We start from the raw sequence: 576,716 nt of genomic DNA, 5'->3' as shown, positions 1-576,716 counted from the left end.
GCGATTGCGTCGTCTGTGGACCTATTGGGGCGGTAAGCAAATTGGAGTGGGTCTAGGGTGTCAGGTAGGGTGGAGGTGATAGGATCCTTGACTAGTCTCTCAAAGCACTTCATGATTACGGAAGTGAGTGCTACGGGGCGATAGTCGTTTAGCTCAGTTACCTTAGCTTTCTTGGGAACAGGAACAATGGTGGCCCTCTTGAAGCATGTGGGAACAGCAGACTGGGATAGGGATTGATTGAATATGTCCGTAAACACACCAGCCAGCTGGTCTGCGCATGCTCTGAGGATGCGGCTAGGGATGCCGTCTGGGCCGGCAGCCTTGCGAGGGTTAACACGTTTAAATGTTTTACTTACGTTGGCTGCGGTGAAGGAGAGCCCACAGGTTTTGGTAGTGGGCCGTGTCGGTGGCACTGTATTGTCCTCAAAGCGAGCAAAGAAGCTGTTTAGTTTGTCTGGGAGCAAGACATCGGGGTCCGCGACGGGGCTGGTTTTCTTTTTGTAGTCCGTGATTGACTGTAGACCCTGCTACATACCTCTCGAGTCTGAGCCATTGAGTTGTGACTCTACTTTGTCTCTATACTGACGCTTAGCTTGTTTGATTGCCTTGCGGACGGAATAGCTACAGTGTTTGTATTCGGTCATGTTGGTGGTCGCCTTGCCCTGATTAAAAGCAGTGGTTTGCGCTTTTAGTTTTGCGCAAATTCTGCCATCAATCCACGGTTTCTGGTTGGGGAAGGTTATAATGGTCGCCGTGGGTACAACATCACTTGCTAATAAACTCGCTCACCAAATCAGCGTATACATCAATGTTGTTGTTCGACGCTATCCGGAATATATCCCAGTCCACGTGATCGAAGCCATCTTGAAGCATGAAATCAGATTGGTCGGACCAGCGTTGAACAGACCTGAGCACAGGCGTTTCCTGTTTTAGTTTCTGTCTACAAGCTGGGAGCAACAAAATGAAGTCGTGGTCAGATTTGCCGAAAGGAGGGCGAGGGAGGGCTTTGTATGCATCACGGAAGATAGAGTAACAATGATCCAGGATTTTACCAGCCCGGTTTGCGCAATAGATATGCTGATTAATTTTAGGGAGCCTTGTTTTCAGATTAGCCTTGTTAAAATCCCCAGCTACAATAAATGCAGCCTCGGGATTTGTGGTTTCCAGTTTACATAGAGTCCAATGAAGTTATTTCAGGGCCGTCGAGGTGTCTGCTTGGGGGGGATATACATGACTGTGATTATAATTGAAGATAATTCTCTTGGTAGATAATGCGGTCGTCATTTGATTGTAAGGAATTCTAGGTCAGGTGAACAAAAGGACTTGAGTTCCTGTATGTTGTTATGATCACACCATGACTCGTTAATCATAAGGCATAAACCCCCGCCCTTCTTCTTACCAGAGAGATGTTTGTTTCTGTCGGCGCGATGTGTGAAGAAACCAGGTGGCTGTACCGACTCTGATAACGTATCACAAGTGAGCCGTGTTTCCGTGAAGCAGAGAATGTTGCCATCTCTGATGTCTCTCTGGAAGGCAACCCTTGCTCGGATTTCGTCTACCTTGTTGTCAAGAGACTGGACATTGGCAAGTAGTATACTCTGGAGCGGAGGGCAATGTGCCCGTCTACGGAGCCTGACCAGAAGACCACTACCGTCTGCTCCTTCTGCGGCGCCGTTGTTTTGGGTCGCCTACTGGGATCCGATCCATTGTCCTGGGTGGTGGACCAAACAGAGGATCTGCTTCGGGAAAGTGGTATTCCTGGTCGTAATGTTGGTAAGTTGACTTTGCCCTTATATCCAATAGTTCCTCCCGGCTGTATGTAATAAGACTTAAGATTTCCTGGGGTAACAGTGTAAGAAATAATACATAAAAAAAACAAAATACTGAACGCGAAGCGAGGCGGCCATCTCTGTCGGCGCCGGATGTGGAAATCTACCATATTACTGTCCTGCTAATGGGTCTGGAACTTGTCGAGGTGGATAGATTATTATTCAGGATTTGTCTGGTTGGCCGTGTAAAGAAGTCAGGCAGGCAAATACATAAAAAAAGAAGTTGGATGGGCAAGATTGTTCTCTGAGTCAATGTGTAGCAAAAGAGGAAGTGTCCTTGTTTCTCTATTTACCAGTCTTTCCATTAAGTATTATAGTCAGTTTCTAAATGTTGAGAATAAAATGACTGGACAAGTTAATGGAAACAGCTATTGCCAGTTGGACTTAGTCTTCTTAGTCTCTGTCTTGTTTTCCTGATAAACATTGTAAACGGCATATTATGCTTTTATGTCACCTCCTCTCTCCTTCCAGGTCATTTATAACTTTCTCAATATCTGTACACCACACTCTTAGACAAAAGGGTTCCAAAGAGGTTCTGCGGCTGTTCACATGGGAAAACCCTTTCTGGTTCCAGGTATAACTATTTTAGGTTCCATGTAGCTGTTCTCCAGTTGGGACAGCTGAAGAACCCTTGTTGGTTCCAGATGGCACCTTTTTTTGTATTAGTACACTTATCTTTCCTTTCCCTCTGCCTGTCTCTTTCTCTTTATCTCTCCATGATGTATCTGTCTTCCTCCCTCCTTCACTCCCCACACCTCCCTCCCTACCTCTCTGTCTGCAGTTCCAGGAGGAGGACAGTGTTTCCAGAGTATGAGCTCATCACATATTTATTTAAATGTCACATAGTGACACCTTAATTACAGAACAGTGAATGAAGAGGGAATACAGCCTTCACAACTTCCTGACACCTCCTCTGTAAACCTTACAGATCTCTTTTTCACTTCTCTCCTTCCCTTGTTCTCTCCCTGCTTCTCTCTCACCATCCCTCCCTCCTTGCCTTATTCTCTCCCTCCCGATCTCCCTTTTTCCCTCATCCCCTCTGTCTGTCTGTAACAAAAGACAGAACAAAAGTGATAGACGGACAGACCCACTGTATACAGGTAACAAAGATTATCATGAGGTGGAATGGAAGGGGAAAGGTGAAGATAGCAGTGTAGCTATGTGTTGATAAATAACTGAAACAAACTCAAACTTCACCGAAGCAGTTGCCAGAACACTGCAGCTGTTTCCACGGAGACAGTGGCTAGAGAGAAGAGTGACTGATAAAGTTGCACATAACACAATAGCACTGAACACTTGGTTCCATCTAGCAATTGGTAGATGGTCGTTCAGACCTTCCCCTGAACGTTTATTAAATGGCAGCAAAGCCCCTCAGAAAGCCTTTTACATTGACAGATCACATTTTCCATCTGGTCTGGTTCACCGCTTTCCTATTTAGTCGTCTGACGATGTCGTTTGTCATTTCAAAGCATCTCTAAAACCTCATTGTCAGACGGTAGAACCCAGAAACGAGACGAGATGGAGAATTCGCCATTTTAAAAGCTTCTGAGGGCCATTGTGAGTCATTTCGAAATGTCACAATGTAAATCCATCTAGAAGTGGGTATAATTTGAAGTGGGAATAATTTGAATTTCATCTTAATCTTAATGTATTCCAACGGGCATAGAGAGCAATAAAGAGAGGAGAGTCGGTCTCCCTTCTCGTAGCCGTTTCCTGCAGTCAAATGACCTAGTGGCCTCATGGGTGGAATGTTATAATTTCATAATGAATAAACATATATATTTTTAAACCCCAATGTTTCTTTGTCTAACAGTTTTGTTATATTTCAGTCTCCTGTGATGTATATATGTAACGCCCTGGCCATAGAGAGGGTTTTTTTGTTCTTTATTTTGGTTAGGCCAGGGTGTTACATTGGGTGGGAGTTCTATGTTCCTTTTTCTATGTTTTTGTATTTCTTTGTTTTGGGCCGAGTAGGGTTCCTAATCAGAGGCAGCTGTCTATCGTTGTCTCTGATTAGGAATCATACTTAGGCAGCCTGTTTTCCTTTGGGGTTTTGTGGGTAGTTGTTTTCTGTCTTGTGTGTGTTCACCTGGCAGAACTGTTGGCTTTCGTTTTCCCTGTTTGTTTTTGAAGTGTCTCATTAAAAATCATTATGACCACTTACCATGCTGCATCTTGGTCCCCTCTTCCAGACGATCGTTACAATATACAACAACAAATGTAATACATTTCAACTCTATATCTGACATGGTACAGGTGTCTTCTGTTTTGTAAGCCCATAACCATATGTGACCCTGATTTAGCCCACTGCAGTAAAAGGTGATTCTCTATGGGCTCTTTAAAGGGGCAATGGGCAGTTGCTATATACATTTTAATGAAACAATACCAAAGCAGGCACTGCCCCTCTGTTTTGGTAAAAAGCTAATGGACAGGTCTGGAGAAATGTAACCACTTTCAATGGACAACAATACTTAGGCTACTCCAATGTTTGTAAATTTACCAACATTGGAGTAGTCTAAGTATTGTGATCAATTAGTTTACTCCAATTAGGGGAGGAGTGGTAGGGTTAGGGGAAAATAATAAAGAAGAAAAAAAATGTAACAAATATTTATTTAAAATTATATGTATGTTTACAAAATAATATATTGGGGATTGGAAATGATGCAGACAATTACATTGATAGAAGTCACAAACTATCTGCAATATTAAATCTGACCCCCCCCACCCAAAAAAAATAATACCTATTGATACAGAATACCTATTGATTATTGAATGTTATTTGTAAATGAGTTAGTTCAACTGTTACACCCCAACAGAACCCCAAATAAACATGTTTTACTCCAATGTTCCTTTTTTTTCATTGGGGGGGGGGTCAACTTTAATATTGCAGACAGATTGTGGCTTCTATCAATGTAATTGTCTGCATCATTTCCAATCCCCCGTATATATATATATATATATTATATATATATATATATATATATATATATATATACAGTTGAAGTCGGAAGTTTACATACACCTTAGCCAAATACATTTAAACTCAGTTTTTCGCAATTCCTGACATTTAATCCTGGTAAAAAAAATCCCTGTTTTAGGTCAATTAGGATCACCACTTTATTTTAAGAATGTGAAATGTTAGAATAATAGTAGAGAGAATGATTTATTTCTGCTTTTATTTCTTTCATCAAATTCCCAATGGGTCAGAAGTTTATATACACAATTAGTATTTGGTAGCATTGCCTTTAAATTGTTTAACTTGGGTCAAATGTTTCGGGTAGCCTTCCACAAGCTTTCCACAATAAGCTGGTGAATTTTGCCCCATTCCTCCTGACAGAGCTGGTGTAACTGAGTCGGGTTTGTAGGCCTCCTTGCTCGCACACGCTTTTTAAGTTCTGCCCACACATTTTCTTTGCGATTGAGGTCAAGGCTTTGTGATGGCCACTCAAATACCTTGAATTTGTTGTCCTTAAGCCATTTTGCCACAACTTTGGAAGTATGCTTGGGGTCATTGTCCATCTGGAAGACCCATTTGCGACCTGTAACGGTTGTCTTCATGAATGGACCAAGGCGCAGCAGGTATGTGAATACTCATGGTTATTTTATTACCAAAAAAAGAGTAAAGCATCCACTTGAAAAAACAATGACGGTGACAACAGTAGCAGTTTTACAGGCTATACACGCAGTGTAAAAACAACTACCCACAAACCCAAGTGACAAACATACTCCTACATATATGACTCCCAATCAGGAACAACGATCCCCAGATGTTCCTGATTAGGAGTCACAAGACCAACACAGAACACAAGACTGCCACGTCCTGACCCCAAAACTACAACAACAGCTCCATCTGCTGGTCAGGACGTGACAGTACCCCCCCCTCAAGGTGCAGACCCCGGAATGCACCTAACAATGAAAAAACACCAACAAACAAAAATCCCCAACAAAACCCATAAACAATAACCCCTAAACAATAAGGGAGGGAAGGGAGGGTGGCTGCCGTCACCGACGGCACTGTGCTACACCCTCCCTCCCCAACCCACCTATCCTGGAGGTGGCTCCGGTGCAGGACGTGGACCCTGCTCCACCCTCGGCGTCGCCCACTTCGGTGGAGCCGATAGCTGCGCCAGGCAGACGGACCCCTCGAGCCGGGCCGGAGGACAGGAGGGCCCCTCGGGCTGGGCCGGGGGACAGGAGGGCCCCTCGGGCTGGGCCGGGGGACAGGGGGGCCCCTCGGGCTGGGCCGGGGGACAGGAGGGCCCCTCGGGCTGGGCCGGGGGACAGGAGGGCCCCTCGGGCTGGGCCGGGGGACAGGAGGGCCCCTCGGGCTGGGCCGGGGGACAGGAGGGCCCCTCGGGCTGGGCCGGGGGACAGGAGGGCCCCTCGGGCTGGGCCGGAGAGCAGGAGGGCCCCTCGGGCTGGGCCGGAGAGCAGGAGGGCCCCTCGGGCTGGGCCGGAGAGCAGGAGGGCCCCTCGGGCTGGGCCGGAGAGCAGGAGGGCCCCTCGGGCTGGGCCGGAGAGCAGGAGGGCCCCTCGGGCTGGGCCGGAGAGCAGGAGGGCCCCTCGGCCTGGGCCGGAGAGCAGGAGGGCCCCTCGGGCTGGGCCGGAGAGCAGGAGGGCCCCTCGGGCTGGGCCGGAAGGCATGCGGGCCCCTCGGGCTGGGCCGGAAGGCATGCGGGCCCCTCGGGCTGGGCCGGAAGGCATGCGGGCCCCTCGGGCTGGGCCGGAAGGCATGCGGGCCCCTCGGGCTGGGCCGGAAGGCATGCGGGCCCCTCGGGCTGGGCCGGAAGGCATGCGGGCCCCTCGGGCTGGGCCGGAAGGCATGCGGGCCACTCGGGCTGGGCCGGAAGGCATGCGGGCCACTCGGGCTGGGCCGGAAGGCATGCGGGCCACTCGGGCTGGGCCGGAAGGCATGCGGGCCACTCGGGCTGGGCCGGAAGGCATGCGGGCCACTCGGGCTGGGCCGGAAGGCATGCGGGCCACTCGGGCTGGGCCGGAGGGCAGGAGGACCACTCGGGCTGGACCGGAGGGCAGGAGGACCACTCGGGCTGGACCGAAGGGCAGGAGGACCCCTCGGGCTGATCCTGACAGGCCGGGCACCCTGGCAGATCAGGGCAGGCGGGCACCTCTGGCAGAACCGGGCAGTCCGGCCACTCTGGCAGAACAGGGCAGTCCGGCCACTCTGGCAGAACAGGGCAGTCCGGCCACTCTGGCAGAACAGGGCAGTCCGGCCACTCAGGCAGAACAGGGCAGTCCGGCCACTCCGGCAGAACAGGGCAGTCCGGCCACTCCGGCAGAACAGGGCAGTCCGGCCACTCCGGCAGAACAGGGCAGTCCGGCCACTCCGGCAGAACAGGGCAGTCCGGCCACTCCGGCAGAACAGGGCAGTCCGGCCACTCCGGCAGAACAGGGCAGTCCGGCCACTCCGGCAGTTCAGGGCAGTCCGACCACTCCGGCAGTTCAGCGCAGTCCGGCCACTCCGGCAGTTCAGCGCAGTCCGACCACTCCGGCAGTTCAGCGCAGTCCGACCACTCCGGCAGTTCAGCGCAGTCCGGCGACTGTTGACTGGCGGGCAGCTCCGACGACTGTTGACTGGCGGGCAGCTCCGACGACTGTTGACTGGCGGGCAGCTCCGACGACTGTTGACTGGCGGGCAGCTCCGACGACTGTTGACTGGCGGGCAGCTCCGACGACTGTTGACTGGCGGGCAGCTCCGTTGACGACTGTTGACTGGCGGGCAGCTCCGTTGACGACTGTTGACTCCTGATGCGTGGGGCAGGTATTGGACGTACCAGCCTGGAGACACGCACCTCCATGCTAGTGTGTCTAGCGGGAAACACCGGACCGAAAGGGCGCACTGGCGGTCTTGAGTGCAGGGTTGGCATCACCCCTTCCGGCTCGATGCTCCCCTTGCCCTGGCACCTGCGGGGCGCTGGTACTGGGCGCACTGGGCTGTGCGTCCGTATAGGCGAGATGGTGCGCACCTCAGCGTAACATGACGCCCTCCACCTCGTACGCACCTCCCTGTAGTCACGGGTAGCTGGCTTACGGCTCTTCCCTGGCCTGGCCAAACTACCCGTGTGCCCCCCCCCAAAAAAATCTTGGGGCTGCCTCTCGGGTTCCCTTAGCTCCCTTAACTTGTCCGCCCAGAATTTTCTCTCGTCCTGCCAGGTCCATTCTTCCATTTCCTTCTCCTGTGGCTTCCTCCTCTTCTGCTGCTTGGTCCTTTGGTGGTGGGTAGTTCTGTAACGGTTGTCTTCATGAATGGACCAAGGCGCAGCAGGTATGTGAATACTCATGGTTATTTTATTACCAAAAAAAGAGTAAAGCATCCACTTGAAAAAACAATGACGGTGACAACAGTAGCAGTTTTACAGGCTATACACGCAGTGTAAAAACAACTACCCACAAACCCAAGTGACAAACATACTCCTACATATATGACTCCCAATCAGGAACAACGATCCCCAGCTGTTCCTGATTAGGAGTCACAAGACCAACACAGAACACAAGACTGCCACGTCCTGACCCCAAAACTACAACAACAGCTCCATCTGCTGGTCAGGACGTGACACGACCAAGCTTTAACTTCCTGACTGATGTCTTGAGATGTTGCTTCAATATAGCCACATAATTCTCCTATCTCATGATGCAATCTATTTTGTGAAGTGCAACAGTCCCTCCTGCAGCAAAGCACCCCCACAACATGATGCTGCCACCCCCATGCTTTATGGTTGGGATGGTTTTCTTCAGCTTGCAAGCGTCCCCCTTTTTCCTCCAAACATAACAATGGTCATTATGGAGAAACAGTTCTATTTTTGTTTCATCATACCAGAGGGTATTTCTCCAAAAAGTACGATCTTTGTCCCCATGTGCAGTTGCAAACCATGGTCTGGCTTTTTTATGGCGGTTTTGGAGCAGTGGCTTCTTCCTTGTTGAGTAGCCTTTCAGGTTATGTCGATATAGGACTCGTTTTACTGTGGATTTAGATACTTTTGTACCTGTTTCCTCAAGCATCTTCACAAGGTCCTTTGCTGTTGTTCTGGGATTGATTTGCACTTTTTGCACCAAAGTACGTTCATCTCTAGGAGACAGAACGCGTCTCCTTCCTGAGCGGTATGACGGCTGCGTGGTCCCATGGTGTTTATCCTTGCGTACTATTGTTTGTACAGATGAACGTGGTACCTTCAGGCATTTGGAAATTGCTCCCAAGGATGAATCACACTTGTGGAGGTCTACAATTCTTTCTGAGGTCTTGGCTGATTTCTTTTGATTTCCCCATGATGTCAAGCAAAGAGGCACTGAGTTTGAAGATAGGCCTTGAAATACATCCACAGGTACACCTCCAATTGACTCAAATGATGTCAATTAGCACATCAGAACCTTCTAAAGCCATGACATAATTTTCTAGAATGTTCCAAGCTGTTTAAAGGCACAGTCAACTTAGTGTATGTAAACTTCTGACCCACTGGAATTGTCATACAGTGAATTATAAGTGAAATAATCTGTTTGTAAACATTTGTTGTAAAAATTACTTGTGTCATGCACAAAGTAGATGTCCTTACCAACTTGCCAAAACCTATAGTTTGTTAATTAACAAGAAATTAGTGGAGTGGTTGAAAAAGGTGTTTTAATGACTCCACCTAAGTGTATGTAAACTTCCGACTTCAACTGTATATAAGTAAACTTGAAGGCAATTAAGAAGACATATTTTACATTATACTGCTCCTATGTGGGTCTCTAAGCTTGTCGAGCGTCGTCCTCTCTGTGTGCCAAATGAGGTTCCATTTGGGACACAATCCTAGTTTGTAGTTGCTGTAATCTGTAGTCTGTTTGTTTGCCTGAGGAGACGACAAGAATTTAAGTATTTGGTTTTAAATCATTCCAACAGCTGAATAAGAGTTGGATGTCTCTCCTTTCTCTTGCATTAACTTACTGTCGGCTTCTTCTGGCTAATTTATATCATGCGGTGCAGATGAAACAGATGAATAACTAAAATCCCTGGCTTTGTCATACATCAGAGAGATTGTTTTCAGCCAGCAGTTTTTAATCAAGCACAGTGGATCATTTGAAACGTCCTACAAAGTTGGACTTAATCAAATCAAATCAAATTGTATTTGTCACATGCGCCGAATACAACAGGTGTAGACATTACCATGAAATGCTTACTTCTGAGCTCTTTCCTAACAATGCAGAGTTAAAAAGTATGACACATTTTTGCTCAATAAAAAAGGAAATAGTAACACAACAAAATAACAATAACGTGACTATAAACAAGGACTACTGGTACTGATTCAATACTCAGGGATACGAGGTAGTTGAGGTAATTATGCACATGTAGGTAGGGGTAAAGTGACAAGGCAATCAGGATAGATAATAAACAGAGTAGCAGCAGTGTATGGAAGCGTATAAAAGAGTGTGAAAGTGTGTCTATATGTGAGTGTGTGTGTTGCGTCAATATGCATGTGTACAGTATGTGTGTGCTGGAGTGTCAGTGTAGTATGTGTGAGTGTGTGGCTAGAGTCCAGTGAGTGTGCATAGAGCCAATACAAGAGAGTCAGTGCAAAAAAAGTTGTCAATGTAAATAGTCCTGGAGAGCAGTCTGTTCAGCAGCCTTATGGCTTGGGGGTAGAAGCTGTTAAGAAGCGTTTTGGTCCCAGACTTGGCGCTCAGTTACAGATTGACCATGAGTGTCCATTTCTTGGAAACTGATTAAGTCTGTTAAAACTTTATGGAGACGGTAGCTTCTCCAAAACCCTTGCAGCGTACTCTGTCCAAAATAAGTCCTCTAAACCATGATTTTTTAAATGCTTTTCACTATGGTGGAAGAAGAAGTGACCTATTTGCTAGTTGTAATGTGTAGTATTCCATATGGGATATCATCTTTTTTCATTTCATCTGATTTCCAAGTGGACATGCTGCAGTGTCACGGCCGAGCTGCAACAACAGTTTTGCATTTTGCGGTCGAAAATTTGCATGCAGTAATCAGGAAACCGCTATCTGGTCTTATTTTGATATTCAAACGACTGCGATAAAGATGTTCCTAACTGTTTTCGGTTAGCAGTTACAGTGAGTGAGGATAGTTTAACTTTAAATTAGCAGCTAGGGCTAGGTTAATCCCAAAGAGAAGCAACATGCACCACTGAGATTTATAGAGTTCTCTCTCTCTCTCTGTGTGTGTGTGTGTGTGTGTGTGTGTGTGTGTGTGTGTGTGTGTGTGTGTGTGTGTGTGTGTGTGTGTGTGTGTGTGTGTGTGTGTGTGTGTGTGTGTGTGTGTGTGTGTGTGTGTGTGTGAGTGTGTGTGTGTGTGTGCGTGCATCTGCGTTCGTTTGTGTGTGTGTGTGCATGCGTGTGTGGGTGTGTGTGTGGATGCGTGTGTTTGTGTGTGCGTGTGTGCATGTGTGTGCATGCGTGTGTTCGTGTGTGTGTGTGCATGTTTGTGTGTGTGTGTTTGTGTGTGTGTGCATGCGTGTGTGTGTGTGTGTGTGCGTAAGTGCATGCATGATGTGTGTGTTAAAGAGAGAGAAACAGAGGGAGAGAGAGAGATATGACAGGAGATGGAGAGAGAGAGATGTAGGGAGAAGGAGAGATGTGAGGAGCTGTAAGGTGACCCAGAGGTGATCTCTTCAAAAACGTTCCCATTTCCTCCAACCTTTGAAGTTTAATTGGACATTTATCTCCTGAGTGGTGTGTGTGTGTGTGTGTGTGTGTGTGTGTGTGTGTGTGTGTGTGTGTGTGTGTGTGTGTGTGTGTGTGTGTGTGTGTGTGTGTGTGTGTGTGTGTGTGTGTGTGTGTGTGTGGCGTGTGTATGTGTGTATGCTAGTGTAGGGTCCCTTAACCACCACAGTTGCCCAGGGAGGACAGAAGATCAAAGGAACTGAGCTGGACAACCAGTCCATACAGAGATAGAGTGTGTGTGTGTGTGTGTGTGTGTGTGTGTGTGTGTGTGTGTGTGTGTGTGTGTGTGTGTGTGTGTGTGTGTGTGTGTGTGTGTGTGTGTGTGTGTGTGTGTGGCAGATATGCACATACATCAGAGAAAGCAATGAGGCATCTCTAATGTCCCAAACTGAGGAAGGAAAGCAGCTGACATTTATCAGAGTATACCATGCTGTCATTAGACCAATATTAAATCACCTGGAGAAGGAACCTGAGATTCTACTGGCCTCACCCACACAGACCACACAAGGATCACACTGTTGTCTGTCTGTCAGTGAGGCTGACACTCTCCAGCGGTTAAACTGTGAGCTAATCTCACTGTCTCTGTCCTCTGACTGGAAACCAGCAGAGTCTAATCTCACTGTCTCTGTTTTCTGACTGGAAACCAGCAGAGGCTAATCTCACTGTCTCTGTCCTCTGACTGGAAACCAGCAGAGGCTAATCTCACTGTCTCTGTCCTCTGACTGGAAACCAGCAGAGGCTAATCTCACTGTCTCTGTCTTCTGACTGGAAACCAGCAGAGGCTAATCTCACTGTCTCTGTCCTCTGACTGGAAACCAGCAGAGGCTAATCTCACTGTCTCTGTCTTCTGACTGGAAACCAGCAGAGGCTAATCTCACTGTCTCTGTCCTCTGACTGGAAACCAGCAGAGGCTAATCTCACTGTCTCTGTCCTCTGACTGGAAACCAGCAGAGGCTAATCTCACTGTCTCTGTCCTCTGACTGGAAACCAGCAGAGGCTAATCTCACTGTCTCTGTCCTCTGACCGGAAACCAGCAGAGGCTAATCTCACTGTCACTCTCCTCTGGAAACCAGCTGTCCTCTGACTGGAACCCAGCTGTCCTCTGACTGGAAACCAGCTGTCCTCTGACTGGAAACCAGCAGAGGCACAAGACAGAAGGGGAGAGAACGGGGAAAGATAAACGTTTTCCACCAGCAGCCAAGTGGAAAACCAGTAACAGTGCCCACATAAAAAATACTACAGTTTACTATAGAATACTACTGTACATACTATAGAATTCTGTAGTATACTACAGAATACTATACTACACACTGTAGTTTCCCTTGATTGAGTCTTGCTTACTATAGAATTTTGTAGTATACTGTAGAATACTATAGTAAATACTACAGTAGTGTTCGCAAAAACACAGCAGTGAATATAGTGAAACTACAGTATTTATACCATATTATAAACTGGGTAGTTTGGGTCCTGGATGCTGATTGGCTGAAACAGCATTTCAGTCATGTGTCTATCATAAAATATACCACAGGTGTGATGCACAAATGCTTGTTTACTGTTCTATTTATGTTAGAAACCAGTTTATAATAGCAATAAGGCACCTTGGGGGTTTGTGGTTTATGGCCAATATACCACGGCTAAGGGCTGTATAGTGCATAACAACATCCCATAGCTGTGGTATATTGGCCATATACCATACCCCCTTGGGCCTTATTGCTTAAGTATACTATAGTACTTTTTCATGTGGGTGTCAAAGTTAGTTTGCCCTCGCTCCCCATCTCACCCCTCTCTCCCCATCTTACCCCTCTCTCCAGTCAATTAATTAGGGAACCAGCTCCCGGGTCGTGCAGCGGTCTAAGTCACTGCATCTCAGTGCAAAAGTCACTACAGTCCCTGGTTCAGAATCCAGCCTGTATCACATCTGGCTGTGATTGGGAGTCCCATAGGGCGGTACACAATTGGCCTAGTGTTATCCAGGTTTGTGCCTTATTGCTAACCAGAAGCCATGGATTACAGGCAGTATTCGCACTGAGCTAAAGGGTAGAGATGCTGCTTTCAAGGTGCGGGACTCTAACCCGAAGCTTACAAGAAATCCCACTATGCCCTGCGACGAACCATCAAACAGGCAAAGCGTCAATACAGGGCTAAGACTGAATCATACTACACCGGCTCTGACGCTCGTCGGATGTGGCAGGGCTTGCAAACTATTACAGACTACAAAGGGAAGCACAGCCGCGAGCTGCCCAGTGACACGAGCCTACCAGTCGAGCTAAATCACTTCTATGCTTGCTTCGAGGCAAGCAACACTGAGGCATGCATGAAAGCATCAGCTGTTCCGGACGACTGTGTGATCACGCTCTCCGTAGCCGACGTGAGTAAGACCTTTAAACAGGTCAACATACACAAGGCTGCGGGGCCAGACGGATTGCCAGGACGTGTGCTCCGGGCATGTGCTGACCAACTGGCAGGTGTCTTCACTGACATTGTCAACATGTCCCTGATTGAGTCTGTAATACAAACATGCTTCAAGCAGACCACCATAGTCCCTGTGCCCAAGAACACAAAGGCAACCTGCATAAATGACTACAGACCCGTAGCACTCACGTCGGTAGCCATGAAGTGCTTTGAAAGGCTGGTCATGGCTCACATCAACACCATTATCCCAGAAACCCTAGTCCCACTTCAATTTGCATACCGCCCAAACAGATCCACAGATTATGCAATCTCTATTGCACTCCACACTGCCCTTTCCCACCTGGACAAAAGCAACACCTATGTGACAATGCTATTCATTGACTACAGCTCAGCGTTCAACACCATAGTACCCTCAAAGCTCCTCACTAAGCTAAGGACCCTGGGACTAAACACCTCCCTCTGCAACTGGATCCTGGACTTCCTGACGGGCCACCCCCAGGTGGTGAGGGTAGGTAGCAACACATCTGCCACGCTGATCCTCAACACTGGAGCTCCCAAGGGGTGCGTGCTCAGTCCCCTCCTGTACTCCCTGTTCACCCACGACTGCATTGCCAGGCACGACTCCAACACCATCATTAAGTTTGTGACGACACAATAGTGATAGGCCTTATCACCGACAACGATGAGACAGCCTATAGGGGGGAGGTCAGAGACCTGGCCGGGTGGTGCCAGAATAACAACCTATCTCTCAACGTAACCAAGACCAAGGAGATGATTGTGGACTATAGGAAAAGGAGCACCGAGCACGTCCCCATTCTCATCAACAGGGCTGTAGTGGAGCAGGTTGAGAGCTTCAAATTCCTTGGTGTCCACATCACCAACAAACTAGAATGGTCCAACACACCAAGACAGTCGTGAAGAGGGCACGACAAAGCCTATTCCCCCTCAGGAAACTAAAAAGATTTGGCATGGGTCCTCAGATCCTCAAAAGGTTCTACAGCTGCAACATCGAGAGCATCCTGACCGGTTGCATCACTGCCTGGTACGGCAATTGCTCGGCCTCCGACTGCAAGGCACTTCAGAGGGTAGTGCGTACGGCCCAGTACATCACTGGGGCAAAGCTGCCTGCCATCCAGGACCTCTACACCAGGTGGTGTCAGAGGAAGGTCCTAAAAATTGTCAAAGACCCCAGCCACCCCAGTCATAGACTGTTCTCTCTACTACCGCATGGCAAGCGGTACCGGAGTGCCAAGTCTAGGACAGAAAGGCTTCTCAACAGTTTTTACCCCCAAGCGATAAGACTCCTGAACAGGTATCCAAATGGTTACCTGAACTATTTGCATTGTGTGCCCCCCAACCCCTCTTTTACGCTGCTGCTTCTCTCTGTTTATCTTACATGCATAGTTACTTTAATTATACATTCATGTACATACTACCTCAGTTGGGCCGACCAACCCGTGCTACCGCACATTGGCTAATCGGTCTATCTGCATTGTGTCCCACCACCTGCCAACCCCTCTTTTTATGCTACTGCTACTCTCTGTTCATCATATATGCATAGTCACTTTAACCAGTTAGGGCTAGGGGGCAGTATTGACACGGCTGGATAAAAAACGTACCCGATTTAATCTGGTTACTACTCCTGTCCAGTAACTGGAATATGCATATAATTATTGGCTTTGGATAGAAAACACTCCAAAGTTTCTAAAACTGTTTGAATGGTGTCTGTGAGTATAACAGAACTCAAATGGCAGGTCAAAACCTGAGAAGATTCTGTACAGGAAGTACCCTGTCTGACCATTTCTTGGCCTTCTTTGCCATCTCTATCCATTACAAAGGATCTCTGCTGTTACGTGACACTTCCTATGGCTGCCATAGGCTCTCAGAAGGCGGCAAAAAGCTGAATCGTGGCTTTGCAGGCTCTGGCTGAAACAAAGTAGCGCGTTTGGGTAGTGGCTGGTTACAGTACTGTGAGACTCAGGCTCGTGCCCGCGTCGACCGAAAGCTTTGTTTTCTTTCCTCTGTTTACCTAAAAGGAGATTCCCGGTCGGAATATTATCGCTTTTTTACGAGAAAAATAGCATAAAAATGGATTTTAAACAACGGTTGACATGCTTCGAAGTACGGTAATGGAATATTTAGATTTTTTTTGTCACGAATTGCGCCATGCTCGCGACCCTGATTTACCATTTCGGATAGTGTCTGGAACGCACGAACAAAACGCCGCTATTTGGATATAACGATGGATTATTTTGGACCAAACCAACATTTGTTATTGAATTAGCAGTCCTGGGAGTACATTCTGACGAAGACAACAAAGGTAATCAAACTTTTGTAATAGTAAATCTGATTTTGGTGAAGGCTAAACTTGCTGGGTGTCTAAATAGCTAGCTCGTGATGGCTGGGCTATGTACTTAGAATATTGCAAAATGTGCTTTCACCAAAAAGCTATTTTAAAATCGGACATATCGAGTGCATAGAGGAGTTCTGTATCTATAATTCTTAAAATAATTGTTATGCTTTTTGTGAACGTTTATCGTGAGTAATTTAGTAAATTGTTAGTAAATTCCCCGAAAGTTTGCGGGGGGTATGCTAGTTCTGAACGTCACATGCTAATGTAAAAAGCTGTTTTTTGATATAAATATGAACTTGATTGAACAAAACATGCACGTATTGTATAACATAATGTCCTAGGGTTGTCATCTGATGAAGATCATCAAAGGTTAGTGCTGCATTTAGCTGTGGTTTGGTTTTTTGTGACATTATATGCTAGCTTGAAAAATGGGTGTGTGATTATTTCTGGCTGGGTACTCTGTTGACATAATCTAATGTTTTGCTTTCGTTGTAAAGCCTTTTTTGAAATCGGACAGTGTGGTTAGATTAACGAGAGTCTTGTCTTTAAAATGCTGTAAAATAGTCATATGTTTGAGAAATTGAAGTAATAGTATTTCTAAGGTATTTGAAAATCGCGCCACGGGATTCAACTGGCTGTTGCGTAGGTGGGATGAATTCGTCCCGCCTAGCCCAGAGAGGTTAACCATACCTACATGTACATACTACCTCAATAAGCCTGACTAACCGGTGTCTGTATATAGCCTTGCTACTGTTATTTTCAAATGTCTTTTTACTGTTGTTTTATTTCTTTACTTACCTACACACACACACACATACCTTTTTTTCACTATTGGTTAAGTAAGCATTTCACTGTAAGGTCTACACCTGTTGTATTCGGCGCACGTGACAAATACACTTTGGTTTGATTTGATTTGGTTGTCTCCATAGTAACATAATTCACACAGAGCACAGAGTACCAAGTAACAGAAAGACATTACACATCTGGTTCATCGTTTATGGTACAGGGAGATTGATGATGAGTATTGTACTGCTTTGAGTCTGCCTCTACCCCTGCTCTCTTTTACTCTTCTCAGAGAGAGAGAGAGCGAGAGAGAGAGTGAGATAGACTGCATGCAGAATTCTGCAAAGAATATCCTCTGTGTACAACGTAAAACACCAAATAATGCATGCCGAGCAGAATTAGGCCATAACAAAGCCAGGCCATAACAAAGCCATCACCTACAGATAAATTAACCTGGAGAAGAGTCCCGTAAACAAGCTGGTCCTGGGGCTCTGTTCACAAACACAAACAGACCCCACAGAATCCCAGGACAGCAACACAATTAGACCCAACCAAATCATGAGAAAACAAAAAGATAATTACTTGACACATTGGAAAGAATTTACAAAAAACAGAGCAAACTAGAATGCTATTTACTGTTCATTTTTTATTGTTTATGTCACTTTTGTTTATTATCTATTTCACTTGCTTTGGCTGTGTACAGATATGTTTCCCATGCCAATAAAGCCCCTTAAATTGAAATTGAATTGAGAGAGTGAGAGAGAGAGAGAGAGAGAGAGAGATCATGGAATGTCAGTGGCGAGAGATATAAGAGAGAGAGAGAGAGAGAGAGAGAGAGAGAGAGAGAGAGAGAGAGAGAGAGAGAGAGAGGGAGAGAGAGAGAGAGAGAGAGAGAGAGAGAGGGAGCGTGAGAGATCATGGAGTGTCAGTGGGGAGAGCCAGTCAGTCTCTCTTCCTCAAATTGAAATGCAATAAAGAACACAGGGAGAAGAAGAAGAAAAAAACGTGAGAAAAAAGCCTTCATAATTACAGCAGGTACCTCCATACAGCAGGTTACAACCGCACTGTCTGTGTAATACAATAATAACTAATCTCTATCTTCATTAGCCAGGCAAAGCTGCATTAATTATTCTGGTAAATAGGCTTTTCTTCCCTGAGAGAGAGAGGATGCTTCCCAAATGGAGCCCTATTCCCTATACAGTGCACTACTTTAGACAGGAGCCCAATTCCCTATATAGTGCAGCACTTTAGACCAGAGTCCATAGTGCATTGAATAGGGTACCATTTGGGATGCACCCTGAGAGTCCAGGCCTCAGGGCCAAGGGAGGTACAAGGCCATGAACAAAAGGTGTGACTCAGGGGAGTGCGCTTTTATACTTCACATGGTACATATTTAATAGCTAATCCTATGTTTAATGTTAAAAAGTTTTTTTTTTTAAATTCTCAGGCACAGATTTGTTCTTTGCTCTTTCAAATGAGATTAAACTGTGATGTATTTTGGAAAGGTGTGTTATGTTGGTTGAGTTGATTTATGTTTGTTTTGGTGGTAAGTTATTGAGGCTTTTAAAGGGAAGTGTGTTGGAATGAGATTGATTCTGTGTTCCATAGTAGATTCAGTCCCTGTCCTGATCTGGGCTCGAACCAGGAACCCTCTGCACAACAACCATTTTTTATTCAAGAAGCACCATCAATGCTGCAAGAAGATCTCACGGTTTGGCACAATTTGACCTCAGTATTCAATTTGAAGTTAATTTCAAAGGTTAAGTTTACGCATTAATTCCGAATGGTTAAGGTAAGGGTTAAGATAATGGTTAGAGAGAGAGATCATAGCATCCGCTACAAGACCATGGTGATTGCCTACGGAGCTGTGAAGGGAACGGCACCTCCATACCTTCAGGCTCTGATCAGGCCCTACACCCAAACAAGGGCACTGCGTTCATCCACCTCTGGCCTGCTGGCCCCCCTTCCTCTGAGGAAGCACAGTTCCCGCTCAGCCCAGTCAAAACTGTTCGCTGCTCTGGCACCCCAATGGTGGAACAAGCTCCCTCACGACGCCAGGACAGCGGAGTCAATCACCACCTTCCGGAGACACCTGAAACCCCACCTCTTTAAGGAATACCTAGGATAGGATAAAGTAATCCTTCTAATCCCCCCCCCCCCCCTTAAAAGATTTAGATGCACTATTGTAAAGTGGTTGTTCCACTGGATATCATAAGGTGAATGCACCAATTTGTAAGTCGCTCTGGATAAGAGCATCTGCTAAATGACTTAAATGTAATGTAATGTAATGTAATGTTAGGTAAGGGTTAAGGTAATGGTTAAGGCTCTAGGTTTGGCATAGGGTTAAAACTGTCACGCTTGCTCCCGCTTCCCCTCTCTAGCGCTCAAGGGCGCCAGGCTGCCCATAATTACACACACCTGTCACCATCATTATGCGCATCAGCGCTCATTAGACTCAACTGGACTCCTTCACGTTTGTTGATTGCCCCTCTATATCTGTCTGTTTCTCGGTTAGATCCCTGTGTCAGCATTATTGTTGTTTTTGTTTTCCCCTGTCCAGACGCTGTTCGTATTCTGTTCCTGTCTGTGTTTCATTAAATGTTCACTCTCTGTACTTGCTTCTCGTCTCCAGCGTCTGTCCTTACAAAAACGATCAAAGGGTTAAGGTAAGTGTTAATGTTTGGCATAGGGTTAAAACGATTGAAGGGTTAAGGTAAGGGTTAAGGTAAAGGTTAAAACGATTGTCTAGCACTGGGATAGAGCACACGTCCCTCAGAGCTGGAGCTATTGGCTTACGCCAGTCCACCATCCCCGTCCACAACGCCCTAGAAAGCCTACTTGATGCTAATAGCGCTCACCGTTGCCCCTAGTGTCCGGTTTTGAAGGCATCCCCTGACGCCCTGGGGACCTGGACGAAGTCAAATATCACTTTGGATATGGAGTGACCTGGCTGCAATACCACTGACCCAGAAAAACCGAGGCACCTCTAAATCTAGGGTGATGGTACTGTTATTGTACAGTAGATTGGTCTACACGGACATGTTCTGGCCTGGTTTAGATCTTATCTGTCGGAAAGATATCAGTTTGTCTCTGTGAATGGTTTGTCCTCTGACAAATCAACTGTATATTTTGGTGTTCCTCAAGGTTCTGTTTTAGGACCACTATTGTTTTCACTATATATTTTACCTCTTGGGGATGTCATTTGAAAATATAATGTTAAATTGAACTGCTATGCGGATGACACACAGCTGTACATTTCAATGAAACATAGTGAAGCCCCAAAATTGCCCTTGCTAGAAGCCTGTGTTTCAGATATAAGGAAGTGGATGGCTGCAAACTTTCTACTTTTAAACTCAGACAAAACAGAGATGCTTGTTCTACGTCCCAAGAAACAAAGAGATCTTCTGTTGAATCTGACAATTAATCTTGATGGTTGTACAGTCATCTCAAATAAAACTGTGAAGGACCTCGGCGTTACACTGGACCCTGATCTCTCTTTTGAAGAACATATCAAGACTGTTTTAAGGACAGCTTTATTCCATCTATGTCACATTGCAAAAATCAGAAACTTTCTGTCCAAAAATGATGCAGAAAAATTTATCCATGCTTTTGTTACTTCTAGGTTGGACTACTGCAATGCTCTACTTTCCGGCTACCCGGATAAAGCACTAAATAAACTTCAGTTAGTGCTAAATACGGCTGCTAGAATCCTGACTAGAACCCCAAAATGTGATCATTTTACTCCAGTGCTAGCCTCCCTACACTGGCTTCCTGTTAAGGCAAGGGCTGATATCAAGGTTTTACTGCTAATCTACAAAGCATTACATGGGCTTGCTCCTACCTATCTTTCCGATTTGTTCCTGCCATACCTACCTACACGTACGCTACGGTCACAAGACGCAGGCCTCCTAATTGTCCCTAGAATTTCTAAACAAACAGCTGGAGGCAGGGCTTTCTCCTATAGAGCTCCATTTTTATGGAATGTTCTGCCTACCCATGTGAGAGACGCAGGCTCGGTCTCAACCTTTAAGTCTTTACTGAAGACTCATCTCTTCAGTAGGTCCTATGATTGAGTGTAGTCTGGCCCAGGAGTGTGAAGGTGAACGGAAAGGCTGTGGAGCAACGAACCGCCCTTGCTGTCTCTGCCTGGCCGGTTCCCCTCTCTCCACTGGGATTCTTGTCCTCTAACCCTATTACAGGGGCTGAGTCACTGGCTTACTTGTTGTTCTTCCATGCTGTCCCTAGGAGGGATGTGTCACTTGAGTGGGTTGAGTCACTGACGTGGTCTTCCTGTCTGGGTTGGCGCCCCCCCTTGGGTTGTGCCGTGGCGGAGATCTTTGTGGGCTATACTCGGCCTTGTCTCAGGATGGTAAGTTGGTGGGTGAAGACATCCCTCTAGTGGTGTGGGGGCTGTGCTTTGGCAAAGTGGGTGGGGTTATATCCTGCCTGTTTGGCCCTGTCCGGGGGTATCATCGGATGGGGCCACAGTGTCTCCTGACCCCTCCTGTCTCAGCCTCCAGTATTTATGCTGCAGTAGTTTATGTGTCAGGGGGCTAGGGTCAGTCTGTTATATCTGGAGTATTTCTCCTGTCTAATCCGGTGTCCTGTGTGAATTTAAGTATGCTCTCTCTAATTCTCTCTTTCTCTCTTTCTTTCTTTCTCTCTCTCGGAGGACCTGAGCCCTAGGACCATGCCTCAGGACTACCTGGCATGATGACTCCTTGCTGTCCCCAGTCCACCTGGCCATGCTGCTGCTCCAGTTTCAACTGTTCTGCTTGCAGCTATGGAACCCTGACCTGTTCACCGGACGTGCTACCTGTCCCAGACCTGCTGTTTTCAACTCTCTAGAGACAGCAGGAGCGGTAGAGATACTCTCAATGATCAGCTATGAAAAGCCAACTGACATTTATTCCTGAGGTGCTGACTTGTTGCACCCTCGACAACTACTGTGATTATTATTATTTGACCATGCTGGTCATTTATGAACATTTGAACATCTTGGCCATGTTCTGTTATAATCTCCACCCAGCACAGCCAGAAGAGGACAGGCCACCCCTAATAGCCTGGTTCCTCTCTAGGTTTCTTCCTAGGTTTTGGTCTTTCTAGGGAGTTTTTCCTAGCCACCGTGCTTCTACACCTGCATTACTTGCTGTTTGGGCAAGGTTTTAGGCAAGGTTTCTGTACAGCACTTTGAGATATCAGCTGATGTAAGAAGGGCTATATAAATACATTTGATTTGATTTTGATTTGATTTAGATGGAGAGGTTTGAGAACGTAATGCCTACGTCATAAATGGCACCCTATCCTCTATTTAATGCATTACTTTAGACCAGCACCCTATGGGGCTGTAGGGAATAGGTCAGGGCCTATTGGTATCTGGTCAAATGTACCCTATGTCTGTTGTTGACGATGCCCTGTAGGAATGCACAGATGCTGTGTGGCTGGCTTCCTGTGGTTGGCTTGGCTCATCAGAGAGATGGAGCAGTGGCCTTTTATTATTAAAGAAGGATCAGAGATTGCTGTGTCTGCTGTGACAGCTACCGCTGGATGGAGTGGAGGGAGGGAACCATAATACTGACTGACAGGATTAATGTATATGACAGAGAGAGAGAGAGAGAGAGAGAGAGAGAGAGAGAGAGAGAGAGAGAGAGAGAGAGAGAGAGAGAGAGAGAGAGGGGATTTGGACAATGCCCCACTTAAAGGTCATTTCCGATTGAGCTGACATATGCAGCGTTTACAGTTCTCCGCAAAAGTGGGAAAATTGCCTTTAAACCATACATTGCTGACAAAGCGCAATGGGATTGAATCCAAGCCTGTGTGTGAGGGAGTTAGTATGTGAATCATAGACTTCATCTGAATGATTTAATAAGAACAGGATAGACGAGCAGAGAGCACAGAGCACTTAGAGGAGACGTTTTATCATGTATCCAGAACATCCTTCCAGTTTCCTTCCAGTTCCAGCTCCAGAATGTGTGTGTGTACTGTATGTGTGCGTGTGCGTGTGTGTGTGTGTGTGTGTGTGTGTGGTGTGTGTGTGTGTGAAGAGACGTTCCATCATGTATCCAGCACATCCTTCCAGTTTCCTTCCAGTTCCAATGGACAACTTTAACTGGCTCTGTGTTTTGTTCCTCTCCCCCACCACTCACTAGCCGGTGTGACAATGTCATAGGAGTTGGCAAGATAGCACAAACAGATCTGGGACTCTAGGATCCGATGCTAACTCTTCCACTCCCCTCGTCTCCTCTCTGTCATCAGGTAGTTTTCAGCCCGTCCCCTGGCCCGTTAAACACACAGGACAGGCAGCTATGAGAAGAGTTAGGGAGTGGAGTGACTCTGGCTCCGAGGCTGTGGCAGAGCCCACTGAATTTACTGGTCATATATCTTGATTCTGTTCTGTATCCAAAATAACACCCTATTCCCTATACTGCGCTGAGAGGAGTACAGCGCTGGGTCGAGGAAGAGGAGGAATTGAGTCCCACTCAGTGTGTGTGTGTGTGTGTGTGTGTGTGTGTGTGTGTGTGTGTGTGTGTGTGTGTGTGTGTGTGTGTGTGTGTGTGTGTGTGTGTCTGGGTGAAGAATAACTCTGGAGATTAACCAACACCATGACCCTCAGATTTATGGTACAACAGAGACAGGTCCACAGCTCAGACACAGTCAGCTCAACATTCCTCCTGTAACAACAGAGACAGGTCCACAGCTCAGACACAGTCAGCTCAACATTCCTCCAGTAACAACAGAGACAGGTCCACAGCTCAGTCAGCTCAACATCCCTCCTGTAACAACAGAGACAGGTCCACAGCTCAGACACAGTCAGCTCAACATTCCTCCTGTAACAACAGAGACAGGTCCACAGCTCAGACACAGTCAGCTCAACATCCCTCCTGTAACAACAGAGACAGGTCCACAGCTCAGTCAGCTCAACATTCCTCCTCTAACAACAGAGACAGGTCCACAGCTCAGTCAGCTCAACATTCCTCCTGTAACAACAGAGACAGGTCCACAGCTCAGACACAGTCAGCTCAACATCCCTCCTGTAACAACAGAGACAGGTCCACAGCTCAGACAGCTCAACATTCCTCCTGTAACAACAGAGACAGGTCCACAGCTCAGTCAGCTCAACATCCCTCCAGTACCCCAGTTTGTCTCCAACAGCAAGTATCAATGAGGAATTGGAGGGAGGAGAGCCAGAGAGGGGAAGGAAAGGGATACCTAGTCAGTTCTACAACTGAATGCATTCAACTGAAATGTGTTTTCCTCATTTAATAACCCAACACCTCTAAATCAGAGAGGTGCGGGGGGCTGCCTTAACGGACATCCACTTCATTGGCGCTCAGGGAGCAGTTGTTGTTGGGGGTTAATTGCCTTGGTCAGGGGCAGAACGACAGATTTTTACCTTGTCGGCTCAGGGATTCGATCCAAAAGTATGGTTACTGGCCCAATTTTCCTACACGCCAGGCTACCTGCCTACATGCAGGTGCACAAATACACACACACTCACAGGAGCCAACGACAAACTAATATTTTTCAATGGCAGTTATAAAATGGCAGTTATAAAATGGCGGTTATAAAATGCTGTTATTTTTCTTCTCCCACACTTTGGCCTGAGTGTTTAGTCTAATTAGCTCTGAGCTATTTAAAGCTGAGGTGTTATACACTACGCACACACACCACACACACACACACACACACACACACACACACACACACACACACACACACATACACCACACACATACACCACACACATACACTACACACATACACACACACACACACACACACACACACACACACACACACACACACACACACACACACACACACACACACACACACACACACACACACACACACACACACATACACCACACACATACACTACACACATACCTCACACCACACACACCACACACCACACGCATACACACCACACACACACACGTGCACTGTGGGGGAAGAAGAGAAAAAAACAACCACTAAAAGAGGTGTTTTTCTAGCAACCAGCACACTGACAAACAGCTAGGCTAAAGTGGCCATATGCTTTTTTCTTTTGTCATTTGAAATGTCAACATGTTTAACGATGAACCTGTACAAAACCCAGTCACATTCTCTGTTCCCTCTGTTGTTAGGCGTGTTTTTCTTCCTTTCTCTCTTTTCTCAATTTTTCTTCCTCTTCACAGTCATCCTCCTCTCCAAGCTGACTGAACTGAACTGGTGAGGTAATCATGTAATCACAACTCCCCATGGTCCCAATCCCACTTCCCGCTATCACACCACCTGTTTCCTTCCCCTTTCGCTTTCTGGATGTCACAATGTACAATTGCAATAACCCATTTATGCTTCTGTTTATTTCTGCATCAGTTTAATTTGATCACTATGATTTAAAATGATTGTGGGCAGTGGGATAATAGCACTCCTTCAGAAATCAGTCTACTGTTTGTAACCTTGTAGTTATTAGTGTAGATTCAGTCATAACAGGACATATTTCACTGTAGTACACCAGGGTGAATAACTTATGAAGAAACAAGCCAGACATGTCTGTGTATCGGCAGTGACCAGAAATGAATATAGCCTATACACTGAGTGTACAAAACATTAAGGACACCTGCTCTTTCCATGACATAAACTGACCATGTGAATCCAGGTAAAAACTATGATCCCTTATTGATGTCACCTGTTAAATCCACTTCAATCAGTGTAGATGAAGGGGAGGAGGCAGGTTAAAGAAAGATGTTTAAAGCTGTAGACAACTGAGCCAAGGATTGTGTATATGTGCCATTCAGAGGGTGAATGGGCAAGACAAAAGATTTAAGTGCCTTTGAAATGGGTATGGTAGTAGGTGCCAGGTGCACTGGTTTGAGTCAAGGCGCTCAACAGTTTCCTGTGTGTATCAAGAATGTTCCATCACCAAAAGGATATCCAGACAACTTGACCCAACTCTGGGAAGCATTGGAGTCAAAATGAGCCGGCATACCTGTAGAACGCTTTCGACACTTTGTAGTCCATGCCCTGACGAATTGAGGCTGTTCTGAGGGTAGAATAGGGTGCAACTCAATATTAAAAAGGTGTTCCTAATGTTTTATACACTCAGTGTATATGCCATTTAGCAGACTTCTTTATTCAAAGTTACTTACAGTCATGCGTGCGTACATTTTAGGCACAGGTGGTCCTGGGAATCAAACCCACTATCAACTGAGCTACCATATGTCTCAGATAAGTGCTATTGAGATTATGTATCTGAACATATTCAATCACTGTTGTCAATTAGCTTACATTCAGCCCACCTCTGCCGCCTAGTGCCCCTTTACGGAAGCAAGGCTCTACCTAACACACAATTATTCCTGATCAGGTAACTGAAGACTCACAAGACTATAACTCTCTGAATATTACCACAATACCTTTAACTGACAGACAAATGAAGAGGAAGAGGACTGTTTCAAGCAGCCAAACAGCCTGGGATGGAGTGTGAGATAATTCTCCAAATGAACACAAGATGGGGATAAACTAGCTGTAATAGTTCAACCACTGAGACGGAAACCAGTTATGGAGAAAACTAAGGGTGTCATCACTTTATTGCCTGTACTGGGACATCTGAACAATCCAATATGCCATATACAGTAGAAAACACTTTTTATACAAAGCAACTTACAGTTCAGTGCATGCGTATATTTTATGTGTACAGTATGTGATATCTGCAGGAATTGAACCTTGCTGAACCTTGTTGTTGCCACACAGGACCGCTGTCTGGTGCTGTGAACTCTCGGTGTCTGAAACGGTCTACTGTGGCCTGTGTACAGTGGCTTGTGAAAGTATTCACTCCCATTTGCATTTTTCCTATTTTGTTGCCTTACAACCTGAAATTAAAATAGATTTTTGGGGGGTTTGTATCATTTGATTTACACAACATGCCTACCACTTTGAAGCAAAATATTTTGTATTGTGAAACAAGCAAGAAATAAGACAAAAAAACTGAAAAGGTCTGGGCTTTGACTAGGCCATTCCAAGACATTTAAATGTTTCCCCATAAACCACTTGAGTGTTGCTTTAGCATTATGCTTAGAATCATTGGAAGGTGAACCTCCGTCCCAGTCTTAACTCTCTGGAAGACTGAAACTGTCACGGCCGTCGTAATGATTGGACCAAAATGCAGCGGGTACGTGAATGCTCATTTTCTTCTTTATTAAATAAAATGAACACTGAACAAAAAGAACGACAAAAACAGTCTTGTCAGGCACACAGCTAAACAAGAAACAACTACCCACAAAACCCATAGAAAAACACCCCTACTAAATAGGACCTTCAATTAGAGGCAACAAGGAACAGCTGCCTCCAATTGAAGGTCAAAACAATAACTAGACATAGAAATAGAAAAAATAGAAAATAGAACAAAGCAATACAAAACATAGAACACTACCCAAAAAACCCCGACAACACAAAACAAACACACCCTTGCCACGTCCTGACCAAACTACAATAACAAATAACCCCTTATACTGGTCAGGACGTGACAGAAACAGGTTTCCCTCAAGAAATTCACTGTATTTAGCGCCATCCATCATTCCTTCAATTCTGACCAGTTTCCCAGTCCCTACTGATGAAAAACATCCCCACAGCACGATGTTGCCACCACAATGCTTCACTGTGGGGATGGTGTTCTCGGGGTTGTGAGAGGTGTTGGGTTTGTGCCAGACATAGTGTTTATCTTGATGGCCAAAAAGCTCAATTTTAGTCTCATCTGACCAGAATACCTTTTTCCATATTTTGGGGAGTCTCCCACATGCCTTTTGGCGAACTATAAGCAATGGCTTTTTTCTGGCCACTCTTCTGTAGAAGCCCAGCTCTGTGGAGTGTATGGCTTAAAGTGGTCCTATGGACAGATATTCCAATCTCCGCTGTGGAGCTTTGTAGCTCCTTCAGGGTTATCTTTGGTCTCTTTGTTGCCTCTCTGATTAATGCCCTCCTTGCCTGATCCGTGAGTGGTGGGCGGCCATCTCTTGGCAGGTTTGTTGTGTTGCCATATTCTTTACATTTTTTAATAATGGATTTAATGGTGCTCCGTGGGATGTTCAAAGTTTCTGATATTTTTTTTATCACCCAACCCTGATCTGTACTTCTCCACAACTTTGTCCCTGACCTGTTTGGAAAGCTTCTTGGTCTTCATGGTGCCGCTTGCTTGGTGGTGCCCTTTGCTTAGTGGTGTTGCAGACTCTGGGGCCTTTCAGAACAGGTGTATACATACTGAGATCATGTGACAGATCATGTGACACTTAGATTGCAAAAAGGTGGACTTGATTTAACTAATTATGTGACTTCTGAGGGTAATTGGTTGCACCAAATCTTATTTAGGGGCTTCAAAGCAAATGGGGTAAATATACTGCTCAAAAAAAGAAAGGGAACACTTAAACAACACAATGTAACTCCAAGTCAATCACACTTCTGTGAAATCAAACTGTCCACTTAGGAAGCAACACTGATTGACAATACATTTCACATGCTGTTGTGCAAATGGAATAGACAGCAGGTGGAAATTATAGGCAATTAGCAAGACACCCCCAATAAAGGAGTGATTTGGCAGGTGGTGACCACAGACCACTTCTCAGTTCTTATGCTTCCTGGCTGATGTTTTGGTCACTTTTGAATGCTGGCGGTGCTTTCACTCTAGTGGTAGCATGAGACGGAATCTACAACCCACACAAGTTGCTCAGGTAGTGCAGCTCATCCAGGATGGCACATCGATGCGAGCTGTGGCAAGAAGGTTTGCTGTGTCTGTCAGCGTAGTGTCCAGAGCATGGAGGCGCTACCAGGAGACAGGCCAGTACATCAGGAGACATGGAGGAGGCTGTTGGAGGGCAACAACCCAGCAGCAGGACCGCTACCTCCGCCAGGACCGCTACCTCAGCAGGAGGAGCACTGCCAGAGCCCTGCAAAATGACCTCCAGCAGGCCACAAATGTGCACTTGTGTCTGCTTAAACGGTCAGAAACAGACTCCATGAGGGTGGTATGAGGGTCCGACGTTCACAGGTGGGGGTTGTGCTTACAGTGCAACACCGTGCAGGACGTTTGGCATTTGCCAGAGAACACCAAGATTGGCAAATTCGCCACTGGCGCCCTGTGCTCTTCACAGATGAAGCAGGTTCACACTGAGCACATGTGACAGACGTGACAGAGTCTGGAGACGCCGTGGAGAACGTTCTGCTGCCTGCAACATCCTCCAGCATGACCGGTTTGGCGGTGGGTCAGTCATGGTGTGGGGTGGCATTTCTTTGGGGGGCCGCACAGCCCTCCATGTGCTCGCCAGAGGTAGCCTGACTGCCATTAGGTACCGAGATGAGATCCTCAGACCCCTTGTGAGACCATATGCTGGTGCGGTTGGCCCTGGGTTCCTCCTAATGCAAGACAATGCTAGACCTCATGTGGCTGGAGTGTCAGCAGTTCCTGCAAGAGGAAGGCATTGATGCTATGGACTGGCCCGCCCTTTCCCCAGACCTGAATCCAATTGAGCACATCTGGGACATCATGTCTCGCTCCATCCACCAACGCCATGTTGCACCACAGACTGTCCAGGAGTTGGCGGATGCTTTAGTCCAAGTCTGGGAGGAGATCCCTCAGGAGACCATCCGTCACCTCATCAGGAGCATGCCCAGGCATTGTAGGGAGGTCATACAGGCACGTGGAGGCCACACACACTACTGAGCCTCATTTTAACTTGTTTTAAGGACATTACATCAAAGTTGGATCAGCCTGTAGTGTGATTTTCCACTTTAATTTTGAGTGTGACTCCAAATCCAGACCTCCATGGGTTGATAAATTGGATTTCCATTGATTATTTTTGTGTGATTTTGTTGTCAGCACATTCAACTATGTAAAGAAAAAAGTATTTAATAAGATTATTTCTTTCATTCAGATCTAGGTTGTGTTGTTTAAGTGTTCCCTTTATTTTTTTGAGCGGTGTACATATGCACACAACACTTTGCCGTTTATTTTATGAATAATTTTTTTAAACAATTTATTTTGTTCATTTCACTTCACCAATTTGGTCTATTTTGTGTATGTCCGTTACATGAAATCCAAATAAAAATCCATTTAAATTACAGGTTGTAATGCAACAAAATAGGAAAAACGCCAAGGGGGATGAATACTTTTGCAAGGCACTGTACCTCTCTAGACCCACACCACACCATGTCGCCATCTAATAACCTACCGTTACCCCATAATTATCCACAAAGCTTAATAACTCAGTTAAATTGTGCATGCGCATGAGTTATAGCTCACTCATTCATTAAAGATTCTGCTTTACTCAGACTCTAACATGCATTTGTAATCTACGATGAACGGTTATACCTTTATTATAGGCTATATAAATTGTTTATTATAGCCTACAGGTAACTGCCAAAATAAAGGAAACACCAACATAAAGTGTCTTAATAGGGTGTTGGGCCACCACAAGCCAGAACAGCTTCAATGCACCTTGGCATAGATTCTACAAGTGTCTGGAACTCTATTGGAGGGAGAAATTCAATAATTTGGTGTTTTGTTGATGGTGGTGGAAAACTTTGTCTCAGGCGCACTCCAGAATCTCCCATTAAGTGTTCAATTGGGCTGAGATCTGGTGACTGACACACACACACTTTAAACCCCCTATGCTCCTTTGAGGCCCCTCTTTCAAAGTCACTGAGATCTCTTATTCTAGCCATGGTAGCCAAATAATGGGCAACTGGGCATTTTAATACATGACCCTGAGGATGTTAATTGCTTAATTAACTCAGGAACTACACCTGTATGGAAGCACCTGCTTCTAATATACGTTGTATCCTTCATTTACTCAAGTGTTTCCTTTATTTTGGCAATTACTGTACCTGTACGTTTGACATAGCTATGAACCCACAGCCTGTCACGGTGTAGCCAATTTAAATCAAACAACTATCATTGTTAGCTTATTCATTTAATTAGCTGTTGATACGAGGCTCCTGTTCAGCTGCAATCAGCTTATTTTTGACCAACCTTTACTTGGTGATACTTTTTGTTCTCAATTCAGAAGGCACCGGTGTTTTATAAACGTCTGTGTCCAGTTGCAGGTGGTACTCCAAAAACCAGAGAATATTCAGAAAGATATTATATCCACTTTTGCACCGAGTGAAGAGTTCCCTTGCCATTTTTTCTGCCAGACATCTTGCATTTCCCAACCTATTTGCAGAAACTAATCATTTCTAGGGCCCAATAAGGATCTGGATATAAGTAGTGCACTATATAGGGAATACTGTACCATTTGGGACAGCGTGTGAGACCACAGATCAGTAAATAAGAACCACAGCAGCGCCCACCACATTGTGTCTGGGGACTCACGCTCATCTACTGGCCCCAAGCCAATTTAATTTAAATGTAAATTTCAGCGATGCGTGGAGTTAAATGCCTTAAATTAGCAAAAACAGTTAAGTTAATACATGTATTTCAAACAGTCTCCAAACTCCACAACTCTAATTTCTCTATGTATGTCACATTCGTTAGAATGATCGGACCAAAGCTGTCACGTCCAGACCAGTATAAGGGGTTATTTGTTATTGTAGTTTGGTCAGGATGTGGCAGGGGTGTGTTTGTTTTGTGTTGTCGGGGTTTTTGGGTGGTGTTCTATGTTTTGTATTTCTATGTTCTATTTTCTATTTTTTCTATTTCTATGTCTACTTTATTGTTTTGACCTTCAATTGGAGGCAGCTGTTACTCATTGCCTCTTATTGAAGGTCCTATTTAGTAGGGGTGTTTTTCTATGGGTTTTGTGGGTAGTTGTTTCTTGTTTAGCTGTGTGCCTGACAGGACTGTTTTCGTCGTTCTTTTTTGTTCAGTGTTCATTTTTATTTAATAAAGAAGATAATGAGCATTCACGTACCCGCTGCATTTTGGTCTAATCACTACGACGCCCGTGACAGAAGCGTAGCGTTCCACATAATTTATTAATAGTGAAACTTAAGCAAAGACAAAACAAATAAAGAAGAAACGAATGACAATGCAGTGCTACCAGGCAACTAAAAATAAATAATATCCCATAACCCACAAGTGGAAAACAAGCTACTTAAGTATGATCCCCAATTAGAGACAACGATTACCAGCTGCCTCTAATTGGGAATCATACACAATCACCAACATAGAAAAACAAACCTAGAACCCCCACATAGAAATAATAAACTAGACTAGCCCCCCAGTCACGCCCTGACCTACTCTACCATAGAAAATAAAAGCTTTCTATGGTCAGGACGTGACAATGTAATATACTAGAGCTACTGTTAAGGGGCAGGGCAGGGGATGGGCTGATGAAATGCATATCGTTTCAAACATTCTCCTCAAGATGTTAGCCAATGGCATATCTTTTTGAGTGTCAGTTGTGTAAAGGCTCAAATACTCATCGATTTGGATTGGGGATGGTTAAAAGCACAACGACAGGAGAACGGAACAACTTCAGTATTGAGAGAGAGAGAGCAGAAGAAGAAATGGGAAGGGAGGAAGCAGAAAGAGATATGGCAGGTCCATCAGCAAAGCAGTATGGGGCCCTGGGTATTTAGATGAACTGCAGAGTTGTTCAGATTCAGATGTTTGTGAATGGTAGAATAATGTAATCTGGCCCCGGAACAGACCACTGGAGACATACTGTTTGTTCATTTATAGCTCAACTCTTGAGGAATTTCTATGAATAAAGGTTTTTCAGTTTGGGGTTTCAAAGTGGGGGAGTGGGTGTCAGGGTCACATGGTAAGAGATTTGCATGGTTGCCATGTGAGGAAAGCGTGGTCTTTCGTCCTCACACAGGACTGGTTATTAGGTGTGAAAACCATGTGACATCAAATCTGGCCTTTGACCTCTAAATTCTACATGGATTTCATGTGTTAAGATAGTCTGACTGCTTGATCTTTGATTCATGAAAGAGTTGATTTTATTCTGTAGTAAAATCCATTATGTTAAGCAAAGGGACTGTCCCTTTTTTTACTGGATGCTATGGCTGTGGCCAGGGATGGAATTTAAGCTAGCATGAGGCTAGTACTTTTCAGACCTGCTACAGTAGTAGAAGAATGTGCCCAGATAGCCCAACTGGCCAGTACCCACAATCCCTCGGACATCAGCATACGGTGATTTGTGCCCAGTGGCAGCAGAAGATGGCTGCAGCCCTGGTAGTACCCTATTCCCCACGTAGTGCACTACATAAATAGAGCACTATATAGGGAACAGGGTATCATTTGGGACACTCATATATTTTGGCCTTTTAGAGGGGTGAAGTAATGACCCACGAGAGCCCTGTAGCTGTCCTGGGAGACCCTTAGCTGACACACCGGCTGCTTTTACATATAACATTGCACTGGTGATAATTATGCAGCTAGGCTTCAGTGGTTCTGGGTTTCCCTGAGCATAGATATAGTCCCTTATGGTCAATCCTACTAAACATGGACCTTCCATTGGAGAAATGACCTCTACACTTTTAGGTTCTAGATAGCACATTTTTTTCTAAGTTTAGCTTATAGGGTAAATCAAATCAAATCAAAATCAAATCAAATGTCTTTATATAGCCCTTCTTACATCAGCTGATATCTCAAAGTGCTGTACAGAAACCCAGCCTAAAACCCCAAACAGCAAGCAATGCAGGTGTAGAAGCACGGTGGCTAGGAAAAACTCCCTAGAAAGGCCAAAACCTAGGAAGAAACCTAGAGAGGAACCAGGCTATGAGGGGTGGCCAGTCCTCTTCTGGCTGTGCCAGGTGGAGATTATAACAGAACATGGCCAAGATGTTGAAATGTTCATAAGTGACCAGCATGGTCAAATAATAATAATCACAGTAGTTGTCGAGGGTGCAACAAGTCAGCACCTCAAGAGTAAATGTCAGTTGGCTTTTCATAGCCGATCATTGAGAGTATCTCTACCGCTCCTGCTGTCTCTAGAGAGTTGAAAACAGCAGGTCTGGGACAGGTAGCACGTCCGGTGAACAGGTCAGGGTTCCATAGCCGCAGGCAGAACAGTTGAAACTGGAGCAGCAGCACGGCCAGGTGGACTGGGGACAGCAAGGAGTCATCATGTCAGGTAGGTATAGGTATAAGCAATGGCTTTTTTCTGGCCACTCTTCTGTAGAAGCCCAGCTCTGTGGAGTGTATGGCTTAAAGTGGTCCTATGGACAGATATTCCAATCTCCGCTGTGGAGCTTTGTAGCTCCTTCAGGGTTATCTTTGGTCTCTTTGTTGCCTCTCTGATTAATGCCCTCCTTGCCTGATCCGTGAGTGGTGGGCGGCCATCTCTTGGCAGGTTTGTTGTGTTGCCATATTCTTTACATTTTTTAATAATGGATTTAATGGTGCTCCGTGGGATGTTCAAAGTTTCTGATATTTTTTTTATCACCCAACCCTGATCTGTACTTCTCCACAACTTTGTCCCTGACCTGTTTGGAAAGCTTCTTGGTCTTCATGGTGCCGCTTGCTTGGTGGTGCCCTTTGCTTAGTGGTGTTGCAGACTCTGGGGCCTTTCAGAACAGGTGTATACATACTGAGATCATGTGACAGATCATGTGACACTTAGATTGCAAAAAGGTGGACTTGATTTAACTAATTATGTGACTTCTGAGGGTAATTGGTTGCACCAAATCTTATTTAGGGGCTTCAAAGCAAATGGGGTAAATATACTGCTCAAAAAAAGAAAGGGAACACTTAAACAACACAATGTAACTCCAAGTCAATCACACTTCTGTGAAATCAAACTGTCCACTTAGGAAGCAACACTGATTGACAATACATTTCACATGCTGTTGTGCAAATGGAATAGACAGCAGGTGGAAATTATAGGCAATTAGCAAGACACCCCCAATAAAGGAGTGATTTGGCAGGTGGTGACCACAGACCACTTCTCAGTTCTTATGCTTCCTGGCTGATGTTTTGGTCACTTTTGAATGCTGGCGGTGCTTTCACTCTAGTGGTAGCATGAGACGGAATCTACAACCCACACAAGTTGCTCAGGTAGTGCAGCTCATCCAGGATGGCACATCGATGCGAGCTGTGGCAAGAAGGTTTGCTGTGTCTGTCAGCGTAGTGTCCAGAGCATGGAGGCGCTACCAGGAGACAGGCCAGTACATCAGGAGACATGGAGGAGGCTGTTGGAGGGCAACAACCCAGCAGCAGGACCGCTACCTCCGCCAGGACCGCTACCTCAGCAGGAGGAGCACTGCCAGAGCCCTGCAAAATGACCTCCAGCAGGCCACAAATGTGCACTTGTGTCTGCTTAAACGGTCAGAAACAGACTCCATGAGGGTGGTATGAGGGTCCGACGTTCACAGGTGGGGGTTGTGCTTACAGTGCAACACCGTGCAGGACGTTTGGCATTTGCCAGAGAACACCAAGATTGGCAAATTCGCCACTGGCGCCCTGTGCTCTTCACAGATGAAGCAGGTTCACACTGAGCACATGTGACAGACGTGACAGAGTCTGGAGACGCCGTGGAGAACGTTCTGCTGCCTGCAACATCCTCCAGCATGACCGGTTTGGCGGTGGGTCAGTCATGGTGTGGGGTGGCATTTCTTTGGGGGGCCGCACAGCCCTCCATGTGCTCGCCAGAGGTAGCCTGACTGCCATTAGGTACCGAGATGAGATCCTCAGACCCCTTGTGAGACCATATGCTGGTGCGGTTGGCCCTGGGTTCCTCCTAATGCAAGACAATGCTAGACCTCATGTGGCTGGAGTGTCAGCAGTTCCTGCAAGAGGAAGGCATTGATGCTATGGACTGGCCCGCCCTTTCCCCAGACCTGAATCCAATTGAGCACATCTGGGACATCATGTCTCGCTCCATCCACCAACGCCATGTTGCACCACAGACTGTCCAGGAGTTGGCGGATGCTTTAGTCCAAGTCTGGGAGGAGATCCCTCAGGAGACCATCCGTCACCTCATCAGGAGCATGCCCAGGCATTGTAGGGAGGTCATACAGGCACGTGGAGGCCACACACACTACTGAGCCTCATTTTAACTTGTTTTAAGGACATTACATCAAAGTTGGATCAGCCTGTAGTGTGATTTTCCACTTTAATTTTGAGTGTGACTCCAAATCCAGACCTCCATGGGTTGATAAATTGGATTTCCATTGATTATTTTTGTGTGATTTTGTTGTCAGCACATTCAACTATGTAAAGAAAAAAGTATTTAATAAGATTATTTCTTTCATTCAGATCTAGGTTGTGTTGTTTAAGTGTTCCCTTTATTTTTTTGAGCGGTGTACATATGCACACAACACTTTGCCGTTTATTTTATGAATAATTTTTTTAAACAATTTATTTTGTTCATTTCACTTCACCAATTTGGTCTATTTTGTGTATGTCCGTTACATGAAATCCAAATAAAAATCCATTTAAATTACAGGTTGTAATGCAACAAAATAGGAAAAACGCCAAGGGGGATGAATACTTTTGCAAGGCACTGTACCTCTCTAGACCCACACCACACCATGTCGCCATCTAATAACCTACCGTTACCCCATAATTATCCACAAAGCTTAATAACTCAGTTAAATTGTGCATGCGCATGAGTTATAGCTCACTCATTCATTAAAGATTCTGCTTTACTCAGACTCTAACATGCATTTGTAATCTACGATGAACGGTTATACCTTTATTATAGGCTATATAAATTGTTTATTATAGCCTACAGGTAACTGCCAAAATAAAGGAAACACCAACATAAAGTGTCTTAATAGGGTGTTGGGCCACCACAAGCCAGAACAGCTTCAATGCACCTTGGCATAGATTCTACAAGTGTCTGGAACTCTATTGGAGGGAGAAATTCAATAATTTGGTGTTTTGTTGATGGTGGTGGAAAACTTTGTCTCAGGCGCACTCCAGAATCTCCCATTAAGTGTTCAATTGGGCTGAGATCTGGTGACTGACACACACACACTTTAAACCCCCTATGCTCCTTTGAGGCCCCTCTTTCAAAGTCACTGAGATCTCTTATTCTAGCCATGGTAGCCAAATAATGGGCAACTGGGCATTTTAATACATGACCCTGAGGATGTTAATTGCTTAATTAACTCAGGAACTACACCTGTATGGAAGCACCTGCTTCTAATATACGTTGTATCCTTCATTTACTCAAGTGTTTCCTTTATTTTGGCAATTACTGTACCTGTACGTTTGACATAGCTATGAACCCACAGCCTGTCACGGTGTAGCCAATTTAAATCAAACAACTATCATTGTTAGCTTATTCATTTAATTAGCTGTTGATACGAGGCTCCTGTTCAGCTGCAATCAGCTTATTTTTGACCAACCTTTACTTGGTGATACTTTTTGTTCTCAATTCAGAAGGCACCGGTGTTTTATAAACGTCTGTGTCCAGTTGCAGGTGGTACTCCAAAAACCAGAGAATATTCAGAAAGATATTATATCCACTTTTGCACCGAGTGAAGAGTTCCCTTGCCATTTTTTCTGCCAGACATCTTGCATTTCCCAACCTATTTGCAGAAACTAATCATTTCTAGGGCCCAATAAGGATCTGGATATAAGTAGTGCACTATATAGGGAATACTGTACCATTTGGGACAGCGTGTGAGACCACAGATCAGTAAATAAGAACCACAGCAGCGCCCACCACATTGTGTCTGGGGACTCACGCTCATCTACTGGCCCCAAGCCAATTTAATTTAAATGTAAATTTCAGCGATGCGTGGAGTTAAATGCCTTAAATTAGCAAAAACAGTTAAGTTAATACATGTATTTCAAACAGTCTCCAAACTCCACAACTCTAATTTCTCTATGTATGTCACATTCGTTAGAATGATCGGACCAAAGCTGTCACGTCCAGACCAGTATAAGGGGTTATTTGTTATTGTAGTTTGGTCAGGATGTGGCAGGGGTGTGTTTGTTTTGTGTTGTCGGGGTTTTTGGGTGGTGTTCTATGTTTTGTATTTCTATGTTCTATTTTCTATTTTTTCTATTTCTATGTCTACTTTATTGTTTTGACCTTCAATTGGAGGCAGCTGTTACTCATTGCCTCTTATTGAAGGTCCTATTTAGTAGGGGTGTTTTTCTATGGGTTTTGTGGGTAGTTGTTTCTTGTTTAGCTGTGTGCCTGACAGGACTGTTTTCGTCGTTCTTTTTTGTTCAGTGTTCATTTTTATTTAATAAAGAAGATAATGAGCATTCACGTACCCGCTGCATTTTGGTCTAATCACTACGACGCCCGTGACAGAAGCGTAGCGTTCCACATAATTTATTAATAGTGAAACTTAAGCAAAGACAAAACAAATAAAGAAGAAACGAATGACAATGCAGTGCTACCAGGCAACTAAAAATAAATAATATCCCATAACCCACAAGTGGAAAACAAGCTACTTAAGTATGATCCCCAATTAGAGACAACGATTACCAGCTGCCTCTAATTGGGAATCATACACAATCACCAACATAGAAAAACAAACCTAGAACCCCCACATAGAAATAATAAACTAGACTAGCCCCCCAGTCACGCCCTGACCTACTCTACCATAGAAAATAAAAGCTTTCTATGGTCAGGACGTGACAATGTAATATACTAGAGCTACTGTTAAGGGGCAGGGCAGGGGATGGGCTGATGAAATGCATATCGTTTCAAACATTCTCCTCAAGATGTTAGCCAATGGCATATCTTTTTGAGTGTCAGTTGTGTAAAGGCTCAAATACTCATCGATTTGGATTGGGGATGGTTAAAAGCACAACGACAGGAGAACGGAACAACTTCAGTATTGAGAGAGAGAGAGCAGAAGAAGAAATGGGAAGGGAGGAAGCAGAAAGAGATATGGCAGGTCCATCAGCAAAGCAGTATGGGGCCCTGGGTATTTAGATGAACTGCAGAGTTGTTCAGATTCAGATGTTTGTGAATGGTAGAATAATGTAATCTGGCCCCGGAACAGACCACTGGAGACATACTGTTTGTTCATTTATAGCTCAACTCTTGAGGAATTTCTATGAATAAAGGTTTTTCAGTTTGGGGTTTCAAAGTGGGGGAGTGGGTGTCAGGGTCACATGGTAAGAGATTTGCATGGTTGCCATGTGAGGAAAGCGTGGTCTTTCGTCCTCACACAGGACTGGTTATTAGGTGTGAAAACCATGTGACATCAAATCTGGCCTTTGACCTCTAAATTCTACATGGATTTCATGTGTTAAGATAGTCTGACTGCTTGATCTTTGATTCATGAAAGAGTTGATTTTATTCTGTAGTAAAATCCATTATGTTAAGCAAAGGGACTGTCCCTTTTTTTACTGGATGCTATGGCTGTGGCCAGGGATGGAATTTAAGCTAGCATGAGGCTAGTACTTTTCAGACCTGCTACAGTAGTAGAAGAATGTGCCCAGATAGCCCAACTGGCCAGTACCCACAATCCCTCGGACATCAGCATACGGTGATTTGTGCCCAGTGGCAGCAGAAGATGGCTGCAGCCCTGGTAGTACCCTATTCCCCACGTAGTGCACTACATAAATAGAGCACTATATAGGGAACAGGGTATCATTTGGGACACTCATATATTTTGGCCTTTTAGAGGGGTGAAGTAATGACCCACGAGAGCCCTGTAGCTGTCCTGGGAGACCCTTAGCTGACACACCGGCTGCTTTTACATATAACATTGCACTGGTGATAATTATGCAGCTAGGCTTCAGTGGTTCTGGGTTTCCCTGAGCATAGATATAGTCCCTTATGGTCAATCCTACTAAACATGGACCTTCCATTGGAGAAATGACCTCTACACTTTTAGGTTCTAGATAGCACATTTTTTTCTAAGTTTAGCTTATAGGGTAAATCAAATCAAATCAAAATCAAATCAAATGTCTTTATATAGCCCTTCTTACATCAGCTGATATCTCAAAGTGCTGTACAGAAACCCAGCCTAAAACCCCAAACAGCAAGCAATGCAGGTGTAGAAGCACGGTGGCTAGGAAAAACTCCCTAGAAAGGCCAAAACCTAGGAAGAAACCTAGAGAGGAACCAGGCTATGAGGGGTGGCCAGTCCTCTTCTGGCTGTGCCAGGTGGAGATTATAACAGAACATGGCCAAGATGTTGAAATGTTCATAAGTGACCAGCATGGTCAAATAATAATAATCACAGTAGTTGTCGAGGGTGCAACAAGTCAGCACCTCAAGAGTAAATGTCAGTTGGCTTTTCATAGCCGATCATTGAGAGTATCTCTACCGCTCCTGCTGTCTCTAGAGAGTTGAAAACAGCAGGTCTGGGACAGGTAGCACGTCCGGTGAACAGGTCAGGGTTCCATAGCCGCAGGCAGAACAGTTGAAACTGGAGCAGCAGCACGGCCAGGTGGACTGGGGACAGCAAGGAGTCATCATGTCAGGTAGTCCTGAGGCATGGTCCAAGGGCTCAGGTCCTCCGAGAGAGAGAAAGAAAGAGAGAAAGAGAGAATTAGAGAGAGCATACTTAAATTCACACAGGACACCATATAAGACAGGAGAAATACTCCAGATATAACAGACTGACCCTAGCCCCCCGACACATAAACTACTGCAGCATAAATACTGGAGGCTGAGACAGGAGGGGTCAGGAGACACTGTGGCCCCATCCGACGATGGGTAAACCATTCGTAAGGATATTGTTTAATTTCTCCAATCCATGGTCACATTTAAAAGCAATGCATTAATTAGGTTTGACATGTACAGTAAAGACACTCAAGAGACATTTCATTTTTGACTATGCTTATGTCAAAAAGGGTAAAAATGAACATTGGAAGCCCGGCCCTGGGTTACTGTTAACTAAACTGCCCTACGCAGTCTGGAGCTGAGAGTAAGTAACTATTGTGTTGTTCCAATAATAAAAGGGAGTTGGGGAATGAACTGTTAGATAGAGTAGCAAATATAACAAGACAGGAACATGTCAATGGTTATCTACATGTCTCTACTCTGTATGGTAAGAGCCTTCAGTGTCCTGCCATAACATTGTTTTAAAAAGTATAGCACAAAAAGAACATGTTGGCCCTGTAACAGCCCATGTGTCATCTCCCTACAGCAACAAACTAGAGACAGAGCATAGCATCAAAGAAACACTGTCATTTAAGTTGCATTGTGATTTCAAAGACTATAGATGGCCTTGTTCCTGTGAACCAGGAGGATATGTCTGGCTGGTCATACTAAATGATAATTCCCTGTTTCTTGGCAGGCTCCAAACAGTGTGTGTGTGTGTGTGTGTGTGTGTGTGTGTGTGTGTGTGTGTGTGTGTGTGTGTGTGTGTGTGTGTGTGTGTGTGTGTGTGTGTGTGTGTGTGTGTGTGTGCTCTCTCACCTTTTCTCCCTCTCTCTCTCTATCTCTCTCTATGTGTGCGTGCATGCTTGTGTGTGTCTGTGTGTGTGTGTTTGTGTGTGTGTTTTTGTGAAAAGAGAGAAAGAAAGCAGGACTCCGGAGCCTTCTCTTCCTGGCAGACTGAAGACCCTTGCTTCTCTTCAGACTGTCTCTATTAGTCCCCTCTGTTGATCAGGGCCTGAACAGGAGTAGCCACCATAGACGCTCACTGGTCTGATCTGTAATCAGGTTAACCCATCTTAAATGACCTGTTTTGTGACAGCAGCATCAAGGAGGTCATACTAATGGCTGTATTGTTCTTCTGAGAATCCATTGATATTATTACAGTAGCACTCTATATTACAGCATGGTATAAAACAGTAGGAAACACTTTATATTACAGCATGGTATAAAACAGTAGGTAACACTCTATATTACAGCATGGTATAAAACAGTAGGTAACACTTTATATTACAGCATGGTATAAAACAGTAGGTAACACTTTATATTACAGCATGGTATAAAACAGTAGGTAACACTCTATATTACAGCATGGTATAAAACAGTAGGTAACACTTTATATTACAACATGGCATAAAACAGTAGGAAACACTCTATATTACAGCATGGCATAAAACAGTAGGTAACACTTTATATTACAGCATGGTATAAAACAGTAGGTAACACTCTATATTACAGCATGGTATAAAACAGTAGGTAACACACTATATTACAGCATGGTATAAAACAGTAGGTAACACTCTATATTACAGCATGGTATAAAACAGTAGGTAACACTTTATATTACAGCATGGTATAAAACAGTCGGTTACACTCTATATTACAGCATGGTATAAAACAGTAGGTAACACTCTATATTACAGCATGGTATAAAAAAGTAGGTAACACTGTATTACAGCATGGTATAAAACAGTAGGTAACACTTTATATTACAGCATGGTATAAAACAGTAGGTAACACTTTATATTACAGCATGGTATAAAACAGTAGGTAACACTCTATATTACAGCATGGCATAAAACAGTAGGTAACACTTTATATTACAGCATGGTATAAAACAGTAGGTAACACTTTATATTACAGCATGGTATAAAACAGTAGGTAACACTTTGTATTACAGCATGGTATAAAACAGTAGGTAACACTTTATATTACAGCATGGTATAAAACAGTAGGTAACACTTTATATTACAGCATGGTATAAAACAGTACGTAACACTTTATATTACAACATGGTATAAAACAGTAGGTAACACTTTATATTACAGCATGGTATAAAACAGTAGGTAACAATTTATATTACAGCATGGTATAAAACAGTAGGAAACACTTTATATTACAGCATGGTATAAAACAGTAGGTAACACTTTATATTACAGCATGGTATAAAACAGTAGGTAACACTTTATATTACAGCATGGTATAAAACAGTAGGTAACACTCTATATTACAGCATGGTATAAAACAGTAGGTAACACTTTATATTACAACATGGCATAAAACAGTAGGAAACACTCTATATTACAGCATGGCATAAAACAGTAGGTAACACTTTATATTACAGCATGGTATAAAACAGTAGGTAACACTCTATATTACAGCATGGTATAAAACAGTAGGTAACACACTATATTACAGCATGGTATAAAACAGTAGGTAACACTCTATATTACAGCATGGTATAAAACAGTAGGTAACACTTTATATTACAGCATGGTATAAAACAGTCGGTTACACTCTATATTACAGCATGGTATAAAACAGTAGGTAACACTCTATATTACAGCATGGTATAAAACAGTAGGTAACACTGTATTACAGCATGGTATAAAACAGTAGGTAACACTTTATATTACAGCATGGTATAAAACAGTAGGTAACACTTTATATTACAGCATGGTATAAAACAGTAGGTAACACTCTATATTACAGCATGGCATAAAACAGTAGGTAACACTTTATATTACAGCATGGTATAAAACAGTAGGTAACACTTTATATTACAGCATGGTATAAAACAGTAGGTAACACTTTGTATTACAGCATGGTATAAAACAGTAGGTAACACTTTATATTACAGCATGGTATAAAACAGTAGGAAACACTTTATATTACAGCATGGTATAAAACAGTACGTAACACTTTATATTACAACATGGTATAAAACAGTACGTAACACTTTATATTACAACATGGTATAAAACAGTAGGTAACACTTTATATTACAGCATGGTATAAAACAGTAGGTAACAATTTATATTACAGCATGGTATAAAACAGTAGGAAACACTTTATATTACAGCATGGTATAAAACAGTAGGTAACACTTTATATTACAGCATGGTATAAAACAGTAGGTAACACTTTATATTACAGAATGATTTAAAACAGTAGGTAACAATATATGTTACAGCATGGTATAAAACAGTAGGTAACACTTTATATTACAGCATGGTATAAAACAGTAGGTAAAACTTTATATTACAGCACAGCATGGTATAAAACAGTAGGCAACACTTTATATTACAGCATGGTATAAAACAGTAGGTAACACTCTATATTACAGCATTGTATAAAACAGTAGGTAACACTCTATATTACAGCATGGTATAAAACAGTAGGTAACACTCTATATTTCAGCATGGTATAAAACAGTAGGTAACACTTTATATTACAGCATGATTTAAAACAGTAGGAAACACTATATTACAGCATGGTATAAAACAGTAGGTAACACTTTATATTACAGCATGGTATAAAAGAGAAGGTAACACTCTATATTACAGCATGGTATAAAACAGTAGGTAACACTTTATATTACGGCATGGTATAACACAGTAGGTAACACTTTATATTAAAACATGGTATAAAACAGTAGGTAACACTCTATATTACAGCATGGTATAAAAAAGTAGGTAACACTGTATTACAGCATGGTATAAAACAGTAGGTAACACTTTATATAACAACATGGTATAAAACAGTAGGTAACACTTTATATTACAGCATGGTATAAAACAGTAGGTAACACTTTATATTACAGCATGGTATAAATCAGTAGGTAACACTTTATATTACAGCATGGTATAAAACAGTCGGTTACACTCTATATTACAGCATGGTATAAAACAGTAGGTAACACTCTATATTACAGCATGGTATAAAACAGTAGGTAACACTCTATATTACAGCATGGTATAAAACAGTAGGTAACACTCTATATTACAGCATGGTATAAAACAGTAGGTAACACTCTATATTACAGCATGGTATAAAACAGTGGGTAACACTTTATATTACAGAATGATTTAAAACAGTAGGTAACACTATATATTACAGCATGGTATAAAACAGTAGGCAACACTTTATATTACAGCATGGTATAAAACAGTAGGTAACACTTTATATTACAGCATGGTATAAAACAGTAGGTAACACTTTATATTACAGCATGGTATAAAACAGTAGGTAACACTTTATATTACAGCATGGTATAAAACAGTAGGTAACACTTTATATTACAGCATGGTATAAAACAGTAGGTAACACTTTATATTACAGCATGGTATAAAACAGTAGGTAACACTCTATATTACAGCATTGTATAAAACAGTAGTTAACACTCTATATTACAGCATGGTATAAAACAGTAGGTAACACTCTATATTTCAGCATGGTATAAAACAGTAGGTAACACTTTATATTACAGCATGAATTAAAACAGTAGGAAACACTATATATTACAGCATGGTATAAAACAGTAGGTAACACTTTATATTACAGCATGGTATAAAACAGTACGTAACACTTTATATTACAACATGGTATAAAACAGTAGGTAACACTTTATATTACAGCATGGTATAAAACAGTAGGTAACAATTTATATTACAGCATGGTATAAAACAGTAGGAAACACTTTATATTACAGCATGGTATAAAACAGTAGGTAACACTTTATATTACAGCATGGTATAAAACAGTAGGTAACACTTTATATTACAGCATGGTATAAAACAGTAGGTAACACTATATTACAGCATGGTATAAAACAGTAGGTAACACTTTATATTACAACATGGCATAAAACAGTAGGAAACACTCTATATTACAGCATGGCATAAAACAGTAGGTAACACTTTATATTACAGCATGGTATAAAACAGTAGGTAACACTCTATATTACAGCATGGTATAAAACAGTAGGTAACACACTATATTACAGCATGGTATAAAACAGTAGGTAACACTCTATATTACAGCATGGTATAAAACAGTAGGTAACACTTTATATTACAGCATGGTATAAAACAGTCGGTTACACTCTATATTACAGCATGGTATAAAACAGTAGGTAACACTCTATATTACAGCATGGTATAAAACAGTAGGTAACACTGTATTACAGCATGGTATAAAACAGTAGGTAACACTTTATATTACAGCATGGTATAAAACAGTAGGTAACACTTTATATTACAGCATGGTATAAAACAGTAGGTAACACTCTATATTACAGCATGGCATAAAACAGTAGGTAACACTTTATATTACAGCATGGTATAAAACAGTAGGTAACACTTTATATTACAGCATGGTATAAAACAGTAGGTAACACTTTGTATTACAGCATGGTATAAAACAGTAGGTAACACTTTATATTACAGCATGGTATAAAACAGTAGGAAACACTTTATATTACAGCATGGTATAAAACAGTACGTAACACTTTATATTACAACATGGTATAAAACAGTAGGTAACACTTTATATTACAGCATGGTATAAAACAGTAGGTAACAATTTATATTACAGCATGGTATAAAACAGTAGGAAACACTTTATATTACAGCATGGTATAAAACAGTAGGTAACACTTTATATTACAGCATGGTATAAAACAGTAGGTAACACTTTATATTACAGCATGGTATAAAACAGTCGGTTACACTCTATATTACAGCATGGTATAAAACAGTAGGTAACACTCTATATTACAGCATGGTATAAAACAGTAGGTAACACTGTATTACAGCATGGTATAAAACAGTAGGTAACACTTTATATTACAGCATGGTATAAAACAGTAGGTAAGACTTTATATTACAGCATGGTATAAAACAGTAGGTAACACTCTATATTACAGCATGGCATAAAACAGTAGGTAACACTTTATATTACAGCATGGTATAAAACAGTAGGTAACACTTTATATTACAGCATGGTATAAAACAGTAGGTAACACTTTGTATTACAGCATGGTATAAAACAGTAGGTAACACTTTATATTACAGCATGGTATAAAACAGTAGGAAACACTTTATATTACAGCATGGTATAAAACAGTACGTAACACTTTATATTACAACATGGTATAAAACAGTAGGTAACACTTTATATTACAGCATGGTATAAAACAGTAGGTAACAATTTATATTACAGCATGGTATAAAACAGTAGGAAACACTTTATATTACAGCATGGTATAAAACAGTAGGTAACACTTTATATTACAGCATGGTATAAAACAGTAGGTAACACTTTATATTACAGAATGATTTAAAACAGTAGGTAACACTATATGTTACAGCATGGTATAAAACAGTAGGTAACACTTTATATTACAGCATGGTATAAAACAGTAGGTAAAACTTTATATTACAGCATGGTATAAAACAGTAGGTAACACTTTATATTACAGCATGGTATAAAACAGTACGTAACACTTTATATTACAGCATGGTATAAAACAGTAGGTAACACTTTATATTACAGCATGGTATAAAACAGTAGGTAACACTCTATATTACAGCATGGTATAAAACAGTAGGTAACACTTTATATTACAGCATGGTATAAAACAGTAGGTAACACTTTATATTACAGCATGGTATAAAACAGTAGGTAACACTTTATATTACAGCATGGTATAAAACAGTAGGTAACACTTTATATTACAGCATGGTATAAAACAGTAGGTAACACTTTATATTACAGCATGGTATAAAACAGTAGGTAACACTTTATATTACAGCATGGTATAAAACAGTAGGTAACACTTTATATTACAGCATGGTATAAAACAGTAGGTAACACTTTATATTACAGCATGGTATAAAACAGTAGGTAACACTTTATATTACAGCATGGTATAAAACAGTAGGTAACACTATATTACAGCATGGTATAAAACAGTAGGTAACACTTTATATTACAACATGGTATAAAACAGTAGGTAACACTTTATATTACAGCATGGTATAAAACAGTAGGTAACACTTTATATTACAGCATGGTATAAAACAGTAGGTAACACTCTATATTACAGCATGGTATAAAACAGTAGGTAACACTCTATATTACAGCATGGTATAAAACAGTAGGTAACACTCTATATTACAGCATGGTATAAAACAGTAGGTAACACTCTATATTACAGCATGGTATAAAACAGTAGGTAACACTCTATATTACAGCATGGTATAAAACAGTAGGTAACACTTTATATTACAGCATGGTATAAAACAGTAGGTAACACTTTATATTACAGCATGGTATAAAACAGTAGGTAACACTTTATATTACAGCATGGTATAAAACAGTAGGTAACACTTTATATTACAGCATGGTATAAAACAGTAGGTAACACTTTATATTACAGCATGGTATAAAACAGTAGGTAACACTTTATATTACAGCATGGTATAAAACAGTAGGTAACACTTTATATTACAGCATGGTATAAAACAGTAGGTAACACTTTATATTACAGCATGGTATAAAACAGTAGGTAACACTTTATATTACAGCATGGTATAAAACAGTAGGTAACACTCTATATTACAGCATGGTATAAAACAGTAGGTAACACTCTATATTACAGCATGGTATAAAACAGTAGGTAACACTCTATATTACAGCATGGTATAAAACAGTAGGTAACACTCTATATTACAGCATGGTATAAAACAGTAGGTAACACTTTATATTACAGCATGGTATAAAACAGTAGGTAACACTCTATATTACAGCATGGTATAAAACAGTAGGTAACACTTTATATTACAGCATGGTATAAAACAGTAGGTAACACTTTATATTACAGCATGGTATAAAACAGTAGGTAACACTCTATATTACAGCATGGTATAAAACAGTAGGTAACACTTTATATTACAGCATGGTATAAAACAGTAGGTAACACTCTATATTACAGCATGGTATAAAACAGTAGGTAACACTTTATATTACAGCATGGTATAAAACAGTAGGTAACACTCTATATTACAGCATGGTATAAAACAGTAGGTAACACTTTATATTACAGCATGGTATAAAACAGTAGGTAACACTTTATATTACAGCATGGTATAAAACAGTAGGTAACACTTTATATTACAGCATGGTATAAAACAGTAGGTAACACTTTATATTACAGCATGGTATAAAACAGTAGGTAACACTTTATATTACAGCATGGTATAAAACAGTAGGTAACACTCTATATTACAGCATGGTATAAAACAGTAGGTAACACTTTATATTACAGCATGGTATAAAACAGTAGGTAACACTTTATATTACAGCATGGTATAAAACAGTAGGTAACACTCTATATTACAGCATGGTATAAAACAGTAGGTAACACTCTATATTACAGCATGGTATAAAACAGTAGGTAACACTTTATATTACAGCATGGTATAAAACAGTAGGTAACACTCTATATTACAGCATGGTATAAAACAGTAGGTAACACTCTATATTACAGCATGGTATAAAACAGTAGGTAACACTTTATATACAGCATGGTATAAAACAGTAGGTAACACTTTATATTACAGCATGGTATAAAACAGTAGGTAACACTTTATATTACAGCATGGTATAAAACAGTAGGTAACACTCTATATTACAGCATGGTATAAAACAGTAGGTAACACTTTATATTACAGCATGGTATAAAACAGTAGGTAACACTTTATATTACAGCATGGTATAAAACAGTAGGTAACACTTTATATTACAGCATGGTATAAAACAGTAGGTAACACTTTATATTACAGCATGGTATAAAACAGTAGGAAACACTTTATATTACAGCATGGTATAAAACAGTAGGTAACACTTTATATTACAGCATGGTATAAAACAGTAGGTAACACTTTATATTACAGCATGGTATAAAACAGTAGGTAACACTTTATATTACAGCATGGTATAAAACAGTAGGTAACACTTTATATTACAGCATGGTATAAAACAGTAGGTAACACTCTATATTACAGCATGGTATAAAACAGTAGGTAACACTTTATATTACAGCATGGTATAAAACAGTAGGTAACACTTTATATTACAGCATGGTATAAAACAGTAGGTAACACTTTGTATTACAGCATGGTATAAAACAGTAGGTAACACTTTATATTACAGCATGGTATAAAACAGTAGGTAACACTTTATATTACAGCATGGTATAAAACAGTAGGTAACACTTTATATTACAGCATGGTATAAAACAGTAGGTAACACTTTATATTACAGCATGGTATAAAACAGTAGGTAACACTTTATATTACAGCATGGTATAAAACAGTAGGTAACACTTTATATTACAGCATGGTATAAAACAGTAGGTAACACTTTATATTACAGCATGGTATAAAACAGTAGGTAACACTTTATATTACAGCATGGTATAAAACAGTAGGTAACACTTTATATTACAGCATGGTATAAAACAGTAGGTAACACTTTATATTACAGCATGGTATAAAACAGTAGGTAACACTTTATATTACAGCATGGTATAAAACAGTAGGTAACACTCTATATTACAGCATGGTATAAAACAGTAGGTAACACTTTATATTACAGCATGGTATAAAACAGTAGGTAACACTTTATATTACAGCATGGTATAAAACAGTAGGTAACACTTTATATTACAGCATGGTATAAAACAGTAGGTAACACTTTATATTACAGCATGGTATAAAACAGTAGGTAACACTCTATATTACAGCATGGTATAAAACAGTAGGTAACACTTTATATTACAGCATGGTATAAAACAGTAGGTAACACTCTATATTACAGCATGGTATAAAACAGTAGGTAACACTTTATATTACAGCATGGTATAAAACAGTAGGTAACACTTTATATTACAGCATGGTATAAAACAGTAGGTAACACTTTATATTACAGCATGGTATAAAACAGTAGGTAACACTTTATATTACAGCATGGTATAAAACAGTAGGTAACACTTTATATTACAGCATGGTATAAAACAGTAGGTAACACTCTATATTACAGCATGGTATAAAACAGTAGGTAACACTTTATATTACAGCATGGTATAAAACAGTAGGTAACACTTTATATTACAGCATGGTATAAAACAGTAGGTAACACTCTATATTACAGCATGGTATAAAACAGTAGGTAACACTTTATATTACAGCATGGTATAAAACAGTAGGTAACACTTTATATTACAGCATGGTATAAAACAGTAGGTAACACTTTATATTACAGCATGGTATAAAACAGTAGGTAACACTATATTACAGCATGGTATAAAACAGTAGGTAACACTTTATATTACAACATGGTATAAAACAGTAGGTAACACTTTATATTACAGCATGGTATAAAACAGTAGGTAACACTTTATATTACAGCATGGTATAAAACAGTAGGTAACACTCTATATTACAGCATGGTATAAAACAGTAGGTAACACTCTATATTACAGCATGGTATAAAACAGTAGGTAACACTCTATATTACAGCATGGTATAAAACAGTAGGTAACACTCTATATTACAGCATGGTATAAAACAGTAGGTAACACTTTATATTACAGCATGGTATAAAACAGTAGGTAACACTATATATTACAGCATGGTATAAAACAGTAGGTAACACTTTATATTACAGCATGGTATAAAACAGTAGGTAACACTTTATATTACAGCATGGTATAAAACAGTAGGTAACACTTTATATTACAGCATGGTATAAAACAGTAGGTAACACTTTATATTACAGCATGGTATAAAACAGTAGGTAACACTTTATATTACAGCATGGTATAAAACAGTAGGTAACACTTTATATTACAGCATGGTATAAAACAGTAGGTAACACTTTATATTACAGCATGGTATAAAACAGTAGGTAACACTTTATATTACAGCATGGTATAAAACAGTAGGTAACACTTTATATTACAACATGGTATAAAACAGTAGGTAACACTTTATATTACAGCATGGTATAAAACAGTAGGTAACACTTTATATTACAGCATGGTATAAAACAGTAGGTAACACTTTATATTACAGCATGGTATAAAACAGTAGGTAACACTTTATATTACAGCATGGTATAAAACAGTAGGTAACACTTTATATTACAGCATGGTATAAAACAGTAGGTAACACTTTATATTACAGCATGGTATAAAACAGTAGGTAACACTCTATATTACAGCATGGTATAAAACAGTAGGTAACACTTTATATTACAGCATGGTATAAAACAGTAGGTAACACTTTATATTACAGCATGGTATAAAACAGTAGGTAACACTCTATATTACAGCATGGTATAAAACAGTAGGTAACACTCTATATTACAGCATGGTATAAAACAGTAGGTAACACTTTATATTACAGCATGGTATAAAACAGTAGGTAACACTTTATATTACAGCATGGTATAAAACAGTAGGTAACACTTTATATTACAGCATGGTATAAAACAGTAGGTAACACTTTATATTACAGCATGGTATAAAACAGTAGGTAACACTTTATATTACAGCATGGTATAAAACAGTAGGTAACACTTTATATTACAGCATGGTATAAAACAGTAGGTAACACTTTATATTACAGCATGGTATAAAACAGTAGGTAACACTTTATATTACAGCATGGTATAAAACAGTAGGTAACACTTTATATTACAGCATGGTATAAAACAGTAGGTAACACTTTATATTACAGCATGGTATAAAACAGTAGGTAACACTTTATATTACAGCATGGTTTAAAACAGTAGGTAACACTATATATTACAGCATGGTATAAAACAGTAGGTAACACTTTATATTACAGCATGGTATAAAACAGTAGGTAACACTTTATATTACAGCATGGTATAAAACAGTAGGTAACACTTTATATTACAGCATGGTATAAAACAGTAGGTAACACTTTATATTACAGCATGGTATAAAACAGTAGGTAACACTCTATATTACAGCATGGTATAAAACAGTAGGTAACACTCTATATTACAGCATGGTATAAAACAGTAGGTAACACTTTATATTACAGCATGGTATAAAACAGTAGGTAACACTTTATATTACAGCATGGTATAAAACAGTAGGTAACACTTTATATTACAGCATGGTATAAAACAGTAGGTAACACTTTATATTACAGCATGGTATAAAACAGTAGGTAACACTCTATATTACAGCATGGTATAAAACAGTAGGTAACACTTTATATTACAGCATGGTATAAAACAGTAGGTAACACTTTATATTACAGCATGGTATAAAACAGTAGGTAACACTCTATATTACAGCATGGTATAAAACAGTAGGTAACACTTATATTACAGCATGGTATAAAACAGTAGGTAACACTTTATATTACAGCATGGTATAAAACAGTAGGTAACACTTTATATTACAGCATGGTATAAAACAGTAGGTAACACTTTATATTACAGCATGGTATAAAACAGTAGGTAACACTTTATATTACAGCATGGTATAAAACAGTAGGTAACACTCTATATTACAGCATGGTATAAAACAGTAGGTAACACTCTATATTACAGCATGGTATAAAACAGTAGGTAACACTCTATATTACAGCATGGTATAAAACAGTAGGTAACACTCTATATTACAGCATGGTATAAAACAGTAGGTAACACTTTATATTACAGCATGGTATAAAACAGTAGGTAACACTTTATATTACAGCATGGTATAAAACAGTAGGCAACACTTTATATTACAGCATGGTATAAAACAGTAGGTAACACTTTATATTACAGCATGGTATAAAACAGTAGGTAACACTTTATATTACAGCATGGTATAAAACAGTAGGTAACACTTTATATTACAGCATGGTATAAAACAGTAGGTAACACTTTATATTACAGCATGGTATAAAACAGTAGGTAACACTTTATATTACAGCATGGTATAAAACAGTAGGTAACACTTTATATTACAGCATGGTATAAAACAGTAGGTAACACTTTATATTACAGCATGGTATAAAACAGTAGGTAACACTTTATATTACAGCATGGTATAAAACAGTAGGTAACACTCTATATTACAGCATGGTATAAAACAGTAGGTAACACTCTATATTACAGCATGGTATAAAACAGTAGGTAACACTTTATATTACAGCATGGTATAAAACAGTAGGTAACACTTTATATTACAGCATGGTATAAAACAGTAGGTAACACTTTATATTACAGCATGGTATAAAACAGTAGGTAACACTTTATATTACAGCATGGTATAAAACAGTAGGTAACACTTTATATTACAGCATGGTATAAAACAGTAGGTAACACTTTATATTACAGCATGGTATAAAACAGTAGGTAACACTCTATATTACAGCATGGTATAAAACAGTAGGTAACACTCTATATTACAGCATGGTATAAAACAGTAGGTAACACTCTATATTACAGCATGGTATAAAACAGTAGGTAACACTTTATATTACAGCATGGTATAAAACAGTAGGTAACACTATATATTACAGCATGGTATAAAACAGTAGGTAACACTTTATATTACAGCATGGTATAAAACAGTAGGTAACACTTTATATTACAGCATGGTATAAAACAGTAGGTAACACTTTATATTACAGCATGGTATAAAACAGTAGGTAACACTCTATATTACAGCATGGTATAAAACAGTAGGTAACACTTTATATTACAGCATGGTATAAAACAGTAGGTAACACTTTATATTACAGCATGGTATAAAACAGTAGGTAACACTCTATATTACAGCATGGTATAAAACAGTAGGTAACACTTTATATTACAGCATGGTATAAAACAGTAGGTAACACTTTATATTACAGCATGGTATAAAACAGTAGGTAACACTCTATATTACAGCATGGTATAAAACAGTAGGTAACACTTTATATTACAGCATGGTATAAAACAGTAGGTAACACTTTATATTACAGCATGGTATAAAACAGTAGGTAACACTTTATATTACAGCATGGTATAAAACAGTAGGTAACACTTTATATTACAGCATGGTATAAAACAGTAGGTAACACTTTATATTACAGCATGGTATAAAACAGTAGGTAACACTCTATATTACAGCATGGTATAAAACAGTAGGTAACACTCTATATTACAGCATGGTATAAAACAGTAGGTAACACTCTATATTACAGCATGGTATAAAACAGTAGGTAACACTTTATATTACAGCATGGTATAAAACAGTAGGTAACACTTTATATTACAGCATGGTATAAAACAGTAGGTAACACTTTATATTACAGCATGGTATAAAACAGTAGGTAACACTTTATATTACAGCATGGTATAAAACAGTAGGTAACACTTTATATTACAGCATGGTATAAAACAGTAGGTAACACTTTATATTACAGCATGGTATAAAACAGTAGGTAACACTTTATATTACAGCATGGTATAAAACAGTAGGTAACACTTTATATTACAGCATGGTATAAAACAGTAGGTAACACTTTATATTACAGCATGGTATAAAACAGTAGGTAACACTTTATATTACAGCATGGTATAAAACAGTAGGTAACACTTTATATTACAGCATGGTATAAAACAGTAGGTAACACTTTATATTACAGCATGGTATAAAACAGTAGGTAACACTTTATATTACAGCATGGTATAAAACAGTAGGTAACACTTTATATTACAGCATGGTATAAAACAGTAGGTAACACTTTATATTACAGCATGGTATAAAACAGTAGGTAACACTTTATATTACAGCATGGTATAAAACAGTAGGTAACACTTTATATTACAGCATGGTATAAAACAGTAGGTAACACTTTATATTACAGCATGGTATAAAACAGTAGGTAACACTTTATATTACAGCATGGTATAAAACAGTAGGTAACACTTTATATTACAGCATGGTATAAAACAGTAGGTAACACTTTATATTACAGCATGGTATAAAACAGTAGGTAACACTCTATATTACAGCATGGTATAAAACAGTAGGTAACACTCTATATTACAGCATGGTATAAAACAGTAGGTAACACTCTATATTACAGCATGGTATAAAACAGTAGGTAACACTTTATATTACAGCATGGTATAAAACAGTAGGTAACACTTTATATTACAGCATGGTATAAAACAGTAGGTAACACTTTATATTACAGCATGGTATAAAACAGTAGGTAACACTTTATATTACAGCATGGTATAAAACAGTAGGTAACACTTTATATTACAGCATGGTATAAAACAGTAGGTAACACTTTATATTACAGCATGGTATAAAACAGTAGGTAACACTTTATATTACAGCATGGTATAAAACAGTAGGTAACACTTTATATTACAGCATGGTATAAAACAGTAGGTAACACTTTATATTACAGCATGGTATAAAACAGTAGGTAACACTTTATATTACAGCATGGTATAAAACAGTAGGTAACACTTTATATTACAGCATGGTATAAAACAGTAGGTAACACTCTATATTACAGCATGGTATAAAACAGTAGGTAACACTTTATATTACAGCATGGTATAAAACAGTAGGTAACACTTTATATTACAGCATGGTATAAAACAGTAGGTAACACTTTATATTACAGCATGGTATAAAACAGTAGGTAACACTTTATATTACAGCATGGTATAAAACAGTAGGTAACACTTTATATTACAGCATGGTATAAAACAGTAGGTAACACTCTATATTACAGCATGGTATAAAACAGTAGGTAACACTCTATATTACAGCATGGTATAAAACAGTAGGTAACACTCTATATTACAGCATGGTATAAAACAGTAGGTAACACTTTATATTACAGCATGGTATAAAACAGTAGGAAACACTTTATATTACAGCATGGTATAAAACAGTAGGTAACACTTTATATTACAGCATGGTATAAAACAGTAGGTAACACTTTATATTACAACATGGTATAAAACAGTAGGTAACACTTTATATTACAGCATGGTATAAAACAGTAGGTAACACTCTATATTACAGCATGGTATAAAACAGTAGGTAACACTTTATATTACAGCATGGTATAAAACAGTAGGTAACACTTTATATTACAACATGGTATAAAACAGTAGGTAACACTCTATATTACAGCATGGTATAAAACAGTAGGTAACACTTTATATTACAGCATGGTATAAAACAGTAGGTAACACTTTATATTACAGCATGGTATAAAACAGTAGGTAACACTTTATATTACAGCATGGTATAAAACAGTAGGTAACACTTTATATTACAGCATGGTATAAAACAGTAGGTAACACTTTATATTACAGCATGGTATAAAACAGTAGGTAACACTTTATATTACAGCATGGTATAAAACAGTAGGTAACACTTTATATTACAGCATGGTATAAAACAGTAGGTAACACTTTATATTACAGCATGGTATAAAACAGTAGGTAACACTTTATATTACAGCATGGTATAAAACAGTAGGTAACACTTTATATTACAGCATGGTATAAAACAGTAGGTAACACTTTATATTACAGCATGGTATAAAACAGTAGGTAACACTTTATATTACAGCATGGTATAAAACAGTAGGTAACACTCTATATTACAGCATGGTATAAAACAGTAGGTAACACTCTATATTACAGCATGGTATAAAACAGTAGGTAACACTTTATATTACAGCATGGTATAAAACAGTAGGTAACACTTTATATTACAGCATGGTATAAAACAGTAGGTAACACTTTATATTACAGCATGGTATAAAACAGTAGGTAACACTTTATATTACAGCATGGTATAAAACAGTAGGTAACACTCTATATTACAGCATGGTATAAAACAGTAGGTAACACTTTATATTACAGCATGGTATAAAACAGTAGGTAACACTTTATATTACAGCATGGTATAAAACAGTAGGTAACACTTTATATTACAGCATGGTATAAAACAGTAGGTAACACTTTATATTACAGCATGGTATAAAACAGTAGGTAACACTTTATATTACAGCATGGTATAAAACAGTAGGTAACACTCTATATTACAGCATGGTATAAAACAGTAGGTAACACTTTATATTACAGCATGGTATAAAACAGTAGGTAACACTTTATATTACAGCATGGTATAAAACAGTAGGTAACACTTTATATTACAGCATGGTATAAAACAGTAGGTAACACTCTATATTACAGCATGGTATAAAACAGTAGGTAACACTCTATATTACAGCATGGTATAAAACAGTAGGTAACACTCTATATTACAGCATGGTATAAAACAGTAGGTAACACTTTATATTACAGCATGGTATAAAACAGTAGGTAACACTCTATATTACAGCATGGTATAAAACAGTAGGTAACACTTTATATTACAGCATGGTATAAAACAGTAGGTAACACTTTATATTACAGCATGGTATAAAACAGTAGGTAACACTTTATATTACAGCATGGTATAAAACAGTAGGTAACACTTTATATTACAGCATGGTATAAAACAGTAGGTAACACTTTATATTACAGCATGGTATAAAACAGTAGGTAACACTTTATATTACAGCATGGTATAAAACAGTAGGTAACACTTTATATTACAGCATGGTATAAAACAGTAGGTAACACTTTATATTACAGCATGGTATAAAACAGTAGGTAACACTCTATATTACAGCATGGTATAAAACAGTAGGTAACACTTTATATTACAGCATGGTATAAAACAGTAGGTAACACTTTATATTACAGCATGGTATAAAACAGTAGGTAACACTTTATATTACAGCATGGTATAAAACAGTAGGTAACACTTTATATTACAGCATGGTATAAAACAGTAGGTAACACTTTATATTACAGCATGGTATAAAACAGTAGGTAACACTTTATATTACAGCATGGTATAAAACAGTAGGTAACACTTTATATTACAGCATGGTATAAAACAGTAGGTAACACTTTATATTACAGCATGGTATAAAACAGTAGGTAACACTTTATATTACAGCATGGTATAAAACAGTAGGTAACACTTTATATTACAGCATGGTATAAAACAGTAGGTAACACTTTATATTACAGCATGGTATAAAACAGTAGGTAACACTTTATATTACAGCATGGTATAAAACAGTAGGTAACACTTTATATTACAGCATGGTATAAAACAGTAGGTAACACTTTATATTACAGCATGGTATAAAACAGTAGGTAACACTTTATATTACAGCATGGTATAAAACAGTAGGTAACACTTTATATTACAGCATGGTATAAAACAGTAGGTAACACTTTATATTACAGCATGGTATAAAACAGTAGGTAACACTTTATATTACAGCATGGTATAAAACAGTAGGTAACACTTTATATTACAGCATGGTATAAAACAGTAGGTAACACTCTATATTACAGCATGGTATAAAACAGTAGGTAACACTTTATATTACGGCATGGTATAACACAGTAGGTAACACTTTATATTACAGCATGGTATAAAACAGTAGGTAACACTCTATATTACAGCATGGTATAAAAAAGTAGGTAACACTCTATATTACAGCATGGTATAAAACAGTAGGTAACACTTTATATTACAGCATGGTATAAAACAGTAGGTAACACTTTATATTACAGCATGGTATAAAACAGTAGGTAACACTTTATATTACAGCATGGTATAAAACAGTAGGTAACACTCTATATTACAGCATGGTATAAAACAGTAGGTAACACTCTATATTACAGCATGGTATAAAACAGTAGGTAACACTCTATATTACAGCATGGTATAAAACAGTAGGTAACACTCTATATTACAGCATGGTATAAAACAGTAGGTAACACTCTATATTACAGCATGGTATAAAACAGTAGGTAACACTTTATATTACAGCATGGTATAAAACAGTAGGCAACACTTTATATTACAGCATGGTATAAAACAGTAGGTAACACTTTATATTACAGCATGGTATAAAACAGTAGGTAACACTTTATATTACAGCATGGTATAAAACAGTAGGTAACACTTTATATTACAGCATGGTATAAAACAGTAGGTAACACTTTATATTACAGCATGGTATAAAACAGTAGGTAACACTTTATATTACAGCATGGTATAAAACAGTAGGTAACACTTTATATTACAACATGGTATAAAACAGTAGGTAACACTCTATATTACAGCATGGTATAAAACAGTAGGTAACACTTTATATTACAGCATGGTATAAAACAGTAGGTAACACTTTATATTACAGCATGGTATAAAACAGTAGGTAACACTTTATATTACAGCATGGTATAAAACAGTAGGTAACACTTTATATTACAGCATGGTATAAAACAGTAGGTAACACTTATATTACAGCATGGTATAAAACAGTAGGTAACACTTTATATTACAGCATGGTATAAAACAGTAGGTAACACTTTATATTACAGCATGGTATAAAACAGTAGGTAACACTTTATATTACAGCATGGTATAAAACAGTAGGTAACACTTTATATTACAGCATGGTATAAAACAGTAGGTAACACTTTATATTACAGCATGGTATAAAACAGTAGGTAACACTTTATATTACAGCATGGTATAAAACAGTAGGTAACACTTTATATTACAGCATGGTATAAAACAGTAGGTAACACTTTATATTACAGCATGGTATAAAACAGTAGGTAACACTTTATATTACAGCATGGTATAAAACAGTAGGTAACACTTTATATTACAGCATGGTATAAAACAGTAGGTAACACTTTATATTACAGCATGGTATAAAACAGTAGGTAACACTTTATATTACAGCATGGTATAAAACAGTAGGTAACACTCTATATTACAGCATGGTATAAAACAGTAGGTAACACTTTATATTACAGCATGGTATAAAACAGTAGGTAACACTTTATATTACAGCATGGTATAAAACAGTAGGTAACACTTTATATTACAGCATGGTATAAAACAGTAGGTAACACTTTATATTACAGCATGGTATAAAACAGTAGGTAACACTTTATATTACAGCATGGTATAAAACAGTAGGTAACACTTTATATTACAGCATGGTATAAAACAGTAGGTAACACTTTATATTACAGCATGGTATAAAACAGTAGGTAACACTTTATATTACAGCATGGTATAAAACAGTAGGTAACACTTTATATTACAGCATGGTATAAAACAGTAGGTAACACTCTATATTACAGCATGGTATAAAACAGTAGGTAACACTTTATATTACAGCATGGTATAAAACAGTAGGTAACACTTTATATTACAGCATGGTATAAAACAGTAGGTAACACTTTATATTACAGCATGGTATAAAACAGTAGGTAACACTTTATATTACAGCATGGTATAAAACAGTAGGTAACACTTTATATTACAGCATGGTATAAAACAGTAGGTAACACTTTATATTACAGCATGGTATAAAACAGTAGGTAACACTTTATATTACAGCATGGTATAAAACAGTAGGTAACACTTTATATTACAGCATGGTATAAAACAGTAGGTAACACTCTATATTACAGCATGGTATAAAACAGTAGGTAACACTCTATATTACAGCATGGTATAAAACAGTAGGTAACACTTTATATTACAGCATGGTATAAAACAGTAGGTAACACTTTATATTACAGCATGGTATAAAACAGTAGGTAACACTTTATATTACAGCATGGTATAAAACAGTAGGTAACACTTTATATTACAGCATGGTATAAAACAGTAGGTAACACTTTATATTACAGCATGGTATAAAACAGTAGGTAACACTTTATATTACAGCATGGTATAAAACAGTAGGTAACACTTTATATTACAGCATGGTATAAAACAGTAGGTAACACTTTATATTACAGCATGGTATAAAACAGTAGGTAACACTTTATATTACAGCATGGTATAAAACAGTAGGTAACACTCTATATTACAGCATGGTATAAAACAGTAGGTAACACTTTATATTACAGCATGGTATAAAACAGTAGGTAACACTTTATATTACAGCATGGTATAAAACAGTAGGTAACACTTTATATTACAGCATGGTATAAAACAGTAGGTAACACTTTATATTACAGCATGGTATAAAACAGTAGGTAACACTTTATATTACAGCATGGTATAAAACAGTAGGTAACACTTTATATTACAGCATGGTATAAAACAGTAGGTAACACTTTATATTACAGCATGGTATAAAACAGTAGGTAACACTTTATATTACAGCATGGTATAAAACAGTAGGTAACACTTTATATTACAGCATGGTATAAAACAGTAGGTAACACTTTATATTACAGCATGGTATAAAACAGTAGGTAACACTTTATATTACAGCATGGTATAAAACAGTAGGTAACACTCTATATTACAGCATGGTATAAAACAGTAGGTAACACTTTATATTACAGCATGGTATAAAACAGTAGGTAACACTTTATATTACAGCATGGTATAAAACAGTAGGTAACACTCTATATTACAGCATGGTATAAAACAGTAGGTAACACTCTATATTACAGCATGGTATAAAACAGTAGGTAACACTTTATATTACAGCATGGTATAAAACAGTAGGTAACACTTTATATTACAGCATGGTATAAAACAGTAGGTAACACTTTATATTACAGCATGGTATAAAACAGTAGGTAACACTTTATATTACAGCATGGTATAAAACAGTAGGTAACACTTTATATTACAGCATGGTATAAAACAGTAGGTAACACTCTATATTACAGCATGGTATAAAACAGTAGGTAACACTTTATATTACAGCATGGTATAAAACAGTAGGTAACACTTTATATTACAGCATGGTATAAAACAGTAGGTAACACTTTATATTACAGCATGGTATAAAACAGTAGGTAACACTTTATATTACAGCATGGTATAAAACAGTAGGTAACACTTTATATTACAGCATGGTATAAAACAGTAGGTAACACTTTATATTACAGCATGGTATAAAACAGTAGGTAACACTTTATATTACAGCATGGTATAAAACAGTAGGTAACACTTTATATTACAGCATGGTATAAAACAGTAGGTAACACTTTATATTACAGCATGGTATAAAACAGTAGGTAACACTTTATATTACAGCATGGTATAAAACAGTAGGTAACACTCTATATTACAGCATGGTATAAAACAGTAGGTAACACTTTATATTACAGCATGGTATAAAACAGTAGGTAACACTTTATATTACAGCATGGTATAAAACAGTAGGTAACACTTTATATTACAGCATGGTATAAAACAGTAGGTAACACTTTATATTACAGCATGGTATAAAACAGTAGGTAACACTTTATATTACAGCATGGTATAAAACAGTAGGTAACACTTTATATTACAGCATGGTATAAAACAGTAGGTAACACTTTATATTACAGCATGGTATAAAACAGTAGGTAACACTTTATATTACAGCATGGTATAAAACAGTAGGTAACACTTTATATTACAGCATGGTATAAAACAGTAGGTAACACTTTATATTACAGCATGGTATAAAACAGTAGGTAACACTTTATATTACAGCATGGTATAAAACAGTAGGTAACACTTTATATTACAGCATGGTATAAAACAGTAGGTAACACTTTATATTACAGCATGGTATAAAACAGTAGGTAACACTTTATATTACAGCATGGTATAAAACAGTAGGTAACACTTTATATTACAGCATGGTATAAAACAGTAGGTAACACTTTATATTACAGCATGGTATAAAACAGTAGGTAACACTTTATATTACAGCATGGTATAAAACAGTAGGTAACACTCTATATTACAGCATGGTATAAAACAGTAGGTAACACTTTATATTACAGCATGGTATAAAACAGTAGGTAACACTTTATATTACAGCATGGTATAAAACAGTAGGTAACACTTTATATTACAGCATGGTATAAAACAGTAGGTAACACTTTATATTACAGCATGGTATAAAACAGTAGGTAACACTTTATATTACAGCATGGTATAAAACAGTAGGTAACACTTTATATTACAGCATGGTATAAAACAGTAGGTAACACTTTATATTACAGCATGGTATAAAACAGTAGGTAACACTTTATATTACAGCATGGTATAAAACAGTAGGTAACACTTTATATTACAGCATGGTATAAAACAGTAGGTAACACTCTATATTACAGCATGGTATAAAACAGTAGGTAACACTCTATATTACAGCATGGTATAAAACAGTAGGTAACACTTTATATTACAGCATGGTATAAAACAGTAGGTAACACTTTATATTACAGCATGGTATAAAACAGTAGGTAACACTTTATATTACAGCATGGTATAAAACAGTAGGTAACACTTTATATTACAGCATGGTATAAAACAGTAGGTAACACTTTATATTACAGCATGGTATAAAACAGTAGGTAACACTTTATATTACAGCATGGTATAAAACAGTAGGTAACACTTTATATTACAGCATGGTATAAAACAGTAGGTAACACTTTATATTACAGCATGGTATAAAACAGTAGGTAACACTTTATATTACAGCATGGTATAAAACAGTAGGTAACACTTTATATTACAGCATGGTATAAAACAGTAGGTAACACTTTATATTACAGCATGGTATAAAACAGTAGGTAACACTTTATATTACAGCATGGTATAAAACAGTAGGTAACACTTTATATTACAGCATGGTATAAAACAGTAGGTAACACTTTATATTACAGCATGGTATAAAACAGTAGGTAACACTTTATATTACAGCATGGTATAAAACAGTAGGTAACACTTTATATTACAGCATGGTATAAAACAGTAGGTAACACTCTATATTACAGCATGGTATAAAACAGTAGGTAACACTTTATATTACAGCATGGTATAAAACAGTAGGTAACACTTTATATTACAGCATGGTATAAAACAGTAGGTAACACTTTATATTACAGCATGGTATAAAACAGTAGGTAACACTCTATATTACAGCATGGTATAAAACAGTAGGTAACACTTTATATTACAGCATGGTATAAAACAGTAGGTAACACTTTATATTACAGCATGGTATAAAACAGTAGGTAACACTTTATATTACAGCATGGTATAAAACAGTAGGTAACACTTTATATTACAGCATGGTATAAAACAGTAGGTAACACTTTATATTACAGCATGGTATAAAACAGTAGGTAACACTTTATATTACAGCATGGTATAAAACAGTAGGTAACACTTTATATTACAGCATGGTATAAAACAGTAGGTAACACTTTATATTACAGCATGGTATAAAACAGTAGGTAACACTTTATATTACAGCATGGTATAAAACAGTAGGTAACACTTTATATTACAGCATGGTATAAAACAGTAGGTAACACTTTATATTACAGCATGGTATAAAACAGTAGGTAACACTTTATATTACAGCATGGTATAAAACAGTAGGTAACACTTTATATTACAGCATGGTATAAAACAGTAGGTAACACTTTATATTACAGCATGGTATAAAACAGTAGGTAACACTTTATATTACAGCATGGTATAAAACAGTAGGTAACACTTTATATTACAGCATGGTATAAAACAGTAGGTAACACTCTATATTACAGCATGGTATAAAACAGTAGGTAACACTTTATATTACAGCATGGTATAAAACAGTAGGTAACACTTTATATTACAGCATGGTATAAAACAGTAGGTAACACTTTATATTACAGCATGGTATAAAACAGTAGGTAACACTTTATATTACAGCATGGTATAAAACAGTAGGTAACACTTTATATTACAGCATGGTATAAAACAGTAGGTAACACTTTATATTACAGCATGGTATAAAACAGTAGGTAACACTTTATATTACAGCATGGTATAAAACAGTAGGTAACACTTTATATTACAGCATGGTATAAAACAGTAGGTAACACTTTATATTACAGCATGGTATAAAACAGTAGGTAACACTTTATATTACAGCATGGTATAAAACAGTAGGTAACACTTTATATTACAGCATGGTATAAAACAGTAGGTAACACTTTATATTACAGCATGGTATAAAACAGTAGGTAACACTTTATATTACAGCATGGTATAAAACAGTAGGTAACACTTTATATTACAGCATGGTATAAAACAGTAGGTAACACTTTATATTACAGCATGGTATAAAACAGTAGGTAACACTCTATATTACAGCATGGTATAAAACAGTAGGTAACACTCTATATTACAGCATGGTATAAAACAGTAGGTAACACTCTATATTACAGCATGGTATAAAACAGTAGGTAACACTTTATATTACAGCATGGTATAAAACAGTAGGTAACACTTTATATTACAGCATGGTATAAAACAGTAGGTAACACTTTATATTACAGCATGGTATAAAACAGTAGGTAACACTTTATATTACAGCATGGTATAAAACAGTAGGTAACACTTTATATTACAGCATGGTATAAAACAGTAGGTAACACTTTATATTACAGCATGGTATAAAACAGTAGGTAACACTTTATATTACAGCATGGTATAAAACAGTAGGTAACACTTTATATTACAGCATGGTATAAAACAGTAGGTAACACTTTATATTACAGCATGGTATAAAACAGTAGGTAACACTTTATATTACAGCATGGTATAAAACAGTAGGTAACACTTTATATTACAGCATGGTATAAAACAGTAGGTAACACTTTATATTACAGCATGGTATAAAACAGTAGGTAACACTTTATATTACAGCATGGTATAAAACAGTAGGTAACACTTTATATTACAGCATGGTATAAAACAGTAGGTAACACTTATATTACAGCATGGTATAAAACAGTAGGTAACACTTTATATTACAGCATGGTATAAAACAGTAGGTAACACTTTATATTACAGCATGGTATAAAACAGTAGGTAACACTTTATATTACAGCATGGTATAAAACAGTAGGTAACACTTTATATTACAGCATGGTATAAAACAGTAGGTAACACTTTATATTACAGCATGGTATAAAACAGTAGGTAACACTTTATATTACAGCATGGTATAAAACAGTAGGTAACACTCTATATTACAGCATGGTATAAAACAGTAGGTAACACTCTATATTACAGCATGGTATAAAACAGTAGGTAACACTTTATATTACAGCATGGTATAAAACAGTAGGTAACACTTTATATTACAGCATGGTATAAAACAGTAGGTAACACTTTATATTACAGCATGGTATAAAACAGTAGGTAACACTTTATATTACAGCATGGTATAAAACAGTAGGTAACACTCTATATTACAGCATGGTATAAAACAGTAGGTAACACTCTATATTACAGCATGGTATAAAACAGTAGGTAACACTCTATATTACAGCATGGTATAAAACAGTAGGTAACACTTTATATTACAGCATGGTATAAAACAGTAGGTAACACTTTATATTACAGCATGGTATAAAACAGTAGGCAACACTTTATATTACAGCATGGTATAAAACAGTAGGTAACACTTTATATTACAGCATGGTATAAAACAGTAGGTAACACTTTATATTACAGCATGGTATAAAACAGTAGGTAACACTTTATATTACAGCATGGTATAAAACAGTAGGTAACACTCTATATTACAGCATGGTATAAAACAGTAGGTAACACTTTATATTACAGCATGGTATAAAACAGTAGGTAACACTTTATATTACAGCATGGTATAAAACAGTAGGTAACACTCTATATTACAGCATGGTATAAAACAGTAGGTAACACTTTATATTACAGCATGGTATAAAACAGTAGGTAACACTTTATATTACAGCATGGTATAAAACAGTAGGTAACACTTTATATTACAGCATGGTATAAAACAGTAGGTAACACTTTATATTACAGCATGGTATAAAACAGTAGGTAACACTTTATATTACAGCATGGTATAAAACAGTAGGTAACACTTTATATTACAGCATGGTATAAAACAGTAGGTAACACTTTATATTACAGCATGGTATAAAACAGTAGGTAACACTTTATATTACAGCATGGTATAAAACAGTAGGTAACACTTTATATTACAGCATGGTATAAAACAGTAGGTAACACTTTATATTACAGCATGGTATAAAACAGTAGGTAACACTCTATATTACAGCATGGTATAAAACAGTAGGTAACACTTTATATTACAGCATGGTATAAAACAGTAGGTAACACTTTATATTACAGCATGGTATAAAACAGTAGGTAACACTCTATATTACAGCATGGTATAAAACAGTAGGTAACACTCTATATTACAGCATGGTATAAAACAGTAGGTAACACTTTATATTACAGCATGGTATAAAACAGTAGGTAACACTTTATATTACAGCATGGTATAAAACAGTAGGTAACACTTTATATTACAGCATGGTATAAAACAGTAGGTAACACTTTATATTACAGCATGGTATAAAACAGTAGGTAACACTTTATATTACAGCATGGTATAAAACAGTAGGTAACACTTTATATTACAGCATGGTATAAAACAGTAGGTAACACTCTATATTACAGCATGGTATAAAACAGTAGGTAACACTTTATATTACAGCATGGTATAAAACAGTAGGTAACACTTTATATTACAGCATGGTATAAAACAGTAGGTAACACTTTATATTACAGCATGGTATAAAACAGTAGGTAACACTTTATATTACAGCATGGTATAAAACAGTAGGTAACACTTTATATTACAGCATGGTATAAAACAGTAGGTAACACTCTATATTACAGCATGGTATAAAACAGTAGGTAACACTCTATATTACAGCATGGTATAAAACAGTAGGTAACACTCTATATTACAGCATGGTATAAAACAGTAGGTAACACTCTATATTACAGCATGGTATAAAACAGTAGGTAACACTTTATATTACAGCATGGTATAAAACAGTAGGTAACACTTTATATTACAGCATGGTATAAAACAGTAGGTAACACTTTATATTACAGCATGGTATAAAACAGTAGGTAACACTTTATATTACAGCATGGTATAAAACAGTAGGTAACACTTTATATTACAGCATGGTATAAAACAGTAGGTAACACTTTATATTACAGCATGGTATAAAACAGTAGGTAACACTCTATATTACAGCATGGTATAAAACAGTAGGTAACACTTTATATTACAGCATGGTATAAAACAGTAGGTAACACTTTATATTACAGCATGGTATAAAACAGTAGGTAACACTTTATATTACAGCATGGTATAAAACAGTAGGTAACACTTTATATTACAGCATGGTATAAAACAGTAGGTAACACTTTATATTACAGCATGGTATAAAACAGTAGGTAACACTCTATATTACAGCATGGTATAAAACAGTAGGTAACACTCTATATTACAGCATGGTATAAAACAGTAGGTAACACTCTATATTACAGCATGGTATAAAACAGTAGGTAACACTTTATATTACAGCATGGTATAAAACAGTAGGTAACACTTTATATTACAGCATGGTATAAAACAGTAGGTAACACTTTATATTACAGCATGGTATAAAACAGTAGGTAACACTTTATATTACAGCATGGTATAAAACAGTAGGTAACACTTTATATTACAGCATGGTATAAAACAGTAGGTAACACTTTATATTACAGCATGGTATAAAACAGTAGGTAACACTTTATATTACAGCATGGTATAAAACAGTAGGTAACACTCTATATTACAGCATGGTATAAAACAGTAGGTAACACTTTATATTACAGCATGGTATAAAACAGTAGGTAACACTTTATATTACAGCATGGTATAAAACAGTAGGTAACACTTTATATTACAACATGGTATAAAACAGTAGGTAACACTTTATATTACAGCATGTTATAAAACAGTAGGTAACACTCTATATTACAGGCATGGTATCAAACAGTAGGCAACACTTTATATTACAGCATGGTATAAAACAGTAGGTAACACTTTATATTACAGCATGGTATAAAACAGTAGGTAACACTTTATATTACAGCATGGTATAAAACAGTAGGTAACACTTTATATTACAGCATGGTATAAAACAGTAGGTAACACTTTATATTACAGCATGGTATAAAACAGTAGGTAACACTTTATATTACAGCATGGTATAAAACAGTAGGTAACACTTTATATTACAGCATGGTATAAAACAGTAGGTAACACTTTATATTACAGCATGGTATAAAACAGTAGGTAACACTTTATATTACAGCATGGTATAAAACAGTAGGTAACACTCTATATTACAGCATGGTATAAAACAGTAGGTAACACTTTATATTACAGCATGGTATAAAACAGTAGGTAACACTTTATATTACAGCATGGTATAAAACAGTAGGTAACACTCTATATTACAGCATGGTATAAAACAGTAGGTAACACTTTATATTACAGCATGGTATAAAACAGTAGGTAACACTTTATATTACAGCATGGTATAAAACAGTAGGTAACACTTTATATTACAGCATGGTATAAAACAGTAGGTAACACTTTATATTACAGCATGGTATAAAACAGTAGGTAACACTTTATATTACAGCATGGTATAAAACAGTAGGTAACACTCTATATTACAGCATGGTATAAAACAGTAGGTAACACTTTATATTACAGCATGGTATAAAACAGTAGGTAACACTCTATATTACAGCATGGTATAAAACAGTAGGTAACACTCTATATTACAGCATGGTATAAAACAGTAGGTAACACTTTATATTACAGCATGGTATAAAACAGTAGGTAACACTTTATATTACAGCATGGTATAAAACAGTAGGTAACACTTTATATTACAGCATGGTATAAAACAGTAGGTAACACTTTATATTACAGCATGGTATAAAACAGTAGGTAACACTTTATATTACAGCATGGTATAAAACAGTAGGTAACACTTTATATTACAGCATGGTATAAAACAGTAGGTAACACTTTATATTACAGCATGGTATAAAACAGTAGGTAACACTTTATATTACAGCATGGTATAAAACAGTAGGTAACACTTTATATTACAGCATGGTATAAAACAGTAGGTAACACTTTATATTACAGCATGGTATAAAACAGTAGGTAACACTTTATATTACAGCATGGTATAAAACAGTAGGTAACACTTTATATTACAGCATGGTATAAAACAGTAGGTAACACTTTATATTACAGCATGGTATAAAACAGTAGGTAACACTTTATATTACAGCATGGTATAAAACAGTAGGTAACACTTTATATTACAGCATGGTATAAAACAGTAGGTAACACTTTATATTACAGCATGGTATAAAACAGTAGGTAACACTTTATATTACAGCATGGTATAAAACAGTAGGTAACACTTTATATTACAGCATGGTATAAAACAGTAGGTAACACTTTATATTACAGCATGGTATAAAACAGTAGGTAACACTCTATATTACAGCATGGTATAAAACAGTAGGTAACACTCTATATTACAGCATGGTATAAAACAGTAGGTAACACTCTATATTACAGCATGGTATAAAACAGTAGGTAACACTCTATATTACAGCATGGTATAAAACAGTAGGTAACACTTTATATTACAGCATGGTATAAAACAGTAGGTAACACTCTATATTACAGCATGGTATAAAACAGTAGGTAACACTTTATATTACAGCATGGTATAAAACAGTAGGTAACACTTTATATTACAGCATGGTATAAAACAGTAGGTAACACTTTATATTACAGCATGGTATAAAACAGTAGGTAACACTTTATATTACAGCATGGTATAAAACAGTAGGTAACACTTTATATTACAGCATGGTATAAAACAGTAGGTAACACTTTATATTACAGCATGGTATAAAACAGTAGGTAACACTTTATATTACAGCATGGTATAAAACAGTAGGTAACACTTTATATTACAGCATGGTATAAAACAGTAGGTAACACTTTATATTACAGCATGGTATAAAACAGTAGGTAACACTTTATATTACAGCATGGTATAAAACAGTAGGTAACACTTTATATTACAGCATGGTATAAAACAGTAGGTAACACTTTATATTACAGCATGGTATAAAACAGTAGGTAACACTTTATATTACAGCATGGTATAAAACAGTAGGTAACACTTTATATTACAGCATGGTATAAAACAGTAGGTAACACTCTATATTACAGCATGGTATAAAACAGTAGGTAACACTCTATATTACAGCATGGTATAAAACAGTAGGTAACACTCTATATTACAGCATGGTATAAAACAGTAGGTAACACTCTATATTACAGCATGGTATAAAACAGTAGGTAACACTCTATATTACAGCATGGTATAAAACAGTAGGTAACACTCTATATTACAGCATGGTATAAAACAGTAGGTAACACTCTATATTACAGCATGGTATAAAACAGTAGGTAACACTTTATATTACAGCATGGTATAAAACAGTAGGTAACACTTTATTTACAGCATGGTATAAAACAGTAGGTAACACTTTATATTACAGCATGGTATAAAACAGTAGGTAACACTTTATATTACAGCATGGTATAAAACAGTAGGTAACACTTATATTACAGCATGGTATAAAACAGTAGGTAACACTTTATATTACAGCATGGTATAAAACAGTAGGTAACACTTTATATTACAGCATGGTATAAAACAGTAGGTAACACTTTATATTACAGCATGGTATAAAACAGTAGGTAACACTTTATATTACAGCATGGTATAAAACAGTAGGTAACACTTTATATTACAGCATGGTATAAAACAGTAGGTAACACTTTATATTACAGCATGGTATAAAACAGTAGGTAACACTTTATATTACAGCATGGTATAAAACAGTAGGTAACACTTTATATTACAGCATGGTATAAAACAGTAGGTAACACTTTATATTACAGCATGGTATAAAACAGTAGGTAACACTTTATATTACAGCATGGTATAAAACAGTAGGTAACACTTTATATTACAGCATGGTATAAAACAGTAGGTAACACTTTATATTACAGCATGGTATAAAACAGTAGGTAACACTTGATATTACAGCATGGTATAAAACAGTAGGTAACACTTTATATTACAGCATGGTATAAAACAGTAGGTAACACTTTATATTACAGCATGGTATAAAACAGTAGGTAACACTTTATATTACGGCATGGTATAACACAGTAGGTAACACTTTATATTACAGCATGGTATATAACAGTAGGTAACACTCTATATTACAGCATGGTATAAAACAGTAGGTAACAGTCTATATTACAGCATGGTATAAAACAGTAGGTAACACTCTATATTACAGCATGGTATAAAACAGTAGGTAACACTCTATATTACAGCATGGTATAAAACAGGAGGTAACACTCTATATTTCAGCATGGTATAAAACAGTAGGTAACACTTTATATTACAGGATGATTTAAAACAGTAGGAAACACTATATTACAGCATGGTATAAAACAGTAGGTTACACTCTATATTACAGCATGGTATAAAAGAGTAGGTAACACTCTATATTACAGCATGGTATAAAACAGTAGGTAACACTCTATATTACGGCATGGTATAACACAGTAGGTAACACTTTATATTAAAACATGGTATAAAACAGTAGGTAACACTCATAAAACAGTAGGTAACACTTATATTACAGCATGGTATAAAACAGTAGGTAACACTTTATATTACAGCATGGTATAAAACAGTAGGTAACACTTTATATTACAGCATGGTATAAAACAGTAGGTAACACTTTATATTACAACATGGTATAAAACAGTAGGTAACACTTTATATTACAGCATGTTATAAAACAGTAGGTAACACTCTATATTAAGCATGTTAAACAGTAGGAACACTTATATTACAGCATGGTATAAAACAGTAGGTAACACTTTATATTACAGCATGGTATAAAACAGTAGGTAACACTTTATATTACAGCATGGTATAAAACAGTAGGTAACACTTTATATTACAGCATGGTATAAAAGAGTAGGTAACAGTCTATATTACAGCATGGTATAAAACAGTAGGTAACACTTTATATTACGGCATGGTATAACACAGTAGGTAACACTTTATATTACAGCATGGTATAAAACAGTAGGTAACACTCTATATTACAGCATGGTATAAAACAGTAGGTAACACTTTATATTACGGCATGGTATAACACAGTAGGTAACACTTTATATTACAGCATGGTATAAAACAGTAGGTAACACTCTATATTACAGCATGGTATAAAAAAATAAAACAGTAGGTAACACTTTATATTACAGCATGGTATAAAACAGTAGGTAACACTTTATATTACAGCATGGTATAAAACAGTAGGTAACACTTTATATTACAGCATGGTATAAAACAGTAGGCAACACTTTATATTACAGCATGGTTTAAAACAGTAGGTAACACTTTATATTACAGCATGGTATAAAACAGTAGGTAACACTTTATATTACAGCATGGTATAAAACAGTAGGTACACTTATATTACACATGGTATAAAACAGTAGTTAACACTATATTACAGCATGGTATAAAACAGTCGGTACACTTATATTACAGCATGGTATAAAACAGTCGGTACACTTATATTACAGCATGGTATAAAACATAGGTAACACTTATATTACACTGGTATAAAACAGTAGGTACACTTTATATTACAGCATGTTTAAAACAGTAGGTAACACTCTATATTAAGCATGGTATCAAACAGTAGGCAACACTTTATATTACAGCATGGTATAAAACAGTAGGTAACACTTTATATTACAGCATGGTATAAAACAGTCGGTTACACTATATATTACACATGGTATAAAACAGTAGGTAACACTTTATATTACAGCATGGTATAAAACAGTATGTAACACTTGATATTACAGATGTTAAAACAGTAGGTAACACTTATTTACACATGTATAAAACAGTAGGTAACACTTTATATTACAGCATGGTATAAAACAGTAGGTAACACTTTATATTACAGCATGGTATAAAACAGTAGGTAACACTTTATATTACAGCATGGTATAAAACAGTAGGTAACACTTTATATTACAACATGGTATAAAACAGTAGGTAACACTTTATATTACAGCATGTTATAAAACAGTAGGTAACACTCTATATTAAGGCATGGTATCAAACAGTAGGCAACACTTTATATTACAGCATGGTATAAAACAGTAGGTAACACTTTATATTACAGCATGGTATAAAACAGTAGGTAACACTTTATATTACAGCATGGTATAAAACAGTAGGTAACACTTTATATTACAGCATGGTATAAAACAGTAGGTAACACTTTATATTACAGCATGGTATAAAACAGTAGATAACACTATATTACAGCATGGTATAAAACAGTAGGTAACACTTTATATTACAGCATGGTATAAAACAGTAGGTAACACTTTATATTACAGCATGGTATAAAACAGTAGGTAACACTTTATATTACAACATGGTATAAAACAGTAGGTAACACTTTATATTACAGCATGTTATAAAACAGTAGGTAACACTCTATATTACAGGCATGGTATCAAACAGTAGGCAACACTTTATATTACAGCATGGTATAAAACAGTAGGTAACACTCTATATTACAGCATGGTATAAAACAGTAGGTAACACTTTATATTACAGCATGGTATAAAACAGTAGGTAACACTTTATATTACAGCATGGTATAAAACAGTAGGTAACACTTTATATTACAGCATGGTATAAAACAGTAGGTAACACTTTATATTACAGCATGGTATAAAACAGTAGGTAACACTCTATATTACAGCATGGTATAAAACAGTAGGTAACACTTTATATTACAGCATGGTATAAAACAGTAGGTAACACTTTATATTACAGCATGGTATAAAACAGTAGGTAACACTTTATATTACAGCATGGTATAAAACAGTAGGTAACACTTTATATTACAGCATGGTATAAAACAGTAGGTAACACTCTATATTACAGCATGGTATAAAACAGTAGGTAACACTTTATATTACAGCATGGTATAAAACAGTAGGTAACACTTTATATTACAGCATGGTATAAAACAGTAGGTAACACTTTATATTACAGCATGGTATAAAACAGTAGGTAACACTCTATATTACAGCATGGTATAAAACAGTAGGTAACACTCTATATTACAGCATGGTATAAAACAGTAGGTAACACTCTATATTACAGCATGGTATAAAACAGTAGGTAACACTCTATATTACAGCATGGTATAAAACAGTAGGTAACACTTTATATTACAGCATGGTATAAAACAGTAGGTAACACTTTATATTACAGCATGGTATAAAACAGTAGGTAACACTTTATATTACAGCATGGTATAAAACAGTAGGTAACACTTTATATTACAGCATGGTATAAAACAGTAGGTAACACTTTATATTACAGCATGGTATAAAACAGTAGGTAACACTTTATATTACAGCATGGTATAAAACAGTAGGTAACACTTTATATTACAGCATGGTATAAAACAGTAGGTAACACTTTATATTACAGCATGGTATAAAACAGTAGGTAACACTTTATATTACAGCATGGTATAAAACAGTAGGTAACACTTTATATTACAGCATGGTATAAAACAGTAGGTAACACTTTATATTACAGCATGGTATAAAACAGTAGGTAACACTTTATATTACAGCATGGTATAAAACAGTAGGTAACACTTTATATTACAGCATGGTATAAAACAGTAGGTAACACTTTATATTACAGCATGGTATAAAACAGTAGGTAACACTTTATATTACAGCATGGTATAAAACAGTAGGTAACACTTTATATTACAGCATGGTATAAAACAGTAGGTAACACTTTATATTACAGCATGGTATAAAACAGTAGGTAACACTCTATATTACAGCATGGTATAAAACAGTAGGTAACACTTTATATTACAGCATGGTATAAAACAGTAGGTAACACTTTATATTACAGCATGGTATAAAACAGTAGGTAACACTTTATATTACAGCATGGTATAAAACAGTAGGTAACACTTTATATTACAGCATGGTATAAAACAGTAGGTAACACTTTATATTACAGCATGGTATAAAACAGTAGGTAACACTTTATATTACAGCATGGTATAAAACAGTAGGTAACACTTTATATTACAGCATGGTATAAAACAGTAGGTAACACTTTATATTACAGCATGGTATAAAACAGTAGGTAACACTCTATATTACAGCATGGTATAAAACAGTAGGTAACACTTTATATTACAGCATGGTATAAAACAGTAGGTAACACTTTATATTACAGCATGGTATAAAACAGTAGGTAACACTTTATATTACAGCATGGTATAAAACAGTAGGTAACACTTTATATTACAGCATGGTATAAAACAGTAGGTAACACTTTATATTACAGCATGGTATAAAACAGTAGGTAACACTTTATATTACAGCATGGTATAAAACAGTAGGTAACACTTTATATTACAGCATGGTATAAAACAGTAGGTAACACTTTATATTACAGCATGGTATAAAACAGTAGGTAACACTTTATATTACAGCATGGTATAAAACAGTAGGTAACACTTTATATTACAGCATGGTATAAAACAGTAGGTAACACTTTATATTACAGCATGGTATAAAACAGTAGGTAACACTTTATATTACAGCATGGTATAAAACAGTAGGTAACACTTTATATTACAGCATGGTATAAAACAGTAGGTAACACTTTATATTACAGCATGGTATAAAACAGTAGGTAACACTTTATATTACAGCATGGTATAAAACAGTAGGTAACACTTTATATTACAGCATGGTATAAAACAGTAGGTAACACTTTATATTACAGCATGGTATAAAACAGTAGGTAACACTTTATATTACAGCATGGTATAAAACAGTAGGTAACACTTTATATTACAGCATGGTATAAAACAGTAGGTAACACTTTATATTACAGCATGGTATAAAACAGTAGGTAACACTTTATATTACAGCATGGTATAAAACAGTAGGTAACACTTTATATTACAGCATGGTATAAAACAGTAGGTAACACTTTATATTACAGCATGGTATAAAACAGTAGGTAACACTCTATATTACAGCATGGTATAAAACAGTAGGTAACACTTTATATTACAGCATGGTATAAAACAGTAGGTAACACTTTATATTACAGCATGGTATAAAACAGTAGGTAACACTTTATATTACAGCATGGTATAAAACAGTAGGTAACACTTTATATTACAGCATGGTATAAAACAGTAGGTAACACTTTATATTACAGCATGGTATAAAACAGTAGGTAACACTTTATATTACAGCATGGTATAAAACAGTAGGTAACACTTTATATTACAGCATGGTATAAAACAGTAGGTAACACTTTATATTACAGCATGGTATAAAACAGTAGGTAACACTCTATATTACAGCATGGTATAAAACAGTAGGTAACACTCTATATTACAGCATGGTATAAAACAGTAGGTAACACTCTATATTACAGCATGGTATAAAACAGTAGGTAACACTTTATATTACAGCATGGTATAAAACAGTAGGTAACACTTTATATTACAGCATGGTATAAAACAGTAGGTAACACTTTATATTACAGCATGGTATAAAACAGTAGGTAACACTTTATATTACAGCATGGTATAAAACAGTAGGTAACACTTTATATTACAGCATGGTATAAAACAGTAGGTAACACTTTATATTACAGCATGGTATAAAACAGTAGGTAACACTTTATATTACAGCATGGTATAAAACAGTAGGTAACACTTTATATTACAGCATGGTATAAAACAGTAGGTAACACTTTATATTACAGCATGGTATAAAACAGTAGGTAACACTTATATTACAGCATGGTATAAAACAGTAGGTAACACTTTATATTACAGCATGGTATAAAACAGTAGGTAACACTTTATATTACAGCATGGTATAAAACAGTAGGTAACACTTTATATTACAACATGGTATAAAACAGTAGGTAACACTTTATATTACAGCATGGTATAAAACAGTAGGTAACACTTTATATTAAGGCATGGTATCAAACAGTAGGTAACACTTTATATTACAGCATGGTATAAAACAGTAGGTAACACTTTATATTACAGCATGGTATAAAACAGTAGGTAACACTCTATATTACAGCATGGTATAAAACAGTAGGTAACACTTTATATTACAGCATGGTATAAAACAGTAGGTAACACTTGATATTACAGCATGGTATAAAACAGTAGGTAACACTTTATATTACAGCATGGTATAAAACAGTAGGTAACACTTTATATTACAGCATGGTATAAAACAGTAGGTAACACTTTATATTACAGCATGGTATAAAACAGTAGGTAACACTTTATATTACAGCATGGTATAAAACAGTAGGTAACACTTTATATTACAGCATGGTATAAAACAGTAGGTAACACTTTATATTACAGCATGGTATAAAACAGTAGGTAACACTCTATATTACAGCATGGTATAAAACAGTAGGTAACACTTTATATTACAGCATGGTATAAAACAGTAGGTAACACTTTATATTACAGCATGGTATAAAACAGTAGGTAACACTTTATATTACAGCATGGTATAAAACAGTAGGTAACACTTTATATTACAGCATGGTATAAAACAGTAGGTAACACTTTATATTACAGCATGGTATAAAACAGTAGGTAACACTTTATATTACAGCATGGTATAAAACAGTAGGTAACACTTTATATTACAGCATGGTATAAAACAGTAGGTAACACTTTATATTACAGCATGGTATAAAACAGTAGGTAACACTTTATATTACAGCATGGTATAAAACAGTAGGTAACACTTTATATTACAGCATGGTATAAAACAGTAGGTAACACTCTATATTACAGCATGGTATAAAACAGTAGGTAACACTTTATATTACAGCATGGTATAAAACAGTAGGTAACACTTTATATTACAGCATGGTATAAAACAGTAGGTAACACTTTATATTACAGCATGGTATAAAACAGTAGGTAACACTTATATTACAGCATGGTATAAAACAGTAGGTAACACTTTATATTACAGCATGGTATAAAACAGTAGGTAACACTTTATATTACAGCATGGTATAAAACAGTAGGTAACACTTTATATTACAGCATGGTATAAAACAGTAGGTAACACTTTATATTACAGCATGGTATAAAACAGTAGGTAACACTTTATATTACAGCATGGTATAAAACAGTAGGTAACACTTTATATTACAGCATGGTATAAAACAGTAGGTAACACTTTATATTACAGCATGGTATAAAACAGTAGGTAACACTTTATATTACAGCATGGTATAAAACAGTAGGTAACACTCTATATTACAGCATGGTATAAAACAGTAGGTAACACTTTATATTACAGCATGGTATAAAACAGTAGGTAACACTCTATATTACAGCATGGTATAAAACAGTAGGTAACACTCTATATTACAGCATGGTATAAAACAGTAGGTAACACTCTATATTACAGCATGGTATAAAACAGTAGGTAACACTTTATATTACAGCATGGTATAAAACAGTAGGTAACACTTTATATTACAGCATGGTATAAAACAGTAGGTAACACTTTATATTACAGCATGGTATAAAACAGTAGGTAACACTTTATATTACAGCATGGTATAAAACAGTAGGTAACACTTTATATTACAGCATGGTATAAAACAGTAGGTAACACTCTATATTACAGCATGGTATAAAACAGTAGGTAACACTTTATATTACAGCATGGTATAAAACAGTAGGTAACACTTTATATTACAGCATGGTATAAAACAGTAGGTAACACTTTATATTACAGCATGGTATAAAACAGTAGGTAACACTTTATATTACAGCATGGTATAAAACAGTAGGTAACACTTTATATTACAGCATGGTATAAAACAGTAGGTAACACTTTATATTACAGCATGGTATAAAACAGTAGGTAACACTTTATATTACAGCATGGTATAAAACAGTAGGTAACACTTTATATTACAGCATGGTATAAAACAGTAGGTAACACTTTATATTACAGCATGGTATAAAACAGTAGGTAACACTTTATATTACAGCATGGTATAAAACAGTAGGTAACACTTTATATTACAGCATGGTATAAAACAGTAGGTAACACTTTATATTACAGCATGGTATAAAACAGTAGGTAACACTTTATATTACAGCATGGTATAAAACAGTAGGTAACACTTTATATTACAGCATGGTATAAAACAGTAGGTAACACTTTATATTACAGCATGGTATAAAACAGTAGGTAACACTTTATATTACAGCATGGTATAAAACAGTAGGTAACACTTTATATTACAGCATGGTATAAAACAGTAGGTAACACTTTATATTACAGCATGGTATAAAACAGTAGGTAACACTTTATATTACAGCATGGTATAAAACAGTAGGTAACACTTTATATTACAGCATGGTATAAAACAGTAGGTAACACTTTATATTACAGCATGGTATAAAACAGTAGGTAACACTTTATATTACAGCATGGTATAAAACAGTAGGTAACACTTTATATTACAGCATGGTATAAAACAGTAGGTAACACTCTATATTACAGCATGGTATAAAACAGTAGGTAACACTTTATATTACAGCATGGTATAAAACAGTAGGTAACACTTTATATTACAGCATGGTATAAAACAGTAGGTAACACTTTATATTACAGCATGGTATAAAACAGTAGGTAACACTTTATATTACAGCATGGTATAAAACAGTAGGTAACACTTTATATTACAGCATGGTATAAAACAGTAGGTAACACTTTATATTACAGCATGGTATAAAACAGTAGGTAACACTTTATATTACAGCATGGTATAAAACAGTAGGTAACACTTTATATTACAGCATGGTATAAAACAGTAGGTAACACTTTATATTACAGCATGGTATAAAACAGTAGGTAACACTCTATATTACAGCATGGTATAAAACAGTAGGTAACACTTTATATTACAGCATGGTATAAAACAGTAGGTAACACTTTATATTACAGCATGGTATAAAACAGTAGGTAACACTTTATATTACAGCATGGTATAAAACAGTAGGTAACACTTTATATTACAGCATGGTATAAAACAGTAGGTAACACTTTATATTACAGCATGGTATAAAACAGTAGGTAACACTTTATATTACAGCATGGTATAAAACAGTAGGTAACACTTTATATTACAGCATGGTATAAAACAGTAGGTAACACTTTATATTACAGCATGGTATAAAACAGTAGGTAACACTTTATATTACAGCATGGTATAAAACAGTAGGTAACACTCTATATTACAGCATGGTATAAAACAGTAGGTAACACTTTATATTACAGCATGGTATAAAACAGTAGGTAACACTTTATATTACAGCATGGTATAAAACAGTAGGTAACACTTTATATTACAGCATGGTATAAAACAGTAGGTAACACTTTATATTACAGCATGGTATAAAACAGTAGGTAACACTTTATATTACAGCATGGTATAAAACAGTAGGTAACACTTTATATTACAGCATGGTATAAAACAGTAGGTAACACTTTATATTACAGCATGGTATAAAACAGTAGGTAACACTTTATATTACAGCATGGTATAAAACAGTAGGTAACACTTTATATTACAGCATGGTATAAAACAGTAGGTAACACTTTATATTACAGCATGGTATAAAACAGTAGGTAACACTTTATATTACAGCATGGTATAAAACAGTAGGTAACACTTTATATTACAGCATGGTATAAAACAGTAGGTAACACTTTATATTACAGCATGGTATAAAACAGTAGGTAACACTTTATATTACAGCATGGTATAAAACAGTAGGTAACACTTTATATTACAGCATGGTATAAAACAGTAGGTAACACTTTATATTACAGCATGGTATAAAACAGTAGGTAACACTTTATATTACAGCATGGTATAAAACAGTAGGTAACACTTTATATTACAGCATGGTATAAAACAGTAGGTAACACTTTATATTACAGCATGGTATAAAACAGTAGGTAACACTTTATATTACAGCATGGTATAAAACAGTAGGTAACACTTTATATTACAGCATGGTATAAAACAGTAGGTAACACTTTATATTACAGCATGGTATAAAACAGTAGGTAACACTTTATATTACAGCATGGTATAAAACAGTAGGTAACACTTTATATTACAGCATGGTATAAAACAGTAGGTAACACTTTATATTACAGCATGGTATAAAACAGTAGGTAACACTTTATATTACAGCATGGTATAAAACAGTAGGTAACACTTTATATTACAGCATGGTATAAAACAGTAGGTAACACTTTATATTACAGCATGGTATAAAACAGTAGGTAACACTTTATATTACAGCATGGTATAAAACAGTAGGTAACACTTTATATTACAGCATGGTATAAAACAGTAGGTAACACTTTATATTACAACATGGTATAAAACAGTAGGTAACACTTTATATTACAGCATGTTATAAAACAGTAGGTAACACTCTATATTAAGGCATGGTATAAAACAGTAGGTAACACTTTATATTACAGCATGGTATAAAACAGTAGGTAACACTTTATATTACAGCATGGTATAAAACAGTAGGTAACACTTTATATTACAGCATGGTATAAAACAGTAGGTAACACTTTATATTACAGCATGGTATAAAACAGTAGGTAACACTTTATATTACAGCATGGTATAAAACAGTAGGTAACACTTTATATTACAGCATGGTATAAAACAGTAGGTAACACTTTATATTACAGCATGGTATAAAACAGTAGGTAACACTTTATATTACAGCATGGTATAAAACAGTAGGTAACACTTTATATTACAGCATGGTATAAAACAGTAGGTAACACTTTATATTACAGCATGGTATAAAACAGTAGGTAACACTCTATATTACAGCATGGTATAAAACAGTAGGTAACACTTTATATTACAGCATGGTATAAAACAGTAGGTAACACTTTATATTACAGCATGGTATAAAACAGTAGGTAACACTTTATATTACAGCATGGTATAAAACAGTAGGTAACACTCTATATTACAGCATGGTATAAAACAGTAGGTAACACTCTATATTACAGCATGGTATAAAACAGTAGGTAACACTCTATATTACAGCATGGTATAAAACAGTAGGTAACACTCTATATTACAGCATGGTATAAAACAGTAGGTAACACTTTATATTACAGCATGGTATAAAACAGTAGGTAACACTTTATATTACAGCATGGTATAAAACAGTAGGTAACACTTTATATTACAGCATGGTATAAAACAGTAGGTAACACTTTATATTACAGCATGGTATAAAACAGTAGGTAACACTTTATATTACAGCATGGTATAAAACAGTAGGTAACACTTTATATTACAGCATGGTATAAAACAGTAGGTAACACTTTATATTACAGCATGGTATAAAACAGTAGGTAACACTTTATATTACAGCATGGTATAAAACAGTAGGTAACACTTTATATTACAGCATGGTATAAAACAGTAGGTAACACTTTATATTACAGCATGGTATAAAACAGTAGGTAACACTTTATATTACAGCATGGTATAAAACAGTAGGTAACACTTTATATTACAGCATGGTATAAAACAGTAGGTAACACTTTATATTACAGCATGGTATAAAACAGTAGGTAACACTTTATATTACAGCATGGTATAAAACAGTAGGTAACACTTTATATTACAGCATGGTATAAAACAGTAGGTAACACTTTATATTACAGCATGGTATAAAACAGTAGGTAACACTTTATATTACAGCATGGTATAAAACAGTAGGTAACACTTTATATTACAGCATGGTATAAAACAGTAGGTAACACTTTATATTACAGCATGGTATAAAACAGTAGGTAACACTTTATATTACAGCATGGTATAAAACAGTAGGTAACACTTTATATTACAGCATGGTATAAAACAGTAGGTAACACTTTATATTACAGCATGGTATAAAACAGTAGGTAACACTTTATATTACAGCATGGTATAAAACAGTAGGTAACACTTTATATTACAGCATGGTATAAAACAGTAGGTAACACTTTATATTACAGCATGGTATAAAACAGTAGGTAACACTTTATATTACAGCATGGTATAAAACAGTAGGTAACACTTTATATTACAGCATGGTATAAAACAGTAGGTAACACTTTATATTACAGCATGGTATAAAACAGTAGGTAACACTTTATATTACAACATGGTATAAAACAGTAGATAACACTATATTACAGCATGGTATAAAACAGTAGGTAACACTTTATATTACAGCATGGTATAAAACAGTAGGTAACACTTTATATTACAGCATGGTATAAAACAGTAGGTAACACTTTATATTACAACATGGTATAAAACAGTAGGTAACACTTTATATTACAGCATGTTATAAAACAGTAGGTAACACTCTATATTAAGGCATGGTATCAAACAGTAGGCAACACTTTATATTACAGCATGGTATAAAACAGTAGGTAACACTTTATATTACAGCATGGTATAAAACAGTAGGTAACACTTTATATTACAGCATGGTATAAAACAGTAGGTAACACTTTATATTACAGCATGGTATAAAACAGTAGGTAACACTTTATATTACAGCATGGTATAAAACAGTAGGTAACACTTTATATTACAGCATGGTATAAAACAGTAGGTAACACTCTATATTACAGCATGGTATAAAACAGTAGGTAACACTTTATATTACGGCATGGTATAACACAGTAGGTAACACTTTATATTACAGCATGGTATAAAACAGTAGGTAACACTCTATATTACAGCATGGTATAAAAAAGTAGGTAACACTCTATATTACAGCATGGTATAAAACAGTAGGTAACACTTTATATTACAGCATGGTATAAAACAGTAGGTAACACTTTATATTACAACAAAGTATAAAACAGAAGGTAACACTTTATATTACAGCATGGTATAAAACAGTAGGTTACACTCTATATTACAGCATGGTATAAAACAGTAGGTAACACTCTATATTACAGCATGGTATAAAACAGTAGGTAACACTCTATATTACAGCATGGTATAAAACAGTAGGTAACACTCTATATTACAGCATGGTATAAAACAGTAGGTAACACTCTATATTACAGCATGGTATAAAACAGTAGGTAACACTTTATATTACAGCATGGTATAAAACAGTAGGCAACACTTTATATTACAGCATGGTATAAAACAGTAGGTAACACTTTATATTACAGCATGGTATAAAACAGTAGGTAACACTTTATATTACAGCATGGTATAAAACAGTAGGCAACACTTTATATTACAGCATGGTATAAAACAGTAGGTAACACTTTATATTACAGCATGGTATAAAACAGTAGGTAACACTTTATATTACAGCATGGTATAAAACAGTAGGTAACACTTTATATTACAACATGGTATAAAACAGTAGGTAACACTTTATATTACAGCATGGTATAAAACAGTAGGTAACACTTTATATTACAGCATGGTATAAAACAGTAGGTAACACTTTATATTACAGCATGGTATAAAACAGTAGGTAACACTTTATATTACAGCATGGTATAAAACAGTAGGTAACACTTTATATTACAGCATGGTATAAAACAGTAGGTAACACTTTATATTACAGCATGGTATAAAACAGTAGGTAACACTTTATATTACAGCATGGTATAAAACAGTAGGTAACACTTTATATTACAACATGGTATAAAACAGTAGGTAACACTTTATATTACAGCATGTTATAAAACAGTAGGTAACACTCTATATTAAGGCATGGTATCAAACAGTAGGCAACACTTTATATTACAGCATGGTATAAAACAGTAGGTAACACTTTATATTACAGCATGGTATAAAACAGTAGGTAACACTTTATATTACAGCATGGTATAAAACAGTAGGTAACACTTTATATTACAGCATGGTATAAAACAGTAGGTAACACTTTATATTACAGCATGGTATAAAACAGTAGGTAACACTTTATATTACAGCATGGTATAAAACAGTAGGTAACACTTTATATTACAGCATGGTATAAAACAGTAGGTAACACTTTATATTACAGCATGGTATAAAACAGTAGGTAACACTTTATATTACAGCATGGTATAAAACAGTAGGTAACACTTTATATTACAGCATGGTATAAAACAGTAGGTAACACTCTATATTACAGCATGGTATAAAACAGTAGGTAACACTTTATATTACAGCATGGTATAAAACAGTAGGTAACACTTTATATTACAGCATGGTATAAAACAGTAGGTAACACTTTATATTACAGCATGGTATAAAACAGTAGGTAACACTCTATATTACAGCATGGTATAAAACAGTAGGTAACACTTTATATTACAGCATGGTATAAAACAGTAGGTAACACTCTATATTACAGCATGGTATAAAACAGTAGGTAACACTTTATATTACAGCATGGTATAAAACAGTAGGTAACACTCTATATTACAGCATGGTATAAAACAGTAGGTAACACTTTATATTACAGCATGGTATAAAACAGTAGGTAACACTTTATATTACAGCATGGTATAAAACAGTAGGTAACACTTTATATTACAGCATGGTATAAAACAGTAGGTAACACTTTATATTACAGCATGGTATAAAACAGTAGGTAACACTTTATATTACAGCATGGTATAAAACAGTAGGTAACACTTTATATTACAGCATGGTATAAAACAGTAGGTAACACTTTATATTACAGCATGGTATAAAACAGTAGGTAACACTTTATATTACAGCATGGTATAAAACAGTAGGTAACACTTTATATTACAGCATGGTATAAAACAGTAGGTAACACTTTATATTACAGCATGGTATAAAACAGTAGGTAACACTTTATATTACAGCATGGTATAAAACAGTAGGTAACACTTTATATTACAGCATGGTATAAAACAGTAGGTAACACTTTATATTACAGCATGGTATAAAACAGTAGGTAACACTTTATATTACAACATGGTATAAAACAGTAGGTAACACTTTATATTACAGCATGTTATAAAACAGTAGGTAACACTCTATATTAAGGCATGGTATCAAACAGTAGGCAACACTTTATATTACAGCATGGTATAAAACAGTAGGTAACACTTTATATTACAGCATGGTATAAAACAGTAGGTAACACTTTATATTACAGCATGGTATAAAACAGTAGGTAACACTTTATATTACAGCATGGTATAAAACAGTAGGTAACACTTTATATTACAACATGGTATAAAACAGTAGATAACACTATATTACAGCATGGTATAAAACAGTAGGTAACACTTTATATTACAGCATGGTATAAAACAGTAGGTAACACTTTATATTACAGCATGGTATAAAACAGTAGGTAACACTTTATATTACAACATGGTATAAAACAGTAGGTAACACTTTATATTACAGCATGTTATAAAACAGTAGGTAACACTCTATATTAAGGCATGGTATCAAACAGTAGGCAACACTTTATATTACAGCATGGTATAAAACAGTAGGTAACACTTTATATTACAGCATGGTATAAAACAGTAGGTAACACTTTATATTACAGCATGGTATAAAACAGTAGGTAACACTTTATATTACAGCATGGTATAAAACAGTAGGTAACACTTTATATTACAGCATGGTATAAAACAGTAGGTAACACTTTATATTACAGCATGGTATAAAACAGTAGGTAACACTCTATATTACAGCATGGTATAAAACAGTAGGTAACACTTTATATTACGGCATGGTATAACACAGTAGGTAACACTTTATATTACAGCATGGTATAAAACAGTAGGTAACACTCTATATTACAGCATGGTATAAAAAAGTAGGTAACACTCTATATTACAGCATGGTATAAAACAGTAGGTAACACTTTATATTACAGCATGGTATAAAACAGTAGGTAACACTTTATATTACAACAAAGTATAAAACAGAAGGTAACACTTTATATTACAGCATGGTATAAAACAGTAGGTTACACTCTATATTACAGCATGGTATAAAACAGTAGGTAACACTCTATATTACAGCATGGTATAAAACAGTAGGTAACACTCTATATTACAGCATGGTATAAAACAGTAGGTAACACTCTATATTACAGCATGGTATAAAACAGTAGGTAACACTCTATATTACAGCATGGTATAAAACAGTAGGTAACACTTTATATTACAGCATGGTATAAAACAGTAGGCAACACTTTATATTACAGCATGGTATAAAACAGTAGGTAACACTTTATATTACAGCATGGTATAAAACAGTAGGTAACACTTTATATTACAGCATGGTATAAAACAGTAGGCAACACTTTATATTACAGCATGGTATAAAACAGTAGGTAACACTTTATATTACAGCATGGTATAAAACAGTAGGTAACACTTTATATTACAGCATGGTATAAAACAGTAGGTAACACTTTATATTACAGCATGGTATAAAACAGTAGGTAACACTTTATATTACAGCATGGTATAAAACAGTAGGTAACACTTTATATTACAGCATGGTATAAAACAGTAGGTAACACTTTATATTACAGCATGGTATAAAACAGTAGGTAACACTTTATATTACAGCATGGTATAAAACAGTAGGTAACACTTTATATTACAGCATGGTATAAAACAGTAGGTAACACTTTATATTACAGCATGGTATAAAACAGTAGGTAACACTTTATATTACAGCATGGTATAAAACAGTAGGTAACACTTTATATTACAGCATGGTATAAAACAGTAGGTAACACTTTATATTACAGCATGGTATAAAACAGTAGGTAACACTTTATATTACAGCATGGTATAAAACAGTAGGTAACACTTTATATTACAGCATGGTATAAAACAGTAGGTAACACTTTATATTACAGCATGGTATAAAACAGTAGGTAACACTTTATATTACAGCATGGTATAAAACAGTAGGTAACACTTTATATTACAGCATGGTATAAAACAGTAGGTAACACTTTATATTACAGCATGGTATAAAACAGTAGGTAACACTTTATATTACAGCATGGTATAAAACAGTAGGTAACACTTTATATTACAGCATGGTATAAAACAGTAGGTAACACTTTATATTACAGCATGGTATAAAACAGTAGGTAACACTTTATATTACAGCATGGTATAAAACAGTAGGTAACACTTTATATTACAACATGGTATAAAACAGTAGGTAACACTATATTACAGCATGGTATAAAACAGTAGGTAACACTTTATATTACAGCATGGTATAAAACAGTAGGTAACACTTTATATTACAGCATGGTATAAAACAGTAGGTAACACTTTATATTACAACATGGTATAAAACAGTAGGTAACACTTTATATTACAGCATGTTATAAAACAGTAGGTAACACTCTATATTAAGGCATGGTATCAAACAGTAGGCAACACTTTATATTACAGCATGGTATAAAACAGTAGGTAACACTTTATATTACAGCATGGTATAAAACAGTAGGTAACACTTTATATTACAGCATGGTATAAAACAGTAGGTAACACTTTATATTACAGCATGGTATAAAACAGTAGGTAACACTTTATATTACAGCATGGTATAAAACAGTAGGTAACACTTTATATTACAGCATGGTATAAAACAGTAGGTAACACTCTATATTACAGCATGGTATAAAACAGTAGGTAACACTTTATATTACGGCATGGTATAACACAGTAGGTAACACTTTATATTACAGCATGGTATAAAACAGTAGGTAACACTCTATATTACAGCATGGTATAAAAAAGTAGGTAACACTCTATATTACAGCATGGTATAAAACAGTAGGTAACACTTTATATTACAGCATGGTATAAAACAGTAGGTAACACTTTATATTACAACATGGTATAAAACAGTAGGTAACACTTTATATTACAGCATGGTATAAAACAGTAGGTAACACTCTATATTACAGCATGGTATAAAACAGTAGGTAACACTCTATATTACAGCATGGTATAAAACAGTAGGTAACACTCTATATTACAGCATGGTATAAAACAGTAGGTAACACTCTATATTACAGCATGGTATAAAACAGTAGGTAACACTTTATATTACAGCATGGTATAAAACAGTAGGTAACACTTTATATTACAGCATGGTATAAAACAGTAGGTAACACTTTATATTACAGCATGGTATAAAACAGTAGGTAACACTTTATATTACAGCATGGTATAAAACAGTAGGTAACACTTTATATTACAGCATGGTATAAAACAGTAGGTAACACTTTATATTACAGCATGGTATAAAACAGTAGGTAACACTTTATATTACAGCATGGTATAAAACAGTAGGTAACACTTTATATTACAGCATGGTATAAAACAGTAGGTAACACTTTATATTACAGCATGGTATAAAACAGTAGGTAACACTTTATATTACAGCATGGTATAAAACAGTAGGTAACACTTTATATTACAGCATGGTATAAAACAGTAGGTAACACTTTATATTACAGCATGGTATAAAACAGTAGGTAACACTTTATATTACAGCATGGTATAAAACAGTAGGTAACACTTTATATTACAGCATGGTATAAAACAGTAGGTAACACTTTATATTACAGCATGGTATAAAACAGTAGGTAACACTTTATATTACAGCATGGTATAAAACAGTAGGTAACACTTTATATTACAGCATGGTATAAAACAGTAGGTAACACTTTATATTACAGCATGGTATAAAACAGTAGGTAACACTTTATATTACAGCATGGTATAAAACAGTAGGTAACACTTTATATTACAGCATGGTATAAAACAGTAGGTAACACTTTATATTACAGCATGGTATAAAACAGTAGGTAACACTTTATATTACAGCATGGTATAAAACAGTAGGTAACACTTTATATTACAGCATGGTATAAAACAGTAGGTAACACTCTATATTACAGCATGGTATAAAACAGTAGGTAACACTTTATATTACAGCATGGTATAAAACAGTAGGTAACACTTTATATTACAGCATGGTATAAAACAGTAGGTAACACTTTATATTACAGCATGGTATAAAACAGTAGGTAACACTTTATATTACAGCATGGTATAAAACAGTAGGTAACACTTTATATTACAGCATGGTATAAAACAGTAGGTAACACTTTATATTACAGCATGGTATAAAACAGTAGGTAACACTTTATATTACAGCATGGTATAAAACAGTAGGTAACACTTTATATTACAGCATGGTATAAAACAGTAGGTAACACTTTATATTACAGCATGGTATAAAACAGTAGGTAACACTTTATATTACAGCATGGTATAAAACAGTAGGTAACACTTTATATTACAGCATGGTATAAAACAGTAGGTAACACTTTATATTACAGCATGGTATAAAACAGTAGGTAACACTTTATATTACAGCATGGTATAAAACAGTAGGTAACACTTTATATTACAGCATGGTATAAAACAGTAGGTAACACTTTATATTACAGCATGGTATAAAACAGTAGGTAACACTTTATATTACAACATGGTATAAAACAGTAGATAACACTATATTACAGCATGGTATAAAACAGTAGGTAACACTTTATATTACAGCATGGTATAAAACAGTAGGTAACACTTTATATTACAGCATGGTATAAAACAGTAGGTAACACTTTATATTACAACATGGTATAAAACAGTAGGTAACACTTTATATTACAGCATGTTATAAAACAGTAGGTAACACTCTATATTAAGGCATGGTATCAAACAGTAGGCAACACTTTATATTACAGCATGGTATAAAACAGTAGGTAACACTTTATATTACAGCATGGTATAAAACAGTAGGTAACACTTTATATTACAGCATGGTATAAAACAGTAGGTAACACTTTATATTACAGCATGGTATAAAACAGTAGGTAACACTTTATATTACAGCATGGTATAAAACAGTAGGTAACACTTTATATTACAGCATGGTATAAAACAGTAGGTAACACTCTATATTACAGCATGGTATAAAACAGTAGGTAACACTTTATATTACAGCATGGTATAAAACAGTAGGTAACACTTTATATTACAGCATGGTATAAAACAGTAGGTAACACTTTATATTACAGCATGGTATAAAACAGTAGGTAACACTTTATATTACAGCATGGTATAAAACAGTAGGTAACACTTTATATTACAGCATGGTATAAAACAGTAGGTAACACTTTATATTACAGCATGGTATAAAACAGTAGGTAACACTTTATATTACAGCATGGTATAAAACAGTAGGTAACACTTTATATTACAGCATGGTATAAAACAGTAGGTAACACTTTATATTACAGCATGGTATAAAACAGTAGGTAACACTTTATATTACAGCATGGTATAAAACAGTAGGTAACACTTTATATTACAGCATGGTATAAAACAGTAGGTAACACTTTATATTACAGCATGGTATAAAACAGTAGGTAACACTTTATATTACAGCATGGTATAAAACAGTAGGTAACACTTTATATTACAGCATGGTATAAAACAGTAGGTAACACTTTATATTACAGCATGGTATAAAACAGTAGGTAACACTTTATATTACAGCATGGTATAAAACAGTAGGTAACACTTATATTACAGCATGGTATAAAACAGTAGGTAACACTTTATATTACAGCATGGTATAAAACAGTAGGTAACACTTTATATTACAGCATGGTATAAAACAGTAGGTAACACTTTATATTACAACATGGTATAAAACAGTAGGTAACACTTTATATTACAGCATGGTATAAAACAGTAGGTAACACTCTATATTAAGGCATGGTATCAAACAGTAGGCAACACTTTATATTACAGCATGGTATAAAACAGTAGGTAACACTTTATATTACAGCATGGTATAAAACAGTAGGTAACACTTTATATTACAGCATGGTATAAAACAGTAGGTAACACTTTATATTACAGCATGGTATAAAACAGTAGGTAACACTTTATATTACAGCATGGTATAAAACAGTAGGTAACACTTTATATTACAGCATGGTATAAAACAGTAGGTAACACTCTATATTACAGCATGGTATAAAACAGTAGGTAACACTTTATATTACGGCATGGTATAACACAGTAGGTAACACTTTATATTACAGCATGGTATAAAACAGTAGGTAACACTCTATATTACAGCATGGTATAAAAAAGTAGGTAACACTCTATATTACAGCATGGTATAAAACAGTAGGTAACACTTTATATTACAGCATGGTATAAAACAGTAGGTAACACTTTATATTACAACAAAGTATAAAACAGAAGGTAACACTTTATATTACAGCATGGTATAAAACAGTAGGTTACACTCTATATTACAGCATGGTATAAAACAGTAGGTAACACTCTATATTACAGCATGGTATAAAACAGTAGGTAACACTCTATATTACAGCATGGTATAAAACAGTAGGTAACACTCTATATTACAGCATGGTATAAAACAGTAGGTAACACTCTATATTACAGCATGGTATAAAACAGTAGGTAACACTTTATATTACAGCATGGTATAAAACAGTAGGCAACACTTTATATTACAGCATGGTATAAAACAGTAGGTAACACTTTATATTACAGCATGGTATAAAACAGTAGGTAACACTTTATATTACAGCATGGTATAAAACAGTAGGCAACACTTTATATTACAGCATGGTTTAAAACAGTAGGTAACACTTTATATTACAGCATGGTATAAAACAGTAGGTAACACTTTATATTACAGCATGGTATAAAACAGTAGGTAACACTTTATATTACAACATGGTATAAAACAGTAGTTAACACTATATTACAGCATGGTATAAAACAGTAGGTAACACTTTATATTACAGCATGGTATAAAACAGTAGGTAACACTTTATATTACAGCATGGTATAAAACAGTAGGTAACACTTTATATTACAACTTGGTATAAAACAGTAGGTAACACTTTATATTACAGCATGTTATAAAACAGTAGGTAACACTCTATATTAAGGCATGGTATCAAACAGTAGGCAACACTTTATATTACAGCATGGTATAAAACAGTAGGTAACACTTTATATTACAGCATGGTATAAAACAGTAGGTAACACTTTATATTACAGCATGGTATAAAACAGTAGGTAACACTTTATATTACAGCATGGTATAAAACAGTAGGTAACACTTTATATTACAGCATGGTATAAAACAGTAGGTAACACTTTATATTACAGCATGGTATAAAACAGTAGGTAACACTTTATATTACAGCATGGTATAAAACAGTAGGTAACACTTTATATTACAGCATGGTATAAAACAGTAGGTAACACTTTATATTACAGCATGGTATAAAACAGTAGGTAACACTCTATATTACAGCATGGTATAAAACAGTAGGTAACACTTTATATTACAGCATGGTATAAAACAGTAGGTAACACTTTATATTACAGCATGGTATAAAACAGTAGGTAACACTTTATATTACAGCATGGTATAAAACAGTAGGTAACACTTTATATTACAGCATGGTATAAAACAGTAGGTAACACTTTATATTACAGCATGGTATAAAACAGTAGGTAACACTTTATATTACAGCATGGTATAAAACAGTAGGTAACACTTTATATTACAGCATGGTATAAAACAGTAGGTAACACTTTATATTACAGCATGGTATAAAACAGTAGGTAACACTTTATATTACAGCATGGTATAAAACAGTAGGTAACACTTTATATTACAGCATGGTATAAAACAGTAGGTAACACTTTATATTACAGCATGGTATAAAACAGTAGGTAACACTTTATATTACAGCATGGTATAAAACAGTAGGTAACACTTTATATTACAGCATGGTATAAAACAGTAGGTAACACTTTATATTACAGCATGGTATAAAACAGTAGGTAACACTTTATATTACAGCATGGTATAAAACAGTAGGTAACACTTTATATTACAGCATGGTATAAAACAGTAGGTAACACTTTATATTACAGCATGGTATAAAACAGTAGGTAACACTTTATATTACAGCATGGTATAAAACAGTAGGTAACACTTTATATTACAGCATGGTATAAAACAGTAGGTAACACTTTATATTACAGCATGGTATAAAACAGTAGGTAACACTTTATATTACAGCATGGTATAAAACAGTAGGTAACACTTTATATTACAGCATGGTATAAAACAGTAGGTAACACTTTATATTACAGCATGGTATAAAACAGTAGGTAACACTTTATATTACAGCATGGTATAAAACAGTAGGTAACACTTTATATTACAGCATGGTATAAAACAGTAGGTAACACTTTATATTACAGCATGGTATAAAACAGTAGGTAACACTTTATATTACAGCATGGTATAAAACAGTAGGTAACACTTTATATTACAGCATGGTATAAAACAGTAGGTAACACTTTATATTACAGCATGGTATAAAACAGTAGGTAACACTTTATATTACAGCATGGTATAAAACAGTAGGTAACACTTTATATTACAGCATGGTATAAAACAGTAGGTAACACTTTATATTACAGCATGGTATAAAACAGTAGGTAACACTTTATATTACAGCATGGTATAAAACAGTAGGTAACACTTTATATTACAGCATGGTATAAAACAGTAGGTAACACTTTATATTACAGCATGGTATAAAACAGTAGGTAACACTTTATATTACAGCATGGTATAAAACAGTAGGTAACACTTTATATTACAGCATGGTATAAAACAGTAGGTAACACTTTATATTACAGCATGGTATAAAACAGTAGGTAACACTTTATATTACAGCATGGTATAAAACAGTAGGTAACACTTTATATTACAGCATGGTATAAAACAGTAGGTAACACTTTATATTACAGCATGGTATAAAACAGTAGGTAACACTTTATATTACAGCATGGTATAAAACAGTAGGTAACACTTTATATTACAGCATGGTATAAAACAGTAGGTAACACTTTATATTACAGCATGGTATAAAACAGTAGGTAACACTTTATATTACAGCATGGTATAAAACAGTAGGTAACACTTTATATTACAGCATGGTATAAAACAGTAGGTAACACTTTATATTACAGCATGGTATAAAACAGTAGGTAACACTTTATATTACAGCATGGTATAAAACAGTAGGTAACACTTTATATTACAGCATGGTATAAAACAGTAGGTAACACTTTATATTACAGCATGGTATAAAACAGTAGGTAACACTTTATATTACAGCATGGTATAAAACAGTAGGTAACACTTTATATTACAGCATGGTATAAAACAGTAGGTAACACTTTATATTACAGCATGGTATAAAACAGTAGGTAACACTTTATATTACAGCATGGTATAAAACAGTAGGTAACACTTTATATTACAGCATGGTATAAAACAGTAGGTAACACTTTATATTACAGCATGGTATAAAACAGTAGGTAACACTTTATATTACAGCATGGTATAAAACAGTAGGTAACACTTTATATTACAGCATGGTATAAAACAGTAGGTAACACTTTATATTACAGCATGGTATAAAACAGTAGGTAACACTTTATATTACAGCATGGTATAAAACAGTAGGTAACACTTTATATTACAGCATGGTATAAAACAGTAGGTAACACTTTATATTACAGCATGGTATAAAACAGTAGGTAACACTTTATATTACAGCATGGTATAAAACAGTAGGTAACACTTTATATTACAGCATGGTATAAAACAGTAGGTAACACTCTATATTACAGCATGGTATAAAACAGTAGGTAACACTTTATATTACAGCATGGTATAAAACAGTAGGTAACACTTTATATTACAGCATGGTATAAAACAGTAGGTAACACTTTATATTACAGCATGGTATAAAACAGTAGGTAACACTCTATATTACAGCATGGTATAAAACAGTAGGTAACACTTTATATTACAGCATGGTATAAAACAGTAGGTAACACTTTATATTACAGCATGGTATAAAACAGTAGGTAACACTTTATATTACAGCATGGTATAAAACAGTAGGTAACACTTTATATTACAGCATGGTATAAAACAGTAGGTAACACTTTATATTACAGCATGGTATAAAACAGTAGGTAACACTTTATATTACAGCATGGTATAAAACAGTAGGTAACACTTTATATTACAGCATGGTATAAAACAGTAGGTAACACTTTATATTACAGCATGGTATAAAACAGTAGGTAACACTTTATATTACAGCATGGTATAAAACAGTAGGTAACACTTTATATTACAGCATGGTATAAAACAGTAGGTAACACTTTATATTACAGCATGGTATAAAACAGTAGGTAACACTTTATATTACAGCATGGTATAAAACAGTAGGTAACACTTTATATTACAGCATGGTATAAAACAGTAGGTAACACTTTATATTACAGCATGGTATAAAACAGTAGGTAACACTTTATATTACAGCATGGTATAAAACAGTAGGTAACACTTTATATTACAGCATGGTATAAAACAGTAGGTAACACTTTATATTACAGCATGGTATAAAACAGTAGGTAACACTTTATATTACAGCATGGTATAAAACAGTAGGTAACACTTTATATTACAGCATGGTATAAAACAGTAGGTAACACTTTATATTACAGCATGGTATAAAACAGTAGGTAACACTTTATATTACAGCATGGTATAAAACAGTAGGTAACACTCTATATTACAGCATGGTATAAAACAGTAGGTAACACTTTATATTACAGCATGGTATAAAACAGTAGGTAACACTCTATATTACAGCATGGTATAAAACAGTAGGTAACACTTTATATTACAGCATGGTATAAAACAGTAGGTAACACTCTATATTACAGCATGGTATAAAACAGTAGGTAACACTTTATATTACAGCATGGTATAAAACAGTAGGTAACACTTTATATTACAGCATGGTATAAAACAGTAGGTAACACTTTATATTACAGCATGGTATAAAACAGTAGGTAACACTTTATATTACAGCATGGTATAAAACAGTAGGTAACACTTTATATTACAGCATGGTATAAAACAGTAGGTAACACTTTATATTACAGCATGGTATAAAACAGTAGGTAACACTCTATATTACAGCATGGTATAAAACAGTAGGTAACACTTTATATTACAGCATGGTATAAAACAGTAGGTAACACTTTATATTACAGCATGGTATAAAACAGTAGGTAACACTTTATATTACAGCATGGTATAAAACAGTAGGTAACACTTTATATTACAGCATGGTATAAAACAGTAGGTAACACTTTATATTACAGCATGGTATAAAACAGTAGGTAACACTTTATATTACAGCATGGTATAAAACAGTAGGTAACACTTTATATTACAGCATGGTATAAAACAGTAGGTAACACTTTATATTACAGCATGGTATAAAACAGTAGGTAACACTCTATATTACAGCATGGTATAAAACAGTAGGTAACACTCTATATTACAGCATGGTATAAAACAGTAGGTAACACTTTATATTACAGCATGGTATAAAACAGTAGGTAACACTTTATATTACAGCATGGTATAAAACAGTAGGTAACACTTTATATTACAGCATGGTATAAAACAGTAGGTAACACTTTATATTACAGCATGGTATAAAACAGTAGGTAACACTCTATATTACAGCATGGTATAAAACAGTAGGTAACACTCTATATTACAGCATGGTATAAAACAGTAGGTAACACTTTATATTACAGCATGGTATAAAACAGTAGGTAACACTTTATATTACAGCATGGTATAAAACAGTAGGTAACACTTTATATTACAGCATGGTATAAAACAGTAGGTAACACTTTATATTACAGCATGGTATAAAACAGTAGGTAACACTTTATATTACAGCATGGTATAAAACAGTAGGTAACACTTTATATTACAGCATGGTATAAAACAGTAGGTAACACTTTATATTACAGCATGGTATAAAACAGTAGGTAACACTTTATATTACAGCATGGTATAAAACAGTAGGTAACACTTTATATTACAGCATGGTATAAAACAGTAGGTAACACTTTATATTACAACATGGTATAAAACAGTAGTTAACACTATATTACAGCATGGTATAAAACAGTAGGTAACACTTTATATTACAGCATGGTATAAAACAGTAGGTAACACTTTATATTACAGCATGGTATAAAACAGTAGGTAACACTTTATATTACAACATGGTATAAAACAGTAGGTAACACTTTATATTACAGCATGTTATAAAACAGTAGGTAACACTCTATATTAAGGCATGGTATCAAACAGTAGGCAACACTTTATATTACAGCATGGTATAAAACAGTAGGTAACACTTTATATTACAGCATGGTATAAAACAGTAGGTAACACTTTATATTACAGCATGGTATAAAACAGTAGGTAACACTTTATATTACAGCATGGTATAAAACAGTAGGTAACACTTTATATTACAGCATGGTATAAAACAGTAGGTAACACTTTATATTACAGCATGGTATAAAACAGTAGGTAACACTTTATATTACAGCATGGTATAAAACAGTAGGTAACACTTTATATTACAGCATGGTATAAAACAGTAGGTAACACTTTATATTACAGCATGGTATAAAACAGTAGGTAACACTCTATATTACAGCATGGTATAAAACAGTAGGTAACACTTTATATTACAGCATGGTATAAAACAGTAGGTAACACTTTATATTACAGCATGGTATAAAACAGTAGGTAACACTTTATATTACAGCATGGTATAAAACAGTAGGTAACACTTTATATTACAGCATGGTATAAAACAGTAGGTAACACTTTATATTACAGCATGGTATAAAACAGTAGGTAACACTTTATATTACAGCATGGTATAAAACAGTAGGTAACACTTTATATTACAGCATGGTATAAAACAGTAGGTAACACTTTATATTACAGCATGGTATAAAACAGTAGGTAACACTTTATATTACAGCATGGTATAAAACAGTAGGTAACACTTTATATTACAGCATGGTATAAAACAGTAGGTAACACTTTATATTACAGCATGGTATAAAACAGTAGGTAACACTTTATATTACAGCATGGTATAAAACAGTAGGTAACACTTTATATTACAGCATGGTATAAAACAGTAGGTAACACTTTATATTACAGCATGGTATAAAACAGTAGGTAACACTTTATATTACAGCATGGTATAAAACAGTAGGTAACACTTTATATTACAGCATGGTATAAAACAGTAGGTAACACTTTATATTACAGCATGGTATAAAACAGTAGGTAACACTTTATATTACAGCATGGTATAAAACAGTAGGTAACACTTTATATTACAGCATGGTATAAAACAGTAGGTAACACTTTATATTACAGCATGGTATAAAACAGTAGGTAACACTTTATATTACAGCATGGTATAAAACAGTAGGTAACACTCTATATTACAGCATGGTATAAAACAGTAGGTAACACTTTATATTACAGCATGGTATAAAACAGTAGGTAACACTTTATATTACAGCATGGTATAAAACAGTAGGTAACACTTTATATTACAGCATGGTATAAAACAGTAGGTAACACTTTATATTACAGCATGGTATAAAACAGTAGGTAACACTCTATATTACAGCATGGTATAAAACAGTAGGTAACACTTTATATTACAGCATGGTATAAAACAGTAGGTAACACTCTATATTACAGCATGGTATAAAACAGTAGGTAACACTTTATATTACAGCATGGTATAAAACAGTAGGTAACACTCTATATTACAGCATGGTATAAAACAGTAGGTAACACTTTATATTACAGCATGGTATAAAACAGTAGGTAACACTTTATATTACAGCATGGTATAAAACAGTAGGTAACACTTTATATTACAGCATGGTATAAAACAGTAGGTAACACTTTATATTACAGCATGGTATAAAACAGTAGGTAACACTCTATATTACAGCATGGTATAAAACAGTAGGTAACACTTTATATTACAGCATGGTATAAAACAGTAGGTAACACTCTATATTACAGCATGGTATAAAACAGTAGGTAACACTCTATATTACAGCATGGTATAAAACAGTAGGTAACACTTTATATTACAGCATGGTATAAAACAGTAGGTAACACTTTATATTACAGCATGGTATAAAACAGTAGGTAACACTTTATATTACAGCATGGTATAAAACAGTAGGTAACACTTTATATTACAGCATGGTATAAAACAGTAGGTAACACTTTATATTACAGCATGGTATAAAACAGTAGGTAACACTTTATATTACAGCATGGTATAAAACAGTAGGTAACACTTTATATTACAGCATGGTATAAAACAGTAGGTAACACTTTATATTACAGCATGGTATAAAACAGTAGGTAACACTTTATATTACAGCATGGTATAAAACAGTAGGTAACACTTTATATTACAGCATGGTATAAAACAGTAGGTAACACTTTATATTACAGCATGGTATAAAACAGTAGGTAACACTTTATATTACAGCATGGTATAAAACAGTAGGTAACACTTTATATTACAGCATGGTATAAAACAGTAGGTAACACTTTATATTACAGCATGGTATAAAACAGTAGGTAACACTTTATATTACAGCATGGTATAAAACAGTAGGTAACACTCTATATTACAGCATGGTATAAAACAGTAGGTAACACTTTATATTACAGCATGGTATAAAACAGTAGGTAACACTTTATATTACAGCATGGTATAAAACAGTAGGTAACACTCTATATTACAGCATGGTATAAAACAGTAGGTAACACTTTATATTACAGCATGGTATAAAACAGTAGGTAACACTTTATATTACAGCATGGTATAAAACAGTAGGTAACACTTTATATTACAGCATGGTATAAAACAGTAGGTAACACTTTATATTACAGCATGGTATAAAACAGTAGGTAACACTTTATATTACAGCATGGTATAAAACAGTAGGTAACACTTTATATTACAGCATGGTATAAAACAGTAGGTAACACTTTATATTACAGCATGGTATAAAACAGTAGGTAACACTTTATATTACAGCATGGTATAAAACAGTAGGTAACACTTTATATTACAGCATGGTATAAAACAGTAGGTAACACTTATATTACAGCATGGTATAAAACAGTAGGTAACACTTTATATTACAGCATGGTATAAAACAGTAGGTAACACTTTATATTACAGCATGGTATAAAACAGTAGGTAACACTTTATATTACAGCATGGTATAAAACAGTAGGTAACACTTTATATTACAGCATGGTATAAAACAGTAGGTAACACTTTATATTACAGCATGGTATAAAACAGTAGGTAACACTTTATATTACAGCATGGTATAAAACAGTAGGTAACACTTTATATTACAGCATGGTATAAAACAGTAGGTAACACTTTATATTACAGCATGGTATAAAACAGTAGGTAACACTTTATATTACAGCATGGTATAAAACAGTAGGTAACACTTTATATTACAGCATGGTATAAAACAGTAGGTAACACTTTATATTACAGCATGGTATAAAACAGTAGGTAACACTCTATATTACAGCATGGTATAAAACAGTAGGTAACACTTTATATTACAGCATGGTATAAAACAGTAGGTAACACTTTATATTACAGCATGGTATAAAACAGTAGGTAACACTCTATATTACAGCATGGTATAAAACAGTAGGTAACACTTTATATTACAGCATGGTATAAAACAGTAGGTAACACTTTATATTACAGCATGGTATAAAACAGTAGGTAACACTTTATATTACAACATGGTATAAAACAGTAGGTAACACTTTATATTACAGCATGGTATAAAACAGTAGGTAACACTTTATATTACAGCATGGTATAAAACAGTAGGTAACACTTTATATTACAGCATGGTATAAAACAGTAGGTAACACTTTATATTACAGCATGGTATAAAACAGTAGGTAACACTTTATATTACAGCATGGTATAAAACAGTAGGTAACACTCTATATTACAGCATGGTATAAAACAGTAGGTAACACTTTATATTACAGCATGGTATAAAACAGTAGGTAACACTTTATATTACAGCATGGTATAAAACAGTAGGTAACACTTTATATTACAGCATGGTATAAAACAGTAGGTAACACTTTATATTACAGCATGGTATAAAACAGTAGGTAACACTTTATATTACAGCATGGTATAAAACAGTAGGTAACACTTTATATTACAGCATGGTATAAAACAGTAGGTAACACTTTATATTACGGCATGGTATAACACAGTAGGTAACACTTTATATTACAGCATGGTATAAAACAGTAAATAACACTCTATATTACAGCATGGTATAAAAAAGTAGGTAACACTCTATATTACAGCATGGTATAAAACAGTAGGTAACACTTTATATTACAGCATGGTATAAAACAGTAGGTAACACTTTATATTACAACATTGTATAAAACAGTAGGTAACACTTTATATTACAGCATGGTATAAAACAGTAGGTTACACTCTATATTACAGCATGGTATAAAACAGTAGGTAACACTCTATATTACAGCATGGTATAAAACAGTAGGTAACACTCTATATTACAGCATGGTATAAAACAGTAGGTAACACTCTATATTACAGCATGGTATAAAACAGTAGGTAACACTCTATATTACAGCATGGTATAAAACAGTAGGTAACACTTTATATTACAGCATGGTATAAAACAGTAGGCAACACTTTATATTACAGCATGGTATAAAACAGTAGGTAACACTTTATATTACAGCATGGTATAAAACAGTAGGTAACACTTTATATTACAGCATGGTATAAAACAGTAGGTAACACTTTATATTACAGCATGGTATAAAACAGTAGGTAACACTTTATATTACAGCATGGTATAAAACAGTAGGTAACACTTTATATTACAGCATGGTATAAAACAGTAGGTAACACTTTATATTACAGCATGGTATAAAACAGTAGGTAACACTTTATATTACAGCATGGTATAAAACAGTAGGTAACACTTTATATTACAGCATGGTATAAAACAGTAGGTAACACTTTATATTACAGCATGGTATAAAACAGTAGGTAACACTCTATATTACAGCATGGTATAAAACAGTAGGTAACACTTTATATTACAGCATGGTATAAAACAGTAGGTAACACTTTATATTACAGCATGGTATAAAACAGTAGGTAACACTTTATATTACAGCATGGTATAAAACAGTAGGTAACACTCTATATTACAGCATGGTATAAAACAGTAGGTAACACTCTATATTACAGCATGGTATAAAACAGTAGGTAACACTTTATATTACAGCATGGTATAAAACAGTAGGTAACACTTTATATTACAGCATGGTATAAAACAGTAGGTAACACTTTATATTACAGCATGGTATAAAACAGTAGGTAACACTTTATATTACAGCATGGTATAAAACAGTAGGCAACACTTTATATTACAGCATGGTATAAAACAGTAGGTAACACTTTATATTACAGCATGGTATAAAACAGTAGGTAACACTTTATATTACAGCATGGTATAAAACAGTAGGTAACACTTTATATTACAGCATGGTATAAAACAGTAGGTAACACTTTATATTACAGCATGGTATAAAACAGTAGGTAACACTTTATATTACAGCATGGTATAAAACAGTAGGTAACACTTTATATTACAGCATGGTATAAAACAGTAGGTAACACTTTATATTACAGCATGGTATAAAACAGTAGGTAACACTTTATATTACAGCATGGTATAAAACAGTAGGTAACACTTTATATTACAGCATGGTATAAAACAGTAGGTAACACTTTATATTACAGCATGGTATAAAACAGTAGGTAACACTTTATATTACAGCATGGTATAAAACAGTAGGTAACACTTTATATTACAGCATGGTATAAAACAGTAGGTAACACTCTATATTACAGCATGGTATAAAACAGTAGGTAACACTCTATATTACAGCATGGTATAAAACAGTAGGTAACACTCTATATTACAGCATGGTATAAAACAGTAGGTAACACTCTATATTACAGCATGGTATAAAACAGTAGGTAACACTCTATATTACAGCATGGTATAAAACAGTAGGTAACACTTTATATTACAGCATGGTATAAAACAGTAGGCAACACTTTATATTACAGCATGGTATAAAACAGTAGGTAACACTTTATATTACAGCATGGTATAAAACAGTAGGTAACACTTTATATTACAGCATGGTATAAAACAGTAGGCAACACTTTATATTACAGCATGGTATAAAACAGTAGGTAACACTTTATATTACAGCATGGTATAAAACAGTAGGTAACACTTTATATTACAGCATGGTATAAAACAGTAGGTAACACTTTATATTACGGCATGGTATAACACAGTAGGTAACACTTTATATTACAGCATGGTATAAAACAGTAAATAACAGTCTATATAACAGCATGGTATAAAAAAGTAGGTAACACTCTATATTACAGCATGGTATAAAACAGTAGGTAACACTTTATATTACAGCATGGTATAAAACAGTAGGTAACACTTTATATTACAACATTGTATAAAACAGTAGGTAACACTTTATATTACAGCATGGTATAAAACAGTAGGTTACACTCTATATTACAGCATGGTATAAAACAGTAGGTAACACTCTATATTACAGCATGGTATAAAACAGTAGGTAACACTCTATATTACAGCATGGTATAAAACAGTAGGTAACACTCTATATTACAGCATGGTATAAAACAGTAGGTAACACTCTATATTACAGCATGGTATAAAACAGTAGGTAACACTTTATATTACAGCATGGTATAAAACAGTAGGCAACACTTTATATTACAGCATGGTATAAAACAGTAGGTAACACTTTATATTACAGCATGGTATAAAACAGTAGGTAACACTTTATATTACAGCATGGTATAAAACAGTAGGCAACACTTTATATTACAGCATGGTTTAAAACAGTAGGTAACACTTTATATTACAGCATGGTATAAAACAGTAGGTAACACTTTATATTACAGCATGGTATAAAACAGTAGGTAACACTTTATATTATAACATGGTATAAAACAGTAGTTAACACTATATTACAGCATGGTATAAAACAGTAGGTAACACTTTATATTACAGCATGGTATAAAACAGTAGGTAACACTTTATATTACAGCATGGTATAAAACAGTAGGTAACACTTTATATTACAACATGGTATAAAACAGTAGGTAACACTTTATATTACAGCATGTTATAAAACAGTAGGTAACACTCTATATTAAGGCATGGTATCAAACAGTAGGCAACACTTTATATTACAGCATGGTATAAAACAGTAGGTAACACTTTATATTACAGCATGGTATAAAACAGTAGGTAACACTTTATATTACAGCATGGTATAAAACAGTAGGTAACACTTTATATTACAGCATGGTATAAAACAGTAGGTAACACTTTATATTACAGCATGGTATAAAACAGTAGGTAACACTTTATATTACAGCATGGTATAAAACAGTAGGTAACACTCTATATTACAGCATGGTATAAAACAGTAGGTAACACTTTATATTACGGCATGGTATAACACAGTAGGTAACACTTTATATTACAACATGGTATAAAACAGTAGGTAACACTCTATATTACAGCATGGTATAAAAAAGTAGGTAACACTCTATATTACAGCATGGTATAAAAAAGTAGGTAACACTGTATTACAGCATGGTATAAAACAGTAGGTAACACTTTATATTACAACATGGTATAAAACAGTAGGTAACACTTTATATTACAGCATGGTATAAAACAGTAGGTAACACTTTATATTACAGCATGGTATAAAACAGTAGGTAACACTTTATATTACAACATTGTATAAAACAGTAGGTAACACTTTATATTACAGCATGGTATAAAACAGTAGGTTACACTCTATATTACAGCATGGTATAAAACAGTAGGTAACACTCTATATTACAGCATGGTATAAAACAGTAGGTAACACTTTATATTACAGCATGGTATAAAACAGTAGGTAACACTTTATATTACAACATGGTATAAAACAGTAGGTAACACTCTATATTACAGCATGGTATAAAAAAGTAGGTAACACTCTATATTACAGCATGGTATAAAAAAGTAGGTAACACTGTATTACAGCATGGTATAAAACAGTAGGTAACACTTTATATTACAACATGGTATAAAACAGTAGGTAACACTTTATATTACAGCATGGTATAAAACAGTAGGTAACACTTTATATTACAGCATGGTATAAAACAGTAGGTAACACTTTATATTACAACATTGTATAAAACAGTAGGTAACACTTTATATTACAGCATGGTATAAAACAGTAGGTTACACTCTATATTACAGCATGGTATAAAACAGTAGGTAACACTCTATATTACAGCATGGTATAAAACAGTAGGTAACACTTTATATTACAGCATGGTATAAAACAGTAGGTAACACTTTATATTACAACATGGTATAAAACAGTAGTTAACACTATATTACAGCATGGTATAAAACAGTAGGTAACACTTTATATTACAGCATGGTATAAAACAGTAGGTAACACTTTATATTACAGCATGGTATAAAACAGTAGGTAACACTTTATATTACAGCATGGTATAAAACAGTAGGTAACACTTTATATTACGGCATGGTATAACACAGTAGGTAACACTTTATATTACAGCATGGTATAAAACAGTAAATAACACTCTATATTACAGCATGGTATAAAAAAGTAGGTAACACTCTATATTACAGCATGGTATAAAACAGTAGGTAACACTTTATATTACAGCATGGTATAAAACAGTAGGTAACACTTTATATTACAACATTGTATAAAACAGTAGGTAACACTTTATATTACAGCATGGTATAAAACAGTAGGTTACACTCTATATTACAGCATGGTATAAAACAGTAGGTAACACTCTATATTACAGCATGGTATAAAACAGTAGGTAACACTCTATATTACAGCATGGTATAAAACAGTAGGTAACACTCTATATTACAGCATGGTATAAAACAGTAGGTAACACTCTATATTACAGCATGGTATAAAAAAGTAGGTAACACTGTATTACAGCATGGTATAAAACAGTAGGTAACACTTTATATTACAACATGGTATAAAACAGTAGGTAACACTTTATATTACAGCATGGTATAAAACAGTAGGTAACACTTTATATTACAGCATGGTATAAAACAGTAGGTAACACTTTATATTACAACATTGTATAAAACAGTAGGTAACACTTTATATTACAGCATGGTATAAAACAGTAGGTTACACTCTATATTACAGCATGGTATAAAACAGTAGGTAACACTCTATATTACAGCATGGTATAAAACAGTAGGTAACACTTTATATTACAGCATGGTATAAAACAGTAGGTAACACTTTATATTACAACATGGTATAAAACAGTAGTTAACACTATATTACAGCATGGTATAAAACAGTAGGTAACACTTTATATTACAGCATGGTATAAAACAGTAGGTAACACTTTATATTACAGCATGGTATAAAACAGTAGGTAACACTTTATATTACAGCATGGTATAAAACAGTAGGTAACACTTTATATTACGGCATGGTATAACACAGTAGGTAACACTTTATATTACAGCATGGTATAAAACAGTAAATAACACTCTATATTACAGCATGGTATAAAAAAGTAGGTAACACTCTATATTACAGCATGGTATAAAACAGTAGGTAACACTTTATATTACAGCATGGTATAAAACAGTAGGTAACACTTTATATTACAACATTGTATAAAACAGTAGGTAACACTTTATATTACAGCATGGTATAAAACAGTAGGTTACACTCTATATTACAGCATGGTATAAAACAGTAGGTAACACTCTATATTACAGCATGGTATAAAACAGTAGGTAACACTCTATATTACAGCATGGTATAAAACAGTAGGTAACACTCTATATTACAGCATGGTATAAAACAGTAGGTAACACTTTATATTACAGCATGGTATAAAACAGTAGGCAACACTTTATATTACAGCATGGTATAAAACAGTAGGTAACACTTTATATTACAGCATGGTATAAAACAGTAGGTAACACTTTATATTACAGCATGGTATAAAACAGTAGGCAACACTTTATATTACAGCATGGTTTAAAACAGTAGGTAACACTTTATATTACAGCATGGTATAAAACAGTAGGTAACACTTTATATTACAGCATGGTATAAAACAGTAGGTAACACTTTATATTACAACATGGTATAAAACAGTAGTTAACACTATATTACAGCATGGTATAAAACAGTAGGTAACACTTTATATTACAGCATGGTATAAAACAGTAGGTAACACTTTATATTACGGCATGGTATAAAACAGTAGGTAACACTTTATATTACAGCATGGTATAAAACAGTAGGTAACACTCTATATTACAGCATGGTATAAAACAGTAGGTAACACTCTATATTACAGCATGGTATAAAACAGTAGGTAACACTTTATATTACAGCATGGTATAAAACAGTAGGTAACACTTTATATTACAGCATGGTATAAAACAGTAGGTAACACTTTATATTACAGCATGGTATAAAACAGTAGGTTACACTCTATATTACAGCATGGTATAAAACAGTAGGTAACACTCTATATTACAGCATGGTATAAAACAGTAGGTAACACTCTATATTACAGCATGGTATAAAACAGTAGGTAACACTCTATATTACAGCATGGTATAAAACAGTAGGTAACACTTTATATTACAGCATGGTATAAAACAGTAGGTAACACTTTATATTACAGCATGGTATAAAACAGTAGGTAACACTTTATATTACAGCATGGTATAAAACAGTAGGTAACACTTTATATTACAGCATGGTATAAAACAGTAGGTAACACTTTATATTACAACATGGTATAAAACAGTAGGTAACACTCTATATTACAGCATGGTATAAAACAGTAGGTAACACTCTATATTACAGCATGGTATAAAACAGTAGGTAACACTTTATATTACAGCATGGTATAAAACAGTAGGCAACACTTTATATTACAGCATGGTATAAAACAGTAGGTAACACTTTATATTACAGCATGGTATAAAACAGTAGGTAACACTTTATATTACAGCATGGTATAAAACAGTAGGCAACACTTTATATTACAGCATGGTTTAAAACAGTAGGTAACACTTTATATTACAGCATGGTATAAAACAGTAGTTAACACTATATTACAGCATGGTATAAAACAGTAGGTAACACTTTATATTACAGCATGGTATAAAACAGTAGGTAACACTTTATATTACAGCATGGTATAAAACAGTAGGTAACACTTTATATTACAACATGGTATAAAACAGTAGGTAACACTTTATATTACAGCATGTTATAAAACAGTAGGTAACACTCTATATTAAGGCATGGTATCAAACAGTAGGCAACACTTTATATTACAGCATGGTATAAAACAGTAGGTAACACTTTATATTACAGCATGGTATAAAACAGTAGGTAACACTTTATATTACAGCATGGTATAAAACAGTAGGTAACACTTTATATTACAGCATGGTATAAAACAGTAGGTAACACTTTATATTACAGCATGGTATAAAACAGTAGGTAACACTTTATATTACAGCATGGTATAAAACAGTAGGTAACACTCTATATTACAGCATGGTATAAAACAGTAGGTAACACTTTATATTACGGCATGGTATAACACAGTAGGTAACACTTTATATTACAACATGGTATAAAACAGTAGGTAACACTCTATATTACAGCATGGTATAAAAAAGTAGGTAACACTCTATATTACAGCATGGTATAAAAAAGTAGGTAACACTGTATTACAGCATGGTATAAAACAGTAGGTAACACTTTATATTACAACATGGTATAAAACAGTAGGTAACACTTTATATTACAGCATGGTATAAAACAGTAGGTAACACTTTATATTACAGCATGGTATAAAACAGTAGGTAACACTTTATATTACAACATTGTATAAAACAGTAGGTAACACTTTATATTACAGCATGGTATAAAACAGTAGGTTACACTCTATATTACAGCATGGTATAAAACAGTAGGTAACACTCTATATTACAGCATGGTATAAAACAGTAGGTAACACTTTATATTACAGCATGGTATAAAACAGTAGGTAACACTTTATATTACAACATGGTATAAAACAGTAGTTAACACTATATTACAGCATGGTATAAAACAGTAGGTAACACTTTATATTACAGCATGGTATAAAACAGTAGGTAACACTTTATATTACAGCATGGTATAAAACAGTAGGTAACACTTTATATTACAACATGGTATAAAACAGTACGTAACACTTTATATTACAGCATGTTATAAAACAGTAGGTAACACTCTATATTAAGGCATGGTATCAAACAGTAGGTAACACTCTATATTACAGCATGGTATAAAACAGTAGGTTACACTTTATATTACGGCATGGTATAAAACAGTAGGTAACACTTTATTTTGTCATCTATGAACGTTAGAACATCTTGAAGAACACTCTGGCCTTAAATGGCCATAATCTCCACCCAGCACAGCCAGAAGTCGACTGGCCACCCCTCAGAGCCTGGTTCTTCTCTAGGTGTCTTCCTGGGTTCCTGCCTTTCTAGCGAGTTTTTCCTAGGCATCGTGCTTCTACATCTGCATTGCTTGCTGTTTGGAGTTTTAGGCTGGGTTTCTGTATAGCACTTTGTGACATCTGCTGATGTAAAAAGGGCTTTATCAATACATTTGATTGATTGATTGATTGATAGATATTTGGATAGTCCATTTGTAGATGCTTAACAGACTATCTACAGACGATCAGTAACATTTCAACTATCTACTAACCCTAGCCCTAACCTTAATCCTAACCCTAAACTTAACACTTACCCTAACCCTAGCCCTAACTCTAATCTAACCCTAACCGTAACCTTAGCAAACAGTTGATTATCAACAGCTCGTATCCAGACTATCCAAATAAAGTGTGACGAAATAGTATTTAGAATCTATTATTATTTAGCAATTTTAGAGGTGTCCCACACAAATGCCCCAAAACCACTGTGACAATCCCACTTCTGCCACCAATGTAGCGATTGAGAGTGAACAGCTCCGTTACGGAGCTTTAACCAGCGATGTTGTGGTTATAGAGCAAGTACTTACTCCCTGTGCCATAAAAACCTGGGCATCTTAGAAGAGACAGTAGTAGACCTACATGCAAAGAAGAGACCACTAAGATAATTCAATTATGGGCAGTAGGCCTGTAAGCATCTCCCACTTTGGATACAGCCCACTTGTAAGGGTTTCCACAAGAATGCATGCATTCACATATCTGTACAAAGAGTCTTTTCTGACTGCCCACGCATAGTAAAGAACAGGGTTGATTCTAAATATAAGTGTGTCTATGAACATCGTCCTTCTGCATGATCTGAGCTCGGCTTCTCTAGCCGGGCTCCCATTACGTTCCCAAGATGTATATATTATTTTGACAAGATATTCGAGTATCCCCTCTAACAATGGAAATATTGTCTTCAACGATGGAAGGCAGGCGAGATCAGGTGGGACAGTTCTAGCCAACGTGAGGGTAGATATGTGTGCAAACAACAGGCAAACTTAAAGTTGCCGGAATGCCACGTGCATCCACTTATGTCAGTACATTTGTAACAGCCTAAACATTACAAAACATCTATTCGATCAAATAAGTCTGGCGTAATTCGACACTCTCATAGACCTCCACACAAAAAAAGGCTCATCTCACGAGGACAGATTTTGGGTGGAATAAATCCTCTCGCTTTGACTTTTCCTCTCTGATATTCCTCCATCTGCCTCCCCCTCGTTCGATGCGCTCTGCCATCGATTATCTCTGGATCCTCAGTACTGGCGAGAGCGGTGGTAAACATGGCGTCGGAAGGGATGATTTTAACCAACCACGACCACCAAATACGAGTTGGAATTCTAACGGGTAATTTCCAAATCTGTCTAAAACGTTCGTTGCCACCTCCGGCTACCCTTGTGTGTTAATTGTATGTGATTGTCTTTGCTGTCTTGCTCTCCACGGGGTTGTGGCCAGCTAGCTAACTGAGCTGTGGCTATCTTGTATCGGCTTCTCGAGCCTGTCAAACGGTTAGCTTGCTGCCACTCACTGCTTGACCGTGTTCTTGACTTCTGTACCGCTGGTGATTTACAAAGGTTTGTCTCTGTATATATTCTAAAATGGCATCCTTTCAGTGGTTTTTGTACGCAAGATACACGATATATCCATGAAGGTGCAACATGAAGCATTTTCTCGCTGTGTTGAAAACTGTTTTGTGATTTGAATAATGAATGTATTGTACGCAAGGTAAAAGCAGCTAGCCTGGAAAAGCAGAGCAGCACGAGCCAGGTTATGCCAGTGTCACGGACTAGAATATGAGATCTGCATATATGAGAATGAATTTCTTACATTAGCCTATTTTCAGCATTATTGCTAAGCTATACTGTTACCGAATTAGTGTTGTTTGCCAAGTTATTATTGTTATTCATATGGAAAATAGGCAAATGTTTCAGATAGATTGCATCAGTTTTAGTGTGGGAAGGTTTCGATGTAATTTGTTCTTGAGCGTGTCATTTTCATTCGGATTTCATGTTATTTATAGCAGCACCAAACAATACAGATGACTGTTGAAATAGATTTAATTTGGATGCATGACAAAATGGAGCTGTATTTTGGTGCAGCTGTAGTCCCTATAGCCAGCCGTGGAGTATAATCTCTTTTTTAAAATCCAAGGCAAGACTCTGGCTACTGAGCTTGCTATCCTTGTCCCACTCACCGGACCCTTTTTATATTGCAAGAATAATAGCTAAAAAAATATGACTCCGTTGGACAATATTGGCATTCCACTGCCTCTTTGCACAAAAGTAACGGGCCTGTCATGCTTCGTCTCACACACACACACACACACACACACACACACACACACACACACACACACACACACACACACACACACACACACACACACACACACACTGTTTAGACTATAGTCCTCCGCGGTAGTCAGATTGCTATCACACACGAGTACCCCACGCCCCCAAGATTCAGGTTAGGCGCTGTCCATTGAAATGTGGTGCTGAAATGGAGCGTATCAGAGCAGCGGTTTATTCAAGAAATATCTAAGTCATTTTTTTTATTGTGATACGATGGGTGGGGCGTAGGGGTTTTCCCAATGACATGTACCGCTACTGCTATTTTAGCGGCGTTCATCATTAGGCATAGGTACTCTTCCTACCTTGTGTCAGTCGAAAGAGTTCTTCAGCTTTATTGATGACTTCTTACTGAAGCAGATGCTTATCTGTGTAAAACAAGCAGTGCTTGACCATTTGCAAACCTGAATGCTGCCCCCCCCCAACCCCTGGAGTACAGTTCCCCCCCAACATGTCATCTTCAGGGAGACTGAAAATACATTGTTTTTACCTTTGACCTTCAGCCAGTCCAATGGGTTTTGTAGTTATTATGAGTTGTTTTGATTGTGGATTTTGTATGCAAATAGAAATACTAATATAGGCTACTACTTTGACTAGTACCGTCAGTATTTTACTGTTGATGATGACTAATGTGAATGAATGTGATAGTGTCCAGAGACAAGCCTAGTTGAAGAGGTGAACACTATCTCTTAGCTAAAAGGGCGATTTTCTCCCAACATTAAATGTCATCAGTCCTGTCTGCTCTCTGTATGGTCTTTCCTCAAACATAGATGTCAGGATTCCCTCTGCGAAGCCTCTCACTGGGAAATGCCAATGGAAGGGTTCAGTGGCAGACTACACATTTTCTTACCCATTTCTATAACAGGAAAACAGCCTGTCAGAACTGTGTGTGTAGCAGGGGCTTCTGATGTTACTGTATTAGTATAGTCTGACTATTGTATGTACTCAATTAGACATACAGTAGTCCTGGGTTTTAAAATAAGAATTTACTATGACTATGATTTATTATTACAAAGTGTGTGTGTGTTATTGGGCCTGTCTGTGTGTATTGGGCAGGTAAAAGCACCATATATCCTACCAGCCGGACAGTACAGTATCTGTGTGTTTAACTGTGCCAGAGACAGCTCCTGTGGTGTAGTGAAACCAAAACCTGCTGTGTGTCTAGTGGCTGGCAGCTATGATAATGGGTCTTGTCAGGTGTGTGTGTGCACATTAGAGGTCGACCGATTACGATTTTTCAACACCGATACCGATTATTGGAGGACCAGAAAAGGCGATACCGATTAATCGGACGATTTTTATTATTAAAAAAAATTTGCGAATTTATTTATTTGTAATAATGAATATTACAACAATACTGAATGAACACTTATTTTAACTTAATATAATACATCAATAAAATCAATTTAGCCTCAAATAAATAATGAAACATGTTTAATTTGGTTTAAATAATGCAAAAACTAAGTGTTGGAGAAGAAAGTAAAAGTGCAATATGTGCCATGTAAAAAAGCTAACGTTTAATTTCCTTGCTCAGAACATGAGAACATATGAAAGCTGGTGGTTCCTTTTAACATGAGTCTTCAATATTCCCAGGTAAGAAGTTTTAGGTTGTAGTTAGTATAGGAATTATAGGACTATTTCTCTCTATACGATTTGTATTTCATATACCTTTGACTATTGGATGTTCTTATAGGCACTTTAGTATTGCCAGTGTAACAGTATAGCTTCCGTCCCTCTCCTCTCTCCTACCTGGGCTCGAACAAGGAACACATCGACAACAGCCACCCTTGAAGCAGCGTTACCCATGCAGAGCAAGGGGAACAACTACTCCAAGTCTCAGAGCGAGTGACGTTTGAAACGCTATTAGCGCGCACCCAGCTAACTAACTAGCCATTTCACATCGGTTACACCAGCCTCATCTTGGGAGTTGATAGGCTTGAAGTCATAAACAACGCAATGCATTGCGAAGGGCTGCTGGCAAAATGCTGTTTTGAATGAATGATTACGAGCCTGCTGCTGCCTACCACCACTCAGTTAGACTGCTCTATCAAATCATAGACTTAATTATAACATAATAAACACACAGAAATACGAGCCTTAGGTCATTAATATGGTCGAATCTGGAAACTATCATCTCGAAAACAAAACGTTTTTCCTGTCAGTGAAATACGGAACCGTTCCGTATTTTATCTAACTGCTGGCATCCCTAAGTCTAAATATTTCTGTTACATTGCCCAGCCTTCAATGTTATGTCATAATTACGTAAAATTACGGCAAATTAGTTCGTAACGAGCCAGGCAGCCCAAACTGTTGCATATACCCTGACTCTGTGTGCAATGAACGCTAGAGATGTGACACAATTTCATGTTAGCAGGCAATATTAACTAAATATGCAGGTTTAAAAATATATACTTGTGTATTGATTTTAAAGAAAGGCATTGATGTTTATGGTTAGGTACATTGGTGCAACAACAGTGCTTTTTTCGCAAATGCGCTTGTTAAATCATCACCCGTTTGTCGAAGTAGGCTGTGATTCGATGAGAAATTAACAGGCACCGCATCGATTATATGCAACGCAGGACACGGTAGATAAACTAGTAATATCATCAACCATGTGTAGTTAACTAGTGATTATGTTAAGATTGATCGTTTTTTATAAGATAAGTTTAATGCTAGCTAGCAACTTACCTTGGCTTCTTGCTGCCCTCGCGTAACAGGTAGTCAGCCTGCCATGCAGGCTCCTCGTGGAGTGCAATGTGAGGCAGGTGGTTAGAGCGTTGGACTAGTAACCGGACTAATCCCGAATCCCCCCTGAACAAGGCAGTTAACCCCCGTTCCTAGGCCGTCATTGAAAATAAGAATGTGTTCTTAATCTGACTTGCCTAGTTAAATAAAGGTGTAACATTTTTTAAAAAAAATAGGCAAATCAGTGGCCAAAAATACCGATTACCGATTGTTATAAAAACTTGAAATCGGCCCTAATTAATCGGCCATTCCGATTAATCGGCCGACCTCTAGTGCATATGTGTGTGTAGTGGCAGCTATGCTAATTGTCCTTGTAGGTGGGTGTGTGTGTGTGTGTGTGTGTGTGTGTAAGCTGAGGTGAGTGGTGTGCTTCGTTTGTGTTGGTTAGGGATATGCAGTATGTGATGGGACTTTACTAGTAGCCTAAGAAATTGTGCTGTCTGTCTGTCCAGCCGATCAGTCTGCTGTCTGTTCGACGGTCTGTCTGTCCTTTTGATCTGTGCATCACCCGATCTGTCTCTGTCTGTCTGTCTGTCCTGTCCACCCGATCTGTCTGTCATATTTGATGTGTTTCCTCCTATTGTCCAGCGAGTGAAGATGCAGTGTGTCTGAGTTATTTAGAATTTTGTGACAGTATTATCTTTGATAAACAAAATAAAAAAAACATCTTGGGGTGAGAAACAGAAAATAAAAACCTTTCAAAAAGTCTTCTGGTTCCTAACGTTCCATCTGAAGGAGCTGCGTTTGGCATCAAAGATTCTTCCAGGATGAGCAGAGCAGAGCAGAGCAGAGTAGACCGTCTGCCTGACAGCACCTGTCTCTGTGCTGTTCAAAGCACTGATCACAACCTGATGCTATGCCACGCGAGGCAATGCTACATGCTCAGTCTCAGCTTTCTCTCCCCCCTGCCCGCCTTTGTATAACAGCCTCAGTTGCGTGTTGAAATCACCATATTTCCTATGTGTGTAAAGAGCAGAAGAGTTTTGTCTGCGTTCAACCTTTTAGAAAGACTATTAGCTTGTTGAGACTTTTCAGACAAATGACCTTGAACAACTAACTCAAGTCTGTCTGCCAGCAATGAAAGAAGTTTGAACGTGTTGATGAGGTGACAGGACGTGTTGATAGTGACACGTGTGTGGCATCTTGTCACTCCACAGATCTGTAATTATTGTGTAAAACCTCTCTAAAGCCTTTTGTTGGCTGATCTGTGATCAGATATTGTATCTGTAACACCTATAAGACCTGGCTGTCAGTGAAGGAAGGCACACCGGCAGACAGCTAATTCCATCTGGAACTCATGCCCCATAGTCATTGAACACTGGTCACTTTAATAATGTTTACGTACTGTTTTACCTACTTTATATGTAAATCAAATCACATTTTATTGGTCACATACACATGGTTAGCAGATGTTAATGCGAGTGTAGCGAAATGCTTGTGCTTCTAGTTCCTACCGTGCAGTAATATCTAACAAGTAATCTAACAATTTTACAACTACCTTATACACACAAGTGTAAAGGAATGAATAAGAATATGTACATAAAAATATATGGATGACCGATGGCCGAACGGCATAGGCAGGATGCAGTAGATGGTATAGAGTACAGTATATACATGAGATGAGTAATATAGGGTATGTAAACTTGATATAAAGTGGCATTATTTAAAGTGACAAGTGATACATTTATTACATCCATTTTTTCATTATTAAAGTGGCTGGAGATGATTCAGTACATTGGCAGCAGCCACTCAATGTTAGTAATGGCTGTTTAACAGTCTGATGGCCTTGAGATAGAAGCTGTTTTTCAGTCTCTCGGTCCCAGCTTTGATGCACCTGTACTGACCTCGCCTTCTGGTTGATAGCGGGGTGAACAGGCAGTGGCTCGGGTGGTTGTTGTCCTTGATGATCTTTTTGGCCTTCCTGTGACATTGGGTGATGTAGGTGTCCTGGAGGGCAGGTAGTTTGCCCCGGTGATGCGTTGTGCAGACCTCACTACCCTCTGGAGAGCCTTACGGTTGTGGGCGGTGCAGTTGCTGTACCAGGCGGTGATACAGCCTGACAGGATGCTCTCGATTGTGCATCTGTAAAAGTTTGAGTGTTTTTGGTGACAAGCCAAATTTCTTCAGCCTCCTCCTGGCTTGACCTTTCAGAAAAAATGACTTGATCTATTAAACTAACTCATTATTTACTTTCAGATTTCATAGAACTATAATTGTGGCAATAACATTTAATAAAAGCCATTATTATTCCAAATAAAAAATGGATGATTCTAATCGCAATAGTATAGACAAAGATTAGACTGCAGTATATTTATTATTTAAGTAATCCACTCTTAGAATTTGTCTTACCTCTTCAGTGGCCACAATCTCAGTGGTGACATCACTGTATGTCCTCCGGCGTAGTGCAGGGACTTGAACAGACAGGGTCTAGGTGAGGACAGGGACTTGAACAGACAGGGACTTGAACAGACAGGGTCTAGGTGAGACAGGGACTTGAACAGACAGGGACTTGAACAGACAGGGACTTGAACAGACAGGGTCTAGGTGAGACAGGGACTTGAACAGACAGGGACTTGAACAGACAGGGTCTAGGTGAGACAGGGACTTGAACAGACAGGGACTTGAACAGACAGGGTCTAGGTGAGACAGGGACTTGAACAGACAGGGACTTGAACAGACAGGGACTTGAACAGACAGGGACTTGAACAGACAGGGACTTGAACAGACAGGGTCTAGGTGAGACAGGGACTTGAACAGACAGGGACTTGAACAGACAGGGACTTGAACAGACAGGGTCTAGGTGAGACAGGGACTTGGAACAGACAGGGACTTGAACAGACAGGGACTTGAACAGATAGGGACTTGAACAGACAGGGTCTAGGTGAGACAGGGACTTGAACAGACAGGGAGTTGAACAGACAGGGACTTGAACAGACAGGGACTTGAACAGACAGGGACTTGGACAGACAGGGACTTGAACAGATAGGGTCTAGGTGAGACAGGGACTTGAACCTTGGATCCAGTGCAGTAGATCTATGAAGGTAGTCCTGTACATTAGGGGGGGGGGGTATCTGCGGTTCAGGTCCTCTCTAATGGCAGCCTTGACATCTCTAGTGACATTGCCGTCTTCCTCACTTGGGGCCATGGATTGTAGAATCCTTGTTTTCAGAGGTAGGACCATGGATACAGACGGTGCAGTTTCAGTGCTCAATAGGGTTGTAACCGTTTTGAGGAGTTTGAGCACCTGGAGAACCTCCTCTGCCACTTTCACGTCATCATCAGACAAGGTGACGATGTCTTTATTTTTTTTCAGGGTCTTGTCTGTCAGTGCAGAGTATACAGCTGCCTGCTGCTCAAGATGGCGCTCCAACATGTCATAAGTGGAGTTCCATCTTGTTGTGACATGGTGTATGAGCTTGTGGGTCAGTAGCTGTAACATTTCCTGCTTGGTGTTAAGCACATGAGTGGCTGTTGGGCTTCGGTGAACAAAGCAAACCACCTTCCTGATCCTCCCAAGGAGGCGGTCCATCTGGTTCACTGAGATTCCCCTTTGGGATGCTAAATTGATCACGTGCAAAGCAAGCTATCTGTGGCCCCAGTCGAGCCGCTATCACTGCGTTTACTTAGTTCTTGGCATTATCTGTGGTGATTGGGATATTACTATTGGTCCTCTCTAGCTTCCACTCTGCTACTGCTCCTAGCTGCTCCTAGCTGCTCCTAGCAGTTCCTGCGCCAGATTTGTGTCTGTGTGACTCTCATAGAGAGGGCATGTCTATAGCACCGGACTTCACATCTCCCACTCCTCTGTGGTGTAGTGAGCAGTCACAGTCACGTAGCTTTCTGTTACCCTGGACGTCCACTCCTCTGTGGTGTAGTGAGCAGTCACAGTCAGGTAGCTGTCTGTTACCCTGGACGTCCACTCCTCTGTGGTGTAGTGAGCAGTCACAATCACGTAGCTTTCTGTTACCCTCGAGGTCCACTCCTCTGTGGTGTAGTGAGCAGTCACAGTCACGTAGCTTTCTGTTACCCTGGAGGTCCACTCCTCTGTGGTGTAGTGAGCAGTTACGTAGCTTTCTGTTACCCTGGAGGTCCACTCCTCTGTGGTGTAGTGAGCAGTTACGTAGCTTTCTGTTACCCTGGAGGTCCACTCCTCTGTGGTGTAGTGAACAGTCACAGTCACGTAGCTTTCTGTTACCCTGGAGGTCCACTCCTCTGTGGTGTAGTGGACAGTCACATAGCTGTCTGTTACCCTGGAGGTCCACTCCTCTGTGGTGTAGTGAGCAGTCACAGTCACGTAGCTTTCTGTTACCCTGGAGGTCCACTCCTCTGTGGTGTAGTGAGCAGTCACAGTCACGTAGCTTTCTGTTACCCTGGAGGTCCACTCCTCTGTGGTGTAGTGAGCAGTCACATAGCTTTCTGTTACCCTGGAGGTCCACTCCTCTGTGGTGTAGTGAGCAGTTACGTAGCTTTCTGTTACCCTGGAGGTCCAGCCGTCTGTGGTGTAGTGTGCAGTCACATAGCTTTCCGTTACCCTGGAGGTCCACTCCTCTGTGGTGTAGTGAACAGTCACAGTCACGTAGCTTTCTGTTACCCTCGAGGTCCACTCCTCTGTGGTGTAGTGAGCAGTCACAGTCACGTAGCTTTCTGTTACCCTGGAGGTCCACTCCTCTGTGGTGTAGTGAGCAGTTACGTAGCTTTCTGTTACCCTGGAGGTCCACTCCTCTGTGGTGTAGTGAGCAGTTACGTAGCTTTCTGTTACCCTGGAGGTCCACTCCTCTGTGGTGTAGTGAACAGTCACAGTCACGTAGCTTTCTGTTACCCTGGAGGTCCACTCCTCTGTGGTGTAGTGAGCAGTCACAGTCACGTAGCTTTCTGTTACCCTGGAGGTCCACTCCTCTGTGGTGTAGTGGACAGTCACATAGCTGTCTGTTACCCTGGAGGTCCACTCCTCTGTGGTGTAGTGAGCAGTCACAGTCACGTAGCTTTCTGTTACCCTGGAGGTCCACTCCTCTGTGGTGTAGTGAGCAGTCACAGTCACGTAGCTTTCTGTTACCCTGGAGGTCCACTCCTCTGTGGTGTAGTGAGCAGTCACATAGCTTTCTGTTACCCTGGAGGTCCACTCCTCTGTGGTGTAGTGAGCAGTTACGTAGCTTTCTGTTACCCTGGAGGTCCAGCCGTCTGTGGTGTAGTGAGCAGTTACGTAGCTTTCTGTTACCCTGGAGGTCCACTCCTCTGTGGTGTAGTGAACAGTCACATAGCTTTCTGTTACCCTGGAGGTCCACTCCTCTGTGGTGTAGTGAACAGTCACAGTCACGTAGCTTTCTGTTACCCTGGAGGTCCACTCCTCTGTGGTGTAGTGGACAGTCACATAGCTGTCTGTTACCCTGGAGGTCCACTCCTCTGTGGTGTAGTGAGCAGTCACAGTCACGTAGCTTTCTGTTACCCTGGAGGTCCACTCCTCTGTGGTGTAGTGAGCAGTCACAGTCACGTAGCTTTCTGTTACCCTGGAGGTCCACTCCTCTGTGGTGTAGTGAGCAGTCACATAGCTTTCTGTTACCCTGGAGGTCCACTCCTCTGTGGTGTAGTGAGCAGTTACGTAGCTTTCTGTTACCCTGGAGGTCCAGCCGTCTGTGGTGTAGTGTGCAGTCACATAGCTTTCCGTTACCCTGGAGGTCCACTCCTCTGTGGTGTAGTGAACAGTCACAGTCACGTAGCTTTCTGTTACCCTCGAGGTCCACTCCTCTGTGGTGTAGTGAGCAGTCACAGTCACGTAGCTTTCTGTTACCCTGGAGGTCCACTCCTCTGTGGTGTAGTGAGCAGTTACGTAGCTTTCTGTTACCCTGGAGGTCCACTCCTCTGTGGTGTAGTGAGCAGTTACGTAGCTTTCTGTTACCCTGGAGGTCCACTCCTCTGTGGTGTAGTGAACAGTCACAGTCACGTAGCTTTCTGTTACCCTGGAGGTCCACTCCTCTGTGGTGTAGTGAGCAGTCACAGTCACGTAGCTTTCTGTTACCCTGGAGGTCCACTCCTCTGTGGTGTAGTGGACAGTCACATAGCTGTCTGTTACCCTGGAGGTCCACTCCTCTGTGGTGTAGTGAGCAGTCACAGTCACGTAGCTTTCTGTTACCCTGGAGGTCCACTCCTCTGTGGTGTAGTGAGCAGTCACAGTCACGTAGCTTTCTGTTACCCTGGAGGTCCACTCCTCTGTGGTGTAGTGAGCAGTCACATAGCTTTCTGTTACCCTGGAGGTCCACTCCTCTGTGGTGTAGTGAGCAGTTACGTAGCTTTCTGTTACCCTGGAGGTCCAGCCGTCTGTGGTGTAGTGTGCAGTCACATAGCTTTCCGTTACCCTGGAGGTCCACTCCTCTGTGGTGTAGTGAACAGTCACAGTCACGTAGTTTTCTGTTACCCTGGAGGTCCACTCCTCTGTGGTGTAGTGAACAGTCACGTAGTTTTCTGTTACCCTGGAGGTCCACTCCTCTGTGGTGTAGTGAACAGTCACATAGCTTTCTGTTACCCTGGAGGTCCAGCCGTCTGTGGTGTAGTGAACAGTCACATAGCTTTCTGTTACCCTGGAGGTTCTCTCCTCTGTGGTGTAGTGAACAGTCACATAGCTTTCTGTTACCCTGGAGGTCCAGCCGTCTGTGGTGTAGTGAACAGTCACATAGCTTTCTGTTACCCTGGAGGTCCACTCCTCTGTGGTGTAGTGAACAGTCACAGTCACGTAGTTTTCTGTTACCCTGGAGGTCCACTCCTCTGTGGTGTAGTGAACAGTCACGTAGTTTTCTGTTACCCTGGAGGTCCACTCCTCTGTGGTGTAGTGAACAGTCACATAGCTTTCTGTTACCCTGGAGGTCCAGCCGTCTGTGGTGTAGTGAACAGTCACATAGCTTTCTGTTACCCTGGAGGTTCTCTCCTCTGTGGTGTAGTGAACAGTCACATAGCTTTCTGTTACCCTGGAGGTCCAGCCGTCTGTGGTGTAGTGAACAGTCACATAGCTTTCTGTTACCCTGGAGGTTCTCTCCTCTGTGGTGTAGTGAACAGTCACATAGCTTTCTGTTACCCTGGAGGTCCAGCCGTCTGTGGTGTAGTGAACAGTCACATAGCTTTCTGTTACCCTGGAGGTTCTCTCCTCTGTGGTGTAGTGAACAGTCACATAGCTTTCTGTTACCCTGGAGGTCCAGCCGTCTGTGGTGTAGTGAACAGTCACATAGCTTTCTGTTACCCTGGAGGTCCACTCCTCTGTGGTGAGGGCAACAGAGGATGTCTTGGATAATTAATGAACAATTTTGATCTTTTCCTGTTCATAAAGATCTGGCACGATCTTCATACTGAAGCACTTTCACCATATTTTTAAACCCTTTGTTTTCCACAACAAAGTATGGCCTCATGTCTGCAGCGATCAACATCCCAATAGATTTGGTGAGGGCTTTAGCCCGGTCTGATTCTGCAGCAAAGGGCTGCTTAAATGCCGCGGTGAGAAGTTGTCTTGGCTGAGTTGGCTCCCATCACTGACACACCAGGTTGATGACGCTTTAAATGTGTGGCCATGCTCCATGTATTTCCATGATCATATGGCATTCTTGTGGCACATTGCCTACGCACCGTAATGGTGTTGTCCACTACCCTTCTTCCATCATCATATTTGACAGGGAAGCCAAAATGCTCCCATACATGAGACTTAAATGAAGCGGGAGGCTTTTCCAGTTCTTCAGCTCCTCCGCCAGCCATGGCTGTCACTGCTCTTTTTTCTTCTTTGATTTTTGTAACGCGAGCAACCAGAATTGATTCGTTGGGATTTAACATGCCCCGTTCACGTAAACAGTACACACAACTGCTTTTAAAAATAATCAAATCAACCTTCAGGCTTCAGAGTAAAACACAGCACGTATCTGTCTTTATCTTTTCACTGAAACTCTGCATCAAGATTTAGGGAATTATTGCTTTAAAAAGTAACAGCGGCAGTAAAACTGTATTTCACACTATGATGGTTAAACTTTGCAATTGATTTGCGGTTCACATGCGTGCCGAACCGGGGGGGTGATCCGTACAGATCAACTACGGTCCGTTACACCACTAATACCTATATAACGTAGTTACATGACGTAATGACCCATGTAAAATTTAGCGCTACACGTGCAACACAGCATTCCTCACCTAGCCCACAATGTCTGCTGTGTGGATTGAGCAGTGAACAAGTCGAGCAGTCATTTGAAAGAGTAAGAACATTTCAGCGAGACCATTCAAAGGCGAAATCCATTAACGCCAAGATAATGGACATTTTTGCCCTTGACAATCAACCGTTCTCTTTTGTGGGTGATGTTGGCTTTCGCCGACTGGTCGAGGACCGGTACACACTACCAAGTGCGCTATTTTTCAGATGTTGCCCTACCGGAGTTACACAGTAATAGCGTCACTGCTATTAGCTTCACGACTGACATTTGGACCGGTGATATCAGCCCCATGAGCATGCTGAGTTTGACAGCACAGTGGGTCGTCGAGGATTTCATACAGAGGAAAGTCGTATTTCATGCTCATGAATGTGCTGGTTGTCATACCACTGCTGCCATTTCAATGGCATTTGAGACTGTTTGAAACTTGAAACATGAACACACTAGCTCCATTCGAACAACTGACTGGAGAAATAAGCTCATGAACTGTGTCTGCAGCAGACGTGATATGTCATGGCATTGAAACACCTGCTCAACAGAACTGGCAACACAGGCTGTGAACAAGCGATTTCGGTGGCATTCTCTCTTTACTGTGTCACCACCATGCTCGATGCTAGGTAGAAGGACCGCTACTTCGATGCAGACAAGAAACAGGGTTTACGTGAAATGTTACAGACACAGCTGGACAAGATGGAAACGGACACAGTGCCAGTGCGCCCCGAGGAAGAGAGGCCACGGACAGACAGAGCTGAAACTTCACTGCTTGACATGTATGATGAAATCCTGGTTGAGAATGAAACGACTGAACAAATGAACAACGACACAGCAAGTAAGATAAAGAATTAGGTTTTGATTATGTTTTACTGGTAAGGGGGACATACGTAAATGCCAACAAAATAACTTTTTGGTCAGTGTGGTGTGTGTGTGTAACCTTTATTTAACTAGGCAAGTCAGTTAAGAACAAATTCTAATTTACAATGACAGCCTACCCCAGCCAATTGTGCGCCGCCCTGTGAGACTCTCAATCACGGTCGGATGTGATACAGCCTGGATTCGAACAAGGGACTCAAGTGACACCTCTTGCACTGAGATGCAGTGCCTTAGAATGCTGTGTCCGCATGTTAACTATTTAACTGTACTAGAATGCTTAAAAGGGCGTTCAAATTTTAAATATCGGTAATCGGTATCAGGTTTTTTGGCAAGGAAAATGTCGGCTATCGGTATCGGCCAAAAATGTCATATTGGTGCATCACTAGTTCTACATCAGTGTTTGTGTTGGTGGTTGGAAGATGTTCTAGAATGCCCGCTGGGCCAGCTTTTAGTGTCTCTGTAGTGCTGAGTGTGAACTTTCACAGGCCCGTCTTTGAGGATAAATAACATGTCTATGTACTCTGCTACGCTAGGAATCTGATCTGGATCAGACATGTCTTTGGGGATAAATAACATGTCTACGTATTCTGCTACGCTAGGAATCTGATCCGGATCAGACATGTCTTTGGGGATAAATAACATGTCTACGTATTCTGCTACGCTAGGAATCTGATCTGGATCAGACATGTCTTTGGGGATAAAATCTGATCTGAATCAGACCTTTGTGTCTGATTTTAGAGTGAGCATGTGACAGACACACAGACGCACACAGCTCTGAATTGAGTTTCATTGGCATACAGTTGAATTCGGAAGTTTACATACACTTAGGTTGGAGTCATAAAACTTGTTTTTCAACCAGTCCACAAATTTCTTGTTTACAAACTATAGTTTTGGCAAGTCGGTTAGGACATCTACTTTGTGCATGACACAATTAATCTTTACAACAAATGTTTATTATTATTATTCTGACATTTCACATTCTTAAAATAAAGTTGTGATCCTAATTGACCTAAGACAGGGAATTTTTTACTAAGATTAAATGTCAGGAATTGTGAAAAACTGAGTTTAAATGTATTTGGCTAAGGTGTCTGCTGTCCATAGTGGTCATGACTTTGTAGTGCAGTGTGTTGTGTGTTTGTACAGCCAGCCAGCCAGCCAGTGTGTGTGTGTGTGTGTGTGTGTGTGTGTGTGTGTGTGTGTGTGTGTGTGTGTGTGTGTGTGTGTGTGTGTGTGTGTGTGTGTGTGTGTGTGTGTGTGTGTGTGTGTGTGTGTGTGTGTGTGTGTGTGTGTGAGAGAGAGAGAGTTTTGGAGTTTGACCCTTGCAGGCTCCCTTCTTCCCTCTCCCCTGCTCTGGTGGAGTTCCTGACTGAGTGATAGGGAGGGAGAGAGAGAGTGAGTCTCCGTGGCTGCTGCCTGGGAGCGGGCGTGCAAAGGATCAGAGGTGTGATAAGACCATTAGGATGTCAATGGAGCTGTGCTGGATCATGCACACGCTTGGCACATGCTGTCGCGTGAGTTGCTCTGCTCTGCCTGCCTCACCACACACACACACACACACACACACTCTCTCAATTCAATTCAAAGGACTTTATTGGCATGGGAAACCTATGTTTACATTGCCAAAGCAAGTGAAGTAGATAATAAACAAAAGTGAAATAAACATTAAAAATGAACATTAAATATTACACTGACAAAAGTTCCAAATGTCATTATGGCTATGTACAGTGTTGTAGCGATGTGCATGTACGGAGACATGCTATCTCTCTCTCGACAGCATGGCGGCAGCTCTGTTTACACGCTTGCTTATGGGAGTCCATCGTATCCAATGATTACTTCCATTGTTGAATTCTTTGGTGACTGTGGAGTCCAATCCGAGATCCACAAACTGTACTGCAGGTGGGTCTTATGCAGTCTGTGTTGGCACGGGCAGGCATGGTTGTACGTCTCCTGAGCTGGTTTTGTCTCTTTGTGCTCCTCATCTAGTGACTGGTAGAAACAGTCCTTTGCCTGATTTTCAGATGGTAACGTTGGTGCGTATGCACTGAGAAGAGCAGCATAACGTATCTTGGCTAGGGGATACAGAGAGACATCAGTCTTTCACTGATGCAGACAGGTGTTTCAGGAAGGCTGTTCAGTCTGCTGAGAGCAGCTGCCAACAGCCAAATTACCCGGGCTGCTTCAGGCTTCCATGCCAGCCGTGTTCCAGCATAACACTCCCGGTCCTCTCCAGCCTTCCTCCATGGTCCCTCTCCGGCTAGGATCTCCTCCCAAGTCCACGACTCCAGATAGCTCCTCTCCAGCTCCTTACCCCGCTGCTTGGTCCATTTGTGGTGGGAAGTTCTGTCACGGCCGTCGTAAGGATTGGACCAAAATGCAGCGGGTACATGAATGCTCATAATACTTTTATTAGAACATTACACAAAACGAAAAAACGATTGACAGCTAAACAGTATTGCAGGCTAACCATAGCAGTGCAAAAACAACTTCCCACAAAAGACAGGTGGAAAAAGGGCTACCTAAGTATGGCTCCCAATCAGCAACAACAATGTACAGCTGTTCCTGATTGAGAGCCATACCAGGTCAACACAAAGAAATACACAACATAGAAAGAACATAGAAATACAAAACATAGAACAATACCCAAAAACCCCCGACAACACAAAACAAACACACCCCTGCCACGCCCTGACCAAACTACAATAACAAATAACCCCTTATACTGGTCCAGGACGTGACACAAATAAATAAATAAAAATCGGCCGATTAATCGGTATCGGCCCCCTGCGGGTCCTCCAATAATCAGCATCGGCCTTGAAAAATCATAATCGGCCGACCTCTAGTACAGATGCATCTCTTGGGCCCACTGCTGCTCTGAGATCCCCTGCCGTACAGACGCATCTCTGGGGCCCACTGCTGCTCCGAGATCCCCTGCCGTACAGACGCATCTCTGGGGCCCACTGCTGCTCCGAGATCCCCTGTCATACAGACGCATCACTGGGGCCCACTGCTGCTCCGAGATCCCCTGTCGTACAGACGCATCACTGGGGCCCACTGCTGCTCCAAGATCCCCTGTCGTACAGACGCATCACTGGGGCCCACTGCTGCTCCGAGATCCCCTGCCGGGTTAGCCTGGCGTTTCAAGACAACCACTTAACGAGTGCCACCGCGAGGAGGCCCGACAGGAGTCTTGGTCGTGGAGAGGCTTTGTACCGGCAAGGGGAGAATTGTGCATGAAGCTGCTCCCCAATTCACCACAAGGGCTAGACGGTGGCAGCGAGCTGTAAGTGAGAGTATGCAAGCATGTGGTAAGTGGGCAAGCAACTAACCTCTACCTTGGCACTACTGTACTAGATGTGTCACATGCACCCTGCGGTTGCCCATCCACACACACACACACACACACACACACACACACACACACACACACACACACACACACACACACACAGTGAGGAGAGAGAGAAACAACAAAAAGAGCATCAGGGTCAAAATCCTCAGCCAGCCTTAATCTATATCCTCCAACCCAATGAGCTGACTTCTCTCCATACAGGAAGTGTGTGTTGTGTGTGTGCGAGGGAGGGAGGATAATGATTGAAGCAAGGAAAGAAGGATAGAAAGCCACCTTACCTACTGGTCTATCTTCTCCACCCCGTGATGCCAGTCTGCTCTGACACTGCTCTTATTGATCAGACTAGTTACTGTCTGTCTGTCTGTCTGTCTGTCTGTCTGTCTGTCTGTCTGTCTGTCTGTCTGTCTGTCTGTCTGTCTGTCTGTCTGTCTGTCTGTCTGTCTGTCTGTCTGTCTGTCTGTCTGTCTGTCTGTCTGTCTGTCTGTCTGTCTGTCTGTCTGTCGTCGTAATTGCTGTAAAGAGCGAAGCAGCCTTTTTTTTAACTCTGGCCTTTTTCTCCTGTTGTATTCTGCTGCTTCTTTCTTCTGCTTTAAATCCCCCCTGGCACACACACACACACACACAGAGCTTAGTAATACCCCTGTTTATTATTATTACTAAACGTCACAAAGGCGTAAAGGATGGGGGAAGTAGGACGAGGTCACAGTCAGTCAGATATGCTTTAGTTGTACTGTATATAATGAGTTTTTCATTCAACATGACTAATGTGGTGAGAGTCTGACGATGACATCAGCACTGAGCTCAACACTGGATCATGTAGTTATGGAGAGTATTTTTCCTTCTGACTTGATGCTGCCAAGACCCTGTAGGGTTCTACACTTTTTCAGTTGGTGGCACCAGCACATGATTTGGTCGCACCAATTAATGACAAAGTTATTCATTAACTTTGTCATAAATGACAAAGTGAAAACAGGTTTTTGGAAATGTTATAAAGTAAGTTATAATTTTTTTTTTACATAAGTATTCAACCCTTTGCTATGAGACTCGAAATTGAGCTCAGGTACATCCTGTTTCCATTGATCATCCTTGAGATGTTTCTACAACTTTATTGGAGTCCACCTGTGGTAAATTAAATTGATTGGACATGATTTGGAAAGGCACACACCTGTCTATATAAGGTCCCACAGTTGACAGTGCATGTCAGAGCAAAAATCAAGCCATGAGGTCGAAGGAATTGTCCGTAGAGGTCCGAGACAGGATTGTGTCGAGACACAGATCTGAGGAAGGGTACCAAAACATTTCCGCTGCATTGAAGATCCCCAAGAACACAGTGGCCTCCATCATTCTTAAATGGAAGAAGTCTGGAACCACCAAGACTCTTCCTAGAGCTTGCTGCCCGTCCAAACTGAGCAATCTGGGGAGAAGGGCCTTGGTCAGGGAGGTGACCAAGAACCCGATGGTCACTCTGACAGAGCTCTAGAGTTCCTCTGTTGAGATGGGAGAAACTTCCAGAAGGACAACCATCTCTGCAGCACTCCACGTATCAGGCCTTTATGATAGATTGGCCAGACGGAAGCCACTCCTCAGTAAAATGCATATGACAGCCCGCTTGGAGTTTGCCAAAAGGCACCTAAAGACTCTCAGACCATGAGAAACAAGATTGTCTGGTCTGATGAAACCAAGATTGAACTCTTTGGCCTGAATGCCAAGCGTCACATCTGGAGGAAACCTGGCACCATCCCTGCAGTTAAGCATGGTGGTGGCAGCATCATGCTGTGGGAATGTTTTTCAGTGGCAGGGACTGGGAGACTAGTCAGAATCGAGGCAAAGATGAACAGAGCAAAGTACAGAGAGATCCTTGATGAAAACCTGCTCTAGAGCACTCAGGACCTCAGACTGGGGCGAAGGTTCACCTTCCAACAGGACACGACCCTAAGCACACAGCCAAGACAATGCAGGAGTGGCTTTGGGACAACTCTCTGAATGTCCTTGAGTGGCCCAGCCAGAACCTGGACTTGAATTTGATCGAACATCTCTGGAGAGACCTAAATATAGCTGTGCAGCAACGCTCCCCATCTAACCTGACAGAGCTTGAGAGGTTCTGTAGAGAAGAATGGGAGAAACTCCACAAGTACAGGTGTGCCAAGCTTGTGGCATCATACCCAAGAAGACTCAATGCTGTAATTGCTATCAAAGGTCCTTCAACAAAGTACTGAGTAAAGGGTCTGAATACTTATGTAAATGTTATTTCAGTTTATTTTATTTTATAGATAAGCAAAATATTCTTAATACCTGTTTTTGCTTTGTCGTTATGGGGTATTGTGTGTAGATTGATGAGGGGGGAAAAAAACGATTTAATCAATATTAGAATAAGGCTGTAACGTAACAATGTGGAAAAAGTGAAGGGGTCTGAATACTTTCTGAAGGCACTGTATGTCAGAATAATGTGAGCGTTGCCTGACTAAATTGACAGTATGCTCCTGACTGAAACACACTAATGAATTCTGTCCATGAGGTAGCTGGTCAGTCTCGCCATTTGAGATGTTGAAGAGTTATTATTTAAAACGAGAAAGTGACCAATAACCGTGTTTCCTTTGTAATCAGAATGCTTTGTATGGAATAGAAATTTGAAGCGAACATTCAACACCCTTCAATTGAAATGGCGGGAAACAAACGACAGCAACTACATCTCTCATAAAAACTGGTCAGAAATGATATCACAGAATAATTATATTGGAGCAGTAGAACATCTAAATCGGCCATTGTAACTTCAATAACTTTTCAAGGACTTAAGAGCCTAGAGGAAATGTCAGATTTATAAGGGAGGCTATTCCATGATGACTCAATTCCGCATGGCAAATATTCAACCAAGACTTTGAACTTGTTAAATTCCTGGTTTGCATACCCATTCTTGCCTTTGCATTTTCAAGTAGATATCATAACTTGGAACATCTTTCCGACCGCTACTGCTGTGGGTTTTCGCTCCAGCTGTTTGGGAGATGCACGCTCTCTCTGCCTGACAGATTATCTAAAGTACCCGCACCCCGTGTATATAGTCAAGTTATCATTACTCATTGTGTGTGTATTATTACTTTTATTTTTACTTGTTTTACTTTTCTATTATTTCTCTATTTTCTTTCTCTGCATTGTTGGGAAGGGCCTGTGAGTAAGTATTTCACTGTTAGTCCACACCTGTTGTGCTGTGAAACAGTCCTGTAGCTTAGCATCCGCTTCATCAGACTTCTTCCGTATTGAGCGTGTCTTTGGTACTTCCTGGTTGAGTTTTTTCTTGTAAGCAGGAATCAGGAGGATAACGTTATGGTCAGAATTGCCAAATGGAGGGCGAGGGAGAGCTTTGTATGCGTCCCTCTCTGGAGCAATGGTGATCTAGAGTGTTTTAGCCTCTAGTTACATAGGTGACATGTTGCTATCAATCAGGTAAAAGGGATTTCAGTTCCCCTGCATTAAAATCACTGACCACTAGGAGCGCTGTCTCTAGATGAGGATTTTCTGGTTTTCTTATAGATATATATATACAGCTTGTTGAGTGTGGTCTTAGTGCACACACAATTGCACTCACTCAAATACACAGAGATAGCTCATAATGTCTACGCTTTTATTCACAATCATTCACTCATGCAAGCAGCAGTGACACATGACATTTCTATAGTAACAGACTGACATACATAGGCTTCCGTCCCAAATGGTACCGTGTTCCCTGTGTGTGTATATAAAGGGAATAGGGGTGCCATTTGGGACACATCCGTACATTCAGCCCCTTCTATGGATGAGATAATCAGATTATGTTGAATAGAGATTACATTATAGTATGCGTCCCTTGGCATTTTGCATGTCGGCACATACAGTGTAGTCTATAGGAGGTATGAGACAGGTTTAGTACAGCAGGGTTACTGGAATGACATGCTGTCAGCCTGTTTAGTGCTGTAGTTACGGTAATGTATCCCTTGGCCTTCTGCTATCTGCAGGGCTGCCAGGCAGCCAATTAATGTATGGCGATATGTGATGTGACAAGTCTAGTCTCTTAGCCTGTTTAGTCTTTAGTGCCACAGAGTTACGGGAATTACATGCGATGGGAATTTCATCCTGTTTACTGAGAGACAGTAAGCAGCAGTGACAGTGTGGTTGTGGGCCTGTTAAGCACATGGTTACCTCAGCAGGGTAAAATCACTGACACATTTATCCTGACCATAGTAGGCATCATAGGGGATACATAGGTTTATGTACTAATGTAACCTTTATTTAACTTGGCAAGTCAGTTAAGAACAAATTCTTATTTACAATGACGGCCTACACCGGCCAAACCCGGACAACGCTGGGCCAATTGTGCAACACCTTATGGGACTCCCAATCATGGCCGGTTGTGATATAGCCTGGATTCGAACCAGGGTGTATGTAGTGACACCTCTTGCACTGAGATGCGGTGTCTTAGGCCGCTGCGCCACTCTGGAGCCCTGGTGACATTCAGTGTGTCTTCCTATTCCTGTACTTAATTCTCTGGAGTCTAACACTGTACCCAAACCGGCTGTGCGCCATCTTGCGAAAATTGATTTTGTCCCCCCACACCAAGCGCGATCACGACACGCAGGTTGAAATATCAAAACAAACTCTAAAACAATTATATTAATTTGGGGACAGGTCCAAAAGCATTAAACATTTATGGCAAATTAGCTAGCTAGCTAGCTAGCTTGCTGTTGCTAGCTAGTTTGTCCTTGGATAAAAACGTTGAGTTGTTATTTTACCTGAAATGCACAAGGTCCTCTACTCCGACAATTAATCCACACATAAAATGGTCAACCAAATAGTTTCTAGTCATCTCTCCTCCTTCCAGGCTTTTTATTCTTTGGACTTGATATGACGATTGGCATCATAGTTTATTATTTTGATTTTTTTTTACCTTTTTAACAAGGCAAGTCAGTTAAGAACAAATTCTTATTTTCAATGACTGGCTTGTTCAGAGGCAGAACAAAAGATTTTTACTTTGTCAGCTCGGGGATTCGATCTTTCAACCTTTCGGTTACAAGTCCAACGCTCTAACCACTAGGCTACCTGCCGCCATCATAGTTAACATGACGACCGACCGAACTGAGTTCATCTTTAAATCATCCACGTGGGTATAACCAATGAGGAGATGGCATGTGGGTATCTGCTTCTATAAACCAATGAGGAGATGGGAGAGGCAGGACTTGCACCGCGTTCAGCGTCTCAAATAGAGCTGACTTCTATTTTAGTGCTTGGCAGACGCTCGTTGGCGCGAGCGAGCAGCGTGGGTGCAATAATTGAATAACGTATGTTTAAATGTATTTTGCAACGCTCTCCCACGTGACTTGAGCGGTGTGGTCAGCATGTAAGACGTGGGGGTGGGGGGGTTATAAGTTGACATGGAAGTGTTTTAAGATGGTCATAGTATGTATCATTTAGCTATGTGGTTTTGAATTTGTTTTACTTTAGGTATCAACAAAAATATATAAAAATAATATTTGTTAAAGTATAGAATTTGGCCTTTACTACTATAGCCCAGAGAAACACATTCAATAACGCATTCATAAATGGCAAAAAGACAGTCAAAAAATGTATCATAAGAAACAAGGTTTTGAAGTGTCTGTCCTATATCTAGGATATATAAATACACATATTAAATCACTTTTTTGGGGGGTAGGCACAAAACACCCTTCATACTTCTGTACATTTTTTGAAACCGGTACTGGTCCCGCGACACTTGTGGGGCTCGTAGTGCAAAACAGAGAACACCATTGTGTTCGTGAGAATGTCCCCTTTCCACAGTGGGGTCACATTAGTTTGTAGCCCAAACGGTTCGGACGCTACAAACAGAAGTTGGCACATCGACGATATTGACTTCAGACGAGTCCCCTGACACTTTTGGAGGTCGTAGAACAAAACAGAGAACACCATTGTGAGAGTCTCCCCTTTCCATAGAGTGGTACGCTATAGACGTTTTCGTGAGAAGACCAATTTCTCGGGATGTCTCATGGTCTGACAAACGCCGCTCTAGCTCACAAGCGGAAATGCGACACTGGTTGCGGCGGACTGAGCTGTATCCAATGCAAAAAACCTGATATCTCTAGATTAAACTGACATAGTTTGTTATGTAACTTTGACCAACTCTAGGGGGTTACAAGTACTTTCAAAGGAGAATCTTGGTCCAGGAAGCTGGCTCCAATGTGCCATATCCTATGCAGTAGTACATTAGTGGTAAAGGAGTCATTGGAACGCAGACCGTTCCATTGACTAGATTGGTGCACATTCAACAAATCTGACCTAACAAAGTGGATATTCCTCAAAATCCTTCATGATTTATGTATTGTACCAGGCCCACAATGTGGTTACTTATGTCCGATTTGGATATATTTGGCAGTTTTTGCTGCGTAACATTTAGAAGCTGTCCCTTTTCAGGTTTAGAAGAAGTGACTGCTAAATGCTAACTCCCGTTCGTTAGCATAGCTAGCATACACAAATCGGTGGTGGTAGTCAAAGCCATTTTTAACTGCAATGCAGTTGATTGGCTAAGATGACATGAACATGTGTTGACATCCATACAAGCATTGTACTCCGATTTCTATCTCAACATGGTGTGAAATACACATATAAACAATAGCCTAAATGTAGGATCATTTTGCTGGGAGGCAATGGGGAGGTTTGGGACCTTTCCCCAACTTTTTTGTGTCAATTCCATTGTTTTGGCCGAGTTGGATTGCCCTCACCGCATCTATGTCATCATGTATAGTGTTTGCTGAAACTGTAGTGTTGTAATGTTGATCTGATGGAGCAGGGTTATGGTAATGACATTCCACCCTTGTCCTCAGTAGGTGTGTGTGTGTGTGTCCAGTAGGCCCAGCCAATGACGGAGGTCATCAGTGTGAAGGCTTTTGGGTAATTACTATATGTTCTCACCACAGGGGAATGGAAGTGTATGTTTGTGTTTGTGTGTATTTTCATTCACAGGAGCAGGCAGCCAGTGGCAGGACTCGTGTCACTCCCCTCCCTAATTATCATCCTTCCCTTTCCTCTCCTCCCCTCATTATCATCCTGCCCTCTCCTCTCCTCTCCTTCCCTCATTATCATCCTTCCCTTTCCTCTCCTTCCCTCATTATCATCCTGCCCTCTCCTTCTGTCATTATCATCCTGCCCTCTCCTTCCCTCATTATCATCCTGCCCTCTCCTTCCCTCATTATCATCCTGCCCTCTCCTTCCCTCATTATCATCCTGCCCTCTCCTCTCCTTCCCTCATTATCATCCTGCCCTCTCCTTCCCTCATTATCACCCTGCCCTCTCCTCTCCTTCCCTCAGTGTCATCCTGCCCTCTCCTCTCCTTCCCTCAGTGTCATCCTGCCCTCTCCTCTCCTTCCCACATTGTCATCCTGCCCTCTTCTCTCCTTCCCACATTATCCTCTCCTCTCCTCTCCTCTCCTCTCCTCTCCTCTCCTCTCCTCTCCTCTCCTCTCCTCTCCTCTCCTCTCCTCTCCTCTCCCTCTCTCCTCTCCTCTCCTCTCCTCTCCTCTCCTCTCCCTCTCCTCTCCTCTCCTCTCCTCCTCCTCTCCTCTGCTCTGCTCTCCCCTCACTCCGACTAGACCTGTCAATCTAAGATGTATGTTTTGGCCCTCCTCATCATTCATCTCCTCTCCTCTTTGTCCATCCTTTCATTTTTACATCCTTTGTGTTCTCATGTCCTCTCCACCCCCTTCTCTAACTCACTCCGTCCCTCCTTACAATGTCCCTTGCTTTCCATTTTTCCCTTCATTTTTCTTCCCCTCTCTCTTCCCTTCCTCTTTTCTTTCACCCGTTTTGCTCTATTTCTACCCAGAGCAGGTTGATGGGGGAAAGAAGGGATGATCAAATAGAGGGATGAGAGAGGGGCTATTGGGAGGGGAGGGGGATGGAGAGGAGGGTTAAGGTAGGATGGAGTCAGTCGAGGATAGATCAGCACAGTAGTTTCAAGGAAAAACTTATTCATCTCTCCAATTTTATTTTCCTGTAAAACCTCATTTTTTTTCCTCAGAAATTCTACATTGAACTGTTTTATTAGTAAGAAGCATCTATTCAATATTTATAAAACATCAATAAAGGAGGAGATGCCCTTTACATAGAGCTGTTACTGCAAGACTCCAGGACTCTTTTCTAAGTCCCAATTAGAGGTCGACCGATTATGATTTTTCAACACCGATACCGATTATTGGGGGACCAAAAAAAGACGATACCGATTAATCGGCCGTTTCCCCCCCCCCCCCTTTTTATTTATTTGTAATAATGACAATTACAACAATACTGAATGAACACTTAATATAATACATCAATAAAATCAATTTAGCCTCAAATAAATAATGAAACATGTTGTCAGGGGCGTCGTAAAGGACAGACCAAGGCGCTGCGGGTATCGTTGCTCATCTTCTTTCTTTTATTTATAGAGAACACTTTAACAAAATAAACCAACGCCAAACAACAGTTCCGTAAGGACACAAGGACTATACGAAAAAACAACCACCCACAAAACCCAAAGCAAAACAGGCTGCCTAAGTATGGCTTCCAATCAGAGACAACGAAAGACACCTGCCTCTGATTGGAAACCACACACGGCCAAACCTGGAAAACGGAACATAGAAAATGAAAACTAGAACCAAAATCCTCTAGACCAAAACCCCCAAAACAAACACCCCCTGCCACGCCCTGACCATACTACAATGACAAAAGACCCCTTTACTGGTCAGGACGTGACACATGTTCAATTTGGTTTAAATAATGCAAAAACTAAGTGTTGGAGAAGAAAGTAAAAGTGCAATATGTGCCATGTAAGAAAGCTAACGTTTAAGTACCTTGCTCAGAACATGGGAACATATGAAAGCTGGTGGTTCCTTTTAACATGAGTCTTCAATATTCCCAGGTAAGAAGTTTTAGGTTGTAGTTATTATAGGAATTATAGGACTATTTCTCTCTATACGATTTGTATTTCATATACCTTTGACTATTGGATGTTCTTATAGGCACTTTAGTATTGCCAGTGTAACAGTATAGCTTCCGTCCCTCTCCTCTCTCCTACCTGGGCTCGAACAAGGAACACATCGACAACAGCCACCCTCGAAGCAGCGTTACCCATGTAGAGCAAGGGGAACAACTACTCCAAGTCTCAGAGCGAGTGACGTTTGAAACGCTATTAGCGCGCACCCGCTAACTAGCTAGCCATTTCACATCGGTTACACCAGCCTAATCTTGGGAGTTGACAGGCTTGAAGTCAAAAACAGCGCAATGCATAGCGAAGAGCTGCTGGCAAAACGCACGAAAGTGCTGTTTGAATGAATGCTTACGAGCCTGTTGGTGCCTACCACCGCTCAGTCAGACTGCTCTATCAAATCATAGACTTAATTATAATATAATAAAAACACAGAAATACGAGCCTTAGGTCATTAATATGGTCGAATCCGGAAACTATCATCTCGAAAACAAAAAGGTTTTTTTCTTTCTGTGAAATACGGAACCGTTCCGTATTTTATCTAACGGCTGGCATCCCTAAGTCTAAATATTGCTGTTACATTGCACAACCTTCAATGGTATGTGATAATTACGGAAAATTCTGGGAAATTAGTTCGCAACGAGCCAGCAATGAACACAAGAGCAGTGACACAATTTCATGTTAGCAGGCAATATTAACTAAATATGCAGGTTTAAAAATATATACTTGTGTATTGATTTTAAAGAAAGGCATTGATGTTTATGGTTAGGTACATTGGTGCAACGACAGTGCTTTTTTCGTAAATGCGCTTGTTAAATCATCACCCGTTTGTCGAAGTAGGCTGTGATTCGATGAGAAATTAACAGGCACCGCATCGATTATATCCAATGCAGGACACGTTAGATAACTACACATGGTTGATGATATTACTAGTTTAACTCGTGATTATGTTAAGATAGTTTTTTATAAGATAAGTTTAATGCTAGCTAGCAACTTACCTTGGATTCTTGCTGCCCTCGCGTAACAGGTAGTCAGCCTGCCATGCAGGCTTCTCGTGGAGTGCAATGTAAGGCAGGTGGTTAGAGCGTTGGACTAGTAACCAGAAGGTTGCAAAAACGAATCCCTGAATCCCCCCTGAACAAGGCAGTTAACCCCCGTTACTAGGCCATCATTGAAAATAAGAATGTGTTCTTAATCTGACTTGCCTAGTTAAATAAAGGTGTAAAAAAAATATCAGTGTCCAAAAATACCGATTACCGATTGTTATGAAAACTTGAAATCGGCCCCAAATTAATCGGCCATTTCGATTAATCGGTCGACCTCTAGTCCTAATAGCACCCTATTCCCTATGTAGTGCACTACTTTTGCCCCGGGCCCATAAGACTGGTCAAAAGTAGTGCACTATATAGAGGATAGGGTACCATTTGGGATGCAACCCGAGGACTCTGCTGCTGCATAATGTAATTATTTAAAACTAATTAAAATGAAGAATCTCCAGGTGATTGCGCTTTCGCTCTTTTTCTCTCCCTCTCTCTCTCTCTCTCTCTCGCCCTCTTTTTAACCATCTCTGTCTACAATAAAACATCTCTCTCTCTCTCGCTTTCTCCCTCTCTGTCATCAGTAGTATAGAATGTATGTATGTTGTGTGTGTGTTAGTGATGCACGGGTCAGCTGTTTGTTCACCTGCATCTGCCCATAATTGTTAATAACCCATCTGCAACTACCCGACCTATATGTGACAAAGTGAAAATCTGATGCCTGCACCCAACCCTAACCCACTATTATAAAAATGCGCTGTACAGTCAGATGCGCTGTACCTTCTTCTTTTTTACAGGGGGTAGGATATTCTTTTTTTTTAACCTAATTTACACTGAACAAAAATATAAATGCAACATGCAACAATTTCAAAGATTGTACTGAATTAGAGTTCATATAAGAAAATCTGTCAATTGAAATAAATGCATTATGCCTTACTGTATGTCACATGGCTGGGAATACAGATATGCGTATGTTGGTCACAGATACCTTTAAAGAAAGGTAGAGGCGGGGATCAGAAAACCAGTCAGTATCTGGTGTGACCACCATTTGCTTCATGCAGTGCAACACATTACATGTTGCGTTTATATTTTTGTTCCGTATACATAGGCTATTTTCCTGCTTCTAATTTCTGACATTTTGCTAGGCTATTTGTTAGTCAACTTGTTTATGAATTAGTCGAGCTACATTACTTGTTGACCTGGAAGAATAAATAAACCCTTGCTCACCAGAAAATATGTCATAACATAAGTCATTAAAATGAATGCTTCAATGTAGTTGACATCGGTCAAGTTATCGTTCATCTTTGCTTTTCTCGCACAGCGAAGATGTTTAGGGACCAGGGAGAAAATGTAATTATTTTAAGGGGAAAAAAGCTGTGAAAACAGCCCAACATGTTTCTGATAACATTTCACTTTGGCTTAAATACATATTTTATGTGGTTGAAATAATATCAGCTTTTATTATGCTGATAAAGGTAGCACCTTTACAGACAGTCCCTAACTGCTCATTATTTCTATCAAGATGCTGAAATAAATAAATCATATTTCTCCTCTCCTGTTCCCGATTCAACATGTACATTTTATTTATCATTTCACTGCAAGAACTGCTTTGTTCTGCAGGAGTTAATATTATACTGAACAAAAATATAAACACAACATGTAAGGTGTTGGTCCCATGTTTCATGTGCTGAAATAAAAGATCCCAGAAATGTTCCATACACACACAAAGCTTATTTCTCTCAAATGTTGGACACAGATTTGTTTATATCCCTTTTAGTTAGCATTTCTCCTTTGCCAAGATAATTAATTGATGTTTAATATATGGTATGGCTGTCCTGGCTGTGGTGGTTATACTCAGGTCAGAATGAGAGTCACTGAGATGGAGAGAGAGAGAGGACAGAGGGAGGGAAAACACACCGAGAGAGAGGGCCGTAAAGAGACAGGGGGAACAGCTGCATTGCAGGGTAGCGGATATTCCAGAGGTTGCTCTAATCTCTCTCTCTCTCTCTCCTTCACTCCCCCCTTCCTCACTCTCTCATTCTCTCTTTCTAATGGTATGTTCTCCCCCAGCCAGCTTGTATTTCATAGCAGGTAGAGACTAGTGAGAGAATCCTCCCCTGTGTCTTGTTATGTAACCATCACCTCGTTTTGATCCTCCCACTTCAAATGAATGAAGAACCGGGCTGGGCCTGAGCTTGGGGCTGGTGTATAGGGCTGGGATTGAGACTGGGGCTGGGTTATAGGGCTGGGCCTGAGCTTGGGGCTGGTGTATAGGGCTGGGATTGAGACTGGGGCTGGGTTATAGGGCTGGACCTGAGTTTGGGGCTGGTGTATAGGGCTGGGATTGAGACTGGGGCTGGGTTATAGGGCTGGGCCTGAGCTTGGGGCTGGTGTATAGGGCTGGGATTGAGACTGGGGCTGGGTTATAGGGCTGGGCCTGAGCTTGGGGCTGGTGTATAGGGCTGGGATTGAGACTGGGGCTGGGTTATAGGGCTGGTGGGGTTGGGATTGAGACTGAGCCTGGGGTATAGGGCTGGGGCTGAGCTTGGGGCTGGTGTATAGGGCTGGGATTGAGACTGGGGCTGGGTCATAGGGCTGGTGGGGTTGGGATTGAGACTGGGCCTGGGGTATAGGGCTGGGGCTGCGTTTGGGGCTGGTGTATAGGGCTGGGATTGAGACTGGGGCTGGGTAATAGGGCTGGTGGGTTTGGGATTGAGACTGGGCCTGGGGTATTGGGCTGGGGCTGAGCTTTGGACTAAGGCTGAGATTGAGTCTGGGGCTGGGGCTGAGGTTGAGGTTTGGGTTAAGGCTGGAGCTGAGGTTGAGGTTTGGGTTAAGGCTGGGGCTGAGGTTGAGGTTTGGGTTAAGGCTGGGGCTGAGGTTGAGGTTTGGGTTAAGGCTGGAGCTGAGGTTGATGTTTGGGTTAAGGCTGGGGCTGAGGTTGAGGTTTGGGTTAAGGCTGGAGCTGAGGTTGAGGTTTGGGTTAAGGCTGGAGCTGAGGTTGAGGTTTGGGTTAAGGCTGGAGCTGAGGTTGAGGTTTGGGTTAAGGCTGGAGCTGAGGTTGTGGTTTGGGTTAAGGCTGGAGCTGAGGTTGAGGTTTGGGTTAAGGCTGGAGCTGAGGTTGAGGTTTGGGTTAAGGCTGGACCTGAGGTTGAGGTTTGGGTTAAGACTGGAGCTGAGGTTGAGGTTTGGGTTAAGACTGGAGCTGAGGTTGAGGTTTGGGTTAAGGCTGGACCTGAGGTTGAGGTTTGGGTTAAGACTGGAGCTGAGGTTGAGGTTTGGGTTAAGGCTGGAGCTGAGGTTGAGGTTTGGGTTAAGGCTGGAGCTGAGGATGAGGTTTGGGTTAAGACTGGAGCTGAGGTTGAGGTTTGGGTTAAGACTGGAGCTGAGGTTGAGGTTTGGGTTAAGGCTGGACCTGAGGTTGAGGTTTGGGTTAAGACTGGAGCTGAGGTTGAGGTTTGGGTTAAGGCTGGAGCTGAGGTTGAGGTTTGGGTTAAGGCTGGAGCTGAGGATGAGGTTTGGGTTAAGACTGGAGCTGAGGTTGAGGTTTGGGTTAAGGCTGGAGCTGAGTTTGAGGTTTGGGTTAAGGCTGGAGCTGAGGCTGGGGCTGAGGCTGTTTTGTTCTTATCCCTCTCTTTACTCTATTCTTTCTTTCTGTAAGTAATGTGTGTGGGATATTCCATTGAAACGGAATTATGCTTTGACTCAGTTTTAAAATGTATGCCAAACAAAAAACATTTATTTCAAAGTTTAACAAACTATACAACTCTATGCGCAAGGACTACTTTTAACAATTTACACTGAACATTTTACAAAAATACATTTACTGGAAGAACTGCAGATGCAAACTCTGGTAACAGAATGACGATAAAATCTCTGTTAAATATCTGTTCCCAATTAAGATTCACAGATGTCTGCAGAATTCACAGATACATTGGTCCACGTGGAAAACTAAAGGCATAGCAACTGAAATTGACTTGGTAACAGGAAATACATTTATTTCCATTACATAATGTAAAAAGTAGTTTCAAAATAGTTTAAAATACATGCAACTTAAAAGTTACATATCACCAAATGTAGATTTCAAATCTTCTGGACACCAGAGCAACCTTGAGGGAATCATATTTGTGTCAGAAAATAATGTTCATATGATAGGTAAGATATACAAAACCTTGCAGAGAGAATATCCAACTGACAATCTCTTAGAAAAAAATCTAAACTATTCGAACAAAGACTTAAAAAGAACTGATGTTAGCATGGAGGGAAAGTTAAAGAATAACTAACGAAAATTACAAATGTATGCTTAATCCATATAAGCTAAAGTATAGTTTTTCCTAACCACTGTGCTTCTACATCTGCATTGCTTGGTATTTGGGGTTTTAGGCTGGGTTTCTGTACAGCACTTTGTAAAAAGGCCTTTATAAATCAATTTGATTAATTGATTATACAAGAGTCAAAATTCACAAATTCGACAACACAATGACAGAGTCATGTCTGAAGTGTAAAACTAATAATGATTCAATAATCCATGCTTTCTGGGAATGCTACGAAGACCAGAGGTTGTGGGTGGAGCTAGAAAGTTGGCTGTCAGAATATTACAATGTAAATACACTTTTAATCAGTCTGTCTGCATACAGTTGAAGTCGGAAGTTTACATACATTTAGGTTGGGGTCATTAAAATTGTTTTTCAACCACTCCACAAATTTCTTGTTAACAAACTATAGTTTTGGCAAGTCGGTTAGGGCATCTACTTTGTGCATGACACAAGTCATTTTTCCAACAATTGTTTACAGACAGATTATTTCACTGTATCACAATTCCAGTGGGTCAGAAGTTTACATACACTAATTTGACTGTGGCTTTAAAAAACTTGGAAAATTCCAGAAAATGATGTCATTGCTTTAGAAGCTTTTATAGGCGAATTGACATAATTTGAGTCAATTGGAGGTGTACCTGTGGATGTATTTCAAGGCTTACCTTCAAACTCAGTGCCTCTCTCTCATTGTAGACCTCCACAAGTGTAGTTCATACTTGGGAGCAATTTCCAAACCCCTGAAGGTACCACGTTCATCTGTACAAACAATAGTATGCAAGTATAAACACCATGGGACCACGCAGCCGTCATACCGCTCAGGAAGGAGACGCGTTCTGTCTCCTAGAGATGAGCATACTTTGGTGCGAAAAGTGCAAATCAATCCCAGAACAACAGCAAAGGACCTTGTGAAGATTCTGGACGAAACAGGTACAAAAGTATCTATATCCACAGTAAAACGTGTCCTATAGCGACATAATCTGAAAGGCCGCTCAGCACGGAAGAAGCCACTGCTCCAAAACCGCCATAAAAAAGCGAGACTACGGTTTGCAACTGCACATGGGGACAAAGATTGTACTTTTTGGAGAAATGTCCTCTGGTCTGATGAAACAAAAATAGATATGTTTGGCCATAATGACCATCATTACGTTTGGAGGAAAAAGGGGGAGGCTTGCAAGCCGAAGAACACCATCCCAACCGTGAAGCACGGGGGTGGCCGCATCATGTTGTGGGGGTGCTTTGCTGCAGGAGGGACTGGTGCACTTCACAAAATAGATTGCATCATGAAGTATTCAAATTATTTGGATATATTGAAGCAACATCTCAAGACATCAGTCAGGAAGTTAAAGCTTGGTCGCAAATGGGTCTTCCAGATGGACAATGACCCCAAGCATACTTCCAAAGTTGTGTCAAAAAGGACAACAAAGAATGTATTGGAGTGGCCATCACAAAGCCTTGACCTCAATCCTGTAGAACATTTGTGGGCAGAACTGAAAAAGCGTGTGCGTGCAAGGAGGCCTACAAACCTGACCCAGTTACACCAGCTTTGTCAGGAGGAATGGGCCAAAATTCACCCAACGTATTGTGGGAAGCGTGTGGAAGGCTTCCCGAAACGTTTTACCCAAATTAAACAGTTTAAAGGCAATGCTACCAAATACTAATTAGGTGTATGTAAACTTCTGACCCACTAGGAATGTGATGAAAGAAATAAAAGCTGAAATAAATCACTCTACAATTATTCTGACATTTCACATTCTTAAAATAAATTGGTGATTTTAACTGATCATAGACAGGGAATGTTTACTAGGATTAAATGTCAGGAATTGTGAACAACTGAGTTTAAATGTATTTGGCTAAGGTGTATGTAAACTTCCAACTTCAACTGTATTTCAAGACATGGCATATACTGTATGGGGTGTCGTGAGATACACAATGGGCTGGACGATTCTCTTCTCATTACTCATCTTGAAAAAATATATACTGAAAACTTTGAATTCAATCAATCCGCCATCATTAACACAATGTTTTTTTAATTGAAATATTGAAAGTGCGTTGGCTAATGAGAGAAACAAAATGGTGCCGTTTCAGGCAATTTGGCAATCAATAATGCAAGCACTAGGGATGGAGGTGTGACCAGGCACTAGGGATGGAGGTGTGACCAGGCACTAGGGATGGAGGTGTGACCAGGCACTAGGGATGGAGGTGTGACCAGGCACTAGGGATGGAGGTGTGACCAGGCACTAGGGATGGAGGTGTGACCAGGCACTAGGGATGGAGGTGTGACCAGGCACTAGGGATGGAGGTGTGACCAGGCACTAGGGATGGAGGTGTGACCAGGCACTAGGGATGGAGGTGTGACCAGGCACTAGGGATGGAGGTGTGACCAGGCACTAGGGATGGAGGTGTGACCAGGCACTAGGGATGGAGGTGTGACCAGGCACTAGGGATGGAGGTGTGACCAGGCACTAGGGATGGAGGTGTGACCAGGCACTAGGGATGGAGGTGTGACCAGGCACTAGGGATGGAGGTGTGACCAGGCACTAGGGATGGAGGTGTGACCAGGCACTAGGGATGGAGGGGTGACCAGGCACTAGGGATGGAGGGGTGACCAGGCACTAGGGATGGAGGTGTGACCAGGCACTAGGGATGGAGGTGTGACCAGGCACTAGGGATGGAGGTGTGACCAGGCACCAGGGATGGAGGTGTGAGCAGGCACTAGGGATGGAGGTGTGACCAGGCACTAGGATGGAGGTGTGAGCAGGCACTAGGGATGGAGGTGTGACCAGGCACTAGGGATGGAGGTGTGAGCAGGCACTAGGGATGGAGGTGTGACCAGGCACTAGGGATGGAGGTGTGACCAGGCACTAGGGATGGAGGTGTGAGCAGGCACTAGGGATGGAGGTGTGACCAGGCACTAGGATGAGGTGTGACCAGGCACCAGGGATGGAGGTGTGACCAGGCACTAGGGATGGAGGTGTGACCAGGCACTAGGGATGGAGGTGTGACCAGGCACCAGGGATGGAGGTGTGACCAGGCACCAGGGATGGAGGTGTGAGCCAGGCACTAGGGATGGAGGTGTGACCAGGCACTAGGGATGGAGGTGTGAGCAGGCACTAGGGATGGAGGTGTGAGCCAGGCACTAGGGATGGAGGTGATGACCAGGCACCAGGGATGGAGGTGTGACCAGGCACTAGGGATGGAGGTGTGAGCAGGCACTAGGGATGGAGGTGTGACCAGGCACTAGGGATGGAGGTGTGAGCAGGCACTAGGGATGGAGGTGTGAGCAGGCACTAGGGATGGATGTGTGACCAGGCACTAGGGATGGAGGTGTGACCAGGCACTAGGGATGGAGGTGTGACCAGGCACTAGGGATGGAGGTGTGACCAGGCACTAGGGATGGAGGTGTGACCAGGCACTAGGGATGGAGGTGTGACCAGGCACTAGGGATGGAGGTGTGACCAGGCACTAAGGATGGAGGTGTGAGCAGGCACTAGGGATGGAGGTGTGAGCATGCGGGTCTGGGCAGAGGGGACGTTGTCCTTGTTTGTGTCTAAGTTTGTGTTTGTTTTTTGGTGTGTTAAAAATGTTATAAAATAAAAATATTATTCTAGTTGAAAAGACACAAAGAATGAGGTGTCAGCTATGAAATGGAACAAAACTATTGGGGTTCATTTAACTACAATAAGTAAAGTGGATTTATACCCGGTAACAGAATTACGGTAACAGAATTACAGTAACAGAATTACATAATGGGTCCCTGATCTGTACAACACAGAAATGCATAATTACTTTTCTTTATTGTTCTTTACTCTACAGTATTGTGTTGTTTTTGTACTGTGCTGTGCTCCACTCACTGTACTGTACTGTGCTGTGCTCCACTCACTGTACTGTACTGTGCTCCACTCACTGTACTGTACTGTGCTGTGCTCCACTCACTGTACTGTACTGTGCTCCACTCACTGTACTGTACTGTGCTGTGCTCCACTCACTGTACTGTACTGTGCTGTGCTGTGCTCCACTCACTATGCTGTACTCTGCTGTGCTCCACTCACTGTACTGTACTGTACTCTGCTGTGCTCCACTCACTGTACTGTACTGTACTCTGCTGTGCTCCACTCACTGTACTGTGCTGTGCTCCACTCACTGTACTGTACTGTACTGTGCTGTGCTCCACTCACTGTACTGTGCTGTGCTCCACTCACTGTACTGTACTGTACTGTGCTGTGCTCCACTCACTGTACTGTGCTGTGCTCCACTCACTGTACTGTACTGTACTGTGCTGTGCTCCACTCACTGTACTGTGCTGTGCTCCACTCACTGTACTGTACTGTGCTGTGCTCCACTCACTGTACTGTGCTGTGCTCCACTCACTGTCACTGTACTGTACTGTGCTGTGCTCCACTCACTGCACTGTACTGTACTGTGCTCCACTCACTGTGCTGTGCTGTGCTCCTCTCACTGTACTGTACTGTGCTGTGCTGTGCTCCAATCACTGTACTGTACTGTGCTGTGCTCCACTCACTGTACCGTACTGTACTGTGCTGTGCTCCACTCAATGTACTGTACTGTGCTGTGCTCCACTCACTGTACTGTACTGTGCTCCACTCACTGTACTGTACTGTGCTGTGCTGTGCTCCACTCACTGTACTGTACTGTGCTGTCCTCCACTCACTGTACTGTGCTGTGCTCCACTCACTGTACTGTGCTGTGCTCCAATCACTGTACTGTACTGTGCTCCACTCACTGTACTGTACTGTGCTGTGCTCCACTCACTGTACTGTGCTGTGCTCCACTCACTGTACTGTACTGTACTATCCAAACTTGTGAAACATATGTGTATGATAGGTTCAGGTTTGGTCCAGCCCAGGACGTGTGGACGTTAACATCAAGGCCAGTATGGCAGTTGAAGGGAGGACAGTAGCATGTGAGCTAACTGTGGTTTGACACTATTATGATTTTCCATTGTACTCAATACGAATGTATCTCAGTAAAATGACTAACTAATTGGTAGGTCTACCATTACTTGTTACTTTCAAGACATTTTCTGGTTGATGTTTTTAAGACCCCTTTTCATCTGTTCATCCAGAAATCAAAGCCTTTACTTCTGCCTCATTTTAAAGATGAAAAATGGATCTAGGCCTTCATTTCCCAAGAATATACATATTTTTTCAATTTGATATTCTCCCATGACTTCACATGTTGATGCTCATGGGTCATTTTCAATGGAAATGCCCGTGTGTCACTGGCCTTGCACTGTTGGTGTGAAAGGAGAGATGGTAAGAAAGAGTAAGAGAGACAGAAGAGGAAAGGTTAATGAGGGAATGACCATGTACATCGCTTGGGTTACTCACTCACTACTAATCAAGTCTCTACAACCCAGTCATAATGTGTCTCTCTCTCTCTCTCTGAATGCTGCAATTATGAAACAAGTCTTACACCACTCTGCCTCTCTCTCCTTCCCTACTCTCTCTCTGTCCTTCCCTACTCCCTCTGTCTCTTTCCCTACTCTCTCTGTCCTTCCCTACTCCCTCTGTCTCTTTCCCTACTCTCTCTGTCCTTCCCTACTCTCTGTCTCTTTCCCTACTCTCTCTGTCCTTCCCTACTCTCTGTCTCTTTCCCTACTCTCTCTCTGTCCTTCCCTACTCTGTCTCTTTCCCTACTCTCTCTGTCCTTCCCTACTCTCTGTCTCTTTCCCTACTCTCTCTGTCCTTCCCTACTCTCTGTCTCTTTCCCTACTCTCTCTGTCCTTCCCTACTCTCTGTCTCTTTCCCTACTCTCTCTGTCCTTCCCTACTCTCTGTCTCTTTCCCTACTCTCTCTGTCCTTCCCTACTCTCTGTCTCTTTCCCTACTCTCTCTGTCCTTCCCTACTCTCTCTCTCTCTCCCTACTCTGTCCTTCCCTACTCTCTGTCTCTCTCTTTCCCTACTCTGTCCTTCCCTACTCTCTCTCTCTTTCCCTACTCTCTCTCTGTCCTTCCCTACTCTCTCTCTCTTTCCCTACTATCTCTCTTTCCTTCCCTACCCTCTCTCTCGCCCTCTCTGTCTCTCCCCCCTCTCTCTCTTTCCCTACTCTCTCTCTGTCCTTCCCTACTCTCTCTCTGTCTCTCCCCCCTCTCTTTCTCTTTCTCTTTGTATCTCTCTCTGATGTGGAGCAGAGCAGAGGATGAAGCAGTACAGTAGAGAGAGAAAACATGAGGCCATTCAGTGTTGCTGGTTGAATTGTCAGTGCTTTATCATTTATTTACCAGGCTACAGGTCAGTGCTTTATCATTTATTTACCAGGCTACAGGTCAGTGCTTTATCATTTATTTACCAGGCTACAGGTCAGTGCTTTATCATTTATTTACCAGGCTACAGGTCAGTGCTTTATCATTTATTTACCAGGCTACAGGTCAGTGCTTTATCATTTATTTACCAGGCTACAGGTCAGTGCTTTATCATTTATTTACCAGGCTACAGGTCAGTACTTTATCATTTATTTACCAGGCTACAGGTCAGTGCTTTATCATTTATTTACCAGGCTACAGGTCAGTGCTTTATCATTTATTTACCAGGCTACAGGTCAGTGCTTTGTCATTTATTTACCAGGCTACAGGTCAGTGCTTCAGTATATATTTTTTCAAGATGAGTAATGAGAAGAGAATCGTCCAGCCCATTGTGTATCTCACGACACCCCATACAGTATATGCCATGTCTTGAAATACAGTTGAAGTTGGAAGTTTACATACACCTTAGCCAAATACATTTAAACTCAGTTTTTCACAATTCCTGACATTTAATCCTAGTAAAAATTCCCTGTCTATGATCAGTTAGGATCACCAATTTATTTTAAGAATGTGAAATGTCAGAATAATTGTAGAGTGATTTATTTCAGCTTTTATTTCTTTCATCACATTCCTAGTGGGTCAGAAGTTTACATACACTTAATTAGTATTTGGTAGCATTGCCTTTAAACTGTTTAATTTGGGTAAAACGTTTCGGGAAGCCTTCCACACGCTTCCCACAATACGTTGGGTGAATTTTGGCCCATTCCTCCTGACAAAGCTGGTGTAACTGGGTCAGGTTTGTAGGCCTCCTTGCTCGCACACACTTTTTCAGTTCTGCCCACAAATGTTCTACAGGATTGAGGTCAAGGCTTTGTGATGGCCACTCCAATACATTCTTTGTTGTCCTTTTTGACACAACTTTGGAAGTATGCTTGGGGTCATTGTCCATCTGGAAGACCCATTTGCGACCAAGCTTTAACTTCCTGACTGATGTCTTGAGATGTTGCTTCAATATATCAAAATAATTGTAATTCTTCATGATGCAATCTATTTTGTGAAGTGCACCAGTCCCTCCTGCAGCAAAGCACCCCCACAACATGATGCTGCCACCCCCGTGCTTCACGGTTGGGATGGTGTTCTTCGGCTTGCAAGCCTCCCCCTTTTTCCTCCAAACGTAATGATGGTCATTATGGCCAAACAGATCTATTTTTGTTTCATCAGACCAGAGGACATTTCTCCAAAAAGTACAATCTTTGTCCCCATGTGCAGTTGCAAACCGTAGTCTCGCTTTTTTATAGCGGTTTTGGAGCAGTGGCTTCTTCCGTGCTGAGCGGCCTTTCAGATTATGTCGCTATAGGACTCGTTTTACTGTGGATATAGATACTTTTGGACCTGTTTCTTCCAGAATCTTCACAAGGTCCTTTGCTGTTGTTCTGGGATTGATTTGCACTTTTCGCACCAAAGTATGGTCATCTCTAGGAGACAGAACGCATCTCCTTCCTGAGCGGTATGACGGCTGCGTGGTCCCATGGTGTTTATACTTGCATACTATTGTTTGTACAGATGAACGTGGTACCTTCAGGGGTTTGGAAATTGCTCCCAAGTATGAACTACACTTGTGGAGGTCTACAATGAGAGAGAGGCACTGAGTTTGAAGGTAGGCCTTATTTACCAGGCTACAGGTCAGTGCTTTATCATTTATTTACCAGGCTACAGGTCAGTGCTTTATCATTTATTTACCAGGCTACAGGTCAGTGCTTTATCATTTATTTACCAGGCTACAGGTCAGTGCTCCAGTACAGACCACACAGCCATGGTGCCATTACACTGCCACGACCACCACACCCTACACCCATTCTCTGTCTCTCTCTCTCTCTTTTTTCTCTTTCTCACTCTCTCTCTTTCTCACTCTCTCACTCTTTCTCTCTCTTTTTCTCTTTCTCACTCTCTCTCTTTCGCACTCTCTTTCTCACTGCCATCACACTGCCACGACCACCACACCCTACACCCATTCTCTCTCTTTCTCTCTCTCTCGTGCTTACGCTCACTCTCACTCTCTCGCTCTCGCTTACTTTCTCTCCCCGTCTGCACTCTACTATATTTAGCTTATCCTCTTGTCTTCTCATCTTTTTCCTCATGCATATTTCTCTCACTTTTTTCATTCTCTCTCCCACTCCCTTGAGAAAAGAGTGATGATAGAGAGACAAGGTGTGATGTCACAGCTAGGGTTGCACATTTTGGGGAATATTCAGAGGTGGAAACATTCCATGGGAATTAACAGAAATATATGGGAATTAACGGAAATATATGCAAATTAATATTAATACCATTTAAATGTAATGTTTTTTGCATTGGATATATTTACCATATCATATGGAGACAGAAACATAAACCTTTTACCTGATCATAAGTAGACATAATTTCAAATGATTCAATCCTTCCAATAGAAATAAAAACATTTTTTTTATCCAGGTTCAAATCTCTGTAGGTGATGGCTTTGTTTTGGAAGGTTTGGGAATTGTTTCCTTTTAGGTGGTTGTACAATTTCATTTTGATAATTAGCGGGTATTTGCCTAATTCAGCTCTGCATGCATTATTTGGTGTTTTACGTTGTACACGGAGGACATTTTTGCAGAATTCTGCATGCAGTCTCTCAATTTGGTGTTTGCCCCATTTTGTGAATATTTGGTTGGTGAGTGGACCCCAGACCTCACAACCATAAAGGGCAATGGGTTCTATAACTGATTCAAGTATTTTTAGCCAGATCCTAATTGGTATGTCAAATTTTATGTTCCTTTTGATGGCGTAGAAGGCCCTTCTTGCCTTGTCTCTCAGATCGTTCACAGCTTTGTGGAAGTTACATGTGGCGTTGATATTTAGGCATCGTTTTTTTGTGTGCTCTAGGGCAACGGTGTCTAGATGGAATTTTTATTTGTGGTCCTGGCAACTGGACCTTTTTTGGAACACCATTATTTTTGTCTTACTGAGATTAACTGTCAGGGCCCAGGTCTGACAGAATCTATGCAGAAGATCTAGATGCTGCTGTAGGCCCTCCTTGGTTGGGGACAGAAGCACCAGATCATCAGCGAACAATAGACGTTTGACTTCAGATTCTAGTAGGGTGAGGCCGGGTGCTGCAGCCTGTTCTAGTGCCCTCGCCAATTCGTTGATATATATGTTGAAGAGGGTGCGGCTCAAACTGCGTCCATGTCTCACCCCACGGCCCTGTGTTTTTGCCAATTTTAACCGCACATTCTCTCGCTATCTTTGTCTCTCTCTCTCTTTTTCTCTCTCTTTTTCTCTCTGTCTCTCACCCTTTCTATTTCTCTCTACAGTGAGTGACAGCTGCTTCAGGAACCTGGCTGAGGACCGCAGTGGAGTAAACCTCAAAGATTTGGTCCACGACCCATCACTGTGAGTACACACACGCACACAGTCTTTGCAGGTGTTATGCCAGATGCAGCGAAATGCTTATCCAACAGTGCTGTAGAATGTCAAAACGATTCCAAGTTTATATACAGTACCAGTTGAAAGTTTGGACACACCTACTCATTCAAGGGTTTTTGTTCATATTTTACTATTTTCTACATTGTTGAATAATAGTGAAGACATCAAAACTATGAAATAACCCCAATGGAAATGTGTAGTAACCAAAAAAGTATTAAACAAATCAAAATATATTCTACATTTTAAAATCTTCAAAGTAGCCACCCTTTGCCTTGCACACTCTTGGCATTCTCTCAACCAGCCTCATGAGAAATGATTTTCCAACAGTCTTGAAGGAGTTCCCATATATGCTGAGCTCTTGTTGGCTGCTTTTCCTTCACTCTGCGATCCAACTCATCCCAAACCATCTCAATTGGGTTGAGGTCGGGTGATTGTGGAGGCCAGGTCATCTGATGCAGCACTCCTTTACTCTCATTCAAATAGCCCTTACACAGCCCACTAACCGCAAACCAGATGGGATGGCGTATCGCTGCAGAATGCTATGGTAGCCATTCTGGTTAAGTTTGCCTTGAATTCTAAATAAATCACAGACAGTGTCACAGCAAAGCACCATTACACCTCCTCCATGCTTCACGGTGAGAACCACACATGCAGAGATAATCCGTTCACCTACTCTGTGTCTCCCAAAGACTCATCAGACCAAAGGACAGATTTCCACCGGTCTAATGTCCATTGCTCGTGTTTCTTGGCCCAAGCAAGTCTCTTCTTATTATTAGTGTCATTTAGTAGTTGTTCCTTTGCAGCAAATCAACCATGAAGGCCTGATTCACTCAGTTTCCGCTGAACAGTTGATGTTGAGATGTGTCTTTTACTTGAACTCTATGAAGCATTTATTTGGGCTGCAATCTGAGGTGCAGTTAACTCTAATGAACTTATCCTCTGCATCAGAGGTAACTCTGGGTCTTCCTTTCCTGTGGCGATCCTCATGAGAGCCAGTTTCATCATAGCACTTGATGGTTTTTGCAACTGCACTTGAAGGAACTTTCAAAGTTCTTGACATTGACTGTAGAAAAGGCCCATGGAGTTGGTGGAAGAATCCTTTAATTCATGGCCACTTGCTCAGCTGGGCCAGGGGCGCTTTAATTAGGTCAGGTAGAAATGTCTGACAGGTCTCAACTCCATAAAAGGAGGAAATCGCCATCGCCCGATCTCGCTGCTTTCTCTTCCTTAACTCTGTCTAATCCAGAAGTTCTGTGCGTCCATGAATCCACACCTCCCAGTAAATATACCACTTTATGGTTAAAGGAATTCCTGCCTCAGTCTCATCCATTCCTCTGTTCACCTTCACTGTCAGTCATCCTACCTGTCCAGCTACCCTCACAGATTCCACTAATCTTTCATTGAAATTGTCTTAAAGTAATGATGGACTGTTGTTTCTCTTTGCTTATTTTAGCTGTTCTTGCCATAATATGTACTTGGTCTTTTACCAAATAGGGCTATCTTCTGTATACCACTCCTACCTTGTCACAACACAACTGATTGGCTTAAGAAGGAAATACATTTCTCAAATTAACTTTCAATAAGGCACACCTATTAATTGAAATGCATTCAGGTTAACTACATCATGAAGCTGGTTGAGAGAATCCCAAGATTGTGCAAAGCTGTCATCAAGGCAAAGGCTGGCTGCTTTGAAGAATCTCAATATAAAATATATTTCGATTTGTTTTATACTTTTTTGGTTATTACATGATTCCATATGTGTTATTTCATAGTTTTGATGTCTTCACTATTATTCTACCATGTAGAAAATAGTAAAAAAGAAAGAAAGACCCTTGAATTACTAGGTGTGTAGAGGACTTTTGACTGGTACTGTACACATATATATATATATATATATATGTCGATACCGATATTTGGAGGACCAAAAAAGCCGATACCGATTAATCGGACGATTTTTATATACAGTCGTAGCCAAATATTAATTTTCACAAAGTCTGCTGCCTCAGTGTCTTTAGATATTTTTGTCAGATGTTACTATGGAATACTGAAGAATAATTACAAGCATTCCATAAGTGTCAAAGGCTTTAATTGACAATTACTTTTAAGTTGATGCAAAGAGTCAATATTTGCAGTGTTGACCCTTCTTTTTCAAGACCTCTGCAATCCGCCCTGGCATGCTGTCAATTAACTTCTGTGCCACATCCTGACTGATGGCAGCCCATTCTTGCATAATCAATGCTTGGATTATGTCAGAATTTGTGGGGTTTTGTTTGTCCAACCACCTCTTGAGGACCACAAGTTCTCAATGGGATTAAGGTCTGGGAAGTTTCCTGGCCATGGACCCAAAATATTGATGTTTTCTTCCCTGAGCCACTTGGTTATCACTTTTGCCTTATGGCAAGGTGCTCCATCATGCTGGAAAAGGCATTGTTTGTCACCAAACTGTTCCTGGATGGTTGGGAGAAGTTGCTCTCGGAGGATGTGTTGGTACCATTCTTTATTCATGGCTGTGTTCTTAGGCAAAATTGTGAGTGAGCCCACTCCCTTGGCTGAGAAGCAACCTCACACATCAATGGTCTCAGATGCTTTACTGTTGGCATAACACAGGACTGATGGTAGCGCTCACCTTGTCTTCTCCGGACAAGCTTTTTTCCGGATGCCCCAAACAATCGGAAAGGGGATTCATCAGAGAAAATTACTTTACCCCAGTCCTCAGCAGTCCAATCCCTGTACCTTTTGCAGAATATCAGTCTGTCCCTGATGTTTTTCCTAGAGAGGAGTTGCTTCTTTGCTGTCCTTCTTGACACCAGGCCGTCCTCCGAAAGTCTTCGCCTCACTGTCCGTGCAGATGCACTCACACCTGCCTGCTGCCATTCCTGAGCAAGCTCTGTACTGGTGGTGCCCTGATCCCGCAGCTGCATCAACTTTAGGAGACGGTCCTGACGCTTGCTGGACTTTCTTGGGCACCTTGAAGCCTTCTTCACAACAATTGAACCGCTCTCCTTGAAGTTCTTGATGATCCGATAAATGGTTGATTTAGGTGCAATCTTACTGGCAGCAATATCCTTGCCTGTGAAGCCCTTTTTGTGCAAAGAAATTATGATGGCACGTGTTTCCTTGCAGGTAACCATGGTTGACAGAGGAAGAACAATTATTCAAATCACCACCCTCATTTTGAAGCTTCCAGTCTGTTATTCGAACTCAATCAGCATGACAGAGTGATCTCCAGCCTTGTCCTCGTCAACACTCACACCTGTGTTAACAAGAGAATCACTGACATGATGTCAGCTGGTCCTTTTGTGGCAAGGCTGAAATGCAGTGGAAATGTTTTTGGGGGATTCAGTTAATTTGCATGGCAATTCATCTGATCACTCTTCATAACATTCTGGAGTATATGCAAATTGCCATCATACAAACTGAGGCAGCTGACTTTTTAAAAATGTAATATTTGTGTCAATCTCAAAATTTGGGCCACGAGAGTGTGTGTGTGTGTGTGTGTGTGTGTGTGTGTGTGTGTGTGTGTGTGTGTGTGTATATATATATATATATATATATAAAATCAAAATCAGCAGGGGATCAAATACTTTTTTCCCTCACTGTATAATATATATATTATATTATACAGTGAGGGAAAAAAGTATTTGATCCCCTGCTGATTTTGTACGTTTGCCCACTGACAAAGAAGTGATCAGTCTATAATTTTAATAGTAGGTTTATTTGAACAGTGAGAGACAGAATAACAACAAAAAAATCCAGAAAAACGCATGTCAAAAATGTTATAAATTGATTTGCATTTTAATGAGGGAAATAAGTATTTGTGTGTGTGTGTGTGTGTGCAGGGGATCAAATACTTTTTTCCCTCACTGTATATATATTTGTAATAATGACAATTACAACAATACTGAATGAACACTTTTTTATTTTAACTTAATATAATACATAAATAAAATCTATTTAGTCTCAAATAAATAATAGAACATGCTCAATCTGGTTTACATAATGCAAAAACACAGTGTTGCAGAAGTAAAAGTGCAATATGTGCCATGTAAAAAAGCTAACGTTTAAGGTCCTTGCTCAGAACATATGAGAGCTGGTGGTTCAATATTCCCAGTTCTTCAATATTCCCAGTTAAGAAGTTTTAGGTTGTAGTTATTATAGGAATTACGACGCATCGACTTTTTCTCTATGTACCGTTTGTATTTCATATGCTTTTGACTATTGGATGTTCTAATAGGCACTTTAGTATTGCCAGCCTAATCTCAGGAGTTGATAGGCTTGAAGTCATAAACAGCGCTGTGCTTCAAGCATTGCTAAGAGTTGCTTCCAAACACAGTAAAGTTTGAATGAATGCTTACGAGCCTGCTGCTGCCTACCACCGCTCAGTCAGACTGCTCTATCAAATATCAAATCATAGACTTAATTATAATATTATAAACACAGAAATACGAGCCCTTGGTCATTAATATGGTCAAATCCGTAAACTATCATTTCGTTTATTCTTTCAGTGAAATACAGAACCGTTCTGTATTTTATCAAACGGGTGGCAACCCTAAGTCTAAATATTGCTGTTACATTGCACAACCTTCAATGTTATGTTATGTCATGTCTTTGGGCATCATTAACTTGAAGACATGTTTATCAAATAACTCTCTGTAATTATTATTACGTGATTAAACTGATTAATCATGTAACTGTAATTAACTAGAAGGTCGGGGCACCAAGGAAAATATTCAGATTACAAAGTTATAATTTTCCTAATATAACTTTCCAGATATCATAATATCTGGTCGATTTGTCTCCTCATTAATGATGTGTTAGTTTACCTTGCGTCAGTCTCATTCCAAACGTCGTAAATTGTTGTTATCTGCACGGACCCAGTCTTCACTAAGTCATCCATACATCAATTGTCTTAAAATCATTTATTTACTAAACTAAGTAATTCACAGAAAGCATACAGAACAGTAGGTATCGTTACAAAGCAATGGTAGCGGAATGTGCCCTAGTGGGCTAAACCGGCATGGCGGCTTGTTAAACAAAAGAGTAGTGGGGGGTCAGCTGAGAAGACCCTACAGAGTTGATAAATATTAACAATTGATATGCTAATCCTTTGCACATGAACGCTCACTCATTCGGAAACAATTGCAATCAATATATATATTTACGCTCAGTGTGTCGTCGTGATCTTTGTTGGAAAGGTTCGTCCTGTTGGAGAGTTCCCTCTCTCTCTCTCTCTCTCTCTCTCTTGGTTAGAATGGATCTTTCAAAAGCGACATTCATTAATGTCATTATAGAGTGGATGTTTTGTCGATCTTCGCGTTCAATGACAACGAATTTCTAGCTGCAGAGTACTAATTAATATCAAAGACTTGTTATTATTCTGTCGGTATCGATAGTCTAAAGGTTTAACCACGTGGTATGGTTAAAGTTCAGTAGAGGGATGTATGGTCAAACCTATTGGCCAACTCGTAATAGAGTGGAGGCCTGATCTAAAGAAAGAAATTCTGGGTGGGGGTTTTATACTGAACATAGAAAAGGCTGTCACATGACACCTTGTCCTGTCTGTGTCCCTGGGGGCGTGCCGATGACTTAGTTAAGCTTTTGAACAGAAATACAATTCTCTCACATTAACATAAGTACATAACATCTCAACATAATCCAAATAGCTTTATCCTTATTAATACAAATGACGTAAATGATACAACCATTTAGATGTAAGTCCCATAGCTGAGGCTATTATATAAACATCATTATGGTAATATGGCAATATTGTCTCTCATGGGTTTCATAAAATTGTACCAAGCGGACCAGTTCGTAGCTGGATTCTTCACCGATCTTTTATACCTTCTCCAGAACATAAATGTCATTCGGTTCTCCAATCCTGTGAGGTGGAGGAATCCTTTGTTCTCTATACGAAACCCACTCTGTCTCAAAACTGTGGTCTGTTAGGCAGGACATTCCCTTTGGAATTTACGACCGCCTTCACACAGCCTTGTGTCAGAAGTATAGAGGTCGGGGGATGATGCATAGAAAACCCAGAGGGCAACGTCATGACAGTTATAATTATGTAAAATTCTGGCAAATTAGTTTGCAACGAACCAGGCGGCCCAAACTGTTGCATATACCTTGACTCTGCATGCACTAAATGCAAGAGACAATTTCCCTAGTTAACATTGCCTGCTGACATTAATTTCTTTCAACTAAATGTGCAGGTTTAAAAAAATATACTTCTGTGTATTGATTTTAAACAAGGCAGTGGTGTTTATGGTTAGGTACTTTCTTGCAACGATTGTGCTTTTGTTAACCTCCTGGGCAAGGTGGGACGTTTGCGAAATACAAATACCTCAAAAATGCTATAACTTCAATTTCTCAAACATATGACTATTTTACACCATTTTAAAGACAAGACTTTCGTTAATCTAAACACATTGTCCGATTTCAAAAAGGCTTTACAGTGAAAGCAAAACATTAGATTATGTCAGGAGAGTACCCTGCCAAAAATAATCACACAGCCATTTTCAAAGCAAGCATATATGTCACCAAAACCACAGCTAAATGCTGCACTAACCTTTGATGATCTTCATCAGATGACACTCCTAAGACATTATGTTATACAATACATGCATGTTTTGTTCAATCAAGTTCATATTTATATCAAAAACCATCTTTTTACATTAGCATGTGATGTTCAGAACTAGCATACCCACCGCAAACGTCCGGTGAATTTACTAAATTACTCATGATTAACGTTCACAAAATACATAACAGTTATTTTAAGAATTGTAGATACAGAACTCCTTTATGCAATCGCGGTGTCAGATTTTCGGCGAAAGCACATTTTGCAATATTCTGAGTACATAGCCCGGCCATCACGGCTAGCTAATTTGACACCCACCAAGTTTGGCCCTCACCAAACTCAGATTTACTATAAGAAAAATTGGATTACCTTTGCTGTTCTTCGTCAGAATGCACTCCCAGGACTTCTACTTCAACAACAAATGTTGTTTTGGTTCCAAATAATCCATAGTTATATTCAAATACCTCCGTTTTGTTTGTGCGTTCAGGTCAGTATCCGAAGGGTGACGCGCGAGCGCATTTCGTGACAAAAAAATTCAAAATATTCCATTACCGGACTTCGAAGCATGTCAAACGCTGTTTAAAATCAATTTTGATGCTATTTTTCTCGTAAAATAGCGATAATAATCCAACCGGGCGACGTTGTATTCATTCAAAGGCTGAAAGAAAAAAATGGAGAATTCATATGAATGCGCATCTCCAGTGTCACTGTTCACTGCCTGACCACTCACAAAATCTCTTGTTGTTTTTCGCCCAGAGACAGGAGAGACGTCATTCCACTTTCTGGCGCCTTCTGAGAGACAATGGAACCCTTCGAAAATGTCACGTTACAGCAGAGATGCTGTATTTTCGATAGAGATGCCACAGAAGGAGAACAAATTGTCAGACAGGGCACTTCCTGTATGGAATCTTCTCAGGTTTTGGCCTGCCAAATGAGTTCTGTTATACTCACAGACACCATTCAAACAGTTTTAGAAACTTTAGAGTGTTTTCTATCCCAATCTACTAATTATATGCACATTCTCGTTTCTGGGCAAGAGTAGTAACCAGTTTAAATCGGGTACATTTTTTATCCGGCTGTGCAAATACTGCCCCCTAGCCCCAACAGGTTAAATCATCACCCGTTTGGTGAAGTAGGCTGTGATTCGATGCTAAATTAACAGGCACCGCATTGATTATATACAACACAGGACAAGCTAGTTAACCTGGTAATATCGTCAACCATGTGTAGTTAACTAGTGATTATGTCAAGATTGTTTTTTGTTAGATAAGTTTAATGCTAGCTAGCAACTTACCTTGGCTCCTTGCTGCACTCGCGTAACAGGTGGTCAGCCTGCCATGCAGTTTCCTCGTGGAATGCAATGTAATCGGCCATAATTGGCGTCCAAAAATGCTGATTACTGATTGTTATGAAAACTTGAAATCGGCCCTAATTAATCAGCTATGCCGATCGGTCGACCTCTAATATATATACATGTGCTTATACAGTTGAAATCGGAAGTTTACATACACTTAGGTTGGAGTCATTAAAAATTGTTTTTCAACCGCTCCACAAATTTCTTGCTAACATTTTTAAATTTTTTTAAAACATTTTTAGTCATTTAGCAGACGCTCTTATCCAGAGCGACTTACAGTAGTGAATGCATACATTTCATTTCATGCATTATATATATATATATATTTTGTGTACTGGCCTCCCGTGGGAATCGAACCCACAACCCTGGCGTTGCACACACCATGCCCTACCAACTGAGCCACAGGGAAGACAAACTGTAGTTTTGGTAAGTCGGTTAGGACATCTAATTTGTGCATGACACAAGTATTTTTTTTTATATGGGGCAGCAGCCTCTAATGTGCTAGTGATGGTTATTTAACAGTCTGATGGCCTTGAGATTGAAGCTGTTTTTCAGTCTCTTGGTCCCAGCTTTGTTGCCCCTGTGCTGACCTCACCTTCTGGATGATGGCAGGGTGAACAGGCAGTGGCTCGGTTGGTTGTTGTCCTTAATGATCTGTTTGTCCTTCCTGTGACATCTGAAGCTGTAGGTGTCCTGGATGGCAGGTAGTTTGCCCAAGGTGATGCGTTGTGCAGACCGCACCACCCTCTGGAGAGCCCTGCAGTTGTGGCCTGTGCAGTTGCTGTACCAGACGGTGATACAGCACGACAGGGAGCTCTCAATTGTGCATCTGCAAAAGTTTGTGAGGGTTTTAGGTGCCAAGCCAAATTTCTTCAGCCTCCTGAGGTCTGTGTGGGTGGACCATTTCAGTTTGTCAGTGATGTGTACGCTGAGGAACTTGAAGCATTCCACCTTCTCCACTGTGGTCCCGTTGATGTGGATAGGGGTGTGCTCCCTCTGCTGTTTCCTGAAGTCCATGATCATCTTGTCTCTCTCTCTTCCTCATCCCTCTCCCTCCTTCCCTCTTCATCTCTCTCTCTCACCCTCCATCCCTCCCTCCATCCCTCCCTCCATCCATGTCAACCTCCCTCCCTCTATCCTCGCAGAGTTAAGGGTCAGGAACCAGCATGTAACGTGCCATTTAAATAATGGAATTATCTCGGTCCAATTATGCTGGTGCCACACTTGATATTTCACGAACACAGCAGCGAGTTGTGGACCGTTGAGGCACCGTATGTGTGTTTGTGTGTCCTGGTGTTGTGGAGCATTGAGGCACCTGTGTGTGTGTTGTGGAACGGACCATTGAGGCACCGTTTGTGTGTCCTGGTGTTGTGGACCATTGAGGCACCTGTGTGTGTTGTGGATTGTTGAGGCACCTGTGTGTGTTGTGTTGTGGACCGTTGAGGCACCAGAGGCTGGCTGCGATAGATGACTCCATGACACCTCCCTCCCCGTGCCTAGACTGTAATGCTAGCTAAAGGCAAGGCTAGCTAAGTGCATTCTAATGCCCAGACTGCAAGGAGGTCCATGCAGGATCATGCGGCAACATGCAGCACCGCTAAGCAAGTTAACCGTTAACTGCTGTTTATTGCCAACGCCAGCAGGTCACACAAACACATACACAGTCTGGGGCTGTACTCTAGGATCCAACCACTGTACCAACAGCTGACTACTACACACAAATACAGTCTGGGGCTGTACTCTAGGATCCGACCACTGTACCAACACCTGACTACTACACACATACACAGTCTGGGGCTGTACGCTAGGATCCAACCACTGTACCAACACCTGACTACTACACACATACACAGTCTGGGGCTGTATGCTTGGATCCAACCACTGTACCAACACCTGACTACTACACACACAAACACATACACAGTCTGCGGCTATATGCTAGGATCCAACCACTGTACCAACACCTGACTACTACACACAAACTCAGTCTGGGGCTGTACTCTAGGATCCAACCACTGTACCAACACCTAACTACTACACACAAACACATACACAGTCTGGGGCTGAACGCTATAATCCAACCACTGTACCAACACCTGACTACTACACACATACACATACACAGTCTGGGGCTCTCCGCTAGGATCCAACCACTGTACCAACACCTGACTACTACACACAAACAGTCTGGGGCTGTACTCTAGGATTCGACCACTGTACCAACACCTGACTACTACACACATACTCAGTCTGGGGCTGTACTCTAGGATCCAACCACTGTACCAACACCTGACTACTACACACACAACACATACACAGTCTGGGGCTGTACGCTAGGATCCAACCACTGTACCAACACCTGACTACTACACACACAAACACATACACAGTCTGGGGCTTTACGCTAGCATCCAACCACTGTACCAACACCTGACTACTACACACATACATAGTCTTGGGCTGTACGCTATGATCCGACCACTGTACAAACACTTGCCTACTACACACATTCACCGTCTGGGGCTGTACTCTAGGATCCAACCACTGTACCAACACCTGACTACTACACACATACATAGTCTTGGGCTGTACGCTATGATCCGACCACTGTACAAACACTTGCCTACTACACACATTCACCGTCTTGGGCTGTACTCTAGGATCCAACCACTGTACCAACACCTGACTACTACACACAAACACAGTCTGGGGCTGTACTCTAGGATCCAACCACTGTACCAACACCTGACTACTACACACACAAACACATACACAGGCTGCGGCTGTATGCTAGGATCCAACCACTGTACCAACACCTGACTACTACACACAAACTCAGTCTGGGGCTGTACTCTAGGATCCAACCACTGTACCAACACCTAACTACTACACACAAACACATACACAGTCTGGGGCTGAATGCTATAATCCAACCACTGTACCAACACCTGACTACTACACACATACACATACACAGTCTGGGGCTCTCCGCTAGGATCCAAACACTGTACCAACACCTGACTACTACAGACAAACAGTCTGGGGCTGTACTCTAGGATTCGACCACTGTACCAACACCTGACTACTACACACACAAACACAAACACAGTCTGGGGCTGTACGCCAGGATCCGACCACTGTACCAACACCTGACTACTACACACACATACACATACACAGTCTGGGGCTGTACGCTAGGATCCAACCACTGTACCAACACCTGACTTCTACACACAAACACAGTCTGGGGCTGTACTCTAGGATCCAACCACTGTACCAACACCTGACTACTACACACATACACAGTCTGGGGCTGTACGCTTGGATCCGACCACTGTACCAACACCTAACTACTACACACATACACATACACAGTCTGGGGCTGTACGCTAGGATCCAACCACTGTACCAACACCTGACTACTACACACATACACAGTCTGGGGCTTTACGCTAGGATCCGACCACTGTATCAACACCTGACTACTACACACATACACCGTCTGGGGCTGTACGCTAGGATCCAACCACTGTACCAACACCTGACTACTACACACATACACAGTCTGGGGCTGTACGCTAGCATCCAACCACTGTACCAACACCTGACTACTACACACACAAACACATACACAGTCTGGGGCTGTACGCTAGGATCCTACCACTGTATCAACACCTGACTACTACACACATATACAGTCTGGGGCTGTACGCTAGCATCCAACCACTGTACCAACACCTGACTACTACACACATACACAGTCTGGGGCTGAACGCTAGCATCCAACCACTGTACCAACACCTGACTACTACACACATAAATAGTCTTGGGCTGTACGCTATGATCCGACCACTGTACAAACACTTGCCTACTACACACATTCACCGTCTGGGGCTGTACTCTAGGATCCAACCACTGTACCAACACCTGACTACTACACACATACATAGTCTTGGGCTGTACGCTATGATCCGACCACTGTACGAACACTTGCCTACTACACACATTCACCGTCTGGGGCTGTACTCTAGGATCCAACCACTGTACCAACACCTGACTACTACACACACAAACACATACACAGGCTGCTGCTGTATGCTAGGATCCAACCACTGTACCAACACCTGACTACTACACACAAACTCAGTCTGGGGCTGTACTCTAGGATCCAACCACTGTACCAACACCTAACTACTACACACAAACACATACACAGTCTGGGGCTGAACGCTATAATCCAACCACTGTACCAACACCTGACTACTACACACATACACATACACAGTCTGGGGCTCTCCGCTAGGATCCAACCACTGTACCAACACCTGACTACTACACACAAACAGTCTGGGGCTGTACTCTAGGATTCGACCACTGTACCAACACCTGACTACTACACACACAAACACAAACACAGTCTGGGGCTGTACGCTAGGATCCAACCACTGTACCAACACCTAACTACTACACACATACACAGTCTGGGGCTGTACGCTAGGATCCGACCACTGTACCAACACCTGACTACTACACACATACACAGTCTGGGGCTGTACTCTAGGATTCGACCACTGTACCAACACCTGACTACTACACACATACACAGTCTGGGGCTGTACGCTAGGATCCAACCACTGTACCAACACCTGACTACTACACACATACACATACACAGTCTGGGGCTGTACGCTAGGATCCAACCACTGTACCAACACCTGACTACTACACACATACACATACACAGTCTGGGGCTGTACGCTAGGATCCAACCACTGTACCAACACCTGACTACTACACACATACACAGTCTGGGGCTGTACGCTAGGATCCGACCACTGTACCAACAGCTGACTACTACACACAAACACAGTCTGGGGCTGTACGCTAGGATCCGACCACTGTACCAACAGCTGACTACTACACACATACACAGTCTGGGGCTGTACGCTAGGATCCAACCACTGTACCAGCACCTGACTACAACACACAAACACAGTCTGGGGCTGTATGCTTGGATCCAACCACTGTACCAACACCTGACTACTACACACATACACAGTCTGGGGCTGTACGCTAGGATCCGACCACTGTACCAACAGCTGACTACTACACACAAACACAGTCTGGGGCTGTACGCTAGGATCCGACCACTGTACCAACAGCTGACTACTACACACATACACAGTCTGGGGCTGTACGCTAGGATCCAACAACTGTACCAGCACCTGACTACAACACACAAACACAGTCTGGGGCTGTACGCTAGGATCCAACCACTGTACCAACACCTGACTACTACACACATACACAGTCTGGGGCTGTACGCTAGGATCCAACCACTGTACCAACACTTGACTACTACACACACAAACACAAACACAGTCTGGGGCTGTATGCCAGGATCCGACCACTGTACCAACACCTGACTACTACACACAAACACAGTCCGGGGCTGTACGCTAGGATCCAACCACTCTACCAACACCTAACTACTACACACATACACAGTCTGGGGCTGTATGCTTGGATCCAACCACTGTACCAACACCTGACTACTGCACACATACACAGTCTGGGGCTGTACTCTAGGATCCAACCACTGTACCAACAGCTGACTACTACACACATACACAGTCTGGGGCTGTACGCTAGGATCCAACCTCTGTACCAACACCTGACTACTACACACATACACAGTCTGGGGCTGTACTCTAGGATCCAACCACTGTACCAACACCTGACTACTACACACAAACACATACACAGTCTGGGGCTGAACGCTATAATCCAACCACTGTACCAACACCTGACTACTACACACATACACATACACAGTCTGGGGCTCTCCGCTAGGATCCAACCACTGTACCAACACCTGACTACTACACACAAACAGTCTGGGGCTGTACTCTAGGATTCGACCACTGTACCAACACCTGACTACTACACACACAAACACATACACAGTCTGGGGCTGTACGCTAGGATCCAACCACTGTATCAACACCTGACTACTACACACATACTCAGTCTGGGGCTGTACGCTAGGATCCAACCACTGTACCAACACCTGACTACTACACACATACACAGTCTGGGGCTGTACGCTAGCATCCAACCACTGTACCAACACCTGACTACTACACACATACATAGTCTTGGGCTGTACGCTATGATCCGACCACTGTACAAACACTTGCCTACTACACACATTCACCGTCTGGGGCTGTACTCTAGGATCCAACCACTGTACCAACACCTGACTACTACACACATACATAGTCTTGGGCTGTACGCTATGATCCGACCACTGTACGAACACTTGCCTACTACACACATTCACCGTCTGGGGCTGTACTCTAGGATCCAACCACTGTACCAACACCTGACTACTACACACACAAACACATACACAGGCTGCGGCTGTATGCTAGGATCCAACCACTGTACCAACACCTGACTACTACACACAAACTCAGTCTGGGGCTGTACTCTAGGATCCAACCACTGTACCAACACCTAACTACTACACACAAACACATACACAGTCTGGGGCTGAACGCTATAATCCAAACACTGTACCAACACCTGACTACTACACACATACACATACACAGTCTGGGGCTCTCCGCTAGGATCCAACCACTGTACCAACACCTGACTACTACACACAAACACAGTCTGGGGCTGTACTCTAGGATGCAACCACTGTACCAACACCTGACTACTACACACATACACAGTCTGGGGCTGTACGCTTGGATCCGACCACTGTAGCAACACCTGACTACTACACACATACACATACACATACACAGTCTGGGGCTGTACGCTAGGATCCAACCACTGTACCAACACCTGACTACTACACACATACACAGTCTGGGGCTTTACGCTAGGATCCGACCACTGTATCAACACCTGACTACTACACACATACACCGTCTGGGGCTGTACGCTAGCATCCAACCACTGTACCAACACCTGACTACTACACACATACACAGTCTGGGGCTGTACGCTAGCATCCAACCACTGTACCAACACCTGACTACTACACACACAAACACATACACAGTCTGGGGCTGTACGCTAGGATCCTACCACTGTATCAACACCTGACTACTACACACATACACCGTCTGGGGCTGTACGCTAGCATCCAACCACTGTACCAACACCTGACTACTACACACATACACAGTCTGGGGCTGAACGCTAGCATCCAACCACTGTACCAACACCTGACTACTACACACATACATAGTCTTGGGCTGTACGCTATGATCCGACCACTGTACAAACACTTGCCTACTACACACATTCACCGTCTGGGGCTGTACTCTAGGATCCAACCACTGTACCAACACCTGACTACTACACACATACATAGTCTTGGGCTGTACGCTATGATCCGACCACTGTACAAACACTTGCCTACTACACACATTCACCGTCTGGGGCTGTACTCTAGGATCCAACCACTGTACCAACACCTGACTACTACACACATACACAGTCTGGGGCTGTACGCTAGGATCCGACCACTGTACCAACACCTGACTACTATACACATACACAGTCTGGGGCTGTACGCTAGGATCCGACCACTGTACCAACACCTGACTACTACACACATACACAGTCTGGGGCTGTACGCTAGGATCCGACCACTGTACCAACACCTGACTACTAAACACATACACAGTCTGGGGCTGTACGCTAGGATCCAACCAATGTACCAACACCTAACTACTATACACATACACAGTCTGGGGCTGTACGCTAGGATCCAACCACTGTACCAACAGCTGACTACTACACACATACACAGTCTGGGGCTGTACGCTAGGATCCAACCACTGTACCAACACTTGACTACTACACACACAAACACAAACACAGTCTGGGGCTGTACGCCAGGATCCGACCACTGTACCAACACCTGACTACTACACACAAACACAGTCCGGGGCTGTACGCTAGGATCCAACCACTCTACCAACACCTGACTACTACACACATACACAGTCTGGGGCTGTATGCTTGGATCCGACCACTGTACCAACACCTGACTACTGCACACATACACAGTCTGGGGCTGTACTCTAGGATCCAACCACTGTACCAACAGCTGACTACTACACACATACACAGTCTGGGGCTGTACGCTAGGATCCAACCTCTGTACCAACACCTGACTACTACACACATACACAGTCTGGGGCTGTACTCTAGGATCCAACCACTGTACCAACACCTGACTACTACACACAAACACATACACAGTCTGGGGCTGAACGCTATAATCCAACCACTGTACCAACACCTGACTACTACACACATACACATACACAGTCTGGGGCTCTCCGCTAGGATCCAACCACTGTACCAACACCTGACTACTACACACAAACAGTCTGGGGCTGTACTCTAGGATTCGACCACTGTACCAACACCTGACTACTACACACACAAACACATACACAGTCTGGGGCTGTACGCTAGGATCCAACCACTGTATCAACACCTGACTACTACACACATACTCAGTCTGGGGCTGTACGCTAGGATCCAACCACTGTACCAACACCTGACTACTACACACATACACAGTCTGGGGCTGTACGCTAGCATCCAGCCACTGTACCAACACCTGACTACTACACACATACATAGTCTTGGGCTGTACGCTATGATCCGACCACTGTACAAACACTTGCCTACTACACACATTCACCGTCTGGGGCTGTACTCTAGGATCCAACCACTGTACCAACACCTGACTACTACACACATACATAGTCTTGGGCTGTACGCTATGATCCGACCACTGTACGAACACTTGCCTACTACACACATTCACCGTCTGGGGCTGTACTCTAGGATCCAACCACTGTACCAACACCTGACTACTACACACACAAACACATACACAGGCTGCGGCTGTATGCTAGGATCCAACCACTGTACCAACACCTGACTACTACACACAAACTCAGTCTGGGGCTGTACTCTAGGATCCAACCACTGTACCAACACCTAACTACTACACACAAACACATACACAGTCTGGGGCTGAACGCTATAATCCAACCACTGTACCAACACCTGACTACTACACACATACACATACACAGTCTGGGGCTCTCCGCTAGGATCCAACCACTGTACCAACACCTGACTACTACACACAAACAGTCTGGGGCTGTACTCTAGGATTCGACCACTGTACCAACACCTGACTACTACACACACAAACACAAACACAGTCTGGGGCTGTACGCCAGGATCCGACCACTGTACCAACACCTGACTACTACACACATACACAGTCTGGGGCTGTACGCTAGGATCCAACCACTGTACCAACACCTGACTACTACACACAAACACAGTCTGGGGCTGTACTCTAGGATCCAACCACTGTACCAACACCTGACTACTACACACATACACAGTCTGGGGCTGTACGCTTGGATCCGACCACTGTACCAACACCTGACTACTACACACATACACATACACATACACAGTCTGGGGCTGTACGCTAGGATCCAACCACTGTACCAACACCTGACTACTACACACATACACAGTCTGGGGCTTTACGCTAGGATCCGACCACTGTATCAACACCTGACTACTACACACATACACCGTCTGGGGCTGTACGCTAGCATCCAACCACTGTACCAACACCTGACTACTACACACATACACAGTCTGGGGCTGTACGCTAGCATCCAACCACTGTACCAACACCTGACTACTACACACACAAACACATACACAGTCTGGGGCTGTACGCTAGGATCCTACCACTGTATCAACACCTGACTACTACACACATACACCGTCTGGGGCTGTACGCTAGCATCCAACCACTGTACCAACACCTGACTACTACACACATACACAGTCTGGGGCTGAACGCTAGCATCCAACCACTGTACCAACACCTGACTACTACACACATACATAGTCTTGGGCTGTACGCTATGATCCGACCACTGTACAAACACTTGCCTACTACACACATTCACCGTCTGGGGCTGTACTCTAGGATCCAACCACTGTACCAACACCTGACTACTACACACATACATAGTCTTGGGCTGTACGCTATGATCCGACCACTGTACAAACACTTGCCTACTACACACATTCACCGTCTGGGGCTGTACTCTAGGATCCAACCACTGTACCAACACCTGACTACTACACACATACACAGTCTGGGGCTGTACGCTAGGATCCGACCACTGTACCAACACCTGACTACTATACACATACACAGTCTGGGGCTGTACGCTAGGATCCGACCACTGTACCAACACCTGACTACTACACACATACACAGTCTGGGGCTGTACGCTAGGATCCGACCACTGTACGAACACCTGACTACTACACACATACACAGTCTGGGGCTGTACGCTAGGATCCAACCACTGTACCAGCACCTGACTACAACACACAATCACAGTCTGGGGCTGTATGCTAGGATCCGACCACTGTACCAACACCTGACTACTAAACACATACACAGTCTGGGGCTGTACGCTAGGATCCAACCACTGTACCAACACCTGACTACTACACACATACACAGTCTGGGGCTGTACGCTAGGATCCAACCACTGTACCAACACCTGACTACTACACACATACACAGTCTGGGGCTGTATGCTTGGATCCAACCACTGTACCAACACCTGACTACTACACACACAAACACATACACAGTCTGCGGCTATATGCTAGGATCCAACCACTGTACCAACACCTGACTACTACACACAAACTCAGTCTGGGGCTGTACTCTAGGATCCAACCACTGTACCAACACCTAACTACTACACACATACACAGTCTGGGGCTGAACGCTATAATCCAACCACTGTACCAACACCTGACTACTACACACATACACATACACAGTCTGGGGCTCTCCGCTAGTATCCAACCACTGTACCAACACCTGACTACTACACACAAACAGTCTGGGGCTGTACTCTAGGATTCGACCACTGTACCAACACCTGACTACTACACACACAAACACATACACAGTCTGGGGCTGTACGCTAGGATCCAACCACTGTATCAACACCTGACTACTACACACATACTCAGTCTGGGGCTGTACGCTAGGATCCAACCACTGTACCAACACCTGACTACTACACACATACACAGTCTGGGGCTGTACGCTAGCATCCAACCACTGTACCAACACCTGACTACTACACACATACATAGTCTTGGGCTGTACGCTATGATCCGACCACTGTACAAACACTTGCCTACTACACACATTCACCGTCTGGGGCTGTACTCTAGGATCCAACCACTGTACCAACACCTGACTACTACACACATACATAGTCTTGGGCTGTACGCTATGATCTGACCACTGTACGAACACTTGCCTACTACACACATTCACCGTCTGGGGCTGTACTCTAGGATCCAACCACTGTACCAACACCTGACTACTACACACACAAACACATACACAGGCTGCGGCTGTATGCTAGGATCCAACCACTGTCCAACACCTGACTACTACACACAAACTCAGTCTGGGGCTGTACTCTAGGATCCAACCACTGTACCAACACCTAACTACTACACACAAACACATACACAGTCTGGGGCTGAACGCTATAATCCAACCACTGTACCAACACCTGACTACTACACACATACACATACACAGTCTGGGGCTCTCCGCTAGGATCCAACCACTGTACCAACACCTGACTACTACACACAAACAGTCTGGGGCTGTACTCTAGGATTCGACCACTGTACCAACACCTGACTACTACACACACAAACAGAAACACAGTCTGGGGCTGTACGCCAGGATCCGACCACTGTACCAACACCTGACTACTACACACATACACAGTCTGGGGCTGTACGCTAGGATCCAACCACTGTACCAACACCTGACTACTACACACAAACACAGTCTGGGGCTGTACTCTAGGATCCAACCACTGTACCAACACCTGACTACTACACACATACACAGTCTGGGGCTGTACGCTTGGATCCGACCACTGTACCAACACCTGACTACTACACACATACACATACACATACACAGTCTGGGGCTGTACGCTAGGATCCAACCACTGTACCAACACCTGACTACTACACACATACACAGTCTGGGGCTTTACGCTAGGATCCGACCACTGTATCAACACCTGACTACTACACACATACACCGTCTGGGGCTGTACGCTAGCATCCAACCACTGTACCAACACCTGACTACTACACACATACACAGTCTGGGGCTGTACGCTAGCATCCAACCACTGTACCAACACCTGACTACTACACACACAAACACATACACAGTCTGGGGCTGTACGCTAGGATCCTACCACTGTATCAACACCTGACTACTACACACATACACCGTCTGGGGCTGTACGCTAGCATCCAACCACTGTACCAACACCTGACTACTACACACATACACAGTCTGGGGCTGAACGCTAGCATCCAACCACTGTACCAACACCTGACTACTACACACATACATAGTCTTGGGCTGTACGCTATGATCCGACCACTGTACAAACACTTGCCTACTACACACATTCACCGTCTGGGGCTGTACTCTAGGATCCAACCACTGTACCAACACCTGACTACTACACACATACATAGTCTTGGGCTGTACACTATGATCCGACCACTGTACAAACACTTGCCTACTACACACATTCACCGTCTGGGGCTGTACTCTAGGATCCAACCACTGTACCAACACCTGACTACTACACACATACACAGTCTGGGGCTGTACGCTAGGATCCGACCACTGTACCAACACCTGACTACTATACACATACACAGTCTGGGGCTGTACGCTAGGATCCGACCACTGTACCAACACCTGACTACTACACACATACACAGTCTGGGGCTGTACGCTAGGATCCAACCACTGTACCAACACCTGACTACTAAACACATACACAGTCTGGGGCTGTACGCTAGGATCCAACCAATGTACCAACACCTAACTACTATACACATACACAGTCTGGGGCTGTACGCTAGGATCCAACCACTGTACCAACACCTGACTACTACACACATACACAGTCTGGGGCTGTACGCTAGGATCCGACCACTGTACCAACACCTGACTACTATACACATACTCAGTCTGGGGCTGTACGCTAGGATCCGACCACTGTATCAACACCTGACTACTACACACATACACCGTCTGGGGCTGTACGCTAGCATCCAACCACTGTACCAACACCTGACTACTACACACATACACAGTCTGGGGCTGTACGCTAGCATCCAACCACTGTACCAACACCTGACTACTACACACACAAACACATACACAGTCTGGGGCTGTACGCTAGGATCCTACCACTGTATCAACACCTGACTACTACACACATACACCGTCTGGGGCTGTACGCTAGCATCCAACCACTGTACCAACACCTGACTACTACACACATACACAGTCTGGGGCTGAACGCTAGCATCCAACCACTGTACCAACACCTGACTACTACACACATACATAGTCTTGGGCTGTACGCTATGATCCGACCACTGTACAAACACTTGCCTACTACACACATTCACCGTCTGGGGCTGTACTCTAGGATCCAACCACTGTACCAACACCTGACTACTACACACATACATAGTCTTGGGCTGTACGCTATGATCCGACCACTGTACAAACACTTGCCTACTACACACATTCACCGTCTGGGGCTGTACTCTAGGATCCAACCACTGTACCAACACCTAACTACTACACACATACACAGTCTGGGGCTGTATGCTTGGATCCAACCACTGTACCAACACCTGACTACTACACACATACACAGTCTGGGGCTGTACTCTAGGATCCAACCACTGTACCAACAGCTGACTACTACACACAAATACAGTCTGGGGCTGTACTCTAGGATCCGACCACTGTACCAACACCTGACTACTACACACATACACAGTCTGGGGCTGTACGCTAGGATCCAACCACTGTACCAACACCTGACTACTACACACATACACAGTCTGGGGCTGTATGCTTGGATCCAACCACTGTACCAACACCTGACTACTACACACACAAACACATACACAGTCTGCGGCTATATGCTAGGATCCAACCACTGTACCAACACCTGACTACTACACACAAACTCAGTCTGGGGCTGTACTCTAGGATCCAACCACTGTACCAACACCTAACTACTACACACAAACACATACACAGTCTGGGGCTGAACGCTATAATCCAACCACTGTACCAACACCTGACTACTACACACATACACATACACAGTCTGGGGCTCTCCGCTAGTATCCAACCACTGTACCAACACCTGACTACTACACACAAACAGTCTGGGGCTGTACTCTAGGATTCGACCACTGTACCAACACCTGACTACTACACACACAAACACATACACAGTCTGGGGCTGTACGCTAGGATCCAACCACTGTATCAACACCTGACTACTACACACATACTCAGTCTGGGGCTGTACGCTAGGATCCAACCACTGTACCAACACCTGACTACTACACACATACACAGTCTGGGGCTGTACGCTAGCATCCAACCACTGTACCAACACCTGACTACTACACACATACATAGTCTTGGGCTGTACGCTATGATCCGACCACTGTACAAACACTTGCCTACTACACACATTCACCGTCTGGGGCTGTACTCTAGGATCCAACCACTGTACCAACACCTGACTACTACACACATACATAGTCTTGGGCTGTACGCTATGATCTGACCACTGTACGAACACTTGCCTACTACACACATTCACCGTCTGGGGCTGTACTCTAGGATCCAACCACTGTACCAACACCTGACTACTACACACACAAACACATACACAGGCTGCGGCTGTATGCTAGGATCCAACCACTGTACCAACACCTGACTACTACACACAAACTCAGTCTGGGGCTGTACTCTAGGATCCAACCACTGTACCAACACCTAACTACTACACACAAACACATACACAGTCTGGGGCTGAACGCTATAATCCAACCACTGTACCAACACCTGACTACTACACACATACACATACACAGTCTGGGGCTCTCCGCTAGGATCCAACCACTGTACCAACACCTGACTACTACACACAAACAGTCTGGGGCTGTACTCTAGGATTCGACCACTGTACCAACACCTGACTACTACACACACAAACACAAACACAGTCTGGGGCTGTACGCCAGGATCCGACCACTGTACCAACACCTGACTACTACACACATACACAGTCTGGGGCTGTACGCTAGGATCCAACCACTGTACCAACACCTGACTACTACACACAAACACAGTCTGGGGCTGTACTCTAGGATCCAACCACTGTACCAACACCTGACTACTACACACATACACAGTCTGGGGCTGTACGCTTGGATCCGACCACTGTACCAACACCTGACTACTACACACATACACATACACATACACAGTCTGGGGCTGTACGCTAGGATCCAACCACTGTACCAACACCTGACTACTACACACATACACAGTCTGGGGCTTTACGCTAGGATCCGACCACTGTATCAACACCTGACTACTACACACATACACCGTCTGGGGCTGTACGCTAGCATCCAACCACTGTACCAACACCTGACTACTACACACATACACAGTCTGGGGCTGTACGCTAGCATCCAACCACTGTACCAACACCTGACTACTACACACACAAACACATACACAGTCTGGGGCTGTACGCTAGGATCCTACCACTGTATCAACACCTGACTACTACACACATACACCGTCTGGGGCTGTACGCTAGCATCCAACCACTGTACCAACACCTGACTACTACACACATACACAGTCTGGGGCTGAACGCTAGCATCCAACCACTGTACCAACACCTGACTACTACACACATACATAGTCTTGGGCTGTACGCTATGATCCGACCACTGTACAAACACTTGCCTACTACACACATTCACCGTCTGGGGCTGTACTCTAGGATCCAACCACTGTACCAACACCTGACTACTACACACATACATAGTCTTGGGCTGTACACTATGATCCGACCACTGTACAAACACTTGCCTACTACACACATTCACCGTCTGGGGCTGTACTCTAGGATCCAACCACTGTACCAACACCTGACTACTACACACATACACAGTCTGGGGCTGTACGCTAGGATCCGACCACTGTACCAACACCTGACTACTATACACATACACAGTCTGGGGCTGTACGCTAGGATCCGACCACTGTACCAACACCTGACTACTACACACATACACAGTCTGGGGCTGTACGCTAGGATCCAACCACTGTACCAACACCTGACTACTAAACACATACACAGTCTGGGGCTGTACGCTAGGATCCAACCAATGTACCAACACCTAACTACTATACACATACACAGTCTGGGGCTGTACGCTAGGATCCAACCACTGTACCAACACCTGACTACTACACACATACACAGTCTGGGGCTGTACGCTAGGATCCGACCACTGTACCAACACCTGACTACTATACACATACTCAGTCTGGGGCTGTACGCTAGGATCCGACCACTGTATCAACACCTGACTACTACACACATACACCGTCTGGGGCTGTACGCTAGCATCCAACCACTGTACCAACACCTGACTACTACACACATACACAGTCTGGGGCTGTACGCTAGCATCCAACCACTGTACCAACACCTGACTACTACACACACAAACACATACACAGTCTGGGGCTGTACGCTAGGATCCTACCACTGTATCAACACCTGACTACTACACACATACACCGTCTGGGGCTGTACGCTAGCATCCAACCACTGTACCAACACCTGACTACTACACACATACACAGTCTGGGGCTGAACGCTAGCATCCAACCACTGTACCAACACCTGACTACTACACACATACATAGTCTTGGGCTGTACGCTATGATCCGACCACTGTACAAACACTTGCCTACTACACACATTCACCGTCTGGGGCTGTACTCTAGGATCCAACCACTGTACCAACACCTGACTACTACACACATACATAGTCTTGGGCTGTACGCTATGATCCGACCACTGTACAAACACTTGCCTACTACACACATTCACCGTCTGGGGCTGTACTCTAGGATCCAACCACTGTACCAACACCTGACTACTACACACATACACAGTCTGGGGCTTTACGCTAGGATCCGACCACTGTATCAACACCTGACTACTACACACATACACCGTCTGGGGCTGTACGCTAGCATCCAACCACTGTACCAACACCTGACTACTACACACATACACAGTCTGGGGCTGTACGCTAGCATCCAACCACTGTACCAACACCTGACTACTACACACACAAACACATACACAGTCTGGGGCTGTACGCTAGGATCCTACCACTGTATCAACACCTGACTACTACACACATACACCGTCTGGGGCTGTACGCTAGCATCCAACCACTGTACCAACACCTGACTACTACACACATACACAGTCTGGGGCTGAACGCTAGCATCCAACCACTGTACCAACACCTGACTACTACACACATACATAGTCTTGGGCTGTACGCTATGATCCGACCACTGTACAAACACTTGCCTACTACACACATTCACCGTCTGGGGCTGTACTCTAGGATCCAACCACTGTACCAACACCTGACTACTACACACATACATAGTCTTGGGCTGTACACTATGATCCGACCACTGTACAAACACTTGCCTACTACACACATTCACCGTCTGGGGCTGTACTCTAGGATCCAACCACTGTACCAACACCTGACTACTACACACATACACAGTCTGGGGCTGTACGCTAGGATCCGACCACTGTACCAACACCTGACTACTATACACATACACAGTCTGGGGCTGTACGCTAGGATCCGACCACTGTACCAACACCTGACTACTACACACATACACAGTCTGGGGCTGTACGCTAGGATCCAACCACTGTACCAACACCTGACTACTAAACACATACACAGTCTGGGGCTGTACGCTAGGATCCAACCAATGTACCAACACCTAACTACTATACACATACACAGTCTGGGGCTGTACGCTAGGATCCAACCACTGTACCAACACCTGACTACTACACACATACACAGTCTGGGGCTGTACGCTAGGATCCGACCACTGTACCAACACCTGACTACTATACACATACTCAGTCTGGGGCTGTACGCTAGGATCCGACCACTGTATCAACACCTGACTACTACACACATACACCGTCTGGGGCTGTACGCTAGCATCCAACCACTGTACCAACACCTGACTACTACACACATACACAGTCTGGGGCTGTACGCTAGCATCCAACCACTGTACCAACACCTGACTACTACACACACAAACACATACACAGTCTGGGGCTGAACGCTAGCATCCAACCACTGTACCAACACCTGACTACTACACACATACATAGTCTTGGGCTGTACGCTATGATCCGACCACTGTACAAACACTTGCCTACTACACACATTCACCGTCTGGGGCTGTACTCTAGGATCCAACCACTGTACCAACACCTGACTACTACACACATACATAGTCTTGGGCTGTACACTATGATCCGACCACTGTACAAACACTTGCCTACTACACACATTCACCGTCTGGGGCTGTACTCTAGGATCCAACCACTGTACCAACACCTGACTACTACACACATACACAGTCTGGGGCTGTACGCTAGGATCCGACCACTGTACCAACACCTGACTACTATACACATACACAGTCTGGGGCTGTACGCTAGGATCCGACCACTGTACCAACACCTGACTACTACACACATACACAGTCTGGGGCTGTACGCTAGGATCCAACCACTGTACCAACACCTGACTACTAAACACATACACAGTCTGGGGCTGTACGCTAGGATCCAACCAATGTACCAACACCTAACTACTATACACATACACAGTCTGGGGCTGTACGCTAGGATCCAACCACTGTACCAACACCTGACTACTACACACATACACAGTCTGGGGCTGTACGCTAGGATCCGACCACTGTACCAACACCTGACTACTATACACATACTCAGTCTGGGGCTGTACGCTAGGATCCGACCACTGTATCAACACCTGACTACTACACACATACACCGTCTGGGGCTGTACGCTAGCATCCAACCACTGTACCAACACCTGACTACTACACACATACACAGTCTGGGGCTGTACGCTAGCATCCAACCACTGTACCAACACCTGACTACTACACACACAAACACATACACAGTCTGGGGCTGTACGCTAGGATCCTACCACTGTATCAACACCTGACTACTACACACATACACCGTCTGGGGCTGTACGCTAGCATCCAACCACTGTACCAACACCTGACTACTACACACATACACAGTCTGGGGCTGAACGCTAGCATCCAACCACTGTACCAACACCTGACTACTACACACATACATAGTCTTGGGCTGTACGCTATGATCCGACCACTGTACAAACACTTGCCTACTACACACATTCACCGTCTGGGGCTGTACTCTAGGATCCAACCACTGTACCAACACCTGACTACTACACACATACATAGTCTTGGGCTGTACGCTATGATCCGACCACTGTACAAACACTTGCCTACTACACACATTCACCGTCTGGGGCTGTACTCTAGGATCCAACCACTGTACCAACACCTGACTACTACACACATACACAGTCTGGGGCTTTACGCTAGGATCCGACCACTGTATCAACACCTGACTACTACACACATACACCGTCTGGGGCTGTACGCTAGCATCCAACCACTGTACCAACACCTGACTACTACACACATACACAGTCTGGGGCTGTACGCTAGCATCCAACCACTGTACCAACACCTGACTACTACACACACAAACACATACACAGTCTGGGGCTGTACGCTAGGATCCTACCACTGTATCAACACCTGACTACTACACACATACACCGTCTGGGGCTGTACGCTAGCATCCAACCACTGTACCAACACCTGACTACTACACACATACACAGTCTGGGGCTGAACGCTAGCATCCAACCACTGTACCAACACCTGACTACTACACACATACATAGTCTTGGGCTGTACGCTATGATCCGACCACTGTACAAAAACTTGCCTACTACACACATTCACCGTCTGGGGCTGTACTCTAGGATCCAACCACTGTACCAACACCTGACTACTACACACATACATAGTCTTGGGCTGTACACTATGATCCGACCACTGTACAAACACTTGCCTACTACACACATTCACCGTCTGGGGCTGTACTCTAGGATCCAACCACTGTACCAACACCTGACTACTACACACATACACAGTCTGGGGCTGTACGCTAGGATCCGACCACTGTACCAACACCTGACTACTATACACATACACAGTCTGGGGCTGTACGCTAGGATCCGACCACTGTACCAACACCTGACTACTACACACATACACAGTCTGGGGCTGTACGCTAGGATCCAACCACTGTACCAACACCTGACTACTAAACACATACACAGTCTGGGGCTGTACGCTAGGATCCAACCAATGTACCAACACCTAACTACTATACACATACACAGTCTGGGGCTGTACGCTAGGATCCAACCACTGTACCAACACCTGACTACTACACACATACACAGTCTGGGGCTGTACGCTAGGATCCGACCACTGTACCAACACCTGACTACTATACACATACTCAGTCTGGGGCTGTACGCTAGGATCCGACCACTGTATCAACACCTGACTACTACACACATACACCGTCTGGGGCTGTACGCTAGCATCCAACCACTGTACCAACACCTGACTACTACACACATACACAGTCTGGGGCTGTACGCTAGCATCCAACCACTGTACCAACACCTGACTACTACACACACAAACACATACACAGTCTGGGGCTGTACGCTAGGATCCTACCACTGTATCAACACCTGACTACTACACACATACACCGTCTGGGGCTGTACGCTAGCATCCAACCACTGTACCAACACCTGACTACTACACACATACACAGTCTGGGGCTGAACGCTAGCATCCAACCACTGTACCAACACCTGACTACTACACACATACATAGTCTTGGGCTGTACGCTATGATCCGACCACTGTACAAACACTTGCCTACTACACACATTCACCGTCTGGGGCTGTACTCTAGGATCCAACCACTGTACCAACACCTGACTACTACACACATACATAGTCTTGGGCTGTACACTATGATCCGACCACTGTACAAACACTTGCCTACTACACACATTCACCGTCTGGGGCTGTACTCTAGGATCCAACCACTGTACCAACACCTGACTACTACACACATACACAGTCTGGGGCTGTACGCTAGGATCCGACCACTGTACCAACACCTGACTACTATACACATACACAGTCTGGGGCTGTACGCTAGGATCCGACCACTGTACCAACACCTGACTACTACACACATACACAGTCTGGGGCTGTACGCTAGGATCCAACCACTGTACCAACACCTGACTACTAAACACATACACAGTCTGGGGCTGTACGCTAGGATCCAACCAATGTACCAACACCTAACTACTATACACATACACAGTCTGGGGCTGTACGCTAGGATCCAACCACTGTACCAACACCTGACTACTACACACATACACAGTCTGGGGCTGTACGCTAGGATCCGACCACTGTACCAACACCTGACTACTATACACATACTCAGTCTGGGGCTGTACGCTAGGATCCGACCACTGTATCAACACCTGACTACTACACACATACACCGTCTGGGGCTGTACGCTAGCATCCAACCACTGTACCAACACCTGACTACTACACACATACACAGTCTGGGGCTGTACGCTAGCATCCAACCACTGTACCAACACCTGACTACTACACACACAAACACATACACAGTCTGGGGCTGTACGCTAGGATCCTACCACTGTATCAACACCTGACTACTACACACATACACCGTCTGGGGCTGTACGCTAGCATCCAACCACTGTACCAACACCTGACTACTACACACATACACAGTCTGGGGCTGAACGCTAGCATCCAACCACTGTACCAACACCTGACTACTACACACATACATAGTCTTGGGCTGTACGCTATGATCCGACCACTGTACAAACACTTGCCTACTACACACATTCACCGTCTGGGGCTGTACTCTAGGATCCAACCACTGTACCAACACCTGACTACTACACACATACATAGTCTTGGGCTGTACGCTATGATCCGACCACTGTACAAACACTTGCCTACTACACACATTCACCGTCTGGGGCTGTACTCTAGGATCCAACCACTGTACCAACACCTGACTACTACACACATACACAGTCTGGGGCTGTACGCTAGGATCCGACCACTGTACCAACACCTGACTACTATACACATACACAGTCTGGGGCTGTACGCTAGGATCCGACCACTGTACCAACACCTGACTACTACACACATACACAGTCTGGGGCTGTACGCTAGGATCCAACCACTGTACCAACACCTGACTACTAAACACATACACAGTCTGGGGCTGTACGCTAGGATCCAACCAATGTACCAACACCTAACTACTATACACATACACAGTCTGGGGCTGTACGCTAGGATCCAACCACTGTACCAACACCTGACTACTACACACATACAGTGTCTGGGGCTGTACGCTAGGATCCGGCCACTGTACCAACACCTGACTATTACACACACAAACACATACACAGTCTGGGGCTGTACGCTAGCATCCAACCACTGTACCAACACCTGACTGCTACACACACAAACACATACACAGTCTGGGGCTGTACGCTAGGATCCGACCACTGTACCAACAGCTGACTACTACACACATACACAGTCTGGGGCTGTACGCTAGGATCCAACCACTGTACCAACACCTGACTACAACACACAAACACAGTCTGGGGCTGTATGCTAGGATCCGACCACTGTACCAACACCTAACTACTACACACATACACAGTCTGGGGCTGTACGCTAGGATCCGACCACTGTACCAACACCTGACTACTACACACATACACAGTCTGGGGCTGTACTCTAGGATTCGACCACTGTACCAACACCTGACTACTACACACATACACAGTCTGGGGCTGTACTCTAGGATTCGACCACTGTACCAACCCCTGACTACTACACACATACACATACACAGTCTGGGGCTGTACGCTAGGATCCAACCACTGTACCAACACCTGACTACTACACACAAACACAGTCTGGGGCTGTACGCTAGGATCCGACCACTGTACCAACACCTGACTACTACACACATACACAGTCTGGGGCTGTACGCTAGGATCCAACCACTGTACCAGCACCTGACTACAACACACAATCACAGTCTGGGGCTGTATGCTAGGATCCGACCACTGTACCAACACCTGACTACTAAACACATACACAGTCTGGGGCTGTACGCTAGGATCCAACCACTGTACCAACACCTGACTACTACACACAAACACAGTCCGGGGCTGTACGCTAGGATCCAACCACTGTACCAACACCTAACTACTACACACATACACAGTCTGGGGCTGTATGCTTGGATCCAACCACTGTACCAACACCTGACTACTACACACATACACAGTCTGGGGCTGTACTCTAGGATCCAACCACTGTACCAACAGCTGACTACTACACACAAATACAGTCTGGGGCTGTACTCTAGGATCCGACCACTGTACCAACACCTGACTACTACACACATACACAGTCTGGGGCTGTACGCTAGGATCCAACCACTGTACCAACACCTGACTACTACACACACAAACACATACACAGTCTGCGGCTATATGCTAGGATCCAACCACTGTACCAACACCTGACTACTACACACAAACTCAGTCTGGGGCTGTACTCTAGGATCCAACCACTGTACCAACACCTAACTACTACACACAAACACATACACAGTCTGGGGCTGAACGCTATAATCCAACCACTGTACCAACACCTGACTACTACACACATACACATACACAGTCTGGGGCTCTCCGCTAGTATCCAACCACTGTACCAACACCTGACTACTACACACAAACAGTCTGGGGCTGTACTCTAGGATTCGACCACTGTACCAACACCTGACTACTACACACACAAACACATACACAGTCTGGGGCTGTACGCTAGGATCCAACCACTGTATCAACACCTGACTACTACACACATACTCAGTCTGGGGCTGTACGCTAGGATCCAACCACTGTACCAACACCTGACTACTACACACATACACAGTCTGGGGCTGTACGCTAGCATCCAACCACTGTACCAACACCTGACTACTACACACATACATAGTCTTGGGCTGTACGCTATGATCCGACCACTGTACAAACACTTGCCTACTACACACATTCACCGTCTGGGGCTGTACTCTAGGATCCAACCACTGTACCAACACCTGACTACTACACACACAAACACATACACAGGCTGCGGCTGTATGCTAGGATCCAACCACTGTACCAACACCTGACTACTACACACAAACTCAGTCTGGGGCTGTACTCTAGGATCCAACCACTGTACCAACACCTAACTACTACACACAAACACATACACAGTCTGGGGCTGAACGCTATAATCCAACCACTGTACCAACACCTGACTACTACACACATACACATACACAGTCTGGGGCTCTCCGCTAGGATCCAACCACTGTACCAACACCTGACTACTACACACAAACAGTCTGGGGCTGTACTCTAGGATTCGACCACTGTACCAACACCTGACTACTACACACACAAACAGAAACACAGTCTGGGGCTGTACGCCAGGATCCGACCACTGTACCAACACCTGACTACTACACACATACACAGTCTGGGGCTGTACGCTAGGATCCAACCACTGTACCAACACCTGACTACTACACACATACACAGTCTGGGGCTTTACGCTAGGATCCGACCACTGTATCAACACCTGACTACTACACACATACACCGTCTGGGGCTGTACGCTAGCATCCAACCACTGTATCAACACCTGACTACTACACACATACACAGTCTGGGGCTGTACGCTAGCATCCAACCACTGTACCAACACCTGACTACTACACACACAAACACATACACAGTCTGGGGCTGTACGCTAGGATCCTACCACTGTATCAACACCTGACTACTACACACATACACCGTCTGGGGCTGTACGCTAGCATCCAACCACTGTACCAACACCTGACTACTACACACATACACAGTCTGGGGCTGAACGCTAGCATCCAACCACTGTACCAACACCTGACTACTACACACATACATAGTCTTGGGCTGTACGCTATGATCCGACCACTGTACAAACACTTGCCTACTACACACATTCACCGTCTGGGGCTGTACTCTAGGATCCAACCACTGTACCAACACCTGACTACTACACACATACATAGTCTTGGGCTGTACGCTATGATCCGACCACTGTACAAACACTTGCCTACTACACACATTCACCGTCTGGGGCTGTACTCTAGGATCCAACCACTGTACCAACACCTGACTACTACACACATACACAGTCTGGGGCTGTACGCTAGGATCCGACCACTGTACCAACACCTGACTACTATACACATACACAGTCTGGGGCTGTACGCTAGGATCCGACCACTGTACCAACACCTGACTACTACACACATACACAGTCTGGGGCTGTACGCTAGGATCCAACCACTGTACCAACACCTGACTACTAAACACATACACAGTCTGGGGCTGTACGCTAGGATCCAACCAATGTACCAACACCTAACTACTATACACATACACAGTCTGGGGCTGTACGCTAGGATCCAACCACTGTACCAACACCTGACTACTACACACATACAGTGTCTGGGGCTGTACGCTAGGATCCGGCCACTGTACCAACACCTGACTATTACACACACAAACACATACACAGTCTGGGGCTGTACGCTAGCATCCAACCACTGTACCAACACCTGACTGCTACACACACAAACACATACACAGTCTGGGGCTGTACGCTAGGATCCGACCACTGTACCAACAGCTGACTACTACACACATACACAGTCTGGGGCTGTACGCTAGGATCCAACCACTGTACCAACACCTGACTACAACACACAAACACAGTCTGGGGCTGTATGCTAGGATCCGACCACTGTACCAACACCTAACTACTACACACATACACAGTCTGGGGCTGTACGCTAGGATCCGACCACTGTACCAACACCTGACTACTACACACATACACAGTCTGGGGCTGTACTCTAGGATTCGACCACTGTACCAACACCTGACTACTACACACATACACAGTCTGGGGCTGTACTCTAGGATTCGACCACTGTACAAACCCCTGACTACTACACACATACACATACACAGTCTGGGGCTGTACGCTAGGATCCAACCACTGTACCAACACCTGACTACTACACACAAACACAGTCTGGGGCTGTACGCTAGGATCCGACCACTGTACCAACACCTGACTACTACACACATACACAGTCTGGGGCTGTACGCTAGGATCCAACCACTGTACCAGCACCTGACTACAACACACAATCACAGTCTGGGGCTGTATGCTAGGATCCGACCACTGTACCAACACCTGACTACTAAACACATACACAGTCTGGGGCTGTACGCTAGGATCCAACCACTGTACCAACACCTGACTACTACACACAAACACAGTCCGGGGCTGTACGCTAGGATCCAACCACTGTACCAACACCTAACTACTACACACATACACAGTCTGGGGCTGTATGCTTGGATCCAACCACTGTACCAACACCTGACTACTACACACATACACAGTCTGGGGCTGTACTCTAGGATCCAACCACTGTACCAACAGCTGACTACTACACACAAATACAGTCTGGGGCTGTACTCTAGGATCCGACCACTGTACCAACACCTGACTACTACACACATACACAGTCTGGGGCTGTACGCTAGGATCCAACCACTGTACCAACACCTGACTACTACACACATACACAGTCTGGGGCTGTATGCTTGGATCCAACCACTGTACCAACACCTGACTACTACACACACAAACACATACACAGTCTGCGGCTATATGCTAGGATCCAACCACTGTACCAACACCTGACTACTACACACAAACTCAGTCTGGGGCTGTACTCTAGGATCCAACCACTGTACCAACACCTAACTACTACACACAAACACATACACAGTCTGGGGCTGAACGCTATAATCCAACCACTGTACCAACACCTGACTACTACACACATACACATACACAGTCTGGGGCTCTCCGCTAGTATCCAACCACTGTACCAACACCTGACTACTACACACAAACAGTCTGGGGCTGTACTCTAGGATTCGACCACTGTACCAACACCTGACTACTACACACACAAACACATACACAGTCTGGGGCTGTACGCTAGGATCCAACCACTGTATCAACACCTGACTACTACACACATACTCAGTCTGGGGCTGTACGCTAGGATCCAACCACTGTACCAACACCTGACTACTACACACATACACAGTCTGGGGCTGTACGCTAGCATCCAACCACTGTACCAACACCTGACTACTACACACATACATAGTCTTGGGCTGTACGCTATGATCCGACCACTGTACAAACACTTGCCTACTACACACATTCACCGTCTGGGGCTGTACTCTAGGATCCAACCACTGTACCAACACCTGACTACTACACACATACATAGTCTTGGGCTGTACGCTATGATCTGACCACTGTACGAACACTTGCCTACTACACACATTCACCGTCTGGGGCTGTACTCTAGGATCCAACCACTGTACCAACACCTGACTACTACACACACAAACACATACACAGGCTGCGGCTGTATGCTAGGATCCAACCACTGTACCAACACCTGACTACTACACACAAACTCAGTCTGGGGCTGTACTCTAGGATCCAACCACTGTACCAACACCTAACTACTACACACATACACATACACAGTCTGGGGCTCTCCGCTAGGATCCAACCACTGTACCAACACCTGACTACTACACACAAACAGTCTGGGGCTGTACTCTAGGATTCGACCACTGTACCAACACCTGACTACTACACACACAAACACAAACACAGTCTGGGGCTGTACGCCAGGATCCGACCACTGTACCAACACCTGACTACTACACACATACACAGTCTGGGGCTGTACGCTAGGATCCAACCACTGTACCAACACCTGACTACTACACACAAACACAGTCTGGGGCTGTACTCTAGGATCCAACCACTGTACCAACACCTGACTACTACACACATACACAGTCTGGGGCTGTACGCTTGGATCCGACCACTGTACCAACACCTGACTACTACACACATACACATACACATACACAGTCTGGGGCTGTACGCTAGGATCCAACCACTGTACCAACACCTGACTACTACACACATACACAGTCTGGGGCTTTACGCTAGGATCCGACCACTGTATCAACACCTGACTACTACACACATACACCGTCTGGGGCTGTACGCTAGCATCCAACCACTGTACCAACACCTGACTACTACACACATACACAGTCTGGGGCTGTACGCTAGCATCCAACCACTGTACCAACACCTGACTACTACACACACAAACACATACACAGTCTGGGGCTGTACGCTAGGATCCTACCACTGTATCAACACCTGACTACTACACACATACACCGTCTGGGGCTGTACGCTAGCATCCAACCACTGTACCAACACCTGACTACTACACACATACACAGTCTGGGGCTGAACGCTAGCATCCAACCACTGTACCAACACCTGACTACTACACACATACATAGTCTTGGGCTGTACGCTATGATCCGACCACTGTACAAACACTTGCCTACTACACACATTCACCGTCTGGGGCTGTACTCTAGGATCCAACCACTGTACCAACACCTGACTACTACACACATACATAGTCTTGGGCTGTACGCTATGATCCGACCACTGTACAAACACTTGCCTACTACACACATTCACCGTCTGGGGCTGTACTCTAGGATCCAACCACTGTACCAACACCTGACTACTACACACATACACAGTCTGGGGCTGTACGCTAGGATCCGACCACTGTACCAACACCTGACTACTATACACATACACAGTCTGGGGCTGTACGCTAGGATCCGACCACTGTACCAACACCTGACTACTACACACATACACAGTCTGGGGCTGTACGCTAGGATCCAACCACTGTACCAACACCTGACTACTAAACACATACACAGTCTGGGGCTGTACGCTAGGATCCAACCAATGTACCAACACCTAACTACTATACACATACACAGTCTGGGGCTGTACGCTAGGATCCAACCACTGTACCAACACCTGACTACTACACACATACAGTGTCTGGGGCTGTACGCTAGGATCCGGCCACTGTACCAACACCTGACTATTACACACACAAACACATACACAGTCTGGGGCTGTACGCTAGCATCCAACCACTGTACCAACACCTGACTGCTACACACACAAACACATACACAGTCTGGGGCTGTACGCTAGGATCCGACCACTGTACCAACAGCTGACTACTACACACATACACAGTCTGGGGCTGTACGCTAGGATCCAACCACTGTACCAACACCTGACTACAACACACAAACACAGTCTGGGGCTGTATGCTAGGATCCGACCACTGTACCAACACCTAACTACTACACACATACACAGTCTGGGGCTGTACGCTAGGATCCGACCACTGTACCAACACCTGACTACTACACACATACACAGTCTGGGGCTGTACTCTAGGATTCGACCACTGTACCAACACCTGACTACTACACACATACACAGTCTGGGGCTGTACTCTAGGATTCGACCACTGTACCAACCCCTGACTACTACACACATACACATACACAGTCTGGGGCTGTACGCTAGGATCCAACCACTGTACCAACACCTGACTACTACACACAAACACAGTCTGGGGCTGTACGCTAGGATCCGACCACTGTACCAACACCTGACTACTACACACATACACAGTCTGGGGCTGTACGCTAGGATCCAACCACTGTACCAGCACCTGACTACAACACACAATCACAGTCTGGGGCTGTACGCTAGGATCCAACCACTGTACCAACACCTGACTACTACACACAAACACAGTCCGGGGCTGTACGCTAGGATCCAACCACTGTACCAACACCTAACTACTACACACATACACAGTCTGGGGCTGTACTCTAGGATCCAACCACTGTACCAACAGCTGACTACTACACACAAATACAGTCTGGGGCTGTACTCTAGGATCCGACCACTGTACCAACACCTGACTACTACACACATACACAGTCTGGGGCTGTACGCTAGGATCCAACCACTGTACCAACACCTGACTACTACACACATACACAGTCTGGGGCTGTATGCTTGGATCCAACCACTGTACCAACACCTGACTACTACACACACAAACACATACACAGTCTGCGGCTATATGCTAGGATCCAACCACTGTACCAACACCTGACTACTACACACAAACTCAGTCTGGGGCTGTACTCTAGGATCCAACCACTGTACCAACACCTAACTACTACACACAAACACATACACAGTCTGGGGCTGAACTCTATAATCCAACCACTGTACCAACACCTGACTACTACACACATACACATACACAGTCTGGGGCTCTCCGCTAGTATCCAACCACTGTACCAACACCTGACTACTACACACAAACAGTCTGGGGCTGTACTCTAGGATTCGACCACTGTACCAACACCTGACTACTACACACATACACAGTCTGGGGCTGTACACTAGCATCCAACCACTGTACCAACACCTGACTACTACACACACAAACACATACACAGTCTGGGGCTGTACGCTAGGATCCTACCACTGTATCAACACCTGACTACTACACACATACACCGTCTGGGGCTGTACGCTAGCATCCAACCACTGTACCAACACCTGAATACTACACACATACACAGTCTGGGGCTGTACGCTAGCATCCAACCACTGTACCAACACCTGACTACTACACACATACATAGTCTTGGGCTGTACGCTATGATCCGACCACTGTACAAACACTTGCCTACTACACACATTCACCGTCTGGGGCTGTACTCTAGGATCCAACCACTGTACCAACACCTGACTACTACACACATACATAGTCTTGGGCTGTACGCTATGATCCGACCACTGTACGAACACTTGCCTACTACACACATTCACCGTCTGGGGCTGTACTCTAGGATCCAACCACTGTACCAACACCTGACTACTACACACACAAACACATACACAGGCTGCGGCTGTATGCTAGGATCCAACCACTGTACCAACACCTGACTACTACACACAAACTCAGTCTGGGGCTGTACTCTAGGATCCAACCACTGTACCAACACCTAACTACTACACACAAACACATACACAGTCTGGGGCTGAACGCTATAATCCAACCACTGTACCAACACCTGACTACTACACACATACACATACACAGTCTGGGGCTCTCCGCTAGGATCCAACCACTGTACCAACACCTGACTACTACACACAAACAGTCCTGGGCTGTACTCTAGGATTCGACCACTGTACCAACACCTGACTACTACACACACAAACACAAACACAGTCTGGGGCTGTACGCCAGGATCCGACCACTGTACGAACACCTGACTACTACACACATACACAGTCTGGGGCTGTACGCTAGGATCCAACCACTGTACCAACACCTGACTACTACACACAAACACAGTCTGGGGCTGTACTCTAGGATCCAACCACTGTACCAACACCTGACTACTACACACATACACAGTCTGGGGCTGTACGCTAGGATCCAACCACTGTACCAACACCTGACTACTACACACATACACAGTCTGGGGCTGAACGGTAGCATCCAACCACTGTACCAACACCTGACTACTACACACATACATAGTCTTGGGCTGTACGCTATGATCCGACCACTGTACAAACACTTGCCTACTACACACATTCACCGTCTGGGGCTGTACTCTAGGATCCAACCACTGTACCAACACCTGACTACTACACACATACATAGTCTTGGGCTGTACGCTATGATCCGACCACTGTACAAACACTTGCCTACTACACACATTCACCGTCTGGGGCTGTACTCTAGGATCCAACCACTGTACCAACACCTGACTACTACACACATACACAGTCTGGGGCTGTACTCTAGGATCCAACCACTGTACCAACACCTGACTACAACACACAAACACATACACAGTCTGGGGCTGTACTCTAGGATCCAACCACTGTACCAACCCCTGACTACTACACACATACACAGTCTGGGGCTGTACGCTAGGATCCAACCACTGTACCAACACCTGACTACTACACACAAACACAGTCTGGGGCTGTACGCTAGGATCCGACCACTGTACCAACACCTGACTACTACACACATACACAGTCTGGGGCTGTACGCTAGGATCCAACCACTGTACCAGCACCTGACTACAACACACAATCACAGTCTGGGGCTGTATGCTAGGATCCGACCACTGTACCAACACCTGACTACTAAACACATACACAGTCTGGGGCTGTACGCTAGGATCCAACCACTGTACCAACACCTGACTACTACACACAAACACAGTCCGGGGCTGTACGCTAGGATCCAACCACTGTACCAACACCTAACTACTACACACATACACAGTCTGGGGCTGTATGCTTGGATCCAACCACTGTACCAACACCTGACTACTACACACATACACAGTCTGGGGCTGTACTCTAGGATCCAACCACTGTACCAACAGCTGACTACTACACACAAATACAGTCTGGGGCTGTACTCTAGGATCCGACCACTGTACCAACACCTGACTACTACACACATACACAGTCTGGGGCTGTACGCTAGGATCCAACCACTGTACCAACACCTGACTACTACACACATACACAGTCTGGGGCTGTATGCTTGGATCCAACCACTGTACCAACACCTGACTACTACACACACAAACACATACACAGTCTGCGGCTATATGCTAGGATCCAACCACTGTACCAACACCTGACTACTACACACAAACTCAGTCTGGGGCTGTACTCTAGGATCCAACCACTGTACCAACACCTAACTACTACACACAAACACATACACAGTCTGGGGCTGAACTCTATAATCCAACCACTGTACCAACACCTGACTACTACACACATACACATACACAGTCTGGGGCTCTCCGCTAGTATCCAACCACTGTACCAACACCTGACTACTACACACAAACAGTCTGGGGCTGTACTCTAGGATTCGACCACTGTACCAACACCTGACTACTACACACATACACAGTCTGGGGCTGTACACTAGCATCCAACCACTGTACCAACACCTGACTACTACACACACAAACACATACACAGTCTGGGGCTGTACGCTAGGATCCTACCACTGTATCAACACCTGACTACTACACACATACACCGTCTGGGGCTGTACGCTAGCATCCAACCACTGTACCAACACCTGAATACTACACACATACACAGTCTGGGGCTGTACGCTAGCATCCAACCACTGTACCAACACCTGACTACTACACACATACATAGTCTTGGGCTGTACGCTATGATCCGACCACTGTACAAACACTTGCCTACTACACACATTCACCGTCTGGGGCTGTACTCTAGGATCCAACCACTGTACCAACACCTGACTACTACACACATACATAGTCTTGGGCTGTACGCTATGATCCGACCACTGTACGAACACTTGCCTACTACACACATTCACCGTCTGGGGCTGTACTCTAGGATCCAACCACTGTACCAACACCTGACTACTACACACACAAACACATACACAGGCTGCGGCTGTATGCTAGGATCCAACCACTGTACCAACACCTGACTACTACACACAAACTCAGTCTGGGGCTGTACTCTAGGATCCAACCACTGTACCAACACCTAACTACTACACACAAACACATACACAGTCTGGGGCTGAACGCTATAATCCAACCACTGTACCAACACCTGACTACTACACACATACACATACACAGTCTGGGGCTCTCCGCTAGGATCCAACCACTGTACCAACACCTGACTACTACACACAAACAGTCCTGGGCTGTACTCTAGGATTCGACCACTGTACCAACACCTGACTACTACACACACAAACACAAACACAGTCTGGGGCTGTACGCCAGGATCCGACCACTGTACGAACACCTGACTACTACACACATACACAGTCTGGGGCTGTACGCTAGGATCCAACCACTGTACCAACACCTGACTACTACACACATACACAGTCTGGGGCTGAACGGTAGCATCCAACCACTGTACCAACACCTGACTACTACACACATACATAGTCTTGGGCTGTACGCTATGATCCGACCACTGTACAAACACTTGCCTACTACACACATTCACCGTCTGGGGCTGTACTCTAGGATCCAACCACTGTACCAACACCTGACTACTACACACATACATAGTCTTGGGCTGTACGCTATGATCCGACCACTGTACAAACACTTGCCTACTACACACATTCACCGTCTGGGGCTGTACTCTAGGATCCAACCACTGTACCAACACCTGACTACTACACACATACACAGTCTGGGGCTGTACTCTAGGATCCAACCACTGTACCAACACCTGACTACAACACACAAACACATACACAGTCTGGGGCTGTACTCTAGGATCCAACCACTGTACCAACCCCTGACTACTACACACATACACATACACAGTCTGGGGCTGTACGCTAGGATCCAGACCACTGTTACCAACACCTGACTACTACACACAAACACAGTCTGGGGCTGTACGCTAGGATCCGACCACTGTACCAACAGCTGACTACTACACACATACACAGTCTGGGGCTGTACGCTAGGATCCAACCACTGTACCAACACCTGACTACAACACACAAACACAGTCTGGGGCTGTATGCTAGGATCCGACCACTGTACCAACACCTAACTACTACACACATACACAGTCTGGGGCTGTACGCTAGGATCCGACCACTGTACCAACACCTGACTACTACACACATACACAGTCTGGGGCTGTACTCTAGGATTCGACCACTGTACCAACACCTGACTACTACCACACATACACAGTCTGGGGCTGTACGCTAGGATCCAACCACTGTACCAACACCTGACTACTACACACATATACAGTCTGGGGCTTTACTCTAGGATCCGACCACTGTACCAACACCTGACTATTACACACACAAACACATACACAGTCTGGGGCTGTACGCTAGGATCCTACCACTGTACCAACACCTGACTACTACACACATACACAGTCTGGGGCTGTACGCTAGGATCCTACCACTGTACCAACACCTGACTACTACACACATACACAGTCTGGGGCTGTACGCTAGGATCCTACCACTGTACCAACACCTGACTACTACACACATACATAGTCTTGGGCTGTACGCTATGATCCGACCACTGTACAAACACTTGCCTACTACACAAAGTCTCTCTCCCTCTCTCTCTCTCTCCCTCTCTCTCTCTCCCTCCCTCTCCCTCTCTCCCCCTCTGTCTCTCTCTCTCTCTCCCTCCCTGTTGCTAATGAGAGTAGATGAGAATAGATGTGTGATCAACCACGCTCACACTAATGACACCTACGTCTCCTTCACATGAATGACTTGGAGCTAGATACCTGTTCTCCGCTCCGGACACTGATGGGTTAGGGTCCATCACAAGGGACGGAGATAAAGAGATGGATGAAGAGGGACAATTACAGAGCAATGGGGGAGATAGAAAGGGTAGTTAATGTATCTGTACATCTGCACACTTGAGAGACGTGTTCAAGTGTAGCTTTTAGCTGGCCTGACAGAGTAGTTAATGATATAGAGAAGAGGAGGAAAGAGAAGAGGCAGAGAGCGAGAGTGAGGGCAGAGAGAGAGTGAGGGCAGAGAGAGAGAGTGAGGGCAGAGAGTGAGGGCAGAGAGAGAGAGTGAGGGCGGAGAGCGAGAGTGAGGGCGGAGATAGAGAGTGAGGGCGGAGAGAGAGAGTGAGGGCGGAGATAGAGAGTGAGGGCGGAGAGAGAGAGTGAGGGCGGAGAAGAGAGTGAGGGCGGAGAGAGAGAGTGAGGGCGGAGAGAGAGAGTGAGGGCGGAGAGAGAGTGAGGGCGGAGAGAGAGAGTGAGGGCGGAGATAGAGAGTGAGGGCGGAGAGAGAGAGTGAGGGCGGAGAGAGAGAGTGAGGGCGGAGAGAGAGTGAGGGCGGAGAGAGAGAGTGAGGGCAGAGATAGGGAGGCAAAGAGAGAGGGAGGCAAAGAGAGAGTGAGGCAGGGAGAGAGGATGGAGTGGAGGAAGAGGAGGAGGAAGAGGAGAGAGAGTGCGTAGCAGATTGAATTTATTAATGTAGCTGTCCCAGAACAGAGCAGATCTGCACAGCTGGGACTCAGCAGCTGTAGACAAGGACAGGGGTTAACACACACACACACACACACACACACACACACACACACACACACACACACACACACACACACACACACACATCACTCAACCTTATGTAAATATAAAACACACCAATCTCTCTCTGTCCCTCCCTCTTTCTCCCCCTCTTCCCATCTTCTGTCATTACTTCTCTCCAGCTATTCCGAATGGCCTCCTCCTTCTCTATCTCCTTAGCCCAGAATAATCTGGAGTTTTGGGAGTAACATTCCACCAATCAGATCAGGAGGGCATTTCGACAATGATCAGTGCTGTTATAGACAAACGGATGAGATGATACCACCTTCTCTTTTAAAACCACTTTACTACTGCTGAAAGGGTCATTCCAAGTGTGAGTGTGTGTGTGTGTGTGTGTGTGTGTGTGTGTGTGTGTGTGTGTGTGTGTGTGTGTGTGTGTGTGTGTGTGTGTGTGTGTGTGTGTGTGTGTGTGTGTGTGTGTGTGTGTGTGTGTGTGTGTGTGTGTGTGTGTGTGTACTTTCCCTAGAAGCTCCTGAGTCGCTGAGTAACTCACCCCAACACACAATCCACACACACACAACACAAGTGGTTTCTCTGACTACTGGATTAAGGAAATCCTGATTAGTTTTGTTGAACAAATTCTCATTTTCGAATGTCTCAATTTAGCATGCTGTGACCCACTTTTGATGGATTTCCTTTTGACAGTAGACTGAATTCCCTCTAGGATTAGGTTTTGATGGTTGTATGTTCATTGCGTTCAATATTTCCGTGTGTTGTGGTTTTCACCATTTTATGATTGAAAGAGCTGAGGAAAATCATATTTCTGTCTGACTATAGTACTGAGAAGACTCCATACTGGGTGGGCTTTACTATGTAGTTCTTGCCCTGGTGTGGTAAATATATCCTCCACTGGTAGGCGCCAGTGGACATGATTTGACTTGAACTAACAGTCTCATGGCATTTTCTCAGTGAATCACAATCACTCTCTAAAAATAGCTAATACTGACTACTTATGCTTTTGTCTTTAATGTCTATTTTGGAGAGTCCATTTTCTTTGACCTGTACATACAGATGGCTCATAACTTAGAGTACAGTTCAGGATAACCCTTTTTTTCTTTCACTCAGTTTTACCACTTCTCCTTTTACTCCCACTCCTACTTACTTTCTTTGCTCCATATTTCTCCAATCCCCGTTTTGTTTGCCTATTCTCTCCCCCTCTCTTTCCGTCTCCAGTGAGTTTGTTGAGACTGAATATGAACTAACTATGATCTTGTTGTTGTTTTGTGTTTCTCATCCACAGGCTCGGAGGCGTCATATCTTCCTACAAAATAGTCCCAGATGAGATTGATGAGATTAAGGTAAATATCTCTCTCCCTCCTCTATTGCTCTCTCTCTCTCTCTCTCCCTTCCTTGCTCCCTCTTACTCCCTCCCTCCTCTCTCTCTCTCTCTCGATCTCTCTCTGTCTTCCTCTCTCCCTCTTAGTCCCTCCATGTTGTCTCTCTCCATCCCTCCTCTCTCTCTCTCTCTCTCTCTCTCTCGCTCTCTCTCTCGCTGTCTCTACTCTAACTGCATGCTGCCCCCTAGAGCCCACCGCAGGCTATAGTTCAAAGGTGACACCATTTTGGATTCTCTCATGTATTCTCTCACTAGGCCTACATTAAAGAGTTGTTATTGTAAGCCCTTCTGTCTTGGAAACAGTTGGGTGAACAGTGGGTGAATTTTAATGGTCTTTCTTTGATTTCTTGCGTCCTCTCTCCTTGCCTCCTTTTCCAGACACATTAGAGGACAAGATATTACATTACATTTTAGTCATTTAGCAGACGCTCTTATCCAGAGCGACTTACAAATTGGTGCATTCACCTTATAATATCCAGTGGAACAACCACTTTACAATAGTGCATCTAAATCTTTTAAGGGGGGGTTAGAAGGATTACAAGGTTTGTCCCCTCTGATCTTCTCCTCCAATGCAATTTGAGAACGAGGTGACAAGGGAAGATGCTAGGAATCAAGCAAAGACAATTGAGATTCACCCAGCGCTTTAGTATTCTATTCTGAACCAGCCTCTGTTGTTGTCTGTATGAGTGACACTGCTCCCAGCCAATGGAGTGGTCACCTCTGTGATTGACACTGCTGCCAGCCAATGGTGTGTCTCTCTGCACTCTGTCCTCAGGAGACATTGGTGGACTGGTGTGATGAGAAGGAGCTGAACCTGATTCTGACCACCGGAGGAACAGGGTTCGCCCCCCGTGATGTCACTCCCGAGGTACATGGGGACCCCAAAGTTTGTGTTTGTGTCCATGTGAGTGTGGATGAGTGTTGACCCTAGATGTAGTGTAAGCTGTTAGCTATGCATGAACGTGTGTGTGTTGGTTGGTACCTGCATGGTCAATGTGCATATTCATGTGTGAGTTGTGTTTGTCAAACCGTAGATTGTCTTGTGTTTTGTCAGGTTTTTCACAGTACGGATAAATAAATGTTTTTGTTCCACTATGTTATTTTCCATATGATGTATTTTGCATATGTTGTCAATGTGTGTATGAGTGTGTCATATTTTAGGGTTGAGAGAGTGTTTTATTTTATGCTTGACTCTGTGAATGTGTATGAGTGCATGTTCATTTGCTTGTGTGTGAGTGCGTGCATGTGATAGGGAGAAAGCGCTTGTGACTCCCTGGAGATTACTGCTGGCTGTGGACGTTAACTCTCTCTTTTTCCTTCCCCCTCACTCTCTCTCTTCCTCTTCTCTCTCTCTCTTCTCTCTCTCTTTCTTCCCTCTCTCTCTTCTCTCTCTCTTTCTTCCCTCTCTCTCCCTCTTCCCCCTCTCTTTGATATGTCCTTATCTTTCTCTTCTTTTTTAATAATGTGCATGTTTGAAGTGTCATTCATCTCAAGGGCACACAACGTCACTTCTCTTAAACCTCGTGATGTTCATGTTTTTGTTATTCACCCAATGTTCGCGGATCTGATGGACCCACAACACAATTGGGGTTTTAAAACAATACAGCCATAACAATTTACACAAAAATACTTATTACGTAATACTTACATGTTGATATCAATTACATGCATTATAGACAGCATACATGGTTAATATTTTCCATTTACCTCTGCTAGATCACATTTATCAATAAAAGCGCTATTTGTTTTTTGGGGGGAAAAATGTGATTTTTCAAAAACAAAAATAAATTATAATCAAGACATGGGTGAAATAAATCATGTTTATCTTGAACAAATATAAATGAAACAAGGTTTTCATCACCATTGATGTTTATTGCTTTGAACTGAACAAATTGGAAGATGATAAATGAGCCCCATAGAACACAAATTAAGGCCAGTCTACACACCACGAGGGATAGAGTTTTACTGTGTGTGGTGCAAATGTATTTCTTGCACTTGATGTATGTGCACTGTGTCTTCCTGTCCTTCTTGAGTCCACACACATCGCAACAGCACTTCTTCTTGTTTCTCCTGGCTGCAATCTATAATGATGGAAACATTTAGTTCAGGAATTTTACTAACATCTCACTCACTCACATATACAGTGCCTTGCAAAAGTATTCATTCCCCTTGGTGTTTTTCCTATTTTGTTGCATTTCAACCTGTAATTTAAATGGATTTTTATTTGGACTTCATGTAATGGACATATACAAAATAGTCCAAATTGGTGAAGTGAAATGAAAAAAACATTCAAAAAAATTAAAAACGGAGAAGTGGTGCGTGCAGTGGTGCGTTGCTATGAAGCCCCTAAAAAGATCTGGTGCAACCAATTACCTTCAGAAGTTACATAATTAGTTAAATAAAGTCCACCTGTGTGCAGTCTAAGTGTCACATGATCTCAGTGTATATGCACCTGTTCTGCAACACCACTAAGCAAGGGGCACCACCAAGGAAGCGGCACCATGAAGACCAGGTCAAGGACAAAGTTGTGGAGAAGTACCGATCAGGGTTGGGTGATTAAAAAAAATATCAGAAACTTTGAACATCCCATAGAGCACCATTAAATCAATTATAAAAAAATGTAAAGAATATGGCACCACAACAAACCTGCCAAGAGAGGACCGCCCACCAAAACTCACGGACCAGGCAAGGAGGGTATTAATCAGAGAGACAACAAAGAGACCAAAGTTAACCCTGAAGGAGCTGCAAAGCTTCACAGCGGAGATTGGAGTATCTGTCCATAGGACCACTTTAAGCCATACACTCCGCAGAGCTAGGATTTACGGAAAAGTGGCCAGATAAAAATAATCAAACATGTTTGGTGTTCGCCAAAAGGCATGTGGGAGACTCCCCAAACATATGGATGTAGGTACTCTGGTCAGATGAGACTAAAATGTAGCTTTCTGGCCATCAAGATAAACGCTATGTCTGGCACAAACCCAACACCTCTCATCACCACGAGAACACCATCCCCATAGTGAAGCATTGTGGTGGCAGCATCATCCTTTGCGGATGTTTTTCATTAGCAGGGACTGGGAAACTGGTCAGAATTGAAGGAATGATGGATGGCGCTAAATACAGGGAAATTCTTGAGGGAAACCTGTTTCAGTCTTCCAGAGATTTGAGACTGGGACAGAGGTTCACCTTCCAGCAGGACAATGCCCCTAAGCATACTGCTAAAGCAACACTCAAGTGGTTTAAGGGGAAACATTTAAATGTCTTGGAATGGCTTAGTCAAAGCCCAGACCTCAATCCAATTGAGAATCTGTGGTATGACTTAAAGATGGATGGGTTCCCCTGGTGTACAGCAGGAGCAGTTTTGCCTTGAAGAATGGGCAAAAATTCCAGTGGCAATATGTGCCAAGATTATAGAGACATAACCCAAGAGACTTGCAGCTGTAATTGCTGCAAAATGTGGCTCTACAAAGTTTTGACCGTGGGGGTGGGGGGGTGAATAGTTATGCACGCTCAAGTTTTCTTTAGTCGTATTTCTTGTTTGTTTCACAATACAAAATGTTTTGCATCTTCAAAGTGGTAGGCATGTTGTGTAAATCAAATGATACAAACCCCCCAAAAATATATTTTAAATCCAGGTTGTAAGGCAACAAAATAGGTAAAATGCCAAGGGGAGTGAATACTTGCGCAAGTCACTGTATAGTTACAGCAGGCCAAGTAGGAGAGTCAGACACACAGACATGCAACAACATCACTCACACTTACTTCCGGTATAGGAGTTGTTGGTTCTGTGGGCCGGGCGGATGGGGCACCAGCATCCTCCTGAATCCTCCTCACAATGGCTGCAGAAGCTGGGGTCCTTGGGATATATTTCCTCCTCTGGATTTGAGGTCTTACCAATGCCTTGTCCAGCTCCTTGAGAAAGACCCGTCTCCTCTGTTCCAATCTGGGTTCAACGCCATCCAGATGACAAACGCGCTGTATGCAGAGATGTCCAAGATGTTGAAGAATATCACAAGTGGCCAGCGTAGGGTTCTTCTTTTGCAGCTGTAGCCATTTACCAGCTTGTTTAAATTGTCCACTCTTCCTTTTGTGGCATTGCAATCCATTTAGATTTTTGTTTTTTGATGTTCCTGGCCACAGATTCTCCCATCCCTATGCCGAGTACTCATGACCACATTTTTGCCTTTCTTTGGCATGTAGGACACTAGGGATGTGTCAGCCATGAACGCAAACTTAGAGGAATTGATAGGCCTGTTCCGTGTATTCAACAGCTGAAGTGGGAGCTCTGGCTTGTTTTTTCATACTGTTCCTACCATCGTCAGCTTCCTCTAGTAGGAGCTCCTGTCCCAGCTTGTGCAAAGTAATAACAGTTATCGCTTGTGATGTTGTGGCCACGGAGTTCCTGTGTTACTTCCAGGACAACCCGCATCCCTTGGTTCTTCTCAGGGGCTCCTCCTTCGGCTTCCCCGTATTCACTTGCGAGTTCCACGCATTTGATGAAGCACCACACAGGCAGCCCAGATCTTGATTCCATATTTTGCTGGTTTAGACGGTATGTACTGCCTAAAGGGGCAGCGTTCCCTAAATGCCATAAGCTGCTCATCAACAGTAACGTTGAGCCCAGGATTGTAAAACAAGGGAAGGCAGTCCACACACTTGTCCCACACTGACCTGATTGCAGCTAGCTTGTCTCTCTGCCGCCGAGCTGGTCTGGTGTCTCGGTTATCGAAGCGGATAATCCTGGAAATAATGTGGAAGTTTTCCAGAGACATTGTGCACAGAAAAGTTCTCTGCCAATTTCTGCATGCCACAGGGATTCTGTGGATTCCCCGTTGGATCTGAAAACAAGGATTAAAAAATCTAAGTATGCATGTAAATGAGTTTTATCCATCTCCTTCCATCTCTCTCCAAAAACACCTTCCCTCCAAATGAGTGCAGTTCAGAATGATTTTCAGGATGGTGTCTGGGATGAACAATTCAAAAGAAGACTTTATGTCCTGCACATGAGTAACTGCCATCCGCGTCGGCCCTGATTGCATCCTTATCACATTGGCAGCCATGCGGGGTGGCTCATTCCTTGGCCAAGAAGAACATTCAATTTCACAATTTTTTGACATCCATATTTCTCCTCCTGCAGGCTGCTGATGAGCTAGTTGCTGACAGGCTGGTCCTGGGGCTGGCTGCTGATGAGCTAGTTGCTGACAGGCTGGTCCTGGGGCTGGCTGAGGGTCAATCTCATCCTCTTCTTCCAACTCACTGTCAGACTCCGAATTGACATAGACATGATCCTCATATTTTGAAACTTCCAAAGTGGAAGATGGTCCTTCCACACTAGCTTCTCTCTCTGCAAAATTAGGCCCTCTGAGCAAAGATTATTTTTGCCATACTGATTTATTGTGGTAAGGAGCCACACATGCAAAGCTATTTATTTGTTGTGTCCCTCCCTTTTTAATTTTACAATATGTCGAAATAATGTATTGTATTAACATTGTGCAGGTTCCCGCAAGACGTTGTGTAGTTTTACATTCTACAAAGGGTAAAGAGTGCAAGAAAAGAGGGAGACAGGCAGACAGGCAGGGAGACAGACAGGTTCTTGGAGCTATGTTGAAACAGCAGGCCCAGGGAGGAGGAAGACAGAGTGAAGGCACACAGCAAACCTTTTTGTTTCATTTTTACTTGTTTTCACCTACACACACACTTTTCCACGCTTTTATTACCCTCGGGTCCTGTGGACCCAAACACCACATAATATAAATGTGCAGGGGGTGCACAGTGTGCACTCAATGAAAATGTGTTACTTTTTTCCCCCACTGTATAAAGTATTTGAACCCCTGACGATTTTGTACGTTTGCCCACTGATAAAGAAAGCCTATAATTTTAATGGTAGGTTTATTTGAACAGTGAGAGACAGAATAACAACAAAAATATCCAGAAAAATGCATGTCAAAAATGTTATAAATTGATTTGCATTTTAATGAGGGAAATAAGTATTTGACCCCCTCTCAATCAGAAAGATTTCTGGCTCCCAGGTGTCTTTTATACAGGTAACGAGCTGAGATTAGGAGCACACTTAAAGGGAGTGCTCCGAATCTCAGTTTGTTACCTGTATAAAAGACACCTGTCCACAGAAGCAATCAATCAATCAGATTCCAAACTCTTCACCATGGCCAAGACCAAAGAGCTCTCCAAGGATGTCAGGGACAAGATTGTAGACCTACACAAGGCTGGAATGGGCTACAAGACCATCGCCAAGCAGCTTGGTGAGAAGGTGACAACATTTGGTGCGATTATTCGCAAATGGAAGAAACACAAAATAACTGTCAATATCCTTTGGCCTGGGGCTCCATGCAAGATCTCACCTCGTGGGGTTGCAATGATCATGAGAACGGTGAGGAATCAGCCCAGAACTACACGGGAGGATCTTGTCAATGATCTCAAGGCAGCTGGGACCATAGTCACCAAGAAAACAATTGGTAACACACTACGCCGTGAAGGACTGAAATCCTGCAGTGCCCGCAAGGTCCCCCTGCTCAAGAATACATATACATTCCTGTCTGAAGTTTGCCAATGAACATCTGAATGATTCAGAGGACAACTGGGTGAAAGTGTTGTGGTCAGATGAGACCAAAATGGAGCTCTTTGGCATCAACTCAACTCGCCGTGTTTGGAGGAGGAGGAATGCTGCCTATGACCACAAGAACACCATCTCCACCGTCAAACATGGAGGTGGAAACATTATGCTTTTGGGGTGTTTTTCTGCTAAGGGGACAGGACAACTTCACCGCATCAAAGGGACGATGGACGGGGCCATGTACCGTCTAATCTTGGGTGAGTACATCCTTCACAACAGCCAGGGCATTGAAAATGGGTCGTGGATGGGTATTCCAGCATGACAATGACCCAAAACACACGGCCAAGGCAACAAAGGAGTGGCTCAAGAAGAACCACATTAAGGTCCTGGAGTGGTCTAGCCTGTCTCCAGACCTTAATCCCATAGAAAATCTGTGGAGGGAGCTGAAGGTTCGAGTTGCCAAACGTCAGCCTCGAAACTTTAATGACTTGGAGAAGATCTGCAAAGAGGAGTGGGACAAAATCCCTCCTGAGATGTGTGCAAACCTGGTGGCCAACTACAAGAAACGTCTGACCTCTGTGATTGCCAACAAGGGTTTTGCCACCAAGTACTAAATCATGTTTTGCAGAGGGGTTAAATACTTTTTTCCCCCAATAAAATGCAAATCAATTTATAAACTTTTTGACATGCGGTTTTCTGTTTTTTTTGTTGTTGTTATTCTGTCTCTCACTGTTCAAATAAACCTACCATTAAAATTATAGACTGATCATTTCTTTGTAAGTGGGCAAACGTACAAAATCAGCAGGGGATCAAATACTTTTTTCCCTCACTGTATATTCTTCACAGAAAATGAACCAAGATCAATGAGTCTCAGGTTGAAAAAAGTATTAATTTTATCATGTATCTTTTAGTAAACATTGAAAATCACTTAAACTGTCTCCCCCATGGTGTGTGGATCGAAAAAACGGGCTGCTAGGAGGAATTTCTCCCCAGGGGATCCACGGGTTAACCGGGGGTCTCTCACACACACAACCGAGGCGAAGGGCTTTGAGATAAAGAAACATCAGGGATTAAAAGGAATCACTGTTCTATTCATGCCAGCAGCACCCTGACTGACTGTTAGCACAGTGACTATGGTTCTGCTCATGGGAGTAGTAATTACTGCAGTACTTTCACTAGGCCCAAGTCACTAGGGTATTACTAGTGGATGGAGCTTTGCAGTCGGTTACTACAGTAGGTTAAGCCGTAACTTTTTCCACGCAGTTAGGCTGTAATCTCAGCCCTGGCTTTAGACCTTGTTGCCAGTTAGGCTGTAATCTCAGCCCTGCCCTTAGACCTTGTTGCCAGTTAGGCTGTAATCTCAGCCCTGCCCTTAGACCTTGTTGCCAGTTAGGCTGTAATCTCAGCCCAGGCCTTAAACCTTCTTGCCCATCCCTGACCCTGCTGAAGGTGAATGTAATATTTGTTCAGTACAGTAACCAGTGTTCCCTTTCACTCTGTCCCTTCCTACTTCCCCATGTGGCAGGCCACCAGAGAGGTGATAGAGCGCGAGGCTCCAGGGATGGCCCTAGCTATGCTGATGGGCTCCCTTCAGGTCACACCTCTGGGCATGCTTTCCAGGCCTGTCTGTGGAATCAGAGGCAAAACCCTCATCATCAACCTACCTGGCAGCAAGAAGGGCTCACAGGTAAAATCTGTGTGTCTGTGTGTGTGTGTGTGTGTGTGTGTGTGTGTGTGTGTGTGTGTGTGTGTGTGTGTGTGTACTCTCCTTGACCTCTGACCCCTAACTCTCTTCCTACAGGAGTGTTTCCAGTTCATCCTTCCAGCTCTGCCCCACGCCATTGACCTGCTGCGGGATGCGGTTGTGAAGGTGAAGGATGTCCACGAGGCTCTGGAGGACCTGCCCTCACCCCCACCACCCCTCTCCCCGCCCCTCACCCTCAACAGCATTGCCTGCACTCAGACAGAGGACAAGGTGACACTCTTTGGCTCTCCTCCTATGCGTTTGCATTTCTTTTTGGAAGAAAAAGAGGGTGATATACACATCCCACACCGCATGATAATGAGGGGACCCTACAGGATAATGATATGTTCCTACAGGATAATGAGATGTTCCAACAGGATAATGAGAGGACCCTACATGATAATGAGATGTTCTTACATGATAATGAGAGGACCCTACATGATAATGAGAATAGGCCCCTTCATGATAATGAGAGTAGTCCCCTTCGTGATAATGAGAGTAGGCTCCTTCGTGATAATGAGAGTAGGCTCCTTCGTGATAATGAGAGTAGGCACCTTCGTGATAATGAGAGTAGACACCTTCGTGATAATGAGAGTAGGCACCTTCGTGATAATGAGAGTAGGCACCTTCGTGATAATGAGAGTAGGCACCTTCGTGATAATGAGAGTAGGCACCTTCGTGATAATGAGAGTAGGCCCCTTCATGATAATGAGAGTAGGCACCTTCGTGATAATGAGAGTAGGCACCTTCGTGATAATGAGAGTAGGCACCTTCGTGATAATGAGAGTAGGCACCTTCGTGATAATGAGAGTAGGCCCCTTCGTGATAATGAGAGGAGGCCCCTACGTGATAATGAGAGGAGGTCCCTACGTGATAATGTTGGGAGATCCTTAGGTGATAATGTTGGGATTTCCTTATGTGATAATGTTGGGAGGTCCCTGCGCGATCATGTTGGGAGGTCCCTGCGCGATCATGTTGGGAGGTCCCTGCGCGATCATGCTGGGAGGTCCCTGAGTGATAATGCTAGGAGGTCCCTGCGCGATAATGCTAGGAGGTCCCTGCGCGATAATGCTAGAAGGTCCCTGCGCGCTAATGAGAGGAGGTCCCTGCGCGCTAATGAGAGTTGGTCCCTGCGCGCTAATGAGAGTTGGTCCCTGCGCGCTAATGAGAGGAGGTCCCTGCGCGCTAATTACATTTACATTTTAGTCATTTAGCAGACGCTCTAATCCAGAGCGACTTACAGTAGTGAATGCATACATTCATTTTTTCGTACTGCTCCCCCTAATGAGAGGAGGTCCCTGCGTGCTAATGAGAGGAGGTCCCTGCGCGCTAATGAGAGGAGGTCCCTGCGCGCTAATGAGAGGAGGTCCCTGCGCGCTAATGAGAGGAGGTCCCTGCGCGCTAATGAGAGGAGGTCCCTGCGCGCTAATGAGAGGAGGTCCCTGGGCGCTAATGAGAGGTGGTCCCTGCGCGCTAATGAGAGGAGGTCCCTGCGCCCTAATGAGAGGAGGTCCCTGCGCGCTAATGAGAAGGGACCCCTACACGCTAATGAGAGGAGGCCCCTACGCGCTAATGAGAGGGGCTCCCTACGCGAGAATGAGAGGAGGTCCCTACGCGAGAATGAGAGGAGGTCCCTACGCGATAATGAGAGGAGGTTGCTACGCGAGAACGAGAGGAGGTCCCTACGCGAGAATGAGAGGAGGTCCCTACGCGAGAATGAGAGGAGGTCCCTACGCGAGAATAAGAGGAGGTCCCTACGCGAGAATGAGAGGAGGTCCCTACGCGAGAATGAGAGGAGGTCCCTACACGAGAATGAGAGGAGGTCCCTACACGAGAATGAGAGGAGGTCCCTACACGAGAATGAGAGGAGGTCCCTACACGAGAATGAGAGGAGGTCCCTTCATGATAATGAGAGGAGGTCCCTACACGAGAATGAGAGGAGGTCCCTTCATGATAATGAGAGGAGGTCCCTACATGTAATATAGCTACTTCACAGTGCTTAATTCCTGCACCATAATCACATAATTTTCAGTTTGTAGCAGTATAACTGCTTTTACAGTGGTTATTTTATCCATATGAAATACAGCAGCGTGAGTTGTGGTTTTCTCTATCAATTGTGTTTCCTTAATAAAGTGTATTATTATTATAAGGGTGTGCAGTGTGAGGATGATGATGATGATGAGGATGATGAGAAGATGAAGGACAGATGCTTGGTGTCCACCGAGGACCACCATACCCACCACCACCACTCCCACTCCCATGGACACAACTCACACATCACCGCCGCCGCCATCGCTGCCAAGGTAAACACTCAATGGCCTGTTGCTGTTTTTCATGTTAGAATCCTCAAGTTAACTTCAACATGGATATTTCAGCCCAGAAGTTGTTTATAAAATGAATTATGATCATTTGCCCAGACTAAAGAAGGGAGATCTAGCAGAAATAGAGGGATATAGGAAGGAGAAAAGAGGAAGATGAATGGGTGGAGAGGAAAATGGAGAGTGAGGGCTGAACGAGGGATAAGAGAGGAAGAAAGGGAGCTAGGTCTCAGAATACATGTATTGTGTTTGCTACATAAGAAACCGATCTCCCTGTTAACTGCATTACTGCACGTGTGCTGAGCCTTCATCTTGATACATCAGTACATCAGTGTGTATGTTTACCTGCCGTGTGTGTATGTTTACCTGCCGTGTGTATGTTTACCTGCCGTGTGTATGTGTTTACCTGCCGTGTGTATGTTTACCTGCCGTGTGTGTGTGTTTACCTGCCGTGTGTATGTTTACCTGCCGTGTGTGTGTGTGTTTACCTGCCGTGTGTATGTTTACCTGCCGTGTGTGTGTGTTTACCTGCCGTGTGTGTGTGTTTACCTGCCGTGTGTGTGTTTACCTGTCGTGTGTGTGTGTTTACCTGCCGTGTGTGTGTGTTTACCCGCCGTGTGTGTGTTTACCTGCCGTGTGTGTGTTTACCTGCCGTGTGTATGTTTACCTGCCGTGTGTGTGTGTTTACCCGCCGTGTGTGTGTGTTTACCCGCCGTGTGTGTGTGTTTACCCGCCGTGTGTGTGTGTTTACCTGCCGTGTGTGTGTTTACCTGTCGTGTGTGTGTGTTTACCTGTCGTGTGTGTGTTTACCTGCCGTGTGTGTTTACCTGCCGTGTGTGTGTTTACCTGTCGTGTGTGTGTGTTTACCTGCCGTGTGTGTGTGTTGACCCGCCGTGTGTGTGTTTACCCGCCGTGTGTGTGTTTACCTGCCGTGTGTGTGTGTTAACCCGCCGTGTGTGTGTGTTTACCCGCCGTGTGTGTGTGTTTACCCGCCGTGTGTGTGTTTACTCGCCGTGTGTGTGTTTACCCGTCGTGTGTGTGTTTACCCGTTGTGTGTGTGTGTTTACCTGTCGTATGTGTGTGTTTACCTGCCGTGTGTGTTTACCTGCCGTGTGTGTGTGTTTACCTGTCGTGTGTGTGTGTTTACCCGCCGTGTGTGTTTGTGTATATGCCTGTGTGCATTGCATATGCCTGTGTGCATATGCCTGTGTGCGTGCCTATTATGTGTGTATTCATGTTTCATCCTGTGTTGACCATCCATCAACAGAAGGGGAAGCCCCAGCACCATAACCATGCTGTTGTCATGGCTAAAGGTAGCCAGTATCTACCTGGTCTGGTATCGAACCTCCCCCCTGCCCCACCTCATTACACCTGCTCCTGCTCTGGAGACCAGCCGGTAATGGTAAGACCCCTCAAATCTGCCCACCCACCCTCATGTCACACGTTGCTCCTACATCACATTTCACTGTACTCTGCACGCCACCCATCCCATAATTCCTCCCTGCAAACTTGAACACCATGAATCTCAAAAGTGCTCGATCCCGTCCTATCCCTGCCTCCTTTTCAGATCTGAGGAGAGGAATCTTAGGAGGTGAGGAGGCGAGGAATGAAGAAGGCCTTTTGAGATTCACCCCATCTTGTATAGGTCATGACGCGTGGTGTATCGCTAGGTGTAGCCCAGACAGTGTTATTAGCACTAGCTGGATTAGCCTGTGTTGCTAATTAGCGGAAAGGGGTTCAGTGCTGGGCTGCCAGTAAAGCCTATGGGCCCACTAGCACCGCTCAAATGAGCCGTGCGGATCACAGTCGCAGATCCACACATCCACAGTAGCAGCCCTGGGGGGAAACTGTGGGCCTGCCTGGCCTGTCTGTCTCCTCACAGGGTCACACTCGCACTGCAGCCATACTAAGTATGGTACACACACACACACACACACACACACACACACACACACACACACACACACACACACACACACACACACACACACACACACACACACACAGGGTTTAACATGCATCTGGAACTAGCGTCTAATGATGTTTAGAATGAATTTATATTGTTACAGTTATTACAAAAGTCTACCTGGCCAATCAGAAAACAGATGACTGACTGACCAATCTGTGTGTGTTTTCGAGGTGTCTTTTATCTGTGTGTGTTATAGTAGAGATCACAGTGCTGTTTGTACACACAGCTTGCCTCTCTTTTATCTGTGTGTGTTATAGTAGAGATTACAGTGCTGTTTGTACACACAGCTTTCCTCTCTTTTATCTGTGTGTGTTATAGTAGAGATTACAGTGCTGTTTGTACACACAGCTTTCCTCTCTTTTATCTGTGTGTGTTATAGTAGAGATCACAGTGCTGTTTGTACACACAGCTTTCCTCTCTTTTATCTGTGTGTGTTATAGTAGAGATCACAGTGCTGTTTGTACACACAGCTTTCCTCTCTTTTATCTGTGTGTGTTATAGTAGAGATCACAGTGCTGTTTGTACACACAGCTTTCCTCTCTTTTATCTGTGTGTGTTATAGTAGAGATCACAGTGCTGTTTGTACACACAGCTTTCCTCTCTTTTATCTGTGTGTGTTATAGTAGAGATCACAGTGCTGTTTGTACACACAGCTTTCCTCTCTTTTATCTGTGTGTGTTATAGTAGAGATCACAGTGCTGTTTGTACACACAGCTTTCCTCTCTTTTATCTGTGTGTGTTATTGTAGAGATCACAGTGCTGTTTGTACACACAGCTTGCCTCTCTTTTATCTGTGTGTGTTATAGTAGAGATTACAGTGCTGTTTGTACACACAGCTTTCCTCTCTTTTATCTGTGTGTGTTATAGTAGAGATTACAGTGCTGTTTGTACACACAGCTTTCCTCTCTTTTATCTGTGTGTGTTATAGTAGAGATCACAGTGCTGTTTGTACACACAGCTTTCCTCTCTTTTATCTGTGTGTGTTATAGTAGAGATCACAGTGCTGTTTGTACACACAGCTTTCCTCTCTTTTATCTGTGTGTGTTATAGTAGAGATCACAGTGCTGTTTGTACACACAGCTTTCCTCTCTTTTATCTGTGTGTGTTATAGTAGAGATCACAGTGCTGTTTGTACACACAGCTTTCCTCTCTTTTATCTGTGTGTGTTATAGTAGAGATCACAGTGCTGTTTGTACACACAGCTTTCCTCTCTTTTATCTGTGTGTGTTATAGTAGAGATCACAGTGCTGTTTGTACACACAGCTTTCCTCTCTTTTATCTGTGTGTGTTATAGTAGAGATCACAGTGCTGTTTGTACACACAGCTTTCCTCTCTTTTATCTGTGTGTGTTATAGTAGAGATCACAGTGCTGTTTGTACACACAGCTTTCCTCTCTTTTATCTGTGTGTGTTATAGTAGAGATCACAGTGCTGTTTGTACACACAGCTTTCCTCTCTTTTATCTGTGTGTGTTATAGTAGAGATCACAGTGCTGTTTGTACACACAGCTTTCCTCTCTTTTATCTGTGTGTGTTATAGTAGAGATCACAGTGCTGTTTGTACACACAGCTTTCCTCTCTTTTATCTGTGTGTGTTATAGTAGAGATCACAGTGCTGTTTGTACACACAGCTTTCCTCTCTTATCTGTGTGTGTTATAGTAGAGATCACAGTGCTGTTTGTACACACAGCTTTCCTCTCTTTTATCTGTGTGTGTTATAGTAGAGATCACAGTGCTGTTTGTACACACAGCTTTCCTCTCTTTTATCTGTGTGTGTTATAGTAGAGATCACAGTGCTGTTTGTACACACAGCTTTCCTCTCTTTTATCTGTGTGTGTTATAGTAGAGATCACAGTGCTGTTTGTACACACAGCTTTCCTCTCTTTTATCTGTGTGTGTTATAGTAGAGATCACAGTGCTGTTTGTACACACAGCTTTCCTCTCTTTTATCTGTGTGTGTTATAGTAGAGATCACAGTGCTGTTTGTACACACAGCTTTCCTCTCTTTTATCTGTGTGTGTTATAGTAGAGATCACAGTGCTGTTTGTACACACAGCTTTCCTCTCTTTTTTCTGTGTGTGTTATAGTAGAGATCACAGTGCTGTTTGTACACACAGCTTTCCTCTCTTTTATCTGTGTGTGTTATAGTAGAGATCACAGTGCTGTTTGTACACACAGCTTTCCTCTCTTATCTGTGTGTGTTATAGTAGAGATCACAGTGCTGTTTGTACACACAGCTTTCCTCTCTTTTATCTGTGTGTGTTATAGTAGAGATCACAGTGCTGTTTGTACACACAGCTTTCCTCTCTTTTATCTGTGTGTGTTATAGTAGAGATCACAGTGCTGTTTGTACACACAGCTTTCCTCTCTTTTATCTGTGTGTGTTATAGTAGAGATTACAGTGCTGTTTGTACACACAGCTTTCCTCTCTTTTATCTGTGTGTGTTATAGTAGAGATCACAGTGCTGTTTGTACACACAGCTTTCCTCTCTTTTATCTGTGTCTGTTATAGTAGAGATCACAGTGCTGTTTGTACACACAGCTTTCCTCTCTTTTATCTGTGTGTGTTATAGTAGAGATCACAGTGCTGTTTGTACACACAGCTTTCATCTCTTTTATCTGTGTGTGTTATAGTAGAGATTACAGTGCTGTTTGTACACACAGCTTTCCTCTCTTTTATCTGTGTGTGTTATAGTAGAGATCACAGTGCTGTTTGTACACACAGCTTTCCTCTCTTTTATCTGTGTGTTATAGTAGAGATCACAGTGCTGTTTGTACACACAGCTTTCCTCTCTTTTATCTGTGTGTGTTATAGTAGAGATCACAGTGCTGTTTGTACACACAGCTTTCCTCTGTTTTATCTGTGTGTGTTATAGTAGAGATCACAGTGCTGTTTGTACACACAGCTTTCCTCTCTTTTATCTGTGTGTGTTATAGTAGAGATTACAGTGCTGTTTGTACACACAGCTTTCCTCTGTTTTATCTGTGTGTGTTATAGTAGAGATCACAGTGCTGTTTGTACACACAGCTTTCCTCTCTTTTATCTGTGTGTGTTATTGTAGAGATCACAGTGCTGTTTGTACACACAGCTTTCCTCTCTTTTATCTGTGTGTGTTATAGTAGAGATTACAGTGCTGTTTGTACACACAGCTTTCCTCTCTTTTATCTGTGTGTGTTATAGTAGAGATCACAGTGCTGTTTGTACACACAGCTTTCCTCTCTTTTATCTGTGTGTGTTATAGTAGAGATCACAGTGCTGTTTGTACACACAGCTTTCCTCTCTTTTATCTGTGTGTGTTATAGTAGAGATCACAGTGCTGTTTGTACACACAGCTTTCCTCTGTTTTATCTGTGTGTGTTATAGTAGAGATCACAGTGCTGTTTGTACACACAGCTTTCCTCTCTTTTATCTGTGTGTGTTATAGTAGAGATTACAGTGCTGTTTGTACACACAGCTTTCCTCTGTTTTATCTGTGTGTGTTATAGTAGAGATCACAGTGCTGTTTGTACACACAGCTTTCCTCTCTTTTATCTGTGTGTGTTATAGTAGAGATCACAGTGCTGTTTGTACACACAGCTTTCCTCTCTTTTATCTGTGTGTGTTATTGTAGAGATCACAGTGCTGTTTGTACACACAGCTTTCCTCTCTTTTATCTGTGTGTGTTATAGTAGAGATCACAGTGCTGTTTGTACACACAGCTTTCCTCTCTTTTATCTGTGTGTGTTATAGTAGAGATCACAGTGCTGTTTGTACACACAGCTTTCCTCTCTTTTATCTGTGTGTGTTATAGTAGAGATCACAGTGCTGTTTGTACACACAGCTTTCCTCTGTTTTATCTGTGTGTGTTATAGTAGAGATCACAGTGCTGTTTGTACACACAGCTTTCCTCTCTTTTATCTGTGTGTGTTATAGTAGAGATCACAGTGCTGTTTGTACACACAGCTTTCCTCTCTTTTATCTGTGTGTGTTATTGTAGAGATCACAGTGCTGTTTGTACACACAGCTTTCCTCTCTTTTATCTGTGTGTGTTATAGTAGAGATTACAGTGCTGTTTGTACACACAGCTTTCCTCTCTTTTATCTGTGTGTGTTATAGTAGAGATCACAGTGCTGTTTGTAAACACAGCTTTCCTCTCTTTTATCTGTGTGTGTTATAGTAGAGATCACAGTGCTGTTTGTACACACAGCTTTCCTCTCTTTTATCTGTGTGTGTTATAGTAGAGATCACAGTGCTGTTTGTACACACAGCTTTCCTCTGTTTTATCTGTGTGTGTTATAGTAGAGATCACAGTGCTGTTTGTACACACAGCTTTCCTCTCTTTTATCTGTGTGTGTTATAGTAGAGATCACAGTGCTGTTTGTACACACAGCTTTCCTCTGTTTTATCTGTGTGTGTTATAGTAGAGATCACAGTGCTGTTTGTACACACAGCTTTCCTCTCTTTTATCTGTGTGTGTTATAGTAGAGATCACAGTGCTGTTTGTACACACAGCTTTCCTCTCTTTTATCTGTGTGTGTTATTGTAGAGATCACAGTGCTGTTTGTACACACAGCTTTCCTCTCTTTTATCTGTGTGTGTTATAGTAGAGATCACAGTGCTGTTTGTACACACAGCTTTCCTCTCTTTTATCTGTGTGTGTTATAGTAGAGATTACAGTGCTGTTTGTACACACAGCTTTCCTCTCTTTTATCTGTGTGTGTTATAGTAGAGATCACAGTGCTGTTTGTACACACAGCTTTCCTCTCTTTTATCTGTGTGTGTTATAGTAGAGATCACAGTGCTGTTTGTACACACAGCTTTCCTCTCTTTTATCTGTGTGTGTTATAGTAGAGATTACAGTGCTGTTTGTACACACAGCTTTCCTCTCTTTTATCTGTGTGTGTTATAGTAGAGATCACAGTGCTGTTTGTACACACAGCTTTCCTCTCTTTTATCTGTGTGTGTTATAGTAGAGATCACAGTGCTGTTTGTACACACAGCTTTCCTCTCTTTTATCTGTGTGTGTTATAGTAGAGATCACAGTGCTGTTTGTACACACAGCTTTCCTCTCTTTTATCTGTGTGTGTTATAGTAGAGATCACAGTGCTGTTTGTACACACAGCTTTCCTCTCTTTTATCTGTGTGTGTTATAGTAGAGATCACAGTGCTGTTTGTACACACAGCTTTCCTCTCTTTTATCTGTGTGTGTTATAGTAGAGATTACAGTGCTGTTTGTACACACAGCTTTCCTCTGTTTTATCTGTGTGTGTTATAGTAGAGATCACAGTGCTGTTTGTACACACAGCTTTGCTCTCTTTTATCTGTGTGTGTTATTGTAGAGATCACAGTGCTGTTTGTACACACAGCTTTCCTCTCTTTTATCTGTGTGTGTTATAGTAGAGATCACAGTGCTGTTTGTACACACAGCTTTCCTCTCTTTTATCTGTGTGTGTTATAGTAGAGATTACAGTGCTGTTTGTACACACAGCTTTCCTCTCTTTTATCTGTGTGTGTTATAGTAGAGATCACAGTGCTGTTTGTACACACAGCTTTCCTCTCTTTTATCTGTGTGTGTTATAGTAGAGATCACAGTGCTGTTTGTACACACAGCTTTCCTCTCTTTTATCTGTGTGTGTTATAGTAGAGATCACAGTGCTGTTTGTACACACAGCTTTCCTCTCTTTTATCTGTGTGTGTTATAGTAGAGATCACAGTGCTGTTTGTACACACAGCTTTCCTCTCTTTTATCTGTGTGTGTTATAGTAGAGATCACAGTGCTGTTTGTATACACAGCTTTCCTCTCTTTTATCTGTGTGTGTTATAGTAGAGATCACAGTGCTGTTTGTACACACAGCTTTCCTCTCTTTTATCTGTGTGTGTTATAGTAGAGATCACAGTGCTGTTTGTACACACAGCTTTCCTCTCTTTTATCTGTGTGTGTTATAGTAGAGATCACAGTGCTGTTTGTACACACAGCTTTCCTCTCTTTTATCTGTGTGTGTTATAGTAGAGATCACAGTGCTGTTTGTACACACAGCTTTCCTCTCTTTTATCTGTGTGTGTTATAGTAGAGATCACAGTGCTGTTTGTACACACAGCTTTCCTCTCTTTTATCTGTGTGTGTTATAGTAGAGATCACAGTGCTGTTTGTACACACAGCTTTCCTCTCTTTTATCTGTGTGTGTTATAGTAGAGATCACAGTGCTGTTTGTACACACAGCTTTCCTCTCTTTTATCTGTGTGTGTTATAGTAGAGATCACAGTGCTGTTTGTACACACAGCTTTCCTCTCTTTTATCTGTGTGTGTTATAGTAGAGATCACAGTGCTGTTTGTACACACAGCTTTCCTCTCTTTTATCTGTGTGTGTTATAGTAGAGATCACAGTGCTGTTTGTACACACAGCTTTCCTCTTTTTATCTGTGTGTGTTATAGTAGAGATCACAGTGCTGTTTGTACACACAGCTTTCCTCTCTTTTATCTGTGTGTGTTATAGTAGAGATCACAGTGCTGTTTGTACACACAGCTTTCCTCTCTTTTATCTGTGTGTGTTATAGTAGAGATCACAGTGCTGTTTGTACACACAGCTTTCCTCTCTTTTATCTGTGTGTGTTATAGTAGAGATCACAGTGCTGTTTGTACACACAGCTTTCCTCTCTTTTATCTGTGTGTGTTATAGTAGAGATCACAGTGCTGTTTGTACACACAGCTTTCCTCTCTTTTATCTGTGTGTGTTATAGTAGAGATCACAGTGCTGTTTGTACACACAGCTTTCCTCTGTTTTATCTGTGTGTGTTATAGTAGAGATCACAGTGCTGTTTGTACACACAGCTTTCCTCTCTTTTATCTGTGTGTGTTATAGTAGAGATTACAGTGCTGTTTGTACACACAGCTTTCCTCTCTTTTATCTGTGTGTGTTATAGTAGAGATCACAGTGCTGTTTGTACACACAGCTTTCCTCTCTTTTATCTGTGTGTGTTATAGTAGAGATCACAGTGCTGTTTGTACACACAGCTTTCCTCTCTTTTATCTGTGTGTGTTATAGTAGAGATCACAGTGCTGTTTGTACACACAGCTTTCCTCTCTTTTATCTGTGTGTGTTATAGTAGAGATCACAGTGCTGTTTGTACACACAGCTTTCCTCTCTTTTATCTGTGTGTGTTATAGTAGAGATCACAGTGCTGTTTGTACACACAGCTTTCCTCTCTTTTATCTGTGTGTGTTATAGTAGAGATCACAGTGCTGTTTGTACACACAGCTTTCCTCTCTTTTATCTGTGTGTGTTATAGTAGAGATCACAGTGCTGTTTGTACACACAGCTTTCCTCTCTTTTATCTGTGTGTGTTATAGTAGAGATCACAGTGCTGTTTGTACACACAGCTTTCCTCTCTTTTATCTGTGTGTGTTATAGTAGAGATCACAGTGCTGTTTGTACACACAGCTTTCCTCTCTTTTATCTGTGTGTGTTATAGTAGAGATCACAGTGCTGTTTGTACACACAGCTTTCCTCTCTTTTATCTGTGTGTGTTATAGTAGAGATCACAGTGCTGTTTGTACACACAGCTTTCCTCTCTTTTATCTGTGTGTGTTATAGTAGAGATCACAGTGCTGTTTGTACACACAGCTTTCCTCTCTTTTATCTGTGTGTGTTATAGTAGAGATCACAGTGCTGTTTGTACACACAGCTTTCCTCTCTTTTATCTGTGTGTGTTATAGTAGAGATCACAGTGCTGTTTGTACACACAGCTTTCCTCTCTTTTATCTGTGTGTGTTATAGTAGAGATCACAGTGCTGTTTGTACACACAGCTTTCCTCTCTTTTATCTGTGTGTGTTATAGTAGAGATCACAGTGCTGTTTGTACACACAGCTTTCCTCTCTTTTATCTGTGTGTGTTATAGTAGAGATCACAGTGCTGTTTGTACACACAGCTTTCCTCTCTTTTATCTGTGTGTGTTATAGTAGAGATCACAGTGCTGTTTGTACACACAGCTTTCCTCTCTTTTATCTGTGTGTGTTATAGTAGAGATCACAGTGCTGTTTGTACACACAGCTTTCCTCTCTTTTATCTGTGTGTGTTATAGTAGAGATTACAGTGCTGTTTGTACACACAGCTTTCCTCTGTTTTATGTGTGTGTGTTATAGTAGAGATCACAGTGCTGTTTGTACACACAGCTTTCCTCTCTTTTATCTGTGTGTGTTATTGTAGAGATCACAGTGCTGTTTGTACACACAGCTTTCCTCTCTTTTATCTGTGTGTGTTATAGTAGAGATCACAGTGCTGTTTGTACACACAGCTTTCCTCTCTTTTATCTGTGTGTGTTATAGTAGAGATCACAGTGCTGTTTGTACACACAGCTTTCCTCTCTTTTATCTGTGTGTGTTATAGTAGAGATCACAGTGCTGTTTGTACACACAGCTTTCCTCTCTTTTATCTGTGTGTGTTATAGTAGAGATCACAGTGCTGTTTGTACACACAGCTTTCCTCTCTTTTATCTGTGTGTGTTATAGTAGAGATCACAGTGCTGTTTGTACACACAGCTTTCCTCTCTTTTATCTGTGTGTGTTATAGTAGAGATCACAGTGCTGTTTGTACACACAGCTTTCCTCTCTTTTATCTGTGTGTGTTATAGTAGAGATTACAGTGCTGTTTGTACACACAGCTTTCCTCTCTTTTATCTGTGTGTGTTATAGTAGAGATCACAGTGCTGTTTGTACACACAGCTTTCCTCTCTTTTATCTGTGTGTGTTATAGTAGAGATCACAGTGCTGTTTGTACACACAGCTTTCCTCTCTTTTATCTGTGTGTGTTATAGTAGAGATCACAGTGCTGTTTGTACACACAGCTTTCCTCTCTTTTATCTGTGTGTGTTATAGTAGAGATCACAGTGCTGTTTGTACACACAGCTTTCCTCTCTTTTATCTGTGTGTGTTATAGTAGAGATCACAGTGCTGTTTGTACACACAGCTTTCCTCTCTTTTATCTGTGTGTGTTATAGTAGAGATCACAGTGCTGTTTGTACACACAGCTTTCCTCTCTTTTATCTGTGTGTGTTATAGTAGAGATCACAGTGCTGTTTGTACACACAGCTTTCCTCTCTTTTATCTGTGTGTGTTATAGTAGAGATCACAGTGCTGTTTGTACACACAGCTTTCCTCTGTTTTATCTGTGTGTGTTATAGTAGAGATCACAGTGCTGTTTGTACACACAGCTTTCCTCTCTTTTATCTGTGTGTGTTATAGTAGAGATCACAGTGTTGTTTGTACACACAGCTTTCCTCTCTTTTATCTGTGTGTGTTATAGTAGAGATCACAGTGCTGTTTGTACACACAGCTTTCCTCTCTTTTATCTGTGTGTGTTATAGTAGAGATCACAGTGCTGTTTGTACACACAGCTTTCCTCTCTTTTATCTGTGTGTGTTATAGTAGAGATCACAGTGCTGTTTGTACACACAGCTTTCCTCTCTTTTATCTGTGTGTGTTATAGTAGAGATTACAGTGCTGTTTGTACACACAGCTTTCCTCTGTTTTATCTGTGTGTGTTATAGTAGAGATCACAGTGCTGTTTGTACACACAGCTTTCCTCTCTTTTATCTGTGTGTGTTATAGTAGAGATCACAGTGCTGTTTGTACACACAGCTTTCCTCTCTTTTATCTGTGTGTGTTATTGTAGAGATCACAGTGCTGTTTGTACACACAGCTTTCCTCTCTTTTATCTGTGTGTGTTATAGTAGAGATTACAGTGCTGTTTGTACACACAGCTTTCCTCTCTTTTATCTGTGTGTGTTATAGTAGAGATCACAGTGGTGTTTGTACACACAGCTTTCCTCTCTTTTATCTGTGTGTGTTAGAGTAGAGATCACAGTGCTGTTTGTACACACAGCTTTCCTCTCTTTTATCTGTGTGTGTTATAGTAGAGATTACAGTGCTGTTTGTACACACAGCTTTCCTCTCTTTTATCTGTGTGTGTTATAGTAGAGATCACAGTGCTGTTTGTACACACAGCTTTCCTCTCTTTTATCTGTGTGTGTTATAGTAGAGATCACAGTGCTGTTTGTACACACAGCTTTCCTCTGTTTTATCTGTGTGTGTTATAGTAGAGATCACAGTGCTGTTTGTACACACAGCTTTCCTCTCTTTTATCTGTGTGTGTTATAGTAGAGATTACAGTGCTGTTTGTACACACAGCTTTCCTCTCTTTTATCTGTGTGTGTTATAGTAGAGATCACAGTGCTGTTTGTACACACAGCTTTCCTCTCTTTTATCTGTGTGTGTTATAGTAGAGATCACAGTGCTGTTTGTACACACAGCTTTCCTCTCTTTTATCTGTGTGTGTTATAGTAGAGATTACAGTGCTGTTTGTACACACAGCTTTCCTCTCTTTTATCTGTGTGTGTTATAGTAGAGATCACAGTGCTGTTTGTACACACAGCTTTCCTCTCTTTTATCTGTGTGTGTTATAGTAGAGATCACAGTGCTGTTTGTACACACAGCTTTCCTCTCTTTTATCTGTGTGTGGATAACTACTTGTGTGTGTTGTAGATATTGCTCTGTCTGTCTGTCTGTCTGTCTGTCTGTCTGTCTGTCTGTCTGTCTGTCTGTCTGTCTGTCTGTCTGTCTGTCGTGCTGCGTGTGTGTGTAGTAGTAAATATAACTAGATATAACTTGTCTCTCCATAGATCCCAGACAGCATAATCTCTAGGGGTGTGCAGGTTCTTCCCAGAGACACAACTTCTCTGAGCACCACGCCCTCCGAGTCGCCACGCGCCCAGGCCACCTCGCGCCTCTCCACTGCCTCCTGCCCCACACCCAAAGTAAGACACCTCCTGTAACTATTCTTATACCTATACCACTGCCCATCCATCTACCCCTCCACCTCCCCCTGCCACTCACCCGGCCACGCTCAGTCCTCTCACATCCTAACACTACCCTCCCTCCTTCCACCTTGCTGCTGTCTCCCCCTCACTCTGACCCATCAAGGCTTGGAGGTGGAGGCCTGTTGCTTCTTGACTCCCTCCCTCTCCCCTCCTCCATGCTTTTAGGGGAGGTCATTTATTGGATCCCTTTGGTTCTGTAACTCTGAGATCATGTCCAGTATGTTGTTCGTTGATTGGGTGTAATTATAGGCTCCTCCTCCTAACCTCGATTCCATCCTATCCCCATACTTTACTTTAACATTTGAACATTTTATTTCCTGACTGTAGAAACGTCCTGTGATTGTCACAGCACACAGAGGGGCGGACGAATGACCTCTGCTGGAGTGTCCCGTTCAATCTTTGATTGACAGGTGTCATGTTGTTTATATCTGTTTCAAACTGCACTGTGGCCATGGAAACAAAGGAACCAGACATACATAGTGCTGCTGTTCATGTCCTAACAATACCTGTGTTCTGTTCCTCACAATGTTGCTGAGCTAACAGAGAGGGGTAGTGGTAGGGGAAAGAGGAGAGGAGGTGTAACTTGACTAGATCAGACTGGTGGGAGGAGAGGAGGTGTAACTTGACTAGATCAGACTGGTGGGAGGAGAGGAGGTGTAACTTGACTAGATCAGACTGGATGGTAGACTTTGTATTTCACCACCAAACCCATTCTCATCATGTCACAATTTATAGCAGCTAGCTATTTCTGTGGAAGATTGTGGCTTTGCAGCCACTGTGATCATTCCATACCTCTGTACCTCCATTTCTCCATACGTCTTGAATTTGTGTTGAGTCTGTCTCCACCTGGTGAGGTGTTCCATAGGGGAAGGCTGTATCTGTCTCCACCTGGTGAGGTGTTCCATAGGGGAAGGCTGTATCTGTCTCCACCTGGTGAGGTGTTTCATAGGGGAAGGCTGTATCTGTCTCCACCTGGTGAGGTGTTCCTTAGGGGAAGGCTGTATCTGTCTCCACCTGGTGAGGTGTTCCTTAGGGGAAGGCTGTATCTGTCTCCACCTGGTGAGGTGTTTCATAGGGGAAGGCTGTATCTGTCTCCACCTGGTGAGGTGTTCCATAGGGGAAGGCTGTATCTGTCTCCACCTGGTGAGGTGTTTCATAGGGGAAGGCTGTATCTGTCTCCACCTGGTGAGGTGTTCCATAGGGGAAGGCTGTATCTGTCTCCACCTGGTGAGGTGTTCCATAGGGGAAGGCTGTATCTGTCTCCACCTGGTGAGGTGTTTCATAGGGGAAGGCTGTATCTGTCTCCACCTGGTGAGGTGTTCCATAGGGGAAGGCTGTATCTGTCTCCACCTGGTGAGGTGTTCCATAGGGGAAGGCTGTATCTGTCTCCACCTGGTGAGGTGTTCCATAGGGGAAGGCTGTATCTGTCTCCACCTTGTGAGGTGTTCCATAGGGGAAGGCTGTATCTGTCTCCACCTGGTGAGGTGTTCCTTAGGGGAAGGCTGTATCTGTCTCCACCTGGTGAGGTGTTCCATAGGGGAAGGCTGTATCTGTCTCCACCTTGTGAGGTGTTCCATAGGGGAAGGCTGTATCTGTCTCCACCTGGTGAGGTGTTTCATAGGGGAAGGCTGTATCTGTCTCCACCTGGTGAGGTGTTTCATAGGGGAAGGCTGTATCTGTCTCCACCTGGTGAGGTGTTCCATAGGGGAAGGCTGTATCTGTCTCCACCTGGTGAGGTGTTCCATAGGGGAAGGCTGTATCTGTCTCCACCTGGTGAGGTGTTTCATAGGGGAAGGCTGTATCTGTCTCCACCTGGTGAGGTGTTTCATAGGGGAAGGCTGTATCTGTCTCCACCTGGTGAGGTGTTCCTTAGGGGAAGGCTGTATGTGTCTCCACCTGGTGAGGTGTTCCATAGGGGAAGGCTGTATCTGTCTCCACCTGGTGAGGTGTTCCATAGGGGAAGGCTGTATCTGTCTCCACCTGGTGAGGTGTTCCATAGGTATGTATAGAATAACTATCTTCAAAGTAATGACTCGAGACGTCGGGTTTGAAATGAAAGCTTCTTTTAGTAATAATACTTGTTCACGTTACATTTAACAACTTTAGATTCTACAAAACAATAAAAGTTGGTTGCTAGCAAAAAGTCAGGATAATCACTTGACATAACTGGCACGTTCTCTCTCTACCTCCTGTCGCAAAGCATTCTGGAACTTGCAGTCAAAAGCGTAATCCAATACTAACCAATACAACAAAATATGTATGTAGTTCTCTCAATCTCCAACACACAAATTCTAATACAATTGCATATGTAAATAACTGTAAAGAAAATATCTTTAGATACCGCTCAATGAATTAACTTAAACATTAACTCTGTAACCCATTAAAGTTACAACATCGTCCCCTCCGATGAACAACTGTGTTCATCTAAATCTCTAGGCAGTATATCAACTGAATAGGTCTCCTCAACAAAGTCCCTGAAGCAGTATGAACTGAACATGACCTAACTAGGCCATCTCGGCCTGGAAACAGTTCCTCAATCTTTCCTAGTTTCCAGGTTTGTCTGGGTGTGTTATCTTCTCCAATGAGTACAACGTCACCCGCTTTCAGTGGGGTGGGCTGTGGCATGTCACAGCGGTGTGCTGACTTTAGATCCAGCAAGTAGTCTCTTCGCCAACTGTTCCAGAAGCTGGTCACAAGTCTCTGCCTGTACTTCCAGCTGCGTGTCATTTCCTCCTTGTTTAGCGTTGGGTGTTGAGTGTCAGCTGGAAATGGCTTTGTAGGCAGAGAGGTTATTGTTTTACCCACCAGGAAGTGTGCTGGGGTCAGGGGTTATGGTTCATCCACTTCATTGTGCACGAAGGTCAGAGGCCTAGAATTTAGAATAGCTTCAACATCTGTCAGGACTGTGCACATCTCTTCAAAGTTAAGTGAAGCTCTCCCAAGAACCTTTCGCAGGCATGTTTTCACTAACCTGACGAGTCTTTCCCAGAATCCGCCCCACCAGGCTGCTCGCTCGGCGATGAACCTCCAGGTGATGCCCCTTTCTGAGAAGAACGCCAAGAGTTGGGGCTCTTCGATTGCCTTCCACAGCTCTTTCAGGTTCTGATCAGCTCTCTTGAACGTTTTTGCATTGTCTGAGTAGATTACCTTGCATAATCCTCTCCTTGAGATGAATATTTTTTATAGCTAACAGGAATGTCTCTGTTGACTGATCTGAGACCAGTTCCAAATTCACTGCTCTGGTTACAGCACAAGTGAACAGTGCAATGTATGACTTCTTCACAGAACCATTTTCTTTCACATAGAGCGGTCCTGCAAAATCCTAGCACGCAAGATCCAGTATCGCTCTCTGATTTGTACGAGTGTCTCTTGCTCCAGAATGCATCACCTTCTCATGGTGGTACAGTATCAGCATTTCTGAGTATCTGTACTTGTTGGGCAGAACCCATGGGTGCTGCTCTCTGAATGTGAAGTTGGACTGTTGCAGTCTTCCTCCTACACTGAGTAGTTCATGTTCGTCCAAGAACGGTTTCAGTTCTCTGATTATACAGTCATTGTTTAGGCCTTTTCCTGCCTTCAGTAGTTTGATCTCATGTCCAAAACTGTTGTTGTGTTACCATGATCCAGTACTTTTATGCATCGAACAGTTCGTCAGCAGTCAGTTCACCTTGCATCCTTATGTTTGTACGAGCATTGGGTATAAATCTCTTTATCCAGGCAGTGACTCTGAACACTCTTTTCAGTTTGCTGTACCTTTCAAGCTCCAACACAGGTTCAGTGATGTCTGTGCTGTTTGCTGCGAGTTGTACAGTAACCTGGCAACTGGACTTGAGTTCTGTATTTACCTCTTCTGGAACCTTGTTATCATCAGTCTCCTCTGACTGATTGGGTGATGTCAGAATTCTGGGTCCATTCCACCATAGCTCGCTCTGTGTCAAGTTTCGAACAGTTTGTCCTCTTGTAGGGAGGTCGGCTGGATTAGTTTTCCCTTCAATATGTGACCATGACTCTGGATTGGTCAAGGACTGGATCTCCGTCACTCTGTTCGCGACAAACTGTTTCCATTTCTGAGCTGAGCTGCAAATCCAATGCAGCACGATCATCGAGTCTGTCCACATTTTGATCTGTTTTTCTTCCATTTTCGGTGTGGTCATCAGGTTGTTTGCTAGTCTCGCTCCAATCACAGCTCCCATGAGCTCCATCTTCATGGGGCGAGGCATCAAACACCACTCTCAGTTTTGTCGTCACCTTATCTTCTCGGAGTACTGCATGGTGAGGTAAGTAGTATTTTACGTTGTCTGCGCTTGATCCGTTGTCCTTGGGCACGTCCTCTGCCATATCCTGTTGTAAGTAGGCCTCAACGACTTCATTGTATCTGCTGTACAATGTCACATCCTTCTTCAGTCTTTTCTTCAGACCTTCAAACCGTTTCTTGGCGATTCTATAGTTGTCTTGGAGTTCTGGCATTTCTCGTTTCCATGGCAACTCCACGTGGTATCGCCCATCTTTGAAGGTGGTTGTTTCCTCGAATTTCTGTAGAGCCTCGTTTTCCTCTGGGTTCTGTGTTTTCTCACTTATAATACCCAGAGACTCAAGCTCCCAGAATGCATGCAGTTGTTTGGAGACTAGTGTGTCTTCATCAAGTGGGATGAACATGCAGGTTGCCTCGGCGACACTTGACATGGACACGGGTCCCTGCACCGACCATCCAAAGGAGCTCTCTAAAGCAACCAGCGTCTCCGTCAGTCGCTCCACTCTGCCTGATACTATCTGCCAGTAGTAGTCTGCTCCTATCAGGACAGAGAGTTCAGGATCATTGTCATCTCTTGGAAAGTCTGCGAGCTGCAGTCCCTTTCTATTGACATCATGTTGAATCTGTTCACCAGGAACCTTCATCACAGCTGTGCACACTTGTGGGGTTTCAATTACCTCTATCTCTATTCTCTGCTGTTTGTCCCAGACATTCTCCAAGATGACTTTCACTGTGTTGCGTTGCGACGTTGCTGGAGCAGAGGAGCCAAATGTGTGAAGAGTGAGTGCCTCTTGTCTGATTACTGGTAGCTTCAAGCCCTTCACAAGGTTTTCATGTATGAAGCTTCTCTGACTGCCTCCATCTAGTAAGCAACTAGCTATCTTCCTGCCCGATGGGCCTTCTACCCATGCCTTTGCCGTTTGTAGCAACACAGTGTTCTGTCCATCTGGTTTCATCTTCACTGAATGGGGAATAACTGAGGAAACAACAGCATCTACAGAAACAGTAAGGGGTTGCACCTCACTCCTCTTACCGGTACACACAGCAATGTGATGTCTGCTTCCAAATGTTGCACATGACACATCTTTGACTTTACAGAATTTTGCTATGCGTTTCTGTCCTAAACATACAAAGCATCTTCCCATTTTCTTTCGTTTCTCTTTGCGTGTAGCAATATTGTGGTCAGAATAGACAGTTTTGTTCCTTCTGGCTGGCTGTGTGCAGTGCCGCAGCAGATGGCATGTTTGGTCTTTTTGTTTTCATGTCATTGGAGGAGCATGACTTGTTCCATGGTTTGCTCTCTTTCTGTTGGTTGCATGATCTTGTCATTTGTAGCGCTCTCTCCCTGCTCTGAACCTCCTTCTGTAGGAAACTGACGATCTCAGCCACTTTCCATTCATCATCTACTCCACTCTGACGACTATAGTCAAGAGCTATGTCCTCTGGAATCATCTGCAGTAAGATTGGGCATAGTAGGCTTCCATAGGTTTCTGACACTACACCCAGTGATTCCAAGCTTCTAATCTGAATTTCACATTGATCATATAGCTGCCTCAATGCATTTAAGTCAGAGGATCTCTTCACAGGAGTGAGATTCAGCAGCTTTGACATGTGAGCACTAATCACAAGATCTTTCCTTCCAGATCTGCTCTTCAGCAGAGCGATTGCATCATCAAAGTTACTGTCTGTTAACATCAGTCCTGCTACTGCCTTTGCTGCTAGTTCAGTGAGAGATGTTTTCAGATAGGTAAACTTCTCTTTATTACACAGTGAATCATTGTTGTGAATAGCGGTCTCATACTGGCTCCAAAACTCCTGCCACATACTGACATCTCCATAGAATTTCTCAATAATCAACGTTGGTAGCCTTACTGATGGTCTCTGTGATCTGTTTGAGTTAGCGTCACTCACCCGTGCTGGTAGTGGATTGAGGTCCTGTTTTTTCTTTATCACTCGTTGTGCACGGCTCTTCAGCATGATAACGCGCTCTTTGTAATCCTCCGTGCATGCAATCTCCGCCTCCAAGCTGATAGCAATTCCAGCAATGTACTCAAGTGATCGGTATCCGAATTTGACTGGGTTATTTCCACGTCAATCTGATTCAAAATCCGTTTTGTGGAACCTCGAATGGTACCCCGCTTTCGTCTCATTCTTTCTGCTTCATGCCGACGTTCCTCCTCAGCCATTTCAGCCGCTTCATCCCTACAATCTTCGTCGCAGCTCTTACTTTTCCCGGGTTTCGGCACCAAAATATAGAATAACTGTCTTCAATGTAATGACTCGGGACGTCGGGTTTGAAATGAAAGCTTCTTTTAGTAATAATACTTGTTCACATTACATTTAACAACTTTAGATTCTACAAAAGAATAAAAGTTGGTTGCTAGCAAAAAGTCAGGATAATCACTTGACATAACTGGCGCGTTCTCTCTCTACCTCCTGTCTCAAGGCATTCTGGAAAGCATTATGTAGTTCTCTCAATCTCCAACACACAAATTCTAATACAATTACATATGTAAATAACTGTAAAGAAAATATCTTTAGATACCGCTCAATGAATTAACTTAAACATTAACTCTGTAACCCATTAAAGTTACAACAGAATGAAACAAGCGGAGCTTCTCTTTGTAAGGTTTTGTTTCTGTTCTTGCTTTCATGTTTGTTTCCACGTGCTCTTCCCCTCACCTCTCCTTCACAGCCCTATAAGGCCCATCATCTCGGTATGAACGATAATGTGTGTATTAATCACATAAGATTTTATTTGTCACATGGTTCATAAACAACAGGTGTACACTAACTGTGAAATGCTTGCAGGCCCTTACCAGCAATGCAAAGAGAAAAATAATTACACCAGGAATCAATACACGATGAGTGATAATAACTTGGCTATATACACGGGGTGCCAGTACTGAGTCGGTGTGCAGGGGTACGAGGTAATTGAGGCAGATATGTACATATAGGTAGGGATAAAGTGACTAGGCAAACAGGATAGATAATAAACAGTAGCAGCAGTGTATGTGATGAGTCAAAAGAGGGGTCAATGCAGATAGTCCGGGTAGCTATTTGGTTAATTATTTAGCAGTCTTATGGCATCGGGGTAGAAGCTGTTCCAGACTTGGTGCATCGGTACCGCTTGCCATGCGGTAGCAGAGAGAACAGTCTAAGACTTGGGTGGCTGGTATCTTTGACCATTTTTAGGGCCTTCCTCTGACACCGCCTGGTATAGAGGTCCTGGATGGCAGGGAGGTCAGCCCCAGTGATGTACTGGACCGTGTACACTACACTCTTGTAGCGCCTACTACACTCTGTAGCGCCTTGCGGTCGGATGCCAAGCAGTTGCCATACCAGGCGCTAATGCAGCCAGTCAAGATGCTCTCAATGGTGCAGTTTTCCAACGTGTGTATTGCACCCTATGGTATGCTTAAATTATATTGTCACATTTATGTAGGGCTGGCACAATTACCGTATAATCGTGTAACTGACGATTATGGATGAACACCGACATGAAAATAAAATAACCTGCATAACCGTTAAAAAAAGATAACTTTTTATAAACAAACAGCTGACTGAAGGCGGGACGGCCAGGCTTTCGTGCGGTTGAGTCTGTTTCCGCGTTAACATTGACTCTTTACAAAGCTCGAAACGTACTTGCTCCTTGCTGAAACAAGTAAGCTCTTGAAGCAAACCAGTCCTTGGTTGCCTAGGCTGACCGTGGTCAGTCAGTCAGTGGCTACAGAAGAGAGACAGACTGACCGTTATATCCCTGAGTGTTTAGAGGTGATTCAGTGATGACCTCAGCCCCCTGTCCTACAGTAGCCCTAACCCTGTCTCTAGCTTCTCTGACATTGTGATTTTTTAAACAGAGGCTGTCAACACTGAGAGACAGAGGGAGATACTGGGAAAGAGAAGTCTGGTCTCGTGGGAACCAGGGGTGAAACAAGAATACTGTATGCAGAGAGGGTTGGATGGTTTGTTGGCTCAAGGGTAGCCCGTAAAACTCCTTCTCTCACCTGTGTTTATGTCAAGAACATTTATATACTGTGTGTGTGTGTGTGTGTGTGTGTGTGTGTGTGTGTGTGTGTGTGTGTGTGTGTGTGTGTGTGTGTGTGTGTGTGTGTGTGTGTGTGTGTGTGTGTGTGTGTGTGTGTGTGTGTGTGTGTGTGTGTGTGTGTATATATATATATAACAGCGGTAGATATGGCTTGCCAACAAATAATAGAGAGAGAGAAAGAGGCATGTGAAGGAGAGAGAGAAACAGTGATGAGGGAGAGAGCGAAAGCGAGGCATGTGAAGGAGAGAGAGAAACAGTGATGAGGGAGAGAGCGAAAGCGAGGCATGTTAAGGAGAAAGAGAAACAGATATGAGGGAGAGATATAAGTGAGAGAGAGAGGGGGATTTGAGAGCGGGAGAGATATAAGCGAGAGAAAAAGAGATGAGTATGACAAAGAAGGACAAGGTCTTCCACTCTGAAACAGTCCCTGTGATTAAAGAGTTTATATTCTACATATTTACAGTATCAGCCTTGTACAGCCACAGACCCTGTAAACCTTAACACTCCTACGCACACATCTGATCCTCTATCACATACTGTCTCATAAAACACCTGTGTGTGTGTGTGATTAGCTTTGAGTTAATATATTATTACTCGGGCACAGTCATCTCTTTCTGTCTCTCTCAGCCTCTCACACATACATACACACACACTCGCGCACACAAATAAGCACACACGGTTTAAGCCCCGTGGCTGTTTTGTGCACTCGTGTGCATCTGTCTGCGTGTGTGTGTGTATGTATGTGCTCGCACTGTGTGCGTGTGTGTTAGCCAGCTGGTCCACTTGGTGGGAAATAGTCCTCAGTGCTTAGTGAAGGCTGGGATAGAGGGGAATAGTCCTCAGTGCTTAGTGAAGGCTGGGATAGAGGGGAATAGTGCTCAATGAAGGCTGGGATAGAGGGGAATAGTCCTCAGGGATTAGTGAAGGCTGGGATAGAGGGGAATAGTCCTCAGTGATTAGTGAAGGCTGGGATAGAGGGGAATAGTCCTCAGTGCTTAGTGAAGGCTGGGATAGAGGGGAATAGTCCTCAGTGATTAGTGAAGGCTGGGATAGAGGGGAATAGTCCTCAGTGCTTAGTGAAGGCTGGGATAGAGGGGAATAGTCCTCAGTGCTTAGTGAAGGCTGGGATAGAGGGGAATAGTCCTCAGTGCTTAGTGAAGGCTGGGATAGAGGGGAATAGTCCTCAGTGCTTAGTGAAGGCTGGGATAGAGGGGAATAGTCCTCAGTGCTTAGTGAAGGCTGGGATAGAGGGGAATAGTCCTCAGTGCTTAGTGAAGGCTGGGATAGAGGGGAATAGTCCTCAGTGCTTAGTGAAGGCTGGGATAGAGGGGAATAGTCCTCAGTGCTTAGTGAAGGCTGGGATAGAGGGGAATAGTCCTCAGTGCCTACTGTATACAGGAAGAAGAGAATCCATCTGGCATCTGTTTCTTTACATATATCTAAACTCGGCAAAAAAAGAAACGGCCCTTTTTCAGGACCCTGTCTTTCAAAAATAATTGGTAAAAATCCAAATAACTTCACAGATCTTCATTGTAAAGGGTTTAAACTCTGTTTCCCATGCTTGTTCAATGAACCATAAACAATTAATGAATATGCACCTGTGGAATGGTCGTTAAGACACTAACAGCTTACAGACGGTAGGCAATTAAGGTCACAGTTATGAAAACTTAGGACACTAAAGAGGCTTTTCTACTGACTCTGAAAAACACCAAAAGAAAGATGCCCAGGGTCCCTGCTCATATGCGTGAAGGGCATGCTGCAAGGAGGCATGAGGACTGCAGATGTGGCTAGGGAAATAAATTGCCATGTCCATACTGTGAGACGCCTAAGACAGCGCTACAGGGAGACAGGACGGACAGCTGATTGCCCTTGCAGTGGCAGACCACATGTAACAACACCTGCACAGGATCAGTACATCCGAACATCACACCTGCGGGACAGGTACAGGATGGCAACAACAACTGCCCGAGTTACACCAGGAACGCACAATCCCTCAATCAGTTCTCAGACTGTCCATAATAGGCTGAGAGAGGCTGGACTGAGGGCTTGTAGGCCTGTTGTAAGGCAGATCCTCACCAGACATCATCTGCAACATCACCTATGGGCACAAACCCACCGTCGCTGGACCAGACAGGACTGGCAAAATGTGCTCTTCACTGACGAGTCACAGTTTTGTCTCACCTGGGGTGATGGTCGGATTCGCGTTTATCATCGAAGGAATGAGCGTTACACTGAGGCCTGTACTCTGGAGTGGGATTGATTTGGAGGTGGAGGATCCGTCATGGTCTGGGGCGCTGTGTCACAGCATCATCGGACTGAGCTTGTTGTCATTTCAGGCAATCTCAACACTGTGCGTTACAGGGAAGACATCCTTCTCCCTCATGTGGTACCCTTCCTGCAGGCTCCTCCTGACATGACCCTCCATCATGACAATGCCACCAGCCATTCAGCTCGTTCTGTGCTTGATTTCCTGAAAGACAGGAATGCCAGTATTCTGCCATGGCCAGTGAAGAGCCTGGATCTCAATTCCATTGAGCACGTCTGGGACCTGTTGGATTGGAGGGTGAGGGCTAGGGCCATTCCCCCCAGAAATGTCCGGGAACTTGCAGGTGCCTTGGTGAAAGCGTGGGGTAACATCTCACAGCAAGAACTGGCAAATCTGGTGCAGTCCATGAGGAGGAGATGCACTGCAGTACTTAATGCAGCTGGTGGCCCCACCAGATACTGACTGTTCATTTTGATTTTGACCCCCCCTTTGTTTAGGGACACATTATTCAATTTCTGTTAGTCACATGTCTGTGGAACTTGTTCAGTTTATGTCTCAGTTGTTGAATCTTGTTATGTTCATACAAATATTTACACATCAAATCCAATTTATTTATAAAGCCCTTCTTACATCAGCTGATATCTCAAAGTGCTGTACAGAAACCCAGCCTAAAACCCCAAACAGCTAGCAATGCAGGTGTAGAAACACGGTGGCTAGGAAAACTCCCTAGAAAGGCCAGAACCTAGGATGAAACCTAGAGAGGAACCAGGCTGTGAGGGGTGGCCAGTCCTCTTCTGGCTGTGCCGGGTGGAGATTATAACAGAACATGGCCAAGATCTTCAAATGTTCATAGATGACCAGCAGGGTCAAATAATAATAATGACAGTGGATGTCGAGGGTGCAACAGGTCAGCACCTCAGGAGTAAATGTCAGTTGGCTTTTCATAGCCGATCATTGAGAGTATCTCTACCGCTCCTGCTGTCTCTAGAGAGTTGAAACAGCAGGTCTGGGATAGGTAGCACGTCCGGTGAACAGGTCAGGGTCCCATAGCCGCAGGCAGAACAGTTGAAACTGGAGCAGCAGGATGGCCAGGTGGACTGGGGACAGCAAGGAGTCATCAGGCCAGGTAGTCCTGAGGCATGGTCCTAGGGCTCAGGTCCTCCGAGATGTCAAGTTTGCTGAAAATAAACGCAGTTGACAGTGAGAGGACATTTCTTTTTTTGCTGAGTTTATCTTTCTTTCTGAATATATTTCCTGGCTCTACAGTATATGTGGCCTTTGTCTCTCTCTTTCTTTTTCTCTGTTCTCTCTCTTTCTCACTTTGTCACTCCTCTCCTCTCTCCATGCTCTCTTTTTTGTCTCCGTTTAAAGCAGTGTATTGTTTCTGCTCTCGTCTACTGTCTAACCTACTCAAGCTCCTTTCTTTCTGCCCTGACAGAGTTGCATGCGGTACACATTCACATCAATACTTACACACACACACACCATGCCAGCATACAGCTGCTACCTGCATGATTTAGGTCATACAGCCACACCCAGAATTAGCTTGATGTTCACTCCTCCTCCTCCTCTCTCTCCCTCCCTCTCTCTATCACCCCTTCTCTCCCCCTCTTTCTAAACTAGAAATTGATGAACAGAATTATAGAACACTATGTAATTATGCAGTAAAATTGAATCTTAAGAAAAACGTTATTTTACAAAAATGCTTTTATTGATTGTAAAAATGATTCTAAAAAGGTATGGAATACAGTTCAGGGCCTACTTGGTACATCTATCTCATCATGCCCATCTAGTGTGGAGGCTGGTGGGAGAACAATAATAAAACCAGCTAATATTGCCAATCATTTTGCTGATTTTTTAACAAAGAAAATGTATTTACTGAGCGATAATGTAAACACCCATTCTAACAAACAAGCTATTGTCTAATGGATTGATGATCATATTATGAACAACAAGACCTGCTCTTTTAGTCTACAAATGGTGTCAGTAGAGGAGGTGTTGAACCTATTGAAGTCGTTACCCGATGGTAAATGTACAGGTTATGATCTTATGGACAATGTTTTACTTCGCTATGCTGCTCCCCAGACTGCAGCTCCACTGAAATACATATTTAATTAGTCACTGGAAAAGGGGATGTTTGCAAATGAATGGAAGCATGCTAAACTGTCTCCTATTCCGACAGCAAACAACCCATTTCTCCTGCCAATAGTCAACCAATTAGTCTACTCCCTTCACTCAGTAAGATATTGGAGGGTATTGTGAGTAGACAAATATGGGAGTACATGGAAAAGAATGATCTGATTACAGCCAATCATCATGCTTATCGCAAAAACCATTCCACTACCACTGCATTGGTTGACATGGCTGACCAGTGGCTCAATGCTGTGGATAATGGCAGGTTTGTGGGTGTACTATTTTTAGATTTTAGTCCAGCATTTGATTTAGTGGGTCATGAAATAATTTTGACAAAATGAATGCATTATGGTTTTAAGGAGGTAGCATTGAATTGGGTACAGTCATATCTAACTGACAGGAAACTGTCCACCTACTTCAAAGGTTAATTTTCTTCCCTTCATGCTTTAAACTGTGGAATACCGCAGGGCAGCTGCCTTGGGCCACTTTTTTACTTAATATATACCAACGACCTTCCTTATGGCTTATCTGAAACTCAAGCTACTATATTTGCAGATGATCCTACAATTTATACAGCAAGACAATTGGTTCAACAGGTATAGCAAGCTCTACAAGAACATTTGGAAAATGTCAGGGAGTGGGTTTGCCAGAACAATCTTGTTTTGAACACCAAGAAAACCAAGGTTATGTTTGTCTGTTCCACCAGGAAAGGCCACACAGCATGGGATACAATTAAGTATGGGGGGAGTACAACTTGAGGAAGTGTCAGAAACCAAACTATTGGGAGTGCAGCTAGACAACTGCTTATCATGGTCATCTCAAATAACTCATCTATGTTAAAAAAAAATATTAAAACTGCTTGCAAGATCAGAAGGATAGCAAAATATTTACCAGGAAAGATACTTAAGCAAACAACCCAAGCATGAATTTTGAGTCAGGTGAACTACTGTCCTGTGGTTTGGGGAAATGCATCAGCAAGTGACATTAGGAGGCTGCAGATTGCACAGAACAAAGCAGCAAGGATTGTTTTAAGGTGGAGATATGGTTCTTCTGTTGTAGTCATGCTCAATACTCTTGGTTGGTCATCAATCAACAAGATAATTTAAAAAAAAGTATTTTATTTCATAATATACACAATTTAAAATGGCCAAACTCTATTCACAACAGTATTCAGTTGGTAAGAGATAGACATTCAGTAAATACTAGGAATAATTGTCCACCATCTATGTGTTACCCAGACAGAAAAGAGAAATAGGCAAAATAACATTTAGATTTAGAGCAATAAAGAAATTGAATAATTTATCTGCGCAAACCAGAAACCTTTCAATATATAAATTCAAACAATACTTTAATACCATTTAAATATAATACATAGGAAAGTTGTGCTGGACTATGGTAGATGAAGAATCAATTTATGTTTTTAGACTGTTATCTGGTCAATATGTTAGTGTATTATGTCTGTTTGTAACAGTGTGTTATTTGTGAAAATGTGATCGTATTATGAATAGTATTTTAATTTTTAAGGACTCTTGGAAGATTAGTCCAAATGAGGACTAAAAGAGATCCTAATAAAATAAAATATTAGGATACCTTATTCCCCTCTCTCTCTCTCTCTCTCTCTCTCCCTCCCCTCTCTCCCTCCCTTCTTTCTCTCCCCCCTCTCTTTCTCTCTCCCCTCTCTCTCTCTGCTTTTTCTTGCTGTTTGCATTCTCTTTCTTGCTCTAAGTTGTTATCTCTCTCTCTATTCTCCACCCTCCCTCTCTCCTTTTTTTCACCCCATCCCACACTTTCTCTCTCCCGCTCTCTCATTTCGCCTGCTGTGCTCTCTCTGCCTTCTATGCTCCCTCCTCTCTCACTGTCAATCCCTTCCTCTCTGAGCCTGTGTGTGTGTGTGTGTGTGTGTGTGTGTGTGTGTGTGTGTGTGTGTGTGTGTGTGTGTGTGTGTGTGTGTGTGTGTGTGTGTGTGTGTGTGTGTGTGTGTGTGTGTGTGTGTGTGTGTGTGTGTGTGTGTGTGGTGTGTGTGTGTGTGCCAGTGAGCGTGTGGGAGACTACATCTTCTTACTCAGAAGCAGGATAAAGCATGGTAAGCAGCCTGCCTCATCTTCTCTTCTCTCCTGGCGGACTGACTGGTGTTTTGTGTTTTGCTAGCTCTCGTTGCACGTGTTAGTGGGCAAAGGGGGTCATTGTTTTTGTGTGCATTAGAAGGGGATGCGAGATTGTGGCTCTTTGTGTGTAGTTGATTTATTACGTGTGTGTGTGTGTGTGTGTGTGTGTGTGTGTGTGTGTGTGTGTGTGTGTGTGTGTGTGTGTGTGTGTGTGTGTGTGTGTGTGTGTGTGTGTGTGTGTGTGTGTGGGGGCAAGGTTTGTGTTATGTGACTGTCAAAAGTGCATTACCCATTATGTATTGTATATTATAACTCAGTTTGTACAATACTGTAGCCAATTAGCTAGCTACCACTCATATCTCCATCTATGTATTATTATGTATTGTCTATTATAACTCAGTTTGTACAATACTGTAGCCAATTAGCTAGCTACCACTCACATCTCCATCTATGTATTATTGTGTATTATAACTCAGTTTGTACAATACAGTAGCCAATTAGCTAGCCACCACTCACATCTCCAGCTATATTGTTATTTATTCATTAGGATCCCCAGTAGCTGTTGCTCATGCAGAAGCTACTCTTCCTGGGGGATACTAACACACAGTAGCGTTGCTAATCTGAGCTTTCTCAAACCTGTAGCTAGATACCTCACAAAAGCTCTGTTTGAGTTTTGAATCTGAATAGAAGGCATGACATTTTTCCATAGGAAAATAATAGACTGAGAGTACTGTATTAGATTAAGAGGTTTTAGGTGACATGGTCTCAGATGTTAGACTGAGAGAACTGTATTAGATAAAGAGGTTTTAGGTGACATGGTCTCAGATGTTAGCCACAGATGATAGTGTTGTCTTACTGCTGTTTCTGGATGTGGTGTTGGCAGAAAGCCAAGCCTTAGATGCTTCTGTACTGAAGCTTCGTCCAGATATAGTGTAGTTGGTGATTTGCTCTGGGTCTATGGTGCTTTGTACTGACAGCCTAAAGCTGAGGATCTTGTCAGTGCTGTTGAAAGCAGTTAAATACTGATAGTAGGGCTGGGAATTGCCAGGGACCTCACGATACAATATTATCATGGTACTTAGGTGCCGATACAATACAGTGTATTCAGACCCCTTGAGTATTTCCACATTTTGCTACATTACAGCCTTATTCTAAAAGGGATTAAATACATTAAAATCCTCAGCCATCTACACACAATACCCCACAATGACAAAGCAAAAACAGGTTTTTATACATTTTTGCAAATGTATTAAAAGGTAAAACCAGAAATACCTAATTTACATAAATGTACAGACCGTTTGCTATGAGACTCAAAATTGAGCTCAGGTGTATCCTGTTTCCATTGATCATCCTTGAGATGTTTCTACAACTTGACTGGAGTCCACCTGTGGTAAATTCAATTGATTGGACATGATTTGGAAAGGCACACACCTGTCTATATAAGGTCCCACAGTTGACAGTGCATGTCAGACCAAAACGCAAGCCATGAGGTCGAAGAAATTGTCCGTAGAGCTCCGAGACAGGATTATGTTGAGACACAGATCTGGGGAAGGGTACCAAAACATTTCTGCAGCATTGAAGGTCCCCAAGAACACAGTGACCTCCATCAATCTTAAATGGAAGAAGTTTGGAGCCACCAAGACTCTTCCTAGAGCTGGCTTCCCGGCAAAACTGAGCAATCGGTGGAGAAGGGCCTTGGTCAGGGAGATGACCAAGGACCCGATGGTCACTCTGACAGAGCTCTAGAGTTCCTCTGTGGGGATGGGAGAACCTTCTAGAAGGCCAACCATCTCTGGAGCACTCCACCAATCAGGCCTTTATGGTAGAGTGGCCAGACGGAAGCCACTCCTCAGTAAAAGGCACATGACAGCCTGCTTGGAATTTGCCAAAAGGCACCTAAAAACAAGATTTTCTGGTCTGATGAAACCAAGATTGAACTCTTTGGCCTGAATGCCAAGCGTCACGTCTGGAGGAAACATGGCAACATCCCTACGGTGAAGCATGGTGGTGGCAGCATCATGCTGTGGGGATATTTTTGAGTGGCAGGGACTGGGAGACTAGTCAGGATCGAGGGAAAGATGAACGAAGCAAAGTACAGAGAGATCCTTGATGAAAACCTGCTCCAGAGCTCTCTGGACCTCAAACTGGGGCAAAGGTTTACCTTCCAAAAGGACAATGACCCTAAGCACACAGCCAAGACAATGCAGGAGTGGCTTCGGGACAAGTCTCTGAATGTCCTTGAGTGGTCCAGCAAGATCACGGACTTGAACCTGATCAAACATCTCTGGAGAGACCTGAAAATACAGTGAGGGAAAAAAGTATTTGATCCCCTGCTGATTTTGTACGTTTGCCCACTGACAAAGAAATGATCAGTCTATAATTTTAATGGTAGGTTTACTTGAACAGTGAGAGACAGAATAACAACAAACAAATCCAGAAAAACGCATGTCAGAAATGTTATACATTTATTTGCATTTTAATGAGGGAAATAAGTATTTGACCCCCTCTCAATCAGAAAGATTTCTGGCTCCCAGGTGTCTTTTATACAGGTAACGAGCTGAGATTAGGAGCACACTCTTAAAGGGAGCAGAAGCAATCAATCAATCAGATTCCAAACTCTCCACCATGGCCAAGACCAAAGAGTTCTCCAAGGATGTCAGGGACAAAATTGTAGACCTACACAAGGCTGGAATGGGCTACAAGACCATCGCCAAGCAGCTTGGTGAGAAGGTGACAACAGTTGGTGCGATTATTCGCGAATGTAAGAAACACAAAAGAACTGTCAATATCCCTCGGCCTGGGGCTCCATGCAAGATCTCATCTCGTGGAGTTGCAATGATCATGAGAACGGTGAGGAATCAGCCCAGAACTACACAGGAGGATCTTGTCAATGAGCTCAAGGCAGCTGGGACCATAGTCACCAAGAAAACAATTGGTATCACACCATCCCGTGAAGGACTGAAATCCTGCAGCGCCCGCAATGTCCTCCTGCTCAAGAAAGCACATATACATGCCTGTCTGAAGTTTTCCAATGAACATCTGAATGATTCAGGGTTGGGTGAAAGTGTTGTGGTCAGATGAGACCAAAATGGAGCTCTTTGGCATCAACTCAACTCGCCGTGTTTGGAGGAGGAGGAATGCTGCCTATGACCCCAAGAGCACCATCCCCACCGTCAAACATGGAGGTGGAAACATGCTTTGGGGATGTTTTTCTGCTAAGGGGACAGGACAACTTCACCGCATCAAAGGGACGATGGATGTGGCCATGTACCGTCAAATCCTGGGTGAGAACCTCCTTCCCTCAGCCAGGGCATTGAAAATGGGTCGTGGATGGGTATTCCAGCATGACAATGACCCAAAACACACGGCCAAGGCAACAAAGGAGTGGCTCAAGCAGAAGCACATTAAGGTCCTGGAGTGGCCTAGCCAGTCTCCAGACCTTAATCCCATAGAAAATCTGTGGAGGGAGCTGAAGGTTCGAGTTGCCAAACGTCAGCCTCGAAACCTTAATGACTTGGAGAAGATCTGCAAAGAGGAGTGGGACAAAATCCCTCCTGAGATGTGTGCAAACCTGGTGGCCAACTACAAGAAACGACTGACCTTTGTGATTGCCAACAAGGGTTTTGCCACCAAGTACTAAGTCATGTTTTGCAGAGGGGTCAAATACTTATTTCCATCATTTAAAATGCAAATAATTTTATAACATTTTTTACGTGTTTTTCTGGATTTTTTTGTTTGTCTAATAAACCTACCATTAAAATTATAGACTGATTATTTCTTTGTCAGTGGGCAAACATACAAAATCAGCAGGGGATCAAATACTTTTTTCCCTCACTGTAGCTGTGCAGTGACGCTCCACATCCAACCTGACAGAGCTTGAGATGATCTACAGAGAAGAATGGGAGAAACTCCGCACATACAGGTGTGCCAAGCTTGTAGCATCATACCCAAGAAGACTTAATCGCTGCCAAAGGGGTTTCAACAAAGTACTGAGTAAAGGGTCTGAATACTTATGTACTTTTTATTTAAATTAGCAAACATTTCTAAAAACCCATTTTTGCTTTGTCGTTATGGGATACTGTGTGTAGATTGATGAGGAAAAATAACAATTTAATCAATTTTAGAATAAGGCTATAACCTAACAAAATGTGGAAAAAGTCAATACTTTCCGAAGGCACTGTACGTATTGTGATTCTCACGATTATGTGTATTGCGATTCGATACTGCGATTTTATTGCGATTTGATGTTCCAAACATATAGTATTACTCATTATATGTCTGCTCCAGAGAAACGAGAGAGAGCATGAGTTTTGATCTGTCAGGGAAATAAAAGTGCTGAAAACATGTTGTCTCACTATTTAAAAATATTAGAACAAGCTATAGGATGAAAGATTTTTACATATACTTGGAGTCAAAGTATCAACATAATATTGTCCAAAATAATATTGTGATATATAACTGTATCGATTTTAAGCCCCCCATTACCACCCAGTGGTACCACCCAGATGGCTATTCTGCTACGTTGTTTACTAGTCAGAGCAACCGAATGTTCCCTCTCTCTCTCATGGATGTGGTGCCTGAACGGTCAACGACATAGTTTTCCCTCTGTAACATGGAGCGAGAGTTAGACAGCATCACCTATATTCAGCGCAACAACACTCAATGACTGTTTCATAATGCTTTTAATTCACTCTCAGTCCAGTTACAGTGGTAGAGGGTTGTTGGGCTCTGGTTGATTCCACAGCCGGCGGTGTGTGTGTGTCTGTCTGCCCTGTTCCTCAAGCTGTAGCAGCTCTTTCTACTGTGGAGTGGAGAACCCTGCCTATCCTTATAGGCTAAACACAGCCGTTGTAGCTTTCCATTGATTCTATACAACTATTCTGCTGACAACTCCTTCCTAGGATTAGCCGTCACATTCCTATACAACTGCTTGGATGCGCCAGTAATTTTTTTGTTACGTTGCACCATGTCATTGACGTTTTCTATCACATTAGGTGTAACTAGCATGGTCTTTAATGCGTCACCACAGTGCTCCAGGCTGCTCTCCTGGATGTGGTTAGACTGGATGGAAAATAGCATGACTGGGAGGCACACACAGGCAAGGGGTGAGGAGCGCTGAGGCCAGAGGGTTTGAGCGGGTTAGGAGGGGTGAGGCTGGGTTAGGAGAGGTTCTGCGTGCCTCCAGAGTGGTACCTTCTGGGGATGGGGATGAGTGGGCAGACAGGCGGCTGCTTATGAGTCTGAGCAATACAGCCCTGGAGGGGAGCTGAACACACACACACACACACACACACACACACACACACACACACACACACACACACACACACATGCATACCACACACACACACCTGGCGACTGTACAGCACTGCAGATGAATTAACTGTGGGATAATATCCATTTCCCATGCCTTTGTTTCCCTCATGTTGAAGTACCATGTAATAATTGCACAAAACAACAGCCATGGTATTAATTAACCTTGGTTGGTATGTTTGTGTGTGCTTGCATGGAGAATGGTGCGTGCGTGCATCCGTGTGTGTGGCCTGTGCCAGTGTTGTTGTGTGTGTGTGCATGCTCGTGTGTGTACCATTAACAGTTAGTATTGAGCAGCAGTCCCATGACCAGAGCCGACGTTATGGACGAGCCTTAAGGGGACTGGCCCGCCCTACTGTACCTTCAAATAAAATATTAAAATATTGATAATTTATTTGACTGAGACACACGCAGACAGAAAGACGCATCAATCTCAGCTAAATCATCTGAGCGTCCTTCTGTCTCAGTATGTGTAGACCATGTATCTGATGCTGTCTGGACAGTGAAACAGCACCCTTCTGTCTCAGTATGTGTAGACCATGTATCTGATGCTGTCTGGAGAGACATAATATGACATATGTCACACTCTTTTGGTCCAGACAGCATCAGATACATGGTCTACACATAGAGCGGGCTGTTTCACTGTCCAGACAGCATCAGATACATGGTCTACACATAGAGCGGTGCTGTTTCACTGTCCAGACAGCATCAGATACATGGTCTACACATAGAGCGGTGCTGTTTCACTCTGATGCTTTTCTCCGCTGATATAGTTTCATCAGAGAGGAAGAGGCGAAGCGAGAGAGCTCACTCTCACCAAAATCTGTCCAGTATAAGTCCAATGCGTTTCTATGGGAATAATATGCAGACCCAAGCTTGTAGCCTGCCTTCCCAGACTCTCCATTGTTAGGGCTGAGACATGGGCATCTCGTCATTATATACAGCTCTCTGGTTTCAGCCTCTTGTGAATTGGAAAGGGGGCGGGTACACAGTGCACTGTTAAGATGCTGGATTGCCCTAAAGTAAATTGATGTTTCGCCAACATTATATACTTACTCCTGTCTAAATAAAATAATTCAAAATATTATTTTGAGAGAGAGCATGACTCAGAGAGCATGACTCAGCCACAGAGGATCATTAGCTTCTTAAAAAAAATTGTGGATTGTTTCAATTCACAAGTGTGTTTGGGAAGGCCGTAACTTGAGTAGCAGGCATTGCAATAGGTCTCGCTGATCGAGTTGTGGCTGTCAGTGAAAAGCCTGTAAAATATGTGTCATGATAATGTCTTGAGTATAATTTACAATGTTGCATCAAGAATAAGGGGAGGGAGTGTGGCAAAGATATGGTGCGTCTCCCAGAATGCATGCATATAGGAAAGTGCCCATTTGGCAGGCTTATTTCTGATTGTCTTAACTCACCATGCATACCACTCATTTTTTCATCACCTCACACAAGTCAACAAAGTCCGTTTTTTTAACATCCATTGCAAATGATGGTTCCTCAGTATTTGAAAAATCTTTCCAACACTCCCGGCCTGGAGAATCACCAAGCCTCGGTTTGAAAGAGCAAAATATCACCATCTGATGATCCTATATAACCATTGAAAAACGAATAAAAAACAGATTTCTGTCCCGAGCTCACTGGCGCAGGAAACTTTGAGGGCCCGGAATAGACTAGTTGATACAATGTTGCAAGTTTCTTAGAGACAGCTTCGGGCCAGATCAATCAATCAATAAAATGTATTTATGAAGTCCTTTTTACATCAGCAGATGTCACAAAGTGCTGTACAGAAACCCAGCCTAAAACTCCAAACAGCGAGCAATGCAGGTGTAGAAGTGAAGTACATCATTTGAAACAATGTTGAACTTCACTAACAACAGCTCAAGCCAAGACAGACAGAAAGGGAGGCAGAGAGAAAGGGAGGCAGACAGAAAGGGAGGCAGACAGAAAGGGAGGCAGACAGGCAGAAAAGAGAGATGAATGTGATTTAAAGAATCAGGATCATTTCTACTTTTTCTATTTGTCAGCTTTAGGCCTATATTATTTTACTTAGTTGATGATGGAAGTTTATAGGCCCAGTGGTGTAAAATACTTGAAAGTACTACTTCAGTAGTTTTTTGGTGTATCTGTACTTTACTTTACTATTTATATTTTTACTTCACTTTTACTTCACTACATACCTAAATAAAATGTACTTTTTACTCCATACATTTTCCCTGACACCCAACAGTACTCATTCATTTGTAATGCTTAGTAATACAGGAAAATTGTCAAATTCACACGCTAATCAAGGAACATCCCTGGTCATCCCTACTGCCTCTGATCGGGAGGACTCACACACTCGCAAAACACAAATGCTTCGTTTGTAAATTATGTCTGAGTGTTGGAGTGTTCCCCTGGCTATCCGTAAATTAAAAAGATTAGCTTAATATAAGGAATTTTAAATGATTTATTCTGTTACTTTTGATACTTAAGTACAGTGGGAGAAAAAAGTATTTGATCCCCTGCTGATTTTGTACGTTTGCCCACTTACAAAGAAATGATCAGTCTATAATTTTAATAGTAGGTTTATTTGAACAGTGAGAGACAGAATAACAACAAAAAAATCCAGAAAAACGCATGTCAAAAATGTTATAAAATTATTTGCATTTTAATGAGGGAAATAAGTATTTGACCCCTCTGCAAAACATGACTAAGACCTTGGTGGCAAAACCCTTGTTGGCAATCACAGAGGTCAGACGTTTCTTGTAGTTGGCCACCAGGTTTGCACACATCTCAGGAGGGATTTTGTCCCACTCCTCTTTGTAGATCTTCTCCAAGTCATTAAGGTTTCGAGGCTGACGTTTGGCAACTCGAATCTTCAGCTCCCTCCACAGCTTTTCTATGGGATTAAGGTCTGGAGACTGACTAGGCCACTCCAGGACCTTAATGTGGTTCTTCTTGAGCCACTCCTTTGTTGCCTTGGCCGTGTGTTTTGGGTCATTGTCATGCTGGAATACCCATCCACGACCCATTTTCAATGCCCTGGCTGAGGGAAGGAGGTTCTCACCCAAGATTTGACAGTACATGGCCCCGTCAAATGATGCGGTGAAGTTGTCCTGTCCCCTTAGCAGAAAAACACCCCCAAAGCATAATTGTTCCACCTCCATGTTTGACGGTGGAGATGGTGTTCTTGGGGTCATAGGCAGCATTCCTCCTCCTCCAAACACGGCGAGTTGAGTTGATGCCAAAGAGCTCCATTTTGGTCTCATCTGACCACAACACTTTCACCAGTTGTCCTCTGAGTCATTCAGATGTTCATTAGCAAACTTCAGACGGGCATGTATATGTATTCTTGAGCAGGGGGACCTTGCGGGCGCTGCAGGATTTCAGTCCTCACCGTTCTCATGATCATTGCAACTCCATGAGGTGAGATCTTGCATGGAGCCCCAGGCCGAGGGAGTTTGACAGTTCTTTTGTGTTTCTTCCATTTGCGAATAATCGCACCAAATGTTGTCACCTTCTCACCAAGCTGCTTGGCGATGGTCTTGTAGCCTATTCCAGCCTTGTGTAGGTCTACAATCTTGTCCCTGACATCCTTGGAGAGCTCTTTGGTCTTGGCCATGGTGGAGAGTTTGGAATCTGATTGATTGATTGCTTTTGTGGACAGGTGTCTTTTATACAGGTAACAAACTGAGATTCGGAGCACTCCCTTTAAGTGTGCTCCTAATCTCAGCTCGTTACCTGTATAAAAGACACCTGGGAGCCAGAAATCTTTCTGATTGAGAGGGGGTCAAATACTTATTTCCCTCATTAAAATGCAAATAAATGTATAACATTTCTGACATGCGTTTTTCTGGATATTTTTGTTGTTATTCTGTCTCTCACTGTTCAAATAAACCTACCATTAAAATTATAGACTGATCCTTTCTTTGTCAGTGGGCAAATGTACAAAATCTGCAGGGGATCAAATACTTTTTTCCCCCCACTGTATATTTCAAACCAAATGTTTTTGGACTTTTACTAAAGTAGTATTTTGTGACTTTCACTTTTGCTTGAGTCATTTTCTATTAACGTATCTTTACTTTTACTCAAGTATGACAATTGGGTACTTTTTCCATCACTGTGTATATAATATAGGCCAACTGCTGCATTGGCCTATAGACTATCTCTGAGTTCTATGCTCTCCTGTCTTTAGCCACCAGTGGATCACAGTGTATCAGTGTGTCCATATGGCAGAGGCTAGTGCTCTCACCATAGTGATTAACCACGTGACAATGATTTTGAGAAAGGAAAACATTATGTGTATAAATATTTTGAACTGGCTTGCAGATCGGCAGAAATGGTAGGATATATTGTAAGCTTCCTCAAACATGAAAATCATGAGCTGCCTGGGGTCTTCAGTATTAGACCCATTAAAACAATGTGTGGAGACGTAAGAGAACCAGTGAAGAAATGGGCCCGCCTATGGAAATCAAATGCACTTCCAAATGATTTGTTCTGGCGCCCGGTCTGCCCATGTCACGCCTACCCTCTTGTCTTTGTAATATTGATTTGTCCTCCACCCCACCCCCCACACACCCCCATACCACACACACACCAGACGTTGATTGATGATGGGAGAAGGAGTCGGAGGTCATCTCAAGAAGAACCACAGGGATCCGATGCTTGCTATGGTCACGCACACACACACACACACACACACACACACACACACACACACACACACACACACACACACACTTCACTCAGTCTGAGGTGAAAGGTGCACGTGGAGCCACCTGACCTGACTCATACGTGAACTGATTAAACTAAAGCCCAACCCAAGTAATGTGCGTGCGTGTGTGTGCGTGCGTGTGTGACCCCATCCATAACGCTGTCTTAGCACTATTCTAATCTTCCATTCCCAACTCAATACTCCTCTTCTGTTGTTCCTTTAGCACTAGATAATTCTGCAGCACAGTTGATCTGTAGTAACAACAATAGCACGTCTCTGTTGCTGAGCTGGGTTTTACATTCTTTTGCAATACTGTGGTGGTTTATCATAGTATTAGTCTAGGCGTCTTTGGATTGTCTCTATGACGATAGGTCTCTTGTCTTGTTGACATGGAGTATCTATAGGACACAACTCATGTCCTACTATAGGTCTCTGTCTTGTTGAGATGGAGTATCTATAGGACAAAACTCATGTCCTACTATAGGTCTCTGTCTTGTTGAGATGGAGTATCTATAGGACAAAACTCATGTCCCAGTAGTAGTTTGACATTTGAACTGTGCCGTCCCCTTCCCGCCTTGTATTTAGTGTGAGATGCAATCCTCCAGCCCACTAGGGGCACTCTTTTGTCTGTCCTCTCTCCTGCCGATGGCTGCCACTGGCTGCTGTGTTAACCCTGTTCTCTTCTCCCTCCCTTCCCCTCTTCCCCTATCTCTCTGATCTCTTCTCCTCCCCCTTCTCCCTCCCTCTCTCTCTCTCCCACGACACCGCCCCTAGGCCCGGCTCCCCTCCTGCTCATCCACTTATAGTGTCTCAGAGGTACCTCCGCATGTGTCAATCTACCTGCGTTGCCATGGCAATCACCCCATCCCCACCCCGTTCTCTCTTCTATCACTCTTCCTCCGTCAAATACCCTAGTCCCGCCTCCTTAGAGGCCCTTCCACAGTCCTTTCCTCCCTATTTTCTATCCTTCCACCTGTCCCACTCCACTCCTCCCCCTCACCCCCCACCTCCCCCCCCCCACCTTCCCCTGCCACCCCTCCTCCCCTCCCCCTCCCTCCCTCCCCCCCCCCATCCTTACACCTGCCCCCCTCCTCTCCCCACCTTCCCTCCTCTCCACTGTACGCCTCTCCCCTCACCTCCTCCTCCTCTCCTCCCTCTATCCTTCCATCCGCCCTCCTTCTCCCTACCCTCACTGCAGCACTGTGACCCCCCCCAAACCTCTCAACCAGACATGCATCTCACTGGTGACCAAAGAGCTTAGAAATCTGGAGATTCTCTACACTATTATTTGTTGCGTTGTTGTAAGCTATTTCTTGAGTTTTTGAGTTTACTGGCTACATGATGTGTGTTTACTGACTAAATGATGTGCGTTTGACCCAAGTGTTTATTTTGGAACACTTTTTCTTTTATCAACGTCATTATTCATCATTGTTCTATTTATCTTCTTTATCCTTCCCTTGTTCCACAGCCCCTCGTTGTGGTGTGAACTGATGACCTCCTGCTCTGAGCTGGACTATCTGTCACACACAATCACACACCAACAAACAGACACAGTCAGACCAACCCTGAACCCTTGCTTCTCTACATTATAGCCCCTTCTCTCTCTCTCACACACACTCATTCCTCAGGCTTTAAATATAATCCTCTCTCTCTCTCTCTCTCTCTCTCTCTCTCTCTCTCTCTCTCTCTCTCTCTCTCTCTCTCTCTCTCTCTCACTCACACTCATTCCTCAGGCATTAAATCTAATCCACTCTCAGAACGATGCTTTAAAAATCTCCCGTCCTAATCATCACGGTATCATTTTAACCATGGTAACCATGACCTTTTGCTTTGTTTGTGTTTAGAAACAGTTTGGGTTTCCTTGCCCTTTGGATTTTCAGATTGAGTCAATAAAAGTGAATGTAGAAATTGTGGAGTCATGTCCATGTGGTTCAGTGCGGTTCGAGTTTTTTTCATATTTGATTTGGCTCCATTTGTTTGACTAAATGTCTGCAGTCTCCATCTCATACCAGTCCCGGCACGCGTACATGCTTTGTAGTGTGTTTGGTCAGTGTGTGTCAGGACAATTGGGAATTGGTGGGTAGTGTGCTTGTGTGTGTACGCGTTACCTGTGGTTGTGTGTCTGTGTGAGCCATACCTGTGTTTGTGTGCACTCATGAGCGTAATTTGTATGTGCCATGTTTGGCGTGTGTGTCAGTGTGTGTGTGTGTGTGTGTGTGTGTGTGTGTGTGTGTGTGTGTGTGTGTGTGTGTGTGTGTGTGTGTGTGTGTGTGTGTGTGTGTGTGTGTGTGTGTGTGTGTGTGTGTGTGTGTGTGTGTGTGTGTGTGTGTGGTCCAGGCGAGTGACTGTCCTGTGGCTTTCTCCAGGCTGCACGGAGAGAGTTCAGGGCTCACCTGGATGAGGTCATCACAGTCCGGTCTAGGTACTCTACCTTGGACCAGGTAAATGGTTACACACACCGCGCTCAGGGCCATCAGCAAATCGTCCTGTCATCTCAGGTCTGTGACAGGCTCACTTTATCACTAGAGGACATGACATATTGTCCTGTTAACACTATTGGAATCCTGGCCCACAGGCGCTGATCGATCCCTCTGATTGGGTAATCTCCTAGTAATTTTTTTTTTGTTGATTGGGCCTGACAGTCTCGTCTTTCTTTTAGTCCAAAGGTAATCAGAGCCTTATTGGCATTCATCAACATGCTGACTCATCTGTTTCTGCTTGACCCTCATCTCATCTTGATGACTTACTGTGTGTGTGTGTGTGTGTGTGTGTGTGTGTGTGTGTGTGTGTGTGTGTGTGTGTGTGTGTGTGTGTGTGTGTGTGTGTGTGTGTTTTTATGCAGCATCTGGCAAAGACTCATCTAATAATATTTCCTTCTGCTTAATTCATTCATTCACTTGTTTATTCATTCAATTATTCATCCAATCCTTCCCTTCTCTGTTTGCCTCACTTTCATTCATGACCTCTGTTGTGGGAGGAAGAGAGAGAGAGAGAGAGGAGAAAGGAAGGGAGAGAGAGTGGAAAGGGAGGGAGAGAGAGAGAGAGTGGAAAGGGAGGGAGAGAGAGAGCGGAAAGGGAGGGGGAGAGACAGCAGAAAGGAAGGGAGAGAGAGAGAGGAGAAAGGGAGGGAGAGAGAGAGAGAGAGCGGAAAGGGAGGGAGAGAGAGTGGAGAAAGGAAGGGAGAGAGAGAGAGGAGAAAGGGAGGGAGAGAGAGTGGAAAGGGAGGGAGAGAGAGAGAGAGAGAGAGAGAGCGGAAAGGGAAGGAGAGAGAGAGTGGAAAGGGAGGGAGAGAGAGAGTGGAAAGGGAGGGGGAGAGAGAGCAGAAAGGAAGGGAGAGAGAGCGAGAGAGAGAGAGAAACGGAGGGGGAGAGGAGAAAGGGAGGGAGAGAAGAGAGAGGAGAAAGTGATGGAGGTGAGACAGGAGAGAGAGAGGAGAAAGGGAGGGAGGGAGAGAGAGGAGAAAGGGAGGGAGGGAGAGAGGAGAAGGGGAGGAAGAGAGGAGAAAGTGAGGGAGAGAGGAGAAAGAAAGGAGGAAGAGAGGAGAAAGGGGGGAAGAGAGGAGAAAGGGGGAAGAGGAGAGAGAAAGGGGGAAGAGGAGAGATAATAGAGGAAGATTGGAGAAAGGGAGGGAGAGAGTGGAGAAAGGGAGGGAGAGAGTGGAGAAAGGGAGGGAGAGAGAGGAGAGCTAGAGGAGAAAGTAAGGAGAGAAGAGAGAGAGAAGATAAAGTTATGGAGGGAGTGCTGGCAGATGGACAGCATCAGCGACCACACAGGGAAGCAAGTCACTATGTTCTTCCGATGGCAGTCCTCCTCTCCTCTTGTCATGTTCCCATGAGCCCGTTGTCATGGTAAAAGCAGTCAAGCCTGCTGTACATAACATATCCCACAGGCAGCTGTCTCCTCTAAGATATTTTCCCTCCAGTCTTGTTGTGTCCTAGCTATTGCGATGACCTCTCATCCATGTCTGTTGTTTGACCATTGTAATGTCGTTGTTGTTTAGGTTGAGTGCTTTAGGGAGCTGACCTCCTGTCCTACTATTCTTAATGTAGCCCAGAACATTCATCTCCAGCCTAGGTGGATTGATTCACAGGGAGAGATGCAGAGACGTGTTGTTTAAACTCTTGTGGTTTGGGATGTTTCACAGTAGTATCACAGTAGGCCCATGTTGACAGGATTTCTCAAATCTTTTCCTCAAATCACTGCTAGCCTTTGTTACCTGCACGACCATATCCCGCAGCACCTATGGTACTGAGAGGGTACAGACCAGGATGTCAGGCCAGGTGGTTCTACACTGAGCAAAAATATAAACGTAACATGTAAAGTGTTGGTCCCATTTTTCATTAAATAAAAGATCCCAGACATTTTCCATATGACAAAAAGCTTATTTCTCCACAAATGAGTTTATATCCCTGGGCTCCCGAGTGGCGCAGCGGTCTATGGCACTGCATCTCAGTGCTAGAGGCGTCACTACAGACCTGGTTTGATTCCAGGCTGTATCACAACTGGCCATGATTGGGAGTCCCATAGGGCGGCACACAATTGGCCCAGCGTCGTCCGGGTTAGGGTTTGGCCGGGGTAGGCCATCATTGTAAATAAGAATTTGTTCTTAACTGACTTGCCAAGTTAAATAAAGGTTAAAAAGCTGATTAAACAGTATGATCATTACACAAGTGCAATTGTGCTGGGGACAATAAAGGCCACTCTAAAATGTGCAATTTTTTCACACGTGTCAAGTTTTGAGGGAGCGTGCAGTTGGCATGCTGACAGCAGGAATGTCCACCAGAGTTGTTGCCAGAGAATTGAATGTTCATTTCTCTACCATAAGCCACCTCCAACGCTGTTTTAGATAATTTGGCAGTATGTCCAACCGGCCTCATAACTGCTGAACACGTGTGTGGCGTTGTGTGGGTGAGCAGTTTGCTGATGTCATGATGTCAACGTTGTGAACAGAGTGCCCCATGGGGCTATGTTATAGGCGGCCATAAGCTACGGACAGTGGACACAATTGCATTTTATCGATGGCAATTTGAATGCACAGAGATACCGTGATGAGATCCTGAGGCCCTATTGTCGTGCCATTCCTCCGCCACCATCACCTCATGTTTCACCATGATAATGCACGGCCCCGTATCGCAAGGATCTGTACACAATTCCTGGAAGCTGAAAATGTCCCAGTTCTTCCATGGTATGCATACTCAGCAGACATGTCACCCACTGAGCATGTTTGGGATGCTTTGAATCGACGTGTGCGGCAGCGGTTTCCACTTCCTGCCAATATCCAGCAACTTCACACAGCCATTGAAGAGGAGAGGGACAACATTCCACAGGTCACAATCAACAGCCTGATCAACTCTATGCGAAGGAGATGTGTCGTGCTGCATGGGGCAAATGGTGGTCACAGCAGATACTGACTGGTTTTCTGATCCACACCCCTACCTTTTTATTAAGGTATCTGTGACCAACAGATGCATATCTGTATTTCCAGTCATGCAAAGTTCATAGATTTGGCCCTAATTCATTTATTTAAATTGACTGATTTCCTCATATGAACAGTAACTCAGTAAAATATTTGTGTTGTATTTTTACTTTTGTTCAGTATACTAAATATCCCCACCACCACCCGAGTCAGAACTGCTCAGTGTGTTACTGTTCATCTGTGTTAAGCTCAGTAATGCTGTTACACTACATCCTCCCTGCTGCTGTTGATCCGTTCTCCTGTGTTACTGTTCATCTGTGTTAAGCTCAGTAATGCTGTTACACTACATCCTCCCTGCTGCTGTTGATCCATTCTCCTTTGCCCCGAGCCCACTTCATTCTGTATTCTCTCATTCTTTTCTTCACTTCATCCCCTACCTCGCTTTTGACCTCTGGTACAGCTGTTCACTTCTCAACGACCTCTTGTCCAGTCATAGATCTGTCATAGATCACAGTTCTGTCCATACGTTGCTGTACTGTAGCTCAACAATGACCACAGAGGCCACAGCAGGACCTATGACTCGCGAGTAACTACCTCTCCCTCCCCCTCTCTATCTCTCTCTCTCTCAATCTATCACTCACTCTTTCAGTTGCATTCTATGTATTCTTGTAACATACATGTTCTCCTTTGAGAAGCTGTATGGTATGCTGGTGGATTCTGGGGATTTTCAGTTCCGGTCCGTTCTCTAGTCGTCTTTTTTTCTCTGCTCATACTCCGTTCTTTTCTCCATTTAGATGCAGTGTATCCTCCGTTCTTTTCTCCATTTAGATGCCGTGTATCCTCCGTTCTTTTCTCCATTTAGATGCAGTGTATCCTCCGTTCTTTTCTCCATTTAGATGCAGTGTATCCTCCGTTCTTTTCTCCATTTAGATGCCGTGTATCCTCCGTTCTTTTCTCCATTTAGATGCCGTGTATCCTCCGTTCTTTTCTCCATTTAGATGCCGTGTATCCTCTGTTCTTTTCTCCATTTAGATGCCGTGTATCCTCCGTTCTTTTCTCCATTTAGATGCAGTGTATCCTCCGTTCTTTTCTCCATTTAGATGCAGTGTATCCTCTGTTCTTTTCTCCATTTAGATGCCGTGTATCCTCCGTTCTTTTCTCCATTTAGATGCAGTGTATCCTCCGTTCTTTTCTCCATTTAGATGCAGTGTATCCTCCGTTCTTTTCTCCATTTAGATGCAGTGTATCCTCTGTTCTTTTCTCCATTTAGATGCAGTGTATCCTGCGTTCTTTTCTCCATTTAGATGCAGTGTATCCTCCGTTCTTTTCTCCATTTAGATGCCGTGTATTTCTGTTTCTGACTGTGTTGGTGTGTCAGTAGTGCTGGACCTTTTTGATTTGTGGTTGGTTAGTTGGTTGTTTGATCTTGGTCATACTGTATGTACTGTAGTAGAGAGGATCTCATACTGTCTGTTGCACCAGACCCTAGCTAGACCATGTGCCACTGTCCCCCTAGGCCAGAGGCATTGGGTGTCAGAGGTTCCAGCTAGGGGTTCCTACATACTTTGGGGCGGCAGGTAGCCTAGTGGTTAGAGCGTTGGACTTGTAACCGAAAGGTTTGCTAGATTGAATCCCTGAGCTGACAAGGTAAAAATCTGTTGTTCTGCCCTGAACAAGGCAGTTAACCCACTGTTCCTAGGCCGTCATTGAAAATATGAATTTGTTCGTAACTGACTTGCCTTGTTAAATAAAGGTAAATAAATAATCCTGTAGTGTTATATGCACCTGGTCTAGGGGGACAGTGGCACATGGATTAGGACAGCCTTACATAAATGAATTAGGACAGCCTTACTACTGAGATGTGAAGCGAATTACACGTCCAAAACCAACTGAAAGCCAAGCCTGAAGCCCTAGGACCTAACCCCACCCTAACCATCCCCACCTCCCTTCCTCCTACCCCATACACATGCTCTGCTCAGCCACACTAAGCCACTCTCCTTGGCTTAAGAGATCCTCATCTTATCTATTATTAATTGCCATTCATGGTCTGAGGATTGTTTGATTGTGGTTGTCTTTATGTTCTGCATTAGTAGCTGGATGTGTAGATGAGTCAGTGTGTGGAATGTTTTCATCCTTTCTGGACAGAGGCTGCTATTCCTATTGTGGTTTCACCTCAACCATGTCTTTCTCCTCCATTTCTTCTTTATCTATGTATCTGTCTGTAGGTTCAGTCACGGTGTGGCAGCAAAGAGAACATCCTGAGAGCTAGTAAGTTATTTTATTGAGAGTTTTCTGTGTGGCTGTCTGTGTGGCTGTCTGTGTGTGAGTGAGTGAGTGAGTGAGTGAGTGAGTGAGTGAGTGAGTGAGTGAGTGAGTGAGTGAGTGGTGGGGGGGGGGGGGGGGGGGGGGGGGGGGCATGACGACTATTCTCTCAGTCACACTCGTCCTGTCTTTGTCTCTATGTCCATCAGGTCACAGTGCAGTAGACATCACCAAGGTGGCTCGCCGGCACCGCATGTCTCCCTTCCCCCTCACCTCCATGGATAAGGCCTTCATCACTGTACTGGAAATGACCCCTGTGCTCGGCACTGAGATCATCAACTACAGAGGTGGGTCAGAAAGATAGACTGACTGACAGAAAGAGAGATAGAGGGACAGACAGAAAAATTGAATTGAGAGACAGACCGAGGGGCAGACAGACGGACAGAAAGCTCAGTCATTCCCGCGTCACTGGACACGCCTTCAACCCCTAACATCAGTCATACCGCACACTGGGCCTTCACTACTGTCTGTAGTTCACTACTGTCTGTCTGTCTGTCTGTCTGTCTGTCTGTCTGTCTGTCTGTCTGTCTGTCTGTCTGTCTGTCTGTCTGTCTGTCTGTCTGTCTGTCTGTCTGTCTGTCTGTCTGTCTGTCTGTCTGTCTGTCTGTCTGTCTGTGTCTGTATCATATGTGTGGTGAGCCCATGATGTTTCTGTTCCTACAGCTGTTCCACCTGCCCCAGATGCTCTCCATTCCATCCTGTCTATCGGTCTGTCTGAGTCCCCGCCTACCTACCTGCCTGTTTTCATCTCTTGTTTGATTGTTTATTGATTGCACACACCTCTTGATTGTTGCGTAGCTAGCCAATTAACAGCACACACCACCTAACCATCCAAACCTTTGGGCAAGGGAGTCCCCCAGACCCCACATTGATGGTCCAGGTATTGACTTCACATAGGCCAACTTCAGGTGCTTAGGCTGCTTGTTTACACCAAGTGAGCTGTAGTTTATAAAGACATACTTGCCAGTACATTTTACACCATAAATAGATGTCTGTAAACTAGCTTCAGATAGCATTTGCCTAGTGGTTAGAGCATTGGACTAGTAACCGAAAGGTTGCTCGATCGAATCCCCGAGCTGACAAGGTAAAAATCTGTCGTTCTGCCCCTGAACAAGGCAGTTAACCCACTGTTCCTAGGCCATCATTGTAAATAAGAATTTGTTCTTAAATAATGGTTACAAAAATAAATGAATTGCTTTCTAAAAGAGGGAACATTATCACCCATACATAACATTATCATGGCTCTCTTGAACAGGGAACTTTATCACCCATACATAACATTATCATGGCTCTCTAGAACAGGGAACATTATCACCCATACATAACATTATCATGGCTCTCTAGAACAGGGAACATTATCACCCATACATAACATTATCATGGCTCTATAGAACAGGGAACATTATCACCCATACATAACATTATCATGGCTCTCTAGAACAGGGAACATTATCACTATACATAACTTTATCATAGCTCTCTAGAACAGGGAACATTATCACCCATACATAACATTATCATGGCTCTATAGAACAGGGAACATTTTCACCCATACATAACATTATCATGGCTCTCTAGAACAGGGAACATTATCACCCATACATAAGTCCAGAATGATAACCAGGTCCATAATGTATTTCGATCTCCATCCATCTTGTTCTTTTCTCTGCCAACACTAACTGAGAGCAGTGTCTTGTCCTTTGCATGTTGAATGACTATCATGGCCAAATTCCCCTTGCTGCCTCCAATGTGTTACTGTTGGGTATATTTATGGCTTCTGTTCTGTGTCTATGGCTTCTGTTCTGTGTCTGTGGCTTCTGTTCTGTGTCTGTGGCTTCTGTTCTGTGTCTGTGGCTTCTGTTCTGTGTTTATGGCTTCTGTTCTGTGTCTATGGCTTCTGTTCTGTGTCTATGTGTTCTGTTCTGTGTCTATGTGTTCTGTTCTGTGTCTATGTGTTCTGGTCTGTGGCTTCTGTTCTGTGTCTGTGGCTTCTGTTCTGTGTCTGTGGCTTCTTTTCTGTGTCTATGTGTTCTGTTCTGTGTCTATGTCTTCTGTTCTGTGGCTTCTGTTCTGTGTCTTCTGTTCTTTGGCTTCTGTTCTGTGGCTTCTGCTCTGTGTCAGTGGCTTCTGTTTTGTGTCGGTGGCTTCTGTTTTGCGTCTGTGGCTTCTGTTCTGTGTTCTGTTCTGTGTCTGTGGCTTCTGTTCTGTGGCTTCTGTTCTGTGTCTTTGTGTTCTGTTCTGTGTCTATGTGTTCTGTTCTGTGTCTGTGGCTTCTGTTCTGTGTCTGTGGCTTCTGTTCTGTGTCTGTGGCTTCTGTTCTGTGTCTGTGGCTTCTTTTCTGTGTCTATGTGTTCTGTTCTGTGTCTATGTGTTCTGTTCTGTGTCTGTGGCTTCTGTTCTGTGTCTTCTGTTCTTTGGCTTCTGTTCTGTGGCTTCTGCTCTGTGTCGGTGGCTTCTGTTTTGTGTCGGTGGCTTCTGTTTTGTGTCGGTGGCTTCTGTTTTGTGTCGGTGGCTTCTGTTTTGCGTCGGTGGCTTCTGTTTTGCGTCTGTGGCTTCTGTTCTGTGTTCTGTTCTGTGTCTGTGGCTTCTGTTCTGTGGCTTCTGTTCTGTGTCTTTGTGTTCTGTTCTGTGTCTATGTGTTCTGTTCTGTGTCTGTGGCTTCTGTTCTGTGGCTTCTGCTCTGTGGCTTCTGTTCTGTGTCTGTGGCTTCTGCTCTGTGGCTTCTGTTTTGTGTCTGTGGGTTCTGTTTTGTGTCTGTGGCTTCTGTTTTGTGTCTGTGGCTTCTATTTTGTGTCTGTGGCTTCTGTTCTGTGTCTATGTGTTCTGTTCTGTGTCTATGTGTTCTGTTCTGTGTCTGTTGCTTCTGTTCTGTGTCTGTGTTCTGTTCTGTGGCTTCTGTTCTGTGGCTTCTGTTCTTTGTGTTTTGTTCTGTGTCTATGTGTTCTGCTCTGTGTCTATGGAAGGGGGTGTACAGTGCTACAGTATGGCTGGCTAGTGCCTTCGGAAAGTATTCAGACCCCTTGACTTTTTCCAAATTTTGTTGAGTTACAGCCTTATTCTAAATTGTATTAAATAAATAAATAATCTCAGCAATCTACACACAATACCCCAAAATTACAAAGCAAATGTATTAAAAATAAAAAGCAGATACCTTATTTACATAATTATTCAGACCCTTTGCTATGAGACTCGAAATTGATTTCAGGTGCATCTTGTTTCCATTGATCATCCTTGAGATGTTTCTACAACTTGATTGGAGTCCACCTGTGGTAAATTCAATTGATTGGACATGATTTGGAAAGGCACACACCTGTCTATATAAGGTCTCACAGTTGACAGTGCATGTTAGATCAAAAACCAAGCCATGAGTTGAAGGAATTGTCTGTAGAGCTCCGAGACAGGATTGTGTCGAGGCACAGATCTGGGGAAGGGTACCAAAACATTTCTGCAGCATTGAAGGTCCCCAAGAACACAGTGGCCTCCATAATTCTTAAATGGAAGAAGTTTGGAACCACCAAGACTCTTCCTAGAGCTGGCCGCCCGGCCAAACTGAGCAGTTGAGGGAGAAGCCCCTTGGTCAGGGAGGTGACCAAGAACCTGATGGTCACTCTGACAGAGCTCTAGAGTTCCTCTTTGGAGATGGGAGAACCTTCCAGAAGGACAACCATCACTGCAGCACTCCACCAATCAGGCCTTTATGGTAGAGTGGCCAGACGGAAGCCACTCCTCAGTAAATGGCAGCCCGCTTGGAGTTTGCCAAAATGCACCTAAAGACCCTCTGGTCTGATGAAATCAAGATTGAACTCTTTGGCCTGGATGCCAAGCGTCACATCTGGTAGAGACCTGGCACCATCCCTATGGTGAAGCATGGTGGTGGCAGCATCATGCTGTGGGGATGTTTTTCAGCAGCATGGACTGGGAGACTAGTCAGGATCGAGGGAAAGATGAAAGGAGCAATGTACAGAGAGATGCTTGGTGAATACCTTCTCCCAGAGCGCTCAGACGGGGGTGAAGGTTCACCTTCCAACAGGACAATGACCCTAAGCACACAGCCTAGACAATGCAGGCATGGCCTCAAGACAAGTCTCTGAATATCCTTGAGAGGCCCAGCCATAACCTGGACTTCAACCCGATCGAACATCTCTGGAGAGACCTGAAAATAGCTGTGCGGCAATGCTTCCTATCCAACCTAATAGAGCTTGAGAAGATCTGCAGAGAAGAATGGGAGAAACTCTCCAAACACAGGTGTGCCAAGCTTGTAGCGTTGTACCCAAGAAGACTCGATGCTGAAATCACTGTCAAAGGTGCTTCAACAAAGTACTTGAGTAAAGGGTATGAATACTTATGTAAATGTTGTATTTCAGTTTTTTATGTTTTATAAATTAGCTACCGTTTCTAAAAACCTGTTTTGCTTTGTAATTATGGGGTATTGTATGTAGATTGATGAGAGAAAAAAACAATTTCGTGAATTTTAGAATATGGCTGTAAATTAACAAAATGTGGAAAAAGTCAAAGGGTCTGAATACTTTCCAAAGGCACTGTATTGCAGGTGGTTGAGGAAATGTAGCACGTGTATGATCAACAACAACGGACCCTAACCTGCGCAGCCCCCGGCAGGCCTCGGTGGAGCAGACTCCGTTAAGCCCGTTTGGCCCCTGAGTGGCGCGGACTGTAAAAAGCCCCCTTACTTTATCTCTGCCACAGCCACAAGAGGAGCGCCAAAGCAGGAGAGGAGAGCCGGGGGCTTGGCTGGGGTCCTGGGTGCCAATCATGTTAATGCCGCCTCCTCCCTGCCACCCTGGCATCACACAGGTCAGTGATGTCATTGGTGACGTCATGGGTGATGCCATGCCTCCCTCCTCTCCAACTCGACACCACCACCCACTGAAAAAAAAACAAAAAAACAACACCACCCCACTGAAAAAAAACACCACCCCACTGAAAAAAAAACAAAAAAACAACACCGCCCACTGAAAAAAAGAACACCGCCCCACTGAAAAAAAAAAAAAAAAACAACACCGCCCACTGAAAAAAAGAACACCGCCCCACTGAAAAAACACCACCTCACTGAAAAAAACACCACCTCACTGAAAAAAAATACCACCTCACTGAAAAAAAACACCACCTCACTGAAAAAAACACCACCTCACTGAAAAAAAATACCACCTCACTGAAAAAAACACCACCTCACTGAAAAAAAACACCACCTCACTGAAAAAAATTAATAAAACAACACCGCCCACTGAAAAAAAGAACACCGCCCCACTGAAAAAACACCACCTCACTGAAAAAAATTAATAAAACAACACCGCCCACTGAAAAAAAGAACACCGCCCCACTGAAAAAACACCACCTCACTGAAAAAAAACACCACCTCACTGAAAAAAAATACCACCTCACTGAAAAAACACCACCTCACTGAAAAAAACACCACCTCACTGAAAAAAACACCACCTCACTGAAAAAAACACCACCTCACTGAAAAAAAACACCACCTCACTGAAAAAAAACACCACCTCACTGAAAAAAAACACCACCTCACTGAAAAAAACACCACCTCACTGAAAAAAACACCATCCCACTGAAAAAAAACACCACCTCACTGAAAACAAAACAATAAAACTTCATCGGCCCACTGAAAAAACAACACTGCCCCACTGCCTGTCCAGATTGCACACTGCCCAGGCCGTGGTAGACATGGTCTCTGTTGGGTGTCTTGGGGATACACAACCAGGGGACACAGGAGGGGCTCCAGTGTCCTCTCGCTTCACTCCACCGGGTCAGTTCACCTCCTGGCCGCTAAGGGGCGATAGAAGACCTCAGGCCTGGCCCATGGGCTGCTACTGTTACTAGCCTGATGTTGCCATTGCTTCTGAATCTGTTGGATGACCTGGCTTCTAGCATCACTCTGGCTGCTCATCCGTTGTGCTTTACAAATGCTGTTTTGAATTAAAAAGAAAACTGTACCTTCACACTGAAGAAGGCTGTGAAGCTGAAATGTCTGTGTATTCTATCCCAGATGCAGTGAAAATATTCAAAAAAAAATTGAATAATGAGGTAACCTTTATGCAAAGTTTTTGGGAGTGCGAACCCATTACACCTTTTTGTTTGTGTGAATTGGCAGGTTTTACGCCCCAGCCAAGCTTCTGGGAGAGCGCCATAGTTCTCTTTTGATTTGCTAGCAACACCCACCCACTATGCTCCTCCTCCTCATATTACATTAGTATTCTACGTTAATGGAGGAAGTTTCACCCTGATGTCCTTAGCAGTTCAGTCCATGCCCAGGAGTTTGTAATGTAAACATTTATGTAAATGATTATTGAACAGCACACACCTCTTAACCACCTCCCAACCATCCAAACCTTTATGGCAAATCCCCTAGACCTCACATTGATGGGTCAAGGTTTTGATGTCACATAGGCCAACTTCAAGTGCTTAGAGATATATTTCTCTCTTTCTCTCTCTCTCCCTCTCATTCGTTCTCTTTATCTTTCTCTCTGTCGGCCATGAGAGGTGTGAGTGACCCAGTTCTGGGAGCGTTGGCTGTGTTGTCATGTTCCATTCTCCGTCATCTGCTTATGCCACATCCGCCCGGCGCCGGGACGCAGTCCGACACGGGAGGCAGCCAACCAATCAGGCTCAAGCGAGCAAGGGGCAGGAAGGAACAAACACTCTTTGTGACAGGGACACTTACCTCACTAACGTAACAAAAAAACACATTCAGGGAGGTGACAATACAGTAATTCACTTAACGGCCAGGTCGCAGTTGTAAATGAGAACTTGTTCTCAACTGGCCTACCTGGTTAAATAAAGGTGAAATAAAAAATGTAAAAACCAACTGTCTTCAAAGTGACAATTTGACCTCACCATTAGACTTACTGTATGACCCTGATCAACAGTTGTTGTAGGTCGCCTGGGGTGTCTTGCAGTTTGAATCCCACCCACTGTCCTTTTGAAACCGTTTCTCCTCCCAACTTTTCTGTCACTCTTTAACTGGTCTCTGAAAGAAAACGTTGGGTGTAGGGTGTGTGGATACTGTTGAGCATCACTCACACAGTGAGCTAGTGCATCGCAATGAGCCATAATACTCTCTGAGACCAACCCAACGTAAATATGGGCAACGGTGTACTGTCACCGCTGGTCACGTGCTGTTCTTCACATTTTCTGATGGCAGTAAAGTTGTGGGCTCAGGTTACTTTACAAAGTGCTATTTTGTCTTGCTGGTTAATATAACGTTCAAATGAACACCTAAAAGATTGATGGGCCCGTAGAGTGATGAAAGAGATTGGCTATACATTTTAAACTGAATTGAAAAGGTGGAGGCTGTGTGTATGTAGCAGAATGGTGTCGTAAGAATCACTTTGTTGGTTGTAAAACTATCCGAGGTCTCTCTCACACACACACACACACACACACACACACACACACACACACACACACACGGACTGTGTCTCATGGTGACATATTGAAGAATACAGATGAATAAAACAAGTCCAGAAGAGGCTTGTGTTTTGGGTTGTTCAACAGGGCCAGTGTACACCAGGCATCTGTCTGTCTTCAACAGGGCCAGACAAGCATCTGTCTGTCTTCAACAGGGCCGGTGTACACCATGCATCTGTCTGTCTTCAACAGGGCCAGTGTACACCATACATCTGTCTGTCTTCAACAGGGCCAGTGTACACCATGCATCTGTCTGTCTGTCCTCTAATTAAGCAATTATGCCCGAGGAGGTGTGGTATAGGGGCGGCAGGTGGTCTAGTGGTTAGAGCGTTGGGCTAGTAACCGAAAGGTTTCTAGATCGAATCCCCGAGCTGACAAGGTAAAATTCTGTCGTTCTGCCCCTGAACAAGGCAGTTAACCCACTGTTCCTAGTGTAACAGTGTAGGTTCCGTCCCTCTCTTCGCCCCAACCTGGGCTCGAACCAGGGACCCTTGCACACATCAACAACTGACACCCACGAAGCATCGTTACCCATCGCGCCACAAAAGCCGCGGCCCTTGCAACGCAAGGGGCAACCCTACTTCAAGTCTCAGAGCGAGTGACGTCACCGATTGAAACGCTATTAGCGCACACCACCGCTAACTAACTAGCCATTTCACATCGGTTACACTCACCCCCCCTTTGACCTCCTCCTTTTCCGCAGCAACCAATGATCCGGGTCAACAGCATCAATGTAACCGTGTAGGTTCCGTCCCTCTCTTCACCCCAACCTGGGCTCGAACCAGGGACCCTTGCACGCATCAACAACTGACACCCACCGAAGCATCGTTACCCATCGCGCCACAAGAGCCACGGCCCTTGCAACGCAAGGGGCAACCCTACTTCAAGTCTCAGAGCGAGTGACGTCACCGATTGAAACACTATTAGCGCGCACTACCGCTAACTAACTAGCCATTTCACATCGGTTACACTAGGCCGTCATTGAAAATAAGAATTTGTTCTTAACTGACTTGCCTTGTTAAGTAAAGGTAAAATAAAAAATAATAATATGGCCAATGTAACACGGCTAAGGTTTGTTCTTACGCACGACGGAGTGCCTGGACACAGCCCTTAGCCGTGGTATATTGGCTATATATCGCAAGCCCTGAGGTGCCTTATTGCTATTATAAACTGCTTACCAACGTAATTAGAGGAGTAAAAATAAATATTTTGTCATGGTCTGATATAGCATGCTGTCAGCCAATCAGTATTCAGGGCTCGAACCACCCAGTTTATAATGGGGGAATAGAGTGAGGGTGTAGTGGGGGTATTTTATGGTGCCCCTCTTTGTTGCTCCTAGTATTGTTGTGATGAAAGGCATGAGGTTGCAGTCTTTCTTAGCTAATAGAGTGTCTTTCTTAGCTAATAGAGAGTCTTTCTTAGCTAATAGAGTCTTTCTTAGCTAATAGTCTTTCTTAGCTAATAGAGAGTCTTTCTTAGCTAATAGTCTTTCTTAGCTAATAGTCTTTCTTAACCAATAGTATTTTTCTTAACTAATATAGTATTTTTCTCAGCTAATAGTCTTAGCTAATAGTCTTTCTTAGCTAATAGTCTTTCTTAGCTAATAGTCTTTCTCAGCTAATAGTCTTTCTCAGCTAATAAAGTCTTTCTTTACTAATAGTATTTTTCTTAACTAATATAGTATTTTTCTTAGCTAATAGTCTTTCTTAACTAATAGTCTATTTCTTAGCTAATACAGAGAGAGTCTTTCTTAGCTAATAGAGAGTCTTTCTTAGCTAATAGAGAGTCTTTCTTAGCTAATAGAGAGTCTTTCTTAGCTAATAGTCTTTCTTAGCCAATGGAGTCTTTCTTAGCTAATAGAAAGTCTTAGCTAATAGAGAGTCTTTCTTAGCCAATGGAGAGGCTTTCTTAGCTAATATAGTCTTTCTTAGCTAATAGTCTTTCTTATCTATTAGTCTTTCTTAGCTAATACAGTCTTTCATAGCTAGAGAGTCTTTCTTAGCCAATGGAGAGTCTTTCTTAGCTAATATAGTCTTTCTTAGCTAATATAGTCTTTCTTAGCTAATAGTCTTTCTTATCTATTAGTCTTTCTTAGCTAATACAGAGTCTTTCTTAGCTAATACAGAGTCTTTCTTAGCTAATACAGAGTCCTTGCTCGGTCTCAGCTAATACAGAGTATTTCTTAGCTAATAGAGATTAGGTGTTTCTATTTTTGAGGGCCCATTATGTCTACATGTCTCGTTGTTTTGTGCAGAGGTGTGTGTGTGTGTATTTTTTTGCTGTGTTCAGTTGTCTTGCTTTGCATGGGAACTTGTGTGATGTTATAAACCAGCTACAGTTTGGATGTCTTCTCAGTCAGTTTGGCGGTGTTGAGGCGAGTGTGTTGTGGCGCTCTGCTCCCTGTATATTCTGTGTATTCCTCTGTTTCCATAGATACCTCTGTATTCATCTGTTTCCATAGATACCTCTGTATTCATCTGTTTGTATAAAAGGGATGATCTATATTTAGCTGCTCATCAGATGTGGTATTTTCGAGCATTAAGTCTCCTCTAATCAGCCTTCAACAGAGGAGAAGCCTGCTCTCTCTCTCTCTTTCTCTCCCTCTATCTTTAGTTCTCTCTCTTCATTATCTCTTCTCCCACCCACCCTCTCTCTCCCTCCGCCACTCTCTCTTTCTTTCTCTCTCTTGCTCTCTGTCTCACACACACACACATGTTTGTTTTACTATATTTTTGGGGACCAAATGATTGATTCCCATTCAAAACCTTATACCTTATACCTAACCCTAATTCTAACCCTAATTTTAACCCTAACCCGACCGGCAAAATGTCCCCACTTGTCCGAATTGTCCTTGTTTTACTATCCTTCTGGTCCCCACAAGGATAGTTAACCCAAAAGCATACACACACACACACACACACACACACACACACACACACACACACACACACACACACACACACACACACACACACCTATCTTTCTTTCTCTTTCTTTCTCTCTATTCATTGCTCTCCATTTTCTACTCTCTTTCTATCTTTGTCTTTCTCTCTCTCTCTCTTTCTGTCTTTCTCTCTCTCTCTTTCTATTATTCTATCTTTCTATCATTCTCTCTCTTTCTGTCTCTCTCTCTTTTTTCTCTCTTTTTCTCTGTTATTCCTGGCTCGTTTTCTCTTCTTTCATGTGCTGAGAGTGATCTCCCCGCTCTCTCCCTAGAGGTGCTTGTCTCTGCTTGCCTGTGTGTGTGTGTGTAGGAGAGGCTGTAATAAGTAGCTCCTCTGCGTTAGCGTCAGAGCTAGTTAGCATCACCCCTTTCTCTGTCACTCACATATAGCAAAGGTTTCATGTGATGTAGGCCTTTCTGTGTGTCTGGCTTTTGTCCTCTTCACATTCAACAACAGCTACTCAACACTCTGCCTCCCCCGTGAGGGACACCACCGAGGGACACAGCCAAGGGACACAGCTTATCCCGCCAGCATGCATATCACATCTTGTGTACTCCTAAAATGTATGTGTGAAATTACAACCTTTTTTCTCCTCTCTCTGTTTCTATCTCTCTCTTTTTCTCCTTTCTTTATCATATTGTATCCTACTTTAGATGGGATGGGTCGAGTCTTAGCTCAGGACGTCTATGCCAAAGACAACCTGCCTCCGTTCCCTGCATCAGTCAAAGATGGCTACGCCGTGCGAGGTGAGACGCCAGTTCTCGTGGGTGTAGAGTTCAGTAGTTTGAGAGATTACACACTTTTTATGCTTGTTTTTGTGTGAGTTTGACCCTTGCAGCTTGTTTTCAGATATAGAGGCATTACTGTTCTCCCTCTCCCTCTCTCTCTCTCTCTCTCTCTCTCTCTCTCTCACCATCCCTCTCTCTCCTTCTATTTCTCATCCCTCTCTCTGTTCCTCTCAGCGGCCGACGGTCCTGGAGATCGCTTCATCATTGGGGAGTCACAGGCAGGACAGCAGGTGAGCTCCTTACAGTTTGAGCCCTGATATTTTGGAGTTTCCCTCCCTCCCTCCCTCCCTCCCTCCCTCCCTCCCCCTCCCTCCCTCCCTCCCTCCCTCCCTCCCTCCCTCCCCCCCCCCCCCGTGTGTCTCAGTGTATTCCCATAGGCTATCCTGCCATGTGGAGCTACACAGGTCACTGGCTCACTGTGATTACAAGATAATCCACAAAGACAGACCCCGTCTCTCTCTCTACCTCTACACAGAGACAGACCCCGTCTCTCTCTCTACACACAGACAGACCCCGTCTCCATCTCTACCTCTACACAGAGACAGACCCCGTCTCTCTCTCTACCTCTACACACAGACAGACCCTGTCTCTCTCTCTACCTCTACACACAGACAGACCCCGTCTCTCTCTCTACCTCTACACACAGACAGACCCCGTCTCTCTCTCTACACAGAGACAGACCCCGTCTCTCTCTCTACCTCTACACACAGACAGACCCCGTCTCTCTACCTCTACACACAGACAGACCCCGTCTCTCTCTCTACACACAGACAGACCCCGTCTCTCTCTCTACCTCTACACACAGACAGACCCCGTCTCTCTCTCTACACACAGACAGACCCCGTCTCTCTCTCTCTACCTCTACACACAGACAGACCCCGTCTCTCTCTCTACACACAGACAGACCCCGTCTCTCTCTCTACACACAGACAGACCCCGTCTCTCTCTCTACCTCTACACAAAGACAGACCCCGTCTCTCTCTCTACCTCTACACAGAGACAGACCCCGTCTCTCTCTCTACACACAGACAGACCCCGTCTCTCCCTCTACCTCTACACAGAGACAGACCCCATCTCTCTCTCTCTACTCTACACAGACCCTGTCTCTCTCTCTACTCTACACAGACCCTGTCTCTCTCTCTACTCTATACAGACCCTCTCTCTCTCTACTCTTCACAGACCCTGTCTCTCTCTCTACTCTACACAGACCCTGTCTCTCTCTCTACTCTACACAGACCCTGTCTCTCTCTCTACTCTATACAGACCCTCTCTCTCTCTACTCTTCACAGACCCTGTCTCTCTCTCTACTCTACACAGACCCTGTCTTTCTCTCTACTCTACACAGACCGTCTCTCTCTCTACTCTACACAGACCCTGTCTCTCTCTCTACTCTACACAGACCCTGTCTCTCTCTACTCTACACAGCCTGTCTCTCTCTCTACTCTACACAGACCCTATCTCTCTCTACTCTACACAGAACCTGTCTCTCTCTCTATTCTACACAGAATCTGTCTCGCTCTCTACTCTACACAGACCTTGTCTCTCTCTACTCTACACACACCATGTCTCTCTCTCTACTCTACACAGACCCTGTCTCTCTCTCTACTCTACACAGACCCTGTCTCTCTCTCTACACAGACCCTGTCTCTCTCTCTACTCTACACAGACCCTGTCTCTCTCTCTACTCTACACAGACCCTGTCTCTCTCTCTACTCTACACAGAACCTGTCTCTCTCTCTACTCTACACAGAACCTGTCTCGCTCTCTACTCTACACAGACCCTGTCTCTCTCTCTACTCGACACACATCCTGTCTCTCTCTCTACTCTACACAGACCCTGTCTCTCTCTTTACTCTACACAGACCCTGTCTCTCTCTCTACTCTACACAGACCCTGTCTCTCTCTCTACTCTACACAGAACCTGTCTCTCTCTCTACTCTACACAGACCCTGTCTCGCTCTCTACTCTACACAGACCCTGTCTCTCTCTCTACTCTACACAGACCCTGTCTCTCTCTACTCTACACAGAACCTGTCTCTCGCTCTACTCTACACAGACCCTGTCTCTCTCTACTCTACACAGAACCTGTCTCTCTCTCTACTCTACACAGAACCTGTCTCGCTCTCTACATTAAACAGACTCTCTCTCTACAACACTCCACTCTGCTTTTTTTTTTTTTTGATTAAATGTATAATAATACATTTACATAGTACATTTTATAATTCTCACACAGCCTCCACTATGGACACACAGCCTCCACTATGGACACACAGCCTCCACTATGGACACACAGCCTCCACTATGGACACACAGCCTCCACTATGGACACACAGCCTCCACTATGGACACACAGCCTCCACTATGGTCACACAGCCTCCACTATGGACACACAGCCTCCACTATGGACACACAGCCTCCACTATGGACACACAGCCTCCACTATGGACACACAGCCTCCACTATGGACACACAACCTCCACTATGGTCACACAGCCTCCACTATGGACACACAGCCTGCACTATGGACACACAGCCTCCACTATGGACACAGCCTCCACTATGGACACACAGCCTCCACTATGGACACACAACCTCCACAATGGTCACACAGCCTCCACTATGGACACACAGCCTCCACTATGGACACACAACCTCCACTATGGTCACACAGCCTCCACTATGGACACACAGCCTCCACTATGGACACACAGCCTCCACTATGGACACACGGCTTCCACTATGGACACACGGCCTCCACTATGGACACACGGCCTCCACTATGGACACACAGCCTCCACTATGGACACACAGCCTCCACTATGGACACACAGCCTCCACAATGGACACACAGCCTCCACTATTGACGCTCATGTTCAAAAGTATATCTTGTGAAAATTGTATATAGTCGATTTCTGATAATTCAACTTCCCAACTGAAATGTTGATAACACTACTTCATGCCGGTAGTTATGATGCAGTTATAATGCCTTGAAAGATGCGTTATAAGCATGTTTAGCACTTTTATAATGTCCAACCTGCATGTGTGTCTCTGTAGCCGACCCACACAGTGATGCCGGGCCAGGTGATGAGGGTGACAACAGGGGCTCCTATCCCCTGTGGGGCGGATGCTGTAGTGCAGGTGGAGGACACTGAGCTGCTTCGAGAGTCTGACGACGTGAGTCAACACCCAACTTCTCTCCTTCTTTCCTTCTTCCCTCTCTCTCTCTCTGAAGACATGAGTCAACCAGCACTCTCCCTCTCCCATCTCCTGTGGCAACTTCCTGACCCCCTCTCAATTTATTTCAATGAACTTTATCCGCATGGAATATACTATACAAATACATTACAATAACGTACAATATGTCTCTCACCTCTCTGTTTCACAATTATTTCTCAACTTTCCCTCAATCCTTTCTCCTCTGTCTCCAGTATCTCCTCTCCACAAACAGCCTTTCTGTTTTGTACATGTAGACTTCACCTGCCACAAACCTCTTCCTGACAATAGTACGGAATGTACCGTATCTTCTTCATTAACCGCTCTGTTTGTCGTTGCAGGGCACAGAAGAGCTGGAAGTGCGGATCTTGGTACAGGCACGTCCTGGACAGGACATCAGGTGAGTGAGAAGTTTAAGTTTGTACCAGTCAGGACTGGTGGGCTCTATTTCATTTAAATCCAGTTAATTCAGGAAGTAAACTGATATTCCAGTTTTACTCAATGCTCTTCTGTAACAGAACTTTACCTCTAGTGCTGAGTGATTAACCATTTTCCCAACGCGCCATTTCTCTAGAGAGAAATCAAATCATTCACAAGAGAAACCAAGTTAAGAACCATGTGGGATGCTGGGCTGAAGGGAGTTCTAGTTTTCATGAAGCAAATATTCAATTTAGTTCAGCGCAGAAATGTGGTGATTAACTACAATCATCAAATCAAGCTTTATTTATACAGCACATTTCAGACATGCAATGCGACGCAATGTGCTTCACAGGATTTTTGGGGGGAACAATGAAAATAAAAGCTGAAATATTTACTACACAACAAAAGTAAGATAAAAACAAAAGAATGACAAAAACTAAAAGACTAAAAAGCACCCGGAGGTAAAACAAAGCTGTTTTAAATATGTCAACAGTTTCAGCCCCCCTCAGGTTCTCAGGCAGACTATTCCAGAGGCTGGGGGTATAATAACTAAAGGCTGTCTCTCCATGCCTCTTGGTCCCCCTCAGGTTCTCAGGCAGGCTATTCCAGAGGCTGGGGGTATAATAACTAAAGGCTGTCTCTCCATGCCTCTTGGTCCCCCTCAGGTTCTCAGGCAGGCTATTCCAGAGGCTGGGGGTATAATAACTAAAGGCTGACTCTCCATGCCTCTTGGTCCCCCTCAGGTTCTCTGGCAGGCTATTCCAGAGGCTGGGGGTATAATAACTAAAGGCTGACTCTCCATGCCTCTTGGTCCCCCTCAGGTTCTCTGGTAGGCTATTCCAGAGGCTGGGGGTATAATAACTAAAGGCTGACTCTCCATGCCTCTTGGTCCCCCTCAGGTTCTCTGGTAGGCTATTCCAGAGGCTGGGGGTATAATAACTAAAGGCTGTCTCTCCATGCCTCTTGGTCCCCCTCAGGTTCTCTGGCAGGCTATTCCAGAGGCTGGGGGTATAATAACTAAAGGCTGCCTCTCCATGCCTCTTGGTCCCCCTCAGGTTCTCAGGCAGGCTATTCCAGAGGCTGGGGGTATAATAACTAAAGGCTGACTCTCCATGCCTCTTGGTCCTAGACTTTTGGATAGTTAAAAGGCCAGGGCCAGAGGACCTGAGGGACCTACTGGGTTCATAACTTAAAAGCATGTCTGACATGTCTTGGGGTGCGCCATCGTGGATTGATTTAAAAACCAATAGAAGAATCTTAAAATGAATTATCAAACTCACAGGCAGCCAGTGACCATAATCCATTGTGCCTGTTCTTTCTTTCGCCTGTTCTTTCCAGCTCGGAAAGAGATGGATACACTTTTACGCCTGCTATGTTAATTCACCTCTATGGGCTACTCAACAGCCAGTTGAATCCTGTGGCGCGTTATTCAAATACCTTAGATATGCTATTACTTCAATTTTTCAAAAATATGACTATTTTACACCATTTTAAAGATAAGACTCTCGTTAATCTAACCACACTGTCCAATTTCAAAAAGGCTTTACAACGAAAGCAAAACATTAGATTATGTCAGCAGAGTACCCAGCCAGAAATAATCAGACACCCATTTTTCAAGCTAGCATATAATGTCACATAAACCCAAACCACAGCTAAATGTAGCACTAACCTTTGATGATCTTCATCAGATGACAACCCTAGGACATTATGTTATACAATACATGTATGTTTTGTTCAATCAAGTTCATATTTATATCAAAAACCAGCTTTTTACATTAGCATGTGACTAGCATGTGACTAGCATTCCCACCGAACACTGCCGGTGAATTTACTAAATTACTCACGATAAACGTTCACAAAAAGCATAACAATTATTTTAAGAATTATAGATACAGAACTCCTCTATGCACTCGATATGTCCGATTTTAAAATAGCTTTTCGGTGAAAGCACATTTTGCAATATTCTCAGTAGATAGCCCGGCATCACAGGGCTAGCTATTTAGACACCCAGCAAGTTTAGCACTCATCAAAGTCAGATTTACTATAAGAAAAATGTTATTACCTTTGTTGTCTTCATCAGAATGCACTCCCAGGACTTCTACTTCAATAACAAATGTTGGTTTGGTCCAAAATAATCCATCGTTATATCCAAACAGCGGCGTTTTGTTCGTGCGTTCTAGACCCTATCCTAAAGGGTAAATAAGGGTGGCGAGCATGGCGCAATTCGTGACAAAGAAATTCTAAATATTCCATTACCGTACTTCGAAGCATGTCAACCGCTGTTTAAAATCTATTTTTATGCCATTTTTCTCATAAAAAAGCGATAATATTCCGACCGGGAATCTGCTTTTAGGTAAACAGAGGAAAGAAAAAGAAAGCATTCGGTTGAAGCGGGCACGCGCCTAAGCCCATAGTACTCTGAGTGGCCACTTGCCAAAAGCGATAAAGTGTTTCAGCCAGAGCCTGCCTCGATATCGTTCAGCTTTTTCCCGGGCTCTGAGACCCTATGGAAGCCGTAGGAAGTGTCACGTTATTGCACAGATCCTGAGTCTTCAATAAAAAGAGCCAAGATGAAACACTACTTCTCAGACAGGCCACTTCCTGCTTGAAATCTTCTTAGGTTTTGGCCTACCATATGAGTTCTGTTATACTCACAGACACCATTCAAACAGTTTTAGAAACTTTAGGGTGTTTTCTATCCAAAGCCAATAATTATATGCATATTCTAGTTACTGGGCAGGAGTAGTAACCAGATTAAATCGGGTACGTTTTCTATCCAGCCGTGTCAATACTGCCCCCTAGCCCTAACAGGTTAAGTTAGATACACACAGACTGCATAGACAGCATGAGAGAGGAATGTACACAACACAAGGACGAGGGAGAGGGATAGAGACCGTTTGTGAAAGTATACCATATCTACTTTGAAGAACTAGTACAATTATTTTGTCAGACAGCTCTGCAGCATACTTAGGCAGGCTAGTCTTGCTAAATAGGATGACTGAAGACAGTACAGTATGGGAGAACACAGATAATGTTGTCTGTCTGGCTGGCTGTTACTGCCTGAACAGAGATGAGATGATGACTTTAAGGAGTGAAACATAATTAAGTCATTAAAAAAAGTAATGTACTGCAGTATTTTATTATTTCATAGTAATTTCTACCGAATGTGAACCTTACAAAGACAATGGAATATTTTAAATGTTTTGACAATTGAATGTTAAAAGCTCTAAAATAATTTTACATGTACATTTTTATCATTTAGCAGACACTCTTAGACAGAACAACTTACAGTTAGTGCATTCATCTTAAATAGCTAGGTGGGACAACCACATACAGTTCAATAAATGATTCATATTGCTTGACTTATTCCACATTTTGTTGTGTTACAGCCTATGAATGTGAGAGCAATTTTTTTCTCACCCATTTACACACAATACCCAATAATGAATGGGTATTAGAAATGTTAGCAAATTTGTTGAAAATGAAATACAGAAATATCTAATTTACATAAGTATTCACACTCCTGAGTTAATACATGTTACAGTCACCTTTGGCTGCGATACAGTTGTGAGTCTTTCTGGGTAAGTCGGACGTGATTGGGAGTACCATACGGCGGCGGGTTTGGCCGGGGTAGGCCATCATTGTAAATAAGAATTTGTTCTTAGCTGACTTGCCTAGTTAAATAAAATAAAAAAATAAAAAATAAAAGTCTCTAAGAGCTTTGCACACCTGGATTGTACAATATTTGCCCATTATTATTAAAAAAATTCTACAAGCTCTGTCAAATTGGTTATAGATTATTGCTAGACAAACATTTTCAAGTCTTGCCATAGGTATTCAAGCAGATTTAAGTCAAAACTGAAAGGTGAATTCATCTCACAGTGTCTAGTAGAAACCAGACTGAACCAGGTTTTTCTCTAGGATTTTGGTTGTGTTTAGCTCCATTCCGTTTCTTTTGATCCTGAAAAACTCCCCAGTTCTTAACAATTACAAGCATACCGATAACATGATGTAGCCACCAGTATGCTTGAAAATATGGAGTGTGGTACTCAGTAATGTGTTGCATTGGATTGGCCCCAAACATAACAGAATCTTTTGCACAGTATTACTTTAGTGCCTTGTTTAGTGCCAGGATGCATGTTTTGGAATATTTCTGTATAGTCTTCTTTTCACTCTGTAAATTAGCTTAGTATTGTGGAGTAACTACAATGTTGTTGATTCATCCTCAGTTTTCACCTATCACAGCCATTAGACTCTGTAACTGTTTTAAAGTCACCATTGACCTCAAGGTGAAATTCCTGAGCGGTTTCCTTCCTCTCCGGCAACTGAGTTAGGAAGGACGCCTGTATCTTTGTATTGGCTGGGTGTATTGATACCCCATCCAAAGTGTAATTAATAACTTCACCATGCTCAAAGGGATATTCAATGTCTATGGTGACATCGGCTCTGGGTCGCCACCGATGGAACTGGGGGTGCCTAGCCAGCTCGTCGGGCTGTTACGTCTGCTCCCGCTCTTCCCCCCCTCACTCCTATCATCTATTACTCACACCTGCCTTCCCTCGTGACGCGCATCAACGATATTGGACTCACCTGGACTCACTCATCACCTGTTTATTTTCTCCCCTATATTTGTCAGTTCCCTTGCTCTGTTCCCCGCTGCTGCATTTATTGTCTTTTGTTTGTGTTACTCGTTTGCTGACACTGTTCCTGTCTCGTTCCATGTCTGTTCCACATTAAATGTTTGACTCCCCGTACCTGCTTCGCCTCTCCAGCGTCACCCATGTGACACATAGTCTAGATACTGTGATCATTTTTTAACCGAACCGACCTCAGAAAGCACTGATAGCTCAGCACTATGTATTGCACAGCCATGTCTACAGTATCTGAGTGCCTGCCACTCACCCAGCCCCCTCTGTCCCTTCCTCCAGGCCTATAGGTCATGATATAAATCTTGAGGTACTACTAGGGTTGCCACACCGGCGGTCACGAGTCATGAAGGCAGTGAAATTCCACGTGACCATAGTACCAGTACTGTGTCTCTGCCACTCACCCAGCCCCCTCTGTCTCCCCTCCCTCCAGGCCTATAGGTCATGATATAAAGCGTGGGGAATGTGTCCTGTCCAAGGGTACCCACATGGGCCCTTCTGAGATTGGCCTGCTGGCCACCGTAGGAGTCACTGAGGTGGAAGTGCAGAAGTTCCCAGTGGTGGCTGTCATGTCAACTGGCAATGAGGTGAACACACACACACACACACACACTATTTTGCCATCTCTCATGGTATCTTTAATACCTGGGATTGTGGTGGCAGGTAGCCTAGAGGTTAGAGAGGCAGGTAAGACATCAACCGATTGCCGGTTTGAATCCCAGGTTCTGACAGGAAAATATTGCAGGATGTGAGATGGTTTCCTGTAGAATATGAACAGTAACGTAACCTTCTTTGTGTGTGTGCATGTGCGCGTGTGTAGCTGTTGAACCCAGAGGATGACCTGCACCCAGGGAAGATCAGGGACAGTAACAGATCTACACTGCTGGCCACCATTCAGGAACATGGCTACCCTACCATCAACCTGGGCATCGTCGGAGACAAGTCAGTCAACAACACTCAATCATAAGCTTCAGTAACAATGGCTTCATCTACCCTCCTAGAAAATATTGGGCTGGTTTCCTGGACACACTTTAATCCTAGTCCTGGACTAAAAAGAATGCTCGATGGAGAATCTGAAAGCACAAGGCTAAAATCTGTGTCTGGAAAGCTATAGATTAATCTACGATCAGAAAGATGGGAGGGTATGAACTGTGACCTGTGACCTTTCTCCTACAGCCCAGACGACCTCCTTAATGCCCTGAACGAGGGGATCAGCCGTGCTGATGTCATCATCACCTCAGGAGGTGTGTCCATGGGAGAGAAGGTAAGATTATATAAAATACATTTAAAGTTTAAAAAGAACAAGGTGATAAGCTTCACTGCAGACCCTGGTTCGATCCCGGGCTGTATCACAACTGGCCGTGATCGGGAGTCCCATAGGGCGGCGCACAATTGGCCCAGTGTCGTCCGGGGTTACGGGAGGCTGGGGTAGGCCCTCATTGTAAATTTGTATTTGTTCTTAACTGACTTACCTAGTTAACCTCTATGGGCTAGGTGGGACGCTAGCGTCCCCCCCGGGGTGCACTCCATCAACAGCAGGTGCATTTCAAGAGCGGCAAATTTGAATCCAAATAAATGTCAAAATTCAAATTTTTCAAACATACAACTATTTTACACCCTTTGAAAGATAAACATCTCCTTAATCTAACCACGTTTTACGATTTCAAAAAGGTTTTACGGCGAAAGCATAAATTTAGAGTATGTTAGGACAGTACATTTACAAGAGTTGTGTGTAATGTTTTGTCAATTCAAAGACAGGATCACCAAAACCATAAAACCAGCTAAAATGATGCACTAACCTTTTACAATCTCCATCAGATGACACTCCTAGGACATTATGTTAGACAATGCATGCATTTTTAGTTCTATCAAGTTCATATTTATATCCAAAAACAGCGTTTTACTATGGCATTGATGTTGAGGAAATCGTTTCCCTCCAATAACCGGCAGTCAAGTCAACACCACAAATGAAATAATTAAAATTAGAAAACATTGGTAAAATATTATATTGTCATTTAAAGAATTATAAATTTACATCTCTTGAACGCAATCAACTTGCCAGATTTAAAAATAACGTTACTGGGAAATCACACTTTGCAATAATCTGAGCACTGCGCCCAGAAAAATACACGTTGCGATACAGACTAGACGTCATGTTGGGGAGATCTAAAATCGAAAATACTATGTAAATAATCCATTACCTTTGATTCTCTTCATCAGATGTCACTTCCAGGTATCACAGGTCCATAACGAATGTAGTTTTGTTCAAAAAAGCTCATCATTTATGTCCAAAAATCTCCGTCTTGTTAGCACATGATCTAAGCCAGCCGGACTTCTCGTCATGAACGAGGGGAAAAAATATATTTACGTTCGTTCAAACATGTCAAACGTTGTATAGCATAAATCATTAGGGCCTTTTTTAACCAGAACATGAATAATATTCAAGGTGGACGAATGCATACTCTTTTATAACGTATTGGAACGAGGGTACCCAACATGAACTCGCGCGCCAGGTGTCTAATGGGCCATCATCGTTCCATGGCTCTTGTTCGGTCAGATCTCCCTCCAGAAGACTCAAAACACTTTGTAAAGGCTGGTGACATCTAGTGGAAGCAATAGGAAGTGCCAAAATATTCCTCAGCCCCTGTGTTTTTCAATGGGATAGGTTTAAAGGTAATACAACACATCAGGTATCCACTTCCTGTCAGAAAATGTCTCAGGGTTTTGCCTGCCAAATGAGTTCTGTTATACTTACAGACACCATTCAAACAGTTTTAGAAACTTTAGAGTGTTTTCTATCCATATATAATAAGTATATGCATATTCTAGTTACTGGGTAGGATTAGTACCCAGATTAAATCGGGTACATTTTTTTTATCCAGCCGTGCAAATACTGCCCCCTAGCCCTAACAGGTTAAATAAAGGTTAAATAAATAACAAATGAGTGGTGAGGCAGTGAGCTTATTTAGATGTATTTTTATGAGGTCACTGTGTTTGTGAGAGCATATTAAATGGCTAGGGGCGTTGTCCTTTGTCAGATGGCATCATTCTAATGCTACACGCAGTTGAGACAATGGGGCTAGGGGTGGAGTTTGGTCTCTATGATGAACCTCGAGTACTGTGCATCTGCTGTTCTGATCCAGCTGTTATACTGCTGTTCTGTTCCAGCTGTTCTTATTCAGCTGTTACTCCTGCTGTTCTCATCCAGCTGTTATTCCTGCTGTTCTGTTCCAGCTGTTACTCCTGCTGTTCTCATCCTGCTGTTACTCCTGCTGTTCTGTTCCAGCTGTTACTCCTGCTGTTCTCATCCTGCTGTTACTCCTGCTGTTCTGTTCCAGCTGTTACTCCTGCTGTTCTGTTCCAGCTGTTACTCCTGCTGTTCTGTTCCAGCTGTTACTCCTGCTGTTCTGTTCCAGCTGTTACTCCTGCTGTTCTCATCCTGCTGTTACTCCTGCTGTTCTGTTCCAGCTGTTACTCCTGCTGTTCTGTTCCAGCTGTTACTCCTGCTGTTCTAATCAAATCAAATTTATTTATATAGCCCTTCGTACATCAGCTGATATCTCAAAGTGCTGTACAGAAACCCAGCCTAAAACCCCAAACAGCAAGCAATGCATGTGAAAGAAGCACGGTGGCTAGGAAAAACTCCCTAGGAAAAACTCCCTAGAAAGGCCAAAACCTAGGAAGAAACCTAGAGAGGAACCAGGCTATGAGGGGTGGCCAGTCCTCTTCTGGCTGTGCCGGGTGGATATTATAACAGAACATGGTCAAGATGTTAAAATGTTCATAAATGACCAGCATGGTCAAATAATAATAATCATAGTAGTTGTCGAGGGTGCAACAAGCACGTCCGGTGAACAGGTCAGGGTTCCATAGCCGCAGGCAGAACAGTTGAAACTGGTGCAGCAGCACAGCCAGGTGGACTGGGGACAGCATGGAGTCATCATGCCAGGTAGTCCTGAGGCATGGTCCTAGGGCTCAGGTCCTCCGAGAGAAAGAAAGAAAGAGAGAAAGAAAGAGAGAATTAGAGAGAGCTTATTTAAATTCACACAGGACACCGGATAAGACAAGAGAAATACTCCAGATGTAACAGACTGACCCTAGCCCCCCGACACATAAACTACTGCAGCATAAATACTGGAGGCTGAGACAGGAGGGATCAGAAGACACTGTGGCCCCATCCGATGATACCCGGACAGGGCCAAACAGGCAGGATATAACCCCACCCACTTTGCCAAAGCACAGCCCCCACACCACTAGAGGGATGTCTCCAACCGCCAACTTACCGTCCTAAGACAGCAGGATTATCGCGGAGCTGTTATACTGCTGTTCTCATCCAGCTGTTACTCCTGCTGTTCTCATCCAGCTGTTACTCCTGCTGTTCTGATCCAGCTGTTACTCCTGCTGTTCTGATCCAGCTGTTACTCCTGCTGTTCTGTTCCAGCTGGTGCTCCTGCTGTTCTCATCCAGCTGTTACTCCTGCTGTTCTCATCCAGCTGTTACTCCTGCTGTTCTGATCCAGCTGTTATACTGCTGTTCTCATCCAGCTGTTACTCCTGCTGTTCTCATCCAGCTGTTACTCCTGCTGTTCTGATCCAGCTGTTACTCCTGCTGTTCTGATCCAGCTGTTATACTGCTGTTCTCATCCAGCTGTTACTCCTGCTGTTCTCATCCAGCTGTTACTCCTGCTGTTCTGATCCAGCTGTTATTCCTGCTGTTCTGATCCAGCTGTTACTCCTGCTGTTATTCCTGATGTTCTCATTCTGCTTTTACTCCTGCTGTTCTGATCCAGCTGTTACTCCTGCTGTTCTCATCCTGCTGTTCTGTTCCAGCTGTTACTCCTGCTGTTCTCATCCAGCTGTTACTCCTGCTGTTCTCATCCAGCTGTTACTCCTGCTGTTCTGATCCAGCTGTTACTCCTGCTGTTCTGATCCAGCTGTTACTCCTGCTGTTCTGTTCCAGCTGTTACTCCTGCTGTTCTCATCCAGCTGTTACTCCTGCTGTTCTCATCCAGCTGTTATACTGCTGTTCTGTTCCAGCTGTTATACTGCTGTTCTCATCCAGCTGTTACTCCTGCTGTTCTCATCCAGCTGTTACTCCTGCTGTTCTGATCCAGCTGTTACTCCTGCTGTTCTGATCCTGCTGTTACTCCTGCTGTTCTGTTCCAGCTGTTACTCCTGCTGTTCTGTTCCAGCTGTTGCTCCTGCTGTTCTGATCCAGCTGTTACTCCTGCTGTTCTCATCCAGCTGTTATACTGCTGTTCTGTTCCAGCTGTTACTCCTGCTGTTCTGATCCAGGTGTTGCTCCTGCTGTTCTGATCCAGCTGTTATACTGCTGTTCTCATCCAGCTGTTACTCCTGCTGTTCTCATCCAGCTGTTACTCCTGCTGTTCTGTTCCAGCTGGTTTGGCTGACCTTTTGTATGTTTACTGCTTATCTGAATTCTCTACTTCTCTCTCTGGGTTTTCTGCTCCAATTACAATTACTGTTATTGGATCACACTTGTACACCTCACCATCTGTCAGACGTAGAAACGTGTACACCTCACCATCTGTCAGACATAGAAACGTGTACACCTCACCATCTGTCAGACGTAGAAACGTGTACACCTCACCATCTGTCAGACGTAGAAACGTGTACACCTCACCATCTGTCAGACATAGAAACGTGTACACCTCACCATCTGTCAGACCTGGAAAAGTGTACATCTCACCATCTGTCAGAGATAGAAACGTGTACACCTCACCATCTGTCAGACATAGAAACGTGTACATCTCACCATCTGTCAGACATAGAAACGTGTACATCTCACCATCTGTCAGACATAGAAACGTGTACACCTCACCATCTGTCAGACATAGAAACGTGTACACCTCACCATCTGTCAGACCTGGAAAAGTGTACATCTCACCATCTGTCAGAGATAGAAACGTGTACACCTCACCATCTGTCAGACATAGAAACGTGTACATCTCACCATCTGTCAGAGATAGAAACGTGTACACCTCACCATCTGTCAGACATAGAAACATGTACATTTCACCATCTGTCAGACATAGAAACGTGTACACCTCACCATCTGTCAGACATAGAAACGTGTACATCTGACCATCTGTCAGACATAGAAACGTGTACACCTCACCATCTGTCAGACATAGAAACGTGTACACCTCACCATCTGTCAGACATAGAAACGTGTACACCTCACCATCTGTCAGACATAGAAACGTGTACACCTCACCATCTGTCAGACATGGAAACGTGTACACCTCACCATCTGTCAGACATGGAAACGTGTACACCTCACCATCTGTCAGACGTGGAAACGTGTACACCTCACCATCTGTCAGACGTGGAAACGTGTACACCTCACCATCTGTCAGACGTAGAAACGTGTACACCTCACCATCTGTCAGACGTAGAAACGTGTACACCTCACCATCTGTCAGACGTAGAAACGTGTACACCTCACCATCTGTCAGACGTAGAAACGTGTACACCTCACCATCTGTCAGACGTAGAAACGTGTACACCTCACCATCTGTCAGACGTAGAAACGTGTACACCTCACCATCTGTCAGACGTAGAAACGTGTACACCTCACCATCTGTCAGACGTAGAAACGTGTACATCTCACCATCTGTCAGACATAGAAACGTGTACACCTCACCATCTGTCAGACATAGAAACGTGTACATCTCACCATCTGTCAGACATAGAAATGTGTACACCTCACCATCTGTCAGACATAGAAACGTGTACATCTCACCATCTGTCAGACATAGAAACGTGTACATCTCACCATCTGTCAGACATAGAAATGTGTACATCTCACTATCTGTCGGACATAGAAACGTGTACACCTCACCATCTGTTAGACAGAAACGTGTCAGTAGAGATAATCTGACCCGATAAGAAGTTTAACACTGTCCTATGACAACTTCTTCCTCAACGTCAATATAATAAAAGGAATTTTATAATTCAGTGAATATAATTCTTAATATATTTCAATTAACTTCATAGGCATGAAATACACTGTAAACACAACACAATAATATACAATATATCTTTTTATGTTTCAGGACTATCTGAAGCAGGTGCTTGACATTGACCTCCACGCCCAGATCCATTTTGGACGGGTCTTTATGAAGCCAGGGTAAGACATTATTTTTTTATTTGATACATTATGCTACAAAAGTTTAGAGGGATATGCCTTGTTAATTCATCAAGTGAGTATGGTTTAGGAGAGATGGATAGTGATTCACGGAAGGTCTTAGTTGGTTCGTCTTCTGTTTTCTTCTCTTAGTCTCCCCACCACGTTCGCCACTGTAGACATTGACGGGGCACGGAAACTGATATTTGCCCTACCAGGTATGTGTTTATGAGCTGTGCGTGTCATATGTACTGTGTGTACAGTATCTGTTGTTTGTGTGTAGACCCGTAAATGTTGTTGTTGAGTCTCAGGACTGGCAGGGGATCGCCAGCCTTGACTGCTCTGAGACCAAAACTCCACCATTTAACAACCAAATATATGTTTCCCTGAGAGAAACATGTTGTATTAATCCAGCAGCATGCCCTCAGACAGAGCTAATGTTTCTCTTTAATTACACTTCCCTTTCAGTTCCTACAGCCTGGAACAAAACAGCCTTCCTTCCACAGCAGCAGTTTTTTCCCTGATGGATCATTTACATTTTGTATATGAGTTGTTGTTTGCATTCTAAATATGTTTGTGTGAGGGAATGTTTTAGACCAGCCCTCCAAAACCGTGTTCCTAGAGTTTACCTAAGACCCACCCAGCTCTAAACATCAAACCTCAGCCAGCCCCCTTATCCACACCAAACCTGAAATTGGACCCCTATTTGACCCACCCAACCAGCCCTGCTGACAACAACCTCTTATCCCTCTACTCTCCTAGCCCCTCCTGCACCTCGACCTGTCCATTACCCCCAGCAGGGCCTCTTGCCTCTGCCTGTCCTATTGCCTCCCCCAGCCCCCCTGCCTTGCCTCTGCCCGTCCTACGTATGTTCGGAGGGCTAGTCTGTGGCTGTGGTGACCGCCACTCTTTTTATATTCCCCCTTTAAGGTAATTTCACCTTCAGAGATACAGGCGCCATTTTCATCGACCATGTCCCCGACAGTGATGCAAGCAGGGTGCCTGTGCCACCGCGCGGAAGTAGGTGCTACCACCGAGGTTGACCGTACCGTTCAGTGTGCTCACTGCTCTCTACCTGAAAGCAAGCTTACTTCAAATGAGCTCAGAAAACGGAATTTAAACTGAAAATGGGAAATATTTTTGGGGCTTTAAGTGCTAAACTGAAACTTGGCCCGACCTCAAATGATATGGGCTTAAAATGATCTCAAAATGCAAACTTGAGGCCAAATGAACTTTTTATCTCCCAAACTTTGTTTGGGCATGTTTGGGGGCATTTTTGTTCGTTTTTTAGTAGTGATTAAGCAAAATAAGATCACTACACCTTTTATTAAACCCAAACTTGAATCTTAACAAAAAATGTTAACATAAAATAAATATTTTTTATTTTCTTATGTGATTTTCTGTTCGGTTTTCTGAGAGAGAAATATTGTTTTGTTTCTGTGGCGTTGCTGTTGGTTCTGTCGCGCCTCGTTCTGTTTCTCAGTGTCGTCCCGAGCCCCTGCGGGTATCTATCCCATCATTCCATGCTGTTGCTTGTTGTTGTGATTTGAGAGCGCTACTCACCCGTCCCCCTGCTGTTTAATTTCATTTGACCTTTTTTGACACCTCCCGTCACTGCTGCTGGTTGGTGTAAAGACTTTTCCCACTCTCCCCAAAGAGCGCTCACCCACTTCTCCCACTCCCCTAAAGAGTGCACCCCTCCAGTCCCTCTTCTGTGCAACCTTAAAAAGTCAGAAGCATACCTGTCTCAACTGTCTGCCTCCTCATCCCCCCGGCCCAGCCCGGCCCCCAGCCCAGGTCCCCCTGCACAGCCCGGCCCCCAGCCCAGGTCCCCCGGCCCAGCCCGGCCCCCAGCCCAGGTCCCCCTGCACAGCCAAGGCCTCCAGCCCAGGTCCCCCGGCCCAGCCCGGCCCCATACTGACAGGCCAGTGGGGTGAGAAGAGAACCACTCTGCTCTCTGCACTGAGCCCTTATCCTGTCCTACAGGGGCTGCCAGCTGGAGCATGTCAATAACAACAATGCTCCTACACCCCAACCCGTCCAAACCTTCTCTGGCCTATCCTGTCATCTCCCCCCTTAGCCCTCTGAACAGTGGTAATGTCCCGTCCTTTTCTCCCTCTCATCCTCAGCCCTTCTCTTTCTGTTGGTCAGGTAACCCAGTGTCTGCGGTCGTCACCTGTAACCTCTTCGTCATCCCTGCTCTGAGGAAGATGCAGGGGATCTTGGACCCTCGGCCCACCATCATCAAAGCCAGGGTAAGTTAACAACAGAGTTATTTAATTTTTTTACACATAGCTTAATGCAAATACATTGGGGTTTAAAGTTGAGTGTGATGTCATCATTCTGTGCACTGCTTTCTCCTGTGTGTGTAAACAGCTTTCCTGTGATGTAAAGTTGGACCCTCGTCCAGAGTACCACCGCTGCATCCTGACATGGCACCACCAGGAGCCTCTGCCATGGGCACAGAGCACAGGTATTATCACATACACACAATACTTTGTCATCAGCACGTTTGCATGTAAAAAATGGACAAGAGAAAATGTGTATCAAAAAGTTGATCCTTGTCATGTTATTGGCTCTCTCTGTCTCCCCACCCTCCTCCCTCTCTCTCCCCCCTCTATCCCTCTCTGCCAACACTCTCCTTCTTTATCTCTCTCACTCTTTATCTCTCTCTCCCCCTACAGGAAATCAGATGAGTAGTCGACTGATGAGCATGAGGAGTGCCAACGGGCTGCTGATGTTGCCTCCTAAAACAGAGCAATACGTGGAGCTGCATAAAGGAGAGGTTGTGGACGTGATGGTCATAGGACGACTATGATGATGTCATCTTACGGGGACAGATAGATAGGCAGGGAGAGAAAGTGGTGCATGTCCACATATCATAACTATTCTGTAATATGCAATGGCACAGCTAGTTTTTATTGATTTGGATAGTAAAGTTCATAAAGGATAATTAACCAACATCTCAAACACAAAGTAAATGAGTACATACATTTGAGTACATACATTAATCATGAAATCTGAATTTGAAAAGATCATTGTATTTCAAAGAAAGACAAAATGTTATACCTTTTAAAAGTGAAAAAATAAGAGATTTATTCTGTAATATATTATATTATTATAATAATAATTATTATTGTAATTATTAATATTATATTGTCATATTAAGCAACTCTGTTTCTCTTTCATCCTCGCAATTGCTTTGTGTGTTCAACCCTAGATAGATAGATAGATAGATAGATAGATAGATAGATAGATAGATAGATAGATAGATAGATAGATAGATAGATAGATAGATAGATAGATAGATAGATAGATAGATAGATAGATAGATAGATAGATAGATAGATAGATAGATAGATAGATAGATAGATAGATAGATAGATAGATAGATAGATAGATAGATAGATAGATAGATAGATAGATAGATAGATAGCAGTAGCATTTCAATAACAAGCTGTAGGTGCTAAAAAAGAAAAATACAAACAAAATACTATTTTCTTATCTCACAAAAAAAAAGATAGAAAATATATCTCTTCTTTTTGAACAACGAAAACCCTTTTGAGATAATGTCAGAAGTCCCTCTTGGGGTATGTCCTGATTCTCCACCCTTCTCCTGAAGTGTACACTTGCACACTCCCCGTCATTTTTAAAGGCATTGGATTGGTGAAGGTAGGCATTGACTGGAGGGAGTTTCCACAATTACTAGATCCATGCAAGAAAGTATGTAGGAATAGAGTGAAGAATCAGGATGTAGCCTTGGTGCTCTGGCTTATTAGGAGTGTTTTCAGGGTCCTGAGGGTGCTTTTAGCTATCTTTCCCCTCCCTTTAGTATTCTTCTTCTCTTCTATGCGTCATTATATGGGCTTTATAATGCCTCATAATGGCTTCACACACAGCTTTGCTTGTCGTTTCTCTTGTGAGTCGTGTTTGTGTGCAGTTGCCAAAAGTGGTGGGTATCTTGGGCCAAAAGTCATAGGGTCATCATGATGAGACCTGGGCCTGTATTCATAAAGTGGCTCAGAGTAGGAGTAGTGATCTTGGACCAGGTCCCCCCGTCTATATAATCTTATTCATTATGATAAACTGATCCTAGATCAGCACTCCTACTCCTCTATGAATACAGGCCTTGAAGGTGGAGAAAGGCAGCGTGTGGCCTGCCAGTGCCCCCTAGGCTGACTGTTTCCCCTAGCTGCCCCCCAGCTGCCCCCCAGGCCCACTAGCTGCCCCCCAGGCCCACAAGCTGCCCCCGAGTCCCCCTAGCTGCCCCCCAGGCACCCTAGCTGCCCCCTAGCTACACCCCAGGCCCACTAACTTCCTTCCAGGCTGACCGTTCCCCCTAGCTGCCCCCTAGCTGCCCCACAGGCCCACTAGCTTCTTCATAGTCTGACCTGGTACTGAAGTCCCACCCAGAGACATGTGTATTCTTTCACATATCTAAATATATGCCTCTGGTCCCACCCTGTCCCCTGCCCTTCTACTTTACCAACACCGCCTGTCTCCCCCCCACCCTCACCTCTCCAGGACTGCTCACCTCACACATACTAGTACAGATATGTGAGGGAACTGGAGGAGGGTGGAAACTTGGTCTTTTATTTGTTTAATTTCAGAAGGAAGAAACAGCTTATTTAAAGTGCTGACTGCCTTTTTAACAACTATTCAAACAATGTACAGAAAAATACATGAATACAAAAGAGTGATATTGTACAGATTATGGTGACCAGCAATCCTGATTAAATTAATGAAGCAATGGGGAGATATTGAACTCTGTACTATAAACGTTTTCTGTAATATTGATGAAACTAATGAAAAATTAAAAATCCATGATCATTATGTAAAACAATGTCTTCAGTCTCTTATTTATAAACTGATGTGTCCAATTGGAAATATAAAACGATTATATTGTATTCTATGCTACATAGAGAGTACATCAAAATATATTTATTTCTACAGCATTGGTCCTTGATTTCAGCAAAAGCTTGGTCTGTGTAAAAAAAAAACAACATCTAAATCAACACTGTCACTTACAGACGTAAAGCATAGACTGTATATATGTAAAGTCGTCTTTCATTGGACGAAATAGAATTGTTTAGTGTCCTGTGAGCAGCATTGTCCAATCGCGAACGTTGTTTCATGCGAATGTACTGGGGCGCTGTTGAGCAAACGAGACCCTTCACGTCTCAACAACTCTGGAGTTGGAAATGACTCCTTACGCAAGGCTACGGAAGAGAGGAACTGGACTGATATTGTGGCACAAAGTTAGTAAAGTTTTTTTTTTAAATGTTTAAACTCAACTGATACAAAAAACAGTGGAGTAATATTGACCATGTCAATGAAGAATATATTCTCGACAGTGTTGCGGGAATAAAGTGAGTAGTTCTCTTCCATTTCCTATGTATTTTGGAGTGGCATTGTCTGCGACGCGTTGCCAGGGAAGAGCTAGTTAGCTAGGGCGAGCTTTTAAAGTTTGTTCTACCTGGTGAACTAACATAAGAACATCTCACATCAGGTTGAACTTAAGCTGTTGTTTCAACTTCGTGGGATAACAACGAAATTGTGTATTTACTTGGGTAAAATTGTCACCGAATGTCACTTTCCATCCAATGGCATAGCAGAGAATGTCGCAACGCAATGGCTAGCAACTGCTACAAGCTAGAAAGGCGGACTAGGTACTTTTGCCCGACCTGTTGCACTCTTTTAAACAGGTATTTAGTTCGTCCATATCTTTTGAGTAAGACTTTTTGCATGTTTGTCCATAGCTATCTAGGTGGCTAGCTATTTGCAAAAAGCAGACTAGATTCGCGAACTGTCTGCTACTAGCTAGCTCGCAAGGTGTAATTCTAGCTATGAAAAGGGCTCGTGCATCTAAAAATTATAGTATTCCAGCCAGGACAACCATGTGTCTCAAAACATTATATTTAACCAATTTACCAATCGAGTACAGATGGATGATAGACAGTCTGTTTTTGACAGTAACGCAATAAAGCCTGACCAGAAAGTCCTCATCAATCAACATAAGGATGACCGGTGATCTAAATTTTGGTCACCATATGGTCTGTGTCAACATGATCGTCAACACTGATGTCTGACACCGAGGTTATACCAGTATTGTGTTCAAGTATTCCCTTCAATGGCTGTCTGACCAAAGCATCGGTGACTAACAATTGCAGGCTATTTGTTCAGTACAAATATCTATTTTTAGATATACAAGAAAAACTAGAAAAGCAATACAATCAATGAAGCCCACATTCATTTAGGGTAGATAACTAAAATCTTATCAATCAAGTAGCAGCCACACACTGGGTGCTTATCACCTACTGCCCAGCCTGATAAGATTGTTATTTTTACGACGATATTATCAGTTTCCATAATCACATGCCTCCAGTCAGATGACTGCTCAACTATTCACAGATAAGTGGGTTCCCTCCTTTTTAGGTGGGGTGCCTCCAATCACTGACCTAAAATAGCTGGGAAGGACCCCACTGACCTTGCTTTTAAACACAATGGTTGGTTACCCCTGATAATCACAGTGTTGTCTTGTCAACAATAGGTCCTGAATTCTCAAATTAGCTTGTGCTGATGATGAGCTACAGAATGCATGGCAACCAAGAGTTTTCCCCTTATTTTGACAAGTTCGTCGTTAAGGTATTCAGGTGCTGGTATCTCCGATTAGTCACCTCATTCGTTAGCAGCCAAGCCTAAACTAAAACAGCCCCTAACTGATGTGAAGTCTGTCCCCCACCACCCCCCCTGGCCTGGCTGTCCACCTTGGCTAGGCTACCCCCATAGTCATGGTTGTAGTAGCCAGAGAGAGAGCCTTCTATTTATCTAAGTATGAATGTTTTGTTGTGACAGCCAGAATGTTGCCCATATAGTAGTAAAAAGTTCACATTAACAGAAGTTTGGTTTACATATTAAACTGAGCTGCCTTCGCTTCCATTTATCTCCACTGCCACATTGAAGGTCATGGTTCAGTTTTGAGCAGGTAGCATAGCTGAAAGCACTTTAATTTTTGAGGAGTTTGATAGCTGTTGAGTGTACTTCTGCAACACGTTATCAAAATGTAACACTATAACACTGTAACACTATATATGGACTAGAGGCTGTCATATGCCCCTCTGTCATTCTCTCCACCTTCATGCATCCCGTCTCTCCACCCCCTCTCTCTACCACCCTGGTGCTGTTTGTTTTTATTTAACCTTCATTTAAAACCCTGTTACGAGGTGGTTCAGTATGTTACATGCCATCTCTCCATTTCTTCCCTGGAATCTGGAATTTTTATTATTCTGTGTGTGGAGTGTTGGAATGTGGAGTGAGAGTTCTGGAGAAGATCAGAATCCTGGTCTGTTTGTCCTCCACAGTGACAGGCTAAGGGAGCATAGGATACACTGACCCACAGCTGAGGTGTTACTGGGGACTCTCTGATTACATGTTATCAGAATAAACAAGTTCATAGGCCTAGTTGATTCTCCTAGCCTATATTTCTCTCCTTTTAATGTGAGCCAAGAAGTAAGAATAAAAGCATCGTGTGGGAATGAAAATATCTTGAGTGGAATGTTAGACTCTGCCCAGTGTTTATATTTGGTTTGGCTCAGGACAGTGGGCTGGAGGAGGGCTTCTTAACCCCATCTGTGGTCTCAGAAGGCTAGACCAGGAAAGCACAGACAGACACCGCCCTTTAAGGGCTCCCGAGTGGCACAGCGGTCTAAGGCACTGCATCTCAGTACAAGAGGTGTCACTACAGTCCCTGGTTCAAATCCAGGCTGTATCACATCCGACCCATAGGGTGGAGCACAATTGGCCCAATGTCATCCTGGTTAGGGGAGGGTTTGGCCGGGGTAGGCCGTCATTGTAAATAAGAATTTGTTCTTAACTGACTTGCCTAGTTAAATAAGGTAGTCAAGTGGGCTGGTTTTAGCTGCCTGCTGTGCCCGTGACAAGCTGCTTCATGCCCACGGTAGTACAGGTCTTTCCTGTAGAGATGACACCTGCAGTGCTGGCAGGACCATGTGTGATTCACCTTGTATAACCTAGCCATCAACGAACCTAGAGGGTATTATATGACATTCTAGTGTTGTTTATGGCTACACACCACCAGGACAGGTCAGTACACTGACAGACCAACCTCACCCCAAACACCACCATGATGTTACCATGCTGTTTGCACAGTGTTTGTCTGTAAATCTGATGTAACCTGGACCAGGAGTGGTATGTTTGGGGGAGAAGACAGTGATGTAGCCTGGACCAGGAGTGGTATGTTTGGGGGAGAAGACAGTGGTCAAATTGTCTCCATTTGTTTTGTTACCTCCCAAGTGTATCTTTTTTTCGTCTTTCTGTTCAGGCAATTCAAGCACTTACTGACTGTGTCATACATTCTTAGTTAAGGTAATCATTTCCAGGTACTGTCCAATGTTTAGTGTGTGTGTGCGTGCGCCATTGGTGAAAATATGACATAAGACCATAGAATTAGAATAAATAATAGTTAGTTTATAGGATCTCTATTAGAGGTCGACCGATTATGATTTTTTTCAACACCGATGCCGATTATTGGAGGACCAAAAAAGAGACGAGGACCAAAAAAGAGACGGTACCGATTAATCGGCCAATTTTTGTATTTATTTATTTATTTGTATTTATTTATTTATTTGTAATAATGACAATTACAACAATACTGAATGAACACTTATTTTAACTTAATACATCAATAAAATCAATTTAGCCTCAAATAAATAATGAAACATGTTCATGTTGGTTTAAATAATGCAAAAACAAAGTGTTGGAGAAGAAGGTAAAAGTGCACTATGTGCCATGTAAGAAAGCTAACGTTTAAGTTCCTTGCTCAGAACATGAGAACATATGAAAGCTGGTGGTTCCTTTTAACATGAGTCTTCAATATTCCCAGGTAAGAAGTTTTAGGTTGGAGTTATTATAGGAATTATAGGACTATTTCTCTCTATACGATTTGTATTTGATATACCTTTGACTATTGGATGTTTTTAGTATTGCCAGTGTAACAGTATAGCTTCCTTCCCTCTCCTCGCTCGTACCTGGGCTCGAACCGGGAACACATCGGCAACAGCCACCCTCGAAGCAGCGTTACCCATGCAGAGCAAGGGGAACAACTACTCCAAGTCTCAGAGCGAGTGACGTTTGAAATGCTATTAGCGTGCACCCGGCTAACTAGCTAGCCATTTCACATTGGTTACACCAGCCTCATCTTGGGAGTTGATAGGCTTGAAGACATAAACAGCACAATGCTTGAAGCACAGCGCAATGCTTGAAGCACAGCGAAGAGCTGCTGGCAAAACGCACGAAAGTGCTGTTTGAATGAATGCTTACGAGCCTGCTGGTGCCTACCACCGCTCAGTCACTGCTCTATCAAATCATAGACTTAATTATAATATAATAAACACACAGAAATACAAGGAGTGACAATTTCACCTGGTTAATATTGCCTGCTAACCTGGATTTCTTTTAGCTAAATATGCAGTTTTAAAAATATATACTTCTGTGTATTGATTTTAAGAAAGGCATTGATGTTTATGGTTAGGTACAGTCGTGCAACGATTGTGCTTTTTTTGCAAATGCGCTTTTGTTAAATCATCCCCCGTTTGGCGAAGTCGGCTGTCTTTGTTAGGAAGAAATAGTCTTCACAGTTCGCAACGAGCCAGGCGGCCCAAACTGCTGCATATACCCTGACTCTGTTGCAAGAGAATGGTGACACATTTTCCCTAGTTAAAAGAAATTCATGTTAGCAGGCAATATTAAATATGCAGGTTTAAAAATATATACTCGTGTATTGATTTTAAGAAAGGCATTGATGTTTATGGTTAGGTACACGTTGGAGCAACGTGTACCTAAGCGATTATATGCAACGCAGGACAGGCTAGATAAACTAGTAATATCATCAACCATGTGTAGTTAACTAGTGATTATGATTGATTGTTTTTTATAAGGTAAGTTTAATGCTAGCTAGCAACTTACCTTGGCTTCTTACTGCATTCGCGTAACAGACAGGCTCCTCGTGGGGTGCAATGTAAAGCAGGTGGTTAGAGCGTTGGACTAGTTAACCGTAAGGTTGCAAGATTGAATCCCCGAGCTGACAAGATAAAAATGTGTCGTTCTGCCCCTGAACAAGGCAGTTAACCCACCGTTCCTAGGCCATCATTGAAAATAAGAATGTGTTCTTAACTGACTTGCCTAGTTAAATAAAGGGGTAAAAAAAAAAAAAAAAAAAAGAATCGGCCAAATTGGCGTAAAAAAATACCGATTTACGATTGTTATGAAAACTCTAAATCGGCCCTAATTAATCGGCCATTCCGATTAATCGGTCAACCTCTAATCTCTATACATCAGACAGACAGGTGCAGAAGTAAACACTGTTCGGGGAAGTTGTTTACTCTGTCTGTCTGGGCCTGTAGGTTTGTTCCTCTCACTCTGCTTTAATCTGAAAGGTTAGGTCACACCCACAGCCTAGGACCTGTTGCTTCCCCTTAAAAACAAAACACCTACATACACACACACTGACCCCTCCTCCCTTACCCACAGGTAATGAACCTGTTCCATCTGCCTTCGCTCTCACAGTGTAGTCTATATGCTGCTGCTTTGTCTTTGGGGTTTAGGTCGGGTAGCTGCTGATGTAGAAATAGTTTTATCATATACATTTGATTGATATGTGTAATGAGCTGTTTAGGAAGGTAGCTTTTCTGTAAGTTTCTGCTGCCTCTACCAGGCCTATTGTGTATAGCTGTCTGTGTTGGTCAGTCAGTTCAGTTAGCCCAGTGGCTGAGAGGACCAGGAGGATGACCACTCTGACTCCACCAGGGTGCTTAGCTAAGCCACACAGCAACAGATGGTCCACTCAAAGGGCCCAGTGTGTGCAGGGCTTGAAATTGAGGGCGTTTCTTCATCCCGAGGATGGTAAAAATATGTGTAAGACGGTTCAAAACAGACTTTGGCACAGTCCCGGGACGATAGATCCAAAATTCATACAACCACTGTTGCATCCAAAGGAGTGTTTTGCTTAAAATGTTGATAAAACTATTATTTCCTATTTTAAGTGCAACAATGTGCACACGCGGTAGGCCTACATGCAAATGTTCCAAAATGCAAATTGCGGGAAGACAACTTTTCTGAAATGCACACCCACATGCGAGTGGTTACATGGACAGAGATGGAAGTATCTGTTAGAAATGTAGAAAAATGGATTAAAGGATAATGCCTTTGGCTGTTAGACATTGAAAGAAAGTTGAAAGAATCAATAGAACAGGAAAACGCATATGAGGAAGTGTTGTTTATCAAATATTTCCCTCAACATTTATTTTGTGGGATTTTGGCTAGGCTACTTTCAGGCAAGGTAAGACATGCTTCATAATATGAAGTAAAACGTCCAGGTTTCATACAAGTAAGGAACAGGAAAAATATAGTGGCGCTAATGATCTTGACAGTCTTGTAGATGGAAAGGCTTTTCTTTAAAACCTTCTAAATTCAATGTTAGGTGCACAATACAGAAATTGCTCCCCCATTTCCTGGTTGCTAAAATTCTAATAGTTTGTCTAATCTCAGTTTGTGACAAAGCAAGTATAGTGTAGCAAATCATTGTACCTTCTAAACCGCTGTGAAATACATTTTCCAACACCAAAAATATTGTATTTTAAACTGTTTGAAGCTGGTGTACAAAACTGAAAAACAAAACTTAATAACGGAAAGCATGGAATAGCACACAGAACAGATCTACCACTTTAGACTTGCTTTCAATGTGAATGACTGATCTATATCACACACTTCTATGTGAATTTGGTCATGTTGCCCCAAAAGTTACATAGTTCATCTTCAACTAGCTACAAAGTAGCCTATGCTTAACTGGCAGAAGGATATCATGATTATTTGCATCAATCCAGTGGCCAACTCATCATGTGTGCTATAGCAACACCGCTAACCAGACAGTGCTAGGTGCCTGCACACTTGAATTAAAGGTTAACTACACTCAGCCCAGTACATCACTGGGGCCAAGCTTCCTGTCATCCAGGACCTATATACAAGGTGGTGTCAGAGGAAGGCCCAAAAAAATTGTCAGAGACTCCAGTCACCCAAGTCATAGAATGTTCTCTCTCTAAGTGGTACCGAAGCTCCAACTCTGGGTCCAAAAGGCTCCTTAACAGCTTCTACCCCCAAGCCATAAGATTGCTAAACAATTAATCAAATGGCCACCGGACTATTACATTGACCCCCACCCCCCTTTGTTTTTACACTGCTGCTACTCTCTGTTTATTATCTATGCATAGACACTTCACCCCTGCCTACATGTACAACTTACCTTGACTAACCTGTACCCCCGCACATTGACTCGGTACCGGTACCCCCTGTTTATTTATTTTTTTATTTCACCTTTATTTAACCAGGTAAGCTAGTTGAGAACAAGTTCTCATTTACAACTGCGACCTGGCCAAGATAAAGCAAAACAGTGTGACACACAACAACACAGAGTTACACATGGAATAAACAAACGTACAGTCAATAACACAATAGAAAAGTCTATATACAGTGTGCAAATTACGTGAGGTAAGGCAATAAATAGGCCATAGTAATTAGAATTTAGCAAATGAACACTGGAGTGATAGATGTGTAGATGATGATGTGCCAGTAGAAATACTGGTGTGCAAAAGAGCAAAAAAGTAAATAAAAACCAATATGGGGAATAGGTAGGTATATTGGATGGGCTATTTGCAGATGGACTATGTACAGCTGCAGCGATCGGTTAGCTGCTCAGATAGCTGATGTTTTAAGTTTGTGAGGGAGATATAAGTTTCCAACTTCAGCAATTTTTGCAATTCGTTCCACTCATTGGCAGCAGAGAACTGGAAGGAAAGGCGGCCAAAGGAGGTGTTGGCTTTGGGGATGACCAGTGAGATATACCTGCTGGAGCGCGTGCTACGGGTGGTTATTGTTATTGTGACCAGTGAGCTGAGATAAGGCGGAGCTTTACCTTGCAAAGACTTAGAGATGACCTGGAGCCAGTGGGTCTGGCGACGAATATGTAGCGAGGGCCAGCCGACGAGAGCATACAGGTTGCAGTGGTGGGTGGTATATGGGGCTTGGTGACAAAACAGATGGGACTGTGATAGACTGCATCCAGTTTGCTGAGTAGAGTGTTGGAGGCTATTTTGTAAATGACATCGTCGAGGATCGGTAGGATAGTCAGTTTTACAAGGGTATGTTTGGCGGTGTGAGTGAAGGAGGCTTTGTTGCAAAATAGAAAGCTGATTCTAGATTTAATTTTTGAGCTGTTGGCCGGGAGCTGTTGGCCGGGAGCTGTTGGGCCGGGAGCTGTTGGGCCGGGAGCTGTTGGGCCGGGAGCTGTTGGGCCGGGAGCTGTTGGGCCGGGAGCTGTTGGGCCGGGAGCTGTTGGGCCGGGAGCTGTTGGGCCGGGAGCTGTTGGGCCGGGAGCTGTTGGGCCGGGAGCTGTTGGGCCGGGAGCTGTTGGGCCGGGAGCTGTTGGGCCGGGAGCTGTTGGCCGGGAGCTGTTGGCCGGGAGCTGTTGGCCGGGGTTGGGGTAGCCAGGAGGAAAGCATGGCAAGCCGTAGAGAAATGCTTATTGAAATTCTCGATCATTGTAGATTTATCGGTGGTGAGTGTTTCATAGCCTCAGTGCAGTTGGCAGCTGGGTGGAGGTGCTCTTATTCTCCATGGACTTTACAGTGTCCCAAAACTTTTTGGAGTTAGAGCAACAGGATGCAAATTTCTGTTTGAAAAAGATAGCCTTTGCTTTCCTAACTGACTGCGTGTATTGGTTCCTGACTTCCCTGAAAAGTTGCATATCGCAGGGACTATTCGACGCTAGTGCAGTCCGCCACAGGAAGTTTTTGTGCTGGTCGAGGGCAGCCAGTGAACCAAGGGCTATATCTGTTCTTAGTTCTACATTTTTTTGAAAGAGGCATGCTTATTTAAGATGGTGAGGAAATTACTTTTAAAGAATGACCAGGCATCCTCTACTGACAGGATGAGGTCAATATCCTTCCAGGATACTCGGGCCAGGTCGATTAGAAAGGCCTGCTCGCAGAAGTGTTTTAGGGAGTGTTTGACAGTGATGAGGGGTGGTCGTTTGACCGTGGACCCATAGCGGATGTAGGCAATGAGGCAGTGATCGCTGAGATCCTGATTGAAAATAGCAGAGGTGTATTTGGTGGGCAAGTTGGTCAGGATAATATCTAAGAGGGTGCCCATGTTTATTGATTTAGGGTTGTACTTGGTGGGTTCCTTGATAATTTGTGTGAGATTGAGGGCATCTAGCTTAGCTTGTAGGACTGCCGGGGTGTTAAGCATATCCCAGTTTAGGTCACCTAACCTCTATGGGCTATGTGGGACGCAAGCATCCCACCCCTGGTACACCCTATCAACAACAGGTGAAATATCAAGAGTGCCAAATTTGAAAACAATTAAATGTCATAATTCAAATTTCTCAAACATACAACTATCTTACACCCTTTGAAAGATAAACATCTCCTTAATCTAACCACGCTGTCCAATTTCAAAAAGACTTTACGGCGAAAGCATAAAGTTAGATTATGTTAGGAGAGTACATTGACAATAGCTGTGTGTAATGTTTTGTCAATTCAAAGACAGGCGTCACCAAAAGCAGAAAACCAGCTAAAATGATGCACTAACCTTTGACAATCTCCATCAGATGACACTCCTAGGACATTATGTTAGACAATACATGCATTTTTTGTTCTATCAAGTTCATATTTATATCCAAAAACAGCGTTTTACTATGGCGTTGATGTTGAGGAAATCGTTTCCCTCCAATAACCGCCAGTCAATCAGCACGACAAATTAAATAATTACTATTCGAAAACATTGGTAAAATATTATATTGTCATTCAAAGAATTATAGATTTACATCTCTTGAACGCAACCGGATTGCCAGATTTAAAAATAACCTTACTGGGAAATCACACTTTGCAATAATCTGAGCACTGCGCCCAGAAAAATACGCTTTGCGATACAGACTAACCGCCATGTTGGAGAGATCTAAAATCGAAAATACTATGTAAATAATCCATTACCTTCGATTCTCTTCATCAGATGTCACTTCCAGGAATCCCAGGTCCATAACAAATGTAGTTTTGTTCGAAAAAGCTCATAATTTATGTCCAAAAAGCTCCGTGTTGTTAGCACATGATCTATGCCAGCCGGACTTCTCGTCATGAACGAGGGGGAAAAAAATATTTACGTTCGTTCAAACATGTCAAACGTTGTATAGCATAAATCAATAGTGCCTTTTTTAACCAGAACATGAATAATATTCAAGGCAGACGTTTGCATTCTCTTTTAAAACGTATTGGAACGAGAGTACCCAACATGAACTCGCGCGCCAGAGTCTAATCGGCCACCACCGTTCCAAGGCTCTTGTTCGTTCAGTTCTCACAGTATAAGACTCAAAACACTTTGTAAAGACTGGTGACATCTAGTGGAAGCCATAGGAAGTGCTCAACAATTAATAAGCCCCTGTGTGTTTCAATGGCATAGGCTTAAAGGTAATTCAACACATCAGGTATCCACTTCCTGTCAGAATTTGTCTCAGGGTTTTGACTGCCAGTTCTGTTATACTTACAGACACCATTCAAACAGTTTTAGAAAATTCAGAGTGTTTTCTATCCAAACATGAACAATTATCTGCATATGTTAGCTTCTGAGTTGGTGTAGGAGGCAGTTAAAAATGGGCACATTTTTTTTTCAAAATTCTCAATACTGCCCCCTAGCCCCAACAGGCTAACAGAACGAACTCTGAAAATAGATGGAGGCAATCAATTCACATATGGTGTCCAGGGCACAGCTGGGAGCTGAGCAGGGTATATAACAGGCGGCAACAGTGAGAGACTTATTTCTGGATAGATACTTTTTTAAATTAGAATCTCGAACTGTTTGGGCATAGACCTGGAAACTATGACAGAACTTTGCAGGCTATCTCTGCAGTAGATTGCAACTCCTCCCCCTTTGGCAGTTCTATCTTGTCGGAAAATGTTGTAGTTGGGGATGGAAATGTTAGAATTTTTGGTTGGCCTTCCTAAACCAGGATTCAGACATGGCAAGGACATCAGGGTTGGCGGAGTGTGTTAAAGCAGTGAGTAAAACAAACTTAGGGAGGAGGCTTCTGATGTTAACATGCATCTAACCAAGGCTTTTACGGTTATCGAAGTCAACAACTGAGAGCGCCTCCACATCACCCCCCTGTATATAGCCTCGTTAATGTTTTTTTTAAATTGTTTTTTATTTGTTACTTTTTATTTTATGTAGTAAATATTTATTTAAATATTTAACTCTATTTCTTGAACTGCATTGTTGTTTAAGGGCTTGTAAGTAAGCATGTGAACGGTGTAAGGTCTACACCTGTCGTATTTGGCACATGTGACAAATACAATTTTATTTGCTTTGAAATCCATATTTCTTAGATTTTTCCCAGACCTAAAAAGTGATCTCCTGATGTGGTTTACGCATTGTTGTGGACTTAAAACCTACAATTTGGTTAAACAAATTTAAAAAACAGGTGATGGAGCAAAAACCTGAAAATAAAATAATAATCAGAAACCTGTGAATTTCTGACTTGTTTTTTTAATTGAACCTTTTTATTTAACTAGGCAAGTCAGTTAAGAACAAATTCTTATTTACAATGACGACCTACACCGGCCAAACCCTTACGACGCTAGGCTAATTGTGCGCCGTCCTATGGGACTCCCAATCACAGCGGGTTGTGACACAGCCTGGATTCGAACCAGGGTGTCTGTAGTGATGCCTGTAGCACTGAGATGCAGTGCCTTAGACCGCTGCGCCACTTGGTTGACAGCCTTATTTATCTATTTCAATAGTAGGCCTACTTTTAAATCACTGTCAATTACCTAGGTCCTAGACCCTTATTGTCGTAATAATTTTAAAGTGTTTTAATAAAAATATATATATTATATTTATTAATTTAGTTTTATTACATTTTTGGTTTTATTTGGGACGGTTGCTGTTTGGTTGAAATTGCACTTCGGGATGATTCTTGGACAGTGATGAAAAAATATTAGTCTCAAGCCCTGGGTGTGTCATTTGTCCTCCTCACGGGCACAGCTCTTCTAGGGGGAGGGGAAGGCCTGTCATACTAAATTAGCTCAAGATCTTGAGATGTTATGTGTCAGGCTGCCATTTGTATGTGTGCAGTTAATTTGAGGTGGTGCCTGGTGTGAAAATGGTTGAGTAGTGTGCACCACTGCACTTAACTACCACTGTATTCTCTAGACTTCCAATTCAGATCTGACTTCCCACCCCCTCTCAAAAAAAAATAGACACTCATCCATCTCATGACTAACCATGCTACTACTGTTGTTTTAAAGGGGAGCGACAGAGTGACTGGTTGACTGCCCTAAAAGATCACTCCTCAGGTTTGACAGGTGTGTGTTAATAAGAGACAGATGTCAGGCTGGCCTGGAACTTACTGGAGAGAGACACAATCTTCAGGCTTGACCTACCGTAGCTAATCAATACACAGCCCAGGGCATAACGGAAATAGCTACTTATAGCACGTCTACTGTGATGTTATAAACTGTGTGGTTCGAGCCCATGCTGATTGGCTGACAGCCTTGGTATATCAGACTGTATACTACGGGTATGACAAAACAATTATTTTTACTGTTGTAATTATGTTGGTAACCAGTTTACCTCTGGGGTTTGTGATATATGGCCAATATACCACGGCTCATGCCTGTGTCCAAGCACTCGCGATGTGTTGTGTGTAAGAACAGCCCTTACCCGTGGTATATTGGCCATATACCACACCTCCTCGGGCCTTATTGCTTAATTAGAGAGTTGTAATTTTAGAGCAAAAGGAAACTGAACCCAAAGAGGTTTTTAGAATGGCCATTTTTGTTTAGGCTGCATGTGGTTAATACTTTAGGCGAAGCAGGCTTGTTTTCAACCACTATTCTAATCTTATTTTACGGTCTTCACCTGCATTGATGCTCTTGAAATGGTAACAAGATGGACTTCGAGAGGCTGGGAATCAAGTCCGTGCTTGTTTGCATGACTACGTAAGGAACATGGACAATAAAGTATTCTTCTCTGGCAACCTCAAGTAAATTGTGTCCACTGAACACAACAGAGGCGTCAGTATCAACACATGAGTCAGTCTGACACTCACAATGTGGTGGGGAAACCTTATCCATACACTGTGTTCTGCAAAATTGTTGTAGCAACACAAAGGGGGCAACAGGATACTCAAGGACATAAAATATATAGGCTACATTGGCGTGTGTGTGCGCATGCATATCTTGAAAAAACCTCCTGTGTGTCAGTTGCCTCCATAAATTCCACTTCATTTCTTGAATTTGAATAGAATTTTTGAATTGAAGTAGTAAACAGGATACAGAATTTGAATGAAAGGAAATAGAATTGAGTTAAATGAAATTGAAATGCCTATTCTATAATAGGTGAAGTCTGTACAAATATACATCTTGTACATAAAACATCAATCATGTCGTTATACGTGCCAGGGCTTGACATTAACGCTTGTCCGGACAAGTAAAAAAAAAAAATAGTCGGACAAAATAATATAGATTTAAGACGTCCGAATGGACAAGTAAAAAAAAAAAAATCACCATCAAACAGTGTCTAATTTTCATGTATGCCTAAAGAAATAAAAAAGCCTACATGTCAAAGTGTAGTGATATGCCTTGGGAGGTGCCAGAAAATGTAGCCCAACTTTTAATTATAAAAATATAAACTCCAGTCATGTTTGACATACAGTACCAGTCAAAAGTTTAGACACACTGACTCATTCCAGGGTTTTTCTTTATTTTAAAATGTTTTACATTGTGGAATAATAATAAGGACATCATAACAACAAAAAATAACACATATGGAATCACGTAACAACCAAATGAGTGTTAAACAAATCAAAATATAATTTAGATTCTTCAAAGCAGCCACCCTTTGCCTTGACAGCTTTGCACGCTCTTGGCATTCTCTCAACCAGCTTCACCTGGAATGCTTTTCCAACAGTCTTGAAGGAGTTCTCACATATGCTGAGCACTTGTTGGCTGCTTTTCCTTCACTCTGCGGTCCAACTCATCCCAAACCATCTCAATTGGGTTGAGGTTGTGGGATTGTGGAGGTCAGGTCATCTGATGCAGCACTCCTTCTTGGTCAAATTGCCCTTACACAGCCTGGAGGTATGTTGGGTCATTGTAAAGTTGAAAAACAAATGAAAGTCCCACTAAATGCAAACAGATGTGATGGTGTATCGCTGCAGAATGCTGTGTTAGACATGCTGGTTAAGAGTGCCTTGAATTCTAAATAAATCACCGACAGTGTCACCAGCAAAGCACCATCACACCTCCTCCTCCATGCTTAACGGTGGAAACCACACATGCAGAGATCATCCGTTCACCTACTCTGCATTTAACCAAGACACGGAGGTTGGAACCAAAAATCTAAAATTTAGACTCATCAGAGCAAAGTAGAGGACGACCGATTTAACACCTTTATTTAACTAGGCAAGTCAGATTAAGAACACTTTCTTATTTTCAATAACGGCCTAGGAACAGGGGTTAACTGCCTTGATCAGGGGCAGAACAACAGATTTTTACCTTGTCACCTCGGGGATTCATTTTTGCAACCTTCTGGTTACCAGTCCAACGCTCTAACCACCTGCCTTACATTGCACTCCACGAGGAGCCTGCGTGGCAGGCTGCCTACCTGTTACGTGAGGGCAGCAAGAAGCCAAGGTAAGTTGCTAGCTAGCATTAAACTTATCTTAAAAAAACAATCTATCTTAACATAATCACTAGTTAACTACACATGGTTGATGATATTACTAGTTTATCTAACGTGTCCTGCGTTGCATATAATCGATGCGGTGCCTGTTAATTTCTCATCGAATCACAGCCTACTTCGACAAACGGGTGCATTTGCGAAAAAAGCACTGTCGTTGCACCAATGTACCTAACCATAAACATCAATGCCTTTCTTTAAAATCAATATACAAGTATATATTTTTAAACCTGCATATTTAGTTAATATTGCCTGCTAACAAGAATTTCTTATAACTAGGGAAGTTGAGTCACTTCTCTTGCGTTCCGTGCAAGGAGTCAGGGTATATACAGCAGTTTGGGCCGCCTGGCTCATTGCGAACTGTGTGAAGTCCATTTATTCCTAACAAAGGCCGTAATTAATTTGCCAGAATTGTACATAATTATGACGTAACATTGAAGGTTGTGCAATGTAACAGGAATATTTAGACTTAGGGATGCCACCCGTTAGATAAAATACGGAATGGTTCCGTATTTCACTGAAATAATAAACGTTTCATTTTCGAAATGATAGTTTCTGGATTCGACCATATTAATGACCAAAGGCTCGTATTTCTGTGTGTTATTATGTTATAATTAAGTCTATGATTTGATAGAGCAGTCTGACTGAGCGATGGTAGGCAGCAGCAAGCTCGTAAGCATTCATTCAAACAGCACCTTCGTGCATTTGCCAGCAGCTCTTCGCAATTCTTCAAGCATTGCGCTGTTTATGACTTTAAGCCTATCAACCCCCGAGATTAGGCTGGTGTAACCGATGTGAAATGGCTAGCTAGTTAGCAAGGTGCGCGGTAATAGCGTTTTAAATGTCACTCGCTCTGAGACTTGGGAGTGGTTGTTCCCCTTGCTCTACATGGGTAACGCTGCTTCGAGGGTGGCTGTTGTCGATGTGTTCCTTGTTCGAGCCCAGGTAGGAGCGAGGAGAGTGACGGAAGCTATACTCTTACACTGGCAATACTAAAGTGCCTATAAGAACATCCAATAGTCAAAGGTATATGAAATACAAATCGTATAGAGAGAAATAGTCCTATAATTCCTATAGTAACTACAACCTAAAACTTCTTACCTGGGAATATTGAAGACTCATGTTAAAAGGAACTTAAACGTTAGCTTTCTTACATGGCACATATTGCACTTTTTACTTTCTTCTCCAACACTTTGTTTTTGTATTATTTAAACCAAATTGAACATGTTTCATTATTTGAGGCTAAATTGATAGTATTTATGTATTATATTAAGTTAAAATAAGTGTTCATTCAGTATTTTTGTAAATGTCATTATTACAAATAAAATGTAAAAAATCGTCTCATTAATCGGTAGCGGCTTTTTTCCCGGTCCTCCAATAATCGGTATCGGCGTTGAAAAATCATAATCGGTCGACCTCTAGACCAAAGGACAGATTTTCACCGGTCTAATGCCCATTGCTCGTGTTTCTTGGCCCAAGCAAGTCTCTTCTTATTGTTGGTGTCCTTTAGTAGTTGTTTCTTTGCAGCAATTCGACCATGAAGACCTGATTCACACAGTCTCCTCTGAACAGTTGATGTTGAGATGTCTGTTACTTGAACTCTGTGAAGCATTTATTTGTGCTGCAATTTCTGAGGCTGGTAACTCTAATGAACTCTGCAGCAGAGGTAACTCTGGGTCTTCTTTACCTGTGGCGGTCCTCATGAGAGCCAGTTTCATCATAGCGCTTGATGGTTTTTGCGACTGCACTTGAAGAAACTTTCAAAGTTCTTGAAATTTTCCACATTGACTGACCTTCATGTCTTAGAGTAATGATGGACTGTCGTTAGAGTAATGATGGACTTCTTGCCATAATATGTACTCGGTCTTTTACCAAATAGGGCTATCTTCTGTATACCACCCCTACCTTGTCACAACACAACTGATTGTGTCAAACGCATTAAGGAAATATTTTCCACAAATTAACTTTTAACAAGGCACACCTGTTAATTGAAATGCATTCCAGGTGACTAGCGCATGAAGCTGGTTGAGAGAATGCCAAGAGTGTGCAAAGCTGTCATCAAGGCAAAGGGTGGCTACTTTGAAGAATCTCAAATATATTTTGGTTTGTTTAACACTTTTGGTTACTACGTGATTCCATTTGTGTTTTTTCATAGTTTTGATGTCTTCACTATTATTCTACCATGTAAAAATAAAGAAAAACCCTTGAATGAGTACGTGTCCAAACTTTTGACTGCACGTCTCGTTCAGATTAAATGGTCACAAGACCAGAGAGTGAAGGACAGTGCCTGTTGCGCACCGCTCATCACCCACCTTATGTAATTTCATGAAGCATGTCTTGCCTTGTTTCTAAGTAGGCTAGCCAAAATATGACCATTGAAATGTATAGGGAATTATTTTATAAATGATTAATATGCCATTGAAACCAGCTTTATTCTCATGTTCTATTGGTTTTCAAGTCAACTTAATTTTATTGTCCAGTAGCCAGTCATAATCCTAATCATATTAGTAATCCGTGCTAGTTGATGGTAATCCTAATCATATTAGTAATCCATGCTAGTTGATGGTAATCCTAATCATATTAGTAATCCATGCTAGTTGATGGTAATCCTAATCATATTAGTAATCCATGCTAGTTGATGCATCTCTAGCGCTCCCCTCTTTCTGTCACATTAAACCTCTCGCGGGTGCGGTGCACTTTTGAAAACTGTTTTCCGGCTAATTGCATTTTGGATATTTGTGAGTAGCCTTCGGCCTTCAGAGTTTATAATATGAAGGAAAAAGGACTATCAACATTTTTAAGATAAACGGTCTCATCTGTTGCATCAGCCTCATTGCTTTTTACATTTGATTTGCAGTGGTTATGAATTTTGGATCTGTTGTTCCAGAACTGTCTGTCTGTTTAGAACCATAGACGGGGCCTAAAATGAACACCTGTCAAATGCGGGTCGATTTTGGCATTTGCGGCTAAGATGCCTATTTCACCAGCCACGTTGGTGGGTGGTCAGGACTCCACAGTGTGAGCATTTCAATAGCATTTGTGAATAAAAATAGTAAAGTATGATCACATTTATAGTCAAATAAATGCTGCACTAGCTGTTTTCAAAGTATTTCTGCCGTTTTGTTTCATGGCTGGTAAATATCGCACTCTGGCTCTCCCCCGACAAAAAAAAATCTGGGTTGATCGAGAGTCGTCTGTTCTTTTGATTGGTCAACATTTGAAAACATATTTTTCCATATACAGTGCAACGGATACCTTATTTACATAAGTATTCAGATCCTTTGCTATGAGACTCGAAATTGAGCTCAGGTGCATCCTATTTCCATTGATCGTCATTGGGATGTTTCTACAACTTGACACAGGAGTCCACCTGTGGTAAATTCAATTGATTGGACATGATTTGGAAAGGCACACACCTGTCTATATAAGGTCCCACAGTTGACAGTGCATGTCAGACCAAAACGCAAGCCATGAGGTCGAAGAAATTGTCCTTAGAGCTCCAAGACAGGATTATGTTGAGACACAGATCTGGGGAAGGGTACCAAAACATTTCTGCAGCATTGAAGATCCCCAAGAACACTGTGGTCGCCATCATTCTTAAATGGAAGAAGTTTGGAACCACCAAGACTCTTCTTAAAGCTGACCGCCAGGCCAAACTGAGCTATCGGGGGGAAGGGCCTTGGTCAGGGAGGTGACTAGGAACCTGATGGTCACTCTGATAGAGTTCCTATGTGGAGATGGGAGAACTTTCCAGAAGGACAACCATCTCTGCAGCACTCCACCAATCAGGCCTTTATGGTAGAGTGGCCAGACGGAAGCCACTCCTCAGTAAAAGGCACATGACAGCCCGCTTGGAGTTTGCCAAAAGGCACCTAAAGGACTCTTAGACCATCTCCGGTCTGATGAAACCAAGATTGAACTCGTTGGCCTGAATGGCAAGCGTCACGTCTGGAGGAAACCTACAGTGAAACATGGTGGTGGCAGCATCATGCAGTGGGGATGTTTTTCAGCGGCAGGGACTCGGAGCCTAGTCAGGATCGAGGCGAAGATGAACAGAGCAAAGTATAGAGATCCTTGATGAAAACCTGCTCAGGACCTTCGACTGGGGTGAAGGTTCATCTTCCAACAGGACAACGACCCTAAGCACAGGTCCAATGAAGAAAAGAAAAAAAAAACTGAAGACACAAATTACTAAAGAGGGAGCTAGAGACCAATCTAGCCTATCCAGAAGAAACAAACCTGTTCCCGACCCTCCATTTCGACTGGCCAGTTAGGATTTTCATATGCACTCTTTCGTGGAACAGTTTCATTTCATTTATAATAGTCTTCATATCTCAAAATCAATGTCATGTGCTTAATCAAAATTCTCTTGAAATGAAATTATAGAAATCTGAAAGTAACTTTGCCAAAATGTAATAATAGCCTACATAAAGCCCCAAAATTAAAACATAGAAAATATTCAGATTAATAAAAAAAGATATATATATCCTATAAATCAAATTGGCTATGCATTTCCTGTCTGCAAGGAACTTGAAACATTGTATCAACTATATACTTGGGTCCAGCCATAAACTAGCACTAGCAAACTTGCAACATTGTATAAAATATTCTGGGCCCTCCTTTCCTGCTCCAGTGAGCTGCAGACAGAGGAGCTAAGTAATCAGGTAGGCCTTTTTTATGACATGTCCACCAGATCAGAGTGGTTATCGAACGGGAGAGAGCTGGAAAGATTTTTCAAATATGCTTAGTTGAGGAGCTATTATCATTCTCAGTGGATGTAAAAACAGACTTTGTTTACTTGCTTTCTGAGGCGAAGAAAATATTACTTTGGCTTAACTCACCATCCCTGTGGAGATTCTCAATCAGAACTAGTATCAGATCCCCACATTTACATTTATACTCCTACATTTGCACGCAGGCCAGGTAGCCTAGGCCGTGTTTTATGCTTAGTCAGATGTGTCCTTACACAAGATTGACAGGAGCGCTCCGAACGAAAGGCAATTAATAAATTGACAACTCGTAAATGGAATGAAATAAACCAAAACTTTTCCCTCACAAGTGTAGCATAAGGTTGTGTGCTCTGCAAACAAAGGTTAGACTATAGTAGTAATAATAATAATAATAATAATAATAATAATAATAATAATAATAATAAATTGAATGCATTAACAGAAATTTCTGTAACCAAACAAACATTGTAGATTTAAAAACTATGGTAATTAACGGTAGATGTACTACTGGTGTGCCACCCCCATGGCCTACATAATGGATTAGTCCACTCAGACAGGTGTCTCGTGGGCCATACATTTTTTTAAATTTATATTTGCCACTGCTTGACAATAAAAAAAAATCTATCCACCAATTCGATTGTTTGGTTGACAACTGTTTCCACGTTGCTAAAATTCAAATAGACAAACTATGGACTAATCCACCAGTAGTACATATACCGTTAATTACCATAGTTTTTAAATCTACAATGTTTGTTTGGTTACAGAAATTTCTGTTAATGCATTCAATTTATTATTATTATTACAATTACAGTCTAACCTTTGTTTGCAGAGCACACAACCTTATGCTACACTTGTGAGGGAAAAGTTTTGGTTTATTTCATTCCATTTAAGAGTTGTCAATTTATTAATTGCTTTTCGTTCGGAGCGCTCCTGTCAATCTTGTCTCTGTACTTTGCTCCGTTCATCATGGTGTACAAAAATCTAATTGTACATCCTGTCGGGCGTGGCCAATTGGAATTTCAACTAATGAGTTGAATGGGAGTCAATTCCAAAGTTCTGAATTGAGCACAATTCATGTGTTGGAATTGACTCCCATTCAACTCATGAGTTGAAATTTGAATTGAATTGGCCACGCCCCATAGGATGTAGAGTTTGAGTGACTGGAAGTAGAATTTAATCCAGTGCAATTCAAAGAAATTCCACTGTCATAGAGCATTAGATTCATTGAATCTGACAGTTCACACTTCAACACCAAAGAATATATCACCTTTCTCTGGAAACAATGTTAATTTACTCTTTTAACCTTAGTGCTTAGAATAGCCAATTATATGTCCACTAACCATTTTCATTTGTGTGTCTGTCCTCCAGCTCCAACTCATCCAGTGAGTGATACTGTCAGCCATATAACCTAATCCTACGTCACTTACAGAAACTACATTATTCATTCAAAGTGTGTGTGTGAGAGAGAGAGAGAGAGAGAGAGAGAGAGAGAGATGGAGTTTCCAAGGACAAACAGGCTCCTTCACTTTTCACCCAGGGAGATTCTCTTCACAAGCTTTAAACGCTTAACATTCTTTCTTTTGTTACTTATTCTGTACTCAAAAACATCTGCATGTTTTCCGTTTGGTTTGACAATTTATACAAGCGCTGTGTATTGAGTATGACCTTATGAACTGACAGTTGTTCATTTTCTAGTCCTTTTGGAAATCAATTTTGCTTGATTTCAATTAACGGGATGTATATTTTAGATTTAATAGGCTATACAAAATACACACAACCTTGGGAAGGCTAGTGCCACCCTCTTGCCAACACTGGACCACATGTAGCCTGTGTACGGCATATTTCTGGGTGTTTGTTTACCATACTTATTTAGTGCAGGTGAGTGGGCAATCCTCTCATCTAATAGAAACGATTACACCAACTTAGGCTTGTTGTTTACACCTCCGCTCCTCCCATTAAGCCCTCTGTGTGTTTTACTGTTTGTTGCCGAAAGCTCAGAGCAAGTGTTTTCCATTATAAACCTATTAGATATCAAACAGTACACGCTTCCTTCATCTATCCCTCTGCCGCACTCGGCTTCATATTTAATAAGGGAGGAAGTTTGTTTTGATTTTAAGCGCGCACACACTGGCAATAGGTCCCTTATGCTCTGCTCTTGAATGCTGTTTTGCATTCTTACCATTTGCATCATGGGAATTTTCTGCTGTCACTGCAACGCTTTGACCTTTGAGACAGCACAGGGCCCAGTGTAGTGTGAGTGGGGGGGTTTCCCCTTAGAGAAACTGTGCCATGTTCTTCCTGACTCTGATTACTGACATGCCTTAGTGTTGTCATATTTTCTCCCTCAGGTAACTTCCTCCATTTATCTTAATTGGTAGATTCCCCATACTAATACCTTGAAGAATAAAAAAATATATTCACAGTGCCAGCACAGAATAACATTTTTTTATTTTTTTATACAGTTACTTCCAGCACAACCTGGTCTGAAACAATGTTGGTTTTGAAATGTGTAATGGCGCTGTCGTAACACATCATTCCTCTCCGTTCCCTCTGAGCTAGCTGACTGAGCTAGCTGACTGAGCTAGCTGACTGAGCTAGCTGACTGAGCTAGCTGACTGAGCTAGCTGACTGACTGCCTGCCTGTTGATCCTAAGAGGAGGGGTAGAGTCGCTGATCCACAGCCCGGGAGAGAACCCACTCCCCTGGGGGAAATCTACAGAGAGGAGAGACCTCAGCCTAGCTACTACTGTAGAGCAGAGCACCAACTAACTAACCAACACCTGGGTAAGGACAGAGGACCCTATTTCTTGCCCCCCACATCTCCCTCTTTCTAGAGTCCTCCCTGTGTGTCTTTGTGTTGTCTCCTTACCTCCCGCCCGCTGACAAAGCTGTTGTCATGGAGATGCATAGGGGTCCTTCGAGGCACGTAATCTCCACACAGCAGAGAGGCTGACAGAAAGGGAGGGAGGGGGAAGAGAGGAGAGCCCAGACAAAAAAAGAGGGAGATATGGGTTTTCTTGAGATAAGGAGGAGGGCAGACTGAGGTCTTGTTCAGATTCAGAGCTGTGCTGAGGAGGTTAGAATGTGTGCCCTGTCAATCTCACTCACTCACTCACTGGGACACAGCTCAGTAGTGCAGGACCTGGGGAGTGTGTGCAGCTCAGAGTGGAGCTAACTAGGAAGAGAGGAATGTGACAGGACCTGTGGAGGAGGGGTTGATCCACGGATGGAGGGACAAAGGTTATCTATTCTTCTGGTGTCTGGCTTCATGTGACCACTGCTGGCCTGTTGGAGCGAGGGAGAGAGCTGATATTGGTAATCTTCCTGAGATTACAACAGAAAGTGTGTCCCACTGAAATGTCATCTATGTGTACTGACTCCACAGTCACCTTTTTATAATAACCTGTATCTTGTAGGTCTACTTCAGTCACCTTTTATAATAACCTGTGTCTTTTAGGTCTACTTCAGTCACCTTTTATAATAACCTGTGTCTTTTAGGTCTACTTCAGTCACCTTTTATAATAACCTGTGTCTTTTAGGTCTACTTCAGTCACCTTTTATAATAACCTGTGTCTTTTAGGTCTACTTCAGTCACCTTTTATAATAACCTGTATCTTTTAGGTCTACTTCAGTCACCTTTTATAATAACCTGTATCTTTTAGGTCTACTTCAGTCACCTTTTTAAAATAATCTGTATCTTGTAGGCCTACTTCTTGTGTGTAAGGTTTTTAGGGCTGACCCCATTTAGTCGACTGGTCGGTTGTTTGGTCGATAACTGAGCTTTTTCTTTTGTCGAGCGGTTGCACATTCTTTTTTAAAACATTTTTATGGTGCACAAGACACCTGTCTTATTGGTGCCTGTCTCAGTGGACTGATCCATTGTGGAGGACACGGGGATGGCACAGTCCACCACTCTAAGACGTGATACTGACATTCTAAATGATTATATATTATGTAAGAATAATAGTGCAACACTAGTAAATCTAATATAGATACACACAGGAAACTGTTGAGTGTGAAAAATCCAGCAGCGTTGCAGTTCTTGACACAAACTGGTGCGCCTGGCACCTACTGCCATACCTCTATTGTCTTGCCCATTCACCCTCAGAATGGCACACATTCCATGACTCAATTGTTTCAAGACTCCTCCCCTTCATCTACATTGAAGTGGATTTAACAAGTGACATCAAATACTTTCATCTGGATTCCCCTAATCAGTCTGGCTTGGAAAAACCAAGTGTTCTTAATGTTTTGTATACTCAGTGTATATCTACAGAAATAAGACAGATCCTGCTTCTGTTGCCATTTTGTGTTTGTTTAATAGCCTATTGATTCCGTGAGCACCAAGCCTCCCATAACCGCAAAATGTTGGATGATGCAATTTCACAAATTCAACTGTTTTTGATCTTTGCTATGCTGTAATAAAGGCTTTACAATTTATTTAAAAAATTGTTAGAAGATATTCTGTTATTACTTAGAATGTATTTAGTGTTAACTTCCAAACGGGCATAAAAACAATATGTCACACACAATATTCTCTCTCTCCTATACCCTCTGTATTTAGGGAGTTTCTCCCATTCTTTTCTGCATATTCTTTCAAGCTCTGTCAGGTTGGATGGGGAACGTCGCTGCACAGCTATTTTCAGGTCTATTTTTGATCACGTTCAAGTCCGGGCTCTGGCTGGGCCACTCAAGGACATTCAGAGACTTGTCCTGAAGCCACTCCTGTGTTGTCTTGGCTGTGTGCTTAGGGTTGTTGTCCTGTTGGAAGGTGAACCTTCACCCCAGTCAGGTCCTGAGTGCTCTAGAGCAGGTTTTCATCAAGGATCTCTCTGTACTTTGCTCCGTTCATCTTTCCCTCAATCCTGACTAGTCTCCCAGTCCCTGCCACTGAAAAACATCCCCCCCCCCAGCATGATACTGCCACCACCATGCTTCACCGTAGGGATGGTGCCAGGTTTCCTCCAGACGTGACGCTTGGCATTCAGGCCAACGAGTTCAGTCTTGGTTTCATCAGAGCAGAGAATCTTGTTTCTCATGGTCAGAGTCCTTTTAGGTGCCTTTTGGCAAACTCCAAGCGGGCTGTCATGTGCCTTTTACTGAGGAGTGGCTTCCGTCTGGCCACTCTACCATAAAGGCCCGATTTGTGGAGTGCTGCAGAGATGGTTGTCCTTTTGGAAGATTCTCCTGTCTCCACAGAGGAACTCTGTCCAATCAATTGAATTTACCACAGGTGGACTCCAATCACGTTGTAGAAACATATCAGGGATAATCAATGGAAACGGAATGCAACAGAGTCTCATAGTAAAGGGTCTGAATACTGATGTAAATAAGTTATTTCAGATTTTTATTTGTAATACATTTACAAAAATGTCTAAACCTGTTTTCGCTTTGTCATGATGGTGTATTGTGTGTAGATTGGGGGGGGGGTATTTAATCCATTTTAGAATTAGGCTGTAACGTAACTGGAAAAACTCAAGGGGTCTGAATACTTTCTGAATGCACTGTATTCATTTTTTCTTTACAACAGAGTTTTTTTTTAAATTTTTTACATTTTATAATTTATTTAGTGTTTTACACTGTTCCAAATATTCTGTAAAAATTATATTGTAATCTAACAGCAACTGTTTGGCACACATAATACTCACGCAGTGCTTGCTCCTATACCCTCCTTTTTCTGGATCTCCAGTAGCTTCCACAACTAAGTCAAATGTCTTCCACACATCTGACTTCCCCTTTCCCTCCTGAGCAACCAGTAAACATTAACCCGTTTCCAGTGTCTTTTTCACATCCTCCACATCCATTTTGCTGTCGACATTGCTATGTTCGGAGTTAGTTATAACCAATTTATTGATGTGATTGATAGGCGGCTATAGGGCAGGCCCTATTGGTCACGTGCATGCAATACATACATGTTTCACGTAAAGAGAGCAAGGGTTAAAGGAATAGGGAATGTTTTTCCTAAACAAATGAGGTATTTCGGTAACAGAACTTTTCAGTCAGAGAAACAAGTAAAAAACAAAATGGTTGTAATTATGTTGCAGCTTTAGCACAGCGTGATAAACACTTGCTGTGCTGTGGTGCCTGTTCACTGAAGGAGAGTGGGACAACGTGTGCCAGTCACACAGGCACTTTCTGTAATTTTATTATTATTTTTATTTTATTTTTTAATTACACAGCATGGTCATCAGGCTCCCTCTTGAATCATTTGTCTTAATTATTTCATCAAACTGTGCATTTAACACTGGAGCCACTGGGCTTCGAGGGACCTCCCATCTAGCTAACTAGCAGTCATTCTGACTGCTACATTCTAACAGTATAATTCATACATTTCATATATGCTATTGCCGAAACAATCATTTGGTTGTGTTCATGAATGTGTTCGGTAACATTTAGAATACAATATTTTTTTTCATTTCAAATAACAAAATAGCATTTTCATTCGTTTTTTACTGTAGGCTATATGTAAAAACATTTGACTGTTCAATACATTTTATTTGTGCAGTGCCTTTTGTTACAACTATGAAACAGAAACCATATGTGTTGGAACACAGCTTCTTTTATATTATATCCTATTTTTTTACAAAATACCTCAACCACAAAGACCGTCAGCAAAACGCGCAGCCAAATGATGAAAACATCAGTAGTCTAAACATCAGTAGCCTAAACAATGTAGTTGATGACCCCTGATATGTGGCGTTGCGTATTATGTAATATTGACATGCATTTGGTTGTAGTGCGTAATAGTATCTCTTTTTTTCTTGTGTTCTGTCGATGGTAAATGACGGATGCATGGTGCTCATGACAGAAACTTTCTTTCTTGCCTTGCATTGGTATAGTGGGAGTTTTGTCATTCTTCAGCATTGTACGGCTGTGCAGGTGCCTTATTTTGTGCAGAGGGAGGGAGCTCCCTTCTCGCTTTGGTCATGGTGCCGACAAGGTTTGTTTTATTCACAAGCAACTTGTTCACCAGTGGAAGTGAAGAAATTGTACATGATGACATTTCTCTCCTTGCCAACATAAGATTCCACAAGCCTCGTCACAGTTTGGTGGTGTCGCGGGCACCTGCTCAATGCGTAGCGTTCTGACTTTTTTTGCACTTCGGCCTCGGATGTGTAGGTTCAGCCTGAGGCTCAGAATCAGAAGAGAAATCATCAGAGATGTCATGATTAATTTCTTCCCCAGCATCTGGGAACCATTCATTCAGATCTTGTAGTTGTGTTAATGCAGCATGTGCATCCATTCTTCTTGCCATTGTAAATTACACACACTCTCACTGTGTACTCCTAGTAGACGGATAAGACTGCTTGGATTTTGTAGGCTGATATAGGGTACATACCATTTAGAGATTAGAATTGGAATATACCAATCCACCAAAATGACAGCTTTAGCGGTTCTAGTGTTAAAGCATCAGACAAGCTCAGTGCATATAGATGATTTGATTCAAAGACATAGGATGTTTTATATATGGAAAATGTCACTTTTAACAATGTTGTCCAATCGATTGGTTGAAAGTAGAGTTTGACCGATTATGATTTTTCAACGCCGATACCGATTATTGGAGGACCAAAAAAGCCAATGATGTTTTTTAAATTTTTTTATTTATTAATTTTTATTTATTTTTATATATTTGTAATAATGGCAATTACAACAATACTGAATGAACACTTTTTTTATTTTAACTTAATATAATGCATAAATAAAATCTATTTAGTCTCAAATAATGAAACCTGTTCAATTTGGTTTAAATAATACAAAAACACAGTGTTGGAGAAGAAAGTAAAAGTGCACTATGTGCCATGTAAGAAAGCTAACGTTTAAGTTCCTTGCTCAGAACATGAGAACATATGAAAGCTGATGGTTCCTTTTAACATGAGTCTTCAATATTCCCAGTTAAGAAGTTTTAGGTTGTAGTTATTATAGGAATTATGACGCGTCGACTATTTCTCTCTATGCCATTTGTATTTCATATACCTTTGACTATTGGATGATCTTATAGGCACTTTAGTATTGCCAGCCTAATCTCGGGAGTTGATAGGCTTGAAGTCATAAACAGCACTGTGCATCAAGCATTGCTAAGAGCTGCTGTTTGAATGAATGCTTACGAGCCTGCTGCTGCCTACCACCGCTCAGTCAGACTGCTCTATCATAGACTTAATTATAATATTATAAACACAGAAATACGAGCCTTTGGTCATTAATATGGTCAAATCCAGAAACTATCATTTCGAAAACAAAACCTTTATTCTTTCAGTGAAATACGAAACCGTAAATATTGCTGTTACATTGCACAACCTTCAATGTTATGTTATAATTATGTAAAATTCTGGCAAATTAATGACGGTCTTCACACAGTTCACAACGAGCCAGGCGGCCCAAACTGTTGCATATACTCTGACTCTGCGTGCAATAAACGCAAGTGACACAATTTCACCTAGTTAATATTGCCTGCTAACATTAATTTCTTTTAACTAAATGTGCAGGTTAAAAAAATATACTTCTGTGTATTGATTTTAAGAAAGGCATTGATGGTTAGGTACATTTGTGAAACGATTGTGCTTTTTTCACGAATGCGCTTTTGTTAAATCATCACCCGTTTGCCGATTAATCGGTCGACCTCTAGTTGAAAGAACAGACGACTTGGTCGACCAAGATTTAGTTTTTTTTGTCGGGGACAGCACTAAAGGTTTTACTTCTTAAGTGTAAAACTGCAGAGTTGTTTCTCTGAGTGCCCTTTGACCCTTTTGTCAGAGAGATCCATTGGAGAGGGGAGTGTGTCTGTGGGTCAAGGGTTAAAAGTGCGCGTGTGTGTGGTGTTTGACTGACTGTGAGAGATTCTGTTTGCGTGCCCGCGAGTGTGTGTGAGGGCTGAGGTATTTGTTTGGTTTAAAATGGTCTGTGTGTGTAATATAAGGTGATTAACTGAGTGATAATGGCCTCTGGCCTGGCCTGGTCTGGCTCAACCAGCTGACAGACTGACGGCGGAGGGAGCTGTAGAGAACAGCAGGGACAACGGAGGGAGGGAGGGACCTGTAGAGAATAGCAGGGACCACAGCGTGAGGCAGGGACCTGTAGAGAATAGCAGGGACCACAGCGTGAGGCAGGGACCTGTAGAGAATAGCAGGGACCACAGCGTGAGGCAGGGACCTGTAGAGAATAGCAGGGACCACAGCGTGAGGCAGGGACCTGTAGAGAATAGCAGGGACCACAGCGTGAGGCAGGGACCTGTAGAGAATAGCAGGGACCACAGCGTGAGGCAGGGACCTGTAGAGAATAGCAGGGACCACAGCGTGAGGCAGGGACCTGTAGAGAATAGCAGGGACCACAGCGTGAGGGAGGGACCTGTAGAGAATAGCAGGGACCACAGATTGAATTAGTGTAGTAGCTAGGTGTCTCTGTTTTGGTTGGCCATTAGCTGTTGCTGAAGCAGCAGCTACTCTTTCTGGGTTCCACGTGTGTAAATAGCTTCGTCTCTGGCTTCCACTTGAAGTTTATTTCAGGTTCTTTACAGTGGGTTGGGAATAGAGGTTTTAGACGTTGGCTGGGGACGTGTGTGTGTAAAAAGCTCATTATTTGGGTTGAATCCTGGATGGTGAGATGTACTGTAAGTGACTGATTGCTCTGTGGATTTATTCAGTGTTTTATTTTCTGGATAAAAAAGGGGCGTTGAGCGTGGTCGGCCCCACGGTACAGGTACATTTTAGAGGCCCCATCTTCGCAGTGTAGAGACATAATTTTTTTAGCATTTGTAAGCCAATCTACTGCAATTCTACACATATCTTCATGGAGCTTAGAGACATTTTTGCAGTTTTAAATGAATTGTTTTTGGAATTATATGTCCACTTTCTTCTCTCCAACTTTATCTGATTTTAGTAAAAAAAATGTTAATACTGAGATCGTATTTCCATTTGTTTGGACTCAGGCAACCCGAAAAGAAACGCTTAGGCGGCCTGCCCAAAGATTACAATGGCAGAAAAATCCCTGGTATTGAAATGTAAGGTAGTGTGGCTGTATTATGTTGTGGTTTGTCTGTGACCGACAGCATTGCAGTACCATACTAACCGTTCTTCCCTTCCTGTTCTGCAGGTGTCCTTCCTCCTGGAATCCCAGCATCTGCCGAGTCATCAGTAGTGAGTTAGGGTGTCATGGCCGCCAGGTCCCGGACATGCAGAAGTCACCCCTCATAGTGCTTCCCCCCAGCCAACCACTTGCAAACACACACACGTAGGAGCAGGAGAAGGCGCAAGGGTGATAATGATAACCACATCCTATATGAACGGTCACATGACTGAGTCAGACGGAAGAGGAGGAGTTGAGGCCAACCAGGAGGAGCCCCAGCAGTGGAACAGGGAGATGGCGGTGGACTGCCCGGGGGACCTGGGTGCTCGTACCCTGCCTGTGAGGCGCTCTGCCCAGCTGGAGAGGATCCGTCAGCACCAGGAAGACCTGAGGAGGAGGAAGGAGGAGGAGGGCAGGAACAGACAGGAGCTGGATCTGACCGCCTCCATACGGCTCAAGAAGCTGTCTCAGAACCCCAAGGTGGGCATCGATAACCCCACCTTCGACCCCATCGAGGGCCCTGGAGGGCCACTGGGACTGCCACCTAACCTGGGGGCCCCCACTCTACTGGGTGAGTAGGACTGAATATGAGAACAAAGATTATACAATATTAAATGTTCTATTAAGTGTCAGTTGTTTGGCATCAGTCTCTGGTCACTAGCCAAGATAACGTTGTGTCCTGCTGAATTTAAAATCAACCACACTATGTACGTATGGCAACATTAGTGCTCAGATAGTGTGGTGAAGGAAGTGCCATTTTTGCTTAAGTTGATATTTTTTTGATTTACCGGGGGGGGGGGGGGTGGGTCCATCTAGAATTCAGAATACACTTCTTGAGCTGTCAGAACAGCATAGAGCTATCATTTAACCTTTATTTAACCAGGTTTGTCTCATTGAGATAAACATCTCTTCAAGAGAGGCCTGGACCAAGCTGCAGCATCAACACATCAGTATCAGACAGACACATGACATCAACCAGACTAAAATTACAGCTTAATAGCCCTGACCTTGACATCTCTAGCTTTTATAATCATCCATCTCTTTTCTCTCAGTACACATGTATCCTCTGTGTCGGTCTGTGGCTTTCCCTCAGTCTCTTAACCCAAGTTCACTGTTCCAAGTAGACTTATGAATATCACACAACACCCTCCAAGTCTGTAGGCCTATGTTGGGTGCCTTCCTGTTCTAAAGCTCTGTGAGTGATCCTCGGGGAGGGGGGGATCCTGTGAGGGGACATTCATTAAAAAGTCTGTTACAAAACATTCTGAACCAGGGTACAATGGCTGCTCTCTCTCCCTGAGTGGGTGATCCATCTCCTGTTCTTGGCCTGCTCTACCACTCTTCCTGCCAAGTTAATAATGCATCATATAGCCCGCCTGGCCTAACGGGTCGCGTAGCCCGCCTGGCCTAACGGGTCGCGTAGCCCGCCTGGCCTAACGGGTCGCGTAGCCCGCCTGGCCTAACGGGTCGCGTAGCCCGCCTGGCCTAACGGGTCGCGTAGCCCGCCTGTCCTAACGGGTCGGGTAGCCTAGCCTAAAAAAAACAATATGGAGAGAGAAAGTAGGTCCTCCATTAGATGAGATGACACTAGCTTCCTAATAACATACCCCCTTTGACACACCAACCCTCTCCTTATTTTGTTATTACTTACACTGGACAGATATGCCTGAAAGAGGGGTCTGGATTTGAGAGAGCTGGAAAGATTGAAGAATTTTATTAATTCTGGAGTTGTATCCCAGCTATTAATATCCTGTCTTGACCATAGTCCCTTTGAGTTACTGTTTTTTTTTTTTCTGCATGTGTGTGTCTGGCTTTTGTATACTGTATTTCTATGTTTGACCTGTCAGTTTCCTCCGTACAGAGTTGGAGGAGCTGCTGATGTCCCTGAAGCAGGTGCAGCACTGCCTGTCTGACGGCCAGAGCCAGGAGGACGTGGAGCTGGTGCTGCAGCTGGTCCAGAAGACTGACTTCCAGAAGGCCTTCAACATCCACAACGCTGTGGCCCAGCACATGAACAGGCCCAGCCCGCCCTTCCCACACACAGACCGCGCTCAGGGCCTGGCACACGAGGTGAGTCCTGATCTGGAGTCAGTTTGGGGTGTTCTGATTAGAACGGTTCAGGTTAGGGTAAACTGGTCATCGATCAGGGTTTACAGATTAGAGGTCGACCGATTAATCGGAATGGCCGATTTAATTAGGGTCGATTTCAAGTTTTCATAACAATCGGTATTTTTGGCCACCGATTAGCCTTTTTTATTTTTATTTTACACCTTTATTTAACTAGACAAGTCAGATTAAGAACACATTCTTATTTTCAATGATGGCCTAGGAACGGAGGTTAACTGCCTTCTTCAGGGGGGATTCGGGGATTCGTTTTTGCAACCTTCTGGTTACTAGTCCAACGCTCTAACCACCTGCCTTACATTGCACTCCACGAGGAGTCTGCATGGCAGGCTGACTACCTGTTACACGAGGGCAGCAAGGAGCCATGGTAAGGTGCTAGCTAGCATTAAACTTATCTTATAAAAAAACTATCAATCTTAACATAATCACTAGTTAACCTCTATGGGCTAGGTGGTGCACTCCATCAACAGCAGGTGCATTTCAAGAGCGGCAAATTTGAATCCAAATAAATGTCAAAATTCAAATTTTTCAAACATACAACTATTTTACAGCCTTTGAAAGATAAACATCTCCTTAATCTAAACACGTTTTACGATTTCAAAAAGGTTTTACGGCGAAAGCATAAATTTAGAGTATGTTAGGACAGTACATTTACAAGAGTTGTGTGTAATGTTTTGTCAATTCAAAGACAGGGTCACCAAAACCATAAAACCAGCTAAAATGATGCACTAACCTTTTACAATCTCCATCAGATGACACTCCTAGGACATTATGTTAGACAATGCATGCATTTTTAGTTCTATCAAGTTCATATTTATATCCAAAAACAGCGTTTTACTATGGCATTGATGTTGAGGAAATCGTTTCCCTCCAATAACCGGCAGTCAAGTCAGCACCACAAATTAAATAATTAAAATTAGAAAACATTGGTAAAATATTATATTGTCATTTAAAGAATTATAGATTTACATCTCTTGAACGCAATCAACTTGCCAGATTTAAAAATAACCTTACTGGGAAATCACACTTTGCAATAATCTGAGCACTGCGCCCAGAAAAATACGCGTTGCGATACAGACTCGCCGTCATGTTGGGGAGATCTAAAATCGAAAATACTATGTAAATAATCCATTACCTTTGATTCTCTTCATCAGATGTCACTTCCAGGTATCACAGGTCCATAACGAATGTAGTTTTGTTCAAAAAAGCTCATCATTTATGTCCAAAAATCTCCGTCTTGTTAGCACATGATCTAAGCCCGCCGGACTTCACTTCATGAACGAGGGGGAAAAATATATTTACGTTCGTTCAAACATGTCAAACGTTGTATAGCATAAATCATTAGGGCCTTTTTTAACCAGAACATGAATAATATTCAAGGTGGACGAATGCATTCTCTTTTATAACGTATTGGAACGAGGGTACCCAACATGAACTCGCGAGCCAGGTGTCTAATGGGCCATCATCGTTCCATGGCTCTTGTTCGGTCAGATCTCCCTCCAGAAGACTCAAAACACTTTGTAAAGGCTGGTGACATCTAGTGGAAGCAATAGGAAGTGCCAAAATATTCCTCAGCCCCTGTGTTTTTCAATGGCATAGGTTTAAAGGTAATACAACACATCAGGTATCCACTTCCTGTCAGAAAATGTCTCAGGGTTTTGCCTGCCAAATGAGTTCTGTTATACTCACAGACACCATTCAAACAGTTTTAGAAACTTTAGGGTGTTTTCTATCCATATATAATAAGTATATGCATATTCTAGTTACTGGGTAGGATTAGTAACCAGATTAAATCGGGTACATTTTTTTATCCAGCCGTGCAAATACTGCCCCCTAGCCCCAACAGGTTAACTACACATGGTTGACGATATTACTAGTTTATCTAATGTGTCCTGCGTTGCATATAATCGATGCGGTGCCTGTTAATTTCTCATCGAATCACAGCCTACTTCGACAAACGGGTGATGATTTAACAAGCGCATTTGCGAAAAAAGCACTGTCGTTGCACCAATGTACCTAACCATAAACATCAATGCCTTTCTTTAAAATCAATACACAAGTATATATTTTTAAACCTGCATATTTAGTTAATATTGCCTGCTAACATGAAATTGTGTCACTGCTCTTGCGTTCATTGCCTGGCTTGTTGCGAACTAATTTGCTAGAATTTTCCGTAATTATCACATACCATTGAAGGTTGTGCAATGTAACAGGAATATTTAGACTTAGGGATGCCACCCGTTAGATAAAATACGGAACGGTTCCGTATTTCACTGAAAGGAAAAAAAACGTTTTGTTTTCGAGATGATAGTTTCCGGATTCGACCATATGAATGACCTAAGGCTCGTATTTCTGTGTGTTTTATTATATTGTAATTAAGTCTATGATTTGATAGAGCGGTCTGACTGAGCGGTGGTAGGCACCAGCAGCAGGCTCGTAAGCATTCATTCAAACAGCACTTTTGTGCGTTTTGCCAGCAGCCCTTCGCAATGCATTGCGCTGTTTATGACTTCAAGCCTGTCAACTCCCAAGATTAGGCTGGTGTAACCGATGTGAAATGGCTAGCTAGTTAGCGGGTGCGCGCTAATAGCGTTTCAAACGTCACTCGCTCTGAGACTTGGAGTGGTTGTTCCCCTTGCTCTGCATGGGTAACGCTGCTTCGAGGGTGGCTGTTGTCGATGTGTTCCTGGTTCGAGCCCAGGTAGGAGCGAGGAGAGGGACGGAAGCTATACTGTTACACTGGCAATACTAAAGTGCCAATAAGAACATCCAATAGTCAAAGGAATATGAAATACAAATCGTATAGAGAGAAATAGTCCTATAATTCCTATAATAACTACAACCTAAAACTTCTTACCTGGGAATATTGAAGACTCATGTTAAAAGGAACCACCAGCTTTCATATGTTCCCATGTTCTGAGCAAGGCACTTAAACGTTAGCTTTCTTACATGGCACATATTGCACTTTTACTTTCTTCTCCAACACTTTGTTTTTGCATTATTTAAACCAAATTTAACATGTTTCATTATTTATTTGAGGCTAAATTGATTTTATTGATGTATTAAGTTGAAATAAGTGTTCATTCAGTATTGTTGTAATTGTCATTATTACAAATAAAGGAAAAAAACGGCCGATTTAATCGGTGACGGCTTTTTTTTGGTCCTCCAATAATCGGTATCGCCGTTGAAAAATCATAATCGGTCGACCTCTATTACAGATCTGTCACAGCAGCACGTGAACCGGCCCAGCCCACCCTTTACCACTCTTATAGACGGGCTGGTTGTTTATCAACAAAACCGACGCCTGGGCAACTATGGGACAAAACAGAGAGGGTAGGATTAGATTGTTGACAGCATGTAAACTAGATTTCGTTTCCAATGTTTATTGAAAACATAAAGTTCCACAATGATCACTTGTCTCTCAAATACATTGTTACAGTTGTTGGTCAGCTCGCTAGCAGATTTTAGCCGTCTTACCAAGTGTGATGTGGCAGACACCTTCAACGTTGTGTGTTATTTCCCACAGAACGTATAGCCCCTCGTTGATTATTCCTTACACACACCGCGCTCAGGGCCTGGCCCAGGAGATCACACCTAGATGCTGATCTCAAGTCACTTTGGGGTATTACTACGTCAGGGTTAAGGGTACGGTTTGCGTAGAAAGAACTGATCCTAGATCAGAAGTGGCTCAGCACATGAACTGGCTCAGGAGGAAAGGGGGGGATACACACTTGATCTGAGGCCAAGCTAACAGGGTCTGTGTGACACAATGACAGGAATATATACCACACACAAATATATATATATATATGAGTGTGTGTGTGTGTGTATATATATATACGCATGCACACACACTAAGATGCACACAAGCAATTGAGTATGATTTGTAGGAGTTGTAGAACGTTTTGCCTGAATTAGGTAGCCTACTAGCCGTGAGCTTGAAGTTCAGCAGAGTTTGTGCAGTGTAAGAGGTTTTAAATGGACAGAAACCTCGCCAAAGTACTTCAAATGTCTTTTTGTATGTTTTGTCCACTAATGAAGCTTGATTGAGGAGAAAGCCTCTTTGCCTGGAATCCCTGTATTGTGCAGAAGTGTTAATGAGACACCATAATAACCTCCTGTCCTCTCATTCTTCACATTCTGCCCCAGCCAGCAGCACAGAACAGCTCTTGTGCTCAGCTCGCCCCATCATTAGAGCCCAAACTTATCAAGAACTCAAACTCACAATAGGGCCTCGCACACTCTCTCACTATATCTCTCTGTCTGCCTTTCTCTCAATTCAATTCAAAGGGCTTTATTGGCATGGGAAACATATGTTTACATTAACAAAGCAAGTGAAATAGATAAACAAGGGAAATAAATCAGAAATGAACAGTAAACATTACACTCACAAACGTTTTTAAATAATATAGACCTTTCAAATGTTATGATATTCGTGTTGTAACAATGTGGAAATAGTTGAAGTATGAAAGGAAAAATAGATAAATATATAGGTTATATTTACTACAGGTATGGTATTTGTGCTCCACTGGTTGCCCTTTTCTTGTGGCAACAGGTCACACATCTTGCTTCTGTGATTGCACACTGTGGTATTTCACCCAATAGATTTTTATCAATATTGGATTTGTTTTAAAATCTTTGTCTGTGTGATCTGAAGGAAATATGTGTCTCTATGGTCATACATTTGGCCAGGAAGTTAGGTAGTGCAGCTTGGTTTCCACCTCATTTTGTGGGCAGTCTGCACATGGGCAGACCTAGCTCTCAAGAGAAGACAGACTATGGCGGCCTTTCTCAATAGCAAGGCTATGCTCACTGAGTCTGTACATAGTCAAAACTTTCCTTAATTTTGAGTCACAGTGGTCAGATATTCTGCTACTGTGTACTCTCTGTTAAGGGCCAAATAGCATTCCAGTTTGGTCAGTTAATTTTGTTGATGATCTTTTTGTTTTCTCATGATTTGGTTTAGTCTAATTGTGCTGCTCTGTGGGGTCTGTTTGTGAACAGAGCCCCAGTACCAGTTGGCTGAGGGGAAGCTTCTCCAGGTTCACCTCTGTATGTGAGGGCTTTGTTATGGAAGGTTTGGGAATCGTTTCCTTTTAGGTGTGTGTGTGTGTGTGTGTGTGTGTGTGTGTGTGTGTGTGTGTGTGTGTGTGTGTGTGTGTGTGTGTGTGTGTGTGTGTGTGTGTGTGTGTCTCTGTCTGGCTGTGGCTCTCTCTGTCTGGCTGTGGCTCTCTCTGTCTGGCTGTGGCTCTCTCTGTCTGGCTGTGGCTCTATGTTTCTGGCTGGCTGTCGCTGGCTGGCTGGCTCTGGCTGGCTCTGTCTCTCTGGCTGGCTCTGTCTCTCTGGCTGGCTCTGTCTCTCTGGCTGGCTCTGTGTCTCTCTCTGTGTCTCTCTCTGTGTCTCTCTCTGTGTCTCTCTCTGTGTCTCTCTCTGTGTCTCTCTCTGTGTCTCTCTCTCTGTGTCTCTCTCTCTGTGTCTCTCTCTCTGTGTCTCTCTCTCTGTGTCTCTCTCTCTCTCTTTCTCTCTCTCTCTCTGTGTGTGCGCGCGCGCGCCACTGCAAGTTGGCTGTTGCCAGATGAACACAGCAAGTGAGGTAGGCTACAAAATGGATAGCCAATTCGAAACATTGCTTGTAGCTTGGCTAGTTAGCTCACTTGTTAGCTAGCTAGTTAACTTTTTAGCTATTAAATGATTTGGTCAAACAGTGAATAATGACTTATGAATAATGCTGTTAGATTAAAACATGCCTACTTCCAGTGTAAATTAGATTTAGAGGTAGTGATTTAGCTCATGTGTTTTGACTTTCTACTTACCCAGCTGGTGAATTAGCACCAAATATATTAGTCTATGATATTAGTGCCATTAGAAGATGATTAGCCTACACATGTTTTCTATTGGTGACGGCGTGAAGAAATATGGGAATATTAGCAGGTTTATGGCACATGCAGACCTCAAAATTGGTATTAAATTGCATTTCAATTGGCATTAAAAAGGTCTTAAATTCAACTTGATGGAACCTGCAGATACACTGTGTGTGTCACTCACTCACTCACTCACTCACTCACTCACTCACTCACTCACTCACTCACTCACTCACTCACTCACTCACTCACTCACTCACTCACTCACTCACTCACTGAGGCTGCACCATTATATACTGACTCCCTGATAGGGAGCCAGTGCCACCAGGGTTCAAAGAGGGAGGGACTGTGTGGGGGGGTCTTTCCTATGTACGGAGTGTCCTATTGGCCAGTCCTCATGTGAACCACGTGACCAGAGTATACCTAATACTAGAGACACAAACAACACCATAGTGGGATTAGCCTAGCTCTGGAGGAGACCAACTAAGTGAGGAGGGGTGTTTTCTGCCTGTGTCCACCCTTGTAAAACCTTCTGCACCTGTTAACAGGTAGTTTGGCCCACTCTTCCTGAGCAAACTGCTCCAGCTCTCTCAGGTTTGATGGGTGCCTTCTCCAGACAAATCTCTCCTTTGCTTTCTCTGGTCCATGTTCAGTGTGGTACACACAATGATACCTAACAGCACAGTGACTACTTTTGCCCATTTAAATAGGCTGAATGACTGATTACAAGATTGGAGACATGCGTGATACTAATTAGTTTGAAATACCACTATAATCCAATTATTATCTTTCATAAGGGGTACCAACAAATGTTTCCAGGCCAATTTCGAGTATCTTTGTAGAATGAGCAGTAATTCATCTATTTTCACAGCTTCTTTGCTTTATTCTATGACATACCAAAGGCATGCAAGTATATGTGATAAAATAGCTTTGAACATAACTCAAGCTGAACCTGGGGCCTAGGCTGTAGACTCACTGGTTATTTTACTATTCTGCTTGCATGGGCTGGGGCCTGCATGGCCTGGGGCTGGGGCCTGCATGGGCTGGGGCCTGCATGGGCTGGGGCCTGCATGGCCTGGGGCCTGCATGGTGTGGGGGGACTGCATGGCCTGGGGCCTGCATGGCCTGTGGGCTGGGGCCTGCATGGCCTGGGGCCTGCATGGGCTGGGGCCTGCTGGGGCCACTCTAAAGGCCATTGAAGGCTCATCAGCAGAGCATGGATCACCAGATCTTAGAATAACTCACTTTCACCCCACAAGGAAAAAATGAAAACCAGTCAACTAAATGTTTTAACACAAACCCTATGCCCTCTAATCTGGTGAACAAATGTAGCCTATTGTAACTGTTGAATCAAATGGGTGGAAATATTTAAATACTTCAAACCTTCCTGTAGATACGTTACTTTTTGATCCATTTCTTTGATCGGCGCGAACAGGTGTAAATCATTAGATGTGTTTCAAGTTTCCGGGCGTGACTCCTATCCCTCCTAATCTTTCACTTCCTGTGTGTTCATCTTCAGGTCCAGTCTATGGTTCATAACAGCCAACACAAGGAGGGCTTGGAGCTCAACACCCTGCTCTCCTCACCACATGTCCAGGTGAGGCTTCCATCCATTCCTCCTGGAATGACGTGTCTCTGTGTAACCGCTGGGTCTCTGTCTAACCCGTCTCCGTCCCAGCATAACCCGTATCCCCCTGGCTCTCAGGGCTAGAGTTTGTTCAGGTCAAGAGTGTGTTGATTCCTACCTAATCTCTCTCCCACATCCTTCCTTCCTCTGAGTTTATACTATATGACCAAGCTGTCTTTCCCTGAGCCCTGTACACTTCTTCTGCAATGTGACCAAGCTGTCTTTCCCTGAGCCCTGTACACTTCTTCTGCAATGTGACCAAGCTGTCTTTCCCTGAGCCCTGTACACTTCTTCTGCAATGTGACCAAGCTGTCTTTCCCTGAGCCCTGTACACTTCTTCTGCAATGTGACCAAGCTGTCTTTCCCTGAGCCCTGTACACTTCTTCTGCAATGTGACCAAGCTGTCTTTCCCTGAGCCCTGTACACTTCTTCTGCAATGTGACCAAGCTGTCTTTCCCTGAGCCCTGTACACTTCTTCTGCAATGTGACCAAGCTGTCTTTCCCTGAGCCCTGTACACTTCTTCTGCATTGTGACCAAGCTGTCTTTCCCTGAGCCCTGTACACTTCTACCGTTCCCTTACACTCAGACTTGTCTCTGTCCCCCACATCTACAATTATTTTTTTATTTTATTTAACTAGGCAAGTCCGTTAAGAAAAAAATATTATTTACAATTACTGTCTACCCCTGCCAAACCCTCCCCTAACCCGGACGACACTGAGCCAATTGTGCGCCACCCTTTGGGACTCCCGATCACGGCCGGTTGTGACACAGCCTGGAATCAAACCAGGGTCTCTAATGATGCCTCTAGCACTGCAATGCAGTGCCTTATGCTGCTGCGCCACTTGGGAGGCCAATGATGCTGCTGCTCCTCTGAGACACCAGTGCATGTTCAGTAGGGAGGGACGGTTTGAAACAAATTGATAAGGGAGGTACTACCTGAATGTTTTGCTACAGTGTGCCCTACTGAACATGACTCAACACACAGGAGGATGGAGGAGAGGAAGAAGGTAGACCTAGTGAGGCAACTAACCAGGCCTTTCTCCCCAGTGGACGATATGGCTGTTAGTCTGTTACTACTTACTGAATGTTTCTTATCATGTTTCTCCTCCTGGATTTTCTTCCTTCCACCAGAATCAAATCAAAGTTATTGGTCGCGTAAACAGATTTGTAGATGTTATCGCAGGTGCAGCAAAATGCTTGTGTTTCTAGCTCCAACAGTGCAGTAGTACCTTGCAATAAAACAAATGTAATCAAAATACACACATAATCCAGAAAATAAATATAGGATGAGCCTTGACTAGAATACAGTATATACATATAAAGTGGGTGAAACGGCATGTAAACATTATTAAAGTGACCAGTGTTCAATGACTCTATGTACAGGAGTCTCTAGGCTGCAGGGTAGAGTAGTGGGTGGTAGCCAGCTAGAACAGTCTCTAGGCTGTAGGGTAGAGTACCGGGTGGTAGCCAGCTAGAACAGTCTCTAGGCTGCAGGGTAGAGTAGTGGGTGGTAGCCAGCTAGAACAGTCTCTAGGCTGTAGGGTAGAGTAGTGGGTGGTAGCCAGCTAGAACAGTCTCTAGGCTGCAGGGTAGAGTAGTGGGTGGTAGCCAGCTAGAACAGTCTCTAGGCTGCAGGGTAGAGTACCGGGTGGTAGCCAGCTAGAACAGTCTCTAGGCTGCAGGGTAGAGTAGTGGGTGGTAGCCAGCTAGAACAGTCTCTAGGCTGTAGGGTAGAGTAGTGGGTGGTAGCCAGCTAGAACAGTCTCTAGGCTGCAGGGTAGAGTACCGGGTGGTAGCCAGCTAGAACAGTCTCTAGGCTGCAGGGTAGAGTACCGGGTGGTAGCCAGCTAGAACAGTCTCTAGGCTGCAGGGTAGAGTACCGGGTGGTAGCCAGCTAGAACAGTCTCTAGGCTGCAGGGTAGAGAACCGGGTGGTAGCCAGCTAGAACAGTCTCTAGGCTGCAGGGTAGAGTAGCGGGTGGTAGCCAGCTAGAACAGTCTCTAGGCTGCAGGGTAGAGTAGCGGGTGGTAGCCAGCTAGAACAGTCTCTAGGCTGCAGGGTAGAGTAGCGGGTGGTAGCCAGCTAGAGCAGTCTCTAGGCTACAGGGTAGGGTAGTGGGTGGTAGCCAGCTAGAACAGTCTCTAGGCTGCAGGGTAGAGTAGCGGGTGGTAGCCAGCTAGAGCAGTCTCTAGGCTGCAGGGTAGAGTACCGGGTGGTAGCCAGCTAGAGCAGTCTCTAGGCTGCAGGGTAGATTACCGGGTGGTAGCCAGCTAGAGCAGTCTCTAGGCTGCAGGTGTAAAGGAATGAATAAGAATATGTACATATAAATATATGGATGGGTGATGACCGAACGGCATAGGCAAGATGCAGTAGATGGCATAGAGTACAGTATATGCATATGAGATGAGTAATGTAGGGTATGTAAACATTATATAAAGTGGCTAGTGATACATTTATTATATACATTTTTCATTATTAAAGTGGCTGGAGATGAGTCAGTATGTTGGTAGCAGCCACTCAATGTTAGTGATGACTGTTTAACAGTCTGATGGCCTTGAGATAGAAGCTGTTTTTCAGTCTCTCGGTCCCAGCTTTGATGCACCTGTACTGACCATACCTTCTGGATGATAGCGGGGTGAACAGGCAGTGGCTCGGGTGGTTGTTGTCCTTGATGATCTTTTTGGCCTTCCTGTTACATCGGGTGATGTAGGTGTCCTGGAGGGCAGGTAGTTTGCCCCCGGTGATGCATTGTGCAGACCTCACCACCCTCTGGAGAGCCTTACGGTTGTGGGCGGTGCAGTTGCTGTACCAGGCGGTGATGCAGCCCGACAGGATGCTCTCGATTGTGCATCTGTAAAAGTTTGAGTGTTTTTGGTGACGAGCCAAATTTCTTCAGCCTCCTGAGGTTGAAGAGGTGCTGCTGCGCCTTCTTCACCACACTGTCTGTTTGTGGACCATTTCAGTGTGTCCGTGATGTGTAAGCCGAGTAACTTAAAACTTTCCACCTTCTCCACTCCTGTCCCGTCGATGTGGATGGGGGGCTGCTCCCTCTGCTGTTTCCTGAAGTCCACGATCATCTCCTTTGTTTTGTTGACGTTGAGTGCAGGTTATTTTCCTGACACCACACTCCGAGGGTCCTCACCTCCCCCCTGTAGGCCATCTCGTCGCTGTTGGTAATCAAGCCAACCACTGTAGTGTCATCTGCAAACTTGATGATTGAGTTGGAGGCGTGCATGGCCACGCAGTCATGGGTGAACAAGGAGTACAGGAGAGGGCTGAGAATGCACCCTTGTGGGGCCCCAGTGTTGAGGATCAGCGGGGTGGAGATGTTGTTCACCACCTGGGGGCGGCCCGTCAGGAAGTCCAGGACCCAGTTGCACAGGGCGGGGTTGAGACCCAGGGTCTCGAGCTTAATGACGAGTTTGGAGGGTACTATGGTGTTAAATGCTGAGCTGTAGATTAACAGCATTCTTACATAGGTATTCCTCTTGTCCAGATGGGTTAGGGCAGTGTGCAGTGTGATAGCGATTGCGTCGTCTGTGGACCTATTGGGTCGGTAAGCAAATTGGAGTTGGTCTAGGGTGTCAGGTAGGGTGGAGGTGATATGGTCCTTGACTCGTCTCTCAAAGCACTTCATGATGACTGAAGTGAGTGCTACGGGGCGATAGTCATTTAGCTCAGTTACCTTAGCTTTCTTGGGAACAGGAACAATGGTGGCCCTCTTGAAGCATGTGGGAACAGCAGACTGGGATAGGGATTGATTGAATATGTTCGTAAACACGCCAGCCAGCTGGTCTGCGCATGCTCTGAGAACGCGGCTGGGGATGCCGTCTGGGCCGGCAGCCTTGCGAGGGTTAACATGTTTAAGTGTTTTACTCACGTTGACCACAGTGAAGGAGAGCCCGCAAGTTCATGCGCCTATATCTGCCTGTGTGTTTGCTTTACAAGTCGCTGAAAGTTAATCTGCTAAGTCTGATTGTTACCTTCCCCATCTCCAAGTAAGCCTTGTCTGAGCCAGAACCGCCCATAGCGGCAGGAGCATATCTCCAGTTTGTGTAGAGGGAGGCAGCTTGATGTACAAGTACACCCACTAGACATGATGCTAGCCTTTCACATGGCCTTACCCACCCAATCCATCTCCTTAAAGCTGACTGGCAAGCAGAGAGGGGTGACTCGACCGGGGATCGAACCACTAACGTTCCAACCTCAGGCTGGACACTAACCACAAGGCCACTGAGTTGGTGTGTGTGCATATTGTAAAAGTCTCTGGTAGTTAACCCAGAATGTATGACTGGTTGTCTCTGTGCCTTTCAGTGCTGCTGGCCAGTGACTGTTTGGTGGAGAGAGGATAGGGAGGGAGTGATGATGTGTTTCCTATAAAAGTGTCTGGTAATTCTGACCAGTACATCCCCTGTGTCCCCTGTCCCTCCCCAGTAGGTACTGCTGGCCCATAACTGTATGGAGTCTGTGTCTTGGTGTGCCAGTCTAACCTGTGTCTTGGTGTGCCAGTCTAACCTGTGTCTTGGTGTGCCAGTCTAACCTGTGTCTTGGTGTGCCAGTCTAACCTGTGTCTCTGCATCCAACCCTCTAGCAGCTAGAGTCTGGTTAGTTAACCCAGTAAGGCTAACCTAACCCTATGTCCCCTGTACCTCCCCAGGCGGTGCTTCTGGCCCATGACTGTGTTGCGGAGCAGGAGATGCAGCTGGAGCCCCTGACCCTGGACGGCCCCTATGAGGCTCTCACCCAGTGGGGAGGGGAGACCGTCAAGATAGTCCGCATGGAGAAGGCCAGGGACATCCCACTGGTGAGAGAGACTTCTTTAAAACACACCAACAGTCATGAATCATCATATGAGTAGACATAGGCTGTCTGAAACCTAAATACAAGCTGTCAAATCCTCAGTTCTTCCAGTCCTTGTTTTCTCAATTCCTCTCTCAAAGCTTATTGGAGGAGAGGCTCCAAGGTCCCTCCCTTCGGGATCCCCCCAATGAGCTTTGAGAGTGTAGCGACGAATCAAGGACGGGAGGAATCGAGGATTTGACAGCTTGTATTTAGGTTTTAGGCTGAGTATCTGTAAAGCACTTTTTGACAACTGCTGATGTAAAAAGGGCTTTATAAAATAAATTTGAATGAATGAATGTACAGTTTTCAGACAAGGTCGACATCTCTCGTATAAGAAAAGTTTAAACCCTCCTGTATCTATCACTAACCTCTGTTCCTCATCGCGTGTATGTGCGGCAGGGTGCGACAGTGCGTAACGACATGGACAGCGTGGTAATAAGCCGCATCGTGAAGGGCGGGGCGGCGGAGCGCAGCGGGCTGCTGCATGAAGGAGACGAGGTTCTGGAGATCAACGGAGTGGAGATCAGAGGGAAGGACGTCAACGAGGTCTTCGACATCCTGGCCGAAATGCACGGCACCCTGACCTTCATCCTTATCCCCAGCTCACAGAACAAACCCCCGCCCATCAAAGAGACTGTGGTGAGTACAGACCAAACCCCCGTCCATCAGAGAGACTGTGGTGAGTACAGACCAAACCCCCGTCCATCAGAGAGACTGTGGTGAGTACAGACAAAACCCCCGTCCATCAGAGACTGTGGTGAGTACAGACCAAACCCCCATCCATCAGAGACTGTGGTGAGTACAGACCAAACCCCCGTCCATCAGAGAGACTGTGGTGAGTACAGACCAAACCCCCATCTATCAGAGAGACTGTGGTGAGTACAGACCAAACCCCCGTCCATCAGAGACTGTGGTGAGTACAGAACAAACCCCCGCCCATCAAAGAGACTGTGGTGAGTACAGACCAAACCCCCGTCCATCAGAGAGACTGTGGTGAGTACAGACCAAACCCCCGTCCATCAGAGAGACTGTGGTGAGTACAGACCAAACCCCCGTCCATCAGAGACTGTGGTGAGTACAGACCAAACCCCCATCCATCAGAGACTGTGGTGAGTACAGACCAAACCCCCGTCCATCAGAGAGACTGTGGTGAGTACAGACCAAACCCCCATCTATCAGAGACTGTGGTGAGTACAGAACAAACCCCCGCCCATCAAAGAGACTGTGGTGAGTACAGACCAAACCCCCGTCCATCAGAGACTGTGGTGAGTACAGACCAAACCCCCGTCCATCAGAGACTGTGGTGAGTACAGACCAAACCCCCGTCCATCAGAGAGACTGTGGTGAGTACAGACCAAACCCCCGTCCATCAGAGACTGTGGTGAGTACAGACCAAACCCCCGTCCATCAGAGACTGTGGTGATTATAGACCAAACCCCCGTCCATCAGAGAGACTGTGGTGAGTACAGACCAAACCCCCGTCCATCAGAGACTGTGTTGATTATAGACCAAACCCCCGTCCATCAGAGAGACTGTGGTGAGTACAGCTGTGGTGAGTACAGACAAACCCCCGTCCATCAGAGAGACTGTGGTGAGTACAGACCAAACCCCCGTCCATCAGAGACTGTGGTGAGTACAGACCAAACCCCCGTCCATCAGAGACTGTGGTGATTATAGACCAAACCCCCGTCCATCAGAGAGACTGTGGTGAGTACAGACCAAACCCCCGTCCATCAGAGACTGTGTTGATTATAGACCAAACCCCCGTCCATCAGAGAGACTGTGGTGAGTACAGACCAAACCCCCATCCATCAGAGACTGTGGTGAGTACAGACCAAACCCCCGTCCATCAGAGACTGTGGTGAGTACAGACCAAACCCCCGTCCATCAGAGACTGTGGTGAGTACAGACCAAACCCCCGTCCATCAGAGACTGTGGTGAGTACAGACCAAACCCCCGTCCATCAGAGAGACTGTGGTGATTATAGACCAAACCCCCGTCCATCAGAGACTGTGGTGAGTAAAGACCAAACCCCCGTCCATCAGAGACTGTGGTGAGTACAGACCAAACCCCCGTCCATCAGAGACTGTGGTGAGTACAGACCAAACCCCCGTCCATCAGAGACTGTGGTGAGTACAGACCAAACCCCCGTCCATCAGAGAGACTGTGGTGAGTACAGACCAAACCCCCGTCCATCAGAGACTGTGGTGAGTACAGACCAAACCCCCGTCCATCAGAGAGACTGTGGTGAGTACAGACCAAACCCCCGTCCATCAGAGAGACTGTGGTGAGTACAGACCAAACCCCCCCCATTTTTTATTTTATTTTTTATTTCACCTTTATTTAATCAGGTAGGCTAGTTGAGAACAAGTTCTCGTTGTCAACTGCGACCTGGCCAAGATAAAGCATAGCAGTTAGACACATACAACACAGAGTTACACATGGAATGAACAAAACATACAGTCAATAATACAAAAGAGAAAAAGAAGTCTATATACAGTGAGTGTAAATTAGGTAAAATAAGGAAATTAAGGCAATAAATAGGCCATGGTGGCAAAGTCATTACAGTATGGCAATTAAACACTGTAATGGTAGATGTGCAAAAGATGGAATGTGTGAGTAGAGATACTGGGGTGCAAAAGGAGCAGAATAAATAAATACAGTATGGGGATGAGGTAGGTAGATGGGCTGTATACAGATGGGCTATGTACAGGTGCAGTGATCTGTGAGCTGCTCTGACAGCTGGTGCTTAAAGCTAGTGAGGGAGATGGGAATCTCCAGCTTCAGAGATTTTTGCAGTTCATTCCAGTCATTGGCAGCAGAGAACTGGAAGGAAAGGTGACCAAAGGAGGAATTGGCTTTGGGGGTGACCAGTGAGATATACCTGCTGGAGCGTGTGCTACGAGTGGGTGCTGCTATGGTGACCAGCAAGCTGAGATAAGGCGGGGCTTTACCTAGCAGAGACTTGTAGATAACCTGTAGCCAGTGGGTTTGGCGACGAGTATGAAGTGAGGGCCAGCCAATGAGAGCATATAGGTCACAGTGGTGGGTAGTGTATGGGGCTTTGGTGACAAAACGGATGGCACTGTGATAGACTGCATCCAGTTTGTTGAGTAGAGTGTTGGGGAGGCTATTTTATAGATGACATCGCCGAAGTCGAGGATCGGTAGGATGGTCAGTTTTACGAGGGTATGTTTGGCAGCATGAGTGAAGGATGCTTTGTTGTGCAATAGGAAGCCGATTCTAGATTTAATTTTGGATTGGAGATGCTTAATATGAGTCTGGAAGGAGAGTTTACAGTCTAGCCAGACACCCAGGTATTTGTAGTTATCCAAGTATTCTAAGTCAGAGCTGTCCAGAGTACTGATGCTGGATGGGCGGGCAGGTGCGGGCAATGATCGGTTGAATAGCATGCATTTAGTTTTATTTGCGTTTAAGAGCAGTTGGAGGCCACGGAAGGAGAGTTGTATGGCATTGAAGCTCGTCTGGAGGTTAGTTAACACAGTGTCCAAAGAAGGGCCAGAAGTATACAGAATGGTGTCGTCTGCGTAGAGGTGGATCAGAGAATCACCAGCAGCAAGAGCAACATCATTGATGTATACAGAGAAGAGAGTCGGCCCAGGAATTGAACCCTGTGGCACCCCCATAGAGACTGCCAGAGGTCCGGACAACAGGCCCTCCGATTTGACACACTGAACTCTATCAGAGAAGTAGTTGGTGAACCAGGCGAGGCAATCATTTGAGAAACCAAGGCTGTTGAGTCTGCCAATAAGAATGTGGTGATTGACAGAGTCGAAAGCCTTGGCCAGGTCGATGAATACAGCTGCACAGTAATGTCTCTTATCGATGGCGGTTATGATATCGTTAAGGACCTTGACCGTGGCTGAGGTGCACCCATGACCGGCTCTGAAACCAGATTGCATAGCGGAGAAGGTACGGTGTGATTTCAAAATGGTCCGTAATCTGTTTGTTAATTTGGCTTTCGAACACCTTAGAGATGCAGGGTAGGATAGATATAGGTCTGTAGCAGTTTGGGTCTAGAGTGTCTCCCCCTTTGAAGAGGGGGATGACCGCAGCAGCTTTCCAATCTTTGGGAATCTCAGACGATACGAGAGGTTGAACAGGCTAGTAATAGGGGTTGCAACAATTTCGGCAGATAATTTAAGAAAGAGAGGGTCCAGATTGTCTAGCCCGGCTGATTTGTAGGGGTCCAGATTTTGCAGCTCTTTCAGAACATCAGCTATCTGGATATGGGTGAAGGAGAAATGGTGGGGGCTTGGGCGGGTTGCTGTGGAGGGTGCCGGGCAGTTGACCGGGGTAGGGGGTAGCCAGGTGGAAAGCATGGCCAGCCGTAGAGAAATGCTCATTGAAATTCTCAATTATAGTGGATTTATCGGTTGTAACAGTGTTTCCTAGCCTCAGAGCAGTGGGTAGCTGGGAGGAGGTGCTCTTATTCTCCATGGACTTTACAGTGTCCCAGAACTTTTTAGAGTTTGTACTGCAGGATGCAAATTTCTGTTTGAAAAAGCTAGCCTTAGCTTTCCTAACTGCCTGTGTATATTGGTTCCTAACTTCCCTGAAAAGTTGCATATCACGGGGGCTATTCGATGCTAGTGCAGTCCGCCACAGGATGTTTTTGTGCTGATCGAGAGCAGTCAGGTCTGGAGTGAACCAAGGGCTATATCTATTCCTGGTTCTACATTTTTTGAATGGGGCATGCTTATTTAAGATGGTGAGGAAGGCCCTTTTAAAGAATAACCAGGCATCCTCTACAGTCGGGATGAGGTCAATGTCATTCCAGGATACCCGGGCCAGGTCGATTAGAAAGGCCTGCTCGCAGAAGTGTTTTAGGGAGCGTTTGACAGTGATGAGGGGTGGTCGTTTGATCGCAGACCCATTACGAATGCATGCAATGAGGCAGTAATCGCTGAGATCCTGGTTGACAACAGCAGAGGTGTATTTGGTGGGCGAGTTAGTTAGGATGATATCTAGTCTCCATCAAGGAGACTGGGGAGTACAGACCAAAACCCCCGCCCATCAGAGACTGTGGTGAGTACAGACCAAAACCCCCGCCCATCAGAGACTGTGGTGAGTACAGACCAAAACCCTGCCCATCAGAGACTTGTGAGTACAGACCAAAACCCCGCCCATCACAGACTGGGGAGTACTTACCAAAACCCCGCCCATCAGAGACTGGTGAGTACAGACCAAAACCCCGCCCATCAGAGACTGGTGAGTACAGACCAAAACCCCCACCCATCACAGACTGGGGAGTACAGACCAAACCCCGGCCCGTCACAGACTGGGGAGTACAGACCAAAACCCCCACCCATCACAGACTGTGGCGAGTACAGACACATCTCCATCTCCGACCACCTCTCCTATCCATACCTTGGCTGTGATGTCCGTCTGTCTGTAGCAATCGCATTTACATTTACGTCATTTAGCAGACGCTCTTATCCAGAGCGACTTACACACTGTTCCAATGGTTCTTAGTGGGTTGGACAGCATGGTTCTGACCCATAGCCAATGTTGCTTTGATTCCCACATGGGCCACCACATACTGAATATGTCCTTATGAACACTACATTGTTTTGGATTATAAACTGGGTGGTTCGAGCCCAGAATACTGATTGGTTGACAGCCATGGTATATCAGATTGTATGACACAACATTTATTTTTACCAATAATTTTTTCTAATTACATTGGTAACCAGTTTATAATAGTAATAAGGCACCTCAGGGGTTTGTGGTATATGGCCAATATAACACACCTTGTCGGGCCTTATTGCTTAATTAGAGCATCTGCTACATGACCATATTTACAAATGTGAATCTTAATGTAATTCTAATATATACAGTATAGATTAACTGGAAAATTAGGTAATGTCTTGTCCTCTTTTCCACCAGGTCCATGTGAAGGCTCACTTTGATTACGACCCGTCTGATGACCCGTACGTGCCGTGCAGGGAACTGGGCCTGTGCTTCCAGAAGGGAGACATCCTCCACATCATCAGCCAGGACGACCCCAACTGGTGGCAGGCCTACAGGGACGGAGACGAGGACAACCAGCCCCTGGCCGGGCTAGTACCAGGTACGCTACCCTGACCCCAACCAGCCCCTGGCCGGGCTAGTACCAGGTACGCTACCCTGACCCCAACCAGCCCCTGGCCGGGCTAGTACCCGGTACGCTACCCTGACCCCAACCAGCCCCTGGCCGGGCTAGTACCGGGTACGCTACCCTGACCCCAACCAGCCCCTGGCCGGGCTAGTACCGGGTACGCTACCCTGATCCCAACCAGCCCCTGGCCGGGATAGTACCGGGTACGCTACCCTGACCCCAACCAGCCCCTGGCCGGGCTAGTACCGGGTACGCTACCCTGACCCCAACCAGCCCCTGGCCGGGCTAGTACCGGGTACGCTACCCTGACCCCAACCAGCCCCTGGCCGCCGGGCTATTACCGGGTACGCTACCTTGACCCCGACCAGCCCCTGGCCGGGCTAGTACCGGGTACGCTACCCTGACCCCGACCAGCCCCTGGCTGGGCTAGTACCGGGTACGCTACCCTGACCGCGACCAGCCCTTGGCCGGGCTATTACCGGGTACGCTACCCTGACCCCGACCAGCCCCTGGCCGGGCTAGTACCAGGTACGCTACCCTGACCCCGACCAGCCCCTGGCCGGGCTAGTACCGGGTACGCTACCCTGACCCCAACCAGCCTCTACACAGATTGAAGGGCTGTTAAGGAGAACTTTGCTTGGAAACCTCGGAAAGTTATCTTATGCTATTTGCAGTTTTTAATTTTGTGTGTCTGTGGGTGTGTGTTGCTTTCTTGGCCAGGTCTGACTTGAAAAAAAGATGTCAATCTGAATGTGACATTTCTGGTTAATTAAAGGAGAAATAAAATACCACCCAACAAACTGGACCAGTTTCAGGTCATCAATGTAGATCAACAGATCGTGTTTAACAACATATTTTTTCTTTGTAAATGCAGGCAAGAGCTTCCAGCAGCAGAGAGAGGCCATGAAGCAGACCATAGAAGAGGATAAAGAGCCTGAGAAGTCGGGAAAGCTGTGGTGTGCTAAGAAGAACAAGAAGAAGAGGAAGAAGCTCCTTTACAACGTCAAGCAGAATGACGGTAAAGCCAGCTCACAAGAATTCACCAAGTACATTTACACACACCCATGCTTTTTCCATGACATAGACTGACCAGGTGAATGTTAGGATCCCTTATTGATGTCACTTGTTAAATCCACTTCAAATCAGTGTAGATGAAGGAGAGGAGACAGGTTAAAGAAGGATTTTGAAGCCTTGAGACATGGATTGTGTATGTGTGCCATTCTTACCCTAATGGGTAAGACAAAATATTTAAGTGCCTTTGAAGGAGTATGACAGTAGGTGCCAAGCGGACCGGTTTGAGTCTGTCAAGAACTGAAACGCTGCTGGCTTTTTCATGCTCAACAGTTTCCTGTGTGTATCAAGAATGGTCCACCACCCTAAGGACATCCAGCTGACTTGACACAACTGTGGGAAGCATTGGAGTCAACATCCCTGTGGAATGCTTTTGACACCTTGTAGAGTCCATGCCCCGACCGACTGAGGCTGTTCTGAGGGCAAAAGGGGGTGCAACTCAATATTAGGAAGATGTTAGTAATGTTTTGTACACTCAGTGAATATTGCAGGTGTCGTGCAGTTATTTGATTGCAGTTCAGGATGGCTGGTGCCGTGTGCAGAGTGTGTAGTCCCTTAGTCCCACTCCCAATGGACCAGATGGCTGGAAGTAGAGCGCTGTAGCAGAGATGTTTGCAGACTGGTGTAGAATGACCCTATGTAGGTACCCTGGGCCGGTTTTCAGCGTCTCAGAGTAGGAGTGAGATCTAGGATCAGTTGTCTTTTAGATCATAGTGTATGAGATTATATTGGGCACGGAGGACCTGATCCTAGATCAGCACTACTACTCTGAAACTCCCTGTCTCCGGTTCTGGAATGTGCAGACTGTGCTTGTTTTAATGCTTATGCATGTGAAGTTATTCACACTTATTCTTCCCTTATCACTATTGACTGTTACTCATACCTCTTATACCCCGGGTTACCATTTTATAACCTGAGCAAAAAATAGCCTGAGTAGTCGTAGGCATGAGGAAGAGAGATCACTTGCTTTAGCCAAAAGACGATGTACTATGAAAGTTAGTATTTTCACTTTAATGGACGGTGGTTGGCATGACCCCAAGATATAGTAGAAGAAATAACAAGTCTGGGATAAATGTTGACGTTTCAGCTAAAGGCCTTTCTCAGGCTCAAGTCTTTCTCATTATACCAAGATAGGAATAGTGTTTGAAATTAAACTAAAACTGTCTTGTTCCTGTTTTGTCTGTATCTCTGCTGCTCCCCAGACTACGACAGTGAGGAGATCCTGACCTATGAGGAGATGGCGCTCTACCACCAGCCAGCCAATCGAAAGCGACCCATCGCCCTAATTGGTCCTCCCAACTGTGGGCAGAACGACTTGAGACAGAGACTGCTGTCCAGCCAGCCAGACAGATTTGGGGGAGCTGTCCCACGTAAGTGTCAAATTGATCAAAGTTTATTTTCAAGAGTGAACTTTCCCCTTGAACTGCACACCTCAGTGCTCTCTGAAGGCTCTCCTCAAACTCTCTCTTGAACTTATTCACTGTACATGTATTATCAGGCTGATCTATGTAGGTACTAGTCCAGTGTCGAACATCAGGTACTGCGACGGCTGAGGGACGAGCTTTGCGTAGGAGTGACGCCATCTGACGCCAGACAATGGGTACTAGGTAGTGATGCCCTCGTGACATTTTTTGCCGATACCGATATCCGATATTTTTCCTTTCCAAAAAACCCGATACCGATATTTAAAATTTGAGCGGCCTTTTAAGCATTCTAGTACAGTTAAATAGTTAACACACACATGGACGCAGCGGTCTAAGGCACTGCATCTCAGTGCAAGAGGTGTCACTACAGTCCCTGGTTCGAATCCAGGCTGTGTCACATTCGGCCGTGATTGGGAGTCCCAAAGGGCGACGCACAATTGGCCCAACGTCGTCCGGGTTTGGCTGGGGTAGGCTGTCATTGTAAATTAGAATTTGTTCTTAACTGACTTGCCTAGTTAAATAAAGGTTACACACACCACACTGACCAAAAAGTTATTTTGTTGGCATTTACGTATGTCCCCCTTACCAGTAAAACATAATCGAAACCTAATTCTTTATCTTACTTGCTGTGTCGTTGTTCATTTGTTCAGTCGTTTCATTCTCAACCAGGATTTCTATGGAACCCCGTTTGGGTCTTTGCGTGTCAAAAAAGATACATGTGTCAAATAACACTATTTGATGTGTCAAGTAAGCTTGTTGACCAATCAGGACCTGAAAATGACTGCACATCACATAATAATTTAACTTGTTCATACATTTTGTATGTAGTTATTACACATTGATTACACTATCACTCTTATTTCATATGTCACAACGATTCATCGATACGTATGCTATTTTGCTGGTAAAGTTGTCTCGCGCACCTACAGTGCTGGTCATAAAAAAAAAAAGCTAGGTAACTAATGGATGCAATATTCTTCCCCAAAAACATAGCAAAACGACAAATCTGTTTGTAGCTTATAGTTAGCTAGCTAACTATATAGCTAGGTGTCATCTAAAATAACCCTAATTTATAAGACAGTTCTTGTTTGATTAATGGTCGGACCCATCTATGTGAAAATAGCCACAATAAGATTAGCCACAATAGTGGACTTTGCGGTTAGCCTTCAAAATAAGTTTGTCATTGACGGTGATGCAAATTAATACAAATAGTAGAATTATGCCATAATTGAATAGATCATGCTAAACGAGGTTGGAATATTATATAAAATCAAGAAAAGACAATCATTTGTTAATTTGACAAAAGTCTGTTTAAATCACACTGGATGTATTATACTTTAGAATTTCATTGGGAGTATACTTAATTCACTGTCCAGCCTTACCTATGGTTTGTGGATCAGTAACACCCAGAGAACATTAGCGTCGTAGCTCTTATTGCTTGACTCTGAAACAACTGTGAATTTAGACACATTTATTGTCAACCTATGTGTATTGAACACTATTCCCGAGGAAAAACAATACTGTGTGGATGTTTGAGTCTGGTAACTCTGAGAAGGAGTAATGAGTAGACTGATACCCCATTTCATTCCTCCCAAATCCTTAGGTAAATCTATACAGTGCAATATGAATGTCAATACACACAATAGGCTGACTGGGGAGGTGATGTCACAGTCCCGTGATAAGAGCTACAACGCTAATATTTGCGTAAACTCTTCACAGTTGTGTTCTGTGGGTGTCACCGAGTAGACTGTTACCCCATTTCAACCTTGTTTAACATTATCTAGTCTAATTATGGCATGATTCCACCAATTGTAACCTTCTGCATTACTTTCAAAGAGGTACTTTTATTTTGAAGGCAAACCGCAAATTCCACAATTGTGCTTAATCCTTATTGTGGCTAGCTTCACAACACATAACCTGGTCCGGTCAAGCCTCACTAGCCAGATGAAGCTAGCTGGCTGCTTATAACGTTAGCTTTGGGCAACAGGGTAAAGAAGCTGGCTAGCTATTTATTTTCATGAACTAAATTTCAATAGGCGAACAACAAGTGGCTACCTAGCTAATACTTATTCACAAGAATTCCAAAATCATTGCTAAGAATAGTAAAAATGACTGCAGTTTCTACTGGTCATTGTTTTCAGGCTGGTTGTATTGGTGCTACCTAGGTACCAAGCTAAAGCTAGCTAGCTACCCCAGAAGTTGCGGTTGAACAAATAATACTTTATTACCAACGCGGTATTGTAAACACATTGTTCGTGCTGGTGGTTGCTTGTTTGCAGACGTTTTTGTACAGCTTTGACAGTGCTACTGATAGTAGTGGTGGCGCTTGGCTTGCAAGTGCAAATTCACAACATTCTATAATAGAACTGTGCTATTTGCGTGTCAAATTAAAAGCTTATTTAACTCGTCAAATAGTGTTATTTGACGTATCTTTTTTGATAAGCAAAGACCCAAATGGCGTTCCATAGTATGTCGTGAAGCTAATAGCAGTGACGCTATTACTGTGTAACTCGGTAGGGCAACATTTGAAAAATAGCGCACTTGGTAATGTTAGTGTGTACCAGTGCTCAACCAGTCACGAAAGCCAACATCACCCACGACAGTGAACGGTTGATTATCAAGAGTAATGAATTCCATTATCTTGGCGTTAATAGATTTCGCCTTTGAGTTGTCTTGCTGAAATTCTTATTCTTTCAAATGATTGCTCGATCCACACAGCAGACATTGTGGGCTAGGTTAGGAATGCTGTGTTGCAAAATTTTACATGGCGTCATGTATCTATAGTTGAAAGTTTATATACACCTTAGCCAAATACATTTAAACTCAGTTTTTCACAATTCCTGACATTTAATCCTAGTAAAAATGATCTGTCTTAGGTCAGTTAGGATCACCACTTTATTTTAAGAATGTGAAATGTCAGAATAATAGTAGAGAGAATGATTTATTTCAGCTTTTATTTCTTTCACCACATTCCCCACAACTCAATTAGTATTTTGTAGCATTGCCTTAAACAATTTAAACTTGAGTCAACTGTTTCGGGGTAGCCTTCCACAAGCTTCCCACAATAAATTGGGTGAATTTTGGCCCCTTTCATCCTGACAGAGCTGGTGTAACTGAGTCAGGCTTGTAGGCCTCCTTGTTCGCAAATGCTTTTTCAGTTCTGCCCACAAGTTTTCTATAGGATTTAGGTCAGGGCTTTGTGATGGCCACTCCTATACCTTGACTTTGTTGTCCTTAAGCCATTTTTCCACAACTTTGAAAATATGCTTGGGGTCATTGTCCATTTGGAAGACCCATTTGCGACCAAGCTTTAACTTCCAGACTGATGTCTTGAGATGTTGCTTCAATATATCCACATAATTTTCATTCCTCACGATGCCATCTATTTTGTGAAGTGCACCAGTCCCTCCTGCAGCAAAGCACCCCCACAACATGATGCTGCCACCCCCATGCTTCATGGATAGGATGGTGTTCTTCGGCTTGCAAGCCTCCCCCTTTTTCCTCCAAACATAACGATGGTCATTATGGCCAAACAGTTCTAATTTTGTTTCTTCAGACCAGAGGACATTTCTCCAAAAATGTATGCTCTTTGTCCCCATGTGCATTTGCAAACAGTAGTCTGGCTTTTTTATGGCGGTTTTGGAGCTGTGGCTTCTTCCCTGCTGAGTGGCCTTTCAGGTTATGTCGATATAGGACTCGTTTTACTGTGGATATAGATACTTTTGTACCGGTTTCCTCCAGCATCTTCACAAGGTTTGCTGTTGTTCTGGGATTGATTTGCACTTTTCGCACCAAAGTACGTTAATCTCTAGGAGACAGAACGCATCTCCTTCCTGAGCGGTATGATAGACACGTGGTCCCATGGTGTTTATACTTACGTACGATTGTTTAAACAGAGGAATGTGGTACCTTCAGGCGTTTGGAAATTGATCCCTAGGATGAACCAGACTTGTGATCTACATATTTTTTTAGTAGTTCTAGTAGTTTTTTAGTAGTTCTTGGCTGATTTCTTTTGATTTTCCTATGATGTCAAGCAAAGAAGCACAGAGTTTGAAGGTAGGCCTTGAAATACATCCACAGGTACACCTCCAATTGACTCAAATGATGTCAATTAGCCTATCAGAAGCTTGTCAAGCCATGACATAATTTTCTGGAATTTTCCAAGCTGTTTAAAGGCAGTCAGCTTAGTGTATGTAAACTTCTGACCCACTGGAATTGTGATACAGTGAAATAATCTCTCTGTAAGCAATTGTTGGAAAAATTACTTGTGTCATGCACCAAGTAGATGTCCTAACCGACTTGCCAAAACTATAGTTTGTTAACAAGACATTTTGTGGAGTGGTTGAAAAATGAGTTTTAATGACTCCAACCTAAGTGTATGTAAACTTCTGACTTCAACTGTACATTATATAGGTATGCACGTCAGCTTTGACATCGGTTTTGCACATCGGCGTTAAACTAGACATCAGGCCGATACCGTTGTTGGCATTTTTAGCTAATATCATCTAATTCCGATATGTTCACCAATATATCGTGCATCCCTTGTACTAGGTAGTGAAGATTCTAGATGTTTTAGGGGCATACCATCTGGTCAATGAGAAAGTCTTTGTACTGTAGAGAGTTAGTAACACATTTAGAGGGTATAGAATTTGGTCATTTGTATTCATTCCAGATATGATTTTTCAGTCAATGTCTGTTGTATCCCTTCCACTGTCCTGTTCTTGTTTTCTTTTAAGCAATAAAAATGTTGATCATTTCTTTTATTTTTGCTCATTCCAGACACGACGCGGAACAGGCGTGATGTGGAGGTGAGTGGGAGAGACTACCATTTTGTCTCCCGCCAGGCCTTTGACATGGACGCCACTGCGGGGAAGTTCATTGAGTCGGGAGAGTTTGAGAAGAACTTGTACGGAACCAGCACCGACTCTGTCCGCCAACTCATCAACACGGGCAAAATCTGCCTGCTCTGTCTGCACACACAGGTGAGGGGGAGAGGCTGAGGGAGGGGGATTGGGGGGAAAGAAATAATATAGAGATTTGAGAGGGAGAGGCAGGAGGCGGCCAGACGGAGAGGGAAAAGAAGAGGTAGTATAAGAGAACATAAATTGTCTATGTTGCTGCCGTGTCTGACTGGGGGTTCTCTCCCTCCTCGCTCCAGTCGTTGAAGACTCTGCGTAGCTCAGATCTGAAGCCTTACATTATCTTCATCGCTCCTCCCTCCCAAGAACGGTTGCGAGCACTCCTGACCAAAGAGAGCAAGAACCCAAAGGTACTGAATCCTTCGAACACCACATCTGTTTTCTCCATCGTTTTGACCCCGAAGGGTCCTGTCTGTCAGTAAGGTTGGTTTACTAAGCCTTGGTCAAGCTCATCCACTTGACATCTAGCAATCAATCATTGTTCGAATGTATTTTATACAGCCCTTTTTACATCAGCAATTGTCAGTGCTTTACAGATACCCAGCATAAAACCCCAAAGAGCAAGCAATGCAGAAGCACAGTGGCTAGGAAAAACATCAAGCTAACCTGGGGAAACATGCTCAGTGTTCCTTCTCTTATTCTCAACCCTTTCTCTACATCAGCCAGAGGAGCTGCGTGACATCATCGAGAAGGCCCGTGAGATGGAGCAGAACTTTGGCCACCTGTTTGATGCAGCCATCGTGAACACAGACCAGGACAAGGCCTATCAGGAACTGCTGAGGCTGATCAACAAACTGGACACAGAGCCACAATGGGTCCCCTCCTCCTGGCTACGCTAAGGGCCGGGGCAGTATAACACACCCAGAATGCTAACCTGACTAGAGCCCTATAAAATCTGCAATGCACAGAAAGTGAACGGAATCACAGAATGAATACATTGAAACATAATTCAACAATATGCTAACATTTATTGAACTTTGTAGGCAATCAACTAAATGTATTGAAAATGTATTAATTTTCCCAAGTTTATCATAAGACATGAACAGAATGCATCAATGATTCTTATTTCCTGCGAGTTTCTGATTAAGCAAAGAGAATTCCTCGTCTCTATGTGCAGTGCGTGCGTTTACCACTTTGTGTAGCTGTTAGCGATGATGCTAATGAAAAGTCTTCTGGTAGATGGAAAGGCTTTCACAAAAACCTTCAGTTAAATTTTAACTACAAAGTAGCCTATGCTGACCTGGCAGAATGATATTATTTGCATCAATCCAGTGGGTATTTGTTTGGCAAACTGTCATCACATGTGCGCTACAAAAACACTGCTAAACAACAGCCTCTTGCTAGCACTGGAATTAAAGGGTAACCACACCCAAAAATAAACATCTAAAAGAAAAGTTCCTAGACATCAAAAGTGGTCTCCCGATGTGGTTTCAGCATTGTTGTGGACTTAGAACGTCCAATTTTAGTTGTTTTCTATTTTAAAAAGTGTGATTTTGAGAGTGAACCTGAAAAAACAAGGGGAAACGGAAATCTGGAAAAACTAAACGGAGAAAACGGAATTGGGGAAAACTTAACGGAGTCCTACAGAATAAAAAAAAAATGTATAGGGCCCTACCTGAGACACACACACACACACACACACACACACACCGCTGAAGATTTGCCTTGACTCAATTCTCTAACCACAATCACTGTGAGACTGGAGGTAGATCCTCAATCAACACAAGCTGAAGATGAATGAAACATTTACAACTCTTATCACTATTATGCTGAACTGAACTCTTCTATTCACTTCTGAGACTGCCTGGGGAAATTCATTTGAGTTATTATTGCTCTGATCATTTCTTTTTTCTCTCCTTTTTATGTTTCTGTATTTCTCTTCACTAAATTAACTATTTACGTTCCAGGTAAGAAGTATGTAAAGACTTGGCACTTGTGGCAGAAATATAATTAATGCTTCTATCCTGCTTTTGATAATTATTTATAATTCTTAATATATTGTATTTTAAATAAGTTTTCAAAGATGAGGAGAAGAAGAACCCATAGCTTCAATGTATGACATATTACTATCCAGTCAGTGAATGTCTCTCCTACACTACACACAGGTTGTTGTACCCATGCTCTGTCCGTGTGTGAGGTCAGGTGTGTGTGTGTGTTCTCTAATGTCGAACTGACATCACTCAGCAATAGCCTTGAGTGTTGGCAGTAAGGTGCCTCTGATCTCTAACAGAGCAGATGGGAATGGGATTAGGCTACTACAAGTATCATCATGGATGGGATTTGTTCACCTAATAAAACTATCTGTGAGGTGATAACACCCAGGTGTAGGATTACATTATCTCAGCATCTGGGCTCTCTTTCTACTGCAGCAGCCCTGGGTTCAAATACAATTTGAATCATTTCAAATACTTTAGCTGTGCTTGATTGAACAATAGAATAGTCCCACATGGGCAAACCCTACCCCTATCTGGCACTCCAGGTAGATGAAAGAAAAACCTCGAAGTATTTGAATTATTTCAAATGCTATTTGAACCCAGGTCAGCACTACCCTACAGCACAGCACATTGCTGGAGGTTTATCTAACTGGTGTTTTGGACATCACAATAATTAGACAGATCTGAGAGGTGCTTAAGAGTCACTGCCTCATTCTAATCTACTTGCCTTATACAACACTACTGTGCTGGCTCTGATATTTTCTTTTCACATTGTCCCTCCAGCATGGTTCCAGAAACTGGTGGGTCGTAACCAGGCCAGTTCTGCTCATTTTGGATTGGCTCGGTACTAGAGAATAAAAAAACTAGCCCTAACACCACCTCTCACCTCTACCCAAGCGCTATAGGGTGTATTTATTACGTTTTGCAAACCATTTACCGTTTTAAGAACCAAACTGAAACAAATGGAAGTAAATGGGGAGGGACCTACCTGAATTTATACGATAGACATTTTGTCGTTCCAAAGCGTTTTCTGTTTGTAGTAAATGGTTTCTGTTGCTAAATGCTTTGCAACAAACTAAACGTTTTACAACAGAATCGGCGTAAATAATATACCCCTAGTCATAACTAAATACAAAAAACTGTCCTGTCCAGAATCACAGGATTTAAACCAACATTGATGATAATGAAGAAGGATTATTAGAGGTGTTTAAAAGTTTTGACACTAAACCCCTCTGGGGTAGCTTTTGTTTTATCTCAGTATTCATCATGCATAGTTCCTGTTCTACTCTGTAGGAGTGTAACCATAGTGAATGTAACCAGCACTATTCTATTCACAGAAAACACTAAAGAATATCTGAGCACCGCTGTCTGTGGGATTATCTTAATTATCAATACTTTGTTTGAAATCAATGCATTTTCTAATTCACTGAGATTCGTTATGAACGATCCAGCTATGCTGTATTTTTAATCTGATGGTTTTCACCACAGGTGATATTTTAAATATGTGACATACATTTTTTTCTGTGTTTTGTTTTCAGAGCTGTTATTGAAATGCGTCTGTGAAATGAACTTAAACGAACCAATAAGCCTAAATGCGGGGAAAAATAGCCTACAATTTCATAAAAATTGTGTGTGTGTGTGTGCGTGCGTGCGTGCGTGCAGAGGCAGGACTCGCTGAAATGCAGGCAAGTATTATCTCTAGTGGACACAATGGGAAAACAGTCTTAACAAAGATCTGTTTCACATATTATAACAGCATTTTAATTTGGGTTATTATTGATGATATTGTGGTGTCTAGATATTTGACATTGATATATATGTAATGTTAAAAATAGATGTATTATGTACAGAGTAATGCACCTGTAGAACGATCGCTCTGCCACCCTTCCATCCCTCCCTATTGCTTCTGGAACCAGAACTGAGGTTTACGTAGAGTTCTGCTGGTACTGTCTCCAGGACCCGCTCAATACAAGCCTGATCCCAGATCTGTTTGTGTTCTTCCCAACTCCTCTGACTATTTCTGTCATGTATGCCATAGTCAGAGGAGTTTGTAACAAATGGCTTTATTCAGTGTCTCAGAGTTGGAGTACTGATATAGGATCAGGTCATCCCTGTCCATATAATATTATTCATTATGATATCTCTTCGGTCTGTGCAGTACACACCTTGTGTAGATGTTGAGCTGTTAATTGGAGATAGAGTTATTGAATGTAAGGTTACTATATTATTTTTATTTCTGTAGATCTGTTTTTTGTTGGAATTATTGTGAATTAAAGACCAAATTGATAGAAGTAGTGTTTGGTTCTTTCATTTCTTCAGCACTGGAGCGGGAGGCTTTCCTCTTTTGTTCTCTATTGCTCCTCTAATGTTCCTCAAGGAATGAGGGAGGCAGATGACATCAAACCAAATCTTTGAATACCCTACTCCTTGAAGTTTGCCCTTTAGTGTGTGTACTTTACTGTATTTATACTTGGGATACATCACTTTGCAACAGTAAAAGTTCAAAAATCACTGGAGGACGTCTAACATTTTGTTTTTAATCTTTATTTAACTAGGCATGTCAGTTTAGAACACATTCTTATTTACAATGACTGCCTACCCGGGCCAACGCTGGGCCAATTGTGTGCCGCCCGCCCTATGGGACTCCCGATCACGGCCGGTTGTGATACAGCCTGGATTCAAACCAGGGTGTCTAGTGACGCCTCTAGCACTGAGATGCAGTGCCTTAGACTTATTGCGCCACTCGGGTGCCCCTTTCTGAATCATGTTCATGCCATTTTTGTTGTGTAATACTATATGTAAGTGGTCAACTCAATGTGAAAGAGTAATCGATCTACCAGTATGTCCAGTATTTATGAACTTGCTTCAAAACACTCAGAGCGACACCTTGTGGGGGAAAAGGAAAACTACTAATTTAAGTGGGAACAGTATCAGTAAAAAATATCGATGGTAATTGTTTTAGTTGTTGAAGGTTTCCAGTTCCGCTTCCGGGTCAGATCGCATGTTCGCGCATGCTGATGAAATAGTTGAATTCGATCTTTGAAATTGTCACTTTTTGAAATTGCTACAATTTTAATGTAACAAGGATATAGTTAAATATCAAGATTTGGATATCTATAGCTTTACGGTGAGTACTTAACGTTTGAGTGTCATTGTGTTCTGAATGAATGAATGACTGGTGAAGGCATGAGACTCAGCACAGCGGCATTAGTTAGCTAGCATATTCATCTGGCTATCCTATCCAGCTTATCCTCTTCTATACATTATCAGTAACTAGCTGATGGGGATAACTAACAAATAATACAAAAAATAATCTAGCTGAAAGTCCTTCAGACCGAACTTGTAGCTGAACTAGAAGCTAGCTAACTAACCGATGAGCATATGCTAACTTGTATGAGGACAACTTGCTTCATACTGGTGCTAGCGACATTTGTTATAGTAATAAAGGTTGCTAGCTACAGTAGCAAGCAAGTTGTCTTCGTACAAGTTAGCATATGCCCATCGGTAAGTTAGCTAACTTCTAGTTCAGCTACAAGTTCTGTCTATGACCATTATACAGCAAATTATCTGCCTCTTTAAAGCATTACCGCCTGTGCCATAAAGGTTCAGACCTCATAGATGGCATAATGACATAGGGTATTGGCTGCAGGCAGAATGAGAATACAATAACTAGCTACTATCCTCTGCAATCTACTTTATGGTCTCCTCTCGTCCACACAGAGTGAAGAATGCCGTCATTCAGCTGTAGATTCTACCAGCATAGGTTTCCAGAGGTGGAAGATGTGGTGATGGTCAACGTGCGCTCCATCGCAGAGATGGGCGCCTACGTTAGCCTGTTAGAGTACAACAACATCGAAGGCATGATCCTGCTGAGCGAGTTGTCTCGCAGACGTATCCGCTCCATCAACAAACTCATCAGGATCGGACGCAACGAGTGTGTGGTCGTCATCCGAGTGGACAAGGAGAAAGGTGAGAGGAAGAATCCTGTCTGTGGATGTGATGGCTTGTCTTGCAGCCTGGTCCCAAAGATTGATGGTTAATTTCCCTACTCTCTCTCTCTAGGCTACATTGATCTGTCCAAGAGAAGAGTTTCACCCGAGGAGGCAATCAAGTGCGAAGACAAATTCACCAAATCCAAAACAGTATGTTGTCTAAGTCCTCACATCATCTCCATATTCATAGTCTAATACCTCTACCAGCTAGTACAATGTAATCTTGTGCCTTTGGCTGAAAATGCAGAAGGGCTGGTTATGTTAAATTATAGTACTTTTAGATGTGTTGTCAAATTATATATACTCAAATATTTTGGGCGGTGATCCTAGACTTGTGTGTCTTCAGTCATGAGCGACTTTGGGTCCTTGAAAAAAGGCAATATAAATATGTATTATTATTGATATTACTATGACAGGTATACAGCATATTGAGGCATGTGGCTGAGGTTCTGGAGTACACTAAGGAGGAGCAGCTGGAGAGCCTGTTCACGCGCACTGCCTGGGTGTTTGATGAGAAGTACAAGAGGCCTGGATATGGAGCCTATGATGTCTTCAAACAGGCTGTGGCGTGAGTACTGACATCCTGGTCAGGGTTGGTGGAGGGATTCGCTTGTTGAGATCCACAAAATGATTTCCATTCCTAGAACCAATGTGTTGAAAACAGCAAAGTTCTGTAACTAGAAATGGAAGAAAATGGTCCATTTGATTTAAGTCTCCTCTTGTTAGTTAAAATTCTAGACTACATCCATTTCTCCCACACCAATAGACATATTATTTGGCTATTGCGTTAATGTCTGTTTTGGCCCACAGGGACCCAGCCATTTTAGATTGTCTGGACCTGACAGAGGAGGAGAAGGCTGTGCTCATTGACAACATCAACAGAAGACTCACCCCACAGGCTGTCAAAATCAGGGCAGGTATGTACACGCTGTACAGTACACCTAAAGCTTACCTGTGTACTTGTACATAATTTACATAGCAGTAGCTTGATGAGTTTTGATATAGTATGATAGAATAAAATATTATTCTGACATATTACTAACACGTCTCTCCCTCAGACATTGAGGTGGCCTGCTATGGCTACGAAGGCATTGACGCTGTCAAAGAAGCATTGAGGGCGGGGCTAGGCTGCTCCACAGAGGCCATGCCCATCAAGGTAAATAACAACAACAAACACCCTTCAAGTCTGTTTTTCTGAACCCAGATTAGACATAGTATAGTCCTATACTAAAAAGCATTCATTAAAAGTGACTTCTAGTCCAAGACTGGGCTTAATCTGTGTCCCCTCTAAACCTGTGTCTTGTGCTCTGGCAGATTAATCTGATAGCGCCGCCTCGCTACGTCATGACAACCACCACGCTGGAGCGCACGGAGGGTCTCTCTGTCCTCAACCAGGCCATGGCTGCCATCAAAGAGAAGATCGAGGAGAAGAGAGGAGTCTTCAACATCCAGATGGAGGTCAGTGCAATAGAATGCAACTTTATTGTCCAATTTGCAGCTGAAATATTTGTTGCTGTCTTTTGTTACTACAGGAAGAGAGGGAAAATGGAAAAGACCAAGCTTGGTTGGGGTGAGGTGGGGTGGTGGTTTCATGAAACCCCTGCCATACAGTTGTGGCCAAATATACTGTCACTCTTGCACTTTTCATAAATAATAATCTATTTCTTCTCAAATAAATTGAAATTGCAAACAATTGGTGGTCGCCACATCTTATTGGATTTTCAACATTGCAGAACCAATTTAATTGTAAACTTAAGTTTACAATTGAAATTGAGAAAATTAAAACAAATGGCATGGGCAAAATTATTGTCACCCCGGAGATGGTACTTGTTTTCAATTTCAACTTGTTTGAAAATAAATAGAGAATTACTTAAGAAAACTGCAAGAGTGCCAATATATTTGGCCACAACTGTATGTAATAAATACATTGGAAATCTTACTTACCAGAGATACCACATTAAAACAGCATTAAAAACAGCAAGAAGGTTCAGGACATAGCGCTTTTAATGTCAATTTGTTTGTCTTCCTGTGTGTTGTCTTCCCCTCCAGGCGAAGGTTGTGACAGACACCGATGAGACAGAGCTGGCCCGCCAGCTGGAGCGACTGGAGAGAGAGAACGCTGAGGTGGACGGAGATGATGAGGACGGAGAGATGGAAGCCAAGGCAGAGGACTAAACTAGATCAAAAACAGAGGGATTGGATACAACGACAAGACCAATTATACACAGTCCAGGGCCCGTATTAATAAAGCATCTCTGAGTAGGAGTGCTGATCTAGGACCAGGTCCTCCATGTCAATGTTATTCATAATGATCTTAAAGGCAAAACTGATCCTAGATCATCAATCGTACTTTGAGATGTTTCGTGAATACAGGCCCCAACAAACTTTAATTTCAAATCAAATTGTGCATTCTAGAACGTCTCTCCAACTGAACACGAGCCTCTGTTGATCAGTACCAGGGACCCTCAGGAAGACTGAACCAGAGAGACGGCTACAGGTGCTGACTATCATACTGCCAAACACAGAGCTGGGAAATGCCCCTGTCATTCTCCCAATGGACAAAATAAACACATTCATATTATCACTGAACCCTAGCTGTTTGAATTGCGTCCCAAAGGTGAACAGTGGTCAGTTGGGTTAGGGTTATCCTGCTTGTCCACTTTGTGCTGTAGCCAACTCCTCGGTGTGGAAGTGAGGATACAATAGAGAATAGGACCAGGTTTGGTGGGGTGGTCATCTCTTGTCGACTGACTACGTAAACATAAACATCTGACCAAATGACTCAGGATTTTTGCTTCTGGGTTAACTGAGATTAGTGGGGTGGTGACTTGGTCCCATACTTAATGATCTGTGGCCAACTCTTTGTTACACATACAGGATAAGACCAAGGTAGAGTGAGTAGAGGTTCACTCGAAGATAGATTCTGGGAATATCATTTGTTTTTAGATATGCATATCAAGCAAATAAGGACATTTTTTTAGCACTGAGACGTTTTGAAAGTGGCCTTGTCTTTCTTCCCAACTCCATGTAAGGACAATGGTTTTCTGGTCTTTTTCCACCTCACTATTTTTCAAGTGAAATGTTGGAAAGAAAAGGAAAAGTATACTGCTCATCCTGGACTTGCATGGATCTTATAAGGATGCATTTGTAAGGCTATTTTAAGAGTGCATTCTGGGTTCATTTATATGTTTACAGGGCTACATTCTTCACATAACATTAAACAAATTATTTTTGTTTAATATTTTCAAATGAGTTTGTGTTATCTTGTCTGGTTAGAAGTGATTGAAAGTGACACATCCACCTAAATGTGAGTTGCATTTGTAGTTTGTCTACACTACAAATCCAATTTCTTGTTAGCAATTGGTGGTAGTTGCCGCATTCACGTCGTGTCGGGAACTTGCTTAATCGTAGAAAGATGATACTCCAGTTTCCCACTTGGGAAGTATCAGAATCAACCAATAGGAAGCTCTACGCAAATAACCTAAGTTAATTTTATCTCAAAGGTCCCAAGTTTCTGATAATGCTGCATTCACGTCATGTCTTTCCATGTTAGAATACAGCAATAAGCAGACTGTCTGCCTTCCCGCCTTTGGGACAACGACTCCCATTGTTAGTGCATAGACAAGACCATCTTGTCATTACAGTATCTCTGGTTAGGCTAAGCTAGCCAAGCATCTGTAGCAAAACTGCTATTGAAAGTTTTAAATGTTTGATTGACTGAAACTAAAGCCAAATGAATTAACAGTAGCAACAACATTGCTAGCTAGTAAGCATGCTCTTGGAGGCGGCATACTATGGAGCTTCGTGGACCTTCAATCAATTGTGTATTTCTCTCCCCTGCCTATACGCCTAGATCTTCGTGGACAAGCCTCTGGTGGCGCCCAACCCAATACCTCATCAACATGTCAGGCATCATCCTGGGAGCAGTGGAGGCTAGTGGGGGGAGCTATAGGAGGACGAGCTCATTGTAATGACTGGAATATAATACATTGAAAAGTATCAAACATATGGAAACCACTTTTCTCTCTGTTCCATTGATTCCTTTCCAGCCATTACAATGAGTCCATCCTATAGCGCCTCCCACCAACCTCTGCCTGGGAGGCATTCCCAACCCAATACATCAACATGTCATGCTGGGAGGCCTGCTGATGTTCCCAACCCAATGGTTGTGTTCCCCTGCTCAGACGTTGCATGCATCAACCACCAATGGTTGCGTGCCACGTCATCAACCGAGTCATCGATTGACCGATTGCTATAACGTGGTTGACTGATACTTAAAATATCTATCCAGGCGTTGCTGACCAATGCCAAAACCAACAACGCCTGGATAGATATTTTAAGGGTAGCCATCATTTTGAGTTATCAAGAACATGTCAGCAATCATCCTGGGAGACGTTCCCAACCCAATACCTCATAAAGAACATGTCAGCAATCATCCTGGGAGACGTTCCCAACCCAATACCTCATAAAGAACATGTCAGCAATCATCGTGGGAGGCGTTCCCAACCCAATACCTCATAAAGAACATGTCAGCAATCATCGTGGGAGGCGTTCCCAACCAAATACCTCAACGTCAGCCATTATTTGAGGAACAGATTCCGAACCGAAAATGAAAGTGATATACTGTTCCGGAACAGAACCGTTATTTTAACAGCATGGGAACCAGTTAATAACATTATTTTCCTGGGAGGCATTCCCAGCCCGATACCTCATCATATCAGCCATAATCCTGGGAGGCCTACTGCTTGTTGGTTTTCCTGCTCAAATACAACATGGTTGCCATGCCAACCAAGAGTGGTGTCAATCTCTCTCGAGACGCAAGCCCACCGTCTCCGGCCACCACCTGGACCCCTACCATGGTACACGAGTAGGACTTCATCGTACCGTTTGGTATCGGTATCTATTGTGTTTGAAATTTGTACTAGTATGTTCCTTTTTTTATCTTTTAACCTTTGTGGGGTTTTTTACTTCAGATTACTGCCATTTTCAAATGTGTCCTATGATAATTTCTATTTGGGAAAGATTGAAATAAACTAGCAAAGATGAAAAGGTAGAAAGTTAAGGACAAAGTGAGTTTTATTGGTTACTTCTGTTTTTTTTAAGGGAAATTAAAAATATACAATTTTCTTACAAAAAGTAGATATTTTTGCCTTTTGGGAGTTTGTCAGATACTACCTACCAGTGTATAATGTAGGAGTATCACTTATCTCAGGCCTGTAGGAGTATTGTTGTCAGGGAATAATCCATAAAGGAAACACACAGTACTCATACAGTATATATGACTATGTAGTAACCCGTATTACAGTGGAACGCTACATAGGAACAGCAATAAACAAGAAAAACTGAAGGGATGTAGCAGACGGACAAACAGATATTTAATCTCCAGATTTGTTACAATCAATTGTTGGAACCAGTTCAGGGAACTGAATCGAAAACTGGAAAATAATTAAATTATTTGAGGAACAGAACCTGAACCGAAAATGAAAGTGATTTATACTTTCCCGGAACAACCATTATTTTAAAACCACGAGAACCGGTTAATAACCTTATTTTACGTTCCGGGTATTTTTTCTAGTCCCACAAAAATCGCAACAAAGGATCTATGCAAAGCCCTCACTCTGTCACTCAGAAACTTATTCCAGCATCTGCCTGCCAGCTGGAAATCTTTGCCTGTGCGTGTTTGTAGGCTAACTGCCCCTCCCTTCTAAAGCATAGGTTACTGTAGCCTACTGATGATGATTCAAGCATGATTCGGAAATTAATGAGTTGTTAAAAATAATGGATTCACTTTTTACAATTAAGGATACTATAGTTATCACACTTCACATTGGATTTATTAACTTCTAAAAGGTAAGATGTTTTCAATTCTAGTGCTGCTCTACACACACCAGCTTGTTTGCTAGCTAGCGTTTGCTCTGGTAAAACATTAATATTGAATAATTTCTGCCCTCTGAAATTCATATTCATTATATAAATAGGCCCATTTATTTTTGTCTGGCTTGCCATTACAAATAAAATTGAATATTTTTTGCTCATATAATTAAAAAAAAACAAGTCCTTAGGTGTAGGCAGGGCCATAAGCAAATAGGTAAATTGGGATATGACTAATCAGGGTGATTTCTTTTCCACAAACAGACAGGTATTTTCCTTTCCATGGTAGCAAGAGCTTATCTATTTTGCTAGCTTTCTATAAAAATGTATTCTAGTGAGAATTTCTTTATTTCAGGATATGAATACCGTATTATGTCCACTTCACTGTCAGACCATTTTATTGGTCAACTACACAGTAATGTAAAAGTTTTTTGTTTTTTGTGATCCAATATGTCATATAATACAGTTATGATAGTTTGGTTGTAATCCAGAGAGGTTAGAAAAATTATCCAGATCCTCTGAGGCTGTGGAGGGATCCAAATTGTGGATATAAAAGAAACCATAAATCAGTGTAAAATGACAACTTTCACAACTGGATTTCTAGCCCCTTAATAATATTGTTGGATCTGATTTTAATAGCTAACATTTTGATGGCCGTAATGAATAGATATGCCGATAGTGGACAACCTTGTTTTACTCCACTTGACAGTTTAATACTTTGAGAAGTAGCAATTATTTACTATTTTACACCTAGAGTTAACCCACTATATAAGAGATTCTCCAAAATTGAAATATTCCAGGCATTTGAATATATAAATTCCACTTGTACTTTATCAAAAGCCTTTTCAAAGTCAGCTATGAATACCAGAACAGGTTTCCCAGATTTTTCACTGTTCTATTGTTCCCAGTACTTGTCTTATATTATCTCCAATGTATCGTCCATGAAAAAAACTTATCTGATTAGGATAAATTATATATGACAATACCTTTTTAATTCTATGCGTAATGCATTTTGCAATTTCTTTGTGGACTATCTTTATATTTACCACCTGGGTCCTGTTTCAGTATTAGTGAAATCACACCTTCTTGTTGAGTATCTGATAATCTATGATTTATGTAGGAGTGGTTAAATCATGCTAATAACGGTCCTCTGAGTACATCAAAAATGTTTGATACAGTGCATTCGGAAAGTATTCGGACCTCGACTTTTTACACATTTTGTTACATTACCACCTTATTCTAAAATGGATTGCATTATTTTCAATCCAAATCATGTCCAATCAATAGAATGTACCACAGGTGGACTCCAATCAATTGGGACTAAGACTGTGACTGGGCAATCCTGTAATGTTGTTATGGGGTTGAGATGGGGAAGCACCTCCGTGGTAATATATTCACCCTTATGGATTCTGATGGGCATTCCAGAGTTTATAGCTTCGGGAACAGAAACTTTGCTATCAGTTCTTCTTTCACTGAACTGATCTGAGTGATTCATCACAAATGGCTGGCTGGTACACTGCAGTGAACAGCCCAGTTAGGCTATTAGCAGCGTATGCATTGAGAGCACTGTTACCCAATGGGTAATAGTCTTTCAGAACAGATTAAGGAGGACCTCTGAGCTTTTGAAAATATACTGCTCAAAAAAATAAAGGGAACACTTAAACAACACAATGTAACTCCAAGTCAATCACACTTCTGTGAAATTAAACTGTCCACTTAGGAAGCAACACTGATTGACAATACATTTCACATGCTGTTGTGCAAATGGAATACATTTACATTACATTTAAGTCATTTAGCAGACGCTCTTATCCAGAGCGACTTACAAATTGGTGCATTCACCTTATGATATCCAGTGGAACAACCACTTTACAATAGTGCATCTAAATCTTTTAAGGGGGGGGGGGGGGGTTAGAAGGATTACTTTATCCTATCCTAGGTATTCCTTAAAGAGGTGGGGTTTCAGGTGTCTCCGGAAGGTGGTGATTGACTCCGCTGTCCTGGCGTCGTGAGGAAGCTTGTTCCACCATTGGGGTGCCAGAGCAGCGAACAGTTTTGACTGGGCTGAGCGGGAACTGTGCTTCCTCAGAGGTAGGGGGGCCAGCAGGCCAGAGGTGGATGAACGCAGTGCCCTTGTTTGGATGTAGGGCCTGATCAGAGCCTGAAGGTATGAAGGTGCCGTTCCCTTCACAGCTCCGTAGGCAATCACCATTGTCTTGTAGCGGATGCGAGCTTCAACTGGAAGCCAGTGGAGAGAGCGGAGGAGCGGGGTGACGTGAGAGAACTTGGGAAGGTTGAACACCAGACGGGCTGCGGCGTTCTGAATAGACAACAGGAGGAAATTATAGGCAATAAGCAAGACACCCCCAATAAAGGAGTGGTTCTGCAGGTGGTAACCACAGACCACTTCTCAGTTCCTATGCTTCCTGGCTGATGTTTTGGTCACTTTTGAATGCTGGCGGTGCTTTCACTCTAGTGGTAGCATGAGACGGAGTCTACAACCCACACAAGTGGCTCAGGTAGTGCAGCTCATCCAGGATGGCACATCAATGCGAGCTGTGGCAAGAAGGTTTGCTGTGTCTGTCAGCGTAGTGTCCAGAGCATGGAGGCGCTACCAGGAGACAGGCCAGTACATCAGGAGACGTGGAGGAGGCCGTAGGAGGGCAACAACCCAGCAGCAGGACCGCTACCTCCGCCTTTGTGCAAGGAGGAGCAGGAGGAGCACTGTCAGAGCCCTGCAAAATGACCTCCAGCAGGCCACAAATGTGCATGTGTCTGCTCAAACGGTCAGAAACAGACTCATGAGGGTGGTATGAGGGCCCGACGTCCACAGGTGGGGGTTGGGCTTACAGCCCAACACCGTGCAGGACGTTTGGCATGTGCCAGAGAACACCAAGATTGGCAAATTCGCCACTGGCGCCCTGTGCTCTTCACAGATGAAAGCAGGTTCACACTGAGCACATGTGACAGACGTGACAGAGTCTGGAGACGCCGTGGAGAACGTTCTGCTGCCTGCAACATCCTCCAGCATGACCGGTTTGGCAGTGGGTCAGTCATGGTGTGGGGTGGCATTTCTTTGGGGGGCCGCACAGCCCTCCATGTGCTCGCCAGAGGTAGCACATCTGGGACATCATGTCTCGCTCCATCCACCAACGCAACGTTGCACCACAGACTGTCCAGGAGTTGGCGGATGCTTTAGTCCAGGTCTGGGAGGAGATCCCTCAGGAGACCATCCGCCACCTCATCAGGAGCATGCCCAGGCGTTGTAGGGAGGTCATACAGGCACGTGGAGGCCACACACACTACTGAGCCTCATTTTGACTTGTTTTAAGGACATTACATCAAAGTTGGATCAGCCTGTAGTGTGGTTTTCCACTTTAATTTTGAGTGTGACTCCAAATCCAGACCTCCATGGGTTGATAAATTGGATTTCCATTGATTATTTTTGTGTGATTTTGTTGTCAGCACATTCAACTATGTAAACAAAAAAGTATTTAATAAGATTATTTCATTCATTCAGATATAGGATGTGTTATTTTAGTGTTCCCTTTATTTTTTTGAGCAGTGTATTTTCCTGCTGAATAATTGGAAGGTAGAAGTAAGATACAGTGGAGACTGGTCATTAACAGAATAAGACTCCAGACCACACAATGTGTAGCCTCGTAGCGCAGCAGTTATCAGTCTGCTAGTTATCAATTCAGAATCCATTTAGCGAAACAGAATGTAATCTCGCAAGACTTCCGAATGATTGTACGAGGTTCAACACTGCGGGAGAATTATGAAATCCCCTGTTGAATTTCTCAACACCGTCTCCACACATATGCCCAGGCCGTGAGCAGAGCAACAGGCCCAACCCCCACTATTACATCAACCCAAGCTCCATCCTGCAACCTAAGAGTCATGCACCAGATGCTCTACTAACACCTAATGGTACGAGCCTAAACCACACAAATAACAACACAAGACACTATGGAACATAAAACTTTTACTATCTGATCCTGGAATACACCAAAGAAATTGGAAATACAATAAACATGGTATAAAGGAAACGGACCCACTGGTTGCCCTCTAGGTTTGTAAATGATATCATAAATAGGACTGGTGGAGTTGTCTCACATGCAGCAAACAAAAATATATGGAAATGTATGCTCTATCCAAAATTACAAACTGCAAAAATGGAAGAGGCAAGTGGAAGGGGGAGAAAGTAATATTTTCTTGTTGTTGTAACAACTGCTTGTAGAAATATTTGTGTTTGTTTAAAAGACCCTTCACCTGTAATAGAAAGACACCACTGTCCTCAGCGGTACGCCCACTGGCTTTGGTCTTTGTCATGGTAGCAACGTAGTTTACGCTGTTACTCCTCGCAGATCAAGACAGGGCAGGTCGCAGGGAAGATGGAAACCGCAACAAACAGCAGGGATCTAGACAGTCACTCGAGCAAGGCACTTAACCCTAATTGCTCCTGTAAGTCATTTTGGATAACAGTGTCTGCTAAATGACAAATGTGAAAATATAAATGTAATTCCTCCCTCAGTAGGGAGCAGAGGTAAGGTCAGAGGAAGCATGTTATTGGGCCAGCTTAGCGCCAGGGCCAGAGAAGGCACTGGCGCTAGTTTGTCTGGGGCTACAACAAAAATGTGTACTGTTTGGGGTACTCGAGGACTGGAGTTGGGAAACACCGATCTTATTCATCAGTCTGTCTGCCCCCAAATACATGTCTCTCTCCACCCCCAGGTGGTATTAGTGATCTTCTCAGTGGACAGGTGAAGCCCAGGATCTGAGGTGCAGAAGGTTGGATGTACCCTTGTTTAGGTCTTGTAAGTTTATTTTTTATTTTACCTTTATTTAACTAAGCAAGGCAGTTAAGAACAAATTCTTATTTTCAATGACAGCCTTATTTTCAATGACAGTGGGTTAACTGCCTTGTTCAGGGACAGAATGACAGATTTGTACCTTGTCAGCTCGGGGATTTGAACTTGCAACCTGTCGGTTACTAGCCCAACGCTCTAACTACTAGGCTACCCTGCCGCCCCCGCCCCCAAGTATTCCATGATGCAATGTAAATAAAACAGACGATCAAATCTTATTTTAGCTAAGGTGATTTTCTACAATATGTCCCATATGTGAGAACCAACAAGCTCTGCAGGGAGGACCTGTCCAACAGTTCCTTTGTCAGCTTCCAGATCTGGGACATAACCGGACAGATCGACTTCTTCGACCTTTCGACCCGACCTTCGACTACAAGAGTATCTCAGAGGAACAGGAGCCCTCATCATCAACTCACATATGGAAACTGTGGTGTCTGTGCTAGGGTTGCAAAGTTCCCAACATTTTCTGAGAACTCTAAGTTTTCCACAAATCCTGGTTAAAGAATTCCAGGTTGCAGGATTTCTTCTGGGATCGATAAAGTTCAGTTCAAATAAATTCAAAGAATTTCTCTGAACTGTCTATTGTACAGTGAAAGTAGAAAAGCAGTCTCCTTGGATTGTGATAGAAACTAAAAGTTGTTAGATGTGTTCCACACCTCTTTGATGAGGAGTATCACTGTGAGGCGCTTCAATCAGCAATTCCTTTTGGTGACTTTGCTGTCTTTGAAGCGTCTATGTGTTATTGAAGAGTTCGGTCCAGATCTCTAAGTCCATGGTGTTATCTATTGTGAATGCATCAAAAGGCATTTATGCATTTACTCTTCCTAGGGCCCACACAAAACATGAAACATGACATAATACAGAACATTAATAGACAAGAACAGCTCAAGGAAAGAACAACAAATAAAAAAACGGCACACAGTCTACATATCAATACATATACACAAAATATCTAGGTCAAATAGGGGAGAGGCGGCCTCTCGTGTGGGGCAGCGGTCTAAGGCGTCACTACAGACCCAGGTTCGATCCCGGGCTGTGTCACAACCGACCGGGAGACCCATGAGGTGTCGCATAATTTGCCCAGTGTTGTCCGGGTTAGGGGAAGGTTTGGCCGACCGGGATGTCCCATCGTGCTCTAGCAACTCCTTGTGGCGGGCCGAGCTCATGCACGCTGACTCGTGTCGCCAGTTGTATGTGTTTCCTCTGACACATTGTTGTGGCTGGCTTCTGGATTAATGCGAGCAGTGTCAAGAATCAGTGTGGCTTGGCAGGGTCATGTTTCAGAGGATGCATGGCTCTCAACCTTCGCCTCTAGAGAGTCCGTATGGGAGTTGCAGCGATGGGACGACTGTAAATACCAATTGGGGAGAAAAATTGGTTAAAAAGTACAAAAAAACAACATCAAAAAAGAAAAACATTTGGGGAGAGGTGCTGTGAGGTGTTGCTTTATGTGGGGGTTTTTTAAACCAGGTTTACTGTTCATTTGAGCAATATGAGATGGGAGTTCCATGCAATAATGGCTCTATATAATACTGTATGCCTTCTTGAATTTGTTCTGGATTTGGGGACTGTGAAAAGACCCCTGGTGGCATGTCTGGTGGGGTAAGTGTGTGTGTCAGAGCTGTGTGTAAGTTGACTATGCAACATTTTTTGAATTTTCAAGATAATCTCCGAGGAACAGGGGCCCTCATCTTCATCATCAACTCACTGGGGACTACATGGAAACTGTGGTGTCCGTGCTAGGGTTGCAAAGTTCCCAACATTTTCTGAAAACTCTTTTCCAGAAATCCTGGTTGAAGAATTCCAGGTTGCAGGATTCCTTCTGGGATTGATAAAGTTCAGTTCAAATGCATTTAAAGAATTTCTCTGAACTGTCTATTGTACAGTGAAAGTAGAAAAGCAGTCTCCTTGGATTGTGATAGAAACTAAAAGTTGTTAGATGTGTTCCACACCTCTTTGATGAGGAGTATCACTGTGAGGCGCTTCAATCAGCAATTCCTTTTGGTGACCGCTGTCTTTGAACCGTCTATGTGTTATAGAAGAGCTAGGGCCAGATATCTTCTGAGTCCATGGTGTTATCTATTGTGAATGCATCAAAAGGGATTTGTGGATTTTTATACAACGATATTATAAATGTTTAAAGCATGTCTAGAGTTTAGCTTCGGATCCCCAGACATCGCTCACGTTGTCACCGAAACGAGATTTGGAAGAATGGACTCGAGAGACTACTGTGAGTGTAATAGTAATTATATAAGGCACTATAAATGCATTAATTACACTCAGGTTGTACATAGAAAGCGTTAGCTACCTTACTTCTGTTAAAACAGTAGAATAGCATCTAACTTGCTGTATTAAACCAGTGAGAACCTCCCTCCACCACTCAGACCGTGATGGACCTTACATTCCTGATTCAACTCTCTTTATGAATTACATTTTTTTGTATCTCACTTTATTGCTTTACGTGTTTTCTTGTAGGTGCTCCTGCAATTAAGTTTTTAGCTGCATTAGTACACATAAAATACATTAAATAAAACTTACTGTTCTTTCCTGTCCTTGTCTGTCTCTAGGATGAGGAGGCACTGAGTCAGCTCCACCTCACAGCAACCAGGACCTACAAGGTCAACCCAGACATCAACTTTGAGGTGTTTATCCACAAGGTGGACAGGCTTTCGGACGACGCTAAGTCCTAGAAGCACAGGGACGTATACAAATGGGCCAATGACGACCTGGCTGACGTCAGCTTGGAGAGGATACATCTAAGGTAGTACCGTCAGCGGCAATTTTGTAAGAAGGGCCAAATCTGTCGTGGCTCCATATCAAAATCTTTTCAGGTTCAATAAATCTACCTCTGTAAAAACTGGCCAATTTATTCATGACTACATTTAGCTAACAGTTAGCTGATAGTTAATCCAGAGAGTCTTACCTTTGCCTTGATTTGGCAAATCATCATGGCATTTATAGTTCTTTATGAACAGCTAATTAGCATTTCATTTTTTTTGGGGGGGGGGGGGTAAATACAGGCAAATATATTGATAAAAGTCCCCTTGTCCTAGAGAGATTTACACGGATACCAAAATGTCACGAAACACAACCCTTATTTTAAGTCTTTCTAAAATCCCCTGTGGGAAAATGAGTGAAAGCATTTCCCTGTTTGACTGCTTGGTTTTATGGGTATTATGACTCACACTGTGGTATTCTATAAGGAGGTGTCTTCAAATGAAGCTACCATAGCATGAATTATTAGTGGATGGCCAGAGTGCCCTCTTCAAGCTACCATCTAACATTAAGATGTCAATATAATTAACTTACCTTTTAATATCTTCCTATGTGTGAGTACACAGAACTGTCCTCAGGAGTAATAGGGTATAATTCAGCACTTTTGACCAGGGCCCAAAGAGACCAACCAGGCTGGTTGTTTGGGCAGAAGTGCTTTGACAGAAACAAAAGGTGAATTACATTGCTGAATCGAATGGTTGATTATAAACACTTCAAAATTCATCCAGAAGGTGGCAGTAATAAGTAAAGCATCTCAGGCGTATTGTAGAAAGAGGAATATACCATCTAAAGAGAAGATCGCTGATTTGTTTTCATTGAGGTTCTTTTGTAAACAAACTGCACAGAAAATGAACTGCGTGAGAGATATTATTTAACTACTATTATGACAACCTGTTGTCGTACGTATTTAATTTGGTAACTAACATCTTACAGTAGATGAAACCAAAGTCATACCCTCACCCTCAGTTTATAACTACAAACATATATGAGAAAATACATATTTTACGGATTAAATCATTATTAATATCAAGGTTACAAACTTTACAATAAAAACATTTAACTTAGTTTTTATACTTATTCGTCTGCCTAGAATATTGAGAGGAGGCAACGTTTTAAAGCCTTCACCAATGTAATTAGCAAAGCGTTTGTTGTATCTCATTAGTATGTTCATAAATATGTATGTTCATAAATAAATAAGTACACAGTATATGAGATCCCTTTCATCTCTGGACTTGACATAGAAACTTGTATTGGTCTACACACCACATACAGTGAATTCGGAAAGTATTCAGACCCCTTGACTTTTTCCACATTTTGTTATGTTACAGCCCTAGTCTAAAATTGATTGAACAGTTTTTTTCCCTCAATCTACACACAATTCCCCATAATGACAAAGCAAAACAGTTTTTTTTCGAAATCTAACTATTCAGACCCTTTACTCAGTACTTTGCTGAAGCAACTTTGGCAGCGATTAAAGCCTTGAGTTTTCTTGGGTATGACGCTACAAGCTTGGCACACCTTTTTTGGGGAGTTTCTTCCATTCTTCTCTGCAGATTCTCTCAAGCTCTGTCAGGTGGGATGGGGAGCACCGCTGCATGGCTATTTTCAAGTCTCTCCAGAGATTTTAGATCAGGGTTCAAGTCCAGGCTCCTGCTGGGCCACTCAAGGACATTCAGAGACTTGCGTTGTCTTGGCTGTGTGCTTAGTGTCGTTGTCCTGTTGGAAGGTGAACCTTCGGCCCAGTCTGAGATCCTGAGTGCTCTGGAGAAGTACTTTGCTCTGTTCATCTTTCCCTCGATCATGACTCGTCCCCAGTCCCTGCTGCTGAAAATCACCCCAATAGCATGATGCCGCCACTACCATGCTTCACTGTAGGGATGGTGACAGATTTCTTCCAGACGTGATGCTTGGCATTCAGGCCAAAAAGTTCAATCTTGGTTTTGTCAGACCAGAGAATCTTGTTTCTCATGGTCTGAGTTCTCTAGATGCCTTTTGACAAACTCCAAGCAGGCTGTCATGTGCCTTTTATTGAGGAGCGGCTTCCGTCTGGCCACTCTACCATAAAGGCCTGATTGGTGGAGTACTGCAGAGGTGGTTGTCCTTCTGGAAGGTTCTCCAATCTCCACAGAAGAACTGGAGCTTTGTCAGAGTGACCATCGGGTTCTTGGTCACCTCCCTGACCAAGGCCTCCCCTGATTGGTCTGTTTGGCTAGGCCGCCAGCTCTAGGAAGAGTCTTGGTGGTTCCAAATTTCTTCTATTTAAGAATGATAGAGGCCACTGTGTTCCTGGGGACCTTCAATGCTGCAGAAATTGTTTGGTACCCTTCCCCAGATCTGTGCCTCGATACAATCCTGTCTCGGGGCTCTACGGACAATTCCTTCGACCTCATGGCTTGGTTTTTGCTCTGACATGCACTGTCAACTGTGGGACCTTATATAGATGGGTGTGAGCCTTTCCCAATCGTCTCCAATCAATTGAATTTACCACATGAGACTATAGACTTACTAGTAAAATGCACAAGGGGGTACTTCAGGGGTACTCCTGGCAAAGCAAAATTCAGTTGTTGGTACAATAACCGAAAAAGGTTTGTAACCACTGGTCTAAATGATGAATGTTGTTTATCCCCTTCCTTGTCTGAGGTCCAATTTGTTTGTTCAGTCTTTTGGCACAAAATTCCATCTCAGATATAATAAGTCAGTAAACTTGCGTTAACTCTGTTAGCCTGTAATAATGTAATAATAATGTAGTAATTGACATGTACAACATTGATCCTGTATAATGTGAAGTGAGCTGCCATCCTTTTAATCAGAGCAGAACAACAGAAATGTGTTCGTTTTTGTGGTCAGAGTAGCCAGTCCAACCACACAATTTTTAAGTCACATGTAGATGCAGGAGATGTCTCTGAAAGAACCGACCAACGGTTATAAGCAGAGGGTGGCCGTGGTGTGCTAGCAATCAACTGCTACGTTGTGACGAACAGTAGCATTTCAACATGTAGAATCATCTGGAAATGTACAGAAAATGACGTCTGGTATTCTGATTCAGAGACAATAGTGCGCCAACCTGCTGCTTCTAATCCTTCTGCTGCTTCTAATCCGTCTGCTGCTTCTAATCCTTCTGCTGCGTTTACTCTATTATGTGGTTTCCAAAATGTGTGTACCTTCAGAACTCGAGCATAGAGAAGGCCTTTCTGTTTGACGTGGTCAGCAAGATCTAAATCGCTTCAGACAGCAGTCTTGTGGACATGCAGACCTACGAGCTGTGCTGCGACATGATTGACTTGGTCAGAGACAACTCCTGCATCTACAGGTGACTTAAAAGTTGTGTGATTGGACTGGCTACTCTGACAGCAAAAACTAACACATCTCTGTTGTATCCTACATATAATGGACCAACAAAGATGGTATTGTCTTGAGTCTCACAGTCACAACCAGACCTTCACACAAGGCAGGGAATTTTAGTTCTGGTCCTGGGGACCCCAGGCTTTGCAGGGGTTAGTTCCTGTGAGGTGGTAAGGTTGGACCCAGATGCAGAGAAGAGACCAGATGAGGAATCGGTGGTTAAGGATAAACATAATACTTTACTGAGAAACAGTAGCCACAGGATCACAGTACACTTGAAAAACCAACAAACACTAAGTCTCAACCACTCACTCAGGAAATGTCTGCACACGGTAAACAATTCAAGCTTCTGCAAAGGACAATGGAAAACACACCTCTTTTAACAGGGAAATCATAATGAGTAAAATTGGACACACCTCCGTGTTGTTAATGTCTCTAGGATGGTCTCTGCCGCCCTCTGGTGACAGGTGGAACCATGACAGTTCCAGCCAAATTCTGATAATAAATGAGCATTTAGCAAACGCTTTATTCATTGACTGAAGGCACTGTTTAAACAGACAGTAGATGGGACCCATGCAGGCATTAAACCCACCACCCTGGAGTTGCCAGCAACACTATGCCCCAACCCAAGCCAATTGAGCAATCTGACCCATTAGTATATGTATAGCCAACCTCCAAAATGGATTGTATATTCAAAATCATTTGTCTTCCATCTGGAAGTTGATGAAAAGTGAACTCTCTGTCTTATTCAGAGAAACCCAGGCAGGGAGTGTGTGTGAATCCTGGTCTGTGTGATCTGTGTGTCTCTGTTCAATTTCACTCCAGCTGAGACACTAATTAGAACATCATCTGAAATCCCAGTCTGTTTAAGCAGAGTTATCCTCTCTCTCTCTCTCTCTCTCTCTCTCTCTCTCTCTCTCTCTCTCTCTCTCTCTCTCTCTCTCCTCTCTCTCTCCCCCCCCTCTCCCCCCCCCCCGTCTGTCTGTCTCACATATACACACACACGCACACGTATGAAATGAAAAAATCATGAGTACAAGCACATCCTCATCAATATTATTACTCTCACGAATGACTACATTCGTGTTGACATTTCTATTCTCTAAATCCAGCCTTTATTGATATTGGGTAAAAGAGAGGGAGTGTGTTTGAATCCTGGTCTCAGACTCTGTGTGTCTCTGTTCAATTTCACTCCAGCTGAGACACTAATTAGAACCTAATCTGAAATCCCAGTCTGTTTTAGTAGCGAGTCATCGTCTGTCTGTCTGTCTGTCTGTCTGTCTGTCTGTCTGTCTGTCTGTCTGTCTGTCTGTCTGTCTGTCTGTCTGTCTGTCTGTCTGTCTGTCTGTCTGTCTGTCTGTCTGTCTGTCTGTCTGTGTCTCTGTCTGTCTCTCTGTGTGTCTCTGTCTGTCTCTCTGTGTGTCTGTGTGTCTGTCTCTTTCTGTCTGTCTGTCTGTCTGTCTGTCTGTCTGTCTGTCTGTCTGTCTGTCTGTCTGTCTGTCTGTCTGTCTGTCTGTCTGTCTGTCTGTCTGTCTCTTTCTGTCTGTCTGTCTGTCTCTCTCTCTCTCTCTCTCTCTCTCTGTCTGTCTGTCTGTCTCTTTCTGTCTGTCTCTCTCTCTCTCTGTCTGTCTGTCTGTCTGTCTGTCTGTCTGTCTGTCTGTCTGTCTGTCTGTCTGTCTGTCTGTCTGTCTGTCTCTTTCTCTTTCTGTCTCTCTCTCTTTCTGTCTCTCTCACTCAAACACACACACAAACACATCTGAAATGAAGAAATCATGATTACAAGCACAACTCCATCAAAAGTATTTCTCTCACGAATGATTGCATTCTTATTTGACATTTATTTTCTAGCCTAAATCTCTAAATCTAGCCTTTATTGATATTCAGTGTCTCCCCTATATTCAATTATTTAAAGATAATGGAGCTAAGACGTCTTTGAGAACTACAGTAACAATCACCAAAATAAAAACTAGACAGTCAGGGCAAATCTAAAATAAAAAAAGTCATGGCGTGATTGATTTTGTTATAATGTTTGAATCACTGAGATAGCATAAGAACACTGCATAAGCCATTTAAAAATGAGTAGAATTGTATGAAATTAGCTTTAAAACAACAAGATTTTGTCTCTGCAGCAAAGAGGAGGGCTTATAAAAATTTTGTCTGGAGACTATGACATTGGCCACGTCCACTATACGACCCCCACCCCACTACGCTAACTTTGCCACCGCTGATGAAAAGAATCCTAGGGGAAACGCATCATGTGGGGAAAGAGACCAAAGATGTACATTTAGGTCATTTACAGTAGCAGACGTTCCTATCCAGTCAGTTACAGTTAGTGCATTCCACTAAGGTGATTAAGACAACCACATATCACAGTCATTGCAAGTAAAAAACAAACACATCTTTGCACTCTCAGATTTGATTTACATCAAATCACATTTTATTTGTCACATGCACCGAATACATGCACCGTATAGACCTTACCGTGAAATGCTTACTTACAAGCCCTTAACCAACAATGCAGTTCAAGAAATAGTGTTACGAAAATATATTTGAAAAAAAAAAATAACAAGAAAATAACAATAATGAGGCTATATACAGGGGGTACCAGTACCGAGTCAATGTGCGGGGTACAGGTTAGTCGAGTTAATTTGTACATGTAAGTAGGGGTAAAGTGACTATAGATAATAAACCGCGAGTAATAGCAGTGTAAAAAGAAAAGGAGGGTGGTGTCAATGTAAATAGTCCCGGTGGCAACTTGATTAATTGTTCAGCAGTGTTATGGCTTCGGGGTAGAAGCTGTTAAGGAACCTTTTGGACCGAGACTTGGCGCTCCGGTACCGGTTGCCATGTGGTAGCAGAGAGAACCGTCTATGACTTGGGTGACTGGAGTCTTTGACAATTTTTTGCACTATCCTCTGCCGAGCAGTTGCCATTCCAGGTGGTGATGCAAACGATCAGGATTCTCTAGATAGTGCAGCTGTAGAACTTTTTGAGGATCTGGGGACCCATGCCAAATATTTTCAGTCTCCTGAGGGGGAAAAGGCATTGTCGTGCCCTCTTCGCAACTGTCATGGTGTGTTTGGACCATGATAGTTCGTTGGTGAAGTGGACACCAAGGAACTTAAAACTCTCAACCTGCTCCACTACAGCCCCGTCGATGTGAATGGGGGCGTGTTCGACCCTCCTTTTCCTGTAGTCCATGATCAGCTCCTTTGTCTTGCTCACGTTGAGGGAGAGGTTGTTGTCCTGGCACCACACTGCCAGATCTCTGACCTCCTCCCTATAGGCTGTCTTATCATTGTCAGTGAGCAGGCCTACCACTGTTGTTTTGTCGGCAAACTTAATGATGGTGTTGGTGTCATGCTGGGCCACGCAGTTGTGGGTGAACAGGGAGTACAGGAGGGGACTAAGCACGCACCCCTGAGGGGTCCCCATGTTGAGGATCAGCGTGGCAGATGTGTTGTTACCTTCCCTTACCACCTGGGGACTTCCAGGATCCAGTTGCAGAGGGAGGTGTTTAGTCCCAGTGTCCTTAGCTTAGTGATGAGCTTTGAGGCACTAAGGTGTTGAATGCTGAGCTGTAGTCAATGAACAGCAATCTCACATAGGTGTTTCTTTTGTCCAGGTGGGAAAGGGCAGTGTGGAGTGCGATTGAGATGACATCATCTGTGGATCTGTTGGGGCGGTATGCAAATTGGAGTGGTTCTAGGGTTTCCGGGATGATGGTGTTGATGTGAGCCATGACCAGCCTTTCAAAGCACTTCATGGCTACCAATGTGAGTGCTATGGGGCCGTAGTCATTTAGGCAAGTTACATTCACTTTCTTGGGCACAGGGACTATGGTGGTCTGCTTGAAACATGTAGATATTACAGACTTGGTCAGAGAGAGGTTGAAAATGTCAGGGAAGACACTTGCCAATTGGTCAGCGCATGCTCTGAGTACATGTCCGTCATCTGACCATTTCCGTATTGAGTGAGTCACTGGTACTTCTTGCTTTAGTTTTTGATAATAAGCAGAAATCAAGAGGATAGAATTATGGTCCGATTTTCCAAATGGAGGGCAAGGGAGAGCTTTGTATGCATTTGTGTGTGTGGAGTAAATGTGGTCTAGAGCTTTCTTCCCCTCTGTTTGCACATGTGACATACTGGTACAAATTCGGTAAAACACATTTAAGTTTGCCTGTATTAAAGTCTCCGGCCACTAGGAGCGCAGCTTCTGGATGAGCATTTTCTTGTTTGCTTATGGCCTTATACAGCTCGTTGAGTGTGGTCATAGTGCCAGGATCAGTTTGTGGTGGTAAATGGACTGTTACGAAAAAATAGATGAAAACTCTCTTGGTAGATAGTGTGGTCTACAGCTTATCATGTGGTACTCTACCTCAGGCGAGCAATACCTTGAGTCTTCCTTAATTTTAGGCATCGCGCACCAGCTGTTATTGACAAATAAACACACACCACCACCCCTCGTCTTACCGGATCACCGGACGTAACTGTTTTGTCCTGTATGGAAAACCCAGCCAACTGTATATTATCCGTGTCGTCGTTCAGCCACGACTCGGTGTAACATACGATATTACAGTTTTTAATGTCCAGTTGGCAGGATAGTCTCGAACGGAGCTCACCCAGTTTATTCTCCGGTGATTGCACATTGGCCAATAGAACTAGCTGGCACAGCCATAAAGTAATAAAATCTATTTTTAAACCTTAACCTTAACCACACTGCTAACCCTAATGCCTAACCCTAACCTTAAATTAAGACCCAAAAGCAAATTTTAGTTTTCATGCAATTTTACAATATAGACAATTTTGACTTGCATCTGGCCTATCTACAGTGATGTAAAGTACTTAAGTAAATACAGTTGAAGTCGGAAGTTTACATACACCTTAGCCAAATACATTTAAACTCAGTTTTTCACAATTCCTGACATTTAATCCTAGTAAAAATTCCCTGTCTTAGGTCAGTTAGGATCACCACTTTATTTTAAGAATGTGAAATGTCAGAATAATAGTAGAGAGAATGATTTATTTCAGCTTTTATTTCTTTCACCACATTCCCAGTGGGTCAGAAGTTTACATACACTCAATTAGTATTTGGTAGCATTGCCTTTAAATTGTTTAACTTGGGTCAAACGTTTCAGGTAGCCTTCCACAAGCATCCCACTGTCTTTGGCATCATTAAAACGGAAGACATGTTTATCAAATAACTCTCTGTAATTATTATTACGTGATTAAACTGATTAATTGTGTAACTGTAATTAACTAGGAGGTCGGGGCACCAAGGAAAATATTCAGATTACAAAATTATAATTTTCCTAATATAACTTTCAGATATTATAATATCTGATCTCTGAGTCCTCTGATTAATGATGTGTTATTTACCTCGTCAGTCTCATTCCAAACGTTGTAAATTGTTGGTTATCTGCACGAACCCAGTCTTCACTATGAGTCATCCATACATCAATTGTCTTAAAATCATTTATTTACTAATCTAAGTAATTCACAGAAATGCATAACAAACAGATATGGTTACAAGGAAATGATAGGAGAATGTGCCCTAGTGGGCTAAACAGGCATGGCGTCTTGTTACACAAAGAAAGGGGGTTGGGCTTGAATGAAAGAGCGGGAAGACTGAGGAACAGAGAAAGCAGCTATGCCATCGTAAATACATTATCGTATGCATTCTAAATTACCGCCCATTTGGAAAAGGAAAATGCAATAAATATTTACTCTGAGCTGCGCTTCGGTAGGTTGGTCGTAGATGCTGGCCGGGTTGGCCTACAGAGATCTTCCTGTCCTCGGAAGAATGTCACTGGTGGTAAAATGGATACGTTGTAGTATCTTCGTTGTGTGTTAGACTGGATACGTCGTCCGTCCGCTCCTAGCCCACGTCTACAGCGGCTGCTGCTAACTCAACGGCTAGGAAGTATCACTTCTGTAGTGAATAAGGGTTCAAAGTTCATACCATTCGCAACCAAAGCTCACGATGAGGTTGGCTTAGTTCTGTACTTGACATGTGTGTCCTTTTAACGCAGAGGCTGCAGACCTCACGTACCCGGAACAGGCTGGTTACATTTTGTCACTGGCTTATATAGTGGTGAGGGAGAAGGGTGTGTTTCATGGTTTATAACCCATGTCTCTTCACAGGGGCGGGCCACTGATTGAGAAGGGCTCTTTCCTTATGAAAACCCAATTCTCTCATTTGGAAGCTAAAATTACATTTAATCTCCTAACAAACAGTTTCAATATCAAACATTTAAATTGCACAACAATTCCATGTGAATCTGGTAACTAGAATGTGTAGACTTTCCCAGATACAGTTTATGTCGTCCTGTCATCAGTCATAATGTCTCAGATGACAACCAAACTGACATCCATACTCATTAAGTACCTGGTATATTTCCAACTGGTTCTATTACCGAAATATGGTTCCTTTCCCCCCACTTGTTTGATGTTCCCAGACTCTCTATATTTAACAAAGGCTATTCAAAATTCCTTCAGTAGGGTCAGAGAGAGAGGGGAAGGGAGAAAGGTATTTATGGAGGGGGGTCATAAACCTTACCCACAGGCCAATGTCATGACACCACAATAAGTTGGGTGAATTGTGGCCCATTCCTCTTGACAGAGCTGGTGTAACTGAGTCAGGTTTGTAGGCCTCCTTGCTCGCACATGCTTTTTCAGTTCTGCCCACAAATTTGGCCACTCCAATACCTTGACTTTGTTGCACTTAAGCCATTTTGCCACAACTTTGGAAGTATGCTTAGGGTCATTGTCCATTTGGAAGACCCATTTGCGACCAAGCTTTAGCTTTCTGACTGATGTCTTGAGATGTTGCTTCAATATATCTACATAATTTCCCTTCCTCATGATGCCATCTATTTTGTGAAGTGCAAAGCACCCCCACAACATGATGCTGCCACCCCCATGCTTCATGGTTGGGATGATGTTCTTTGGCTTGCAAGCCCACCCCCCCCCCCCCCCCCTTTTCCCTCCAAACATAACGATGGTCATTATGGCCAAACAGTTATATTTTTGTTTCATCAGACCAGAGGACATTTCTCCAAAAAGTCCGATCTTTGTCCCCATGTGCAGTTGCAAACCATAGTCTGGCTTTTTAATAATGGCGGTTTTGGAGCAGTGACTTCTTCTTTGCTGAGCGGCCTTTCAGGTTATGTCGATATAGGACTCGTTTTACTGTGAATATAGATACTTTTGCACCTGTTTCCTCCAGCATCTTCACAAGGTCCATTGCTGTTGTTCTGGGATTGATTTGCACTTTTCACACCAAAGTACGTTCATCTCTAGGAGACAGAATGCGTCTCCTTCCTGAGCGGTATGACGGCTGCGTGATCCCATGGTGTTTATACTTGTGTACTATTGTTTGTACAGATGAACGTGGTACCTTCAGGCATTTGGAAATTGCTCCCAAGGATGAACCAAACTTGTGGAGGTCTACCATTTTTTTCTGAGGTCTTGGCTGATTTCTTTTGATTTTCCCATGATTTTATTTTATTTTATTTGGATCTCTTTTAGTCCCCATTTGGTCTAATCTTCCAAGAGTCCTTAAACATTAAAATACAATTTATAATAAGAACACATTTTCACATATAACACACTAATACAAATATACATAATATACTAACATAATAACCCAATAAATACTCAATCTAAAAAATATCTTCATCTACTATAGTCCCACAACATTTCTATGTATTATATTTAAATGGGTTTAGAATAATGTTTAAATGTATATATTGAAAGGTTTCTGGTTTGATGATGATGTCAAGCAAAGAGGCACTGAGTTTGAAGGTAGGCCTTGAAATACATCCACAGGTACACCTCCAATTGACTCAAATTATGTCAATTAGCCTATCAGAATCTTCTAAAGCCATGACATAATTTTCAGGAATTTTCCAAGCTGTTTAAAATCAAATTTATTTATATATTTTTTAATTTTTGTATTTATTTTTTTATTTTTTTGTATTTTATTTTTTTAACAGTCAACTTAGTGTATGTAAACTTCTGACCCACTGGAATTGTGATACAGTGAATTATAAGTGAAATAATCTGTCTGTAAACTATTGTTGGAAAAATTACTTGTGTCATGCACAAAGTAGATGTCCTAACCGACTTGACAAAACTATAGTTTGTTAACAAGAAATTTGTGGAGTGGTTGAAAAACAAGTTTTAATGACTCCAACCTAAACTTCCAACTTCAACTGTATACTGAAAGTGCTACTTAAGTAGTTGTAATTTACTTTACTATTTTTATTTTTTACTACTTTTCCTTTTATTTCACTACATTCATAAAGAAAATAATATACTTTTTACTCCATACATTTTCCTTGACACTCAAAAGTACTCATTACATTTTAAATGCTTAGCAGGACAGGAAAGTGCTCTAATTCTGTAACGCCCTGGCCATAGAGAGGGGTTTTTGTTCTTTATTTTGGTTAGGCCAGGGTGTTCCATTGGGTGTGCGTTCTATGTTCATTTTTCTATGTTTTTGTATTTCTTTGTTTTGGGCCGTGTGTGGCTCCCAATCAGGCACAGCTGTAGTTCGTTGTTGCTGATTGGGAGTCACACATAAGGAGCCTGTTTTTCCTTTGGGTTTTGTGGGGGATTGTTTTTGTTTAGTGTTTTGCACCTGACAGGACTGTGTGGCTGTCGGTGTTCTTGTTTTGTGTGTATAGTGTTCTTATGTTTATTAAAATTCAAAGATGAACACTAACTCCGCTGCACCTTGGTCTACTTCCACAGACAGCCGTTACAAATTCATGCACTTAGCAACAGAACATCCCTGTTCATTCCTACTGCCTCTGACAAGGTAAAAATCTGTCATTCTGCCCTTGAACAAGGCAGTTAACCCACTGTTCCCCAGTAGGCCGTCATTGTAAATAAGAATTTGTTCTTAACTGACTTGCCGAGTTAAGTAAATGTAAAATTTTAAATTAAAAAAATCTGTCAGACTCACTAAACACACATGCTTCATTGTAAATTATGTTGGAATGTTGGTGTGTGCCTCTGGCTATCTGTAAATAAGAAAATTGTGCCGTCTGGTTAGCTTAATATAAGGAATTAAAAATAATTTTTACTTTTACTTTGATACTTAAGTATATATGAGTAATTACATTTACTTTTGATACTTAAGTATATTTTAAACCAGATTCTTTTAGACTTTTACTCAAGTAGAATTTTACTGGGTGACTTTTACTTGTTGTTTTCAATTAAGTTATCTTTACTTTTATCCAAGTATGAAAATTGGGTACTTTTTCCACCACTGCCTATCTAAGGGGAAATCACTCAGTTCTGCTTCAGGACAAGACCCATGACAATAAATGTAAACCTGTGTCCTGTCCTGTCCTGCTCTGCCATACCCTGCCATGGTCTGTCTTGCCCTGCCTTGTCCTGCCCCGCCCTGTCCTGGCCGTCAGGCTGACTGTAGCAGACCCTTCCTCGTAGCCATAAGAGGATGATAGTAAACAAGCCAGCTGGGGTAAGCCATGTGGTAACGTCAACCCCTCTCTGGGTTGCCCCAATATGAACCAGGTCTGCTGTTGGACTGCTGTGCCCTGGCAGAGAGGCTGCTGCTGGGGATGGAGGCGTGTCCCTGGGCACTGTGGGTCAGAATGGAAGAGGATGGAGATATGCAACACTAGGCCTTAGGAGGGCTGAGCTAAGGAAGGCTGTTGACTGTGTTTACGCCTCAGGGCAACTACACTAGACGAAATGAGCTCTGACGGTATATCAGACTGGCACACTGTGCAGGCTTTAGGATACTTCATTTTCCAGTGTGTTTGTGCGTGCGTACGTGTGCGTGTGTGCGTGCGTGTATGTTTTCTTGTAAGTAGGTAATTGTGTTTTCGTGATCATGCAAATCGAGTGAGGAGCTCTCAAGGTTTCGTTGGACCAGTTGATTGAGCTCTCCCCCAAATACTGGGATTACTAACATGAGGTTGGACATCATTATCAGGGTCTGCTTCCCAAATGGCTCTCTATCTCCGTTATAATCTTGGTTGAATCCAAGATGGCATAGCAGTCAGACGTCCTTTGTCCTCGTCTTGTCGTGTCCCGTGTATATATATTTACATCTTTTCTACGCATTTTTATATATTTTTTTCTAAAAACTCAACTTCAAAACACTCTCCTGCAACCCGCCTCACCAATTGTTTAAAAAAAAGTATTATTCACCTCAACTCTGAAATCCACAACAGAAGCTAGCCAGAAATTAGCCAGTTCACTAGCTAACGTTAGAATTCAGCTAACCACGGTTGGTGGTCATCAGCTATCCTTTAGCTCGAAAAGCTATCACCAATTTTGTACAACGCGTCTCAGACCAGAGCATACCAGACCTATTTTCTCTCCATATCCCCGGATTTCTACCGCAAGCTCTGGACACTTACACCTGGATCTTGCAGCTAGCTAGCTGCTATCCGAGTGACTATTGGCTAACGTCGATCCCGGAGCAAACATCAATTATTCTGGAGCTAGCCAGCTAAAGAGTTCCATCAGCCCCTCCTTGGCTACAATCACCTATCCGGACCCGTTTTACTGCCGATGCGGAGCCCCACCGGGCCTTCATGACTGGACTACCGACGTTACCTGCCCGGGGGAGTTATCCAACTGGCCCCTCCGTCGCGACATAACCTGAACGCCCATCTGCGGCCCGCTAATCGTAAGCTGTCTTATCGGCTGCCATCTGAATAGGTCTATCGGACAATTTCCAAGGGCCACTATAACTATAACTATTTTGCCAATTGGACTAGTCCCCTCTACCACACGGAACCCCACTAATCTACCGACGGAAACGCACGAGGTGGCTAAAAACAGACCATCTTCTACCAGCTTGCTACCCATGGCCCGGCTTGCTGTTTGAATCGCAGTGACCTCACTACTCACTGGACCCTTATGATCACTCGGCTAAGCATGCCTCTCCTTAATGTCAATATGCCTAGTCCATTGCTGTTCTGGTTAGTGTTTATTGGCTTATTTCGCTGTAGAAGCCCTGCTCATTATACCTTATCCAACCTCTTAGTTCCACCACCCACACATGCGATGACATCACCTGGTTTCAATGATGTTTCTAGAGACAATATCTCTCTCATCATCACTCAATGCCTAGGTTTACCTCCACTGTATTCACATCATACCATACCTTTGTCTGTACATTATACATTGAAGCTATTTTATCGCCCCCAGAAACCTGCTCGTTTTACTCTCTGTTCCGGACGTCCTAGACGACCAATTCTCATAGCTTTTAGCCTTACCCTTATCCTACTCCTCCTCTGGCGATGTAGAGGTGAATCCAGGCCCTGCAGTGCCTAGCTCCACTCCTATTCCCCAGGCGCTCTCTTTTGATGACTTCTGTAACCGTAATAGCCTTGGTTTCATGCATGTTAACATTAGAAGCCTCCTCCCTAAGTTTGTTTTATTCCCTGCTTTAGCACACTCTGCCAACCTGGATGTCCTAGCCGTGTCTGAATCCTGGCTTAGGAAGACCACCAAAAACTCTGAAATCTCCATCCCTAACTACAACATTTTCAGACATGATAGAACGGCCAAAGGGGGCGGTGTTGCAATCTACTGCAGAGATAGCCTGCAGAGTTCTGTCCTACTATCCAGGTCTGTACCCAAACAATTTGAACTTCTACTTTTAAAAATCCACCTCTCTAAAAACAAGTCTCTCACCGTTGCCGCCTGCTATAGACCACCCTTTTTCCCCAGCTGTGCTCTGGACACCATATGCGAACTGATTGCCCCCCATCTATCTTCAGAGCTCGTGCTGCTAGGTGACCTAAACTGGGACATGCTTAACACCCCAGCCATCCTTCAATCTAAGCTTGATGCCCTCAATCTCACACAAATTATCAATGAACCTACCAGGTACCACCCCAAAGCTGTAAACACGGGTACCCTCATAGATATCATCCTAACCAACTTGCCCTCTAAATACACCTCTGCTGTTTTCAACCAAGATCTCAGTGATCACTGCCTGCATCCGTAATGGGTCAGCGGTCAAACGACCTCCACCCATCACTGTCAAACGCTCCCTGAAACACTTCAGTGAGCAGGCCTTTCTAATCGACCTGGCCCGGGTATCCTGGAAGGATCTTGAGCTCATCCCGTCAGTAGAGGATGCCTGGTTATTTTTTTAAATGCCTTCCTCACCATCTTAAATAAGCATGCCCCATTCAAGAAATGTAGAACCAGGAACAGATATAGCCCTTGGTTCTCTCCAGACCTGACTGCCCTTAACCAACACAAAAACATCCTGTGGCGTTCTGCATTAGCATCGAACAGCCCCCATGATATGCAACTTTTCAGGGAAGTTAGAAACCAATATACACAGGCAGTTAGAAAAGCCAAGGCTAGCCTTTTCAAGCAGAAATTTGCTTCCTGCAACACAAACTCAAAAAAATGTCTGGAACACTGTAAAGTCCATGGAGAATAAGAGCACCCTCCTCCCAGCTGCCCACTGCACTGAGGATAGGAAACTCTGTCACCACCGATAAATCCACTGTAATTGACAATTTCAATAAGCATTTCTCTACGGCTGGCCATGCTTTCCACCTAGCTACCCCTACCCCGGTCAACAGCACTGCAACCCTACAGCAACTCGCCTAAGCCTTCCCCATTTCTCCTTCTCCCAAATCCAGTCAGCTGATGTTCTGAAAGAGCTGCAAAATCGGGACCCCTACAAATCAGCCGGGCTAGACAATCTGGACCCTTTCTTTCTAAAATGATCTGCCGAAATTGTTGCAACCCCTATTACTAGCCTGTTCAACCTCTCTTTTGTGTCGTCTGAGATTCCCAAAGATTGGAAAGCAGCTGCAGTCATCCCCCTCTTCAAAGGGGGGGACACTCATGACCCAAACTGCTACAGACCTATATCTATCCCACCCTGCCTTTCTAAGGTATTCGAACGCCAAGTCAACAAACAGATTACCAACCATTTCGAATCCCACCACACCTTCTCCGCTATGCAATCTGGTTTCAGAGCTGGTCATGGGTGCACCTCTGCCACGCTCAAGGTCCTAAACGATATCTTAACTGCCATCGATAAGAAACAATACTGTGCAGCCGTATTCATTGACCTGGCCAAGGCTTTCGACTCTGTCAATCACGACATCCTCATCGGCAGACTCAATAGTCTTGGTTTCTCAAATGATTGCCTCGCCTGGTTCACCAACTACTTCTCCGATAGAGTTCAGTGTGTCAAATCGGAGGGCCTGTTGTCCGGGCCTCTGGCAGTCTCTATGGGGGTGCCACAGGGTTCAATTCTTGGGCCGACTCTCTTCTCTATATACATCAATGATGTCGCTCTTGCTGCTGGTGAGTCTCTGATCCACCTCTACACAGATGACACCATTCTGTATACTTCTGGCCTTTCTTTGGACACTGTGTTAACTACCCTCCAGACGAGCTTCAATGCCATACAACTCTCCTTCCGTGGCCTCCAACTGCTCTTAAATACAAGGTAAACTAAATGCATGCTCTTCAACCGATCGCTGCCTGCACCTGCCCGCCCGTCCAGCATCACTACTCTGGACGGTTCTGACTTAGAATATGTGGACAACTACAAATACCTAGGTGTCTGGTTAGACTGTAAACTCTCCTTCCAGACTCACATCAAACATCTCCAATCCAAAGTTAAATCTAGAATTGGCTTCCTATTTTGCAACAAAGCATCCTTGACTCATGCTGCCAAACATACCCTCGTAAAAACTGACCATCCTACCGATCCTCGACTTCGGCGATGTCATTTACAAAATAGCCTCCAATACCCTACTCAATAAATTGGATGCAGTCTATTACAGTGCCATCTGTTTTGTCACCAAAGCCCCATATACTACCCACCACTGCGACCTGTACGCTCTCGTTGGCTGGCGCTCGCTTCATACTCGTCGCCAAACCCACTGGCTCCAGGTCATCTACAAGACCCTGCTAGGTAAAGTCCCCCCTTATCTCAGCTCGCTGGTCACTATAGCAGCACCCACCTGTAGCACGCACTCTAGCAGGTATATCTCTCTGGTCACCCCCAAAGCCAATTCCTCCTTCGGCCGCCTCTCCTTCCAGTTCTCTGCTGCCAATGACTGGAACGAACTACAAAAATCTCTGAAACTGGAAACACTTATCTCCCTCACTAGCATTAAGCACCAGCTGTCAGAGCAGCTCACAGACTACTGCACCTGTACATAGCCCATCTATAATTTAGCCCAAACAACTACCTCTTCCCCTACTGTATTTATTTATTTATTTTGCTCCTATGCACCCCATTATTTCTATTTCTACTTTGCACTTTCTTCCACTGCAAATCTACCATTCCAGTGTTTTACTTGCTGTATTGTATGTACTTCGCCACAATGGCCTTTTTTTTGCCTTTACCTCCCTTATCTTACCTCATTTGCTCACATTGTATATAGACTTATTTCTCTACTGTATTATTGACTGTGTTTGTTTTACTCCATGTATAACTCTGTGTTGTTGTATGTGTCAAACTGCTTTGCTTTATCTTGGCCAGGTGGCAATTGTAAATGAGAACTTGTTCTCAACTTGCCTACCTGGTTAAATAAAAGTGAAATATATATTTTTTGTCTAGACTATGTATGGAATGGGTGCCAAAGATGGTGGATAAATTAAGATAGTTCACTCAAGCCTTTTACCATTGTAAAGAGTATTCAATGTTCCTGTCTGTGTAAGTAGATGTTTCCTCTCTCGTGTGAGCATGCTTTTCTGCATGAGTCCAATGTTCCTCCATAATATCTGGCATGTTCACGAGAAAGAGGGAACAGCTGGCTCTGGTCTACTTATTGTCCCTCCCCACTCGCCCCACCCACCCTGCCCGACCAGAAAAAAAATTGCCAGTGAGATGTTTCGCTCTGGGGCGCCCCCTCCGTAGGGCGGAGCCAATAAGTAGACCGGAATGGCCTCGCCCTGATCAGAAAAAATGAGGGAGTGGGACGTCTTGCTTTCTCTACCGTGTCTGCATAGTGCTATTTGGGATGCAGCCCATGACAAAACAGCTGGGTTATTAAAATTAATTTGAGGTTTTAGCAAATGGAGTATTTTTCACCTCATTTAGTCAATGAAGCTCTCTAGTGTAGTGTGCAACTTGGCATGCTAATCATTTGGCTTGCTGCTCAGATGGCACTGAAATGTCCCCTGACCACCACATTGAATGTCCGCTTCTTTTCCTCGTAATTATATTTGAGATTTTAGTCATTTAACAGATGCTCTTATCCAGAGCAACTAATAGTCAGCGCATTCAACTAGTAGTGGAATCAACCACATATCAGTCATTGGAGTAGGCCATTCTTTGAAAGGGTCTTTCTTGATTGAGGTCTTTTTGCTCTTTTCACAAATCATAACTACTTGTTGTATCCCCTCAGTGACATGCAGTGAGAAACTATTCTTAACTTGTAGAACGTATGTCAATGCATTTCCCCCTAGAGCTCACAAAAGCATGGGGTTAAGTTCATTTTTGTTCATTTTGATTATTACCATTCGATCCGGTATCTGTATATGTTGCGGGCAGGGATCACAAAGGTAGAAATGTATTTAATTGTTTTAATGCATGGGGGAATATACAGTAGATTATTTGTATCCGTACATCAATTGGGCCATAACTGCTGATGCAGTGGATAAATCAAGATGGATGCCTTAACTGTTCTTTTTGTTCTTAATTTACTGTTAGCACTGATTACACCGATACTGTCTATTTTAAAGGTTTTACTGTACTTGCAATGATGGTGATATGTGGTTGCACTTATTGTCAGTTGCTCTGGAAAAGATGCGATGAATGACCTAAATGAGTTTAGGCATACATGTAGTGCCATCCTCCCAAAAAATACATATTAAAAATTAAAATGTTCTTCTAAATCTTCTAAACTTGAAACATGAAATATCCTTGTTCATGGTACTGAGGGAGAGAGGGGAATGCATGTTTACATTCTGTCAGAACATGTTATTGTTAGACATCAGGTATCCTATGGAAAAGAGAAGGGGCACAGTCTGGTTTCAGCTGTTGGGTTGTAATTTGAAATACTTGCTACACCAGAAGTGAATGGTTATCTGTTGGAGGAATGTATGTGGTGGGGTCAACTAAGGTTGGATATGAGCTAGTGGCGTGGAATGTTACTGAGTAAGGGAAAGGCCATCACATGGTTATGGTCACTGATAAGGGTGGGGGGCTGTGGATTAGTGAGGAATGGGGGCCCAGGTCAGGTCACATTAAGGGAGAATGAACAGTTTATTACACAGTATATGCTTGTGCTGGTTGGAACATGTCTTTGTCTTATGCAGCTGTGTGACCCAGTGAGTGAATAAACTTGGTGTAAAGGGTGCGTACTGGCGGCAGAGAAGTCAGGCGCAGGAAAGCAAAAAGCTGTGTTCCAACGGAGCAGTTTAATAATAAAAACCAAACTACTTCACACATTGGAAAGAATTTACTAATTAAACTGAGCGAACTAGAAAGCTATTTGGCCCTGAACAAAAAAACAATTTCAATTTTGATAAACTCCCCTATCTATTGGGTGAAATACCACAGTGTGCCATCACAGCAGCAAGATTTGTGACCTGTTGCCACAAGAAAAGGGCAACCAGTGAAGAACAAACACCATTATAAATACAACCTATATGTTTATTTATTTTCCTCTCTGTACTATTTGCACATTATTAAAACACTGTATATAGACATAATTTGTTATATATGATATTTGAAATGCCTTTATTCTTTTGGAACTTTTGTGAATGTAATGTTTACTGTTAATTTTGTATTGTTTATTTCATTGCTTTGGCAAGGGGGGAGGGGGTAGAGAGAGAGAGACACACACAGGGGAACAAACACCTACCTGGAGATGCCCATACTGACTCAAAGTCATCATCTCTCCTAACTAACAACAATGACCCACTTTCAGAAGTTATAAACACATTTAAAGAGTAGATTTTTGCTATTCTTATTGTATGATAATACATGATACTACAATGAGTCTGTGAAAATGAGTAGTCTCCAGAGGGACAACAGAGAATGCAACATAGAGAAGAACAGGAAATATACTTTATATTGAACAGAATAAAAAATAAAAAGTTTATAAAAAATAAAAACAAGGTAATAACTATTGAATATTAATTGAATGGAAATACTCCTACAGTTCCTTGGTCAGAAATTTAAAAACACAAACAGAATACATTATTAAAACCAACAACAACTTGGTTTCGTTGATATCAGGGGCGGTAGGTAGCCTAGTGGTTAGAGCATTGGGCCAGTAACCGAAAGGTTTCTGGATTGAATCCCTGAGCTGACAAGATAAAAATCTGTTGTTCTGCCCTTGAGCAAGGCAGTTAACCCCGGGCGCCGAAGACATCGATGTCAATTATGGCAGCCCCGCGCACCTCTCTGATTCAGGGGGGTTGGGTTAAATTTAATTTCTGGAGGCACCTGGCTTAACTGGTGCCTCCAGAGACGAAATCTCTCTCATCATCACTCAACGCCTAGGTTTATAAATACATATGAATTGATTGGGGAATGAAAACCAGGTGTGCAGGGAACAAGATAAAACAAATGGATACATGAAAAGCGGCAATGGCTAGAAAGCCGGTGACGTCAACCGCCGCCCGAACAAGGAGAGGAGCCGACTTCGGCGGAAGTCGTGACAGTACCCCCCCGCGACGCACGGCTCCAGTGGTGCGTCGACACCGGCCTCGGGGACGACCCGGAGGGCGAGGCGCAGGGCGATCCGGCCGGCAACGGTGGAACTCACGCAGTAGTTCAGGGTCTAATACATCTGCCACCGGAACCCAGCACCTCTCCTCCGGACCGTACCCCTCCCACTCCACGAGGTACTGAAGGTCCCCTGCCCGACGCCTTGAATCCAGGATGGAACGGCCGGAGTATGCCGGGGCCACCTCGATGTCCAGAGGGGGCAGAGGAACCTCCCGTACCTTAGACTCCTGGAGTGGACCAGCCACCACTGGCCTGAGGAGAGACACATGGAACGAGGGGTTAATATGGTAATTGGGGGGAAGCTGTAACCTGTAACATACCTCGTGCACTCTCCTCAGGACTTTGAATGGCCCCACAAACCGCTGGCCCAGCTTCCGGCAGGGCAGGCAGAGGGGCAGGTTTCAGGTCGAGAGCCAGACCCTGTCCCCTGGTGCGAACACCAGGGCTTCACTGCAGTGACAGTCCGCGCTGGTCCGGGGTACCAGACTGTTCTTGCACTGTGGCATCGGAGTCAGACCGAGGCTTCTGCGGTGGACGAGTGGTCCGCGCGGCCTGCTGGAGGTGACCATGGGCGGCTTCCCAGGTGGCTTCCCAGGAACCACACGTCCACCGCAGGAGCCTTGGTCTGACTCCGATGCCACGGTGCCAGAACCGGCTGGTACCCCAATACACACTAAAAGGGGAAGAGGTTAGTGGAGGAGTGGCGGAGCGAGTTCTGCACCATCTTTTCCCAGGGCACGAACGCTGCCCACTCCCCTTGCCGGTCCTGGCAATAGGACCACAGAAACCTGCCCACATCCTGGTTCACTCTCTCCACCTGCCCATTACTCTCGGGGTGGAAACCCGAGGTAAAGGCTGATCGAGACCCCCAAACGTTCCATGAACGCCCTCCAGACTCTCGAAGAGAACTGGGGACCCCGATCAGACATTATATCCTCAGGCACGCCGTAGTGCCGGAAGACGTGTGTAAACAGGGCCTCCGCAGTTTGTAGGGCCGTAGGGAGACCGGGCAGAGGGAGGAGACGACAGGACTTAGAGAAATGATCCACAACGACCAAGATCGTGGTGTTCCCCTGTGAGGGAGGAAGATCCGTTAGAAAATCAACTGACAGTGTGACCAAGGCCGTTGTGGAATGGGTAAGGGATGTAGCTTACCTCTGGGCAGGTGTCTAGGAGCCTTACACTGGGCTCACACCGAGCAGGAGGGAACATAAACCCTCACGTCCTGAGCCAAGGTGGGCCACCAGTACTTCCCAAACATACAGCGCACCGTCCGACCGAACCCCGGATGACCAGAGGAGGGTGATGTGTGGGCCCAATAGATCAACTGGTCACGGACAGCAGACGGAACGTACTGAAGTCCGACGGGACACTGGAGTGGAGCGGATTCAGTACGCAACGCCCACTCAATGTCCGCGTCCAGCTCCCACACGACCGGCACTACCAGGCAGGAGGCCGGGAGAATGGGAGTCTGATCCATGGGCCGCTCCTCTGTGTCATACAGCCGGGACAGTGCGTCTGCCTTAACATTCTGGGAACCTGGTCTGTAGGACAGGGTAAACACAAAACGGGTAAAGAACATGGCCCACCTTGCCTGACGAGGATTCAGTCTCCTAGCTGCCCGGATGTACTCCAGGTTGCGGTGGTCAGTCCAGATGAGGAAAGGGTGTTTAGCCCCCTCAAGCCAATGTCTCCACGCCTTCAAAGCCTTAACCACAGCCAACAGCTCCCGGTCCCCCACATCATAGTTCCACTCCGCCGTGCTGAGCTTCTTCGAGAAGAAAGCACAGGGGCGGAGCTTCGGTGGCGTGCCCGAGCGCTGAGAGAGCACGGCTCCGATCCCAGCCTCTGACGCGTCCACCTCCCAGTATGAATTCCAACGAGGGATCCGGATGGGCCAGCACGGGAGCCGAGGTAAACAGAGCTCTCAGCTGCCCAAAAGACCTGTCCGCCTCAACCGACTACTGCAGACGTACAGGTCCCCCCTTCAGCAGTGAGGTAATGGGAGCAGCCACCTGGCCAAAACCCCGGATAAATCTCCGGTAGTAATTGGCAAACCCTAAAAATCGCTGCACCTCCTTTACCGTGGTGGGAGTCGGCCAATTACGCACGGCTGCTATGCGGTCATTCTCCATCTCCACCCCTAATGTGGAAATGTGATACCCTGGGAAGGAGACGGACTGTTGAAAGAACAGGCATTTCTCAGCCTTGACGTACAGGTCATGCTCCAACCGTCATCCAAGTACCTTGCGCACCAAGGACACATGCTTGCCGCGTGTAGTGGAGTATATCAGAATGTCATCGATATACACCACTACACCCCGCCCGTGCAGGTCCCTGAAAATCTCGTCTACAAAGGATTGGAAGACTGATGGAGCATTCATCAACCCGTACGGCATGACAAGGTACTCATAATGCCCTGAGGTGGTTCTAAACGCTGTCTTCCACTCGTCTCCCTCTCGGATACGCACCAGATTGTACGCACTCCTGAAATCCAGTTTAGTGAAGAAGCGCGCCCCGTGCATTGACTCAATCGCCGTGGCGATAAGAGATAGCGGGTAACTGTACCTCACCGTGATTTGATTGAGACCTCTATAATCAATGCACGGGCGCAGACCTCCATCCTTCTTCTTCACAAAAAAGAAATTTGAGGAGGCGGGTGAAGTGGAGGACCGAATGTACCCCTGACGCAGGGATTCGGAGACATATGTCTCCATAGCCACCGTCTCCGCTTGTGACAGGGGATACACGTGACTCCTGGGAAGTGCAGCGTCTACCAGGAGATTTATCGCACAATCCCCCCGTCGATGGGGCGGTAATTGAGTCACCCTCTTCTTACAGAAGGCGAGAGCCAAATCGCCTTATTCTGGGGGAATGCGCACGGTGGAGACCTGGTCTGGACTTTCCACCGTGGTAGCACCAATGGAAACCCCTACACACCTCCCCGAGCCCTCTGTTGACAGGAAATGGTGGGGTTATGACGAGCCAACGAGGGAAGGCCTACTGTCACGACTTCCGCCAAAGTCGGCTCCTCTCCTTGTTCGGGTGGCATTCGGCGGTCGACGTCACCGGCTTTCTAGCCATCGCCGCTTCATTTTTCATGTATCCATTTGTTTTGTCATGTTCCCTGCACACCTGGTTTTCATTCCCCAATCAATTCATATGTACTTATTCCTCTGTTCCCCATCATGTCTTGGTGTAGGATTCTGTTAGGAGTGTGTATCGGAGGTGAAGTCAGGTGCAGGAGAGCAGAGTGTAGTGAACAGGTGCACTTTTTAATCCGGTCAAAATGACAGCACAAAAATAACATAAAATGTGGCCAAAACACGGAACATAGACAAAAAGTAATGCGCGTAACAATATCCACAATATCAAAATACACGTAACACAAACAATCCTACACAAAGACATGATGGGGAACAGAGAAATAAATACATATGAATTTATTGGGGAATGAAAACCAGGTGTGCAGGGAACAAGACAAAACAAATGAATACATGAAAAATGGAGCGGCGATGGCGAGAAAGCCGGTGACGTCGACCGCTGAACGTCGCGCAAACAAGGAGAAGAGCCAACTTCGGCGGAAGTCGTGACATTACCTCCACTGTACTCACATCCTACCATACCCATGTCTGAACATTATGCCTGGAATCTATTCTACCACGCCCAGAAATATGCTCCTTTTATTATCTGTCCTCTGTCCCCTCAGAGTTTGTACTGTTAGGTGACCTAAACTGGGATGTGCTTAACATCCCGGCCGTCCTACAATCTAAGCTAGATGCTCTCAATCTCACACAATTTATCAATGAACCTACCAGGTACAACCCTAAATCCGTAAACACGGGCACCCTCATAGATATCATCCTGACCAACCTGCCCTCTAAATACACCTCTGCTGTCTTCAACCAGGATCTCAGCGATCACTGCCTCATAGCCTGCGTCCGTAATGGGTCCACGGTCAAACGATCACCCCTCATCACTGTCAAACACTCCCTAAAACACTTCAGCGAGCAGGCCTTTCTAATCAACCTGGCCCGGGTATCCTGGAAGGATATTGACCTCATTCCGTTAGTAGAGGATGCCTGGTTATTCTTTAAAAGTGCTTTCCTCGCCATCTTAAATAAGCATGCCCCATTAAAAAAATGTAGAACTAAGAATAGATATAGCCCTTGGTTCACTCCAGACTTGACTGCTCTTGACCAGCACAAAAACACCCTGTGGCGGACTGCATCAGCATCGAATAGCCCCCGCGATATCTAACTGTTCAGGGAAGTTAGGAACCAATATACACAGGCAGTTAGGAAAGCAAAGGCTAGCTTTTTCAAACAGACATTTGCATTCTGTAGTACAAACTCCAAAAAGTTCTGGGACACTAAAGTCCATGGGGAATAAGGGCACCTCCTCCCAGCTGCCCACTGCACTGAGGCTAGGAAAAACTGTCATCACTGATAAATCTACGATAATCGCGAATTTCAATAATCATTTTTCTAAGGCTTGCCATGCTTTCCACCTGGCTTCCCCTACCCCAGTCACCAGCTCTGCACCCCCAACAGCAACTTGCCCAAGCCTTCCCCATTTCTCCTTCACCAAAATCCAGATAGCTGATGTTCTGAAAGAGCTGCAAAATCTGGACCCCTACAAATCAGCTGGGCTAGACAATCTGGACGCTCTCTTTCTAAAATTATCCGCCACAATTGCTGCAACCCCTATTACTAGCCTGTTCAACCTCTCTTTCGTATCGTCTGAGATCCCTAAAGATTGAAAAGCAGCCGCGGTCATCCCCCTCTTCAAAGGGAGAGACACTCTAAACCCAAACTGTTACAGACCTATATCTATCCTACCCTGCCTTTCTAAATTCTTCGAAAGCCAAGTTAACAAACAGATATCATAACCGCCATCAATAAAAGACAATACAGTGCCGTCTTCATTGACCTGGCCAAGGCTTTCGAATCTGTCAATCACAACATTCTTATTGGCAGACTCAACAGCCTTGGCTTCTCAAATGACTGCCTCGCCTGCTTCACCAACTATTTCTCAGAGTTCAGTGTGTCAAATCGGAGGGCCTGTTGTCCGGACCTCTGGCAGTCTCTATGGTGGTGCCACAGGGTTCAATTCTCGGGCTGACTCTTTTCTCTGTATATATCAACAATGTCTCTCTTGCTGCGGGTGATTCCCTGATCCACCTCTTTGCAGACGACACCATTCTGTATACATCTGGCCCTTCTTTGGACACTGTGTTAACAAACCTCCAAACGAGCTTCAATGCCATACAACACTCCTTCCGTGGCCTCCAACTGCTCTTAAATGCTATTAAAACCAAATGCACCCGCCTGCCCGATTAGCATCACTACTCTGGACGGTTCTGACCTAGAATATGTGGACAACTACAAATACCTAGGTGTCTGGCTAGACTGTAAACTCTCCTTCCAGACTCATATTAAACATCTCCAATCCAAAATCAAATCTAGAATCGGCTTTCTATTTCGCAACAAAGCATCCTTCTCTCACGCCGCCATACTTACCCTAGTAAAACTGACTATCCTACTGATCCTCGACTTCGGCGATGTCATCTACAAAATAGCTTCCAATACTCTACTCAGCAAACTGGATGCAGTCTATCACAGTGCCATCCGTTTTGTTACCAAACCCCCTTATACCACCCACACTGCGACCTGTATGTAACGGTTGTCATCGGATAAAGCGGACAAAGACACAGCGGGGAAATGTGCACTCATCTTCTTTATTAATAGGACAAAGAAGGGAAAACCAAAAATAAACACGTACACAAAAGACACAATGACGAATAACAGTCTAGTAAGGCACAAGGCTATACACAGAACAATCTCCCACAAAACACAAACAAAACACATACCTATATATAGGACTCTCAAACAAAGGCAACTACAAACACCTGCCTCCAATTGAGAGTCCAACACCCAATTACCTAACATAGAAATACTAAACTAGAGAGAACATAGAAATACAAAAAACATATAACATAACCCAAAACCCGGAAATAATAAATCAAACACCCTTCTAAGCAAACCACCACCTCGAACCACATAAAACAAATAACCTCTGCCACGTCCTGACCAAACTACAATACAAATAACCCCTATTACTGGTCAGGACGTGACACTGTATGCTCTAGTCGGCTGGCCCTCGCTACATATTCATCGCCAGACCCACTGGCTCCAGGTCATCTACAAGTCTATGCTAGGTAAAGCTCCACCTTATCTCAACTCACTGGTCACGATAACAACACCCACCCGTAGCACGCGCTCCAGCAGGTATATCTCACTGGTCATTCCCAAAGCCAACACCCCCTTTGGTCGCCTTTCCTTCCAGTTCTCTGCTGCCAGTGACTGGAACGAATTGCAAAAATCACTGAAGCTGGAGACTTATATTTCCCTTACTAACTTTAAACATCAGCTATCTGAGCAGCTAACCGATCGCTGCAGCTGTACATAGTCCATCTGTAAATACCCCACCCAATCTACTTCCCTCATCCCCATATTGTTTTTATTTACTTTTCTGTTCTTTTGCACACCAGTATCACTACTTGCACATCATCATTTGCTCATCTATCACTCCAGTGTTAATCTGCTAAATTGTAATTACTTCGCTACTATGGCCTATTTATTGCCTTACCTCCTCACGCCATTTGCACACACTGTATATAGACTTTCTTTTTACTATTGTGTTATTGACTGTACGCTTGTTTATTCCATGTGTAACTCTGTGTTGTTGTTTGTGTCGCACTGCTTTGCTTTATCTTGGCCAGGTCGCAGTTGTAAATGAGAACTTGTTCTCAACTAGCTTACCTGGTTAAATAAAGGTGAAATAAAATAAAAAATGATCATCCCGGCATTTTTTGGCAAACTTTTGTCAACTTTTTGGACAACATGGGAGACTGATCAACAACTACAGCAATAATTTGGTTGCAATCAATTCAGCTGAAGGTGGCACAACCAGTTATTGAATATAAGAGGGAAATTACTTTTTCACACAGGGGAATTGCATAAGTTTGTTAATTAAATTAATAAAGAAGGTACCAACATGTTTTGTTATTTGTAAACTCAGGTTCCCTTTATCTAATATTAGGTTTTGGTTGAAGATCAAAAATAGAGAAAATCAGAAAGTTGGCAAATAATTTTTCACGGCTCTGTATCACTACCTAAACTCAATAAATTACAATGGAGAACTCATTATTCCATGGACACTTTACCCCCTTCTCTCCCTCAATTCAAAGGGCTTTATTGGCATGGCAATGTATGTTTACATTGCCAAAGCAAATTAAATAAATAATGAACAAATATGAAATGAACTACAAAAAATTAACAGTAAACACTACACTCACAACATTTTCAAAGGATTAGAGACATTTCAAATGTCACAGTATGGCTATGTACAGTGTTGTAACAATGTCCAAATAGTTAAAGTACAAAAGGGAAAATAAATAAACATCAATACGGGTTGTATTTACAGTGGTGTTTGTTCAACTCTGGTTGCCCTTTTCCTGTGGCAACAGGTCACAAATATTGCTGCTGTGATGGCACACTGTGGTATTTCACCTAATAGATATGGGAGTTTATCAATATTGGATTTGTTTTCAAATTCTTTGTGGGTCTGTGTAATCTGAGGGAAATATGTGTCTCTAATATGGTCATACATTTGGCAGGAGGTTAGGAAGTGCAGCTTAGTTTCCACTTCATTTTGTGGGCAGTGTGCAAATAGTCTTCTCTTGAGATGTGTCAAGTAATTATGTTTTTATTTTCTCACCATTTGTTTGGGTCTAATTGTGTTGTGGTCCTGGGGCGCTGTGGAGTCTGTTTGTGTTTGTGAACAGAGTCCCAGGACCAGCTTGCTTAGGGGACTCTTCTCCAGGTTCATCTCTCTGTAGGTGATTTTATGGAAGGCTTTGTTATGGAAGGTTGGGAAATCACTTCCTTTTAGGTGGTTGTAGAAATGTTCTGGATTTTGATTATTAGCGGGTGTCGGCCTAATTCTGCTCTGCATGCATTTTTGGGTGGTTTAGGTTGTACACTGAGGATATTTTTGGAAAATTCTGCATGCAAAGTCTCGATTTTCTGTTTGTCCCATTTTGTGAATCCTTGGTATGTTGAATTTTATGTTCCTTTTGATGGCATAGGGGGCCCTTCTTGCCTTGTCTCTCAGATCGTTCACAGCTTTGTGGAAGTTACCTATGTCGCTGATGTTTAGGCCAAGGTATGTATTGTTTTTTCCGTGCTCTAGAGCAACGGTGTCTAAATGGAATTTGTATTTGTTGTCCTGGCAACTGGACCTTTTTTGGAACACCATTATCTTTGTCTTACTGAGATTTACTATCAGGGCCCAGGTCTGACAGAATCTGTGCAGAAGATCTAGGTGCTGCTGAACGCCCTCCTTGGTTGGGGAAGCACCAGATCATCAGCAAACAGTAAACATTTGACTTCAGATTCTAGTAGTGTGAGGCCGGGTGCTGCAGACTGTTCTAGTGCCCTCGCCAATTCGTTGATATATATGTTGAAGCGGTTGGGGCTCAAGCTGCATCCCTATCTCACCCCACGGCCCTGTGGAAAGTGTATTTTTTGCCTATTTTAACTGCACACTTGTTGTTTGTGTACATGGATTTTATAATGTTGTATATTTTTCCCCCAACACCGTTTTACATCAATTTGTATAGCAGACCCTCATGCCAAATTGAGTCAAAAGCTCTTTTGAAATCAACAAAGCATTAGAAGACTTTGTCTTTGTTTTGGTTTGTTTGTTTGTCAATTAGCGTGTGCAGGGTGAATACCTGTTCTGTCGTACGATAGTTTGGTTTAAAGACAATTTAGCATTTGCTCATTACATTGTTTTCACTGAGGAAATGTACGAGTCTGCTGTTAATGATGATACAGAGAATTTTCCCAAGGTTGCTGTTGACACATATCCCACTGTCGTTATTGTGGTCAAATTTGTCTTCACTTTTGTGGATTGGGGGTGATCAGTCCTCGGTTCCAAATTTTGGGTAAGATGCCAGAGCTGAGGATGATGTTAAAGAGTTACATTTTTTGTCTGTATAATTTCATTTAGGATACTATCAACACCACAGGCCTTTTTGGGTTGGAGGGTTTCTATTTTGTCCTGTAGTTCATCAATGTAATTGGAGAATCCAGTGGGTTCTGGTAGTCTTTAACAGTTGATTCTAAGATTTGTATTTGATCATGTATATATGTTTGCTGTTTGTTCTTTGTTATAGAGCCAAAAAGATTGGAGAAGTGGTTTATCCATACATCTCCGTATGTAACGGTTGTCTTCTGTAGAAATGGACCAAGGCGCAGCAGGTACGTGAATACTCATCTTTAATTAAAATAAAGGAGTAAAGCATCCACTTAACAATTCAAACAAAGTAACAACAGCTACAGTTCTGCAGGCTAGAAACGCAGTGCAAAAAACAACCACCCACAACCCCAAAGAAAAACACACACACCTATATAGGACTTCCAATCAAAGGCAACTATACACACCTGCCTTCAATTGGAAGTCCCAATCATCCACCCAACATTTAACCAACACAAACATGCCACGTCCTGACCCCAAAACTAAAACACTAGCTCCATCTGCTGGTCAGGACGTGACACCGTATTAGATAGATAACTCTTTGTGTTGTTGTTTGTTTAGTGTGTTCCAATTTTCCCAGAAGTGGTTAGAGTCTATGGATTCTTCAAGTACATTGAGCTGATTTCTGACGTGCTGTTCCTCCTTTTCCATAGTGTATTTCCTTATTGTTTTAGTGATTTATCATAGTCAAGGCATTTGCTCAGGTTTTCTGGGTCTCTATGTTTTTGGTTGGATAGGTCTCTCAATTTCATTCTCAGGTTTTTGCATTCTTAATCAAACCATTTGTCATCGTTGTTAATTTTCTTAGGTTGTCTGCTTGTCATTTTTAGATTTGATAGGGAAGCTGGGAGGTAAAATATACTGTTTAGGTTTTCTACTGCAAGGTTTACACATTCACTATTACAGTGAAATATTTGTCCAGGAAGTTGTCTGAAATAATTTTAATTTATTGATGCCTAATTGTTTTAAGGTAGGTTTCCACACTACTTTCCTTCCATCTATAGCATTTCTTTATAGTATGCAGTTTGTTCTGCTTTGATGCCTCATGACTGAGTGTTGTTCTGTTCAAGTAGACTGTGATTTTGCTGTGATCTGATAGGGTTGTCAGTGGGTGTAACCCTCGTCGTTGAAGGGGGACCAAAACGCAGCGGGTAAAGTGCTCATCCTCTTATTTATTAAAGAAAACACTTGATCAATACAAAACAAATGACGAAAACAGTCCAGTAAGGTGCATAGACTATACTAGAAACAACCACCCACAAAACCCAGTGAAAACAAACACAACTAAATATGGCCTCCAATTAGAGACAACAACAACCAGCTGCATCTAATTGGAGGTCATTGACAAAATTCACAAGAACTCGAAAAGCTAGATAAACATAGAAATAAGAAAACTAGAACCTAAACCCACAATACCCAACCACACAAAACAAACACCCCCTGCCACGCCCTGACCAACTGCAATGACAAATAACCCCTTTTACTGGCCAGGACGTGACAGTGGGCTGACTGTGAATGCTCTGAGAGACTGGGTTGAGGTCATTGATAAAGTCTACAGTACTACTGCCAAGAGATGGGCTACAGGTGTACCCAGGGTTGGATAGGTCACTTTCTAATAGTTACCTGTGAAAAATTGTAATCTGTAACGTAGCTTTTGGATTACCCAAACTCAATAATGTAATCTGATTACATTCAGTTACTTTTAGATTACTTTCCCCTTAAGAGGCGTTAGAAGAAGACAAAAATGTATGTTACCAATTGAACGACATCTATTGCAGGATAAATCAATGTTAAAGTTTACATAGCTGGCCATATATAGATGTTACATTTTACTTTATGGGTTGATTATGTAGGCTTCTTCTAACCCATCGCTTTCTATTACATATAATAATACGATTCATTTATATCTTTACATTAAAAACCAAAGTCTATCAGCATTCCAGTCATTCCAATAAATGTTATACCCCTTGATCTTCAAGAATAAGACTTGGAAATATGGAAGTTTAAATAAGCCAAATTGTTTTACCTGAGCATGACCCCAAAACTAAGGACTTATTAACCAGTCCCACTCTGTTGTTCATGATTTTGTTGTCATGGAGGACTGATTGGGCTCATTGATTCGAGTTGAAAAATAAATGCTGCGCTCATGGAATGGCATGCGTTTGCTATTTACATGTAAAAAATGAATGCCATATGCCGCATTTGCTATAGGCCCCTTGTTTACCTTTTTGCTAGTGACACTTTGATATCTTGATAATATGCAGCTGTTTAAAGGGCAAATCAACAGATGAAACAATAACAAAATGGGGCTGCAGGTAACATAGTGCTTAGAGCGTTGGACTAGTAACCGAAAGGTTGCAAGATCGAATCCCCGAGCTGACAAGGTAAAACATATTTTTTTGTTCTGCCTCTGAACAAGGCAGTTAACCCACTGTTCCTAGGCCGTCATTGAAAATAAGAATTTGTTCTTAACTGACTTGCCTAGTTAAATAAAGGTAAAAAACAGAAGCCCCGCCTCTGTTTTGGTAAAAAAGCTGAGGGATGGGCCTTGAGAAATGTAACCACTCTCAGATGAATAGACAGAGCTATGGATGCAAGGACTGACCATGCAAGATATCTAAATTATTGTTTTAACCATGTTATGAGGCTATACAGTGTTTGTTTACATTTACAATGTTTACAAACATTAGAGAAAAACAAAGTTATATTGTGGGTTCTCATGGAGTATGACAGAACTGAGCTCATGAGGCATTTATAAGTTATATTCTTCAGGAACAATGGATATATATATTTAGAAGTCCAAACATGGATGTAGCAGCTAAAGATTGCCCCTTTAATTAAGTCTATTGAAAATGTGCGCATTTGAGCATGGTTCCATTAGGCCTATGGATTTTTTTTGTTTCAGCATGAATTAGATTGATTAATAAAAACCCCACTTTTATTAAATAGGCTGGGATCCACACTGTGCAGCTGTTGCAAGAGCGAATTTTCACTGGCTGTCCACTGGTTTCAAAAACAATGATTGATAGGCAGCTTAAACTCAACCATTATTGTGTTCAAATGCACATTTCGATTTGTGAACAGCAATCCACAACAACCACAATCCGTAAGGGACAAATAGCTAAATGAGAGAGCAGTAGTGTGATTCACGTCAGTGCGCTATTTATATATAAATAAGTAATAATAAGTGATATCCGTATCTTCGGAGACTACACCACTGCTGTCATCCTTACCTCCAGGTGTTTATTCTAGTTGGATAATCTTTGGATGCCGACAGCAGTCGCACCATTGGAAGACGTACTGTAGCTTGGACTGTAGCCTACAAAAACCTATTCCTGCTCTTTTCCCGCGATCCATCAAACACATCTGGTGTGTCGTCATAGTGGTCTCTGACTTGTGGTCAGACTCGCTCAGGTGGAACAAACTTAAACATTTTCAATGCTGATTTGAATGTTATTGAAAAACACAAACATTTCTCACAAACATATTTTCTGAATTTAACAGTAATCCTCTAAGTAATCATCTCGTATTTAAAAAGTATCTGTAATCTGAGTTATAGTTACCGTTTGTTGTAATCCCTTACATCTAACGGATAACATTTACATAATCCGTTACTTCCCAACCCTGGGTGTACCTACCGTAGGAGTCACCACGAAGCCTACCATTGACTATGTACATACCCAGCGTGCAACAGAGCTGCAGGAGTTGTGACCCGTTTTTGTTGATTATGGTGTCGTAGTTGTGTCTGGGAGGCATATGGGGGAGGGAATGCTGTCACCTCCAGGTAGGTGTTTGTCCCCCTGTGTCTCTCTCTATATCCCTCTCTCACTCCCCCAACTCTCTCTTTCTCACACTCCCCCCTTAACTCTCTCTCTCCCTCTCTCCCCCCCTCCTCTCAATTAAATTTAATTCAAGGGGATTTATTGGCATGGGAAACATATGCTAACATTGCCAAAGCAAGTGAAGTAGTTAATATACAAAAGTGAAATAAACAATAAAAATGAACAGTAAACATTACACTTACAGAAGTTCCAAAATAATAAAGACATTACAGTGTATATATTTGAATCTCTCTCTCTCTCTTTCTCATAACGAGTAGAGTATGGTTACCTTGGCACCCCTGATCAAAGGCTCTAAGCTTTCTTTCAAGTTGTGAACTTGTGAATTCCTCCCCGCTGGTTAGATTGAGCCTTGGCTGTCTGTGACAGCGCCTCTGCTAGGAGACAGCTGACACACCCCTTGTGACAATAGAATAGGATTTCTTTGAAATACATTCCTTTCAAGTTAATAGGCATTCATAGGTGTGTTCTCTTGGTACACTACATGTGGATGTATGGCACCCAAACTATGGGAACAAAGTACTGTCATCGTATTGTATGTATTCTATTCAACAGTTTGGCCTTCAACTTTTTGATGTATCACATTTTAACATTTCCATTGGCATTGACAGCTTTGCTTTCCCCCCTCCATTGTCTCTTTGATGGACAAACAAAGCTGTAATAATTGTTGTCAGCAGAACAAAAGCATGGAAGCTTTGTACATCTGGCAAACAGTTTGTCAATGACTCACACAATATCTAATTTCCTCCAAAATAACAATGAAAAGGTTACACCAATTAACATATTATTATTATTATTATTATTATGTTGAATGTATTCATTAATATCAGTGGTCTTACACCAGGTTTAATCATACACAAGATATTACTGAAGGTCGCGTCATGCTTTGTTTTCACCTGCAGATTCGAATAACTTTACCCTCCAAAACTCAATAGGAATGGAGATAAAAGTTGTCTTCAACGCAGGCATCAACCCATTTCATCTACAATATATTCCCTTCAATTGTAAAATAATATTTAAGTCTTCATTATGTGTTTTGAGAATTTCAACTCTCTAGACAAATACCACTCAACAACGGTACATTTAGCTTCTCTTCAAATTCAGTGACATAAAAGACATTAAATTCTCATGGCAATAGTCAAATATGCACATTCAGAGCAATGCTATCTAAATAATTAGATATAGCTTTGATAATTTGGCACATGAATTCAACATTTATTTTCAATTTTAAGCTAGCAAGCGTAAATGAGACACGAGATTTAAGTTATGAAATTAAATTGTCTGATTCTTTAGGGTATTTTAGCTCATCATTGGAATGAAATGAATTTCCAATATTCACATGATAATGGCTGGCTTTGGTAACTTCTCATACCGTCTGAATACTAATCTCATCCTATTTTCAATGGATAAAACAAAGATCTCATCGAAGGGACTTTTATTTGGGAGACTCCTCATGAATGATGCTGAATACATGTGTTATAAATGTTGTTATGAAAAAGACTATAACACTCATAAAGGTGTTGTGAATGGTTTCATAAAAGGGTTATGAACGCCTTATGTATACCCCCTTTAAGTAAAGTGTTACCTGTCTGTCTCCCACAGGGCTTATAGACTGCAACTTCCACTGTTTCAAGAATGCTTTTCAGGAGGTGTTTGATGTACAAGTGAAGATGCAGGAAACAGAAAGCTCCTTAGTCAGAGGAGGTGGAGCAAACTGGCCTCAACACCCAATGATGTTCTCAGCAACCCACACTGAATGCCGCCCCATTGGTGTCCTCACATGTCAATCATCCATCTTTAATACAGTAACTTGTAGGTGGTATGTGAGAAGACTTGTGCCTCTATTCCTGGGTTCAAAGAGCAAGTGAAAAGGTGGTAAAAGTATGGTAACGTTCCATAAATCCTGGTTAGAAGATTCCTAGAATCAGGAGGGAATAAGCAGGATATCAGGAAATCCTCCAATCAAGATGTCTGGAAAACCTGGGAATTTCAGTTTCCAGAATTTTTAAACCCTAGCAAGTGTACACAACTGTGCACAACAATGAGGTTGAATTTCAGTCATAACCTATCTATAGCCAATAACTAGGCAGTGGTGTAAAGTACTTATGTAAAAATACTTTAAAGTACTTCTTAAGTAATTTTTTGGGGTATCTGTACTTTACTTTACTATTTATATTTTTGACAACTTTTACTTCACTACATTCCTAAAGAGAATAATGTACATTTTCCTGTCAAAATGTAACGAGTACTTTTGGGTGTAAGTGACATTTTCACTTACACCCAAAAGTACTCGTTACATTTTGACAGGAAAATGGTCCAATTCAAATACTTGCCAGAGAACATGCTTCGTCATCCCTAATGCTTCTGATCTGGCATACTCACTAAACACAAATGCTTAGTTTGTAAATTATGTCTGAATGTTGGAGTGTCCCGCTGGCTATCTGTCTGATTTGTCTAATATAAGGATTTTGAAATGATTTATACTTTAACTTTCACTTTTGATACATAAGTATATTTAAAACCAAGTACTTTAAGACTTTTACTCAAGTAGTATTTTACTGGTGACTCACTTTAACTTGAGTCATTTTCTATTAAGGTATCTTTACTTTTACTCAAGTATGACAATTGAGTACTTTTTCCACCACTGTAACTAGGGGGGCAGGAGATTTCCTTAATCACAAGACCTGGCAAGGGAAATCTCTATCTGTGCCCCAATCATATCATTGCATATTTTAAATGACTAAATGTGTTACAGTTAAGCTGTATGTTGATAATAAGGAAGCTAACATTTTACAGTTTTGTAATAATTAAGGGCAAAACAAGCCATAATGTCATTTGATTGTATCCCCTACTCTTCCAGCAAAATTAAGGCAGTTTATACAGTTTTAAAAAACATTACAATACATTCACAGATTTCACAACACCCTGTGTGCCCTCAGGCCCCAACTCCACCACTACCACATATCTACAGTGCTAAATCCGTGTGTGTGTGTGTGTGTGTGTGTGTGTGTGTGTGTGTGTGTGTGTGTGTGTGTGTGTGTGTGGGGCTGTGCCAGTGTTTGTATTGCTTCACAGTCCCTGCTGTTCCATAAGGTGTTTTTTTATTTATCACTTGTAATAATACATGACCATGGTCAAATTAATATGGATGGGCCTTTTAAATACTGCAGATGAAGGACGGATACTGAAATCACACCAGCTGTTTCCCAAATGGCACCCTATTCTCTTTATAGTCCATAAGCCCCATAGTCTCTGGTCAAATGTAGTGCACTATATAGGGAATAGGATGCCATTTGGGATACAGACATGATCTTTATGAAAGCAGCCCACCAAAGAAACAGATTGTAAGAACAGATGTTCATAAAGCTACCAGACCGGGTTCCAATACTATCTGAAATAATTTAAATAATTTTACGATTTCTGTTTTTGATTTAGCTTGCCTGTTGCAATGGAATCAATAGAAAAGTCCCATTAAGTGCGGCAAGTAGGCCAGAGATTAGAGCATTGGGCCAGTAACCGAAAGGTTGCTAGATCGAATCCCCGAGCTGACAAGGTAAAAATCTGTCGTTCTGCCCCTGAACAAGGCAGTTAACCTACTGTTCCTAGGCCGTCATTGTAAATAATAATTTGTTCTACACTGACTTGCCTAGTTAAATAAAAGGTTAAATAAATTAAATACAATTTTTTTTAAGTGCAAACCCCGCCCACCTGGCACTCCAGGCAGACTGAAGTAAACTCTCAAAGTATTTATTCACAGGCACAGAATGTCAGCTCACAGAATGTCAGCTCACAGAATGTCAATGTTATGTTTTTGAAAAGTGCTTAACTACATTTTTGACACACAATGCAAATTCTCAATCAAATATACCAAATATATGTACAGTTCACATTTACCAGCTGTAATGTGAACTGTACATCACTTTTCCCTGTAACACTCCCATTTCATACAGTACAATACAATAACGTAATTGTCAATTTATATGGAAATTCATTTTGTGAGGTCAGCATACAATATATACAAATCAATATTGTATAAAACAACATACAGTGCCTTCGGAAAGTATTCAGAACCCTTCACTTTTTCCACATTTATGTTACAGCCTTAATCTAAAATGGATAAATAAATAAAATAAAATCCTCAGCAATCTACACAATAACTCATAATGACAAAGCGAAAACAGGTTTTTAGAAATGTTTACGAATTTATTACAAATAAAAAACAGATACCTTGTTTACATAAGTATTCAGACCCTTCACTATGAGACTCGAAATTGAGCTCAGGTGCATCCTGTTTCCAGTGATCATCCTTGAGATGTTTCCAACACTTGATTGGATTCCACCTGTGGAAAATTCATTTGATTGGACATGATTTGGAAAGCCACACACCTTTCTATATAAGGTCCCACATTTGACAGTGCATGTCAGAGCAAAAACCAAGCCACGAGGTAGAAGGAATTGTCCGTAGAGCTCCGAGACAGGATTGTGTTGAGGCACAGATCTGGGGAAGGGTACCAAAACATTTCTGCAGCATTGAAGGTCCCCAAGAACACAGTGGCCTCCATCTTTCTTTAGTGGAAGAAAATTGGAACCACCAAGACTCTTCCTAGAGCTGGCGGCCTGGCCAAACTGAGCAATCTGGGGAGAAGGGCCTTGGTCAGGGAGGTGACAAGGAAGCCGATGGTCACTCTGACAGAGCTCTAGAGTTCCTCTGTGGAGACGGGAGAACCTTCCAAAAAGACAACCATCTCGTCAGCACTCCACCAATCAGGCCTTAATGCTAGAGTGGCCAGACGCCACTCCTCAGTAAAAGGCACATGACAACCCGCTTGGAGTTTGCCAAAAGGCACCTAAAGACTCTCAGACAATGAGAAACAAGATTCTCTGGTCTGATGAAACCAAGATTGAACTCTTTGGCCTGAATGCCAAGCGTCACGTCTGGAGGAAACCTGGCACCATTCCTATGGTGAAGCATGGTGGTGGTGGCATCATGCTGTGGGGATGTTTTTCAGTGGCAGAGACTGGGAGACTAGTCAGGATCGAGGGAAAGATGCATGGAACAAAGTATAGAGAGATCCTTGATGAAAAGCTTCTCCAGAGCGCTCAGGACCTCAGACTGGGTTGAAGGTTCACCTTCCAACAGGACAACGACCTTCAGCACACAGCCAAGACGCAGGAGTGGCTTCGAGACAAGTCTCTGAATGTTCTTGAGTGGGCCAGCCAGAGCCCGGACTTGAACCCGATCGAACATCTCTGGAGAGACCTGAAAATAGCTGTGCAGCAACGCTCCCCAACCAACCTGACAGAGCTTACTGTACTGTATATTGTATATGTACTGTATACTGTATATGTACTGTATATTGCATATGTACTATATATTGTACATATGTACTGTATATTGTATATAGGTACTGTATATTGTATATGTACTGTGTCAACTGTATATTGTATGTAGGTACTGTATATCTACTGAATATTGTATATATGTACTGTATATTGTTTATACTGTAGGTACTGTATATTGTATATATACTGTATATTGTCATCGTTTTATAATAGGAACACCAAATCTAAATGACTAGCAATTACAATTAAAGGTTTCTATCATAATTGTGGTGTCTTACAGTTGTTCTGTCAAGGCATCAATGTTATCATTTTCACCATTCTAAAATGTTCTACCTACAGCTTGTTGACTTGACTTTGGAAGCAGTTTGGTCTTGAAGCCTGTTTCTTTTTACCCATCATTTTATTACTTCACTCATTTACTGAAACATTTTATTTGTTTCAAACTGTCATTCATTTTTTGTATTTGTCAACAAAAATGTGTTTACGTTGATGAATTTCAATGTTACCCTAATCACAAACCATTCAAAGAAATGTATGCATGCACAACATGTTTCCACATTGTTGGTGTGTGTGTGTGTGTGTGTGTGTGTGTGTGTGTGTGTGTGTGTGTGTGTGTGTGTGTGTGTGTGTGTGTGTGTGTGTGTGTGTGTGTGTGTTTACAGCTTCTGTATCCAATGCATGTGACATACATTTAGATTTTGTGTGTGTGCATGCGCTTCCCGTGTGTGTGTGTGTGTGTGTGTGTTGTTTACAGCTTCTGTATCCAATGCATGTGACATACATTTAGATTTTGTGTGTGTGCATGCGCTTCCCGTGTGTGTGTGTGTGTGTGTGTGTGTGTGTGTGTGTGTGTGTGTGTGTGTGTGTGTGTGTGTGTGTGTGTGTGTGTGTGTGTGTGTGTGTGTGTGTGTGTGTGTGTGTGTGTGTGTGTGTGTGTGTGTGTGTGTGTGTTTACAACTTCTGTATCCAGTGCATGTGACATACATTTAGATTTTGTGTGTGTGCATGCGCTTCCAATGTGGGTGTGCACTTTCCCGCGTGTGTGCGTGCGTGTACGCGTATTTTGCAAGGTCAAACATAGATTGCGTAACAGCTGCTCCATGGCTGGTCGTTAGCAGTGTGTTATCGTCTGCACTACTATGTATTACGTAAGACAATTTCATGTTTTGAATTGTAATCTACCACGCAGCACAGGGCCAAAAGCCTCTACCCGGCTGGAGCACAACCCTGTCACTCACTCACTCACCCATCACTAATTGTTACAGCATAGGAGTTGAGCAAGACACACACACACACACACACACACACACACACACACACACACACACACACACACACACACACTGTTTGCAGCCTGAAACGTCTTATATCGTTGCAGAGAAATGGAGAGAGCTTTGCTTTGTAGCCTGCTGCTGGTTGGGAGGTGTGTGTGTGTGTGTGTCCGTGTCCGTGTCCGTGTGTGTGTGTTCCTGTGTGTGTGTCTGCGTGTCCGTGTGTGTACTCAGCAGGTTGTGTGTCAGAGACTGTCAGTGTAGATCAGGCTGTTTCTAAGGCATAGCTAGCTGTCACACTCACACAGTGGGGAGCTCTGTAGGGTGCTCTACACACACACACACAGAGAGAGAGAGAGGGTTTCCTGAGTGGGTTTCGACAATGCAATATTTGATTGATTTAACCTTTATTTATTCTGGTCAGTCTCATTCAGAATAAACATGTTTCAATCAAGACCTGAACCAATAAAACTAAATATACTATATGTACAGTATAATATATATACACTACCGTTCAAAAGTTTGGGGTCACTTAGAAATGTCCTTGTTTTTGAAAGAAAAGCACATTTTTTGTACATTAAAATATCATTAAATTGATCAGAAATACAGTGTAGACATTGTTAATGTTGTAAATGACTATTGTAGCTGGAAACATCAGATTTTTTTAATGGAATATCTACATAGGTGTACAGAGGCCCATTATCAGCATCCATCACTCCTTTGTTCCAATGGCACATTGTGTTAGCTAATCCAAGTTTATCATTTTAAAATGCTAATTCATTTTTTTTTCAAAAACAAGAACATTTCTAAGTGACCCTAAACTTTTGAACGGTAGTGTGTGTGTGTGTGTGTTTGGACAAAACTTTGCACCAGCACTCGTGAATAAGGCCATACAAAGTTGATTAATTTAAACAAGACATACAAAGTTGATTCCTTTAAACACATCTTAATTTTAGGAAAATATATTAGATTTAGCCTTTCTTTTGGATTATCTGGCTTCAAAACGTGTTTTGTAGATACTTCCAGTTGGTTTGAGCATCCTATGTATGGGACATTGCAAATCAATTGATGCTAGTCAGCCTGCAAACACTTCCAAGGTAGCTAAGATAAACATGACTAAATTAGAGCAAGGCACTTAACCGCCCACAAGGTAGAATATCTATTAAGCAACTGTATAAAACACATGGTAAACCCTCAGTCTGGAGAGATACTTGGTGTGCAGGCTTTTGATCCAGCCCTGCTCAAACACAGAGCCAGTTTATCAAGGTCCAGTTGAACAGCTAATCTGTAAAATGTGTTTTGATAGAGGGGAGCAGGAACGAAAGCCTGTACACACATTAGCTCTCCTGGAGGATGGCTGACCACCCTTGATGTATAACATTGCAACAAAATATGTTTTATGACTTTTGATATAATTCACTCATTTAATACACTGAGTGTACAAAACATTAAGGACACATGCTCTTTCCATGACAGACTGACCAGGTGAAACCAGGTGAAAGCTGTGATCCTTTATTGATGTCACTTGTTAAATCCATTTCAATCAGTGTAGATGAAAGGGAGGAGACAGGTTAAATAAGGATTTCTAAGCCTTGACACAATTGAGACATCAATCAATCAAATGTATTTATAAAGTATTTTTTTACATCAGCCGATGTCACAAAGTGCTATACAGAAACCCAGCCTGAAACCCCAAACAGCAAGCAATGCAGATGAAGAAGCACGGATTGTGTATGTGTGTCATTTAGAAGGTGAATGGGCAAGACAAAATATTTAAGGTGGGCAAGACAAAATATTTAAGGCGCACCGGTTTGTGTCAAGACCTGCAACGCTGCTGGGTTTTTCACACTCAACAGTTTCCCATGAGTATCAAGAATGGTCCACCACCCAAAGGACATCCAGCCAACTTGACACAACTGTGGGAAGCATTGGAGTCAACATGGGCCAGCATCCCTGTGGAATGCTTTTGACACCTTGTAGAGTCCATCCCCCGAAGAATTGAGAATGTTCTAAGGGTGAAAGGACAGGGTGCAACTAAATATTAGGAAGGTGTCCTTCATGTTTTGTACACTCAGTTTATATCAAAGTTCAAATGGCTATGGTAGGCAACAAATGTTTTTATTAAGCTGAAGCAAGCCCACAAATTTTCTTCAGGAAATGTACCTTTTCAACGACAGGACATGGTACATGGGATCAGAGAGCAGTATCCCAGTGTTGATACCACATTACGCTGACTTCTTTATATGTACACAGAGACGCCGATAATGATTGGTCATCGAAATAGGGTTAAACGTCATGGAGAAGTCATCTGTCAAAATGTGTATGAACCCCTGTATAGGGAACAGGATGCCATTTGGGATGCACCCCGTCTGCATTTATTATCATGATTACTAGTGATGTCACTACATAGTGGTATATCATGTGTCAGCTAATGTTTTTTTCTTTGTGAGAGAGAGAGAGATCCAATCTATTATTGTTCTCATAAATAGTATTATTATAAGGAACATTTCACTGCAATAATGAAAATTGACTTTTGGACACCAAGTTTAATAAAGTAAACTTAGAGTAAAATATAAGACCAAGTCGTCATTATAAGAGACTGGAAATTGTATTTACATTTAATATTCTGCTTAGATTCAGAATTTGGTTTATGGGTAACAACTAGCTGATAACATCTAAGATAGGTTTGCACAAAGGGGAGAGATTGATAGGCGACAGCTGAGCCTTCTATTGCAATAAAGGGCTCAGGTCGACAGTGTTTTGGGCATTCAGCCAACAAGCTGTCCCCGAGTAGGGTTTGGCTCAGGTGAAATAGTGTCCTCTGTCTTGAACAAATCTTCAGCAAGACTTTTACTACAGACACCCACTCTTTCTGTCAGTCAACAGGAAGACTGAGCTTCATTAAAGATGCGTCATAAAGGTTTTGTATAACTTAAGACAGTAGTTTTGAAAGTAGGGCTCACGAGCCAAAACGGGTCCCCAAAAATGTTGCACAATTGTGTATAACGTCATCCAGTTTGTTTGATATGCTACCAATTTCAATTCGTACAATATGTTACAATATTATAGAAGTGCTTAAGACCAATCAATCTCTTTAACTATGTATAGTTCCCAGGTAATCTATTAGATACAGAGACATCATGGGGCACATGTCCCCTCAGATTGGTCCTGTTAAAATTAGTTTTTTGATATATATGTTGTTGTTTTTCTGAAACACTACTAGCCACCTTGAAATTTTATGAAGTTGGCTTTAGCTAGCCCAGATAGGTTCCCAATCTCCCAACTTTGTAAGTAGCTAGCAAGAAGCCATTTCAGTCTATCAATCAAGTTAGAGTAGCTAGCTTGTCTAACTATCTTAGCTGGCATGCCTGCTGGCAAGGTTGATAGACTTTACAAAGCTTGCAGTAACTAAATGTGCTGAATATGACTCATATTCCTTTCAATCTTTTACCCAGATTTTTTGCAGAGATGCAGAGAAGCATATTTAGTTTCTTTGAAAAAAGGACCACCAGTCAGGAGGATACAAACAGACTGCTTTGGGATGCATGACGCCCCTGATTAGATACACATGTCTTATATCCCCCAGTCTTCACCTCTTCTGACACGCGGATACTGCACACACGGTACACATCCACTATAACCCAGTGAGTGTCTTGACTGTGGAATGATTGTGATGGAACATCAAGAGCGTTTGTGAAGAGATATGTCCAGGGGTCTGGTTATAGTGGAATGGAAGTGCATCCTTTCATCATCATCATTTCTTCACAGCAGCAGATATTGAATTTCACACATCTATCTTGAAGATGAATATAAATGCTGATTTCCTGGAATTGCAGGGGGCATTCAAACCAAACAGGCTTCAATAAAATATTATTTTGTCATGGGCACCCTTGGAAATAATCAGAAAAGAAGCCCCCATTGCAGATAAATGGAGTTCTCCAGTGAAAATATCACCATAGTACAAACAATTACATATTAGTTGTCAAGGAGACCCTTGGAAATACCTGGGAAAGTCCCCGTTGCAGAAAGATAGAGAAATGCAGGGAGAATAACTGTACATGGAAAAGAAATGAGGGCACAATGTTCAGAATGTTTTAGGTAGATATAGAAATGCATTAAACATTCAGAAGTTCTCTAGTGTCCATTTCACAAGAGAATACCAGTCTGTTTCTACTCTCTATAACTCCTCATCCTGTTAGAGTTTTATGACCAGCATGGATTCCAGTCTGTTTCTACTCTCTATAACTCCTCATCCTGTTAGAGTTTTATGACCAGCATGGATTCCAGTCTGTTTCTACTCTCTATAACTCCTCATCCTGTTAGAGTTTTATGACCAGCATGGATTCCAGTCTGTTTCTACTCTCTATAACTCCTCATCCTGTTAGAGTTTTATGACCAGCATGGATTCCAGTCTGTTTCTACTCTCTATAACTCCTCATCCTGTTAGAGTTTTATGACCAGCATGGATTCCAGTCTGTTTCTACTCTCTATAACTCCTCATCCTGTTAGAGTTTTATGACCAGCATGGATTCCAGTCTGTTTCTACTCTCTATAACTCCTCATCCTGTTAGAGTTTTATGACCAGCATGGATTCCAGTCTGTTTCTATTCTCTATAACTCCTTATAGAATCGACATGTTTGGTGTGACAAGGAGTTGGCAAGATAGCAGAAATGGATCTGAACCAGTCTATTGTATGACTATGATTCCATTCCTTTTTCCTCTGCAACATAGTGAATGTTAATCCCTGCTGAGTATGGCCCAGGTTTACAGCGCCCTGTGCCAAAACGCTGCTCCAACTCCAGCTGTAATGCCCCAGCCGGGGGAGTAGTGATTTAACACCTAATCACAGCCAGTAGCTCTGTGCCAATGACCCATGCAGCTGGATGGCACTATTGCTAAAGCTGTCATGGAAATAATTCAAGTTCTTTAGGGGGCATCCCTAGTTAGTGGCTAGCATGTACCATTATGTAATTGTTGTTTACTCCGTCATTGTTAGGGCCAGGATTAGTTTACTACATAGGGAATAGGGTACTATTTGGGATGAAACCCTTGTAGCTGTCTGGGGTTTGAAACCATTCGGTCACACCGGGGGGGCGGTGTGTGTGTGTGTGTGTGTGTGTGTGTGTGTGTGTGTGTGTGTGTGTGTGTGTGTGTGTGTGTGTGTGTGTGTGTGTGTGTGTGTGTGTGTGTGTGTGTGTGTGTGTGTGTGTGTGTGTGTGTGTGTGTGTGTGTGTGTGTGTGATGCACCAGGACACCCCTAGCTTAACAGCACAGCAACACAGTCTTTTGAAATCTGATATTAGATTGAACCTTGGCCTTTCATCTTTATCAAGCTTAAAGAGGCCATCTGCAGTTCAAACAATAACAAAGGGGGATTTATTAAACAGCTGAAGGATGGGGTTGGTGGAAATGTAACCACTCTCTAATTCATAGACAGAGCTATGGATGCAAGGACTGACCAACCATGAGATCAAAATTGTTTACAATTACATTGTTTACTAACATTGGAGTAAAAAAAGCTTATATTTTGGGTTCTGATGGGGTACGACAGGTGAACTAAGCTCGTTAGGCATTCAATAAGTTATATTCTTCAAGAATCAATGGGTATATAACATTGATGTAGCAATCACAGAATGCGACTGGATATCACACAACAAATATAAATGTGTTGTGTAAGGCGTTTATTTCCACAATAGAGGAAATATGTAAGGACAGGAAAGATGAACCGAGCTGTACTGAACTGATGCTCATCTGGCTGGTTTTAGCCCTTGTTCAGTGATATTGCATTATGATTGTACAATACTGCTGTTCGTGTGGCTGCTGGAGGTTACATGCTATTCCCTGTGGTGTAGAGTGTATGGTTAAATCATGAGGAGCATCTGAGGACCTCTGCTACCGGAGTGTAAAGTCCAGCCAAGCATATCTAAGGGACTTTATAGAGCCAGCCCTTTTTTTAACCTTTATTTAACTAGGCAAGTCAGTTAAGAACAAATTATTATTTACAATGATGGCCTACCCCATCCAAACCCAGACGACGCTGGGCCAATTGTACGTCACCCTATGGGACTCCCAATCACGGCCAGGGTCTGTAGTGACGCCTCTAACACTGAGATGCAGTGCCTTAGACCGCTGCACCACTCGGGAGCCCAATTCAATGTCAATAAAGCTGCAAAAGAGATAAAAAACAATTGGATTGGAGTACAAACACCTGCAAGCCCATTTAGAGTAATTGTGGCTAGTTTGACAGCTAGATGAAAGTTTTTTTTGTATTGTTTATAGTGTTACTATCCTCAGGTTGTCAAAGGGGCCATGAAGATGTGTCTGGGGCTTGGGGATGACATGGGATTGGGCTTGAGTCTCAAAAGTCCTCACTAGCTTCCTTGACATGTCCATATCCCTTTTTCTACATAAGAAAAATTGAAATAACATCCTATCCATGTCAAGCTTGTGTGTAGGAATGGACCAAAGCGCAGCGTGAGTTTCATTCCACATCTTTATTATATTGTGAAACTTAGCCAAACAAAAAACAAACCGTGACGACAGAGGTGCAACATGCACTAACTCAAAATAATCTCCCACAAACACAGGTGGGAAAAACAGCTACTTAAATATGATCCCCAATTAGAGACAATGATGACCAGCTGCCTCTAATTGGGAATCATACAAAACCCCAACATAGAAAAAATAAACTAGAACACAACATAGAAAAAATAAACTAGATAAACCCCCCCAGTCACGTCCTGACTTACTTTACCATAGAAAATAAGAGCACTCAATGGTCAGGACGTGACAATCCAGTCCTTTCATGTTTGAGTTCTAATGAGCCTCATATAAGAGCATTGAGACATGACAGCCACCCACTGCGCACACACTGGTTGAATCAACGTCGTTTCCACGTCATTTCAATGAAATCCCGTTGAACCAACGTGGAATAGAATTGAATTGGCGTCTGTGCCCAGTGGGAAGCTTTGCTAAGAGACACTCAAATCGAGCTAAAGGTCAAGCCTAGAGCATTTCCTGTTAGAACTCACACAGAGAGGGATTGATGTCACCTGTAATAGCATAAACAATAGTAAGTTTGTGTCCAAAATGACACCCTATTCCCTATGCAGTGCACAACTTTTGACCAGGGCACATAGGATTCTTGTCAAAGGTAGTGCACTGTATAGGGAATGGGGTTCCATTTGGAATAGGATACCATTTAGGAGGCACACATCTCTTCAATTAAATCAAACATCAAATCAATGCTTGATGTATGTTAATCTGTTTGCTTTGACCAATTAAATTTATAATTTTGTATTTCTATAAATATTGATAGAGCATTAAGTGTGTTTGAGGAATAGAGCGGCAATCCAGACAAATAAACAGAATGAATTCATCCTTTTTAATATGGAAAGGCCATGCAGACTAACTTTCACATTACATAACCGGGAACCAGCAGTGCAGCAGCCTATAGCTAGGTTGGCGTAAGTCCAGCGCAATGGCTTGCTTCGGATGACAGTGGGAGATCTCCGGGCGTGCGTGGCGGGGAGAATTGCACTGAAATCCCGGATAAGCTGCGTTTCAGGGTCTGCAGTAGACTGGGAGCTGAGTGGGCGACGACAAAACCGCATTAAAAAAGAGCCGCACCATCTGCTGCTGCTGCTGATGTTGCTGCTGCTCCACGCTACGCCGCAGCCGGTACATGAGGTGCCCCAGGGACTCCGGTGCCTCAAACACCCCAGCACCTCTAACCCCCCTGCGGATCTGAGAGCCAGGTCCCATCATGGAGCCCAGGACACCCCTGGGAGTGGCCCTTATCTCAACTTGAGAGGAAGGAAGAATCATAGCGAGAATAGGCTACTAAGGGACCAGCCGTTGCATAGAGCAACTTTGAACTTTGTCAATTTGCAACAAGTGATACATAATTATAATGTTTTTCTTCTACTACAGATGCAGTTTTATCTTAACTTTATTGCACAAGAAGTTTATCTCAAAGTTGGCTCCATCTAGCCCTATAATATAGCCTATAGGCTACTGTTTACTACTCGCACCCTCAGCATCTCATCTCCACTCAAAACCTCATCAGAAGATTAGTAGCTGCAACATGGTCTCAGAACATTTCGTATTATTCTGTATTTAAATCCACGACACTGAGGGAAGGCTGGTCGGAGGAGCTACAGGAGGATGGACTCATTGTAAAGGCTGGAATGGATGAATGGAACGGTATCAAACATATGGAAACCACGTTTGACTCCATTCCATTAATTCCATTCCAGACATTTCAATGAGCCTGTCCTCCTATAGCTCCTTCCACCAGCCTCCACCATTTAATATGATATGTTACCTTCCGTATGGTATGTATTCATTTGTGGATGTCCATCTTTCATTTCGTATGATATGTTATGAATTACAATTCGCATGATATGTTATGAATTTAAATTTGTGGCTAGCTGGTTAACGCTAATATTAGCTAGGGTAGGGGTTTAGGTTAAGGTTTGGGTTAGCTAACATGCTAAGTAGCAAGTAGTTGCTAAAGTTGTCTGTGATGAGATTTGAACACTCTACCTTTGGGTTGCTAGACATTCATGTTATTCGCCTACCCATCCACCCTAACCAACCACCCTCCTTTCCTTTTGGTGTAAGTAACCTTCTTTCTTATGTAACCATACCAAATTTCACATACTTCACTTTCAAGCATTTCGCTACTCCTGCAATATTATCTGCTAAACAAGTGTATGTGACCAATACATTTGACTTGATATCATACTAATTTCTCTATCCCGGATTTACATTTACTATGTTACATCTAGTCTATGAGACCAGGCTGGATTAGTCGTAGGACAATCTCTGCGCCCCCACTGTGCTCTAGGCTACTTTCGTGTTATTTTGAGGTTACACTACATAGTAATACATGGTTTCATCAAGCATGTTGAACATGCCAGTAGTGCAGACGCGGTGCTCCATGCCTGCATGTGTGCTTGCTGCGAGTCTGCGTCTGCTACAATGACCAACAGTGTGGTTGCGACCGACTGCTGCGCGCATCGAAACAGCTGTGCAGTTGCTAACCAATGACAATCGGAGGAAATCTTTCGGAGTATATATTTCCAAGCAACCTACACATCATCAAAGCATCCCTTTTGCAATGCCTGTCAGAACGCTTGGTTTTCCGTGAGCGAGAAGATGCGTTGGTATTCAAAGCCGTATACCTGTAGGACAAGTCATGGACTGAACGGGGTTTTGGACTCACTTGTGGAATTTTCTGCTTGCCGGTGGCACGATGCCTTATCTGACTAAACCGCTGTTTTTACTCTTCTGTTTGGTCGTTACCGGGGAATGCCGTAGGCTTGGACACCGAGTACGGAGATGGACGGAAACCGTGGAGACGGCAAAGCATGGACCAGAGACCGCAAAGCATGGCCCGTAAGTGGTACCCGAATATTGATCACCCAGGTGTGGGTTTTTGGTGCGCAATTGTTCAAGATCTGTTCCATGTCTGTCTGTCTGTCTGTCAACATGGGTCATTGCTATGATGTGTCTGGACTTTTAATGTCATCTGAGGGGTACACAATATTCTTCTTCATCAAAGGTTGAATTTCACAAAACTTGATATCACTCTTACTTGATGCAGTAGATTAGAACATCATGATAAACCCTGATGATGATGATGAAGTAGAAAAATAAGATGTTGATGATCATTGCGATGAAGATGATTATAAAGATAGTGATTGTGATGATCCACGCAGACAATCAACATTCAGTGTTGATATAGCCTAATCATTCATTGTGCACTGCAGACAGAATTGGACATGGAAAAAATATTCAGTAACTACAGTCATTATAAAGGGATATAGGAGAAAGATCTCTATCTGGTAGCAATTGAGCCTGAGGATGAGGTTAAAGAGTGACAGAAAGCAGTGCAAATGCATCATGACCCAGACAGAAGGTGGTCGTTTCAAGTTTTACACTAGACAGCCAGGGAAGAACCTATAGGTACTTGTTGTTCCTCCTCATCAATGACAGGTTTGCAGCTGGCAGCCAGTGGCTCCAGTACGATCAAAGCACGGCCACGTCTCTCAGGCACGTTTTGTCTATCTGTCAAAGATGGGAGCGGGCTGCAGAGAACATGCTACTGTTATCATCAGGGCAATCTCCAGGCATAAAGGACATAAGCACTGGGAAGCTTGATAAGCTAGCTCGCATTGCTAATAATAACGTTAGCTAGCTTGCTTAACATTGACATATGGTCAAACTAACTACATTCTCCATATTGACAAGTTCTAATTGTGTAAAAATGATTTGTAATCATCTTTTGGTTGAAAAGGTGAAAGGTCGGTAGTCAAACATCACAACTTAGTTACTCCAGGAACAACATTTTCTCGGATTTTCCCATTTGGAGGGTCGTTCAAGTGCAATTTACCACTGGGAACTATGAGCTTCCAATACCACATTAAATCAGTAATGGCCAAACGTGTAGAATAGCAGGAAATTTGCTTTAAAACTAATTTGAAAAACTGAAATAAATTATCTCCACCCCAAAATTAGTTTCATGAAATATGTCATAAAATTGCCACATTTTCTCTCCGCCCCATAGCAAAATGTGTAGAACTTCAGAAAACTTGCTTTAAAACTGGAACATTTTCTCTACACCCCATGGCAAAATGTGTAGAATTGCAGGAAATTAACTCTAAAATAAGAAATGTTCTCTCCACCATCAATGGGGGGGCACTAAAATGTCTCACTTAGGGCCCCCAAAAAGCTAGAGTTGGCCCTGGTTATCATTGAAAAGCAACATTTCCCATTCAGCTTTGATTGTGCTTGATATTTACATTTTTTATTGAACCTTTATTTACGCAGTTCTATTGTAGCTCTATTGTTCCCATTGAGACCAAGGTCTCTTTGGCAAGGGAGCCCTTTACAAGAATAGGCACATTTGTAACCAGTGCATTTAATGGAGTCAAAGGCTTCCCAAATAGCACCCTATTCCCTATATAGTGCACTACTTTTGTGCACGACCAGAGCCCTATTGCATTATGCTCATAAGTAGTACACTAGGGAAAAGGGTCCCGTTTAGGACACAGACACATTCCGATTCCTAATGGCTTTCGCAATAACGCTCATTTAGAATGTCCTTTGTGTAAATTATTCCACCAGTTATCAACTCATCATTCATTAATATGGTGTTGTCTTGTTTTGTCATCTCCCAGTTCCTTGACAAAGAAACCTCCAGATGTGACCAAGAACCGCAAGCTGAAGACAGAGCAGCTTCTGAAAGTAGATGATCATGATTTCACCATGAGGCCGGCATTTGGAGGTAGGGATCACACACACGCACACGCACACACAGACACACTGGCCGAAGAGACCAGATATGCTCTTATTGGATGGTTTTTGGGGGACCCCATTTGTATGTAAGATGCCATGTAAAACACAACATGCAGGAACTTCTATTAGATTTCCCATTCATAGTATTTACCTACCTTAGTTGAATGCAGTCTGGATAATAACATCTGCTGAATGTGAAATGGTAATGCCACGTATGCCATTTCCATTGTGCTAGTTCACTTCACTCAGTTACTGATTTCAATGGTTTAGCTGTTAGTCCATTCAGAGTACTGTCCAACATGACAGGTCAATTACACACCTTCAGTAAAGGGAGAGATTGTGCTCAATTCTTATCCTCCAATTACATAAAATAAAACTTTATTTGTGCAGCACATTTCAGACATGGAATGCAACACAATGATCTTTACTGGGAAAAAAACTAATAAAAACAATGAAATATTTACCACAAAACAAACATAAGAGGATAAAAACTAAATAACAATAAAAACTGAACGATTTAAAAGCACCCTAAGGAAAAGCAAAGCTAAAACGGTGTTTCAAGATTTAAAAAAAAATTATCCACCATTTTGCCCCGCTCAGGATCTCTTGGAAGGCTACTCCAGAGGCTGGGGGTATAGTAACTAAAGGCTGCCTCTCAATGCCTCTTGGTCCGAGGCTATGGGATAGTTAAAAGGCCAGTGCCAGAGGACCTGAGGGACCTACTGGGTTCATAACTTAAAAGCATGTCAGACATTTATTGGGGTGCACAATCGTGGGTTGCTTTAAAACCAAATGAATTATAAAACTCACAGGCAGCCAGTGCAGAGACCTTAACACCGATGTAATGTGTGCTCTCCGTCTGGTCTTGGTCAGTACCCGTGCTGCAGCATTCTGTATGTTTTGCAGTTGACCAATGGCTCTCTTGGGTAGACCAGACAGGAGAGCATTACAGTTGTCAAGCCTGCTTGTCATAAAATCATGGATGAGTCTCTCTGTATCAGCCTAAGAGAGAAACGGACGCACCTTGGCAATGTTCCTCAGGTGGTAAAAAGCTATTTTGGTCACATTCCTAATGTGTCATTCGAAATTGAGTTCAGAATCTAAAATAACACCTAGGTTTTTTACCTAGTGTTTTATCTTTATTGTCCGTGAATTAAAATGGGTGGACAGATTCTCTCTGTGCTTTGTCTCCAAAATTAAGTACCTCAGTCTTGTCTTGATTTAGCTGGAGGAAGTTGTGAGCCATCCAAATATTTAAATCACTAATACAGTCTAATAATTTATCCTCTGGCTTCACAGAAACATAAAGTTGTGTATCGTCTGCGTAGCAGTAAAATCTATGCTGTGCTTTCTGATAACGCTGCCAAGGGGGAACATATATAAACTGAACATTACCAGAACCAAAATCGAACCTTGTGGAACGCCACATATGATATGTATTTTCTCTGAGTTATGTTCCTCAAGGGTGATAAAAAACTCTAGATCGGTTAAATAGATCCTAAACCAATTTAGAACTGGACCGGAGAGTGCAACCCACCTCTCCAGTCTGTCCAGAAGGACATCATGGTCAACAGTGTCGAATGCATCACCTTAAATCCAAGAGTACAAGGACGGAGAAATGTTTGGCATCTGTGTTGGCTTTAAGATCGTTTACCACTTTAATTAAGGCTGTATCTGGGCTGTGGAGGGCCGGAAAACCAGATTGGAATTTTCCAAAAATACAGCTGGCATTTAAAAAATCTTTAGCTGTTTGAAAACCAATTTCTCCAGAATTCTGCTTAAGAATGGAAGGTTGGAGATTGGCCCAAAATTGCTAAGAGCTGAAGAATCTAGATAACTTTTATTCAGAAGGGGTTTCATAGCAAGTTTTAGTGCAGGTAGGAAATTGCCTGTGAACAGGGAGTGATTAACAATAACTTGTACTTCTTCAGATATTAAATTAAAAACTGTTTTGAAGAAGGTGGTGCGGATTGGATCAAGAAGGCAGGTAGAAGGCTTAAGTTATGATATCACTATCTTGAACATATCTGTGTCAACCAGGGAAAATAAATCCATAGTGCCTTTGTGTGGTAGGCTAGGGAACATATCATCAAACTTCTCATCAGGTCTTGCTTGACTGATACCCAGCCTAATGTTTGTTTTTTATCTCTGAAATATGCTGCAAACTCATCACATTTAGTTGTGGAGGAAAGTTCACATAGGTTTGTGGGGGTAGGATTTATCAGGCCATCAATGGTCAAGAAGAGAATTCTCAAATTATTCTGATTATTAGTGATCAAGTTAGAAAAATGAGCCCGTCTGGTATTTCTAATCGCCTTGTTATATAGTTGAAGTCGGAAGTTTACATACACCTTAGCCAAATACATTTCAACTCAGTGTTTCACAATTCCTGACATTTAATCCTAGTAAAAATTCGCTGTCTTAGGTCAGTTAGGATCACCACTTTATTTTAAGAATGTGAAATGTCAGAATAATAGTAGAGAGAATGATTTATTTCAGCTTTTATTTCTTTCATCACATTCCCAGTGGGTCAGAAGTTTACATACACTCAATTAGTATTTGGTAGCATTGCTTTTAAATTGTTTAACTTGGGTCAAACATTTCGGGTAGCCTTCCAGAAGCTTCCCACTATAAGCTGGGTGAATTGTGGCCCATTCCCCCTGACAGAGCTGGTGTAACTGAGTCAGGTTTGTAGGCCTCCTTGCTCGCACACACTTTTTCAGTTCTGGCCATTTTCTATAGGATTGAGGTCAGGGCTTTGTGATGGCCACTCCAATACCTTGACTTTGTTGTCCTTAAGCCATTTTTCCACAACTTTGGAAGTATGCTTGGGGTCATTGTCCATTTGGAAGACCCATTTGCGACCAAGCTTAAACTTCCTGACTGATGTCTTGAGATGTTGCTTCAATATATCCACATAATTTCCCTTCCTCATGATGCCATCTATTTTGTGAAGTGCACAAGTCCCCCCTGCAGCAAAGCACCCCCACAACATGATGCTGCCACCCTGTGCTTCACAGTTGGGATGATGTTCTTTGGCTTGCAAGCCTACCCCTTTTTCCTCCAAACATAACGATGGTCATTATGGCCAAACAGTTCTATTTTTGTTTCATCAGACCAGAGGACATTTCTCCAAAAAGTATGATCTTTGTCCCCATGTGCAGTTGAGAACCGTAGTCTGGCTTTTTAATGGCAGTTTTGGAGCAGTGGCTTCTTCTTTGCTGAGCATCCTTTCAGGTTATGTCGATATAGGACTCGTTTTACTGTGGATATAGATACTTTTGTACTTGTTTCCTCCAGCATCTTCACAAGGTCCATTGCTGTTGTTCTGGGATTGATTTGCACTTTTTGCACCAAAGTACGTTCATCTCTAGGAGACAGAACGCATCTCCTTCCTGAGTGATATGACGGCTGCGTGGTCCCATGGTGTTTATACTTGCGTACTATTGTTTGTACAGATGAACGTGGTACCTTCAGGCGTTTGGAAATTGCTCCCAAGGATGAACCAGACTTGTTGAGGTCTACAATTTATTTTCTGAGGTCTTGGCTGATTTCTTATGATTTTCCCATGATGTCAAGCAAAGAGGCACTGAGTTTGAAGGTAGGCCTTGAAATACATCCACAGGTACACCTCCAATTGACTCAAATTATGTCAGTTAGCCTATCAGAAGCTTCTAAAGCCATGACATTATTATCTGGAATTTTCCAAGCTGTTTAAAGGCACAGTCAACTTAGTGTATGTACACTTCTGACCCACTGGAATTGTGATACAGTGAATAATAAGTGAAATAATCTGTCTGTAAACAATTGTTGGAAAAGTTACTTGTGTCATGCACAAAGTAGATGTCCTAACCGACTTGACAAAACTATAGTTTGTGAACAAGAAATTTGTGGAGTGGTTGAAAAATGAGTTTTAATGACTCCAACCTAAGTGTATGTAAACTTCCGACTTCAACTGTATATGACAAGTTACTCACTCAGAATATCGTAATGGACCTGCAACTTCTCCTGCTTGTTAGAAAAGCAAAGCACAAAGTTAGGTTCTTACTGTCTGGAACCTATAAATACTTTGCCATAAATACAATTATACAGTAGTTGCATAATCAATTAGATTTACTGTCTTGGACCTGAGTTTTAAGCATAGATTTATAGTAAGAAGAGCGGACATCCCCATTCAAGTCAATGATGCCATAACGGGTGCACTGATTCTATCCTATTCTACTCTATTTTAATTCTATGGTTTTAAGCCTCTTTTTCGGTTACCTCCAAATAATTACATTTCTGACATCCAGCTACCCCACTCTAAAGCATCTGAAAAGGAATTATTCAAGCTGTCTACTAAGTTGGCACATACTGTAAACTCTAGCTTGTTATAGCCTACAAACTTGACTCCTCGTGTTCTTTGTGCAGTAGCGTGTTGAGAACAGTTCATGAGATGCTTCATGGATTTCCTGCTCAAACTGTAAGTGAATTTAGAGAGTATTTCTTAGTGCTTTGAGTCTTTGAAATCTAAGCAGTAGACTTGTATTATTGGATGTGTTCAGATGAGACTGTTGCTCAGGGCTAGTCTTTGTGTTGATGCACATAAAAGTTTGCTTCGTTCGTCGCAGCCGAGATATCTACCAACCCAAACTTTAGGATTGTTTTCTTTGTGACAAAGACAGCTTTTTTAACGATGTTTGGAGATGCTGCATTTGAAAACGAGAGAAAAGAGAGGACAGAAAGAAAGAGCATGCGCAAGTCTTCTTTTCTTTTGATGTTATCTTCTCAACTTGTTTGTTGTTTGGAGCCGATCTGATGAAAGTTTCTGTTTTGGGGGTGTAGAGGGCCTTGTCTTCTCTCCTTGGCTGTGACAGGGATCATTACTGCAGGGGAGCGAATGTGTGGCACATCGATCAGCAGGGGGTCACACACACGCACACACACACACACACACACACACACACACACACACACACACACACACACACACACACACACACACACACACACACACACACACACACACACACACACACACACACACACACACACACACACACACACACAAACACACGAGGATACATGGAAACTCACTCACCCAGGCTCAGACAGTAACAGTAGCCTCATCTCCTCTCCCTCTCCTCTCCTCTCCTCTCCTCTCCTCTCCTCTCCTCTCCTCTCCTCTCCTCTCCTCTCCTCTCCTCTCCTCTCCTCTCCTCTCCTCTCCTCTCCTCTCCTCTCCTCTCCCTCTCCTCTCCTCTCCTTCTCTGCTCCTCTCTTCTGCTCCTCCCTCCTCTCCTCTCCTCTCCTCTCCTCTCCTTGAAGAGAAACACGCCTGTGGAGTTATACAGGACCAGTACAGAGGATCTAGTGGTTTGTAACTTTCTGCATGCAAATGGCCCAGTAAAGGAGATTTTCCCTGTATATGCTTGGCTTATTTTAGCCCCTCTCCTTGCATTTTAAAAGGTTGTGGGAAGTTTAAAGCTAATGTATACATGTCTTGGGACGCATGCAGTTAGTAGGCTTACATTATGAAACTGTGTTGCCCTGCTACCCTTAGACTGTATAGTCATATAGTTTGACATTTCAGGTGTTTCATCCGACAAAAGTGAAAAGGTCTAATCTAGTGCATTGGTAGGATGGATTCATTGCTATTAATACAGGGTAAAATAATGCATTAAGGCATTAATCTTGTTTATCCATGAAAAGGGGAGTACTCTGGTATCATGTGATGCATGGAGATGGAGAGAGAGAGAGAGTACTGTGCACCATTCACATGATATGTACTGGATGTCAAGTGAAGCCACAGTGTGCATGCTTTTCAGAAATGTGCTGGTTTAGTGGAATTAAGGATTTATCTCAGTCCACAAGGTCAACAGTGAGGTTCACTCTTACTCTTTAACCACCACAATAAACCACACAGTGAAGTTCCCTCTCACAGCCGAGGAGTGGTGTGGAGAGGAGAGGAGGAGAGGGGAGGGGAGAGGAAGGGAGTGGAGAGGAAGGGAGTGGAGAGGAAGGGAGTGGAGAGGAAGGGAGTGGAGAGGAAGGGAGAGGAGAGAAGCGGAGAGGCCAACACATTGTAAACACTTTTGCCACTGTGTACACAGAGACATTACTTCTCTATGGCTGGAATATGGCTATGCTCTGCTGTGACATTCATGAATCTGCCAACTCAGAAGTGTCATGAATAGCAGTGGTCGCTAACATAATCCTGAACCACCCAAGTGGCGTGCTCTCCCGTGTATGTGTGTACTGTTTTATGTGTGTGTGTATTTGTGTATTTGTGTATTTGTGTCTGTCTGTCTGTCTGTCTGTCTGTGTGTTAGAGGTCGACCGGCATGGCAGATTAATTAGGGCCGATTTCAAGTTTTCATAACAATCGGTAATCGGCATTTTTGGACGCCAATTATGGCCGATTACATTGCATTCCACGAGGAAAATGCTTGGCAGGCTGACCACCTGTTACGTGAGGGCAGCAAGGAGTCAAGGTAAGTTGCTAGCTAGCATTAAACTTAACTTATAAAAAACAATCAATCTTAACATAATCACTAGTTAACTACACATGGTTGATGATATTACTAGGTTAACTAGCTTGTCCTGCGTTGCATATAATCAATGCGGTGCCTGTTAATTTATCATTGAATCACAGCCTACTTCGCCAAACAGGTGATGTTTTAGCAAAAGCGCATTCGGGAAAAAGCACAATCGTTGCAGTAATGTACCTAATCATAAACATCAATGCCTTTCTTAAAATCAATACACAGAAGTATATATTTTTTAAACCTGCATATTTAGTTAAAAGAAATTAATGTTAGCAGGCAATATTAACTAGGGAAATTGTGTCACTTCTCTTGCGTTTATTGCACGCAGAGTCAGGGTATATGCAACAGTTTGGGCTGCCTAGTTCGTTGCGAACTAATTTGCCAGAATTGTACATAATTATGACATAACGTTGAAAGTTGTGCAATGTAACAGCAATATTTAGACTTAGGGTTGCCACCTGTTCGATAAAATACGGGACGGTTCCGTATTTCACTGAAAGAATAAACGTTTTGTTTTCGAAATGATTGTTTCTGGATTTGACCATATTAATTCCCAAAGGCTCGTATTTCTGTGTTTATTATATTATAATTAAGTCTATGAATTGATATTTGATAGAGCAGTCTGACTGAGCGGTGGTAGACAGCAGCAGGCTCGCAAACATTCATTTAAACGTCACTGTGTTTGCCAGCAGCTCTCAGCAATGCTTGATTCACAGCGCTGTTTATGACTTCAAGCCTATCAACTCCTGAGATTCCTAAGACAACAACATAGCATGGCAGCAACACATGACAACACAGCATGGTAGCGACACAACATGACAATAACATGGTAGCAACACAACATGGCAGCAGCACAACATGGTAGCAGCACAAAACATGGTACAAACATTGTTGGGCACAGACAACAGCAAAAAGGGAAAGAAGGTAGAGAAAACAATACATCATGCAAAGCAGCCACAACTGTCAGTAAGAGTGTTCATGATTGAGTCTTTGAATGAAGAAATTGAGATAAAACTGTCCAGTAAAATAGTTTTTTTTGGGGGGGGGGCTGTTCGAGCACACCCATTTTTTTCTCAAGGCAAGCCAAAGTCAGTAGCTGAAGGAAGGTAGGGATTCTTTAAAATAGTCTTTGTTGTCATTCAATGAAAGATGACTTGTTTTCAGTATTTCATTGAGAAATACTGCACCAAACATTATTGTTATTATTACTATTTCTTTTTTATTAACCCATCCACCACCTGCTAAACATCTTAGTTAGATGTCAAATTGAGAGACTAAGATCTCCTTGAGTTATTTTAGATTCATTCAGACTATTCTGCCTATGGCGTCTCAAGATGGACAAACAGTACTATTGCCGCTTTTTTCTAATTCTTAAAGCAAAGGTCTTTTAAGGGAGTATGCGAGCACCAGCCGAACTGAAGCATGCTGATGCCTTAGCCTAGCCTACCCATCGCATCTAGATTTGTATTGACCGCTGTAGCTAGCTGCTAGCCTTAGCTTAGCTTAGCCTAGCCGGAAACATGGCTGGATTTGGGGCAGAGGGAAAAATGGGCAGTTTTATCATGCTATTCTACACATTTTGTCATGAGGCTAAGAGAACATTTTGCAGATTCAAAGCTAATTTCCTGCAATTCTACACATTTTTCCATGTCTAGAATTGAGACTTACAGATGGCCCTCAACCCCCCCAAAAAAGTATATATATATATTTAGGTCGGAGCCCCGGGGCACGTGCACTTCGTGCCCATTCGTAAATCCAGCTCTTTCCGGAAATGCTAACGATCTTGACCAGATTAAGCTGTCAGGGGTTTCTCCTGCTGACCGCGTGGATTAGCACATGATGCACCAGGGACTTCTGCTGACAGCTGTTTACCATCCATAACTCTCTTTCCCAACAAACAGACTAAATGGGCTGCAAGGCTAGCTTAGTTTAAAGGACACAGTTAAATTAAAAGTACTGAGTAGTACTAAGATTTACAGTACGGACAGTAATGAGTAATACTAAGACTTACAATACAGTTAGTACTGAGTAGTACTAAGACTTACAGTACAGACAGTACTAATACTTACAGTACAGACAGTAATGAGTAGTACTAAGACTTACAGTACAGACAGTACTGGGTAGTACTAAGTATTACTGTAACATACATAACACTAGTAGTGACATCGTCTTACTGAACAACATTGTTGGGGTGATCAATAGATTTAAATTGAGACTTTCTGAATCCCAAATGGCATCTTATTTCCTACATAGTGCACTGCTTAGGAATAGAGTACCGTATGTGATGTAGCCTCAAGACATTACCAGTTTGCAAACGTTTTCTTTTTTTCAAGTGAGACCCCATGTCTGTAGGCCTACTTCACTTTGTTCCACAAAGCACTAAATGATGGCAACATGAGGTTCTTGGACAGAAGTGCATGGGGTTTGCATCAGTGCATTTTTTATTCAGTCACTCCAGGAGGTCTTTTTACCCTCAGTTGATGTCCTTTAAAGACATTTTATGTGCAATATGCTACCACGTTTCTGATGTGGAGTTGGAATGTCAATATTATGAGTTTTTCATTAATTCATAGGCCTACTATTAAATCATTCATATCATCCTTTAATGCAAATTGACTCCAGACAACTTCTGTCTGTACACAGTGTAGATCCCTGGTGTAGACAGTGTAATACTCCTGATAATAGCGTCTAGACTGCTGCACTATTACAGTCGTCACTTAGTTCAATGAGTTGAGATGTCACCAACACAGTAAATGTTTTTAACTTTCACTACCAAAGGAGTGCTTTTGCTATTTCAACTAAGGCTGCATACATACTTAAAGGGGAATGGTAACACGCTCCTTAAAATTACCCCTTTTCACAATTATTATTTATTTATTTTATTTATTTCACCTTTATTTAACCAGGTAGGCAAGTTGAGAACAAGTTCTCATTTACAATTGCGACCTGGCCAAGATAAAGCAAAGCAGTTCGACACATACAACAACACAGAGTTACACATGGAGTAAAACAAACATACAGTCAATAATACAGTAGAAAAATAAGTCTATATACAATGTGAGCAAATGAGGTGAGATAAGGGAGGTAAAGGCAAAAAAGGCCATGGTTGTCACGCTTATCTTCGTCTTCTGACGATATTGCGAAATCGTCGTCTGAAAAGGTAGACCAAAACGCAGCAGGCATGCGGTTGTTCATTTTGAACATTTAATTAAATCAAAACGAACACAAAAAACAAGAGACCGAACGATCTACTGACAGTCTGCAAGGCACAAGGCTAACACAGAACAATCTCCCACAAATAACAAACACACCCTAATATATGGGACTCTCAATCAAAGGCAAATAGACAACACCTGCCTTCAACTGAGAGTCCCAACCCCAATTAACCAAACATAGAAACAGACATACTAGACTAAACATAGAATACATGAAAACCAAACAGTGCCCAAAACCCCCGGAATACTTAAATCAAATGCCCCTTCAACAAACACACCAACCCGAACCACATAAAACGAATACCCTCTGCCACGTCCTGACCAAACTACAATACCAATTAATCTTATACTGGCCAGGACGTGACAATGGTGGTAAAGTAAATACAATATAGCAAGTAAAACACTGGAATGGAAGATTTGTAGTAGAAGAAAGTGCAAAGTAGAAATAGAAATAAGGGGGTGCATAGGAGCAAAATAAATAAATAAATACAGTAGAGAAAGAGATAGTTGTTTGGGCTAAATTATAGATGGGCTATGTACAGGTGCAGTGATCTGTGAGCTGCTCTGACAGCTGGTGCTTAAAGCTAGTGAGGGAGATAAGTGTTTCCAGTTTCAGAGATTTTTTGTAGTTCGTTCCAGTCATTGGCAGCAGAGAACTGGAAGGAGAGACGACCAAAGGAGGAATTGGCTTTGGGGGTGACCAGAGAGATATACCTGCTGGAGCGCGTGCTACAGGTGGGTGCTGCTATGGTGACCAGTGAGCGGAGATAAGGGGGGACTTTACCTAGCAGGGTCTTGTAGATGACCTGGAGCCAGTGGGTTTGGCGACGAGTATGAAGCGAGGGCCAGCCAACGAGAGCGTACAGGTCGCAGTTGTGGGTAGTATATGGGGCTTTGGTGACAAAACGGATGGCACTGTGATAGACTGCATCCAGTTTATTGAGTAGGGTATTGGAGGCTATTTTGTAAATTACATCGCCGAAGTCAAGGATCGGTAGGATGGTCAGTTTTACGAGGGTATGTTTGGCAGCATGAGTGAAGGATGCTTTGTTGCGAAATAGGAAGCCAATTCTAGATTTAACTTTGGATTGGAGATGTTTGATGTGAGTCTGGAAGGAGAGTTTACAGTCTAACCAGACACCTAGGTATTTGTAGTTGTCCACATATTCTAAGTCAGAACCGTCCAGAGTAGTGATGCTGGACGGGCGGGCAGGTGCAGGCAGCGATCGGTTGAAGAGCATGCATTTAGTTTTACTTGTATTTAAGAGCAGTTGGAGGCCACGGAAGGAGAGTTGTATGGCATTGAAGCTCGTCTGGAGGGTAGTTAACACAGTGTCCAAAGAAGGGCCAGAAGTATACAGACTGGTGTCGTTTGCGTAGAGGTGGATCAGAGACTCACCAGCAGCAAGAGCAACATCATTGATGTATACAGAGAAAAGAGTTGGCCCAAGAATTGAACCCTGTGGCACCCCCATAGAGTCTACCAGAGGCCCGGACAACAGGCTATCCGATTTGACACATTGAACTCTATCAGAGAAGTAGTTGGTGAACCAGGCGAGGCAATCATTTGAGAAACCAAGGCTATATTTATAGTAAAGTTAGGCATAAAGATGAATGAAATAAATACATTTGACTATAGAGTTTTATTATAATGTAACTATAAACAAAAATTAAATGGAGTGTTCAAATCCTTTTTAACTTTTGACATTTTGAAATCCCGCACATCCCATTCAAGTCATGGTATTGATATTAGCATTTTTTTTACATACTGTAAATCGACATGTTTGTTTTGAAATAGAAATTCAATGTACCAGCCATCACCATGCTGTTAATGGATTTATCTCAAGTTGTAAAAAGAGAACATTGCATTGATGACTACTATGCAGAAACAGTCAGAAACTATTGATCTCCTGGGTCTCTATTAGTCCAAATGTCAGAACTGGGACAAATTTAGGGCAAATCGAACCAAGGTCAGAGTGAAACGATGCAGATTGGCTAACTGTGTGTGTGTGTGTGTGTGTGTGTGTGTGTGTGTGTGTGTGTGTGTGTGTGTGTGTGATATGTGTGTGTGTGTGTGTGTGTGTGTGGGGGGGGGGGGCTTATCTGATATCCATAAGCCTGATATACACACACACACACACACACACACACACACACACACACACACACACACACACACACACACACACACACACCCACTGAGTTAAAAACCAAAGGGAAATGAAAAGGTTTGCCCAGTGGGGAGTGGGGGTGTTTATTCGAACATGTACCAGCATGGTTTACCCAACACAGAGTCGTATGAATGTGGATCTAATCTGATCACAGATTCCCCAGGAGAGATATGTACATACATGTAAACAAATAACCAACAGATTGTAGGATGTGTTGCTGCATGATATACAGTAGTATCTATGGCAGACTGAAACAACCATGTAACTCCAGTTCTAGATCTTTCCTCTGGCTATAGTTATGTGTCCGCATGATGTTAATAGATGTCATTTAGAGTGAGGATGTAGCACTTAGGTTAGTTACAGTATTGTCTGTGCTAGTTATCCCAATTAACAAAATACTTTATTTCACCCAGTGATGCAAACACAAATAGGAAGTTGCATCATGTACATCATATCGCATATAGTGGCAAAGCTGGTTTGTTCTATAATTGCTTCCACAGACAAGCTAATAACCATGCATCTTATTAGGGGAAAGAGAGGCACTTTGAAATCTCTGCAATTCCCAAATGGCACCCTATTCCCTAAATAGTACACTACTTTTGACCAGAGTCCTATGAGCCCTGGTCAAAAAGTAGTGCACTATAAAGGGAATAGGGAGCCATTTGGGATGCTCATTCTCAGCCCATATACTATGATTGATGAAGAAGACGGATTCCGAAGCAAAAAACTTGGAATACGTTCCTCATTAAGTGATTTTGAACCACATAAAATCTAAAAGCAGCTGGCAGGCAAATCCACATTTACAACCTCTTCTGAAATGTCAGCTGTAATTTTTATTTTCTCTAATAATGTCTTCGCTGCAGTGAATCTGTCTCCATATATCAGTAGATGCTATTCTATCCAGATAATATTTAGGGCTTGTCCCCCTCTGCCTCTCACAGAAAGTGTATGTTTAGATCCCAAATGTCAACCTATTCCATGGGCTGTGGTCAAAACACTATAAAGGGAATATGGTGCTATTTCAGATGCAGACAGTGATAATTCCTTTATCATTTTAGTAATCCCAAAGTGCCATAAAGACCCCTACTCTGCTGCTGTCTCAATGGCTTTGGAAGGCACTGACTCTAATCTGGCATTTATCATCTCTAATCTCATCAGATTACAGACTGTATTGATGCATAAAGTGTATGACATAGAGGTATGCAGGAGACTATGTGCTGCTGCGTGACAGTACGTGTTATACATACTGCACCAGACTGGCAATGTGAAGTGGTCTGATTAATATTATACTCATTTTGAGGAGGTCGTAGGTTGTCTGATTTACAGAAATGGATCAATGTGAAATGTAATGTCTTGCGTCAGGTCAGAGAAGTGAGTCCAGATGTCATTCACTGTGTGCTGCAACCTATGTTCTTCATCCTGGGCTCGTATTTCTAAAGCGTCTCAGAGTAGGAGTGCTGATCTAGGATTAGCACCCCCCCGTCCATTCATTTTTTATATATATATAAAAAACAAAACTGATCCTAGATCACCACTCCTACTCTGAGACACTTGTGCCGAGTTTCCATCTGAGATTTTACCCCATTGTTCTACCCAAAAGGCTCAGACTTTTCTGCTTCCATCTATGCGGGCCAGCACCCCATGTCTCACTGGGCCACGGCTCCAACGGACCTGCTCTGATTTAGAGCCACTGATACTTTTCAGATTGTATTTACATAACAATGGCTAACTGTGAACTTTAACACTTACTTACAAAGCATTCTGTTTGCCACAAGTCTTTATTGTCACACTCCTGACAGAAACACCATAATACTAGAGCTCACATTATCATTAAACACTGGCGACAAGCTGGTGTGGGGTAAGTGTTAGGTGGAAGTGCAGCATTGATGAATATTGAACATGGCACTGTGGGTCTCGTATGGACCCTGGTCCTCCTTTGAATTACACAGATTCAAATGTTACTTACTGGTGGCCCCTGTGGGCGTAACAGGGATACTGCAAGTCCAGTTATTACATGGAAAGGCAGAGAAGACAGAGGCTTTTCCAGTACTTGGCCTAGTTTTTATTGTCAGAGTGCAGTTGCGTAATGTGGGCTTGATTCTTTGCTCCTCTGCCCCCGAACTGCTGAATTGGTTCTAAACCCTATCATTTCCGCTCCCTTTAAGTCTACAGTACTAGACTTGAGTCAGGTTTTGACAAATGAGTCATTGCCGAGCAACAATTTCGCTGTAAAGTTCAAAGCTGAATCATTGACTTAATTGCCTGTAAGGAAATAGGGTACATCCGCTATAACTAGGTGTCACCGTCTATGAGCCACCTGATACTTTAAATAGGGTACAGAAGCTGTAACTAGGTGTCACCGTCTATGAGCCACCTGATACTTTAAATAGGGTACAGAAGCTGTAACTAGGTGTCACCGTCTATGAGCCACCTGATACTTTAAATAGGGTACAGAAGCTGTAACTAGGTGTCACCGTCTATGAGCCACCTGATACTTTAAATAGGGTACAGAAGCTGTAACTAGGTGTCACCGTCTATGAGCCACCTGATACTTTAAATAGGGTACAGAAGCTGTAACTAGGTGTCACCGTCTATGAGCCACCTGATACTTTAAATAGGGTACAGAAGCTGTAACTAGGTGTCACCGTCTATGAGCCACCTGATACTTTAAATAGGGTACAGAAGCTGTAACTTGGTGTCACCGTCTATGAGCCACCTGATACTGGTATACTTTAAATAGGGTACAGAAGCTGTAACTAGGTGTCACCGTCTATGAGCCACCTGATACTTTAAATAGGGTACAGAAGCTGTAACTTGGTGTCACCGTCTATGAGCCACCTGATACTGGTATACTTTAGTTTGTTTAATGCAAAATGAACACAGATGTTACCTCGCTCCATAACCAAGGTGCATGAATTGAGGAGCTAACTGAAGAGAAGAGGAAATATAGCAACTTGGAGGACATTGGAAGTGGATAGAAATGCTTGTTCATTGTTAAAACCAACACCTTTTGTCCCATAGCCTTCATCCGTGTTTCTATATGCTGTATATTAATATGCTGTAGTTTGTTCAAATCATTTTATCTGTGGTTTCTTTCTTTTTGTTTCCCAGGCCCTGCTATCCCAGTCGGAGTGGACGTACAGGTGGAAAGCTTGGATAGCATCTCAGAAGTAGACATGGTAGGTTGAAGCTATCCCAATTTTTCTACTCTGAAGTTATGACGCAACAACTTCAACTCCGCATTGTGGAAATTATGTGAGAGTAAAATCACCACATCATTAACATTTAAGTCATTATTTCCTGTATCCAAGTTGACATGGTTTGTTGGAGTATTTTTGTGCTAGCTAAATCCCTTGAGATCTAACAGACTGTAACATATTGATAGTTGTTATTGACCATGCAGATGGGCATCATAATGATGGGTACTCCCAACTGTTGCTCTTATTATATAATGAGAGTGGGCTGAAAGAGGGGGTGAGAGGAAGAGGAGGAGGAGGAGGGGTAGTAGGAGGGGGTGGAAGTGGGGAGGAGGATGCAGAGGAGGAGGAGAAGGCGTAAGTGGAGGAGGAGGCGTAAGGGGAGGAGGACTAGGAGGAGGGTTGTAGGAGTAGATGGAAATGGAGAGGAGGAGGCAGAGGAGGAGGCATAAGTGGAGGAGGAGGGGTAGTAGGAGGGGGTGGAGGGGGGAGGAAGAGGGGGAGGAGGAGGCGTAAGTGGAGGAGGAGAAGGAGGAGGTTTCAGTCTCTTTGTAGTAGAGCTCAACCCCAGAGGTGTGAGCGGTTACAGGGAAATCAAAGAGACTGATCTGAATTTATCTGCTCTGTCCGTTGACTTTCAGCCTACACTTAATTTCATCCCCAACAGGATTTGAACCCAAAGTTCTGTAAGCTCTGACAGCTAGGTTTAAGACTTGCATTTTTATAATATAGTACTTTTTGCAAAGTCATAGCTTTATTTTCTGGGTATCCTAGAGTTACTATCCTAGAGTATGATGATTCACTGGGCATAGTTTTGCACAATTGCTGGATGTGTTAGTTTTTCATCATAAAGGTTTTACATTTAAACCATTCCATTGGTCCACTCACCTTGGGAAGCAGGAAATGCAAATCTAGCACACCTACTGTTTCCATTTTCCGGTCATCCACACGTTAGTTAGACATTAAACCCTTCCCTTCCTCTCCTCTCCTCCAATAGGACTTCACCATGACCCTGTACCTGAGACACTATTGGAAGGACGAGCGTCTGTCCTTCACCAGCTCCACCAATAAGAGCATGACATTTGACGGGCGTCTTGTCAAGAAGATTTGGGTGCCCGATGTGTTCTTCGTCCACTCCAAGAGATCCTTCATCCATGACACCACCACAGTCAACATCATGCTCAGGGTCTTTCCCGACGGACACGTTCTGTACAGCCTGAGGTGGAGCTGGGATGCTTTGGGGACTAGGGTTGCAAAATTCCAGTCACTTTTCCAAAATTCCCATGTTTTCCAGAAATCCTGGTTGGAAGATTCCCCGAATCAGAGGTAGCAGGAAATCCAGAATCCTCCAGCCAGGATTTCTGGAAAACCTAGGCATTTTTGCAACCTTACTGGGGACATTGTGCAGGTCATTCTTTGTCATGCAGGGTTGGGATCAATTCAGTTTTCAATTAACTTTCTAAATTGACTGGTGCTAGTGCTGGGCTGAAACAAAAGCCTACACACGCTGCTCCAAAGTGATTGACTCCTCATATTGTCAATACTTGGAATGATGTACTTAGCTGTTGACTTAAGAATTTTAAATGTATTCAGTTTGGAATATTAATAGTATCCTAACTTTTTATACTAAACATAACATGCTTCTGTGCAGGATGTAGGTATGTTGACAACTAGACAAGAAGATTCATTTGCATTTTGCTCCTGTTGTTTGTTAAAATTAGAAATGTGCTTCTGGCTGGTGATGTTTTTTTATTTATTTTTTTATCTGTTTTTGAAAACTAGGCCAAAATGTGAAGGTACTACTAAGTTGTTGTTTAATGCCAGATAGTTTGGTCTTTTATGATGCTCAAAGTCATTCACCAGACAATGGATGCACAAATTGTGTTTTAATGGCTTGAGAACATGCTCATTGTTATTCATGTCAGTGGCCCTGTTTTTTCACATCGTCTACTACATACAGTTATAGTCAGTGTTGAAGTTTTGAATTGGTGTGTGTGGAACAGTAAGGACAACATAAAGGACCAACTTTATTTGGTGTTGTGAACAGGTGATTCAGTGTAGCGAGTCCGCACTCCAAAAAAATGAGATTTTCCAAGTTATTTGATGCTATTTATTTATTTCAGAATGCAAGAAGAGCCTATAATATCTACAAGAACATGATGTTATGTGTTGTAAGGCTCATGGAGGAATCTTAAAGTTGTTGATGTCACATCATGGATCTGTGTTGTCCTTACTGTACAGGGTGACAGTGACAGCAGCCTGTAACATGGACTTCAGCCGCTTCCCTTTGGACACCCAGTCCTGCTCCCTGGAGCTAGAGAGCTGTGAGTAGGCTAACTTTTAGAATTTTATAAAAAATATTAATTGTCCTTTAGAAAATATGTCAGGGCATACTATTTCGTATTTTTTGTCTATAGTATACACAAACAGAACAGTATTATTGAGAATATCTAAATGTTTTTAAGCTTTATGTAGGCAGTGAATAATTAGACGGGTAGACAGGCAAAGAGTAGAGACCCACAGATGTCAATTTCATTGAAAACAACATTGATTCAACCAGTGTGGAAAGTCAGAAAGACAGGGATTGAACTCAGGACCATTGGTTTATACAGTACATGTGCATTTCCTGCTGGGGTTGTTACCACTGGTCCACACAGGCACCACATTTATCTCTAATGCTGGTTTTGCCCCCCAGATGCATATACGGATGAGGACCTGATGCTGTACTGGAAGAGTGGGGATGAGTCCTTGAGTACGGATGACCGTATCTCCTTGTCTCAGTTCCTCATCCAGAAGTTCCACACCACATCTCGGCTGGCCTTCTACAGCAGTACTGGTAATAATCACCATAGCCATGTGAGAATCACATATTCCCAGAAAAATTCTGCTAACTTTGCCAAAATTCTTTGGTTTTCCAGAAATCCTTGGTTGGAATAAGCACAAAATCTGGAATCCTCCAACCAAAATTTCTGAAAAATGCCTGGGAATTTTTGGAAAGTTACCAGAATTTTTCAACCCTACCAGTGATATTATTATTGATCCATACCTACCCATTGTGTTCCTCCTCATGTACAGGCTGGTACAACCGTCTGTACATCAACTTCACCCTGCGTAGACACATCTTCTTCTTCCTGCTTCAGACCTACTTCCCGGCTACCCTCATGGTTATGCTGTCCTGGGTGTCCTTCTGGATCGACCGCAGGGCTGTCCCAGCTCGTGTCTCCCTAGGTAAGATGCTAGTGCTACTATGGAAGATCAATATTCAGAAGTGTTACAGTTAATGCTGTTTCTAATGCTGCTTAATGCCCTCATTGCCAGATGTCTGGCTTTCTGTAGTTTTTCACAGTTATTACAGTGTATTTCAGAGGTTGGAATAATACAGCCATCTCTGTCAGACCTTTTTAACGTGCTGGTGTATGATGAAAGTAAACATATTTAAAGATAGTTTGATTCTTCGACAGGGTCTGACTGTCTTCTTGGAAAAGAATACAGAAGAGAGCAATCTTGAACTCTTGTTATTTCCTTCTCCTGTTCCCTGCAGGTATCACTACAGTGCTCACCATGTCCACCATCATCACTGGCGTCAACGCCTCCATGCCCAGAGTGTCCTACATCAAAGCAGTGGACATCTACCTGTGGGTCAGCTTCGTGTTTGTCTTCCTGTCTGTCCTGGAGTACGCTGCTGTCAACTACCTGTCCACCGCACAGGACCGCAGGGAACGCAAGATGAGAGACGAGATGAGGGAAAGGGCCAGGTCACAGGTAATGAAATGCTACCACAACACTGTGTGTCTAAAACCTTTTTCGAAGACAAAATCGCAATATCTCTTGAGAATACAGTTTGCTCTTTATTTCATGCAGTTTGGTTGGATTAACAGACACTTCTGACGCGTTATACTTTCTTGTCTCTTCTACGACCAAATCTAACGTATGCCAACACATTCATTTTGGTCAAATCTCTCATTGACATGAATTCAAAAGTTCAAATTACAGGCTTGCATCTCAAGTTAGTTTAGTTACATTTTCCCTGGCACAACCTCTGTCTTTCCCTTACCTTCTCTCCTGACCTGCAGTCGCTACCCTGCACCTGTGGCATGTCCCAGACCAGGACCATGCTATTAGACGGGACCTACAGCGAGGCGGACACTAACAGCCTGGCCGGCTACACCTCAGGAACTATGGGGCCCGAGGAGGACATGGATATGCCCCGCGACATGATGACTGAGAAGCAGCCTCCTGGAGAACACACAGTGGTCCACCTGTCTGCCAGCAGCGAGTCAACGACAACCAAGAAGAAAGGCATCAGGGCCCTCAATATTATCCAGAATACACATACCATCGACAAGTACTCCAGGATGTTATTCCCTGGCTCCTATATCCTATTCAACATAATCTACTGGTGTTCATACTGTTTAGGAGCGTAGGGTCTAATGTTTAGGAGCGTAGGGTCTAATGTTTAGGAGCGTAGGGTCTACTGTTTAGGAGCGTAGGGTCTAATGTTTAGGAGCGTAGGGTCTAATGTTTAGGAGCGTAGGGTCTAATGTTTAGGAGCGTAGGGTCTAATGTTTAGGAGCGTAAGGTCTAATGTTTAGGAGCGTAGGGTCTAATGTTTAGGAGCGTAGGGTCTAATGTTTAGGAGCGTAGGGTCTACTGTTTAGGAGCGTAGGGTCTAATGTTTAGGAGCGTAGGGTCTAATGTTTAGGAGCGTAGGGTCTAATGTTTAGGAGCGTAGGGTCTAATGTTTAGGAGCGTAGGGTCTAATGTTTAGGAGCGTAGGGTCTACTGTTTAGGAGCGTAGGGTCTAATGTTTAGGAGCGTAGGGTCTACTGTTTAGGAGCGTAGGGTGTAATGTTTAGGAGCGTAGGGTCTAATGTTTAGGAGCGTAGGGTCTAATGTTTAGGAGCGTAGGGTCTAATGTTTAGGAGCGTAGGGTCTAATGTTTAGGAGCGTAGGGTCTACTGTTTAGGAGCGTAGGGTCTAATGTTTAGGAGCGTAGGGTCTAATGTTTAGGAGCGTAGGGTCTAATGTTTAGGAGCGTAGGGTCTAATGTTTAGGAGCGTAGGGTCTAATGTTTAGGAGCGTAGGGTCTAATGTTTAGGAGCGTAGGGTCTACTGTTTAGGAGCGTAGGGTCTAATGTTTAGGAGCGTAGGGTCTAATGTTTAGGAGCGTAAGGTCTAATGTTTAGGAGCGTAGGGTCTAATGTTTAGGAGCGTAGGGTCTAATGTTTAGGAGCGTAGGGTCTAATGTTTAGGAGCGTAGGGTCTAATGTTTAGGAGCGTAGGGTCTAATGTTTAGGAGCGTAGGGTCTAATGTTTAGGAGCGTAAGGTCTAATGTTTAGGAGCGTAGGGTCTACTGTTTAGGAGCGTAGGGTCTAATGTTTAGGAGCGTAGGGTCTACTGTTTAGGAGCGTAGGGTCTAATGTTTAGGAGCGTAGGGTCTACTGTTTAGGAGCGTAGGGTCTAATGTTTAGGAGCGTAGGGTCTAATGTTTAGGAGCGTAGGGTCTAATGTTTAGGAGCGTAGGGTCTACTGTTTAGGAGCGTAGGGTCTAATGTTTAGGAGCGTAGGGTCTAATGTTTAGGAGCGTAGGGTCTAATGTTTAGGAGCGTAGGATCTACTGTTTAGGAGCGTAGGGTCTAATGTTTAGGAGCGTAGGGTCTAATGTTTAGGAGCGTAGGGTCTAATGTTTATGAGCGTAGGGTCTAATGTTTAGGAGCGTAGGGTCTACTGTTTAGGAGCGTAGGGTCTAATGTTTAGGAGCGTAGGGTCTAATGTTTAGGAGCGTAGGGTCTACTGTTTAGGAGCGTAGGGTCTAATGTTTAGGAGCGTAGGGTCTAATGTTTAGGAGCGTAGGGTCTAATGTTTAGGAGCGTAGGGTCTAATGTTTAGGAGCGTAGGGTCTAATGTTTAGGAGCGTAGGGTCTAATGTTTAGGAGCGTAGGGTCTAATGTTTAGGTGCGTAAGGTCTAATGTTTAGGAGTGTAGGGTCTACTGTTTAGGTGCAGTATTGGCCCTGGTCAATAGTAGTGCACTATCTAGGAAATAGGGTGCCATTTGGGATGCATCCTATGTTCATCATATGAATGTGTTTAACACACTCATCAAGGACAAGAGAGACTGCAGTTGGTGTTTACATGGACATTTGGTACTAATGGCTAATATTTTGGATGGACTTTTGACTGGGGCACTGGCCTATATGAGACTGATCTATACTGAAAAAATATATGAATGCAACATGCAACAATTTCAACAATTTTCAACCAATTGAAATTAATTTCTTAGATTCTAATCTATGGATTTCACATGACTGGGCAGGGGCACAGACATGGGTGGGCCTGGGAGGGCATAGGCACACCCACTGGGGAGCCAGGCCCAGCCAATCAGAATGAGTTTTTCTCCACAAAAGGGCTTTATTACAGACAGAAATATTCCTCAGTTCCATCAGCTGTCTGGGTGGCTGGTCTCAGACGATCCCACAGGTGAAGAATCTGGATGTGGAGTTCCTGGGCTGGCGTGGTTACATGTGGTCTGCGTTTGTGAGGCCAGTTGGACGTACTGCCAAATTCTCTAAAACAACGTTGGAGGCGGCTTATGGTAGAGAAATGAACATTTATTTCTCTGGCAACAGCTCTGGTGGACATTCCTGCAGTCTGCATGACAATTGTACGCTCCCTCAAAACTTGAGACATCTGTGGTATTGTGTTGTGTGACACAACTGCACATTTTAGAGTGGCCTTTTATTGTCCCCAGCACAAGGTGCACCTATGTAAGTATCATGCTGTTTAATCAACTTCTTGTTATGCCTGTCAGGTGGATTAATTATCTTGGCAAAGGATAAACGCTCACAAACAGGGATGATATTTGTGCATATGGAACATTTCTGGGATCTTTTATTTCAGCTCATGAAACATGGGACCAACACTTTACATGTTGCGTTTATATTTTTGTTCAGTATATATGGGTCTGTGCTTACTATGTATATTAAGGTAAGTGTGACTCACTCGCGAAGGATGAAAGAGATGGCGAGCATCTGAGAGACAGAGACTGAGTTCTATGTGGATATTTGGCACAGATGACAAGAGAAAAGCACTCGAGAGAGAGAGAGAGAGAGAGAGAGAGAGAGAGAGAGACGTTCTTCATCATCCCACTGTAGCTTTTGTGAATTCCTCTCAATGTATTCCACAGCGTGATTGATTGCTCTGCAAGTACGTATCAGCGGTTGTTTAAAAACTATTTTGTCCACAGAAGTCTTTTGTACAAATGTATAGTATGTCTACAATGTTGTTAACTTTGCATTCAGGTCTATTTGACCAAGTACCAGTTCAGCCTGGTAGTGGAGTATAATGGTTGTGTGTCAAATGTAGTGCACGACAGTATATAGAGAATATGATGCCATTAGGGACACACACGATGACTGTACAGTAAATTGCTCTGGATTAGAGCGTCTGCTATATACAGGACCAGTCAAAAGTTTGGACACACCTAACTCATTCAAGGGTTTTTCTTTATGTTTACTATTTTCTACGTTGTAGAATAATAGTGAAGACATCAAAACTATGAAATAACACATATGGAATCATGTAGTAATCAAAAAAGTGTTAAACACATCAAAATATATTTTAGATTTTAGATTCTTCAAAGTAGCCACCCTTTGCCTTGATGACAGCTTAGCATTGTCTCGACCAGCTTCATGAGGTAGTCACCTGGAATGCTTTTCCAACAGACTTGAAGGAGTTCTCACATATGCTGAGCACTTGTTGGCTGCTTTTCCTTCACTCTGCAGTCCAACTCATCCCAAACCATCTCAATTGGGTTGAGGTCGGGTGATTGTGGAGGCCAGGTCATCTGATGCAGCACTCCATCATTCTCCTTCTTGGTCAAATAACCCTTACTATCACGACTCAGAATATGACCCAGATGCAGACACAGGAGGCAGATAGTACAGTTCTCAGATGATTTATTGTATACATGGGGCAGGCAAAGGGCAGGTCGAGGACAGGCAGGGGTTCGTGATCAGGTCTGAGTGAGGCAGGTACAGGACGGCATGCAGGCTCGGGGTCAGGGCAGGCAGAGGTTTGTAAATAGGTCAGAGCCAGGCAGGCACAGGACGGCAGGCAGGCTCGGGGTCAGGTCAGGCAGAGGTTCATAATTAGATCATAGTCAGGCAGGTACAGGACGGCAGGCAGGCTCGGGGTCAGGGCAGGCAGAATAGTCAGAACCGGGAAAACTAGGAAACAGGAGACAAAGGGCTGTGAGATATAGGTTTAATTATGGACACATGAAAAGTGGGATGTATACGAAGGGTACGGAGCAAAGGAAGACGAATAGCAGAGGGGCTAAGGATCTTGGAGATGGGGAAGGGCTGATAAAATAGGGGGGACAGTTTACGGGACAGGTGGTGGGATTAGTGGAGACGAGGCAGCGAAGAGTTGTCTCCAGGTCCTGACTGGCTCGCGCAGACTGGCCGTTGGACTGGGGATGAAAACCAGAGGACAGGCTGGCCGATGACCCAATAAGGGTGCAGAACGCCTTCCAGAACCGGCACGAGAACTGGGGACCGCGATCTGAGATAATGTCGATCGGCAGTCCATGGATCCGGAAGACGTGCTGCACCATGAGCTGGGCCGTCTCCTTAGCTGAGGGCAACTTTGGAAGGAGAATAAAATGGAAAACCGGTCCACCACCGTAAGGATGGTGGTGTTGCCATCAGACGGGGGCCCGTGACGAAGTCCAAGGATATATGGGACCAGGGGCGGTAAAGGACAGGAAGTGGTTGAAGGAGGCCAGCCGGAGTTTGCCGCAGATTCTTGTTCTGGGCACACACAGTACAGGCGGCAATGAATGCAGAGACATCAGGAACCATGGTGGGCCACCAAAACCATTGTCGGTCCTTGGTCTGACGGGAGCCATGATGACAGGTGAGTCTCAAGGAATGTACCCATTCCAGAACAGGAGCACGGGCAGAGTCCGGGACAAACATCCGGTTAGCTGGGAACACTGTGCCTTGCGGACCAGACTCTCGATTCCCCAGACAATAGCAGCCGCTAGACAGGGTGCAGAGAGGATGGTCTCGGGGTTCGAGGGTGTAGTAAAACGGGCTGTACAGACATGAGAGCACGTCAGGTTTCACATTCTTGGACCCTGGGCGGTAGGAAATAGTGAAATGGAAGCGAGTCATTCAACTGAGACTGCTCTTCTCTGTGTCACGGAGGCTCTCCGCACTGCTAAAGCTAACTCTCTCTCCTCTGCTCTCATCCTTCTAGACCTATCTGCTGCCTTTGATACTGTGAACCATCAGATCCTCCTCTCCATCCTCTCCGAGCTGGGTATCCCCGGCGCGGCTCACTCTTGGATTGCGTCGTACCTGACAGGTCACTCCTACCAGGTGGCGTGGCGAGAATCCGTCTCCGCACCACGTGCTCTCACCACTGGTGTCCCCCAGGGCTCAGTTCTACGCCCTCTCCTATTCTCGCTATACACCAAGTCACTTGGCTCTGTCATATCCTCACATGGTCTCTCCTATCATTGCTACGCAGACAACACACAATTCATCTTCTCCTTTCCCCCTTCTGATAACCAGGTGGCGAATCGCATCTCTGCATGTCTGGCAGACATATCAGTGTGGATGACGGATCACCACCTCAAGCTGAACCTCGGTAAGACGGAGCTGCTCTTCCTCCCGGGGAAGGACTGCCCTTTCCATGATCTTGCCATCACGGTGGACAACTCCATTGTGTCCTCCTCCCAGAGTGCTAAGAGCCTCGGCTTGACCGTGGACAACACCGTGTCGTTCTCCGCTAACATCAAGGCGGTGACCCGATCCTGTAGGTTCATGCTATACAACATTCGCAGAGTACGACCCTGCCTTACACAGGAAGCGGCGCAGGTCCTAATCCAGGCACTTGTCATCTCCCGTCTGGATTACTGCAACTCCCTGTTGGCGGGGCTCCCTGCCTGTGCCATTAAACCCCTACAACTCATCCAGAACGCCGCTGCCCGTCTGGTGTTCAACCTTCCCAAGTTCTCTCACGTCACCCCGCTCCTCCGCACACTCCACTGGCTTCCAGTTGAAGCTCGCATCTGCTACAAGACCATGGTGCTTGCCTACGGAGCTGTGAGGGGAACAGCACCTCCGTACCTTCAGGCTCTGATCAGGCCCTACACCCAAACAAGGGCACTGCGTTCATCCACCTCTGGCCTGCTGGCCCCCCTACCTCTGCGGAATCACAGTTCCCGCTCAGCCCAGTCAAAACTGTTCGCTGCTCTGGCACTCCAATGGTGGAACAAGCTCCCTCACGATGCCAGGACAGCGGAGTCAATCACCACCTTCTGTAGACACCTGAAACCCCACCTCTTTAAGGAATACCTGGGATAGGATATAGTAATCCTTCTAACCCCCCCCCCCCCCAAAAAAAAAGATATAGATGTACTATTGTAAAGTGGTTGTTCCACTGGATATCTTCAGGTGAATGCACCAATTTGTAAGTCGCTCTGGATAAGAGCGTCTGCTAAATGACGTAAATGTAAATGTAAATGAGTGAATTACAGGGCCCATGTCGCCTGCCTGGAGTTGAGACGATTGGCGGTGCGGAGATATTCCAGGTTCTTATGGTCCATCTATGCCAAAAATGGCTGTTCTGCCCCTTCTAACCAGTTCCTCCACTCCTCCAACACCATCTTGACAGCGAGTAATTCTTGATTTCCCACGTCGTAGTTCCTCTCGGCTGGGTTAAGGCGATGGGAAAGGAAGGCGCAGGGATGCAGCTTCTGATCCTGGGTAGAGCGTTGGGAGAGGACAGCCCCCACTCCAACGTCCGAAGTGTCGACCTCCACCATGAACTGACGGGACGGGTCCGGATGGATTAAGATGGGGGCTGTATTGAATCGCTGCTTGAGATCAGAGAATGCCCGGTCAGCTGCTGGAGAGCATATGAACGGCACCTTGGGAGAGGTGAGTGCAGAGAGGGGGGAAGCAAGGGTGCTGTAACCCTAGATGAAACGACGGTAGTATTTGGCAAACCCCAGGAAATGCTGCAGTTGCACTCTGGACGTAGGTTGAGGCCAATCCACAACCGCTCTCAACTTGTCAGGTTCCATCTGAACACTCCCTGCACCGATTCCTAGGAAGGAGATGGTAGTGCGATGGAACTCACACTTCTCCGACCTTCACGGACAGCTGGTTCTCCAGGAGATGCTGGAGGACCTGTCGGCCATGGAGGATGTGCTCTTGAGCTGACCGGGAATAGATGAGGAGGTCGTTGAAGTAGACAAACACAAATCGGTTCAACATGTCTCGGAGCACATCATTGACCAGGGCCTGGAACACTGCGGGAGCGTTGGTCAGTCCGAAAGGCATCACCAGGTACTCGTAGTGCCCACTAGCCGTGTTAAAAGCCATTTCCACTCATTCCCGTATCCGAATCAGATCAAATCAAATCAAACTGTATTAGTTACATGCGCCGAATACAACAGGTGTAGACCTTACAGAGAAATGCTTACTTACGAGCCCCTAACCAACAATGCAGTTAAAAAAAATATGAATAAGAATAAGAAATAAAAGTAACAAGTAATTAAAGAGCAGCAGTAAAATAACAATAGCGAGACTATATACAGGGGGGTACCGGTACAGAGTCAATGTGCAGGGGCACCGTTAGTTGAGGCAATATGTACATGTAGGTAGCGTTATTAAAGTGACTATGCATAGATGATAACAACAGAGAGTCAGCGGTGTAAAGGGGAGGGTGCAATGCAAATAGTCTGGGTAGCCATTTGATCAGATATTCAGGAGTCTTATGGCTTTGGGGTAGAAGCTGTTTAGATGCCTCTTGGACCTAGACTTGGCTTACCACGTGGTAGCAGAGAGAACAGTCTATGACTAGGGTGGCTGGAGTCTGACAATTTTTAGGGCCTTCTTCTGACACCGCCTGGTATAGAGGTCCTGGATGGCAGGAAGCTTGACCCCAGTCATGTACTGGGCCGTACGCACTACCCTCTGTAGTGCCTTGCAGTCTGAGGCCGAGCAGTTGCCATACCAGGCAATGATGCAACCAGGCAGGATGCTCTCGATGGTGCAGCTGTAGAGCCTTTTGAGGATCTGAGGATCCATGCCAAATCTTGTCAGTCTCCTGAGGAGGAATAGGTTTTGTCGTGCCCTCTTCACGACTGTCTTGGTGTGCTTGGACCATGTTAGTTTGTTGGTGATGTGGACACCAAGGAACTTGAAGCTCTCAACCTGCTCCACTACAGCTCCGTCGATGAGAATGGGGGCGTGCTCGGTCTTCTTTTTCCTGTAGTCCACAATCATCTCCTTTGTCTTGATCACGTTGAGGGAGAGGTTGTTGTCCTGGCACCACACGGTCAGGTCTCTGTCGGTGATCAGGCCTACCACTGTTGTGTCATCGGCAAACTTAAAGATGGTGTTGGAGTCATGCCTGGCCGTGCAGTCATGAGTGAACAGGGAGTACAGGAGGGGACTGAGCACGCACTCCTGAGGGGCCCCTGTTTTGAGTATCAGCATGGCGGATGTGTTGTTACCTACCCTTACCACCTGGGGGCGGCACGTCAGGAAGTCTAGGATCCAGTTGCAGAGGGAGGTGTTTAGTTCCAGGGTCCTTAGAGGGAGGTGTTTAGTTCCAGGTTCCTTAGCTTAGTGATTTTCTGCGAGGGCACTATGGTGTTGAACGCTGAGCTGTAGTCAATGAATAGCATTCTTACATAGGTGTTCCTTTTGTCCAGGTGGGAAAGGACAGTGTGGAGTGCAATAGAGATTGCATCATCTGTGGATCTGTTAGGGTGGTATGCAAATTGGAGTCTAGGGTTTCTGGGATAATGGTGTTGATGTGAGCCATGACCAGCCTTTCAAAGCACTTCATGGCTACAGACGTGAGGGCTACAGGTCGGTAGTCATTTAGGCAGGTTACCTTTGCTTTCTTGGGCACAGGGACTATGGTGCTCTGCTTAAAATATGTTGGTATGCATTCCGAAGGCCCAACTTGGAGAAGATGGTTGCTCCCTGGAGACGCTCGAAAGCTGAGGAGATGAGTGGTAGCGGTTAACGGTTTTTAACCGTAATGTCATTGAGATCCCAGTAGTCGATACACGGATGCAGGGTCTTGTCCTTCTTCTCTACAAAGAAGAACCCTGCGCCACCGGGGGAGGAAGAGGGACGCATAAACCCAGCAGTGAGAGAGTCCTCAATAACCCCTTCCATTGCTTTGGTCTCTGGACCCGACAGGGAATAAAGTTGCCCCCGAGGAGGTGTAGTACCCGGTAGAAGGTCGATGGCGCAGTCATAGGGCCAATGCGGAAGAAGCGAGGTGGCACAGGCCTTGCTGAAAACCTCCCGGAGGTCCTGGTATTCCGCAGGAATGGTTGAGAGGTTCAGGACTTCTCCCAAGCCACAGGAAGACGTCCCGCGGCAGGCAGCGCCGACAGCGCCGACTTCAGCCAATGAGGATGGCAAAACGGGCTCAAACCCACGATAGAACCAGTAGCCCAGTCGATCAGAGGATTGTGTCTCTGGAGCCAGGAGAATCCCAAAACCACGGGTGCATGAGGGGATTCAATGGGCAGGAACTGCACACTTTTACTGTGATTTCCCGACACTCTCTGGTTAATGGGAAATGTAATGTGGGCGACTCTGCCAATAGAGTGCCCTTCCAACGCTCTGACGTCCATGGGAATGGAGAGGGGTTGTGTGGGGATTCCCAGCTCCAACACCAGGGTAGAGTCCATAAAACTCTCGTCGGCCCCATGAGTCAATGAAAACCCAGTTAGATTTGGACCGGATTTGGACCGGTCACCCCACAACAGGGAAGCATGGAGAAATGTACAAGCAATGGAGGATGGGAAACTCACCATACGGCTCACCAGCGTACTCGTACCTACTTGATGAGCCTGGGTTTTTAATGAGCAGGTATCTAAGAAATGTCCCGTAGCTCCACAAAAAGACAGCTCTAGGTGTTAAGTCTGCGTATGCGCTCAGCCGGAGACAGTCTAGCCCTGCCCAGTTGCATGGGCTCCAAAGGAGGTGAGTCGGCAGCCCTCTGTGATTCCCGAGAGAACTCGGGTTACATCGGGTTCACTCGGACATGTAGACTTCGGGCGTCACGGGATTCGAGGGCGAGCGAGAGCAACTGGGCACAGATTCCCTCTCCCTCCTACGTTCTTGTAGCCACCCATCGATCCGGATGGTCAAGGCTATTAGGAAGTCAAGGTCCATGGGCAGCTTCCAGGCTGTGAGCTCATCTTTGATCACCTCTGATAACGGTGCAGTCGTCCTGTCCCCTTTGCAGAAAAGCATCCCCAAAGAATGATGTTTCCACCTCCATGCTTCACGGTTGGGATGGTGTTCTTGGGGTTGTACTCATCCTTCTTCCTCCTCCAAACACGGCGAGTGGAGTTTAGACCAAAAAGCTCTATTTTTGTCTCATCAGACCACATGACCTTCTCCCATTCCTCCTCTGGATCATCCAGATGGTCATTGGCAAACTTCAGACGGGCCTGGACATGCGCTGGCTTGAGCAGAGGGACCTTGCGTGCGCTGCAGGATTTTAATCCATGACAGCGGAGTGTGTTACTAATGGTTTTCTTTGAGACTGTGGTCCCAGCTCTCTTCAGGTCATTGACCAGGTCCTGCCGTGTAGTTCTGGGCTGATCCCTCACCTTCCTCATGATCATTGATGCCCCACGAGGTGAGATCTTGCATGGAGCCCCAGACCGAGGGTGATTGACCGTCATCTTGAACTTCTTCCATTTTCTAATAATTGCGCCAACAGTTGTTGCCTTCTCACTAAGCTGCTTGCCTATTGTCCTGTAGCCCATCCCAGCCTTGTGCAGGTCTACAATTTTATCCCTGATGTCCTTACACAGCTCTCTGGTCTTGGCCATTGTGGAGAGGTTGGAATCTGTTTGATTGAGTGTGTGGACAGGTGTCTTTTATACAGGTAATGAGTTCAAACAGGTGCAGTTAATACAGGTAATGAGTGGAGAACAGGGGGGCTTCTTAAAGAAAAACTAACAGGTCTGTAAGAGCCGTAATTCTTACTGTTTGGTAGGTGATCAAATACTTATGTCATGCAATAAAATGCAAATTAATTACTTAAAAAATCATACAATGTGATTTTCTGGATTTTTGTTGTAGATTCCGTCTCTCACAGTTGAAGTGTACCTATGATAAAAAAATTACAGACCTCTACATGCTTTGTAAGTTGGAAAACCTGCAAAATCGGCAGTGTATCAAATACTTGTTCTCCCCACTGTAGACACAGGAGGCAGATAGTACAGTTCCCAGATGATTTATTGTAAACATGGGGCAGGCAAAGGGCAGGTCGAGGACAGGCAGGGGTTCGTGATCAGGTCTGAGTCAGGCAGGTACCGGACTGCAAGCATGCTCGGGGTCAGGGCAGGCAGCGGTTCATAATTAGGTCAGAGTCAGGCAGGTACAGGACGGCAGGCAGACTCGGTTCAGGGCAGGCAGAATAGTCAGAACCGGGAAAACTAGGAAACAGAACATCAGAATAAGGAAGACGGGAAAGCACGCTGGTAAGACCTGACAAGACAAGACAAACTGGCAACAGACAAACAGAGAACACAGGTATAAATACACAGGATAATGGGATGATGGGCGACACCAGGAGGGGGGTGGAGACAAGCACAAAGACCGGTGAAACAGATCAGGGTATGACACTTACACAGCCTGGAGGTGTGTTTTGGGTCATTGTCCTGTTGAAAAACAAATTATAGTGCCACTAAGCGCAAACCAGATGAGATGGCGTAATCGCTGCAGAATGCTGTGGTAGCCACGCTGGTTAAGTGTGCGTTGAATTCAACAGTGTCAACAGCAAAGCACCCCCACACCATCACACCTCCTCCTTCATGCTTCATGATGGGAACCACACATGCGGACATCAGCAATTCACCTACTCTGCGTCTCACAAAGACACGGTGGTTGGTACCAAAAATCTCAAATTTGGACTCATCAGACCAAAGGACAGATTTCCACCAGTCTAATGTCCATTGCTCATGTTTCTTGGCCTAAGCAAGTTTCTGTCACACTTGTCTTCAAGAATGGACCAAGGCGCAGCGGGAATGTGGATACTCATAGTTTAATTCCAAACACAAGTAAAGCATCCACAGGGAAAACAATAAACGGTACTCACAAAGACAGGAACAGTTTTGCAGGCACACAACACGCAGTGCAAAAACACAATTACCCACAAAAATCAAACAAACACAACCCACTATATGGGACTCTCAATCAAAGGCAGATAGACGACACCTGCCTTCAACTGAGAGTCCCAACCCCAATTAACCAAACAGACATTAACTCACTAAACTCCACATAGAAATACCTAACCTAGAACCTACCCCAACACTCACAACCCCACTATACCATAACCAAACATAACTGCCACGTCCTGACCAAATATAATACAAAAAAACCTAAGTATATGGTCAGGACGTGACATTACCCCCCCCCCCCAAAGGTGCATACACTGAATGCACAAAACCAACAGAAAAAAAAAAACAAAAAAAAACAACACACAATTAACCTCCTAACTAAAGGGAGGGAAGGGAGGGTGGCTGCCGTCAACGACGGCACAGTGCTACACCCCCCCTCCCCAACCCACCTATATTGGAGGTGGCTCCGGTTCTGGCCTACTGTCCAACAGACCGTAGACAGACCTGTTGGGCTTAGGACAGTAGGCAGACTTCTTTGGTTCTGGTTCGTGGGCCGACTCCGTCGGTCCCAGGCTGTAAGCAGACTCCTTCGGTTCTGGGTTGTAGGCAGAATCATCACAGTCATAGTTAATCAACTTTATTTTAGAATTGTGACCAGACTCACCCGGTTCTGGGTCACAGGCAGCTCCCCTCAGTCCCGGGTCGCAAGAGGTTGTCGGATACTCTGGTCCGCACCCCGGTGTCGGATCCTCTGGGCCGCACCCCGGTGTCGGATCCTCCGACGGCCCTGACCCAGGATTCACCAGGCTGGGGAGACATGATGGATGCCTGGCCCTGGGCACAGGCACAGGACTCACCAGGCTGGGGAGACATGATGGATGCCTGGCCCTAGGCGTAGGCACAGGACTCACCGGGCTGGCGGGCGTCCCTGGCCACTCTGGCAGTTCAGGGCAGTCTGGCCACTCCGGCAGTTCAGCGCAGTCTGGCCACTCCGGCAGTTCAGCGCAGTCTGGCCACTCCGGCAGTTCAGCGCAGTCTGGCCACTCCGGCAGTTCAGCGCAGTCTGGCCACTCCGGCAGTTCAGCGCAGTCTGGCCACTCTGGCGACTGTTGACTGGCGGGCAGCTCTGGCGACTGTTGACTGGCGGGCAGCTCTGACGACTGTTGACTGGCGGGCAGCTCTGACGACTGTTGACTGGCGGGCAGCTCTGACGACTGTTGACTGGCGGGCAGCTCTGACGACTGTTGACTGGCGAGACCCACTGGAGGCCTAGTCCTGGGAGGTGGCACAGGACGGACCAGGATGGGGAGACCCACTGGAGGCCTGGTCCTGGGAGGTGGCACAGGATGAACCAGGATGGGGAGACCCACTGAAGGCCTGGTCCTGGGAGGTGGCACAGGATGAACCAGGATGGGGAGACCCACTGGAGGCCTGGTCCGAGGAGGAGGCACAGGATAAACCGGGCTGTGGGGGAGCACTGGAGTTCTGGTACGGACACTCTTTACCCACACTCCAGGCTGAATGCCCACTTTGGCCCGGCACGGGCGGAGAGCAGGCATTGGGCGAACTGGACCCTCCCAGCGCTCTGGAGACACAGTGCGCAACGCCGGCGCAGGATAACCTGGACCGAGGAGGCGCACTGGAGACCAGACGCGCTGAGCTGGCACCATCCGCCCTGGCTCGATGCCTGCACTCGCATAGCACTTGCGGCGGGCTGGTATGTAGCGCACCGGGCTTTGAACGCGCACTGGGGACACCGTGCGCTCCACAGCATAACACGGTGTCTTACCAGTACCACGCTGCTTCCGGTAAGCACGGGGAGTTGGCTTAGGTCTACCACCTGACTCCGCCAATCTCCCCGTGTGTCCCCCCCCCAAAAAATTGTGGGGCTGCCTCCCGTGTCCGTTGCGCTCCCTCTCCTCATACCAGCGCCTCTCAGCTGTCGCCGCCTCGATCTCCCACTGCGGGCGGCGATAATCCCCAGCTTGAGCCCATGGACCTTTCCCATCCAGGATTTCCTCCCAAGTCCATGACTCCAGAATGCTTTTCTCCTGGTGCCTCTCCTTGTGCTGCTCCTTCCTCTGCTGCTTGGTCCGTTGTTGGTGGGTAATTCTGTCACGTTCCTCATATTCTCCCTCATCGGAAGATATGTCGAAATCACTCGATGACCAATACGCAGCAGGTTGACTGTTCCACATCATATTTATTTTAGATGGAAACGACAAAACAAAATAAACACGCAAAGGAGAAAGGTGACAGTTTCACAGGTGAAATGAAACACAGTGCAAAATTACAATTACCCACAAAAATCAAACACAAACACACCCCACTATATGGGACTCTCAATCAAAGGCAGATAGACAACACCTGCCTTCAACTGAGAGTCCCAACCCCAATTAACCAAACAGACATACACTCACTAAACTCCACATAGAAATACCTAACCTAGAACCTACCCCAACACTCAGAACCCCACTATACCATAACCAAACATAACTGCCACGTCCTGACCAAATATAATACAAATAAACCTAAGTATATGGTCAGGACGTGACAGTTTCTTCTTATTATTGGTGACCTTTAGTAGTGGTTTCTTTGCAGCAATTCTACTATGAAGGATGCTTTAAGCAGTCTCCTCTGAACTGTTGATGTTGAGATGTGTTTGTTACTTGAACTCTGTGAAACATTTATTTGGGCTGCAATCTGAGGTGCAGTTAATTCTAATGAACATATCCTCTATAGCAGAGGTAACTCTTTGTCTTCCTTTCCTGTAGCGGTCCTCATGAGTGCGAGTTTCATCATAGCGTTTGATGATTTTTGCGACTGCACTTGAAGAAACTTTCAAAGTTCTTGAAATTTTCCAGATTCACTGACCTTCATGTCTTAAAGTAATGATGGACTGTCGTTTCTCTTTGCTTTTTTGAGCTGTTCTTGCCATAATATGGACTTGGTCTTTTGCCAAATAGAGCTATCTTCTGTATACCACCCATACCTTGTCACAATACAACTGATTGGCTCAAACGCATTAAGAAGGAAAGAAATTCCACAAATTAACTTTTAACAAGGCACACCTGTTAACTGAAATGCATTTCAGGTGACTACCTCATTAAGCTGGTTGAGAGAATGTCAAGAGAGTGCAAAGCTGTCTTCAAGGTAATGGATGGCTCCTTTGAAGAATCTCAATTATAAAATATATTTTGATTTGTTTAACACTTTTTTTGGTTACTAAATTGTTCCATATGTGTTACTCTACTATATAGAAAATAGTAAAAATAATGAAAAACTCTTGAATGTTTAGGTGTGTCTAAACTTTTGACTGGTACTCTACGTATGTGAAATGTATGTAATATAGTATATAATAATGGTTTGTGGTTCAGGTAAGCTCTTTCTCAGAGGTGCTAAAACAGCTGTGTAGTTCTTAGCACCTCAGCCACGCTCAAGGTTCTAAACGATATCTTAACCGCCATCGATAAGAAACAATACTGTGCAGCCGTATTCATTGACCTGGCCAAGGCTTTCGACTCTGTCAATCACCACATCCTCATCGGCAGACTCAACAGCCTTGGTTTCTCAAATGATTGCCTCGCCTGGTTCACCAACTACTTCTCTGATAGAGTTCAGTGTGTCAAATCGGAGTGCCTGTTGTCCGGGCCTCTGGCAGTCTCTATGGGGTGCCACAGGGTTCAATTCTTGGGCCGACTCTTTTCTTTGTATACATCAATGATGTCGCTCTTGCTGCTGGTGAGTCTCTGATCCACCTCTGGCCCTTCTTTGGACACTGTGTTAACTACCCTCCAGACGAGCTTCAATGCCATACAACTCTCCTTCCGTGGCCTCCAACTGCTCTTAAATACAAGTAAAACTAAATGCATGCTCTTCAACCGATCGCTGCCTACACCTGCCCGCCCGTCCAGCATCACTACTCTGGACGGTTCTGACTTAGTATATGTGGACAACTACAAATACCTAGGTGTCTGGTTAGACTGTAAACTCTCCTTCCAAAAGCACATCAAACATCTCCAATCCAAAGTTAAATCTAGAATTGGCTTCCTATTTCGCAACAAAGCCTCCTTCACTCATGCTGCCAAACATACCCTCGTAAAACTGACCATCCTACCAATCCTCGACTTCGGCGATGTCATTTACAAAATAGCCTCCAATACCCTACTCAATAAATTGGATGCAGTCTATCACAGTGCCATCCGTTTTGTCACCAAAGCCCCATATACTACCCACCACTGCGACCTGTACGCTCTCGTTGGCTGGCCCACTGGCTCCAGGTCATCTACAAGACCCTGCTAGGTAAAGTTCCCCCTTATCTCAGCTCGCTGGTCACCATAGCAGCACCCACCTGTAGCACGCGCTCCAACAGATATATCTCTCTGGTCACCCCCAAAGCCAATTCCTCCTTCGGCCGCCTCTCCTTCCAGTTCTCTGCTGCCAATGACTGGAACGAACTACAAAAATCTCTTAAACTGGAAACACTTATCTCCCTCACTAGCTTTAAGCACCAGCTGTCAGAGCAGCTCACAGATTACTGCACCTGTACATAGCCCATCTATAATTTAGCCCAAACCACTACCTCTTCCCCTACTGTATTTATTTATTTATTTTGCTCCTTTGCACCCCATTATTTTTATTTCTACTTTGCACTTTCTTCCACTGCAAATCTACCATTCCAGTGTTTTACTTGCTATATTGTAGTTACTTCGACACCATGGCCTTTTTTGCCTTTACCTCCCTTATCTCACCTCATTTGCTCACATTGTATATAGACTTATTTTTCTACTGTATTATTGACTGTATGTTTGTTTTACTCCATGTGTAACTCTGTGTTGTTGTATGTGTCAAACTGCTTGCTTTATCTGGCCAGGTCGCAATTGTAAATGAGAACTTGTTCTCAACTTGCCTACCTGGTTAAATTACCTTTATATTTACATTTACGTCATTTAGCAGACGCTCTTATCCAGAGCGACTTACAAATTGGTGCATTCACCTTATGATATCCAGTGGAACAACCACTTTACAATACATCTATATCTTTTTTTGGGGGGGGGGGGGTGGGGGGGTGGGGGGTTAGAAGGATTACTTTATCCTATCCCAGGTATTCCTTAAAGAGGTGGGGTTTCAGGTGTCTCCGGAAGGTGGTGATTGACACCGCTGTCCTGGCGTCGTGAGGGAGCTTGTTCCACCATTGGGGTGCTAGAGCAGCGAACAGTTTTGACTGGGCTGAGCGGGAACTGTGCTTCCGCAGAGTTAGGGGGGCCAGCAGGCCAGAGGTGGATGAACGCAGTGCCCTTGTTTGGGTGTAGGGACTGATCAGAGCCTGAAGGTACGGAGGTGCCGTTCCCCTCACAGGTCCGTAGGCAAGCACCATGGTCTTGTAGCAGATGCGAGCTTCAACTGGAAGCCAGTGGAGTGTGCGGAGAAATAAATAAAAAAGCACAACAACTACGTAGAGCATTTCAAATGGAAAACAACTTCAGTTATAAGCTCATGCGTAACCTAATGTATTAAGTAAAGAAGCTGAGAAATCATGTATAGATATGCATTTTCTTTTTTCTGATACCTCTCATAATATAATATGGTCACATTGTATGGATACATGCCATTGTACAAAATCATGTAGGCCTACAACGTATATACATCTAAAAACAAATGTCATTTTGTGCCACTGTGGCACTTCATGAAGGTTAGTGGAATTTCAAAACTTCTGAGGTGTCCTATGCCATCAGCCGTCATACCTTAACAAGCTACTGTAGAGCAACAACAGCACATGGCTTGAGATAAGGTGTCCCAGGGCCCATGTGCTCTGATAAAAAGTAGTGCACTATGTAGGGAATATGGTGCCAATTGGTGTAGAAGCATTGATATCTTCTTAAATGTACAGTATTGTTAATTGACAACTTGAGTCTTTATTATTAGGTGAGGAACTGGAATTCAACTACTTTCAGTAAACTGTAGTTTTGTGTCAAACTGTGGACAGAAAGTTTCTTTCAATACATGCAGCTGTAGGTTATTTCTTCACCAGACAACAGTTTACATGAACACGTTTTGTGAAACCATACACTACCTTTGCCATTCCATTTTGAATAGAGGAGGAGTCGGTAAAGGAATATATTTTCCTGCATCACTCAATGTGGATATTGTTGATGATGAAAATAAAATAATGTATTTATTGTATAATTTGGTGGTAATAAAATATTGATTACATGTGTTTCATGCTAAATGTTGCTGTTTGAAATTATTTTCAACTGACAATTGTGTAAGCAATAATTCCAACTGTTCAGAGACTATACACCGACTCATCACACGATTTACAGTAGGCCACACTCACTGGTCGCATCGCGTTCCCATATGACGCATAAATCAATGGTTGCTTGCTACGTTATTGACTGTCGTTGACTGACAGATTGCTATAACATATGATATGATTAGCTGATACGTAAAATACCTCTCCAGGCTTTGTAAAACCTGGCAGGCGTCAACAACGTCTGGGCAGAGGAACGCGCCCAGTATGTCTACTCTCCAGGGTACGCCTTTCAGTTTGAATTGTTGACGTAGGACGCTCACGCCCCACGATTATCAGTTGCGGATTTGCTGCTCTCCTCTGGCTAAATCTGGTCGGCCAGCCAATGCAGATATAGTAGAGAGGCATCTGCCTGTACTTCCTGTGTATGCTACAAGTTTACAGTACATATCAGCTCATTTGTGTTCAGGCACGCTAGTTGCTACTTTCACCAGATGCACAGGTATCGGTAAGTCTGTTCTTCATTTCATATCGACTATTATTTCGGTTATCGATAGGGCAGTTTGTGTTATGGATATTTGTACAGAAAAGAGCATGATAAATGATGGACTCCATCGTTACAAGATCCCTTGTTCGACTACAGTAGGCCTAGCCTAGGAATAGTATGTATATCCCGCTATAGGTTATATCCCAATATCAAACGTTTTAATTTGAAACCTCTTTGGTTATAGCTATAAAGGTTTACAAATGTCCTGAAATAGATTTTTGCTCCAGTCGTTATTCTGCTATTTCCATAAAAGTTATTTGGACTTCTTCGGTTAACGAATGCCGATCGTCTCAGTCAACACATAATTATAACGCCGTCTGAGATTGATACAATGTAGCCTTGATGAAGAGCGCGTGAAAAGTAGCAGTCGGTCGCGAGCTTATTTACGTTTACGAAGCTTGAGCTGTCAGACAGCAGATGTCGCGAGGAGGGGAGGGGCGCAGCCTACTTGTAAACTCTCAAAATACACTTTTTAACTTTGTCTATTAGACTTTATTATTATTGACTTTGGAACATCGGTAAGTTTAGTTCATCCATTAAAATATCGCATTAATTACTATTGTATGGTTTTGTTCATGTTATTCTTCATTCACAGAGAATATTAAAAGATTCGCTGTAGACAGAGGAACTTGGGGCTTATTATGAGGAATTTTGTGGTGGGGGAAAATGAGTCACGCAGGAAAATTGCTCATTCGGGCCGATTTTGTGTCTTCCCTGCGGTGCCCTTCAAACCGCCCTTCTTTCCTTCCTAACATTGTATTGTCATGACTAGGCCTGCAATGCATTCTATTCTATTATTTTATATTATATTCTTACCTTGGGAGAGTAGTATAAACATTGAAAGTACTGTCTTTTACACTCATACAGACCATCATGTCAAATAGATTGATAACACCTCATTACACTACAACGTCATTGTTAGTTCACATTCCACTTGTATGCTAATTGGTCATAGGTATGCTTTAATGCACCACCCTCATTCCTTCATAGCCGGATTCAACAGTGCAGCACTGACTGAAGTATGTTGATTACACCCTTCAATGATTTATTTTGTGGTGTGTTCTTTGATCAGACGAGTTATGTTATGTAGGCTGTGTGAGCGATCCTCCCAAGTAAAGTAATGCTATGTCTTCTCTGAAGAAACCGTGGAGCCAAGAAGTAGGCCTAGACCTAGGCAGTGATATTGTTGGACACACCTAACTCATTCAAGGGTTTTTCTTTATTTGTACTATTTTCCACGTTATAGAATAATAATGAAGACATAAACACAATGAAATAACACATGGAATCATGTAGTAACCAAAAAAGTGTTGAACAAATCAAAATATATTTGAGATTCTTCAAAGTAGCCACCCTTTGCGTTGATGACAGCTTTGCACACTTTTGGCATTGTCTCAACCAGCTTCATGAGGTTGTCACCTGGAATGCATAGTCACCTGGAATGCATTTCAGTTAACAGGTGTGCTTTGTTAAATGTTAATTTGTGGAATTTATTTTCTTTTTAATGCGTTTGAGCCAATCAGTTGTGTTGTGACAAGGTAGGGGTGGTATACAGAAGATAGCCCTGTTTGGTAAATGACCAAGTCTGTGGTTTCTCTTTGCTAATTTGAGCTGTTCTTGCCATAATATGGACTTGGTATTTTACCAAATAGGGCTATCTTCTGTATACCAACCCTACCTTGTCACAGCACAACTGAGTGGCTCAAACGCATTAAGAGGGAAAGAAATTCCACAAATTAACTTTTAACAAGGCACACCTGTTAATTGTTATGCATTCCCGGTGACGAACTCATGAACCTGGTTGAGAGAATGCCATGAGTGTGCAAAGCTGTCATCAAGGCGAAGGGTGGCTACTTTGAAGAATCTCAAATATAACATATATTTTGATTTAACACTTTTTTGGTTACTACATCAGTCCATATGTGTTATTTCATAGTTTTGATGTCTTCACTATTATTTTACAATGTAGAAGTAGTAAAAATAAAGAAAAACCCTTGAATGAGTAGGTGTGTCCAAACTTTTGACTGATACCTATACTGTACATTCAGAATTTACAGCTGTGAGTCAGTTGGTTGCAACATGAGGAAAAAAAGACATGCAGCAGTATCACTTCTATACTTCTGTGTTGTTGGTGGTAGTCTATCTCCAGTTGATCATCTGACAAAAGCTTTCTATTTACTAATGGGCTCTGCACACACACACACACACACACACACACACACACACACACACACACACACACACACACACACACACACACACACACTTCCTTTTAAATACCTATCTTCTCTGTACTTCACCACAGGCAGAATTTGAGAGCGGTTACATTTCTTTAGCCCCATTATTCAGCTGTTTACCAAAACAAGTGGTGGGGTGGCTGTTGTTGTTTTTCGAATGCCTGTTTTAAATGTCTCTCCTCTCCTCCACAGGCTGGTGTGTCCAGATGACTCATCAGGAGCAGCAGGAGATCCTCTTTAGGGAGAGCCTGGAGGCAGCTATGTCCTGGATGAAGGCCGTCCAGGAGCGGCTCCGGCTCAACGACAACACCCAGGGCCCCCGGGCCGCCCTTGAGGCCAGACTCAGAGAGACAGAGGTGAGACCCAACCCGAACCAACTACTGACCCAACCACTGACACTACTAACTACTCCTGACACTACTAACTACTCCTGACACTACTAACTACTCCTGACACTACTAACTACTCCTGACACTACTAACTACTCCTGACACTACTAACTACCCCTGGCACTACTAACTACCACTGGCACTACTAACTACCACTGGCACTACTAACTACCACTGGCACTACTAACTACTCCTGACACTACTAACTACTCCTGACACTACTAACTACTCCTGACACTACTAACTACTCCTGGCACTACTAACTACCACTGACACAACCTACCACTGACACAACCTACCACTGACACTACTAACTACTCCTGTCACTACTAATTACTATTGACACTACTCCTGACACTACTAACTACTCCTGACACTACTAACTACTCCTGACACTACTAACTACTCCTGACACTACTAACTACTCCTGGCACTACTAACTACTCCTGGCACTACTGACACTACTAACTACTCCTGACACTACTAACTACCCCTGACACTACTAACTACCCCTGACACTACTAACTACTCCTGACACTACTAACTACCACTGACACTACTAACTACCCCTGACACTACTAACTACCCCTGACACTACTAACTACCCCTGACACTACTAACTACCCCTGACACTACTAACTACCCCTGACACTACTAACTACCCCTGACACTACTCACTACCACTGACACTACTCACTACTACTGACACTACTAACTACTCCTGACACAGGCTCAGAGAGACAGGGTTGCGTCTCACCCTGTCTCTCTGAGCCTGTGTCAGTGCTTAGTTAGGGTTGGGTCTCACCCTGTCTCTCTGAGCCTGTGTCAGTACTTAGTTAGGGATGGGTCTCACCCTGTCTCTCTGAGCCTGTGTCAGTACTTAGTTAGGGATGGGTCTCACCCTGTCTCTCTGAGCCTGTGTCAGTACTTAGTTAGGGATGGGTCTCACCCTGTCTCTCTGAGCCTGTGTCAGTACTTAGTTAGGGATGGGTCTCACCCTGTCTCTCTGAGCCTGTGTCAGTACTTAGTTAGGGTTGGGTCTCACCCTGTCTCTCTGAGCCTGTGTCAGTACTTAGTTAGGGATGGGTCTCACCCTGTCTCTCTGAGCCTGTGTCAGTACTTAGTTAGGGATGGGTCTCACCCTGTCTCTCTGAGCCTGTGTCAGTGCTTAGTTAGGGTTGGGTCTCACCAACTAACTAACGACTGACTCTAACTACAGACAGGCTCAGAGAGCCAGTGAGACCAAACCCTGTCTCTCTGAGCCTGTGACAGTAGTTAGTGTCAGTGGTAGTTAGTAGTGTCAGTAGTTTAAGGTTGGGTCTCACTGTCTCTCTGAGTCTGTGTCAGTAGTTAGAGTAAGGCCCAACCCTAACTAAGTACTGACACAGGCTCAGAGAGACAGGGTGAGACCCAAACCTAACTAAGTACTGACACAGGCTCAGAGAGACAGGGTGAGACCCAAACCTAACTAAGTACTGACACAGGCTCAGAGAGACAGGGTGAGACCCATCCCTAACTAAGTACTGACACAGGCTCAGAGAGACAGGGTGGGACCCATCCCTAGGGTGGGACCCATCCCTAACTAAGTACTGACACAGGCTCAGAGAGACAGGGTGAGACCCATCCCTAACTAAGTACTGACACAGGCTCAGAGAGACAGGGTGAGACCCATCCCTAACTAAGTACTGACACAGGCTCAGAGAGACAGGGTGGGACCCATCCCTAACTAAGTACTGACACAGGCTCAGAGAGACAGGGTGGGACCCATCCCTAACTAAGTACTGACACAGGCTCAGAGAGACAGGGTGAGACCCATCCCTAACTAAGTACTGACACAGGCTCAGAGAGACAGGGTGAGACCCATCCCTAACTAAGTACTGACACAGGCTCAGAGAGACAGGGTGAGACCCATCCCTAACTAAGTACTGACACAGGCTCAGAGAGACAGGGTGGGACCCATCCTTAACTAAGTACTGACACAGGCTCAGAGAGACAGGGTGGGACCCATCCCTAACTAAGTACTGACACAGGCTCAGAGAGACAGGGTGAGACCCATCCCTAACTAAGTACTGACACAGGCTCAGAGAGACAGGGTGGGACCCATCCCTAACTAAGTACTGACACAGGCTCAGAGAGACAGGGTGGGACCCATCCCTAACTAAGTACTGACACAGGCTCAGAGAGACAGGGTGAGACCCATCCCTAACTAAGTACTGACACAGGCTCAGAGAGACAGGGTGAGACCCATCCCTAACTAAGTACTGACACAGGCTCAGAGAGACAGGGTGGGACCCATCCCTAACTAAGTACTGACACAGGCTCAGAGAGACAGGGTGAGACCCATCCCTAACTAAGTACTGACACAGGCTCAGAGAGACAGGGTGGGACCCATCCCTAACTAAGTACTGACACAGGCTCAGAGAGACAGGGTGAGACCCAACCCTAACTAAGTACTGACAGTAACTACTGACATAAGCACAGAGAGACAGGGTTGGGTCTCACCATAACTAACTACTGACACTGCTAACTACTGACACTAACTACTAGGGCTGGGCAATATGGCCAAAACGTATCACAGAATTTATAACATTTTTTAATGGTGTTTTATGTTTTTGAATAATACCATTTCTAACTTTGCTTTATGAGCAGTGAGTGACCCTACAGTGGCAAGACATACATTCTAAGTGATTTCAATGGGTCTTTCTCCATTTTGATTGTTTTATACTGTTCAGGTCAACTTCAACCAAAACAAATTTCCTGCATTTCCATCAATTTCTGCATTTCCTGCACTCATTTGAGAACATTTTCACTCTGCCACGTAGCACAATATGGGCAATTTTTAACCAAATGTTGCAATTGTGATTCGACTTGCTATTTAGATCTAAACACTTGAGTGAACTTGTAAATAGAAAGTTCATTCTAATTCTATAGTTAGAATATAAATAATAGTGAGCACTTTGAATTCAGTGGTGTTTGACATAACAATGAATGAAATTGCCAGGGAGGAGTTAATGTGACAAGGTAGGAACCAATGTGATGGTCAGTTTTTCCCAGGGAACCCTATAATCTTTGGCTACATTAAATATTTCTTCATGTAGCCAACATATTCATGCTTCGCCTATTCCTCTTTGACAGAGAGAGAGGCCAAACATTCAAATACCGTTATAGAAGGTAGGAATGCCTTTCCAACAGTCTTGAAGGAGTTCTCACATATGCTGAGCACTTGTTGGCTGCTTTTCCTTCACTCTGCGGTCCAACTCATCCCAACCTATCTCAATTGGGTTGAGGTTGGGTAATTGTGGAGGCCAGGTAATCTGATGCAGCACTCCATCACTCTCCTTCTTGTTCAAATAGGCCTTACACAGCCTGGAGGTGTGTGTTGGGTTATTGTCCTGTTGAAAGAAATTATAGTCCCACTAAGCGCAAACCAGATGGGAAGGCACATCGCTGCAGAATGCTGTGGTAGCCACGCTGGTTAAGTGTGTCTTGAATTCTAAATAAATCACCCAACAGTGTCACCAGCAAAGCACCATTACACCTCCTCCTCCATGCTTCACGGTGGGAATCACACATGTGGAGATCATCCGTTCACCTACTCTGCATCTCAATGTTCATTGCTCGTCTTTCTTGGCCCAAGCAAGTCTCTTCTTATTATTGGTGTCCTTTAGTAGTGGTTTCTTTGCAGCAATTCGACCATGAAGGCCTGATTCATGCAGTCTATTCTGAACAGTTGATGTTGAGATGTGTCTGTTACTTGAACTCTGTAAAGGTAAAGGGGGATACCTAGCATTTATTTGGGCTGCAATTTCTGAGGCTGGTAACTCTATTGAACTTATCCTCTGCAGCAGAGGTAACTCTGGGTCTTCCTTTCCTGTGGTGGTCCTCATGAGAGCCAGTTTCATCATAGCGCTTGATGGTTTTTGTGACTGCACTTGAAGAAACTTTCAAAGTTCTTGAAATTTTCCAGATTGACTGACCTTCATGTCTTAAAGTAATGATGGACTGTTGTTTCTCTTTGCTTTTTTGAGCTGTTCTTGCCATAATATGGACTTGGTTTTTTGCCAAATAGGGCTATCTTCTGTATACCACCCATACCTTGTCACAACACAACTGATTGGCTCAAACGCATTAAGAAGGAAAGAAATTACACAAATGAACTTTTAACAAGGCACACCTGTTAATTGAAATGCCTTCTTGGTGACTACCTCATTAAGCTGGTTGAGAGAATGCCAAAAGTGTGCAAAGCTGTCATCAAGGCAAAGGGTGGCTACTTTGAAGAATCTCAAATATAGAATATATTTTAATTTGTTAAACACTTTTTTGGGGTACTACATGATTCCATATGTGTTATTTAATAGTTTTGATGTCTTCACTATTATTCTACAATGTAGAAAATAATAAAAATAAAGAAAAACCCTTGAATGAGTAGGTGTGTCCAAACTTTTGACTGGTACTGTAGTAAAATACCGCTATACTGCCCAGCCCTACTGACACAGGCTCAGAGAGACAGCGTGACCGAGGGTCAAATACCTGTTTCCCACTATTGAGCCAGCCTCAACCATACTGTGCAGGCTCGGATACATCTTTTCACATTGTCCTTTCCAGCATGGCTGTGGTTATGGCTGTCCTCAACTGGCCACTCAACTTTAAACCCTGTAATACAGTAGAACCTTGGTATGTGAAACCAGAGCCGGCCTCTACATTAGTTTAATTCCAACTCTCCTTTTTCGTTCCGTTGCTTCCACCATTCTCTCAGGTTTGTTTCCCTCGAGGGAAGCTTCTGTATGCTTGATCACATTATTATCTCTCATCACAAAATTCTTGATCTCATCAAGCCTCTCCTGTGTGTTATTGGTGGTCAGAAAATCCACCAGTCGGAGCACGAGGGTCATGTGAAGTTTGACAAGGTGCTTGTGGCTGCAGAGGTCTTACTGCAGGACGGTAACCAGGAGACGAGGAACATCACCCACGCCAGACTCAAAGAACTCAAAGCATTATGGGAGGAGACCTGCACCTACATCATCCACTGCCACAGGTAGGCTAACTCATGACTCCTCCACGACCCCTATGACCTTCCATGACTTCTATGAGAGCTGAAAATGGCAGGTGAATTACTATAATGTTTCTTTAAAAAGAAACCACAATTAGTATTAAGCCTCCTTTCTCTTTTAGAAAGAGAGTCGTCCGTGTGTAGACACCAGGATATGTTACCAACACATGGATAATGTAGGCATGAGTGAATATATTCCTTCCAGTAGTTTACACATATTTTTTTAATTACATAGTCACAGCAGAAGGCCTTGTTTAAAAAAATATATATTTTTTTTAAGCCATATAGCTACACATATCAGTTTTCGGAGGTCTATTGTGTGTCACCTTGAATATGCCTTCATAAATGCTTAAGTATTTCATAATGAAATACTTATTGATAATTGTATATAAATCGTTTATACATGCTTGTTCATGATTATAAAGTCTTACCTACCATTCCATCTCCTCTTCCTCAGCCGTATAGAGTGGGTGTGGCTGCACTGGAGTGAGTACCTGAAGGCGTATGAGGAGTTTGAGATGTGGCTGGTCAGCGTGCGTCGCAGTCTGGAGCCAGAGGTGGAGCTGCAGCTGGGGGTGAAGGAGAAATTGTGGCAGGTGAGCAAACACACCAGGTGTTGGGTGTCAACAATAGTGATGTTTAGCCAGGGGAAGAGAGGTAATACTACTGGTACCATTTCAGTAGCCTAGCTTGAACTGTGTTGATAGGCTGTTAGATTCCTACTTCTTGTAGGAAGCCATCTCTGAGTTCATAGTTGAAAACTCTAGCCACATAAATTTAACCAATGAATGCTGCCTATTAAACCTATAGAAGAGCTAGCTTGCTGATGCACAAAGTTCCAGCTGGAAAGTGTCCAATGGGTCGTTCTTCAATTACGGTGGCATTTGGGATTGACATTTTGGAAATAATGAACTTCATTTTTCTACATTTGTATTTATTTAAATGTATTTGGGTACATCTTCCTATTCTAAATCAACTGATATGGTAGCTTAATTACTTTAAATCATTTGTACCATTTAAGATAACATTGTGCCACCAGTAAGAGTAGTAAATAGACATTTTTTGGTAAATGAGGATTTTCTGAAATGGAGGCAAGAAAGGCTCAAATCTAAGGTCATCAACCCTTTAAATGTAATTTACTAAAGTGATTTGATTAATCATTTTGCTCACAATGTTATTTCTCTTCATTTAAATTGACTAACACCAAGTGACAATTTGGATTTCGACCCACCAAATGATCAATGGAATCCTCAAATTAGCTAATAATTTTCTTTAATATAGACCTCTACCCCGATAACAGTTTGTCACTGGAGAGAATGCTCAAGGTCCTTGTATATCTTTGTAATGAGTCATTTTCAAGGTGGTAACACCAATGACATAAAACTGAGGGACAGATGTTATACTAGTAAAAAAAAAAAGTATTTTATTATCCTAATGTATTGCTCTATACCTGATCTATACAGTACATGAAATACCTTTGTTTACTTTATAGCACTCAAAATAATAGATACACTATATATGCAAAAGTATGTGGACACCCCTTCAAATCAGTGGATTTGGCTCTTTCAGCCACACCCATTGCTGACAGGTGAATGAAATCGAGCACACAGCCATGCAATCTGCATAGACAAACATTGGCATTAGAATGGCCTTACAAAAGAGCTCAGTGGTTCGGGCTAGGCCCCTTAGTTCCAGTGAAGGGAAATCTTACCGCTACAGCATACGGTGACATTCTAGATGATTCTGTGCTTCCAACTTTGTGGCAACAGTTTGGGGGAAGACCCTTTCCTGTTTTAGCATGACATTGCCCCCATGCACAAAACGAGGTCCATACAGAAATAGTTTGTTGAGATCGGTGTGGAAGAACTTGACTGGCCTGCACTGAGCCCTGACCTCATCCCCATCAAACACCATTGGGATGAATTGGTATGCCAACTGTGAGCCAGGACTAATAGCCCAGCATCAGTGCTGACCTCACTAATGCTCTTGTGGCTAAATGGAAGCAAGTCTCCACAGTAATGTTACAACATATAGTGGAAAGCCTTCCCAGAAGATGGGAGGCTGTTATAGCAGCAAAGGGGGGACCAACTCCATATTAATACCCATGATTTTGGAATGAGATGTTGAACAAGCAGGTGTCCACATACTTTTGGTCATGTAGTGTATCTCTAAATCCCCAAAACATGTCACTACGACTCTACACATCACTACTGGGACAAGCCAATGTGCTTAGCCCAAGCCCTTTAAATAATGCATAAACATAACTTTTTGCAGTATAAAGGACTTGCATTATGTTTTATTATAGATACAAATTTCAAAAGCCACCCTAATGTAATGTAATCTAACGTGTGTGTGGTGTGTGTTCCAGGTGGACAACCAGCGCATCCTGCTGAGTGACGTCCAGAACCAGGCACTGTTGCTGGAGAGGCTGGTGGACGAGGCTGCAGCGCTGAACAACCGCATCCAGGATCCCAGTGTGGACCAGGAAGCACAGGAGAGACTCCAGCTGGCCTATAACAGCATACGGGACAAAGCTGAGGTGTGTGTGTTTGCGTGTGTAGTATAATGGAGGCTTTCTGATGACTCTCATTCAAAGTCTTTCCACCCATCCCCTCGATTTCTCTGCTCAAAACCCAGGCTAGCATTCCTGTATAGAGCTAAGGGATATAATGTGTACACCACGATTACTGTCAGGGTAGGCTATATAGCAAACATAATGTAATGATTAAAACCTTGTTGCCGTTGTAATCGCATACAGACAGACAGGCAGGCAGACAGACAGACAGGCAGACAGGCTGACGGCTGCAGAGTACATTAACTTCTACGTTCTCAGAGTTAAGTCTGTGTCTCTGAATGTTGTTGGTAAATACTCTTCAATTTGTGCTAAGCTTTCTTTTGTTGTATAGTTTCTCTGTTCTCTTTTTCACACTATCAAGACAATGCCATTCCTGTTTCTATCTGCGTTTCATTGCTCTTTGAAACATCTGACAGGACGGAGCCAACAATAGTCCTCTCCTCTGTCTCTCTCTCTTTTCAAAAGGTCTTTCGGTGCTCCTGGCCCATTTGAACATCCTTTAGCTCGTGGCAGAGCCGTGTGTTTGGTCCAAGGGGGAATGTCATTGTAATGATTGATGTTCTCTTTCATATTGAAGTTGTTGCTTAATAGAGGAGCACATTTCTTCCCCTACACTTCGAAAGAAGATGGACCAGCTAGTTCTAATCTAAGTTAAATAAAATGCTATTCTGAATAAGATGCTATTCTACTATTCCCCAGTACACCAATGAGGTTTCTTTATTCAAAGCTATTTGCATGTATCTGCTCCATATTGATAAGGGTTTCTTTCCTTTTATTAGCTCATTCTCTGGTTCCGTTATTGTCATAGAGCATCGTGGACCCCAGGAAGACTAACTGCTGCTTCAGCAGTAGCTAATGGGGATCCTCATAAAATAGTAAATACTGAATTAGTGTTTAAAAATTTTTTTTTTTAGAAAGGTTACTTGGCTTTTAAAGGGGCAAACTGGGATTTGAAAAACAACAATCAATGGCTATATCACACATTTTTAAGTGAAAAAATATATGTACTAATCCCAGATTTTAATTTCAACAGGAGAGGCTGTCGGTGCTGCAGAAGATGGCTGAAGAGCACCAGATGTACCAGAGAGACGTCCTGAAGTTCCAGGCCTGGCTGGTGTCCAAGACTAAGGAGCTCAACACCCTCACTGAGACAGAGGACACAGCCGAGAACAAACTCCGAGCCCTACAGGTGAGAGAAGTACACCCTAGTCACATGACTTCTGGGAGGGACAGGTGAGAGAAGTACACCCTAGTCACATGACTTCTGGGAGGGACAGGTGAGAGTTTACTCTAGTCACGTCACTGTTCTTTTATTACCTTCTGGTTTTTTTGTTTAATATTGTTTTACTGTAAAGTGTGTTGCAATTTGAAATGCATTTTAAATAAGGTTTGATTTGACTTGATTTGATTCTGCTGGGAGGGACACATACCATGCTAAGAACAACCTGTAATTTCCTTAGTTTTGTGTCATGGATTTGAAAGAATATGATAAAGGGTCAGTAGGGTAGAGAATCAGGACACAGCCTAACCCTTTCTCCTCTGTCAGACCCTGGATGACAACGTGGCCAGTGAAGAGAGGACGCTGCAGCACATCGAGGTCATGGCGGAGGCAGTGCGGGCCAACACGTCCCCCGGGGGGGCGGATGTGGTGGTGGAGGAAGCAGAGGAGCTGCGTCTGGACTGGCAGAGGCTGAGACAGAGCCTGTGTGAGGTTGGAGAGGGCCTGAAGAGCAGCCTGGACTCTCAGAGCCAGTACCAGAGCCGCTGCCAGCGCCTGGGGGAGGACATCGGGCAGCTCCGGGGCCTGCTCCACAGACTGACCAGAGACCTGGAGACAGCCAGGGAGGGAGACAGGACCAGAGACCTGGAGACAGCCAGGGAGGGAGACAGGACCAGAGACCTGGAGACAGCCAGGGAGGGAGACAGGACCAGAGACCTGGAGACAGCCAGGGAGGGAGACAGGACCGGAGATCTGGAGACAGCCAGGGAGGTAGACAGGATTGAGGAACAGATGGTTGGGCAGTGGAGGAAATACATGGTGGGTTTGGGCTCACTCTCTCTATTACTTCCTGTATCATCTCTCTCTCTGACAGTTCTCTATGCCACTTTCACTCCTCAACCCTATGGTTTACAGCTTTAGTTACTAGCTACAACAAGGGTTTGACACTGCATGGGTGGTTGCTCTAACTATTACTTGGCAGGAATTGCCCTCTGGCTGAATGCCTGGGAGAGGTGTGGTGGAAATGAGAGAGAAGATAATGATTGTGGGCTGGTATTGTAACCTTACAGTAAAAACGTACATGTTGTGGGCAGGTGTGGTAGGACAGGTTCCAACAGTCTATGTGTATCAATAGTTTAAAGTCGCTTATTTTTGTTATTTATTGTACTTCATCCTCACTGATGTGAATAAATGGGACAGATGAAAGGAAATGCCTCCATAGGCTTTCAGTACATTGCTTACACCTGTCCTGTCTCTTCAGTAGGTTAGTGTTTTTCATCATGAATCTTATTCTGGAGGCAGCTCTGCAGTGTTCACTAGCTGGCACAGCCACAATGTCATGAAATCTGATTTTAAACCTAACCTTAACCCTGACCTTAACCAAATTGATAAGCCTAACCTTAAATTAAGACCAAAAAGCTCAAATTTTTGTTCATACATTTTTTACAATATAGACAATTTTTAATTTGCAGCTGGCCTATCTAAGGGGAAATTGCTCAGTTCTGCCTCCAACTCATGACAATAAACGTCAACCTGCGTCTGTTCAGATCAGTGAAGATGGAGTCTAGGAAGTGAGTCTAGGAAGTGAGTCTAGGAAGTGAGTCTAGGAAGTGAGTCTAGGAAGCCACTGTAGAATATTTTGATCAGACTGAGAAGCCAAAGCTGGCAGATGAGGCAAGCAGTTCTTAACCACTCTTTTAATCCTCAACAAACAAAAGCATTCTTGACAATTCACCTTAGTGGAATGAAAGCAGCAGGCACCAAGAGCCCCCTGAGGCTGTAATCGGTTAACTCTGGCAAAGGAGGAAATTAATTGGGCGTGCCCCAAGGGTCACTACTGAGGCCCCTCTTGTTCAGCCTGTACATTAATGATCTGCCTTCTGTCTGTACTGGATCTGAAGTTCAAATGTATGCAGATGATACAGTGATATATGTGCATGCAAAGAGCAAACAACAAGCTGCACAAGAACTCACTACTGTAATGGTCCAGGTTACAAAGTGGCTCAGTGACTCATGTTTGCATCTCAATGTGAAAAAAACAGTCTGCATGTTGTTCACAAAGAGGACAACTGATGCTACTGAGCCAGATGTCTGTGTGTCAGGGGAGAAGCTCCAGGTGGTATTCCATGTTAAGTACCTTGGCATCATACTTGATTCCAACCTCTTTAAAAAAAAAAAAAAGCAAAGCAGGCGAAAAGGGGAACTCAAATAGCCAAATTCAACCTAGCTAATTTGCAATTCATATGAAATTGTTTGACTAAAGAGGTAGCAAAACTGTACTTCAATGCTATGATATTCCCCCACTTATTATACTGCTTGACTAGTTGGACCCAAGCTCGCTGTACAACATTCAGAATGTCTACAAACAGGCTCTCAACGTGCTTGATTGAAAGCTCAATATCCATCATCACTGTTACATCCTCAGAAAGCACGAGTTCCTGAGTTGGGAAAATCTTGTGCAATACACTGACGCATGTCTTGTATTCAAGGAAAAGCACCTTTCGTCAATCTGCTTTCTCTGGAATACACTGACATCAGACACACACAACTGCACCACCTATCACACCTTCACAAAAAAACATTAAGACATGGCTAAAGGCCAATCAGACTTGTGAACATAAAAAAATAAATGAACTCAAACTCAAGTTGGTGTTTATGCCAATTTGGTTGTTGATGTTGGTGTGTGATTGTTTGGGTGTAGAGAATGAGCTGCCAGGTGGTCTAGCCTTGTCTCTGGATATGTCCCAAATGGTTCCCTATTCCATTTATAATGCACTACTTTTGACCAGGGCTCAAAAAGGTAATATGCACTGTGATGTGTATTTTTCCTTTTTTCCTTATTTCTCTCTGTTGGTATTCCTCCACTCAGAACATCCGGAATACTTTATTGGCAGAGGAATCTCAGGTGGAGCACCTCAAGGCCCAGCTTAAAGAACTCTTCCGCTTTTCCCAAGATTCGCAGCATCTCTCTGATGACGTCCTGGCTGTGGTGAAAGAACAGCAGAGGTGAGTTGACATGGAGGATGTGTCCCAAATGGAACCATATCCCCTATTTAGTATACTACTTTTGACCAGAGCCTTATCGGCACTGGTAAAAGGTAGTGAACTACGCCTCCCGAGTGGCGCAGTGGTCTAAGGCTAGAAATTCAGGGTTCGAGTCCAGGCTTTATCGCAGCCGACTGCGACCGTGATACCCATGGGCGGCGCACAATTGGCCCAGCGTCGTCCGGATTAGGGGAGGGTTTGGCCAGCAGGGATGTTCTTGTCCCATCGCTCTCTAGCAACTCCTGTGGAGTTCCGGGCGCAATGCACGCTAACACGATCGCCGGGTGTACCGTGTTTCCCCTGACACATTGGTGCGGCTGTCTTCCGGGTTAAGCGGGTATTGTGTCAAGAAGCAGTGCAGCTTGGTTGGATTGGGTTGGGTTTCGGGAGGACGCATGGCTCTCGACCTTCGCCTCTCGAAAGTCCGTATGGGAGTTGCAGCGATGGGACAAGACTAACTCCCTGTGGCTCAGTCGGTAGAGCATGGTGTTTGCAACGCCAGCATGGTGTGTGCAATGCCAGGGTTGTGGGTTCGATTCCCACGGGGGGCCAGTACAATTTTTATTTTTATTTTTTTAAATGAATGTATGTATTCACTACTGTAAGTCGCTCTGGATAAGAGCGTCTGCTAAATGACTAAAATGTAAAAAAATATATATATATTTTTAAAGGTAGTGAAGTATAATGGGAATGCATCATTATCCATACTCTAAGATACTTCATATTAACTAATGTGAGAGAGTTGGGGAGGTGGCATCTGACATATTTGCTCTCACTCTCTTGTTCAGTGATTTCTATTCAAAGAAGGAACAAGGAGAGGAAGATGATTTTTCAGACTATTGACATTCACCTTCAGAGGGATGGTTCAGCTGAATTTGCATAAACCAACTGTCTATATAGGCCTGATGTGCTTTTTCTTCGATAGGATATCAGGTTCCATGCCTTTTCATGCTCTAACTTGTCGTAACTAATGTGACAGTTAGGAATCCTAACACCTCTGTTTGGTCTAATAAAGTGCATAACATGCGGAGATCATCCGTTCACCTACTCTGTGTCTCACAAAGACACAGCAGTTGGAACCAAAAATCTCAAATTTGGACTCATCAGACCAAAGGACAGATTTCCACCGGTCTAATATCTATTGCTCGTGTTTTGTGGCCCAAGCAATTCTCTTCTTCTTATTGGTGTCCTTTAGTAGTGGTTTCTTTGCAGCAATTCGACCATGAAGGCCTGATTCACGCAGTCTATTCTGAACAGTTGATGTTGAGATGTGTCTGTTACTTGAACTCTGTAAAGGGAAAGGGGGATACCTAGCATTTATTTGGGCTGCAATTTCTGAGGCTGGTAACTCTTTTGAACTTATCCTCTGCAGCAGAGGTAACTCTGGGTCTTCCTTTCCTGTGGCGGTCATCACAAGAGCCAGTTTCATCATAGCGCTTGATGGTTTTTGCGACTGCAATTGAAGAAACTTTGACTGACCTTCATTTCTTAAAGTAATGATGGACTGTCGTTTCTCTTTGCTTATTTGAGCTGTTCATGACATAATATGGACTAGGTCTTTTACCAAATAGGGCTATCTTCTCTATACCCCCCCCCCTACCTTGTCACAACACAACTGATTGGCTCAAACTCATTAAGAAGGAAAGAAATTCCACAAATGAACTTTTATGAAATGCATTCCAGGTGACTACCTCATGAATCTGGTTGATAGAAAGCTAAGAGTGTGCAAAGCTGTCATCAAGGCAAAGGGTGGCTACTTTGAAGAATCTCAAATATAAACTATATTTAGATTTGTTTAACACTTTTTGGAGTACTACATGATTACATATGTTATTTCATAGTTTTGATATATTCTCTATTATTATATAATGTAGAAAATAGTATCAATAAAGAAAGACCCTTGACTGAGTAGGTGTGTCCAAACTTTTGACTGGTACGGTACATTCCTCATACATGTAACCATTAACTTCTGGTGTAGCAAGTATTTCAAAGTACAACCTAACACCGTATACATGGGTATTTTTGAAATACGGACGGGATGATTTTCAATACCCTAATGCTCAGGGAGTGCGTGCTACACCGCTGCTAAGTTAATTATGTAAGATAATTTATATCTCCAGCTCAGGGGTCCAGCTATGAATCTGGAGTGGCTAGCTCCTTGATCAAGATCCTTGCTGCCTAAATTATTTTTGTGCGAAAAAACAAAATACTAAATATATATATATACATATTTACAAGGGGCGCTATATATATAAAAAAAAAATATATAAATATATATAAAAAAAATGTAAATATATATATTTACATTTACATTTTTTTATATATATTTATATATAGATTTTTTATATATATAGCGCCCCTTGTAAATATGTATATATGTATATATATATATATATATATATATTTACATATTTACAAGGGGCGCTATATATATAAAAAATATATATATAAATATATATAAAAAAATGTAAATGTAAATATATATATTTACATTTTTTTTATATATATTTATATATATTTTTTTTATATATATATAGCGCCCCTTGTGTTCACTGCCGGTAATACCGTATACCCCGGTATGAAAATCTGCATACCACCCAACCCTAGTACATGTCTTTAATTCATGTAAAGTTAAAACATACATCATTTTTTTTATCCTTTGACTCAGTGTGAAAGACAATATTTAAAAAAATCTCTTCAGCAATCTTGGTCTTTGCATGAAAAGCACCCCTATCTAACCGGTCTTATGCTCATTTCCTTTGTCCCCGTGCAGTGTGAAGTGTCGTTCTATGAAGCTGTGTGTGGACTCAGAGTTGGTGCTGAGACAAGTGCTGCAGGACCCTCTACATGGATTCTCTCAGTGGAGTCAGGTGGTCTCTCAAGTGCTGGAGTCTTCTGCTGAAGTGTCTGAGTTCTCACACGTCGCCATGCTGGTGCAGAACATCCAGGTAGGAACAGCACACTGCAGACTGCTACTGATTTTAATCAACTATTATTCCACCAGGCATGGGGAAATGTGTTTGCTCATGTGCTTAAAACTGGAATCCTAAATGGCGAAACTGCCATGTTCGTTTAGGATATTACAACAACAAACAAGTTATTGCAAAAAAATTAACACTTTTTTTTTTTTTTTTCCTCGTACATCATTGCCCGCGCGATAGAACAGCAGAATATGTACTGCAATAATGTTTTACACACTGCTGGATGCACCACACTTTCATTTCATTCACAAAGTAAAAACAATAACAGAGGTGCCTGGGCAGACAGTGGCCTTGTCTCCCCTAATGCGGATTCCATCTTTAAAAGGGATGTAGCAGGGCGTAAACAAACAACAAAATCATTTTAATACAGTAAAGTAAAATGCATAGAGAAAAAGTTAAACGCATATTTACAGTAAGAGTCACTCCCGTCAATCAAACCGCTAAACCAGGATTGTGTTCATAAGGGCGAACATTAATGTCTGAATCTCAGTAGTAACTGTGGCCCTTAAGGCCTGGAGATGATAATGAAAAGAGAAAAACAGATGATCTTCAGTATTCATGGTACCTTAATTAGGCCAGCTAGGGAAATGTAATCAGCCCTACATACAGTACTGGACAGAGATTGGCTTAGAATGCGTCCCAAATAGCACCGTATTCTCTATTTGGAGCACTATTTTTGACCAGGGAGCCGTTTGGGACACATGTCGTGGAAATTCAGTACTGAGAGAGACTTGGTAATTTCTTCAAACAATCATCTTTATTTAATATCGATTAATTATTGCATTAATGAAACTGTCAGCCCATCAGTCTTGACTGTCGGACTGAGAGTCTGAATCATACAGAGAATACCGGGTCTTTATATACCAAACCTAAAACTGCTTAAACCATGGCTGCGCCCCCCCCCCCCCCCGAGGAGGGGGGCCCCCCCGAGGAGGGGGGGGGGGGGTGTTCTACTTCTCCAGGCTAATTTCCCAGATGCAAGGATGAGAACAAACAATGGAATGTTTGTTCTATTCCTCCAGGCTATCTCTATCTCGGTGACACACACAATCTCATCTATAGAATGCAGGCCCAGTTAGACCAGAGACATATTTCTCACATGCACCACTATTGATAAACTGGAATGTGTCTGTTTGGTTTTTTATCACCAAGACATCAATCAATTGTCAGCTTCATGCTATCTCTAGTAAAAGCCATGTCCTCGACACCCAGACTAGCTGCAGGAAGCAGGAGTGGACACCATAAAACTCAGTATTAGCAGGCCAGTCTTACTCTAAGTTAAGTATATAATAGTTTACTATTAATATCAAACCAATCAGGTAAGTATGTAATTCTTTCTTTCACACGCATCCTAGCCTTCTCCATCAGAAAATGACTTCCTCCTAATATAAACTAGAGGTCGACCGACTATGATTTTATTTTTTTTCAACGCCGATACCGATTATTGGGGGCCCAAAAAAAGCCGGTACCGATTAATCGGCCGTTTTTTATTTTTATTTTTTATATATATATATTTTTTAAATGTATTTATTTATTTGTAATAATGACAATTACAACAATACTGAATGAACACTTATTTGAACTTAATATAATACATCAATAAAATCTATTTAGCCTCAAATAAATAATGAAACATGTTCAATTTGGTTTAAATAATGCAAAAACAAAGTGTTGGAGAAGAACGTAAAAGTGCAATACGTGCCATGTAAGAAAGCTAACGTTTAAGTTCCTTGCTCAGAACATGAGAACATATGAAAGCTGGTGGTTCCTTTTAACATGAGTCTTCAATATTCCCAGGTAAGAAGTTTTAGGTTGTAGTTATAGGAATTATAGGACTATTTCTCTCTATACGATTTGTATTTCAGATACCTTTGACTATTGGATGTTCTTATAGGCACTTTAGTATTGCCAGTGTAACAGTATAGCTTCCGTCCCTCTCCTCGCTCCTACCTGGGCTCGAATCAGGAACACATCGACAACAGCCACCCTCGAAGCAGCGTTACCCATGCAGAGCAAGGGGAACAACCACTCCAAGTCTCAGAGCGAGTGACGTTTGAAACGCTATTAGCGTGCACCCGGCTAACTAGCTAGCCATTTCATATTGGTTACACCAGCCTAATCTTGGGAGTTGATAGGCTTGAAGTCATAAACAGCGCAATGCATTGCGAAGGGCTTCTGGCAAAACGCACGAAAGTGCTATTTTGAATGAATGCTTACGAGCCTGCTGGTGCCTACCATCGCTCAGTCAGACTGCTCTATCAAATCATAGACTTAATTATAACATAATAACACACAGAAACACGAGCCTTAGGTCATTAATATGGTCGAATCCGGAAACTATCACGTTTATTCTTTCAGTGAAATACGGAACCGTTCCGTATTTTATCTAACGGGTGGCATCCATAAGTGTAAATGTTCCTGTTACATTGCACAACCTTCAATGTTATGTCATAATTACGTAAAATTTTGGCAAATTAGTTCGCAACGAGCCAGGCGGCCCAAACTGTTGCATATACCCTGACTCAAAAATGTTATAAAATGATTTCCATTTTAATGAGGGAAATAAGTATTTGACCCCTCTGCAAAACATGACTTAGTACTTGGTGGCAAAACCCTTGTTGGCAATCACAGAGGTCAGACGTTTCTTGTAGTTGGCCACCAGGTTTGCACAGATCTCAGGAGGGATTTTGTCCCACTCCTCTTTGCAGATCTTCTCCAAGTCATTAAGGTTTCGAGGCTGACGTTTGGCAACTCGAACCTTCAGCTCCCTCCACATATTTTCTATGGGATTAAGGTCTGGAGACCGGCTAGGCCACTCCAGGACCTTAATGTACTTCTTCTTGAGCCACTCCTTTGTTGCCTTGGCCGTGTGTTTTGGGTCATTGTCATGCTGGAATACCCATCCACGACCCATTTTCAATGCCCTGGCTGAGGGAAGGAGGTTCTCACCCAAGATTTGACAGTACATGGCCCCGTCAAATGATGCGGTGAAGTTGTCCTGTCCCCTTAGCAGAAAAACACCCCCAAAGACTGTTTCCACCTCCATGTTTGACGGTGGAGATGGTGTTCTTGGGGTCATAGGCAGCATTCCTCCTCCTCCAAACACGGCGAGTTGAGTTGATGCCAAAGAGCTCCATTTTGGTCTCATCTAACCACAACACTTTCACCAGTTGTCCTCTGAATCATTCAGATGTTCATTGGCAAACTTCAGATGGGCATGTATATGTATTCTTGAGCAGGGGGACCTTGCTGGCGCTGCAGGATTTCAGTCCTTCACGGCGTAGTGTGTTACCAATTGTTTTCTTGGTCCCAGCTGCCTTGAGATCATTGACAAGATCCTCCCGTGTAGTTCTGGGCTGATTCCTCACCGTTCTCATGATCATTGCAACCCTACGAGGTGAGATCTTGCATGGAGCCCCAGGCCGAGGGAGATTGACAGTTCTTTAGTGTTTCTTCCATTTGCGAATAATCGCACCAACTGTTGTCACCTTCTCACCAAGTTGCTTGGCGATGGTCTTGTAGCCCATTCCAGCCTTGTGTAGGTCTACAATCTTGTCCCTGACATCCTTGAAGAGCTCTTTGGTCTTGGCCATGGTGGAGAGTTTGGAATCTGATTGATTGCTTCTGTGGACATGTCTTTTTTACAGGTAACAAGCTGCGGTTAGAAGCACTCCCTTTAAGAGTGTGCTCCTAATCTCAGCTCGTTACCTGTATAAAAGACACCTGGGAGCCAGAAATCTTTCTGATTGAGAGGGGGTCAAATACTTATTTCCCTCATTAAAATGCAAATCAATTTATAACATTTTTGACATGCGTTTTTCTGGATATTTTTGTTGTTATTCTGTCTCTCACTGTTCAAATAAACCTACCATTAAAATTATAGACTGATCATTTCTTTGTCAGTGGGCAAACGTACAAAATCAGCAGGGGATCAAATACTTTTTCCCCCCGCTGTATATACTTGTGTATTGATTTAAAAAAAGACATTGATGTTTATGGTTAGGTACAAGTTGGAGCAACGACAGACCTTTTTCGCGAATGCGCACCGCATCGATTATATGCAACGCAGGACAGGCTAGATAAACTAGTAATATCATCAACCATGTGTAGTTAACTAGTGATTATGATTGATTGATTGATTGTTTTTATAAGATAAGTTTAATGCTAGCTAGCAACTTACCTTGGCTTCTTACTGCATTCGCGTAACAGGCAGGCTCCTCGTGGAGTGCAATGTAAAGCAGGTGGTTAGAGCGTTGGACTAGTTAACCGTAAGGTTTCATCCCCAAGCTGACAAGGTAAAAATCTGTCGTTCTGCCCCTGAACAAAGCAGTTAACCCACCGTTCCTAGGCCGTCATTGAAAATAAGAATGTGTTCTTAACTGACTTGCCTAGTTAAAAAATATTTAGATAAAAATAAAAAAAAGCGTCAAATCGGTGGCCAAAAATACAGATTACCGATTGTTATGAAAACTTGAAATCGGCCCTAGTTAATCGGCCATTCCGATTAATCGGTCGACCTCTAATATAAACTCCCCTCCATATATGGGAGTAATGACAGCAAAGGTCAGGGAGCTCAATCAATCCCTGATCTGTGAAAAAGATCTGAGGATTATGCTTGCTGTACTTTGACACCAGGAAATGTGTGATCTATCTACTAGAGGCACATATTTCTGCTACACATAGCTTTCATCTGTGGTGTGTTCCCTCTTACATCATTATTTTTATTTGTATCTCCCTCTTTTTCTCTCCTTCCCCTTTCAATATCCCCTCTTTTACTGTCTTCCATCTGCACACTTTTCTTGATTTATCCCCTGCCTATATATTTGATTTTTTTTTATTTTCCCTCACTGTCTTTCCCTATTTCACTCATTCCCCCCCTACAGAGGTTGCTGAAGCACAGTCTGCAGCTGCAGGAGCAGTTGCGTTTGATGCTGTTGAAGAGAGATCTGCTGTGTTCAGTGTTCGGCTCAGACAGAGCAGAGAGTCTAATGACAGAGCTCAATGACACCGTGAGGAACAGGGAGTTACTGCACAACCAGCTGCTGCAGAGGAAAGCAAGACTGCAGGTATGTGGTGTGGTATTGTGTGGGGTGTTGTGTGTGTGTGTGGTGTTGTGTGATGTGTGTGTGTGTGTGTGTGGTGTGTTTGTCATAGGGCTCTGGTCGAATGTAGTGCATTATAAGGGAATGGGGTGCCATTTTAGATGCAACCCCTAATTTCTGATATGTCCTTTCTTTTAGGGTTTGATCTCTAGGACAAAGGACTTTGGGGACGCCTGCAAGTCAATCAGGAACAAGCTGACCCTGCTGAGAGAGAGACTGATCTCAGCAGACAGCCTCCAGCCAGACATACTGGCCAAGAAGAGCCAGTCAGACCAGCAACGGGTGGGTCACTCACTGCTATGGAGATCCTATGATGAAGTTAATTGTTTCATACAATATATTACCACATATGATCAGGTTCTAGAATTAACGTTTTCCTGACCAAGATGGCTGTTTTGTTGCCAACGTCCATTCTAGTGTTCTATTTAATTCTGTGCTCATGGTAATCTATACCTGTGTCTCTCAAACTGGTTTCCTCTAGCCAGTTCCAGTGTGTGCTAGGAGAAGAATATACTGTACATAAGCAAGGCATTTATAAAGCATTCATAAGGAATTTATAATGTTTTTACTATTAATAAGCTACTGCTTGTGTCCTCTCTCAGGTGATCAAGAAGGACTTGGAGGACTGTGAGGCCCACATCACAGCTCTGGAGACTCTGGTGTCGTCTAGCTCTGCTAACAGGACACAGTTTGAGAGGCTTTACGGGGACTGGAGAATCCTTTACAAGTCCGTCAGGGTAAGACAGGCTCTGAGAGAGACGGCAACTCCATTCTTTCTTCACAGGTTCTGAAAAAGGTTAACAATGACCCGTTTCATGCTACTGAACCAAGCTGAGCTGAGCTGGGCTTTCCGGGGTTACGCATCATTATAGTTTCTGGAAGTGTGCTGGAAAGGACAATGTGAAAAGAAAATATCCCAGTCAACAGTACAGTTAGGGTTGGCACTATAGTGTTAATCAGGCACATATATGTACTGTATTTGTGCATTCATGTTTGGATGTGTCTCTCTCTGTGTCAGGTAAAGGTGAAGAAGAGTGAGGAGAGCATCGGGGAACACGAGAGTTTCCACGAGAGCCTACTGAACGTAGAGAAGTGGTTGATGATTATGAGGCAGAAGCTGGAGTCCTACCGCAGTTCTACTGGGGAGTGGAGCCTGGACAACAGACAGCACGAGGCAGAGGTACTGACTTTCCACATGTATCTATTATGTTCTGGTATAGTATGGTATGTTATGTCTAGGATAGTATGTTGATGGGACAACAGACCGCACAAGACTGAGGTACTGGTCTGTTATCTTAAAGGGCAACGCCACCACTTTCTAACTTCATTTTCAGTATCTCCGGCACAATATCAATGTCAAATTGTTACAGTGAGGGGGAAAAAGTATTTGATCCCCTGCTGATTTTGTACGTTTGCCCACTGACAAAGAAATGATCAGTTTATAATTTTAATGGTAGGCTTATTTGAACAGTGAGAGACAGAATAACAACAAAAAAATCCAGAAAAACGCATGTAAAAAATGTTATAAAGTTATTTGTATTTTAATGAGGGAAATAAGTATTTGACCCCTCTGCAAAACATGACTTAGTACTTGGTGGCAAAACCCTTGTTGGAAATCAGAGGTCAGACGTTTCTTGTAGTTGGCCACCAGGTTTGCACACATCTAAGGAGGGATTTTGTCCCACTCCTCTTTGCAGATCTTCTCCAAGTCATTAAGGTTTCGAGGCTGACGTTTGGCAACTCGAACCTTCAGCTCCCTCCACAGATTTTCTATGGGATTAGGTTTGGAGACTGGCTAAGCCACTCCAGGACCTTAATGTGTTTCTTCTTGGCCACTCCTTTGTTGCCTTGGCCGTGTGTTTTGGGTCATTGTCATGCTGGAATACCCATCCACGACCCATTTTCAATGCCCTGGCTGAGGGAAGGAGGTTCTCACCCAAGATTTGACGGTACATGGTCCCGTCCATTGTCCCTTTGATGCGGTGAAGTTGTCCTGTCACCTTAGCAGAAAAACACCCCCAAAGCATAATGTTTCCACCTCCATGTTTGACGGTGGGGATGGTGTTCTTGGGGTCATAGGCAGCATTCCTCCTCCTCCAAACATGGCGAGTTGAGTTGATGCCAAAGAGCTCCATTTTGGTCTCATCTGACCACCACACTTTCACCCAGTTGTCCTCTGAATCATTCAGATGTTCATTGGCAAACTTCAGACGGGCATGTATATGTGCTTTCTTGAGCAGGGGGACCTTGCGGGCGCTGCATGATTTCAGTCCTTCACGGCGTAGTGTGTTACCAATTGTTTTCTTGGTGACTATGGTCCCAGCTGCCTTGAGATCACTGGCAAGATCCTCCCGTGTAGTTCTGGGCTGATTCCTCACCGTTGTCACGATCATTGCAACTCCACGAGGTGAGATCTTGCATGGAGCCCCAGGCCGAGGGAGATTGACAGTTCTTTTGTGTTTCTTCCATTTGCGAATAATTGCACCAACTGCTGTCACCTTCTCACCAAGCTGCTTGGCGATGGTCTTGTAGCCCATTCCAGCCTTGGTGTCTACAATCTTGTCCTTGGAGAGCTCTTTGGTCTTGGCCATGGTGGAGAGTTTGGAATCTGATTGATTGATTGCTTCTGTGGACAGGTGTCTTTTATACAGCTAACAAGCTGAGAGTGCTCCTAATCTCAGCTCGTTACCTGTATAAAAGACACCTGGGAGCCAGAAATCTTTCTGATTGAGAGGGGTCAAATACTTATTTCCCTCATTAAAATGCAAATCAATTTATAACATTTTTGACATGCGTTTTTCTGGATATTTTTGTTGTTATTCTGTCTCTCACTGTTCAAATAAACCTACCATTAAAATTATAGACTGATCATTTCTTTGTCAGTGGGCAAACGTACAAAATCAGCAGGGGATCAAATACTTTTTTCCCTCACTATGTTTTGTAGAAATGTTTTTATTTTTTTATTTTTAACTAGGCAAGTCAGTTAGGAACAAATTCTTATTTACAATTTACGGCCTACCAAAAGGCAAAAGACCTCTTGCGGGGGCTGGGATTAAAATGTATATAAATTTAAATAAAAATATAGGACAAAACACACATCACAACAAGAGAGACAACACAACACTACATAAAGAGAGACCTAAGACAACAACACAGCATGTCAGCAACACATGACAACACAGCATGGAAGCAACACATGACAACACAGCATGGTAGCAACACAACATGAAAACAACATGGCAGCAACACAACATGGCAGCAACACAACGTGGTAGAAGCACAAAACAGGGTACAAACATTATTAGGCACAGAGAACAGCAAGAAGGTAGAGACAACAATACATCACGCGAAGCAGCCACAACTGTCAGTTAGTGTCCATGATTGAGTCTTTGAATGAAGAGATTGAGATAAAACTGTCCAGTTTGAGTGTTTGTTGCAGCTCGTTCCAGTTGCTAGCTGCAGCAAACTGAAAAGACAAGCGACCCAAGGATTGGGCTCCCGAGTGGCGCAGCGGTCTAAAGCTCTGCATCTCAGTAGTTGAGGCGTCACTACAGACACCTTGGTTCGAATCCAGGCTGTATCACAACCGGCCGTGATTGGGAGTCCATAGAGTGGCGCACTATTGGCCCAGCGTCGTCTGGGTTTGGCCGTTGTAGGCCGTCCATTGTAAATCATAATTTGTTCTTTACTAACTTGCCTAGTTAAATAAAACATTACAAAATAAAAAGATGTGAGTGCTTTGGAGACCTATAAAGATAAAAAGTTCTACCCGATGACATCATCAAAAGTGAAAACATTTTAACAGTGATTTTCAAATACTACGAGATTCGCGGTGACGTGGGGAGCAAGAAATGCCCTCCCTCTGGCTAGAAACATGTTACATGTTTTGAAAATGCACTGTTTTTTTTACTTTTAATCCTACCCTGTGATGTCAGAGAAGCATTTTCTTTTAAATCTTTTTAACCACAGATCATAGAAACTGACTGTTTTCACATGTATACACTGGTTTGGTGCAACTTGTTTGAAAAAACGGACACTGATGAATATGTTTCTGTTTTCATATGTTTTCATAAGTCTTTGTGGCCACAGCCTAAGTCCCGTCCTGTCCTGTTATTCTTCCTCCGGCCCTGTAGAGGGCACTAGGTGAGTTCCCAGAGAAGGAGCTGCAGCTGCACCAGACAGAGGTGCAGGGCCAGGGGGTGCTGGAGAGGACCTCTGAGGAGGGCCGGGTGCACATTCTCAGGGACATGAAGCACCTGAGGGAGTCCTGGATGGCCCTCCATGACCTCAGCCTCAACCTCTTCAGGTACACCACACTACTTCGGGCTGGATGCAAAACTCATAGAATTAGATATAGAACACAAGAAGGGTTATTTATTCCTGACCAAGATGACTGCCATTATCACATTCTATAGCTATGTAGGTCTATGACATCTTCCACTCTAGTGAATGATAGAGTCTCTATGGGAGAAGTAATCTGGCACCACTACTAATACTACTACTACTACTACTTCTTCATCTGTAGTTTAGTGGATTTCAGTTGAGGTCCTCGACAACCTCTTATGGCTTGTGCACATTTATCTCCAAAAACCTTCTACATAAAAGTAATTATATAACATATGCTGTCCCTGCATCTGGGTGAAAAGTATTTAATGCAGCCAATTACACAATCTTAAGAGATGCCTTCAGTACTGACTGTCTGTTGTTCCGTTCCCAGGCTGCTGAATGGGCACAGCTCTGAGGACCCTGACTTAGACACCCAGAGGGTGAGAGGCCAGGCTGGGGAGAGGCCAGGCCCAGGCAGGGAACTCTTTCCTGGGGAGGGAGGAGACATGATCAAGGGTAGTGGCTCCAGCAGCAGTAGGGGGGGTGCTCCAGAGAGATCCCCAGGAGAGGGCCATGGGGTCTGGCTCTCTCAGAGCTCTGAGGTGGGGGCTGGGAGAGGGGGAAGAACAGGGTTAGGAGGAAGGTTGGAGCAAGGGGAAGGGGGGGAGAGTTTTGGAGCAGAAGAGGGTATTTGGGTCGAGGGAGCGTTTGAGGGCAGTATGGAGGTTATGGATCTCTCTGAACATGGGGAGAGACAGGGCAATGATCGACAGACTCTTGGTCAACAACTGAGTCCTATGACGTTAACCTTGGCGGGCAGTCAGAGACGGGGACAGGGCGGTGGGAGTGGAAGCAAGGAGAGGGAAAGGGTGAAGGAGAGGGGTGGCGGTGAGCACAGCCTGGGTCTAGAGGAGGTGGACTCCTCCATCGTTTGGAGAGGGGGGTACGGTCAGAGGGGAGAGGAGGGAACCACAGGGATGACATCAGGCCACACAGGGGGCAGAAGCACCCATGGTGGAGGAGGAGGAGGAGGAGGGGGGGTGGTGGTGGTGGTGGGGGACTCTGGCTCCAGGGTTAGTGGGGTAATGGGGGACTCTGGCTCCAGGGTTAGTGGGGTAATGGGGGACTCTGGCTCCAGGGTTAGCGGGGTAGTGGGGGACTCTGGCTCCAGGGTTAGTGGGGTAATGGGGGACTCTGGCTCCAGGGTTAGCGGGGTAGTGGGGGACTCTGGCTCCAGGGTTAGTGGGGTAATGGGGGACTCTGGCTCCAGGGTTAGTGGGGTAATGGGGGACTCTGGCTCCAGGGTTAGTGGGGTAATGGGGGACTCTGGCTCCAGGGTTAGCGGGGTAGTGGGGGACTCTGGCTCCAGGGTTAGTGGGGTAATGGGGGACTCTGGCTCCAGGGTTAGTGGGGTAATGGGGGACTCTGGCTCCAGGGTTAGCGGGGTAGTGGGGGACTCTGGCTCCAGGGTTAGTGGGGTAATGGGGGACTCTGGCTCCAGGGTTAGCGGGGTAGTGGGGGACTCTGGCTCTGGGGTTAGTGGGGTAGTGGGGGACTCTGGCTCCGGGGTTAGCGGGGTAGTGGGGGACTCTGGCTCCAGGGTTAGCGGGGTAGTGGGGGACTCTGGCTCCAGGGTTAGCGGGGTAGTGGGGGACTCTGGCTCCAGGGTTAGCGGGGTAATGGGGGACTCTGGCTCCAGGGTTAGCGGGGTAGTGGGGGACTCTGGCTCCAGGGTTAGCGGGGTAGTGGGGGACTCTGGCTCCAGGGTTAGCGGGGTAGTGGGGGACTCTGGCACCAGGGTTAGCGGGGTAGTGGTGGTGGAGGTGTCTGGGTCCAGCAGTAGCGGGCGGACAGAGGAGTGGGTGGATGGGCAGAGGTCCAGAGGGATGGCTGAATCCCTGGCCATGGAGGTAGATGTGGGGTTGGGGTCAGGCTCTGGGTTAGGGCACGGCAACAGAGGCAACTACGAAGAGGGAACAGGTGAAATGAGAGACCACAGTGAAGGGGGACATCTGCGACACAGAGGCTTTTTCCCGCCTATCAAGACCAGGATGGAGGATTCAGTCATGGATGGTCTCACTTTGTCATTCCAGCAAGGCTCTGCTAGAAAACCCTCTGGAAGGCTACAGGGCTCAAGTCACCACACCACGGTCTGGTTGCTCCACCCATTCTATTAACTCCAAACATAATAAGCACATTTTCTAGTTCATAAAGGAAGATATATACTTCAAATTGGCATGCTATAATTGACTCTTCTCTCAATACTCTGTAACCCATATTCAACTGCTGTTATAAACTGAAATATTAAGAAAATTAGCTAGCTGATTTAAATTTTTTTTTTTTTTTACATATATTTCCTACAGTAAGTTGATGTTGTTGCTGATAATGTTGTTGTTGGGGTCCTTCAGGCAGGTCTTGGGGCAACCCTGAGTGCAGGGGACTATGAGGACAGGAGGAGGGAGTTTGAGGCCTGGCTACAGAAGGAGAACGATACACTCTCAGGGATTCTCAGCACAGAGGGAACACTGAGCACCAAAGAACTCAAGATCAGGCAGAACACACTCATGGTTGGTGCTGATGTTTCTTCTCAGAAATATACAGTATTGCATTTCCAGTATTCCATTCTTGTTTATATTTACACAAAAATTATAAGTTACTCTAGGTCTGTGGCCGTCTTATGGTTAGAGATTGCTTAAGGCAAGTTATTTTTGAAGTAATATGCATGCTACATGATAAAACGTGTATTTCATCTGGAGGACATTATGTTCAGAGTGCACCAAACAAAACCCTAGGAAGGTATAAACATACCTTACAGCGAGGCCCTGACAAATTCACAAACCTTCTGGCCTTCCTCTAGAAGACTAAAATAACTTTTGGCAGCTGAATTGACAGACAGGTTACATCCCAACCACAAGCTGCCTGACAGTCAGACGGGTTACATCACAACCACAAGCTGCCTGACAGTCAGACAGGTTACATCACAACCACAAGCTGCCTGACAGTCAGATGGGTTACATCCCAACCACAAGCTGCCTGACAGTCAGACGGGTTACATCCCAACCACAAGCTGCCTGACAGTCAGATGGGTTACATCCCAACCACAAGCTGCCTGACAGTCAGATGGGTTACATCACAACCACAAGCTGCCTGACAGTCAGACGGGTTACATCACAACCACAAGCTGCCTGACAGTCAGACAGGTTACATCCAAAATGGCACCCTATTCTCTATTTAGTGCACTACTTTTGAAATAGGGCTGTGTAGTGCACTATAAAGGGAATAGGGTGTCATTTGGGACACTAGCAGGCCATGTTAGTGGTTAGGATGTATCTGTCAGTATGGGAGCACAGAGAACGCTTCAAATTCAGTCAGCAGACAATGGACATTGATTCAAGGCAGACGGGGGATTGGAGATGTTTGATTGGGGATATACTGTGTGTGTTTCAGTAGATATGAAGGATTATTGCTTCAGGATTTACTGCGGCCTGAATTCTCCTGTGCAAAGATCCTGTGTAGACATTACTCACTGACACATTGCTTATTGTTATTACATGATGCAGCAATTCTCCTGCTTATCCCTCAGCCACATGCAACAGTTCTCCGTCCCCCTGTTGTTCACTCCCCTTCTCTCTTCCCCCTCTCTCTCTCCCTCTCTCTCGCTCTCTTCCTCTCTCTTTCTATCCCTCCCTCTCTGTCTCTCCGCCTCTCTCTTTCTTCCCCCTCTCTCTCTTCCCCTCTCTTTCTATCCCTCCCTCTCTTTCATCCCCCTCTCTCTCTCTTTCTATCCCTCCCTCTCTGTTTCTTCCCCCTCTCTTCCTCTCTTTCTATCCCTCCCTCTCTCTCCCCCTCTCTCTTTCTTACTCCTCTCTTCCTCACTCTATCTTTCCACCATCTCCCTCCCTCTCTCACCCCTCCCTCTCCTCACTCCCACAGACCTTGCGGTCCAGTGTGGACTGGGGTCAGGAGCAGTTCCAGCTACTACTGATGGCTTGGGCTGTAGCCGGGGCCAGGGCTGACCGTGGGGCTGAGGATGTGGGTATGGAGGAGATACGTTATCGCTGGATGCTTTACAAGTCCAAACTGAAGGACGTTGGAGACCTCAAGGCCCTGCTGAATGTCAAGGTAAACAATACTGTGCAAATATTGTATTGTGCCTCTAAAATGGCACCCTATTCCCTTTTTATAGTGCACTATTTTTGACTAGGACCTATTCATAGGTTGCACCTCTGTCACTCGGTCATGTCATTCCATTGTTATGAACGTTCTCAAGCTGCCCTCTACCAGCGGTGTGATGGAGGTGCTCTGAAGTCATGATAAGCCCAGTCATTCTGGACGGAGGCTAACGACTGCCTGGAAAAATGTTTATGTTGCTAAAGTAGTCAAATGTTTAGTAGGAAACAACTTTGCCAGCATTATCATGTCGTCAAATTTACTTTAGAAAATGTATGGAAATGTTGTCATTAGCTAGCAAAGTTTTGCAAAAATAGCCAACTATGCTAATGGTAGCTAGCTAAAAGCCAGTGTCCTCCCCTCAATCGTAGCTAACATTATACTGCATCTAAAGTCAATCTGGCGACATCAAAATGATGACACAAGGTTTTCCTACTAATTATTTGCCTCCTTTTGAAGGGCATTGTATTTCCAAGCCACTGTAATGCACTTTTGATGAAATCTTCATCAGCGCTCATTGATGATGCATTGTGTAGAATGCTCAGATAGGCATCAGTCCAGAACGAACGTTCAAAATAATATTGTAACGAAACAAGCCATGAATATACTGTAGCTCTGGACAAAAGTAGTGCAATATATAGGGAATAGGGTGCTGTGTAAAATGTACATCCAGCAGAGGGCGTTAAAGAGTATCCTATAATAAAGAGATGATACATTGGTCTACCACAGGGATGGGCAACTTTGATGTTTTTGGGGCCACAAAAAAAACTAAATTTATCATCTACATACCCACATCCATACCCCCCATCTTGCATTTTAGTGACATTGAAGAGGGGAAAAAACACATTTTAAAGTTTGTTTCCTGCAATTTTACCCATTTTGCTATGGAGTTGGAGAGAAAAATTTGCAGTTTTACAGCTAATATTTTTGCCATTTTGAATATGATAACTGCTGATTAAGCACATGCAGTATATTGACCTGTATGTTTTCTTTATTTCCAGCAGGGTGCCAGTGCTGCTGGCCGAGAGGAACACACCAGGACAGCTAAGGTACAGTTAACAATCAGTCTCAATGATTTTGTCTTGGTCAAACATTCCTTTAATATTCAGTGTAGTTCAAACTGGAGAAACTTGTGGCCTGGGATGCTAGCGTCCCACCCACAGTTCACACTATTCAACAGCCAGTGAAAAATCAGAGCGCCAAATTCAAATCAACAAAAGGGCCATAATTCAAAGTTCTCAAACATACAACTATTTTACACCATTTTAAAGGTACACTTCTCCTTAATGTAACCCCATTGTCCGATTTCAAAAAGGCTTTACAGCGAAAGCATAAAGTTAGATTATGTTAGGACAGGTACAACACAAGAAAAACCACACAGCCATTTTCCAAGCAGGAGAGGGGTCACAAATACCAGAAATTCAGCTAAAATTAAGCACTAACCTTTGACGATCTTCATCAGATGACACTCCTAGGACTCAATGTTAGACAATACATGTATGTTTTGTTCGATAAAGTTCATATTTATATCCAAAAACAGCATTTTACATTGGTGCGTGATGTTCAGAAAATATTTTGCCTCCAATACTGGCGGTGAATCAGCACAAAAATGTACAAAAATACTCATCATAAACGTTGATAAAATATTAAACTGTTATTCAAAGAATTTTAGATAACCATCTCCTTTATGCAACCGCTGTGACAGATTTCAAAAAAGCTTCACGGGGAAAGCATGCTTTGCAATAATCTGAGTACGGCGCTCAGAAACATACACTAGGCAATACAGATACCCGCCATTTTGGAGTCATCTAAAATCATAAATAGCATTATAAATTTTCACTTACCTTTGATGATCTTCATCAGAAGGCACTTCCAGGAATCCCAGGTCCACAATAGATGTTGTTTTGTTTGGTAAAGTCCATAATTTATGTCCAAATACCTCCTTGTTGTTTGCGCATTCAGTAAGCTACTCCAAATGTAGGAAGCGCGCCCCAAATTTCATGACGAAAAGTAAAAAAAAAAGCTATATTTACGTTCATTGAAACGTGTCAAACGTTGTATAGAATCAATCTTTAGGGCCTTTTTAACATAGAACTTCCATAATATTCCAACCGGACGATTCCAATGTCTTGAAAAACGTTTTGGAACACAACTACCTCATCACGTGATTGCGCGCCAATGAACTCATGTCCTTCCCTGAGTCACCAACTCCCTGGCCTTCTTGTTCGCTCTCTGTTCACTGCAAAAGCCTGAAACTAGGTTCTAAAGACTCTTGACATCTAGTGGAAGCCTTAGGAAGTGCAAAATTAACCCTAAGTCACTGTGTGTTGGATAGGCAATAACTTGAAAAGACTACAAGCTCCAGATTTCCCACTTCCTGGTTATATTTTTTTCAGGTTGTTGCCTGCCGTATGAGTTCTGTTATACTCACAGACATCATTCAAACAGTTTTAGAAACGTAAGAGTGTTTTCTATCCAAATCGACTAATAATATGCATATTCTAGTTCCTGGGCCCGAGTAGTAGGCCGTTTTAATTTGGGTACGTTTTTCATCTGGCCGTGAAAATACTGCCCCCTACCCAAGAGCGGCTAAGCTGCAGCCTGAGGAATGCAAATATCTCTACAGTCAGTATCTGGATAATATGTGCGAATGCTTGATAATGTATGTGATATCAACAGAAAAGTATATTTTCTGGGTGATTTAAATATTTGACTGGCTATCATCAAGCTGCCCACTCAGGAAAAAACGTCAAACTGTAACCAGTGCCTGCAGCCTGGAACAGGTTGTCAGTCAACCTACCAGGGTAGTTACAAACAGCACAGGAATGAAATCATCAACATGTATTGATCACATCTTTATTAACGCTGCAGATATTTGCTTTAAAGCAGTAGCCAAATTCATATGATATAGTGATCAAAATATAATTCCCATATCTAGGAAAACCAAAGTTTCAAAGGCTGGGCCTAATATAGTGTATAAGAGGTCATACAATAAGTTTTGTAGTGATTCATATGTTGATAATGTAAATAATATTTGCTGGTCTGTGGTGTGTAATGAGGAGCAACCAGACGCTGCACTTGACGCATTTATGAAACTACTTATTCCAGTTACTGATAAGCACGCACCATTAAGAAAATGACTGTAAAAACTGTTAAATCTCATTGGATTGATGAGGAATTTAAAAATGTTATGGTTGAGAGGGATGAGGCAAAAGGTATGGCAAATAAGTCTGGCAGCCCAACTGATTGGCAAACATACTGCAAATTAAGAAATCATGTGACTAAACTAAATAGAAATAAAAATAAAGTACACTATGAAACAAAGATAAATTATATAACGAATAAGAGTAAAAAGCTTTGGGGCACCTTAAATTACATTTTGGGTTTCAAGTTTAGTGTAACTCTAATTGTTTTATATTTTAAAATGTTCTCAGGAAATGCAGCTCTGTCTTGGGTTCTGCTGTGGTGCAGTGGTTGTACAGCCTTTCCTCTACAGGGAGCCAGGTTTTTCTGTGCCTACCCTTCTCAATGGCAAGGCTGTGCTCACTGAGCCTGGACTTTGTAAAAGGTTTTGATCAGTAACCATGGTCAAATAGTTAGCCATGGTGTACTGTCGATTTAGGGGCAGGTTGCACTGCATTGTCCTTTGTGCTTGTGTTTCCCAATAAGGAATGTAGTTTTGTTTTGACTGTGTTGTAATTTGTTTTATTCTGATTGATTGGATGTTCTGGTCCTGAGGCTTCAGTGTGTTAGTAGAACAGGTTTGTGAACTCAGCTCCAGGACCAGCTGGATGAGGGGACTATTTTCTTTGCTCAGCTCTTGGCATTGTCGGGCTTGGTAATGATCTGACAGGGGGTCACTGTATTTTATATGTTTCCGAAACTTAATTGCTCTTTTTTTGAGTTTTTATTATTAGTGGATATTGGTTTAATTCTGCCCTGCATGCATTGTTTGTAGTTTTCCTCTGGACATGTAGGAGAATCTTACAGAAATCTGCATGCAGGGTTTCAATTGGGTGTTTTCCCCATTGGGTGAAATCTTGTTTTGCAAGTGGACCCACCACCTCGCTGCCATAAAGTGCTATTGGTTCCATGACACATTCAATTAGTTTTAGTCACGTTTTAATAGGTATTTCAATTTGAATTTGTTTTTTATTGGCGTAGAAGGCCCTGCATGCATTTTCTCTCAGTTCATTTCCTGCTTTATTAAGGTGTCCAGTTGAGCTTATTTTTAAACCTGTGTGCAGTACTCTATATATTTTGTACCAATTGAGAACTTTGGTCTAATTCCCTGAGATCTGGATCTTCTCTGGAAAATCATTATTTTAGTATTTTTGGGGTTTACTGCCAGGGCCCAGGTCTGGCAGTACTGCTCTAGAAGATCCAGGCTTTGCTGTTGGCCATGTGCTGTAGATGACAGCATGTATAGGTCACCTGTGAAGATCAGGCATTTAACTTCTGAATTGTGGAGACTAACACCAGGGGCTGAGGATTGTTCTAGAATTGTGGCCAATTCGTTGATGTAAATATTGAAGGGTGCAGGGCTCAGATTGCAACCCTGGCGAAGGCCCCGCCCCTGGTTAAGGAATTCTGTTATTTTCTTGCCAATTTTGATGCTGCACATATTGCCATTTAATTATGTCATCTGTTTAGCTCCTTACACCACTTTCAATAACTTTGGAAAACAGTCCTGTATGCCAAATATAATCTAATTATTTTTGGAAGTCGATAAAGCAAGCGTACATTTTGGTATTATTTTGGTGGACATGTTAATCTGTTAGGGTGTAAATATGATCGGTCGTGCGATGTTTTTGTATAAATCCAATTAGGATTTTACTCAAGACATTGTGCTTATTAAGGAAGTTTAGAACTATTACATTTATATTACTACAGAAAACCTTCCCCAGGTTACTGTTCACACAAATGCCTCTGGAGTTGTTAGGGTCAAATTCATCTTTGTTCTTAAAGATTGGGGGGGTTATGAGTCCTTGATTCCAGATGTCAGGGAAATAACCTACACTCAGGATCAAATTGAACAGTTTTAATATAGCCAATTGACATTTTGCACTAATGAGTTTGAGCATCTCATTTAGGATGCCATCAGGTCCACATGCTTTTTAAATTTGAGGGCCTGAAGTTTCTTATAAAGCTCCTGGTCAGTAATTGGGGCGTCCAGTGGATTTTGATTGTCCTCTATAGCTTTTTCAAATCCATTCAACTTCTCATGAATTTGGCATTGTTCTGCATGTGGGTCAATTTGAACAGTGTTGTAGAGTGTTTTAAACTGGGCTGTCCAAATATCACCATTTTGTATCGCTAATTCCTGTAGATTTTTTTTTGGGGGGGGGTTTTCCAATTTTGAAACAGAAGTTATTTGTGTTTATGGACTCCTCAATTAGTGTCAGCTGCTTGCTGTTTTGGTTCTGAGTGAACGTTTATAGAGTTTAAAAGTCTCACAGTAATGAAGGCGTAATTCACCATTATTTGGGTCTCTGTGCTTTTGGTTGGATAGTGTTTTTTTCCTTATTTTACAATCTGCATTAAAACAGTTTTATCAATTTCAGTTGTGCTTCTTTTGCCATTTGCCTGAATATATTATTGATGTTTTTTACTGCTAGATTGATGCTAGATTGATGCCTTCTTTACTTTCTCTCTGTTTCTCTTTCTCTCTCGCTCTGTCTCTTTTTCTCTTGCTGTCTCTCTCTCTCTCGCTGTCTCTCTCTCGCTGTCTCTCTCTCGCTGTCTCTCTCTCTCGCTGTCTCTCTCTCTCGCTGTCTCTCTCTGTCTCGCTCTGTGTCTCTCGCTCTGTGTCTCTCGCTCTGTGTCTCTCGCTCTGTGTCTCTCGCTCTCTGTGTCTCTCGCTCTGTGTCTCTCGCTCTGTGTCTCTCGCTCTCTGTGTCTCTCGCTCTCTGTGTCTCTCGCTCTCTGTGTCTCTCGCTCGCTGTCTCTCGCTGTGTCTCTATCAGTGAGCTGTGAACACAGCAGGTGCATGGCTGGCTAAAAATAAGGAGGATAGCTAACTAAGTTTACCCCCAGGTTGTTGATATGAGAAAAATAACAGCAGACACAGATGAAAGAAGCTGTAGTGTCACTCACAGCAATGTCTTGGCAGTTGATGGAGCAGTCTTGTTAAGATAGTGAGCATGAGTGAGTGAGTGGGTGAGGATTTTCTCGCTTCACTTGGAAGAACACTCTCTCTCTGTGTGTGTGTGTGTGTGTGTGTGTGTGTGTGTGTGTGTGCATCACAATCCTGATTATATTGAGGGGGCTGTGAGCCTTTTCTATGTTGTTTACCTAGCTAGCTAACAGTGACCCTACTGTGTGACCCATGTTGAAGTGACTCAGTATACACTCCCTTTAAAGGGACTATCATTTTGATCTCATGGATGGTCCGTCTTTGCTCTGTCTATGAATTTTCATTTCTCAAGCCCAGCTGTTTACCCCCCAAAAATTGATGGGTTGAATTACGTGAATTAAAATGTGTTTGTTTGTACACACTAGTGTGTTTGTGTATTTGACTAGGTGCATGTGTATGTGTGTGTGTTCCATGTGTATATATACAGTGTGTGTGTGTGTGTGTGTGTGTGTGTGTGTGTAACGTCTCTATATTGACTCCCTGCAGGAGAAGACTCCAGGCCTGCTGTACCGTGTGTGTCGGGTGGCCCTGCCCCTCTGGCTCCTGCTGTTGGCTCTGCTCCTCTTTGCCTTCTTCCTGCCCTGGATGGACGAAGGCTCCAGCTGCTCTCTGTCCAACAACTTTGCCCGCTCCTTCAACATCATGCTCCGTTACCACGGACCTCCACCCACATAGGAGAGGAGATATAGGATTATGAAGACCATTGCTCTTCACCCTCAATCCATTCTGTGTGTGTGTGTGTGTGTGTGTGTGTGTGTGTGTGTGTGTGTGTGTGTGTGTGTGTGTGTGTGTGTGTGTGTGTGTGTGTGTGTGTGCAGTTTGGGTCAGTGAGTGTGTGTCAGTGTGTGAATGCGTTTCTGCTGTATGTGTCAGTGTGTGGGTGGGTGACCTCAGCTGTTCTCACACAGTCAGGCCAATTCAGCCCCTCTATCACACAGGCTGGCAGCATTTCACAGAGAACAGCGCTCCACACTCCTATTCACACTACCACAGTAACTAATGGCCACCAAACACTTAGCATAATGTTGGAGTAGGGAGTGGAGATAATGTGGGATAAGGAGGTGGATTTTTATTGCCTTTATTTAAAGGGTGAAATTATGCTTACATGGTCTTAAAAAATAACTGAGTGTGATCTATCATATACCAAAAATACCTATCATGGTTTGCTGCCATTTTAAAGACTAGTGTGGATAACACATTTTTAAACTGCTTTTAACCCTCGCAAATAACATTATGCTTTTTTTTTCTTGGATGAGTGTAAGATGTTTTTAAAGCTTTATATTTAACCTGTACATAATGCCTTTTGCATAGATTACCCTTATTGATTGTAGCACTGTGTTAATGACAGCCTAGCACTTCAATGATCAGGAATAGTAGACATTCTAGATGCAGGATGTTCTCATGTCCCCCAAAACACAATATCTATTCTATCATGAGTCAACTGAAATCTAACAGATGCATGATAAAGCAAGTCAGTCAGTAATGGTATACAGGATGTCCCACTTTTGACTGTCCAAATACATTGTACTTATACTGTACTGTAGGTATGCATGTTTAAACAGTATGCTTTCTTTTCTCAAGGTTCTATGCTATATTTGAACACTTTCGTAATGATCCCTTGGCACAGTTAAACCGTTTGGTGAATATAGCAATTATAAAGCCTTGTACTATGGCCCCTGACTTTTTCTTGGACCACAGAGTGTTCTAGATGCTAAATTTACTTTGTTTTTTATATGTAATGTTCAGCAGGGCCCAGATTATAAGATGGAAATAGCCGCTGTTATGGGAGAGGGGCATTTTTTTGAGCAAACTCTTAAAATGACGCAATGAACCTCTAAACCTTGACTTTTTCCTCTCTCTCTCTCTCTCTCACTCACTCACTCACTCACTCACTCACTCACTCACTCACTCACTGATCTTGCAGTCCAGTGTGGACTTCTGTCATTCACTCACATTTCTATTTGTCCCTGTAAGTGTGTTTTACTGACCTAAGGTTTGCTAGGGAAATGGAGACCAAATCCAGTTATTCTATTAGTGTCCTATCACACATGGCTTTACGAGGTTATAACCCACAAATAGTTTGCCGATGTTTTCAATTTGATTACATTTGAACTGTTAGCTTTTGTTGGGAATGGGGGTGAGCGTGTGTTAGTTCGACTGAAGCCTGTCTCGTCTCAGAATGTTGAAGTATAATCTGTGTCTGTTCTCTGTCTGGGAAGGTCTCAGAGGGCTGTCTTCGTCTGTCATTGTGAACGTTAAATGACTGAACAACTTTATTCTTAAGGAAAAATAGAAGGAAAGTGCATGCCGGCCCTACTTGTACAAAACTGTATTGAAGGCATACATAGTATTACAGTTGAGTGTATGCTGGATTTGAACTGAATATTTATACCAGTCTACTGTTATCTATAAACAACTTATGCAATGCGCTTCTTCAATATATTTATTCAACATATCTAGCTCTTAGGAGGCTTTTAAATAAATGTTAAACTTAAATACAATATATAGCACAAAACATCACCATACTTATACCACAGGGTGATATGCTGCATTCTTTTGAGTAGCAATGGCTACAGTGGGCCTACCTGCCAACTCTGCTTCTTGCACTGCTATATTGAGTAAGACACATATACAATCGACACAGGTTCAAATGCCTAGTCAGTCATGAACTGTATGTCTGTAGTCACACATAAGGAACATCCATATGGACTTTCACTTGAACCTAAAGAAGTGGTCCTCTTGAAAGGATCTGGGAATCAAGGATAGGAGAAGGATAGTGGTGGGGGATGAAGGTCAGAGTTAGCCCGGTTGCCAGTCTTTATAGCTAACATTCCACTCCTTGACACGGAGTTGCCTTCAAGGAGTGGAATGTTAGCTAAGCACACACTGGCAACAGGCTAGGTCGGAATATTCTAATGTACCGTAGCAGATTTAGGGTTGCAAAATTTCGGTAACTTACAATATTCCCAGGTATTCCCAAAAAATTTGGAGGATTATGGATTTCTTGCTTATTCCTTACTGATTCCGGCAATCTACCAACTGGGATTTCTGGAAAATCTGGGAATATTTGGAAAGTTACTAGAATTTTGCAACCCCTAATTAGATTCCTCTGCAGTGTGTTATGGGCAGGAGTAGCTTTACTAAGTGCTCTGCTAAATGTATTCAAAATTAAATTAGCATAGATTGGAATAGTGTGTTATGCAAATTAGTATCTGCTTTACAAAAATGAAAGGCTTTTAAACACACATGCCGGCAGGAATGAAGATTCAAAGCTTTTGTAAAACATTAAAATATTATACTCTATTTTGTTACTATATTTTGAAATGAACAAAATGCTTAATGTTACAACACAGAGCTTTTATTTAACCAATATTTTTGTATTGTACTCAAACTGGCAATAAATATGCAATGTGTATACCTGACAGAAGTCTATGAAGTGTCAATCATTGTTGAGCCTATAGAAATATACTGATCAAAAATATAAATGCAACAATTTCTGATATTTTACAGTTCATGTAAGGAAATCAGTCAATTTAAATAAATTCATTAGTCACTAATCTATGGATTTCACATGACTGGGCAGGGGCGCAGCCATCAGTGGGCCAGGCCCACCCACTGGGAAACCAGGCCCAGCCAATCAGAATGAGTTTTTCCCCCACAAAAGGGCTTTACTACAAACATAAATACCCCTCACTAACAGGGATGTAAACAAATGTGTGCACAATATTTGAGAGAAATACACTTTTTGTGCATATGGAACATTTCTGGGATATTTTATTTCATCTCATGAAACCTGGGACCAACACTTTACATGCTGAGTTTATATTTTTGTTCAGTATAGAATCACTCATGATTATTGCAGTCAAACTGCAGTGGTCTGAGGGGCTACGTCCGTTCTAGTGATACTATTTCTATTGTTGAGCCACTGTTGTTGTTGGGGGTAAATTACTAACTCGTTTAACATGAGGAGTAAAATGCCAGAGTTACCAGGTGTAACGTGTAGCAGGCTGTTCGTTTAACCAGCCTCTGGTTAGTCACTGATTGAAAAGCTCAATGCTGAGCAGGTCTTGGAGTAGGCACACACTTCCTTATCCTATACCAGGAAGTTTGTGAGGGTTCTACAGGTCAGCATTTCATTCCAAAAAAGATCTTCCCTCCTTGCTGCCCTTGTTCACTCCCCTTTGTGGATCTGAGATGAGATGACTGAGTATGTAGAGCAATTATTATTATTATTTCACCTTTATTTAACCAGGTAGGCTGGTTGAGAACAAGTTCTCATTTACAACTGCGACCTGGCCAAGATAAAGCAAAGCAGTGCGTCACAAACAACACAGAGTTACACATGGAATAAACAAACATACAGTCAATAAAACAATAGAAAAAGTCTATATACCGTTTGTGCAAATGAGGTAGGAAAGGGAGGTAAGGCAATAAATAGACCATAGTGGCAAAATAATTACAATATAGCAATTAAACACTGGAGTGATAGATGTGCAGAAGATGAATGTGCAAGTAGAGATACTGGGGTGCAAAGGAGCAAAATAAATAACAGTATGGGGATGAGGTAGTTGGATGGGCTATTTACAGATGGGCTATGTACAGGTGCAGTGATCTGTGAGCTGCTCTGACAGCTGTTGAGCTTGCGGTAGGAATCCGGAGATATGGAGAAAAATACGTCCGATATGCCCTGGTTTGAATTGCTCTGTGCAGACTGGCAAGAGTTGTCCGGGCTAAGGTTAGCTGATGACCGCTAGCAGTGGCTAGCTGACTACTAGCTAGTAGCTAGTTACCTGGCTAGCTTCTGCTGGGGGTTCCGATTCGAAAGTAAAGAAAATAGCAGATCCATACCACGTTGGGTGAGTCGGATTGCTGGAGAGTATGTTGAAGTTGAGGTTAAGAAAATATATAAAAAATATATGCGAAGAAAAAAGATATAAAAAGATATATACACGGGACACGACATGACGAAGAGAAAGAGGTCTGACTGCTATGCCATCTTGGATGATCGCAATCTTGGATGATCGCCATCTTGGATGAATGCTTCACCACCTAGTTTCCTGTGATATGAAAAGAGGGTTAGGTCTGAACGTGTCTGATAAGCTGGACCACTGTGAACACACCAGTCACACTGACACCCAAAACCTGACACACACGGTCACACTGATACCACAAACCTGACACATAGCCAGTCACACTGACACCCAAAACCTGACACACACCAGTCACACTGACACCCAAAACCTGACACACAGCCAGTCACACTGACACCCAAAACCTGACACACAGCCAGTCACACTGACACCCAAAACCTGACACACAGCCAGTCACACTGACACCCAAAACCTGACACACACCAGTCACACTGACACCCAAAACCTGACACACAGCCAGTCACACTGACACCCAAAACCTGACACACACCAGTCATACTGACACCCAAAACCTGACACACAGCCAGTCACACTGACACCCAAAACCTGACACACACCAGTCACACTGACACCCAAAACCTGACACACGGCCAGTCACACTGACACCCAAAACCTGACACCCAAAACCTGACACACACCAGTCACACTGACACCCAAAACCTGACACACACCAGTCACACTGACAACCTGACACACAGCCTCACAGTCAAATATGAAGCATTAGCTCGCTCTCTCTCTCTCTCTCTCTCTCTCTCTCTCTCTCTCTCTCTCTCTCTCTCTCTCTCTCTCTCTCTCTCAGCATTCTCCAGCTCTTTTTTATATTATTTCTCTATTTTATTTCATCGGTGACAGTATGCTATTGTTAGATTTGACACTAACAAGAGAGCTGGCCATTTCCTCACTAAAGCCAGTGTTATGATATTCAGGCCTAGAGTACAGTGTTTATTTGTCTATTTTACTATACTGAGATACCGTACACTCCACAGGAACTCTGCAGTTACGGAAAAACAGCTCAGGAGATTTGCAGTTGTACTGTAGTATGACGTTCTCAGTAGATTCATTTGACTGTGATTTAGGCCACCAGTGAAAGCAAGAGCAGCTCGTCTCATCTGAGGAAGGCATATGGCTGCCTGCCAAAACATCTGATTTGTTAGAGATGAGCTCCAAAATCTACACACACAAACACACCCTCCTGGCAGACAAACAATATTTACGTCTGGGGCTCAACCTGTGCATGACAAGCACTCAGGTGCAACACTCAGGTGACTGTTTGCCTTCCAGTTGTGGGTGTGTTTGTGGACTCTGTCCTACCTGGCAAATGCTGATAGCGACAGTGGCACACTTTGCTCTGTGCGGTAGCCCTTGTTTGGCCTAATTCATTCAACTGGAAGTCCCTCTTGGTGTAGTTGGCCAGTTGGTGTAGTTCTCTTCTCCCCTCTCTGTTCTAGGTGTGCAGTGTACCACCAACCTATTCACTGCATATGGAAATACCAAACAACAAGCAATTTAGAGCTCAAATCTCTGTGTGTGCCTACCCACGTACACAACAGTTAACAAACTCTTACATAATACTATACATCTCTAGTGTGTGTGTGTGTGTGTGTGTGTGTGTGTGTGTGTGTGTGTGTCTACCCATCCACCTACTCTCTGCAGACTGCATCCTCGCTCACACACAACCCTGCTTTTCTCAGCTCCACCACTGAGACTCAATCTGGCCTGGAAATAAATCTCTAGTAGAAATACTTCTTACTCCCAAAGCCTTTCTGTATGAGACGTAACACTTCTTAGAGAATATGGAAACCAGGCTGCTGAGGGGAGGACAGCTCATAATAATGGCTGGAATGGAGTGAATGGAATGGAATCAACCACATGGAAACCACGTGTCTGATGTGCTCGATATTATTCCATTTATTCCATTCCAGTCATTACTATATGCCCATCCTTGGGGGCTTCTGAGTGGCACAGCGGTCTAAGGCACTGCATCTCAGTGCTTGAGGCGTCACTACAGACACCCTGGTTCAAATCCAGGCTGTATCACAACCGGCTATGATTAGGATTCCCAAAGGTTAGCGCACAATTGGCCCAGGGTTGTCCGGGTTTGGCTGGGGTAGGCCGTCATTGTAAATAAAAATGTGTTCCTATTTAACTGACTTGCCTCGTTAAATAAAGGTTAAACGTAAAAAAAACAAAAAAAAACACAAGTACAAATACTGACACAGTTACTGTTAAAACGCATGTCTGAGTGGTTGTGTTCTGTCTGAATTTTTTTTCACCCAATCCCATTGTGATCCAATGAAAAGACATCACTAAACACATATTTCATTGCATCTTCTCTCTGTGATCTTGGTCAGTGGTTTCTATATGTCTCTGCTATGTACTGTTGTAAATACCAGGATAAAAAGAACAAAAGAAGGACAGAGAGTATGTAATCAAATGCCTCATCAAACTCCGTCTAATCAAATGATCAGCGGTTGACAGTCGCCCCACTATCTGCGTACCAAATGGAACTCTATTCCCCATTTAGGTCTCTGTTCAAAAGTAGTGCACTATGTAGGGAATAATGTACCATTTGAGACTCATGCACGGGGGCTGGACAAATGACCGGAGATAGTTAGCTAGCTACATGCCTGCCTGCTTCCCTTCCAGCCGGCCGGAACAGTAGGCTGTTGATTTTATTACAGTGACCAGATTCAGCCAATTCTCATTAGACTGCAGAGTGAACAGAAGAGAGAGTGTACATTCAGGGAGCGAAAGGGAGATGCAGCACCGATGTAAACAGTCTCTTATCACATTACTGGAGCAGGAAACCTTCTGTCTGTCTGACAGGTGGGAAGAAAGGAAGGCTAAGCAGGGGATTGTTGGTTTTTAGGGAGAGGCTATGATGGAGATCAATAAAGAGAGAGAGATTATGACTTTATTATCCCCAAGAGGACATGTTGGTGTGACAGAGCTCTTGTCCTGGTTAGGGTCAAAGAAGACCAACATAGTGGCACAAGATGATCCAGGACCGACATAGTGGCACAAGACGATCCATGACCGACATAGTGGCACAAAACGATCCAGGACCGACATACACAGTATGTCTATATTCATATGACTGTGTGTCTAAGACAAACCTTTGACAATCCAGGGCCAAGACAGTCATAGACAGTCATAACACATCTTAATGGCAGTAGTCCTTGCACAGTCAGTCAGGGCTCTCTCTCAGCTTAAAGGTGATCCACTACAGTAACAGCAGTATAGTCCCCTGATCACTTAGCTTGCTGTAAACACCTCTTAGTTACCCGCTCTGCCCTGTCTCCGCACCTGGCCCTTTTCTCCTGCTACTGCTGTCTGCTGACCGGACCACCTCCATTTTGTACTTTGATTGGCTGACCGACAACTCACCACCCACACGGGCTCGTCTCTGCTCCTCACAACAGCAGAGACATCCATTCTGTCCCTTGTAAATATTGAATCCTTTACTGCGTTGCCATGGCAGCTGCTGCGTTGCTGTCATAAGGTGTCCCTTGGGGATGACCTCGTCAATCTAGACATGATGACCCTGTATAGCTACGCTAGTCTAGGTTTGGAAATTGGAATACCTCTCTCTTCTCGTCTCTTCTCCTCTCCTCTCCTCTCCTCTCTCTCTCTCTCTCGTTCTTTTCTTCTTACCAGGTTTAGCAGGTTAACGCTAACACTGATTCCTTATCCAAATGTGTATTTTTGGGGGGTGAAATACTGTATGTGCACATCATAGGAGGCTGCTGAGGGGAGGACAGCTCATAATAATGGCTGGAATGGAGCGAATGGAAACCATGTGTTTGATGTGTTTGATACCATTCCGTTATTTTGTTCCAGACATTACTATGAGCCCGTCCTCCCCATTTAAGGTGCCTGTGGTGCATATTAAATCATTGAATATGATTTAATATGATGAATATGATATCATTGAATATGCTCAAACCCTGAATTGTAAAAGGTTGAGAGCTCTCTATCTTTGAGCTATAGTCGTTTGGAAAACAAAACATCAGTTTGAAGGTGATAGACCAGGGCTGTGTCCTGTCTCTGACCCGCAGGCTGTCGGTCATGGTGTGTGTGTGTGTGTGTGTGTGTGTGTGTGTGTGTGTGTGTGTGTGTGTGTGTGTGTGTGTGTGTGTGTGTGTGTGTGTGTGTGTGTGTGTGTGTGTGTGTGTGTGTGTGTGTGTGTGTGTGTGTGTGTGTGTGTGCATGTCCTGACCATAGTAAGATGTTATTTTCTATGGTAGAGTAGGTCAGGGCGTGACAGGGGGTGTTTTGTGTTTTTCTATGTTTTCTATATCTATGTTTAGTTCTAGTTTTCTATTTCTATGTTGTTGTTTTTTGGGATGATCTCCAATTAGAGGCAGCTGGTCCTCGTTGTCTCTAATTTGAGATCATACTTAAGTAGGGGTTTTTCCCACCTGGGTTTGTGGGTAGTTATCATCTGTTAAGTCTATGTACCTGACAGAACTGTGCGCGATCGGTTTCTGTTTGTTATTTTGGCTTTAGTGTTTTTGAGTTAAAATAAATTTCATCATGAGCACTCAACACACTGCGCTTTGGTCCCCTCTCTATGATAGCCGTTACAATGTGTGACCTGCCATCAATCTGTCCCAACACTGTCACCGCCCGGTGGCCATTTTAACTCCTTAATTTCTTTTAATAATTTTTTTAATGATTGAAATAGGCTTAAATGAAGAGTAGACCGAGAGAGGGGAAATCTAGAATTGAAGGCCAGTGGGGCTGGGATACAGTCCTATGACGTAGGCATTGGAATCATACTATTACAGAGAGTGGCGGCCATAACCCACAGGAACATGTTTTACTCCTTCTATACAGTCATCTCAGTTCAGCAGTGATGGTGTAACTGATCATTATCTATTTACATTCCAAAGGAAAATGTAACTAATGTTTTTTCTGACTGTTTAGGGACAGAATAGATGTCTCTGTTGTTGTGAGGAGCAGAGACGAGCCAGTGTGGTTGGAGTTATTTGTATTGGGCCGTGACGATGGTCTCAGGGGAGTTACATTGATTGGTAGGAAAGATTTCAGGAGAGCTTGATAATACAGGCGGTTGTAAAATGCTGTCACCGAAATGTGACTATTATACAGACTATTATACTGTAGGTTATGGTATGTGGTTACAGTTAGTTACAGTTGGTTACAGTTGATCCATTCAGAATTAGACATGGTCTTTTTTGTGTTTCATGATCAATACAGTGCTTAATTTAGTGCTATAATGCACCATTTTTGTCCCCAACTTGATGGCACATCTGTATATTCCTAATCCGCACACATCTGTTGATTACTAATCCAGACAGGTCATCAGTTAGTGTCACGCATATCATGCTTCTGTGTGCTCATCAGGCATTACCAGCTCTGTCAAATGCAACTTTCACTCTCTTGCTGACTGTGGAACTATACACGGGAAATATGTCTAGGGTAGTGGTTCCCAACCCTTTTCGGTTAGTGTACCACCAAATGAATTTTGCTCTGCCCGGAGTACCCCTGAAGTATATCCCTCACGTGCATTTTACCAATAAGCCTATGGTCTCATGTGTCTTCTCAAGTACCACCTATGGATAGACCAAGTCCCCCTGGTACCTAGTAATGGTCTAGAGAACTAAGTCTCTATGGTGGTGAAATTATGTAAAAATAACAAAGCAGGGTGGAAGTGGTAGAGGATGTTATAACACCTGACACCTCCATTCATATTGTATTGGTATCATGTATTTTACCCCAGCTGCTGTAATATATTAGAGACTGTGTGTGTGTGAGCTGGACTGATCCTTAAGACTGTATGTAGACCAGGATAGTGTGTGTACTGACACACACGGTGTGGTTGACGCATGTACAGTGTGTGTGTGTTGTTAAAAGGCTGCTCCCTCTCTGACCTCTAAGCTCCATATCCAGCCAATCAGGCCGACAGATGGACGGAGAGATGGACGGAGAGATGGACGCTGAGCTCTGGGAGTGAGTGGAGGGGTGGGGGAGGGGGTGTATGTGAGGATGGGTGGGAGGAGTTGTTTATTTGTTTCCGTTTGTGAGCTTGTCAGAAGTGACACTGACTCTTCCTAAACTAGAGACTGCCATTCTACCTGATACTTATATTATCAGCATGTCTTCTTGTTTTTCTACCATCCCCTATTTGACCAGTGCCTTTCACTTATGTGTGCTGTGTTATTTACAATCTTTAATTTAACTCCTTACATTCTCACGTGTGGAATTGAATTTAATTGCATGAACTGTTTGCCTGCTTTGCATGGTGTGCTGTGATTCTACAGAATGGCAGGGACTATATTGACTATGAGACAGCTGTTGCCAATTCCCTATGACCTCCTACCTCCCCAAACGAATTGCCAAACGCACCCAGAACTAGAAGCAAAAGGAAATGGACACCTACCGCCAACACGCCTCATTGCTCCTTGACCTCTGTCCCTCTCCACTGATCGCCTGTGCCTATGGGAAAAAGACTCCATTACAACGCTCTCTATAGCACTACTAAAGGAAAGTACTTATTTCAAACATGTGAGTCTGACTCTCATTGTAGATCCGTACATTCTCTAGTTGTATGTTTGTTGTCCCCTGTGACTACAGACACGGGGGACATGCCTGACGCAGCTGAGAGAGGCTGTGGACGCCACAACACAGTCAGCCCGTATGGGAGGGAGGGAGAGCCCAGCAGCCAGCCATCGACTACCGAACCAGCCATCGTCTACTGAGAGCCGAAGGAACTAATTAAATGTCAACCACTGCTCTGTGAGTGAAGTAACTGTTGCTGTTAGTTTTACCCCTGGGCTCATAGTGATACTTATAGTCCTAACTCCTAGGGGTTCTTCTTCACTGAACCAAAAGTGGTTCCATATAAAACCCATAGGTTCCACATAGGGTTCTATACGGAACCCATTTTCTAAGTGTGTGGTTGTCTTTGCCTTGGGATTCTAGAAACTTTTTGACGTGTGATCTTGGCTCTATTACTGTACTACATGTGTGAGTTTGGCTCTATGGCTGTACATGTGTGAGTTTGGCTCTATGGCTGTACTACATGTGTGAGTTTGGCTCTATGTTTGTACTACATGTGTGAGTTTGGCTCTACTCTCTTCACTACAAGCCAGTCTCCATTATTGCCAAGCACAGAGTGACTAATGATTCACACCAATCATCCCACTAAGTCCCACTAACATCACCATAGGGGATACATAAACATTCCTAGCTTTCTCTTAGAACAAGACAGGAAATAGAGATGTCAGGTGTCCCTGCCTGTCAGGTGTCCCTGCCTGTGAAGTCTCCATCAGTCACTCCTTGGGCTACAATACCTATTTTGCCAATTGGCCTGGACCCCTTTTATTGCCGATACGGAGCCCCGCCGATCCATCATGACTGGACTACAGACGTAATCCACCCAAGGGTTGTTTTTCAACAGGCTCCTTCGTCGCGATGTCCCATGAATGCCCATCTGCTAGCCATGGCCCGCTAGCTGTCTAGAGCATACCGGACTGTTAGCTGAAGAGGTCCATCAGTCAATTTCTTGGGCTACTATACCTATATTGCCAATTGGCCTGGACACTTTTACTACACGGAGCCCTGCTGATCCATCACGACGGGTCTGCCGACGTAACCACATGAGGGGGCTACAACAACAGACTTCTTCCATCGCGACGTCCCTCTAAGGCCCTTCTGCTAGCCAGCTAGCCCCGGCCCGCTAGCTGTCTGAATCGCCGTGTTTCCAGCCCGTCCAGCTACTCATTGGACCCTATGATCACTCGGCTACGCATGCCTCTCCCTAATGTCAATATGCCTTGTCCATTGCTGTTTTGGTTAGTGATTATTGTCTTATTTCACTGTAGAGCCTTCAGCCCTGCTCAATATGCCTCAGCTAACCCTCTTGTCCCACCTCCCACACATGCATTGACCTCACCTGGTTTAATTGATGTCTCTAGAGACAATACCTCTCTCATCGTCACTCAATGCCTAGGTTTACCTCAACTGTATTCACATCCTACCATACCATTCTTTGTCTGTACATTATGCATTGAATCTACTCTACCGTGCCCAGAAACCTGCTCCTTTTACTCTCTGTTCCGAACGTACTGGACGAACAGTTCTTATAGCCCTTAGCCATACCCTTATCCTACTCCTCCTCTGTTCCTCTGGTGATGTAGAGGTTAATCTAGGCCCTGCAGTGCCTTGCTCCACTCCCATTCCCCAGGCCCTCTCATTTGTTGACTTCTGTAACCGTAAAAGCCTTGGTTTCATGCATGTTAACATTAGAAGCCTCCTCCCTAAGTTTGTTTAATTCACTGCTTTAGCACACTCGGCCAACCCGGATGTCCTAGCTGTGGCACCCACCAAAAATCCTGAAATTTCCATCCCTAACTATAACATTTTCCGACAAGATAGAACTGCCAAAGGGGACGGAGTTGCAATCTACTGCAGAGATAGCCTGCAGAGTTCTGTCTTACTATCCAGGTCTGTGCCCAAACAATTTGAGCTTCTACTTTTAAAAATCCACCTTTCCAGAAACAAGTCTCTCACCGTTGCCGCTTGCTATAGACCACCTTCTGACCCCAGCTGTGCCCTGGACACCATATGTGAATTGATTGCCACACCTTTATCTTCAGAGCTCGTGTTGTTAGGTGACCTAAACTGGGACATGTCAACAGCCAGTGGAATCGCGTGGCGCGAAATACAAAACCTCAAAAATTCTATAACTTCAATTTCTCAAACATATGACTATTTTACACCATTTTAAAGACAAGACTCTCGTTAATCTAACCACACTGTCCGATTTCAAAAAGGCTTTACAGCGAAAGCAAAACATTAGATTATGCCAGGAGAGTACCCTGCCAAAAATAATCACACAGCCATTTTCAAAGTAAGCATATATGTCACAAAAACCAAAACCACAGCTAAATGCAGCACTAACCTTTGATCTTCATCAGATGACACTCCTAGGACATTATGTTATACAATACATGCATGTTTTGTTCAATCAAGTTCATATTTATATCAAAAACCAGCTTTTTACATTGGCATGTGATGTTCAGAACTAGCATACCCACCACAAACTTCCGGTGAATTTACTAAATTACTCACGATTAACGTTCACAAAATACATAACAATTATTTTAAGAATTATAGATACAGAACTCCTTTATACAATCGCGGTGTCAGATTTTAAAATAGCTTTTCGGGGAAAGCACATTTTGCAATATTCTGAGTACATAGCCCGGCCATCACGGCTAGCTAATTTGACACCCACCAAGTTTGGCCCTCACCAAACTCAGATTTACTATAAGAAATATTGGATTACCTTTGCTGTTCTTCATCAGAATGCACTCCCAGGACTTCTACTCCAACAACAAATGTTGTTTTGGTTCCAAATAATCCATAGTTATATTCAAATACCTCCGTTTTGTTCATGCGTTCAGGTAACTATCTGAAGGGTGACGCGCGAGCACATTTCATGACAAAAAAATTCAAAATATTCCATTACTGTACTTCAAAGCATGTCAAACACTGTTTAAAATCAATTTTTATGCTATTTTTCTCGTAAAATAGCGATAATATTCCAACCGGCCGACGTTGTATTCATTCAAAGGCTGAAAGAAAAAAATGGAGAATTCTCATGAACGCGCTTCTCAGTCTCACTGTTCCCAGGCTGACCACTCACAAACAGAGCTGCTGTACTTCGCCCAGAGACTGCAGACACCCCATTACACTTTCTGGTGCCTTCTGAGAGCCAATGGGAGCCTTAGAAAATGTCACGTTACAGCAGAGATGCTGTATTTTCGATAGAGATGCAACTGAAGGACAACAAATTGTCAGACAGGGCACTTCCTGTATGGAATCTTCTCAGGTTTTGGCCTGCCATATGAGTTCTGTTATACTCACAGACACCATTCAAACAGTTTTAGAAACTTTAGAGTGTTTTCTATCCAAATCTACTAATTATATGCATATTCTCATTTCTGGGCAAGAGTAGTAACCAGTTTAAATCGGGAACGTTTTTTATCCGGCCGTGCAAATACTGCCCCCTAGCCCCAACAGGTTAACACCACGGCCATCCTACAATCTAAGCTTGATGCCCTCAATCTCACACAAATGATCAATGAACCTACCAGGTACCACCCCAAATCCGTAAACACAGGCACCCTCATAGATATCATCCTAACCAACTTGCCCTCCAAATACACCTCTGCTGTCTTCAACCAGGATCTCAGCGATTACTGCCTCATTGCTTGCGTCCGTAATGGGTCTGCGGTCAAACGACCACCCCTCATCAATGTCAAACGTTCCCTAAAACACTTCAGCGAGCAGGCCTTTCTAATCGACCTGGCCCAGGTATCCTGGAAGGATATTGACCCAATTTCGTCAGTAGAAGATGCCTGGTTATTCTTTAAAAGGGCTTTCCTGACAATCTTAAATAAGCATTCCCAATTCAGAAAATGTAGAACTAGGAACAGATATAGCCCGTGGTTCATTCCAGACCTGACTGCCCTTGACCAGCACAAAAACATCCTGTGGCGTACGGCATCAGCATCAAATAGCCCCCGCGATATGCAACTTTTCAGGGAAGTTAGGAATCAATATACACAGGGAGTTAGGAAAGCAAAGGCTAGCTTTTTCAAACAGAAATGTGCATCCTGCAGCACAAACTCCAAAAAGTTCTGGGACACTAAAGTCCATGGAGAATAAGAGCACCTCCTCCCAGCTGCCCACTGCACTGAGGCTAGGAAATACTGTCACCACCGATAAATCCACAATAATTGAGAATTTCAATAAGCATTTTTCTAGGGCTGGCCATACTTTCCACCTGGCCACCCCTACACTGGTCAACAGCCCTGCACCCCCCACAGTAACTTTCCCAAGCCTCCCCCATTTCTCCTTCACCCAAATCCAGATAGCTGATGTTCTGAAAGAGCTGCAGAATCTGGACCCCTACAAATCAGCTGGGCTAGACAATCTGGACCCTCTCTTTCTAAAATTATCAGCCGAAATTGCTGCAACCCCTATTACTAGCCTGTTCAATCTCTCTTTCGTATCGTCTGAGATCCCCAAAGATTGGAAAGCTGCCGCGGTCATCCCTCTCTTCAAAGGGGGAGACACTCTAGACCCAAACTGTTACAGACCTAAATCTATCCTACCCTGCCTTTTTAAGGTCTTCGAAAGGCAAGTTAACAAACAGATCACCGACCACTTCGAATCACACCGTACCTTCTCCGCTATGCAATCTGGTTTCCGAGCTGGTCATGGATGCACCTCAGCCACGCTCAAGGTCATAAACAATATCATAACCGCCATCGATAAGAGACAATACTGTGCAGCTGTATTCATCCACCTGGCCAAGGATTTCGACTCTGTCAATCACCACATTCTTAGCGGCAGACTCAACAGTCTTGGTTTATCAAATGACTGCCTCGCCTGGTTCACCAACTACTTCTCTGATAGAGTTCAGTGTGTCAAATCGGAGGCCCTGTTGTCCGGACCTCTGGCAGTCTCTATGGGGGTGCCACAGGGTTCAATTCTCGGGCTGACTCTTTTCTCTGTATACATCAATGATGTCGCTCTTGCTGCTGGTGAGTCTCTGATCCACCTCTACGCAAACGACACCATTCTGCATACTTCTGGCCCTTCTTTGGACACTGTGTTAACTAACCTCAAGACGAGCTTCAATGCCATACAACTCTCCTTCCGTGGCCTCCAACTGCTCTTAAATGCAAGTAAAACTAAATTCATGCTCTTCAACCGATCGCTGCCCGCACCTGCCCGCCCGTCCAGCATCACTACTCTGGACGGTTCTGACTTAGTATATGTGGACAACTACAAATACCTAGGTGTCTGGTTAGACTGTAAACTCTCCTTCCAGACTCACATTAAGCATCTCCAATCCAAAATTAAATCTAGAATCGGCTTTCTATTTCGCAACAAAGCATCCTTCACTCATGCTGCCAAACATACCCTCGTAAAACTGACTATCCTGCCGATCCTTGACTTCTGCAATGTCATTTACAAAATAGCCTCCAACACTCTACTCAGCAAATTAGATGCAGTCTATCACAGTGCCATCCGTTTTGTCACCAAAGCCCCATGTACTACCCACCACTGCAACCTGTATGCTCTCGTTGGCTGGCCCTCGCTTCATATTCGACGCCAAACACACTGGCTCCAGGTCATCTATAAGTCTTTGCTAGGTAAAGCCCAGCCTTATCTCAGCTCACTGGTCACCATAGCAGCACCCACCCATAGCACGCGCTCCAGCAGGTATATTTCACTGGTTAATCCAAATCTAATTCCTACTTTGGCCGCCTTTCCTTCCAGTTCTCTGCTGCCAGTGACTGGAACGAATTGCAAAAATCACTGAACCTGGAGACATATCTCCCTCACTAACTTTAAGTACCAGCTGTCAGAGCAGCTCACAGATCACTGCACCTGTACATAGCCCATCTGTAAATAGCCCATCAAACTACCCCATCCCCATACTGTTATACCCCAGTATCTCTACTTGCACATTCATCTTCTGCACATCTATCACTCCAGTGTTTAATTGCTAAATTGTAATTATTTCACCACTATGGCCTATTTATTGCCTTACCTCCCTTATCCTACCGCATTTGCACACACTGTATATATACTTTTTTTTCTCTATTGTGTTATTGACTTTGTTTGTTTATTCCATGTATCACTCTGTTGTTGTTTGTGTCACACTGCTTTGCTTTATCTTGGCCAGGTCGCAGTTGTAAATGAGAACTTGTTCTCAACTAGCCTACCTGGTTAAATAAAGGTGAAATACATTTTTAAAAAGTCACAGCACTGTCCCAAATGGCACGCTATTCCCTATATAGAGCTGCGAGTAGTAACAGCGTAACCTACTTTGCTAGCTACCATGACAAAGACCAAAGCCAGTGGGAGTACCTTTGAGGACCGTAGTGTCTCTCTATCACACATGAAGGATCTTTTAAACAAACAACATTTGTTCCACAAGCAGTTGTTACAACAACAAGAAAATAGCTTCAAGTGTTTTGTCCAAATACTGGTGGAGTCAACTAACTAAAGAATGTACGACCTGACCAGAGAGGTCCAGCACCTGAAGAACAGTTTGCAGTTCCCTCAGGGTCAGCTCGATGAGTTGGAACCAGAGAATGGCAAGATGACAGCAATCTGTAAGTCATTGAGAGAGGACATCAGTTCTGTGTGTGAATCCATGATAACAATGATGGATAAATCAGATAAATCTCGAGGGACAATCAAGTGACAATCAAGTGACACTGACAACATGGTCGTGGACGGAATTACAGATTCTCCACATGAGACCTGGACGGAGTCTGAGGACAAAGTAAGAGAAATTATCTCTGAAAAATTGAAGATTGAGGTGGAGCGTGCCCACAGGACTGGAAAACTCACCACATGCCTGTTGACAGGCCCAGGCCGATAGTGGTCAAGTTCCTGAGGTTCAAGGACAAGGTAGCTGTTCTGGAAAGAGCCAAGAACTTGAGAGGAACGATTATCTTCTTCAATGAGGACTATCCTGAAGCTGTGCGCCAGAAGAGGAAAGAACTGATCTCACCCATGAAAGCTGCCAGAGCGTGTGGGGAAATTGCTTACATCCGCTATGACAGGTTCATTGTCCACCCTCCCTCCCAGAAGCCTGGAGGGGATTCGAGAGCCAAGCTTATGGGTTCATAGCTTCAACCCCGCAGCACACACACACACACACACACACACACACACACACACACACACACACACACACACACACACACACACACACACACACACACACACCAATTGATAAAAATAAAATTATCTTGCTTTGTCTGCTCTTTTCAGTATTATGTCTATCTCTGATTAGTTACCCAGGAAAGGGCTGAAAATAGCCCATATTAATATGTGTAGCCTTAGAAATAAGGTTAATGAAATCAGTAACTTGCTAACATCAGACAACATTCTTATATTAGCCCTTTCTGAGACTCACTTAGATAATTCATTTGATGATACAGCAGTAACAATACAAGGACATAACATCTATAGAAGAGACATAAATGCTTTTGGGTGAGGTGTTGCTGTATATATTCAGACCCATATCCCTGTAATGTTTTAGAGAAGATCTTATGTCATGTGTTATTGAAGTGTTGTGGTTGCAGGTTCACTTGGTACATCAAAAGCCTTTTATTTTGGGGTGTTGCTATAGGCCACCAAGGGTGAACAGTCAGTATCTAAATAATATGTGTGGAATGCTTGATAGTGTATGTGATGTCAACAGAGAGGTCTACTTTCTTGGGGATCAGAATATTGACTGGTTTTCATCAAGCTGTCCACTCAAGAGGAAGCTTCTTACTGTAATGAGTGCCTGTAATCTGGTTCAGGTTATTAATCAATCTACCAGGGTGTTACAAACACTACAGGAACAAGATAATCCACATGTATCGATTCCATTTTTACTAATACTGTAGAACTTTGTTCTAAAGCTGTATCCGTACCCATTGGATGCAGTGATCACAATACAGTGGCTATATCCAGGAAAGCCAAAGTTCCAACAGCTGGGCCTAAAATACTATATAAGAGATCATACAAAAGATTTTGCTGTGACTCTTATGTGGATGATGTTACAAATATTTATTGGTCTGATGTGATTAATGAGGAGCATCCAGACGGTGCGCTTGATGATTTTATGAAATTGCTTCTTCCAATTATTGATAAACATGCACCTGTTAAGAAACTGACTGTTAGAACTGTTAAGGCTCCATGGCTTGAAGAGGAATTTAAAAACTGTATGGTTGAAAGAGATGGGGAAAATGGAGTGGTGAATAAGTCTGGCTGCACATTTGACTGGCTGGCTTACTGCGAATTGAGAAATTATGTGACTAAACTCAACAAAAAGAAGAAACTGTATTATGAAGGCAAGATCAATGATATAAAGAATGATGGAAAATAAACTTTGGAGAATTTTAAATTAAATGATGGGCAGAAAGACAAATTCGACTCCATCTTTTTTCGAATCAGATGGCTTATTCATCACAAAACCATTTGATGTTGCCAATTATTTTAATGATTACTTTATTGGCAAAGTGGGAAATCTTAGGCAGGAAATGCCAACAACGAACAGTGAGCCCTCGTATTCATGCATACATTTCTCAACAAATAATGAAAGAAAACCATTGCAAGTTTGAATTTTGTAAAATCAGTGTGGGAGAGGTGGAATGATGACTGTTATCGATCAATAATGACAAACCTCTTGGCATTGACAACTTAGATGGAAAGCTACTGAGGATGGTAGCTGACTCTATAACCATGTAAGGAGTGCGTACTGGCGGCAGAGAAGTCAGACGCAGGAGAACAAAAACTGTTTCCAAACGGCGCAGTTTAATAACAAAAAACCCCACCGGAAAACAGAACAATCAAATAATGGGTACATAACCCGACGCACACCAGGACAGACGTGCACAAACACTTACAATAAACAATCACTGACAAGAACATGAGGGGGAACAGAGGGTTAAATACACAACATGTAATTGAATGGGATTGGAACCAGGTGTGATGGTAGACAAGACAAAACCAAAAGAAAATGAAAAGAGGATCAGCGATGGCTAGAAGGTCGATGACTTTGACCGCCGAATGCCGCCCGAACAAGGAGAGGGACCAACTTCGGCGGAAGTCGTGACAAACCACTTCTATCTGTCATATCTTTAATCTGAGCCTAGAGGACAGACTTTGTCCTCAGACCTGGAGAGAAGCCAAAGTCATTCCACTACCCAAAAGTGGTAAAGCGGCCTTTACTGGTTCTAAGAGCAGACCTATAAGTTTGCTGCCAGCTCTTATCAAACTGTTGGAAAAAATTGTGTTTGACCAAATACAATGCTATTTCTCTGCATACAAATTAACAATAGACCTTCGGCATGCTTATAGAGAAGGGCACTCAACATGTACTGCACTGACAGAAATGACTGATTGGTTGAAAGAAATTGACACTAAGAAGATTGTGGGAGCTGTACTGTTAGATTTCAGTGCAGCCTTTGATATTATTGATTATTGGTTGTTGAAAAAACTTCTGTGTTATGGCTTTTCAACCTCTGCCATATCATGGATTCAGAGCTATCTATCTTATAAAACGCAAAGTGTTTTCTTTAATGGAAGCTTCTCTAATGTCAAACATGTAAAGTGTGGTGTACCGCAGGGCAGCTCTCTAGGCCCTATATTTTCTATTTTTAACCACTGACCTGCCACTTGCATTAAACAAAGCATGTGTGTCCATGTGTGCTGATGAGTCAACCAAATGCGCATCAGCAACCACAGCTAATGAAGTCACTGAAACACTTAACAAAGAGTTGCAGTCTGTTTTAGAATGGGTGGTCAGTAGTAAACTGGTCCTGAACATCTCTAAAACTAAGAGCATTGTATTTGGTACAAATCATTCCCTAAGTTCTAGACCTCAGCTGAATCTGGTAATGAATGGTGTGGCTGTTGAACAAGTTGAGGAGACTAATATACTTGGCATTACATTCGATTGTAAACTGTCATGGTCAAAACATATAGATTCAATGGTTGTAAAGATGGGGAGAGGTTTATCCGTAATAAAGAGATGTTCTGCTTTTTTGACACCACACACCAAAAAGCAAGTTCTGCAGGCCCTAGTTTTGTCTAATCTTGATTATTGTCCAGTCGTGTGGTCGAGTGCTGTAAGGAAAGACCTAGTTAAGCTGCAGCTGGCCCTGAACAGAGCAGCACGTCTTGCTCTTCATTGTAGTCAGAGGGCTGACATAAATACTATGCATGCCAGTCTCTCTTGGCTATGAGTTGAGGAGAGACTGACTGCATAACTTCTTCTTTTTATAAGAAACATTATTGTGTTGAAAATCCCAAATCGTTTGCATAGTCAACTTACACATAGCTCTGACACAGACCCTTACCCCAGCTGTTCGTGTCTATTAACGTTCTGTATTATTGTCACGTCCTGGCCAGTATAAGGTTAATTGGTATTGTAGTTTGGTCAGGACGTGGCAGAGGGTATTCGTTTTATGTGGTTCGGGGTGGTGTGTTTGTTGAAGGGGCATTTGATTTAAGTATTCCGGGGTTTTTGGGCACTGTTTGGTTTTCATGTATTCTATGTTTAGTCTAGTATGTCTGTTTCTATGTTTTGTTAATTGGGGTTTTTGTCGATCGTATTCCTGTTTGTTATTTTGGTGTTCACTTGGTACTTATTAAAACGTCGAGATGAGCATTCACATACCTGCTGCGTTTTGGTCCTCTTTAACCGACGACAAGCGTGACAGAATCTCCCACCATTCCAGGACCAAGCAGCAGAGGAAGGAGCAGAGGGACTTCGAGTTGGACTGGACCAAGCAGCAGAGGAAGGAGCAGAGGGACTTCGAGTTGGACTGGCAGGAGAAATGGACCTGGGAGGAAGTTCTGGACGGGGCCGGACCTTGGCACCAGGCTGGGGATTATCGTCGCCCGCAGTGGGAAATTGAGGCAGCCAAGGCAGAGAGGCGGAGGTACGAGGCCATGGATGCGCTGATGGAGAAGCACGAGAGGCACCCCCAATAATTATTTTTGGGGGGGCACACGGGTAGTTTGGCTAGGCCTAGGAAGAGCCGGAAGCCAGCTACCCGTGGTTATATGGAGGAGCGTATGAGGTGGAGAGCGCCATGTTTCTCTGAGGAGCGCATTATCTCACCCATACGCACGCACAGTCCGGTGCGCGTTATTCCAGCCCCTCGCAGGTGCCGTGCTAGAGCGGGCATCCAGCCTGGTAGGAGGATGCCTGCGCAGCGCATCTGGTCGCCGGTACGCCTCCGAGGACCAGGCTACCCAACTCCCGCTCTACGCACGGCTACCATCAGGCCCCTGCACAGCCCAGTCTGCCTCCATAGCCCTGGGTTTCCAGCTCCTGTCTCTCGTGCGGACCGGGAAGTGCGTCAACCCAGTCCGACTCGTCCTGTTCTCGCTCCCCGCACTAGCCTTCAAGTGCGTAAACCCAGCCACGCCAGTCAACAGTCACCGGAGCTGCCCGCCAGTCAACAGTCATCGGAGCTGCCCGCCAGTCAACAGTCGTCGGAGCTGCCCGCCAGTCAACAGTCGTCGGAGCTGCCCGCCAGTCAACAGTCGTCGGAGCTGCCCGCCAGTCAACAGTCGTTGGAGCTGCCCGCCAGTCAACAGTCGTCGGAACTGCCGGAGTGGCCAGACTGCCCTGAACTGCCGGAGTGGCCAGACTGCCCTGAACTGCCGGAGTGGCCAGACTGCCTTGAACTGCCGGAGTGGCCAGACTGCCCTGAACTGCCGGAGTGGCCAGACTGCCCTGAACTGCCGGAGTGGCCAGACTGCCCAGACTGTCCCGAGCTGCCAGACTGCCCAGACTGTCCCGAGCTGCCAGACTGCCCAGACTGTCCCGAGCTGCCAGACTGCCCAGACTGTCCCGAGCTGCCAGACTGCCCAGACTGTCCCGAGCTGCCAGACTGCCCAGACTGTCCCGAGCTGCCAGACTGCCCCGACAGCCTGGAACGGCCAGAGCCGGAGCCACCTCCAGAGATAGGTGGGTTGGGGAGGGGGGGTGTAGCACAGTGCCGTCATTGACGGCAGCCACCCTCCCTTCCCTCCCTTTAGTAGGGGGGAATTTTTCTTTTTTGGTGTTGCTTGGGGTTATTTTTGGTAAGGTGCTTCCGGGGTTAGCACCTTTAAGGGGGGGGTACTGTCACGTCCTGGCCAGTATAAGGTTAATTGGTATTGTAGTTTGGTCAGGACGTGGCAGAGGGTATTCGTTTTATGTAGTTCGGGGTGGTGTGTTTGTTGAAGGGGCATTTGATTTAAGTATTCCGGGGTTTTTGGGCACTGTTTGGTTTTCATGTATTCTATGTTTAGTCTAGTATGTCTGTTTCTATGTTTTGTTAATTGGGGTTGGGACTCTCAGTTGAAGGCAGGTGTTGTCTATTTGCCTTTGACTGAGAGTCCCATATATTCTGGTGTGTTTGTGTTTGTTATCGGTGGGAGATTGTTCTGCGTTTAGCCTTATGCTTTGCCAGACTGTTTTTGTCGATCGTATTCCTGTTTGTTATTTTGGTGTTCACTTGGTACTTATTAAAACGTCGAGATGAGCATTCACATACCTGCTGCGTTTTGGTCCTCTTTAACCGATGACAAGCGTGACAATTATGTCATGTTTCATGTTTTGTGTGGACCCCAGGAAGAGTAGCTGCTGCTTTTGCAACAGCTAATGGGGATCCTAATAAAATACCAAATGCCTATATAGTGCAGTACTTTTTAGGGCCCTGGTTAAAAGAAGCACACTATATAGGGCGCCATTTGGGATGAAGACACTAACCCAGTTTAATTATAGACGAGCTGCCACCACTTCTCATCTGTGTCCAGAAACATCAAACCCTTGCTGATAGATAGATGGACTAATTTAGCTTCGGGCTCCCGAGTGGCACTGAGGTCTAAGGCACTGCATCTACTTGCTAGAGGCGTCACTACAGACCCTGATTCGATTCCAGGCTGAATAAACAACCGGCCATGATTGGGAGTCCCATAGGGCAGCGCACAATTGGCCCAGCGTCGTCCGGGTTTGGCCGGGCAGTCATTGTAAATAAGAATTTGATTTGTTCTTAACTGACTAAATAAAGATTAAATAAAATAAAAAGCTTGGACTTGCTATGACTGACTTTGTTGATAACTACTTTATTGAGGAACAATGGATTTGCTATGACTGTGATATGTGGTTGTCTCACCTAGCTATCTTAAGATCAATGCACTAATTGTAAGTCATTCTGGATAAGAGCGTCTGCTAAATTTCTTTCAGTACTCAGTCCACCAGCCCCTTTCTCAGCCAGCACAACAAGGATCACACAGCTCTCCATGGCAACACTATGATTATTCAGACCAAACATTATCCACATACACCTGCGAGTGGGACAAGCTAAGATACAGTAAGTCATCTTGAAGGCATCACAGCTCCAACTATGTAAAAACATTCTGAACCCACGCAATATATTTGAAGAAAATGAACCAGTGCCATGGCAATCTTTGAAGAGGTTGCATCAGGTAAATCAGACTGATGGAATAAAGCTAATAACCAAATTGCCAAAGCGGGAGACCCTCAAGCATCAGGGAGACCCTCAAGCATCAGGGAGACCCTGGAGCGTCAAGGAGACTCTGGAGCGTCAGGGAGACCCTGGTGCATCAAGGAGACCCTCAAGCATCAGGGAGACCCATGACCAACAGGGAGACCCTCGAGCATCAGGGAGACCCTGGAGCGTCATGGAGACCCTTAAGCATCAAGGAGACCCTCAAGCATCAGGGAGACCCTCAACCAACAGGGAGACCCTCAAGCATCAGGGAGGCCCTAGACCAACAGGGAGACCCTCAAGCATCAGGGAGACCCTCAGCAAACGGGGGGGCCCCCTCAAGCATCAGTTCATGATGAGAAGAGCATTTAAACCCAAACCCCTGTGTGTGATAATTACGATCACACACTAGCATGGTGACAATTTCTCTCACCCTCTTCTCTCTCTCTGTCTCTCTCTCTCTCGCGCTCTCTCACTCTCTCTCTCTCACTCTCTCTCTCCTTCTGACAGTTTTAATAGGATCTAAGGCTCCAGAAATGAGTTCCACTGAGCAGTAGAATGCCTGACATTCCATTTCCTGCAGTCAAATTATCTAGTGGCCTCATGGGTGGAATGATATTAATATTTTCCGTAATTCATTAATTAATAATAATAATAAAAAACTATGCAGAAAATCTGGTGTTTATATGTCAAACGGTTTTGTTATATGTCAGTCTTCTGTCATGTATATAAAGTCTAATTCTGGGATGGAAACTAAAATGTAATAGATTTCAACTCTATATCTGACATGGTACAGGTGTCTTATTTTTTTAAGCCCATAACCATGTGTGTGAGGTGTAAACTTTTGTTTCAAAGTAGATTTGTTTAAGTCTACCAAGAATCACTGTGTGTGACCCTGATTTAGCCCACTGCAGTAAAAGGCTAACACCAATTACAAGACTGATCACGGTCAGAGTGTTAAATAGTCAGGGTTGCAGGTGTGATTGCAAGGTATAGTGAAAATCATAGGCTCCGAGCTCCAACATGCAATACTAAATGAAATAAAATAATGAAAATGGTAATAAACAACAATATCATAACAACTGTAGCAGTGATGAATTAATAAATGTCCATTGGCGTAATGCAACAACAGAGAAGGCTTTGTACCCACAGGGTACTTCAACTAGAACTGCAGCATGATGCGTTGACACAAGTTCAGGCCACAGAACATAAACACTGGCTCAGTGCTTTTAACCCAGTTTCACTTTAAAACTCATTTAACAGCAGAGTGCTTATTCTGCTATGATTTGCTGCAAAATGTTGTGAAAATTCCCCACATAATATAAGATACTAATTCATGCACTGCATGTTTTCTTATCAACACGAAACCCAACCTGACGGTCCTAATTATTTGTTTTGAATGTTCTAGTAGAGTAAACAACCAGATGGTGTCAACGAAAATGTTATGTTCAATTTAAAGGGATTATGTACTGGATTATGAAGCCCTGTAGAGCACTATGTATATGGAACCAAAGTGATGGAGTTGATTTAGGGTTGAATAAAGTACTTATTAAATGTCTTTCTCCGAAACGTTCATCTCTGTGTTGTGTTATATAACAGCTCCCTCTGCATGGTACTCAGAGTGGGCTGGGGAGCAACGACCCATCCCTTTATACAAATTACTATACTGCTCTGCAGAGCAAACCCTGAGAGAGAGAGGCTCTCTTATCTTAACTACAGCTCTGAGAAAAACAGAAGTGCTCTCTCTTTCTCTTCTTTGTCTTAATGAGAGAGAGAGAGAGAGAGAGAGAGAGAGAGAGAGAGAGAGAGAGAGAGAGAGAGACTATAAGATGTGACAGATGCTTCATTCTACCAGGCATTCTATACTGCTGTTGAGGTCTGGGTTGCCATGTGTTTCTGTGTTTCTGACTTTGTTGCCCTATTTGTCTTGCGTACTTTCCTTTGCACTGTCTGTCTTCTCAACTCTTCTCTACGCATCTGTCTGACTGCTTGTCTGCCCTCTCTGTGTGCCTCCTTCGAACCAGCAGCAGCTGATGCCCTGCCTTAAAAGTCATGAAAAGTCAGTCATGTTTTTCATGAAATGTTATGATATTTGAAGGAAACCAGATCAAAGTTTGATGACCAAAATATGAAAAACGACAGATGCTTCTACATTGCTCAAGTTTGATCATAAAGTTACTGGTCCCCTCCCCCATGTCAAACACTTTGATTAATTATTAAGAGGACAAGGTGACATCACCTTAACTTTCACCTTAATACACCAGTGGTAACATGATATTCTCTTACCTAATTTAAATATGTACCGCCTTGCAACCAACATCGTAGAAGGCGTGTTTGCAGAGGGGCGTGGTTTATATAGCTAGATAACTACTCTACTGGTGCCAAAATTTGACTGTAGGGTGTCAACAAATATCATTAAAAGTTGACCCGATTCATCTATGCAAAAGATACTGATATGTTTCCCCTTTCATCTGTGTCTAGTTACTGGCTAGCTGGGTCTTCAGCCAGCATGGAACAAAAAGGGAGGGTCATTCAAAACTCTGACGCAGTTCTCAAGTCAACACATCCGTCAGTGCGGCTGTGAACTGCGTCACAAGAGACATGCCAAACGGGAGATGTAAATATCATTAACGCAATTTCAATGTTGTTTGAGTTGCTTTGTGTATCACCACATTTGCTTGTGATGATTTTACTGCAACACTGCTCACTGCATCCAAGTTGCTTGACATAGGTGTTTCAAAGAGCTGTCAGTTAAGGCAAGCTCATGAATATAAGCTCCCTGCGAACTCAAGTTGTCTTTTCAAACTCCCTGGTACTGTAGTTAGCCATGAGAGAAAAAGTACTTTCAGAATGACGGTTCAGGAACTTTAAGCTGTGCCTAGTATTGCCCAGATGGGACCTAGCTGGAACAGAATTTGTTAACAAACAAACAAACAAACAAACAAACAATGTAATACAGTCAAATCTTCCTCATTCAAACCTACCTCATTCAAATCTACCTCAGTCAAATCTACCTCAGTCAAATCAACCTCATTCAAATCAACCTCATTCAAATCAACCTCATTCAACACTACCTCATTCAAATCTACCTCATTCAAATCTTCCTCAGTCAAATCTACCTCAGTCAAATCTACCTCATTCAAATCTACTTCTACTGCAACCCTCTGATGTGCACTCCTGAACTCTCATCAACTTTCTTAACTGTTGTTGAAAAAAGGTAGAAAATCTGCTATTCCACTCACTTACCCGGAACAACAGTTCTATAACATGAACACTTAAAACGGAACCAAAACCTACTTATCCACTTCAGTTGAGCCCCTTAGGCTGACAAACAAATGCTTTCATAAACAATCCTCACATTTCACACACATACTGTATGATTACTGTACTCGAGCACAATATGAACTGTAGTGGGTCTTTAATACAATATAATCTACAGTTTCTGTAAATAAACCACGCAGACACCTGTGTCTTATCAGCTACAGTATAATGAATGAATTAATTAATTACATTTTATTTTAGAGTCAAATCGCCAATTGGCAACCCATCCCTTATTGGATTAATTGACACAGAAACAAACATTACAATGATTCACTGTGGTAATTTAATGATCATTCTTCTTCCGGCGTTCTCTGCATTGCGCATAAAGTGTGGAAAATTTGAATAAAAAGTAAATCAATACATACTAGTAAATAAGGTTATCCAAACAATAATTATATCCCTAGAGCAGTAAAATAATATACATACATATATACATACATACACACTGCATATATACACATACCTACATACAGTACCTACATACATACCTACATACATACCTACATACTCACATTCAGACAGACAGACAGACAGACAGACAGACAGACAGACAGACAGACAGACAGACAGACAGACAGACAGACAGACAGACAGACAGACAGACAGACAGACAGACAGACAGACAGACAGACAGACAAATACAGAAAAAAAGAATATGAGCTTCTGTCTTCTCCTGCTTTAGGTCAGAGACTGTATCGACAGTACAGTACCGTATAATGAAGACATAGAAATATCTGTCTTAGGAACTGCATGATGCTGTATAAACACTCGCTTCACTAATTATTGATTCACATTTCCTGTGAGGCCTGACAGCACGGCACAGTACTGTGCAAGCAACAGCTAAGGTTTCATGACTTCAGTCCTGGAAGAAGAGGAGCAGAATCGAATATCCACAGCTGACAAATGTTGAGTTGTTTATATCATGCCAAAGCAGCAGCTACTCTTCCTGGTGTCCAGAAGAATTAAGGCAGTTTATACAATTTAAAAAACATTACAAGACATTCACAGATTTCACAACACACTGTTTGCCCTCAGGCCCCAACTCCACCACTACCACATATTTACAGTACTAAATCCATGTGTATGTGTGTGTGTGTGTGTGTGTGTGTGTGTGTGTGTGTGTGTGTGTGTGTGTGTGTGTGTGTGTGTGTGTGTGTGTGTGTGTGTGTGTGTGTGTGTGTGTGTGTGTGTTGCTTCACAGTCTCGCTGTTCCATAAGATGTTTTTTAAATCAAATTTTACTGCTTGCGTCAGCTACTTGATGTGGAATAGAGTTCCATGTAGTCATAGCTTTATGTAGTACTGTGTGCCTCCCATAGTCTGTTCTGGACTTGGGGACTGTGAAGAGACCTCTTGTGGCATGTCTTGTGGGGTATGCATGGGTGTCTGAGCTGTGTGCCAGTAGTTTAGACAGACAGCTTGGTGCATTCAACATGTCATTACCTCTCATAAATAAAAGTAGTGATGAAATCAATCTCTCCACATCTTACAGCCAGGAGAGATTGACATGCATATTATTAATATTAGCTCTATGTGTGCATCCAAGGGCCAGCCGTGCCGCCCTGTTCTGAGCCAATTGCAATTTTCCCAACTCCTTTTTTGTGGCACCTGACCACTCAACTGAACAGTAGTCCAGGTGAGACAAAACTAGGGACTATAGGACCTGCCTTGTTGATAGTGTTGTTAAGAAGGCAGAACATCGCTTTATTATAGACAGACTTCTCCCCATCTTAGCTACTGCTGCATCAGTATGTTTTGACCATGACAGTTTACAATCTAGTGTTACTCCAAGCAGTTTAGTCATCTCAACTTGCTCAATTTCCATGTTATTTATTACAAGCTTTTGTTGAAGTTTAGGGTTTAGTGAGTGTTTTGTTCCAAATTCAATGCTTTTAGTTTTAGAAATATTTAGGGCTAACTTATTCCTTGCCACCCACTCTGAAACTAACTGCAGCTCTTCGTTGAGTGTTGCAGTCATTTCAGTCACTGTAGTAGTTGAAGTGTATAGCGTTGAGTCATCCGCATATATAGAAACTCTGGCTTTACTCCAAGTCAGTGGCATGTCATTAGTAAAAATTGAAAACCACAAGGGGCCTAAACAGCTACCCTGCGGAATTCCTGATTCTTAACTGGATTATATTTTAGAGGCTTCCATTAAAGAACCCCCTCTGTGTTCTGTTAGACAAGTAACTCTTTATCCACATTATAGCAGGGGGTGTAAAGCCATAACACATAAGTTTTTCCAGCAGCAGACTATGATCGATAATGTCAAAAGCTGCACTGAAGTCTAACAAGACAGCCCCCACAATCATTTAATCATCAGTTTCTCTCAGCCAATCATCAGTAATTTGTATAAGTGCTGTGCTTGTTGAGTGTCCTTCCCTATAAGCATGCTGAAATTCTGTTGTCAATTTGTTTACTGTGAAATAGCATTGTATCTGGTCAAACACAATTTTTTCCAGAAGTTTACTAAGGGTTGGTAACAGGCTGATTGGTCGGCTATTTGAGCCAGTAAAGGGGGCTTTACTATTCTTGGGTAGCAGAATGACTTTAGCTTCCCTCCAGGCCTGAGGGCACACGCTCTCTAGTAGGCTTAAATTGAAGATGTGGCAATATCGTCTGCTATCATCCTCAGTAATTTTCCATCCAGATTGTCAGACCCCGGTGGCTTGTCATTGTTGATAGACAACAATAATTAACCATGTAGTGCTACCACTGTTCCATCAAAGGTATTATCTAAGTGAGTTTCAGAGATAGAATATGAATGAATCTGTTACAAGCAAGTTATTGACTTCATGGACCTTGTTTCTGAGGCTACATATGTTAATATGGGCTATTTTTAGTACTTTTCTGGGTTGCTTGTTTGTTTTTAATGCTTTACTGGGAAGCTTATCAGAGGTAGACTTACTCATGTTATTTACATTTAAAATATTGAACAGAGAAGAGATTCAAATAAATACCATGGGCACTTGGTTATGTAATTAATTGTTAAATTAACTAACCAAAGTGCTACTATAAAAGTATTATTAATATGTCCAGCCTTAGGATGACTCATATAAACTCTCTGCCTCTGTCCCGGTGAGAGAAGGTTGTTAACAGGAGTCTGCTGTGCTCCTGGCCAGGGAAGGGTTTTTAATCTAAAATGGATGAACCACATGCCAGGTATATGAGTGTGCGTGTGTGTGTGTTTGTGTGTGAACCACCTGCCAGGTAGAAGCTAGCGTTCACCAGCCGGCCCAGGGCTGAGGGACTAACTGCCAAGTATAAGGAACTAGAGACGATTGGCATTAGTCTGTCTCAACAGACTGGTGGTGCTTATAGGCTGTAGGGAGAGACTACTTGGCATCTACCTGCAGAGTGGATGACAGATGAGCTAGATGAGAGGTACTGTATAGCTTTGTGCAATATGATGCAGTACCTTAATGACCTAAAGGTTTATATATTTTAATGGGTTTACTTATTGTATTTACAGTCATCCTTACTGTAAGACAACACCTACTCTAAACAGGTGCACACTGTTCACTGTCCACTCAGAGGGTACATGGATACAGATCTCAAACACTGTAAAACATTATACTACCAGGCGGTGGTTGTACACTATTCAGGTGAAGGCAATTGCCAATACAAGTGCTAATGTTACCACTTAGTGGTATGTGTACCATCTGGACTGTGGGTTAGGAAAGAGTCTTGAAGGTGACATGGTTCACATTATACGGCAGGTTCATATCAGTAATTCAAGAAGGGCTTTCCTGGGTTTTATTTTCTCTTTCGTTCTTATCGTTGTTAACTACTGGAGAAAATTGACTGTAAGCCATCTACATTCTATTGCAAAGTGGGCCTATATGAGTTCCTATGGACTGGACTTAGAGGCGAGACATGTAATAATTTACAGTACACTGCATAATCCTGGTTAAACCTAATAATTACCAGGGCTTTAATAACTGTGTGTACCTTAAATAACATCGCTGGCATGGAGAGCACACATCATAAAGCCATTCTAATGAAGTAGCCCTACACAAGAGTCTGTTCGTAAGGGTCAGCTACCCACAGAGGCCATATCAGCATCCCAAATGGCACCCTATTCCCTATATAGTGCATCACATTTGAACAGAGCCTTACGGGTCCTGGTTAAAGTACTGCCGTATGTAGGAAATAGGTTGCCAGTTGGGACTGAGACCATGGTAGGAGAGGGTGAGTCAGGAGTCTTTGATCCAGGTGACCACTGAAGGTAGTGGACTCTCAATTCCTCAAGGGGAGAAAATGTGTTATTTTTAGATGTCAGAATGTCCATAAACTCTTTCTGTGGCCACTGGCGGACTTACCATTAGACGTAAGAGGCAATTGACTTAGGCCTCACATCATAATTTTACATTTTAGTAATTTAGCAGACGCTCTTATCCAGAGCGACTTACAGTAGTGAGTACATACATTTTCAAATGGGTTCCCCATGGGAATCGGACCCTAGCACAACCCTAGCGTTGCAAGCAGCATGCTCTACCAACTGAGCTACAAGGGGCCTCGTGAGCTGGGCATAAAAATGAAATAAATAAATAATATCCGCTGAGGCCCCCCCATGCTCTGCTTGAGGCAGAATAATTAAATAATACAAAAATCCTCATAAAAATCTGTCTGTTTAAGCTAGAGATATCTGTAGCTACAGCTGTGTTTGTCAGACCAGGAGACATCCTGAAAATTGGTCTTCTCATGAAAACGTTTGTAAAGTCCGAGCAAGCCCTATGGAAAGATGAGACTCACACGAATATGATGGTGTTCTCTGTTTTGCTCTACACCCCCACAAGTGTCACGAGAATCGTTTGAATGTAACCTGGTACCAGGCCAAAGAATTTATGGAATTGAGAAGGGCATTTCCACTTAAAGGTATATATTTTTTATACTTACAGGGGTCCTAAAACATCAAGTCAAATACCTAAATGATCCTTGGTATGACCATCTTAAAACAATTGTGTATGTTAGCTTAGCAGAAACCCATCCTCTGGTCCTTAGACTCTAGAGGCAGAGGACATGTATGTGTTGCCCATGCATCTGATGCTGTCTGGCCAAGAAGATTATGGCATGTCATACACTTTTTGGCCAGACAGCATCAGATACATTGGCCACATATAGTAAGACAGATGGGCGCTGTTTCGCTCCCTTTGATGCTTTCTCCAGTGAGATAGTTAGCGGGTGCAAAGTGCACCGTTCGGATGCTGGAATTATTACTTTTGAAGTGATTTGTTTGACAATCAGATGAAAACTTCATGACTGGTTATGTTCATGGCACATTAAAAAGTAATACATTATTACAGTTTTTTAATTTAGCAGATGCTCTTATCCAGAGCAACTTACAGTAGTGAGTTCATACTTTTTTCTTATTGGTCCCCCGTGGGAATCAAACTGACAACCTTGGCATTGCAAGCACCATGCTCCACCAACTGAGCCACACAGGTTAAATTACACGTGTTTACTATAAATCCCATTACATTTTTTTTGAGGGGGGCGGGGGTGCCTCCAAATCACTAAGTCTGCCCCTGATTGTAGTTGAAGTCCTCACCATCAGTTGTTTTGTAACAACTGACCTTCAAAGGAAAAAACACATGATTTCACATGTAGAAAATCACATGATGTCACCAGAAATGTCACATGTGAATTCATGTGAAAAAATTTTTTTGGAACACTTCATATGTGACCACATGTTTTCACGTGTAGTTTCATGTTATCACATGTTGATTTCTTTACATGTTGTCACATGTTATTGCATTAACTTCACATAAGATCGCATATGATCATATAAAAACATGTGTTTTTGGAACACTTCACATGTGATCACGTGAAATTCATGTGTTTTTTCGTAAGGGTACAGCAGCCTATGTTTTTTGTAATCTCAGGCGGAGAATCATATTAATGTGCAGTGCAATTCTAACGTAATGCAATTATGTTTATAGCGGGAATGGTCTATGGTCCTATCCATGGACATTCTTGGAAGCATATCAGTGTTTTCTCCCTCTTTCTCTCTCTTTCTATTTCTCTCTGAGCTGAGACTGGCTCTCCTCTCTCGTCGTCTCTACAGTGCAGGATGGTGGGCGTGTACTGTAAACTACAACAACCCACCTCGTGAATATTATCAAGGTGCTATTATTTTCCCTCATCAGAATTATTTTCCGTCCTGGGCTTTGCGCCGTAGTAGTGCTATGGGGCTTTATACGTCACCAGGGAGAAACTCTACGAAAACAATGCTCCTCCGCCAGAAACCATCTCCACGGGAGAGCATTCGGGTAGATTAGACTTCTATTCTACCGCACTCCCTGTCCGGCGACCTCCACAATAGCCAGCTAAAGAGAGCGGGAGAGAAGAGGGATACAGTAGGACTGCCACATTGGGCTGCCATCTCCATCGCCTTCAGATCACACGGGACTGGAGGCAGCCTAGTCTAGTCTGTTTGTTTTTCTATGGTCCAGACTGCAACTTTCCCCAGGGTACGGTCCTGATGGCTGGACACGAGTGGGAGTATAAGGACTGGTTCGAACGGGAGGAATTTATCGGACAGATCAGCGACATCCGAGTGCAGAATCTTCAAGGTATGTGGAGCTAGGTAGGGGCTGCCATGTGAAATAGAATGGAATCACTGCGTTCCGTCCCTTTGTGTAACGGTAAACTACTTTAGTTGGATTGAATCGGAGCAATTATCAACGTTATCGGAATAAGTTTCAGCTTTGTAAATAAAGGAACTAAGAGTAAACATTCTGTAGGTGCCATGCACAGACGGCAGCGAGTATGAACTTTTTGGGGTTTTGCATTTTTGCACAACGTCATATAACGGTAATGTCATATAACGGTAATCAATTCACACCGTGTAGGTCTATTTGAAAAGGAAAGGGAACATTTGATATAGGTGATGAGTTGAAGATTGTATATCTCTAGGCTTGCTAGGCTACATCAGGATACACCAAAGACATCACAAAGACAGGGATACAGTGCATTGTTTTTGTAACGGACATGGAACTTTCAATTGTATTTTATTTTTTATTTGTACAGGTTTTTCTCATTGAAATAAAATCTATTTTTCAAGAGAGACCTGCTCCAAAAGCAGCAGGGGAAACAAAGTTTCAGACAACACAACTTACAACACTACCACAACGTTGAACAAACGTTGTGGTAGTAACTAAAATAGACACACATACAGTACAATAATGACATATTAGTAAAGAAACACACATGTCTTAACAAATGAGGGACCAGACAAGAATAATTCCTTGACAATTTACAGCTGCTTGCCTATAACAGTTCTACAGCTACAAAGTTGCATGTGACATTGTTACAGCTTCACTTCAGAACCATGTTGCTTCTGATGGTTCACCCGTAGTGTTTCTCCCAGCAAGGCAGTCGCTAGCCTGTCCTGTAGCCTGCCCTACTGTAGCCTAGTCTGAAATGCAGTAACTAGGCTATGCACAGTGAATAAACAAGAATTGGGCAGCAAAGTGGAAATAATTGATTTAATGAGAGTGTTGAGAATGAGAGCTTTGTCTCAGTCTCCGGAGTACAGTTCACACATCAACTGAGTCCATCCCAATGGACACACACACACACACACACACACACACACACACACACACACACACACACACACACACACACACACACACACACACACACACACACACACACACACACACAGCTCCAGACAGATGAGCCTTCAGACACACTCTGTAGCTGCAATAGCCTGCCAACTGATTGTCACTGTAGCTAGATTGAGCCATCACCTACAACATCTGTGATTCACCTATTAGTGCAGTCTAATAAATTGTCTGATAATGCATAAGATAGATAAGACATGTTGGATTGTTTGTGTGTGTGTGTGTGTGTGTGTGTGTGTGTGTGTGTGTGTGTGTGTGTGTGTGTGTGTGTGTGTGTGTGTGTGTGTGTGTGTGTGTGTGTGTGTGTGTGTGTGTGTGTGTGTGTGTGTGTGTGTGTAGTGCCCACGTTATAGGCCTATGCATAATATCCATGAAGAGTAAGCGATACAATACATGCAGTGCCTTTGACATTTCCTCTAAATGCCAAAGAAGTATGAGGTACGTGAGGAGGGGTACCTCAGTACCTGTTCTGCTGGTTCTGTCAGGCCTCTGGGTCTCTGAAAAATAAAACCCTTGAGCTCCAAACTTTATCCCTCGCTCTTTCTCTCTCACTCTGCCCTTTCTCTATCAATTCAAGGGGCTTTATTCTCTTTCTCTGTCTCTCTTTCTCTGTGTGTCTCACTCTCTTCCTCTCTCTCTTTCTCTCTATTTCTTTCTCTGTGTGTCTCGCTCTCTCTCTTTCTCACTCTGCTCTCTATTTCCCTCTCTCTCTCTCTCTCTCTCTCTCTCTCTCTCTCTCTCTCTCTCTCTCTCTCTCTCTCTCCCTCTCTCTCTCTCTCTCTCTCACTCTCTCTCTCTCTCTCACTCTCTCTCCATCTCTCTCTCAATTCAATTCAAGGGGCTTTACTGGCATGGGAAACATCATTTAACATTACCAAAGCAAGTGACGTAGATAATAAACAAAAGATAAATAAACAATAAAAAATGAACAGTAAACATTAAACTCACAGAAGTTCCAAAATAATAATGATATTTCAAATGTTGTATTATGTATATATACAGTGTTGTAACGATGTGCAAATGGTTAAAGTACCAATGGGAAAATAAATACACCTAAATATGGGTTGTATTTACAATGGTGTTCTTCACTGGTTTCCCTTTTCTTGTGGCAACAGGTCACAAATCTTGCTGCTGTGATGGCACACTTTGGTATTTCACCCAATAGATATGGGAGTTTATCAAAATTGGGTTTGTTTTTTGAATTCTTTGTGTATCTGTGGAATCTCTCTCTCTCTCTCTCTTTCTCTCTCTGTCCCTCTCTCTCTGTTCCTCTCTCGCTCTCCCCCTTGCTGTTGTGATGGCACACTCGTATTTCACCCAGTAGATATGGGAGTTTATCAAAATTGGGTTTGTTTTTTGAATTCTTTGTGTATCTGTGGAATCTCTCTCTCTCTCTCTCTTTCTCTCTCTGTCCCTCTCTCTCTGTTCCTCTCTCGCTCTCCCCCTTGCTGTTGTGATGGCACACTCGTATTTCACCCAGTAGATATGGGAGTTTATCAAAATCAGGTTTGTTTTCAAATTCTTTGTGAATCTGTGTAATCTGAGGGAAATATGTGTCTCTAATATGGTCATACATTTGGCAGGAGGTTAGGAAGTGCAGCTCAGTTTCCACCTCATTTTGTGGGCAGTCTGCACATAGCCTGTCTTCTCTTGAGAGCCTGGTCTGCTACAGTGGCCTTTCTCAATAGCAAGGCTATGCTCACTGAGTCTGTACATAGTCAAAGCTTTCCTTAAGTTTGGGCCAGTCACAGTGGTCAGTTATTCTGCCACTGAGTACTCTCTGATCCGGGCCAAATAGCATTCTAGTTTGCTCAGTTTTTTTGTTAATTCTTTCCAATGTGTCAAGTAATTATCTTTTTGTTTTCTCATGATTTGGTTGGGTCTAATTGTGTTGCTGTCCTGCGGCTCTGTGGGGTCTGTTTGTGTTTGTGAACAGAGCCCCAGGACCAGCTTGCTTAGGGGACTCTTCTCCAGGTTCATCTCTCTGTCTCTTTCTCTCTCTCGCTCTTGTTTCTCTCTCTCTCTCTTTCTGTACATTCCCACATAACTCACATCACACGCACGCACACACAGACACACACACACACACACACCCTGAGAGAATCCCAGTTCATTGTCATTCATGGACCTCTCTGAGCTGGTGGGTGGTAGAGTGTTGTTCTCTGTACTGAACTGAAACATCTTTAGGTTGAAACCCTGGTTTACAGAGAACATGAACAATTAAACATCTCAACTGCCTCGCAACCTCAGTGGAAGTCTCTTATTGAATTATAACCTTATTCAGATGGCTACATAAGCCGACATGAAGCACCGCGCCTTGAACAACATTCACCTTATGCATTTTTATTCACACTCTCTCTCATGCGGAAGACACAATTCAGTTGAATACATTCAGTTCTACAACTGACTAGGTATCCCCCTTTCCCTTTCCTTTCTCACCTGCTCGTCTTCCTGCGCTTCTCTTTTCCTTCATTTTAAAGTTTTCAGATTTAGGAGTAGTGCATCTAGGAGTAGTGCCACTTTTAGTTTTATCAACCATTCCACCCATCTCCACCCACCAACACCCACCTCTCCACCCATATCCACCAATCAACACCCATCACTACACCCATCTCTCCACCCATATCCACCCATCTCCACCCATCACTACACCCATCTCAGTGGTGCTCCCGAGTGGCGCAGCGGTCTAAGGCACTGCTTCTCAGTGCAAGAGGCGTCATTGCAGTCCCTGGTTTGAATCCAGGCTGCATCACATCCGGCTGTGACTGGGAGTCCCATAGGGCGGCACACAATTGGCCCAGCGTCGTTCAGGTTTGGCTGGGGTAGGCCCTCATTGTAAAAAAGAATTTGTTCTCAACTGACTTGCCTAGTTAAATAAAGGTTAAATAAAAAATCTCCACCCAGATACTGTAGATTGAACCATCTAGGACTGCAGTGGGAGAGTCAGTGGTTCTGTCCCAAATGGCACCTATTTCCTAAATACTGCACTTTTTTACCAGGGCCCATAGAGCTATGGTCAAAAGTAGAGCACTATAAAGGGAATAGGGTGCCATTTGTGATGCAGACAGTGGCTGGTGGGGGTTGGGACTTTGAGCTGAGCTCAGCAGGAATAAATGATGCATGAAAGAGTTAATCAATATCTGACATCTTGTGTTGGACAAGTAGCTGGGCTCCAGGTTCACTAGCAGGGTTCAGGAGTGTGTGTGCGTGTGCATGTGTGTGTCTGTTTTGTGTACATGGACTAACCAGCTAAGTAGAGAGAGAGGCTGGTCGGGTAGGAGTGGTCGGGTAGGACTGTTCAGGTAGGTAGGAGTGGTCGGGTAGGACTGGTCGGCAGTGGTGGAAAAAGTACCCAATTTCATACTTGAGTAAAAGTAAAGATACCTTAAAAGAAAATGACTCAAAAAAAAGTTAAAGTCATCCAGTAAAATACTACTTGAGTAAAAGTCTAAAAGTATTTAGTTTTAAATGTACTTAAGTATCAAAAGTAAAAGTATAAATCATTTAAAATGTCTTATATTAAGCAAACCAGATGACATGATTTTCTTGTTTTTGAAATTTACGGATAGCCAGGGGCACAGTTCAACACTCAGACATAATTTACAAATGAAGCATTTGTGTTTAGTGAGTCTGCCAGATCAGACGCACTAAGTGCGTGAATTACACGATTTTCCTGTCCAGCTAAGCATTCAAAATGTAACGAGTACTTTTGGGTGTCATGGAAAATGAAAGGATTAAAAAGTACATTATTTTCTTTAGGAATGTAGTGGAGTAAAAGTAAAAGTAGTCAAAATATATAAATAGTAAAGTACAGATACCCCCAAAAACTGCTTAAGTAGTACTTAAAATTATTTTTACTTAAGTACTTTACACCACTGCTGGTCGAGTAGGAGTGGTTGGGTAGGAGTGGTCGATAGCGTCTAAGGTCTACCTTCAGGGACCATACATCTGTTAAAGTATTTTCTAAAAGTCCTCTACTGAACTGAACCTGCTGCTGACATACAGTACCAGTCAAAAGTTTGGACACACCTACTCATTCAAGGGTTTTTCTTTATTTGACTATTTTCTACATCGTAGAATAATTGTGAAGACATGAAAACTATGAAATAACACATATGGAATCATATTTTATATTTGAGATTCTTCAAAGTAGCCAACCTTTGCCTTGATGACAACTTTGCACTCTCTTGGCATTCTCTCAACCAGCTTCACCTGGAATGTTTTTCAAACATTGTTGAAGGAGTTGCCACATATGCTGAGCACTTGATGGCTGATTTTCCTTCACTCTGTGGTCCAACTCATCCCAAACTCTCAATTGGGTTGAGGTCGGGTGATCGTGGAGGCCAGGTCATCTGATGCAGCAGTCCATCACTTACAGAGCCTGGAGGTGTGTTGGGTCATTGTCCTATTGAAAAACAAATGATAGTCCCACTAAGCGCAAACCAGAAGGGATGGCGTATCGCTGCAGAATGCTGTGGTAGCCATGCAGGTTAAGTGTGCCTTGAATTCTAAATAAATCACAGTGTCACCATCAAGCACCATCAAGCACCCCCACACCATCACACCATCTCCTCCTTGCTTCACAGTGGGAACTACACAAGCAGAGATCATCCATTCACCTTCTCTGTGTCCCACAAAGACACGGCGTTTGGAACCAAAAATCTCAAATTTGGACTCATCAGACCAAAGGACAGATTTCCACCAGTCTAATGTCAATTGCTCATGTTTCTTGGCCCAAGCAAGTCTCTTCTTCTTATTGTTGTCCTTTAGTAGTGGTTTCTTTGCAGAAATTCGACCATGAAGGCCTGAGATTCATGCTGTCTCCTCTGAACAATTAATGTTGAGATGTGTCTGTTACTTGAACTTTGTGAAGCATTTATTTGGGCTGCAATTTCTGAGACTGGTAAATAATGAACATCCTCTGCAGCAGAGGTAACTCTGGGTCTTCCTTTCCTGTGGCAGTGCTCATGAGAGCCAGTTTCATCATAGCGCTTGATGGTTTTTGCGACTGCACTTGAAGAAACGTTCAAAGTTCTTGACATTTTCCGGATTGACTGACATTCATGTCTTAAAGTAATGATGGACTGTTGTTTCTCTTTGCTTATTTTACCAAATAGGGCAATCTTCTGTGTACCACCCTTACCTTGTCACAACACAACGGATTGGCTCAAACGCATTAAGAAGGAAAGAAATTCCACAAATACATTTTTAACAAGGCACACATGTTATTTGAAATGCATTCCAGGTGACTACCTCATGAAGCTGGTTGAGAGAATGCCAATAGTGTGCAAAGCTGTCATCAAGGCAAAGGGTGGCTACTTTGAAGAATCTCAAATATAAAATATATTTTGATATGTTTAACACTTTTTTTGTTACTACGTGATTCCGTATGTGTTATTTCATAGTTTTGATGTCTTCGCTATTATTCTACAATGTAGAAAATAGTAAAAATAAAGAAAAACCCTGGAATGAGTAGGTGTGTCCAAACCTTTGACTGGTCCTGTAAACTTAAAATCAGCCAGGGAGAAAGTCTGAAACCCTTCCACTGTAGACTGTCGACTCCCTAGTCAGAGAAAGAGAGAGAAGGCTTTTCTTCTGAAGAGCTGTGACAGAACAGATTTTCATACGATGTGTGGAGCAAGGAACTGCCTCGACCATTCCCACTTGTTTGAATGTGATGTTCTTGAACGCTCGCCAGGCCAGTCAGTCCCCCTCGTCACAGCAGTTAGCCAACACACACAGTGACTCGAGGGGAGAGACAGAGCATACACAGTGCTGCACACATTCTGCTATGAGTTTGAGGACGGCAGGGTACAGAGAAAGGGGGGGGCGGGGTGACGACCACAATGCTCTCTTCTCTTTTACTCACCTCCTGGCCTATTAGTATATTTTGTTCCTCCTAAATTCTGTAGCGGTCCTGAGGCAAGTCCAGTAAACCAGCTCAGATGTCCTCTTGATTCAGAGCAAATTCAATTTCCCTTTGACTCTCTCCCTGAAGCCTTTAATGTTTATTCAACTATATTGAAACTCTTGCAGAGACACGAAATGCACTGAGTAATTTACTATCACTGTACGCAATCCATCGCACTGTTTGGATACCCTAAGAGCAGTACCCCATAGGACTCTAGTCAAAAGTATTGCATTTGGGATGCAGGCATTGTGCAAGACCCTCGTTGACCTCCTGTTTTCCTCTTGGACAGAAAATGAATTATATTGCAGTGTTAAGAAGGTAATCAACTCACATGAAATCAGTGCAGAGGATGTTCATATTGCTCTGTATTAATGCAGCCTTGCCGCATGTACTGGACGCTTGTACAGTATCACACACTTTCATGCTGTATTCATTTGCTTAGTGCTGCTGCCTTCACCTCCTCAGCTCTCTCTCACTCCCCACCAGTCTGAACCTCTATGCAAAACTGCAAAATCTGCTGTGGGTAAAAGAAAAGCAGAATTAAGGTCTCATGCACTCTTTCTTCTCTTGTCAATGCCGTTCTTGGAGGCACAGGGAGAAAGAACCACTTTCATCTGCCCCTGCTCCTCCTCCACTTCCTCCACATTATTTCTCGCTGCATGGTTCTAGAGCATCACTGATGTAGTGAGGTTCCGGGAGGCCATAGGTGTGCAGCAAGAGACTTCCCAGTTCTGATGTCTATATTTAGTCCATGGACCGGGTTCCCTGTGGAGCATGAGTGGCTGACTTCCCTGACATGTACCAAGCATGTGTATGTAATGTTTGTGTGTGTGTGTGTGTGTGTGTGTGTGTGTGTGTGTGTGTGTGTGTGTGTGTGTGTGTGTGTGTGTGTGTGTGTGTGTGTGTGTGTGTGTGTGTGTGTGTGTGTGTGTGTGTGTGTGTGTGTGTGTGTGTGTGTGTGTGTGTGTGTGTTTAGTGTTTGTGCAGTTTGTGTGTGTGTATGTGATGAGCCATGTTAACCCCATCAGTGATGGATTCACTAGCATACTGTAGCATACTGTTGCTGACATGTACTAAGTGTGTGTGTGTGTGTGTGTGTGTGTGTGTGTGTGTGTGTGTGTGTGTGGTGTGTGTGTGTGTGTGTGTGTGTGTGTGTGTGTGTGTGTGTGTGTGTGTGTGTGTGTGTGTGTGTGTGTGTGTGTGTGTGTGTGGCATACTGTTGCTGACGTAGCCAGACATCAAGAGTTCCAGGATGATGGTCCTATTCAGTTGTTTTTTATTTACTCTAAGTTCTTTCTTGATTAAGTCTAAAGTTACAGTTTCTGCTTCTAAAAAGGACTTGTTTTGTAAAGAGGCAATTTTCCTCTCTAAAAATACCATGTCTCCGTGTAAAAGGTCAACGGTTATATTGTTGGATAAACCTGTGGAGAGAGAAAGAGGAAGAGAGAGAGCGTGACTACACTGGGTGAGGTCATTCTACTCTTTGTATGAGGTCTGTATAATGCCCTGAAAAAAGTGGCCAGTTTTATTAGATGCAGGTGTTTCTATCAACAGGCTGAGTGGAGAAACGGTCGAACAGAACTTTGAACACAGTTGAATAAGTTTAGTTAACCCTCATGGATTGCAGTGATGATGACAAAGCGGGGTTGTGCTCTCTCTGCCTACAGCTCTGTTTTTATAAATAGCAACAATTGTTTCTGAGAGACGTTGTTCTCAGGTTGACCCGTAGCCATCTGGGTAGCTAGACAGGTATGATCCGAGAAGAGGAATACAGATGCATGCTGGATATTTTTCTTCCCTCTTCCTTCTTCCTTTCATTCCACCTGATTTCGCAAGTCATTGCTCTCATTCCATATGATCTCATTTACTGTCCACTTGACTTTTTATGTTAATTACATTTTTATATAATCATTACTGATGCATTTTAATCTATGATGACTTTGTTAGAGGGAAGGAAGAACAAAAGATGGGGTCATTAGGAATATGTCCAATTAACAGTATAGCATATGCATAAATAATGAATGAATGCCCCTCTCATATTTTTTACCCAAATTCACCCCAACTAACTGATCTGTACATGAGCAAAGAGCACAGTACATACAATGGTATTGCAATAGGCTTTGTTTGGTTTGTTTTGGTTTAAAATGCAGAAGAGATTTGTATCCTTTATTTAGTTTTGTGGAAACTTGTCTTTTGTGTCTTTTGTTATCATTGTGCCTGCACTTGTGATTGTCTTGTTTAGTTGTTTAGCCTGCAAAGAATGTGGAAGATGCAGGCTGTGACATCAGCAGGTCTTTTCTTTATCTCCTCAGACTATTCAGTTGCCAGTTTGGCTGTCATTTTCTTTATCTCAATCGTCTTTGAGAAAAATCATCTTGTTCTTTAATAACATAATACCTCTGTCAAAAAAGACCTCTATGATTTGAGGAATCAATCAGCAGATTGTTGCCTGTTATTTCTGTCTGTTCTCCTTAGAAGTCTTTCTGTCGGTCTCCCGAGTGGCGCAGTGGTCTAAGGCTCTGCATCGCAGTGCTAGCTGTGCCACTAGAGATCCTGGTTTGAGTCCAGGCTCTGTCGAAGCCCGCTGCGACCGGGAGATCCATGGGGCGGCGAACAATTGGCCTAGCGTCATTCGGGTTAGGGGAGGGTTTGGCCGGCAGGGATGTTCTTGTCCCATCATGCTCTAGTGACTCCTGTGGCGGGGCCGGGTGCAGTGCACGCTGACACAGTCGCCAGGTGTACAGTGTTTCCTCTGACACATTGGTGCGGCTGGCTTTCGGGTTAAGTGGGTATTGTGTCAAGAAGCAGTGCGGCTTGGTTGGGTTGTGTTTCGGAGAGGACACACGCCTCTCCCGAGTCCGTACGGGAGTTGCAGCGATGAGACAAGACTGTAACTACCAATTAGAGAAAAGAAATACAAAAGAAGTCTTTCTGTTGTTGCCCAAGAAATGGAGAGGTAGAGCCCGCACTTTTATCTCTGATCTCCGTATAAGGAACCTACCTGCAGTTAAAACAACTAGTTTTGACCTCACAAACACATTGACTGTGTCCCAATTGTCACCCTATTGCCTTTTTAGTGCACTACTTTTGACCAGGACCCAAGAAGTGCACTATATAGGGAATAGAGTGCCATTTAAGACACACACTAAGTTCACCTGAGAGTCAGACATGTAGGTGCTTCTGACTCGTAACAGCTGGAGTGGAAACTAAAATGAAATCCCAGTATGAGTCTCAGTGTGCTCTGCTGTACTTTGGTCTTTTTATTTCTGATAGCGACTACAGTGTTGTTATATCATGTCTTCAATGGGAAGTAACCTCACATATCACATTTATATGCAATGCAAAATCCGGGAATTGTTTGCATATGGAAATGCTTCTGTGTTTTGGTTTCCCGGTATCGTCCATGTTGGTTTCCCAGTACTCTGCTTTAGGTAGGGTTTGAACAGAGGTAGTATCCCAAATGGTACCCTATTCCATATGGGCTCTCTATGGGCCCTGGTCAAAAGTAGTGCAGCACATATGGGATAGGGTGCATTTAAAACAAACTATATAAATTACCCTTCCTTTCCTGTCAGGAATTACCTTTAACAACAGGATATGTTTAGTCATGTAAATGCATTTTCCTTAAAATTCCATGCAAACCTGCAGTACTGTGGGGTCCTAGGCTTAACCTTTGGGCTATAGAGTTTAGTTACAGGTCTGTACGTGAAAAGGTAGTGGGATCCTTGCTTTCACCTATTTAACCCTATTGGACCAGCTACCTGAAAGAAGGAGGCATGACTTTCTGGTATGTAGAGTGATTGTGAAAAATATGCAAATAACAGATAAGGTGAAGGAAGGAGTGAACACACTTTTTAGTTCTAGTATTGTTCAGGCCCCGCCTCTTTCCTGATCAAACAGGTCTCTGTCTCACCGAGCTAATCATTGGTGATATCTAGCCACTTCACCCCCTCTCAGTTTATTATGGTCTTAATAGCACAGTTTCGAGTTAAACAAGAACCTGATTGATCCTGCTCTGTGACAATGGATCTGCACCAAGAAACACACTATGTAACCCATAATTACTGCTGATTGCTTTTCTGTATTGGTGATTGTAGTTCAGAAGAAGGAGTTATTCTTCAGTTGGTGATTGTAGTTCAGAAGGAGTTATTCTCCAGTTGGTGATTGTAGTTCAGAAGAAGGAGTTATTCTTCAGTTGGTGATTGTAGTTCAGAAGGAGTTATTCTTCAGTTGGTGATTGTAGTTCAGAAGGAGTTATTCTTCAGTTGGTGATTGTAGTTAAGAAGGAGTTATTCTTCAGTTGGTGATTGTAGTTCAGAAGGAGTTATTCTTCAGTTGGTGATTATAGTTCAGAAGGAGTTATTCTTCAGTTGGTGATTGTAGTTCAGAAGGAGTTATTCTTCAGTTGGTGATTGTAGTTCAGAAGGAGTTATTCTTCAGTAAGTAGGTTTACATGTTGATTTTCTGGTTGGCACCTATATAAATAGAACAGTTTGAATAAATATGGAAAAACTGGTCAGCAAGATCACATCACTGGAGCCTATGTAGCTATTGCACATGTACAGTTGAAGTCGGAAGTTTACATACACTTAGGTTGGAGTCATTAAAACTCGTTTTTCAACCACTCCACAAATTTCTTGTTAACAAACTATAGTTTTGGCAAGTCGGTTAGGACATCTACTTTGTGCATGACACAAGTAATTTTTCCAACAATTGTTTCCAGACATATTATTTCACTTATAATTCACTGTATCACAATTCCAGTGGGTCAGAATTTTACATACACTCAGTTGACTGTGCCTTTAAACAGCTTGGAAAATTCCAGAAAATGATGTCATGGCTTTAGAAGCTTCTGATAGGCTAATTTGGTCAGATGAAACAAAAATGGAACTGTTTGGCCATAATGACCATCGTTATGTTTGGAGGAAAAAGGCTGGAGGCTTTCAAGAACACCATCCCAACCGTGAAGCACGAGGGTGGCATCATGTTGTGGGGGTGCTTTGCTGCAGGAGGGACTGGTGCACTTCACAAAATAGATGGCATCATGAGGAAGGGAAATTATGTGGATATATTGAAGCAACATCTCAAGACATCAGTCAAGGAGTTAAAGCTTGGTCGCAAATGGGTCTTCCAAATGGACAATGACCACAAGCATACTTCCAAAGTTGGCAAAATGGCTTAAGGACAACAAAGTCAAGGTATTGGAGTGGCCATCACAAAGCCCTGACCTCAATCCTATAGAAAATGTGTGGGCAGAACTTAAAAACCTGACTCAGTTACACCAGCTCTGTCAGGAGGAATGGGCCACAATTCACCGAACTTATTGTGGGAAGCTTGTGGAAGGCTACCCAAAACATTTGACCCAAGTTAAACAATTTAAAGGCAATGCTACCAAATACTAATTGAGTGTATGTAAACTTCTGACCCACTGGGAATGTGATGAATGAAATAAAAGCTGAAATAAATAATTCTCTACTATTATTCTGACATTTCACATTCTTAAAATAAAGTGGTGATCCTAACTGACCTAAGACAGGGAATTTTTACTTGGACTAAATGTCAGAAATTGTGAAAAACTGAGTTTAAATGTATTTGGCTAAGGTATATGTAAACTTCCGACCTCAACTGTACATGAATGTGTGTGTGTGTGTGTACAGTGTGTGTGTTCAGTGTGCGTGTGTATGTGTGTGTGTCACGTTCATCGTACTGATGGGACCAAAACGCAGCGGGAATGTGTAAACTCATCTTCTTTTATTGAAGGAATGTGAACACAAAACAAAATAACAAACAATGACGACGAAGACAGTCCTGTCAGGCAAAACGCTAAACATGGAACAACTACCCACAAAAACCCATGGAAAACACCCCTACTAAATAGGACCTTCAATTAGAGGCAATGAGGAACAGCTGCCTCCAATTGAAGGTCAAACCAATAAACTAAACATAGAAATAGAATAACTAGACACAGACATAGAAATAGACTAACATAGAACATTACCCCAAAAACCCCGAAACACGTAAAACAAACACCCCCTGCCACGTCCTGACCAAAATACAATAACAAATAACCTCTTCACTGGTGTCATGACGTTGGCCTGTGGGTAAGGTTTATGACCCCCCCCCCCCCCCCCCCCCCATAAATACCTTTTACCACTTCCCCTCTCTGAATCTACTGAAGGACTTGAATAGCCTGTGTTAAATATAGAGAGTCTGGGAACATCAAACAAATGGGGAAAGGTACCACATATTTTGTTAATAAAACCAGTTGGAAATATGCTTGGGAACGTAATGAGTATGTATGTCAGTTCGGTTGCCATCTGAGACATTATGACTGATGACAGGACGACAAACTGTATCTGAGAAAGTATACGCCCTCTAGTTATCAGAGTCACATGGAATTGTTATGCAATTGAAATGTTTGATATTGAAAATGTTTGTTAGGAGATTAAATGTAATTTTAGCTTCCGAATGAGAGATTTGGGTTTTCATAAGGAAAGTGCCCTGCTCGATCAGTGGCCCAACCCTGTGAAGAGACAGGGGTTATAAACGATGAAACACCTCCCTCCCCCTCTCCACTATATAATCCTTTGACGAAAAGATAACCAGGTAGTTCCAGTACGGGAGGTCTGCAGCCTCTACGTTAGAAGGACACACATGTCAAGTACAGAACTAAGCCAACCTCGGCGTGAGCTCTGGTATGAACTGGTATGAACTTTGAGCTTATTCACTACAGAAGTGCTACTTCCTAGCTGTTGAGTTAGCAGCGGCCGCTGCTAACGTGGGTTAGGAAAGGACGGACGACGGATCCAGTCTAACAACCAGACGAAGATACCACCACGTATCCAATGGACCACCATTGACATTCTTCCGAAAACAGGGAGATCTGTTGGCCAACCCGGCCAGCATCTACGACCAATCTACCGAAGCGCAGCTCAGAGTAAATATTTATTGCATTTTCCTTTTCCAAATGGGCGGTAATTAAGAATGCATAAGATAATGTATTTACGATAGCATAGCTGCTGTTTCTGTGTTCCTAAATCTTCCCGCTCTTTCATTCAAGCCCAACCCCCTTTCCTTTGTGTAACCAGCTTTCATACAGGTTCCGTTCACCAGGGGTGAATTCTGTATGACATCATTGTATTCTGTGTATTTGTAATTCTGTGTGATTAGTTAGGTATTTAGTAAATAAATAATTAAACCCAATTTTGTATTGCTGATTCAACTTGTTAGCCAGGGTTCGTGAAGATAACCAAGAATTTACAACTTTCATTATGAGACTGAAAATAAAACAAGGGTTAATATTGACTGCTATTGATGTAAAATATTACAAAGTATTTTAAGAGATTATTCGGAAAATAACGGCTCTATAAACGTTCTTCCGTGGTGCCCCGACTTTCTAGTTAATTACATTTACATGATTAGCTTAATCAGGTAATATTAATTACAGAGAAACCATTTTATAAGTTAGCATGTCATATCACTTAATCCGGCATAGCCAAAGACACGACACTGGTCAGGACGTGACAGTGTGAGAGAATAAAACTATACTTTTAGATTGATGGATGGATAATTGATTTCACAAACCTGTGTGAACTAGTCTATTGATTAGCTGTAAAAAAAAGAATATAGATCATGTTTGGATAGAAATTAAATAGGTTATTGGTTATTTACAAAATTCTGCACACATTTTTTAACTATTTATCAAGCAAGAATTCCGCTAGGACTGTCTGGGAGGGTTCTGAGTGGGGAGGGGAAGGGGAAAGTCACCCGAAAAGTGAAAACTAGTTGTTATTGGCATAGAGGTTTGTAACTCTATTTATTATTGGTCAATTAACTAATTTACCGCCTGGTGATGTCACTAGGCAAGGCGAAACTTCACCCATGCTGATTATAGAATGTCCTGTGTAGATTGGATTTCCAACCAGCAACTATCAGGAAATAACACTGATCAAATGTTTTCACACTTTTACAGTGTTAGATTCATCAATGGTTGTGCAATATGATACAAAACACAGAACAAACATAATTTTGACTGCATTTGGCCTGTAAAGGGGCATTCTGGGATTCAAACAACAGCAACGAACGTCATCATAGATTACGCCTTTTTTGGGGTATTTTACCCCTCTTTCTCTCCCCAATTTTGATCTTGTCCCATTGCTGCAGCTCCCCAACGGGCTCCAGAGAGGCGAAAGTGAAGTCATGCATCCCCCGAAACATGACCCGCCTAACTGCGTTTCTTAACACCAGCCAGCTTAACCCGGAAGCCAGCCGCACCAATGTGTCGGAGGTACTCTGTTCAACTGGCGACCGGGGTCAGCCTGCAGGCACCCGGCCCGCCGCAAGGAGTCGCTAGGGTGCGATGAGCCTAGTAAAGCCCCACTTGCCAAACCCTCCCCTAACCCGGACGACGCTGGGCCAATTGTGCGCCGTCCTATGGGACTCCCGGCCACGACCGGTTGTGGCACAACCCGGGAATGAACCCCGGTCTGTAGTAACGCCTCTAGCACTGCGATGCTGTGCCCTAGTCTGGGAGGACCCCAGATTCCGCCTTTTAAGGTGTGAGCGGAGGATATTTTTTATTAACACTGGAGACCTTTTCTATGGTAACCATACCCCGTTGGGAATAGCTATTTGTGTTCCATTATCTTCCTACAGAGAAGTACATATGCTGTATTTCTATTGGCTAATCCCAAACATAAGAATAAGAGAGTCGTTTTTTTCAATTAGACACGGATGGTGAGGCCTATATAGAACAAGGAAAGGTTATCTAAAAGGAGATATACACACTGGTAATTCCTCTAGTTATATAACCCCTTTGGTTAAGACACAAGCAGCAGTGTCTTAAGGGAATCCCCTATCATGGTAGTTTTTGAATGAATATTTTACTGAAAGCTCCTCTTTGATATTCACAGTTGTATACAGTAGTTGCTCTGCGGTCTGCACAGTACAGAATGCAGCAGCTATGTGATGAAACCAAACCAAGGAGCTGATTTAAATGCAAAGCAACATAAATCAACAGGAGGGATGTATTGCGGGTGGGTGAACCCAGCATCCATCCAACACATTTATTTAATCTTTCTCGCCTACTTTCAAAGCAGATTCTGTACTCTCTGTTCCTTCCGACTGTTGTGAGGTGTGTAGGAGGTGGTGCCAGTCAGGCAGTCAAACAGGTCTGTGTCCCAAATGGCACTCCATTCCCTACACAGGGCCCATAGGGACTATATAGGCAATAGAGTGCCATTTTGGACACATCAGGACATCTGGAAGCATTCTGATACCCAGGGAGGAAGATTCCTGCCTCCCCCCGCCCTCCTCTTCTTCTTCACAGCCTCTAATTGGCTAGCAGTGAGGCAGAACTTTGCAGAGGCGCTAGCTGCTGACAAGATCGCCCTCAATCACACTTTATTTTGTTTATTACTGGTAATTGCTTTCTGATGGAGGAATGCGACTGTTTGTTATGGTGTTGGACTTTGATGTTGTTCTTTTATCTATCATACTGACTTCAATCGTCAGTGAAGGGAAAATGTTGCTTAAAAAGGATGTCAATATTGGATCTGATACTTTTCTCTTAGGCAGGGATTTAATCCAAACAAGCGCGATCGGATTCGATCCCGGTCTTTGTCTATTATACTTGCTTCTGGCACACTTTCCACACTTTCCTAAGAGATGTTTATATGTTTATATCCACCATGCTGATGCAGAGTTGTATGGTAAGCTCTGACATTACTGCTTGTTCCTTTAAATGAATAATTATCACATGAACAGTGGGTGGATTTACCCTGCAAAGATACACTAAACTCCTACAAGAACAGCCTTTGTCAATACACATCTAGTATTTACAGATCTGTGTCATTATGCATCTAGTATTTACAGATCTGTGTCATTACACATCTAGTATTTACAGATCTGTGTCATTATGCATCTAGTATTTACAGATCTGTGTCATTACGCATCTAGTATTTACAGAGCTGTGTCATTACGCATCTAGTATTTACAGATCTGTGTCATTGCACATCTAATATTTACAGATCTGTGTTCATTAAAAGCACTGAGTGCTAATTGCCTCTTAATGATAATTGTTCCGTCCCACTGTGCTGTCCCCCCTCTGTTTGACACTGTGAGATGGTATAAAAGAGTTGTAGGCTCTGTCCCAATGTTGGTACAGAATGTTAAACAGGACAATGATATCCCAGTGAAAGGCTTTCTCTACCATATAGTTGAATCTCAGTTGGTTGCTTCTCAGCTGGCTCCGCCACTCTTTGCATGGCAAGCAAATGAGAGTGGCCTCACTGCTCTCACGAAGTCTGTGTTTGTCTAAAGCCAGCGCCAACACACTGAGCCAAAAGAGAGGGAAAGGGGGTATATAGAATATATACAGTACCAGTCAAAAGTTTGGACACACCTACTCGTTCAAGGATTTTTCTTATTTTTTTTTTATTACTATTTTCTACATTGTAGAGTAATAGTGAAGACATTTGAACTATGAAATAACACATATGGAATCATGTAGTAACCAAAAAAGTGTTAAACAAATCCAAATATATATTATACTTGAGATTCTTCAAAGTAGCCACCCTTTGCCTTGATGACAGCTTTGCACACTCTTGGCATTCTCTCAACCAGCTTCACCTGGAATGCTTTTCCAACAGTCTTGAAGGAGTTCCCACATATACTGAGCACTTGTTGGCTGCTTTTCCTTCACTCTGCGGTCCAACTCATCCCAAACTCTCAATTGGGTTGAGGTCGGGTGACCAGGTCATCTGATGCAACACTCCATCACTCTCCTTCTTGGTCAAATAGCCCTTACACAGCCTGGATGTATTTTGGGTCATTGTCCTGTGGAAAAACAAATGATTGTCCCACTTAACACAAACCAGATGGGATGGCGTATCGCTGCAGAAAGCTGTGGTAGCCATGCTGGTTTAGTGTGCCTTGAATTCTAAATAAATCACAGACAGTGTCACGAGCAAAGCACCATCTCACTTCCTCCTCCATGCATCACAGTGGGAATTACACATGCGGAGATCATCTGTTCACCTTCTCTGTGTCTCACAAAGACAGCAGTTCGAACCAAAAATCTTAAATTTGGACTCATCAGACCAAAGGACAGATTTCCACCGGTCTAATGTCCATTGCTTGTGTTTCTTGGCCAAAGCAAGTCTCTTCTTTTTATTGGTGTGCTTTGGTAATGGTTTCTTTGCAGTAATTCAACCAATAAGGCCTGATTCACGCAGTCTATTCTGAACAGTTGATGTTGAGATGTGCCTGTTACTTGAACTCTGTGAAGCATTTATTTTGGCTGCAATTTCTGAGGCTGGTAACTGTAATGAACTTATCCTCTGCAGCAGAGGTAACTCTGGGTCTTCCTTTCCTGTGGCGGTCCTCATGAGAGCCAGTTTCAACATAGCGCTTGATGGTTTTTGCAACTGCACTTGAAGAAACTTTCAAAGTTCTTGGAATTTTCCAGATTGACTGACCTTCATGTCTTAAAGTAATGATGGACTGTTGTTTCTCTGATTATTTGAGCTTTTCTTGCCATAATATAGACTTGGTCTTTTACCAAATAGGGCTATCTTCTCTATACTACCGCCTACCTTGTTACAACACAACTGATTGACACCTGTTAACTGAAATGCTTTCCAGGTGACTACCTCATGAAGCTGGTTGAGAGAATGCCAAGAGTGTGCAAAGCTGTCATCAAGGCAAAGGGTGGCTACTTTCAAGAATCTCAAATATAAAATATATTTTGATTTGATTTAAACTTGTTTGGTTACTACATGATTCCATATGTGTTATTTCATAGTTTTGATGTCTTCCCTATTATTTTACAATGTAGAAGATAGTAAAAATAAAGAAAAACCCTGGAATGAGTAGGTGTGTCCAAACTGTTGACTGGTACTGTACGTCTGGCTGCCAAGAGCCTAGGACTGAAATGTCCTGCTTTGTTTTGAAACTTTTTATCAATACATCTTTTTTTTTTTTATTAAATGGAGAGTGTCGCATCTCAACTTCTGATGTATCATTCGATTATTTAAGGGAGCACCTCTTCTACAGTTGTTCGAACACAAAACCCATTTTTGCCTTGCCAACTACCTATCTAATTTATTTATATGATAATATAGGATTATTAGATTACAATCATGACATTTCCTCTGCCGCGCCAGACATTGAGGCTTCAGTTTCTCCTCGATATTGGGTTAACCTGATAAATCCTAACAATAGAAAGAGTATCCACGGTAACAGCAGTATTATCTAATAAGATAAGAGCTGCCTCCAAAACTAACAATAGCCCGGATAAGATGAGGGTAGATAGAGTGCATAGAGAATTGCTTGTCAAACTGTACACGTTGACACATGGACATTCATATTGAACAACAGTGAGTTTGAATGTGACATGCCAGACAGACGAGAGGTACTGGTTCTCAGTTGCGAACCAAATGGCATACTATTCAATACATAACTACTTGTGACCAGACTCCTATGGGCTCTGTTGAAAGTGTGTGCACTATATAGGGAATATAGGGAATAGGGTGCCATTTGGGATGCCTTAGTTCCACACAAAGAATGACCTCATCTTTAATGGCAGTGCAGCCAGAGATCTGGAATAATGTCACTGCTCTCAGGATGTGTCATCAGGGCTTTGGGATACAGCATATAGAAAATAGATGTCACGCTGGTATAAAGGATTTGGAGACAGGCGCACGAATACATAATAGGGGTTTTTAATACACCCAAAACAAACACGTATACAAAACACTGGGATGTACCCAAACCAAAGAACGAGGGTAAACCTCATAGAACAACGTGGTACCCGTAATACACAATGAACAAAACACGCAGCACAGAAGCTATAACAACGCATCGGTACTCACACGACCAATGGACATGGGAACAATAACCAGCAAGGACAATGGGGAACAGAGGGCACATATAAACTCCGCCAAAAAATAAACATCCCTTTTTCAGGACCCTGTCTTTCAAAGATAATTCATAAAAATCCAAATAACTTCACAGATCTTCATTGTAAAGGGTTTTAACACTGTTTCCCATGCTTGTTCAATGAACCATAAACAATTAATGAACATGCACCTGTGGATCGGTCGTTAAGACACTAAAAGCTTACAGATGGTAGGCAATTAAGGTCACAGTTATGAAAACTTAGGACACTAAAGAGGTCTTTCTACTGACTCTGAAAAACACCAAAAGAAAGATGCCCAGGGTCCCTGCTCATCTGCGTGAACGTGCCTTAGGCATACTGCAAGGAGGCATGAGGACTGCAAATGTGGCCTGGGCAATAAATTGCAATGTCCGTATTGTGAGACGCCTAAGACAGTGCTACAGGGAGACAGGACGGACAGTTCATCGTCCTCGCAGTGGCAGACCACGTGTAACAACACCTGCACAGGATCGGTACATCCGAACATCACACCTGCGGGACAGGTACAGGATGGCAACAACAACTGTCCGAGTTACACCAGGATCGCACAATCCCTCCATCAGTGCTCAGACTGTCCGCAATAGGCTGAGAGAGGCTGGACTGAGGGCTTGTAGGCCTGTTGTAAGGCAGGTCCACACCAGACATCACCGGCAACAACGTCGCCTATGGGCACAAACCCACCGTTGCTGGACCAGACAGAATTGGCAAAAAGTGCTCTTCACTAACGAGTCGCGGTTTTGTCTTACCAGGGGTGATGGTCTGATTCATCGTCAAAGGAATGAGCGTTACACCGAGGCCTGTACTCTGGAGCGGGATCGATTTGGAGGTGGAGGGTCCGTCATGGTCTGGGGCGGTGTGTCACAGCATCATCGGACTGAGCTTGTTGTCATTGCAGGCAATCTCAACGCTGTGCGTTACAGGGAAGACATCCTCCTCCCTTATGTGGTACCCTTCCTGCAGGCTCATCCTGACATGACCCTCCAGCATGACAATGCCACCAGCCATACTGCTCGTTCTGTGCGTGATTTCCTGCAAGACAGGAATGTCAGTGTTCTGCCATGGCCAGCGAAGAGCCCGGATCTCAATCCCATTGAGCACGTCTGGGACCTGTTGGATCGGAGGGTGAGGGTGAGGGCCATTCCCCCCAGAAATGTCCAGGAACTTGCAGGTGCCTTGGTGGAAGAGTGGGGTAACATCTCACAGCAAGAACTGGCAAATCTGGTGCAGTCCATGAGGAGGAGATGCACTGCAGTACTTAATGCAGCTGGTGGACACACCGGATACTGACTGTTACTTTTGATTTTGACCCCCCCCCCCCCCTTTGTTCAGGGACACAATCCATTTCTGTTAGTCACATGTGTGTGGAACTTGTTCAGTTTATGTCTCAGTTGTTGAATCTTGTTATGTTCAGACAAATATTACACATGTTAAGTTTGCTGAAAATAAACGCAGTTGATAGTGAGAGGACGTTTCTTTTTATGCTGAGTTTATAACATACTAATCAGGGGAAATGGGAACCAGGTGTGTGTAATCAGACAGTCACACATCCTATAAATCACCACCAGCGTACAATGATATACATTCAGTCACACATCCGATAAATCACCACCAGCGTACAATGATATACATTCAGTCACACATCCGATAAATCACCACCAGCGTATAAATCAACACCATTGTACAATGATACACATTCACAGTCACACATCCTATAAATCACCACCATCGTACAATGATACACATTCACAGTCACACATCCTATAAATCACCACCATCGTACAATGATACACATTCAGTCACACATCCTATAAATCACCACCAGCGTACAATGATACACATTCACAGTCACACACACACACACACACACACACACACACACACACACACACACACACACACACACACACACACACACACACACACACACACACTCTCTAACAGACTGAGGTATTCGAGTGGGTCCAGAAACAGCGTGACATAATATTTCATAATACCGCCAAACACAAACGCTACAGTAAGGCTCTCTGCAGAGGACCTTCCTATTTGGCCCAGAGTATGTTATTCCTTGAGCGGAGCAGTAATTTGGATCATGTACCTGTACAATTAGATCAACAGTGAGTTATGGAAGGCCATGGTTATTAAAGTATCGGTGTGTTTTATTTCACTAGCCTGTCATGACATGGGTGTTTTCCCACAGTGGCTAATTGACACACAAATCACTGCCCTCATCAGAGAGGAGGTGTACGTAATGTACTGTGTATTACTGTGAATAACAGTGTATGACAGTGTCACACAAGCAGCTAAATAAGTATCAACTACACAGCACATTATCTATGAGCTCATCATGTTCTTAGGCTATGAGCTCATCATGTTCTTAAGCTATGAGCTCATCATGTTCTTAGGCTATGAGCTCATCATGTTCTTAGGCTATTAGCAAAGAGGATACAATAGAATAGAACAGTCTGATAGAATGTAAACATCAGTTTATGATGATTAATAGTCTTATAAGCTTAGTGTGACACTAGAAACAGAAATACATGAAGAGCTCAGTGTTAATTACTAAGCTTTCTTATGTAATCTCCTGGGGGTTCTTTCCTCCTGCCTGCGACTGATTCTCTTTCCCAGAGCAAAAGCAGGAGCCTGCTTTTACTGCAGTGTGACTGTGTGTGTGTGACTGTGTGTGTGTGTCTCCCTCTCTCTCTGTTTCTGCATGTCTCTGTCTGAAAGTGTGTGTGTGTGTGTGTGTGTGTGTGTGTGTGTGTGTGTGTGTGTGTGTGTGTGTGTGTGTGTGTGTGTGTGTGTGTGTGTGTGTGTGTGTGTGTGTGTGTGTGTGTGTGTGTGTGTGTGTGTGTGTGGTGGGGGGGGGGCATGTCTCTATAATGAAGGGGCCATTTCCCAGCGTTCCACTCCCAGTGCCAGCAACCAGACGGAAACCAGCCAACAACTAGCCACAAACCAGCCAGCAACCTTAAAGACACAAAGAGCCTGGCTGGTCTGGGCCAGGGGCTGGGGCTGGTCTGGGGCTTGGCGACAGCTTTGAGCACTCAGCTGTGACAGAGAGGGAGAGAGTGAGAGAGAGTAGAGAGAGTGTGTGGGGGGGGGGGGGGGGAGCAGAGGCTTAGATTGAGGCCTACTCAGGGTCCAGTGATAGCAGCAAAAGGAACCGTGTCTAAAATCCAGATGAAACTTTGTTTGGAGATTAGGACCAGCAGTACTCTGGGTCAGCTGCTTATGTTTGGCTCAATGCCGTGAAGTCGTGAAGGAGCTCTTACATGTGTGAACAAATGCCTAATTTACAACAAACTCACACCAGAGGAAGGAAGAGATCACCCCATGTGGGAATTGCCTGGTGGCTGGCCAGGGAAAATGAGGTTGTCATGAAATAAATGGTATTTAGAGAATGAAAAAGGATGATTTCATTGGCTGCTGGCAATTTTTGGTTTGTTGATATAGCACATTATTCTAGCCTGGGTCAGTCTGTTTCTGCTTTCTATAACTCCTAATGGAATCGTCATGTTTGGCTTGACAATGACAGTGGATTAGGCAGAAGCACGAACAGATCTGGGACCAGGTCCCGGTCAAAAGTAGTATAAGGAATAGGGTGCCATTTGGGACGTACAGTAGTCTGGTAGTAGAGGCTGTTGTCTTACATGAGTCGTCAGTATTGATGCTGCTAGTCTCTTCTCTTTATTCCCATCTTTTATCCACAGCCACCATGTTCACTTCTTCCTCTGTGTTTCTGTTGTTTTTCTGTTTCAGTTGAAAGAGAAGTCGTTCAGAAGAGGACGTTCACACGATGGATGAATCTGCATTTGGAGAAGGTAAGTCAGTCTACAGATCAGGATTTGGATCAATTCCATTTCAATTGAAACTGAAATTTCCTACAATGCTTCTTTATGAGAAATAATTTGAATTGGAATTTCAGTTAACTTCCTGAATTGACTGAATTGAAATGGAATTGACCCCAACCCTGCTACTAGAGGTCGACCGATTAATCGGAATGGCCGATTAATTAGGGCCGATTTCAAGTTTTCATAACAATCAGAAATCGGTATTTTTGGACACCGATTTGTCCGATTTTTTTTATTAGATATATATCTTTTTTTTACCTTTATTTAACTTGGCAAGTCAGTTAAGAACACATTCTTATTTTCAATGACGGCCTAGGAACGGTGGGTTAACTGCCTTGTTCAGGGGCAGAACGACAGATTTTTACCTTGTCAGCTCAAGGATTCAATCTTGCAACCTTACGGTTAACTAGTCCAACACTCTAACCACCTGCTTTACATTGCACTCCACGAGGTTACGCGAATGCAGTAAGAAGCCAAGGTAAGTTGCTAGCTAGCATTAAACTTATCTTATGAAAAACAATCAGTCAATCATAATCACTAGTTAACTACACATGGTTGATGATATTACTAGTTTATCTAGCCTGTCCTGCGTTGCATATAATCGCTTAGGTACACGTTGCTCCAACCATAAACATCAATGCCTTTCTTAAAATCAATACACAAGTATATATTTTTAAACCTGCATATTTAGTTAATATTGCCTGCTAACATGAATTTCTTTTAACTAGGGAAAATGTGTCACTTCTCTTGCAAACAGAGTCAGGGTATATGCAGCAGTTTGGGCCGCCTGGCGCGTTGCGAACTGTGAAGACTATTTCTTCCTAACAAAGACAGCCGACTTCGCCAAACAGGGATGATTTAACAAAAGCGCATTTGCGAAAAAAGCACAATCGTTGCACGACTGTACCTAACCATAAACATCAATGCCTTCCTTAAAATCAGTACACAGAAGTATATATACTGCTCAAAAAAATAAAGGGAACACTAAAATAACACATCCTAGATCTGAATGAATGAAATAATCTTATTAAATACTTTTTTCTTTACATAGTTGCATGTGCTGACAACAAAATCACACAAAAACAATCAATGGATATCCAATTCATCAACCCATGGAGGTCTGGATTTGGAGTCAAACTCAAAATTAAAGTGGAAAACCACACTACAGGCTGATCCAACTTTGATGTAATGTCCTTAAAACTAGTCAAAATGAGGCTCAGTAGTGTGTGTGGCCTCCACGTGCCTGTATGACCTCCCTACAACGCCTGGGCATGCTCCTGATGAGGTGGCGGATGGTCTCCTGAGGGATCTCCTCCCAGACCTGGACTAAAGCATCCGCCAACTCCTGGACAGTCTGTGGTGCAACATGGCGTTGTTGGATGGAGCGAGACATGATGTCCCAGATGTGCTCAATTGGATTCAGGTCTGGGGAACGGGCGGGCCAGTCCATAGCATCAATGCCTTCCTCTTTCAGGAACTGCTGACACATTCCAGCCACATGAGGTCTAGCATTGTCTTGCATTAGGAGGAACCCAGGGCCAACCGCACCAGCATATGGTCTCACAAGGGGTCTGAGGATCTCATCTCGGTACCTAATGGCAGTCAGGCTACCTCTGGCGAGCACATGGAGGGCTGTGCGGCCCCCCAAAGAAATGCCAACCCACACCATGACTGACCCACTGCCAAATCGGTCATGCTGGAGGATGTTGCAGGCAGCAGAACGTTCTCCACGGCGTCTCCAGACTCTGTCACGTCTGTCACATGTGCTCAGTGTGAACCTGCTTCATCTGTGAAGAGCACAGGGCGCCAGTGGCGAATTTTCCAATCTTGGTGTTCTCTGGCAAATGCCAAACGTCCTGCACGGTGTTGGGCTGTAAGCACAACCCCCACCTGTGGACGTCGGGCCCTCATACCACCCTCATGGAGTCTGTTTCTGACCGTTTGAACAGACACATGCACATTTGTGGCCTGCTGGAGGTCATTTTGCAGGGCTCTGGCAGTGCTCCTCCTGCTCCTCCTTGTACAAAGGCGGAGGTAGCGGTCCTGCTGCTGGGTTGTTGCCCTCCTACGGCCTCCTCCACGTCTCCTGATGTACTGGCCTGTCTCCTGGTAGCGCCTCCATGCTCTGGACACTACGCTGACAGACACAGCAAACCTTCTTGCCACAGCTCGCAATGATGTGCCATCCTGGATGAGCTGCACTACCTGAGCCACTTGTGTGGGTTGTAGACTCCGTCTCATGCTACCACTAGAGTGAAAGCACCGCCAGCATTCAAAAGTGACCAAAACATCAGCCAGGGAGCATAGGAACTGAGAAGTGGTCTGTGGTCACCACCTGCCGAATCACTCCTTTATTGGGGGTGTCTTGCTAATTGCCTATAATTTCCACCTGTTGTCTATTCCATTTGCACAACAGCATGTGAAATGTATTGTCAATCAGTGTTGCTTCCTAAGTGGACAGTTTGATTTCACAGAAGTGTGATTGACTTGGAGTTACATTGTGTTGTTTAAGTGTTCCCTTTATTTTTTTGAGCAGTGTATTTTTAAACCTGCATATTTAGCTAAATGAAATCCAGGTTAGCAGGCAATATTAACCAGGTGAAATTGTGTCATTTTGCTTTCATTGCACGCAGTCAGGGTATATGCAACACTTTGGGTAATTTGTCAGAATTTTACGTAATTATGACATAACACTGAAGGTTGTGCAATGTAACGTTTTGTTTTCGAGATGATAGTTTCCGGATTCGACCATATTAATGACCTAAGGCTCATGTTTCTGTGTGTTATTGTGTTATAATTAAGTCTATGATTTGATAGAGCAGTCTGACTGAGCGGTGGTAGGCAGCAGCAGGCTCGTAAGCATTCATTCAAACAGCACTTTCGTGCGTTTTGCCAGCAGCCCTTCGCAATGCATTGCGCTGTTTATGACTTCAAGCCTATCAACTCCCAAGATGAGGCTGGTGTAACCGATGTGAAAAGGCTAGCTAGTTAGCCAGGTGCGCGCTAATAGCGTTTCAAACGTCACTCGCTCTGAGACTTGGAGTAGTTTTTTCCCTTGCTCTACATGGGCAACGCTGCTTCGAGGGTGGCTGTTGTCGATGTGTTCCTGGTTCGAGCCCAGGTAGGAGCGAGGAGAGGGACGGAAGCTATACTGTTACACTGGCAATACTAAAGTGCCTATAAGAACATCCAATAGTCAAAGGTATATGAAATACAAATCGTATAGAGAGAAATAGTCCTATAATTCCTATAATAACTACAACCTAAAACATCTTACCTGGGAATATTGAAGACTCATGTTAAAAGGAACCACCAGCTTTCATATGTTCTCATGTTCTGAGCAAGGCACTTAAACGTTAGCTTTCTTACATGGCACATATTGCACTTTTACTTTCTTCTCCAACACTTTGTTTTTGCATTATTTAAACCAAATTGAACATGTTTCATTATTTATTTGAGGCTAAATTGATTTTATTGATGTATTATATTAAGTTAAAATAAGTGTTCATTCAGTATTGTTGTAATTGTCATTATTACAAATCAATAAATTAAAAAAAAAAAAAAATCGTCCGATTAACCGGTATCGGCTTTTTTTTGGTCCTCCAATAATCGGTATCGGCGTTGAAAAATCAATATCGGTCGACCTCTACCTGCTACACGTAAAATAACCCTAGGTTCAGGAAATAGTCTGCGTACTCCAGTTTGTGGCGAGATAAGCTTAATTTTAGGGATTTTTCTTTCAACAACAACAAAATCCCTAGAATTAAGTATATCTCACCACAAACTGGAGTACGCAGACTAATTCCTGAACCTAGGGTTATTTAAGGTGTCAGAAGCACCTCATTTGTATTTTACTACCTTCTCTCTGACAACACTTTGAGTCTATCCCTCACACAAACAAATAGTTGTTGCCTTTCCCTCTGCCGTATAAATGATAGATGGATGCAGAGGAACTGCTAATGCAGAGACAACATAACAAATTAATTAGTCAGTAAATGCTAATCTGATAGAACGTGTAGATGCTATCTGTCTGTAATAGAGTGGATTTACTTCCCCCTAATGCTGTACAGGTGGTACTGTGGCTGCATCTCAAAATGGCAGCCTTTTCGTTATGTAGGGCCCATAGGGCTCTGGTCAAAATTAGGGCACTATAAAGGGTGCCGCAGTCATCATACATCAGTCATCATACATCAGACATCAGTCATCATACATCAGTCGTCAGACGTCAGACATCAGTCATCATACATCAGTCATCAGACATCAAACATCAGTCATCAGACATCAGACATCAGTCATCAGACATCAGTCATCAGACATCAGACATCAGACATCAGTCATCATACATCAGACATCAGTCATCATACATCAGTCATCAGTCATCATACATCAGACATCAGCCATCAGACATCAGCCATCAGACATCAGCCATCAGACAAACTCACTTTAGCAGTTTAGCATCATCAAAGGAAGACTGAAATGTGTTTAGATTTTTACATCATCAGGGCTGTTGAAAGATGAACTCTCCTCTCCTCTCCTCAGTGCACTCCTCCGATGGAGGTGAATGACCTGTTCAGAGATATCCAGGATGGAAGGATACTCATGGCTCTGCTGGAGGAACTGTCTGGATGCAAGCTGGTGAGATTTCCCTTTTAAACAATATTACACCATCCACAGTGTATTCAGATGTTAGTGGTGGTTTGTTGATTCATGTGTATGCGTTCCAAATTGCACCCTATTCCCTATGGGCACTATGTAGGGAGGTAGTGCTGATTAATAACTGGGGTTCTGTCACAAATGGCACCCTATTACCTATGTAGTACACTACTTTTGACCAAAGCCCTATGGGCCATGGTTAAAAGTAGTGCACTAAATAGGGAATAGGGTGTCATTTGTGAGGCAAGCCATGGATATGCTAGATATGGAGAAGTCATGTGTTAAAGATTGTGTTTGACTTTGTTATCAGTAGCTAACTAACAACACACCTGTTGATCATTGTATGGTTGATGTCCTCCGCCAGCTTCATGGATGGAAGCCGTCCTCACATCGTATCTTCAGACTGAACAACATCGCTAAGGTCCTTACCTTCCTGGAGGAGAGAAATGTGAGTATCACAGCCAATCACCTATGAATATCGCAGCCAATCACCTATGAATATCGCAGCCAATCACCTATGAATATTGCAGCCAATCACCTATGAATATCGCAGCCAATCACCTATAAATATCGCAGCCAATCGCCTATGAATATCACAGCCAATCACCTATGAATATCACAGCCAATCACCTATGAATATCACAGCCAATCTCCTATGAATATCACAGCCAATCACCTATGAATATCACAGCCAATCACCTATGAATATCACAGCCAATCACCTATGAATATCACAGCCAATCACCTATAAATATCACAGCCAATCACCTATGAATATCACAGCCAATCACCTATAAATATCACAGCCAAGACTGGATGTGTCTAATATAAATATCTTGAAATTGTAAAAGAAGATTTAGAGCAGCAGCTTAATACCCTTCAATGAAATTGGTTACTGATGTGAAATTTTTGAAATCTTGCTTAGAGCACTAGCCAGTCCCACCAGAATTTCGCATGGATTTTTTGTGATATTTGTGGGCAATTATGCTTGATATTGTTGTGGCAATTCTGACATTTTGCATGGCAATATGAAATGGTGTTGTCCAATTTGTCGCGAAAATGCGCTGACGAGTGAAAAGGTTAGTTGATGTGTGGCTTCATTGAACCATATTATGAGGTCAATGTGCGGTGATTGGTTGACATTGTGAGCCCTCTTTTTGTATGGCGGTGATGCGATAATATTGTGATGATTTTACTGTTTTATGCAGAAACAGTGCGGTGATAGGTAAAATTTGTAAGCCCTCGCATAATATGCGGGAATTGTTGATTTTCCCCAAAAATGTGCGATTGCAGAATTGCGAAATCCTGAAGGGACTGACTAGCATACCATAACTGTCTAAACATCCTGTTGATTGGTTGGATGTTTACCTGGGTGTGTTTACCTGCACAGGTGAAGCTGGTCAGTATTGACGCTGCAGATGTTGCCGATGGCAACTCTTCCATCGTTCTTGGACTCATCTGGAATATCATCCTGTTTTTCCAGGTAAACTCTCTCTCTTTCCTTCGCTTTCTCTTCTTACCTCTGTCTTTCCACTGCTCTCTCTCTCTTTCCTTTTCTTTCTCTTTCTCTTCTTACCTCTGTCTTTCCACTGCTCTCTCTCTTGCTCTCTCGCTCTCTCTCTAGAAGATATGCAAATCATGAAATAAGGGCCTCCTCTGTCTCTCAGATCAAGGAGCTGACAGGGAACATTAAGAGTCAGTTTCCCTCGTCCTCCAGCCTCTCCTCGCTCCCCACCAGCTCAGACTCCGACACCTCCCACTCCAGCACACCCTCCTTCGAGAGACCGCGCTCCATCGCCATGAGGGATCATGGGAAGCCCATCAAGACGCTCCTGCAATGGGTCCAGAGACGAACCAGGAAGTGAGTGGTGATTGGACAGCAATCATATATCAAATTCATAAGAGATGATCTCACAAATTGGATAGTTTATTTGATTAGCCTGAAAATCCAGTACAGGCAACAGTAAATACAATAATATACATACACACAAGTTTGAAAGTTTGATTGCAATGCAGTTTTGCCAGACATCGTGTTTAAGTGTTGTCAGTTGTTGCTGACTTGCTGAGTCCTGTCTGTCTGTCTGTCTGTCTGTCTGTCTGTCTGTCTGTCTGTCTGTCTGTCTGTCTGTCTGTCTGTCTGTCTGTCTGTCTGTCTGTCTGTCTGTCTGTCTGTCTGTCTGTCTGTCTGTCTGTCTGTCAGGTACGGTGTGGCGGTGCAGGACTTTGGGAAGAGCTGGACCAGTGGGCTGGCCTTCCTGGCTGTCATTAAGTCTATAGACCCCAGCCTGGTGGACATGAGGAGAGCTCTGCTGAGGACAGCCAGGGAGAACCTAGAGGATGCCTTCAGGACAGCTCACTACAGCCTGGGCATACCCAGACTACTGGATCCAGAGGGTAAACTATTCAATTCCAACTCAGTTCAATTAAATAAGACTTTATTCATTCCCACAAGGGGCAAATATGCTAGCCTGGTCTCAGATCAGTTTGTGCTGTATAGCCAACTCCTATGACTGTTGTCATGCCAAACTGTTTGACATGACAGTGGTCATAGATAGCAGTTGACAAGACAGCACAAGCAGATCTGGATCCGGGCTACAATTATGCTGGACAAGCAGTGGAAATTTTCCACTAGTCTGTCCTTCTGTTATAATTCTCACTTTAATATTTGCATAGACGTGACCATCAACCCTCCAGATGAGCAGTCCATCATGACCTATGTGTCCCAGTTCCTAGAGCACTTTCCTGGGATGGAGGAGGTGAGAGAGGCTGCATAGAGTGCATAGGGGTCTGGCCAAAAGTAGTGCACCATATAGGGATATGTAGTATAAACAAACCACAGATGACTCTCTCTCTGTCTCGCTCTCTCTGTCTCTCTCCCTCTCCCTCTCTGTCCCTCTCTCGCTTGTTCTCTCTCTCGCTTGTTCTCTCTCTCTCTCTCTCTCTCTCTCTCTCTCTCTCTCTCTCTCTCTCTCTCTCTCTCTCTCTCTCTCTCAGCTCCAGGAAAATGCATCTGATGTGATACAGAGGAGTGTGTCGTCAGGCAGACTCAGCTGTCGTGTCAATGACTCCTCCCACGACCTGATGAACGGCGTCCACCGGAGCCGGGACAGAGAGAGGCCCTACGTGGTCCGGAGAGACTGGGTCCAGCCCCCGCCCAAAATCTTAATCTCCTCCGTCTCCGAGGAGCTCAAGTCTCCCACTTCCCCGGTCGCGGTGGAGCGCTCCTGGGTCAACGAGGGCTCGTCGGTTGGTTCCACCTCCAGCCCTGTCTTCACTGTCTCCACCTCCAGCTCCCCGCAGCCCTCCTTCGTCGACTCGGTCATCGGCTCTGTGTCTTGCGACTCACCAATCAGTGACTCTGTCATCGGTTCACCAGACTCTTGCTGGGAGGGCCATCCAAACGAGGCAGTGACTCCAGACAGGTTCGTGGAGAGCCGTAGCGATGGATCGCTATGTGACAGCGGGCTATCCTGGGACATGAACATCCCTCCCTCTACCCCCCACGGGGTCACGCCCGACCTGGAGGAGCCGTTGCCCTCAGTTACGGGGCTGACAGGGAAACCCCAGGATGAGGAACAGGAAGTGATTCCGGAGCTGTTTGTTGACGAGGGAAACTACTCTCTAAACTCGTTGGTGAGCACACAGGACAGATCCAGAACACACCCAGAGAAAGAGGAGGACGGGGGGGAGAGAGAGGAGGACGGGGGGGAGAGAGAGGAGGACGGGGGGAGGAAAGAGGAGGAGGAGTATAACTACATTCTGAACCTGAGTGTGGACAAGGCAGGCAAGCAGGAGCCTGATCAAAGAGAAGGAAATAACAAGTACAGGTCAAGTACAGGTCAGAGTAACAGCGTTAACAAGGAGCAGGGGTGGCCATCTTTAGAGCTCTCTGACGAGCCTCAGGAAACTGACTCTGACCAGAAGGGGGAGAGTGTGTGTGGGGGTGAGAGTGTGTGTGGGGGTGAGAGAGGAGGAGCTGTGAGTTCTCCACAACATGAGAAAATCAGCCAATCAAAGCAGGGCTCTGACATCACACATCAGGTGACCCCCGACCTGCATGAAGAGCCCAATCAACGGGACAGTGTCCCGGAGACGACAGACAGGACATCAGAATGTGCCAAGAAGGAAACGGCGGAACCATCTAGAGATTCCAGGAAGGCTGGAAACCCTGAGGAAGAGTTAGCTAAGGAACGTTCTGATAAAGCAGAGGGTCAAAGTGATGTGACTGACAGAGTGGAGATGGAACACAGACAGACTACTTCTCTGTCAGAGAGGGACAGAGATGGGGAGCGGTCCCTGGAGGGGTCAGAGGAAAGGCACAAGCAGGTCACAGAAGAGTCTGAAACACAAGAGAAGATAACAGATGTTCAGAACGGCCACGTAGAGTCACAGGAGAACACTACGACACAGGTTGATGATGTCACAGAGTCGACGCATCCACAACCGTATATGGAGATGGACCAGAGTCGGACCATCCTGGGGGGCCCCTCAGAACAATGTCTGGACCCGGTGGAGCAGAGCCATACTGGGACAACTCCTGCCTGCACAGATGGTGGGCAGAGTTCCACACTCCTAACAGAGGCCGGTAAGGAAGGGACCCTGAGCCCAGAGATAGAAGCGGAGGCTGGGGATGAAGACCTGTGTGGGCCCCCTGGAGGTGGCTTGGTTGAGAGGACTGGAAAGTGTGAGAGAGCCTCTTGTGTTGGAGATGCTGACGTGAATGTAGTAGCTCCTGAGGAGAAGAGAGTCGCAGAAAAGGAACATGACTGGGTGGATGGGTCTGGGACCACAGACAACACAGAGACAGTAGTGGAGGTCCCCCATCAGTGCAAGCCAGTTTCCATTATACCCCTTGACATGGTGTACTACCCCCACTATGACGTCCACATCTCCCAGGTGATCGAGGCTTTTGTGGAGCCTAACCCTGGATCGGTCCTCACTGGGCTGGTTCCTCAGTCTCCTCTCTCTGACACAAACACCCAGAGCCAGGCTGTACTGCATAGCCAGGAGGAGAGAGACTCAGAGAAGGACACAGGGGATCATACTGATGGTGGTCATAGTGAGACAGAGGCCTCTGCTGTTGAAGAGACAGGGGACAAAATGGCCGACACAGAACAGAGTGAAACAAAGCCTGTGAATATGACCTATACAGACACTGAGAGGAGGAGTGCTTTGGGGTCTGAAAGTGAACCAATGGACTTGTTCCATACAGACAGTGATGCTAACGAGAGTTCTAGATCGGCCCTTGATGAGCCAATGACAGTGAGCGACACTCTGGAGCCAATGGATCTGTTCTACCCGGATACAGATGATTGTGGCCCTGTAGAGGAACCAGAGAACGACGTGGAGACATCGCCGTGGTCCTCCTCCTTCAGCAAGTCAGTAGAGACCTGGCCCTCAACCTTCAGTGTGGCAGCTCTAAAACCAGCACCGTCCTCAGAACCAGAACCACTGCCAGAGACACACACACAGACACACACAGACTCACACACACACAACACGCTGTATCAAGAGGAACTCTGTGAGGTGTCAACCACACAGGAGCACGATAAGGTAATCCAGTGTTTATGGAAGGCAAGGACAGGTGTGTGTGTGTGTGTGTGTGTGTGTGTGTGTGTGTGTGTGTGTGTGTGTGTGTGTGTGTGTGTGTGTGTGTGTGTGTGTGTGTGTGTGTGTGTGTGTGTGTGTGTGTGTGTGTGTGTGTGTGTGTGTGTGTGTGGGTGACCTGACCTTGTGTATGTACATGGTGATCCAAGCAACATCAAAATGACATGACATACACAGAAGGTCAGGTCACTGCCTCCATGTAATTCCATTGTGATAATCTGTCTCAGATTCCCTATATGGTGAACTACTTCCATCTGAGACGCGGAAAGATTATGACATATGGGGCCCGGGTCAAAAGTAGTCCACTATAAAGGGAGCTGGATGCCATTTGGGATGCATCCCTGTGTCTGCACTTATTATCGTTATTACCATGTCATCTAGTTTTTCTGGGGGTCTGATGTATGTATGTTTGTATGTATGTTTGTTGCTGTATGTTCTGACCCAGATGTCAACCACTATGAATGATTGATAGGCCAGAGGAGCAGAGGAAGATGGATGGTGTATTTAGAGAGCGCTGCGCCATGATAAACCCTCTGAATCTAGATCACACCGTCTGTGTACCAAGCTCATATATTTAGCAGTCATTTTGTACGCTTGGGCCAGTGAATCAATCATTAGAACGTGATCAATGAGTTAACGACTTATAGAGTAGTTAGGTGTTAGAGAATTAGTGATATGTTTATGCTACTCTACTCTACAAGGCTCCTTTATCCCAACACCATCCACATTACCAGGAGATTGAGGTGAGAGGGGGCTCTGGTGGATCAGACCTCCAGGAACGGTGCTCCATGCTGGGTGAGCAGACGGCGGGAGACGGTACTGTGGTGGAGACCCACCGTGGGCCTGCTGAGAGCAGTGATCTCACCATGACTGACGAGGAGAGGCCTGGCTCTGCTGCTGCTGCTGCCAGAGAAAGCAACGAGACCGTGAGGTAGGAGGCTATTCTTAGCCCCCCTGGTTCAGATGAGGCTTCGTCCCAAATGGCACCCTATTCCCTCTTATTGTGCACTACTTTTGACCAAGGCTCTGCACAAAACTAGTGCACTATGATAAAAATACAGTAGGTTTCATTTGGGACACAACCTGAGAAACTCAACAAAATTACAGCAGTGAAGGACATGACTGTTAGAGCAAATTGCCTTAAAAGTACTGGTCATAGAAATGAGTAGAGGCTCCAAGCAATTCAAGCAATGACTGATTCTGAAATATTGTATAATAATACTCAAGGGTCTTTTTCCTCTTGGCTTTAATGAGGGAAATGTACTGTATGTTACTGCATGTCATTGTGCAAACAATATCTGTAGAAACATGATGTTGTCTTTGTTCTGAATGAGAGCGTTCATACATTTTTAATCTAGAAGAAACATAAACATAGAATAAACTCTCATTCACCTTCTCTCTGTCACGTTCTCTCTGTCACGTTCTCTCTGTCCCGTTCTCTCTGTCACGTTCTCTCTGTCACGTTCTCTCTCTGTCACGTTCTCTCTGTCACGTTCTCTCTCTGTCACGTTCTCTCTCTGTCACGTTCTCTCTCTGTCACACGTTCTCTCTCTGTCACACGTTCTCTCTCTGTCACACGTTCTCTCTCTGTCACACGTTCTCTCTCTGTCACACGTTCTCTCTCTGTCACACGTTCTCTCTCTGTCACATGTTCTCTCTGTCATGTTCTTTCTGTCACGTTCTCTCTGTCACTCTCTCTCTCTGTCATGTTCTCTCTGTCACTCTCTCTCTCTGTCACTCTCTCGCTCTGTCACTCTCTCTCTGTCACGTTCTCTCTGTCTCTCTCTGTCACGTTCTCTCTCTGTCACGTTCTCTCTCTGTCACGTTCTTTCCGTCACTCTTTCTTAACAGAAGGAACGCTGACAGTGATGGAATCCTAGATGATCAGTGTTCTATGTGTTTTACTCCTCTCCACAAGAGGAAGAACAATGGCTCCAATGAGGTTTGTTGCAAAACATCTCAGATATTTTGTAAGGAAATAGAATTCTTACCTGTATAAATATTATACCATACGAGGAGTTACCTGTTATTTTATCATCATCATTACTCATGTGTTATGGATTGTAATACTCAACCCTCTGTCCCATAGAAGGACAATCAGAAAGGTTTGGCATCCAGCCGAACTCACTGTACCAAGTCTGACACCAGGTATGAATAAGTCAGTAGGTCTCTAGCCCTGAAGGGCTGGGTGGTGCATGGCAGTTATAGGCTCTTCACTGCAAAACAGCGGTTTGTTGCACGAACCGTTGCTCTCTTCCTCATTTGTCACTGGGTGGGGTGTGGCTCGTCATCTAGTTGTTGCCATGACAACCCTCTTGTGTGAGTGTTGAGGCATCACAGGAGTCTGAGGGTGTTTTCACATATAGTCTACTTTAAAATAACTGATCTCAGTCCTCTTTAAAGTGAACTCTGGTGTAAAAAAAGTGAAAGAACTCAGTTCTGTTTGTATTCACACTGCCCTTGAGGACTCAACTCTTTTGCCAGTTCACTTCACCTATTTTGTGATCCGAGTCGTCTTTGCAATCACATTGCTATGTTTAGAAAGGAAACAAGATCTTTTCCCAACATTCACTCAGCGCACTCTGGATTTTTACATGTGCAGGACAAGCCATTCCATCAGAATGTGTTATCAGACAGCTAGATATACACTATATATACAAAAGTATGTGGACACCCCTTCAAATTAGTGGATTCGACTATTTCAGCCACACCAGCTGCCCCAGTCAACTGTAAGGGCTGTTATTTTGACGTGGAAACATCTAAGAGCAACAACGGCTCAGCCGCAAAGTGTAAAGCCACACAAGCTCACAGAACGGGACTGCCGAGTGCTGAAGAGTATAAAAATCGCAACACTTACTATCGACTTCCAAACTGCCTCTGGAAGCAAGGTCAGCACAATAACTGTTAGTCGGGAGCTTCATGAAATGGGTTTCCATGGCCGAGCAGCCACACACAAACCTAAGATCACCATGCGCAATGCCAAGCGTCGGCTGGGTGTCCACATACTTTTGGTCATGTAGTGTACCTACATGACCAAAAGCTGATAGATTATGTTTAGTTAAAATATTAGACAATAATTGTAATCAGAAGAAACTATTAATATGTAAATATTATTGGTTACAGAATAAATAAGAAGAAATAACTGCAGATTAAATAATGCTGTAATTGACAATTGTACACCCAATTTAGGCTACTGGCCCTTTAAGAGCTAGAATAGATGTTGTACCCTATGTTGTGGTTCTCACCAGATATATTATCTTCTCACACTATTCAAAGCCCAATAAAATAAACAGCTTCTGAAGTGCTCTCAGCCTATAGATCACATATTGCAAACAAATAATCTGAACTAAAAAGTCCACACATATTTAGGAATTTCTGTGCATCCTTGACAATCGCTAATCAATATAAAAAATTTAAAAAACAGCACACATTTTTTTCTGCACATTATCTTTTCTCTTTTGTGGCACCAATGGAAACGGTGTTGCAGTAGTCTAGTGTGAGGGGTTATGTCAGGGGAAACAGTGTTGCAGTAGTCTAGTGTGTGGGGTTATGTCAGGGGAAACGGTGTTGCAGTAGTCTAGTGTGTGGGGTTATGTCAGGGTAAACGGTGTTGCAGTAGTCTAGTGTGAGGGGTTATGTCAGGGGGAATGGTGTTGCAGTAGTCTAGTGTGAGGGGTTATGTCAGGGGAAACGGTGTTGCAATAGTCTAGTGTGTGGGGTTATGTCAGGGGAAACGGTGTTGCAGTAGTCTAGTGTGAGGGGTTATGTCAGGGGAAACGGTGTTGCAGTAGCCTAGTGTGAGGGGTTATGTCAGGGGAACGGTGTTGCAGTAGTCTAGTGTGTGGGGTTATGTCAGGGGAACGGTGTTGCAGTAGTCTAGTGTGAGGGGTTATGTCAGGGGAAACGGTGTTGCAGTAGACTAGTGTGTGGGGTTATGTCAGGAGAAACGGTGTTGCAGTAGTCTAGTGTGTGGGGTTATGTCAGGGGAAACGGTGTTGCAGTAGTCTAGTGTGTGGGGTTATGTCAGGGGAACGGTGTTGCAGTAGTCTAGTGTGAGGGGTTATGTCAGGGGACGGTGTTGCAGTAGTCTAGTGTGAGGGGTTATGGCAGGGGAACGGTGTTGCAGTAGTCTAGTGTGAGGGGTTATGTCAGGGGAAACGGTGTTGCAGTAGTCTAGTGTGTGGAGTTATGTCAGGGGAAACGGTGTTGCAGTAGTCTAGTGTGAGGGGTTATGGCAGGGGAACGGTGTTAATGTAGTCTAGTGTGAGGGGTTATGTCAGGGGAACGGTGTTGCAGTAGTCTAGTGTGTGGGGTTATGGCAGGGGAACGGTGTTGCAGTAGTCTAGTGTGTGGGGTTATGTCAGGGGAACGGTGTTGCAGTAGTCTAGTGTGTGGGGTTATGTCAGGGGAACGGTGTTGCAGTAGTCTAGTGTGAGGGGTTATGTCAGGGGAACGGTGTTGCAGTAGTCTAGTGTGAGGGGTTATGTCAGGGGAACGGTGTTGCAGTAGTCTAGTGTGTGGGGTTATGGCAGGGGAACGGTGTTGCAGTAGTCTAGTGTGTGGGGTTATGTCAGGGGAACGGTGTTGCAGTAGTCTAGTGTGAGGGGTTATGTCAGGGGAACGGTGTTGCAGTAGTCTAGTGTGTGGGGTTATGTCAGGGGAACGGTGTTGCAGTAGTCTAGTGTGAGGGGTTATGTCAGGGGAACGGTGTTGCAGTAGTCTAGTGTGAGGGGTTATGTCAGGGGAACGGTGTTGCAGTAGTCTAGTGTGTGGGGTTATGTCAGGGGAACGGTGTTGCAGTAGTCTAGTGTGAGGTGCAAGAATATTGACAAGGGAACCTGGGGAGCTTTGTGTTCACATTGCCCTAAAAAAAGGAACCAGACCTAGCTCAGGCAAACCTAGCTCAGGGGAACGGTGTTGCAGTAGTCTAGTGTGTGGGGTTATGGCAGGGGAACGGTGTTGCAGTAGTCTAGTGTGTGGGGTTATGTCAGGGGAACGGTGTTGCAGTAGTCTAGTGTGTGGGGTTATGTCAGGGGAACGGTGTTGCAGTAGTCTAGTGTGAGGGGTTATGTCAGGGGAACGGTGTTGCAGTAGTCTAGTGTGTGGGGTTATGTCAGGGGAACGGTGTTGCAGTAGTCTAGTGTGAGGTGCAAGAATATTGACAAGGGAACCTGGGAGCTTTGTGTTCACATTGCCCTAAAAAAGGAACCAGACCTAGCTCAGGCAAACCTAGCTCAGATCAACTCTCGAGATGGTCTCAGTTCGGTTCGCTTTAGGGGCTCTTTTGAGGGGTCTGAGTTCCTTTGGAGTGTTCACACTGCACAAAAAAAGGTGTGAAAACACTGTGATATTTGACTGATATCATCCCTCCTGTTGTAATAGTGTGAAACGTTTACATAATGAAATAATCTACAGCCCTCTGGGGAGGGAGATGCCAGACACATAGACTTTTTCCTTAATATGTGACCTGACTATAGAAACCATCAGGTCCTAGTTATAGCTATGTAGTTTATAACTAGGGCCCTTAGTTTTTCCTAGTCATATCAAAACATCCTGACAATTTTATAGTATTAATTTCAGACAGTTGGGTAACATGAACAACACTTCAAGGAAAAGGTTACGGACAGCTGTTCTACGGGCTGGATAAATTAAATCCATCCTGGGCTTTTGTTTTGGTCTCATTAAAGAAGCCGAACAGCTTTTTATATTCTAAATCCTTTTTATTTAACCTCTGACCCCTTTTACTACCATGAATAGTAGCTCTGCTGTTGATATTGCCATAAAGAGATAATCTCTCAAGTCTGTTTAGTTCTGTTGACCTTCTGCTAAACCCTGCTCTGTGTGTGTGTGTGTGTGTGTGTGTGTGTGTGTGTGTGTGTGTGTGTGTGTGTGTGTGTGTGTGTGTGTGTGTGTGTGTGTGTGTGTGTGTGTGTGTGTGTGTGTGTGTGTGTGTGTGTGTGTAGCTGGAGGGAGATGTGGATTCCAACATCATTGACAGAGTACTACATTATCCTGCTGCTGTGGCTGGTCCTCTACTGTCTGTTGGTTCTGCCACAGATCCACTACAGAGACCTGCCACGCCTTCTGCTCAACCTGGACGAATGAACACACACACACTGCCATACACACATCACGTACATGTCACACACACAACACATACACATGCACGTACACACATACACACACTCATTCTCACACGCACGCACATACACTTTGCTATCTTCTCCAGTCAACATTGTCCCTCATTCATATTGGCCCTTACCCTTTTCCTTTCAACACATTTCATATCCACAGCAAATGAAGGCTTTTTTTTATTCCAGAATAATTTAAAGGTTTTTAAAGATTCTGCTTTTTGGCTTTTAATGTGGCTTGAATTGATATGCTTACATTGTAAAGACAAAGCTACAACTCTGTATGTTTCTCTGAGTTTATTGATGTACAAAGAGAGAAGTGTTGTAATAGTCTGTAGGATTGTACAGAACACATTATTTTAAATGTTTTGTTTTCTGCAAAGAGTTTATGAATACAGTTTATGAAGCTTTGCAGTGGGCCCATTTATGTAAATGTTGTGGAAAAACATGTATGTTTCAGATTCATCCCTTTATTTCATTTTTGAATTTACACACCGTTTGATAAGAAAAGTAAGAGAATGTGTGGTATTTCACAGATGCACAAACATCATACCCCCAAGACATGCTAAACTCTCACCATTACAATAGCAAGGTAGGTTAGGATTTTATATCATACCCCCAAGACATGCTAACCTCTCACCATTACAATAGCAAGGTAGGTTAGCATTTTATATCATACCCCCAAGACATGCTAACCTCTCACCATTACAATAGCAAGGTAGGTTAGCATTTTTGGGGGGGTATGATATTTGTGCGTCTGTAACTTTCTCACTCATCATTATTCACGATTCATTCAGGATGATCTGTAATCATGGTAGCATCCACATTAATGCAGAAGTGTTTAGAAACATATTATTATTTACAATAAAAGTGACTCCAAAATGACACAACACATTATTTACCATTCATTTCTATTGGGCGCAAAGTAATCTGAAACACAACCAAAACAAACAGAAAATGCTTGATGTAATCACTGTGTGCTAGGAATATGGGACCAAAAACTAAACTTTTGACTACTTTAATACACATAAGTAAATTTGTCCCAGTACTTTTGGTCCCCTAAAATGGGGGTACTATGAAGGAAAAAAAAGTGCTGTAATTTCTAAACGGTTCACCCAGTATGGATAAAAATGCTCAAATTAAAGCTGACGATTCATTCGTCAGCTTTAATTTAACCTCATAGTCATTGTATAATATCAAATCCAAAGTGCCGGAGTACAGAGCCAAAACAACAACAAAAAATGTCACTGTCCCAATATTTTTGGAGCTCACTGTATTTACACATTTGAGATAATGCACAAATTTCATTGGGCGATGAACCTCTAGAAGGTACTACTTGTCTTACAAGAATCTCTCAGTGGATTCTGCAGAGGCTTGGGAGGGTGTCAGTTGTGAGGCTTGGAGGGTGTCAGTTGAGAGGCTTGGCGGGTGTCAGTTGAGAGGCTTGGTGGGTGTCAGTTGTGAGGCTTGGAGGGTGTCAGTTGTGAGGCGTGGAGGGTGTCAGTTGTGAGGCGTGGAGTGTGCCAGTTGTGAGGCGTGGAGTGTGCCAGTTGTGAGGCGTGGAGTGTGCCAGTTGTGAGGCGTGGAGTGTGCCAGTTGTGAGGCTTGGAGGGTGTCAGTTGTGAGGCTTGGAGGGTGTCAGTTGTGAGGCGTGGAGTGTGCCAGTTGTGAGGCGTGGAGTGTGCCAGTTGTGAGGCGTGGAGTGTGCCAGTTGTGAGGCGTGGAGGGTGCCAGTTGTGAGACGTGGAGGGTGTCAGTTGTGAGGCGTGGAGGGTGCCAGTTGTGAGGCGTGGAGGGTGCCAGTTGTGAGGCGTGGAGGGTGCCAGTTGTGAGGCGTGGAGTGTGCCAGTTGAACTTTTTGAAACAGTGTGTGAACTGCCAAAGATACAGTGTTTGGAATGCTGAATATAAAATAATCAACTCACCACTATAAGTTAACACAACAGAGGAACTAGTTATGAAGTGACAATATTGGTTTACTAATAATATGTTGGTCTTATATTTTAAGGATTTTAAGGATGCTGAAGCATATCAATCTTTGTAATGTCTAAGGATACGTTGGAAGTACAGTATATTAAGGCATTTTTTAAAGTTTAATGATTAATTCCGTTAAATAGTTATGTTTGTATGCATGTGGGTTGTATTTTAAACTGCTGTGATTGATTCAGCTGTGCTTGAGCTTGTAAGAGTCCTTTTAATAAAAAGAGAATGCTTTATGATGAAATGTTTCTTTAGAAATGTTTTTTTAACAATGTCTGTAATTAAGTAATGTACTTTGATAAACATTTTATTTAAATCTGGTTTTGTTTTTACAGCCACCTGTATCTTCAAAATAATTCCTCCAACTAGCACAGAATTCCTATGAAATCAGATTTTATTTGTCACATGCGCCGAATACAACAGGTGTAGACTATACCATGAAATGCTTACTTACGAGCCCTTTCCCAACAATGCAGAGTTAAAAAGGACAAAAAAAATGTGCTAAATAAAAAAAGGAAATAGTAACACAATAAAATAACGAGACTATAAACAAGGACTACTGGTACTGATTCAATACTCAGGGATACGAGGTAGTTGAGGTAATTATGCACATGTAGGTAGGGGTAAAAGTGACAAGGCAATCAGGATAGATAATAAACAGAGTAGCAGCAAAGTATGCAAAGAGTGTGAAAGTGTGTGTGAGTGTGTGTGCTGTGTCAGTGTGTGTGTGTGTGCGTGTGTGTTGGAGTGTCAGTGTAGTTGTGTGAGTGTGTAGGAACACGTTCACCAACAGAAGGGTGAATTTATAAAATGTGTGTAGGCTATGTGTAAAAGCCATACAGTACATATAGGACTTCCTGTACAAAAGGGGATTTTAACAGCCGTCCATGTGAATTTTGATTAAATAGGTTGCCTATACAGACATTGCATGTCTTAGAGAGATATAGATGGGTTGTGTGGAGGTCTGCATGATCAAGAGACACAATACATACTTCCTTGTGAAAAAAGTGACCTGGGAAGGCCTCAGAGAGGGCATCGTGCTTTTGTATCGGAATCCGGTGTGTTCAAAAACATCTGTCAAGTGCAATAAAGGATGTCTTGCCCTTTTGTCTGTTGTGTGATTTATTTGATCAGTTGATCAAGATATTTTTAATGCGTAAAGCATGAGTAGAAGTCACAGCTCACAGCATTTCATTGTAGCTTATGGCGTGTATTCCCATGTTCAGATATACGATGTACGTATGTTTGGGAACATTATAGTCACTGCCCCTGAACTTAAAAAGGCCTACAGTGCCTTTTGCCTTCCCATGAAGCCGATTGCGAACCTCCTGCTGTCAGATAAGTCCTTTTTGTAATTCAATATAATCAGAGTAAATCTAGGATGAGGTGTCAATAATTTTCGGTTCAAACTAATGTAATAACATAACTTGCCATCGGTTGCAGGAAATTATCTGGGGCCGTGTGTATCACGTCTCATAGTAGGACTGCTGATTTATGATCAGTTTAGCCTTTTAGATCACAGTGAATAGGATTACATGGACAGGGGTGAACTGATCCCAGATCAGTACTCCTACTCTGAGATGCTTGATACATATGGCCCCTGGCCTCAGTAACCTTGTGTATTCTGCCATCTAGAGGACAGCATAATCAGATGACTTGACACAAACAGAATGCGTTTCACTAAGCCTACATTTTTCTACGGTATTATTATTTTTGGTGTACATGTACAGTGAGGTCCAAAAGTAATTTCACAGTGACACATTTTTTGTTGTTTTGGCTCTGTGCTTTGGATTGGTGCTTTAATTTGAGGGTATTTTCATCCATTTCGGGTGAACCGTTTAGAAATTACAGAATTTATTGTATATAGTCCCCTCATTTTAGGGAACCAAAAGAATTTGGACAATTTCACATATGTGTACTAAAGTAGTCAAAAGTGTATTATTTGGTCCTATATTCCTAGCACAAAATAACTGCTTGTGCTTGTGACTGCTTGTGACTCTACAAACTTGTTGGATGCGTTTGCAACTTGTTTTGGTTGTGTTTCAGATTATTTTGTGCCTAATAGAAATTAATGGTAAATAATGTATTGTGTCATTTTGGAGTCACTATTATTGTAAATAAGAATAGAATATACACTGAGTGTACCAAACATTAGGAACCCCTTGCACCCCTACAAGGTGTCCACAGGGATGCTGGCCATGTTGACTGCAATGCTTCCCACAGCTGTGTCAAGTTGGATGGATGTCCTTTGGGTGGTAGACCATCCTTGAAAAACCGGGCAGCATTGCAGTTCTTGACACAAACCGGTGCGCCCAGAACTTACTACCATACCCTGTTCAAAGGCACTTAAATATTTTGTCTTGCCCATTCACCCTCTGAATGGCACACATACACAATCCATGTCTCAATTGTCTACACTGATTGAAGTGGATTTAACAAGTGACATCAATAAGGGATCATAGCTTTCACCTGGATTCACCTGGTCAGTCTATGTCATGGAAAGACAGACTGACAGGATCGGTGGGTCCCCCACGGGACAGTTGAGCTAACGCTGGCTAATGCGATTAGCATGAGGTTGTAAGTAACAAGAACATTTCCCAGGACATAGACATATCTTATATTGGCAGAAAGCTTAAATTCTTGTTAATCTAACTGCACTGTCCAATTTACAGTAGCTATTACAGTTAATTAATACCATGCTATTGTATGAGGAGAGTGCATAGTTATGAACTTGAAAAGTTATTAATAAACCAATTCGGCACATTTGGGCAGTCTTGATATAACATTTTGAACAGAAATGCAATGGTCCATTGGATCAGTCTAAAACTTTGCACACACACTGCTCCCATCTAGTGGCGAAAATCTAATTTGCTCCTAGGCTGGAATAATACATTATGGCCTTTCTCTTGCATTTCAAAGATGATGGCACAGATTTTTTATTTTTTTTAAAGCATGTTTTTTTCTTTGTATCATCTTTTACCAGATCTAATGTGTTATATTCTCCTACATTAATTTCACATTTCCACAAACTTCAAAGTTTCCTTTCAAATGGTATCAATCAAGAATATGCATATCCTTGCTTCAGTTCCTGATCTACAGGCAGTTAGATTTGGGTATGTCATTTTAGGCGAAAGTTGAAAAAAATTGTCCGGTCCTTTAAGATGTTTCATATTGTTTTGTATACTCAGTGTATTTCTGAATACTTCTACAGTAATGTGGATGCTACCATGATTACGAATAATCCTGAAAGAATCGTGAATCATTATGAGTGAGAAAGTTAGACGCACAAAAGATCATACCCGCAAGAAATGCTAACCACTCACCATTAACATGGGAGGTTAGCATTCTTTTTTTTGGGGGGGGGGGGGGGGGTATGATAGTTTAGTACAGAACCAAAACATTAGTTACTGTATAAATACTTTACTTTTGGACCTCACTGACACTTCTGTTTGCTGATTACATATTTTTGTATTGCATATAGAGGCATCAGAATGTCCCTTCTGAAACCATCAGAATCAGGATCCCCATTAGCTATTACGAAAGCCGCAGCTACTCTTCCTGGGGTCCACACAAAAGTCTTGAATTATGCTTTATTGAAATATAAGAAGAATGCAAGGAATTCAATGTCTCTGATGACAGACTAACACTTCACACATTGTGTCCAGTGGATGGTGGCATAGTCAATGTCAAAATGAACTCTCTCAAGCTAAACAGATAAATTATTGTCAATCCACACTGTCACAAGAGAAAAAAACAGGGTGGTCCAATGGTCACAATCTTAGTGAAAGGGGGGACATATTTTCTAAATGATAAAGTATATTATAATAATCAAAGTTTCAATCAAATGCTTTGTCTATTTTTTGTCTTCTAAGTCGTATTGTTGACAACCTTCCATTATCAGCAACACCACAGGAATTAGCAATGGTAGGCTATCTTTGAAGTAGTCAATATGCAACCAGTTGAATAGTTTTTACTAATGAACACCCTACCGGAGTTGGTGCCAGTTTCATTTCCAATTTTTTCAGACATGTAATTGTATTTTTAGGATGAAAAACCTTGCCTTTATTTAACTGTTTGGAATAGAAATGGGATTGACACCAACTCTGCAGAGGAAGGTTTTTCACATAGAGGGTAGAGGGAACGACCTGCGATTCCACACTGGTTGTACCCTCTAGCAATGAGGAGATAACAAAACAGACTTCAATTACAACACAATGAAGCTACCCGATAATCAGCTGAATAGTATTTGTTTTTCATTGATTTTACTTCATGGAATTTCTTGTAAAGAAATAAAAACACATATTTAACATAACCTTTCCATCATGCTATACCTGTCTCTTGAGGCACACACAGTGGATGACTACATTTTGTAGTGCATTGGTCAATCTTCGATTCCCTCTCATCTTTAAAGCTAGAGCAAATAAAGGGGATGGAGTCTCGGAAGGTTACCTTTATAAGATATATAAAGGAAGTATTGTGAGTCCGTAAAGATGAGATGAAGAAAATATGTGTTCTTCTAACCAAGTTCTTCATGTTTGTCTGTGTGTACGCCAGTCTCATGATGATGTGACTTTGGCAGTCACGTTCCACTCAGAGGGGGATCTCCTCAAAGCCGCGCTGATCCTCAGCCACAACAGGCAGCATGGCATTGTACTCTCTGTGTGTCTAAATATGTGGGAGAGAAAAACAAAGTACTATCAAAGAATAACTATGAAATTATCCAAACACACATATTTTCAATGCTTTTTTTTGCAGGAGCCTGTTTGTAATATAGCCAACAATGATGTAATAATTTCAAATATGTCCCACTCTAAATTGTGGCACTAATACATGTAATATCTGAGTATTTACATGGTAATCAATGCAGTACTTACAGTGTAACAACCTAAGTACATACAGTACCAGTCAAAGGTTTGGACACACCTACTCATTCAAGGGCTTTTCTTTATTTGTACTATTTTCTACATTGTAGAATAATAGTGAAGACATCAAAACTATGAAATCATGTATTAACCAAAAAAGTGTTCAAAGTAGCCACCCTTTGCCTTGACAGCTTTGCACACTCTTGGCATTCTCTCAACCAGCTTCACCTGGAATGCTTTTCCAACAGTCTTGAAGGAGATCCCAAAAATGCTTAGCACTTGTTGGCTGCTTTTCCTTAATTCTGCGGTCCAACTCATCCCAAACCATCTCAATTGGGTTGAGGTCGGGTGATTGTGGAGGCCAGGTCGTCTGATGCAGCAGACATATGGTTTCCATGTGTTTGCAGTTCCGTTCGCTCCGTTCCGTTAGTATCGCTGCAGAATGCTGTGGTAGCCATGCTGGTTAAGTATGCCCTGAATTGTAACTAAATCACAGACAGTGTCACCAGCAAGGCTCCCCCACACCTCCTCCATGCTTCACGGTGGGAACCCTGCATGTAGAGATCATCCGTTCACCTACTCTGCATCTCACAAAGACACAGAAGTTGGAACCAAAAATCTCAAATTTAGATTTCCACTGGTCTAATGTCAATTTTTCGTGTTTCTTGGCCCAAGCAAGTCTTTTCTTCTTATTGGTGTTCTTTAGTAGTGTTTTTTTTGCAGCAATTCGACCATGAGGGCCGGATTCACGCAGTCTCCTCTGAACAGTTGCTGTTGAGATGCGTCTGTTACTTGATGTTACGTTCCCCAGTTTCTGTGTTGTTTTGGGTTCGTATGTATGTATTTCAGGAAATGGCTTCTTGGATTCTAAACAGCTGATTGGTCGGTCCAATTGCAGATTGGAGCTCTGACCCCGCCCTCTCGTCAGGGGATACAGCTGTCTGCAATTACCGACTCCTTCTGCAGCTTGAAAAGCCAGTGTTCCTTTGTTAAGAGAGAGCTTCGTTGTATAATTTGTTGTGAAGTATTTTGTAGCTGGTCCTGCAGAGGTATGTTTAATTCAGAAGGACTGTTTTTGATTATTGACATTGTTCATTTTATGTTAGTAATTATTCTGTTTTTGCTCCCAGGGGGGAAGGCACCTTGGGAGTGCTAAAGCATACATATACCCATAGTATGTACTCTGTCTATGCACACTAGGTAAGACCACCCCCTGTATTTTGGTTGGTACGCCAGGTAGTAAGAATGGGTAAGTAGTACTCGGAAGCATTTATTTGGGCTGCAATTTGAGGTTTGTAACTAATTTATCCTCTGCAGAGTTAACTCTGGGTCTTCCTTTCTTGTGGAGATCCTCATGAGCCAGTTTCATCATAGCACTTGGATTCTGTGACTGCACTTGAAGAAACTTTCAAAGTTCTTAATTTTCTGAATTGACTGACCTTCATGTCTTAAAGTAATGATGGACTGCCTTTTCTCTCTGCTTATTTGAGCTGTTCTTGCCATAATATGGACTTGGTCTTTTACCAAATAGGGTTATTTTCTACCACCCCTACCTTGTCATAACTGATTGGCTCAAATGGTTAATTTGTGGAATTTCTTCAAGGTACACCTGTTCATTGAAATGCATTCCAGGTGACTACCTCATGAAGCTGAGAGCTTGTCAAGGCAAAAGGTGGCAACTTAGAATCTCAAATTGATTTGTTTAACACTTACTACATGATTCCATGTGATTTAATAGCTTTGTCTTACTATTGTACAATGAAGGAACCCTGGAATGAGTAGCTGTTAACTGGTACTGTAAATTGCACCACAAATGGTATTCTATTTCCAACGTAGTGACCTACTTTTGACTATAAGGCTCCTGTCAAACGTAGAGCACGACAAAGGAAATAAGTTACCATAACCATGGTTACAGGACATACCATGTCTTCAAGATGGTTTATTCTCAGGGTGTAGGTGTGCTTGACCCTGCTTCCTCCAGGTTGATGGAATGCATGTTGTACTCCCAGACCATCCTGCTGGGGCTCTCTACTGGACCATAAAGTAGGAACATTACTACTAGGTTATGGCACCATATTCCCCATTTAGTGCACAACTTTGACCAGGACTTAGTGTTCGTCAAAAGTAATACCTTTATATAGGTGTCAAGTCTACTCCCTCCCCGGCGCTCGACGTCATCAGTTTATTCATTATTATGCACACCTGCCACTGTTACTTGCACCTGTACCTCATGAGACTCACCTGGACTCCATCCCTTCCTGATTACTTCTCCTAAATCTGTCAGTCTCTTTGATTCTTTCCCCAGGTGTTAGTCTGTTTCTGTGCTTCATGTCTGTACGCTACTCGTGTTTCTTATTTTCTTTTAATGTTCCCTTATCTATTAAATTCACTCCCTGTACTTGCGTCCCGGTTCTTAGCGTACATGTTACAATACGG

General features: G+C 42.4%; 6 protein-coding genes across 16 annotated transcripts; all 6 read left to right on the top strand.

The window, feature by feature from the left end:
* Window positions 1-114,213: 114,213 nt before the first annotated feature.
* Window positions 114,214-287,980, top strand: gphna (gephyrin a). 5 transcript variants are annotated; one of them, XM_082955756.1, is made up of 24 exons: window positions 114,214-114,321; window positions 154,388-154,466; window positions 200,440-200,497; window positions 201,311-201,403; window positions 208,629-208,790; window positions 208,905-209,078; window positions 211,007-211,150; window positions 212,433-212,567; window positions 223,788-223,922; window positions 256,440-256,482; window positions 256,686-256,823; window positions 257,200-257,244; window positions 267,575-267,667; window positions 267,884-267,939; window positions 270,764-270,883; window positions 271,264-271,322; window positions 276,422-276,575; window positions 276,809-276,930; window positions 277,165-277,252; window positions 283,067-283,140; window positions 283,291-283,355; window positions 285,289-285,392; window positions 285,514-285,610; window positions 285,822-287,980. In XM_082955756.1, the coding sequence occupies exons 1-24, from the start codon at window positions 114,258-114,260 to the stop codon at window positions 285,953-285,955; spliced, it is 2,436 nt and encodes an 811-aa protein (XP_082811882.1). In that variant the 5' UTR covers window positions 114,214-114,257; the 3' UTR covers window positions 285,956-287,980. The 5 variants fall into 5 exon arrangements, with proteins under 5 accessions (XP_082811882.1, XP_014066754.1, XP_045579574.1 ...); XM_014211279.3 differs by having other exon boundaries at window positions 210,998-211,150; XM_045723618.2 differs by lacking the exon at window positions 212,433-212,567 and having other exon boundaries at window positions 210,998-211,150.
* A 322-nt stretch (window positions 287,981-288,302) lies between these two features.
* On the top strand, window positions 288,303-349,947 carry pals1a (protein associated with LIN7 1, MAGUK p55 family member a). Of its 3 annotated transcripts, none has more exons than XM_014211293.3 (12): window positions 288,303-288,395; window positions 317,760-318,303; window positions 319,594-319,802; window positions 327,237-327,314; window positions 332,003-332,149; window positions 332,587-332,826; window positions 338,098-338,281; window positions 339,183-339,326; window positions 340,582-340,749; window positions 345,583-345,785; window positions 345,962-346,072; window positions 346,385-349,947. In XM_014211293.3, the coding sequence occupies exons 2-12, from the start codon at window positions 317,928-317,930 to the stop codon at window positions 346,559-346,561; spliced, it is 2,037 nt and encodes a 678-aa protein (XP_014066768.1). In that variant the 5' UTR covers window positions 288,303-288,395; window positions 317,760-317,927; the 3' UTR covers window positions 346,562-349,947. The 3 variants fall into 3 exon arrangements, with proteins under 3 accessions (XP_014066768.1, XP_014066767.1, XP_014066769.1); XM_014211292.3 differs by having other exon boundaries at window positions 288,303-288,506; XM_014211294.3 differs by lacking the exon at window positions 288,303-288,395 and adding an exon at window positions 310,970-310,988.
* Window positions 349,948-350,664: 717 nt separating this feature from the next.
* Window positions 350,665-354,897, top strand: eif2s1a (eukaryotic translation initiation factor 2, subunit 1 alpha a). Its single transcript, NM_001140183.1, has 8 exons — window positions 350,665-350,783; window positions 351,377-351,625; window positions 351,719-351,798; window positions 352,065-352,216; window positions 352,459-352,565; window positions 352,707-352,804; window positions 352,963-353,106; window positions 353,698-354,897. The coding sequence occupies exons 2-8, from the start codon at window positions 351,385-351,387 to the stop codon at window positions 353,821-353,823; spliced, it is 948 nt and encodes a 315-aa protein (NP_001133655.1). The 5' UTR covers window positions 350,665-350,783; window positions 351,377-351,384; the 3' UTR covers window positions 353,824-354,897.
* Window positions 354,898-414,535: 59,638 nt separating this feature from the next.
* Window positions 414,536-438,457, top strand: LOC106611267 (gamma-aminobutyric acid receptor subunit rho-2). The gene is made up of 9 exons (XM_014211295.3): window positions 414,536-415,184; window positions 416,969-417,075; window positions 432,111-432,178; window positions 433,194-433,417; window positions 434,438-434,520; window positions 434,892-435,032; window positions 435,272-435,424; window positions 435,738-435,958; window positions 436,270-438,457. The coding sequence occupies exons 1-9, from the start codon at window positions 415,042-415,044 to the stop codon at window positions 436,618-436,620; spliced, it is 1,491 nt and encodes a 496-aa protein (XP_014066770.1). The 5' UTR covers window positions 414,536-415,041; the 3' UTR covers window positions 436,621-438,457.
* Window positions 438,458-455,008: 16,551 nt separating this feature from the next.
* LOC106611262 (uncharacterized) lies at window positions 455,009-493,215 on the top strand. 4 transcript variants are annotated; one of them, XM_082955754.1, is made up of 19 exons: window positions 455,009-455,137; window positions 457,606-457,769; window positions 462,665-462,837; window positions 463,310-463,448; window positions 465,221-465,391; window positions 466,461-466,616; window positions 466,974-467,465; window positions 469,516-469,652; window positions 472,465-472,639; window positions 477,556-477,738; window positions 477,913-478,056; window positions 478,377-478,511; window positions 478,793-478,954; window positions 481,908-482,080; window positions 482,492-484,250; window positions 484,509-484,667; window positions 486,034-486,222; window positions 487,275-487,319; window positions 492,893-493,215. In XM_082955754.1, the coding sequence occupies exons 2-19, from the start codon at window positions 457,620-457,622 to the stop codon at window positions 493,079-493,081; spliced, it is 4,731 nt and encodes a 1,576-aa protein (XP_082811880.1). In that variant the 5' UTR covers window positions 455,009-455,137; window positions 457,606-457,619; the 3' UTR covers window positions 493,082-493,215. The 4 variants fall into 4 exon arrangements, with proteins under 4 accessions (XP_082811880.1, XP_014066751.3, XP_045579569.2 ...); XM_014211276.3 differs by having other exon boundaries at window positions 487,272-487,319; XM_045723613.2 differs by lacking the exon at window positions 455,009-455,137 and adding an exon at window positions 455,587-455,694 and having other exon boundaries at window positions 487,272-487,319.
* Window positions 493,216-526,754: 33,539 nt separating this feature from the next.
* LOC106611269 (uncharacterized) lies at window positions 526,755-569,662 on the top strand. Of its 2 annotated transcripts, none has more exons than XM_014211298.3 (13): window positions 526,755-527,292; window positions 550,956-551,017; window positions 555,587-555,682; window positions 556,065-556,148; window positions 557,091-557,183; window positions 557,368-557,561; window positions 557,901-558,094; window positions 558,374-558,456; window positions 558,695-561,253; window positions 562,009-562,238; window positions 563,159-563,249; window positions 563,397-563,455; window positions 567,271-569,662. In XM_014211298.3, exons 1-13 carry the CDS (start codon window positions 527,202-527,204, stop codon window positions 567,410-567,412), a joined length of 3,978 nt encoding a protein of 1,325 aa, XP_014066773.1. In that variant the 5' UTR covers window positions 526,755-527,201; the 3' UTR covers window positions 567,413-569,662. The 2 variants fall into 2 exon arrangements, with proteins under 2 accessions (XP_014066773.1, XP_014066776.1); XM_014211301.3 differs by having other exon boundaries at window positions 526,756-527,292; window positions 562,042-562,238.
* Window positions 569,663-576,716: the final 7,054 nt, after the last annotated feature.

Source organism: Salmo salar, chromosome 09 (assembly GCF_965601325.2).
Source record: "Salmo salar chromosome 09, fSalSal1, whole genome shotgun sequence".
In the NCBI taxonomy this organism is placed as follows: Eukaryota; Metazoa; Chordata; class Actinopteri; order Salmoniformes; family Salmonidae; genus Salmo; species Salmo salar.
Note: the sequence above shows the minus strand (reverse complement) of the source record. Positions and strands in the feature narration are given on the sequence as shown.

Excerpts from the sequence above, each read along its gene's own strand:
- LOC106611262 (XM_014211276.3), top strand. The coding sequence starts at position 457,620 with ATGACTCATCAGGAGCAGCAGGAGATCCTCTTTAGGGAGAGCCTGGAG. Across the intron at positions 467,466-469,515 it reads GGCAGTGGAGGAAATACATG|AACATCCGGAATACTTTATT; the intron begins GTGGGTTTGGGC and ends TCCTCCACTCAG. Across the intron at positions 486,223-487,271 it reads AGGCCCTGCTGAATGTCAAG|CAGGGTGCCAGTGCTGCTGG; the intron begins GTAAACAATACT and ends CTTTATTTCCAG.
- pals1a (XM_014211293.3), top strand. The coding sequence starts at position 317,928 with ATGATAACCACATCCTATATGAACGGTCACATGACTGAGTCAGACGGA. Across the intron at positions 318,304-319,593 it reads GGGGGCCCCCACTCTACTGG|AGTTGGAGGAGCTGCTGATG; the intron begins GTGAGTAGGACT and ends TCCTCCGTACAG. Across the intron at positions 340,750-345,582 it reads ATTTGGGGGAGCTGTCCCAC|ACACGACGCGGAACAGGCGT; the intron begins GTAAGTGTCAAA and ends TGCTCATTCCAG.
- LOC106611267 (XM_014211295.3), top strand. The coding sequence starts at position 415,042 with ATGCCTTATCTGACTAAACCGCTGTTTTTACTCTTCTGTTTGGTCGTT. Across the intron at positions 432,179-433,193 it reads GCATCTCAGAAGTAGACATG|GACTTCACCATGACCCTGTA; the intron begins GTAGGTTGAAGC and ends CTCCTCCAATAG. Across the intron at positions 435,033-435,271 it reads GGCCTTCTACAGCAGTACTG|GCTGGTACAACCGTCTGTAC; the intron begins GTAATAATCACC and ends CCTCATGTACAG.
- eif2s1a (NM_001140183.1), top strand. The coding sequence starts at position 351,385 with ATGCCGTCATTCAGCTGTAGATTCTACCAGCATAGGTTTCCAGAGGTG. Across the intron at positions 351,626-351,718 it reads CCGAGTGGACAAGGAGAAAG|GCTACATTGATCTGTCCAAG; the intron begins GTGAGAGGAAGA and ends CTCTCTCTCTAG. Across the intron at positions 352,805-352,962 it reads CAGAGGCCATGCCCATCAAG|ATTAATCTGATAGCGCCGCC; the intron begins GTAAATAACAAC and ends GTGCTCTGGCAG.
- gphna (XM_014211279.3), top strand. The coding sequence starts at position 114,258 with ATGGCGTCGGAAGGGATGATTTTAACCAACCACGACCACCAAATACGA. Across the intron at positions 200,498-201,310 it reads ATGAGATTGATGAGATTAAG|GAGACATTGGTGGACTGGTG; the intron begins GTAAATATCTCT and ends CTCTGTCCTCAG. Across the intron at positions 223,923-256,439 it reads CCTCCTGCCCCACACCCAAA|GTTCAGTCACGGTGTGGCAG; the intron begins GTAAGACACCTC and ends ATCTGTCTGTAG.
- LOC106611269 (XM_014211298.3), top strand. The coding sequence starts at position 527,202 with ATGGCTGGACACGAGTGGGAGTATAAGGACTGGTTCGAACGGGAGGAA. Across the intron at positions 527,293-550,955 it reads CCGAGTGCAGAATCTTCAAG|TTGAAAGAGAAGTCGTTCAG; the intron begins GTATGTGGAGCT and ends TTTCTGTTTCAG. Across the intron at positions 551,018-555,586 it reads TGAATCTGCATTTGGAGAAG|TGCACTCCTCCGATGGAGGT; the intron begins GTAAGTCAGTCT and ends TCCTCTCCTCAG.